Genomic DNA, 576,716 nt, shown 5'->3' on the forward strand with positions numbered 1-576,716 from the left:
TGTTTATATGTTCAGATGTGCTAACAAAAATAACGGGGTTCCATTAAAAAAAAAACGTAGGTTTGTGTTAAAAAACATACTTCCGTGCATTTTTGTATGGCTTGTATTAAACAATTACACTAGCCCCTCTCCTCACGTTCGGTCTGTGGAATCGGTTCGTCAGTATTTGATGTGGTTTACGAAATATATCCAGCGGTAACGTTAGGAGACTCACCCTGTATATATATATATATATATATATATATATATATATATATATATATATATATGATGACTTTTGAACACTATTAAGGTAAATACTTTGTTTATTCTCTATCAAAATCGTTCATTTGCTAACTATGCCTAACAGTAGTTAGTGCCTTCAGTAGTTAGAATCTTTTATTCAGCTGGAAGTAATGGCGCACGCTGTATTGCGGTAGTTTGAGTAACGAAGATTTTTGTGAGGTAAGTGATTCATGAAAGGTATAGGTTATTGTTAGTCAGGGCCATTCTTTTGTAGGGATTTTTGAAAGTCAGATTGCGTTGCGGTAAGAATTTTGTGTGTCAGTTTAAGCACAGTCATTTATAATTTTTCTAAGGGGACGTTTCAATCTGAGTCAACAGCAAGTTCGGAAACATAGCCCTGAATAGCATTCGATGTAGATGAGGAGTCTTCAGGAGATTATAAGTGAGTATAATATACCGGGTTTTCGGGACGCGTTGGCAGGGAGACAGAATATTTGTGTTTAATCTTGGACTATTGCAGATGGTTTATAAATAGGAGAATAATTGCGTGTGTGCTTTACCTGTGACCAAACTGATATTGTCCAGATGGATCCCATTTTTCAGAGAGATATGAGGACTGTAACATTCAGTCAGAATTTTGTTTTTGAACGTCGCGATTTCTTTTTAAATGCTGAATTGTACTTCTGATTTATTCTCCACCGGAACTGCTTTTCACAATGGCACCAGAGAGAGAGCAAAACGTTTTTCCTTCTTATAGTCTTCGCGTTCATTTCTGCTTTACCACAAACCCTCAATCATTTTATTTTCGTCAGCCCATTCTTCACTTAAAATGTCCAGATGCTTTTATTCGTAGGGTGTTTCATTCGTATTTCTTTTCTGAATATGTTGCCTTCGCTGTGATGCATCTTCATCGGTACCTCCACTGTCTTCTTCGCAATCACCTTCCTGGACCCAGGCTGCATTTCCTTTGGACTCTCTAATCTCCATGCCTGGGAGAAGAAGTTAATGTTGTTTGTACTTTCTTCTCTTCATCAACATCTACATGATTACTCTGCAATTCACATTTAAGTGCTTGGCAGAGGGTTCATCGAATCACAATCATACTATCTCTCTACCATTCCACTCCCGAACAGCGCGCGGGAAAAACGAACACCTGAACCTTTCTGTTCGAGCTCTGATTTCTCTCATTTTATTTTGATGATCATTCCTACCTATGTAGGTTGGTCTCAACAAAATATTTTCGCATTCGGAAGAGAAAGTTGGTGACTGAAATTTTGTAAATAGATCTCGCCGAGACGAAAAACGTCTTTGCTTTAATGACTTCCATCCCAACTCGCGTAACATATCTGCCACACTCTCTCCCCTATTACGTGATAATACAAAACGAGCTGCCCTTTTTTTCACCCTTTCGATGTCCTCCGTCAATCCCACCTGGTAAGGATCCCACACCGCGCAGCAATATTCTAACAGAGGACGAACGAGTGTAGTGTAAGCTGTCTCTTTAGTGGACTTGTTGCATCTTCTAAGTGTCTTGCCAATGAAACGCAACCTTTGGCTCGCCCTACCCACAATATTATCTATGTGGTCTTTCCAACCGAAGTTGTTCGTAATTTTAACACCCAGGTACTTAGTTGAATTGACAGCCTTGAGAATTGTACTATTTATCGAGTAATCGAATTCCAACGGATTCTTAATGGTAGATTTTTGTTCACTTAGCTCTCCGGAGAAAAAGCTCTCAAATTTTTCCGCCTTTATTTGTAGCAGTTTACCTAAAAGTAAACGCCTAGAATAAAAGCAGTATTTGCATTAAATATCTGTTAATAATAGGTAAGTAATTAAGTAGCTATACCTGTGTTATGTATGTATAGATGTGTTTTTGAAGATACGTGTGTACCGGTATGTGAGAATGATGATTATTACTCTGCCTAATTCAATCTCAACAAGTAAGTAGGTAGTTAAGTAGTTTGTATGTACATATGCATTTTTTGAGGATATGTGTGTACAGGTATATGATAGTGATGATTATTATTCTGCCTAATTCAATCCCAACAAAGAGTTTCTTGTTTCAGATATCTCGTGACCGACACCAGCTTCTACAGCTTATCACTAGTTTTGTTAGGTGCCACCACAGCCTGAGATAGTGCAGGCCTAATCGTCTTATAAGCAACTGAAAAATACGATTGCTACGACTATGTTACAGGCACCCTGCGTAGAAAGCTGTCTTTGTTCTACAGGCCCACACAGGTATCGCTAACGATATCCATGTTAAAAACTACACAAGATTTATAAATCGAGAAATGGTATTGTTTTTGAATGAAGCAGTCCTCCACACAAATACTGCAACATTGAATATAGACGTGACTGCTGAGGTGTGTATTAACAGATCGAAAGTGTAGGTGCACGTCACCGGCAATGTAAGCTCGTAATAAAATCACCGAATTTACAAAGGAACGTGGTATTGAGCCGATAATTGGAACAGCCTCATTACAGCGCTAGATATTTCTCACACGAACAAACGGTATTTGGAACACATTCTATGTCGATGCCATGTCATAGGTTGTGCGATGTGTCCACTGTGTTATAGGCAAGGTAGGATGATGGTTGATTGATAATGATCACAACCAAAAGATTGTTTGCTATGTGATGAATCGCTTTAAAAAAATGCAATGCTACATTGATTTGGTGAGAAATGTACAAAATCCGATGTGGTGGTGGTATTCCTCGGAATAAAACGTGTATTTACATTGCCAATTGTTTAAATATTCTTCCATCTTCTACAAAGCTCTCTCTCTCTCTCTCTTCCTCTCTACTTATTTGTGCAGTGGTACATTTAGTTCCTGTGACACCTTCAAGATATGTATGTGACAGTATTCCGCACATTGCTTAAACGCCAGATGTAATAACCCCTGAGGCAATTCGTATTGAACGACACTGGGTATCCGTGTGCGAGGGACGAGGATGAAGGCTGCAATAAACACACCTTACACCGTTATTTACAATTTGTACAGAAACCAGATGGCAGTTATAAGAGTCGAGGGACATGAAAGGGAAGTAGTGGTTGGGAAGGGAGTGAGACAGGCTTGTAGCCTCTCCCAGATGTTATTCAATCTGTATATTGAGCAAGCAGTGAAAGAAACAAAAGAAAAATTCGGAGTAGGTATTAAAATCCATGGAGAAGAAATAAAAACTTTGAGGTTCGCCGATGACATTGTAATTCTGTCAGAGACAGCAAAGGACTTGGAAGAGCAGTTGAACGGAATGGATAGTGTCTTGAAAGGAGGATATAAGATGAACATCAACAAAAGCAAAACGAGGATAATAGAATGTAGTGTAATTATGTCGGGTGATGCTGAGGGAATTAGATTAGGAAATGAGACACTTAAAGTAGTAAAGGAATTTAGCTATTTGGGGAGCAAAATAACTGATGATGGTCGAAGTAGAGAGGATATAAAATGTAGACTGGCAATGGCAAGGAAAGTGTTTCTGAAGAAGAGAAATTTGTTAACATCGAGTATAGATTTAAGTGTCAGGAAGTCGTTTCTGAAAGTATTTGTATGGAGTGTAGCCATGTATGGAAGTGAAACGTGGACGATAAATAGTTTGGACAAGAAGAGAATAGAAGCTTTTGAAATGTGGTGCTACAGAAGAATGCTGAAGATTAGATGGGTAGATCACATAACTAATGAGGAAGTACTGAATAGGTTTGGGGAGAAGAGAAGTTTGTGGCACAACTTGACTGGAAGAAGGGATTGGTTGGTAGGACATGTTCTGAGGCATCAAGGCCCAAGGGATCACCAATTTAGTACTGGAGGGCAGCGTGGAGGGTAAAAATCGTAGAGGGAGACCAAGAGATGAATACACTAAGCAGATTCAGAAGGATGTAGGTTGCAATAGGTACTGGGAGATGAAGAAGCTTGCACAGGATAGAGTAGCATGGAGAGCTGCATCAAACCAGCAGGACTGAAGACCACAACAACAACAACACCGTTAGAGAGCCACCATCACTTGCACAGTGCCTTCTAGACAAATTGGGTCCATGGCTTCGTGGGATCTGCGACAACTCGAACCTTACCATCAATTGTTACTAACTGAAATCGTGTATGGTCCAATCGATTTGGTGACGAGGCCAGGAGAAGCGCTGAAGACGATGTCGTGCTGAGAACAAAGTCACTCGCATCGGTCGTCTGCTGCCATAGCCCATTAACGTGAAATTTAGGACATTGTCCTAACGGATACGTTCGTCGTATGTCCCACATTGATTTCGGCAGTTATTTCACTCAATGTTGCTTGCCTGTTAGCACTGGCACTCTACCCAAACGCCACTGCTGTCGATCATTAAGACCACTATATTGTCCTTGGTGAGAGATAATGCTTGAAATTTGGCACTCTTTGCATATTCTTGTCACTGTGCATGTTGCAACATTGAACTCCCAAACGATTTCCAAAATGGGATGTCTCTTGCATCTAGCTCCAACTATCGTTTTACGTTCAAAGTCTATTAATTCCCGTCATGTGGCCTTATTCACGTGGAAACCTGATCACATGAATCACATGAATACAAATGACAGCTTCGCCAATGTACTGCCCATTTATGCCTTGTGTACACGAAACTACCGCCATCTGCATATGTGCATGTGGCTGTCTCATGACTTTTGTCACCTCAGCCTATGTTATTATACTAATTATATTACATCGATTATACCATAAGAATAACTGGTAATATTACAAAGAAATAATTTGTATCCTATGTTTATTTATTTAGTGATCTGTGAATTTTCAAAACCTGTCTTCCTAGTGATCAATTAATGTTCAGTGATATGTGAATCTTTACTTTTAAATTAGATCTCTACGTTATTCAAAGTGCTAAAGAAACTGAAATGTTTGCTGTATTTTTTTGTTCTCTTCCAATGTATTTGACTAGTTTGATGCGGCCCGCCACGAATTCCTCTCCTGTGCCAACCTCTTCATCTCAGAGCAGCACTTGCAACCTACATCCTCAGTTATGCGCTGGATGTACTCCAATCACTGTCTTCCTCTACAGCTTTTGCCTTCTACAGCTCCCTCTAGTATAATGGAAGTCATTCCTTGATGTCTTACAGATGTCCTGACACCCTGTCCCTTCTTCTCGCCATTGTTTTTCACATATACCTATCCTCTCCGATTCGGCGCAGAACATCCTCATTTCTTACCTTACAGTCCACCTAATTTTCAACATTCGTCTGCAGCAAAATGTTTCGATTCTCTTCTGTTCCAATTTTCCAACAGTCCTTGTTTCACTACCATACAATACTTTACGCCAAACGTACATCCTCAGAAATTTCTTCCTAATATTAAGGCCTATGTTTGATGTTAGTGGTCTTCTCTTGGCCATTAATGCCATTTTTGCTATTGCCGGCCGCCGTGATCGAGCGGTTCTCGGCGATTCAGTCCGGAACCGAGCTACTGCTGCGGTCGCAGTTTCGAATCTTGCCTCGGGAATGGATGTCTGTGATGTCCTTAGGTTAGTTAGGTTTAAGTAATTCTAAGTCTAGGGGACTGATGACCTCAGATGGTTAAGTCCCATAGTGCTAAGAGCCATTTGAACCATTTGAGCCAGTGCTATTCTCCTTTTGATGTCCTCCTTGCCCCACCCGTCATTAGTCGTTTTGCTGAATAGGTAGCAGAATTCCTGAACTTCATCTACATCGAGACAATTCTCATATTACGTTTCTCGCTGTTCTCGTTTCTGTTACTTCTCATTATTTTCGTCGTTCTTCAATTTGCTCTCAATCTATACTACTGGCCATTAAAATTGCTACACCACGAAGATGACGTGCTACAGACGCGAAATTTAATCGACAGGAAGAAGATGCTGCGATATGCAAATGATTAGCTTTTCAGAGCATTCACACAAGGTTGGCGCCGGTGGCCACACCTACAACGTGCTGACATGAAGAAAGTTTCCAACCGATTTCTCATACACAAACAGCAGTTGACCGGCGTTGCCTGGTGAAACGTTGTTGTGATGCCTCGTGTAAGGAGGAGAAATGCGTACCATCACGTTTCCGACTTTGATTAAGGTCGGATTGTAGCCTATCGTGATTGCGGTTTATCGTATCTCGACATTGATGCTCGCGTTGGCCGAGATCCAATGACTGTTAGCAGAATATGGAATCGGTGGGTTCAGGAGGATAAGGCCGTGCTGGATCCCAACGGCCTCGTATCACTAGCAGTCGAGATGACAGGCATCTTATTCGCATGGCTGTAACGGATCGTGCAGCCACCTTTCGATCTCTGAGTCAACAGATGGGGACGTTCGCAAGACGACAACCATCTGCACGGACAGTTCGACGACATTTGCAGCAGCATGGACTATCAGCTCGGAGACCATGGTTGCGGTTACCCTTGACGCTGCATCACAGACAGGAGCGCTTGCGACGGTGTACTCGACGGCGAACCTGGTGCACGAATGGCAAAACGTCATTTTTTTGGATGAATCCAGGTTCTGTTTACAGCATCATGACGGTCGCATCCGTGTTTGGTGACATTGCGATGAACGCACATTGGAAGTGTGTATTCGTCATGGCCATACTGGCGTATCACCCGGCGTGATGATATGGGGTGCCGTTGGTTACACGTCTTGGTCACCTCTTGTTCGCATTGACGGCACTTTGAACAGTGGACGTTACATTTAAGATGTGTTACGACCCGTGGCTCTACCCTTCATTCGATCCCTGCGAAACCCTACATTTCAGCAGGATAATGCACGAACGCATGTTGCAGGTCCTGTACGGGCATTCCTGGATACAGAAAATGTTAGACTGCTGCCCTGGCCACACATTCTCCAGATCTCTCACCAATTTAAAACGTCTGGTCAATGGTGGCCGAGCAACTGGCACGTCACAATAAGCCAGTCACTACTCTTGATGAACTGTGGTATCGTGTTGAGGCTGCATGGGCAGCTGTACCTGTACACGCCATCAAGCGCTGTTTGATTCAATTCTCAGGCGTATCAAGGCCGTTATTACGGCCAGAGGTGGTTGTTCTGGGTACTGATTTCACAGGATCTATGCACCAAATTGCGTGAAAATGTAATCACATGTCAATTCTAGTATAATATATTTATCCAATGAATACCCGTTTATCATCTGCATTTCTTCTTGGTGTAGCAATTTTAATGGCCAGTAGTGTATATTCTGTACTCATTAGATTGTGCATTCCATTCAACAGATCATGTAATTCTTCACTTTCACACAGGACAGGAATGTCGTCAGTGAATCGTATCATATATATCCTTTCACCTTGAATTTTAATTCCACTCCTGAATCTTTCTTGTATTCCCATCGTTGCTTCTTCAATGTATAGATGAAACAGTAAGGGCGAAAAATTACATCCCTGTCTTACGCCCTTTTTAATCTGAGCACTTTGTTATTGATCATCCACTCTTATTATTCCTCTTGGCTCTTGTACATATTGTATATTACCAGCTCTCCCTATAGCTGACCCCTATTTATTCAAAAACATCTTTCACCATTTGACATTGTAGAACGCTCTGAATGTTTCTTGATTTTTCTTTATTCTTGCTTCTATTATTAACCGCCCCCCCCATGAACCATGGACCTTGCCGTTGGTGGGGAGGCTTGCGTGCCTCAGCGATACAGATGGCCGTACCGTAGGTGCAGCCACAACGGAGGGGTATCTGTTGAGAGGCCAGACAAACATGTGGTTCCTGAAGAGGGGCAGCAGCCTTTTCAGTAGTTGCAGGGGCAACAGTCTGGATGATTGACTGATCTGGCCTTGTAACATTAACCAAAACGGCCTTGCTGTGCAGGTTCTGCGAACGGCTGAAAGCAAGGGGAAACTACAGCCGTAATTTTTCCCGAGGACATGCAGCTTTACTGTATGATTAAATGATGATGGCGTCCTCTTGGGTAAAATATTCCGGAGGTAAAATAGTCCCCCATTCGGATCTCCGGGCGGGGACTACTCAAGAGGACGTCGTTATCAGGAGAAAGAAAACTGGCGTTCTACTGATCGGAGCGTGGAATGTCAGATCCCTTAATCGGGCAGATAGGTTAGAAAATTTAAAAAGGGAAATGGATAGGTTGAAGTTAGATATAGTGGGAATTAGTGAAGTTCGGTGGCAGGAGGAACAAGACTTTTGGTCAGGTGATTACAGGGTTATAAATACAAAATCAAATAGGGGTAATGCAGGAGTAGGTTTAATAATGAATAAAAAAATAGGAGTGCGGGTTAGCTACTACAAACATCATAGTGAACGCATTATTGTGGCCAAGATAGACACAAAGCCCATGCCTACTACAGTAGTACAAGTTTATATGCCAACTAGCTCTGCAGATGATGAAGAAATAGATGAAATGTATGACGAGATAAAAGAAATTATTCAGGTAGTGAAGGGAGACGAAAATTTAATAGTCATGGGTGACTGGAATTCGTCAGTAGGAAAAGGGAGAGAAGGAAACATAGTGGGTGAATATGGATTGGGGGGAAGAAATGAAAGAGGAAGCCGCCTTGTAGAATTTTGCACAGAGCACAACTTAATCATAGCTAACACTTGGTTCAAGAATCATGAAATAAGGTTGTATACCTGGAAGAATCCTGGAGATACTAAAAGGTATCAGATAGATTATATAATGGTAAGACAGAGATTTAGGAACCAGGTTTTAAATTGTAAGACATTTCCTGGGGCAGATGTGGATTCTGACCACAATCTATTGGTTATGAACTGCAGATTGAAACTGAAGAAACTGCAAAAAGGTGGGAATTTAAGGAGATGGGACCTGGATAAACTGAAAGAACCAGAGGTTGTACAGAGTTTCAGGGAGAGCATAAGGGAACAATTGACAGGAATGGGGGAAAGAAATACAGTAGAAGAAGAATGGGTAGCTCTGAGGGATGAAGTAGTGAAGGCAGCAGACGATCAAGTAGGTAAAAAGACGAGGGCTAATAGAATGAATTGATGAAAGGAGAAAATATAAAAATGCAGTAAATGAAGCAGGCAAAAAGGAATACAAACGTCTCAAAAATGAGATCGACAGGAAGTGCAAAATGGCTAAGCAGGGATGGCTAGAGGACAAATGTAAGGATGTAGAGGCTTGTCTCACTAGGGGTAAGATAGATACTGCCTACAGAAAAATTAAAGAGACCTTTGGAGAGAAGAGAACCACTTGTATGAATATCAAGAGCTCTGATGGCAACCCAGTTCTAAGCAAAGAAGGGAAGGCAGAAAGGTGGAAGGAGTATATAGAGGGTCTATACAAGGGCGATGTACTTGAGGACAATATTATAGAAATGGAAGAGGATGTAGATGAAGACGAAATGGGAGATAAGATACTGCGTGAAGAGTTTGACAGAGCACTGAAAGACATGAGTGGAAACAAGGCCCCGGGAGTAGACAACATTCCATTAGAACTACTGATGGCCTCGGGAGAGCCAGTCATGACAAAACTCTACCATCTGGTGAGCAAGATGTATGAGACAGGCGAAATACCCTCAGACTTCAAGAAGAATATAATAATTCCAATCCCAAAGAAAGCAGGTGTTGACAGATGTGAAAATTACCGAACTATCAGTTTAATAAGTCACAGCTGCAAAATACTAACGCGAATTCTTTACAGACGAATGGAAAAACTGGTAGAAGCCGACCTCGGGGAAGATCAGGTTGGATTCCGTAGAAATGTTGGAACACGTGAGGCAATACTGACCTCACGACTTATCTTAGAAGAAAGATTAAGAAAAGGCAAACCTACGTTTCTAGCATTTGTAGACTTAGAGAAAGCTTTTGACAATGTTAACTGAAATACTCTCTTTCAAATTCTGAAGGTAGCAGGGGTAAAATACAGGGAGCGAAAGGCTATTTACAATTTGTACAGAAACCAGATGGCAGTTATAAGAGTCGAGGGGCATGAAAGGGAAGCAGTGGTTGGGAAAGGAGTGAGACAGGGTTGTAGCCTCTCCCCGATGTTATTCAATCTGTATATTGAGCAAGCAGTAAAGGAAACAAAAGAAAAATTCGGAGTAGGTATTAAAATTCATGGAGAAGAAGTAAAAACTTTGAGGTTCGCCGATGACATTGTAATTCTGTCAGAGACAGCAAAGGACTTGGAAGAGCAGTTGAACGGAATGGACAGTGTCTTGAAAGGAGGATATAAGATGAACATCAACAAAATCAAAACGAGAATAATGGAATGTAGTCAAATGAAGTCGGGTGATGTCGAGGGAATTAGATTAGGAAATGAGACACTTAAAGTAGTAAAGGAGTTTTGCTATTTAGGGAGTAAAATAACTGGTGATGGTCGAAGTAGAGAGGATATAAAATGTAGACTGGCAATGGCAAGGAAAGTGTTTCTGAAGAAGAGAAATTTGTTAACATCGAGTATAGATTTAAGTGTCAGGAAGTCGTTTCTGAAAGTTTTTGTATGGAGTGTAGCCATGTATGGAAGTGAAGCATGGACGATAACTAGTTTGGACAAGAAGAGAATAGAAGCTTTCGAAATGTGGTGCTACAGAAGAATGCTGAAGATAAGGTGGGTAGATCACGTAACTAATGAGGAGGTATTGAATAGGATTGGGGAGAAGAGGAGTTTGTGGCACAACTTGACTAGAAGAAGGGATCGGTTGGTAGGACATGTTTTGAGGCATCAAGGGATCACAAATTTAGCATTGGAGGGCACCGTGGAGGGTAAAAATCGTAGAGGGAGACCAAGAGATGAATACACTAAGCAGATTCAGAAGGATGTAGGTTGCAGTAGGTACTGGGAGATGAAGAAGCTTGCACAGGATAGAGTAGCATGGAGAGCTGCATCAAACCAGTCTCAGGACTGAAGACCACAACAACAACAATTATTAACCGCAACGTCCGAACTGGTTCTCTGGTGCCTTTACCTCTCCTAAAGCCAATCTGATCGTCATCTAATACATCCTCAACGCTTTGAGTCTCAATAGAAAGTACAATCTACTAACACCGTCATACAATAAGTAGGCCTAAATACGGGCTGTGATCTAATATTGGGAGTAAGTACTATAATCCATTTAACTCCCCGACAGTGTTGTTTGTTGTGCTGATGAGCACCCAGTGCCAGACTAGTGTCAGCGGCTGCCTCGCTGCTGACACATGGAGTTGTACGCGCCTCTAGCTAAGTGGTTATCAAACGTTTTTGCTCAAGAGCCAACACCGACACTGTGGCTCAGCACCTTGGGCCACATATGTTCCCATCTCATTGTTTGTTGTTAACTTACAGAAATTAGTCTGTTATGAGCCCACAACAGACTAGCTGTAGTAAAGGAGTGATAATTTGGCCGCCGCCCCCTAAGTACTGATCGTTAACGGGTTGTACTTTTCTGAATACTGTGGCAACTGTTCTGTGCTTCAGATTGCTACCACCCTCAGAGTGCCCAAAGTCGTGACACTGAAATTGCCTGACAAAGTGCTGCTCTGTTGATTGTGTCGGTGGATAAATGGATAATGGTTGTAAAGGTACTTATATTGAAATACATTATGCAATATGAGACAATTGCAAACGAAGACAGCAAATCTAAGATATTCGAAGTGCCATTTGTCCACAAAAGGCGTTTCCAGTGGTGTCGTGTTCTCGGTAGAGCTCGGAAATGAGCTCCGTATACTCGCTTTAAACTCGCCAGCGATTTCTGTGACGTCGTCTCTGAATGCGCGAGGCCCACTAGAAAGACAAGCCGTGGCAATACGACACAGCACGTGACAACGCAGGTCGTAAGAGTGTCCGGTGGGGAGCGATTAATTATTTCATGTGAGTTTAATAATTCTTAACTACGCATTTAAACGCTTGCAAGCTCTCAATACCACATGGCAAAGTTAAAACCTTTATTGGGTATCTTTTTGTTGACATATCGATTTACCAAGGCTCGTGCACGGAGCCGAGCGTTGGCAAAGTGTGGCAGACAAGGCGACTAGTATGACGTCGCAGGACCCGTTTTTCTCGTGTGCCCCGTCTCCGAGTGCTTGTAGACTTCGACTCGTGAGTCTCCACTGCACTCCACACATCACATGAATCTGTTGTCAGGTACAAATGGACTCGATTCTCTCAGAAAGGGAAGCGAGTACATGAGCCTGCAAGTATAATCACGGACTCGGGGCATTAACGCTATATACTTCTTTTGTTTTGTTTTGAAAGAAATTTCCAACATTAAACAGTAAATTACTGTTCATTTATTTCACACAGTCATGACTTCGGCCTTTATAGCCATTGTCAAGTGCAAGCTCCAATGTCTGACGTGGCTAAATGACAGAAGAAAATTATATACCAATACAGTGACTGATCGGTTAGCAGAAAGTAGTGTTTTGTTTGTACATACATTTATATGGGTAAAACATTTTCGAAGACTGTTGTATATGTATTTTAATACTTCGTGTCTATTCAGAGACTGTCTTACGTTGACATGTACACACTTTCGAGGCATTACCCTGTCTGTAACGACAGTACCAGAAAAAATGACATGAGGATGAACTGCAGTCTCTAAATAGTGATTAATTATTAAAATAAATTACAGAAAGAATTATAAGGATTAATTATTAAATTAAATTACAGAAAGAATTATAAGCTACACAACTGGCAGTTAGCCCTAAACGCAAGTTGTCATGACAAAATGAATACAGAAATAGTGCACTTTTTTGTATGAGGGATGTAACAGCAAAGTTGCTCTGAGCCCAATTTCATTTGACTTAGCACATATGTTTTCTCATGGTGGCGATGGAATAAAAAAGAACAAAATTGTTTTGTATGCATTGGACGAAATTTGTATGTTTTTCCTCCGAAGCATGGACTATTCCAGATATCACTCCTTTTCTAACGGAACACACATGCATTTGTATACTTCCCATCAATTAATTTTCGTCCTACACCCTCCACAGTCTCACAAAATACAGCTTCGTTAAAGGCCACCTGATCCCAACAATCGGTCATTTCGCCTTATCTGTGCTACTTCACAGCAGCAAGATCGTGTACTCATTTCCCTTACTAATAATAAGTCGGAACTAGCCTTACACTCCTGCAGGCTCCAGTAAGAGAAATAGTCGACGAGAATGAAGCGACCGCAGCGCCTCAGTTCCCAGGCTCTTCATACTCGCAGAACTACAGCGGGAACAAAAGAAGCCCGATATCAATGACGATGTAACAGTGGCGCCTTGATTCGTGACGTATGCTATCCGAAACATTAGATTCGTACTCGCTCCGTTTCTGATCTCGAGTTCTCGGCACCCCTTTCCATGTCCCACGACTTGTTTTAAACACCACACCACGGAGAAATTGTTTCTAACATTCATTGTTAAATGAAGCATGCTCTTTGTGCTAAGCCGTGCTTCCCTGAGGAGTTTCAACTGCAATGCATCAAAGTCTCCTCCATTTAGCGTGGGGTGATTGGAAGAGAAAACTCTCTCAACTTTTTGGAGAGTTAACACAGCTTCTTGAGCTGCAACAGAGATTTTGTAGTTACAGAGAAACGAAGAACAGTAAGCGAAGACTTTTTTCCACAATAATTACGTAATAAAAAGGGCGCCCATACCTATGGGAAAGGGGAGACCGCCCTCTTTCCCCAACCAATCCTTGCCCTAGCTCTCAGATAGGGAAAAAAATGTAATGCAGTCAGAGGTTTTTCTTTCAAGAAAATTATTTAAAAGTCGGTCTTATCCGATTTTAACAGGTCCAGAACTGTAACTTTTTCATGGCTACACCATTCGTCTTCCAAAATACGAGGGCTATTCCGAAAGTAAGGTCCGATCGGTCACGAAATGGAAACGACTATGAAAATCCGATAAAGCTTTGCACAGATGTGTTGGGTAGTGTCTCTAGTATAACCCCAGTTAGCATCACGTCGCTCTTCTCATTTCTGAGCTCGCAGTGAGTGCGTAAAGATGTCTAGAAAATAGTGTCTGCCGCCAAGTACGGGGGCCTGGTGAGAAATTTCCCCTGAAGCTATGCAGCTAACATTACATAACTGTCGTGCTGTTTCGTCTTCAAGACAATTCTCAGCCGCATTCTGCAGGGGCAATGAAGATGCTCCTGCATCGTTTTCAAATGGAAATGTGAGAGTACCCACAATACAGCCCGTAATTGTCTCCCTCTGAGTTTCAGCTCTGGTCACATGAACCGCTGGTTATGAAGACAACATTTCGGCACAAGACAACGAGCCGTAGGCCAGCGTAGAGAATTGGCGGAGAGCACTGGCGGCTGCCTTCTATAGCGAGGGTATGGGAAAGTTGGTACAACGCTACGATACACGTCTAAGTCGGGTCGGCGACTATGGAGATAAGTAGCTGCAAGGTGTATCTAACTGTTGCAAATAAAACATTTTTGATTTTTACCGTGGTTTCCATTTCGCGACCTATCGGACCTTACTTTCGGAATAGCCCTCGTACTAAAAATACTCCACAACCTCAAATCTCGCGCCCTCACCCAAGAAACTATCGTATGTGCGGCCTGGCGTGACATTGACGATTTAGGTAAAACTCTTTCCATGTACTACCAACCCATACAACTGACTCCTTTAATTTTGAAAGTGCTACTGAAAGGCTGTTGTTAATGCAGACACGAAGCTCTCAAATGCATTATGATCAGAGTGTCTCAGATTCATTCATCTGAAATACTTATTAAAAATATTGAGTCTGAAAACAATGAATGGAAAAATGTCAACGTATTCAGAAGAGTTCATGCCTGATGTATGCTGTACTGCACTTCATTTGAAAGACCAGCCATGTTTATCAGTCGCAAAACAGAAAGGCGATGTTGCCATTTGTTGCTCAACAGCTCAAAGAGCTTTATAACGCGCTTTGAAACATCTGGTTCAGAGAACGGAGTTGCGTAAGAAAGAAGTCAGCACTGAGACTTTTTTCTTTGTTTTGTTATTCTTACAAGAAATATACAAGGTGCACAACTTTGCTTACGCCGTTTGTCGATAGGTGGCGACAACGGTAAGTAGCGGTCGAAAGAAACAGATCGCAGAAGTCAAGGCAGTTAGCTTGGACCTCGGTCAACATAACCTCATTCAACATTAGTCGATCTGTGTCTGCATCATAAAATTGTTCTTGATTGAAAATGCCAGTTTAAGCCTAATTCTCGTCATTTGCCGGAGCTGTTACTGTTTTGTTTCAATATGAAGAAAACTGCGGCTGAAACCCACTTACAGCCACACCGCTGTCATCCTGTCAGAAGTAAGGGCCAATAATCCCAAAGGAAGCAACTCCACACCACACTGTGACACGAGGACTGTGCAAGGGCTTGATGTGCAGTTCATGCTGGTTTACATCACTGCAATAACGCATATTATGTTTATTCACAGAACCACATAACTCAAAATGAGCTTCATCTGACATCAGGATGGTGTGCAACATTTGTGGATTTTGGCAAAGGAGATCACACTTGGTTAAGCAGAATGTTTCGCGTGAAACCCAATCATGAGGCCAAATTTCCTGAACAATGTGCAGCTTATATGGGTGAAAATGGAGATCTTCGTGCAATATTCTCCTGAATGAGCGATCGGACATATGCACAGTTTGCACGTGATGACGAGCAGATCTTTTTGGGCTACGCAATAGAGTAGCATGAACATTTTCCACGGCTTCTGGTGTCCGCACAGTTCTTTCACCTCTTCCCGGTTTGCCATTGCAAACAGAACCTGTTGTTCGAAATGCACGTACCCACCTCACAATGACCCGTCCATCTGGAATTTTCCCATGACGTCCCATGTTGTCGAAATAGACGCTGGGTAGCAATAAGAGAATCGTTTATTCTTGAAATGACTTTCAACAGCAAAGGCACGATGCTGTGCACTCCACCGCTCAATATCACTGTCACACCCGAAATGGCAACTCATTAGTACACGAATGTGGCACGAGCTGGCGCGCATTCCTGCAGTACGTCATTGTACTATGAAAGTCAAATTACGCCATGAACGCTGCCGCACCTTGTCCTATCCCACCCGCCGTATTCTCCAGACATTGCTCCCTCTGACTATCACCTGTTTAGATCAATGGCGCATGGCCAATCTGACCAACACTTCCGATCTCATAAAGAAGTCACAGATTGGATCGATTCGTGGTTTGCTTCAAAAGATGAATAGTTTTTTCGATGCAGGATTCGTACACTGTCAGAAAGATGGGAGAAAGTAGTGGCCAGCGATGGAAAATACTTTGAATGATACGTGTGTAACCGATTTCTTTCATTGAAGCCTCAAATGCTGGGGGGAAAACTGTGGAAGCAAAGTTGTACACCTTGTAAAAGAAATGAGAAATGGTTTTTGCTGAATTCGTTTCCTACTGTAGTTCTGTACTTAGGTCGTAATAAATAGAAGGTTATGCGTGTATATTAGTGGCAGATGAAACAAAATTTTTGTCAGTCTCCTGGTATGACACTTAGAAGATTCTTAATAATTCATTCCTTTTCTAATTTGTCCAATTGTTTTTTGCAGTGTGTTATGTTACCAGTATCTAGGCGAGTTATTCGTCCACCTAGGGCTGGAACTGAGAAGAGCTGAATTTGCTTGCTTGGCTGGGTGTAAGTCAGCAGGAAGAGGACATTGCACAGCCACTCCAGGCGAGCTCAGGTGCAGAGACAATGAGTGCATCGCCAGATAGGGGTAATTCCCAAATTTGGACAGCTATGAGTCACATGGCCTACGTGCAGGAGATGAACCAGAAATGGTGGAGTATTAGACAAGCTGAAATAGGGCTTCTTACAGCTCTTCAAAAAACCTGTAATAATTCATAGTCAAGTATTAAACCCAATGTGAATACGTCTATGAGCTCATAAACATGAGGCGCGTCCAATGACGAGACAATATTTTCGGCATCTTTAATGTGGTGTCACCGCCAGACACCACACTTGCTAGGTGGTAGCCTTTAAATCGGCCGCGGTCCGTTAGTATACGTCGGACCCGCCACTGTCAGTGATTGCAGACCGAGCGCCACCACACGGCAGGTCTAGAGAGACGTCCTGGCACTCGCCCCATTGTACAGCCGACGTTCAAAGCAATGCTACACTGACAAATACGCTCTCATTTGCCGAGACGATAGTTAGCATAGCCTTCAGCTACGTCATTTGCTACGACCTAGCAAGGCGCCGTATTCAATTGATATTTATTATGTGAAGCATGTACCGTCAAGAGCGATGTACACCAATTATGGATTAAAGTTAAGTATTCCAAGATCTTCGTACTTTATTGCAATTCTCAAGACATTGTCCTGTTCCAGACCTCACGCCAGTCTTCGTGTATTTAAACGCGTGCATTTCGGCCTCCTCTAGCAACACGGTGTTGGCTCTTCTGCCAACACAGTATTTAAAACTACAGATGTTGATATTTCACATCGAATAAACATTTTCACCTTGAATGTCTGAATTGATAATTTTGAAATACTTCATGCGATTCTACAAACAAAATCTCAGGTGACAGCACTGCGCTACAGCTATCGTCTCCGAAAGCTATGTATCTGCATTTGTTTCATTTATTGAATTATGACATCTTTTATATCTTTTTTATTATGCAAATTTTTGTCAAAAAATTGTATTCTCCACAATTACACAGCAAATGAATACAGTATGAATACCTCATATTATGTTATACTGGTTTAGTTATTTGATGAACAGTTCACTATGTTGCCAGTAACTTTATTCAAATGTTGATAGGAAATGCTATTAAAAAACTGTGTGTAATTAAAAGTGGTGACTCACATGTGACACCACAACTGGAAAGGGAACCAAACGACGCTTCTGTCAAAAAGAACAACTCTTTAAAAATATATAACGACAATACGTTGTCATTTAACATGAGTGCACTTGCACAAGAATACTAGCTTACTTATTTATGAACAATCCTTTATTTGTAATTCTTGTGAATGATCTAAGTGTGACCGAATATTTATAACATTTCCTTATTTAAATATTTTTTCATACGTTAGTTTAGTCTGGGAAGTGATCATGTTGAGTCAAATCATGTCTGTAGAGCCTAAGAACGATGCATTTTTGGATGGAACAGCCTTCAGCCAATGAAAAAGGAGACAGTAGTGGAACAATACAGGAATTAAGCGTAGACTGGGACTTTTTCGGGTGAAGAGCTCAAGGGAGCGATTCAGGCAATTGGATCTTCGTTCTGGAAGAAGACAGACCTGCCTGAGGTATCGTGCGGTTTTTGATGGAGTGGGTGTAGATTCTGAGCGGTGAACGGCCGCAACCATACTTTAATTTTTGAACAGATCTTTACAGTGAGCTCAAATACTACTTTTGGTTATTATTCTTATGGCTTTTTTCTGGAGTTTGAAAATTGTGTTCATATTTTGTGCATTTGTTCCCCGAAAAGGAATGCCATAGCTAAGAATTGAGTGTATGTATGGATAGTATATAACTAAAAGACACTGCATGTTACACACTGATGACAGGATTCTAAGGGCATAATATGCTGATGATATTCTGTTTGCAAGTACATTTGTGTTCACACCACTTCAAATGAGAATCAATATTCATTCCTAGAAATTTTGCGTTTGTTGCACGATCTATAGAGGTGTCATCTACATTTAATTTAACATTGTCATGTTTCCTCTTCAAACTGAAATTCATGGCTGTTGGCCGCAGTGAAAGAGCGTTTCTAGGCGCTTCAATCCGGAACCGCGCGACTGCTACGGTTGCAGGTTCGAATCCTGCCTTGGGCAGGGATGTGTGTAATGTCCTTAGGTTAGTTAGGTTTAAGTAGTTCTAAGTCCTAGGGGACTGATGACCTCCAATGTTAAATTCCATAGTGCTCAGAGCCATTTGAACCATTTTGAAATTTATGGCATTAGTTTTCTTTATGTTCAGTGTCACTTTATTGTTTATTGACCAATCATAAACTTCCTTGAGAGTTTCATTTGCTTTCTATACAAGGAGTTCTGTTGTTTTCTCAGTGACTATAATATTGCTGTCATCAGCAAAGAGAATGTTTTCACCATGAGTAACACTACTGGGAAAGTCACTGATGTATATCAGGAATAGTATTGGCCGTTATATGCTACCTTGCGGAACCCATATTAATGTATTTTCGTTCTGATAAGTGTTTTACTAAATGTTTAAATCTATTTTAAATGTGTGTTATCTCTACTCTTTGTACCCTATCTGCTAGGTATGATCGAAACCTGTCATTAGCTACCCCTCTTATTCCTAATGCTTCTAATTTATTTAATAGAATATTGTGGTCGACTGTTCAAAGGCCTTAGGAAATTCCAAAAATATGTCTGTGACACACTCATCTTTATCAAAAGCATCAGATACAACTTTTTACCACTTCGGAAACCAAACTGTGATTCGCTTGAAAGATTGTATTTATCCAGGTAATTCATTAATCTGTCTTTCATAATTGCTTCTATTATTTTTGAGAATGGTGAAAACGAGGAGATGGGCCAGTAATTTTCTATGTCTTTTGCAGTACCTTTCATAAGCAAAGGTACAACTCTTGCCTGTTTTAACTGCTCTGGAAATGTCCCTGATGTGAAGGATTAATCTATCATACGTTAAGGTGCCTTGTATAATCCCTATGCATTGTTTCAGTACACACACTGGTACTTCATCTATGCCTACTGACTTTTTTAGTTTTTGAACAGTTTTATTGACTTCATTCTCTGTGGTTAGAAGTAACATCATTGTATTTAGTGCAACATTATTTACAGGTGATAAGAATACTTTCTGTCTGTATTTTAACTGAATATCGTTGGACCACTTTCTGTTTATTTGAGATATCCTTTCCTGAATAAACATTATTCAACATAATTCTGTGTTCTCTAAATCAATTACAGACGTTAGAACAGAGCCCTTGTTATTAAATTAGTTATTTAACTTCTATTTTGTATTTTTGCATATTTTATAAACTCGCAGTTCTAGCCAATGCATAGACTATTGGACTGCATGGTCACAGCAACAGATATTATTTGCAGCGATTTAGCTGCAAGGCATGAAGGAGATGCGTACGGCTCAACCCTATGACTCAGTCGAGCTATTCTTTTTGAACAGAGTCGTGCATAGCCAGGTGCGTAAAGTGCAAGTAACCCCAGGTGAAGACGCAACTGATTTGCTTGTAAGGGATGCTGTTTGAAGAGCAACAACTCAGTAGTAACCGTTACATACCGTCACAAGTGATGACGTGGGTACCATAATTCTGTCGTATCATAATACCTTCTGAGCCTTTCAGATACAAATGAGACATGTACAGAATAGATACACTTTTTTTGGTCTCCTGGCAAATGCGGTATCTGGCATCTAGACTCTTTCACATTGCCACTCTTCAAACGTTAACTAAATATTTTGAAAGTCGATAGAACAGTCTACTGGTGCATTGCTGGTTCACAGTGCCCAACATGCACAGTATTTCGGCGATCGGACATGCCGCCATCGTCAGGCGCGATGGCAAACTGAGCTCCTAAGGCAATACGAGGTGTAGCTAGAAAAAAACCGGACTAGTACTGGTGAAATAATAAAACGAATGCAATAAGGCTGAAAGTCGCGTGGCCTGTCACGTGACTCTCGCTCCGCCTACTGCTCGAGTTTCATCTGCCTCCTGCACTCAGTCTGCCCGTGGCGTCTGTTTTAAGTAGTTGACGTTTTGTCTGTGCGTCGGAAAATGTTGAGTGTACAGAAAGAACAGCGTGTTAACATCAAATTTTGTTTCAAACTAGGAAAATCTGCAAGTGAAACGTTTGTAATGTTACAACAAGTGTACGGCGATGATTGTTTATCGCGAACACAAGTGTTTGAGTGGTTTAAACGATTTAAAGATGGCCGCGAAGACACCAGTGATGACACTCGCACTGGCAGACCATTGTCAGCAAAAACTGATGCAAACATTGAAAAAATCGGTAAACTTGTTCGACAAGATCGCCGTTTAACAATCAGGGCAGTGTCTGAGTTAACAGGAGTTGACAAGGAAAGTGTTAGGCAGACTCTTCATGAAAGTTTCAACATGAACAAAGTGTGTTCAGAAATGGTTCCAAAGTGTCTCACAATTGAACAGAAGGAACGCCGAAGAATGATTTGTTCTGACATCCTGGAAAACATTGAAAGTGATCCCACCTTACAAAATGTTATTACTTGCGATGAATCGTGGTTTTTTACTTACGATCCCGAAACTAAACGCCAATCGATGCATTGGAAAACTCCTGGTTCTCCACGACAAAAAAAAAAAAGCACGAATGTCAAAATCGAAATTCAAGGCAATGATGATTGTTTTTTTTGACATCAAAGGGATTGTGCACATTGATTGGGTACCAGAGGGACAAACAGTGAATCAGCATTACTACATTAGCGTCCTGGCTACCCTACGTGAGCGAGTACGGAGAAAACGGAACGATTTGTGGAGAAAAAAGTCATGGATCCTTCACCAAGACAATGCCCCAGCTCACAGTGCGTTGTCAGTGAAGACGTTTTTGGCAAAACACAACATTCCCATCTTAGATCATCCACCCTACTCACCTGATTTGGCCCCCTGTGACTTTTTTCTTTTCCCTAAAGTCAAGTCAGCTTTGAAAGGAACTAGATTTGAGACTGTTGAAGCAGTAAAAGAAAAAGCGACGGAAGTAATGTATGGACTTACCGAAAATGATCTGCAGCATTGCTATGAACAGTGGAAAATTCGTATGGAGCGGTGTAGAGACCGAGGAGGAGAGTACATTGAAGGAGATAACATGAAATTGTAAATAAATGTTTTTTCCAGCATCAGTCCGGTTTTTTTCTAGCCGCACCTCGTATGTGTGGTTCGAATTTTAAAACGCCACTAGGCTGTCACTGTCTGACATCATAGTACGCTTGGGGCTCAAGAAAAAGGGGACTGGAGACATATGGGTGTGTGTTTAATGTAAATTTTTGTAGTTGATATTTGTGTCTAGTAAAGTGGCGCGTAAGTGTTAATTTTGGGCGTTTATTCGAAGCTCTGGGTGGTTCTTGGCCTAAATATTGTATGAGGAGATGAGGCAATGTCTGCGTTTTTTCATAAATTTTATTGATTTATCTTTAGTGATTATGTCGATAGTGGGCTGGTTTAATAGGTCTCTTACGCTTGTGTTTGAGACATATCTGGCAGCACTTGAGATGATGAAGAAGACTTCGTTCTGGAGACGTTGGAGGCTTAAGAGGGTGGCGTCTGGCGCCATAGACCACACTTCTAAGCCATACACGATGACCGGAAGTACGAGCTGGCGCCAGATCAGGACTGCAGTCCTTCACCCCTTTAGGAGAGGGTACAAACAATACAGGGAGAGCACAATCTTTATTCGTAGTTTTTGTAATGTGCTTGCACCGCGTGAGGTACCTGTCTATTTCGAGACGCAGGTACATGACGGAGTCATGTCAGGGCAGGTCTCGTCCATCGATCATAAGTATCTCGTTTAGAAGCTCAAGTTCCGTAGTGAAGTACGTAGCCTGGCATTTAGCGGAGTTAATTTTCACGTTCCAGACTGGTACAGGCATGCGTATTCAAATACAGAGATATGTAAACAAGCAGAATACGGCGCTGCGTTCTGGCGCAGATGTTAGATATGTTACTGCTGCTACAGTGGCAGGTTATCAAGATTTAAAAATGGTTCAAATGGCTCTGAGCACTATGGGACTCAACTGCTGTGGTCATCAGTCCCCTAGAACTTAGAACTACTTAAACCTAACTAACCTAAGGACATCACATACATCCATGCCCGAGGCAGGATTCGAACCTGCGACCGTAGCAGTCGCACGGTTCCGGACTGCGCGCCTAGAACCGCGAGACCACCGCGGCCGGCTAGATTTAAAAGTATTTGAACGTGATGTTACAGTCGGCGCACGAGCGATGGGACACAGCATCTCCGAGGAAGCAATGAAGTGGGGATTTTCCCTTACAATCATTTCACGAGTGTACCGTGAATATCAGGAATCAGGTAAAACATCAAATCTCCGACATTGCTGTGGGCGGAAAAAGATCCTGCGAGAACGGGACCAACGACGACTGAAGAGAATCGTTCAACGTGACAGAAGTGCCACACTTCCGCAAACTGCTGCATATTTCAATGCTGGGCCTTCGTTCAGCGAAACATCATTGATATGGGCTTTTGGAGCCGAAGGCCCACTCATGTGTCCTTGATGACTGCAGGACACAAAGCTTTACGCCTCTCTTGGGGCCGTCAGCACCGTCATTGGACTGTTAATGATTGGAAACATGTTTTCTGGTTGGACGAGTCTCGTTTCAAATTGTATTGATCGGATGGACGTGTACGGGTATGGAGACGATCTCATGAATCCATGGAGCCTGCATGTCAGCAAGGGACTATTCAAGCTAGTGAAGGCTCTGTAATGGTGTAGGGCATGTGCAGATGGAGTGATATGGGACCCCTGATACGTCTAGATACGACTGATAGGTGACACGTACGTAAGTGTCCTGTCTGATCACCTGCATCCATTCAAGTCGATTGTGCATTCCGACTCACTTGGGCAATTCCAGAAGGACAATGAGACACTCCACACGTCCCAGAATTACTCCGCTAACACTTTTCTGAATTTAAATACTTCTGCTGCCCACCAAACTCCCGAGACATTAACATTATTGAGCATATCTGCAATGCCTTGCAACGTGCTGTTCAGAAGAGATCTCCACCCCCTCGTACTCTATGGACAGCCCTGCAGGATTGATGGTGTCAGGCACTACTCCAGACATTCATCGAGTCCATGCCACGTCGTGTTGCTGCACTTCTGCATGCTCGCGGGTGCCTGCACGATATTAGGCAAGTGTACCAGTTTCTTTGGCTCTTCAGTGTATGTTGCTCAATTGAAGATAACTGTCTCAGTAATGTCCGTTCACAAATTGTTGTTAGTTCTGTGTCAATATTTATTTGAAGATAACTGAGTAATGTCCGTTCACAAATTGTTGTTAGTTCTGTGTCAATATTTATTTGAAGATAACTGAGTAATGTCCGTTCACAAATTGTTGTTAGTTCTGTGTCAATATTTATTTGAAGATAACTGAGTAATGTCCGTTCACAAATTGTTGTTAGTTCTGTGTCAATATTTATTTGCAGATAACTGAGTAATGTCCGTTCACAAATTGTTGTTAGTTCTGTGTCAATATTTATTTGAAGATAACTGAGTAATGTCCGTTCACAAATTGTTGTTAGTTCTGTGTCAATATTTATTTGAAGATAACTGAGTAATGTCCGTTCACAAATTGTTGTTAGTTCTGTGTCAATATTTATTTGAAGATAACTGAGTAATGTCCGTTCACAAATTGTTGTTAGTTCTGTGTCAATATTTATAGCGTAGCAGCTTGTCTGTATGAATCATGCACCCTCGCGAGTTGTGAGCGATGGATGACAACCAACAAAACATTTCCCCCTCTCACATCCTCTAACCCGCAGTGGCCACACTACTTATCTCTCTACATCTGAGGTGAGCGGCCGATTTACTTGCTCACGGCCCAGTTCAACAAAGTCAATTAAAATTAACCCTGTGTTGCAGTTGGGCACTGCATTGGTCAGCTGTTAATATCGCTTCTTCGATGTTTCTAATCAGTTCTGGGGCTGCAAATTCAAGCAGTACACTCCAGCGGATACTCCCTACTACTGCCGGCCGCGGTGGCCGAGCAGTTCTAGGCGCTTCCGTCCGGAACCGCGCGACTGCTACGGTCGCAGGTTCGAATCCTGCCTCGGTCATGGATGTGTGTGATGTCCTTAGGTTGGTTAGGTTTAAGTAGTTCTAAGTTCTAGGGGACTGATGACCTTAGATGTTAAGTCCCATAGTGCTCAGAGCCATTTGAACTCCCTACTACTGCTGTATCCTGCGTGCATTTGCACCTTCAGGACTGATTAAAGACACCAAATAAGTGGCATTAAAAGCTGTCAAAATAGTACTGCCTCTGTAAATATTTTGGTATGTTACTGAGCAGGTAGTTGATGTTTTTGGATTTGGTTGTTAGTTGTTATAGGAATATCGTTATACAATACGACAGAGAACAACGGGCCGCAGAACATTTGATTCGAGTCGCAGTTTGACGACTTCTTCCCGCGCGGGTAATTATTTCCGCGCCTCGCGCCACTTATTTGCAATGCAGCGCGACCTTGGCGCTTTGGCGCGAGTTTCCCAAACCACGTGACTGTTGCGACTGTAATTAGATAACAATTCGACGCATACACCCTACAACTCCCTTGATCGTACCGGAACTCGTTTCTGAGTTTTAGCGGCATGGACGTCGTAAACTTACAGGAGTATGACGCCACAGCGATATATCAAAGCGGATGCAAACATGAGAAAACCAACTGCCTTCCCAGAAATCGTTTGGCAGAACACAGTAGCTTGGATGAAATCTCAGTCATCGCTGCGTTAAGTGACGTTGCTCTGGAACAGAGTGGCTACTGCCGAAACCACGGAAGCTTTGAAGGAGGAAATGAACGAAGGAAAATTCCAATTAATAAATGAAGCACTGTGTAAGAGAAATTAGGATCCAACGTTAATCAACCCAGCCCGTCTACGACCAGCTATCCTGAAGTTTTTCCATAGCACTGTAATATCTGGCGACCAGGGTTTCATGAAGACTCTAGATGGAATCAGATGCAAGTATCACTGGCAAAGTCTCTACCAGTCTGTTAAACGTTGTGTGAGCCACTATAAGGAACGCCAACGATGGAAGAACATGCCACAATTACATCTAAGGCATCTAGTATCAATACCACTTGCAACGGCGCCATTCTGCCAAAATGGAGTCAACATCTTGGATAGATTCCCAAAGCTGACAAATGGGAATCGATAGATAATAGTCTGCACTAACTATCTCACATGCTTTGCTGTCACCAAAGCTGTGCCAACTGCAAAAGCTCCAGAAATCGCAAAGTTCCTTGTACATGACATCGTTTTGAAGCATGGAGCAACCAGTGTGATTATCTCTGATCATGGAAAAAGTTTTCCAGTTGAGACTCCTAATCAGAGGTAATTTCATGTTGCGACATCACTCACAGGATGACTAATGTCTATCATCCACAGGCAAATGGCCTCACTGAATGTTTTAACAAGACATGGATGGATATGCTCTCGATTTATGTTGACATCAAATAGAGAGCTTGGGGTACAGTACCGTTATGACATTCGTATACAACACAGCAAAGTAAGACATTACAGGCATCACAATGTTCTTTCTGTTCCATGGTGATGAAAACGAAACAATAACGCTGTCTCCATTCCAACTGGCCGATACTGAGGATGACTATGTGACACACCTCTTCACCAGGCCCAAAGAAGCAAAGCAGCTGGCTCACATACAGACCCAGACCTCCAGGAGAAAGACCAAGCGCACTACAATGGCAACCACCAGCAAGTGAGCTGCAGCCTGGGAGATTTGGTACAGGTTTTTACACTTGTGCACAAGGTGGAACTATAAGAAAAGTTACTAAAGTGCTACTTTGTGTTGCATTGTATAGTTTGTTACTTGATAGACTTTTTTTTATCCTACTTGTATATTTTTATGTTAATGTTCTAAAAGTTCTATTAAAATTGTAATGTCTAAGTGACAAGTAAATTCAATTACAAATTTTCATGTATATGTATTTTAAATTGTAATGTTTATTGACAAGTCCTATATCATTTCGATGATGTACTACAAGGACGCTAATAAATTGAATTGAATTGAATTGAATTGAAGTATTATGGCTCTTCATCAAGATGACAAAAGTGCGGAGAAGACGTCCATGTCCTCCGTATGAAGCCCTACTACAGTCCAGATGTGCAGATCGATGATGGGAGGTACGAGCAAACTGAAGACCCACTCTTCAATTGTGAAGCTTCTACAGGACAGGCTACCTTCAGTGCCCATCGTAGTGAAGAGGATGTAACACCGCCACCAGGATGCAAGGTTCCACCAGCACCATTATAAAGAGGACTACTGGAAAGTCCTAGATCCAGGTTGATGTAATTGGTTCCAACGAGACTTCTGAAACAGCTGGTCACTGTTTCTCCAGGTTACAGAGCAATGCTGCAAGCACTGTTGCATGCAGTGCGGCATAGTTGTTGGTGTCATTGGGTGGCACATTGAGGGCTGCCAGTTTGAACGCAGCCACTAGCATTTATTTGTTACAGTAATAATTGGTAGCATCCAACGATATTTCTGTCTTACACACAGCTCAAGAACGCGTTTCAAGAGACAGTGCTCTCATCATCAGGTTGAAAAACTTAACTCATGAAGTTAAAACACTAAAAAACCTACCAACAATAATAACTGCAGCGAATATAAAATGGTAAACATCTGTCTGTGGCAATCAAATCTCGCACCACACACTACACCAGGCTGACCCTCCTACTGTGCTGTGGGCTCCAAGAGTGTCACGTTTACACTTTCACAGAGGTTTGAGGGTTGCTGGGAACTGACATGTCCTTAGTATTACTACATAGCTGCAGCTATTGGCTCAACTATTACACTGTTCTGTTGATCGCCTATTTTTCGTCATTTACTAAGCCTGCGACCATCAGCCGCTAGGTATTCCATCAAAGAGGTATTACAAATTTATAATCATGAATCTGCCCTAAAAATATCTTCCACTGGTTGGTTTAGAATATTGCCACATTCCTTCAAGCAAATTGAATTTCCTCCGTTCCTTTGTTTATCTCTTCTTCTGTTCCTCTAAGGGGTGGTCTGTTAAGTATATATCACTCACAGCAGCTGATTTGTCATAATTATTTAATTTGAATGCATCTTTATGATCCTTGTAGCTGCTCAAAAAATGTTCGTTCAATATATATTGCATCACGGGATGCGCATTGAATTTCATAAACTTCATGAGCTAAGTTTTATAATCTGATGATGTGAGCATTGTCTCTCGAAATAAATTGTTGAGCTTTGTGTATGACAGAAACACAGTTGTGTGCTACCGATTATTGCTGTAAATATTTAACAACTGTTACCATCATCCATACTGGATAGTATTAAATTTCTAGTACCAGGTGAGGCATTGAAGTTTGTGTATAAATGTAAGAATCTAAGGCTTAAATAACTGAAAATAGTTGCAAATATAAACTTCAATAAATAATGCATGATGAATGGTCTCATTCCAAACTACCTTAAGTTAAAACTTTGTGACACCAGGTCATGGGCTGCAAAAAAAGCAAAAACAATTTGATTATATACAGAAATTAAATTCCTGTATAAAAAGAAAGGCTTACAATTAGTCAAAAGGCATATAGTTCAGGTATAGACTGAAAGTAAGAATGCATTACCTGAGGATGTATGAGAAGATACAGGATGTCGACTTCATAAGGAATAGAACAGTTTACAAAGAAAAACGACAGCAAGACAAAAAACTGCATAAACTCAGTGTTAATAGCAAGCAAGATAGAAAGGACAAACAACAGAGTAGCTCTTCTTCCAATTTTTCCTTTTGGTGATTACGTAAACTCACATTACGTTTGATAATGTAAAAGTAGAAATGTTGAATGAAGTACTAAAGCTTAATACTGAACCCCTATTTAACAAGATGTTGAAGAAATTATTACTTTCAATAAAATGATAACCAAAGTTGCCAAATTAAATAAGAAAGGAACGTGTCATGTTGGTCATAAGTTGATAAAAAATATTAAAAACTGAACTGGACAATTGAAACAATGATAACCATAAGACTAAAGCTGAGTAAGTAATTGTTAAATCCATAAATAAAAATATTAATGAAGGGAAAGCTATTTCCATGAGAGCAGAGAAGGAGACTGGAGGAGGAGCAGTATACTGTGAACACTATAGTGTTTTTTGCAAAAAATAATATCATTGAAATCCCAAAGGATAACAGCAGAGCTCCAAGCTAAACTAAAAAATATTCTTAAGTGCATGCATTTCATGCTGATGGATGCCAGAAAAAGAAGCGGATAAAGTGTCACTAGAAGCCTTCCTAAGAGACAATCTCCATTCCTTCCGAATTGACTATGCAAATGTAGACGAGATATGGCTCAAATTCAAAGATATAGTAGCAACAGCAATTGAGAGATTCATACCTCATAAATTGGTAAGAGATGGAACTGATCCCCTGTGGTACACAAAACAGGTCCGAACGCTGTTGCAGAGGCAACGGAAAAAGCATGCGAAGTTCAGAAGAACGCAAAATCCCGAAGATTGGCTAAAATTTACAGACACGCGAAATTTGGCACGGACTTCAATGCGAGATGCCTTTAATAGGTTCCACAACGAAACATTGTCTCGAAATTTGGTAGAAAATCCGAAGAAATTCTGGTCGTATGTAAAGTACACAAGCGGCAAGACGCAGTCAATACCTTCGCTGCGCAGTGCCGATGGTACTGTTACCGACGACTGTGCCGCTAAAGCGGAGTTATTGAACGCAGTTTTCCGAAATTCCTTCACCAGGGAAGATGAATGGAATATTCCAGAATTTGTAACACGAACAGCTGCTAGCATGAGTTTCTTAGAAGTAGATACCTTAGGGGTTGCGAAGCAACTCAAATCGCTTGATACGGACAAGTCTTGTATACCGATTGGGTTCCTTTCAGATTACGCTGATACAATAGCTCCCTACTTAGCACTCATATACAACCGATAGATCTGTACCTACAGATTGGAAAATTGCGCAGATCGCACCAGTGTTTAAGAAGGGTAGTAGGAGTAATCCATCTAACTACAGACCTATATCATTGACGTCGGTTTGCAGTAGGGTTTTGGAGCATATACTGTATTCAAACATTATGAATCACCTCGAAGGGAACGATCTATTGATACGTAATCAGCATGGTTTCAGAAAACATCGTTCTTGTGCAACGCAGCTAGCTCTTTATTCGCACGAAGTAATGGCCACTATCGACAGGGGATCTCAAGTTGATTCCGTATTTCTAGATTTCCGGAAAGCTTTTGACACCGTTCCTCACAAGCGACTTCTAATCAAGCTGCGGGCCTATGGGGTATCGTCTCAGTTGTGCGACTGGATTCGTGATTTCCTGTCAGGAAGGTCACAGTTCGTAGTAATAGACGGCAAATCATCGAGTAAAACTGAAGTGATATCAGGTGTTCCCCAGGGAAGCGTCCTGAGACCTGTGCTGTTCCTGATCTATATAAATGACCTGGGTGACAATCTGAGCAGTTCTCTTAGGTTGTTCGCAGATGATGCTGTAATTTACCGTCTAGTAAGGTCATCCGAAGACCAGTATCAGTTGCAAAGAGATTTAGAAAAGATTGCTGTATGGTGTGGCAGGTGGCAGTTGACGCTAAATAACGAAAAGTGTGAGGTGATCCACATGAGTTCCAAAAGAAATCCGTTGGAATTAGATTACTCGATAAATAGTACAATTCTCAAGGCTGTCAATTCAACTAAGTACCTGGGTGTTAAAATTACGAACAACTTCAGTTGGAAAGACCACATAGATAATATTGTGGGGAAGGCGAGCCAAAGGTTGTGTTTCATTGGCAGGACACTTAGAAGATGCAACAAGTCCACTAAAGAGACAGCTTACACTAGACTCGTTCGTCCTCTGTTAGAATATTGCTGCGCGGTGTGGGATCCTTACCAGGTGGGATTGACGGAGGACATCGAAAGGGTGAAAAAAAGGGCAGCTCGTTTTGTATTATCACGTAGTAGGGGAGAGAGTGTGTCAGATATGATACGCGAATTGGGATGGAAGTCATTACAGCAAAGACGTTTTTCGTCGCGGCGAGATCTATTTACGAAATTTCAGTCACCAACTTTCTCTTTCGAATGCGACAATATTTTGTTGAGCCCAACCTACATAGGTAGGAATGATCATCAAAATAAAATGAGAGAAATCAGAGCTCGAACAGAAAGGTTTAGGTGTTCGTTTTTCCCACGCGCTGTTCGGGAGTGGAATGGTAGAGAGATACACTCCTGGAAATGGAAAAAAGAACACATTGACACCGGTGTGTCAGACCCACCATACTTGCTCCGGACACTGCGAGAGGGCTGTACAAGCAATGATCACACGCACGGCACAGCGGACACACCAGGAACCGCGGTGTTTGGCCGTCGAATGGCGCTAGCTGCGCAGCATTTGTGCACCGTCGCCGTCAGTGTCAGCCAGTTTGCCGTGGCATACAGAGCTCCATCGCAGTCTTTAACACTGGTAGCATGCTGCGACAGCGTGGACGTGAACCGTATGTGCAGTTGACGGACTTTGAGCGAGGGCGTATAGTGGGCATGCGGGAGGCCGGGTGGACGTACCGCCGAATTGCTCAACACGTGGGGCGTGAGGTCTCCACAGTACATCGATGTTGTCGCCAGTGGTCGGCGGAAGGTGCACGTGCCCGTCGACCTGGGACCGGACCGCAGCGACGCACGGATGCACGCCAAGACCGTAGGATCCTACGCAGTGCCGTAGGGGACCGCACCGCCACTTCCCAGCAAATTAGGGACACTGTTGCTCCTGGGGTATCCGCGAGGACCATTCGCAACCGTCTCCATGAAGCTGGGCTATGGTCCCGCACACCGTTAGGCCGTCTTCCGCTCACGCCCCAACATCGTGCAGCCCGCCTCCAGTGGTGTCGCGACAGGCGTGAATGGAGGGACGAATGGAGACGTGTCGTCTTCAGCGATGAGAGTCGCTTCTGCCTTGGTGCCAATGATGGTCGTATGCGTGTTTGGCGCCGTGCAGGTGAGCGCCACAATCAGGACTTCATACGACCGAGGCACACAGGGCCATCACCCGGCATCATGGTGTGGGGAGTGATCTCCTACACTGGCCGTACACCACTGGTGATCGTCGAGGTGACACTGAATAGTGCACGGTACATCCAAACCGTCATCGAACCCATCGTTCTACCATTCCTAGACCGGCAAGGGAACTTGCTGTTCCAACAGGACAATGCACGTCCGCATGTATCCCGTGCCACCCAACGTTCTCTAGAAGGTGTAAGTCAACTACCCTGGCCAGCAAGATCTCCGGATCTGTCCCCCATTGAGCATGTTTGGGACTGGATGAAGCGTCGTCTCACGCGGTCTGCACGTCCAGCACGAACGCTGGTCCAACTGAGGCGCCAGGTGGAAATGGCATGGCAAGCCGTTCCACAGGACTACATCCAGCATCTCTACGATCGTCTCCATGGGAGAATAGCAGCCTGCATTGCTGCGAAAGGTGGATATACACTGTACTAGTGCCGACATTGTGCATGCTCTGTTGCCTGTGTCTATGTGCCTGTGGTTCTGTCAGTGTGATCATGTGATGTATCTGACCCCAGGAATGTGTCAATAAAGTTTCCCCTTCCTGGGACAATGAATTCACGGTGTTCTTATTTCAATTTCCAGGAGTGTAGTATGATTGTGGTTCAATGAACCCTCTGCCAAGCACTTAAATGTGAATTGCAGAGTAGTCATGTAGATGTAGATGTATTATGAACCAAACTGTGCCTAAATTAAGATCACAGCTGAATATACATTCATAGGAAGATCACAAGAAGAATGTTAAGGAAATGTAATTCATCTATACAAGAAGTGTCTTATTGGGCACTTACCTGAATAATTCTTGAGTATTGTTCACCAATCTAGGATCCTTACCAGGTAGGATTGATAGAAGAGGTAGAGAAGATTCAACAAAGAGTGGTGCATTGTATTATGGGGTCATTTGATCGGTATGAGAGTATTACAGAGATGCTAGACAAACTCCAGTGGCAGATGCTATAAGAGAGGTATTGTGCATCACAGAGAAGCTTACTACTGAAATTTTGAAGGGTTCTTTTCAAAAAGAGTCTGACAACATATTATTCCTCCTACACACATCTCACAAAATGAGAAAAAAGTATAGAAATTAGAGCTAACACAGCAGCTTACTGAGAATCATTCTACCTTTCAAGAAAGGAAATGGGAAGGGTGGTCAGTTAGTGATACTAGAAGCTCCCTTCGCCATACACTGTTAGGTGGATTGCAGAGTATTTAGGTAGATAGAGACGACCATCCAGTTCATCCAACAACGAAGTGTAGAATCCATCCATCCTATTACATAACTAGACTGCTCAACCAAATTCTTAAAAAGTTTTTCATCTTTGAATTCTTAAGATAATCCTCCAAGGAATAGTAAGGATAAAAATATTGTGATTTATGTTCTGTTTTTATACTTCTTGCTGAGTAGGTATGGTTTGTAAAGAACAAATTTATTTACTTGAACAAGAACAGTATAATTAGTATTAATAATGAACAAGTAAAGAAATAAAGTTGTCAAATATCTTCACTAAATATTAGTGATATAATTATTCATCCTAAATGTCGAATTGATGAGTATGCTAGTTGTCATAGTGATGTTTGATTTAGAACTCCTAAGGATTCTGATAATAATTCTTAAGATAGAGATGATCCAAATACATGTTCTTAATTCAATACAATATGACAGGACAATTACAGGAACAATTTTTTGTCATGTTATTAATGTTAAACAGAACTTGATGTTCCTATGATTCCTTGAAGTCAAAAGTGAAATGGAGCTCTCCAAGTTTTTATAGTTACTTCAACTTGCTATTTTTATGACTTCTGGAAGTCAAAAGTGAAATGAAGCTCTCCAGTTTTTAATAATGGTCTAGACCTGATTGTTATGGATGGAGCAAATTATCTTTCACAGCCTACTGGATGTTTTATTTGAATCAATAAAATTGAAAATAATAATATTGTTGATGCAATTGCTTGAACAAAAAATATTTAACTGATGATTAATTTATTATGTTTTTGTTACTTGTTAATAGGGGAATAAATGAAAGTAAGTTGATCAATAATCAGGAGTTTGATGAGGTGGACAGTTCCTATCGTAGGGTCTTTCTTCAGGGCACCATCTGGATGTGAGTCTGGTGATCGGTAGAAGGACCCACTTGTTAGTTTATGCCCACTATCGCTACTGAGTCTTGCTCGACAATCTCACATGCAGTTTCAGATTCTACATCAGTGGATTTGAGTTTTTAATCTTTTATGACAAATATGCCACTTCCATTTACCATTTCGTGAGTGATGTAGCGCAGTGGTCTGCACATTGCACTTATATTCACGAGGACGATGGCTTAAACCCACATCCGGCCATCCTGATTTAGGTTTTCCAAGATTTCCCTAAATCACTTCAGGCCTGTGCCGGGATGGTTCCCTTGAAAGGGCACTGCCAACTTTCATCCACATCCTTCCCTAATCTGATGGAACTGATGACCCTGCTGTTTGGTCCCCTCCCCAAAATCAACCAGTCATCTGTTTACCATCTGCTAGTTCTTTTGATATAAGCTTAAATTTTTCCCAAATATCTCAATGCTATAGATTTTGGATTTCACTCAATTTTCTGTATGATGTGAGCTCTGTAGCATTTTTGGAGTGCTTCACACTCTGGAGAATAACTATATGCTGTGGCTGTGCATGCTTTTTCATTTGCAGTGAATCTTTTAACCGTAACCACTACCTTGTTGTTATATGGCATTTCACTATTTTGCACTTGTGCAAAATTAATACCTATATTTATTTAATATTTTTGAGTTATGTTTTTGTTTCAGCTTCATTTTACTGTAAAGAATTAAAAGTTTGTTATACTCAAGGTAACAGCAAGTGAGCTGAGACTCATGGAAGCCAACTAACCAAAAAAATAGAAAAGCTTAAATTCTAACATAGGCACAAAATAAATAAAACTTGAGTGTTTACTACCCATATAAGTCTATGCTACAAACTAAAACGGATGTATCAATTATATAACTCTTATTAAAATACCACTCTACTTACTACATTAAGACAAATATGACTATGACTAGTACTCACATAGTTAACAAGATCTGGTTTAAAACCATATTGCGACTGATCTGACATTAAAATTACATTAGAAATAGATTCACATTTTGTGATTATATTGTCTCTATAGCTTATCAGTCTGATCTAAATCCACAAACATGATAAAGTCGCAGCTAGTCCAGGGCATAGTTTCTGCTCCTGCAAGGAGTCATGAGAGATGCATTCATTTTTTCTGATCAGTAATGTCAGATGTTGCAACAAAGTATCCTTTGCATTTGTGTGTCAGGTTGTTGTAAAAGAATCATATTTATCAACACCATTTGCACTTACATTTACATCTGTAGAAGCATGACAGTATGCATTGTTTGCTTCACCACATCACAGAAACAGATATTATGTATATTTTATTCTTGAGATAAAGTTCGTTACCTTGCAAGCAGTGGTTGAGGTCTTGCCAAAGACATTCATAGGAAGATCTGGAAGATTTCTGTAGTGAGTATTTTGATACCATGAAGAACACAATCTGTTGTACTGAGTATGCCATGTTCACAGGTCTCTCCTTGTTGCCTGGACAAAATGGAAATGGCATGTGCTGATGCTTTTGCAAGTACATGCACTTGAAGTCATCATTAACAGTACATATCAGTGTCCTGAATTGGTGAAAGATGCAACTGCAGAAAAAAATAGCAGCACATCAGCTGTGTTTGAAAAACAGTGCAAAAGCACTAGGAAAATCCATTGCCAAGTTCATGTTGACCTGTACCAGTGCAAGTGAAATTTGACATAAGTTACATGTACAATTAAAATGTAGCAGTACATAATAATGAGTATGTTGATCAAAGCATAATTGTGTGTTCAATGTGATAACAAAGTGTACTGCAGCAAATAAATTATGTAGGTGCAGAAACTTTTCATGAATTTGAATGATGAATTGCAGGAGGATGAGGAAAATGGTTTGTCTGAAAGAATTTTAAAATGGTCATATCTTACCCATGCTAGGCAAAGGATACGACAATTTTAAAGACCTGTGAGACATAATTCCTTCCAAAAATCAAAGTGTGAACATTTTGATTGAAAAACTGTGCATGACTGAATTGCTTGATCAAAGTATGGTTGAATCAGCAGTGTTTGTTACACATAATGGTCCTAAGAAGGAAATTCAGAGAAGTAAAAGTGTTAATAATGAAAAATTGAAAAAGAATCATAAATGTGCAAAACGAAAATTTTTTGTCATAAATATGAGCAGGCTGACCATTCGGCAGCAAAGTGCCTGATGAAAAAGACAGCAGTCATATTGTGATGAAGTGAGCTAGGTTATTTTTACTACCCCTCTTTTTTTGCCATCTGCTTCATTAAAATTCGTTTTTTCACTTTCAACTAATTACTACTAACATAATGGTACAGGAGTATAATCTGCACTGTCATGACAGAGAAAGTTTGGTCTTCAGTTTTAAAGAATATAACACCAGATCTAATTTTGTGCTTAGTTTTATGTATGTAGTTGATTTTCTAATTTATTTTGACTATTCCTAGTTAGTATCTTTTGTTATAGGGTTAAATCAGTAATTGTTTCATAACTTATATTCTATTGTTGACTTATTAACAAATATAAATTCTGTACTAATTGTAAACATTTGGAGCAACAACTAATAGTATTCTTAAAGGATCTATTTGGCTCTATTCGAAAACTTGTTAGCAAAGCCAGCTCTTAATTCATTCCAACATAAATTCCAATTTCATCAAAAGTATTGTTTGTGTAACCACATTTGTTAATTTCATGATTTTAACAAATAATACAGCTTAACCCTTGTAGTAGAAGAAACTGTTAAAAAGACACAATTTTTCGATGTATGCAGTTAATTGAAGGAGTTAAGTTTTAATCGTAATTTCTGTAAATTCAAAATCAAACAATGTGTAGTTTCAGTGCCTATTATTATGAGGATACATAAGAGCTTGTTTTTTGGTCCCGAGACAGTCAGTCCACGGCCGTGTTTCAGACACAGAACGCATATTGGTTAGATCAACAACAATGCATCAACTTAAATATGAAATAAGTGTGATACTAAAAGGCTGTGTATTAAAGCACTGACAGTGTCTATTCAACTTATTTGAAAGACTGTGAAATGTGTGGTTAGGTTTTACTGCTCATAGATATTCAAAAGTGAACTATTGCAGCAGTATGTGGATGTTAGCATGCAACCTATTAATGAGGCCTATCGAAAGTAAAACAATAGTTGACTGGCTGTATAACTGTGTATTATTGGGGGGTTGTGTACACTGAAAGTAAAGAATCTTGAAACACAACTGTGCACGTGTCGGCTACATCATTTAAAGTAGTCAGTGTTGAACTTCACCCGCCCGCATCTCGTGGTCGTGCGGTAGCGTTCTCGCTTCCCACGCCCGGGTTCCCGGGTTCGATTCCCGGCGGGGTCTGGGATTTTCTCTGCCTCGTGATGGCTGGGTGTTGTGTGCTGTCCTTAGGTTAGTTAGGTTTAAGTAGTTCTAAGTTCTAGGGGACTGATGACCATAGATGTTAAGTCCCATAGTGCTCAGAGCCATTTGAACTTCACCCACTATTTTTCAGCCAGTAACACAACACAGTATGTTGACACTGAGGACCATCAATGATTAAATAAAGCAGGCGAACATCACAACACCCATCAATCTGAAAAGAATGTTGCATTTTTATCACATGTTTCAGTGTCTCAGACAATAACTGTGTTGAAGCCAACAGTTGGTACTGTGACAGAGGTGCCACAAGTCACATCACTACAAATACACAATATTTCATATCATATATTAAATTCACTGTTCCTGAAGAAGATTTCAACTAAGAAAAGAGGTTGAAGCATGACGGTTCATGGACAGAGAACTATCTGCTCTGTAAAACAGGACAGGTGGTGATCTGTGTCATTTATGATGACAGAGTAGAGAGCTGGTGTGGCATAAGTCTCTCAGATTGCATCATTCAGTGCAAAGTTTTTAACATGGATCTCTACATCAGACAACCCCTATGTCTTTCCATGTTGATCCAATGACATCATCAATTATGACTACATTGGGAACTGTAAAATTCACATTCAGTTGAATAACACCATAGAAAATACTGAACTGAAGCAAATGCTAACTTGTTCGCCATAAAAGCAGTTGTGCATAAAGATTTCTGCATGAGACTTGATGATAAAAGTGTCAAAATTTAAGACAGTGACTGGGGAAACATTGATGAGTGGTCATATGAGCCTTTGTCTCTAACCAACACAACCAGTTCAAGTGTCAAATTAATGCAGAAGTGTGGTAATATAAATGTTGGTTCTATACATCAGAAATGACCAACATTTTAACAATTTTTGTAACCAATGACAATCTTTAACTTAAACTAAGACAATATCTTGATATCACTTACCAAATACACTTTTGTATGTTTTTATTTTTGTAACAATCTAATGTTTTCCAATATGCACATGCCCATACAACCCTTCAATTTAATAAGAATAATTCAGCACAACAGATTGTGATGAAGTGTAATGCCTGGTGGCTACTTCAAAATTAATAAAATAGTAATTTTATAATGGGATGTATTAAATAATCAAATAATGGAAGTTCAGTTATTAAAATATCTTCTTCTTGTTCAAATCTTATATGCTATTTTCAGTAGTTTAGATCTGAAGATGATTCATCAATGACCTGAAATTAGTTATCAATAAAGATACTTTTGTGATCTTGAACTAGGATTTTTATTCCATACATTTTAACACAACAGATCACTTGTCTATGTATTTGACAATGTCAAATAACAACTAAATCAAGTGACTTTGATATTGTTGTCATATATGCCACAAGTTTGTCATGAGAGATTTGGTCAATGGGAAAAGCATCTAGAAGCAAATGAACATACATATGTATGGGTTCAAAGAAGAGTTCTGCGATGCATGTGCACTGGGAAAACCTTGTCGATTGCCATTCAGGAATCAAATGAATTAACTAATGGTTACTGGGTAACAAATTCATGCCAATATCTATAGAGTCTCTCAGAAAATTTCTCCACTAAGTGTATTTTAAAGATGAGTTTAGCAAGTTTCATAAATTTTACTTCCTGAAGCAGAAGAGTGGAGTCAGCATCATCTGGGAACAGGTCTTGAATGAAGCAGAGGCAGTCATGTTACCAAACAGTTTAGGTGTGATGGAGGAAATGAGTTCAATAACAAGAAAGTCTCAGAATTACTAGCAAACAGAAGCATAGAGCATTGAAATCCTCCACCAAACACACCACAACAAAGTGGCATTGCTGAAAGAAACAAGTGCGTTATTGTGGATGTATACATTCTATTTTAGTGCTGTTACCCAGTTTTACTGAAATTAATAAGAACTACTAAATAAGCTGCTGTCGAGTATTGCAATGGCAGCTGCAGGCTGGAGCTGCACTGTGTCAGCATGTGGGTCAGAATAACATGTATGCAGAAGGACTGCAAGACGGGCAAGCCATGCTCAGCAGAAAACTACACCATGTAGCAGTAATAGCTGTAGTAGGCAGGTTGACATCACCACCCCAGGGCAAGACTCTTTTATGGGCTATGTGTCTAGGTGCCAGGTTTTGGTGAAAGAAATGCTTGCCAAAAACAAATGAATAGGTCTGAATTTTTAGGTAGAGGTACTTCTTCTTTGGGGAGCAACACCACTTTAGGGCCATGCCAGATAACAAGGCGACTCAGCATATTGAGTGGCAGCATGAGTTCAAGTCTGGGTTGGGTCAGCCACCACCAGAAATGAGTTCCTTCTGAGAATTGGTGCCTCAGTGCCAGCCATCAACTGAATCCTTCTGAAGAGCGGTGGGTCATATCCCACACACAGCAGACACCATATGAAGCTGTGGTGAGTGCGTGTGAGGCTGAGTTGCAAGAAGAGGCAAATCCTGGTGGAATGCCATTGCAGCACAGAATGTAGCACCACTGATGCCACAGCCATGTCTTACAGAAGATGCCAACCATCTACATCTAAATCTATTAACATACTCAACAAGCCAACACACATGATGAGGCAGAGGGTACTCTCTAGCATTACTAGTCATTTCCTTTTCTGTTCGACTCACAAACAGAATGAGGGGAAAATGACTATCTATATGCCTCCATATTAGGCCTAATTTCTCATCTCTTATCTTCTTGGTCCGTACATGAAATGTATGTTGATGGCAGTAAAATCATTGTGAGGTCAGCTTCAAATGCCGGTTCTCTAAACTTTCTCAGTAGTGTTGCTCAAAAAGAATGTCACCTTCCTTCTAGAGATGCCATCTGGGTTTCCAAACCATCTCCATAATACTTGAGTACTGTTCACTTCTACTGCTAACAAAGCTAGCAGCCCACCCCTGCATTGCTTCAAAGTCTTCCTTTAATCTGATGATCTGATGCAGCCCTCAAACATGTGAGCAATACTCAAAAATAGGTTGCACAAGCATTGTATATATGATCTCCTTTACAAATGGACCACACTTCCCCAAAATTCTCCCACTAAACTGAAGTTGCCCAATTTCCTCCCCTGCCACAATCTTCACATGTCCATTGCATTTCATATCGCTTTGCATTGTTACACCCAGGTATTTACATGATGTGACTGTGTCAAGCAGTACACTGCTAATGCTGTATACAAGCATTACAGATTTCTTTTTCTTACTCATCTACATTAACTGACATTTTTCTGCTTTTAGAGCTAGCGGCCATTCATCCCACCAAGTAGAAATTTTGTCTGAGTCATTTTATATCCTCCTACAGTCACTCAATGACAACACCTTCCCATGCCTACAGCATCATCAGTAAGCAACCACAGATTGTTGCCTACTGCAGATGCTTGCCAGCCACCATATCAGTTACACAAGTTAACACTGATTCTGTGGCATTGGATTGGTTTTGGGGGAGGAGACCAGACAGTGAGGTCATCGGTTTCATCAGACTGGGGAAGGATGGGAAAGGAAATTGGCCATGCCCTTTCAAAGGAACCATCCCAGCATTTGCCTGGAGCGATTTAGGGAAATCGCGGAAAACCTAAATCAGGATGGCCAGACTCGGGATTGAACCGTTGTCCTCCCGAATGCACTGTGGCATGGGATTTATTAATCAATTTCAGCTAATTTTGGTCTGCTGAATATGAACATAATGAGATTATTGTTGAATTGATTCTACTTTTTGAGATGAAGACAATCCATTTGCACTGGAAATTAAATTATAAGAAAGAACAGAATTTTTAACTTTTATTTTAAAGTTATGAGATGATTTCAAACAAACAATTATATAAATGATACAAAGAATAATAAAATTAATCATAACAAGAAAAATAAATCAATAAGAATTAAGATAAATATTTTGTGTGGGATTTTCTTTGGTGTTTTTGGTCCACATACTCACTCTGCAAGTCCCAGCAGTAGTCTGTCATCATATTGTGATCCAAATGGCCTTGATATCTTTAATTCATAGTTTTGATGTCCTCATGGAATCATTTCCCTTGTTCTTCACTGTAATTTCCCAAGTTGTCAGGAAATTTATCTAAATGACTGGGGAAAAAGTGCAATTTGACACTCATATTAGCTCCTAGTTTTTAGAAATTCTGGAGAATTTTGTCTACTATTTTGGAATATTTTTCAACTTTGTGATTCCCCAAAAAATTCTTAACAACTGCTTTTAATTTAACTTGGGTCATGTGGTTTCTGAAATCATCATTGTTTATAAGAGTATGGATTTGTGGCCCAGCAAAAACTCCTGCTTTTAACTTTTCTATACTGAGACCAGGAAATGACTAACAAATATATTTGATGCAATCACCATTCCTATCTAAAGCTTTAAAAACTGTTTTATAACCCCAAGTTTAATATATAATGCCAGAAGAAAGATTTTTTCCTGGCTGACCGTTGGTTCATGAACAATGCTATCTTTTGCTAAGGCTAGGTTCATTCTCAGTGGCTAGTATTTTCTGCTCCAGTGTTCGTTTTTCACATGACTGTCCCACAGGCAAAGAAAACAGGGATATTTAGTGAATCCACTTTGTTGACTCAATAAAAAATTCACCATTTTTAAATCTACACACACTGACCACTGATGTTGATGAAATGAAATTGTCTCTAAAACAAGTTTAATATTTTGATATCCGTCCTTAAGATTGCTTGAATGAGCTATTGGGAGCAAAGCTAATTTATTTCCATTATCCAGTAACACATATTTAAAACATTTTTTGAGCTATCTAGGAAAAGTCATTTGTATTGTGGTCGGTATACTGGAAGACCCATTAAATTTAAAAGCCCAGAAATAGCACTACAATGTATGATATCATTTGTCACATTGGAAGAATGTTGCACTATCTAGTTCGATAAGATGTTATTGATACATCAGGCTGAAGACAATATTTTTCTTCTAGTCTTGATGCAAGAAGCTCAGCTGATTTCTTAGATAAATTTAAGTCTCAAATCAAGTCATTTAGCTAGCCCGGAGAAATGCTTTTACTCTGACTGTCTAACATTTCAGCATCATCACAGTAATTGTCTGATAAGGAAATAAATACCGATATTGGCAAATCTTCACTATGCAAGATTGGTGGCTTAGCAGATTGTATATTTAGGTAAACCCCAAGAGTATATTTTGTATTAATTCATACCTTTTAAATTCACAGCACAAAAGTAGCAATCATTGAGTTGATTTCTTGGCTCTGTCCATGCCATTGGTATTCCAAATGGAAGCCATTTTCATCTTGGATGACTCCAACATCAAAGTGACTCCATGCAAGTTTTATAAATGATGTGTGGGGGCCCAACATATATCTTATTGTCCAAATTGTTTTCCAGAATATCTTTGATAGCTTTGTTTTACAAAATCATTTATATTCTGTCATTGCTTTTCTTGACAATATTTATCACATACATAGCAGAAATGGTCGGTGTGTTTAACACAAGACTTCCATGAAGAACTCATACTTTCTGCAACAAAAACTCCCACACTGGACATTTGTATGAAATAACTGCACAGTATCACATTTGTCGAAAAATTGTAGTAAATGAGTAATGCAAGAAGCTTACCTGCACAAATTAATAATGACTGAGTGATGAACAACAAAAGCTCACCTGTGAAATGGCTGATATTCACAGTGATCTCTGTGAGAAACAGAGACAGTTAATGCAGTTTTCCAAATGAACAAGAGGTGCCATCTGGTGGATTCCTGTCATAGTTACCAAGACAAAGGCACTAGGCCATATTGAGTCACAGGCCGTATTGAGTAGTTACCTTATTTCAAAAAAGACACATTAATGAGGGTAGATTACGAAAAAACATGTATTTTTTATAGAACAGTTTATTATGAGAATCAGGGTCTATTCAAACAAAATAATTTATGGGCTAAGTACTTCATCATTATATGTATCTAAATAGATTCTGTAAATTCACGCAGCAGAAAAAAAATTTTTGTTCCCCTGTGTTATGTATATAGAAGATAATAGCAGTCCTATCACTCTTACCTGGGGCACTCTTGACAAATCACTTGTCTCTATGAACACTCACTATCAAGGAAAACATACTGGATTCTATCACTTAAGAGGTCTTCGAGGCACTCATACCTCTTGGAACCAATTTCACCTGCTCATACCTTCATTAACATAATCAGCAAGGGGTTCTTACTGTGGCGCTGCATCATCTCAGTCAACAGTAGGAGGCATTTGACACAGCACAACACAACCAAACCAAGTTATTGTAAATGCTTATCTCTGTTTCAGCCAGTTTGGGTCTGTCTCAATCTATGTCACCTACCACATCGCCCCTTGCACCTTCTGTTTTACATGTCACTACTCTCATTGTTTATCCCCCACCGTTTCTGGCTTATGATGATTCTGCAGAAGAATGGGATGCCTACAAAAAATGGTTGAGGCAGCATTTTCATGTGTTTGGACTGACTGATATTAGCTTATGCCGAGCTTTCTTTCTGCATTGGTTATTCGCTTGCATGTATCAACTTCTTTTCCAACTGCTCTCCTTGCAGGATCTGTCTTCACTCTCTATTGATAACATATGCAATCTTCTTTCAAAATACTTCTGTAAATGGACGCGTGTCATTGCCGCTCGAGTTGAGTTCTATCGGTGTTGCAAGAAACTGGAACTTTCCTATAAGACTTGGGCAGCTGAGCTTCACAGTTTAAGCCATCATCGTCACTTTGTCACTGATGTACATAAGGAGTCATATGCCAACCAAATGGTTCATGATGCAATCATTCAGTTTGTGATGCAATCATTCGACTGGCCCCCGATCATGAGGTCCATGAGGAGGCCCTTTGGTGTGAAAACCCCTCCCTCTCCAACATTTTGACTATTGCACAATTGTTTGAGGTTTCGAGGGCTGCAGGTACGCAAATTGAATCATGATGTGAGTTTGGAGAAGTTGAACCCACTTCCTTCCACTGTTTGTCAAATAGTTCACAGAGGTACAATATGGTGGCAGCAATCTGCACATGAGCAAAATATCACAGCAGCCAGCCCAACTCACTGTGGCAGCCATGCCACAGCAGCAGCAGCACAGCATGCCTGGTAATCAACAACAACGCAAGCGGTCCATGCTTCCCCCGTGTCCATCGTGTTTTGTCACTCGTGACAGTCTAGATTTTCCTAAGCGGTGGACCATTTCCCACCAGTGCAACAAAATAGGTCACATTGCTCCTGACTGCAAGGCAAAATTCCAACAGCCTATTGCAGATACTGACATGGATGTCAGTTGTGTATCAGCAACCTCCATTGCACCCAGTAATTTTTTCATTGATGTCAAGGTTTATCAGAAGTTTTTGCACATGCAAGTCGACATTAGTGCTGTCATGTCATTACTCAACTTGCAGACGTATGTGGACTTGGGTTCTCCCTCTTTAGCGCCAGTCATGTACATTAGTCACCTACAATAAACAAAGCATTCTGATATTAGGTAGTTACAGTAGTTTCTCACCCCCAGTTACATATGAATCTGTGGTTCATCCACTGATTTTTCTGGCGGTGAACAATGTATGCACCAAAAATTTGTTTGGTTTCAATACCTTTAACCATTTTGTGTTTACTATTTCTGATGAAGTTAATCTTGTCTCTGACTGAGTGCCTTATACACAACTCAACTCTCTATGCTCTGAATTTTCTGCCCTGTATTCTTCAGGCTTGGGTTGTGCCAATAATTTCAAAGCTCACATCGCCATGAAATCTTTTGGGCTTGCCTGGTGCCATTGGTGCTCTGTGACCAAGTCAAGAAGGAGCTCGACTGCCTCACAGTATCTGGGGTCATCAAGCCAATCCCATTCAGCAAATGGGCTGTCCCCTTAGTTATTGTGAAGAAGCCATCAGGACAGCACACCTTAGCCGTGACTTCAAAGTTTTTGTCCATGCTCAGGCTATAATTGACACGCATCCTTTGGCACACCCTGATGAACTATTTGCTAAGCTCACTGGTGGTCAGTATTTTTCCAAGATTTACTTTAATGCATGTTTCCAGCTTCCCGTTGATGCTGACTCTCAACGGCTCTTGGTTTGTATCAATACTTTTGGTTACCATTTGGCATGGCCAGTGCCTCGGTGATTTTTCAGTGGTTTCTCTGTCAACTCACAAGGTCTGTGCCTGCTTGTTCCAACTACTATATGATATTGTAGTCTCCATCTCCTCCACTGCTGAACATCTTAACAACTTATGTATGCTCTTTTTGGTGTTACAGGCTGCCAGGTTAAAATGCAATTTGGAAAAGTGCTGCTTCTTTCAGCCTTCTGTTGTTTATCATGGGTTTGTTGTCTCTAGTGTTGGTATCAAACTGCTTCATCAGAATGTCTCTGCCATTGTCACTCTCCCATGTCCCAAATTGGTCAAGGAATTCCAGGTTTTTTAGGTAAGATTGCGTATTATCATCAGTTTTTGCCAGAGGGTGGTATGAGTCGCACAACCATTACATGCCTTGCTGCATAAGGGGATGTCTTTCCACTGGTCACAGGAATGTGAAATGGGTCATCCAAACTGAAGTCTATGTTACAATCTGCACCTTGCCTCTTAACCTAACAACCAGTTCAACATTTAGTGATAGCAACAGATGCCTCTCAGCAAGGGCTGGGGGCTGTGTTAGCTCATAAATATTCTGATGGCTCCAAACACCCTATTGCATGTGCATCAAAGATGCTTTGTTCAGCTTAGACTTGATATTCACAGATAGAGAAAGAAGCCCTTGACATTGTTTATACCTTAAAGAAGTCACATGTTTTCCTGTATGGTGTAAAATTTCATCTTATCATGGATCACAAGCCATTAGTTTCTCTGTTTAAGCCCACAAAATTGTTGCCAGAGAAAGCAGTGCATCACCTTCAATGTTGGGCACTGTTTCTCTCTTGATCCAACTATGAAATTCACTTTCATCCCATGGCTAAATATGTGAATGCTGTGCACTCTCCAATATTCTGGTCTGGGCCCAGTTTTTGATCAAGGAAGAATTACTCTGTTTCCACATTGATGAATGCTCTCAGCAAACTGTCAATGTTTTTCCACTCACTAGCACTCAGGTAGCATGGGCTAGTACTACCAATCCAATTTTATGGAAAGTGATACATTACATACAACATGGCTTTTATATGGACTATACAACACCTTGCATAGTGGTTCCCTTAGCTCTCCATTTTGAGATCCTGCAATAGCTGCACACTGATCACTGGAGAGTGTCACACACCAATGCGTTAGCCTGCCATCATGTTTTTTTTGGCCTGGTTTGAATGGCAACATCACTCATTTGATTATGGCATTCTCTCAATGCACATCACAGCCAGTTGCCCCATGGGCAACATTCTCTCCATGACCACAACCTTTGCAGGCCTGGGACCATCTCCACATTGATTTGCCAGCCCTTTACTTCATGCATATTAACTAATACTAATTGATGCATTCTCTCAATTCCCGTATGTTGTTCTTTGCCCATAAACTTTGACCTCTGCCACTGTGGCAGCCCTGTCAAGAATTTTTTCCATCGAAGGAGTACTGGCAACATTGGTCTCTGATAGTGGCCCTCAGTTTGTGTAGCAGGAGTTTGCCTCATTCTGCAATGATCACAGAATTCACCATATTTTCGCCCCTCCCTCCCACCCCCAGTCGAATGGTGTGGCCAAAAGGTTAGTTATAACATTCAAAATTCAAATGAAAAAGTACGTGACTTGTTCCCCATTGTATGTTGCCTTGGATCAGTTTCTGTCTTCCTATCGGTCCATGCCTTCAGTGACAACAGCCCTGCTGAACTGCTCCATGGTCATCAAACCCAAATGCTCCTGCATCTCCTGTAGCCCGACCAGGAACACCAACCAGTGCAGCCACTGTTCTATTTCTGGCACAGGGTGGCTGTCTGGGAATGTGAGTTTGGTTGTCACCCAAAATGGATTCCTGCCCTCATCTCCCAATGTCATGGCCACTGTCTCTGCAATGTCTGTACAGATGAGGGCCTCTGTACACTTCATTATGACCTGTTGCGCCTGCATGTGGATGACCAGACAACTCTGGCTGGGACACGGAGGTCGCCACATCAGTCTGGATCACCTGATGTGGCTGGGTCCCTGCCACAACATACAAGGGGTCCCCTGTCACCAGGGGATGAACATGGCACAGCTTATCCAATACCGCTGCCAGAACCAACACAACCGCTGTCCACACTGGAGCCAACTCTTCTGCCTCAGGTGCCAAATGTGAGGGCCCACCACCACCATCAGATCCTGTCCATGGAGTTCACACTGACATCACCCATCCTACTTTATGGGGTGACACAAGAAAGTGGACTGTGATGGTGCCTGCATCCCAAGTACGTCTGACCATATGTCACAGTATCAGCATGTCATCTCAGTCAGAGTCTCGTGGAGGAAGATGCCATGGACATCTCATGAATCTGAGCTGTTCCCCAAGGGAAGATGAAAGAAGTAATGCGTGCACACTTGAAAGCCACATGCATTAGCAGGGTGCTGTTGCTCATGAGAGTGCGCCGCAAAAGAGCAATACTGTGATCCAACAGAGCCTGTCATGGGCAAGTGCCTACTTAAACCCTGCCGCACTATGCTCATGCTCAGTTATCATGTTATTACCGCTTGCATACAATTGGCTTACCTTATTGTGTTCAGTGTATGGAATGGTGATTGGTGTACATGCCACAGCCTAATAAAGTTGTACTAACATTCTTAATCTTATGATTATCTGACAAACTGGTAGGTAACATTCCCTGAAAGGCTTTTAAAAATAACACTTGGTGTAAATCTCCTTATGATGTGGCATTGGCAACTTATGGTTGATACCTTTGCTAAATATTGAAGCAAAATCTTCATTTGAGGAACAATCTAGCTCAATACTAGTTGACTCTTCCTCCTGTCTGCTTCTGGCATTCTGACTTGTGTAGTCAGCTGTAGGTGGACTAATGCCTATAGGTGTTACATGTCTGTTATTGTTAACTGTGTGTTCTGTGCTATTTGACACTGAAATGGAGAATGGGGAGGTAGAGACTGGAGGTAGTATTAAACAATGAATTAGAATTGTCTAACACTGAAGACTTATAATGAAATTGTAATCTACTTTCAGCTGTTCTCATTTCATTCTCTAGCAGTTGTACCCTGGGCTACAATTCATTAATCATCACTGGTATAGCCTCTTCGTTTGTGTTCATCACTTTTTTTAAATGGTTTTAGTTTGCAATAATTCTCTTTCTAATGCACTAATGCACTGAAGTAATTCATCCTGTCCTGCCTTAACTGCAAGTGTACTTTCTAACTTGCCTTCTGGTTTACCCTCTACTATTTTCAGTTAGGTATCCATATCTGCAACATACTTGAATCCCAAGTCCAGTCGATGTTCTAACCTATCTATCCTTCCCCTGATCTGAAACATTGCTTCATTAATCTGGTTGAATATAGTGTTCACTTGGGTAAATCGGCTGGCTATCTGATTTAGTCTGTTATCTGTTTGATGAAATCTTGTATCCATATTAGAAATTAATTGAATAAATTTGCCCATAAATTCTCAATACTCATTTCAATTGATAATTGATTTTCCATATGAGACAGATTTGCTCTAAAACCCATTGCTTACTAATAATTATCAATACATATGCTTAACTAAATATAAAATGTATTATTAAATAATTATTTGTCACTTGTTATGAAATACGGCAAATAATATTGCTGTATGCAATAAAACCTAAAGTTTTGAAACAAAAAATCATCTTATGGATCTAGAATGAAATTTTCACTCTACAGTGGAGTGTGCGCTAATATGAAACTTCCTGGCAGATTAAAACTGTGTGCCGGACCGAGACTCGAACTCGGGACCTTTGCCTTTCGCGGGCAAGTGCTCTACCACCGAGCTACCCAAGCACAACTCACGCCCCTTCCTCACAGCTTTAATTCCACCAGTACCTCGTCTCCTACCTTCCAAACTTCACAGAAGCTCTCCTGCGAACCTTGCAGAACTAGCACTCCTGGAAGAAAGGATATTGCAGAGACATGGCTTAGCCACAGCCTCGAGTCTCGGTCTGGCACACAGTTTTAATCTGCCAGGAAGTTTCAATGATCTTATGGTTTGTTACTGCCTACACTGAATGTGACACACTAACAAGCACTCATAATGCTACAATTCACCATAAAACACTGTATGACCCACCGGATAACTTAATATTTTCAATGTGGTCACTTCCGCCCTGAATGACTGCTCCTTTGTAGGTGGGCTGCTGAAGTGTCCAGCTGCGTCCCACTGTTGTAGAAGTGGGCTGCAACTAATGCAAATGTTTTCTTTCCTGCAGTAACATCTCATTGTCGAGGTACAACCCTCGATAAATGTTGCCAATTGTTGCTGCTATGATACTATAATAGTGATTGGGGAAATTCATAATCACATCTGGTTTGACCATAGTCACCCTGAATACTGCAGTTACAATATGTGTTGTTGTGAAAATAATCTTCTCAAAGATTTCTTGGTTCTATCATGTGAATTAATCTTGAATAAACTCATTTTGATATGTCATATCAATGGTTTATTCATCTGGCACCACTGTTTTTACCATTGCCATGTGAAACATTCTATACTGGGTGTCAAATTATATTCTTCTGATCACTCAGTGTTCATGCAAATAATTCACTTTACTTCATAATATGCCATAATTTGTAACATTACATAGTTGCCAACACTGCAAAACTGTCCCTGGTATCAACGCATCCATTCATGTTTGTTTGCAAGTTCATCTTTTTCTTTCACCTTTTATCACTTATTCTGTTTTTACTAACTTTTATCATCATTATCAATTCAATTACTAACTTAAACTTGATTGCCTACCAACTAGCTGCAATTTCTCAGTTATTACAGGGGCAGGTGTTTTATGAATTCTCACATTATTAATTCATGTCTTTGTACACTCACAGAATGTTGAAGCTGAAGTTTTATACAACTAGAGGGCATGAAAATGTAGCAAAATGAAGGCAATTCAATAGCAGTGAACCAAGAGGACTACACAAAGAAAATTCTGCAAAAAAATTTGGAATGGCAGAGACTAATAGTGTTTTTACTCTACATCTGCATCTATGTCCACACTCTGCAAACCACTATGAAGTGCATAGCAGAGGGTATGTCCCACTGTACCTGTTATTAGAGTTTCTTCTTGTTCCAATCACACATGGAGCACAGGAAGAATAATTGTTTAAATGCCTCTGTACATGCTGTAATTAGTCTGATCTCGTACTCATGACCCTTATGTGAGTGATATATAGAGAGCTGTAGTGTATTCCTAGAGTCATTACTTAAAGCAGATTCTAGAAACTTTGTATGTAGGCTTTCTTGGAATAGTTTAGTTCTATGTTAAAGAGTCTGTTAGTTCAGTTTCATTAGCATTTCTGTGACACTCTTCCACAGATCAAACAAACCTGTGACCATTGATGTGTACCATCAGTCCTATCTGGCATGGGTCCCAAACACTAAGAATGAGTCCATGAGTGACTTGTACACAGTCTCCATTGTAGATTGATTGCATTTATCCAGCATTCTTCCAATAAACTGAATTTTAGTGCCCGCTTTACCCATAAATGAGCCTATGTGAGTATTCCATTTCATATTCCTGCAAACTGTTATGCCCAGTTATTTGTATAAGTTGGCCAATTCCAGCAGTGACTCATTGATTTTATAGTCATAGGATGCCACATTTTTTCATTTTGTGAAGTGCACAATTTTACATTTCTGAACATTTAAAGCAAGTTGCCAATCTTTGCTTCATTCTGCAGCTTATTTCAACAGTACTTAATTACAGATAACTGTGTAATCTGATGTTACTATTAATGTTATCCACAAGGTCATTAATATACAAAATGAACAGCAGTGGTCCGTGATCACTTCTCTGGGACACATGACATTACTTCAGCATCTGATCATGACTCTCCACCTAAGATAAGATGCTGCATCCTCCATATCAAAAAATCCTCAGTCCTGTCATAAATTTTGCTTGATACCAAATATGATCATACTTTCGACAATAATTATAGATGTGGTACCGAGTCAAATGCTTTATGTAAATTAAGAAATACTGCACCTAACTGAATCCCTCAATCCAAAGGTTTCAGTGTGTCATGTGAGAAAAGTGTAACTGATGTTTTCAGAATCCAAGCTGGTTGGCATGTAGGGGGTCATTCTGTTTGATATACCTCGTTATGGTTGAGCTCAGAATATGTTTTAAGACTGTAAAACAAAGCAGTGTCAATGATGTTGGACAGTAGTTTTGTGGAGCATTTGTACATCCTTCTTGTAAACAGTTGAGACCTGCTCTTCCTTCCACTTACTGGGCACAGTTTTTTGTTTGAGGGATCTATGAAAGATTACAGTTAGAAGAAGGGCTAACTCAGTCAAAAATTCAGTATAATATCTGATAGGGATTCCATTGGATCCTGGAAGTTTCAACAGTGTCAACTATTTCTTAACACTACTGACACTTATTTCGCTCATCTTTTCAGTGGTATGAGGATTAAACTGGGTCGATTATCCTGAGTTTTTCTTTGTAATGGAACATTTGAAAATGGAGTTAAGAATTTCAGCTTTTGCTTTGCTACCCTCAATTCCAGTTCCTGTCTGATTCACTAGGGATTGGACACTAACTTTGATGCCACTAACAGCCTTTACATATAATCAGAATTTCTTTGGATTTTGTGAAAGATCATTTGACAGTGCTGTGGTAGTCAATGAAAGCTTCAAGCATTGCTCTCTTGACAGTCAAATGTGTTTCATTAAGCAGATGTCTATTTATAGTCCTGTGCTTTGTTTTACTCCTATTATGCAGAAGCCTCTGTTTCTTTAGAAGTTTCTTTATGGTGACTGTATACAATGGAGGATTCCTCCCATTATGAACTGTTCTATTGGCTATACATCAATGCAGTGCATGATCAACTATTCTTTTAAACTTTAGCCATAGTTCCTCTACATGCTCCTGCCCTGTGTTCAAAGTTGCAAGTTCCTGACTGAGATATGGCACTACTGTTTTTTCATCTAGTTTCTACATCTTTACATCTACATCCATACTCCGCAAGCCACCTGACGGTGTGTGGCGGAGGTTACCTTGAGTACCTCTATCGGTTCTGCCTTCTGTTCCAGTCTCATATTGTTCGTGGAAAGAAGGATTATCAGTATGCCTCTGTGTGGGCTCTAATCACTCTGATTTTATCCTCGTGGTCTCTTTGCGAGATATACATAGGAGGGAGCAATATACTGCTTGACTCCTCAGTGAAGGTATGTTCTCGAAACTTCAGCAAAACCCCGTACTGAGCTACTGAGCGTATCTCTTGTAGAGTCTTCCACTGGAGTTTATCTATCATCTCCATAATGCTTTCGCAATTACTAAATGATCCTGTAACAAAGCATGCTGCTCTCTGTTGCATGTTCTCTATCTCTTCTATCAACCCTGACTGGTACGGATCCCACATCAGTGAGCAGTATTCAAGCAGTGGGCGAACAAGTGTACTGTAACCTACTTACTTTGTTTTTGGACTGCATTTCCTTAGGATTCTTCCAATGAATCTCAGTCTGGCATCTGCTTTACCGACGATTAATTTTATGTGGTCATTCCATTTTAAATCACTCCTAATGCCTAATCCCAGATAATTTATGGAATTAACTGCTTCCAGTTGCAGACCTGCTATATTGTAGCTAAATGATAAAGGATCTTTCTTTTGATGTATTCACAGCACATTACACTTGTCTACATTGAGATTCAATTGCCATTCCCTGCACCATGCATCAATTCGTTGCAGATCCTCCTGCATTTCAGTACAATTTTCCTTTGTTACAACCTCTCGATATACTAGAGCATCTCATAACTAATGAGGAGGTATTGAATAGAATTGGGGAGAAGAGGAGTTTGTGGCACTACTTGACAAGAAGAAGGGATCAGTTGGTAGGACATGTTCTGAGGCATCAAGGGATCACAAATTTAGCATTGGAGGGCAGCAAGGAGGGTAAAAATCGTAGAGGGTGATCAAGAGATGAATACACTAAGCAGATTCAGAAGGATGTAGGTTGCAGTAAGTACTGGGAGATGAAGAAGCTTGCACAGGATAGGGTAGCATGGAGAGCTACATCAAACCAGTCTCAGGACTGAAGATTACTACAACAACAACAACATCCACAAAAAACCTCAGTGAACTTCCGATGTTATCCACAAGGTGATTTATATATATTGTGAATAGCAAGGGGTCCTACGACACTCTTCTGCGGCACTCCTGAAATCACTCTTACTTCGGACGACTTCTCTCCATTGAGAATGACATGCTGCATTCTGTTTACTGGACATATACATCTTTCTACTTGTTTTAACTGCCTTTGTACTTTGGTATTCATTATTGCCACAACTGTGTTATGGTCACTGATGTGGTCATCATCAAACAGATCAGGTCTATTTGTTGCCATTAGATCCAATATATTTCTGTCATGAGTGAGGTTATGCACTAGCTGTCCTAGGTAGCTTTCAGAGAAGACTTTTAGTTACATTTCAGAAGATGTCTTATCCCATCAGCCACTAACAAAATTGTAATTTTCCCAGTTGATTGTTGTATGATTGAAGTTTCCACCAATGATTATACCTCTACAGCTCCCTCTGGTACCATGGAAGTTCTTCCCTGATCTCGTAACAGATATCCTATTATCCTGTCCCTTCTTGTCAGTGTTTCCCTTATACTCCTTTCCTCTCTGATTCTAGAGAGAAGCTCCTCATTCCTTAACTTATCAGTCCACCTAATTTTCAACATTCTTCTGCAGTACCATATCTCAAATGCTTTGATTCTCTTCTGTTCCCATTTCCCCACAGTCTATGTTTCACTACCATACAATGCTGTACTCCAAACCTATGTTCCCAGAAATTTCTTCCTCAAATTAAACAATATTAGAGAAGGAAAGTTGCTACTCACTATATAGCGGAGATGCTGAGTCGCAATAGCACAGCAAAAAGATTCTCACAATTATAGCTTCGGCCAATAATGCCTTTGTCAGCAAAACACACACACACACACACACACACACACACACACACACACACACACACACACACACTGAGTGTGGTTTCAGTTGCACGAGACTGCAGTTGTGTGTGCGAGCACATGCAGTGGTTTCAGTTACCTGAGACGAGACTGCAGTCGTGTGTGCAAGCAGTGTTTGCATGAGTGTGTGTGTGTGTGTGTGTGTGTGTGTGTGTGTGTGTGTGTGTAAATGGCCAAAAGCTATAATTGTGAGAATATTTTTGTTGTGCCTATCGCAACTCAGCATCTCTGCTGTATGGTGAGCAGCAACTTTCCTTCTCTACTATTGTTACATTCCATCCTGGATTTATCATTGTTTGATTCCTCAAATTAAAGCTTATTTTTTATACTAGCAGACTTCTCTTGGTCAGGAATGCCTTTTTGCCAGTGCTAGTCTGCTTTTTATGTCCTCCTTATTCCGCTCATCATTAGTTACTTTGCTGCCTAGGTAGCATATTTCCTTAACTTCATCTGATTCAAGGTGACTAATTCAGATGTTAAGTTTTTCCCAGTTCTCATTTATGCTTCTTCTCATTACTTTTGTCTTTTTTCAGTTTACTCTCAGTCCATATCCCATTAGTCTATCCTTTCAATGTACAGTTAATGTTTCCCCAAAACACTCACTGCTATCAGTTTCAGGTTTCAACCACCTTTCTGTACCTAATATTATGCGAGCATCATTGTTTTTAGGAGAGCTTCAAACTCTGGCATTTCATTGGAAATGCTTTGGCAGTTAACTATTAGGATTTTATTACTCTTGTCTGTGGGAGGCATTCTTTTAGATCTTATACTTCCAGATCTCCTGCAGCTGCCATTATCTGGACTGGATAGAGAGTCACCTAATCAAAAAAAACCTTGTGTGCACCCTACACACAGTCAGGTACTTGGTTGGCAGTCTCTGATGTATAGTGCACATCTGACCATTTATGAGGACCCTACATTTCTCAATCCTATGGTGCAAGCCTAAGAAGCAGCAGCCTAGCTTGTCAAAGAACTTTCAAAGTCTCTAGTTCAGTCCTTCCACTTGACTCAGAACTAGGGGATCAAGATAAGTTCTGGGGACAATGCTGCAAACTGTGAAATTTGTTGAAACCCTGTGTGTGATACTGGTCTTCTCAACCTTCTCTGCCAGTCACTGGAGTGATCTAAGTGTACCTCAGAGCCCAGAGGACAGGCATTGTTTGTTCCAATATGCACAACAATTTGCATTTGGTTACACCCTGTTCCCTCAATTTCTGCTAGAGTAGCGTCTTCAGAATTGTGAATGAGGCCCCAGGCACACACACTGAGTGCACCTGGTGTTATTTCTCATTCCTTGTTGCCATTTCCCTAAGGGGTACTAATATTTACCAAATGTTTGAACTTCCAACAGTTAATAGACTGTACCCTTTTGCATTTGCCTCCTTTTAACACAACACAAAACAGATTTCCTCAAAACAGGTGAAGTGAGTCTCACTGGCTCAGTTTCAGTGAAAGACAGAACCTCAAATTTGTTGATTATAGGGATTTATATAGCACCCTGAATCCTTCCTGGTGCCTATCTACCATGTACTAACACCTAGATCTACCACTGACACAGCACTCTCAGATTAGTGTATGAGTAATGACAGACTTTCTGCAGAGGAGACTGGATCCACATGAGAGGATAGTACTTGAGGTACCTTTGGTACTGGTACCATAGGCACATGACTCTTTGGAGCTCTTACAACATACCAATTTGCAGCAGTTGTCAATTGTTTGCCAGTAGTCAGGGCAGTTTGCAGATGTGTATGAATGTCAACTAATTCATCTCAAGTTGAAGAATAGCATTCACAAGGGAGCTGTGTAGTGGCTGGTGCAATGTATTGTAAGACAGTGAACAAAAGACTTCAAACAAAGCCTACTGGCTATCTTTCAGTCTGTTGAGATAAAAAGTTACTAATTTACTGTAAGAAATGAAGCAAATACACAAAATGAGTTTTCTATTAAGGCAACAGAAAAATCTATGGTAAAAATTACTAGTTTCCTAAGAATTTTTGAGGTTAATTTAGTCCTTAATATACTCCAACTGAGCATGAAGGAAGTTATGTCAAAGAGAAGATCAAAGCTACAGTTCCTGATTATGAGGTGGCAGTTTGTCTGATGTATTTTACTACAGTCTCTCACCCAGACATCATTTTTGCAGTGAACAAAGCACCTAGAGCCATGGAAGATCCTACAGTTCAAGACTGAAATCAAGTGAAACAAATTTTTAGGTTCTTAAAGAATGCAGTGGATTATGGAATTATCTACAAGAACAAAGGAGGATTTAAAGTTTACAGTGATGCTAATTATGCTGGTGACAAGGATATGAGGCTGTAACATGGACCAGGCAAATACAAAGCTTCCACTACAGAAGCAGAAATAATATTGGCAAGTGAAGGAGCAAAGGAGTTGGTCTGGTAGAAAAGATTGCTATACGAACTGTCTGGAACTTTCAAACATGTAGAACCTCCTATATTCTACACTGAAAATGTAAGAACAGTGAAGTTGTTTAAAAATCTAATGCATCACTGAAAATTTAAGCATGTTGAAGCTATCCCTTCTGTGTCATGGAAAGATTCAAAAATGGGGACCTCTGATTAAAACACTAACCAGGTAGCTGATCTATGAACCAAACCTTAGGAAAGGGTCAGGCTCAAGATGCTGCATGAAAGAACTGGAGTGCAGAAGATTATATCAATGTGCAATTCAGTACTCACTTTTATATTATTCTTTGGAGGTAGGGTTAAAATTGAAAAAAAAGAAGCATATTCACATATCTGTGTGCTATGAGTTTTCATAACTCAGTTATGCAAGTGCAGTGTAATCTATGGACTGTTAGAACTGAAAGTGTTTGGTGCTATGTTGTATTTTTAAAAATCAGTTTGGATTCCAAGAGGGGAAAAGCATTGTAAATGCCATCAATGAGTTTACTCATAATATATGCCCCACATTAGATAAGGGTAAAAAGGTCACAGATATATTTTGTAATCTGACAAAACCATTTGATTCAGTGAACTACACCCCACTTCATAATTTACAGATATATGGAATCAGGGACACTGTTTACAATTATTCAACTATTACTCCTCAAACTGGTAAACAATTTCTGAAGGGGTGCTATATCTTTTCCTTCTCTACCTAAATACCCTACCACTTACTGCTGATGTTCATTCAGTTTTATTTGGTGATGATACATCAGCTCTAATTGAAAATGAGGTGCCTGAAAGAATTTCAGAAATTGTCAAAAACACTTTAGGACAACTGGAACTTGAATCATTTTTCCATCAAAATGGACTGACAGTAAATGTAACTAAAACTAAAATGATCCAATTTGTTGCCAAACCATTAGAAAAGAGTGAAAAAAATACTTGCAATTATTAGGATAGCACAGGAGCAAACCATGTAAAGTTCTTAGTCCTAAATCTTGATAAAAATTAAGTTGGAAAGTACATATAGGCTACACAGCAAATAAACTGAACAGTTAAACATATGAAATATTTATTATTTTAGGTGCCACAGACATAGATATCAGAAATATAGTATATCATTGCTACTTTGAGTCAGTTATCCATTATAGCATAATCTTATGGGGAAATTCAGCAAATGTGACAAGGCTCCTAATATTACAAAAGAAAATAATTAGGAACTTGTAGGAATGCAGCCAGGAGGGTGTGCTCCTGTTTAAATACATATGTGTGTGTGTTTGGAGCTTATGGGCACTCAACAGAGAGGTTATCACCAACCTTACACTCAGTAAAACAAACAAATGTGAATAAAAAATCTAAATTTGTTGCACACAATGAGGGGGGAATCTATAAAAGGACACACATTTGCTCACTCCCACCTCACTTGTATTGAGCCACCCCATCACTCTACCCCAGATGCCTGAAGACAACTGAGAAAGGATGGAAGGAGCTATACATGGGAATAAAACAGATGTAAAACCACAGAAGAGCTAAAAGAAAGACACTAGGAAATGTAAGTGGCTGACCACTTACAAAAAACTTTGTGAGTAAAACGTTACTATGCATTAATTTACTCATCATAGCTGGCAATCTGTTGCAGCAGAAGTCCTGGAAAACAGCAACTGTAGGTTTTTACTATAAAGTAAAAACAATATTTAATTCAGTATAGTGTTTCATCTGAATATTTATTACAATCTCAAAGTAAATAAAAGCATCTTGACAAATATGAAATAAGTTATAACATACCTACAATAATGAAATGAATTATGCTCAACAATCTACATGTTTTCTGTCCAAATACACTCAAAGTACTGACTCCCTTTACCAACATGGCTGTAACTATTTATACTTTCTTAACAATCCCGAACAATCCTCAGCATTGTTTAGAATCATTTTTTGATTAATTAACAATTAAAAATTGACATACAAAAACTGAAAATACATATATAAAAGTATGTTTACTCCAGAACAGCTAGTACACTACAATATTAGTACCTGACTGTTATTTTATTTGAGAATAACTTCTTGAATATCTATTTACAATAATACATTTACATTTTTTATTAATTACTAGAGACTCCCTTCATGGGAATTGTTCCCTTCATTTACAGAGCTTCTACACTTTGAAGTGAATGAGATTAAACAGTTATTTTTTCATGACGAATTACATATTTTGTTTGCATGTGCGATCCTGAATTAGACTGGAAAATGTTCATTTTAAGTGGGTCTTAATGGACTGTTATGTTTCAACACCCCCAAAAGGATTTGTGAAACTGATAGTTGATTAAAACCTTTTCTCATAGACCTACATAACAGTACTCATTTTACAATCAATTGGATGAACAAACAATTTACGAAAGATATGAGCAACCAAATATGTAAAATTATCGTAAATTATTTTGTATCATATTCAACTAGATTAAACAAAATATTAATTAGTAGCACAAAGAAAGAACAAGTTAATTCACAGATTTTGTCTGCAGCTTGTATTACTACATGAATATGAAGTAAATCTATTTCAAACAGAAAATTATCTATTGGAAGTTAGTTGAATTGGCCTTGTTTCTGTATATTTATGTCTTTGATTATAGCCTCAAGGTTCTCCTGAGTGCAATGGAGACATTGCTGTATATAACTCTTTCTCAATATTGGTGATGCATTGTGGAACAAGCGTTAGTATCGGATACTACAATACTCAAAATCCATATTAGTTTTTATTTGGCAAGTACACCTAGTATTGGACCATAATGCAACAAAGTGTTCAGTCTCCTCTACGTGCAATGAAGAGCTCAAAAATGGTTCAAATGGCTCTGAGCACTATGCGACTTAACTTCTGAGGTCATCAGTCGCCTAGAACTTAGAACTAATTAAACCTAACTAACCTAAGGACATCACACACATCCATGCCCGAGGCAGGATTCGAACCTGCGACCGTAGCGGTCACGCGGTTCCAGACTGAAGCGCCTTTAACTGCAATGAAGAGCGCTGACCTGAAGTACACTGTAGATCTCTGCTCGTCAGAAGTTCTTCATTGCAAAAACCTGAAATGTGGCTCATACTCCACTCCTTATGATCAGCATATTTGAATAGAATAGTTCAATTCAGCAAAATTCCAGCTGTTCATGCTTCAACATTTCCTGTCTTAAATCTCATATTGCAATTTTAACTTGTTCTTTGATAACATATCACTAAAATCATACTAGTACAAACTTTTCAAGTGCTATGGCACTATTCTCTGCAATTTATATTGAAATTTACATATAGTATTGAATAAATAAATATTTTATTATCATATAGTACAATTAAACTCTTGGAGTATAGTTCCTCAACAGTTAGCATAATTCATCCTACATGTATAGAATGGAATGTCTGACCAGTGTCCAATCTTTCCATTTTTCATTGTCAAGACACTTCTGCTGCTTCATTTCCATCTTTACAAAACACATAATGATTATTTTTATGAATATTTACACAATTACAATCATCGCCTCTTCCTTTGCAGTATGTGTTAACATATAGTGGTATCATGCCCCACAGCAGTCATGGAATACAGTTATGCGATAGAGAGTAGTGTAAGTGAGCCATTCCTCATGATAATTAAAAAAACATTAGTAAGTGAGCCGTTCCTCACGATATTTAACAAACATTATGCATGGTAGTACAGAGTGTAGTAGATGAGTCATTCCTCATGATAATACAGGGTGATTCAAAAAGAATACCACAACTTTAGGAATTTAAAACTCTGCAACGACAAAAGGCAGAACTAAGCACTATCTGTCAGCGAATTAAGGGAGCTATAAAGTTTCATTTAGTTGTATTTTTCTTCACTTGAGGCGCTGTTGACTAGGCGTCAGCGTCAGTTGATGCTAAGATGGCGACCGCTCAACAGAAAGCTTTTTGTGTTATTGAGTACGGCAGAAGTGAATCGACGACAGTTGTTCAGCGTGCATTTCGAACGAAGTATGGTGTTAAACCTCCTGATAGGTGGTGTATTAAACGTTGGTATAAACAGTTTACAGAGAATGGGTGTTTGTGCAAAGGGAAAAGTTCTGGACGGCCGAGAACGAGTGATGAAAATGTAGCACGCATCCAGCAAGCAGTTGTTCGCAGCCCAGGAAAATCGACTCGCAGAGCTAGCAGAGAGCTGCAAATTCCACAATCAACTGTATGGAGAGTCCTACGAAAAAGGTTAGTTATGAAACCTGAACGTCAACTACCCGAGGTGATGGATCGGCCGCCAGGCAGTCCGTGACAGAGCACTTCATCACTGGCCTCCAAGAAGCCCTGATCTTACCCCCTGCGATTTTTTCTTATGGGGGTATGTTAAGGATATGGTGTTTCAGCCACCTCTCCCAGCCACCATTGATGATTTGAAACGAGAAATAGCAACAGCTATCCAAACTGTTACGCCTGATATGCTACAGAGAGTGTGGAACGAGTTGGAGTATCGGGTTGATATTGCTCGTGTGTCTGGAGGGGGCCATATTGAACATCTCTGAACTTGTTTTTGAGTGAAAAAAAAAAACATTTTTAAATACTCTTTGTAATGATGTATAACAGAAGGTTATATTATATTTCTTTCATTAAATACACATTTTTAAAGTTGTGGTATTCTTTTTGAATCACCCTGTATATTAACAGAGCATATTTGTATATAAGTAAGTGTTCACAACTTCGAGTGCTGGTTTATAGCAAAGTAAATACATAAGTAAATGTTTACCATTTGGGTTACAACATACAACAAAATCAGACATAAATAAATAATATAGCCTAGTATGACAGAGCATAGTTACATCTAATAACACAGAAATGCTAGCTTGTTCCATAGATCCTAGTATAAAATAGTTTTTAGTCATTTAAAGGGCTGATACGGTAAGTTAGATGGGTCTCAGCAATAGAGACATATGCATGTGGACAGAGGGAAGGATAGCTTGGTACTCTAATGAGAAGTAAGAAATAAAATAGAAGGTTCAGAGTGTTGGAGCTGAAGAAGAAAAGATGACAGACCCCAAAGACAGGAAACCCCCTATCTCCCTACCCAGGACCCCCACTGTTCCAGTACTTCACTGTGGCACCAGAGGGAGAAGAGTGTTCGGCATTCCCTGCAGAACAGACTTGCCACAGCTTCACCTTCCTAGTCACCGAAAATTAACCACAACACTCCCTATTGACTGATCAACGAAGGGTGAACTATTAGCATTCTGCAGGACAGAGTAAATGACATATATAATGCTGTATTGGTTAACCCAAGTAACAAATGCTAGATCCTACCAGCTGACTTACAAGCAATCCATCTAGTATCTGGGTTTGATCAAACAAATCGATTACATAAACATGAGATACTGAAACCTGTGACATATATGAGACATAAACATGAAAATACTAAAGCAAGGTATAGAATTACTGTGTTCCTCTGATATAAACATGAAGATCTAAAAATAAGGTAGTCAAATGCATCGAATTACAGCATATCTCATATCAATAAATAGAGTCAACTGCCTCATTGGGCAGATCATCTAAGTGTTACGATGTTCACATCATGTGAAGTACTTTCTTATGCATCAATATATTTGCTAAACACCACAGAGTCAAGTGTGATAATGACAAAACAAATTTTTGTTACACTTTCAAAATTAAGCAGGAGGCAGGTCTGATATACAAAATTAAAGTTACTAGAATGTCAGCCATGTGATATATACGAGGTGCATTCAAGTTCTAAGGCCTCCGATTTTTTTTCTAATTAACTACTCACCCGAAATCGATGAAACTGGCGTTACTTCTCGACGTAATCGCCCTGCAGACATACACATTTTTCACAATGCTGACACCATGATTCCATGTCAGCGGCGAAGGCTTCTTTAGGAGTCTGTTTTGACCACTGGAAAATCGCTGAGGCAATAGCAGCACGGCTGGTGAATGTGCGGCCACGGAGAGTGTCTTTCATTGTTGGAAAAAGCCAAAAGTCACTAGGAGCCAGGTCAGGTGAGTAGGGAGCATGAGGAATCACTCCAAAGTTATTATCACGAAGAAACTGTTGTGTAATGTTAGCTCGATGTGCGGGTGCGTTGTCTTGGTGAAACAGCACACGTGCAGCCCTTCCCGGACGTTTTTGTTGCAGTGCAGGAAGGAATTTGTTCTTCAAAACATTTTCGTAGGATGCACCTGTTACCGTAGTGCCCTTTGGAATGCAATGGGTAAGGATTATGCCCTCGCTGTCCCAGAACATGGACACCATCATTTTTTCAGCACTGGCGGTTACCAGAAATTTTTTTGGTGGCGGTGAATCTGTGTGCTTCCATTGAGCTGACTGGCGCTTTGTTTCTGGATTGAAAAATGGCATCCACGTCTCATCCATTGTCACAACCGACGAAAAGAAAGTCCCATTCATGCTGTCGTTGCGCGTCAACATTGCTTGGCAACATGCCACACGGGCAGCCATGTGGTCGTCCGTCAGGATTCGTGGCACCCACCTGGATGACACATTTCGCATTTTCAGGTCATCATGCAGGATTGTGTGCACAGAGCCCACAGAAATGCCAACTCTGGAGGCGATCTGTTCAACAGTCATTCGGCGATCCCCCAAAACAATTCTCTCCACTTTCTCGATCATGTCGTCAGACCAACTTGTGCGAGCCCGATGTTGTTTTGGTTTGTTGTCACACGTTGTTCTGCCTTCATTAAACTGTCGCACCCACGAACGCACTTTCGGCACATACATAACTCCATCACCACATGTCTCCTTCAACTGTCAATGAATTTCAATTGGTTTCACACCACGCAAATTCAGAAAACGAATGATTGCACGCTGTTCAAGTAAGGAAAACGTCGCCATTTTAAGTATTTAAAACAGTTCTCATTCTCGTCGCTGGTGGTAAAATTCCATCTGCCATACGGTGCTGCCATCTCTGGGACATATTGACAATGAACGCGGCCTCATTTTAAAACAATGCGCATGTTTCTATCTCTTTCCAGTCCGGAGAAAAAAAATCGGAGGCCTTAGAACTTGAATGCACCTCATAAGTTCCCTTTCCAATTGACAAGGCATATATAAGTCTTACAATAAGTTCAAGGACATATTTAATGTGTTTATAATGTTACAAAATTGTATGTAAGGCATATATATATATATATATATATATATATATATATATATATATATATATATATATATATATATATATATATAAAAAATAGAGGGAAACATTCCACGTGGGAAAAATATATCTAAAAACAAAGATGATGTGACTTACCGAACGAAAGTGCTGGCAGGTCGATAGACACACAAACAAACACAAACATACACACGAAATTCAAGTTTTCGCAACAAACGGTTGCTTCATCAGGAAAGAGGGAAGGAGAGGGAAAGACGAAAGGATGTGGGTTTTAAGGGAGAGGGTAAGGAGTCATTCCAATCCTGGGAGCGGAAAGACTTACTTTAGGGGGAAAAAAGGACAGGATATATGTGTGTGTGTGTGTGTGTATCTAAAAACAAAGATGATATGACTTACCATACGAAAGTGCTGGCAGGTCGATAGATACACAAACAAACACATACATACACATACATACACACGAAATTCAAGCTTTCGCAAACAATGGTTGCTTCATCAGGAAAGAGGGAAGGAGAGGGAAAGATGAAAGGATGTGGGTTTTAAGGGAGAGGGTAAGGAGTCATTCCAATCCCGGGAGCGGAAAGACTTACCTTAGGGGGAAAAAAGGACAGGTATACACTCGCACACACACACACACACACATATCCATCCGCACATACACAGACACAAGCAGACATTTGTAAAGGCAAAGAGTTTGGGCAGAGATGTCAGTTGAGGCGGAAGCACAGAGGCAAAGATGTTGTTGAAAGACAGGTGAGGTATGAGCGGCGGCAACTTGAAATTAGCGGAGGTTGAGGCCTGGCGGATAACAAGAAGAGAGGATATACTGAAGGGCAAGTTCCCATCTCCGGAGTTCTGACAGGTTGGTGTTAGTGGGAAGTATCCAGATAACCCGGACGGTGTAACACTGTGCCAAGATGTGCTGCCCGTGCACCAAGGCATGTTTAGCCACAGGGTGATCCTCATTACCAACAAACACTGTCTGCCTGTGTCCATTCATGCGAATGGACAGTTTGTTGCTGGTCATTCCCACATAGAAAGCTTCACAGTGTAGGCAGGTCAGTTGGTAAATCACATGGGTGCTTTCACACGTGGCTCTGCCTTTGATCGTGTACACCTTCCGGGTTACAGGACTGGAGTAGGTGGTGGTGGGAGGGTGCATGGGACAGGTTTTACACCGGGGGCAGTTACAAGGGTAGGAGCCAGAGGGTAAGGAAGGTGGTTTGGGGATTTCATAGGGATGAACTAAGAGGTTACGAAGGTTAGGTGGATGGCAGAAAGACACTCTTGGTGGAGTGGGGAGGATTTCATGAAGGATGGATCTCATTTCAGGGCAGGATTTGAGGAAGTCGTATCCCTGCTGGAGAGCCACATTCAGAGTCTGATCCAGTCCCGGAAAGTATCCTGTCACATGTGGGGCACTTTTGTGGTTCTTCTGTGGGAGGTTCTGGGTTTGAGGGGATGAGGAAGTGGCTCTGGTTATTTGCTTCTGTACCAGGTCGGTACCCTCCCGACAGGTCTGATATACAAAATTAAAGTTACTGGAATGTCAGCCATGTGATATATAAGTTCCCTTTCCAATTGACAGGAAAGAGGGAAGGCAGTACATATATATAAACAGTCATTAGCAGGGTGATAGAATCAATTATAGTTATGATATTGCTGTCAGTAATAGCTGGAGGTAGGCTATATGCCACAAGAAAGCAGTTTACCTCTTGGACAATGAATGATAACAGAGAATTAGGTTGCATGTGACAGCACATCATAGTATAATATATGTCAATACATCACTAGTTCTAATTTTGTGCCTGTGAGTTGTAGATCTAATTAAAGTAAATATATTTCTTTTGAAAGGAATAGAGCATTAATAATGAGTGGTTACTAAGAACCACTTTGCACGTGAAAGTATATCATTGTATTAAGTATAGGCAGAAAATATTACAAGCAGCAGCACATACAGATAAATTCTTGTAAGCTTGAGAATACATTGACAACGGGTGATTAAAAGAATTATATTGCATGTAACAGTATATCATTATATTAAGTCTAGATAGATCAGTTTGAACAAAATGAATATAGTGTGCATCGTATCAAGTGAAAGTGGTTGTCAAGCAACTTACAAGAAACAGTAATGGTTAGTCTTTTAGACATCTAGTTTCATGGAAGAATTATGTTAGTTTTCAACTGTTGAAATGTACTTAGACATAATAACTGTACCACTTGTAGGACCAAATGTCCTTATTTCTTTACAAGTCAAACTCAGACTTAAGAGCAACTGAACTGACATGAACATATTAGGTCAAGAAACCACAAGGATGGATAGAGGAACTTGTCCATGATAACTGTCAAAGGCACCTTGTTCTTGTAGCATAGATGAAGTCGTTCCAAATTTTCATCTTTTTTCAGTGGTAACTGCAAGTCAATATGGTCACATGTAACTGTAAAGCTCAATTTACATTGGTAAATTGTGTATGGCAAATTGAGTATCAACAGGTTACCTCCAGAATACATACTGCTGAACAACTAGTTGACAGATTTCTTGTTGATCATCACCACATTTGACATAATGCAAGATCATCAGATCCGACAGATTGGAAAACTGGGCACAGGTAAGGTAAATTCCAACATAGGTTAAGGCAAAGAGTAAAGTACCAGTGGTTACATATGAATGGGTTAATATTAGGAGTAAAGTGGTTAGTTCAGCTATTCTAAAGGTATGATAAATATATACGTCCTCATCAGTTATGTATTCAATGAATCAACTACACTTCAATTGAAAGTAGATGTCTGCAACAACCATAACTATACCATGAATACAAATCCTCAATCTTTAGTTTTTCCTTTGCTACTCATTACATATGAATCATTAGTGGTCATCAGAGCATTTTCAATAAGATATCAGACAAATTTAACCAGTTTTCATTAAGAATCGATTGTAAGCTAACATTTGTATATATTGGAAAGTATTGACTTGCTATAACACACAGCAGTATTGAACAGTACCTAACTCAAACCTTATGTATCACATGAAGTTGATAGTTGAGCAGTTTTTTTTTCAGATTTGTGTAGACATTTTGACAAAGAACACCTCATATCTATGTTAAGGAGATAGCATGACTTATACAGAAACCAGACATGTAGCAAACATTATCCCTATCTTATAGTACTAAGATGGCAAAAGAATAATTAAATAAGACTACCAATGGTTGATCATAATGGTCATTGAAGAGGTAGAAATAACATGAAAATAAAACTGTGTGAATCTCAAATCCTGGGAATCAGAACACTTCTGTCCCAATGACTATCTCCAACATAAAATTCCATTTTCTTAAGTAATACAAACATAATAAATTTCTTTCTGAGAAATGTTCCTTTGCCAATTACTCAGTAGATCTAATACATGTTAAGCAAAAGACCATGCCGTTGAGTATTTTCATACTTGATAGTAAATCAACGTCTATCCAGTGACTTTCACATAATAGGTATAATAACAGGACAAGCCAAATAAGAACACACATATAAGACTACAAACAGTCTAACCTAATTGTAATCACATCTCAGTTGCAAATTGATAGAGTGTCACTATAACAGCACAGATATCTTGAGTAAAATTCACACCAACTCTAAACATTTTCTCAACTTTTCACAAAATCATCAGCACAATGAGAATATAACATTATCAGCACAGTGAGAGTATGATATCCAAAATATAAATTAACAGAAGTACATTATAACTGCACAGACATCATAAGTAAATAGCAGACCAACTCTCCTCAAAATTCATACATATGTTACATTATTAAACCACACATTATTAAACCCGCCCAAAGTTTTTACTCGTATCCAGATAACCAGAAAAAGGCAGCTGGCTTACTATGAGATACGTGCACCAGTTCCTTTTGGCATCCAGTCTCTAACTATTTGTCCAAATCAGAAAGTGGAAGAGGGTCAGTTTGTACAGAAAAGTAAGAGAGGATGTGACTTGAAAAGGAAATACTCATACCAGCTCGGAGCCTTGGGTTCGCCACCCCCAAATGTCAAAAAGACCTTGCAACCTCCTGAGGAAAGACAATACTTGTGATGTTATATGAGTGATGAAAACTGTTCATACAATTTCAGCTGTGTTACATTCCTGAGTCCAAATAACAACAAATTCAAATGGTCCTACATAAAAATCAAACAACCCCCAATCTATGCCAGGTAAAAGCATACACAAATGTTCAAATATACCCTTTTCAACCCCCACTCTATCATTAGACAAAATATAGGTATAAATATGCAAATATTCACACATAAAAGAAATATGAATATAAACTACAAAAAATATTTATGTATTAGCCTCAAATGTGTTAAGTTATCTGATTTCTCACTTGTCAGTGTTTGCATTTACAGAAAGCAGTGAACATTAACTGTACTTTTTATGAGTTGTAATTTTCTTTTAGTTATTGTTGTTAGTATTATTGGGTCAGAATATTCATGGCGTGGCATCACAAGGTGTACAATGTGGATTTGTATGTGTGGCACATAGTATACTTTCTTCAACACAAGTTTACTATTTGCTGGTTGTTTGTTTGGTTTTGTCATACTTTCATTAACTAGGTAATTGTTTTTGCTAAGCTTCCTCAAATCAGTCTGCAAGCTACTGATTTCAAAACACACATTCCCTTCCTCCACTATTTGTACATATTCACTGATTGAATTATTTTTCATAACAGCTTTATTATCTGAGTACACACTTTGACAAATTTCACTTAAGGCCTTACACTTTTTATCACCATATTGACATTTGCTACTATAGTCATTGACTACACTTAGTACTCTATCACTAATTAGATCTTCTTTTCCATTTTTACAAACACATTCAGACACAACATCTCTAACATCAACTGGTAACGTTAATCTATCAGGCATTGCTCTACTGGTTTCTAACTCATTACTCAAACACATGTCAGAATTTCCAGAATCATTCAGCATCAAATCATCAACTTTAAATTCTACATATACCATCCCATCCAATTCTGTTAGCAACATATCATCATCATCAACATCATTATCATCCTCATCTGAGACATTCTCATCAGAAACATTATCATCACACTTAATATTATTTTCAACACCAAACTCATTTCTCTCTTCACACACTTCCTCAACAACATCAACACTGTGACTACTCTGTTCTACCACATCCTCATTTTCCTGTCTATTATCTACTGCAATTTCATCTGGAATTACTCTGTCATTTTCATTTGCATTGTCAAGCACATGGCCGTGCGGGATTAGCCGAGCGGTCTAAGGAGCCGCAGTCATGGACTGTGGGGCTGGTCCCGGCGGAGGTTCGAGTCCTCCCTCGGGCATGGGTGTGTGTGTTTGTCCTTAGGATAATTTGGGTTAAGTAGTGTGTAAGCTTAGGGACTGATGACCTTAGCAGTTAAGTCCCATAAGATTTCACACACATTGTTGTTGTCAAGCACATGAACATCAGCTTCCACACATACAGTACCAGTATCAGCTTTTTTCACTCATTTCACAGTAACTCAACATTCTCACTAAATCATACTCATCAGGTCTCTTCTCATCACTATCAATAACTACTACTCCATTACTATTGTCAAAGAAATTTGTCAAAATGTTTTCTTCTAATTTCAATTCAGATTTTCTTCTACTTTTTTGTTCATCTTTGTTCTCAAATGAAAAGTTTTCCCAAAATTCTCTATCAAACTTCATTCTATTGACTTTAGCTTGTGTTTTGGATGCATAGTTTTGGTATGTCCTGTTTATTCTAGCCCTTCCCCTTTCGAAATTACTGCAATGTGCCTGATTGTAATCCCCATGTCTATTTTGCCAGGCTCCGAAAGAGGCAGGTCTTAGTTTACTGGACCATTTCTTCTATTTTCGAAATTTTTACTATTGTTTCCCTGATTTTCTCCCCACTGTCTATTTCTTGGTTCGAAATTTCTGTTCTCTGCTCTCTACCTATCATTCCTCTCCCCATTTCTTCAGTCGTCATTTCTGAATCTATTATTAAAATGATCATTGAAAACTCTGTTATTGTTATCATCAGGTCTGTCATTACATCTGTCACTTCTCTCCCAAGCTCCCATGCTAAGTCCAAAAAAAAAAAAAAAAAAAAAAAATAATTTTATATATATATATATATATATATATATATATATATATATATATATATATATATATATATATATATATATATATATATATATATATATATATATAAAAAAAAGAAAGATGATGAGACTTACCAAACAAAAGCACTGGCAGGTCGATAGACACACAAACAAACACAAATATACACACTATATTTGTGTTTGTTTGTGTGTCTATCGACCTGCCAGTGCTTTTGTTTGGTAAGTCTCATCATCTTTCTTTTTAGATATATTTTTTCCACGTGGAATGTTTCCCTCTGTTATATATATATATATATATATATATATATATATATATATATATATATATATATATATATCATCAGGTTCGTAGACAAGACTCCACTGTAACCTGTTTGGCAAACTACATTTTAATGCATCTATCTGGATCACCTCGTCCAGTGGTTTATCAAGGTGCACCAAAGTTCATAATTGTTGTTCACAAAAGATTTTCATGTGTCCACTACCCAGTTTGAAATTTGGCCCATTCAGAAATCCTGACTTAATTCTGGCTTGTTTAGTTTCTGACCATAATTTGTTCATGATAGCTCATTCTACCTCATTAAATGACATTTCAGGTTTGATTGATTGGTTTGCCCATGACAAAGCCTCCCCATCTAAAAACTTTAAAAAAAATTAATTTTCAAATTATTGCTCATTTTATCATTGAAATTGTCTTCTGGTTCGGAGTGTTGAACGTGTAGGGGGAAGTCGTTTATGAAAATTAGGAAGAGAAAGGGACCTAAAATTGAGCCTTGTGGTACACCGTGGGTTAATGTGGAAGGTTTCGATTGATAAGCTTGGAGTTCGTTTTTTCCCCTGTGTTTTACCTCTGTTATCTGAGAGCGATTTTCTAGGTAGGATTTCAGCCACTCGTGTGGCAGGCCTCTTACACCATACCACTCTAACTTTCTTAGGAGAATTTCATGGTCTATTAGATCAAATGCTTTTGTTAAATCCAGGAAAATCCCCGAAACATTTTTGTGATTATCCACTGAATTTAAAATACGATTTATGAGGCTAAAAGTGGCTGTTTCAGTACTGCACTGAGGCCTGAAGCCATGCTGACATCCTGAAATCATATTTTTTTTGTTAAAGAAATCAGTTAGTTGTAGCAGAACTAGTTTTTCAATGATTTTTGAAAAACCTGATAGGAGTGACACAGGCCTATAGTTGACCATCTGCTGCCGATCGCCCTTTTTGTAAAGGGGTACAACTTTTGCAGTTTTTAACTGTTGTGGGAAAATACCACTTGATAGTGAAGAATTGCATATATCTAGCAGTGGTGCGAGTATCTGTTCAGCTGATACTTTTATAATATAGTCTGGCACATCGTCGACTCCGGCTGAATATTTATTTTTTAATGACTTTATACTGTTTAACAGTTCTTCCCTACTTATTGGACGGAGGAACATGGATGTATTTGTTACACTATTTCCAGAAATTTCCTGTAATATTTTGTTTGATGTTTTTCCCATTTGTTCCTTCGCTAACTCACGAGCAATATTGGTGTAGTAAGAATTGAAGTGGTTAGCAATTAATTTTGGATCAGTGATCTTGCTGCCCGCCTGTGACAATACAATATTTTTGTGTGTTTCCACCTTTCCAGTAAGTCTCTGTACCGTATTCCACATTGTCTTAGCTTTGTTTGATGATTCCATGATAAGTTTGTCATTTTCCCTTAATTTTGCTTCCCTTATTACACGACTCAGAGTTAACTTGTATTTTTTGAAGTGGTGAGCAAATTCAGGGCTGCTATCTGTTTTTGATAGTGCAAAAAGTTCCCTTTTTCTTCTACATGATACTTTGATTCCTGATGTAATCCAAGTTTCGGGTTTGCTGAAGCAAAATTCCTTGGCATCTACTTACAAGACAATCTTAAATGGAATTCCCACATCACTTCATTAAATTCTAAACTATCCAAAATGACTTATGCGATGAGGATTATATGGAACAACACAAGTCCTGAAACAGTTAGAGCAGTGTATTACGCTTGCATACACTCCCTATTAAGATATGGCATCATATTCTGGGGAAATTCTCCTCATTGCATAACCACATTCCGGAAACAAAAAAAGATTGTGAGGGTAATGAAAAATGCCAACAGCCGAAAATCATGCAAACCATTCTTTAAAGAACTGGGGATTCTACCCCTACCATGTATCTATATACTAGAAGTTGTAATGTTCCTAAAAAAAAGCATGCTAAAAAATGGAAATGTATTTATTCAAAATAAATCTGTACATGAACACCATACAAGGGCAAATAGTGACATACACAGACATCATTGTTATACCACACTGTGCAAGAAAGGTGTATATCACTCAGGTTCACATTTGTTTAATAAGCTGCCAAGTAACCTAAAGGCCATAAACAAAATCCATAGCTTTAAAAAATCTGTAACATCATATCTCTTGGAAAACTGTTTTTACTCAGTAGCACAGTATCTTGAAAAATAAGTTGGTTGTAACAATATACAAATGTAATGTAACAATATAGCAATATAAAAATGTAACAATTTATAAATGTAATGTGTACACCAATGTAACAGTATATTAATGTAATATCATTTTGTCCAACATCTAAGGTATGGTATATGTACCACAAAGATTCAGGACGTAAATAAATAAATAAATAAATAAATAAATCTGGTACATGAAATCAACTAGATGTATATTGCCCTCTCCTGAAAATGTTTTTGTGTTGACATTGTTCCCCAATGGACTGTAACTACAGAAAGACTTCACAGCAACGGAATCTTCGATTTCTTGGAATTTAGATTTGAAGTTCAAATTTTCGCCTAAACAAGTAGGCACTTTTAATTCTGCAAAATTCTCATTTGTGATTTCTGTGAAATTTTGTATATTTTGGTCTGTTTCTGTGAATTTCTTTGCCAAATCTTTGTTGAACTTTATCAATTGTGACACCTCTACAGTAGCAACTTTTTCTAAAATTTCCACAGAATCTAGCCTCTCTTCGAAATTTTGGTGTTCCTGTTTCAAGGTGACAATTTCCCATTCTATAGTCAACACATTTCTGGAATTTTCATCTACTTTTTCCCAGCATTTTTCTAAACTATCTTTTGTCTCACAAATTTGGGTTCCTTGTTTGTCTAATTTTTTATCGATTGAATCAAGCTTTTGATCAAGAGCGAGTCTATGCTCACCAATTGACTATTTTTGTTCTTACATAAGCTGAACTAACCTATCAGAGGCTGATACATTAGGTTCAAATCTACGAAAGGGTGAATCCTCTCTGATTTCATTGTCCCAATTAAATACATTATTATCAGTAATATCTACGGTATTTTGCATGTTTCCATTAACATCCCCATTATCATCAACTTCCCTATTGTTGTTAACCTCCCTATTATCCTCCATAATGACAATGCAGATGAAAAACAATTTCCAAAAGTAAAAATTCAAATAAGTTTGTACTTACAGTTAGTTCTCCAAGTTGTGTTTTCACATAAGTATCATTAAGTCCTTTGTAGTGTTACTCACTTTCTTTGTTGTGCAGTTTTTGAAAAAAATGGAATAATATTTCAACAAGTGAATTAACTCTGAAACAAAATACAAGATTAGTTTACAGAATTACACTGCATCCCAACTCCTCCACCACATAAAACGTTACTATGCATTAATTTACTCATTGTAGCTGGCAATCTGTCGCAGCAGAAGTCCTGGAAAACAGCAACTGTATGTTTTTACTATAAAGTAAAAACAATATTTAATTCAGTATAGTGTTTCATCTAAATATTTATTACAGTGTCAAAGTAAATAAAAGCATCTTGACAAGTCTGAAATAAGTTATATCATACTTACAATAATGAAATGAATTATGCACAACAATCTACATGTTTTCTGTCCAAATACACTGAAAATACTGACTCCCTTTGCCAACATGGCTGTAACTATTTATGCTTCCTTAACAATCCCGAACAATCCTCAATATTGTTTAGAATCATTTTTTGATTAATTAACAATTAAAAATTGACATAGAAAAACTGAAAATACATATGTAAAAGTATTTTTACTCCAGAACAGCTAGTACACTACAATATTAGTACTTGTCTGTTATTTAATTCGAGAATAACTTCTCGAATATGTATTTACAATAATACATTTACATTTTTTATTAATTACTAGAGAGTCCCTTCACGGGAATTGTTCCCTTCATTTACAGAGCTTCTACACTTTGAAGTGAATGAGATTAAACAGTTATTTTTTTAGTTATAATTTTTTCATGACAAGTTACATCTTTTGTATACATGTGTGATCCTGAATTAGACTGGAAAATGTTCGTTTGAAGTGGTTCTTAATGGACTGTTACGTTTCATGAGCCAGTCAACCTGTTAACACATTGAAAATATTTCCCTAAAATTTTGAGAAACAAGTTGGTCACATCACAAAACCTTAAAAGCTGCACCACATTCATTTGAACATCACTTAAAACAGAGGGTAAATCTGCCAGCAAATCTGCCACTGTCTTCTTGTCCAAAAATAAAACACAGTCTATTAAAATGTGGTGCACAGAGATCTGTACACTGCAAGCATCACACATTGGTGTGCCCTCTTAGTGGTGCAAGAAGCTATGCATAAGAGGACTGTGGCCAATGTGAAGATGAGTGAAGAGGACCTCATCCCATCTTCATGCCTGAAAGGAGGTATGCTATGGCTGTGTAGTGGGCTTTACAAGACATCTCCAGCCACTCATCTTCTCATCAGTGCATGGATCTGTACCTCTACAGCAAGATGATAGCATCCAGGGGGATAACTGAGAATTACAACATGCCTCCCTGGCTGTTACATCTGTGCTTTCATTCCACAGCCATTGTAGTTGGAGGAGGGTGACCTGGATATTCTGGACTACTTTATCTGCATTGGAGAGAGTGCGGAGCACTCAAAGAATCAGAACAGACAGGCAATTTAGCACTCAAAGCTCACCTCATCTGCTCCAGTGCACACAGATCACATATAATTTCACCTCCAAGACAGTATGGTATGCAGGTGAATTTGGAGCTGCGAGGAACTTACATGCCCAATGCACGATGAGGAGTTGTCAGCAGATTGTAAGAGGTGGTTCACTAGTCTCAGCACAGAGACTTGGTTTGTGGCTGGTCCTATAAGCACCCATGGCCATCTTAATTCCCTCATGGTGGACTATTTCAATGATCTTCAAATAAGAAGGCCTCACCAATCTATGTGCTGTGCACTCATAGTCTAGCTGCAAATGCCTGAAAGCCCTTTAAAACTGGAGCAGATGTGCCTAGTCCATTCCCCAAGACCTGTGGCTAAGGCACTTTATAATGTTCAGTGCCTTCATGGTTCTGGCTATCAGGTCTCTCATGTGTGGCAACCACAACAATTTGGCATCAAAAATGAGGCACAGAAACCTCACTGAATCTCTAAAATGTAGAATGGTGTCCCTCACAGGCAAGTCAGGCAAATTAAAAATACAACAATAATGATTAAAATGAACAAACATACATCCACACAAACACACATCTACAGAAAACCAAAAACACTTCTATGCAGCCCATTCCTCTAACCTGCTCACTGTAAGGTTGCAACTGATGGCTCACTGTTGCAACACTGAAGGAGGAACAGAAAACAACAAAATTGTCCACAAATTATGAGCACTGTACAGGACTCCTTACCATAGCTGGGATACTGTTTATGGCCCTGGCAACAATAGTAACACTTAAGACACTTATTCTCCTGCTCACACTGAACTGACATCCTATCACCAACTCGGGTCCTAAAAAACTGCTTTAGACAGGAAAGACCATGAGATGAGGAGGTGGCCATGAAAGCCCCATTGATGAAGTTGCATGAGAATATTGTGTCTACAAGTAGCATCATAGGCCTTACTGATATCAAAGAATATGCCAATAAGTGATGTATACATAGGAAAGACCTCTAGCAGTCAGGTTGTTGACAGTGGACCAAAATCCACACTGAGAGTGGATAAGGTGTTGCCTGGTCCCTAACAACCATACCAGATGGCAGTTAACCATTCACTCCAGGGTCTTTCCTACATTAAGGCACCACTCTGATAACTACTGGAATGTGTACAGCCCTTTCCTGGTTTGAAGAGAAGTATCAGAACTGGCTCTCTCCGCAAGATAGGAAAGCTGTCTGTCTGCCATATAAGATTAAAACATTATAGGAGGATTTCCTTTGAATCTGCTGGCAAATCTTGAAGCATGCAGTACTGGATTCAATTGTATGAGGTGCAGTATCATGAGTCTCATATAGTGCTGATTCCAGTTCCCATATGGAGAGAGGGCAGTTGTAAGACTCAGAATTGTAGGATCTGAAGTCCAACTTGCCCCTCTCTGCAGTCGCATGGTAGTGGCAAAATGCCATATCCTGGCTGGCATCGGCAGTAGTCACTGCAAAATGCTCTGCCATTGTCTGAGTAATGTATTCAGGTGTTGTTTGGAGACATCCCTGTTTCAGCACTGCTGCTATTGGTAAATGGCTGTGTTTATTGGAAATCCTCCTGATGACTTCTCATACTTTTGTGTCACAAGTTGAAGGGTTGAAGGAATCCAGGAATGCTTGCCATGACCTTTCCTTGCTCTCCTTAATTACACATACAGCCTTGGGTCTTGTGACCTCAAGGGCTGTGAGGTTGTCTGCTGTGGAGCAGTACTTAACCATCGAAGAGCTGCACACCTGTCCTGGATTGCTGAGTGACACTCACTGGTCCACCAAGGAACAGGCTGCCTTCTAAGATGACCTGAGGGCTTTGCGATTGGTGAGTGAGTAGCATGATGGATCACTTGTGTGATGTGGTCCAACCATTCCTTGATATTGTCATGGTTTTCAAACACACCTAGCTGACTGAACAGTGTCCAGTTAGCCCTGCTGATCCTCCATTTTGGTGGCCTCTGTGCAACTGATGTTCCATCCAGGAGATGAATGCAGAGTGGGAAATGGTCACTGGAATGAAGTTTGTCAATAACTTCCCTCTGATCTGAGCCCGCGAGGGTTGGAGAGAAGAAAGAGAGGCCAATGGATGAAAATGACCCAGAAACAGCACAGAAATGAGTGTGAATACCTGTGTTGAGGATGTACAGCTCATGGGACATCAAGAGGCTCTCCAAATTCTGCACCTAAGGGCAAGCAAATGTTGAGCCCCATGAGACATGATGGGCATTGAAATGCCCCAGCAAGAGTAATGGTCACAGGAGTTATTCTACAAGATCTGTACGATCTTGAGAGTATTGCATCTTGTGGGAGTAGATACAGTGATCCTCTGACACACATGAATTTCAACAGCAACTGCTTGCAGGTCAGGAGTCAGGGGGAGAGTAGATAAATGATGTGTGTTGTTGATAAACACAGCAACCCCTCCCCTTGCTATGTTCTGAGGCAGGTTATCCTTTCTATGAAGAGTATAGCACCATAGCAGAGGGATGTCAGTGGCTTCAAAATCTGTTTCTTGTAAACACAGGCACAGGGCGCATTCCTGTGCTAGTAGTTTCAGTTCCTCCACATATGTCCTGAATCCATTAATGTTCCACTGTCACAAGCTAAGGTGACACTTTCACTCTGCCTTTCTGCCAGGAAGTGGGACCCATTAAGGGTGGAGGCTCAGTCCTGAGATGATATCATTGTCTCAGTCTGACATGGAGGTCCACGAGCTCTACAGAAGAATCAAGAGGGACATTAAATAGGATGACATCAAAATCATCAGACTGTTTACTTTCCTGCTCTGTTGGCGTTGGACACTTAGCCTTTGATCTTTTTTCCCTGGGTAGGCTTCAGAGCCACAATTACATCAGTGGTAGTGGCAGCACTGGGCAGTGGACCAGACTGAACCTTTGGAGGTGCAGGGTGTTCTGCAACTTTAGAGACCATAGCCTTTTCCAATGTGCTGGCAGGAAGTGTAACCCCAGCAGCAGAAGTGCACTGGCAAATACAGGTACTAGTGCTGACACCAGCAACCTCTGTTTGTATAGCAGTATTGGTCTTCTGTACTGGCTGCTTAGGAAGAGATACAAAGGAGGTAGCAAACTTGGCGGGATGCAATGCCTTATAGATCTCTTTGGCCTTGCCAAACAAGATATGCTTAGTTGTTTTGACCTCCTGTATCTTCCTTTCTTCAAGGAAGACATTTCAGCAGATGGGGTGATCCTCAGAGCAGTCTACACACTTTGGAGGAGATGGACAACCAACTACTCCATTTATTTATTATTTATTTAAAACATCTGTTTCCATAGGACCAGATTGAGGACCAAATCTCCAAGGTCATGGAACATGTCAGTGCATGAAATTACAACAAAGAAGTAAGAACAGATAAATAAAATGTTTATGAATGAAAAAAAAAGTCAAGCCATAAATTTAAGTAAACCCAGTCAACAATATAACATAGAAATAAGCTTAATTTTTCAAGGAACTCCTCAATAGAATAGAAAGAGTGATCCATGAGAAAACTCTTCAGTTTTGATTTGAAAGCACATGGATTACTGCTAAAATTTTTGAATTCTTGTGGTAGCTTATTGAAAATGGGCGCAGCAGTATACTGCACAGCTTTCTGCAATAGATTTAAGGAAGTGTGATCCAAATGCAAATTGGATTTCTGCCTAGTATTAACGGAGTGAAAGCTGCTAACTCTTGGGAATAAGCTGATATTATTTACAAGAAATGACAGTAAATATATGTATATCTACCCAGATTAGTGAATAGGGGTCGGCAAGAGGTTCATGAACTTACAGCGCTTATTGCCTGAACTGCCCATTTCTGAGTCAAAAATATCCTTTGAGAATGGGAAGAGTTACTCCAAAATAAAATACCATAGAACATAGGTGAATGAATATAAGGAAAGTAGACTGATTTTTGTGTCAAACGATAACACTTACCGTTCGAATAGTAAAAATGGCAGCATTAAGTCTTTGAACAAGATCCTGAATGTGGACTTTTCACGACAGTTTACTATCTATCTGGACACCTAGAAATTTGTACTGTTCAGTTTCGCTTATCATGTGCCCGTTCTGTGAAATTAAAATGCCGGGTTCTGTTGAATTGTGTTTTAGATACTGTAAAAACTGAGTCTTACTGTGATTTAGTGTTAGTTTATTTCCTAGAAGCCATGAACTTATGTCATGAACTGCACTATTTGAAACAGAGCCATTGTTGCACACAACATCCTTTACTACCAAGCTAATGTCATCTGCAAACAGAAATATTTTAGAATTGCCTGTAATACTAGAGGTATTACAAAAGCTAGGTTCCTCAGAGATACGCACACAAATTTGAAATGTGATTTTTTCATCTTGTTATGTACAATATTCAAATTATTTGATTTGAACTATAAGATACATGTCAAGATTTACAATAAGAACATTTTTTTAAAAGGAATACAAACATTTGTTATTTTATATACATTTCGAAAATACTGCTATACAGTATGTACCGATAGTTTCCAGTACACAAATAATGAAGTATGAATGCGTCAAAAATATGTGTGTGGTTTCAGTCATCTGAGACTGCAGTTGTGGGTGTAGTTGTGCTTGCATGAGAGTGTATGTGTGAGCAAATCTTCATTTGTGATTGTCTTTTTGTTGTGCCTATCTGCGACTCAGTATCTCCGCTACATGGTGAGTAGCAAGTTTTTTTCTCATAATATTATTACATTCCATTCTGGATTTTCCATTGTTTGAAAAATATAATTCCCTTGTTCAAGCTTTGAAACAGTCCTCAAAGAATTTTTCAGTAGAATAATGACACTTTCTTACCAGGAAAGCAAAGACCAGCCTAATAAGTGAACCAAGTTCCAAGTTAAATATATTACTGTCTTTTATTTTATTGTAAATGTTTAACCCCACACACACTGGTGTTCTGGAATAACATTTTAAACTGTCTTGGAAGTTTAAAATTCTCTTTGTGTTGAGTGCTGCAGTTGTGATGGAAACATAACATGTCAAGTGTGTGCTGATTTTTATGTGTGAACACCACCACCTCATATGTGAAGGGAGGAAATAGATAGTATTTTTAAATTTTGTAACAGTGGTCAACAGGATACCCACTGAGATATGAGTTTCTCCTGGCATACACGATGTTCAAATGGCTTATGGGGATGCAGCTGGGTGAAGTCATCAACAGTCGCTGCTATTTAGACACTGTCAGGGGCTCAGCATTCATTTGTTTGGCATGGGCTTGACGACCCTTGCGCTCTTGAGGTGGGGACTGGTAAGTGCCACCAGTCCTCTGTGAATGTAAACTTTGAGTATGTTCAGTGACCACCATGTGGCATCGTGGTGAACCTTAAGCATCACAGACAACAGCAATCTTAGCTTGACCATCTGGATCACAAAAATGATAAAAACCTCTATAAAAAAAACCTTCAGTCTTATGGTGTGCTGTGTGCCAGTGAAATGCATGGCTGTTGAGGTGGAACAGTCATTAGACGGCAAACACTGGGGAACCTGATTCACCTCAGTTGTATAAGGGTTACCTAGGCATGCAAGGCTCTGTCTAGGTGGACTTTTATTTCCCTTGCTGCTTGTGGGTCTGAAATAGAGCCTCTCAAAGTTTTCTTTTCATCCTCCCAGCAGGAAGGGTGAGCTACTGAAAGGTACTAACACCCTGTCCAATAAGAGAGCTTGTGTAGCCAATCCTCCAAACACAGAAGTCTTTCAGAATTCTGGTATTTATAGTAACAGAATACATGCTGCTAGTCAAAATGTATTTTTAATAGTTAGAAGGAAAGAGGGGCTTTGAGAAAATTTCACCATTTTACATATAAAAAGGTTTAGAGACAGTAGCTGAAAGTTTAAAATCTATCAAGTGGTTGGAGTATGGGACATTGCTGATAGAAACATCTAATCCCAACAGGTGAAGAACATCCAGAAGCTCAGTGCCTCAGGGAGTATGAAATAGAAAATGAACTGCACAACCTCTTGAACTATAGTAAAGGTGTTGTGACTGTCAGGGATCTGATTGTCATTCCCCAAGAACAACTGAAAGTTGAGTGTCCTAGGAAGAGATTGTTGACGTACATAACAAAGAAAAAGTTAGATGGCGGTCTCATGAAATCAGACTCATTTATATTGACTTTCAGCAGCACAAAACCTCCACAGCATGTTAAGGCTGGTTTTCTGTGCCTCAGTGTGAGGCCTTATTTTCTTAACCCAGTGCTCTGTTTTACATACCAGCACTTTGGATACACCACCTTAAATTGTAAGGGAGAAGCCATTCATGGCAAACGTGATAAGGCCGCCCGTGATGTTTATAGTGCCAATAACAGATGACAAATAAAATGCTTTCCTTAACACATTTCTCAAGCACTTTGAAAGTTGCTTTCCATTGGAACATTCTAAATGGGGTACTAGCAGTAAAAGACAGCCTGGGTGGCTGACTAGTAGGATAAGGTTATCATGTACAACAAAGTGGGAATTATATCAAAATGTTAGATGAAGTCACAATCAAGCTACAGTACCCATTACAAACAGTATTATAAGATGCTTAAAAATATTATTAGGAAGGCAAAGAGTATGTGGTATGCAAATAGGATAGCTAATTCATAGGATAAAATTAAAACCATATGGTCATTTATGTGGAAGTGTCTGGTCAGCAGCACATGCTTGACAATATAAAGTCAGTTCTTAGTAAAAATATTTCTGTTACTGATAAGTCAGATATATGTACAGTAAGTACTGCTGGTGAATTAATTAAAAATTTAGTTTCTACAGGGAACCATATAACTCTCTTGGGAAATGCCTTTCTGAAATTGATGTCTGAAACATTCCTCAGCCATACTGACAAGGGGTAAATTGAGTCAATAATTAAATCACTGAAGACTAATGACTCTCATGGATATGATGGAGTGCCTAGCAGAATATTAAAGTACTGTGCTGCACGTATTAGCCCTGTACTTAGCCATATTTGTAATTTTTCCCTTAAGAATGGTCAGTTTCCTGAAAGATTGAAGTACTCAGTACTAAAGTCACTTTATAAAAAGGGAGAAAGGGATAATGTAGACAATTTTAGACCTATTTCTATGCCATCAGTATTTGCTAAAGTTATTGAAATGGCTGTATATGTAAGGGTAACTGATCATTTTATATCACATAAATATTGTTTGGGAGAGCTGTCCCCTGATTTCTCTTCACACAGCAATTTTTGAAGACAGTTCAGGAGAGAGTGTGAATTTCTGTATTAGACAGCCTTCTAATATTACATAGCATTGAGTTTGTAATACCTCTTTGTTAGAACTTCTAGTTTAACAAGTATATTTAGGAACGACACTATAACACATATATGTCACAGAGTAAGTTAACATTTGTACACGTTAGCGTTCAGATAAGCACTGAGTCTCAGTCTAGCGGCCGCTGCTCGGCTGGCCGCTTAGGTGGCGCCGCTGCTGCATGGCTGGCAGGCAGACAGCGCCGCACGTAGAGGACGTGCGTAATTGCGCGGCGGCACTTTAAATGATCGGCGAGTCACAACACTTTTCCCCCCTTTGAAATTGTTGCACTGGTCTTGATGGATGTGTCCTGGAGATGGCTGACGTCCATAGGCGTTGTGTGACTCGACGTAAAGTCTCGAGGAGGAGGCTTCCCGTACGGATGGAAGTGTCCCCGATGATAACGGGTCGTGATGACAGGAGATGTAGGGGTCGAATCTGCTGGGGCCCCACGCACCAATCTGCCCGTTGCGGCAAGTCCAGTTGATATGACAGGAGACATGGGCGATGCGTCAGCGTCTGTTGGAGGAGGAGGCGAGCAGATGTACTCTGACACTGGTTGGTCCTCCGGTTCCCGCATGGGCACGTCGTCTGGTGGCATCCGTTCTGGTGCTGGCATCGCGATGACGGGTAGAGGGCGGCGTTGAGAGTATGGAGATGTGCCAAGATCCCGAGCATCAGGGAGAGTCAAGGGTGGTGTGGCGGCATTCGGAACAGGTGTTGTTGGCACCCGAGGCCGAAGCTGGTCCGAATGACGCACTGCAACACCTGTGTCCATCTGGATTTCATACAGGCGTCTGCCACGGTGTCTTAAGATGCGGCCCGGGCTCCATTTTGGCCGCCTGCCATATCCCCGTACCCAGACGAGGTCGTCGGCGGTGAACCGGCCAAGTGACGGCACCCGCGGCCGGGAGGTGGGAGGCCGCAGAAGATGAAGTAGAGTGCGGGGCTGTCGGCCATGTAAGAGCTCAGCCGGGCTGTGATCGCCCATGGGGGTGAAACGGTAAGACGCCAGGAACTGGAGAAGCGCCTCATCAGCAGCAGAAGAAGTCAGAAGTTTCCGCATTTGAGCCTTAAACGTGCGGACCAGTCGTTCAGCCTCACCGTTGGATTGTGGATGGAACGGCGGGGCCATGACATGCGTAACACCGTGACGAGCACAAAAATCCGCAAAGTCAGAAGAGGCAAATTGCGGACCATTATCAGTAACAAGAGTAGAGGGGAGGCCTTCCAAAGAAAAAATGCGGGCGAGAGCACTGGTGGTTGCCGCGGTGGTAGGTGACGTGCAACGGACAATGAAAGGAAAGTTAGAGTAGGCGTCAATGACGAGGAGCCAATAAGTACCTAAAAAGGGTCCCGCAAAATCAGCATGAATGCGCTCCCAGGGCTTCTCAGGTGAAGGCCACGGTGACAAAGATGACTTCGGGGCAGCGGCCTGTGACGCACAAGGGCCGCAGGCAGCGACCATGTGTACGATTTCAGAGTCAATGCCAGGCCAGTACACATGACGGCGCGCCAGAGATTTGGTGCGCGACACACCCCAGTGCCCCTGGTGAAGGAGGCGCAAGACCGAAGCACGCAAAGAAGCGGGGACCACAACACGCGGCGAAACATTGTCAGTGGAGAGGAGGATAACACCATCCCTAGCCGTGAGGCGGTAGCGCAAAGGGTAGTAGTTCCGCAACGGATCAGAAGTCTTAGCGGACGGGCGATCAGGCCAACCCGTCTGAATATAGCGTAAAACCCGGGAGAGGGTAGGGTCAGAACCCGTAGCAGCCGCCAGCCTGTCCCCAGTGATGGGGAACCCGTCCACAACCTGCTGCTCGGCAACATCCAGGTGGAAACACAAAAGTTCGTCCCTATCGAATGCCTGATCAGGGCCCATGGGGAGGCGAGACAAAGCATCAGCATTCGCATGTTGAGCCGTTGGCCAGAAATGAATCTCATAGTTGAAACGGGACAAGTAAAGAGCCCAACGCTGGAGGCGGTGTGCAGCCTTGTCGGGAAGTGACGTTGAGGGGTGAAACAAGGAAACAAGTGGTTTATGATCCGTAACAAGATGAAATTTTGTGCCTTGGAGGAAAACACCAAACTTATGAAGAGCATAAATGATGGCCAAAGCTTCTTTCTCAATCTGAGAATACTTTTGTTGGACATCCGTGAGCGTTTTGGAGGCATAAGCAATGGGTTGTTCCAAACCGTCAGAAAAACGGTGCGCAAGGACTGCCCCAACCCCGTATTGAGAGGCGTCTGTTGCAAGGACAAGATGTTGGCCAGGTCGATAAGTAGCTAGGCACGGGGCCTGTATCAGCATAGTCTTCAATTTCTGGAAAGCCGCGTCACATGACGCGGACCAGTGAAAAGGCACGTTTTTATGCAACAGGCGATGCAACGGCTGAGCCACCGACGCTGCAGACGGTAAAAACTTGTGATAGTATGCTATTTTCCCCAAGAAGGCCTGCAGTTCCTTAACAGACGTAGGGCGAGGAAGGGCATCGATCGCAGCGACAGTTTGTTGAAGCGGACGAATACCATCCCGAGAGAGTTGAAACCCCAAGTACGTGATAGATGCCTGAAAAAATTGTGATTTCTGAAGGTTACACTTAAGACCTGCAGTCTGTAAGACAGTAAAAAGTGTGTGGAGATTTTGAAGATGTTCGTCAGTGGTGGAGCCCGTGACAACAATGTCGTCCATGTAATTGATACACCCAGGGACAGGGAGCAATAATTGTTCCAAGAATCGCTGAAAGAGAGCAGGGGCGCTAGCAACCCCGAATGGCAGGCGTTGGTATTGATAGAGGCCGAAAGGCGTGTTAAGGACCAGAAACTGCCGGGAAGCAGCGTCGAGAGGAAGTTGATGATAAGCTTCTGACAGGTCAATTTTAGAAAAATACTGCCCTCCAGCGAGTTTAGTGAACAGTTCTTCAGGACGGGGCATAGGGTAAGTGTCGATGAGGCATTGAGCATTTACCGTGGCTTTGAAATCGCCACAGAGACGAATAGCACCATTGGGCTTGGCAACTACAACGACAGGAGAGGACCACTCACTGGAAGTGACAGGAAGCAAGACCCCTGAAGTAGTGAGACGATCCAACTCCTGTTTGACCCGATCACGAAGGGCCACAGGAATGGGCCGAGCCCGAAAAAACTTAGGCCGAGCAGTGGGTTTGAGCGTGATATGAGCTTCAAAGTCGTGTGCACGGCCTAACCCAGGAGAAAAAATGGACGAAAAGGTCGTCGACAAAGAATCCAGTTTAGCATAAGGAATAGCGTCAGAGACAATATTGACAGAGTCATCTATGGAGAACCCAAAAACGCGGAAGGCATCGAAACCAAAAAGATTTTCTGCGTTGCCCTGGTCGACCACAAATATGGGAACAGTGCGAACGACGGATTTGTAAGATACCTCAGCATTAAACTGTCCCAAGAGAAATCTTCTGTTTATTGTACGTCCGTAATTGCCGAGTGACAGGGGACAGGAGTGGAGAACCCAGCTGAAGATACGTCTGAGAATTAATTATAGTGGCGGCAGAACCGGTATCCACTTGCATGCGAACATCTCGACCAAGGATTTGGACAGTGAGGAATAACTTCCCGGAAAGGAAAGAAGTGCAATTGACAGACAACACAGAATCAGAATCAGCGTCATGTTCATGGACGTCATTTATGCGGTCGGATTTACAAACGGAAGACACGTGACCTTCCTTTTTGCAATTGTGACACACAGCCCAACGTTGTGGACAATCGTCGCGTGAATGTTTCGTAAAACACCTTGGACATGAAGGAAGTTGCCGGGGATTTTGCTGCAGTTTCTTAGGGGTTTGTTTACGGCTTGGCCGAGGCTGCGCGCGGGAGCGCACTGCGGCCACGTCGGCCGGCGGGGACGCGCCGCGCGCGTCGTCAACAGCGCACAGAGGTTGTATTTCCCCGACGTCACCCCACGCTTCTATTTGCGCCCCAGCGGCGCGAGAAATTTCAAAAGACTGCGCAATGGAGAGAACTTCATCTAAAGTCGGATTCGCCAACTGAAGGGCACGTTGCCGAACTTCTTTGTCGGGCGCCGACCGGATAATAGCATCCCGTACCATGGAATCGGCATAGGATTCTTTGTGAACATCAGTAACAAAGTGACACTTTCGACTGAGGCCGTGAAGTTCAGCAGCCCAAGCGCGATAAGATTGATTGGGTTGTTTGTGACAACGATAAAAGGCAACACGAGAGGCTACCACATGCGTTTGCTTTTGAAAATAGACCGACAGAAGGGAACACATTTCAGCAAAGGACAAAGACGCAGGATCCTTCAAAGGGGCCAATTGCGACAACAACCGATACATTTGAGGCGAAATCCAGGAAAGGAACAGAGACTTACATGCTTGTTCGTCCGAGACATAAAATGCCAAGAAGTGCTGTCGAAAACGTTTTTCATAATCCGACCAGTCTTCTGCCGTCTCGTCGTAAGGAGGAAAAGGAGGTACAGCCAACGACGAGAACCGGCCCGCATTTGACGCCGCGACGAAATCGCGAATCGCCGCCGTTAGAAGCGTTTGCTGTTCAAGGAGATTTTGCAAGAGTTGCTCGACAGTAGCCATGGAACCCTGTGAGTCAACGGTGAAAAGGAAAAATCCTCTACCTCGTCGCCAATTGTTAGAACTTCTAGTTTAACAAGTATATTTAGGAACGACACTATAACACATATATGTCACAGAGTAAGTTAACATGTGTACACGTTAGCGTTCAGATAAGCACTGAGTCTCAGTCTATCGGCCGCTGCTCGGCTGGCCGCTTAGGTGGCGCCGCTGCTGCATGGCTGGCAGGCAGACAGCGCCGCACGTAGAGGACGTGCGTAATTGCGCGGCGGCACTTTAAATGATCGGCGAGTCACAACACTCTTCTTTGCACAATTTGAGTTTCATTTAATTGGAGAACTGTGCCATGAAATCTTCCCATGTTGCTACCATACTGTTAAAAATGCTTTTGGTTTGCATAAACTATTATTGAGACCTTGTTAGTCTGAATAGTGGCTATTTTATGTGGCCAAGGGTCCTACATTGCATTGCAACTTACAGTTTCCTGAAGTTATATGATTGTTCTGATGAATTTTCTTTAGTTTTCTGTATTTTTGGTTTGCTTAGCAATGTTTGCTCCTGTTTGCAGCCATTGTTTGTAGTAATGTTTTTGGAGTCATTATTGAGACAATGCCAAACATTCCAAATTTATGTCATATGCTCTTAACCAGGTGACTGCTATTGGAGTTAAGTTACAGACACACAATAACTTCCACACAGCATTGATTGTAGAATAAATTGAACAACAGACATGTACAACACTTGCTAGATGCACTTTATACAGCATGTAAGATAAGCAATGTTTACAGCTCACATATGAGAAACTCACTGAGTAACAAAGGAATCACACTGATTACACTCTCATTGTTCATGATCGATGTGTTGACTGCCAATATCACTACAATTTCCCTCAAATGCAAACATTCCAGACTACAGCAGGTTTTGAATGTATCTGTAATGCCTCTCATTATTGCAACCACAAATTTTTGTGGTGAGCTCTCCATTATGTAAACCACATGATTGATGGCATTATCTTACCTCATGTAAAACTGCACTGGTTCTGGCTAAGACTATGAGGCTCCCTGCACACATTAAAATGGTCACATAGTAGTCATTCTTATAGCTTTCTCAGAACAATGACTAGTATAGTTGCCTATATGATTTGCAATCCACATAAGATTTTTTATTTCAATTGCCTTAGTCATCTTTTAGGTTTCATCTGCCCTTTCCAGTCTTAGTACACTGTTGAATAAAGAAGGTATATAGGACACAATTTGTGATACTAACTGCTATAGTACTGAGATTTTGCTCCAAGTATCTGCCTTTAGGGTAGTTCTTAGATACGTATGTTGCTTAGTACCTGTGCTTCAATCGTCACGAAGGGGAGGTAGGGGGATAGTTTATGCAAAAGGTATTCTACATTCTCCCTCCATTCCTTTCTCACATAAAACCATCAGCCTTCTGCAGCATGGACAGCATTCTCTCTGGCAATATTTTATTTGCTTTTGGACAGATAAAGCATTGGATTAATACCAATATACATATACTTCTTGTTGTCTATGTTTCACTTTAACTAACCCTTCCTTCAAGGTTTGTTTCCTTAATCATTAATAATAATAAAAATAATAATAATAATTTTATTGTCGTTCAGCTGATTACAGCAATAGACAAAGTCAAGAGCATATATTTCTACATAAACTACTATATCGATGTAAATTGGTTTACATAAAATAGGTACACGTTAGAATACAGTATTTTCATCTTCAAAGAATTCATCAATGGTGTAAAACGGATTGTTCACTAGTAGCTTGTATAATTTAGCTTTAAAGATATTTACAGGCAGTTCTTTAAAGTCAGCACTTAGTCTATTAAACATCCTTAGTCCAAGAACTAGGTAATAGTTATGCGATTTTGACAATCTATGATATGGTACGTCTACAGATGTTCTGTTTCTAGTATTATGGCTATGAATATCACTTCCCAACACAAAATTAGACACATTGTTTCTAATGCACATTAAAACATTGTAGATGAATAAGTTTACTACTGTAAGACACTGCAATTTAATAAACACAGGTTTACAATGCTCTGTTTTAACAGAAACCGTTATTATTCTTATTGCTTTCTTCTGTAAAAGTAAAATATCATTTACATGACAGCTACTACCCCACAGTAAAATTCCATAAGAGATGATGCTTTGGAAGAAGGCAAAATATGCTGATCTCACATAGTCATTGGGAACATGTCTTTTTAAATTTCTAATTAGATAAATAACTCTTGAAAGCCTAGCCAATATATTTTTAATGTGTGGTTCCCACGTCAATTTATTGTCAATAGTTCAAATGGTTCAAATGGCTCTGAGCACTATGGGACTTAACATCTATGGTCATCAGTCCCCTAGAACTTAGAACTACTTAAACCTAACTAACCTAAGGATATCACACAACACCCAGCCATCACGAGGCAGAGAAAATCACTGATCCCGCCGGGAATCGAACCCGGGAACCCGGGCGTGGGAAGCGAGAACGCTACCACACGACCACGAGCTGCGGGCTATTGTCAATAGTAATACCTAAAAATTTAACAGTTTCTAATTCCTGGTAGTTAGGAATCTCTTTGAGGCTAAAGTAAAGTGTCTGGGTTTTGTTTTCATTTAGCAAGAAGCCATTAGCTTTGAACCATAATGAGGACTGAGCAAGGGTATTTTCAGTCAGTGTTTTCAGTGTACCTAGATCAGAGCTTTTATGTCATCAGCATTGAATATTGTATGAGAATTTATGAATAAGGGCAGGTCATTAATCATTAGTATAAACAGTAAAGGTCCAAGCACCAACCCTTGAGGCACTCCGTACCTAACATTAACCAAATTTGATTTCTCCCTACCAATGCACACAACTTGTTGACGGTTCTCTAGAAAAGACTCGAACATATTTATACTGTTGTCATCAAAAACATAGTAAACTAGCTTATTCAGCAGAGTGTCATGCTCTACAAAGTCAAAGGCTAAAATGTAGCCTGGGCACAGTCCCTAGCCTCGAACACGTCTAGGACTAATTTTACGAGGGAGTCCATTGCATCCGTTGTGGATTTACCTTTCCTAAATCCAAACTGTTTATCACTAATTATATTTAGTTTACCCAAGTAGGCACTAACTTGCTCATACATAATCATTTCTAAAATTTTTGAAAAAACTGGGGTTATGATATAGGTCTGTAACTAGCGGGACAGTTCTTTTCCCCTTTTTTGTATATGGGCACAACTCTAGAAATTTTTAGTATATCGGGGAACTTACTTTCAACTAGGCATTTGTTAACACAAAAGGTTAAAGGATAAATCACACAATCAATAACATCTTTCAACAAATTACATGACATATCATAGTAATCAGCACTAACTGAAGGTTTGAAATTTTTCACTATTTTTAGGATATTATTTGGGCTCACTTCTGTGAAAGTGAAGGTGCTTGGGGGAAGCTTTTCAAAGCAGCTGTCCATAATACTAAGTGCATTTTCAGGTGGTTTGATTATTGAACTACTAATTTCTTCAATGGACTGAATGCAATATTTATTAAATTCTTCTGGGGTAATGGCAATTTCCTCTTTGTGTTTAGTGTGTGCAATGGAGTTTATTACACTCCAGGCCTTCTTGCATTTATTGTTAGAGTTTTCAATGTTTACTATGTTATGCAGTTTCTTTGCTTCATTTATTGCCTTCCTATACTTGCATTTAGCTTTAGCATACAGGTCTTTATGCAGTTCTGATTTACTGATTTTGTACAGACTAGAATACAGCATAACAGTATTTTTCAGTTGCCCTAACTGTGGAGTATACCATCCCTTCGTTTTCCTTTTCTTGTAATTACTACTAATATTCACTGTACATTTTTTCAGAGAGATGTTATTTTCAAATACATTTAAAAAGACGGAGAAAAACTTTGTGAATACAATATCAGCTGAATAGTGTTGAAGCCTAAAAAAACATGTGTCCCAACTGAAATAAGTGAGGGCATGTCTAAACCTATCCATCCTCTCTCTGCTCACTGGTCTAGTAATCACAGTTTTAGATTCTGGTTTGGTGCAGTCTGAAGTTACGTTATTAAGACTAAGATATACTGCATCATGGTCTGAGAAAGGGAAACTAATTACATCAGTGGACATACAAGTTCTCTTAATATTTGTAAATATATTGTCTAGACAGGATGAGCCTCTGGTAGGTTTGCAGTTAACATAGTACAGGTTAAATTGTCGAAGCACATTTTTGAGCTCTGTCACAGTTTTTCTGTCCTGCAGGACATCAAAACTTGAATTGATATCCCCTCCAATGACAACATTGTATTTTTTCCATTTTGGTATACATATGTACATTAAGAGTTCCTCAAGTTTCTCCAGAAAGATATGGGGGTCACAACTAGGTGGCCTGTACACTACTACTACTACCATTAGCTTAAGGCTCTCAATTACTAGACCTGACATTTCAAACTGCATTTCATCACAAAGGGTATTGAGATCTATCCTGCCACAGTTTGGTGCACGAGGTGTTTTTGCATATATTGCTGCCCCTCCACGTAAGTACTGTTTTCTGCAATAGCAACTAAGTAGTGTGTAATCATCCAATACTTTGTACCCAAGCTCATCCTCTTTACACCAATGTTCACTTAAACATAGAATATCTATCACGTTTTCATTTGAAAATTCGTTGACAATTAAGTTTTTATCTGCCATGCCCTGAATATTGAGGTAGCATATTTTAAACTCTACTTTAGGCATTTTTTTTTTTTTTGCATATTCTCTTAGTTGACATGACCTACTGTTACTGCATGAAAGTTGACCAGGGGGTGTCCTTATGTTACTAGAACACCCAACCTGGTCTTTGCATACAAGTTTTTTGTCATCTCAGTTGAAACATAATCCAAACACATTACTGGTCTTTTTTCATCCACCTAACTAAGGAGGAAATTAGATTGAAAGTGCGTCAACTTTTTCTTGTTTACATTGTGAAGGTTAAGAAGGTGGCTGTCAGCTTCCATTTAATACCAGCAGGTCCAGTGCATCAATTTTGAACTAGTAAACCTTGTGGGCCAATCCTAAGATTTTCAGATAAATGATAGGATATATAGAATTTCAGCAAATTTGTGCACATCAGAACATCTCATGGAAATAACTGAAATGGAACAGATTAATCTTGATGGATACAAACTAATATCACACTACTACAGAACTAATAAAAAGAAAGGAGGGGAGGGTGTATATGTAAAAGTTGGAGTCACATCCCAGGCCCTTTTGGCTGTGTCAAACAGCTTTTAGAATGCTGTGACACAATAGTGAATCAGAAAACACACAAGCTTGTTGACATCCACAGAAAAATTCCCTACTATCCGCATCCACATGGGTAGTAAAAGCAAACCATTAAATTTTTGTTACATGGTAAATCACACAAATCAGCTTAATTAAATGCCCTATGCTTACAAAGCTCTTAAATTGGAACAATCACACTGATAATGTTGTGGGGAGGGCAAACTAAAGACTGCATTTATTGGCAGAACGTTTACAAGCTTTACAAAAAAGACTGTGTACACTATGCTTATCCATCCTACATCTACATCTATACACTGCAAACCACAGTGAGACGCACGGCAGAGGGTACATCCCATTGTACCAGTTATTAGGGTTTCTTCATGTTTCATTCATATATGGAGTGCAAAAAGAATGATTGTTTAAATGCCTCTGTTCGTTCAGTAATTATTCGAATCTTATGTTCATGATCCCTATGTGAGTGATACATAGGGAGTTGCAGCACATTCATAGAATAGTCATTTAAAACCGGTTCTTGATACTTTGTTAATAGACTTTCTAGGGATACCCCTGTTAGTCCCACACACTTGAGCAATATTCTAGAATGCATCGCACCAGTGATTTGTAAGTAATCTCTTTTGTACATTGATTGCACTTCCCTAGTATTCTACCAATAAACTGAATTCTACCACCTGCATTAGCCACGATTGAACCTATGAGATCATTCCACTTCATACCCTTACAAATTGCTACACCCAGATATTTGTATGAGTTGGCTGATTTCAGCAGTGACTCATTGATATTATTGTCATAGGACGCTATGTTTCTTTGTTTTGTAAAGTGCACAATTTTACATTTCTGAACATTTAAAGCAAGTTGCCAATCTCTGCAGCCTTTGAAATTTTATCAAGATTTGACTGAATATTTATGCAGTTTCTTTCAGATAGTACTTCATTATAGATAACTGCATCACCTGCAGAAAGCCTGATTTTACTATTAATATTGTCCATAAGGTCATTAATATACAACATGAACAGAAAGAGTCCCAACATACTTCCCTGGGGCACACCCAAAGCTACTTCTGCATCTGGTGATAACTCTCCATCCGAGATAACTTGGATGAATAACAAAAAGTCCTCAGTCCAGTCAGAAATTTTACTTGATTCCCCATATGATTATACTTTTCACAATAAGCATAGGTGTGGTACTGAGTCAACTGCTTCTCATAAATCAAGAAATATAGCATCTACCTGATTGCCTTGATCCTCTTCTGGAGTACTGCTGCATGTTATGTGATCCTTACCAAATAGGACTGATGGAGGACATAGAAAAAATTCAAAGAAGGACAGAGCATCTTGCATTGTGGTGAAATAGGTGAGAGAGTATCACAGATGCGATATGCAAATTGGGGTGGCAATCAGTAGAACAAAGACTTTTTCATTAAATTTCAAGTACCAAAATATTTTGTTGATACCCACCTACCTAAGGAGAAATGACCATTGCAATAGAATAAGAAAAATTAGAGCACACACAGAAAGATTGAAGTGTTCATTCTTTCCATGTACTGTTCACAAGTGGAATGTTTGGAGACTGGTCTGAAGGTGGTTTGATGAACCCTCTGCTAGGAACTTAAGTGTGAATTGCAGAGTAGTCATGTAGATGTAGATTATTGAAGGACATAGTACCACAGTTACTGACAAGTTGTTTTTAGACTCAACAGATAGAATGATTTACCTCTAATGATTTGTCTAACCATGATTGTCAGATGTTAACAATAATGTATATTGATCAGTTAGGTACAGATGATAGAAAAAAGTATTGTATTGGAGGACCATAAACAATGACTCAATCGGTGTTTAGAGAGAAATTACAGCAAGAGTATAAGGGAGAAATTTGTAAAGCAGACAATACTCATGGGAAATTTAACTCTTTCTTAAACATTTTTCTACAGATCTTTGAGTCCTATGATCCCTTAAAACAAATAAGACTAAATATGACAGAAGCAAAGCCAAGGATTACCCTTAAGCTATTTTTGTAATCTATCAATGACTCAGAACAAATTTCCTGACAGACTGAAATATTCTGTAGTAAAACTCAACTACAAAGCTGAAGATATGCAAACCACCTCTAATTACATACATTATCACTCGTTCCAGTTTTAGAAAGTGACCTATGGTAGAATACTGACACATTTAAATGGGCAAAACGTGATAACTGCTTCTCAGTTTGGTTTTCATAAATGATTCTCCCCAGAGAAAGGTATACAAGGCCACACAAATGAAATGCTAGTAGAGTTAAACAATAAAAAAATATCCTGTTAATATATTCTATGACCTTGCCAAAGCCTTTGATTGTGTGGATCACAAAATTCTACTTCATAAACAAAATGGTTGTGGCATTAATAACATCCATCTTGCATGGATGGAATGTTACCTTCATAGCAGAAACAGAGGGTCTCACTAACAGACTATGTATCAGGATTGGGGTACATAACAGGTTAAATGCTCACTATTGTCTTTAACTACATAAATTATCTTCTAATTAATTTTAAATGTAGTTCAAAAACTGTAACGCTTGCTGATGACACAAGCACATTAATCAAATGTCCAGACTCAACGAAAAAGCTCAGTTCAGAGTGTTATGCTTGTAGAAGCTTCTCTCTTTATGTTGACATGAAGACAAAAATGTTGGTTTACCTTGCATATTTTCATTTCCTGTTGTCTTAAGGAACTATCTTCTAGGACACCTAAAGTAAATAAAGTGCTTATTCCACAAAAGCAGTAAGAATAGTGTGTAACTTATGTAACAGTACATCTTGTAGAAAGCCACTGAAAATGTTAAATGCTGGTACATTAATAACCAGTGTAACCACCATAATGTTTAATGCAAGGTCATAAATATGCATGCATTGTGTTGTAAAGGTGCTGGATGTCAGTTTGTGGGATGGAATTCCATGCTTGTTGCACTTGGTTGGTCAATACAGGACTGGCTAATGCAATTCGTGGATGATGCTGGAGTTGTTGCCCGATGATGTCCCTTATGTGCTCAATTGGAGACAGATCTGGTGATTAGCAGGCCAAAGCAATATGTCAACACTCTGTAACACATGTCAGGTTACAACAGTGGTGTGTGGGTGAGTGTTATCCTGTTAGAAAACATCCCTTGGAATGCTGTTCATGAATGGCAGCACAACAGGTCAGTTCACCAGATTACATACAAATTTGCAGTCAGGGTGCATGGGAGAACCACAAGAGTGCTCCTGCTGTCATACAAAATCAGACCCCAGCCCATAACTCTAGGTGTAAATCCAGTGTATCTATCATGCAGACAGGTTTGCTGAAGGCCCTCAACTGGTCCCCTTCTAACCAATACATGACCATCACTGGCAAAGAGGCAGAACCAGCTTTCATCAGAAAACACAATAGACCGCCAACATGGCCTCTACTGATCTCTCACATGATACCACTAGAGTTGCAAATGGCGGTGGTTTGGAGTTAGAGGAAGGCGTCCTACAGGGCACGTTGCTCAGAGCTGTCCTTGAAGTTACCAATCTGTAACAGTCTGATGAAGGTTTCTATGGTCTCCAGCCAGGTGGTAGCGTTGATATATCACATTTCAGGAAGTGTCATACTACCTGTGGTGTCACCGCCAGACACCATACTTGCTAGGTGGTAGCCTTTAAATCGGCCGCGGTCCGTTAGTATACGTCGGACCCGCGTGTCGCCATTATCAGTGATTGCAGACAACAGTTGGCGACGAGGCCAATTCGCGTTCGTAACTCTACTTTCTGATTTACTTGTGTCATGGCTTCGCCACAATCTCCAGATGTACTGTCCGAATTTTATCGCTTGCAGAATCAGCAGACGCAGGCCTTATTGGATGCCCTTGGACACCTCGTCCAGGGTCAACGTGCAATGCAAAACGATGCGGCAGCCGCCGCTCCACCGCTACCGCAGCCACAACACGCAGTTGCACCACCTTTTCGTCCTTTTGATGCGGCACTGGAAAGCTGGACGGAGTGGTCACGCCAATTTGGATTCCATCTCGCCGCCTACAGAATTCAAGGTAACGAGCGGCAGCCTTTTTTGTTAGCATCCGTCGGCGTCCAGACGTACCGTGTGATAGTGAAATTATTTCCCTGACGCGACGTAGCAACTCTGTCCTACGACGAAATTTTGTCTGCATTAGATGCGTATTTCAAAGAATCAGTCAATGTAGTTGCAAAAAGGTATACCTTCTTTCGTACAAAACGTACGGCAGGTCAGACTAATAGAGAGTGGGTTGCAACCTTGCAAAGCCTTACTAGGGATTGTGCTTTTGAGTGTCAATGTGGACTCCCTTATTCAGATACTATGGTACGTGATGCAATTGCACAGAACGTTTCTGATGTTCGTATAAGGGAACAGATTTTGAAACTAGTCAATCCCTCCCTTCAACAAGTGATGGACATATTGGATCAGCAGGACACACTTGACTTTGCTCACGAATCATTTGAAGCTTCCCCACACGTGTGTCACGTTAACCGGCCCGCCAGGCGAGCTGCACGGAACAGTAAACAGTCCTCGCACCCGGCCGCGCAAAAGTCGCCTGTCTCTCCGCCACGTGTCCCGCGTAAGCAAGCTAATGCAGTGAAATCATGCCCGCGGTGTGCTACTAGACATTCGCGTGAGAACTGCCCGTCACGCCAAGCTATTTGCTTTTTCTGTAATAAACGAGGACATGTTCAAAGTGTTTGCCAGAAAAAGCTCAGATCGGACACTCACAACCATTCCGGGCCCTTTGCTTCGCGCCGGAATCGAACCAAGAATACTCAGGCTCGTGAACCTTCGCCCATGGAAATTCATGTAGTTCATTCCACTCCGCCCAGTGCTACTCTCTCTAACAGTGACTGTGTTTGTCCCACAAATAGTGCGCGTTGACATCGCCGGAAATCCCGTCAAGTCGCAAGTGATTCTGTACCAGTGTCAGTTCACGTTGCATGAGACAGTCGCTCTTGTCGTCAGCAGGACAATAAACTTTTTGTAGACTTGGACATTAATGGCAATTTGATACCATTCCAGCTCGATACCGGAGCTGCAGTTTCCTTGCTCAATCAGGACACGTACAAACAGCTGGGCACACCTCCATTGTGTGCCGCAAATGTTACGCTCAGTAGTTATTCAGGACAAGCAATCCCTGTGTTAGGACAGTGCAGCCTTCTTGCAACATACAAGGGACAAACAAAACTTGTGTCATTTTACGTTCTTCGTTCTTCTTCTGCAGTGAACTTGTTTGGTTTAGATTTATTTCAGTTGTTTAACTTGTCTATAGTCAATCAGGTCCTATCAGTGAACCAGACTGTGCCTTCAGATAGTGTTTCTCGTCTATGTGAAGAATTTGCAGACATTTTTGCACCAGGCCTAGGTTGCGCTAAGAACTATAAAGCACATTTGGAACTGAAAGTCAATGCGCAACCGAAATTTTTCAGAGCGCGCAATGTTCCCCACGCATTGCGTGATGAGGTCGCAAGAACGTTAAACGATTTGGAATCACAGGGTGTAATTGAACGTGTGCAAGCTTCTCTCTGGGCATCACCCTTAGTAATTTTGCCAAAACCTTCCAGAAAATTGAGACTTTGTGTGGGCTTCAAGGCAACAGTGAATCCCCAACTAGTGATTGCAACTTTTCCTTTACCCCGCCCAGAAGATCTTTTTGACAAACTGTGCCCGGGTAAATATTTTTCGAAGTTGGACCTAGCAGATGCGTACTTGCAAATACCGGTGGATGACGACTCCCAGTGCGTTTTGGTGGTTAACACGCATCTTGGTTTGTACCGATTCAAAAGACTGCCATTCAGGTGTGCATCCGCCCCTGCATTGTTTCAGTAATATCTGCAAACTGTTTGTGCGTCGGTCCCTACTGCAGCAAACTATCTGGACGATATTGTGATCTCCGGAAAGACGGAAGCAGAACATTTAGCCAATCTCCGAACTTTATTTCAGGTCTTGCGACAAAATGGTCTTTGCTTGCGGAAGGACAAATGTGTGTTTTTTGCTCGTGCCTTACCCTATCTGGGACATGTCCTCAATGCCCAAGGCATACATCCCAGTCCAGAGCAACTCCGTGCCATACAAGACTTGCCTTTGCCGCAGAATTTGAAGCAGCTACAGAGTGTGCTGGGAAAAATTAATTATTATCATCGCTATGTGCGCCACGCCTCTTCCATTTCAGCTCTGCTTCATCGCTTATGACGTAAAGGTGTTCCGTTCGTCTGGACGACGGAATGCGAACGCGCCTTTTGCCAGTTGAAATCGGCGTTCCTTTACTACTTGCCTTACGCCATTCGATGCCCAGAAACCCCTTTTGTTGATGGTGGATGCATCGGATTTCGGGATCGGTGCTGTGCTTGCACACAAAGATGGATCGCACGATCGCCCTATTGCCTTTGCGTCCAAATTGCTCTCGTCTGCGCAAAGACATTATTCACAGATCGAGAAAGAAGCATTGGCTCTCGTATTTGGTGTTACTAAGTTTCATGATTTCTTGTATGGTCGTCACTTTGCCGTCATCAAAGACCACAAACCTTTGACATCGCTTTTTTCATCCGAACAAGCCTGTGCCTCCGCGTACAGCGCAGAAATTCATTCGCTGGTCTATTTTCCTCTCGCAATACCACTACGATATCTTGTATCGGTCCACTGCTAAGCACGGAAACGACGATGCGTTGTCCCGTTTGCCTGTTGCTGAGGATAGAGCATTCGATTCTTCCGAACTTGCTTGCATGTTCATTGATTCGGAAACCGATGACGTGGTCGACTCGTTTCCGATTGATTTTTGTCGTGTAGCTACAGCCACAGCTGCCGACCCTGTCCTTGCTACCATTCTGCGTTTCGTTGCTACTCAATGGCCCTTGTTAAAGTCACGGATCGGGGATCCGTTGGTTCGCCGATTTTTTGTTCATAAGGAGAGACTTTTTGTTCGACGTGGTGTTTTGCTATTGTGTTCTGATAATGATCAGTCCAGGGTCGTGGTCCCACGTTCGTTACAGTCTGTCTTATGGCTTCTCCACCAAGGACATTGGGGTATAGTGAGAACGAAACAACTTCCTCGTCAGCACTGTACTTGGTTCGGAATCCATGCTGCGATTACGAATATGTGCCCTTCTTGCATGGCGTGTGCCGAACAACAATCCGCACCACCACGGAGATTCTTTGCATGGCCGTAAGCCACTACCCCTTGGCAACGTTTACACATCGATTTTGCTGGTCCATTCTGGAATGCTCGATGGTTGGTTGTGGTAGATTCATTCAGTAATTTCCTTTTGTTGTCCAGATGTCTTCTACGACGTCATCTGCCACCATCCAAGCGTTATCTGCTATCTTTTGCATTGAAGGTCTTCTACAGACTATTGTTTCCGACAATGGCCCACAATTCATGTCCGCAGAATTTCAGTCATTCTGCAAGGCCAATGGTATTCAACATCTGACATCCGCGCCGTTTTCGCCTCAGTCAAATGGTGCCGCTGAATGATTGGTCCGGACTTTCAAGTCACAGATGTCGAAAGATTCGCATTCTCGGGAGGACGCATTATTGCTCTTTTTGTCCTCGTATCGCTCTCAGCCCCGAGATGGTCGCTCGCCAGCTGAGTTGCTCCATGGTCATCCTCATCGAACCTTGATGTCTTTGCTACATCTGCCGCATCAGGTTCCTGTGCAACGGCAGACACCTGCTTTTGCCCCAGGCGACGTTGTATACTATTGCAACTATCGAGGTTCACGGCGTTGGCTCGCAGGGCGCATTCTTCGCTGCCTCGGCCGCGCTATGTATCTGGTTTTGGGCGCCTCTGGTGAGGTGCGTCGGCATCTCAATCAGCTGCGCCTCTGTCGTCGCACGGGATCTGCCGCTCCCCGTCTGCTTTCAGCGACGGTGCCATCCAGTCAGCGCCCTGGGGACCCATCTACTGGCTCGCCTCAGCCCCAGGTCTTACCGACGCTGCCTTCCATTTTGCCCCAGGGCGACACGCCGCCGCCTGTTCTCCCACCGGCGACGCCCGCAGTGGACGCGTCGCTGCAACCGCCGGGCGCCTCCCTGGGTCAGGCGCCGCCTATCGCTTCCCGTGACCAGTTGTCCTCCGCCATGGAAGTCTTGCCCGCTCCGGACCATATGTCGTCTTCACCCGTCGGGTGCCCCGACCCGATGGAGGTCGACCCTTCGGCCCCTCCTGTCTCTCTGCGGGTGCACCCTGGACTAGGTTTTCAGGCGTTTCCTAGCTCCCCTCGGGCCGAATGGCAGGGTGCGGGTGGCACAGCTTTGCCTGTTGTTAGGCTCCCCACCTCGTCGCGTATGTCAACATGGGGTCCTCTCCACGGCGGGCGGAAGCCTTATGCCACAACCGTCCGCCAATTTGTGGGGGAGGAATGTGGTGTCTCCGCCAGACACCACACTTGCTAGGTGCTAGCCTTTAAATCGGCCGCGGTCCGTTAGTATACGTCGGACCCGCGTGCCGCCACTATCAGTGATTGCAGACCGAGCGCCACCACACAGCAGGTCTAGAGAGACTTCCTAGCACTCGCCCCAGTTGTACAGCCGACTTTGCTAGCGATGGTTCACTGACAAATTACGCTCTCATTAGCCGAGACGATAGTTAGCATAGCCTTCAGCTACGTCATTTGCTACGACCTAGCAAGGCGCCATTATCATTTGCTATTTATCTTGTGATGCATGTACCGTTAGACAGATGTTCACCAATTATGGATTAAAGTTAAGTATTCCAGAAGCTACGTACTATTTTTGCTACTATAAAGACCTTGTCATTTTCCAGACCTCACGCCAGCCTGCGTGAGCTTTAACGCGTGCCTTTCGGTTTCACCTCATAGTGGCTTGGCTGTCTTGCCAAGTCACAACACTACCCATCTTCTGGCGAAGTGTCGAGATGCATGGAGAGTGGGTTATTTATATGTGCGGTCATCCCCCTCCACTATACCTCGGGTGGCTGCAGTGGACCAGCAGCATGCGCGCAGTGGTGGGGATGGCGGTCGCCCCCAGCGGCCGCATTTGGTTCTCGGTGTGAGCATTCTGTCTGCAGCGGAGGACATTGACGGTCGCGCTCCCGTCGGATTGCCACTATCGCAGGGTTCCATGCTGCACTGAGTTGGTATCCCTCATCTCTGTTGACCAGATTGTTGTGAATCCTGGTGTGTTATGGTTCAGCGCATCTTTGGCAGAACCTAGGAGCTCCCTCGTCTTCGGTGGTGGTCAGAGAATGGTTTTGATATTGTATTTGCCCAGAAGTCATGCAATTTTGGCCGAGAGCGGACTCATGTACGGAAGGAACATGAGTCGTTTGTCTTCTTCTTCTTCTTCTTCTTCTTCATCATCTTCTTCTGGGGTTCTCACTGCTCCCTTCATCCTTGTAAGTGCCCTGTTGATCTGCATTTCACTGTAGCCATTTTGGTGGAAGACTTCTCTCAGGTGTTGCAGCTCGGATGGTAGGCTATCTTTGTTGCAGATGGCACGCTCCCTATGTACCAGGGTGGTCAGTACTGTTTGTCTTTGTGCTGGATGGTGGCAGCTTGTTCATTAAGGTATAGATCTGTGTGTGTCTTCTTCCTATGTACTGCGTGGCCTAGTGAACCCTCTGCTTTCCTCTTAATTAAAATATCACGGAAGGGAGGCATCCATTTTCCTCCATTTCCACTGTCAATTTTATGTTCGGATGGATGCCTGTTGAGGAGTTCAAGAAACTCATCTAGCGCCTGTTTGCCATGTCCCCACATGACAAAAGTGTCACTGACATAGCGGAAGAAGTGCTTTGGTTTCTGCCTGGCAGTTTGAAGGGCCACCTCCTCAAAATGTTCCATATAGAGGTTTGCAATTGCAGGAGCCAGTGGGGAGTCCATTGCCACACCGTCAATCTGCTCGAAGAATTCCCCGTTGCACTGAAAGTAGGTGGTTGTTAGTGCGTGATCAAAGAGACTGATTGTTTGTGGTTCAAAGTGCTGGGCTAAAAGAGCCAAGGAGTCTTGAAGGGGCACTTTCGTGAAAAGCGACATCACGTTGAAGCTCACGAGTAGGTCCTCCCTCTGTAGTCACACGTCCCTGAGTATTTTTATGAATTCAGCTGAGTTTCTCACATGGTGGCTGCAGTGTCCCACAAGGGGTTTTAGAAGTGTCACTAGGTATTTAGCAAGTTCGTAACTGTGAGAATTGATGGAGTTCACAATTGGTCTCAGAGCTTCCCCTTCCTTGTGGATCTTGGGGAGTCCATAGAGGTGTGGTATCGCTGGCACTCTGGGGTTCAGCCGCTTCTTCATTGGCTCAGCTAAGTCAGATTTCTTCAGCACAGCTATCGTCTTTCTACTCATTGTCAGGGTTGGATCCTTCTTCAGCCTCTTGTAGGCCACATCTTGCAGCAGAAGGTTTATTTTCTGCCGGTACTTAATAGGACCTACTCGTGAGCTTCAACATGACGTCGCTTTTCACGAAAGTGCCCCTACAAGACAAGTTCAGCTGAAACTGATTTTTATTGTCAGCAACAAAAACCAATAATATATATATATATATATATATATATATATATATATATATATATATATATATATAAAAAGAAAGATGATGAGACTTACCAAACAAAAGCGCTGGCAGGTCGATAGACACACAAACAAACACAAATATACACACAAAATTCAAGCTTTCGCAACAAACTGTTGCCTCATCAGGAAAGAGGGAAGGAGAGGGAAAGACGAAAGGATGTGGGTTTTAAGGGAGAGGGTAAGGAGTCATTCCAATCCCGGGAGCGGAAAGACTTACCTTAGGGGGAAAAAAGGACAGGTATACAATCGCGCACACACACACATATCCCTATATATATATATATATATATATATATATATATATATAATAGGGGGAAACATTCCACATGGGAAAAATATATCTAAAAACAAAGATGATGTGACTTACCGAACGAAAGTGCTGGCAGGTCGATAGACACACAAACAAACACAAACATACACACGAAATTCAAGCTTTCGCAACAAACGGTTGCTTCATCAGGAAAGAGGGAAGGAGAGGGAAAGACGAAAGGATGTGGGTTTTAAGGGAGAGGGTAAGGAGTCATTCCAATCCCGGGAGCGGAAAGACTTACCTCAGGGGGAAAAAAGGACAGGATATATGTGTGTGTGTGTGTGTATCCAAAAACAAAGATGATATGACTTACCATACGAAAGCGCTGGCAGGTGATTGATACACAAACAAACACATACATACACACAAAATTCAAGCTTTCGCAACCAATGGTTGCTTCGTCAGGAAAGAGGGAAGGAGAGGGGAAGATGAAAGGATGTAGGTTTTAAGGTAGAGGGTAAGAAGTCATTCCAATACCGGGAGTAGAAAGACTTACCTTAGGGGGTAAAAAGGACAGGCATACACTCGCACACACACATATCCATCCGCACATACACGGGCACAAACAGACATTTGTAAAGGCCTCACACTTAAAGTTCCCATCTCTGGCTGTAACCCTTCTTTCCATCAGTCCCTATACCAGTTCCAAACCGAACAATCCATAGCCCTCACCTGCCTAAATCTTCACCTACACATCAACTCAGCCAATCAACACACCCGTCAACTCCTATCCCTAATAAAAGTCCTCAATCTTTCCTCTCCGACATCCACACCGGCTGCTCAGAGCATCCTCCTACAGGCCAACCGCAAATTAGAACAGCATGCCACCCTCCACCTCAAAAAACTATCCAATCTCCAGGTTTCCCGCCTCTGGAAAGGCAACTCACTCACCCTCCACAGCTTTTCCAACAAACTTCAACCTCCTCTCATTGCACACAGACCCAGTCTCTCCCATCTACTCAATGTCCCACTTCCAGCTCCACTCCCCCCAAAACCTCAAAATTCTAATCGACACAATCTGGAACCACAACACCCCAATTCAGTAGTTAACCTTTCCTCCAAACCTCTCTCCCAATCCTAAACCTCTGTCCTATCCAAAGGCCTCACCTTCAGCCCTACTCCCAGATTCTACCAAACAGCCCTCGTCATAGATTTACTGTCCTTCACTCATAGTCTCTGCTGGAAATATCACTTTGCCATGCAGAAAAATAATCCTAATCCTACTCCTAATGATCCAACTCCCCAAGACACTATCCAAATTGAACCCTGCCTGGAACAGTTCCGTGCTCCATCACAGCGGGACCCACCTCCTCTTCCTCAAAATTGCCCTCTCCAAACCTTCCAGGAATTTCTCACTTCCAGCCTTGCCTCTCAATCTTTCTTGAAAAACCTTAATCCTACTCCCAACATCATCACAGCTGAAGCCCAGGCTATCCGTGATCTGAAGGCTGACCGACCCATCATCATTCTTGTGGCTGACAAGGGTTCCATGACCGTGGTACTTGATCGTTGGGAATATGTGGCTGAGGGACTGCATCAGCTTTCAGACAACACCACATATAAAGTTTGCCAAGGTAATCCCATTCCTGATGTCCAGGCGGAGCTTCAAGGAATCCTCAGAACCTTAGGCCCCCTACAAAACCTTTCACCTGACTCCATCAACCTCCTGACACCACAGACACCCCGCACCCCTCCCTTCTACCTACTTCCTAAAATTCACAAACCTAAACATCCTGACCGCCCCATTGTAGCTGGTTACCAAGCCCCCACAGAACGTATCTCTGCCTACGTAGATCAACACCTTCAACCCATTACATGCAGTCTCCCATCCTTCATCAAAGACACCAACCACTTTCTCGAATGCCTGGAATCCTTACCCAATCTGTCACCCCCGGAAACCATCCTTGTAACCATTGATGCCACTTCCTTATACACAAATATCCCACACGTCCAGGGGCTCACTGCAATGGAGCACTTCCTTTCATGCCGATCACCTGCTACCCTACCTAAAACCTCTTTCCTCATTACCTTAGCCAGCTTCATCCTAACCCACAACTTCTTCACTTTTGAAGGCCAGACATACCGACAATTAAAGGGAACAGCCATGGGTACCAGGATGGCCCCCTCATACACCAACCTATTTATGGGTCACTTAGAGGAAGCCTTGTTGGTTACCCAAGCCTGCCAACCCAAAGTTTGGTACAGATTTATTGATGACATCTTCATGATCTGGACTCACAGCGAAGAAGAACTCCGGAATTTCCTCTCCAACCTCAACTCCTTTGGTTCCATCAGATTCACCTGGTCCTACTCCAAATCCCATGCCACTTTCCTCGATGTTGACCTCCATCTGTCCAATGGCCAGCTTCACACATCCGTCCACATCAAACCCACTAACAAGCAACAGTACCTCCATTATGACAGCTACCACCCATTCCATATCAAACGGTCCCTTCCCTACAGCCTAGGTCTTCACGGCAAATGAATCTGCTCCAGTCCTGAATCCCTGAAACATTACCCCAATAACCTGAAAACAGCTTTCGCATCCCGCAACTACCCTCCCGACCTGGTACAGAAGCAAATAGCTAGAGCCACTTCCTCATCCCCTCAAACCCAGAACCTCCCACAGACGAACCCCAAAAGTGCCCCACTTATTACAGGATACTTTCCGGGACTGGATCAGACTCTGAATGTGGCTCTCCAGCAGGGATACTTCCTAAAATCCTGCCCTGAAATGAGATCCATTTTTCATGAAGTTCTCCCCACTCCACCAAGAGTGTCTTTCTGCCATCCAACTAACCATCGTAACCTCTTGGTTCATCCCTATGAAATCCGCAAACCACCTTCCCTACCCTCTGGCTCCTACCCTTGTAACTGCCCCTGGTGTAAAAACTGTCCCATGCACCCTCCCACCACCACCTACTCCAGTCCTGTAACCCAGAAGGTGTACACGATCAAAGGCAGAGCCACGTGTGAAAGCACCCACTTGATTTACCAACTGACATGGCTACACTGTGAAGCCTGCTATGTGGGAATGACCAGCAACAAACTGTCCATTTGCATGAATGGACACAGGCAGACAGTGTTTGTTGGTAATGAGGATCACCCTGTGGCTAAACATGCCTTGGTGCACAATCAGCATATCTTGGCACAGTGTTACACCATGCGGGTTATCTGGATACTTCCCACTGACACCAACCTATCAGAACTCCGGAGATGGGAACTTGCCCTTCGATATATTCTCTCTTCCCGTTACCCACCAGGCCTCAACCTCCGCTAATTTCAAGTTGCCGCTGCTCATACCTCACCTGTCATTCAACAACATCTTTGCCCCTGTACTTCCGCATTGACTGACATCTCTGCCCAACCTCTCTGCATTTACATATGTCTGCCTGTGTCTGTATATGTGCGGATGGATATGTGTGTGTGCGTGCGTGAGTGTATACCTGTCCTTTTTTCCCCCTAAGGTAGGTCTTCCCGCCTCCGGGATTGGACTGACTCCTTACCCTCTCCCTTAAAACCCACATCCTTTCGTCTTTCCCTCTCTGTGGGTTGCGAAAGCTTGAATTTTATGTGTGTTTGTTAGTGTCCATATCAACATACCAACGTTTTTGTTTGGTAAGTTACATCATCTTTGTGTGTGTGTGTGTGTGTGTGTGTGTGTGTGTGTGTGTGCGTGTGTGTGTGTGTGTGATGCATTAAATATTACTAACATCCAAACAATTATTTTGTTGTTTTATGAGTGTGTATAGTTTAGCTGCAATGTTTATCCAATTCTTTAACATTTTACAAATAAAAGGGTTCAAATGGCTCTGAGCACTATGGGATCAGTCCCCTAGGACTTAGAACTACTTAAACCTAACTAACCTAAGGATATCACACACATCCATGCCCGAGGCAGAATTCGAACCTGCAACCGTAGCAGTCGCGTGGTTCTGGACTGAAGCGCCTAGAACTGCTTGGCTAACATTTTACAACACTATACAATGAGTAAGCTACTTTCATACATGTTGTCACATTATTTTTTGCTGTTTAATACAACTGATTCAAATAATTGTGTGATAACATTTTTCTTTATGCAGAGTTTCAGAGGACACCACAGCTCTTTTATTTTCTTGTCAATATAACCACCACATTTTGTTTAGTTGGACAAGCTTACATATTTCTACAGTACCTCCAGAAATTAATCACGCCAGCAAAACACTTGATGCTTTCCCTTTGCATTTTGCAACCTTTGAGACAAATATTTCTCATGGAGATAGTTATCAAACTGACTCAAATATTTATTTTCTGGCACACATCATTGTGCAATCTGGCAACACAGATAATTTGTGTTTGTTATTGCAAGGAAGAAAGCCGTTTCACAGTCTGCAAGAAGGTGAATCAAATATTTATCTGGGCAGCTGATCAAGTGCATAAGTGGCAGAATTTGAGAGCAAGTGTATTAAAGAAAGTTATTGTATTAGGGGTATCAATAATAACAGGATTCAAAATAATGCTGGCTCTTACAAGTTGTGGTATTATATCTTTGGGACAGAGCGTTAGTTGATGAAATTCTGTCACCAATGACTGTGCTGTTAAACAATAAAGAAGATTCAAACAACATAATGCAGAACTAATGTATAACAAATTATTTCAAAGAGTGATCATTATCTCAGACAACCAGTTTCTACAATAATGGTCTCTGTAGCAAATGGGAGTTCATTAACAATATGGCACTGGTGAAATTGAAGAGATGTATTTCTTGTGTATTCAATGTAGCAGCTAAGCTATATGATGTCACTAGCATAGCAATGTGTACAAAAGCAATTTTTTCTTTCAAATAACCACTCATTCTTTAACCCTCACAATATACAGGGTGGTCCATTGACCGTGACTGGGCCAAATATCTCACGAAATAAGTGTCAAACGAAAAAACTACAAAGAACGAAACTTGTCTAGCTTGAAGGGGGAAACTAGATGGCACTATGGTTGGCCCGCTAGATGACACTGCCATAAGTCAAATGGATATCAACTGCGTTTTTTTTAAATAGGCACCCCCATTTTTTATTACTTAACCATGTAGTACATAAAGAAATATGAATGTTTTAGTTGGACCACTTTTTTCACTTTGTGATAGATGGCACTGTAATAGTCACAAACTTATGACGCACAATTTTAGACGAACAGTTGGTATCAGGTAGGTTTTTTAAATTAAAATACAGAATGTAGGTACGATTGAACATTTTATTACAGTTGTTCCAATGTGATACATGTACCTTTGTGAACTTATCATTTCTGAGAACACATGCTGTTACAGCGTGATTACCTGTAAATACCACATTAATGCAATAAATGCTCAAAATGATGTCCGTCAACCTCAATGCATTTGGCAATACGTGTAACGACATTCCTCTCAGCAGTGAGTAGTTCGCCTTCCGTAATGTTCGCACATGCATTGCCAATGCACTGACGCACGTTGTCAGTGGATTACAATAGCTAATATCCTTCAACTTTCCCCACAGAAAGAAATCCGGGGTCGTCAGATCTGGTGAACATGCGAGCCATGGTATGGTGCTTCGATGACCAATCCACCTGTCATGAAATATGCTATTCAGTACCGCTTCAACTGCACGTGAGCTATGTGCCGGACATCCATCATGTTGGAAGTACATTGCTATTCTGTCATGCAGTGAAACATCTTGTAGTAACATCGGTAGAACATTACGTAGGAAATCTGCATACATTGCACCATTTAGATTGCAATCGATAAAATGGGGGCCAGTTATCCTTCCTCCCAGAATGCCGCACCATATATTAACCTGCCAAGGTCACTGATGTTGCACTTGTCGCAACCATCGTGGATTTTCTGTTGCCCAATAGTGTATATTATGCTGGTTTACGTTACCACTGTTAGTGAATGACGCTTCGTCGCTAAATAGAATGCGTGCAAAAAATGTGTCATCATCCCGTAATTTCTCTTGTGCCCAGTGGCAGAACTGTACATGACGTTCTAAGTCATCACCATATAATTCCTGGTGCATAGAAATATGGTACGGGTGCAATCAATGCTGATGTAGCATTCTCAGCATCGACATGTTTGATATTCCCGATTCTCGTGCAATTTGTCTGCTACTGATGTGCGGATTAGCCACGGCAGCAGCTAAAATACCTACTTGGACATCATCATTTGTTGCAGGTCGTGGTTGACGTTTCACATGTGGCTGAACACTTCCCATTTCCTTAAATAACGTAACTATCCGGCGAATGGTCTGCACACTTGGATGATGTCATCCAGGATACTGAGCAGCATATGTAGCACACGCCAGTAGTGCATTTTGATCAAGCCATACATCAACACAATATCGACCTTTTCCGCAATTGGTAAACAGTCCATTTTAACACGGGTAATGTATCACGAAGCAAATACCGTCCGCACTGGCGGAATGTTACATGATACCATGTAGTTATACATTTGTGACTATTAGAGCGCCATCTATCACAAAGCGAAAAAAGTGGTCCAATTAAAACATTCATATTTCTTTACGTACTACACAAATTTTTAATAAAAATGGGGGTTCCTATTTAAAAAAAAAAAAAAAAAACAGTTGATATCTGTTTCACCTATGGCAGTGCCATCTAGTGGGCCAACCATAGTGCCATCTGGTTTCCCCCTTCCAGCTAGACGAGTTTTGTTCTTTGTAGTTTTTTTGTTTGAAGCGCCTAGAATAATTTTACAACACTATACAATGAGTAAGCTACTTTCATACATGTTGTCACATTATTTTTTGCTGTTTAATACAACTGATTCAAATAATTGTGTGATAACGTTTTTCTTTATGCAGAGTTTCAGAGGACACCACAGCTCTTTTATTTTCTTGTGAATATAACCACCACATTTTGTTTAGTTGGACAAGCTTACATATTTCTACAGTACCTCCAGAAATTACTCATGCCAGCGAAACACTTGATGATTTCCCTTTGCATTTTGCAACCTGTGAGACAAATATTTCTCATGGACAAAGTTATCAAACTGACTCAAATATTTATTTTCTGGCACACATCATTGTGCAATCTGGCAACACAGATAATTTGTGTTTGTTATTGTTCGTTAGATATTTGGCCCAGTCACTATCAATGGACCACCCTGTATATGTCCACTTTTTGAAGATGTTATGAACTAATCAGTTACTTTTTATTTTAAAATTTTGAGAAAAATATTTGTTGTTTAAATGATTTCTTCTATGAGATTACACATATACTTTAAATTTGTCATTTAAACTTAACCCAAAAATTTAAGTCTCAATGGTAGGTGTCACTGTCCCCACTGGATTTCATTTTCAGTATTTCCAGATTCAGGGTGTTACTCAGTATGTCTTTAATAAGTATGTTGAGAGTAGAAGTCAAGAAAAATGAATTAAATTTAATTTTTTTCATTTTTGTGTGTGTGTGTGTTTGTTGTTAATATAATTTAAGAACAATTAATGAATTTTTCGAACGATTTTAGGGTGGGCATAAAGTACCCTCCTTGCCCCCCCCCCTCCCCCTTGGTAATGCATATTACAGAAATTGCCTTAGCATTGCTAGGGTTAATGCTGCTCATTATTACACATATGATACTTGTATTCTTCATCTAATTAATTCTTACTTAAATCAGATGTGTGGTATGCAAGTTCCTGCACTTTTGATATATCTTCATTAAAATAAAGAGTAAAGCTCTCTTCAAATTGGAGTTTGCTATGAACTCCATAGCATTTTGCTATGCATTGTCATATTGGAGCACATTTGCTCTTGCCTTACCCTGACCTCTGAAGTGACCAACCCAGCTAGTTATATGTAAATCTGCAGCTAAACACAGACTCTGAACTTCAGTGCAACTAGACATTTGGATTCATTGTCTACCACTTAACCACCACACATATAGCACAATAGAAAACAACATCTGCAGAGGGTTTTGGTGTACAAAAATCATAAAAATGTTGGTATAGTTTTAATCTTGATGCATTATTTGTATTTATTGACTCTTCTCCAACCTCTACTCTTGCTATGAACTTCAGCTGTTACAGATAATGATTTTATTATACATCCAACTATAGACATCAGGTTTGAGTAGAGTTTACAAAATGCAAAACAAATATTTGCCCTAAGACATGATATCATACATAAAAATAAGTATGTGTGTATTATTTAAAAGTGTAACTTTTAACATAACATCAATCACCAACATGTTACCTCATTTATAGACAACAAGGGAACAGAAGAAATTGCACCTCTGACACTTAAGGGAAAAATCCCAAACTTCTTATTAAATACAGAAATCACAACTTAGTCACTGCATAATATGCTTCACACTTTTACTTTTGCATGAAACTTTCCAATATACATTGATACTGCAGAACAAACATCATTAACATAGGTAGCTGAAGGTGCAAATCAACAAAAGACTGAGCATTTCATCGGTTTATCTAATGAGCTACCACTCCTCATCTGATACCAAAAGATCTCAATAAAGTGAGTTCAGCCAATGATCCATTCTCCTGGAAACCACCAAAATTTTGTTCCTGCAATGGTGCACTTCATGCCCATCTAACCATGGACACTATTCTCCAATACTCGGTAAACATCTTGGGTGCATAACACACTCATAAGCTGAAATGGACACAAAACACAAATCTTTGGCCTTTATTAAAATACTTTTCTCATGTTTGTCCTCCGAGTCTTTCATAGTAGCATGTCTGAATAAAATCGTCTTGGTTTTCAAACTACGTCAATTAAAATAAATTCTCAAGCTTTCGATAGCTATTTCTGCCATCATCATTGGGAGTAAAACCACTGACTACCATGCCTCTCTGCTTATATAGCCATGATTACGGCCTCTGGTAGCAGTCAAAGGGGCCTGAAACGATAAGCGAGTGGAAGGTGAGTTGGGCAGCTCACAGCAGCTGCGGCCCACCGTGGGACAGAGTGACATCAAGTGGTGCACGGGGCCAGCAGTACATTTGAATCTGCTGATTCTACCTCCCTACAAGCATCAAGCATTCTTTGTTGCTTCCTTTCAATATCCAAAGTCTGGTAAGTGTGCGCCCCTGGTCTATGTTAAAATTGTTGCTGTTCATTCTAATCTCAGTCACTCTTTTGTAATGGAATCTCACTATGTTGATGCATGAGATAAGTCTCTTATGTTTTCAAACTGAATTTTGTGTTTGTTTTCCAGGCAATGCTCAGCTATGTCTAGCTTGCCAAGCTCCCTCAGTTTAATATGTTGCTTATGCTCGGTACAATGCTCTGTAACTGTGCAAATTGTCTGACCTGTACAGGGCCTGCTGCATTTACAAGCCATACACACTGGACACACAAAGAGCTATTATGTTTTTAACAGCACCCAGCATATCTTGTTTCTTGGGGATGGCCAGAAAACTGGTCTCGGTCCAGGTTTCTGCAGCACACATCCTAGCTTGCTGCTTGTTGCACCACAGTATGGCATGAAAGCAGCCAGCCTGGTCTCTTATGGTGATTCACAAGGCATTCTTCTTTAGTTCTACTGTAGAAGGATGCCTTGTGAATCATCACAAGAGGCCAAGCTGGCTGGTTTCCTGCCGTACCATGGGGAAACAAACAGCAAGTTAGGACATGTGCTGCAGAAACATGGACTGAGACCAGTGTTCAGGCCCACCCCCAAGATACAAGATATGTTGCAACCTGTTAAAGAGGAAATAGCTTTCATGTGTTGTGTATGTATGGTGTCAATTGTGAGTGAGGCAGCATCTGTATAGGTCAGACAATTCGCACAGTTGCAGAGCATTGTACTGAGCACAAGTACATATTAAACTGAGGGAGCTTGACAATTCAGCCACAGCTGAGCACTGCCTGGAAAATGGACACAAAATACAGTTTGAAAATGCACGTGTCTTGGCTCATGTATCAACATACTGGGATTCCATTATAAAAGTGCAGTTGAGATTAGAATAAGCAGCAACAGTTTTAACAGAGACCACAGGTACACACTTGGCAGGACATGTGGGTGGGCTTTGGATATCAAAACGAAGCAATGACGAATGCTTGATGCTTGTACAGAAGTGGGAGCAGCAGTTTATAACGTGGTACCCATCTCTCACACCACCTGATATCACACAGTGCCATGGTGAGACAGAGCTGCTGTGAGCTGCCCACCTCAATTTCCACAAATGTATCTTTTTGGCCCTCTCTGATTGGTACAAGAGTCTACAATTATAGCTATACAAGCTCTGCCTCACCCACAGAGAAACAGGGGGAGGGGAGAAGAACTTAATAATTATGTACCATTTCCATAAGGCAACATTTGCAGCATAACAACCAAAGAAAGGATAACTATGTTCTGTCCCTATCTGGATAATCTACTGACTGAAAAGTGACCCATACAGGTACTGAATACTGAAATGTATAGTGTATATTAAAATAGATTTTCACTTAGAATACTCCAACATGACAATACAAAATAAAAAACAGCATTCAATAATAATGACATGAAACCCATTAACACTAACATAATTTTGTTGGCAAAACCCATAGTGCATTTGTTGATTGCTCGAATACTTTCACCTTTAATAAATGAAAAGCACCAGAGGAAACTACTGTGACCAAACAAAGGCCCTATTACTCAGTGAAACATATATTTGTTGAACCACAAACAAATTACACGGAGGATTATAGACAGCACTCTGCAGCATCTTACTACCTTTGCAACAGATGACAAAGAGTTATTATCTTCCAAATGCAACTAATTGTTATTCCAAGTGTAAAAAATTGACATTAGGCATTCCTTCTCAGATCCTCATAATTTTCATTGTCAAAACTAAAACTTTGCCAGATCACCATCCCTAACCAATGGTTGCTACCATTCCCTTTGTGAAATCTTTCTCACCACTCTTGCCTACCACATCCTCACTATTGGTAAAACATACAACATTACAGGCAGGACCATATGCAAAATTACTCATGTCATTTCCCAGCTGATGAGCATTTACTGTATAGCTCTTATTCTTAGGATGGTGAATACCAAACTGCCAGAACACACTAGAATGGTTCAGTTAACTTATAAATTACTTCGTTGCTGATCTTCAGTTCCGAGAAGTCTGCAAACCTCCAACTCATTGATGATTCTTCTTATGTCTATGGAAGAGTTCAACTTCCGCCAAAACCAGGATTCATTAACTCTGATTTATAGGAAGGTTTTTATTATTCATTTCATTACAAAATGAGGTCAGAGGTTACTCCTCAAGGTACAACTCATTTTGAACAAATTTCAAATTGTCCCCAAAAACAATACATCAGCATACACATTATTGTTATAATTTTCTGGTGGTTGGTATTCCTTGACCCCATGGTTTGTCTAGGATTCTTTGCTGCCTCCAGTTACTTTGCACAGCATGACCCCAAGATCAGCTTTAACTCTCTTGGGGTAGCATGAAGCCCTTGTGGAATACCTCAGACAAATAATAGAACATACAAAACAAGACTTGCTCATTAATAAAACTCTTATGTAATAATTAAACTTTTAAGTTCTGGATGATTTTTTGTGGATAAACAGATCTTCTGATAAAAAAGGTTTGTTCATTTATATTCAAAATTTGTAAGAGATTTCATCCTCAATCAATGAAATGATATACTTCCTAAAACTTTGGCTACAAAACATCTGCTAAACCTCATACCCTCACAACCTGAACTTTCTTCTGGGACATCCAGTACTCAGTTGTCAACCATGTTTTACAAACAACTCAAGTAACTAGAATACCTGTTATACCATACAGACCATTTCGATTCTTCCACCCAGCATCTTCCTCCATCTCAGAGCAGCAATTGCTATCTACATCCTTAGTTACTTGCTGGATGTATCCCAATCTCTGTCTTCCTCTGCAGTTTTTAGCCTTTACAGCTCCCTCTAGTACCACGGAAGTCATTCCCTGATGTCTTAACAGATGTTCTATTATTCTATCACTTCTTCTTGTCAGTGTTTTCCATATATTCCTTGCTCACCGATTCTGCAGACAACCTCTTCATTCATTGCTTTATCAGTCCACCTAATTTTTAATGTTCTTCTGTAGAATCACGTATCAAATGAAATTACAATGAAATGAACACCCTTAGCTGCTTACAGGCGTCGACATACGTCAACGGGGACAGATGAAAATGTGTGCCCCGACCGGGACTTGAACCCGGGATCTCCTGCTTACATGGCAGATGCTCCATCCATCTGAGCCACCAAGGACACAGAGGATAGCATGATTGCAGAGATATATCTCTGGCACGCGCCCCGTGAAACCCACATTCTCAACGTATTGTCCCGCACTTCATTCATAGTGCGCCCGCCCATTATACTCATTACTCGCGGAGCTTTGCCGATTCCCGTAAGAGTTCGGGCTCTGTTTGTGCATTCGCACAGAAGAAGAAGATGGTCAAGTGGCCGGTAGGCCTTAACTATATACATACTAAGATGGTATCTGTTCTTTCGGACATGTCCGAAAGAACAGATACCATCTTAGCATACATCTCAAATGCTTTGATTCTGTTCTGTTCAGGTTTTCCCACAGTCCATGTTTCACTGCCATACACTTCTGTGCTCTGAATGCGCATTCTAAGAAATTTGTTCCTCAAATTAAGGCCTATGTTTGACACCAGTAGACTTCTCTGGGCTAGGATGCCCATTTTGCCAGTGCTAATCTGCTTTTTATGTCCTTCTTTGTCCGTTCATCTTGGGTTATTTTGTGGCTTAGGTAGGAGAACTCCTTAACTTTATCTACTAGGTGACTATTTATTCTGATGTTAAGTTTCTTGCTGTTCTTATTTCTGCTATTTCTCATTACTTTTGTTTTCCTTTGATTCACTCTCAAACCATATTCTGTGTTCACTAGACTGTTCATTCCATTTCACAGATCCTGTAAATCTTATTCACTTTAACTGAGGACAGCAATGTCATCAGCAAATCTTATCACTGATATCCTTTCACCTTGAATTTTAATCCAACTCTTCATTCCTTCTTTCAGTTTTATCATTGATTCTTCTAAGTATAGCTTGAACAGTAAGGGTGAAAAACTACATCTTTGTCTTATGCCCTTTTTAATCTGAGCATTTTGTTCTTGGTATTCCAGCCTTATTATTCTCTGTTGATTCTTGTACATGTTGTATACTACCTGACCTTCCTTATAACTTACCTCTATTTTTCTCAGATTTTTTAATATCTGTCACTATTTTAGATTCCTGAATGCTTTTTCCAGGTCAACAAATGCTATGAACATGTCTTGATTTTTCTTTAGTCTTGCTTCCACTCTTACCTGCAACATCAGAACTTCTCTCTAGTGCCATTATGTTTCCTGAAGCCAAATTGCTCATCATCTAAAAGATCCTCAATTTTCTTTTCATCCTTCTGTATATTATACTTGTTAGCAACTTTGATGCATGAACTGTTATGAAGACTATGCTATAATTTTCGTGCTCTTTGACTCTTGCAGTCTTCGGAACTGGTGCATAATGTTTTCCCAAAAGTCTGGTGGTATATTACCAGTCTCATACATTCGACACACCAACATTTTGTTGCCACTCCCCCCCCCCCCCCCCCCCACCACCACCACCACCAACAACAACAACAATTTTAAAACCCTGATGGAACATTACCTATCCCTTCTGCCTTATCTGAAGTCTTCCAAAGCTCTTTAAATTCTGATTATAACACTGGATCTTCAATCTCTTCCCTGTCAACTCCTGTTTCTTCTTCTATCACCCCTCATACAGGCCTTCAGTGTACTCTTTCCACCTATACACTCCCTCCTCTACATTCAACAGTGAAATTCTGACAGTGCTCTTAATGTTATCAACACTGCTTTTAATTTCACCAAAGGTTGTTTTGACTTATCTGCATGCTTAGTCACTTCTTCTGACAGTCATTTATTTCTCATTTTCTTCACAAGTTTCATGCAGCCATTAGCCATTAGCTTCCCTGCACTTACTATTTATTTCATTCTTAAGTGACTTCGATGTCTGTTTTTGGGAATTTCCCTAAACAATTTTGTACTTCCTTCTTTATTTCGTCAACAGAAGTAGTTCTTCTGTTACCCATGGTTTCTTCACATTTATCTTCCTTGTACATTGGTTTATCTTTCCAACTTTTATAACTGCCCATTTTAGAGACATCCATTTCTCTTCAACTGAATTGCCTACTGAGCTTATCATTACCACGGTACCTACAACCTAAGATAAATTCAAGTGTATCTGTTCATTCCTTGATACTTCAGTGTCTCATTCTTTGTGCATTGATTCTTCCTGATTAGTCTCTTAAACTTCAGCCTACTCTTCATCATTACTGTATTGAGATCTGAGTCTACATCTGCTCTTGAGTTTGTCTTACAGTCCAATATCTGTTTTCAGAATCACTGACTGGCAATGATGTAATGTAACTGAAATCTCCCTGTAGCTCCAGGGCTTTTCCAACTATACCTCCTCCTCTAGTGATTCTTGAACAGAATATTTGCTAGTACCAGCTGAAATTTATTGCAGAACTCAATTAGTCTCTCTTCTCTCTCATTCCAACTACCAAGCCCATATTCTCCTGTAAACATTTCTTTTACTCCTTCCGCTACGCTTTGCATTCCCCCATAACTATTAGAGGTTTTTGACTTTTTATGTACGTAATTACTCATTCAATATCCTCATATACTTTCTCAATCTCTTCATCTTCTGCTTTCGACATTGACATACATATCTGACAATTGTTGTCAGTGTTGGTTGCTATCGATTCTGATGAGAACATCCCCATCACTGAACTGCTCAACCTTCCTATTCATAACAAATCCTACTCCCGTTATAGCATTTTCTGCTGCTGTTGATATTACTCTCCCCACATCTGACCAGAACACCTTGTCTCCTTTCCATTTCACTTCACTGAGACCCACTACATCTAGATTGAGCCTTCATATTTCTCTTTTCAGATGTTTCTAGCTTCCCTAACACATTCAAACTTCTGACAATCAACACACCAATTCATAGAACATTATCCTTTGACAGGTTATTCAATATTTTTCTTATGGGCATCCCCCCCCACCCCCACCCCCACCCCTTGGCAATCTGCCCCAGATATCTGAATGGAAGACTAGTTCCAAATCTTTTGCCAGTGGAAAGGTCATCATGATACTTTTCAGTTACAGGCCACACATTCTGCAGATACATATTATGTATCTTTAATGCAGGGGATTCCATTGCCACCTGCATCCTCATGCCATTGATCATTGCTGATTTTTCTACCTTTTGGGGGCAGTTTCCCAGCCCAAGGGCAAGAAAGTGCCCCAAACTTCTGTCTGCTACTTCGACCTCTTTGACAAGTGTGTTGGCAGAATGAGGGTGATTTCTATGCTGGAAGTCTTCAGCTGCCATTGCTGATAATTTTTATTCAAAATTTAAGCAATGGCAGAGTACGAACCCAAGCCAGAGGACATTTTGGTTGCTAGTCAGAACTACGCCTAGGCCATGGTACAACCATAAAGGACTTAATTTATTTTAGGAAAATTCAATCATGAAAACTAAAAAACTATGAAACAGAATTTCTGGCCATACCTATCTTCAGGACATTAAATGTGTATAGTTTTGTCTCAGTAGACACACACACACACACACAAAGTAACACGTTACCTGGTTCTCGTTACTAACAGTTCTTCCCTCAAGGATACGAGAAGCCTGGCTTGAGGAAGGTCAGAAATAAATAGCAATACAATTAGATCCCAGGATCCAATACTGTATTGGGTCTGAGTGGCCTGCCCTTCCTTTTCAATGATCCCCAGCTTCTCCCTCTCTCTTCCTCATGGAAGGCTCTATTTGTATTGAGAGCTATGTATGATGTAACTTTTATTTTTATGTATGTCTGCTTCCAAAATTACACATTTTGTTTCCTGAAAAAAAGTTCTGACCAGAAATTCTGTCTCATAATTTACCAGTTCATTTTAGCTTCTTCATACCCCCTCCCACCATTTCCTTCCTCCATTGGCATTTGTTAGAATATTTATTCTTACCCCCATGAACCATGGACCTAGCTGTTGGTGGGGAGGCTTGCGTGCCTCAACGATACAGATAGCCATACCTTAGGTGCAACCACAACGTAGGGGTATCTGTTGAGCGGCCAGACAAATGTGGGGTTCCTCAAGAGGGGCAGCAGCCTTTTCAGTAGTTGCAGAGGCAACAGTCTGGATAATTGACTGATCTGGCCTTGTAACACTAACCAAAACGACCTTGCTGTTCTGGTACTGCGAACGGCTGAAAGCAAGGGGAAACTACAGCTGTAATTCTTCTCGAGGGCATGCAGCTTTACTGTATGATTAAATGATGGTTGCGTCCTCTTGGGTAAAATATTCCGGAGGTAAAATAGTCCCCCATTCAGACCTCTGGGCGGGAACTACTCAGGAGGACGTCGTTATCAGGAGAAAGAAAACTGGCATTCTACGGATCGGAGCGTGGAATGTAAGATCACTTAATCAGGCAGGTAGGTTAGAAAATTTAAAAAGGGAAATGGATAGGTTAAAGTTAGATATAGTGGGAATTAGTGAAGTTTGGTGGCAGGAGGAACAAGACTTCTGGTCAGGTGAATACAGGGTTATAAATACAAAATCAAATAGGGGTAATGCAAGAGTGGGTTTAATAATGAATAAAAAAATAGGAGTGCAGGTTAGCTACTACAAACAGCATAGTGAATGCATTATTGTGGCCAAGATAGACACAAAGCCCATGCCTACTACAGTAGTAGTTTATATGCCAACTAGCTCTGCAGATGATGAAGAAATTGATGACATGTATGATGAAATAAAAGAAATTATTCAGATAGTGAAGGGAGACAAAAATTTAATAATCATGGGTGACTGGAATCCAATAGTAGAAAAAGGGAGAGAAGGAAACACAGTAGGTGAATATGGATTGGGGCTAAGAAATGAAAGAGGAAGCCGCCTGGTAGAATTTTGCACAGAGCATAACTTAATCATAGCTAACACTTGGTTTAAGAATCATGAAAGAAGGCTGTATACATGGAAGAACCCTGGAGATACTAAAAGGTATCAGATAGATTATACAATGGTAAGACAGAGATTTAGGAACAAGGTTTTAAATTGTAAGACATTTCCAGGGGCAGATGTGGACTCTGACCACAATCTATTGGTTATGAACTGTAGATTAAAACTGAAGAAACTGCAAAAAGGAGGGAATTTAAGGAGATGGGACCGGGATAAACTGAAAGAACCAGAGGTTGTACAGAGTTTCAGGGAGAGCATAAGGGAACAATTGACAGGAATGGGGGAAAGAAATACAGTAGAAGAAGAATGGGTAGCTTTGAAAGATGAAATAGTGAAGGCAGCTGAGGATCAAGTAGGTAAAAATACGAGGGATAGTAGAAATCCTTGGGTAACAGAAGAGATATTGAATTTAACTGATGAAAGGAGAAAATATAAAAATGCAGTAAATGAAGCAGGCAAAAAGGAATACAAACATTTCAAAAATGAGATCCACAGGAAGTGCAAATTGGCTAAGCAGGGATGGCTAGAGGACAAATGTAAGGATGTAGAGGTGTATATCTCTAGGGGTAAGATAGATACTGCCTACAGGAAAATTAAAGAGACCTTTGGAGAAAAGAGAACCACTTTCATGAATATCAAGAGCTCAGATGGAAACCCAGTTCTAAGCAAAGAAGAGAAAGGAGAAAGGTGGAGGGAGTATATAGAGGGTCTATACAAGGGCGATGTTCTTGAGGACAGTATTATGGAAATGGAAGAGGATGTAGATGAAGATGAAATGGGAGATATGATAATGCGTGAAGAGTTTGACAGAGCACTGAAAGATCTAAGTCGAAACCAGGCCCCGGGAGTAGACAACATTCCATTAGAACTACTGACAGCCTTGGGAGAGCCAGCCATGACAAAACTCTACCACCTGGTGAGCAAGATGTATGAGACAGGCGAAATACCCTCAGACTTCAATAAGAATATAATAATTCCAATCCCAAAGAAAGCAAGTGTTGACAGATGTGAAAATTATTGAACTATCAGTTTAATAAGCCATGGCTGCAAAATACTGACATGAATTCTTTACATATGATTGGAAAAACTGGAACATGTGAGGCAATACTGACCCTACGACTTATCTTAGAAACTAGATTAAAGAAAGGCAAACTTATGTAGACTTAGAGAAAGCTTTTTGACAATGTTGACTGGAATCCTCTCTTTCAAATTCTGAAGGTGTCAGGGGTAAAATACAGGGAGCGAAGGGCTGTTTACAATTTGTACAGAAACCAGATGGCAGTTATACGAGTTGAGGCAAACGAAAGAGAAGCAGTGGTTGGTAAGGGAGTGAGACAGGGTTGTAGCCTATCCACAACATTATTCAATCTGTATTTCGAGCAAGCAGAAAAGGAAACAAAAAAATTTTGAGTAGGAATTAAAATCCATGGAGGAGAAATAAAAACTTTGAGGTTTACCAATGACATTGAAATTCTGTCAGAGACAGCAAAGGACTTGGAAGAGCAGTTGATTGGAGTGGACAGTGTCTTGAAAGGAGGGTATAAGATGAACATCAACAAAAGTAAAATGAGGATAATGGAATGTAGTCAAATTAAATCAGGTGATGCTGTGGGAGTTGGATTAGGAAATGAGACACTTAAAGTAGTAGATGAGTATTGCTACTTGGGGAGCAAAATAACTGTTGATTGTCCAAGTAGAGAGGATATAAAATGTAGATTGGCAATGACAAGCAAAGCCTTTCTAAGAAGAGAAATTTGTTAACATCGAGTATAGATTTAAGTGTCAGGAAGTCTTTTGTGAAAGTATTTGTATGGAGTGTAGCCCTGTATGGAAGTGAAACATGGACGATAAATACACTATGTTATCAAAAGTATCCAGACACTCCCAAAAACATACATTTCCCATATTAGTTGCATTGTGCTGCCACTTACTGCGAGGTCCTCCATATCAGCGACCTTAGTAGTCATTACACACCATGAGAGAGCAAAATGGGGCAGTCTGTGGAATTCATGGACTTCAAACATGGTCAGGTGATTGGGTGTCACTTGTTTCATATGTCTGTACACAAGATTTCCACACTCCTAAGCATCCCTAGGTCCACTGTGGAAATGTGAAGGGGCATATAAAGCACTAAAGCATACAGGCTGACCTCACCTGTTGACTGACAGAGACTGCCAACAGTTGAAAAGGTTCATAATTTGTAAAAGGCAGACATCTATCCAGACCATCACACAGGAATTTCAAACTACATCAGGATTCTCTGCAAGTACTATGACAGTTAGGTGGAAGGTGAGAAAACTTGAATCTCATGGTTGAGCAGCTGCTCATAAGCCACACATCACACCGGTAAATGCCAAATGAGGCCTCATTTGGTGTAAGGAGCATAAACATTGGATGAATGAACAGTGGAAAAACATTGAGTGGAGTGATGAATCACTGCCCAGTGAATGTAATCTGCCAGCGTGTGTAGTGCCAACAGTAAAATTCGGAGGCGGTGGTGTTATGGTGTGGTCATGTTTTTCGTGGAGGGGGCTTGCACCCCTTGTTGTTTTGAGTCGCACTATCACAGCACAGGCCTACATTGATGTTTTAAGCACCTTCTTGCTTCCCACTGTTGAAGTGCTCTTCGGGGATGGCAATTGCATCTTTCAAAACAATCAAGCACCTATTCATAATGCATGGCCTGAGGCAGAGTGGTTACATGACAGTAACATCCCTGTAATGGACTGGCCTGCACAGAGTCCTGACCTGAATCCTATAGAACACCTCTGGGATGTTTTGGAATGCTGATCTTGTGCCAGGCCTCATCGACTGACATCAATACCTCTCCTCAGTGCAGCACTCCGTGCCATTCCCCATGAAATCTTCCAGCACCTGATTGAGCGTATGCCTGCGAGAGTGGAAGCTGTCATCAAGGCTAAGGCTAGGCCAACACCATATGAAATTCAATCATTACTGATAGAGAGTGCCATGAACTTGTAAGTCATTTTCAGCCAGGTGTCCAGATACCTTTGATCACATAGTGTAGTTTAGACAAGAAGAGAATAGAAGCTTTCGAAATGTGGTGCTACAGAAGACTGCTGAACATTAGATGAGTAGATCACATAACTAATGAGGAGGTACTGAATAGAATTGGGGAGAAGAGAAATTTGTGGCACAACTTGACTAGAAGAAGGGATCGCTTGGTAGTACATATTCTGAGGCATCAAGGGATCACCAATTTAGTACTGGAGGGCAGCGTGGGGGGTAAAAATCGTAGAGGGAGACCAAGAGATGAATACACTAAACAGATTCAGAAGGATGTAGGTTGCAGTAGGTACTGGGAGATGAAGAAGCTTTCACAGGATGGAGTAGCATGGAGAGCTGCATCAAACCAGTCACTGGACTGAAGACCACAACAACAACATGGGCCAGGTCCTCCAACCATCTCAGGATTATGACACTCTAACACACCAATTGGACTGAATTTAGCATGATATTGTTCAGGAGAGCATCCAACAACTCTGTCAATCAATGCCAAGCCGAATAACTCCTAATGAAAGGGCCAGAGGTGGATCAACATATTACTGACTTGCTCAATTTGTGAAGCTCTTTCTCTTGAATAAATCAACCAATTTTTCTGAAATTGTAATCATTTTTTTGTCTGTACATGCACACCACATCTACAGATTTCTGTCCCATTCAGATAATTCCTTCGGGCGGGCAGAGAAAAACTGGTCTTAAAAACAGAGTCTGTCCAGAAACTGTTTAAACCATATGTGAATCAATGCACAGAAGGTAAATGGCTGTATTGATATTTTCAGCACTCTGGAGCAACAATACACCACTTGACAACCTCCTCATGAGATCATGATGTGTTTGGTGATGAGAGGACAATGAACAGGACAGAGCAGTCTTCTGGTCACCTTGAATGCCTGATTGGTCTTACAATGATTTTCACCTGTGGGGCAAATTTAAGGGTCAGATGTACTCAGAGAATCTCAGACACTGGAAGAGCTACAGCAGAATATTGAAAATGCAACTGCTGCTAATCCCTCAGGCAGAGTTGCTATGTGTGTCTCACAGTTTGATAAATTGAGCTCAGTACTGCACCGACATCAATGGAGGCCCTTTCCAGCATCGTCTGTGATGTTCATTAACAAAAATCAGCCGTGGATCAGTATTATGGTAAATATTTTCCAGGACAGTTTTATTTGCACGTCTTTACTTCTCACTTTGTTCTTATATTCTGTCACATCTGAATGGAAGCTGGCACAGTGCTTACTAACTTTGACATCTATTCCTTCATATTTGCCCCCACTACTCTACGTATGAAGTTTATTTAGCTTTGATTATAAGTGACTTGTTCCCCTCTTAAATCTCTCTCAGCAGCTTCCTCTTTTCTCAGCTAGGAGTGTGTTTGTTAATTATGTCTGTGTGTAAAAGAAAAGAATACAGCAGACAGTTAGAAGTGAAATTAATAGGAAGTGCAAGGAAGCTAAAACAAAAGAGCTGAACAAAAATGTGAAGCAATAAAAAAAACAAATGATCATTGGAAGGAGAAATTCACCAAATAGAAAAGTCAGAGTAACTTTTAGAGAATTAAAAGCAAAAGGGTCAAAATCAGTAGTGTAAAAGGAATTTTACTGTGAAACACAGAGGACAGAGCAGCTGCACAAAGAGGACCTCGACAGAGGGCCCTGTCTGATAATGTGATAAAAGAGGCAGTGGTTATTGGTCTGAAGGTCAAATGGGATCCAGTGTCAGAATTTGACAGAGCTCTGATAGACTTGTGATCAAACATGACAAAACAGAGACAGAATATTATTTCAAATATTTAAAATCATTGGCAAAGTGGCAACTAAATGATTGTTCAAGTTACTGTGTAGAATCTATGAGGCTGGAGACATGCCACACTGAAAGAAGACCATCCATGAACTTTGTGTTTGAAACATGATGCTACAGAAAATCCTGAAGATCAGATCATTACAGGTAATGAACTGAATTGGAGAGAAACAGCTTTATGGCACAACTTGACTGAAAGAAGACAAATGCTGACAGGGCATGTCCTGAGGTATCAAGAAACAAGCCATTAAGGAAACTATGAGGAGTAAAATTTACTGAGGGAGGCGGAGGCTTTGCTCTAAGATGCAGATTCATATGGTTATAGAGTAATGCCTCTGAATTTTTACATGAACATTCTTTAAGTTATTTAAATAAAACAAATGTTACTACTTACATTCTACATTTTCATCTTTAATGACTACCTATTTGCAGCCCACTGCCACCAACTATGTTAGTGTGTGAAAACAGCATGCTGTAATTGAGTTTTGAATTTGAAGAGTTCATCAAGACACGACAATGCCAGGCCACACACAAGCGCTGCCACATCCGCAACACTTTGGGTTCATTGCCACAGATCATCACAGTCCCATTTTGGCCCTATCCAATTTTAATTTGTTTCCAAAACTTAAAGAACACCTTCAAGGACTTCACTTTGACAGCAATGAAGCAGTGTAAGCAGATGTGAGGTTGTGGCTCTGGTAAAAGAGTCAAACAATCTACAGTTACAGTCTCAACAAACTGGTCTCTCATTGGGAGAAAGGTGTTCATTGCCAAGGTGACTAAGCTTTAAGAGTTCTCACATAAAAAATTTGGAGGCATTACTTTTCTGCATGCCCTTTCAGGTTGCAATAGTTATCCAGAGATAAACAGACTTGCACAATGAAATGGGGCCCTTACAAGCTGTTTAATAAAGTAAGTTAAATTCTTGCTGCTCATGCATTTCCTCAGTGTAGCAACTAAGATTTTGTACATGTATGGATATGGTGAAGAATAGTATTTCAATGTACAGAATAAAATACTCATCTTTTTTTAATCCGACTGTGGCAGTTGTTGTCTTCTGGATGAGTCTTGAACTCCTTGAGGTATTTTAATAGCAGATGAGGAAACTAGCAATTGATCATTTTGAGAATTTTTGAGATACACAGATGAAGACATAGTTACAACAGCATTTATTACTTCCACTATTTCACATCACACTTTTACCAAAGTACTTATGGTTTCCAATAATTGCACAACAAAGAGCGTATAACCACAACACAATATACCACATGTTCTTACTCTGATAAATGTGAAGTATGACAGAGATCATTTTGGTGCTGAGCTTGCAGTGTTCCAGAACATACTAAAACAATGCTATCAAATTAATTTGCATATTTAATACACAGTACTCATCGACGAAAGAAGTAGCTTACAAAACGCTTGTTCGTCCGATTCTTGAGTATTGCTCATCAGTATGGGACCCTTACCAGGTTGGATTAATAGAAGAGATAGACATGATCCAGCGAAAAGCAGCGCGATTCGTCATGGGGACATTTAGTCAGCGCGAGAGCGTTACGGAGATGCTGAACAAGCTCCAGTGGCGGACACTTCAAGAAAGGCGTTACGCAATACGGAGAGGTTTATTATCGAAATTACGAGAGAGCACATTCCGGGAAGAGATGGGCAACATATTACTACCGCCCACATATATCTCGCGTAATGATCACAACGAAAAGATCCGAGAAATTAGAGCAAATACGGAGACTTACAAGCAGTCGTTCTTCCCACGCACAATTCGTGAATGGAACAGGGAAGGGGGGATCAGATAGTGGTACAATAAGTACCCTCCGCCACACACCGTAAGGTGGCTCGCGGAGTATAGATGTAGATGTAGATGTACTTACAAACTGTAAAAAGGAATAAACTCAGTGCATTATTGGTTCTGAAAAGGTCTGTAAATCATACTGCTGATAATAAAAAGTTTAAATAATACCAGAATAAAAATCAATGTTCAAAATACATTTGAAAAAGTTCTCTGCATTTTACAAAACTGCATTTTTTCCTTTCTTTTGCATGTGACAAGATTTTAAGTGAGGTTATATACGTTTTTACAATCAGGTGATCAAATGTTAACTAGTAGCTAATAAAATATTGTGGTGGAACAGAATTGGAAATTCATGATTACACATGGTTTCTTCGAAAATAAGTTACATTTTTGGCATGCATGTTTTCTGCAAAATTATGTTTCTAGACCTTTTTAATGTGTAATTAATAGGATGGTTATTATCTTGTGAGTTTATGTTCAGTTCTTGAACTTAGTAAACAAACATGAATTTTCCATAATTTGAAAATTAGCTTCATGTATCATGTGCCTCATTTGGGGTCCTGTAGTGTACAATTCACCTGATCAGTGTCTCCTGTTACAACAGGATAGGCTAGCATGGAGAACTGCATTAAATCAGTCTTTAGACTGAAAATTTTCCACACAATCCTGAAGATAGCATGGCAGATAAATGCAACAACTATTGCACAATCAGCTTGATGGCTCATACATTCCCTTTATGTCAAAACAGCAAATATAACTCACATTAATTTTGAGATTAGGGTGACTGAGTCTTTCACAGTGTCTTAAAAATCAACAATGGTAATTTAAGAACCCAATCTGCATCCTATATAATGTTACCACATTATCATGATATGAGATTCATAACCATAACTCTCTCCCCTTAGGATGGTGTAGTTGTACATTTGTTGTCCTGGAGCTATCGAGACATATGGTACTGAATTTTTGCGTACATATTAAAACTAAATATGGGATATCAGATTTTAATTCATATTGCTTCAAAATAATACGAGACAACGAAGATTCAAGCAACTGTAAACCAATGATCTGTTACTTTAACCTGTATCATATGTCTCTTCAATATCTGCTTCAGGCAGCTCTTTACACAGAGTTTCATTGCTTAACAAACTGCAGCAATATTCATATTCCCATGAAATTATCTGTTTCTCACACATTGTGACCTTATCCTTAGATTTTGCTGCTGCTATACTAAATTTTTTTTGTGGTTTGGAACAGACATATTTCTCAGAGGCCATCCCTCTCTCTTTAACGTTATTTAGTAAGGCCCTTTCAATCTGTCTGATACAACACTGAAAGAAGTTTGTTTCCTTCATAATGGACTCAGTGAAGTTTTTGGGAATGTCTTTTTGAAAGTCTAGAAATTTGTTGTACAGTTTTGTGCTGATGGTGAAAGGACAAGGATTTCTCCTGCAACTTCAGCTGATTTGTACTCATCCTACAGAGTAGTACACTGGCATACATGTTTTCTTCTCTATCTTGAAATGAATAGAGTCATACACCGTTTCCGTGTAACCTTGTAAAGTAGCAGAATGGCTGACTCATAATGAAAACCATGATTCCAAGCAAACTGAACTGTTCGATAATGCTTTGCGATGTATGTGTGAAGTAAGAAAACTGTATCAGCAGATGTTGTAACCATATATGTTGTAACCAAATATTAAAACATAATTATGAACTATAATTAAAATGTGAAGAAATATAGATCCTTTTTGAAAATGTATATAGAAAATACACTCAAGCACCAAAGAAACTGGTTTAGGCATTCGCATTCAAATACAAAGATATGTAAACAGGCAGAATACGGTGCTGCGGTCAGCAATGCCTATGTAAGACAACAAATGTGTGGCAAAGTTGTTGGATCGCTTACTGCTGCTACAATGGTGTGTTATCAAGATTTAAGTGGGTTTGAACACGGTGTTATAGTCAGTACATGAGCGATGGGACACAGCATCTCCGAGGTAGCGATGAAGGTGGGGTTTTCCTGTATGACCATTTCTCAAGTGTACCATGAATATCAGGAATCCGGTAAAACATCAAATCTCTGATAAAACTGCGGCTGGAAATGGATTCTGCAAGAACAGGACCATTGACAACTGAAGAGAATCATTCAACATGACAGAAGTGCAACCCTTCTGCAAACTGCTGCAGATTTCAATGCTTGGGGCCATCAACAAGTGTCAGTGTGCAAAGGCAGAAGGCCCACTTGTGTACCTTTGATGACAGCACAACACAAAGCTTTATGCCTCACCTCGGCCCAACAACACCAAATTGGACTGTTGATGAGTGGAAACATGTTATCAGTTCGGACGAGTCTTGGTTCAAATTATATCGAGTGGGTGGATGTGTACGGGTATGGAATACATGAAACCTGCATGTCAGCAGGGGACTATTCAAGCTCGTGGATCGTGGAGACTCTGTAATAGCGTAAGGCGTATGCTGTTGGAGTCATATGAGATCCCTGATATGTCTAGATACGACTCTGACAGGTGACATGTACATAAGCATCCTGTCTGATCACCTCCATCCACTCATGTCCATTGTGCATTCTGACGGACTTGGGCAATTCCAACAGGACAATGAAACACTCCACACAACCAGAATTGTTCCAGGAACACTCGTCTGAATTTAAACACTTCCACTGGCCACCAAACTCCCCAGCCATGAATAATATTGAGCATATCTGGGATGCCTTGCCAAATGGTGTTCAGAAGAGATCTCCACCCCCTCTTAATCTTACGGATTTATGGACAACCCTACAGGATTCATGGTATCAATACCCTCCAGCATTACTTCAAGATTAATCGAGTCCATGCCACATCATGTTGTAGCACTTCTAGGCACTCGCGGGGGCCCTACACGATATTAGGTATGTGTACCACTTTCTTTGGCTCTTCAGTGTATAAATAATCCTCAAAAGCCATATTTATAAATTTGTACATGAAAACCAATTAGTAATGACTGTACAAATTAATGAAAAGATCTAGGAACTATGTATGTTAGCAACAAAATCCAATTTGTAATTAAAAGTTGTTACATTTTGTAAAACAAGTTTTACTGTGGAACTACATTTGCTGTATTTTGGCTATGTCAATCATATTACAGTCAAATCTCCATACAAAAATATTACCAGTACAATGATAAACCTGGGTACAACAATAAATTTATATTGTCCCAGATTATTTCCTATATGAACTATGTTATTTACTCCTTATTACAATGACAAAGTAATTTTAGCAACACCCTTTTATAACAAAGTTGAAGTTTCTGGGATCTTACAATTTTTTGCCTCTAAGAATCTGACCATAATGGCATGTATTACAGGCTAAATCTCTCAACAACTTCAGAACTCCACTGTACACTTTGCTCAGGGTAAGCAGACAGTGAATAGCGTATAGCCTTTGGAGAGCTGTGCTGAGTGCTAAATAGAGTCATAGTGCTCCTGTGTTTGAAACAGTGTAACTTTTTTAGTCTGTATATTGTTGAGCTTAAAGAGTTGCAGATGGGTTCCTGTGCAGTTTATTTCTGCAATCTGTGAATGTATTTACGTGGATATGAATACACTTCGGACTTGCCTAATAAGATTTCAACACTCGCTGGAACTCACAAACAGACAACACTAGAGATAAAATGGACATTTTCAAAAACATAAACAATATATGCGGCAAAGAAGTATGGACTTGTACAATCAGCAGCAGCTACATTCCTTAAAAAATGAAAAGAAATTGAATATAGTTTTCTAAGTGGTAAGTTTAACCCTTCAAGAAAAAGAATGAAGACAGCTGCTGATGATGTGGACAGTGCTGCAATGTGGGGGTTTAATTAGATGCACGCACAAACACACTAATTAATGGCCTGCTGATATGTCAAAAAGCTGTTGATTTTGCTAAGTTGCTTGGCAATTCTAATTTTAAAGCAAGTAATGGATGGTTGTAGAAATTTAACAAGAGACACGGAATCATTTTTAAAGTGATTTCAGGCAAAGAAAAATAGGCACCCTTAGGTGATTCAGAATGTTGGTGGAAAAACACCGTGTGTAAACTGGTGGAAAAACAGTGTCCTGAAAGCATGTATAATGCAAGTGAGATGGGACTGTTTTAGCAGTTGATGCCAGAGGAGATGATGGTGTTCAGAGGAGAAAAATGTAGAGATGGGATACATTTAAAGTAAGCCTAACGGTCCTTCTCTGCAGCAGCATGTCTGAGATATTTAAGTTGACACCATTGGTGATCAGTATCTACAAATCCCTGATGCTTAAAAAATTTAAGAACTTACCAGGTTAAGAGTACACACATTTTATTTTACCTCCATTTAAGTTATAAGTTGATTCAATATCTTCAGCTGTAATACTATGAGCATTCATGACAAGTACATACAGTACATTAATTTTGTATTTTTTAATTATTGTAAATATCATTTCTTTAACTTCAGTCAGTATCAAGGCAAATTGAAAAGTGTGGATAACATCTGCTCTCCTTAGTGAGTGGCTGCTTTTGCTTGATAAAGAGATGTCAAGGAAAAATAAGAAAGTTGCATTGCTGGTGGATAACTGTAGTGCACATGGAAACATGCCAGTGTTGAAGATTGTAGAACTATGTTAGTTCCCCCCAAACTGTACTTCGATCCTTCAGGCACTGGACATGAGAATAATTAAGAACTTCAACAAGTCTAGTTTAACGAGTGATCGTAAACAGTGAAAGGAAGATGGGCAATCCTTACAGTTTCAGTGTGAAGCAGGCTTGTGAAATGATTGCTAGTTTCTGGAACAGTGTAGAGCCAAATGTGACAATGAATTGCTGTGAAAAGCAATGATTTCTGAAAGTGAAGATGGTGAGAGTGTTGTAGTGTACAAAAAAATGCAAGATGATGTTCAAAGTGATCTTGAGATGTATTCAGCAGTAACTGGTAAAACCCGAGATGTATCAGTAGTTGAATATGTGTCGTACACAAATCAGTCACCAGAGTTAAAGGGTAATTCCCCTGTTTAAGATTCTGATGACAATGATGTGATAAGTGCAAATCCTCCTCTGATGGATCTAATAGGTCAGTTGGAAACTATTCAAGAATAGCATCTTCAATTTCCAGTATTTCAGCGGAACACCTGATTGCATTAGAAGAGATAAAGATAATATTTACAAGAGAACCATTACGAAAAAACAAACAAGGGAAAATAAGTGAATTCTTCTGTACACAATACTCTCCTCCTATACGCAGTACTCTACTAACATATGGAGTGAACAAAATGTGTTTCATGATTTGTCTTTTAATGTTACTTCTCATCAGAAAAGTACTACAGTACTGTATATACTGGTCTTTAAGGTACAGTTATGTTATAAACTGTTTCAAAAAATGAGCAGTCAAGTTGACTGTTAGTTTGTATGGTTCTAGCACAGAGCAGTACATGAACACACAGATGTATAGTCCTTCTGCTGACTCTGAAATCCATCTGATATCATCCTTACTTGTGTAATTTCTGGTACTGGCAGGATATAATCATACACATTTGTGTCAATTTCAGCCAATCCTCTTTGACAGCCTGTCTCATTTGACAAGTAACAAATGTTGTCTTGATTTCCCAGATTGTATACAAGGGTCTCAAACCATTTTGGTCCAATTGAAACAGGTGACAGTGAGTCCACAAACAGTTATACTGAGATAGCAAAATATATATTCACAGTGTACACCACCTAACAACATGGCTTATAGTAAATCGTTCAAAGTGACAACTGCAAGTCTCAGTGCATGTTGCAATGGTGTGTACAGTTCTTGTGAGACTGTACCGCTTGTTGTCTACAAAAAAAATGTTTTAACACAACAGTCCACAAGCCCACTCCGATGTTAATGTCCATGAGCAACTGAACAAAATATACCCTCATTTTTGAATTTGAAGGGGAGGTCCCGTCCCAGCACGATTGCCAGATCTCACACCTCTGGACTTCTTCCTCTGGGCCTACATCAAGAAGTTGGTGTATGAAATCCCCTTAGTAACAGATGAAGACCTGCTTGCTAGGGTCTAAGCTGCCCATCTCCTCATACAACACATACCAGGGATGCAGAGTCGCAGATAGGCACAACAAAATCATTTTCACACTTAAAGCTTTCGACCAATGGCCTTTGTCAAAAATATACGCGCGCGCGCGCACACACACACACACACACACACACACACACACACACACACACACACACACACACACACACACACACACACACACACAAACGCGACTCACATAAACGAGTGGTATATGGTGAGTAGCAACTTTCCTTCTCATAATATTGTTACATTCCATCCTCGATTTTCCACTGTTTGGTCTGAGACACCAGGGATCTTTGAGAGACTGCGGCAGAACTTCTTGCACCATTGCCATGCATGCTTTGAGACTGGTAGTTGTCACTTTGAACAATTACTATGAGCTACATTGTTGCTATGTGGTATATGCTGTGTATGTCCATAACAGTAAATATGCATTTCTGACCATTGGTTTCTTATCTTATTATAATCGGTTGTGGACCCACTATCACCTGTTTCAATTTAACCCAAATGGTTTGAGACTCCCTGTACAGACAAATTAAACACTACCAGTTTTCTCAGGAATAATATTTTGCCATGCAGTCCCTTTAAGCGCACAACACAGCTTTTAGACAAACATATGCAGCCACAGCATTTGGGTCATTATCCTGACTACATCTGTTGAAATACACTTTTGTCTAGCAATAATACTGTGAATAATGAGCTGAACTCTTAAATGAACAGCTGAAGTGTTATCAGTCACACTTTTAATACACGGTTGTAACTGCATGTAAGAAAATTTAAGGTATCAAATCAGTGCAGTACATTCATGGTTGCACAATGCACTGAGGACTCTTTAACAGAGCACCAAACTCACGAATGCGGCACATTCACTGTTGTAGCATTACACAGTACACTCATCTTACATTTTCCTGATAGTGAACCTTGCATTTTTTCCTACACTGCCAAGACAGCTCTTTTGAGGTTTTGCTGTACAAAGGAAACACATAACTTAAAAAAAGCATGTAAGTCAAAATTGCCATTTTTGTGCATTCATGGTTTTGGCAGAAGAGCGACGGTATGGTCCTGCAGGAAGTGATGTACAAATGTGATGCAATTTTCCACTACATGATCAATGACTGAATTAAATGATCCAGCAAATCGCTTGAAATAGTTCATGATGTACAGCCATTCCACAATACATTTAGACATGGCAAAGCTCATATTAATCACAATGATTCACGTTTTCTTAACTTAAAAAAAATTTGTTTCTTTATTTCAGGTAAAAACTGTAGTACTAACTTGTGACAAAAGAAAATTCTCTAAAATGCCATAAGATACAATGTAATAACTTTTAGTTCATTCAAATAGTAAGTGCACATTCCAATTTAAGCTGCTGGTAGATCGAAACTATTATCAACACATTGGCCTAAGCTTTGTGCAGTACTGCTGAAAATATGCAGATATTACTGATTGATTGGAAACTTCTTCCTGTGAACACCTCTCCAACCTTTTCTGATTTTGCAGAGATTCTTCCACTAACATTGCTGATTACAGCAGTACATACCTCTGTACATATAAATTTCCTATACTACTTGCAAAATTTGTCACTTGTATTCCTTTCTTGGTCACGTCCTTGATTTCACTGTCAGTAACAATACTGCATTTGATATGGAGAAACTGAAATCATTCAAACACCAGCAAGTTCTCAAACCCTTTCATGAATGCATGCTGAAATTAACTGAATGTTTATTATTCAGATCTTTTATCAAGCTAAGTCCTAACTTTTTGAAAAGTTTAATTAATGTCATTCATTATTCATCATGCACACAGCCTGTTGTATATACATCTTCACCTACTAGAGTCATCTCTCAGAACCACAAACCACACAAAATCCACCAACACCCACCACCTCCATGGCCACTGCATCGTCAAATCTGGAAGAAATATTGAAACTGCCCATCAGACACCTTGAATAACCATGTACATGTTTCACCATCTGTACCAACTGCATCAAGTATTTAAGCATGTCTAGATATTGCACAGAATTATGAAAATTAGATTGCCTGATGAGATAAGGAATGAGGAAGTTCTCTGCAGAATCGGCAAGGAAAGATAACATTGACAAGGAAAAAGGGACAGTGTGACAGGACATCTCTTAAGACATCAAGGAATAACTTCCGTGGTACTAGAGGGAGTGGTACAGAGTAGAAATGTAGATGAAGACAGAGACTCATGAATGCAATCAGAAAATAATTGAGGATGTAGACTGCAAGTGCTACTCTGAGTGAAAGGGTTGAACACACTGCATGCTGACAAACATAAAATAATATCCTGGCACGATCCCCCCACATAAAACAAAAACATTTGGGCTCATATCATTGTTGCATATAGGCAGTACATCTTCCTGGATACAACATAAAATTGGAATAGGAAGAGAAACTTCTACGTATCTACAACGTATAAATGTAAATGTTTATATAATTTTCCTTCATATGTAACACAATTCTATCTTTCTGAAAGACTTCCCATAAACTTCAAAACTATGTATGATCCTGTTCAAACCTTATGATGACACATTTTCCACATAACACCTATTCCTGTACAATTTTGGTTCAAAGTCTCCAGTACTGTAAAAGAGTGTGACATATATCATCATATGAGCAGTCACTACTGACTAAATTAGATGCATGTGTAAATTCCACTGCGATGTTACCCCGACTTTCATGCAGCCAATCACCATCAAATTTTCAGTTTCCTTGAACTGTGAGCCATAGGAATGTGTGATTTTTCTTATTTCTCAAGATGTCTTCAACATATAGAAAAGGATTTTGCTGTTTTCAAACTTGTCTGTTACTCTGACATCTAATCCCTACACTACAACTTCTTCAATATGTACGAGGAACTGAATCATATTGCATTATCTTAACCAGCCTCTAATAAATACAATACCAGTCCTGTATTCTCTAGCTTTCACACACTAATGATACCCATACTTTATACATCCCAAATGCCTTCCAACAAGCATATGCAAATGTGTTTTCATTCACAACTCTAGCCCAGCAAGCAAAAGCTGATACTTTTTCCTCCAGTAATCCCTTATTTATACAGCTTTGTTAACATCAGTCTTGTACTTCTGGCAACTTGCAGGTCTAAATAGAATCTTGAATAGATACTGTGTTAGTCCCACTCTTTGTACAGCAGCCTGTTTCCCTAGATGCTGAGAGGTGACATCAAACATTCTTTCACATGTATGTATACGAGCTCCTCGTTCAAGCCATGAAGGCCCAAGACTGGGAGAGAAATTTGCAGTGGTTTTTCTGGCAATTATCTGTTGATGAAAATGTTAATACATTCACATTTAGATATTCATATACACCACACAGCCCACTGTGCAATGAATGCTGGAATATGCTTTATGCCACTAACACACATTATCAGTTCCATTTTGTATGGAAAAAGGAAAACAAGGGCTTAGGGCTTGTATATGCTGCTTATATAATCCTTATGCAAAATATACAATTGAGGTAACCCATCTTAAATATGGATTGTCTAAATCCAGCCAGATCTTTTTATGAAAAGAACATAATCTTTATTCCAAAGAAATGAAACCAGAGTTCTCTAATTATATTTACATTGGCTAAATATGGGCAATCACAATTCAGATTTACTGGGTGCCCCAGGGGGAAATATCGATGTTCATGGAAAAGACACAATTGATCATTTGAAGCAAAAAAAGTCTAGTAAACATGGGCTCTAAAATGCATACCTTAAGAGCTATGAGCATTTGTTCAATGAGAGATGTTTTTCGCAGCAGGGAAGATGAACAAATGATCATAGCTCTTAAGGTATGCATTTTAGAGCCCAAGTTTACTAGACTTTTTCACCATGTATAACTGTTCCTGTAATGTCATGGAATACTGGCTATACCTCTTGGGAGACCTTGTACACTCCTGCAGTTTTTCTACTTATATTTGTTCAAGGCTACTTGGAGATTATGCCAAATTTTCAGGGAGTGATCAAAAAGCTTCTGTTTGAGGGCATTGCTGCAGCATACATGCAACATAGCGCAGCTACAACGCAGGTATATAAGCACCAACATGTAGCCAATGGATTAGTGTGGCATTTGTGTCTTTCTGATGTGCGTGTAGAAACATAACTATAACGTTATTATTAGGAAACAATTCCAAACAGCACCAACAAGCTATTATTCTTTTCTTGGCTGTTGCAGGGCAAACACCACTAGACATCCACTGGAGAATGAAAAATGTATATAGGGCAGCTTGTTTGTTGAAAACCACCATTGTGGAATGGTGCGCCGAGTTCCGGGCTGGTCGCAATATGACCCAAGATGCCTCCATATCACAAATGTCACTTTTAACATGTCACAGAAGTTACACCAACTCAAGTGGAATACACTCTAGTACCCACTCTACAGTCCGGATATCTACTCATGACATTGTCATGCCTTCCGTAATTTAAAAGGGCCTTGAAGAATGACAATTCCTGCCAGACAAGGATGTGCAGTTACAGAATACTTTAGGCAGCAGGACACAGTGCTTTATGAAACGGACATCTTCAATGTGGTGCATCTGTGGGCCGATTGCCTCAATACTCAGTGATCTTGCCTGACTGGGGTAGTGATTCGTGGCTGTAAGGCCACTGAAAAAGAAACTTTTTGATCATCCCTTATATTACTAACAGTGCTTACAATAGTACTGTCCTCCATAGAATTCACAACACTAATTTGTCCTCATCACAACTGATTTTAAGTGATTTCACTTTCGTCTTCTGCCAATACAGGAAACAATCTTATGACCTACTCTGGCCTCACCCATCACTTCTTCACAGCCGTGTCATGCTGCTTCTTCCATTGGGATTATATTTTTTGTTTGTCAAGGAACTCTGAGGAGTCATATGCAATTCATGCTCTTTACAATTCCACTTTCATTAAATTATCTTTTTAGTTAATGACTGTACCGCTTGTTCTTTCCTTATTATTATATTTCTTATTTTATCTTCTCTTATGCTGCCTTTCACATATCTAAGGAACTTCCTTGTCTGACATTTCGAGGTGGAGTTGCTGAGGTAATTTGATCTTAATGTCCATCTTTCTCCATGTTGAGTTAGGTACCTGCATACTTAAGACTAAGAACCAAGTAAGGTTACTGGTCATTTTACTAATTTGTATTTAAATGTGACAGCACACAGATGACTTACAGATGCATTCAGTAACAGTTGCAATGCTTCATTATAATGCGTTGGCTGCTGCACATTTAGTGATGAATGTTTCACTGCCAGGCACATGGCTTGAGGCTCCGCTAGGGCTGCCGGCGGCCACACAACAGTCGTGTTAAAACTGTGGTGCAGTTCCTTCGATGACGAAAGCAACATTTCTAAATGCAAACTCTTCTATACAGTAACTACCCAGGGATACTTTCAAGTAAGCTTTCACGTTCGGCTTTTCTATATCCTTAATTTTCCACCTTTTTTCACACAGTAGTAGTCACCCCATTCTGAGCCAATCAAGAGTAATCTCTCTCTCTCTCTCTCTCTCCTACTACAGTTACTGTGTATAAAGTTATTACTTCTCAATATTTACAAGAAATTTCAGGAAACAACATAAATAGCAGGTTACAGCTAAAATTTCTAAAAGCAGATGTCTACAAGATGATGGGCAAGCACTGCCTGTTTATCACACAGTACATTTCTGTGCGTATTTTCGTAAAACTAGATTACTCCACAACAGAATAAGATACTACATTCATGAATGAAAATGATCAGTGTTACCTAACATTACTTGAGAAAATACAGAATGATTTTCCCATCCGCTTTCTATTTTGATTTATCAGCTTTACTCTTGGCCATGTACTACACTATCATTTGTGCAGACTCTTTCATGATCAAAGTGAGTATGCTACATTTTCTTAAATGGTAATTTAAATATAAACAGTCCCTTTTATACATGACGTTCATAATTTACTCTGTCGTCATGTCTACTGGCACTGATGACTTGTTACCTGCAAAATAAACTATTTTGCCTGTTGTGGATTAAATGAGCTAAGCTACACACACAAAAACAACAACTATTACAAGTATACAGTATTGTTAACTGTATTAAAGTTTCCTGTATTTGTTTTAGTTTAACTATGTAGCAAACTTTCTGTATTTTCATTATATACGATGTGAACCATTTGCTATATATTTCTATATTCCTAATAAATTATCTGTTCACCTCTGGCCATCATTTATAAAATGGTAAGTTAGTTGGTTGATTTGGGGAGGGGACCAAACAGCGAGGTCATTGGATTAGGAAGCATGGGGAAGAAAGTCAGCCATGCCCTTTGAAAGGAGCCATCCTGGCATTTGCCTGGAGCGATTTAGGGAAATCATAGAAACTCTAAATCTGGATGGCCACATGCAGCTATCGTCATCCTGAGTGTGAGTTCAGTGTAAAACAGCAGGTGTTAAGATATCAATTAAGCAGTGGCTTTCATTATCAACACTCACTTTATTATTGTAAGACACTTAATAAGATCCATAATAAATGTGAACAAAGAAAACTAAGGGGAAGGAATAAGTTCACAACAGTCTGAAACCCACTGGCAATTCTATCAGGAGCTGATGGTTTATTCAGTTCCAACTATTTAATTTGCTTTTTCATTTGACTGCTTCTCTCTGCACGTGCTTGTGCGCCATGTATTTGACAGCTGTTTTAGTCAAATGAAAGTAGAATGGGCATATTTCTGGTTAAGTGAATTTATAAGTATGAAATTTATGATACTGAAATTTCGTCTTTCTTTGTCTCCGTGCAAGACTGGTCACCACGTTACTGAGCAGTATCTTTCAGGAACATTTTACCAGGCCATAAATTATAGCTATATTTCTCTTCTAACATAAGCAAAACTTGCTACTAATTAGTGCAGGGACTTACATCAAGTATCCAATCTACACATATATATAAACTGAAGTTTCCAGGTTGCAGTTGTCTGTATGTTCGGATTAGTATCAGGAATTACTGTAGGGATTTTTAGTTTTCACTTAACTGACAGGCTGATTCAAAGAGTAGATTTGTGTATGTAATTTTATAAATACTTCCAATTGGCTGAAATATGTTGAATTAAAGTCTCCTGTAAATGTGATAATGTCTCTGAAAATAAGTGGTGAATGGTATAACTCTTCAGAATCGCAGTGCTCCCCAGACAAGAACACAGTAGAGTGTGCTTTTTACCAAAGTTATGTGGAAGAGATATCTTTGTAGCAACATTATATGGTGAAATATGCTTCATCCCAATGTTGTGTAGTAGAGGTTGCTCTCTACCAATATTGCATGATGGAGGGTGTTCGTACTGATGTTTTGTGTCGTAGGGGGTTACATACAGATGTAGCCCCCCCCTCCCCTCAGTTACACAACATCGCATGGCAGAGAATGCTTAATACTGAATGTAGCCCCCCTCCCCCCCCCCCCCCCTCAGTCACACAACATCGCATGGCAGAGAATGCTTAATACTGATAGGGCATGACAAAGGGTGCTTCATACTAATTATATGGCGAAGGTTGTACCTACTAATGTCACATGGCAGAAGGTCCTCAATATCAATGTTGAGTCAGAGGCTGATTCACACAATGTTGCTTGGCAGGGGTGCTGTGTACTGATGTTGCATGGCAGACAATGATTCATAACATGCTGCAAGGCACATGTTCCTTTGTACAGACTGTGTGACAAAGGATGCTACAGACCAATGCAGCCTGTCAGAAGGTGCTTAGTACCAATGTTGCATCGTAAGGTGTCTTCATACCAATGTCTCATGGCAAAGTATCCTACATATGTTGCACAGCACAGGGTGCCTCATAATGATGTTGCATTGTGTAATGTGGGAAAAAGTCACACAGAAAATTTATCTAGTGTCAAACTGGCACTTCAGTCAGGTGGAACAGATGGCGTAGCAGCTCACAGCTCTGATTACAGCCCCATGATGTCACTCCAAATACCCATTAAATATGGCACATACGACATTCACACCACTTCTGAACTTTTTGCTAGTGCTGCTTAAATTATTTAAGTTATATTCAACCTATAATATCCAGTGACCTAACACAGTATTCTGAATTTTTATCATAACTTTATGCAGTGGTCTGTCAACAAAATTACCACCATGCAAGACAAGTCACCCAACCATATATACTTAATGCTACACACGCTAAGATGCGGCTGATCACTATTCTTATTATAATTATATCCTGGGGCTGGTCGCTATTCTTTATACAAATTATATTCATGTGCATAAAAACCCTGGCTCAAGAAGCAATTATTTCATAAAATGTTGTTGTAGCAAGTGCCACTTATACAAAAATGTCAAACAGGCAATGGGTATCTGTAGGCTACACACAGGATATTGAAAAATGTTAAACCTTAAAACCTATTCGAAGAATAACGTCAGCCAGATAAAACTAAGTCACAAATATATATATATATATATATATATATATATATATATATATATATATATATATATATATATATATATATTATATAAAACACAGACTATACAAAGATAAAGAGGGACATATTAAAGGATTAATCCTGACAACTGCCTTAAGTGACTCAGAGCAAATGTACAAAACCTAAATCAGGATGAATGGATGGAGATTTCAACCACTCTTTAATGTGTGTCTAGTGTAAAAACAGGATATGGTTTAATGGAGCTAAGGATGTTTTTTTTATGAAACATTTCTTTTTTTTTATTTTACAGTGTGAATGTATTAACAGCTTTTAATCATTCAGCGTATATACAGCCTCACTAACATGAGCAGCTATGAAGAACATTTTCACAAATTTGTGCCACAAGGCAGGGCTTCTAATCTTTATTACATGTATTTGTGACGTCCCTACCTTAGCATTACACAGATTATGTACATTAAAAAGAATCACTAAGATTTATTGTTTAGTTCTCTTTTAATATTGTTTTCATAAAAATAATTATTATAAGAAATGTACATATAGAGACAAAAACTTAGATAAATATAGCTTACAGCCAAATACTTTTTGTATACCTAATATCACTTTTACCCATATAAATATTACACATAGCACAACAAGCTATTTTATCAGTGATTTCTTGCTCTATAAATCTAGAACTAAGGACAGCATCAAGTCCTTCCCAGATGTTCTAGAAAACATAACCCTAGACAGCAGGGACAGACCAATGACTCGCATTTATCTTCAAAACAGCCCTCTTTCAGTCAATAAATGTCAACAAAAGCTAACAAATAGTCAACACCTCTTAGTCTCTCTTTAAATTATATTATGTTGAGTGCCTTACACAACACATTTTATTAATATAGTTCTTCAACAGGATAGTCAAAGAAATTGTCAGTTCACACATTACAGAATAAAGGAAATGTCTTAAAACAAATCATTCACTTTATACAGATAAAAACATTCACAAAGCAGAAATTTGTACCATGTGAGCTACCAATTTTTCAATTTCTTTTTTGTTTCGTTTTACATTCTCATTTGTCCTTTCACGCAAAACAGCATCCACTCAGAATATCACATTCCATTCATATCAGTTGCACAACACATACCAGAATTTGTACAATGATCACACATCTCTTATTGACATCCTCAAAATACAGTCATCAATATGGAACACAATATACATCATTAAACAACAATTGCTCATAAAAGTATCACTAATCACAGTCTTAATGGATTACTGCTCCCAGATAAGAACAGCAGAACAGTGTTTATTTACAATGATTACAAAATTACATTAAAAACCTAACACTGCAACATTTAATGTACAGATTTATGCAGTAGTTTAGCTGATAGTAAAAACTATCATCTAAAAAAATTTGAAGTCTTCAGGTGACAAACATAAATATTTAACATATTTACCTCAGCAACAAAAACAATATTTATGGCTGCTCAACAGTCTATTTTTTGAACTGCACATGCACACAAATAAATACATTAGCCAGAAGTCATTGTTGGTACAGATATATAGCACACACGTGTTGATTTAAAAGGCATAAAATTCTTTAATATACAACCTGAATAGAAAACGAAGATCCAAGCATAGAAAATATTATACAATCTTGTTAGCATGTTTCCTAACATACCGCGTGCCTACTCTTGCCACAGTATGGATACAGCAATCAATATGTTGATTATTAAAAGAGTAGCTGATCATGATGTCAACCACAAAGTCTTAATTTACTTCTTGTACATATGCTATGCACTACAGCACATGTTTAAGAAAGTAACCCTGATTACAAAAGTCGTAAAACACTGCACCACATATCCATCTTCCCAATTGAATGGCAATTTTATCCACACACAGCCATTAATAGCACTTTTAAACTCTGTATAGAACATCCTGACAACATTGTGAATGCTTCTAAATACAGCCAACCAACTGACTCTACAAATGTGAAAGAAAGTAATGTGTAACAGTGTCATGAGAAAAAAATCAAGAGACTTCTCCTCCTCTAAGTAACCACTAAAGCATAAAGTACAGAGTCCAAGCAGACAGAACACATTGCAGTAATGTGCACTGCCTATGTTATAAGTTACATGAATTTCTAACAAAAGGAACGCAATTCAGGAAATGTTTGTGTGTTAGTAATATATTCATTAACCAGAGGTACATTCTTCAGTTGAGTATATGCTTTACCTATTTTCAACTGAATGTGTCATGAGACTGACGTTCAAAATGAAATCATCAATGCCACAATTTTCTACTATCAACTGTATTCTCAGTCCACAGAAGCTCTGGTAGTGTCAACATTCTGAGAATAAAAACCATACAGAATATATCACTCAGTTGTTAAATCAAATGAATAAAGCCTTCCTTTCAACCCATTTATTGAAATCAATGGGATGCTGTCTCTCTGGTTGTGATTTAAGTAGCAATTCCAATTTTATTTTCAAAATTACATCCCACTGACAACACTTACTGCCAAATAATTGAATAAACAATGGAAAACAAATGAAAAACTTGATCACAGTTAAGGGAAAAATTCAATTCTGGCAATTACATAGAAGATTATTGATGATCACAGGAATAAGTGGAATTGTGTGTGTTGCCAGTTACCATTTTGTTTCATTCCTTTTCCACCTGTAGATACAAAATAGCAACTCAGATACAAAATAGCAACTCAGACAATTCATGAACAAGTTTGCTGAGATTCTATCTATTTATGTCAGAATAACTATCACTTTATTTATATACACAACATTCCATGAATCTGAAGAAACATATACAACAATGTTTACTGTTACAAAGACAGTAAGAATCTTTCTGGTGACTTGGAACTTCAGTTACGTGAAAGCTGTCAACAAAATATAACGTGGTCTGTGTATAACAAACCTTGGCAAAGTGTGGGTCACAAGGGGGGGGGGGGGGGGGGGGAGGTGGCAGATTACACTGACAACAGCACAAAAGAAATCCTCTCGGGGCAATTACTGTGATCATTTAGTCTTAAATGACAACTGTATTAATATAACACAAAAGAAACAATGTGTTAGCTTCTTGATAGAACAGGTTTCCACACTGTTCAAAAACTACACTGCATGACAGGTCCTCAGGATCATTTGCTTAATGCACAATTCTATCGCGATATGCTCGTCACAGCCTTTGTATACATTAGCCATACCCTGAGAATTATTCTTCTATTTTTAAGTTAACTATATAAATATTCAGGACAGAAGGCAAAACAAGATAAAGAAGCGACATTCTTTGGGGAGAGACGAGTAGCAATTCAGTAATTATACTATTTTTTGTGTGCAGTATACACCAACGAAAAGGCAGTAATAATATAACCTAAGAACTAAAAAACGGAAGAAATAGCCTACAATTCCCTTCACAAATAACTGTTTGTGTTTTTTCCAGTTATGATTATAAAGCAAACTATAGCAACATTTTCTAACCTATTTCAGTCATTTTGTGGAATAGACTCCTGCTCTGTTCCAGTCTGTATCACCGAATGGTAATTATCTTCAATTTTTGAGTTTCTTATATTCAAAATATTTTTATGGAAAACTGCAAAAAATGCAGGATTTTTCAAGCTACAAAATTAGAGTATAACAATTTCTACAATTTGGACCAAAAATATCACATCAATAATGGGATACGTATTCACTACAAAACCTTCCACAACAGATCTCTCTATTACTTTTTTTCTTCTAGTAGTTTAAACACAATGGATGGCTGAACAAACAGCAGTAGCCACTTACTGTATTGGCAGAATATTTACTAGATCTCTGCCTGGAATGATCGTCCTTTGTTGGAAACGAAATGACGATACAATAGACTCAATTATGATTCTTGATGATTGAAACTTACACTAAAACTGTAATATGAGCCAGTATAATTATTCTCTGGTGATACTTGCTGCAATCTGTCTCATTCAAGAGTTATGTACTGACAAAATAATAATTTTTAGGCATATGAGAATTTCAAGAATTAGTGATATAACAAGGGGAGAGGAGCGGGTGGGAGAAAACACTTTAGCATTAAGAATATAAGTACATTGTTTAATAACATAAACAGGTCTGATGTAACTGTCAGTAAGTGCACATCAGCTACCATGCATTACACTGCACACTTAAATGTTTTTCACGCACTCACACACACACACACACACACACACACACACACACACACAAGAGAGAAAGAGAGAGAGAGAGATCAAATATTACAGAAGGGCAACTCCATACTGCTGTGGACATAATACAATGTACAATACCAGTGTAACAATATTACATTATTTACAATTTCACTTTACATGACTGTCCTTTTAAATGTTGTGCATGGCAATGAGAATCAAACCAAAATTTAACTTGAAAATGCCATGCCAAACTACTGGTCCTACCGACGCATAGTCCCGTTAAGTGGCTGCATTATGCTGCCATTTATATAGCCATATGTAGTGTACATAGTATTTTGCTGTGCAGCCCTCTGAATAGCTGCAGGATCCTGATACTGCGTCTGAGCCATATTCATCACACCCATTTGCATAGGAATTTGTGCCTGGTTGATAAAACCTGCAGCTGCTGTATTTGTTATATAACCTGCAACAGTTCCAGGTGTCTGCTGAGCTGTCATTCGATAACCATTTAAAGTTCCATAACCAGCTGCTGCTACCAAATTAGGATTTATTGTGACATTGGGACTAACTCTGGCAGGAGCAGCTTGCATCTGTTGCACTGTTGCGACACCAGTGCCAGCAGGAGTACGAGATGTGCGACCTCCAGTTGTTGCAACAGGTGGTGCCACAGCAGCCCCCAAATTGCTCACATTCACATTAGATTGGTGGTACTTGTAATAATTAGCAGCAGCAAGTGTCATTTGTGTTTGTATATTGGGAACTGCAGCAGGTGGTGTTGGCAGATTCCTTACAGCTTGCTGCTGCATCATCTGGTGAGTCGCTGCAGGTGGTGGAGTCATGGCTGCATGTGGATGATGAGCAGATGGGACGGGAGGAGGTGGTGTCAGGTCAACTGGTGGAGGAGGAGTCATGGTACCACAGGCATTCTGTGGTATAGCCTCCAGACCATTAGTCAGTTGCTGCAACTTTGCAAGGCTACACGAAGAAGCAGCATTACCTTGCCCACCACCAGATGGCGGGGCTGCCTGTGGTGTGGGTGTTGGTGCAGGAGTTGGCGCAGGTGTAGGTGTGGGTGCAGGAACAGGTGCAGGGGTGTGAGAATGCGGATGGGCAGCTGGTGTCTGCACATAGAAATTTGTAGTGAAATTAGCAGGAGCTGTAACGGAACAGGCAGGAGCCGTGCGATGAGCAGCAACTCCAGCACCTTGCTGGGCTGCAGCAACACGATGCTGGATCACTGTTGTCATTGGCATGCTTACGAAAGTACCAGCTGCACTTGGCTGGAAGGCCTGAGAACTCACTGCCATTTGTGGCACACTAATGTAGTTCGCTTGGGACGATATGATGTTGTGATGATGTGGGTGGTAAGTTGTTTGATGAATTGCTTGCAGTGATAACTGCTGTGGTGGAGGCTGTTGCTGAGCTGCTTGCGATAATGTGCTTGCCATATGGTGCACTGATGGTGGTGTAGATCTTTGCCTGGATTGTTGTTGCTGGAGAGCTGCATGCTGCTGCTGAAGTGTGGGATTGTGCTGCTGCTGCTGCTGCTGCTGTGGTGGTGGTGGTGGCTGAGTCTGCTGCTGCACAGATGGTGGAGTAGACCTCTGTGTTTGTACTGGATTGCTTGAATGTTTATGCTGTGTGCCAGTACTGGACTTAGTGCGGTGATGTTGCATCTGTCGCTGAGTCTTAGCTTGAGGCTGCTGCACCTGTATAGTATGCTGAGTTTGTTGATGTTGTGATATGGGAATATGGATTGCCAAATGTTGCTGCTGGCCTAAGGAAGTAGGCACTAGCTGCTGCTGCTGCTGCTGTTGCTGGTGATGGAGCTGTTGCATACTGTGCTGGGGTGGAGGTGGCTGCTGCTGTTGCTGGTGCTGCTGCGGCTGTTGTTGTTGTTGTTGTTGCTGCTGCTGCTGCTGCTGATGGTGATGCTGCTGCTGAGCAGAGGGTGGTGGTTGTTGCTGCTGCTGCTGAGTTTGATGTTGCTGTATCTGTTGTTGTTGTTGTTGCTGCTGCTGCTGCTGCTGCTGCTGCTGTTGTTGTTGTTGTTGTTGTTGGGATGGTTGAATTTGCTGTTGTGGCTGGTGCTGTATACATTCAGAATATGTCTGCTGGCATGAAGTTTGTGTTGTGTGACTGGTCGTCTGAGGAAGAACTGAAGGGGGTCTTGGAGTCTCAACAGAGTTCTGTGCTGTCATATCATTTGAAGATATAGAAGTAGGAGATTCTAAACCCAACTGACTGACGTCAAGATCACACTGACCATACCCATGAAGAGAATGCACAGAGTTTGTTGTTGAATCTGGAGTATAGACTCCCATACTAGGTATTTCCGGCTGCGAAGGTGTTGGTGGTGTGTGTTTTACGGATCCCGGATTAAGAGGTGTTGCTGGTTGAATGGTCTCAACACTATTATCTAAACGAGGTGTTGTATTGCCACTAGGTATTTCAACAACTTCACACTGTTGTGATGACTGTTTGTCATCACCGGACGGTGCACCACTGTCAGCTTGGTCTTGTTGGCTCATTTCATTACTGAGCATGGTCGACGACTGACTGACTTCAACAGTACCACAATTGGAGCCATCACTACTGTCATCCATAATATTACCAAGTGAACTGGAATGCGTCTGAGTTGACATTGAATTAAGTTCTTTCTCCTCTAATATTATAACAGCTTGAGGTGAACCAGGTGTTTTGCTCTCAGTGTCTTTTAATGTATCAGCCTGTGAACTTGCTTCATTATGTGATGGTTCATTTCTATCATCCAGCTCATTACCTTCCACAGGTTCATTTCTTGAGGGAGCACCTGAAACACTGCAGCAATCCTGTGATTTATCATTCATATTCTCCTTGTTATCACTACATTCAACTAACGTAACAGCATCAGCATCATTATTTTCTGTGATGCTTGCATTATCACCCTCCTCATAATGATCATCATGTTTTTCATCACTTTTAGTAAGATCCACTTCATCTAGATCTGTCTTCACCTGAATGGGCTGCATGTCAGTTTCTTTATCTTCCTCCTCCTCATTTGTTTCAAGAAGTATTACGTCTTCTTTCTCAGGTTCAGATGCCAATTTTGAACAAGGAACAGGTGGTGGTTCATCAATTTCTGCACTAGACTTAGGCTCATCTTTGCACTCTTGAGCTGAGAACTTTTCAGTATCTTGTTCAACCAGCTCCACACTTGGCGATTTTACATTCTCTCTCTGTTCCTCTACTAGGGGCTCTTTTTCAACTGTTGTCAAGAGCTCTTTCGCACTTTCCTGTGGGCAAAAAGTAGTTTCAAATTACTATTACAAAATGACATGCTGCAACTTCTAAGCATACAATGTGGATGGTATACATGATAAAATGTTTTTGACTTCTCCACTTCTGACAGGCTTTTCTAACAGAGTCTTCACTTCAAGAATTATTCAACTTTTGTATGATCTCTGCAATGTAAATAAGAAAACCACTGAATGAAATGCATATTTCCCTATGTTAGCACCATTAAGTTTTTATATACTCGGTTTTATAGCTTCAGGGGCACTTGTTTATCTTCAGTATCAAAACTGGTACACTTGACTGATTTTCACATTCAAATGTGATTATCATGACTGTTTTTTTAATTTATGTAGTATTTATGGCAGTGAACACAGGGGCTTTTATGAAAGAATTACATACTAATTAGTAAATGGCTCTGAGCATTATGGGACTTAACATCTATGGTCATCAGTCCCCTAGAACTTAGAACTACTTAAACCTAACTAACCTAAGGACAGCACACAACACCCAGCCATCACGAGGCAGAGAAAATCCCTGACCCCGCCGGGAATCGAACCCGGGCGTACTAATTAGTGCAATATATTTTATAAAACACAGAGGAAGTAATGGAAAAAACTGTAGCTGGTCGAAGTTAGCATGGATTTGGGATATTCTGACCAGCCTAAATTTCCATTACAACTGCCAACTACCATCTTATTTGTGGTGAATATTTCAAAAACACAATGAAACTTTGACCATTCAGAAACAAGTATACTGATTTAGAGTTTTCTTAAGTGCTTATTAAGGCTCATGAAAGAAAAAATCTAGTCTGGGACATAAATCAGTGTGATCTGTCATATCAAAATTATGAATATAATTAAAGGTACCAGGATTGAGTACCACACACACAGCTCCACATTAGTTGAGCATAATACTTTCAATTTCATCCACCTTCAATCTACATCCTCGTTCCAAAAGAGCCAGTACATTTTATTTATAAAGGTCCCTCTTTATCACAAAAATTGTGCATTTCACTATTACCAGTTTTTACTGTTGGCCGCCTTCAAAAATAATCTGATGTATGTATCAACAGCATAACCTATATATCTACGTAAATAGTAAGCAGTTACTAGGTGTATAGATTTTGACATTGGTACCTACATCAGAATATTTTAGGGTCTGAAGATGGCATTGGGCGAAACCGGTAATTGTGAAATGTACAATTTTTTTGGTCAAGACAGACCTTTACAAATAAAGTGCCTAACATGATCGTGCAATCACTTACAAACTTTATGTCTTCAACTTCCAATGAAGTTAGAACTAAAATTATCTGCTCTACATTTATTGAGACAATATCTGGCACTTGTAGCCAAAAGAACTTCATTTCTTGTTCCTAGAGTTCCTTGACATTAAATGTTATACCTGTGTCACTACCTGAACCCCAATAGCTCACAATTTTAGCAATATATGACTGACATTTATTTTTATTATTTGTAGCCACATTAAACATTACAAAAGAGCTTTTTGTCTCTATACTGATGGTTAACATTTGTATTCCATAATCCCACACTGACATTGGCATCAACAATGTTGTATAAAATGTGTATCTCACCTCAGAAATTGTAATGTATATATACACATATGAACAACAAACTAATCAGTGATCTACTTTGAGAATTCGTTGATTGACATACATAATATAGTAGAAAACCGGGATGGTTCTCCAGGTAAATGATATTGGTAGATTTTGCAAAACCAGATTTTAACACACTTTTTCATACACTACTGGGGAGAGCGATTGAAACTTTTGGTATATGAGGGGTCAAAGTAATGAGGCGGTTGAAGTATACCCGATTTATGGTACTGTGAAACGAATCATTTTACTACAAGCCCTTTACTTTCCATATTTTGAAAGATGGTAGCACATTTTGTTTTTATTCAATTCCTGGCATGTCTAGGCGAGTTTCCAATTTCAGTTTCACACAGGTTGTACTTTGTCTTGTGAAGGCAGTACATGGTAATCGATTCTTCAGCTGACACACAAATGGATCATAAGTTTTAGGTAAATAATTAATTCCGTTCCAGCAATGAACAACTCAAAAAGTTATTGCTGTCCTTCCTAACACGTGGCATCACAGCCATTGAGTTACAAAGCACGAGACATGTAGGGAAGGTCTTTGTTATTCTAAAATTTACCAGTTTTATTGTTGTGGAGTAATGGTCTGCAAATGCAAAAAAACTTGTAATTCATCAAAAACGATCCATAATGTCAAGACAATCTTAAAAAAAAAACTTACTGAAATGATGATTTGGTTAGTACCTTGGGATGCAAAATGAGGAATATTCACATGTAAACATTCAATGATGTGGAAAATATTACTCTAAAATGGTTTCAAGGAATGAGAATTCGCAGCATTCCTATAAGTGGGAACATACTGCAAGAGAAGGCTTGTGAAATCACCCTAAATATCACTTTCACAAATTTCAATGTGTCAAATGGCTGGTTTGATTGTTTTGAAAATTGTCAAATCGTGTACAATAGGATGCCTGGATGACATCGAAATCTTTACAAGATCTCTCAGACATTTAGATGCCAAGATGAGTACAGCAGGTAGGAAAATAGTACTTATTATTAACCAATGCTCTGTACATCCCAAGGAAACACCAGTTCTGAGGAATGTAAATGTTGTGTCCCTTCCACCAGACTGCACATCATCAACAGCCTATAGATCTTCGCATAACACACACTGTTTAAGCGAAATACAGAATAGCAGCTTTCCAGAACTCAAATACATCACAGGAAAAGAAGGAAGTGATGAGAGTAAACATTCTACAGGCCTGTCTGTTGCTGCCGGGAATTCGGTAACACAATAGACTGGGTTAAAATTGTTTCACTAAGGCTGGTTGTGATACAGCAACTGCTGCTGCTGAAGGCAACATTGTAGCAGAAGTAGAATGGAGTGGAACCAAGGATGTTTCTGAAAATCGGACACTCCAGGACTTTATTTCTTGCGAGGAAGACACTCTGACTTCGTCACCCGAGATGAGTGAGCAATGTGTGAAATGATTGTGAAGGAAGACAGTGGGCTGGGAGGTGGTGGTCACAAATGACAAGGCATGATTATTATTATGAGCATTTTTTTTAAAAAAATAAAGAAAGTACTCTGCTAAAAGAACGTAATATACAAATATGTGAGTATTGTATTTAAATTCCTAGCAGGATATTGGTAAACTTGTAATTAAATAGCATTCACACCAACTAAACATGATTGAATTACAATTCTGGGTCCCTTCTACTGTGTACCTAGGCAAATCTCCCATTAAGGAACGTCCCGTTCAAGGAAACGATATCTGGGTCTCCCGAGATTCATTAGCAGTTGATGGTCAGAGTGCAGACACCAATATGAATCACGTCAACCTCTTCAGCATCAACTACGGCCTGAAGATGGCGCATTGAAGCATCGAAACTGGTAGCTAAAAAAAAAAGAAAATCATAAGGAAGCTGTAAGCATTTCATTTTAAACTGTTATGGTCCCCAAGACCTCCAGTCAAAAGGATGGACATACAAAAACCCATCAAAAAGGGGCTTTACTGTATATCCCGCCATGACCATGACAGGGCTGGAGTAGGATGTGCTGGATGTATGCACACATTTGTTTTGCACCTTTTTGAGCAGAATGAACAGTCTAATTACAAACATAAATTTTTATTGAAAGAAGGACAATGCTCACCATTTAAGAAGAATAACTAACTACCTCGTTAACAGAACAAAAATTTATTGACTATTCATCGTCTTTTTAAACAATGGAAATGAAGTCCCATGCTTCTTGACAGAGCTTAGGGAAACGATGCGGGAGACCCGCACCACAGTACTAGGCAAGGTCCTAATGGAGGTGGTTTGTCGCTGCCTTCCTGCCACCGTAATGGGGATGGATTGTTGATGATGACAACACCCAGTCATCTCGGGGCAGGTGAAAATCCCTGACCCCGCCAGGAATCGAACCGGGACCCCGTGTTTGGGTAGTGAGAACGCTACCACAAGACCACAACCAGCGGACTTTTAAACAATAGCAAAGAAAAATATAATCCAGTCACAAAAACAGAACAAACAAAGGAGCTGTTATTCACTTCCTTAACACTCAACATCCCCCGCCCCTCAAAATTATATCTAACACTAAACGTTAACACCTTTGAATAAATCCTGCTCTTTCTGGTGTGTTATTTAAGTGATCATTTCATTTCAGTACCTATCAGTTTGTTTTTGTCCATTTTGCAAACCAAACTACCTTGGGCCTTCTTGATGAAACATTCCAGCTGGAGCATATATAAATTTTCCTTTAATAGTTTCCAAATATGCATACTTTCCATCATATTGACCAATATGCCACTTTTTGTCTACACTTACTGACATCAACAGAAGATTTGTTCTAAAAAATTGAAACAATAGCACAAACCTGTTGGATTTCACCTTCAATACTTGGGAATGCTCCTGAACTGTACAGCTGAACAAACTCTTTCTGTTCTCTATTTTCAATTGAGCATTTAGTGTTCATCTCCGTTTGGGTATGTGGCGAAATTTCACATTCTATCATATGAAATGTCATGCATTAGGCCTTCTACTTGTCCACAATTCATAGGCTTTATTATTATTATTATTATTGTGGCTATTTATAGCATGATTTCTTAAGCATGTGATAGTGCACATCAGCTCAGCCCACAAACTCTTTGGCAAATTATCTCCTAGCAAGTGCAAGCTCAGCCCACAAACTCTTTGGCAAATTATCTCCTAGCAAGTGCAACCTAACCGTATCACTATGTTCTATCGAGGCAATCAGCTATACCATTTTGCTGCAGTGTATATGTCATAGTTACTTCATGCCAAATTCTTTCAGATTCACATAACTGTGAGCTTTCACATGAACAATATTTTCAGCCGCTGTCAGTGCAGATTCTCTTTAAATATTTAATAGTTTGTTTTTCCATTTGAATCTTCCATTTCTTGACTTCTTCTAATACTTCGCCCTTATTTTTTGAGAAACATACAAATTCATACCTGCCCGCTTCATCCATGATACTTATTAAATATCTATTGCCCCTCTAACTTAGTACGTCAGTAGGTCAGGTCCCATGAGACACTATGAACAAGTACTAAACTGGTTGTTTGTTCCTTCGAATTTTGTTTGGAAAAGGGTCTTTGTGTCGATTCACTCTTCAAAGCGTCACCAACTTTTCAGAATGATCCCAGGACTGCTTCCTTCTTTGCTATTTTGTTGCCTACTCTTACTGATATGCATCATCTGACAACACGACAAGTCTAGCGATTTTGTGTTATCTTCTGTTGCCTGCAATGGCAAATAATTTATATATTATGAGCAGTCTCCCACATTCATTGTAGAGTGTTGACGGTGAACTGCATCACAGATAATATAGCAAGGTTGATCTCTGGCACGAATTGTGTATTTTCAGTTATAAATTCTTTAGCCAATCGTATTTCATTAATTATTTTCGTCCTCACTGTACCCCAACCCACAGCTTCAGTTTTACTGCCATTGGATGAAGTTATGTTTTCGCCTAAAATACCTTCATCAACAGATGAAGACTAATTTGATTTGGAATCGTGATGAGTTGCCCCAGAATCCACTAATCAGTTGTCACTGTTTAATGTAACAGTGTCACAGGAAGCACTCTTACCAACTGAATCTCATTTCCTTTCCTCACATTTCTTCTTTCAGGACAATTTCTGGATATGTAACTGACACTGTGACATTTGTAAAAAAGAAAGTACCTTTTTATATTACTTCTTGTCCTTTGTCCTTTTCTTGACCTTCATTCCTGTCCTTTGTTACATTGCTCTCGGAATACGGTTTTTTGGTATTTTTGATTACCGCTATCAGCTTTCAAGGATACTGCAGAATGTTTGACATCATGCATCTTCAGCAAGCATGCATCTTTTAATTGTAGCACATCTAAACTCATCCTCTGGCAAATGGCACAAAGCAACTATTGCATCCCATTCGTCTGGAGGTACAAATGGAAAGGTCACTGCTAGATCTCCACCTTCAATTTTGTCACCAATATTCACTATCTCTGCTACAGTTTTGTTTATCTGTCTTAGATAATATTCCACAGATTCACAATTCTTCATTCTGAGTGCATATAATTTCCTTCCCAGTTACACAAGGAGAAATTTGTTATTCTTTAGGGGTGTATAATTTTTGAAGTTCTTCCCATTGTTTTTTTGGGTTTGTCAAATTTTTTAATAATTTTTGCTAGTGCCTTATCTTGATGTGAAATTTATATCTTTCTGTCAGTAACTGGTGCACCTTCACCAGATTCCATCATGTCAGGCCCACAAATCAAAATCTGTTGGAATGTTTTTCATTTGGTATGACTAAAAAGTGTAATCACTCCATCTAGTTTCTCAATGCTGTATCTGTTGTCCATCATCTCCGTAATTTCCCAAGTCATCGTCACTGTTGTTAGAACTTCACATTTTTCTTTCCTGCATAATTCACGAACACAGCTCAGCTTCAATCTTTTCCAAACATGTCACACAAAAATATTCAGTTGGTATTGGCAAACGTTTCCTCTTTGCTACACGTACAACATTTATATTCACTAACTAACAATAACAGAGTTTTCTGTTGTTTACTAGTTCTTACACACAGCTGTACTTGCATTCTGGTAATTTTGTTATGACAAGTGATGGTGAGCAAATAAGCTGTTGTACAAATAATGTCAGCTGCCTTCATGAGTGTGCCTGTCCTGGTAAGCATAGCCCTGTCCAGTTTTCCACAATCTAATCCCCTTCCCTGCCCATAGAAGGAAGCAGTAGTTCTAAAACTATGACAGTGTTGTGTACTACACTTCCATAAGAAATTCTGAATTATTTCACCTCCTGAAGTGAAGTACTGGTCAGCAATTCTGTCTCATAATTTGATAGTTTTCTCGACATTAGTTTACCACCTAACTACGACCACTGCCACATGTAATACAGAACAATCATTCCCAAAAATACATGCTGTATCAGACATGATCCTGATAACACACTGTGCTACCGTAAACTGTGTGGTAGTACAATTAACAAAACAAGCAATGCTGAGAGCATAGAACAGTAGTATGTTCCACATCAGTGACAGGCCTCTTAGTATCTTTGAATTTACTATGATTATGCAAAAATTACCCTGTATCCCTTATAAAAACATCAATTTCTTTAAGCATAGCCAGATTGCAAAATGCAACAGACCTGATGTGGCAATGAAGTGCTTATGATAGCTACTGACTAAGGGCGGTTTGTTAGTAACCACAGCTCTCCCCCCCCCCCCCCCCCCCATGCCACTTGCTCACCTACTGCAACAACAACAAATCTTTAGCTGACAAGGGTTTTTAAGACTTTGGAAATACATCTACTAGGGATTACTTTTAATAATTCAAGACAAAGTTGGCATATGAAGATACTATTGTGATTGGCTATGTTGGCGTTGCAAATGTTTTTGTACCTTGCTTCCAAATGAGAGAGAGTTATTTGTAAGTCTATTGTTAAACAATCTGTATAGGATTGAGACTGTGTGTTTGGAATTGGCAAGTCGTTGAAACAAAAAAATGCTTCATTCATTTTTCCCTAGCTTGGCAATTGTTAAACAATGTTTCTGCAAATTTGCTGTGTAAATATTTCTATGTGATCTTATTCAATAATGAATACCTTTTAAAAGATGAACACAATGAAATTGAATAGCTCATTTTTAAGAAAAAAAAAAAAACAAAATGTGTTCAGCCTGACGCTTCCGTTAACACTCAAAAAATAGTCATTGTAATAATATAAAGAGAAATCCATACCAGCACATACACAGAAATAATTTTTCACTAATCAAAATCTTTAGGTACAATTACAGGCTGTTTTAAATAACTAGAAAAGGTCACTGACATTACTTTGACAATATCTAAGCTGTCTGAATATTAGAAAGCTAAAGCCGAACTGATTTTCGCAATATTTATTTTTTGATTTGATTCAACCAGGGAAAAAAGAAACAGTGCTTTTACCTTCCTACCAGCCACAATGAAATGAGTTCCTTGTGCAGTAGCTCTCCCTGTCGTTCTAGAAAAGCCAACCAGTACCCTTAAAGAATAAGAGTTCCTTTACTAGGTCTCTGTTAGCCGAAATTTCTTCAGTCATTAGTCACCTAAATATTTTTTTGTGTCTTTTGGCCTCCAGAGCTTCACAATGGAGGATTAAATGAGGTACAGTTCCATCTCCCATACCACATAGCCTGCACGTTGGGACGTCTCTCTCTATCCTCATGGTGAACAGTTGTTTCTTGAAGTCCCCATGGGTTGTCGTTAAACTTCCCAGGAAATTAACCTGCCTCCTACTCATTCAAGCCTAGCATTATGAACTTCTCTTTAAGCCTAGTCTCGGCACCATTAGCTTCACATATTTTTATTTTTGGTTTTTAGTCCAAGGTTCTACATGCTGGCAGGCCAGAGTAGCTGAGTGGTTCTAGGCGCTACAGTCTGGAACTGCGCGACCGCTACGATCGCAGGTTCGAATCCTGCCTCGGGCATGGATGTGTGTGATGTCCTTAGGTTAGTTAGGTTTAAGTAGTTCTAAGTTCTAGGGGACTGATGACCTCAGAAGTTAAGTCCCGTAGTGCTCAGAGCCATTTGAACCATTTTCTACATGCTGCCTCTTCATTCAGCTATGTAGTTTAAAATTTTACTATCACTTTGCGATAGTTAGGGCAGATTATGGTCCAACAAATAGCGTCGCTGCCTCTGCCCTGGCTAGGCAGTCAGCACACTCATTACCACAAATACAAGAGTGATCAGGGACCCACAAACGTTTATCCTGTTGCTTTCCCCTAGCCTTACAAGGTCTTCTTGGTATTCTGCAGCAGACTTAAATCTTGTTGCAGAGGTTGATAAGAGATTTCAGAGTTGCTTAGCTATCTGAATGAATGTGGATGCTACAATCCTTTTAATCTATGTCGATCCTCCTCTGCACACAATCTGATTGCAAATATTTCTGCCTGGAATACTATAGCCAGCTTTCCCTACAGGAACTGCACTCTAAAGAGTGTAGGCAGTAAAACACACACCCTGGCCCCCCACATCGTCATCAGAATCATCTGTTTTTGACCCATCAGTAAACCACACTATGCTGCTGCTTTCTCCATTTTAACAACATGACACTAAAAACACACAAGCAGTGGTGAATGCTAGTAATTTACAAGATACGTCTATGAAGTAAAATTTGATTAGACAGTCTCTATTTGACTAAAACCAGCAAGCTTTAACCATACTTAGAACTCACAGTTTTTTTTGTTATTTAAAGTGATAATTGAATACACTCGGTTGTTATAATTCAAGTGCACCAATTCACAGAAGACCAGCGTGGGCTGTAATTTTCATATGGCAGCAAAACTTGATCTTTATATTCATGCATTAATATGAGACAGATATATACTGGAAGAAAATTTCATTCCAATTTTGGCTACCAGGTGCAAGTCTCGTGCCGTACAGCATCTCGTCAACGTCACCAGTGCTCATATTGACCAAAGTGTGTGCGCGGCAGTTAATAATGAAATCAACATTATTCCTTTCTCACTTGGGTGACCTTATCTGCCCGCATCCCATACCTAATCAATTACATACCGAACATTACTACATATCCTTCTTGTATTCAAAACGTCAGATTTGCACCTGGTGGCCAAAATAGAAGCTAATTTTTTTCCAGTGTAAATCGGTTCCACATTAACACAGTACAAGTTTCACTGTCACACAATAATTAAAGCTCACACTGCAGCTCTGTAAGTAACTGCACTTTCATTATCACCACCTAGCATTTAAAGCCATTTATGTAAACTGAATTCTCAATTTCATTATTTTTCATCACGAGAAATAATTTAGTTACTTTTGATTTAAGTATACTCCATACTTAATACGAGTATGAGACCTGTTACTTGTGTTTCGTTGCAAATGATTTTTTACCAGTCACTTAAAGTTAAAGGAAACTGATGAAAGGCATTAATACATGCACTCTATGCTTCAAGATGGCATCCTAACATTCACTTTTGAGGAAATGAATGCACAACTGAAAATACCACATAATAATTGGATTCAGGTTGGTAGACTGGCTTACACTAGATGATAACGCAATTTTTCACCCAGGTGTTTTAACACTTAGTCAACAAAACTAGGAAATGTTACATGGTAGGGTGAAAGTGGAGAAACTCACCTCTTCATTCTTTTGAAGGGAGGGATTTAGTGTTTCCTCCTCTGTTTTTTCTTCCAACAGAGGTGCTTCACTCTGTTCCTTCTCTTCAACAATATCCTTCACAGGTTCAACTTCATCAGCCTTTTCCTCCTCACTGACAATGTTGGTAATGTTTCCCTTATCTTCTTCAGAACTTCGTTCCAATTCTTGTTCTTTAGGTTCTGAAACTTCAGGGTCTGTATCTGTAACTTCAGATTTATTTATAGCATCCACATTCTCTTCTTTCTCACAAGTTTTTCCTTCTTCAACTTGAGATTCAGCAATTATCACAGCATTTGTATTTTTCTTCTCAGAATCATTTAACTTTACTGATGTCACTGATGCCTCCCCAGTATAACGCTTCATTAAACGCTGCAAAGACGACACCATTAAATGGCACATTAGTTAAATATTGTATGCTATCTCAGTTAAGTTGCGTAATGCAAAACATTATTTTAAATAAAAAGGAATATCATTTAATATTGTGAACAGTTAAATGTTACTATGACACAGCTTTGGGAGTTCTGGGACATACTGATCTTATGAAAATAGTTGAAGAGCTCTCAATTGCCACAAACAAACAACTTGAAGGAAGTTAATCATATCACAAACATATCACTGTCAAACAAATTACAGCCTATGAAATAAAATTCAAATCCAGGCATAACTGTATATCTAGCAAATAGAGATGCAAAGAGTGAGGTGAATATCACTGGGGAAATGCAGATTAACTGATGGAAGCTTCTTACACACAACATACATTCTTTCATCTCATTTTATGTATGTTATATTAATCATTAACCTTTCATTGCTACAGACACACACACTCAGCATTCCACACTGGAGACAGCTATGTTGTTGTTGTATTGTTCATCAATTGCTGCTACCTGTGCTGAGAGATGGCGTTCCGGCCACTATGAAATACACTTCTGGCCATTAAAATTGCTACACCAAGAAGAAATGCAGATGATAAAGGGATATTCATTGGACAAATATATTATACTAGAACTGACACATTATTACATTTTCATGCAATTTGGGTGCATAGATCCTGACAAATCAGTACCCAGAACAACCACCTCTGGCCGTAACAATGGCCTTGATACGCCTGGGCATTGAGTCAAACTGAGCTTGGATGGCGTGTACAGGTACAGCTGCCCATGCAGCTTCAACACGATGCCACAGCTCATCAAGAGTAGTGACTGGCGTATTGTGACTAGCCAGTTGCTTGGCCACCATTGACCAGAAGTTTTCAATTGGTGAGAGATCTGGAGAATGTGCTGGCCAGGGCAGCAGTCTAACATTTTCTGTATCCAGAAAGGCACGTACAGGTCCTGCAACATGGGGTCGTGCATCACCCTGCTGAAATGTAGGGTTTCGTAGGGATTGAATCATGGGTAGAGTCACGGGTCGTAACACATCTGAAATGTAACTTCCACTGTTCAAAGTGCTGTCAATGCGAACAAGAGGTGACTGAGATGTGTAAGCAATGGCACCCCATACCATGACACCGGGTGATACACCAGTATGGCGATGACGAATACACGCTTCCAATTTGCATTCACCATGATGTCGCCAAACACGGATGCGACCATCATGATACTGTAAACAGAACCTGGATTCATCCAGGGGGAGGGGGGGAACGTTTTGCCATTCGTGCACCCAGGATGAGTACACCATCACAGGCGCACCTGTCTGTGATGCAGCGTCAAGGGTAGCCGCAGCCATGGTCTCTGAGCTGATAGTCCCTACTGCTGCAAACGTCATCGAACTGTTCCTGCAGTTGGTTGTTGTCTTGCAAACGTCCCCATTTGTTGACTCAGGGATCGAGACGTGGCTGCTCAAACCGTTACTCGACTGCTACTGATGCGAGGCCGTTGGGATCGAGCATGGCGTTCTGTATTACCCTCCTGAACCCACTGATTCCATATTCTGCTAACAGTCATTGGATCTTGACCAACGCAAGCACCAATGTCGCGATACGATAAACCGCAATCGCAATAGGCTAAAATCCAACCTTTATCAAAGTCGGAAACGTGATGGTACGCATTTCTCCTCCTTACATGAGGTATCACAACAACGTTTCACCAGCCAACGCCGGTCAATTGCTGTTTGTGTATGAGAAATCGGTTGGAAACTTTTCTCATGTTAGCACATTGTAGGTGTCGCCACCGATGCCAACCTTGTGTGAATGCTCTGAAAAGCTAATCATTTTCATACCACAGCATCTTCTTCCTGTCGGTTAAATTTCACGTCTGTAGCACATCATCTTCATGGTATAGCAATTTTAATGGCCAGTAGTATATCTTTCTATTTTAATAAAACTATTCAGTGAAACCAACTCTTTTTACACATCTTACCTTTAGTTACTGTGCTGCCTCAGATTAAGTAAAACACCGCTGGAAATAGCACGCATGAAGGCACATATGGTGGTAATAATAATAACAAAATTTTAACAGAGAATTAAAAAAATTTCCACATACCAGATACTAACAAATTATGACGTCAAAAAAGTAGATCAATCGAAACTGATTTATGTATCTACAGCCCACTGTGAATCTCATTGTATTAACCAATCACTAGGTTGCTATTCCAACTGTAAACACAGGAAAATGTATCTCGTATACAACCAATATTCTGTAGTATCTCATTCTGTACACTGAAAAGTGTGCTCTGGTTTACACATGCGGGAAATATAGCTTGTGTACCACGACATGATATGATGGCAAATAACAACACAATCCTCCCCTACCCTAGAATTCAAATCAAGTTCCTGTGTGTCAATACTGTAGCACTTTTGTTAATGCATAGTGTTTTTTGTGGTGGGGGCGTCGTGGGGGTGATGGGGAGACGGGCAGAATGAAAGAGATAAAAATAGAAGAGACTGTTTAAGTACCTTCTTCTTTAACTTCGATGGTTTGGGAGACTTTGGTTCTGGTACATGATTACGGCGGGGCCGGCCTTTTTTCCACCCTCGTTTCTTCTTTTCGCCGGAATGCACAGCCCTCTTGGTTCTCTCAGGGAGATCAGTACTTAGCTGCTGGTGCAGAGGGGGTGGTGACAATGGAGGAGGTACTGCTGTTTCCCTTAACACTCCTACACCTTCCAATTGGACTTCAGGTTTCAATTCAGGCATCGGACAGTCTTCAACATCTTCTGAGGTGCTCCTAAAAACAGGTTTGATTATTACGCCATGGAAGGATAGCCAAAAGTAGGATCTACAAAATTAAGCTATACAACAAATTTCCCCTCATGAAATAAAAATTACTGTTTCAGCACTGATAATTGAAAACTACAGAAAAACAGACCCTTATGAATGCTACCATTTCTCTTATTACTATAACTCTAGCTACTGTAACAATAACCCACAAGTATTATCACAATTTAAAAATGAGCTTCACATACAGATTAGTAATCTAACTAGCAACAGTTTTCTCACATTAGATAAGAAGTTCAGCAACACACAAAGAATTACACCACAGTTTAACTGTTACATAATTGGATACAAATGTAACCCAACATCTAATATCTTGACAGTCCTTAATTCACTAGTGAGCAAGAGACAGTTGGAGAGCATATGTGAAGTTTTGTGCAATTCCCTGCGTAGCTCACACATTTCTTTATTAACTCCATATTTTGTTATGATAGTACACTTTGCATCCAGATTAATAATGGCAAAAGTATCCTACTCACAATAAAAACAGCTTGTTGCAACTTCACTTACTTTGAAGCTTCTTCTAGGCGCAGTCTCTTTTCCCTTCGCTGTGACCATCTCTCTCTTTTTGGCTCCACCTTTTCAACAGAATTTTGTAGAGCTTGTGACTTTCTCCGGCCTCTCGGCAATGGCCCTGGAGGTGTTTCACTTGGTTCCTTTCTCAGTCTATCTTCTTTCTGTGTCTGAGGAACTACAACAGAAACAATTACTTTATTAGGTTGTTGCAGATGTTATGCTAACACTACAGCATTGCACAAAGCTATAGTTTTAGCAATGAGATACGTACAATTACAATTAAAAATTTGAGGTCTTTACCGTTTCCCTTCCTACATCTACATCTGCACTTATTAAGCCACTGCTATAAGAGTTGTGTGAAGGAAGGTCTGGGGAAAATCATTTATCCAATTTTACAATCAAGGTCAGTATGGGAAATTTATGTTGGAGGGAGTAATGCGTTTCTTCGCTCATACTGGAATGAATCCTATCTGTATTCTGAAAGTAGGGCTCTCCACAACATGTAGTATTTTTCATGTATTGTTTCCCATAGGAGTTTGTCGAGTATTTCTTTTATGTTCTTACGATAACTAAGTGAACTTTTAATAGACATCACAGCAATTTTTTAAAATGTCTCCAACTCTTCCTTTAATCTTACTTTTTGAGGGATGAACAACATTTAAGAAGACGAGGAATTGTGATAAAAGAAGATAACTTGAAAATATCTACTTTGGAGGACACTTTCTAAAAACCACTGTCTCAACAGCCCAGACGTTAGTGATGTGACATTCCTGTATCCTACCACAAACTCCAAGACAACATTCTTTTTCCTTCAAGTTACTGGAACCCTTAAGAAAGTTTCAGAGTTCTAGGTTATGAAGGTTTAATTCTACACCTAAATTTCACAAGTCACCTTGCCATGGGATACCTCTGGTACCACTACTATTTCCCCCTTCCCTGTTCCAATTTCAAATGGTTTGTGGGAAAGATGAATGTTGATAAGTATCTGTATGAGCTCTAATTTACCTGATTTTTCTGAAAAGATTCATTTCGTTATATCTAAGTGGGCTGAAGTAATATGTTGCTAACTTTTCTTTGAACACAGGCTTTCAAAACGTCACCAATAAACTTTTCAGTGGCACACCATATCTCTTTGTATCATCTGCCACTGGAGTGTGTACAAGCGAATAAGGGAAAAAAATTCGGTTTTTCTCAGATTTCCCGGTTAAAGGTACACTTTTCCTCAGTGAAAATATACTTTTTCTGTGTTAAGTGACAGTACACTTTCTCTCTGAAATGTAAAACTTATCAACCCTGTCAAGGTTAAGGTTTCATATACCGACGCAGAACTTCCAGCACTTCAGAAAACGCTGCACATTTTCATATTATGGAAATATAAATTCAAATTCCATGAAACACAGCACATTAACTTCTGAAACACTGAAATCGAGATTGCAATGCCCTATTGCAAGCCAATCCTGGCTCATGTCGTGTGATCTTGCCAGCCGATGGCAGAAGATACTCTGAGCATAGGACACGTGACGTAGTCAGCTAATAGCAACATCACTGTTAAGTAGTGTGAACACACAAATAGGAAAAGTTAATAGTTCAGATAAACACACATAATGTAGCTAAAGGGAAGCTAAGCTTCCTCCTATATTATTGGTCTTATTTTGGGTCTGTTACACTTTAAGGTGCATCACACAAATGTGCCAATAAAATTTTAAATAATGACATAAATGTCTGGTCTTCCGGCTTGAAATTCTTTTACATGGCTGTTCTCAAATTGTTACGTTTTAAATGAGAGCCAAATGCTGTGTGTTTTAAGAAATTCATCGCATACTCTCACACGTAATGTAATTCATCTTGCATAAAAGGAAATTTGTTTTGAAAGTAATGCTTTTCAAGCCACCATTCCCAATATTTTCCTATGGCCTGTTATAAATATGATTCATTTCAGCAATTCTAGAGAGTGCCCGAAAACAGGAAGTCCGTATGTTCATACACATAAAGCATCAAGAGATTTTATGTTATGTCATAAAACAAACATGACATCACAGGACACTTCAAGAGCATTGGAATTTCGTAAATCATACTGAAATACATAATTCATATATACTGATTCACAATAAGGTAGGCCCCAAGCTGATATTAAGCTTTTCTGTGTGATTTTGGGATGTAAATTTTCTTGGAGTACCATTACCGTATTAGCCCATGTATGGTTCTTTGTTATGGCATAATATCACACACACCAGAAAATGAAAACATGCACTTTAAATTCAGAAAACAGTTGAAACTAGCCAATAGTGTGGAATAGGACACACACACACACACACACACACACACACACACACACACACCTGAATTGTTCTGCAAGGCAATTAATGCTCGACTGCCAAAAATGTGGAAATGAAATAGAAATTGCAAAACTGAAACTAATAACATGTTTTAGCCTTCCATAACTACGTTAATGTATTTTAATTCACTCAATAGCTCCTAGCCACAGAAAATCCATTTCGTTTTTATTTGAGGTGAGAGCTGTAAACGAAAACAGCAAAATCAGTAAATGTTAACACAGGTCACGTGGAGACTAATCCACCAAACCCACACTACAACCCAGACAGCTGTACGCATGTGCAAATCTGGCAGCTTGGGTGTGCACAAGAAAATTTTCTGGGTGTCATCTGGCTGCCTGTTGCTACTGCTGATGCAACAGCCACACTTCAAATAGCCAAAGCAGAAGAGGGTATTGCTCATACACGACTCATCTGCACCTGTGTATGAGCATGAACCCGCTGTCAACTGCTGCCACGAACCATCAGTTGTGACGTCATGCTCATCGGAAACAGTTTGTTGTTATGAAGTATTATACAGTTTTCATTCTAAAGCCTTTGACACATTTTGGTGTTCGCAGATGCTGGTGTTTGCAGTCTGTTTTGTTGTTGTAAATGGCACATTTCCTTTGCAACTTAGGTATTTTTCCCCCCTCTCCTCCTTGTTCAAATATTATTGCTGCAGTAGCAGTAATATTCTATGATAGATTATCAGTTCTTACCCGCCAAAATTACAAAAACTTAACTGAAAATGTAGAAATGTTGGAACACGTGAGGCAATATTAACCTTACGACTTATCTTGGAAGAAAGATTAAGAAAAGGCAAACGTACGTTTCTAGCATTTGTAGACTTAGAGAAAGCTTTTGACAACGTTAACTGGAATACTCTCTTTCAAATTCTGAAGGTGGCAGGGGTAAAATACAAGGAGCGAAAGGCTATTTACAATTTGTACAGAAACCAGATGGCAGTTATAAGAGTCGAGGGACATGAAAGGGAAGCAGTGGTTGGGAAAGGAGTGAGACAGGGATGTAGCCTCTCCCCAATGTTATTCAATCTGTATATTGAGCAAGCAGTAAAGGAAACAAAAGAAAAATTCGGAGTACGTATTAAAATCCATGGAGAAGAAATAAAAACTTTGAGGTTCGCCGATGACATTGTAATTCTGTCAGACACAGCAAAGGACTTGGAAGAGCAGTTGAACGGAATGGACAGTGTCTTGAAAGGAGGATATAAGATGAACATCAACAAAAGCAAAACGAGGATAATGGAATGTAGTCAAATTAAATCGGGTGATGCTGAGGGGATTAGATTAGGAAATGAGACACTTAAAGTAGTAAAGGAGTTTTGCTATTTAGGGAGTAAAATAACTGATGATGGTCGAAGTAGAGAGGATATAAAATGTAGACTGGCAATGGCAAGGAAATCGTTTCTGAAGAAGAGAAATTTGTTAACATCTAGTATAGATTTAAGTGTCAGGAAGTCGTTTCTGAAAGTATTTGTATGGAGTGTAGCCATGTATGGAAGTGAAACATGGACGATAACTAGTTTGGACAAGAAGAGAATAGAAGCTTTCGAAATGTGGTGCTACAGAAGAATACTGAAGATAAGGTGGGTAGATCACGTAACTAATGAGGAGGTATTGAATAGGATTGGGGAGAAGAGAAGTTTGTGGCACAACTTGACTAGAAGAAGGGATCGGTTGGTAGGACATGTTTTGAGGCATCAAGGGATCACAAATTTAGCATTGGAGGGCAGCGTGGAGGGTAAAAATCGTAGAGGGAGACCAAGAGATGAATACACTAAGCAGATTCAGAAGGATGTAGGTTGCAGTAGGTACTGGGAGATGAAGAAGCTTGCACAGGATAGAGTAGCATGGAGAGCTGCATCAAACCAGTCTCAGGACTGAGGACCACAACAACAACAAACTGAAAATAAAAACAATGCAAAATCTCTGGAATTCTAAAAAATTCCCGTTTTTCCCAGATTTCCCTGTTGCTGAGCGTTTCCGTAATGCCCTCATGCTAAATGAATGTTCCCGTGACATACCATCTTGTTCTTCATTGGATTTTGGCAAGCTCTTCTACTGAAATTGTGAGGACTGAGAAGCTAGGCTGTGGTCCAGTCCCTAATACTGTGCTTTTGCATACGATTTTATTATTATTATTATTATTATTATTATTCTTTTTCATGTAGCAGGTTCTACTGCACAAAACTTAAGTCAGTTTAGTGCAGTATATAAAGAAGCAGAAACATACTGGATCAGTGACTCCTTCTTTTATATCAAAATGAGAATGTGTTGTGGAAGCAGAAACAATTTTGTTCAACTTTTGTTTCCCATATTGAGGTACTAAAAAAAAAAAAATTGTTGGAAAATATAGCTTTTTAATTGACGATTACTTAGCTGCATTTGGCTCAGTATGAAAAATGTTGACGCATTTCAGAAAACTAAGGCCTATATCACATTCTTATCGATAGAAGATGGTGTCTCTTCTTACCATTTTCCTAGATCTTGCCTCACTTCGTTCTGTATAACCCCCCCCCCCCCAATCTCCTTTGAGGTCATTTTGATATTTCTGCAGCTGGAATCAATTTAGAAAAACAATGAGTGTTTATATGTGAACTATTTTGAGTCAAAATTGGTTCAACCAGGCCCCCTTTGTTCATAAATCCATTATCAATTCAGTAACAAAGTCACGAAGATGTTTGCTAGTACGCCTTGACTTTTATATAATCATACAAATTTACAGTCATCTTCAGGAGTATGTTTGCCTCCTCTCAAAGGATAGTAGTCCATTAGTTGATTTCTGTGGTCCACACCAGTCTTTATTTTTTACTGTAATCCAAAATATGGACAGGTTCCATCATCATTCCTAATTTTATGCCAATTTAAGGCATTCTGCCATGGGATGGTAGGTTTGCTACTGTTCACTACTGATGGAATTTGGTAATTTCTTTATTTTATCATCTCAGTTGCATGAACATACAATTTTTGCTGAAGTGGTTAGTGGTTTCAGGATAACAAGCCTATTCTCAAACCACACACCTTGTTATTAATTGTAACTGGTCATGCAATATGTCACCAAAAGGCACGAGTAACTTTAGTACAGGAACTCAAACTGTGGGCAAAAAGTACTCTCAGTGATATTAGCCTATGTGTCTACCGTTGCAACGAACTGACAAATATTAGTTTCAGGGCCAATCTAATTTTGTTCTGACATTGACATCCAACTCAGTCATTCCGTGTTTTGCAGTGAAAAGGAACACAACCTAATGCCCTTCCATTTCACAGAAACAAAAGCTGTTTCCTCGTTCACTGTGAAAATGCCTTCCAGTAGTCAAGGAACATGGTATCAACCTCAATATCTTTGTCTATGGCACACTGGACAAACAGACCAAAGTTTTTACACGAAGAGGTTTTCATTCTCCAAAATATCATAATGCACAAGTATAAAACATATTCCATAATTCTGCCATAGATTGATCTCAGCCATATAGGCCTATGATTGTATGCCTATCCAACAACTCTTCTTGAAACTGGAAGTAACTGTACTTTTCCCAATCATTTGGTACCCTACAATGCACTACCGACTTTCCACGAACTACCACTAGTTTCTTCATGTGATCTTTATAGAACCTCACAGGTATCAGATCTGGTTCAAATGCTTTGCCACTGTTTAGTGATTTTAGTCTCGATATTTGCCACTTCAGCTTTCACAAAATTACTGTGGCAGTGTGGTTTCAGTTGCCTAAGACTGCAGGTAGGTGTGTGTGTGTGTGTGTGTGTGTGTGTGTGTGTGTGTGTGTGTGTGTGTGTGTGCGCGCACTCGCTTGCTCTATGTGTGTGTATTGTTGACAAGGGCATTAATAGCCAAAAGCTATAATTGTGAGAGTCTTTTTGTTGTGCCTATCTGTGATTCAGTATCACCGCTATATGGTGAGTAGCAACTTTCCCTCTCATGATACTGTTACATTCCATCCTGGATTTTCCATTATTTGAACAGAGAAACTGTATTACAATCTTCAACAGAAAAAAAAGCCATGAAGACCAAATTCAATATTTCAGCCTCTCTCTGTCATCTTCCACTTTAGTGGTAGTATGTTAACCGGGCAACTGAATAGATGATTCTGCTCTGTTTACCGACTTTACATATGAAAAATATATCTTAGCACTTCTTGCCATATCGAGTGGCAAAATTTTACTTTCATAGTCACTAAACACTTCCCTATTCAGTTTGGTGTCATTCAGCTTCTATTTGTCTATTAGACTTTGACTTCGCTTAAATCTGTGATGAAGCTCTCATACCTTTCATAACAACTTTCTAACATGGCTACTAAACCAAAGTGGGTCTTCCTCAGTCCTAACAACCTGGTTTGGTACATACCGATCTTAGGAGTGCCGAAAAATTCTTTAGGAACTTATACATGTTTGCCCCATCTCTTGATACCTAGAGCTGAATATCTGGTACTGACTACTCATATAATCTACTATTTGCTCCCTGTTACTGTGGCCAAGGAAAACTATTGTCCTATAACACCCATAACCATTGAAGCTATCAAGCCTTATAGTCACAGAATCCCTCTTCAACATTAACAGATTTGAAAAGTTTAACTCTACTGGCTAGTAGATGGTCTAAGACATGACCTTACAAGTTAGTTATCTGTTTACATGCTCGACATAATTTTCAGTTTAATCTTCCATAAATCCCTTTCTCCTGCACCAGTTTTAATCAGATGACTCCCAGATTCTTCACCTGGCAAACTGAATCCTCTCCACCCCCACAAAAAAAAAAAAAACCACAATCGGTACACTTATGATATGAAGCAGGCTTTCTCTGAAGTCATTATGGTCCTGAGGCAAGTGGACTATAAAAATGTTTAATCAACATATTTCACTCACTTTTGACACTTACATTCGCCTACTTCATTTTAAATTCAGATCATGTTGGAACCTAACCAGATATTATAGAGTCCAACAAAAACATGAAAGACATTCAGAATACATTAACACACGTAAATATGCGGAGGACAGATTGCTACTCACCATACAGAGCTGACTGAGTCGCAGACAGGCACAAAGAAAAGACTTCTTTTGATCAAATGGCCTTCTTTAGAAGTAGAAAAGACACATATTCTACTTCATACGAAGGCATTTTGGCCAAAAGTTCAAAAGTCTACATGTCTTTCCTTTGTGCCTGTGTCTGCGAGTCAACAACTCATGTATATGGTGAATAGCAATTGTTGAATACACGTGAATGACTATAATTACTAATTCAGCGGAGCAGCTCACAACAATATTGCACGCCCGTGCAATATTGCTTGTGCACGCGCACACCTGCTCGAGCACGTTTTTCTTTTTGCACACACATCATTATCAACGTTAACAGAACTGCTGGCCAGTATATACCTTCACTAGATGAAATGTGTAATATTTCCTAGCTTTCGGAACTAATACTTCCATCCTTGTGGACCTGAGACAGATAGGTCGGGCAATGTGAATTACTCTTCTGAATATGGTCATTATCATCATTTACACGTATTATTGCCTTTGAATGTCCTCCACATTTCTTATATTTAAATGTTTCCTTCAGTGTTGCAATTTTTACGAAGAGTAATTGAGATTAATCACAATTCCTGACTGTACAGGGTGGCCAGAAACTGTCTGACAAACTTGTAAGGGTGTTACAGGGTAGGTTGTGCTGAGAAATAATTGTTAAGAAAAAAATTCAATGTGGTGCACCCATCGTGTGTGCAAATACAAGTGGCCTGCCACACACAATTAGTGTCAGTTGTTCTCACAGAGGAAATGGTAGCACACAAGACTGCTCAGTCTTGGGCTTGGGTTCAATCCTTACTACTGACCCATGTCTTTGTATCACTCTCTTGTTCAGTTTTAGGAAACCAAACAAAGAACACATTTGGTGACACCATCTCCGGCGGGCCGCTTCAATTTGTGTGTATTATCGGTCTGATTGGCTAACTTCCATGCTTATTAACATGGAAATTGTGCAAATATATCTTTTTTTTTCTTAACAATCATTTCTCACCATAACCTGCCCTGCAACACCCTTACAAGCTTTTCAGACTTTCTGACCACCACACAAAAATAAACTGACATCATTGTAATGAGAGTACTTTAATGCGGCAGTTTTGGTGTGGGAATGAAGGGTTGTTTTGAATTACGGTTGCATAAAATACCAGCAGAAGTCGGGCCTATCCTACCTCGTTTACGATACTACCAACTTCAACAAGCAAGTTCACTGCAGTCAATACTGAATGACTTGTGTTGTGTATTGACCATTGTTTTCTTTTCTTTTTTTAAAATGAGTGAAGAGACTAATCCTGGCCAAACATGGGGTTCCAGTATGAGTTCTATGACACTAAGAAGTATTGGCAACACCTATGGCTGTAAAAAATCTGTCTTCGCACAAACACAATTCCCTGGTGTAGGCTGCCAGCACTGTGAGAGGGTGGCAGGGCTTGCTTCTCCACTGTCCAAGGCAGCTGAAGTTCTCAGCACTTCATGGTAGCAGCCGACTGTCACATTAAAGTGTCTGCACTATATTAAAGTTTGCAGCATAACCAATGGTTAATTCAATGGAACTCAATGATAACAATTAACGAGATTTAGTTTCTTGGGATATTGGTAACGATACTGAATACTGCTTTCCAAGTAATCAAACTTAACAGGTCATTAGTGCAACTGACTAACTTCATAAATAAAAGGAGCAGAGTTCCCTTTTGCATCATTCAAGCTTTGTGGAGCTTCCCTACTTCAACTTTTATTAACCTTATGCCTCAGCCCATTACTCAGTTTTACAATGTAAAGAAACAAATATTAGAGTCTACTTTAATTTTTTTTGCACACATTACCACCAACTTATATGAATGTTTTAAATACCTATACTAGACTAGAATTTCTTTCTATAGTTAAATTACCAATAAGGAGGTTAACATATAAAATGCCACATTTTCACTCTAGCAAATGATGTTAAAAATTTTCAAATGAGTCTACACTATGAGCCTGTTCAGTTACAATTACCTGTATTACTCTGCACATCCTTGGTTTCTTCTGATAATATTCTACGCCTCCCAGGATTTCGAAGAGGTGTATCAAACTCTGACCGTCTGCTTTTCAGCTTCATAGATGCAGCCCCAGCAGCCCTTCCTATCTGTTGTTGTGGTTGCTGCCTCAAGCCCAGTTTGCTTTTGCCATAAGAAACATCTGTCTTGATCCTGCTATTTAATTTTGATTTTGTAGATAATTCTTCTTTATGACTAAGTCTTGCACTGAATTTTCCTTTTAAAGTACTCTCGTCAGTTGTAGAAGGTTTACAAGGAGTTTTTGTTTTTGAATAGTCATACTGTGATTTTGAACTGTGAGTTTCTTTTACTGAAGGTTCAGCAGCCTGATTTAATTTTGAACAGCTTTTTTGCTTTACAAGTAAATCATCTCCTGAATTCTGTCTTGTATTTGCTTTCTGTTTAGGAATAATCTCTTCCACCTGATTTGGCCTACTATTTGACCTAGATTTTGTAGGGCTTTCTTCAACAAGCAGCCTACTACTTTTATTTTTATTAGAACTACTGTCTGAATGGGTCTGGGTGCTTGCCTTGGCAGGTGGGCTTTTTGCAGCCTCCTCAGTTGCAGAAGTCTCTGTCTTTAGAACCAATAGCCTGCTGGCCTTTAAAACATTCTCGACTTTCAGTTTTTTTCTATCTGGTTCTTCATCTAAACCACTTTTATCAGTCACTGCTTCAAAACCTGATCGTTTTCTTTTCCCAGCTCGCACTTCGAGAAATGGCTGCGGCCGAACATCAGGAACTTTTACTTCAGCGTCAACTATTAACTTCTTTTTAGGTGGCCTTCCGACTTTTCGTTTCTGCACAATAGGTGTTTTATTGATATTATCATTTTCGGCACTGTTACTCGTTTCTAATGTAGTAGTTACTGGAGTGGGAGCTGGTGTCGGGCTTGGGCTAAAGCGAACTTGGGTCTTCCGTTTCCTGCCTCGCTGACTTTGACTCTGTTGGAGCTCCTCTTTCACTTCGTTAGTTTTCAGATCATCTTTACTTTGCTGTGGATTACAAGTCTCCTGTTCCTTCATATCTGCAACAACTGTGTTCTTCTCAATAGCCTCTTCATTCTCACTTTTGGCTATGTCCTCCTGACTGTCATTGTTCTCCCCTTTAGATTCCGTATCATCCTGCAGACAATAAGATGAGAATCAGACTTATCAAAATGCCAAATCATAACAAATCAAATGACAGAAAAGATGGAAGGTTCTTTTTGTTATGAAATTTACTTGTGACCTTAAGGGGAGTTAAAAACATGCAGAATGTAGCACAATGACTGGAGGCTCACACAACGTGAAGAAATCAAATACTGGCCCAGTCAAAATAACTGATGATGGTCGAAGTAGAGAGGATATAAAATGTAGACTGGCAATGGCAAGGAGAGTGTTTCTCAAGAAGAGAAATTTGTTAACATCGAGTATAGATTTATGTGTCAGGAAGTCGTTTCTGAAAGTATTTGTATGGAGTGTAGCCATGTATGGAAGTGAAATGTGGATGATAAATAGTTTGGACAAGAAGAGAATAGAATCTTTCGAAATGTGATGCTACAGAAGAATGCTGAAGATTAGATGGGTAGATCACGTAACAAATGAGGAAGTGTTGAATAGGATTGGGGAGAAGTTTGTGGCTCAACTTGACTAGAAGAAGGGATCGGTTGGTAGGGCATGTTTTGAGGCATCAAGGGATCACAAATTTAGCATTGGAGGGCAGCGTGGAGGGTAAAAATCGTAGAGGGAGACCAATAGATGAATACACTAAGCAGATTCAGAAGGATGTAGGTTGCAGTAGGTACTGGGAGATGAAGAAGCCTGCACAGGATAGAGTAACATGGAGAGCTGCATCAAACCAGTCTCAGGACTGAAGACCACAACAACAACAACAACAACAACAACTACTACTACTACTACTAATACTACTACTACTACTACTACTACTACGATGACAGAAATAAATTACGTGTAAAACACGTTTTCCTTTATGTTCTTAAAAAATCACTCCATACCTCTTTGTCATCATCCCTGGTGGGAACTGTTGCAACAAGAGGAGTCCACCGAAGGCATTCTGGATCCAGAGGTATGCGGGTACGGGAGGCACGAACACGTGATGCATGGGCATCAACTTGAGCCCAGTCAATAGCAAGTATGAGACGGCCATCAGGACAGCGTCTGACCATCCCGAGCATTTGTAGAGTTGCTGCCACGTCATGACTATAAACTCCCGTTTCCTGGCAAACAGCATCTACAGAAAATGGCTCATTACGATGTTGATCCAGATACTCCAGTACTATCGACTTCCAGTATGCATGGTAAGAGACACGACCCAAATCTGACAATGGTTTCTCTGGAGTGCCAGGTTGACCTTCTTGCTTTGACAGGAGGTAACCTGAAAATCAAGCAAACAACAATTAAGTACACTATGACCAATTTCTAGGGAAATTTAACACAGAAAACAATGTAAAATCAGCTGCTTCTAACAACACAAGATGAAATCAATTTTTACAAAAGATTGTGAAATCTGGCATTTTCTACATTTCTGAGTAAAGACAGCAGTTTACTGATGTTGATAATGATAGTTATTCAATGTCAAAATTAGATCTTGACTTTTCTTATTAAGAGTATGGAGTATGTATAACCTTATACTATTCATTTTCTGTTTAAAAAACTGATGTCTAGATGTGACTAAGTGGTAACAGTTTTATCTGTCTACATAACATTTCTAGAACATTTTTTTCCCCTTTTACAAAAATGATAGGGAAAAACATCTTTGTTTTGGAGAGATATTTAATGTGAGCCATCAATTAAATTGTGTATTTTAAGCACAGAATTATAAATAAAGAAACCACCAGAAACACTGCAGTTTAGCTTTGCGAACATGGAAATCAAGATGGTGCCTCCTCGTTTTGTTTTTATCAGCTGCTTGGGCTACATTACAGATAAATCTGTCACAACAGACATCATAACACGGTAGAAATAATACCGAGTAGACAATGCCATAAACATTCTGTGTTTTGTTATACTGCCAATAACAAATTTGTGTGATGTCGTGTGTCCTGTGCAATGGCTGGTTGACAGAAGGAAACAAAGATACACAAAGTGGCATTTTTTGTGTTTTATATGCTTGTTTTGCAAAAGTATGTGTTAAAATATGTCGTTTATGGCACGAATTTTTGTGCAAAGGTGTGAGGAAACATGACATTGGTGGTTAAAACTTATTTCTGTCCTGAGTTACCTCACTTAGCATAAAATCCCAAGTTATCTTATTTTTATTAATTTGACACAAACTCAAAATCCCGAGTACACTTGGGCAATTTAACAACAGATCTTCAAAAAAATAAAATAAATATCCATTTCAGCACATTAGTTAGGTGTCCTGTTACTAGAGAGCATCTAGTCCTATGTCTGTATCTTAGCTGTCATACTTTCAAGCCTCTGTCCTGTACTCCCCGTTTAGGTAGTGCTTCCCAAAAAGAATGACAATACTGATTCTGAATGTGACGCTTATTACTGTAATATCTCAGAAAGTGAAAAAGAATGTAATGTTACTTCATCAGAGACTGAAAGTGATGAAAGTTCGTCATGTGACTCACAAGTGGTAAAAGGGCAAAACATCCACTACACTCCACCCAGCTCCTCCAAGATTTCTGTTCACAGAAAACATTGTTAAACACATAGTTCAACTTCAATGCTACACAGAAACTATGAAGTGAATTCAAGGTTCAGGATATTTTAGTCAAAGTCCAAGTGCACAAGTATACATGGGATTTTATTAATGGTGACTATTATGGGAAAAGGAATTTTTAATTGAGAAAGCAACAAATGTTTGAAAATCATGAAGTATCTGATGAGAGAGACTTCTAGCGGAAGTGCAGGAAACACATTGGGTTACATCCTCACAATAGGACTTTTGTGGCCACAGATACACACATCAAAAACCCATTTTGCATCACCCAGGTTCCCAGAACTCCTGAAGGTAGACGTTGCCTGTGGGTACTGTACAAAGACACAGTCCCTTTGACTGTTCAGAGATGTCATTAAACCCACCCAAATATGTAAACAGCCATGCATGAGCAGCGCCTATTAGACGGAGGGGTTCAGATAGCCTATCAGTTCCCACACGGCTCGTGTTGTCTGTAGTTCAACCATGCCTAGGCGGTCAATACCATGGTTCGATCACGTCCCCATTGTTACTTTGTGCCAGGAAGGGCTCTCAACAAGGGAAGGGTCCAGGCGTCTGAGTGAACCAAAGCGATGTTGTTCGGACATGGAGGAGCAGAACAACTGTCGATGATGCCTCCCTCAGGCCCCGCAGTGGCTAATAATGCAGTAGATGTCCACTACCTACTGATTATGGTTAGAGGAACCCTGACAACAATGACACCATGTTGAATAATGCTTTTCGTGCAGCCACAGGACGTCATGTTATGACTCAAACTGTGCGCAACTTCACTCCTGACGTCCATGTAGTGCGGTACAGATGGGTCCAACAACATGCCAAATGGACTGCTCAGGATTGGAATACCTTTTTCTTCACTGATGAGTGTCACAAATGCCTTCAACCAGACAATCATCGGAGACGTGTTTGAAATCAACCTGGTCAGGCTGTATGCTGTCCAGCGAGTGCAGCAAGGTGGAAGTTCCCTGCTATTTTGGTGTGGCATTATGTGGGGCCGAAGTATGCCGCTGGTGGTCATGGAAGGCGCTACAACGTCTGGATGATACGTGAATGCCCTCCTCCGACCAATAGCGCAACCATATTGGCGAGGCATACGTCTTCATGGACGACAATTTGCTCTCCCATTGGGGACATATTGTAAATGACTTCCTTCAGAATAACAACATCACTCGACTAGAGTGGCCAGCATGTTCTCCAGCCATGAATCCTATCGAACATGCCTGGGATAGACTGAAATGGGCTGTTTATGGACAACAGTGCCTTGTTGAACTTGTGGATAGTATGCCACAACGAATACAGGCATGCATCAATGCAAGAGGATGTTTTTTTTTTTTTTAGGGCGCTAAACTTCTATGGTCATTAGCGCCCGGTCCGTGACTTAGGAAACAGTAAAAAACCGAAATTGAAAACCAGCAGCAATGGGAACAAAAGTCATAAAATTGGAGAAACTAAAAGCAGAAGGAAGGCTTAAAAATCCACTACAGAAAGGAGTTGGTTGTCCCCAAAAAAACCTTCAAATGACTGACGTCATGTCACTGGCACTAATAAACTTGAGAATGCGGTCGGCTGAGCGCGTGTCATCTGCTAAAATGGACGATATATCAGGCGACAGCTGTAGACGGGCGCGTAACAGATTAAAATAGGGGCACTCAATTAAAAGGTGTCTTACCGTCCACAGCTGAGAGCAGTGGGGACAGAGTGGGGGAGGATCGCCACTTAAAAGATATCGATGGCTAAAAAGACAGTGACCTATCCGGAGTCTAGTTAAAATTACCTCCTCCCGACGACGCGTTCGGGAGGAAGAGGTCCAAGCACAAGAAAGAGCTTTCACGTCCGGCAATTTATTATGGGGAAGTGTCGACCAATGCGTGTGCCATAAATGAACAACACGTTGACATAGAACGCTCCTTAGATCGGCGAAGGGAATCGATTGAATAGCTGGCCGAGAAAGAGAGACTGCAGCCTTGGCTGCAATATCGGCCGCCTCATTTCCACAGATACCAACGTGTCCCGGGAGCCAGAGGAACGCCATCGAGACGCCCCCCAGGTGGAGCAAGCGCAGACAGTCCTGAATCCGGTGGACCAGAGGGTGCACAGGATAAAGAGCTTGGAGACTGAGGAGAGAGCTGAGAGAATCTGAGCAGATAACGTATTGTATCCGCTGATGGCGGCGGATGTAGTGGACAGCCTTGAGAACAGCGTAAAGCTCCGCAGTATAAACTGAACACTGGTCGGGAAGCCGAAAGTGATTTGGGGTGTCGCCAACAATATAGGCACTCCCTACACCTAACGATGTTTTCGAGCTGTCGGTGTAAATAAATGTGGCGTCCGTCATTTGTGCACATAGAGCAGCAAATGCCCGACGATAAACAAGTGAAGGGGTACCATCCTTGGGAAATCGACAAAGGTCACCAAGCAGGCAGATCCGGGGACGGAGCCAAGGCGGTGCTGTACCCAACTTGTCAAGAAGGTTTTAGGAAAGCGGAAGGAAAGAGAATGGAGCAGTTGACGGAAGCGGACTCCCGGTGGTAGTAGGGAGGAGGGGTGGCCTGCGTACCCTACATCAAAGGAGGCGTCGAAAAAAATGTCATGGGCTGGATTAGCAGGCATGGAAGACAGATGGCTAGCATAACGACTCAGAAGGACTGCTCGCCGATTGGACAGCGGAGGTTCGGCAGTCTCAGCATAAAGTCTTTCCACAGGGCTGGTGTAAAAAGCTCCAGACACTAAACGTAATCCACGGTGGTGGACAGAGTCGAGACGCCGAAGAATAGACGGCCGAGCAGAGGAGTAGACTATGCTTCCATAGTCCAATTTCGAGCGCACTAAGGCGCGATAGAGGCGGAGAAGGACCACTCGGTCCGCTCCCCAGGAGGTACCATTCAGGACACGGAGGGTGATGAGGGATCGCAGACAGCGAGCCGAAAGATAGGAAACGTGGGAGGACCAGCACAGTTTTCTGTCAAACATAAGACCCAAGAATTTAGCGACGTCTGAAAACGGAAGGTTGACAGGTCCTAGATGTAAGGAGGGCGGAAGAAACTCCGTACGACGCCAAAAATTAACACAAACGGTCTTACTGGGAGAAAAACGGAAGCCGGTTTCGATGCTCCAAGAGTGGAGGCGATCGAGACATCCTTGAAGACGTCGTTCAAGAAGGCTGGTCCGTTGAGAGCTGTAGTAGATCGCAAAATCGTCCACAAAGAGGGAGACCGAGACATCAGGAAGGAGACAATCCATAATTGGATTGATGGCAATGGCAAACAGTACAACACTCAGCACGGAGCCCTGGGGTACCCCGTTTTCTTGGGAGAAAGTACGGGAGAGAGTAGTGTTCACCCGCACCCTAAATGTGCGCTCTGCCATAAATTCGCGAAGAAAAAGGGGCAGCCGACCTCGAAAGCCCCAAGAGAACAGTGTGCGGAGGATGCCTGTCCTCCAACAGGTATCGTATGCTCTCTCCAGATCAAAAAAATTTTGCTACTGTTTGGCGTTTCCCGAGAAAATTGTTCATGATATAAGTGGAGAGAGCAACAAGATGGTCAACTGCAGAACGATGCTTTCGGAATCCGCATTGGGCAGGTGTTAAAAGACTGCGGGATTCCAGCCACCACGCTAAACGGTAATTCACCATACGCTCCAAAACCTTACAGACACAACTCGTGAGAGAAATGGGGCGATAGCTAGAGGGGAGATGTTTGTCCTTTCCAGGTTTCGGAACAGGAACGACGATAGCTTCCTGCCATCGTCTGGGAAAAGTACTGTCGGTCCAAATTCGATTATAAAGGCGAAGGAGGTAACGCAGACTATGGGTTGATAAATGCAGCAACATTTGGACGTGGATACCATCTGGTCCTGGGGCGGAGGAGCGAGAAGAAGAGAGTGCATGTTGGAGTTCCCGCAAGGAGAAAACAGTATTGTAGCTTTCGCGATTTTGAGAGGAGAAAGCAAGAGGTCGCACTTCCGCTGCACGTTTCTTCGGGAGAAACGCTGGCGGGTAATTTAAAGAGCTCGAAATCTCAGCAAAGTGCTGACCCAATGAGTTAGAAATTGCGACGGGGTCCACTAATGTGTCACGCGCGACAGTGAGCCCAGAGACCGGGGAGAAACTAGGCGCGCCTGAGAACCGTCGAAGCCGACTCCAAACTTCTGTGGAGGGAGTGAAGGTGTTAAATGAGCTAATAAAGAATTTCCAGCTTGCCTTCTTGCTATCGTGGATGACACGACGGCAACGCGCTCGGAACTGCTTATAGCGGATACAGTTGGCCAAAGTAGGATGGTGGCGGAAAACGCGGAGAGCACGTCGCCGCTCACGTATTGCATCACGGCATGCCTCGTTTCACCAAGGAACTGGGGGGCTCCGGGGAAATTCGGAGGTGCGTGGTATTGAATGTTCCGCAGCTGTAAGAATAACGTTGGTAATATGTGTGACCTCATCGTCGACGCTTGGAAAGTGATGGTCATCGAATGTCGCTAGGGACGAAAAAAGTGTCCAATCGGCTTGGGCAAACTTCCAGCATCGCGGGCGCATGTAGGGCAGTTGAGGCTAAAGGACACATGGAAAGTGGTCACTCGAGTGTGTATCATCAAGGGCGAACCATTCGAAGTGCCGAGCTAGCAGAACAGTAACGACCGCAAGATCCAAATGAGATAAATTTGACGTGGAGGCAGACAAAAATGTAGGGACCCCAGTGTTGAGGCAAACTAGATCTGCTTGGTGGAAGACGTCTAGCAATAGTGAGCCACGTGGACAAGGATGTGGAGATCCCCAAAGCGGGTGGTGGCCATTGAAGTCCCCAACCAGCAAATATGTGGGTGGAAGCTGACCAAGAAGATGAAGGAGATCAGCTCGTGCCATTGGTGTGGACGATGGAATGTATACAGTACAAAGAGAGAACGTGTATCCGAAAAGGGGAAGACGGACGGCGACAGCTTGGAAGGAAGTGTTTAAATGGATTGGGTGATAATGGAGAGTTTCATGGAGAAGAATCATGAGTCCTCCATGTGCTGGAGTGCCTTCAACAGAGGGGAGATCATATCGGACGGACTGAAAATGGGGGAGAACAAAGCGGTCATGGGGACGCAGCTTTGTTTCCTGAAGACAGAAGATGACCGGCGAGTAGGATCGTAAGAGGATCAACAATTCATCCCAATTGGCTCGAATACCGCGGATATTCCAGTGGATAATGGACATAGGGTGAACAGAAAATGGAGGAATGTGACCAAGGTCGCTGTCAACTCAACGACTGCTCTGAGCTTGCGACCGACAGCATGGAATGGCATTCAGCCGAAGGCAGAAGATCCTGATCCATAGGTTGGTCAGGAGCAGCTCCTGCCACCAGCGATCGGCCGGTTGATCGGCCGCCAGCAGTGCGCCTCGGTGACACAGAAGACGGCCGAGGGCGATTTCCGCCAGGTGGTGCTGTAGATGGGACACGCCTTGGCGGAGAAGGAGAGGAACTGGGTTTCTTTGTAGCCTTCTTGGAAGTATGATGTTTAGAGGAAGGAGGAACCGATGGTTGGGAAGTTGCCGTACGTAAAAACTCTTCACGAGTATGCTCTTTTTTCGAAGTCTTGGTGTCTCACTTTTGGGCTCGAGATTTAGCAGAACTCGACGAAGGGTGAGCCAGAGAGTGGGCAGGCGAAAGTGGTGAGGTTGAACGGGCGATCTTTGCGCTGGCCAATCTGACGACCGTGGCACTAAAGGTGAGGTCGCAAGTCTGCGTGGCCGCCTCCTTTGTTGGCCGAGGAGAAGCAAGGACAGTGCTGTATTTTCCTTTCTGAGGCACGGTGGGCTGTCGACTGGCGAATAATTTACGGGCAGCAAAGGTTGAAAGGTCGACACCTTTTCCTTTACTCTAATTTCCTGGATGAGCTTTTCGTCCTTAAAAACGGGACAATCTCGAGAGGAAGCACCGTGGTCACCCATACAGTTGATGCAGCGAGGGGATGGAGGTGGACAAGCACCCTCATGGGCATCCTTGCCACACGTAACACATTTGGCCGGATTGGAACAGGACTGGCTGGTGTGATTGAACCGCTGACACTGATAGCAACGCGTAGGGTTTGGGACGTAAGGGCGAACGGAAATTATCTCATAGCCTGCTTTGATTTTCGATGGGAGTTGAACTTTGTCAAATGTCAAGAAGACAGTGCGGGTTGGAATGATTTTCGTGTCAACCCTTTTCATAACCCTATGAACAGCCGTTTCGCCCTGGTCAGACAGGTAGCGCTGAATTTCTTCGTCAGACAATCCATCGAGGGAGCGTGTATAAACGACTCCACGCGAGGAATTTAAAGTACGGTGCGGTTCCACCCGGACAGGGAAGGTGTGTAGTAGTGAGGTACGCAGCAATTTTTGTGCCTGGAGGGCACTGACTGTTTCTAACAACAGGGTGCCATTCCGTAATCTGGAACAAGACTTCACAGGACCTGCAATTGCGTCGACACCTTTCTGAATAATGAAAGGGTTGACCGTGGAGAAGTCGTGACCTTCATCAGACCGAGAAACAACAAGGAACTGTGGCAACGATGGAAGAACTGACTGTGGCTGGGACTCAGTGAACTTACGTTTGTGAGCAGACATAGTGGAAGGTGAGGAAACCATTGCGGAAGAATCCCCCATGATTACCAGTGTCTCCGATGGCACGCTCCTCCCTTGTGGGGGCCCTCTCTGAGGGCACTCCCGCCTTAGGTGATTGTTCACACCTCAGGTCACACCTCCCGACAAACGGACGGAGGGACCAATCGGCACTTTCGGAAGGTATCAGCTCGGGTAATCAACCCTCCCTGGGCTTGGCCGTTACCAGGGGGTACGTACGTGTCCTACCTGTCTACCCGGAGCGGGGAATTACGCGTTACCCTGTCACCGGCTACGCATGGAAGTGCGTGGGTCGGCCTTCAGACACGCACAGGGAGGAAGAAAGAGAAAGGGAAAGGAAAGAAGAGAGGTCTCGAACGCCGCAGCGGAGAAAAGGGTAAAGAGAAGAGGTAAGGAAAAGAGAAGGACAAAGGAAGGATGAAGACATACAAGCAAGGAAGGCGAAGAATGCGGTACATTTACAAGCGTCCGTCTCCGGACGTAGGCACAAACCATACTCCCACCAGAGGGGGAGAAAGGGAAGGAAAGAGCCAGAGGTGAGGGGGGGGGGGGGCGGCAAGATGGGGGATGGGGAGGATGCGGAAAGCGAAGGTATGCAGCCCGGAAAGGGAGGAAGGCCACATTAGCTCGGGGTCCCGTGCTCGCTACGCACATATCCACAAAAGAGTTGTGGACCCCCTGGGGGGGGGGGGGTATATACCAGTCTGTGTTAACAGCAGAAGTTGTTCTTTCAAATATACTATGATGATGAACTTTAGGAATGATGAAATGGCAAAGAGCCTGTTATGTATAACTGGAATGGCAGGTCTGTGCAGTGTAAATATTCTGAAGAGATACAAATACCTGCCCATAATTTAGCAACATAATTTGCCACACTAGCAAAAAATATGTATATTGTCAAGTGTATTGTTGTACTGAAAGCACTTTGATTTCTGTGTTCAAATACAGACACCCCCACACCATATTGAAGGGTTGGTGACATAGCATCTCAGAATAAAGATTTTTAAGTTATTGCAATGCTTTATGTTTAAAAAAATTTTAACATCGTCAGGACGTAGAGTAGCTTTTGTTCTTTCACTGACTAAATTTAATAAATCTGAAGTTAATGTGCTGCCCCCTGCCCAAATGAAATATGTGATACCAATAAATATAATTTGTAGATTCATGTTCATTTTCCACACAATGACTGAAAACCAATAAAATACAACAAAATGAAGAATATGACCAAAATATAAGCCACCAGAAAGTAAAACACTAAAACTGGCAGAAAGTAACACCAAAACTGGCAGAGTGTAACACCAAAACTGGCAGAATGTAACACCAAAATTGGCAAAAATAGGCTCAAAATTGGCAAAAGATGGGAAAAAAATAGCACAAAGTAGTACCAAAATTGTAAAAAAAGATAACAATTTCCGGTTCCTATTTAACCTTAGGAATATCAACATACCATATACACTCGAATAATCCGTGACCCCAGTTTTGAGGAAGAGGGGGAAAAAAATATTTTTCTCTTTAATTTGTTTCAAAAAAAGAGAGAGAAAGAAAGAAAAGAAAAGAAAGAAAGAAAGAAAGTTCCAACATTATGATGTGTTCAAAAGTATGCATAATAACCACTGGTTTGAAGCAACGCTGCTGTACAGGTTGATACATCATTAAAATGCAACCGATTCATGGCGTGCAGCTGGCCAGCTGGCGGGCAGGCGGCCAGCAGCATGCAGCTGGCCGGCTGGCCCATTATACGGGCGGGCGGTTGGGGAACATTATCACTGCCAGCCGGGACTCTACACGTACCTACAATATCAAAAAAATAAATGTGAATTATCTTGTTTAAGAATTTGTTAATACGGTATGTGCAATAAAATATTTTAGTCAATACTAGTACGTTTCCTCTCTTACCACTCTATTCATCACTTTCATTGTCATCTACATCTACATCTACATTTATACTCCGCAAGCCACCCACCAGTGTGTGGTGGAGGGCACTTTATGTGCCACTGTCATTACCTCCCTTTTCTGTTCCAGTCGCGTATGGTTCGCGGGAAGAACGACTGTCTGAAAGCCTCCATGCGCGCTCGAATCTCTCTAATTTTACATTCGTGATCTCCTCGCGAGGTATAAGTACGGGGAAGCAATATATTCGATACCGCATCCAGAAACACACCCTCTCGAAACCTGGCGAGCAAGCTACACCGCGATGCAGAGCGCCTCTCTTGCAGAGTCTGCCACTTGGGTTTGCTAAACATCTCCGGAACGCTATCACGGTTACCAAATAGCCCTGTGACGAAACGTGCCGCTCTTCTTTGGATCTTCTCTATCTCCTCCGTCAACCCGATCTGGTACGGATCCTACACTGTTGAGCAATACTCAAGTATAGGTCGAACGAGTGTTTTGTAAGCCACCTCCTTTGTTGATGGACTACATTTTCTAAGGACTCTCCCAATGAATCTCAACCTGGTACCCGCCTTACCAACAATTAATTTTATATGATCATTCCACTTTAAATCGTTCCACACGCATACTCCCAGATATTTTACACAAGTAAGTGCTACCAGTGTTTGTTCCGCTATCATATAATCATACAATAAAGGATCCTTCTTTCTATGTATTCGCAATACATTACATTTGTCTATGTTCAGGGTCAGTTGCCACTCCCTGCACCAAGTGCCTATCCGCTGCAGATCTTCCTGCATTTCCCTACAATTTTCTAATGCTGCAACTTCTCTGTATACTACAGCATCATCCGCGAAAAGCCGCATGGAACTTCCGACACTATCTACTAGGTCATTTATATATAATGTGAAAAGCAATGGTCCCGTAACACTCCCATGCCACGCCAGAGGTTACTTTAACGTCTGTAGACGTCTCTCCATTGATAACAACATGCTGTGTTGTGTTTGCTAAAAACTCTTCAATCCAGCCACACAGCTGGTCTGATATTCCGTAGGCTCTTACTTTGTTTATCAGGCGACAGTGCGGAACTGTATCGAACGCCTTCCGGAAGTCAAGGAAAATAGCATCTACCTGGGAGCCTGTATCTAATATTTTCTGGGTCTCATGAACAAATAAAGCGAGTTGGGTCTCACACGATCGCTGTTTCCGGAATCCATGTTGATTCCTACAGAGTATATTCTGGGTTTCCAAAATCGACATGATACGCGAGCAAAAAACATGTTCTAAAATTCTACAACAGATCGACGTCAGAGATGTATGTCTATAGTTTTGCCCATCTGCTCGACGACCCTTCTTGAATGGGACTACCTGTGCTCTTTTTCAATCATTTGGAACCTTCCGTTCCTCTAGAGACTTCCGGTACACGGCTGTCAGAAGGGGGGCAAGTTCTTTCGCGTACTCTGTGTAGAAACGAATTGGTATCCCGTCAGGTCCAGTGGACTTTCCTCTGTTGAGTGATTCCAGTTGCCTTTCTATTCCTTGGACACTTATTTCGATGTCAGCCATTTTCTCGTTTGTGCGAGGATTTAGAGAAGGAACTGCAGTGCGGTCTTCCTTTGTGAAACACCTTTGGAAAAAGGTGTTTAGTATTTCAGCTTTACGCGTGTCATCCTCTGTTTCAATGCCATCATCATCCTGGAGTATCTGGATATGCTGTTTCGAGCCAATTACTGATTTAACGTAAGACCAGAAATTCCTAGGATTTTCTGTTAAGTCGGTACATAGAATTTTACTTTCTCACTAGTGGGAGAATCATTGTCGTCTTCACCATCTTCCCATAGAGCGTCGTCCTCTGTTCCATCCAGTGAATTTTTTTGAAGGATTTTTCCACCAGTGGTTGCGGAGTGGAGTCCCATGCACTTTTCACCCATTCAAAAATCTGAGACAAATCTGGCCGTTTGATTTTTCCACTAGGAGTGAACTTATGAGTTCATCAGCCATCCATTGCGTATATCATTGTTTAAGTGCAGCTTTGAATGGTCGATTTATACAAACATCTAGTGGTTGTAGGATGGATGGGATGTTAGGCCTTCAGGGATAATGACCAAGTCAGTTTTCCCTTTTTGTACTTTGTCTCACACTTCCTTAGTTGTATGTACGCGGAAGCTGTCCAGGACCAACATGTTGTGCAAATTCAGTAACGCACCAGGATGACGTTGCCAAACATGTGTCACCCAGTCAATTAAGGTCATTGTCCATCCACCCTTTCGGTTTCGCTCTCACTAATACCGGTATGCCTTTTACTGATATTTTCGGAATAGTTTTCCTTTTGAATGGCATGTATGGTGGTAGCTTTCGTCCACTGCCAGTTACACACAACATCACTGTACATCTTTGTTTCTCACTGCCGCCAGTTCGTATCATGATGTTGGATTCTCCTTTCCTGTTCACCGTATTGTCGAGCGGCATCTCAAAATAGACTGGCATTTGATCTGCATTACCAATTTGCGATAATATATAGGACTGTTTACAGCACAGATTTATCAGATAACGATGAAAATTCACTATTTTTTTCCTCGTAATTGCCTGGAAGCCGCTGAGCGATAGTAGTTTTCCTCCGAAATCCTAAATCATTTCGGTTGAAAGATCTTGATAGCCAGCCCCGGCTAGCTTTGAAACTGGTAATGCCTAGTTCTTTGGCTAAAGACAATGCTCTAAGTTGGCACATTTCACTCACCACCGCGTATCCGTATTGTCGCTTCTCATCTACATAATCGCAGAGCCTTTGCTCGAGGTCCGGATGCTTCGCTTTTGGTCCGCGAAATGCCAGGCGATTACTATTAGTTTCTTGAAGCTGCGGTTTATTTTTTTGCCAGTTTGATTACAACTCTCACTCACGTCGTACTTTCTTCCTGCTGCACGGTTTCCAATATTCTCGGCTTCTTCAATAATTTTCACTTTTTCTTTAGCAGTGTACAATCGATAATGAGAACTTGTAGCTATAATTAACAAGTTTGAAGACGTTAATACTTCACTCCTAACGTGCTACTGATGCGTCACAGACTGAAGCCACAACAATGCAATAGTAAAATGGGATGTATTGTTGGAAGCGGAGCAGCACCAACAATGTTTCGAATTATCTGCGCACCTCAGTTTTTCGTCCTAAAATTCAGGAAAAACATGCGCGGATTATTCGAGTATATACGGTATTTCTCATGACATTCATTCATTACACTTTATGTGCATATGAGAACAACATACAGACGTCTCACTCACTACCTTACCCCTGACAGGTGCTGCATTCTGTTGTCAATTTCTAGAATTATTCCGAAAGACATATTGGCAAATGTAACAGCCGCTGCCACAAATAGCTGAGCCAGTATGATTGCACCGACATATTTTCATGTGTGTAATCTTTAGATTCTGCATGTTGCTGTAATTCTTCTGCTAATATGTCATGGAGGCTGAGTGAGCAAGAAATTTGGAAGCTCAAGAGGAAGAAATTGCTCAATTAATCACCCCACACTTTTTTTCTGGAAGGACAATTATATTTTTATTATTATTAAGCCGAGCAAGGTGGCGCACGGTTAGCACACTGGTATCACATTCCAGAGGATGATAGTTCAAACCCACGCCTGGCCACCCTGATTTAGGTTTTCCGTCATTTCCCTAAATCACTTCAGGCAAATGCAGGGATGGTTCCTTTGAAAGGGCACAGCTGACTTCCTTCCCCAATGGGACTGATGTTGGTCCCTCCCCCAAATAAACCAACTAACCAACAAACCAATCACTATCATTTTAAAATTTGAACTCCATCGAAGAGCTAAAGTAAATTTAAAAAATAAGTATTGTAGCCTACTCCTTAGTACGAATTATTCGTGAAGATACAGCAATTTTATTCACATGATACACATTTGATATGTGGCAGTTAACACTTTAAATAACTGGCAAAAATGACAGATTTCCTAGGCCCGATATTCTTATAAGTGGCCAGTCTCCAAAGTGTTAAGCTTCTACCAAAAATTATTTGTGATTTTTTGTAATTCAGTTTTTGTTGTAAAATTATACCTGTTGCATCATCACAGTATGAACTGTAATGCAGAAACAAAAAGAAGCGAAAGTATCAGCTACCCAAAGATAGAGGTGCCCCATGAGGAATAGTGATACATTAAAGCTAAACAAGTGATTCAGTGGTTCAAGTTCCAGTTCAACACATGATAAACATGATATGTGGAGACATAAACGTTAGAGGAATCGATCTTTTTAAAACTATCATCTCCCAAAGTAACGATTGTGATATAATTCTGAGCTCTAATAACAGATTTAGAACAATACCATTCCTATTTGGATTATATTAAGAATAATGAAATGTGTCGTCAAAGTACAAAGTCAGCTACTTTTTCTCAAATATGTTTTATCATTCTTGGAATAAAATGTCTGTGTAAATTTTCATGCTTTGTACCCAAACCTCTCCACTGAATAGGTTTAACACTTTCAAACCAATTGGTACAGAATATAATACTACCAATGAACAACCCTTATGCCAAAGAAATGAAACACATTCACTTACTAAAATGGATGAGGAATCTTCCATAGCCTTGCCTTTGGTACTGTGGCATTGTCATTATGCACGATACATTGTACTTCTGCTGACAATGCTTTTCCTTTGAGAAGTAACCTACAAGGTGGCATCCCTGAAATCAATGTAACTTACATCAAAAATTTTAATTCTGTTACAAATTTACATACCTTACACTAATGTGAACATGGGAACTGTGAGAGGAATATGGGGGGGGGGGGGGGGGGTGTTTGGAGATAAGAATGGTATCGTCAATAAATTAATATGGACCACCTGAAAATAAGTCTTGGATTAGTACAAATTTATATAAATAGAAACCACACACTATGAGTACCCCTGTATGGTGCATAAACTGCAAAGAGATATTTTCATAACGCACAGTAGTCAACCTTGAAAAGATGATGATGATCAAATAGCAAATAGGTCAACCAAGCCCCCCTCATCCCGCTTGCCAAAGAAGCCTTGCATCTTATTTTCACATTTCAAAGACAGCCATACCTAAGATAATTCCTGCAGATTGTCAAGCTTTGGTTGAAGGATTCATGGATTATGCAAATGTAATTCAGTTACATTAATAGCACTGAAACATATATTTAACTGATCATATATTTATTTTTGCTTTCTTATTAAAATTGATTCAAATAATCATTTTCAATAAATAAAATGCCTTCAGCATCAATATCACTAATTTTTGAATGACTGTGACAGGAGTCTGCAGTTTATGATCCCCTTGCCACATCCACATTTTTTACTGCCTGCTGCCTGCTACAAACGTTCATTTCTGCCTCACAGAAGGAGTTGCATTTATTTATTTATTTTTTATCCGTCGTCACCATCCTCGTCTTAGGTGGCAGCTCACTTCAATTTGCTGAAACATCATCATCTAAAGTCAAGATAAAAATCCAGTTGTCACTGTTATTCTGCTGTGGTACTGAGAAATGAGGAACTTAATTTTTTTTAATCTACATTACTGCTGCTGGTGCCACGCAACACAGCATTTTTTGTAGGAAATCAAGCTTCAGTCTAATATTTTTCTTATTGTGACTTCAAACATCTCAGAGGCACTCCTGTGCCTCATACACAGAGGTGACAAAAGTCATGGGATATTGCCTAATATTGTGTCAGACCACCTTTTGGCTGGCATAGTGCAGCAACTCAACGTGGCATGGGGTCAACAAGTTGTTAGCTGTCCCCTGCAGAAATATTGAGCCATGCAGCCTCTATAGTCATCCTTAACTGCAAGTGTTGTCAGTGCTGGGTCTTGTGCACAAACTGACCTCTCAATTATATCCCATAAATCGACAGGATTCAAGTCGGGCAATTTGGGTGGCCAAATCATTCACTCTAATACTTAAGGATGTTCTTCAAAGCAATTGCATGAGGCTTGGTGACATGGTAAATTGTCAGCCAGAGAAATTCCATTGTGGTTTGTGAACATGAAGTTGTGCAAAAGAAGAATATAAGAATAGTTCTTTAAACGTTTCGTAGACACTGTCAACATTTTTTTTATGATCTGTTTTTGAGAATTTTTTGCCATTTCAGTTGAGCATGCTCCTTTGTATGTGAAGATGGAACTGATCTTTCTGTAAAGTAATTCACATTTAAAAGACAAATTCTTTTATGTTAAAACTATCCAGGAGTTCTACGTTGTTTTCTGTGTGAAGAGTTTCTGTTTCTTCATAAGGAGGTTGCAAATGTAATACACTGCATCAATCAACGCACATGCACAAAAGGATTTTTTGGATTATGAATTAGATATGTCACCATTTTGTGGCAATAAGGACAAAAATCTGCAATATTGTCAATAATTAAATAATACTGAAAACTGCACAATGTTACAATTTCCCCCCCTTTCCCCTTTCCTGCTCGGACATGTGGCAAGATTTTGGGGAAGTGTGCACTAGTGTGACGGAGCTTTGCATCCATACAGAATTCTTGGCCATTCCTGCAGCATGACGGACAAAACAAATTAGACCAGGTGTGGACATACAATCATTGCAAATGAAACATGTGAGAGTAAGCTATTATCTAGGGGGGGATTACGGAGACTGGGGGTGAAGACCATGGGGGATGTTTGCCTCAGCAGTGACGGTTCACAAATTTTATTATGTACTCAGTAATTGAAAAAATAACTGTGACTAGATGGGGTCTTTTTGAATTCTAAGACATTGTTTAACAAGTGCATGACTACAGCATATTGTCTTCTCAAAAGTTATGGGAAATAATATGAAGAGAGGGAGGAGGGAAGGTGGGACCAGTAGTTATAGACATCTTCAGACAAACAAAAAGCAATTGCTTATTTTAATTAGCCACTTAACTATGACAGGAGGTACATATTAAAAACTACAAGGTGTACAACTTTGCTTCTGCCGTTAGCTGATAGGTGGCGACAATGTTAAGTAGCAGTTGAAAGAGACAGATCGCAGACATCAGGCAATTAGCTTTTACCTCGGTCAACATAACCTCATACAAACATTAGTCGATTTGTGTCTGCATCATAAAGTTGTTCTTGATTGAAAATGTCAGTTTGCGAGCCTAGTTCTAGTCATTTGCAGGAGGTATTACTGTTTCGTTTCAATATGAAGAAAACAGTGGCTGAGTCTCATCGAATGTTCTCAAGTACATATGGTAAGGATGCTATTAGTGAAAGAACGTGTCGTGAGTGGTTTCAATGCTTCAATAACGGTGATTTTAATGTCATAGACCAGCATAGTGGTGGAAGAGAGAATGTTTTCAAAGAATTGGAGACATTGCTGAGTGAAGACTCGTGTCAAACTTAAGAAGAATTGGCATGATTAGTGGGAGTGACACAGTGTTTCAAAACGTCTCAAGACTATGGGCACGATTCAGAATGAAGGAACTTGGGTCCCATGTGAGCTGAAACCAAGAGACATTGAACGGCATTTGTGAACAGCTGCTTCAGAGGCAAAAACAGAAGGTATTTCGGCATCGCATTGTGACCGGGGACAAAAAATGGGTTCATTACAATAACCCTAAACACAAAAAATCATGGGGACATCCCAGCTGTGCTTCCACGTCGATGGCCAAACCGAATATTCACGGCGTCGTGTACTATGAGGTGTTAAAACGAAGTGAAACAATCACAGGTGCTCATTATCAAACACAATTAATGCATTTGAGCAGATCATTAAAAGACAAAATTGCCGCAATACAGCGAGAGGCATGATAAAGTGATTTTGCAGCACGGCAACGCTCGACCCCATGTTGCATGAGGTCAAAACGTACTTGGAAACGTTACAATGGGAAGTCCTATACCATCCGCCGTATTCTCCAGAAATTTCTCCCTCTGACTATCACCTGTTTAGATCAAAGGCGCATGGCCTGGCCGACCAACACTTCCGATCTCATGAAGAAGTCGCAAATTGGATCGATTCGTGGATCAGTTCAAAAGATGAACAATTTTTTTGACACTGGATTCGTACACTGACCAAAAGATGGGAGAAAGTAGTGGCCAGCAATGAAAATACTTTGAATGATACATGTGTAGGCAATTTGTTTCATTAAAACCTCAAATGTTGGGGAAAAAACAGCAGAAGCAAAGTTGTACACCTCGTACATGACAATAACTTTTTACTGTCATAATGGAAAAACTATCAACGTCTAATGAGGTTATTATAGTTCTGGAGCAAAGGGGTTATCTTCCATCATTGTACCTATTTCGAAGAGGATGGGTAAAAAATTTAATAAACCTTAAAATTCAAAGTCTCTGCCAAAATTATTTTTACTTGATCACCAAGATTTCGAATTTCATGATCACCAAGATCATTTTTTCATGATTTATTTAGATATCAAAGTTTTGAATCTCCTTCTGAAGGTTAAGTTGATTTCATTTCACTGAAATGTTAGTTCAACTAATTATTTACCATTTAAACTTTTCCAGTCCACTTTGTTTTTCTTCCAAACTACTTCCATCAATATTCTCACTTTTATAATGCTCTCATTCTATTTAATGGAAATAATATTATCTTCTACGGCTACTCTCCCCCATCTCTTTCAAAAATAAGCAACGCAAATGTACATATATTTGGATTTCTTTGACAATTTTCATCAATATATTGCAGTACTGTGTAAGTTCTTCAAGAGCATTACTCATTCTGGCTGTTCCGTAGTAGCAAGTTTTCGTTATGGAGGACCAATAATGTCTTTAATGATTTAAGAATTTCTTGCTATCAATTTTATTTTTTATTGTTTTCACATCTGGATGCAAACTTAATTTATTATATGTTGAAATTAGTGCTGGCGCTTAGCTTATTGTAGACACCAACCATAGTAATATTTTTTTCAGCACTCATGTCAGTTGCATTGTCATCAATTAGCCAGACTCTTTTCTCCCAGCAATCTGCACTTTTAGACACAACAAATGTATCAGACATGTGTAACTGTGTGCTACAGCCTGATAGTTAAACAAACTCAGACCTCCCAATGGACTAACACTTGTGTGAAAATATTATCTGTTATTGTTGTCATGTGTTACTTAGTTTGATGCAACTCTCCGTGTCAGTCTATCCCACCCATGTCTCATCATTTCTGCACGACTACTGCAACCATCATCTATTTGAACCTTATTCAGTCAAGTCTTCCTCTTCCTTGACAATTCCCCATCCTCCTGCAAACGCTTACCTCAGTTCAAACTAACTATTTCTTGATGTCTCAGGGTGTGTCCTATCAACTGATCCCTTTCTTTGGTCAATTTACGTCATGGACTACTTTCCTCCCCATTTCTATTCAGTACATCCTGATTAGTTATCTGATCTACCCATCAAATCTTCTGGCCTCTCCCCCCCCCCCCCCCCCCACACACACACTTTTTTTCCTGCAGGGGCAGGGGGGGGTGAGGGGTGGGGTGGCACACAACCTGCTATTGCCTTTATGTTTACGTACATACATATTACACTTTCACATAATACAATAAACACTTTCAAAAAGGACTTCCTAACATCTGAATTTATATCTTATAACAATCTTTCTTCCTTTTTTCACCAGAAAAACCTTTCTTCCTTATTGTGAATTTGCATTTGCACCCTCTTTGCCTCATCTTTTGTCAGTCATTTTGTTTCCCAAATAACAAAACTTCTCTAATACTTTTGTGTGCTAACGTTTCCTTCAGCATCACTTGATTCAGTCCCACTACATTCCATTATTACAATGTCATTGGCAAACCTCAAGGTTTTTATTTCCTTTCCTGAATTTTAATTCAATTTCCAAATTTCTTCTTAGTTTCCTTTAATGCTTGTTTGATGTACAGTTTGAATAACACTGGGAAGAGGCTACAACACTTCTCAACTATCCTTCCTTTTCAAGTCCTCTGATTCTTAACTTCAGTACACTTTCTGTAGATTTATAAACCGTCTCTCACTCCTTGTAATGTATACCCACACACTTACGTGCTTGGCAGAGGTTTCATAGAACTGTATTCAGAAAATTTCTACTGCTCCACTCTTAAATAGCATGTGGGAAGAAAAAACACCTAAATCTATCGACGCAAACTCGGATTTCTCTTACTTCACCTTTTGTAGGTCGGAGGCAACAAACTATTTTTGCATTTGTAGAAAGTTGATGATTTCCTAATTTACAAGTGCCATAATAGTGGTTTTCCATTCCTCTACACATCTTCTTATGTAAACTGTTGGTCAAGACTTCCTTCAGAAGTTTAACTTTCTTCAGAATCCAAGCTTATCTGCACCCCAGTCAGCTTCCACAAGCCAGTCCATCTTTAATTCCAGATTGTATCTTGCAACCATGACAAAGTAAACTGATGGTTTTGTAACACATTTGTCAACACCAACCTTCTTTGGTATTAAGGTCATTACATTCTCCTGTATCGTCTGCGGGTATTTTACTTACTCCTTTTACCCAAAATATCACGTGGAACAGTTTTATCGTGGTTAAGCCTCCTAAAGATCTTAATAATTCTGAAGGAATGTCATATACTCTAGGTGCCTTATTTCAAGTACTGTCTTCCAGCACTCAGTCAAATTCTGTTTGCTTTATCACACCCCCACTTCACATTTATTTACTTGTGTCCAGACACTGCTATATCCTGCAGAGTTGACTACTTGAGGTCATGAAACGCAGACCTACCAGTTTAAAACAAGGTAGTGAATATTTTACTGTCAGCAGGGAAACACTAACAACATAGTGTGTTGGTCAGGAGAGCTCAGTGACTTTGAATATGGATTAGTCACCGGACATCAACTGAGCACCGAATACATCACAGACCTTTCAATCCTTCTACAGCAGTCCAGGTTGGCTGTTGGCAATGTGAATGTGAAGTGAAAACATGAAGGATAAACCACAGCTAAACTAAGACCAAATAGACCGCCTCATGTACTGATTTACAACAACCACTGAGCATTACGGAGAGTGGGGGGGAGGGGGGGGGGACCTGTATAAACTCAGTGGAAGGAATCACAAGAGTTCCAAAGTGCTATTTGCAGTCCAGCTACCCACAATGACTGCACATATGAAGTTAAGAAGAATGGTCGAGCAGCTTCTCATAAGCCACACATTCTGTATTCAATGCAAAGTGACACTTTAGGCACTGTAAAGACCAATGCCACTGTACAGTGGATGACAGGAAATGAGTGATTTGGAGTGATGAATCACAGGATACCCTGTGCCAATGCAACGGAATGGTTTGGGTTTGGCGAATGCCTGGAGAACATTACCTGCAGTCATGTTAGTGCCAACAGTGAAGTATAGAGACAGTGGTGGTACAATATGGGGGTGTCTTTTGGGGTTAGGGTGTAGCCCCACATTGCACGTAAGAAAACATTAAATGTGGAAGGATATGAACACATTTTACAGCATTGTGTACTGAGTACAGTAGAGACACAGTTGGATGACGACGGCTGTATCAGAATCAGAATGTACTCTGTCATAAAGCAGCATCTGTGAGGCAATGGTTTGTGAACAATAACACAACATTAACATTCCTTAAACAGTCTGGCCTGGCCGTATCCTCAAACTGAACCAGTGGATCTCCTTTTGGATGAGTCAGAATGCTAACTTCAACCAAGACCACAGCACTGCTTTCTCCGGTTTCAGCTCTCTAGGAAAAATAGGCTGCTTTTCTCCACAGACATTCACTGAAAGTGTCCCCAGCAGAGTGCACGTCATCATAAATGCAAAGAATGGGTGCACGTCATATTAATATCAACTAATAGGAGTCCAAATATTTTTGATCAGATGGTTTATCATGTTCCATTTTTATCAATTTCTATTGGTGCACTTTTATATTTTCTGCTTCCATCAATTAAATTTAATACCTCGTATGTTATCACCACCACCACCACCACTTGTCAGTCATCTTAGTCGTCTTGTGCTAGTTTTAATTTATCCAATTCCCATATCCCTCCTTTCCTAGCTTTCTGAAATTCTTCAGATTTATTTTGCTTTTCAGATGTGGCTGGAGTCCACATTTGGTCCTGGAAATGTTTTGCAGTTTAAAATGTGGTTTCAAAACCCCTTAATGCCCATTTACATTATATCTGAAACCTTCCAGTGTGTCTCTGTCTCTTCCAAGTGAACATCATTCTTTCACCATTCTTAAACCGAGACATGTTGAAGTCTGATGACAGTCTTATACAACGAGAACCAATTAATATTTTAGAACAACTACAATTATGTGCTCTTCATTATCCACCACAGCTGGTTAGGAGTCTGCGAGGTCTTGTATGAAGGATGAAACAAAAACTCCAGGCTGGAGTTGGGAAAGAAGTATGAAGTACATATTGTTTTGTCCACTAAGAGGACTTTGTGCAGAAAGTCTGAAATATAGCAGTATCATGAAGTCATAGAGAAGAGTATGAATTTTGTCAAATTCCACAATGCCAATGCCTCTCTCACTAATGTAACTAGACAATTACATAACTTAGAGATATGTCTACTGGCTATTAATAGCGGTAAGAAAATTAGTGTAACTGTGGAAAAGTCCTCTATTTGAAATGTGACTTTGTACAGCAACTGTAACTCCCCCCTCCAAAAGTATCTAACTGGTTCAGTTATCTCCAGACAAGTATTTCACAGTTCACAAATAAATTTGCAATAATGTCAAGAGTACTAGACGATATATTAGGGGAGCAGCTGGTCGCTGTCTTCTACCACACAATATTTCACCTGGACACCTGCCAAACATCGTCACTTGAGGACTGACATTGGCTATCCACATTGCACAAATAATCAGCTCATAATAGCATTTTGCGGATCCACTATGATGGTATCAATACAATCAACAGCACTGCCAACAGGCAGCAACCACAATGGTGGAAATGCTTAATGACTAAGACAATGTGGGCTGCTGCTTCCCATGACTCTCATTGTACTTTGTTGTCTTCACCCAGGGCAAACTGTGAAAATAATAGGATCCCACATGTTAACCAACTGATAGGCACTGCCTGGTTAATGAGCCTTTTTGCTATACATATTTCCACAGACTTAAGTAATTGTGACAGTATGTTTGGTGAGGAATCTTTTTTAATAAAACAGCAGCTATTGATTCACTACTGAGTTAAATCCCTTTATATCCACAATTTGCTTTCAGCAAAGACAAAATAGTGCACCAAGCATCATGACGAACAGTGACCCATTGTATATAACAGTTTTGTATTTCCACTACAGATAATGCTAACTTATTGGCAGGTGGTTGGTCCTACTGTTATGATCATGATATGTACACAGTTTTCTTCCAACTCTGTGAAGATAGAACGCAGTTTATGACTGGCGGTGTGCAGAGAGGTGGTGTAACAAGTAAGAGGTTCCTGAGGTCACTGACAGCGGAGTTCACGAAGTGAATGGCTTACCCAAAAATGAATACAGCAAAGTTGTTTAAATTGTATACTAACAGTTTTGGTAGTAATTCAGGCAAGGTGAAATTCTACTGATCAATGGAACATACTTAATGCTTCAGTCAACTAGCAAGACTTGAGTGGAAGGTGTCAAGCCATGGTACACATTGGCAGTCTTGTGTCAGTAGATGGCTCCACGTGATATGGTTGTGGTGACACCTCATGCTGGAGCAAGCTGCAGCTAAAGTATGCTGCCTGAGCACAGCTAAAGTATGCTGCCTGAGCACCTCTAACCTGTTCTCCATATCGATACTCGAGCTGGGAGGAGAATCCAAATGACTTTTGGATACTCAACACCTCTCCTTTAATCGGTACGTAGAGCCAGGAATGACCCAGCCTGTGCCAACTTTGTCAAGGAAGGGAAGGTGCCAGAAAACCCACCAAAGGTTCCTACAAAAGATCATTGATGTGATCGGCCAAGTTTGATATCTGTGTGGGCAGAGGGACTGCCGACCAATCAGTGGGGCACAGCTTGGTCCTGCCTGTTGGACAGCAGATGCTAGAAATTTAGGAGATGATAAAAACAATTAGGCCTTAGCATCTGTCAAGTGTGTGATGAGGGTTCCTTGGTATTGGTGGGACCCAAATGTAGTCTAGGCGTTGGAACTGCTTCCACTTGCATCAGCTTCCATCATTGGCCATTGTCGACAATGAACCCAAGGGCAGAGGCTGCAGCAGTAGCAGGCATGTTTTCATAGATCTTGCACAGTTGTTGGCAGAAGGGAAGGGAGAGAGACAGCTCTTTTTGTGACCAGATCTGATTGTAATGTCTTATTAGGTGCTCCTGGCTGGCCACAATCTCCTGCTGCTGATACCTTGGATCCACCTGTCATTCAAGTCAAAAGTATGGTCCTCGAGTTGAGAGCTGCATGGTAATAGGTGGTTATGTGGCTGTATGCATGCACACACCAAGTTGGGCACAGCAGGTCAAGGGAGTGGGGTCTGTGTGTCTATGAAGTTTGAGTTATGGCCAACTACAGGGCGGTGGACTGGTAGGTGGCGAGGACACTCAGAGTCAGCCATCATTATTATTTCCGGAATCTGCTCAGCTTCTGAACTGGATGCAAGGTGGGAAGGGGCTGGGATCAGGTGCTCAATGCCACTGCACTGACAAAAATCCTGAAACACAGATGATGCAAACTAGGAGGCTGTTGTCGGAGACCAGGGTGGAATGGGCTGCCTCTATTGCAAGTATGATGAATAGGGTAGCTGTGGTGGTGGTGGTGGTGGTAGCCATCCTTGCCACATTGGGAAAGTTGAAGAGGGCATCAACAATGAGCAACCACAATGCTACTAGGAACAGCAAAGAAAAATTAACATGCACTCTCTGCCAGAGGTGGTCCGGGCCAAAGGTTGAAATACTATGGTGGAGCTGATCGAGCCCAGAATCACCTGCAGCCAACAATATGACACCATCAGTGACATTATGCTTGTCGTAATGAAAAATAGGTGCCCTTAGGTACATGGTCTAGCCAACCCCACTGTACAGCAGACAACACCTTGCACAGTAGCAAGTCATGTCCTGTTTCTGGCGCCACTTCATGCTCTGTAATCTGAAATTCATTGCAGGTGTGTGTCCGATTGGTCTCTGAGGCAGAACAAAGCCCTTTGTGCCTGTCAAACTCTGCAAACAGGAAAGTGCATCTGTATTAGAGAACTGCTGATAATGGATCTTGTCTGTCTACTTACTCAGGCACAAAACCCGCCATCGTAGTCACTGAACCATCTTGTCAAAAAGATTTGGATAGATACAGAATAGAAAAATGTGATGCTTGTGGCTGGTGATCAGGTGAAACTTAGTGCCACAATGATATTTGTGAGACTTCCTGATGCAATATATTATGGCCAGTGCCTCTTTCTCAGTTTGCTAATAATTCGTTTATGCCCCAATGAATATTTTAAATACACATAAAATAGGTTGTACTGAGCTATCAACATATTTGTGGGACAACACAGCACCACTGCCACAAACTGATATGTCAGCGGAGATGGAACACTGCTAAACAATGGGTCGATTTATAGCACTTTTTAAGTTGCACTAAAGATTCCCAGCACACCTCTGACCACATGAATTTGACACTTTTTCTGACAATTATCAAGCAGACAGAAAATCTGGGTCGCATTGGGAATTACTTTCTCATAATACTGACTTTGCCTTGCCCAGGAAAGACTGAAGTTCTCCAAGTTTCTTAGGAGCTGATAAGTTAGCAATTGCATCCACATGATCCTGTGCAGATGTGTGGCCTCCTTTACATAACACATGTTCCATATACATGTATACTGAAGGTAGAGGAGGGAGAAAGGAAAGGAAAGGAAATGGATTACTGATGTCAGTTGCATTGGACATTACACAGATTCTGCTGCGACAAGTGATGATTCAAATCTAGGATCTCCTGCTTAGTAGGCAGGTGCATGAACCACTGCGCCATCCAGGATACAGTGCTATTGCAACTGTGTAGACACGCCTCACAGCCAACCCACATTCTCAACGAGTGGCACCTATCCGCAGTCCCTGTCCATTTCCTCCATACCCACTGCTCTCAGATTGCCACAGGAAGTCTGACGTGTTTGTGTATCCCCACTGAAGAGGGTGAATCCATTACTTGTCCATGTAATGTCCAATGCAGCTGACATCAGTAATCCCTTATTCCCCCCCCCCCCCCCCCTTGCAATATACACAGCTGTGGATTCCACATGGTGTCTGTTCTTGCAGATATGCCTGTAAGATCAGACACCATGCATTCATATAGTTGATTCACCCAGACAGGCATTGGATACACCTTCTTCAGTGCAGATGCACAACCTAATTCTGAACCGTCTTTGCATTTCAAGGTGTGTGTTAACATGTAGTTGCAAATTTCATTAGCACAATTGGGGTAATAACAATATTGTTTTTTAGTCAAGCAATGGAAAATGGAGGATGGAATGTAACAATATGATGAAAAGGAAAGTAGCTACTCACCATATAGTGAAGATGCTGCGTCGCAGATGGGGGGGGGGGGGGGGGGGCTGGCACAAATTAGCTGTTGGCCAATATGGCCTTCGTCTCACACACACACACACACACACACACACACACACACACGCACACACACAAGACTGCAGTCTCTGGCAACTGAAGCCACTGTTATCGGTGACAAAATGTGTTCGTGTCCATCTATAAAATATAATTTTGCATTCGAGAGAAATCCAGAGTCGACAACACTATGTACGGGGAAAAACAAGTGTCTATATGCACTCATATTTTTCTTATCTTGTATGCTGGTGGCAGCAGAATCATTCTGCAGTCAGCTGCAAATGTCTATTCTCTAAATTTTGTGAATAGTGTTTCCTGGAAAGAACTTAAGTCTTCCCTCTATGATCCCCATTTCAATTCACATAGCACCTCCTTGACAGTCTTATGTTGATCAAAGCTACTAGTAACAAAAATCTAGCAACACTCCTGGTGCCACAGTCACCATCCAGGATGACATACTGGGTTCTATCGCTTACGAGGTCTCTCAGCTGTTCAGATGCCTGTGTACCTATTCTGTATGCTCTGACCTTCATAAACAGCCTACAGTGGCACACAGGCAAGAAAAGGGCAAACAGAGTTTTATCAAAACTAGACATAATTGTCTGAATGGGAATTCCGCGATCGTTCATTAATAAAATATGGCGTTTCAGTCTTCGATCGCTATACTTTATTTTCAATTACCGGTTTCGGGCTAGCTGCCCATCTTCAGATCTGTTAGACAAAGTTAAAAATGTAATTAATAAAAGAGATACAGTTAGTGATAAAAACAGTTTTGCCACAGCTACACTTTCTAAATCTGTGGTGATTTGTGGACAGAATCTTTACTGTCAGAATAGCATTTATTATATTCAACTTTAGTATGTTCGAGAATTCTGCAGAATACTGATGTTAAGGATATGGGTCTATAAATTTGTGAGTCACCTGTGTCTTTTTCCAATCCCTTGAGACTTTGTGCTGGGTGAGAGATTCACAATAAATGCAAGCTGGTATTGGGCTAATGCCTCTCTATACAACTGGGATTTCATCTGGACCTTAGTGACACATTTGATTTCAACTCTTTCAGTTGCTTCTCAATGCTGGGGGTGCCTCTTTTATATATCCTCCTTAAGGGAGCCTGTGTGAAAGTCAAAAGTAGTACGCATGTATAATCCTCCTGTACATACATTTTTTTAAAGATGAAATTTAAGACTGCAGCTTTCAATTTAGAGTCTTCTATTGCCACACCAGGCTAGTTGATAAGTAAATGGATAGAAGCCTTTCACCTACACAGTGGATTTACGTACGACATACTTTTCTCAGGTTCTTGGCAAGATCCTTCATGAAAGTATGACAGTGGAAGCAGTTTTATCTTTCCTGCATCAGTGTTTTTTTTTATAAACACGTGAATTTCTACTAACTTTGGCCTGTTGACATTTCCCCTTTCTCTTGCAACATGGGAGTGCAACAGTCTCTGCTTCTTCACAATTTGTGAATTTTGTTATGAAACCACAGTGAAACTTTCTGTCCTTAATTAAATTACTTGGCACATACTTCTCCACAGCATGATTTGCAATCAGTTTAAACTTTGCTAATAATTCCTCTGCATCCACCATATTACAACTAAATTATGTCCATTCACTATCTAAGAGGGACGCTAACAACTGCTTATAAGCTGCTTCTGGCATACACAGCCTTCCTTCAAAATATGTTATCTGGTAGCCTATATATAACTTATTTTAACTGGTGGCCTATGCATTTCCCATGGCTGCTGCCTCCCAAATTGTCTTTGTGATTGATAAAAGAATCTGCCTCTCTCTCATTCTCATTTACACACTTACTCCCTCTGTGTGTGCATGTGTTTTATTTCTGTGACTTTTTTAATTACTTTTTATAGCTAAAATGGTGTTCCTACCTTTTTGTCATTTTTGGTTAACACATAAAACAGAAATGGCTCCACATCATAGTAAAGAGTTTTGTGATCCAGGAACAGCTTTGCCAAGAGACAGAGGTTTTGACAGTAGATTTTGTTCACATTTCCATCCACCTGTGGAAGAAAAGGAAATTTATTGACACTTCAGATTTCATCACAAAATCTACAACATTAACAATAAACTAAAACATTTTTACCTATACACGAAATAATGACAAAAGTTACTAAGCCCAGAATATAATAGGACACTGAAACAATAAGGAGAACAATAAATTAATTCCAAAGCGGAAAACATGGCTTTATCATAAATGTGTGTGCCATTGTTCTACTCTCATCTCCCAACACTGTGGAAACACTCATGGTTTCAACCATTTGCTAGATTTAGCAAAGCAACTTCTATTAAGCAATACTGTCTATGAAATATAATCTGTTACAAGGCTATGAAATGTAACCTGTAACAAATTCGTCAGTTCCAATATAAAACAGATTTCTACCACGTAATACCATTATATATACTTTATGCACTTAACAATCACGCATTTTTTACGTTCTTGTCACTACTTCCAGCACAGAGTTAAATTTCTGAAATGAAGACAGCGACTTATTAAGGGGTTCAGTTGCATACTGCAGTGACAATAGAGACAGTAGAACTGATTTTTTGATTATGTTCCACTACACTTATAAATAACCCATCAATGAAAGTAAAGATACTTATACATTTATTACGTAACTGTTGGACTCAATGTGGCAGAAAAGAGGGGACTAGTCATTGCCATACTGATTTAAAAAGAGAGAACTGTAGAAATGGTGTTATTCCACTGCTCAATATAGTATGTAAAATATATTCAGAAATTATAGCCAGATATTACCTTTCTAGTGGAGTACATAGGTTTTCTCTAGAGTATCACCGAAATATTTATAGGATGTATGACAGAATTTAACCACGCTACAGAACTGTCTAAAGTAATAAAAGCATGTACAGACATTCAGAAATCGCCACTACTGGAAAACAATATTTTTACAAAGGAAGTAGATGAATAAGAAGGTGAAAAAGAAGATTGTACTATTTCCCCTACACTTTTTAATTTACACAGAAGTGACATCTTATGGCAATGTTTTGAAAGATTAGGAAGCACATGTACCATATTTACCAGAGTAGGAGGCAACCCAGAATATAAGGTGACCCACCGTCTTTTTTATGCGTCTCCTTGAGAAAAATTTATTTCAAACATATTCCAACTACTTAAAAATACAAACTGTTTTACTGACATCAAGTATGCGTCTAAAATGTTTATAACTACTTTAAACTTAGGCCATTTTGATAACACAAGAAGAAATAAAATAAAAGGAAATAAACAGTTTTACCTTCACTACCTTTTCGGTTACTGATCCTGTTGTCTGTGGTTTCACTATTTCTAATCATCACTTTCATCCTAATAGCACAGTTGTGAAATTTATATCTTCGTTGTCACAAATATTTCACCATTTCTTTCCAAATATGTTGCAATAGCTGAGGTTGTGATTATGGTGGAACCTGAGAATGCAGCTATTTTTTGCCAAATTCATACCGGACTTCATTTCTATACTGAGATGAGAATCTACAAGTTTATTGCTTCCAAACATATCGTCTGCCCGCAGCTCTCTCATTGGCTGTGCAGAACCAGTAGCTGACACACCCCCTTCCATTTTCGTGATACCTCACAGGGAGCATCGACAACATTGTTGGAGGATGGATACAAGTACCCCACTGGCTCCTACCTATACTTTCACTGTCTCCTGTTAAAATGTATAAGATTTTGGTGTATTGTCCAATTTTAAAGTTGACTCAAACATATTCAGGTAAACTGCAGTTTAAATGTCATAGATTATCATAAAAAGCCAAAGGACATGGAATAGGTTCCCATGGCTGTCAGCACCCTGTAATTTGCTGCCAGCTCATTATTCCCCTCCTGGCACTCATCCTAGTTCTCAGTGAAGCCTGTATCACTCCCCCCACCCCCTTCCAACACTTCTGTAATGCAGTGGTTGAGCAACTGTGAAACACAGACTGCAATGTCTTCTAGGCTGCAGATCATATGTAACACTAATGTCATAAATAAATCAATAAATGAAATATCACAATCAGGATTCAGTAAAATTCTCAAAACTACACTCAGCCCACAATCTAGCAATGTTTGTTGGCACTATCTCTACAATGTGTCTTGCCACCATAATTTAGTGTTACGTTAATAATTATAGTCAGTTTAACATAGGTTATTTCATTTTTAGACATTTAATTCCAGATTAATTTTGTTACTTGTTTCATCTGAATGTCACCAACTTGTTCTAAAACCGATTAAAAGATGGTAACTTTTTAGCAGGTATTCTAATATGTAAACAGCGACTGAATTTCCTATTTGCAAACTCATTTGCTCAATTATTAAAATACCTCACAATCAAATAAAATATTTGCTTGTGTTCATAATTTCCTGTGTTCCTGAAGGACAACATTTTCGTCTTTCAATGGTAAATTTATGAAAAAACACCATAAATGTTTTTATTCAGTAACCAAACATGTATCAGAACTTTTATTGCAAAACTGTTAAAAATACAACAAGAGTCTGTAAGAAGATAGTAAGAAATTCTATGTGATCCTGCATTTTACAAAATCATCGAATTTTAAGCAGAGCAATAGACTTTTGTGGAGGCTAGTTCATAGTTTCTCGCATATCCCTTGAATTAGCACCGCTCGAGTCTAATGTCTCATGGTTGTCAAGTGAGGTCAATACTGTACTGAGCACTTTGATGTATTGGGAAATCTCAAACCTGTTTGAGCACAAGTATTGTTTGCCATACTTAACCTTCCAAATTCTTTAAAATAAATTTGCACATAATCTCAGTAGCCCAAGCTTCATGTGTAAATACAAGATGATGCTCACAGCAATCTACCGAACAATGAAAAATAAACGAAGCGCTGGCAAGTCAATAGACACACAAACTAACACAAACAAACACACAAAATTCAAGCTTTCGCAACAAACTGTTGCCTCATCAAGAAAGAGGGAAGGAGAGGGAAAGACGAAAGGATGTGGGTTTTAAGGGAGAGGGTAAGGAGTCATTCCAATCCCGGGAGCGGAAAGACTTACCTTAGGGGGAAAAAAAGGACAGGTATACACTCGCGCACACACACACATATCCATCCACACATATACAGACACAAGCAGACGTCTTTAAATATGTCTGCTTGTGTCTGTATATGTGTGGATTGATATGTGTGTGTGTGTGTGTGCGCGCGAGTGTATACCTGTCCTTTTTTCCCCCTAAGGTAAGTCTTTCCGCTTCCGGGATTGGAATGACTCCTTACCCTCTCCCTTAAAACCCACATCCTTTTGTCTTTCCCTCTCCTTCCCTCTTTCCTGATGACGCAACAGTTTGTTGCGAAAGCTTGAATTTTGTGTGTTTGTTTGTGTTAGTTTGTGTGTCTATCGACCTGCCAGCGCTTCGTTTGGTAAGTCACAACATCTTTGGTTTTAGATATATTTTTCCCACGTGGAATGTTTCCCTCTATTATAAAAAATGAAAAACCATTAACATAAGCATCAATAGTTTAATATGCAAATACAGGGTGACCCTGTAGTTTTAAAATCACGAATTTGGGAAAAAACCTGGTCTTATAATCAAGTAAATATGGTACAACATGTGTAATACTTAATATATGGGTCCTTCATTCATTATTGATCAGGAAAATAACTCTACATAAGAGCCATGATGAAATTCACTTGATGGCTATAGCTCACTATTATAGTATAGTACAAGCAGACTAAATGTACAGTATTTACAGAACTTAAAACCTGTTAGCTAAAAACTACAGCAACAGAAAGGATAAACTCAACCCATTTTCTAGAATAAGGTACCTTATCATTTCATGAAGAAGTAGAAACTGGAAATAACAGATGTAATTGCTTTCAAAAATTACTGTAACAGAAAGACTGTGATGAAATGTTATACAGTTCCTACTCCATTGTACAGAAGTGAGTTATGATTTTCATTGACTTTACACGAACTTCTCGTATGTATCAACATGACCCAAGCCTTAAAAAACCTCAGCTAAGCTCTTCAACTATTTCTCATCAGGACTGGGAAGAATAATAGCCCTCCAATTTCTTCTACTTAAATAGCATTCTGTATCCTAACAACCTCCACCCTACACAGCTCCCAATCTAACACCACACAGGCAATTCTGCCACATTCGATCCAAGTATCAGTATTGTGACAACTTCGAGAAATGGCATTTGAAGCTGACTGCCAAATGATTCTACTGCAGCCAACATACACAGCACGTAAGGACCACAAAAATACGATAGATACGAGAAATTAGGGCTCATATGGAGGCATACAGTCAGTCATTTTTCCCCTCATGCTGTTTGTGAGTGGAACCAGAAAGGAAATGATGAGTAGTGGTACAGGGTACCCTCTGCCATGCACCGTATTGTGGCGTGCGGAGCGTATAAGTAGAGGTAGATATGTTCAGTTCCAAATGTCTATCCACCAGCCCCTACCAGTGACAGAAACATTCATTCCGTAACTCATATCAACAGGGCCACAGTATATACCAACAGTTCTGCGATTACCCTACAAATTGCATCTTCAACTGTGAACTTGACAATTCAATTGCTACACATGCTGCACACTACAGCACCAACTGGTCCAGTACCTCTGTCACCTCTACTTCCGTACCTATAACTCCCCCCTCCCACACATAGACCACCTCTGGTGGACCCCACCCCACATCCTGTAGCTTATGTTCTCTCTTCCTCTGCTGTCCACATCTTCCTCCCTTTATCCTAAAATGCCTCTCATACGTTAACACATACTAAATCGAGATATGGTCAGTCTTAAGTTCAGTTGATCTTCTAGACAAATAATTATACACTCTCCAGTCCCATTGACGTGACCATCTGTCAAACGCCAGAGCAACCACTTCTTGCAGTGCTTCACTGTGAGACGTGTAGGAAGAGGGCAATGACATTCTGGAAGTGTCTGATGAATGTGAAGCCATGCCAACTCCAGTGCCACAGCCAGCTTCACTAGGTTTCTCAGTCGAGGATCCATGCATGAAAAGTGGGGAGTTTGTGCCCAGGGGAGTATGGTAAACACGTCCTGGTGCTCTTCAAACCATGCACGTACACTGCGAGATGTGTGACATGTCGTATTGTCACACTGGCAGATCCCATCTTGCAGAGGTAAAAACATGCATGTAGGGGCGTATGTGGTCCCCAAGGATAGACACATACTTATACTTGTGTTGATCCATGGTGCCTTCCAGAATTACAAGATAACTAGGGGATGGCACAAAAGCATCCCACAGGCAATAATGTTGTTGCACAGTGTTTCTTTTCAGACATTTCATGCCATACATGCCAACAGTAGTCTGTCAAATGGAAAATACACACAATTTATTTGAAAGCACCACCTGTTTCCACTCAGTCGATGTCCAGTTGTAGTATTGGTGTGCAAATCCCAGACTTTGTCATCGATGAACCGAAGTCAGTATAGGTTCATGAACTAAGAGCCTACTGTGGAGACCCATATGCAGCAACATTTGATGACTGGTTGTTGGTAGCCTCTTGGTTCAGTTTCTCAAGACATGCACTTCTATTTGCCTGTACACATCACCGCAGTCATCAGTCGCCCTTGTCATTTATAGGCCACAGTGCACTACAGCTGCCTCGGTGCTGGTTTTGGATAGTGAAATTTTGTCAAGCACAGTACACCTTAACCAAGGCTACAAGACTACAAACTTAGCTGTTTTGGAAAAGCTTCCACTCTTGGCATGAAAGCCAATGATCATGCCCTAATGGATGTTGGGTAAATCGTTCCACTTCCAGATTACGATGACGACTGCACTTTTTCCTCATCTCCCTGACAAGTTTTATATGCCCTCCACTGCTTGTGTTGCCACCTGCTGTCTGTGAGTGGTTATTGCACACTGATGTCTAACATATGCAGTGGCCAGATTGATGTGACTGGAGCACATGTGTGTGAATGGAGATGGAAACACATGAGGAATTCATTCAAATAATTTCAAAAAGAAAGAACACTATTACCAAAGGGACAAAATGTCACATACCAAGTAATAAGAAAGGAGGGGTGACAGTATTTTAAATGAAGAGGTCTTATGAAGTACACAGTAACCTTTTCTGACTTCTCTCATTATTATATTTCCTCAATTGCCACAACAAGTTAACTACAGCAATTAACAAAAACAGCAGAGCATGTTCTTTTATATTATTTCTTCTCAATGAAATACCTCAAAAACAGAGAGATCTTTGTGACGGTAGATTTCTGTCGCTGGAGGATGTCTCCAAGTACACTTATCTTGATGCCTTTCCAACACAGCCTTGCTCTTTGTGTATTTAAGGCAAAACTCACACAGGAAGAGTTTTGGTAATCTAAAAACAACAAATAAGACATATGTAATATTGCAATACCATAATTCATCACAGTCAAATTTTGCAATAAAAAATGTTTTGTTATTGACCTTAAACATTAGCACACACACATCTACATTAACGTGAAGTGTGAAGCATACAGTTTCAATTGAAGTTCACATAAAAATTAATATGAAATTAATTAATGAACACCTAAGCACAGTTAATAATTACTGAAGATAATGCCCTAAATCTTAAATTGTGCATGACAAAGATCAAAACTAGTGTAAAAAGGGGGAACATTATTGTTTTTAGAGTCCCACTGGCAATGAGGTCACTAAAGACAGCACCATCTGAATACACCAAGTATGGGGAAGGATAACTGTCCAAGATACGATCCCATAATTTATGTTGATCCATCTAGGGAAATACTAGAGAAACTAAATCTGGATGATCAGAAGGAGGTTTGAGCACACTTCTGAATGCAAACCCAGGGCACCTTTTGACAACAAATACCACAGAACTTTTTTAAAATGCAGATTGAGAGGAAACAGCAGGTGTTGTTAGTCTTTAATATAAGACTCCATTTATGTACCAACAACTCCACTGAATTACAGAAATATACGTTGCAGCGGGATTTGGACACTTCCAATGTGGCGAAAAGTCATTTGGAGGTTTTGCCGTCTTCAAATTTTCAATGGTTATGCATGCCCAGTACTAGTGGCATGAAACATAATGAAAATACTATGACTCTGCTGAAACACAATGTACCAGGACAAACAACGAGACCTGCTCCATTTTTTAAGCATCAGCTTTGCTTGAAATGTTGTGAACTGCCAAACAGCTTAATAATGGATAAGATATGTCCCTTAGTGATCTCTGCCTTTCCTCAATACCTAGAAAAATGAGCGATTTAGCAGAAGTACTACAAGAAGATGCATGACAAGGCACAATTAATTCATGTAAATGTCGCATCTTTCAGTAAATATAACTTGCTGCTGTCACTGTTAAGCAAATTTGATTCTGTAACAGCTGAACATCAACAGCAGCACCTTTTGATGATACTTTGAGTGGGTGTTAGCCAGATGAGGATGGTGTTTAAGAGTTCCACATCAATTAGTAACTATGAAATTAACCAGGAAGTCCATGTAGTTGGAACTGGGTTACCATTTCAGTTCCTATTTGTCACTATTCAAATTAGCAAACCCTGCTGCCAGTTTATTACAAAACATCTGCACAACAGGGGTCTTTTTTTTTTTTTCACAAAACAGATGCTGTCTTAATTATTAGTAAAAATATTATCAAGAAATATGTGCATTCACGACAGCTCCTGTTTGTAAAAATATCACAAAGAAATACAAGAATAATATGATAAACTTCTCATAATGTCAGCTGCCATCGTGCAAAATATTGGTGGTGGTGATAATTACAATAGTTGAAGTTTGCCACTTAATGTTGGCTACTAACAATGTTACAGATGACATTTCATGGCAAATTAAAACTGTGTGCCAAACAGAGAATCTAACTCTGAAGCTTTGCCTTTGGCAGGAAGTGCTCTTCAACTGAACTGAGCTATCCAAGCACGACCCATGACCTGTACTTTCAGCTTCACTTCCACTAATTCGTCATCTCCTACCTTACTAACTTCACAGAAGTTCTCTCGTGAAATTTGTGGGACCAGCGCTCCTGGAAGAAACGATACTGTGGGGACATGGTGGAGCTACAGCTTCTGAGATGTTCCCAGAATAAACTTTCCACTCTGCAGCGAAGTGCGTGTTGATACGAAACTTGCCGACAGATTAAGTGGAAGTGAAGCTGTGTGAATGGGGTGTACGTCCTGCTTGGGTAGCTCAATTAGTAGAGCACATGCACATGAAAGGTTAAGGACTCAAGTTCGAGTCTCGATCAGGCACACAATTTTAAATTGCCAGGAAGTTTTAAGATCAGTGGACACTTCACTGTGGAGTGAAACATTCATTGTGGTGATGTTACATGTGTTGTGCCAGTACAGCAGCACTACTCTTAAGTTAATTTAATTCTATACATACAGCTAAATCCAACTGTTCTGTGAACGTATTTCCTCTATGACACTTTGGATATTTGTATGCATTTACAGAGGGGGCTGCAGATATTTCAGTTATTTTATTACACTCACCATCTGTAAAATGACTGGTGTGATGTGAACTGCTATGAGTACACAACTGAAATAACTTCTCATTTGGTCTTCTGTTGGAAATTTTATAAAATGATGCAATTTGTGTAATACAACAAACATGTCAACAATTTCTATAGAGCTGTTTTCCCAACATAAGTTCTCAAATTGGCGCTGAACCATTTGTAAATCAATCCACAGTAAATTTGGTGCCTAAAATTATGGTACATGTATTCTCATTCTGTAACCACTGGCATATTTACCTTTACTTTTACAATCAATGGAATTTCCTTAATGTTGAACTAAAATTAATTAATAATCATGTATCTTAAAATTAATTGGCGGGAAATGTAACACCACCTTTGAAAAGATAATATAGTATATTCAGCGACGCACCTGGCGTATTCCTGCGGGTACGGTGAGGAATACCAGGTCTGTATCTCATACTGGCCAAATTCAATAGCAGCAGGGCACCTCTGCTGGGCTGCTGCTGTTGAAGGAGAAACTACTCCACTAGATGTGGCTGGTGCATCCACATTAGGTAATACCGCTGGTGTTGCCTAGAAGAAAATTCAATATGTTAACAATATATGTGGAAAGACTTAATACTTAGAAATGAAGTGGAAACTGGAGTATAACAGTTACTGAAGTATGTCATGAAATAACAGATACAAAATATTTCATCTTTCTATCTCTGAAGAACACTGTTGTTATTAAATTCTCCTCCCGAAAAAGCCCTGAAGGCCCAGTACCGGCCAGCCGCCGTCTCATCCTCAGCCCATAGACGTCACTGGATGTGGATATGGAGGCGCATGTAGTCAGCACACTGCTCTCCCATCCGTATGTCAGTTTCCGAGACCGGAGCCAATACTTCTCAATCATGAAGCTCCTCAATTTGCCTCACAACGGCTGAGTGCACCCCGCTTGCCAACAGCACTCGGCAGACCAGATGGTCAGCCATCCCAGCCCGAAAGTGCTTAACTTCAGTGATCTGATGGGAACTAGTGTTACCACTGCAGTAAGGACGTTGGCCCTGTTATTATTAGATAGTATTTAATTCTACACATAAGCAGATCTTCATACTTTCTCTTTCATTGCCTTGTGAAGAATGCCTGTCAAGTTTTAAGAATCAGAGAAATTTAAGTAGCTGCTGCTTGCAGAAGAAGATGGGACAGATGACAGTAATTTCAACATGTTACTGCACAGCAGAATTGTAGCAAATAATCAGGGACTCAACCTGGTATGAGGACATGATAAACACGGCATACTGGAAAAATTTCAATAAAGCCTGGAAAAACGAACAAGTTCAAGATTTAAATAAGGCGGTGAAGCATGCTTCCACGACTCAATTTCTTTACACTTCACTTACATGACACTTGACATACCGCTTTCCTCAACAGTTAAAGGTCCTGTCTCAATTATGTTACACACTATGGTAAGCTGTATTATGCTATGTTGCTACCGATAATGATGTTTATGCAAGTTCCATGTTCTCAGCACACTATGGGTCAGGGGAAGGCTTTGAGCAGCAATAAGAGTCCAAAGAACATCCTGACTCACCATGTGATTCAGGTAGGAAGAAGAAGGCATGAAAATACTTTTTACTGTGAGGACAAGCATAGTCACGTAAGAACCAAGAGAAGGATCACCGAGGTCTACCAAGAGAAACATCACTGAGGCCTCTTTGTCTTGAATTCTCCAAACACACGATCACCGCCACATTTTAATACATTTATTGCAGAGATTATTGATCAACAGATTTAATTTCCTTTTCTTCCCAGTAAACATTTGCTGTAAAGTGGCATCCATCTATGAACAGAGATGTCTCCTGACATGTAATCTGCTGTCCATTTACAGCACACACTGCAAAATTCTCCTTCCAATTACAAATGGTGAACAATATTCCTAGTTTACTGGATATCAGGTCTGCCCATTACGCAAACCCAAACATGTTTCAGCACCTTTATGGAACAATCATTGGGTTCATATGAAAAACAGTTGTTTGCAAAACTGGTGGATGCGATATCCAGTAATTTTGTCTGTGCATGGCTACTGCAAGAGCTGCAAATCCAAAGAAGATTATGTCGGTATTGTACAATCATATTTCTTTGACAAAGAAATATCAAGCATTCGTCAAATTTCTTTGACAAAGATCTTTGACGTGGCACTAAAAAGGGGTATTAGACTGTCGTCATATTTTTTGTCAAATTTCAAGATGACGGACAACAATTTCTTATTATGCGGTGCAGCTGCTAGTACTACAATAGGATTGTGTGCTTATCTGGAAAAAAAGGGGCGGAAAAAAAAGGAAACGTACTTGGATGAAGCCATAGGTACTATGTCAAGATAGTAAAAGCATTCAGCAAAATTTGTTACAAGAGCTGCAAGTGGGGATGTCAAGCCTTATATACAAATTTCTTACAAATGGATGAGAGTGTATTTCAGTATTTGCTCAGTAAAGTGGCTTCTCATATTACAAAACAGAATACTCTCTTGAGAAATGCTATATGTGCACAAGACAGGCTAACTGTGATTTCTTGATGCAGGAAAGAGCTACTTTAGTTTACAAAACAGCAATCTAATATCACATTGCACTTTAACCAAAATAATTCTAGAAATGTGTGAAGCGATTAACTGAAGAGGGAATATGTGAAAGTAAATAAATGTTTAGTACACTATATGGGCATAAGAGCTATTTTACTTTTGAATAATTTAATTATGGAATTAGTGTTCCAGCAACTACAAAATTAATAAAAAGTACTAAACAGATGACCCACTTTTTAACTTGTGGCATCCAGAGTTAAAAAACAGACAACATAGAATGGAAAGCTTTATTATTATTATTATTATTATTATTGTGGAGTGTGACTGCATCCTCTATTCTGGCTTGCTGAAAAGTTTCCAGATGTAGAGGTGGATGGCGGTAGTTGTGATTGTGGACATGAAGTCACCTGCAGCATATTTCACCTGCCCATCAACACACAATTAATAGCATGCACTGCGCCCCTTGCTCACCGCCCACTTTAGTCGAAGCAAGTTTATTAAAAAGAGACTAAGGAACACACAATCTTTGAAGCCATGTTTACAAACACACTACACAAAGACATCAAATACACGTAGTGATGCCCACGTTCCAAGCGGTTGTGTTTAACTTTGCAGTGAACAGAAGACAAACAACTTTTATGATAAAACCAACAGCGAGGCCCTAGATTTGATCATATTTATTTGACAAAAGGTGAGATTTGACAGAGTTCCGTATTACACCATCAAATTTCTTTGACATATCAAAACTGACAAATATGACAGTGTCATACACCAGCCTTAGTAGTATCCCTATAGTTTATCCCTTGTGGATACACCACATTCACAAATCTTAACATCAAATACTGGCCAACAGAGCAGTCTGTAAACTTTATGCATCATTGTTTGACAATGTGAATGTCAAATATGTGTTTTGCACTTAATCTAGAAAATGAATATCCTAGTTGTTTACCCTCACTAACAGCACCATCAGCTGCCCCATTCTAAACCTTATGTTCAAGTATAGATAGTGTAATGCACATTTTATGTTGGAGCAGTTCCACTGTGCAAAAATGTGTGGGTAAACTGCTCTGTCTCCCTCTCCTCTCCCACCCGCCCCCCCCTTTCCGAGTTACTTTAATTATGATGACATAAGAATTCTGATAATATATTGGAATACTATTTAAAAAAAAAACAGCAAAATATAACCACAAGAAACCACTGAGTCCATAACAGTTTCAACTATTTGATCACTTTGTTTATTGTGGCTGGTTGCCGACATCTCTCAGTCACTTGTGATTTATCTGTATCTTACGGAAGTCAGTAACTTTAGTCATACCACATAACAGAAACAAATTGGCTTTTTTTTAATTAAAAAGAAAACTATTAATTAAGCTTGCAGAAGTATACTGACAAAGATTAATAATTCAAAACTGCTGGTAATTAAATACACAATAAAGCACATGAAATTGGTACTAATGCACAAATCAGTATTACTTACTGAATTTGCTCTTTCACGAGTTTCTTTGTATAACGTCACATCCTTCTGTGTAACACCTGGAGGAAGTGTCTTAGGTTCAGGAACAACTTCATCTGAAATAGAAACATACAGTCCTGTTAACCACGGCATACATGTACAATTACATTAACATGAGACAACATAAAAATTTACATCTAAGTATATCATTCTGGAAGTTTTGAGAAACAGTGGTTTCCAGTCCACTGCTATGTGCTCAAGGCTGACTTTCCATTACAGAACCAAATTTAATATATTATAATTTCAACAAGATTGGGCATTAAATGCGGTAGAAAGGTCTGAACTGTCATGATCAACAGAATATCAGATACTGTCATGAACAACAGAATATCAGTGGCTCTTCTCACAGTCATGTATTTGTTTGTGAGTGTTACGTTGTGATTTTCAGGTACCCTTGACTCTTAATGCTTCAACTGTCTTTCTCCAGCAGCTCTAATGCTCTGATTGATAACCTAATTAGAGCTGGGAAGCTAAAACTCTCAACTTCCCGCATTTCTTTGAGCGATTTCATTTCATTACTTTGTTAGTCACACTGGCTCACTAATTTAGAAATGAAAGAACTTTTTCTGAAAAATCAATGTGCACACTTATCAACAGGCATTACAAATGCAAGTATGTTATGTATTCAGAGAATGACTTAGGGAACTGCTCATTGTACCCACATTTGCATCTGAAGGTATTCGAACTGACAACCATCTCTCAGATCTGCTAAGAGTTTTTTATGTCACAATAGTTTGTGGTCAGTGAATACCACACCGCCTACCTCAGCAACAATGGCTTAGTGTTGGAAACAGTGGCAACAAATTCTTGCTGGGTGTAACTCTAGTGCATCAAGTAGTACATCAAACTCAGTTTCATGGTAGCAAGGAATGTGCTCTTTCTTCACTCTTAAGGGGGTGCAGTGGCTGCCCCCAACCATGTTAAAGGATTTTAGGATAGTGATATTGAAGACAGATTTATTGGAAAGTGTTTCTTAAGCTTTCTGACAGGAAGGAGATGGAGAAACTCTCACCACAACATCATGCATGCTCACACTGTAGCAATATGAGCATTTAACGAGTTATCTCAAATCCATCTACATTCAATACATTCCAGAGTCAAAATTTTATTTCCTCCTTTCTCAAAAACAATAGCTGTTTGTTTCTGGAGTGTGCCTGAACAATGCTCTCAATATGACATCATGGGGTTGTCACTTGCTGGTCTGAGGAGGGGCACAAATGCATTTCTAAAATAGAAGGATACTCTGGAAAGATGCAGAAATGTTCTTTGCTTTCCCAAAACTTCCAGCATTCTTAATTTCCTTACTATTCTTTTTTATTTTCCCCAATGACCATAACAAAGGAAAGGTTAAAAAAATTAAAACTACAAAAACACATGGAAATAATGATATTTTAATGAACAGAAACTCTTAGATGTAAATAAGGAACCCAATTATAACTTCTACATTCAGTTTCAAAACAACTTATCTTTATGATCTGAATTTCATTTCTCGAGATAAAATATGATGCTTAAATTCTGCAAACACACAAATAAAAAGTCAAATATATCAACTAAGTGAATTGTTGGCTGTTTTGAATGAATGCACACTGCAAAATTTGTGTGTGTGTCAAACTTAGTAAATGCTGATTCATACCAAGGTTATGTGGCAAATTGATTACAAATTACTCTCACTAAATATCTATTTTTACACTTCAAGAATGTTATCTATTCAATCTCATTGCTTAAAATGACAGTTTTTTTATTATATGGTAAAAACTGAACAGACTTAACTACAGTACAACATAAACTGCAACATTAAATGCTGTTAATACTGAAAAGGATTGCCTCATTAATGGCTACTAAGCAGTTGAAATTAAGACACTGAAGGTACTATCATATTATTACTAAAGCTTTTGATTTTTAAAGTGCAAACAAAATTTTCCATTCTGATGTTTCAAGTTATGAATGGTTAACAGATCAATAAACTCAATCGTAAATAAAATTCTCAGTCCCTGACACTATAAAGTCTAATTTCACCAATAGAATGATAATACTAAATATGTAGGACTACTTGCTCCACAACAGATTATTATTCTTCTCCTGATATTCCCATCACACGAAAAACTGTTTTTGACATAGGATGCTACATAGGATTAATAAAAAGAAATTGAATGTTTTTAAATATATAAATTACAGCAATATTTATATCTATTAATGGCCTGTATGCCACTTAATAATCTACAACAGTTTAACTGATTACTGTATTAAGGACTAATTTAACTAATTTCAGTGCAGGTACTGGTGGTATATTTTGGAGAATAGGTGCCAGCAAGCAGCATTTATTTTAGTACAGTGAAAGTGAATTATTTATGTAAGGCGAGGGTGAAATGTTAAAGAAGAGTTAGACCATTCGCCACATACTGAACATGCAAAATCATCTAATCGCTGAAATGTGTACTCATAACTGGACAAAGAAGCACAAATTCGGGAAGCAAATTTGACCCAATCAAAAATATGAGAAATGAAAGCAATAAACCCAGTGCGTGCACACTCTTGTACATACACATTGCACATTGTGTGTATCAGAGAGAGAGAGAGAGAGAGAGAGAGAGAGAGAGAGAGAGAGAGAGAGAGAGAGAGAGAGGCACACATACATCAATGCAAGCATGCCAAAATGCATGCTCACACACATATGTGCACACAATCACACATCCATACCAAACATACACTTATTATCAGACTTCAAATAGTAACTGGTAAGTGATAACAATGGATTGAAAAACTCCTTGTTGATATATAGAAGCCCCCTGAACCCTGCAAAGCAGAACAGCTTCTACCTATACCTTTCCTCAATAATCAAGTAATATCAAGAAAGAAAGTGCCGATCCACATTTAAAGCAGACAAGTCAAGCCACGCCAAGTACGAGCACAGGGAAGAGATTACTTTTTTTCTTTCTGTTTTTGTTATCAAATCTGCCAGCCAGCACCCAGTCAAGTGACCTTCCTCCCCATCTTTCCCATTTAGTGGATAATTGTGGAAAGGATTACGATTTCTACAATGCCACCGCACACCACAACATGCTAGGGTATTCAAAACATACACACACAGTACCATTCCGCTCCAAGACTCCATTCACTCCTTGCAGGGAGAACTTTGCTTGCACTTCTATGTGATAAATAAAAGGGTTTTTCTCCAAGCAAGTAAGTTTTACAGGGGAGAGTAAGTGAATTACAAGAAGCAGGAGGCTAAATAAACCCGCAGTAGGAATGGTGGGTTTCTTACCCGTCTGCTTGTGTGGCAGCACGATGGATGTGGATGGCACTGGTACTGGATGGTATCTGTGGTGGTGATGGTGGTAGCGATGGTGGGTTTGGGTGGCTTCCTCTGAGAGATGACGTTTTCTCAATTTTGGGTCCTCCTGAGAATGTTGAGAAGGCTGAGACAATGATGGTTGGAGAAAGGGAAAAGGGAGAGTATGTCCCACCATATATCCAAACAATCCTAAGCCAGACATAAGACCACCTTCAAAGAAAGCACCTCCTTTCAGCATTCTTCGTCTCTCTTGTTCTAAGCTCTTGCTACTGACAGCTGTCTTCACTAAACGAGATGGTGTCATTTGACTCCATGTAGAAGAAACGGATGCAGCTGAAGAATGTTCAGAATCACTGCTGGGTGCAAAAATACCAAGTCTGGCAAATTTTCTACTACTGGAAGGTACACTCACTGGAGGTAACACAGGTGAGACAGAAGCTGTAGAGTCACGCTGGAAAGCTGAATTTTGTTTACTTGGACCTGTAACACTTTGTTTAGGGGAGACACCATCTGATCTTGTACTGGCAAGTGATTTTTTGACATCTCTTGTTGTATTGACAAAAGCCGTATCATTTCGGGCAGTCTCAAGGGTAGCCCTTTTTGTTTCATGTGACAGAACTTCTTTATCTTCAGGCTTTGGTTGTACTTTTTCTTTATTGTCCTTCTTCCGCCTACTGAGACTATAGTTCACATTACCCACAGTCCGTTTTCTGTTGTGAGAAGGTGCTGTAAATAAATGACTCAGCCCATCAAACAGACCCTTTAACTGCCCAAACCCAGGTTGTACTCTGTAAGCACTTGTCGATGTCCTCTTTTCATGTGAGGAAGTTTCTTGTCTAAGTGGTGTGACTTGCTTCAAGCAGCTGGCTATAGACGTGTTTGCCGACTGCTTCTTATCATCAACATTTGTTCTCCCATGAAACGATGGCAACTTGGGCTCTACAGGTCCAGCAAGTTTTGTACTGGATGGTTCTTTCTTATCTTCTTTTGAAGCTGCAGCAGCTGTTGCTGCGGCAGTTGCGGCTGCAGCAGCTGCAGCAAAACCCCAAGGAGGGCTGCTGGAAGGTGCACAGCTTCTGATACTTGTTGTGGATGGGACACTGGTAATTGGGGACAGGAAAGTCCTAGAAGGCCTGGGCCTCTGCACACTCTGAGGTGACGGGTGAAACAGAGAGGTACTAACTTTCACTCTGCTTGCCTGTGGTGAGGCACTAAGGGCACCTACTGCGCTGGCTGGACTTTTACCCTTCTCTGTGCTCGAGCCTCCTGAGTCTGACTCATCCTCACTACTACTACTGCTGCTGCTGCTGCTGCTGCTACTGCTGCTGCTGTTGCTACTACTGCTACTGCTACTGGTACAGTGTCCTCCTACAACTGGCCCCACACTGACTTTCTGGGTAACAGACATTGCTCCTGTGCCCTGATGCTGAGATGCTACCCGTTTCGATTTGTGAACAGCATAAAATGCACTAGAACGGAAAAATTTCTGCTTCTCCTTAGAGATCCGATCATTTTTTTCTTCAAGCCTGTTCTGTTCCCTACTGCTTTGTTCCCCAGGCCCTGAGGATAGGTGTGGACCACCACCGCAGCCACCAGATGATTGAGAGAGGAAGGAAGAGGAGTAACAGCTGGTAGCGGCTGTGTCATTACCCTCCTCTGAGCCAGAGCTCGAGTCGTTAGCGGGAGACTGATCAGATACACGTTTTCCTTTCTTGCTGGGGGTAGCAGTACTTCCAGCAGGTTCTTTCGTGGCCCGAACACCTGCCAATAACCTGAAACAACAACACAAATTCAAAGTATTTTGAAAGGTATAACAGCAATTAACAATGAAATCTGGCAGAGTTCACACTTACGTGACAACTGATTTAAGCAAAGAAGAAATTGCAGTTTCTTCCATAGAGAAACAGAATTAGTGTAGCACTGCTTCACTAATTTGGTAGAAGATACTTGCTAATCAGTGGCAAGCTGTAGGGAAAAAAAGGCCTAGTGCCCCATCACAGATGTTTTCCCAATTTGTGTTTCTATGGTGTGTGTGTGTGTGTGTGTGTGTGTGTGTGTGTGTGTGTGTGTGTGTAGGGTGAAGGGGGAGATAACGAAAGTGCTGGCAGGTCGATAGACACACAAACAAACACAAACATACACACGAAATTCTAGCTTTCGCAACAAACGGTTGCTTCATCAGGAAAGAGGGAAGGAGAGGGAAAGACGAAAGGATGTGGGTTTTAAGGGAGAGGGTAAGGAGTCATTCCAATTCCGGGAGCGGAAAGACTTACCTTAGGGGGAAAAAAAGGACAGGTATACACTAGCACACAAACACATATATCCATCCGCACATACACAGACACAAGCAGACATTTGTAAAGGCAAAGAAAAGAGTTTGGGCAGAGATGTCAGTCGAGGCGGAAGTACAGAGGCAAAGATGTTGTTGAAAGACAGGTGAGGTATGAGCGGCAGCAAATTGAAATTAGCAGAGTGAGGCCTGTCGGATAACGAGAAGAGAGGATATACTGAAGGGCAAGTTCCCATCTCCGGAGTTCTGACTGGTTGGTGTTAATGGGAAGTATCCAGATAACCCGGACGGTGTAACACTGTGCCAAGATGTACTGGCCGTGCACCAAGGCATGTTTAGCCACAGGGTGATCCTCATTACCAACAAACACTGTCTGCCTGTGTCCATTCATGCGAATGGACAGTTTGTTGCTGGTCATCCCCACATAGAAAGCTTCACAGTGTAGGCAGGTCAGCTGGTAAATCACGTGGGTGCTTTCACACGGGGCTCTGCCTTTGATCGTGTACACCTTCCGGGTTACAGGACTGGAGTAGGTGGTGGCGGGAGGGTGCATGGGACAGGTTTTACACCGGGGGCGGTTACAAGGGTAGGAGCCAGAGGGTACGGAAGGTGGTTTGGGGATTTCATAGGGATGAACTAAGAGGTTACGAAGGTTAGGTGGACGGCGGAAAGACACTCTTGGTGGAGTGGGGAGGATTTCATGAAGGATGGATCTCATTTCAGGGCAGGATTTGAGGAAGTCGTATCCCTGCTGGAGAGCCACATTCAGAGTCTGATCCAGTCCTGGAACGTATCCTGTCACAAGTGGGGCACTTTTGGGGTTCTTCTGTGGGAGGTTCTGGGTTTGAGGATATGAAGTGGCTCTGGTTATTTGCTTCTGTACCAGGTCAGGAGGGTAGTTGCGGGATGCGAAAGCTGTTTTCAGGTTGTTGGTGTAATGGTTCAGGGATTCCGGAGTGGAGCAGATTCGTTTGCCACGAAGACCTAGGCTGTAGGGAAGGGACCGTTTGATGTGGAATGGGTGGCAGCTGTCACAACGGAGGTACTGTTGCTTGTTGGTGGGTTTGATGTGGACGGACGTGTGAATGAATATATATATATATATATATATATATATATAAACAGAGGGAAACATTCCACGTGGGAAAAATACATCTAAAAACAAAGATGATGTGACTTACCAAACGAAAGCGCTGGCAGGTCGATAGACACACAAACAAACACAAACATACACACAAAATTCAAGCTTTCGCAACAAACTGTTGCCTCATCAGGAAAGAGGGAAGGAGAGGGAAAGACGAAAGGATGTGGGTTTTAAGGGAGAGGGTAAGGAGTCATTCCAATCCCGGGAGCGGAAAGACTTACCTTAGGGGGAAAAAAGGACAGGTATACACTTGCACACACACACATATACCTGTCCTTTTTTCCCCCTAAGGTAAGTCTTTCCGCTCACGGGATTGGAATGACTCCTTACCCTCTCCCTTAAAACCCACATCCTTTCGTCTTTCCCTCTCCTTCCCTCTTTCCTGATGAGGCAACAGTTTGTTGCGAAAGCTTGAATTTTGTGTGTATATTTGTGTTTGTTTGTGTGTCTATCGACCTGCCAGCGCTTTTGTTTGGTAAGTCTCATCATCTTTTTTTAGATATATTTTTTCCACGTGGAATGTTTCCCTCTGTTATATATATATATATATATATAGACACACACACACACACACACACTGGAAACTAGCACAGCTTTCCGTCTTGTTTATGTACCTCCAATGCCTCGACAACTATACTATTCAGTAAGTTTTTACCTTCACTCCTTAAATAATTTGCAGCTGCCCCCCCCCCCCCTCTCTCTCTCTCTCTGGGTGGTATGTGAGGTACTTGGTATAGTTTTAGTAGCATCCACGTAACCTCTTTAATCAATAGGAAAATACATAACAGATGAATAGCCATTAAGCCAAAGAAACAACACTGGAAATTATTAACAAGGAACTGTTACTCTCTTACTCAACTTTAGACTTCTGGCTGCTTTGTTTTAGCCTACAGTAGCCTATAAAATCTATGGTTTTCTATCCTTATTATAAAAAATGCATTGTACTTTGTAATCCATTTAGTGAGCCATAGTATCTCAAAATAATGGATAATACATGGTGTGCAATAAAATTACAGTGATATTTTTCACAAGACATATGCCATACAAAATCGCAGCCCTGATGGAGTAACTGATTTGTAGGCAGTCACATTTACTATGTCTCCCCTCCCAGAGGTTACATACAGTCAATGAACTTTCGTAACCAGTGTGGCTTCTTTAACTCCATAACACGAAAAATTGTTCATCTTGTATACCCATGTATTTTCTTCAAAAGAGCAAACACGAATGTTAGTCAAGATCTCAATTTAACTGCAAATTTCTTAAACGTTTTTTGCATGTATTTCACAGAGTACAGCACTGAAAGCCGAAGAGGAGTGCATTTCCTAATGCACAAATACTGGTAAAGCTTTGTTTAGCTCAACAAGCAACCCAAAATTTAGAAACACTCTGGATAGCAAAATGTAAATGTAAATTAGCACAGTGGCAACATGTACATATTAAGTGTGACACTGAATTTATCTTAACTCTTTGGAAATGAATATGAGATTAAATAAAATATGAAGTGATATGAATTTTTAAGTGCCTTATCAAACGCCTCACATCAAATAAAAAGTTCAACATGAGCATCTACAGTTATGCTACACCAGTAACACACTACCAACCCACCCTATCTCTTATTGATATTAAAGAAACATATGAAACATACAAACTTTTATTTAATAAAATATTCTGCTGCACTTCAAAACAACTTACACAAAGCAAACAATGGACCACAAAAAACCACTGACTGATTAAATTGCACAACACACAATTACTGCAAGCAATGAAAACTGAATAAATATTAAATAAAATTTCTTAAAAACATTTTGTTGCCATGGTATGGCTAATGAAGGAAGCGTGCAAAGTAATTTCTGTAGCACTCAGGATAATTGTCACTTTTAGACATTCTGTGTTTTGCTGTCCCACAGGCCTATTTACCAAATACAGTTTTCATTTTACCCACTTTTTAAATTGCTCTACTAAATTCACATTCTCAATATTTAACATCCTGCAACACTTATATAAAAGATTCTCTTCGTCTCCAGATTAGAAAGCAATAGTGGCAGGGGGAGATCCAAATGCAGATCAAGGGTAAGTGTCTCTCACCTGTAATTTTTTATGTCTCTTGTTTTTTCTCTGACTTTGGAGTACTTCTTTATAACACTGCTGGCAACATCAATCTTGCGTGGCTTCTTAATAGTGTGGTGCTGCACTTGCTGTTCCTGATTTTGTTCCGGTTGCTGCTGCTGTTGCTGAGCAAGGCAGTGCCTACACCGCCAAGGACTTTTTGGGCGTCTCTCCGAAGGAGGGTCCAAACAGTCAGCATGATAGCTCCGCTCACAAGAGCAGCAACTCACAAGGCAGAGCTGGAAGAAAGAAAAATAAATCTCCCTCACTTGTTAAGTAATTAGGCTAAATGCAATCACCTAAGAATCTCCAGTAACTCTTGGTGCAGACCACTGAGAAGACAATAAATGATCATACGACACAGTTAATTTACATACCCAATTAAAAACACAATCAGTGTTATCTGTTATTCAACAGCAGTGTGTGCATCCCCATTAATCAAACAACAAAATTGACGCATTTCACAAGAAACAGTTTTCAAATAAAGGGTGTTTATAAATGAATATTGGGGTTTTAACGCTTTATAATACTGATTATAATAAACTTACAGTTATAAATGATACGTGAAATGAAAGAGCAACTCAAACAGTTGTACCAAGAACCTTACAAATGTTCAATGTGAGCACCATTTGTCACACAGCACACATCAAGTCTACAGCCGAGTTCTAATAAGTGTGACTTCAGTGATTGTAGCGACAGCCGCTTCAATCCGGCTTCTTAATTCAGGGAGGTCTGCTGGTAGTGGAGGCACTTACACATAATCCTTGATGCAGCATTCACTCTAATACGCTGTTACAAGTTTCAACAATGTGTGATTATCTACAGTTGTGGATGAGCATCCACTATCATATTCTGCATGGAATTTAGTGGCTAACTGAAAAGCTGCATCTGGTATTTTAGGGAGTCTTTTCTGTCATTGATTTTACATACAAATGAAATACTATGGAATACTGAAGTTAGCTAGGGTAAAGCAACTGGCATAGAGGACAGGAATGGTTTGACGCTCATTAAATTATTTAGATTGATGCCCACTGCACCCAGAGGTACATTTGGTTTATATTTAGGATGGTACAGGATGCCATCTATATAAGCTTCAGTGTTTAAAGTTCTGCTGAGAAATAATTTATATGTTTATTTATACTCACTGACACAATAATATTCATCACTGTCAGCTAATGGAAAATTATGGCTGTAGTAATTTGACTTGTGAAGCAAAGCAGTAGTCATCTTTCCATATGACAGTCTCCAATCCAAATGGATGCAATAGCATAAGCCCATTAAAGATCAGTAACTGTTCACATGTGCTGAAGTGTCCTAAATGCTTAAACAGTGCTCAGAGGAAGGTACCATGTGGTACCTTGCTCCGCCACAACAAGCTTGAACACTGAGTGATAAAAACGAAAATCAAGACACCCATACATCTAAGTTTTATTTCATTTTGGGTACATGTATCTCTATGCACCAAAAATGCTGAAGAAGTACTGTATGGGCAGTTACAGAGACATGGAACTCTTTTTTAAAATTATGGTTTTAGGACGCATAACTGCTATGGTCATAAGCACTCATTCTGCGGCTTAGTGAAGGGTAAAAAACCTAATTTTAAATCGGCAGCAATGGGATCGAAACTCTCAAAGGAGAGAAAGGGAAACTAAAAATGAAAGGAAATCCGAGAGAACTGCTGTTGAAGGGGGGTTGTTTTCCCCGAAAAAGAGCTTCAAATGATGGACTTCATCTCACTGGTACTGATAAAATCAAGGACGTGATCAGCTGAGCGCGTGTCATCTGCTAAAAGGGAAGATAGATCAGGCGACAGCTGTAAATGGGTACGTAGCGGATGAAAACAGGGGCACTGAAGTAAAAGGTGTCTCGCTGCCCATGGTTCAGAACAGTGGGGACAAAGTGGGGGAGGATCACAACTTTGGCTAAAAAGACAATGTCCTCGTTTCCATGCATACCTACATGCCATGGGATCCAGAGGAATGTCACAGACACCCCCCCCCCCCCCAAGTGGAGCATGGGGAGGCAGTCCTGAATCCGGTGGACCAGAGGATGGATAGAATAAAGAGCTTGGAGGTTGAGAAGAGAGCTGAGTGAATCCAAACAAATAATATACTGTATCCACTTATGCCGGCGGACGTATTGGACAGCCCAGTAAAAACTGAACACTGGTCGGGAAGCCGAAATCTAATAGCGGTGTCGCCAACAATATAGTCACTCACAACACCACAGGTGGTCTCTCAGCCATCAGTGTAAATAAATGTGGCATCCTTCATTTGTGCACATAGAGTAAATTAGAAGGAAAAGGAATATAGTAGTTGACGGAAGCAGACTCCCAGTGACAGTAGAGAGGAAGGGTGGTCTGCATACCCTAAATCCAAGGAGGTGTCAAAAAAAAGGGCATGTGTCGGATGAGCAAGCATGGAAGACAGATGACTAGCCTAACAACTCAGAAGGACAGCTCGCTGATTGGACAGTGGAGATTCAGCAGTCTCAGAGTAAAGGCTCTCCATGGGGCTGGTGTAACAAGCTCCAGACACTAAACCCAATCCACTGTGGTGGACAGAGTCTAGACACATAAGAATAGACAGCAGTGCGGAGGAGTAACCTATGCTTCCACAGTCCAATTTCAAGCTCACTAAGGCACAATATTGGCGGAGGAGGACCACTCGATCCGCTCCCCAGGAGGTACCACTCAGAACACAGAGGGTGTTGAGGGATTGCAGACAGTGAGCCAAAAGATATGAAACATGGAAAGACCAGCACAGTAACATAAATCTCAAGAATTTGGCGACATCCACAAACGGAGGGCCGACAGCGCCTAGATGTAAGGAAGGTGAATAAAACTCCATACTACACCAAAAATTTACACAGACGATCTTATTGGGAGAAAATCTGAAGCCGGTTTCAATGCTCCGTGAGTGGAGGCATTCGAGACATCCTTGAAGACATCGATCAAGAAGGCTGGTCCGTTGAGAGCTGTAGAAGATTGTAATATCGTCGACAAAGGAGTAGTCCGAGACACTGCTAAAGAGACAATCCATAATAGGATTTATGGCGATGTCAAACAATACAACACTCAGCACGGAGCCCTGGGGCACACAGTTTTCTTGTGTGAAATTACGGGAGAGAGTAGTGTTCATCCACATCTTAAATGTAAACTCGTCATAAATTCACGAATGACAAGGGGCAGCAGACCTTGAACGCGCCAAGCGAACAGTGTGCGGAGGATGCCTGTCCTCCAACAGGTAGCATATGCCCTCTCCTGATCAAAAAATATAGCTAATGTTTGGTGTTTCCTGATAAAATTGTTCATGATATAAGTGGAGATAGCAACAAGGTGGTCAACTGTGGAATGATACTTTAGGAAACCGCACTGGGCAGGTGTTAAAAGTTTTTGGGACTCCAGCTACCAGCCTAAATGGTAATTTACCATATGCTACAAAACCTTACATACACTATTCGTTGAAAGAGATATGGCAATAGCTAGATGGGAGATGTTTGTCCTTTGGAGGTACATCTTCTGGGAAAGGTAATGTCAGTCCAAATTCGATTATAAAGACGAAGGAGGTAATGCAGACTATGGTACGATAAATACAGAGAAATTTGGACTTGGATGCCATCCGGTCCTGCGGTGGAAGAGCGAGAGGAAGAGAATGCGTGATGGAGTTCCCGCAAAAAAAAAAAGTAGTGTATTATAGCTTTCAGAATTTTGAGGTTAGAAAGCAGGAGGTCACCCTTCCGCTGCTCGTTTCTTCAGGAGAAAGGCTGGCGGGTAATTTGAAGAGCTTGAAATCTCAACAAAATGTTGACCCAATGAGTTAGAAATTGCGACTGGGTACACTAAGGTATCTTGCGCGACAGTTACCCCAGACATCGGGGAGAAATTAGAATAACTGTCGAATTCAACTACAAACAGATGAGGGAGCTGGTAAAGAAGTCCCAGCTTGCCTTCTTGCTATCGCGGATGGTGTGACAGCATCACGCACGTAACTGCTTAAAGCGGATACAGTTGGCCAATGCAAGATGATTGCGGAAAACGCAAAGGGCACATCTCCGCTCATGTACTGCATCACGGCATGCCTCGTTCCAGCAAGGAACAGGAACTGGGGGACGCCGCGGCAAAGGGGAGCTACGAGGTATTTAACGTTCCACAGCTGTAAGAATAACTTCTGTAACATGAGTGACCGGATCGCTGATGCTAGAAAACTGATGGTCATCAAATGTTGCTAGAGAGGAGAAAAGTGTCCAATCAGCTTGGGCCCACAGATGGCAGTTGTGGCTGTAATCGAAGGACACATGGAAAAAAAGTTACTTGAGTGTGTAACAGCAAGAGCAAACCATTCAAAGTGCCGAGCTAGCTGAACAGTACAGACTGAAAGGTCAAATGAGAGTAGGTTGACATGGAGGCTGACAAAAAAAATAAGTTCCCCGGTGTCGAGGCGAACGAGATCCGCTTGGTGGAATAGGGAGCCTCTCGGACAAGGACGCGGAGATCACTGAAGTGGGTGGTGGGCGCTGAAAGTCCCCAACCAGCAAATAGGAGGGTGGGAACTGACCAAGGAGATGAAGGAAACCGGCTCTTGCCCTTGGTGTGGACAATGAAATGTATATGGTACAGAGAGAGAAGGTGTAGCCAGAAAGAGAAAGACTTACAGAGACAGCTTGGAAGGAACTGTTTGAGGATTGGGTGATAGAGTGTATCAGGGAGAAGAATCTTAAGTCCCCTGTGTGCTGGAGCGCCATCAACAGAGGGGAGATCAAACTGGACTGATTGGAAATGAGGGAAGGCAAAGCGGTCATGGGGATGTAGCTTTGTTTCCTGAAGACAGAAGACGACCGGGGAAAAGGTCGTAAGAGACTCAATAATTCATCCCGACTGGAACAAATTCCACAGATATTCCTATGGAGAATTGACACAGGGTGGACAGAAAACGGAAAAATCTCACCACGGTTGCAGTCAACTCAACGACCGCTGAGAGCCGGCGACCGATGGTGTGGAACAGCATTCAGCCTAAGGCAGAAGATCCTGATCCATAGGTTGTTTGGGGGGCAGCTCTTGCCGCCAGTGATCAGCTGGTTGATCGGCCGCCAGCGGCACGTCTCTGACATGAAAGACGGCCTATGGTGGCGCTGTAGAAGAGACACACCGTGGCGGAGAAGGAGAGGAACACTGTTTCTTATGAGCCTTCTTGGAAGCAGGACGTTGAGATAAGGGAGGAATCAACGGTTGTAAAGTGAAGGTGAGATCGCAAGTCTGCATGGCTACCTCCTTAGTAGGTCGAGGAGATGCGAGGACAATGCTATATTTACTCACTGGGAGCACAGTGGGTTTTCTACTGGCAAATAACTTACGAGCAGTTGAGGTGAACACCTTTTCTTTCACTCGGATTTCCTGAATAATACATTCATCTTTAAAAATAAGGCAACCTCTAGCCAAAGCAGCATGGTTACCCATACAGTTGATGCAATGAGGGTATGGAGTGTGACAATCATCCTGATGGGCATCGCTGCCACAGGTAATGCATTTGCCATATTGGAACATGACTGGCTGGTATGATTAAACTGCTGACACTGATATCAATGGGTAGGGTTGGGGATGTAAGGGTGAACTGAAATTATCTCATGTTCCACTTTAGCGTTCGATGAAAGTTGAACTCTGGCAAATGTCAAGAAGAGAGCGGGGTCAGCACCAATTCCTTTTCATGACTCGATGTACGGCTGTTACACCCTGATCAGACAGGTAATTTTGAATGTCCTCATTGGATAATCCGTTGAGTGATCTTGTATAAATCGTCCCACATGATGAATTTAATGTACGGTGTGCTTCCACCCAGACAGGGAAGGTGTGTAGCAGTGTAGTTCGAAGCTATGTTTGTGCCTGGAGGGCACTGTCGGTTTCTAATAACAAGGTGCCATTTTGTAAACGGGAACAAGACCTGACATGACCTGCAATTGCGTTGGCACCTTTCTCTCTCAGGGCACTCCTGCCTTACGTGATTGTCCACACCTCAGGTCATACCTCCCGAGAAACGGATGGAAGGACCAATCACCATGGTCGGAAGGTACCAGCTTGGGCAATCACCCCTCCCTGGGCGGGAAATTATGCGTTACCCTGTCACCGGCTACGCATGGGAACATGTGGGTCAGCCTTCAGACATGCACAGGGAAGAAGGAAAGACAAAGGAAGGAACAAAGAAAAGGAAAGAAGAGAATAGGTCTCAAATGCCGCAGCAGAAAGAAAGGTAGAGAGAAGAATCAAGGAAAAGAGAGGGATAAAGTGAGGACAGAGACTTTTCAGTGTAGAGAGAAAAGAAGAGAACCCACGTCTTACAGTCATAAGCATCCGTCTCTGGACGTTGGCACAAAACATACTCTCACATAGAGGGAGAAGAAGCAGCGGGGGGAGGGGGGATCAGCGTCGGGGAGGTATGTGGAAAGGGAATGTATGCAGCCCGGAAAGGGAAGAGAGCTGCACTAGCTCGGGGTCCCGTGCTTGCCGCGTACCTATCCACAATCACCAGTAAGTTTTACTTTAGCGCATCTTCCACCACCTTTAGCCCAAACAGAAACACTCTCCTGCTCATTTATTTTCCTATGATTCCTTGTCCTTATCGTGAATGGCATTGTAGAGGTAAAATATGATGAACCCATATCTTTGTTGAAAACTTCTCCAACATGATAGGTACGATAAGCTATAACATCTCTGTTATTAAATGCTTCCAAAGAAGTTACACCTTTCACAGTAGTACTTTGATAACGCACTACAGCAACAGTAATCCATCCATTACCAGACATATTTGCATCTTCTTGAGTAAGTGTAAAATTAATTACACATCCACATAGAAGGACCTTGCAGAAAACTCTGTCCTCCCTTATTACCAACTTTAAATTCCAAATCATCTATGGCCTTATAAACAGCAAGACGCGAACGTCTATCTTCTCCTATAACGAGGCATCTTTGTGGACCCCTTGGGGAGGGGGGAGGGGGGGGGATGGAAAATGTGTGTGTGCGCCTTTGACATACAGTTCAATAACCTTTTTACAGCAGGTACATAATGGCCCTTCACTGGGTGTTTTGGAACAATGCATCTGCAAACAATTCTGACAACTGAACAAAAACTGTTACACAATACAGTTCCAGAAACCTTACCAATTACGTTGTTCAGTTAGACTTTTCATCGTAAATAACAACAACACCACTCAAACAGCAAGAGGAAGACTACATGTACCATGTACTATGTGCTATGTGCTCCACCTGGCCGGTAGCCCAGGTTTCCTGCTACATCCATCACATATAGTCTTCTTCGAAATCCAGGAAATGAGTTCTCATAGCATCGCATACCTGGACTACCATCATAGTGATGCATGTGTGGAAATAGGGGATAAAATCTGTAACAGACCACATGAAGTGGTAACAGCAAAATAATTAAAGCCATTCTGTCAAGATAGCTTTAACAGACCATACAGCTTCATTCACAGTCTAGGACGAGGCAGAAAAAAGCTTCCTGTGGTTCTTGAGAATACAGTGCTGCCCGTAAACACTGATTGCGTTCAAGCATACACTGGGGCAGGTCTTGTCAATTGGAATAAAGGCCTTAGCTGGCGAAGTTGATGAGAAGCAATCACTAGACAGTATACATTGTTTTACAATCACAAGAAAATGCAGTGTTCATAAAAGAAACGAATACATGTAGATTTGCCATCATTTAAAAATGAGTTAAAGTAAGAGTTTATCTTTGAGCAGAAAATTGAAAATGTTCAATGTGTGTCTGTATATCCCTGAAAGTAGAAGTTTGGCATAGAACATCATTATATTTCAAAAAGATGAATACAGCTTACTTTTGGATTCTGAATGGATGGGACAGTTAACTGAGAGTAAAATGAGCAGTTTGATGACATCTGACGAATGTGATGGAAGTTGCTTTTGTCACAAGATGTCTACAACTTTCAATCAGCATGTGTCTCATTTAAATTATGAAGTAGTACTGTCTTCAATATTTCAAGGTGGCAGTAATGACAGTCCAGTGGCACATGCAAGTTATAAGGTTCCATTTACCACAGCATGAGCTAAAAAACTGTTTGCTGATGGTGAGTTCAGAACAAGAGTGCATCAATGAGCTGCAAGTCTTTTGTGCCCACTGAATGTAAATTGGTTACAAGTGCCAGTTTTTCTCAGGTGACTGTATATTGCCACATAAGTGCCAGGACTTGTCACATTTACCAGTATTTAACACATTAAATGCATAAAATTGGACACTGTATCTGTCAAGAGCACAACCACCGGCGTGGACATCCTAAAAGCTGTCTAAGCAGCTGTCAATTCCGCTGATTTCCACAGGGAACATTATGTTGGTTTAATGACTGAAAGGACCTAACTCCAAGGCCACCACCCTCCTACCTGGAACAAGCAAGTCAACAAAACTTCATATCGAAGAATGGGCTAGTGTGCAAAACCCAAATAAAGAAAACCGCAAGGTCTACAAGGCCAACAAAGACTGGAGAAAGGAACAATGTAGAAGGAAGGGGGAAAGTAATAAATATGGCAAGGTGCCCCATGCAGGGAGCAGCTGGAGGCCATCAAAGGCCGACAGTGCGATGGGGACACTTACCAAACACCCCATCCAAAAATACAAACACAAAAAAAGGCTAGCTACATGGACAGGGCGAGAGAAACACAGGAAAACAGAGTAAGAACATCGAGTCAAACACAACACGTGAGAAAGGGGAAAGAGCAAAAGAATGGATAGGGCAAGCCTGGGGCAGACCACCAAGCCCAGTTAGCCACTGTCCGGTTGGGGCTGAGGAGGCAACAGAGCATCATGCCAACACTTCAATGGGCTGACAAGGCTGAGGCACCTCACTTAGTGAGATAAAAAACCCCTTCATGAGTAAACAATAAAAGCAGGTAAGCGGCCGAGGCATCCTCAGCTAATTTCAGTGGTAGCAAGATGTGGATCTCCATATCTGGAAAGAGCAGCAGATGTGTAACACACACACGATCACCTTTTGTTGGTGCAGAAACTGCAATTGTCGAACTGCTGCCTCCATTAGGATGCCGATCGTGCGCCTAGTCCAAAAATGCCAGTTGCCAATCGTATCCCACAATGGTGTAATGTGTCCAGCATTTGTAATGTGGTGATAGCCAGCCGTATGTGAGACTCCTGTAATTTAGGCACAACTGGATCAATGCTTTGTAGGGCCCTAGCAGGATACAGTGGTCCGCACACCAGTTAGTGTCGTTGATGGGCACTGAGGTGCGACCAATATGTCTGCTTTAGTTGAGGAAGATGTCAACTGGGCATCGAAGACAAGTCCCAAAAAATGATGTGAGTCTACCACATTGATGGACTTACCATCAAAGTACAGGTCCAGACGGTGATGCATAACACAGGCCTTGGCAGTCGAAAGTTGGAAGCCATGAGAAAGAGTCAGAGACTGAGCTCAGTGCATTGCTCCCTGCTATCTGCATTCACCAGCATACATTGCAACTGAACAAAGACACATGCAAAAGTCATCAGCAATGAAGGGGAAACTGTTGGCCCTCCAGCTACCACCAGGCCATTGGTAGCTGCTAAAAAGAGAGGGACACTTAAAACCCAGCGAAACATTGTTCTCCTACAGATGGGAGGTGCTACGGGAGGTGTCAATCTGTACCTTGAAAGTGTGGCATGAAAGAAAGTTCCAGACAAGAATCAGGAGCAGCCACAGAAGCCCCACTCATATAAGCTGGCAAGGATGTGGTGATGACGTGTGGTATCATAAACTTTATGCAGATCGAAGAAGACTGCAATGAAGTATTAATGGTGAGCAAAAGCTATTTGGATAGCAGACTCCAGGGGGACTAAATTGTCTGCAGTAGAATGGCCTTGGTGAAAACCACCCTGGGTTGGAGCCAAGAGGTCCCAGAATTCAAGAACCCTATACAGCCTTGGATTCACAATACATTTAAGTGACTTGCTTGGGACGTTGGTTAAACTGATTGGATGAGAACTGTCCATCTGAAAAGGCAGTGGGCAGATACTGAACTGACACTGAGGCCTGATCAAAATGCTCAGCAATAGAGCTTGGGCTAGTGTGCATAACATCCTGGAGAGAAACTCCCTGATACCCGCAGGACGACAACAGCCAAAAATGAACCTGATCTTTACCCATACCTGCAACAAACAAACCCATTTCTGGTGTTTAGGAGGTGGTTGAGAGATGGATGTCATTTGTAGTGTTGGAGGGCATTACAGCAATCTGTAATAGCCACACCAATTTCAGAGCTCTACCAAGGAACAATCTTCCATTGGGGATAAATCCGAGGAAGTGGGAATCACTGAAGCAGCATCATGTCGTTATGTGTTGGAGCGCTTGGAATGGCAGCCGAGGAAAAGGCATCCCAATGCACATTAGTGAAGCCCACCAGAAAGGCCGTACAGGTGAGTGATGCTGAAGAGAAGATAAGACAATCACAAAATGATCGCTGTCACACACAAAATGATCGCTCTCACACAACTCTCCAAGGAATCCCGGGCTACAGATGGAAATATCAATGGCCGAGAAAGTGCCACGTGCTACACTAAAGTGTGTGGGAGCTCCAGTGTTGAGGAGGCAGAGATCACACCCTGCCACCAGATCTTTAACAATCCTGGCCCAGTCAGTGGTCACAGTACCACCCCACAGAGGGTTATGGGCATTAAATCCCAAAAGAAAAGGAAGGGAGGAGGAAGCTGTTGAAGGAGTCTAGAAGAGCAGGTAATGTAGGAGGGGAGTTGAAAGAGTGCATATTGTTGAAATGGAGTCTAAATGGATCTGAATGGCTAAGCTTCCAGTTCAGTACAAACAGGAAGCCCGGAACTAACAATGTCTGTGCGGACCAATGTACAGGCACCACTGGAACTTCACATAAGGCCGACCTGGTTCCAGCAAAAGGCTTGGAAACCACAAGGAGTCAGTGAGTGAGTATCCATGAGACAAGATTCCTGCTAACACAACACAAACAGCAGAGTAGAGAGGAAGAGGGAACTGCAATTCCAGAAGGTGACGATAGTAACCATTACAGTTCCGTTGAAGCAGAGTAGTACAAGAGTACAGATGGACGTCGAACAGGCCAGAATCAATCACTGTGCTGAGTCCACATCTGTCACCGGTAATGGCAGAGTGACATTTGTGAATATAAGATCAGACCCAGACCGAGGGGGCGCGGGCAATACTCCTTCACCACCACCACCACCACCACCACCACCACCACCACCACCACCTCCTCAGGGTGTGAGGAGGTGTGGTTGGCAAGAGAGGTCACAGCAATATCAAGTTCCAAAAGAGAACAAGTGTCCTTGAGGCTCACACAGTTTGGGTCCCACATCCTACTTTAAGTACCAGGCTTCTTGTCCTTGAGACACCGTAGAGGGCTCCTAGAGAGAATCCCATATCCACAGTGGGTGCCAGAGAAGAAGGTTTTCTTCACTGGCCAAGGAGCAGGTACTATCACCGAGGAGGAAAGGAAAGGGGAACAGTACAGAAGTAAGGATGGAGGAGGAGAAGAGGACACAATAGAAGCAAAGACTGACATTAAAGATATTGGATGGAGACGGTCTACAGGGCTTTATGTTGCAAAAGTAAACCATAACTGATTTTTTCTGCAAAAGCCAAGATGAAAGCGGCGGTGTCAACAGATTGTCCTTAGAACCTCTCTGGACTCACTGCATGAAATGAACAGTCCCGAGTTCCCTGTGGAAAATAATACCTTGGGTCGTATTTAAGGACCTGTAAGGATTAATGCTCACCGGAATGTCTCCTAAGCACTCACACGCACGTAGGTACGACGACTGACTGGGAGGTGTCCTACAGTGGGGAAGGAGGAGGGGAATAACATTTTGTTTTCGTTTTAGGGCGCAAAAAACGACTGTTCATATGCCCCATGTCAAAATTGTAAAAAACAAAGGCAAAGAGAGGAATTAAAAAGGACTACATGTCAATACCAATCGATGGAAGAGAAGACAGCTAATAACAGTGACTTCGAGGAAGGCCTATAAAATATACTAGAGAAATGGAGGACAAGAACTAAAAATTACATGGCCTTCGATATATTGCTATGACAGGTAAAACGTAAAACACGGTCGACAGCCCCCATGCTGTTCGCTAGAATGGCCGATAACTCAGACGGTAAACCCAAACGGGAATGTAAACAGTTAAAAGAAGGGAATTACGTCAGGAAATGGTGGATAGTTAAAAGTTGGGTGCAATGTGCACAAAGTGGTGAGGGAGTACGACTTTACAAATGGCAATGTCTAAAAAGACACTGCCCAATATGCAACCTAGTTAAAATGACCACCTCGTGACAAGAGAACTGAGAGGAAGTCAACCAAGCCTCAGGGAGAGCCTTAATAGCCTGGAGCTTTTTCCCATGAAGGGAGGACCAGTGGTGATGCCAAAGTGACACGATCTGCTCACAGACAGAAACACTGAGATCATCGGAGGGAGTCTAAGAACTAGCAGGCTGAAGTACAAGGACTGCAACCTTGGCAGCAGCCTCATTTCCTGTCAGACCCACATGACCAGAAACCCACATGAACATCACAGTGGCTCCGTCAAGAGCGAGCAAGTGACAGCTTCCCTGGACCTGCTGCACTATGGGATCGACACTGCACCACACAGAATCTTTGAAGGGCGTTGAGAGAGTCTGAGCAGATGACGCAATTTAAAGGCCTGTGTCGTCAGATGTACTGTGAGACCTGATGTAGGGCAAAGAGCTCTGATGTAAATACTGAGCAGTATTCCGGAAGCCAATACCAAAAAATGTCGGCAAGAATGACAAAGAGAGACCAGACACTGGAGTCAGTTCAAGAGACATTAGTTTACACAAAGGCACTATCATGAAACTCCATGCAAAAGTTGTGAAACTGAAGGTAAAGGTCAATAAGAACACGGGCCGTCACACGTAGCCAAGTTGGGGAAGGGTTCAAACCCACTGGGAAAGTTGCAGAGAGCGTGAAGTTATGCTGCCACAGAAGGAGCCGAAAGAAAACTCCAGAAGGTAACAGAAAAGGGATGCGCTCCATACTAGTGATCAAAAGAGTCATCAAAGGAGGAGACATAGGATCGTTGGCCACACATGGCAGACAAACGGCATGCACATTTGCTGAGGAGAAGTTGCAGTGGTAGGACTGAAGTAGTTTGGCAGATTCTGCCTACAGGCTCTCAACTGGGCTAGTGTAAAAGGCGCCAGTGGCCAAACGGATGTCATGATGGTGGATAGTATTGAGACGGCGTAAGAGTGACTGACATGCAGATGCATAAACAGAACACCCATAGCCTCATTATGAACGGGTGGTGGAGTGGTACATGTGAAGGAGTGTGGTTTGATCTGCACCCCAGGAAGTACCATTGAGGATAAGACACGTGGGAGGACGAAGAAAATTTTTTATCAAGCATGAGCCCCAGGAATTTCATAGTTTCAACGAACACAAGAGCAACAGGCCCAAGATGTAAAGACGGTGCAAGAAAGTAATTGTGCCCCCAGAAATTCGTAAAAACGGTTTTATCAGTGGAAAAACGAAAGGCACTGTCGATGCTCCATGAGTAACAGTGTTTGAGACACCGCTGCTAAATGAGACAAGTCTGTGGAGAACTGAATAAATGGCAAAATCGTTACCAAAAAGGGAATCTGAGATGCCCAGTGGGAGGTAGGCCATTATAGTTTTAATGGCAATAGCAAAGAGAATGGCGCTCAGGACAGAACCCTGAGGCACACCGTTTTTACGGATAAAGTTTCTCACAATGTAGAACCCGCATGCATCTTGAAAATTCCGTCTTTTAAAGATTCCTGAAGGAAACAGGGCAGCTGGCCACTGAAGCCCCATGTGTAGAGAGTACAAAGGATACCAGTCTTCCAGCAGGTGTCATAGGCTTTCTCCAAATCGAGAAACACGGTCACAGTCTGGGATTTCCACAGGAAACTTTGCATGACATGGGTGGACAAAGAGACAAGATGGTGAACTGCAGAAATCTACACTGAGCAGTGGTTAGTAAATTGTGATACTGGAGCCACCATACCAGCCGGACACGAAACATACGTTCCATCATTTTGCAAACACAGCTGGTGAGGGAAATGGGGCAGAAGCTAGAAGGAAGGTGTTTGTCCTTGCCGGGCTTAGGTATGAGTATGACAATGGCATCATGCCGGCGTTTGGGAAATGTGCCCTCTGCCCAGATGCATAAGTATGAAGCAGAAAGTTCTTGCTCGCAAGAGAAAGGTGCTACAACATCTGAATGTGAACATCGTCTGGCCCTGGGGTGGAGGATCGGGATGAAGTGAGAACATGATCTAGCTACCTCCTAGTAAAGATAGCAATGTAGCACTCACAATTCTGAGAAGAGAAGGGTACCACACAAGTCTCCTCCACTAGTTTCTGATGGAGGAAGGCAGGGTGACAGTGGGAAGAGCATGAAATCTCCGCAAAATGGCAGACCAAGGTGTTGGAGATAGCAATAGGGCCCACGATGACATCATTTGCTACTGTCAGGCCGGAAATTGGCGAATGGATTGTGGTACCAGAGAGCCATTGGAGATTGGTCCACATGAGAGTGGAACTGTTAAAAGAACTAGTGGATGAAATCCAGCTAGCTTTCTCGCTATCTCTAAGAACGTGATGGCACTGTGCTTGCATTTGTTTATAATAAATGCAGTTTGCCATCATAAAACGACAGTTAAAAACACGGAGAGCATGTCTCCATGTGCACATTGCCCCACAGCACACTTCTGTCCACGAAGGTACCATGTCATGAGATGGTAAAGAGGAAGTGGAAGGAATGGAATGTTCTGCTGCGGTAATGACAACATTTGTATGATATTCCACCTGGTTATAACAACTGGGAAATCTTTTTCATCAAAGGTTGCCATGGAGGAATAAAGCCTCCAGTCGGCCTTAGTAAGCTTAGTCTGTTCAGAGATGGGGTAGGAGTCAGCAAACCAATAGCAGACGGGAAATGGTCGCTCGAGTGTGTGTCAGAGAGAACGGACCACTCAAGACGATAGGCAAGCTGGGCAGTACAGAAGGATAGATCCAAATGGGAACAGGTGAGTGAGGAGTCTGAAAGGAACATAGGTGCTCCTGTGTTAATGTGGAAGAGGTTAAGTTGATTAAGGGGTCAACCAAGAGAGCACCTCTTTGGACATGGTCTGGGAAATCCAAAGGGGATGGTACGCATTAAGTTCAACGAGCAGCAGATAGGGATGGGGCAGCTGCCCAATAATCTAGAGGAAGTCTGCCCTGGTGACACAGAATGATGGATGGGTGTAAGTGGTATAAAAGGAAAAGGTCAAGTGAGGAAGGAACACAGCAAACTGCAACAGCTTGAAAATGGGTATTCAGGGAGACGGATTGACTATGAACATCATCCCAGATGAGCAGCATGACACCCCCATGAAATGGAATGCCAACCTCAGGGAGGAAGGTCAAAACAGACCGGGAAGGAATGCAAAAGCTCAAAGTGATCGTGAGGACGCAATTTTGTTTCCTGAAGGCAGAGAACAAGTGGACACTGTGATTCTAACAGCAGCCGTAAATCCTCTTTGTCAAATTGAAGGCTGCATACATTTCATTGGAGAGTCACGATAAGGAAAAAATGAAGGCGTGTCACCTTGGCAGTTGCAGAGTGCCAGCCTGTGAAGGCTGACAGCTTCAGGGCACAGAGGCAGGAGGACCTTGCTCCATGAGATCTAAGGAAACGTCAGCTTTTTTCTGCTGTTGGCCTGCAGAGTCCAGCACAGAAAAACGGTTGGTGGTGCGCTCCAGAGACACGGAAGCCGGGCAGGCACGGTTATCACGTGGCGACACCGTCAAAAAGGATCTTTGAGTTGGCGAATGAGAAGACTGTTTGCCTTCGACTTCTTCGAGCCTTTCCGGTTAGCAGAGGAAGACTCAGGTGTTGGTTGGCTGAACTGACATAGGAAGTCTTCATGAGAGTTCATGGGAGCATTCCTTCTGTCCTTCCTGGCCTGCCAGCTGTATAGCTGGTACCTTCGCCCCATTGGGGCAAGAGTTTGATGGCTTGTTGCACAGCTGGACAAGGAGACAGCAATGATACCATGACACTGGGTGATTTCACAACCTCAGAGATGAATTCAAGGTAGCATGTCTGCACGGTCATGTCCTTCATGGAGCGAGATGTCGCAAGAAAAGTGCCAGACGGTAGAATGCAGGGTTTGCGACTAGCCAATAACTTGCCAACGACCGGGTAGGATACTTTTTACTTACCTGGATTTCCTGGACAGCCCATTCATCGAGATACACAGGACCATCTCGAGACAAGGTGGCATGGTCGCCATTGCAGTTGATACAGCGGGGAGAAGGTAGCGGACAATTGCCTTCGTGTACATCCCTATCACAAGGTTACACATGTGGCCAGGTATTGACAACAACATTCGACTGTGGTTGAAACGATGACAGAGGCAGCCGCGCAACGGGTTCACAAGGTACCATAACCTGCTTTGATCTTGGATGGAAGAACATCTCTATCAAAGGTGAGAAAAAGTGTTTGTATAGGCACTAAGGAGGAATCTACCTTTTTCATCACCCGATGGACAGCAATGACACCCTGGCGAGAGAGGTACGTTTGCATTTTGCCCTCGGTCAGACTGTTGAGCAGCCTAGTGTAAATTACACCACAGGAAAAATTGAAGTTCTATGGGCCTCAACACAAACAGGATAGCCATGGAGAAGCAAAGCGGCAAGCAGTTGTTGTGCTTGAGAATCAGAAGTAGGCTCCAAAGGCAGAGTGTACCACTGCATAAAAAAGAGCAGGATTTCACAGGGCTGGCAATTGCATCAACATATTTCTGAATTAGAAAAGGATTTGCCGTTGCAAAGGACTGACCGTCTTCTGTATGGTAGACATGGGCCGCAAAGATGACGACTGGCTCATTATGAGAAAATCCCCCATGACTACCAGCGTCTCTGATGGCACGCTCCTTCTAACTGGGGGACTCTTCATAGGGGCCCACCCACCTTTGGCAATTTGGGAAGGTAGTAGCTCAGGCAATTATACCCCCCCCCCCCCCGGCCTGGCCAGTACCAGGAGGTACGTGCAAACCTGACCTGTGGACCCTGGGCTAGGATTTATATGTTACCCAGTCACACTGGGCAAGCCTTCTTTGAGTGCACAGGGAGAAGAGGAAAAAGAGCTACCTCCAACACCAAAGGGGAGGAATGATAGGAGAAGGGGAACGAAAAAGGAAAGAAGGAACGAAAGACAGTGGAGAGACTGTTCCGATATCAGCGACTGAATATGCAGAACACATTTCCAACACCCAGTCAGGTGGGGGAAAAGAACAGCAAGAGGATGGACATGCTGCAAAGCTGAGGCCCTGTGGTAGCCAAGCACGAACACGCCAAAGAGTGGTGAGCCCTTGGGGACGGGGTATAAGAACTGACATCAAAGAGAGTTCTCTTCCCCAAGTGGCACACATTATGGGAACAATGTAGAAATGGAGGTCAAATCCCAAGGGGAACCACAAAAAAGCCAGAGGCAGAACAAAACGAGTGGGAGTGGTAGCACAAGACAAGACCTGAAAGGAATAGCAAAACCAAGGGAATAGCCAGGTCGTCATAAAGGGAAGCACCAAGGAGGAACGGGGGATGTGGGTTGGAGGGAGGAGCAGGAACTAGGATGGGAAGGAGTGGATATAGGAAATGGAATGCAGCCAGGGAGAGAAGAAAGGATGCAATCATTCGGGGCCACAACATGGGTGCACACATATAAAACCCCGCCCCTACACCATCCCATCCCAGGTGCATAGGTGGCACATCTGGTGTCAATGACAACAGACAGGGCACCTGCAATGAAAGGGGAGCACATGGGATTTGTTGGATTGCTAAGAAAGAAGCTGCAGTGAACAGAAGAATTATTGTACAGCATTCACTACATTATGCACCAAGAGGTACTCCATGCAAAAGCAGCGAACTACCTTATATTTCTGGTACAGGTTATGGGACATATGAATGCTTGTAACACCAGCTTGCAAGGTGAAAATAAATCAATTTATGAAATGACAGAAAGCTTGCACTGTGGGAAAGACATCTTTCGTCAGAGAACGCAGCACATTTCCCTACTCTGTCTTCTGTCCATGAAAAGAATTACAAGGAGTTCATTTCTCTAATTAGTACAATAAAACTGGAAATTCTCAAGTGATTTGGGGATGTATTAAATCAATCCTAAGCTTTCGAATTGTTTGAGAGACCATCTACTACTACTCCTAACAATTGCAAATGGAATTAATGTAATTTTAATCTTAGAGAGAGGTTCCTTTTGCCCAGACATTCAACAGAATTTTTTCAAAATGTTCCAAAGCACCAGTTTCTTCACCTCCATTACAAAGCCACGAAAATAATGTCAATGTTTGTCTTGTCATACGTTTGAGCTGGATTCTCGCATCTCGAAGATGCGTTCACAAACATCTGATGGGATACCGTTAATAACCCTTTAATTTCATCCTTCAATTGGTGCATAGTTGGTCGTTTGTTCAAGTACACTTTTGATTTCACAAATCTCTGCAAAAATGTCACAAGGTTTAACATCGCATTATCTGGCAGGCAATTCCTGGTTGCCATGTAAAGAGAGAATTTTTGGGGAAACTTGTCATTCAGCAGACCAATCGTTTCACAGGTTGTGTGACTCGTCGAACCATCTTGCTGAAACCAAATATCGTCATTTTCATCAATAAAGAGTGAAAAACCAATCAGGAAGCATTGTTTCGGTAACGGTCGCCGTCCACAGTGACGACAGCCCCACATCATTTTCAAAGCAAGTGCGGGCAGGTCACTTCTCTTGCCCACAACCCACACCATACATTCGTGCGTCTTTGATGCATCTGACCTTAGGCAGTCACTCGCGGATTTTCGTTACCCCAAAACCTTGTACGCAACGATTTTCAGATCTATTGAAAGGATTTCATGCAGTGAACTTAGTGATAAATTCAATTGTTGAGCACGTCGGCGAACCGACTTTCTGGAGCTTACGGTCAAGTTTTCACATATGATAGGACGCGGTCCTCTCATTTCCTTAACGTCTGAGACAGAACCAGTGGTCTCAAACTTCCGGACCAACTTCCGAACTGATCATTCGGTTGGAAACGCATTACATCAGAGATGTCATAGCCGGCCGCGGTGGTCTCGCGGTTCTAGACGCGCAGTCCGGAACCGTATGACTGCTACGGTCGCAGGTTCGAATCCTGCCTCGGGCATGGATGTGTGTGATGTCCTTAGGTTAGTTAGGTTTAACTAGTTCTAAGTTCTAGGGGACTGATAACCACAGCAGTTGAGTCCCATAGTGCTCAGAGCCATTTTGAGATGTCATAAGCAATTCATGAACGGTTGCCGTGGGACTTTCACACTGTTTCTGTAATAACCTTTCATCACTTGGATACGTTGCTAAGTTGTCATCTCATCCATGACGAAATTAAACGTCAACGAACAATTCTCACCAGACAAAAGCTATCAGGCTACTAATAGGAAGGATCGCAGGTAACAAAAATGAAAAAACCACAGCTGCCAACAGTCATTAAAAAAAAGGGTGCAAGATTCAAATTCGTCCTTACTTCCCGGACGCCCGTTATAAAATAGCTTATCACCTGCCTATATCCACATAATATGCCTTTATCTACTTTCAGCCCTTGAAAACGGACAAATTAACAAGATAAATAGAGTTCTTCAGCATCAGTTTTCACCCTTAGCACTGAGTATTAGCAATGCCCAAATTGTGGTATTACAAGGCGATTTTTGAGCAGAGTTTCAAAAAAAAATTAGAATCAATAGGAGAATAATGATGATTTCTTGTAGTATTCAAACACTTCTCACCTGTTACGAAAAGCAGCGAACGGTGGACGGGCTAAGTCTTCTTTTATTTATCTATTTAGTTTAATATTTTGATTGCAAGTATCTTGAAACTGAGGGAGTTAAACTTTATTATAGGAAATAGTAGGAACAAAAAGCGAAAATCAGTTATTTCAGGAACCGGTCATTTTACGCGATTTTAATAGACATGGTTAAACTGGCGCTGTTAAATAACTATATAACAGAAAACCGGTTGTTTCAGCGATAACCGCCATCCCTTGCTTATGGGTCCCAGTCAGAAAGCCTAATCAAAAATCCAGTTTTATTTTTGCAGAATGTGATTCTGTTACCGGCACTTTCCATGTGCAGTATCTTTGAGTACAGTAACACCTGTGTATCAGTTCTGTTCACAATATAAGAAAATACTCTAGGAAAACTTAAGTCCTCTGTGTGTCATGAATTTTAGATCCTCCTCCCCAGGACACTCAGCAAATTGAATCTATCAAAACTACACGCACCCCCTTACCCTCTGAGCGCCGCAAGCACTAGCCTGACCATCGCTACACCTGAAACGCCACGCTAATTAGTTTTGGCGTACCTGGTCCTTGGGCTGGGCGCAGCCGGCGCAGGTGCGGCACTCTTCGCAGTGCCACGTGGAGCCCGTCGACAGCACGGTGGCCAGCTCTTGCGCCAGGCACGACAGGTGCACCGAGCTCCCGCAGCCGGCACACTTGCGCAGTTCCTCCGCACGGCCGTTCTTGTTGCGCGACGCCGTGCCCAAGCATTCCCCACAAATCGGCAGTGGCGCCGAAGGCTGCAACACCACCAACAATATGCTTTATTATATGCTTCTGCCTTGCAGTTCAGCGTAAACAACTTTTTTGGAAAACCCTAATGACAAACGTCAGACAAAAGTATTCATATTTAAGTATCGCGTTTTTATTTAAGTGTTGATTTCTGAATTGGATAATACGAAATAGAATGAATGGAAGTAGTAGTTCGAATGACACAAGTTTACTGTTACCTGTCACTGTTTCCTTGCATCCACAACGCGTTTCGAATGCTTAGAGCTCCATCATCAGATGGGTTTACATATGTTTGTATGACAAAATAATCAGCAAGAACATTATGACCATCGACTTACTTAATATCGGTGTAAACCCGTCCAGGCGATAGCAGCGTCAAATGGCGAGAAATGACTGCTAATCAGACACACGCACAGTACATGTGGTATCCGGTGAACGTGCAGTCCGTGTGGAGAATGGGGAAGGCGCGCAAAATTTCTGAGTTTGACCGAAGGCAGACTGTGATCGCTCGGCACGAGCATTTCGAAATTACAAGAGTTGTCGGGTGTTTGAGGAGTCCTGTGGTGTCTTCAACACATGGTAAAACCAAATTAGTATCAACATGGACAGGTGAAAATGTGTGCCCCGACCGGGACTCGAACCCGGGGATCCCCCTGCTTACATGGCAGACGCTCTACCCATCTGAGCCACCGAGGGCACAGAGGATAGTGCGACTGCAGGGACTATCTTGCGCACGCCTCCCGCGAGACCCACATTCTCACCTTGTATGTCGACACAGTACATTCGTAGTGTCCCACCCCAACACACTCATTACTCGTGGAAGACATTCTTACCAAGTCCCGTAAGAGTTCGTGGAACGTGCGTGCATCCGCACAGAAGGAGGTCATGGCCGGTATTGCCAGAATTATATACTTATATGGATACGGTGTCTGTTCTTTCGGACATGTCCATAAAAGTGAAACCACGTCCAGACGACGTGGGGGTTGGGTGGCCACCCCTAATTACAGATGGCTGGGCAGATTGGTAAAACAGGACAGTCGGCGAACTGTCGCGGAACTAACATCAGACTTTTATGCTGGGCGGAGTATAAGTATGTCTGAACACACAGTACACTAAGCACTCCTAACGATGGTGGTCCGCAGTATGTGCTAATGTTAACACCACGACTGAAATGGGCACGTGACCATCGGCACTGGACACTGGCGCAGTGGTAGAGCATTGCATAGTCTGTCGAATACCGATACCTTCATCATGTCGATGGGAGGGCGCGAATCCGTCGCCTTCCAGGGGAATAGCTCCTTGACACCTGTACTGAGGGACGGATACAAGCTGGCGGCGGCTCAATACGCTCTGGGGAACATTCACGTGGGCATCTTTGAGTCCAGTGCAGCTCGTGGGAGGCACCATGACGGCCAAGCAGTATCGCAGACTGGTTGCAAATCACATACCCCCTTCATTACGATCATGTTTCCCGACGACAGAGGCATTTTTCAACGAGATAATGCGCTGTGTCACGAGGCCATGGGTGTGATGGAGTGGTTCGAGGAACACAGTGGCGAGTTCCAATTGATGTGCTGCCCCTCCCCCAACACATCATACCTGAACCAGATCGAACACATTTGGGATGTGATTGAACGTGGCGTCAAGAGTTCATCGTCTGCCCCCAGAATTCACGTGTACTGGGTGATTACTACTACTACTACTACTACTACTACTACTACTACTACTACTATTATTATTATTTTGTTTGGTTTGTGGGGCTCTCAACTGCGCGGTTATCAGCGCCGGGGGAAGTCCCAATTTTTAACTCAATTCAATCTAGCAACGGTCACGAATGATGATGAAATGAGGACAACACAAAATCCAGTCCCCGGGCAGAGAAAATCCCCAAACCGGCCATGCGTACTGGGTAACTTGTGTGGGCAGATGTGATGCCCACAACCTCTAGCGAACTACCAAGGCCTCACTGCTTTATTTGCCACGACGCGTCGCCGCTGTTATCTGTGCCAAAGATGGACATACCGGCTATTCGGTAGGTGGTCATAATCTTCTGGCTGATGAGAGTGTGTGTGTGTGTGGGGGGGGGGGGGAGGTTACGATTCAGTAGCCACAGGCGCCTTTCTCTGTCGTAACAAATCACATGTAAACCATCGTACTTCTTATTTTAAAACGAAATTGTAGTTGTCTCAGTCTGTGAAATGACAGGACGACCATTAGTCGCCAAGTGAGGACCATTTTGAGGTTATACAAAGAAAATTATACACAGAAATATTGTAATTTAAAATCACAGTCAAAGTAAATATTAAATTAACAAAGGAACTAAAAATTTAAAAGTAAAGAGAAAAATCGTCATTTTTAAGTTTGCTTAACGATGAGGTACTCTACGGATGATTAAGAAAAACGAAGTTGTTTTCAGCTTTGCTATCAAGATCACTAGAAGCAGCAGCGAATACAGAAGAACGGAACGTATACTTCGTGAACTCAGGCCCTGCCTTATGAGATAAATACGAAGTTTTTGAATTCAAACAATACAAACCAAGAACCTACTGGACATCTTTCCCTGAAGCATATATAAATTTCAGTTTTTAGGAAACTTATTCACAGATTTGATAATAGCCGATTGCTTTTGATTTATACGTTGTTACGACGTGCCTTAATTTGTGGCTTTCTGTATTTTGGGTTACAGGTGTTTTTCTTTCATAGTTTGTCATCTGCAACTATAGAGAACTTACTGTAATTTACACCGAACACTGGCGTGTGAGGAGTGCAATTCTATTGTCATGTAATAAAAAGAAAATGAAGTCCCCTGAGGATGCTGTGACTTCAACGAAACATGTCTGGGTGAAAGGAAGAAAAAAAAACTTTGCTCAAAGCGGAACCTATCCAAAAACAAAATTTATTTCCAAGCAAACATGTACACAAGGGTGAGCTTCAACTCAAGACGAAACGAGTAGACGAATACACTCCCCCTCCACCCACACAAGTTTATCTCAGTGAACACTACCTGTTCGATTCGTAATAAAGGAGAAGAAAAGCCAATTATGTGATCAATATTTTTATTTGACAAATGCCGAGAAGAATGTCTGGGGTGCAATGGCAGTTGACAGTAACAGAAGAAGTAAACTGGCCAAAGAAAGTTTTGCACAACCAGCATGTCTGAGTAAGAGTGTACGCTTACATCCAAGAGGAATAGGGAATGAAAGAATAAGCATTACGAAACTGAAAAAGTAGTGAATCAAAATCAAAACGGTAGCCAAAAAAAAAAAAAAAGCACTGTTCGAAAGTGGAACTCTTTGAGCCTATGTGAAAGCAAAATCTGGTCGATACGTTGCTGCTGTAGCCTCCCCAACTATTCGACGGTGCCCCTCCTAACGCCATCCGGTGTGCGAGAGGGGTTCTAGTGACAACCCACTGTAAGTCTTAACTGTCCCAATCGGCTTCGTGTCAGTAGATACTGCAGGTCACGTCATTCCATTCCATTCATTCGTTCGTTCCTCCTGAAGATAGGAATGGTGGGTTCATGAGCTATCGTCTTTACAGCCCATTCTATCACCATAAAGGTGACTGGAGGGCTGGAAAACAACCATTAGTTGGAAGATATGCACAGCCCCCAAATTGGCATCGATATGACGGAGCGGCGTCATGTCACATGCCACACTCCTAGAGGCCAAATTAATTGTGTGGGGGCCGCTCCGCACTTTCTTCGTCAACGCACCCCTCTCACTTTACTTCAGAACGACAAAGCGCAATTCTACTGTGCATCTAACAGGGGATTTAACAGGCCACAAGTTGTGTTGATGTTGACCATGGGTGACTGCTACGAGGCAGGTCTTCAACATTTTCTCCCACCATGGCAGTTGAATGTATGAATGACATCGCTAAGGTGAAAGCAAATTCAACGAGCTAACTTCCCGTGTGATACCCACCCTTTCCGTAAAGTGATAATGTATGTACGAGGCAAGTTCCGTGAAAAGCCACACTGACCCTTGCAGGACTGGAGACCGCGCACTGTAATGAGCTGCACAGAGAATGCGTATTTACTTATATCTCCATTCCACGGCAGAGATTTCCCGTGGAAAAAATTTTCGCCTGTTTACTTGCTGGTTGTTTCGCGTTTTCCGGGAGAGCTAGTTATTCCATTTTCGTTATTCATCGGATGAAAATCCAAATACAGCATCAATTAAACACCCCGAAAAACACTCAGAAAGAAAGTTACTCATTGTGAAAATACAGAAGGGAGATACAAAACTCATTCCTTATTTATACGATAACATCGACGAATATTTAAATTTCTCAAAACATAGAACATTACACTGCAAAGTGCCACTACGGGCCGAAAGTCCAGGGGCCGCATCTCGTAAAGATACGAGGAAAGAAGAGCGGGAGGCGTACGAAACCTTGTTTTCTTTATAATAACAAAAAAATTAAAAAACCTGGGTCTATATGGCTGCGGATGACAGCACCCTGTCATAGGGCCCCTTGCCAAGGTTACGGGCAAGATATCAGTGGGACCTGCGGCGAAGTTAAAGACTTCGTAACGGCGTCGGTGGCGGAAGAAACAAATGCGTAACGTCTCCACAGGAGAGGACGGCTACAAAAGGCGTGTTAGGCGCAGTCTAATCAAAACCTGGCAGAAGAGCTAGGGATAGTCCAAGTGATTAACAGAAGCTCATGAGCAACATCCCCTCCAAAACCAAATATAACAGAAGTTTAGCCTCGAAAAATGCTAGGGCATTCCCCGCAGTCGACGTGCATTATCACACTACTGCCCTCTGTGACAAATATGCGAAGGCCATCGAGTCAAGGACAGGCTAGATTAAAGTAGCAGGTCCTAACAAGAGTAGCAGCTTTGGATGTTGAACCAATGGTTGGAACAGGAAGAGTGATCGTCGACATGATGGAGACTAGGAAATTGACAAATGCACAAGAGACACAATGGAATGGAAATAACGCCAGAGAACTAGGACGTGGAGATAAGTTGTTGCGTTGATGCTAATAGTGAAGGGAGAAACGGTGTGGGTATGATCCTACAGAATAAGTTGAAAACGAATTTAGTAATTGCAAGTACCAATAGTGACCACATTGTAGGTGTCACTGAGGGTTTGGTCTTTCTGGGACGATCTTGAGCAGGAATTAGTCAGCATACCAGACAGGGAAATTTGTTTCTAGATGGTGCCCTGAATGGAAATATCAGTAAAGCAGAACAAGGCTTTTGTGAAGAATGCTTGGTGGTAGTGGCCATAGCGGAAAAAAAAGGTGGAATGTGAGTCGTGAATTTTGCTTTGCCATTTGACTCAGCGATATGCAACACCTTTTTCCAGAAAAATAGGAGGCACACAGTAACATATAAAAGCGGTTGTACAGACAGACAGATGGACTTCCTACTGCGCAGAAGGTATCAGTTAAAGAAAGTATAGATCCGCAAGGTTATAAAAGGAGAATATGTAACGAGACAACATACGAGTGTTAGTGTTAGAATGGATGTACCGCTTTATTAATAGAACAAAACAAATAGTGCAAGGCGTACAGAAGTGGTGCAAAACAAATGGTGACGCCATTTGGGAAGTAGAAGATTTACGTGACAAAGCATCATGGGAAGAACCCCATGTAGACAGTGAAACTGAGCGATAAGGTACAAGAGAAAATCAATGTGGAAATGTGCCTAAAAAGTAATGGGATTAAAATGATGAGAGTTACACGCAGACAAATAAAATGGCTAGGAAGACTGTGGCAAAATCAAAGGCAGGTGTGTGGTCTATGAGAAAGTGGAGAAAACTGAGACGGGTGCGGAGAGTTTTAGAATAGCTATAGCACAAGGTAAAGCAACAGAAAATTTTAGTCACGTCTAGCAAGAGTGAGGAGTATAATAAATTATTTCGCTATATCACGGATCCGATTATACTCTGTATCTCTAATAGCTTTAGTGATCGCTTCAGTGATTTCGTTTTTCAATATTTTTTTAAGTAACTGAGACGCTGAAAATCTCCTCACTTTTGCCTTTTTTCTTCCGTTTGTCTTCATAGAAGCATGTGTTTCTTTGTTACTTGTAACATTAGTAATAATAATAATAATAATAATAATAATAATAATAATACAGTTCACTTATGTTTTTATTTACTAGATAGCTGAGTTCACTAATGCAAAAATTTAGTTAAAATCCTTTTACTAATGATGTATTCAGAATTTGTTTATCTTACAGCTACTGAACTACGTTGGAAAGCGATTGGTTTGGTGACGTTGATTTCGCCTCAACAAATACAAATTTGCGTTTTCTAGAAGTCGAACCTTGTACTTTGTGTGTTTTATGTTGTGGCCAATGATTTATCCCGCTTCCAAACAAGTAGCTTTCAGAGGCTTTCAAGTTCAATCGACATTTTCTATTACGATCATTTTATTACAAATTCATTCTTTAGTTGGAATACGTTACAGTAGGGAATGCCACTCCACGAAGGAAGAAGTTTAAGAAAATATGGGAAAAATATTGTAAACACCTGCTCAAAGCGGAAAATTCGGTATCAGTTATTTTGGAGGTGTGGCGGTGAAGATGAACTCTCTAACTTGATGCAACAGACCTAGCACGAAGAAAGAATTCCAGGTGACTGGAGAGAGACTACAGTGATCCCCATATTCAATGAGGGGGCTAAAATTCAGAACTGTAGAAATTATAAACGAATAAAAATAATGGCAAATACTACGAAAATCTGACAGAAAGATGAATCAGACAAGAAACAGCAATAGGGAATAGCAGTTCGGATTCATGTCGGGAAAAGATTTACGATAGAGTGTCACGATAAGAAATTTGGAGCTGTCTGACAGTGCCAGAGAAATATATACGTCTTATTCACAACAAATAATGTAGTCAGAATGCGGGTGAAAAGTAGTGTAGGGCTAACAGGCTGGATACCAACTAAATGGCGGTTGTATCAAGGGTCTGCGTTGAGCCCATGCATTTTTTAATCTAGTCATCGATGTGTCATCAGTAGGTGTTAGACAGCAAGTTCCTTGGGTATTGATGTTCGCAGATGATATAGTGTTATGCAGCACCGACAGCGATTAGCTAGGAAGGAGACTGGTCAGGTTGGAATGAAAATGGGATGAAAATGAATACGAAGAAAAAGTAATACATGGGACTAGGAGGATAAGAGGAGAAACTAGAAGAAATTGCGTAGGTTTAACTACTTATGATCAACAGTGTGTAGTGATGGTAATTCATATTACGATGGTAGTCAGATTCTATGAACTGGAAAAGGATATCGAGTGTCTTATGCGATTGAAAAATAAATCTGAAAGCTAAAGGAATGGTGTCTAAATCAGTAGTGAGACCTTCGACGCTGTATGGAGCAGACACATGGGCGCCAGATGAGGCACATTGCAAGGCACTGGATGTAGCTGAAATGAGTATGCTGAGGAGAATTGGTGGCGTCACCAGAGCCAATAGGTTCAGAAACGAGAGAATGGGAGGTAGCTTTAAAGTGGCGGAAATATCAAAGAAATTTCAAGGGAGAAGACTGCGATGGTATGGACACGTCATGATAAGGACGACACCTAAGTTGGAAAGGGAATTGTAGAAATGGTTGTGGAAGAGGTAGGCCACGAAGAACATGGATGGATCGTGTAGGCGAGGACTTGAGGGAGAAACATCTAAGAGAAAGCGAAGTGCGGCCGAAAAGTAAATTGAAAAGACTTTCCAAGAACGTCAATTCCACGTCAGTGGGAACAGACGAAGAAGATTATACTGTGAGTAGCACATTTTTTGACGTGACGGCTCATCATCATTTACGGCTTAATACGTGGACCATTGGCACAGTGTGTACAACTGTTGAAGCAAATACACAACTCAAAGTAGTCACGTCTGCATAATGCAATTTATTAAAAACAGTTCAAGATTTCCTAGTGGGGAACTATACAGTTACAATTTAAAGTGACCTGATCAGCTGAAGTGGTCACGTAATGCTTGGCAATAATGCAACCTTGCAGATTAAGTATGGGGCTCAGAATACTACGATGTGGCCGCCTATATCAGCACCGACTCCCGCCATGTTTCACTCTTTTAACACAAACTCGGCCTGAAGTTGGAAACAGCGTGCAACAAGACTCGTCCGATCAAATGACTTTCGTCCATTGTTCCATAGTCCAGGTTTTATGGCTTCGGCACCAAGCTTTTCTGTTACGGACATTTTACTGAAGAGTGGTTCTGAAATCCGAACTCGCCCGGCAATTTCCAGCTTATGGAACTCTCTTCATGTTGTTTTGGTGATTACAGGGTTCGCAAGTGTGACATTCAGTTGTGCAGTGTAGTGTATTTTGCAGCTGTCGTCCACGTACTTTTTGTCAGAATCCTCTTCAACGGCCGTCTGCCAATATCACTCAACGCACACATTCGTCCGTGTTGTGACTTTGCGGATGATGTTTTTCCCGCTTTCCCTGTATCCAGTATAAACCTTCGATGTGGTGCCTCTTCAAACACCAACCACTTCTGTTATGGAAGCGCCCGCCGTATGAGCACCGACAATTTGCCTACGTTGGAATTCACTTGGCTCCGACATAACGGACTCACAACAACATAGAACACTGTTCTGACCACGACTGACGCAGCGTATTGAGGACACCGCACAGGTGCAGTTCGTGGTCTAACGCAACAGCGCAACCGCAACAGCGAAACCTGCAGGCTTGGCAACCATCTGCATTTACGAGGGCAGTTCAATAAGTAATGCAACACATTTTTTTTCGGCCAATTTTGGTTGAAAAACCGGAAATTTCTTGTGGAATATTTTCAAACATTCCCGCTTCGTCTCGTATAGTTTCATTGACTTCCGACAGGTGGCAGCGCTGTACAGAGCTGTTAAAATGGCGCCTGTAACGGATGTGCGTTGCAAACAACGGGCAGTGATCGAGTTTCTTTTGGCGGAAAACCAGGGCATCTCAGATATTCATAGGCGCTTGCAGAATGTCTACTGTGATCTGGCAGTGGACAAAAGCACGGTGAGTCGTTGGGCAAAGCGTGTGTCATCATCGCCGCAAGGTCAAGCAAGACTGTCTGATCTCCCGCGTGCGGGCCGGCCGTGCACAGCTGTGACTCCTGCAATGGCGGAGCGTGCGAACACACTCGTTCGAGATGATCGACGGATGACCATCAAACAACTCAGTGCTCAACTTGACATCTCTGTTGGTAGTGCTGTCACAATTGTTCACCAGTTGGGATATTCAAAGGTTTGTTCCCGCTGTGTCCCTCGTTGTCTAACCGAACACCATAAAGAGCAAAGAAGAACCATCTGTGCGGAATTGCTTGCTCGTCATGTGGCTGAGGGTGACAATTTCTTGTCAAAGATTGTTACAGGCGATGAAACATGGGTTCATCACTTCGAACCTGAAACAAAACGGCAATCAATGGAGTGGCGCCACACTCACTCCCCTACCAAGAAAAAGTTTAAAGCCATACCCTCAGCCGGTCAAGTCATGGTTACAGTCTTCTGGGACGCTGAAGGGGTTATTCTGTTCGATGTCCTTCCCCATGGTCAAACGATCAACTCTGAAGTGTATTGTGCTACTCTTCAGAAATTGAAGAAACGACTTCAGCGTGTTCGTAGGCACAAAAATCTGAACGAACTTCTCCTTCTTCATGACAACGCAAGACCTCACACAAGTCTTCGCACCCGAGAGGAGCTCACAAAACTTCAGTGGACTGTTCTTCCTCATGCACCCTACAGCCCCGATCTCGCACCGTCGGATTTCCATATGTTCGGCCCAATGAAGGACGCAATCCGTGGGAGGCACTACGCGGATGAAGAAGAAGTTATTGATGCAGTACGACGTTGGCTCCGACATCGACCAGTGGAATAGATTACGTTGAAAAATAGTGTTGTGTAGCTAAAAGATTGGGGAATAACCTGGCGTATTTCAAAGCTGAATAAAACAACCCCTGTTTCAGAAAAAAAATGTGTTGCATTACTTATTGAACTGCCCTCATATGTTCAAGCATTTCTCGCGGTGTTTAAATATATATGAGTAAGATGCTAGAGTGAAATCTTTAATATTTAACTTCTCTAACCCTGTGGTTATTTGGTGCTCAGATAAATATTCTGCGCCAATCCGTCCAGAGTTCTCTAAATTTTCCAAAGAACCAAAATCGCCAACCTTTTTGCTGAATTATCCAATTTTCGTGTAAGGGGGCCGTGCTACTCGGTGGCCCGTTAAAAAGTAACTATATTTCGTTTGATTTCTTATCCCTTGTATCGGTATAGCACTGAAAATATCTGCACAAATTTCGAAGATATGCACAGAGTGTCTTGTTTGGAAGCAAACTTTTTCCATTCTCCGGCGGTACTAGTTGTTGGCAACAATAAATCTTACATCACACTTGACTCAAGCTTGCATTCAGTACTACTCGGTCCAGTTTTACCGGCAGCCTTAGGTGTACGTTAATAGTAATAAACAGCAGGGATAGGTCTAGTGACGAAAAAGTGGTCGATATGCACCTCGTTTATGGGTTCACTGAATGCAATGGAAAAAAGGCACAACGACATGCTCAACTGTTCCCGCAGCGACGGCAAACCCATACCAGTAGTTTTGTGTCTTAGCATAGGCGCTCAAAAATAACCTGATCCTTTCGTGTTACTACGTTTTGGTGATTGCCTATTACAGACCTTTCCACTGTTGTGAAATTAATTTCGCAGCAACAAAATTTATTCTTGTAACAAAGTCTATAGTGGAATGTCAATGACGACGATACGAACGTGAGGACAACACACCAGTCTACGAGCGGAAAAACCTCCGACCCGGCCGGGAATCGAACCCGGCCCCTTCGGTCAGCAATCCGCCGCATTGACCGGGCAGCTACCGAGGCGGACGTTTCATCCTGTATAGGTGACATGAGCTGTACGCAGATTCTTTTCCCACTCCCAGCGCAACGTGCGCGCGTCCACTTCATGTGACGCAAAAAATGAGAACTATTTTCTTCACAATAATAATTCTACATCTACATCGATACTGTGAAAACCACTGAAGAATAGTACCTGTAACTGTAGCAGTTATTAAGGTTTCTTAGCGTTTCCTTCACGTATGAAGCTCGGAAAGGGCGATTACTTAAACTTCTCCTCAGTGGGCGCTGTAATTAGTCTTTAAGCTGTCCTCGGTATCCCTATTGGGCCGATACGTAGTATGTGTGAGTAGTGTATTGTATTGAACACACATCAAAAAAAGTTTTGCATCACCTCGGTTCCGAGAGTTCCGGAACCAGTACAGAAAATTGGAAAACAGATCAACATAATCATTTCCGCCCTTTTTACTGCTCATCTACCACCATACAGTGAGACCTTCAGAGGTGGTGGTTCAGATTGCTGTACACACGGTAACTCGCGGTACACAGAAGTACGTCCTCTTGCATTGATGCATGCCTGTATTCGTCGTGGCATTCTATCTAAAAGTTCATCAACGCACTGTTGGTCCACATTGCCCCACTCAACGGCGATTCGGCGTAGATCCCTCAGAGGAGTTGGTGAGTAACGACGTAAACAAACAGCTCTTTTCAGTCTATCCCAGGCATGTTCGAAAGGGTTCATTTCTGGCCATTCTAATCGAGCGATATCGTTCTCCTGAAAGAAGTCATTCACGAGATGTGCACATTGGGGCGCGAATTGTCGTCCATGAATACGAATGCCTAACCAATATGCTGCCGATATGGTTGCGCTATCGCTCGGAGGATGGCATTCACGTATAGTTCAGCCGTTACGGCGCCTTCCATGACCACCAGCGGCGTACGTCGACCCCACATAATGCCACCCCAACAACAGTGGGGAACCTCCACCTTGCTAAACTCGCTGGACAGTGTGTCTAAGGCGTTCAGCGTGACCAGGTTGCCTCCAAACATGTCTCCGACGATTGTCTGGTTGAAGGCATATGCGACAATCATGGGTGAAGAAAACGTGGTGCCAATCCTCCGCGATCGAACCGCGGTATTGGCCGTCTACGCATGGTTGAACTACAGACAACACGAGCCGTGTACCTCCTTCCTGGTGGAATGACTGGAACTCATCGGCTGTCGAACCCCCTCCATCCAACAGGCGCTGCTCATGCATGGTTGTTTACATCTTCGGGCGGGTTTAGTGACATCTCTGAACAAGAGAATGTGTCTGTGATATAACATCCACAGTCAACGTCTATCTTCAGGAGCTCTGGGAACCGGGGCGATGCAAAACTCTTTTTGGTGTGTGTGTGTGTGTGTGTGTGTGTGTGTGTGTGTGTGTGAAGCTGGTTCTTGAATCTTACAAACTAGGCTTTCTCGGAATCGTTTTCTTTCATTTTCAAGTTTCTGCCACTTCAGTTTCATCAGCATCTCCATGGCTCTCCTCCACTGGTCTAACAAACCTGTGAAAATTAGTGTTTTCTTTCTCTTTTTCGTTGAGTATCTTCTTTTAGCCCTAAATGGTTCGGGTCTCTCACACTTGAGTAATATTCTAGGAACGATTGAGTGTTTTGTATGCGGTATCCTCTGTATAGCGATTGCATCTCCTTAGTATCCTACCAATGAACCGAAGTGTGCCGCCCCCCCCCCCCCCCCCTGCTTTACCTACGACTGCGCCTAGGTGATCTTTCCATTTCATGCCCCTGCGAAGAGTTACACGTAAGTACATAAATGACCTATTTCAATTTAAACTCGTTAAAATTGTATTCGTAGATTACCACCACGTTTTCGTTTTTTGCAGTGCATAATTTTACATTTCTAAGCGTTTTATGCAAATTGTTATCAATCTTTTCGTCACTGTGAAATCTTATAAAAATCTAATGGAATATTTGGGCAGTTTTTTCTTTTTTTTCACATAGTACCTCATTACGGATAACTACATCATCCGCGAAAAGTATGAGTTACTAAAATATTGTCCATAAGATCATTACTTCACAACTTCAGCAACAGGAGTCCCAACACACTTCTCTGTGGCACACACTAAGTTACTCCTACATCTGTTGATGACTCTCCATCCAAGATAACTAGCTGCGTCCTCCATACTGAAAAAAATCATCAATGCAGTCACAAATTTCGCTTTATACCCCATGCGATCGGACTTTTGACAGTAAGCGTAGACGTCGTACGTAGTCAAATGCTTTACGGGAATCAAGAAATAATGGATCTACCTGACTGCCTTGACTTGATCCATGGCCTTCAGTGTATCAAGTGTGAAAATTGCGAGTTGGGTTTCACAAAGCCGATGTTTTCGGAATCTATGCTATTTGGCATGGAGGAAATACCGCATTACGTTTGAGCCCACAATATGTTCTAAGATTTTACAATAAATGGATCTCAAGGATACTGGACGTTACTTTTATGGTTCACTTCTGATACGCTTCATGTATATTGGTGTGACCTGTGCTTCTTCCGCCCACTGGGCTCCTTTTTTTGTTCGAGGATCTATGATGGATTATGGTTAATGGAAGGATAATTCGGACGGATATCTGGTATAGATATCTGATAAGAGATGCCGTCGAGTGCTGCAGCTTTCTTAAATTTTAGCAGTTTAGTTGTTTCTCAACAGCACTCACACTAATATCTATATCATTTCGCTTTGCAGTGATGCGAGAATTCTGCAGGAGCAACACTACCGGATAATTCTGACTTATCATTGCCATCATTGGTAAGTGTAAGATACACGAATATTAGAAAACTGTATACTAAGGTACATTTTAAAAGAACAAAGTATTCATTAAAAAAATTTACGTTAATATCATGACTTAACGAACAAGGGAACAAAATTTTCGAAAGGTGACAAAGCGTAATTACTTTTCATATTAGGTCTGAAAATGCATAGTAAGGTTACCGATGAAGAAGCCACTGAAGGGGAGTTACTAAACCGTCCTTCAGCCACATAAGTAGTAGTAAATAACCCAGAATGCGAATCGAGAGCTGCTGCCTACGTAAGTAACTTAGAAGTACACTCCTGGAAATTGAAATAAGAACACCGTGAATTCATTGTCCCAGGAAGGGGAAACTTTATTGACACATTCCTGGGGTCAGATACATCACATGATCACACTGACAGAACCACAGGCACATAGACACAGGCAACAGAGCATACATAATGTCGGCACTAGTACAGTGTATATCCACCTTTCGCAGCAATGCAGGCTGCTATTCTCCCATGGAGACGATCGTAGAGATGCTGGATGTAGTCCTGTGGAACGGCTTGCCATGCCATTTCCACCTGGCGCCTCAGTTGGACCAGCGTTCGTGCTGGACGTGCAGACCGCGTGAGACGACGCTTCATCCAGTCCCAAACATGCTCAATGGGGGACAGATCCGGAGATCTTGCTGGCCAGGGTAGTTGACTTACACCTTCTAGAGCACGTTGGGTGGCACGGGATACATGCGGACGTGCATTGTCCTGTTGGAACAGCAAGTTCCCTTGCCGGTCTAGGAATGGTAGAACGATGGGTTCGATGACGGTTTGGATGTACCGTGCACTATTCAGTGTCCCCTCGACGATCACCAGTGGTGTACGGCCAGTGTAGGAGATCGCTCCCCACACCATGATGCCGGGTGTTGGCCCTGTGTGCCTCGGTTGTATGCAGTCCTGATTGTGGCGCTCACCTGCACGGCGCCAAACACGCATACGACCATCATTGGCACCAAGGCAGAAGCGACTCTCATCGCTGAAGACGACACGTCTCCATTCGTCCCTCCATTCACGCCTGTCGCGACACCACTGGAGGCGGGCTGCACGATGTTGGGGCGTGAGCGGAAGACGGCCTAACGGTGTGCGGGACCGTAGCCCAGCTTCATGGAGACGGTTGCGAATGGTCCTCGCCGATACCCCAGGAGCAACAGTGTCCCTAATTTGCTGGGAAGTGGCGGTGCGGTCCCCTACGGCACTGCGTAGGATCCTACGGTCTTGGCGTGCATCCGTGCGTCGCTGCGGTCCGGTCCCAGGTCGACGGGCACGTGCACCTTCCGCCGACCACTGGCGACAACATCGATGTACTGTGGAGACCTCACGCCCCACGTGTTGAGCAATTCGGCGGTACGTCCACCCGGCCTCCCGCATGCCCACTATACGCCCTCGCTCAAAGTCCGTCAACTGCACATACGGTTCACGTCCACGCTGTCGCGGCATGCTACCAGTGTTAAAGACTGCGATGGAGCTCCGTATGCCACGGCAAACTGGCTGACACTGACGGCGGCGGTACACAAATGCTGCGCAGCTAGCGCCATTCGACGGCCAACACCGCGGTTCCTGGTGTCCGCTGTGCCGTGCGTGTGATCATTGCTTGTACAGCCCTCTCGCAGCGTCCGGAGCAAGTATGGTGGGTCTGACACACCGGTGTCAATGTGTTCTTTTTTCCATTTCCAGGAGTGTAGATATCCTCGGTGTAGCGAAACAAATCAATTAAAACAGGCATGTCTTCCCGTCAAGATTTTATAACAGTTACGTTCCTTTCGGGGTGTACTAATGTAATAGCTCCATATTTAGAGATCATATAGAACAACTCGCTCAACGAAATATCTCTTTAAAAAAATAAAATAAAAAACTGGAAAATTGCAGAGGACACACCAATACTCAAGAAAGGCAGTAAGAGCAATCCGCTGAATTACGGATTCATGTCACGAACGTTGATTTGCAGTAGGATTTTGGAACATAATTATACTGTGTTCGAAAATTATGTGTAACCTCCAAGAAAACGGTCCACTGACAGTCACCACGGATTCAGTAAAACAGTTCTTGTGAAACACCACTAGTTCTTTATTCTCATGAAATATCGAGTCCTATCGGCAGGCGATATCTAACTGATCCCATACTTCTAAATCTGCAGAAAGCTTCTGAGAGTTCCTCGCAAGCTACTTCTAATCAAATTGCGTGGATGGAGTATCGTGTCAGGAATCAAAAATTGAGACTAACTGCTTCAGTATAATTTTCGAATGGGGGAAGAAACGCGATTTTATAAAACTGGTTTCATGTTTATATCTACATTTATTAATGTATATTTACAATACACAATTGAGCGTCAGGTCTTGGTTCTCAGTTGGCCCAGTGTGCGATTTGCAGGGGGGGATTTCCCCCCCTCTGCATCAGACCATCCCCTCCTCTGGCTTTAGTTTATGCATCCCAACCTGGGATGTTTATTTCCCACGCACTGGAGTAAACTTTACATATAATTTAAATTTGTGGAGCCGAACACTGAAAAGTTTTTAATACAGTCTTACTATTAATATGTTTGCTTATTAATTTTGAAAAAGCGTTATGTAGTAGTTAAGCATTTCAAAACATTTAGAACTAAATCATCATCATTCTCATGTTGTCATTGTTGCTTTCGTCTAAGGTGCGTCATCCGTTTACTTGCGAGCTTGCGAGGGAAGTAGTGTGGCAGTCATACCGCAGCAGTCGTACCGCAGAGTTGGGTGAGCTGGGGGCTGAAATTCCCACCCCGGCCCCTGAGACAAGGTGGTGACCGGCTCGGTACCTGTGCGAACATTTACCGTTAGGCCACCTTTTGGCTACGGTATGGCGCGGACTAACGCGCCTGGGACGAAAGCACACATTACTAAATAGCGCACCATCATCTGCTTCTAGTTCCTAGGATACTATTTCGTGGACCTTCTTTAAAGACTCTTCTCTTCCACCATCGTTTCCTTTTCCTTCGGTTTTCATTTCCGTTGTTAGCTGCATGTGCAAGTACCAAGTAGGCCGCCGCTGCGATACTTTATTATCCTTTATACTGCAAGACGGACACACGTGTGGCACAAATTCTGTTGCTTTGGTATAAATTAATCTGCCGCATGCAACATACGTCGCAATATGTTGCCTGTCGTAACATACTACAAGACGACGCACGCTGCATTTCCGTAGCATGTTGCAAGACGTCGCCCCAGCGTAAACGAGGCTTTAGAGCCAGGTCTGTTGTATGGTGGGTGTGATGTGTTGCGTACGAAACTAAAACCTGCAATCAGATTCAAACGTCGTGGAAAACTGTGAAGAGGTGTCATCCTGCAGCAAGATAACGCTCGCCCACATTCTGCCAAACGGACAGCCGACGCAATAAAGGAGTTGAGATTCGAGGTGCTGGAACATCCACCATACAGTACAGACCTGGTTCCAAGTGATTTTCACATGTTTGGACCCTTAACGGAAGCACTACAGGGCAGAAGATATGAAAGTGATGAAGACGTCATTGCTGCGGTGCAAAATTGGTTACAGATGCAACCAAAAAAAGTATTTTCTGATGAAATAAAAAAAAACTCGTAAAACGTCGGGAAAACTGCATTGAAGTCCAGGGAGGTTACGTAGAAAAATAACGCATCTTTCAGTTTTCTATCATCAGAATAAGTGCAGCTTTTCACAAATGTGCCTTTACTTTTTGAATTCCCGTCGTATACCTGTATGTAGATGATTTTATAAATAAGTTTTACCTATAATGTACTTTTAAAGATATAACGAGGGATGGGCTCTTCTGATAGTGCATACGCGTGAATAGTGAGTTTCGGCATTAACCTCTATTTATAAATAACTGTTTAACCCTGGGTAACATATGTAATTATACTAACCCCCTAAGACATCCCCCCACTGGTAAAAGCACAAATAGCTCACTGAGTTGGCCCATCTTTTTCTTCGTTACGAGTCATTTGAAAACTTGGACACGAGAAAACCACTTTTTGCAATAGTTCACACCTGAGTGGTCACCCATATTTACGGCCAATTCTTCAATAAATTTAATCACAAATCTTCATCCGCATCGTGACACACATGCAAACAAGTATGGATATCCTATACATCGGGGAATACATGGCAAACGGTTCAGCTCAGGTAGACTTCAGGTAGTCTGTGACGTAGAGAGCACGTAGTTTCCAGGTAAACTGGGTGCAGATTTCACAGATCTCTGGTTGGTAGCAAATTTCACTAGGATAGGTTTTGATGCATCCGTGTGGCAGAGCTTTACAATGAAACGAAGTCAATAGTAGGAACCCAACGAGATTTCCGCAGATTACACCATCATTTACATATTCCGCGTGGCCTTACCATACAGCGCTGGATAGTTAAGTGGCGCACGGATGGATCAGTGCGCTATGGTTAAGTCTCCTGGACGACCCCGAAATGTCAAGACACTGGAAACACTGAACGTGTACGGGCGTAAATTCAAAAACGTCCTCGACGATCGCATACACTAAAGAAACAAGGTAGTGCAATGCTTAAGGCTCACCGACAAGATCGCACGTGTTCGGTTTTGCTACATGTTTCTGAAAATGTGAGCTCCTAGTCCAGGACTTGGTGACAGCTTGATAACTGATTACACGCAATTCTTATTGTCAAGGGCAACCAGCAAAAAACCTACTATTTTGGGGGCACTTAACCCACATCAAGTCCATGAACAAGCGCTACACAGCCCAAAATTAACGGTGTGGTGTGGACTCACTGAGAACTGTTGATTCGATATATATTTCTTTCGAAACAACAATGGTGTAACACGTACTGTGACCTCCCGACGACATCGTGTCCGTGATTCGGAATTTTGAACTACCTGTGCTACAACAGCAACCCCGTCCAATCACATGGTATTGACAGTACAGCGCAACTGCGCACACCACCCTCTGTCGGTCAAACGAACTGTGTGAGAGGTTCCCTGGACGTATCATCTTCCGGTTTGTGATATGACTTGGCAGATTTCTTCTGCAGTGAATACGGTTCTGTGGGTGCAAGAGACAGACGTTAAATCGATTGTAATTAATGGTTTACAGAAGACAACATATACACTTTTGCCTCTGACACATTCGTACTACACCGAAGCGCCAAAGAACCTGGTATAGACATGCGTATTCAAATACAGATATGTGTAAACAGGCAGAATGCGGCGCTACGGTCGACAACGCTTATATAAAACTAGTGTCCGGCACAGTTGTTAGATGAGTTACCGCTGCTACAATGGGAAGTTATCAAGATTTAAGTGGCTTTGAACGCGTTGTTATAGTCGGCGGTCGAGCGATGGGACACCATCACCGAGGAAGCGATGAAGTGCGGATTTTCCCGTGCGACCATTTCACGAGTGTACGGTGAATGTGAGGAATCCGCTAAAACATCAAATCTCCGACATCGCTGCGGCCGCAAAAAGATTCTGCAAGAACGCGACCAACGACTACTGAAGAGAATCGTTCAACGTGAGTGCAACCCTTCCGCAAATTGTTGCAGATTTCAATGCTGGGCCATCAGCGTGTCGGCGTGCGAATCATTCAAGTGAACATCATCGACACGGGCTTTCGGAGCCGAAGGTCCACTCGTGTACCCTTGATAACTGCACGACACAAACTATGTGTTGACGGGCCCAGGCTAGGCATAAACGCTTCGCCTGCGCCCGTCAACACAGACATTGGGCTCCCGATAACTAGACACATGTTGCCTAGTCGGACGAGTCTCGTTTCAGACTGTATCGAGAGGAAAGTGCATACGGGTACGGAGACAACTTCATGAATCCATGGCCCTGCATGTCAGCAGGGGACTGTTCAAGCTGGTGGAGGCTCTTTAATGACGTGGGACGTGTGCAGTTGGAGGGATATGGGACACTTGATATGTCTAGATACTACTCTGACAGGTTACACGTACATAAGCATCCTGTCTCATCACCTGCTTCCATTCATGTCCATTGTGCATTCCAACGGACTTGGGCAATTCCAGCAGCACAATGCGACACCCCCACACGTGTAGAATTGCTATAGAGTTGCTCCAGGAACGCTCTTGTGAGTTTAAACACTTCCGCAGGCCACCGAACTCCCCACATAAGAACATGTTTGAGCATATCCGGATGCCTTGCAATGTGCTGTTCAGAAGAGATCTCCATCCCCTCGTACTCTTACAGATTTATGGACAGCCCTGCGGGATTCATGTTGTCAATTCCCTCGAGAACTACTTCAGACATTTGTCGAGTCCATGACACGTCGTGTTGCTGCACTTCTGCGTGCTCGCGGGGGCCCTACGCACGTGTATCAGTTTCTTTGGCTCTTCAGTGTATAATTGTTAAAGCATGTATGAATCTATTCGTTAATATACTTTGTTTTATTTAACCCACAAGCTACAGCTTTCCAGACGTTATCTTTCACTAAAACATTCCTGTATTCATGTCCAGCGTCATAAATTAGAGTGTATTTTACCACCTTGATTATTAACTTTTCTCCATCATAGTCTGAAAAACTCATTTTCAGTGATGAATTCAGTATGTTTGTCCGGTAAAAGCAGTATCCTACCGTTATCGTTATAGGTGCGTTCTCTCGCCGAAGCTGGTATTGGCGGCAGGCGACGCTGTTGGTGCGTTCTGCATGCCTCGCTTTGGGAAAAACAGTAACCATTGGTGCCGCCTGCCGCCGGTCAGTGCAGTCTGCGATCGTGTTCGGAGTCGCGCTGTAACTTAAGTACCTGTTGGCGTAAACTCGTCAAAAACCGCGTCCGGAATGGGAGGGGTGCAGGCAATGGCCAAAACGGACAGGCGACAACAGGAATCGATCGACGTCTTTTAGCTCGGGTTTTTATTACCGTTGCCCTTAAAATGGGTACAGTACCTAAGTATCGTATTACCCCAGTATAGAGGTCGGCAAACCGCGGCCCGTGAGCCACATGCGGCTCTCTGGCTCCTTGAGTGTGGCTCTTCCAAAATACCACTTGCTGGCGCGCACGTACAGTGTGAATGAAACTTCGTGACCCACCCACGCACAGAAATCCATTTTCGGCCTGGGCGAATATGTTTCGAAGAAGTGGCGTTGGACGGAGATGTACGTAACTCTTACCACATGCCCTCATAGCTCAGTTCTTTTTGCTACTGACAATGTCTTCGATAGCGCGAGTTGCTTATGCACCGAATCAGACGTGTGAGGTAAGTTTTAACGTGCAGAAGTTTATGCAAAATCGAGCACTGGAAGATATTTGAAGTATGCGGACCTGTTTCTCGTGAAGTGTGCATAAAGCGTGCGATCGGACGAGAGAAGAAGATAATTATGTTAGAAATTAACTATCAAGATATCACTTTCAATGCGATTTAATAACAACTGTGAGTGGAAATAAGCGAGGTGGTAACAAAGAAACATCGCTTACGTAATCGCTAAATACAAAAGGAAATGTCCTGACTGGCTGGCTGACTGCTTGACTGACTTGACACAGCCCAGCCAAAACCGCTAAGGTCAAAAACTTGAAATTTGGAGATGGTGTTTATCTTATTCTGCGGGCATCGTTTAAGGAAGGTATTTTTCAAAATTCTATCCTTAAGGAGGTGAAATAGAAATGTTTTCTGAATCTATGTCGCTATGAAGGCAATTTTGAACCCAGAATTGGTATTTGGATTCTCCATCAGAAATAACGAAACACATTTGAACGTTTTTTGTAATTTAATCCATATGGGGGTGAAATACATTATTAAAAAGCTACTAAAGTACTTTTCAACATTTTTACAACTAAATCTGTGAACATTTGTATTTGACTTCTAAAGGAATGTGTGTTGGGGATGAAACGTCTTACGGAAATATCAGCAAAAGAACTTCAAAAGGCAGCATTAATAAAGACCTCCGACTCCAACTACCAGAATCGCTCCTTGGTCAGATGTACATTCGGAAAAGATCATGAGTCTATGGCCTTAAATAGCGTAAACACATATAGACGTGACTTGCTTTTAAATTTCTATTTACTTGATTAGTGTTTATGGCACATCTCTAAGTGAGTCCTCTGAAGCGAAAATCTTTGTTTTTAACATACAGAATAATGTTACTGACTCACGATCAGCTGAAAAAACTAGCGTTTGCTTTTCTTTCCTTATTCGGGTCTACAACTATATACTTGTGAACAATCAGTTTCAAGCATGCACGATTGTGTATGGTTAGACAATGACCTCCTTGCTGAAAGGCTACTGCAAAAGTCAACTCTGTGCGGATCTACAAATTGTACTAATTTTGACACTCAATGAAGTTTGTAGGTCACTTTTATGTATTTGGTTACTTGCATGTCTCAACAGAGAGAAAAGCATGGGATTGCTCAATACAATGTTGCACCACAATGATACTTTCTACCTATTTTGCATCGTTAGAAAGCTTACACACGAGGTCCGCTTCTAGCTGAAGTATATTCTTTGAATATTACTTAAGATAAATTTTACCATTTGCTTCGAGTGATCTGACAGTTTGACTGTTGACCACGCAGGACTTTCTCCGTGAATGAGGAACTTATACGACTACGACATCTCATACGTTCCGAGGCTTGCCAAATTCGAATTATAGAATACAACCCTATTCAAAGACGTAGAGATACTACACAGTAGCAACGCTGTTGTAATCCAATTACAACTTTTTCGCTGTGCAAGCTAACAATTGCTAGAATTGCCACAAACCGATTCTGACATTTTTCCCACATACGGTGTCAATGGCAAAGCCACTCTCGTGCTAACCGTAGTACTTTTTTTTATTACATTCCCAGACTAATATTAGCGTTATTTCTGGAACCACAGTAGAATTCTGATAATAGCAGCAGGATAGTGTTAACATGAGAATATTTACCCAACTAATATTGATTTTATGGATGTTCCATCCAAGTCCCCCCCCCCCCCCCCAAAGTTATAGAATGAGCAGCACCTTTGCAGAGTCTTGATGTATTAGTTTCCAATTACTATTCTGGGGTGTTTTTGCAATGCTTCTGTCTTGTATGTGACCATAAAATAAATAGGATGGAACAGTTTTGTTACGATCAGCCTCTTTTCTTCTCCACTTTGGCTTGCCAGTACTAATTGCTTAATTTCAATGCCAGATGATAATCTGGCTAAGCTGTTCGGTTCCCTTCATATCACCTACCCACATTCAGGTAAACGTACCCTTGATTTGAGGAGACCTAACACGTGATTTGGTCCAATTTTTCTACATATTTGCTAATTTCAACATGTGAGATTTGAATCCACGTTACTCTACGGACTCTACTGGTGGGGTTTGAATACGTGTTATTCTACAGACTCTGTTGGAATTTATTTGAAGGACGATTCACATCAGTACGCGTGCAATTCAGACGTTTGCCTTTGTGTCTTTTGGGTCTCAGCCTACGTACGACACAGTAATGACGCGTTTAACCCGTGTACAAGGCGAAAGTCGAATCTTCGACGTTGCACCATAACAAACGCAATTTTTTTATAAAAAAAACTAAACACCTAATTTCACCCTGGTTACGCGAGTCGTTAAGTTAGATAAAACTATGTGTTTCTTGAGTCGTACGAGGGTGGTTTTTTTGCCTATTCATGACTCGTAAGTTTGTTTATTCCAAGGATCGCATAAGGCATCGACAATACGAGGTGCGGCTAGAAAAAAACCGGACTGATGCTGGAAAAACATTTATTTACAATTATTTACAATTTCATGTTATCTCCTTCAATGTACTCTCCTCCTCGGTCGCTACACCGCTCCATACGAATTTTCCACTGTTCATAGCAATGCTGCAGATCATTTTCGGTAAGTCCATACATTACTTCCGTCGCTTTTTCTTTTACTGCTTCAACAGTCTCAAATCTAGTTCCTTTCAAAGCTGACTTGACTTTAGGGAAAAGAAAAAAGTCACAGGGGGCCAAATCAGGTGAGTAGGGTGGATGATCTAAGATGGGAATGTTGTGTTTTGCCAAAAACGTCTTCACTGACAACGCACTGTGAGCTGGGGCATTGTCTTGGTGAAGGATCCATGACTTTTTTTCTCCACAAATCGTTCCGTTTTCTCCGTACTCGCTCACGTAGGGTAGCCAGGACGCTAATGTAGTAATGCTGATTCACTGTTTGTCCCTCTGGTACCCAATCAATGTGCACAATCCCTTTGATGTCAAAAAAAAAAACAATCATCATTGCCTTGAATTTCGATTTTGACTTCCGTGCTTTTTTTTGTCGTGGAGAACCAGGAGTTTTCCAATGCATCGATTGGCGTTTAGTTTCGGGATCGTAAGTAAAAAACCACGATTCATCGCAAGTAATAACATTTTGTAAGAAGGTGGGATCACTTTCAATGTTTTCCAGGATGTCAGAACAAATCATTCTTCGGCGTTCCTTCTGTTCAATTGTGAGACACTTTGGAACCATTTTTGAACACACTTTGTTCATGTTGAAACTTTCATGAAGAATCTGCCTAACACTTTCCTTGTCAACTCCTGTTAACTCAGACACTGCTCTGATTGTTAAACGGCGATCTTGTCGAACAAGTTTACCGATTTTTTCAATGTTTGCATCAGTTTTTGCTGACAATGGTCTGCCAGTGCGAGTGTCATCACTGGTGTCTTCGCGGCCATCTTTAAATCGTTTAAACCACTCAAACCCTTGTGTTCGCGATAAACAATCATCGCCGTACACTTGTTGTGACATTACAAACGTTTCACTTGCAGATTTTCCTAGTTTGGAACAAAATTTGATGTTAACACGCTGTTCTTTCTGTACACTCAACATTTTCCGACGCACAGACAAAACGTCCAACTACTTAAAACAGACGCCACGGGCAGACTGAGTGCAGGAGGCAGATGAAACTCGAGCAGTAGGCGGAGCGAGTCACGTGACATGCCACGCGACTTTCAGCCTTATTGCATTCGTTTTATTGTTTCACCAGTACTAGTCCGGTTTTTTTCTAGCCACACCTCGTATATAGCGTTACAGCTCATTGCCGACATCCGTCTATTGCGATTGAAAATGGAAAAATCCTAGATTCGAGCTGTTGTTAAACTTTTCATTTGAAGGACTGTCGCACAAATCAAAATAGAATCGAATGAAGTTCACGCGGAATCTGCAACACTGTTGAAGACCATTTAATTTTGGAGTAAAGAGTTTAAACGTGGTCCTATAAAAACCGAAGACGAAGAGCGCTCATATAGTCCAGTTGTGGTCACCACAAAGAAAACCACTGACAAAATCATGATATGGCTTTTCTTTTAACCCACTCTCTCTCTCTACTTTTGGAGTAATGAGTTTAAACGTGGTCCGATATACACCGAAGACAAAGCGCGCTCAGATTGTCCAATTGTGGTCACCACAAGGAAAACCACTGACAAAATCATGATATGGTTTTTCTTTTAATTCCCCCCCCCCTCTCTCTCTCTCTCTCTCGTTAATCCGACTTTTAAGCCCCCACACCAACCAGCAATACTAATTCTCAATCGCTTGACACGCTTGAAGTTCTCTGAGGCAATGCACAGAGATAATTAATATCTCAGTAAGCAGTTCAGTTGAAGAGGAATAGATTTCTCTAAAAAGGGCACTCACAGAAGTTTTAAAGAAAAACATAGGTACAACGAAGCTAACTGCGAAGAAACCAAGGGTAGCAGACGAAATACTTCAGTTGATCGATAAAAGAAGTAGTATAAAAATATTCAGGGAAATTCAGGACTCACTAAATACAAATCGCTAAGGAATGAAATGAATAGGAAGTGCAGCGAAGCTAAAGACGAAATGGCTGCATGAAAACTGTGACGAAATCGAAATATAAATGGTTGTAGCAAGGACTGACTTCGCATATAGGCTAGTCAAAACAATCTTCTGTGAAATTAAAAGCAAAGGTGATAAGAGTGCAATGGAAATTCTACTGTTAAATGCAGAGCAGAAAGCGTATAGGTGGAAAGAGTACACTGAAGGCCTCTATGAGAGGCAAGATTTGTGTGATGTGATGATGAAACACGAGTCAATTTGTAAGAAATGGGGGATTCAGTATTAGAATCAAACCAAACGAGCTTTGGAAGTCTTAAGATCAGAATTTCTGAAATCGTTAGGAAAGTGTGTAGAATGTGAGAGTTTGCCAACATACAAGGGTCGTTCAATACGTAACGCCCCACATTTTTTCCTCAGAACATATTTATTATTAAGAGTCAGAATTTGGTGACAATATACATCAACATGTCTTGTCCATGTCCTATTTTTCTACGTAGTCTCTCACGTGCTATAGCCGCGTGCCCACGTTGTGGGAAAGCACGTATTCCCTGCTGGTAAAAGCTCTTGTCCTGTAGGCGTAGCCATGATTTCACTGAGTGACTGGCAGTCTCGCCATCTTGAAAATGTGTTCACCATAACGAATCCTTAAGCGGCCCAAAGAGATGGAAGTCCGAGGGTGCCGTATCTGGATTGTAGGGTGTATGAGGCAATGATGTCCTGCCCAATATCCGAGAGTCTCGATCATTCCAGACGCACTTCCGATGCTGGCCAACAACTGTAGAGCCAACTGTCGAGTTGTGATGCGCTGGTGGACACGAATAATGGTATCCGCACGATTCAGCAGGTGGCTGTCACAGGACGTCCCGGGCGTGGCTGATCATGGAACTCTGTTTCTGCATTTCCTGAGGCTGTAACTTTCTTTACCCATCACCCAACTGTACGTCTATCAACTGCATCATCGCCATACCTGGACACAAACGTTTATGGATGTTCATCATGGTTTCTTTTCCTGCACAATCACAATAACAGCACGTTGCTTGTAACGTGAGTCAATGAAGACGCCATTTTGACGCTTTACTACGGCTCGGCCATCCGCCAGAACGGTTCGAAACTTCACCGGCTCACAGAACAAACATCAAATGTGAAGCACCAACAAGGAAGTCTTTCTATGTATATTAACAGCAAATTTTGAAAAAATGTGGGGCATTACTTATTGATCCACCCTCGCATAAGCAAATACATCAGCCACACAATTTCGAAGACTACAACAGCTGACAAGTGCGAGAATTATTGCACAATTACCTTAGGGGCTCATGCATCGAGGTTGCTCACAAGAATAATATGCATAAGAATGGAAAAGAACATTGAGAATTTCGTAGACGACGAACAGTTTGGCTTTCCGGAAGGTAAAGGCACTAGAGAGGCAGTTCTGAGGTTGCAGTTGATGATAAACCAAAACTAAAGATAAATCTACACACATTCACAGGACCTGTCGATCTGGAAAAAGCGTTCGACAAAACTGAAATGGTGCAAGATGTTTGAAATTCTGAGGAAATGAGGGGGTAAGCTATTGGGGGAGACGCGTAATATACAACACAGACTAGAACCATGAGGAAACAATAAGTGTGGAAGATCAAGAACGAAGTGCTCGGATTAAAAAGGATGTGACACGGAGATGTAGTCTTTCTCCCCTACTGTTCAATCTATACACCGAAGAAGCAATGATGGGAATAAAAGAAAGGTTTAGGAGTGAAATTAAAATTAAAGATGAAAAGATATCAATGATACGATTCGCTGATGACATTGCTATTGTCAATGAAAGCGAAGAACAATTCCATAATCTGCTGAATGGAATGAACAGCCTAATGAGTACAGAATATGAATTGAGAGTAAATCGCAGAAAAACGAAGGTAATGAGAAGTAGCAGAAATGAGAGCAGCGAGAAACTTGAGATCTGGATTGATGGTCACGAAATAGTTGAAGTTAAGGTATTCTCCGAACTGGACAGCAGAATAACCGATGACGGACAGAGCGACGAGAACGTCAAATGCAGACTAGCACTAGCAAAAAGGGCATTCCTGGGCAAGAGAAGTCTACTAGTATCAAATCGTGGCCGTAACTTGAAAAAGAAATTGCTGAGAATGTACGTTTGGAGTACAGAATAGTATGGTAGTGAAACATGGACTGTGGGAAAACCGGTACAGAAAAGAATCGAAGCATATGTGATGTGTTGCTACAGACGAATGTTGAAAATTTGATGGACTGCTAAGGTAAGGAATGAGGACGTTCGGCGCATAACCGGAGAGGACAGAAATATGAGGAAAACAAGAACATCTGTTAAGGTATAATCAGGGAATAACTTCCATGGCACTGGAGGGAGCTGTAGAGGGTAAAAATTGTAGAGGAAGACAGAGATTGGAATACATCCAGTACACAATTAAGGACGTAGGTTGTAAGTGCTACTCTGAGATGAAGAGGTTTGCACAGGGGAGGAATTAGTGGCGCGCACATCAAACCACAGATGGAAGGGGTGAGGGGAAGGTGCGGGGGAGTTCAACCGATATGGTCACCAGACCAGCAGAGGCGCTGCACGCGATGTGCTGTTAGCAAAGGCACTCGCGTTGGTCGTCTGCTGCCGTAGTCCATTAACGAAAAGTTTCGCCGCACTGCCCTAAGGGACACGTTCGTCCTACGTCCCACATTGATTTCTGCGGTTATTTCTCGAAGTGCAGCACGGACAACTCTACGAAAAGGCGCTGCTCTCTGTCATTAAGTGAAGGTCACAGGCCACTGCGTTGTCCGTTGCGAAAGGTAATGTCTGAAATTTGGCATTCTCGGCACACACTTCGACAATGTGGACCGCGAAATACTGAATTCCCTAACGATTTCCGAAATGGAACGTCTTATGCGTCTAATTCCTATCACCGTTCTGCGTTCAAAGTACGTTGATTCCCGTCGTGCTCCAATAATCACGTCGGTAACCTTTCCACAAGAGTATAAATGATAGCTCCGTCAGTGAACTGCCCTGTTATACCTTGTGTATGCGACACTACCGCCGTCTGTATATGTGTACAAGGCTTTGTCATGACTTTTAAATGTTGTGTGTAACCAGGTCGAACCTGAGTAGAACTGTGAAGTTATTAAGACGCAAGTCTATGTACACTTAAGTTAGTTATCGGATGTTTTTATCGGTCACCCGATTCCTTCGTGACAGTTTTAGAATCATTCAGTGTCTACGTTCAGTACTGGCGAAATACCAAGAAGCAGGTAATATTAGTTTAAGCGACTTTAATCTTTCGAATATAGACTGAGACACGTCTCTGGACTCGTTTCAGATGGCAAGGGCGGTCTCCCGAATTAGTTTTGAACACGTTTTCCGAAAATTGTCTTTAGGAACTAGTTCGACGGGTCACTCGTAATGAAAATATTTTAGATCTTGCAGCGACAAACAAATATGGCTGAGCACTACGCGGCGTAACTTCTGAGGTCATCAGTCGCCTAGAACTTAGAATTAATTAAACCTAACTAACCTAAGGACATCACACTCATCCATGCCCTCGGCTCCAGACTGTAGCGCCTAGAACCGCACGGCCACTCCGGCCGGCAGCGACAAACAGCCCTGACTTTTACCACAGTGCCAATATACAGATTGGGATTAATGATTATGTCATAGCAACGATGGTTCCTATGGTTAATAATACTATAAGAAGCCTAGGAGAATATTTTTGCTAGGGAGAGCAGATAAGCAGTGGTCAATATCCCACTTAAACAATGAGCGGCATCGTTTGGTTCCAATATGATGGACATAGAGGAACTACGGCCTAAATTTTCAGCTGATTGTAAATCACTCTGTGGAGAAGTATCTGATTAAGTGTAGAAAACTTACATCGTGGTTTAACAGCAAAATTTGTAAAATGTTGAGGAAGTTGAGACTACTGCATTCTCGGTTCAAAAAATACAGGCAAAAGTTAACTGAAATTCGTGCATCCGTAAAAAGATCGACACGCAAATCATACAAATACCACCGACTTAACTTAGCAAAATTTCTTGTCATGAAGCACAGAAGATTCCATTATACAGCTGATGGTTGTCCTTAATCGTAGTTGTGAATACATTTAATGTATTTCATAACGGGTGTAGTCGCCGCAGTGCCTAAAGGAACTTTGCATCGTAATTGGAACACCACAGGCACTGCAATATCGTAACGAAAATTCTGGTCTTACGTAAATCCCTAAGCTGGTCGAAGTTACTCATTGGCTAGTCTGATGTGGCAATATGAGATAGCAAAACGAAAGCTGAAGTCTTAAACTTCGCGTTTAAAAAAAATCAATGACGCAGGAAAATTGTACAGGCATACCACTGTTGGACCGCCGCACAGACTACCGCATGAAAGATATATAAATAGGCATCCCTGGCGTTGAGAAGCAACTGAAAGACTTGAAAACAAAAACGTAGGAAGTCCAGATGGAATCCCAACTCGATTTTACATTTATCGCGAATATCTCGCCCACTGCCAAGTCCCAGATGACTGAAAAAAGTGCATGTGACTCCAGGATATAAAAACCGTAGCAGAACGGACCTGAAAAATTAGAAGGTAATGTCCTCAAAACAGGTTTGTTATAGAATTCTTGAAAATATTCTCAGCTCGAATACAAAAAAATTTCCTTGAGGTGGAAAAACTTGTCAACAAATCAGCACGGATTTAGAAAGTATCGCTCGTGCGAAACTATTTGCCCTTTTCTCACATGATATCCTGAGTCCTTTCCTCACGATATCCTGAGAACTATGGACGAAGAGCAAAAGGCAGAAAAGCGTTTGACACACTGCCCCAATGCCGACTATTTAACAAGGTCTGAGAATAAGGATTAGGTTCCCAGAAATGTGAGGGACACTTAAGAATTCGTATGTAACAAAAACCAATACGTTGTTCTGGACGGAGAGCGTTAATCAGTCAAGGATATCTTCAGGTGGGTTCCAGGAAAGTTTTCTTATTCTCCATATATATAAATAATCTGGCGGGCATGATCAGCAGCAATATGTGGCTGTTCGCTGATGAAGCTGTGGCATACGGTATGGTGTCACTGAATGACTGCAGGAAGATACATGACGACTTGCACAGGATCTCCATTTGGTGCGAGAAGTGGCAGCTTGCTGTAAATATACAAAAAATGTAATTTAATGCAAATGAGTAGGAAAACATCCAGTAATGTACGAAAACAGCATAAGAATTTTATGGAAGTGTTACTGTTTGGGACCTCAACAGGTCAGATTAAAGGAAGACATCGATGCTACTCATAGACTTTCTGCTACATTTGTCCGATCAAAAGGCGATTATTACAGAAATGCTTCATGACCTCAAATGGGAATCCCTGCAGGGAAGACGATGTCGCATTCTCTACACACTTTTTATAAAGTTTAGACAGCCGCGTTTTGAAGCTCGCTGCAGAATGAGTTTACAGCCACAAACGTGCATTTCGTGTAAGGACCACGAGGACAACATTCGAGAAATTAGGACTCGTACGGAGGTATATAGTCAATCGCTCTATTTGCGAGTGGAACAGGAAAGAAAATGACTAGTAGTGGTATAAGGTACCCTCCGCCACGCATCATACACCGGCTTGCGGAGAATGTATGTACATGTAAATAAAATACATACACAACAGATCTAAAAATCCCTATCTGTGCAGAGGCAGTAAGTAGCTGGTGGCCACTCGGGGCACACCCCGCAGCGAGAGATGCTCCTTCCACAATCACCTCAGACACCGAACTTTGAGACGCATAAATTTTACTACAAACTTCGTTTTCCCTCAGCAAATGTACGACACTTAGCTGTTACCCCTTCGAAGGTAGATAGGCTGTGCCTCCTGGCGTGTTCAAAAGCACATCCAATGCTGTCACCGACGATCGATCCATCTGCGTAGATGCTTGCAGAATTTGGGTAGTCGTGGAGAACCGAATAGAATAGGCACTTGAGAAGGGTGGGGTCAGCATTTTCCTTGGGGCCACAAAAGAGGTCCATCCAAATCATGGGACTGAGTGTATACCACGGGGGATGCAGAGAGGGAACTACATGTACGCACAGGGCCTCCTATCTTACTCCATCTAATCTACCCACTTAGGGCGATTAGTGAATAGTCTGGACTGCTGGTTGTGAAATAGCCGAGTAACACGGATGGACAGGTATTTGACAGATTGTGACCCCACAGTTCGCCAAGAGTTGCTGGCATCTGAACATCAATTGTTTGATACCAACTTCCACCAGAAAGCTCCGGTTGCCAACCGCACACGTGTGTAAACAGGATCTAACGAGCGCAGTAGATGGTTATGCCGATCCGTAAACAACACCTACATCTTTCGGTTGGGATAAAATCAAATTTTTATAGAATCGCAGAAGAACCTTGCATCCCACGAGATGCCGCTTTGAAATCCGAGGGTATTAAGTGTCGTGTGCAACTTGCCTTGATCTGGCACACAAACGATAACCATGTTAACTTACTGTCAAATAAAAGGCCTAAAAATCGTGTTTCAACGGCTTCAAGTACCGTAAAGTTCTGGGTGAGGATACACAGTCTTAAGTCTACAAAAGTGTAATATATGAGCTTTCGTGGGCGGAAATTGATGTACAAGATTCAGGGGCCACTTATTTCACTTTCTATGTGGCCCCCTGACGCTAGTGCCGCTCTGCGGTGCCCAATGGTGTCTCAACTGTCATACAGTGGCAGTGAGACCGTGGGTCTCACTGCAGTCACAATACCACTGACTGGGATGGCAAGAGATGGTTCACTCTTCTTCCCGCCATATGCGACTGAAAACCCCGAGCATGTTTTTTGAGCTGTTGTTCCAAAGGTCGATTTATCGGTTCCAGGGAATGCATCGGGACACACTGCTAAAGCGCTGCTGAGCTCTCAATCACTAAATGGAACACTGTATGTTTCAATGCCTAATGCGCGGAGGGATAAGTCACTGCGCTCCGCCGGGCGTTTCCGGGTCAGGAAATTAGGATGGTACTACTACATGCGGACACTTTGGCGAATTACATCGCTGAACATTCAGCAATGACCGCAGGATCAGTACAGATGTCACCATTAAGAGAGATGCAGGGAAGTACTGTGAACGGTGGGTAGACGCAAATGCGGCGGAGTTTCTCTTCTTGATTAAAAAAGAAAAAAAGTGCCTTCGCTCGAAGTCTATCAAATGTTCCGCATAAAGATGGTGCTTGTGTCGTTAAAGTGGCCTTCGACGCTCTCTGATAGCTGCACTTATTTCTTCAGAACACCATGGCACAGGTTTCCGGCGGGAAGGGTTCAAATGGTTCTGAGCACTATGGGACTTAACATCTGTGGTCATCAGTCCCCTAGAACTTAGAACTACTTAAACCTACCTAACCTAAGGACATCACACACATCCATGCCCGAGGCAGGATTCGAACCTGCGACCGTAGCGGTCGCGCGGTTCCGAACTGAGCGCCTAGAACCGTGAGACCACCGCGGCCGGCCGGCGGGAAGGGGCTGAAGAATGGGGCATAGGTGCTTCCACAGCGTGTATAATCGTGTCGATTTATCTTTTATCACTCCTTCGAAATCTTTCTCTTGACTAATTTCGAAAGTCGTTTCGGAGGGGAAAGCTTGCCACTTGGCTTTCGTAACATTTGTGCTCCGTCTTCCACTGGTGATTGTGTAGGAAAAGAGGCTGTGATAGGAAAACTGGTCGCTGTCGCAGAGGTCGCCACGGAAGCACCACCACATCAAGAGTGAGATGCGAGGGCTGAAGAGTAAGATCTAAGATGAATGTGAAGACTCCTCCATATGCCCTCTCGATGCTAGCGCAATTTTTACAGCAGGATTTGTAGCTTTTAATAATAAGGAGTTGGGTTTCCGAGAACCGTGTCTCGTGATGTGCCACACCAACTACAGAGTGAGTAGCCATTAACTGACGGAGTTCGACCAGTTGGTGATATGATTGGGATCCGAGAAAGCAGAGAGGTGGGAACGGGGAAAGAAAAGGAAACTTTGCTGCTGAGTCCTGCAATCTGGATGTATAGTTCATCGGTTTACACAGGCTTGACCTCTGGGAGGGAAGGAGGCCAGATCGACCGAAACAACGGAATTTTGTTTAACTTTCGATCTTCCTTCTTGTCCCTGTGAGGTTTCGCTTTCTGTCAGGATTTTTTAGTCTTGACTTCTCCGGGACAGAAGAGGATCGCGATTTTCTACGATCCATAGTCCGTAGCTCTGTCAGTCATTTACTGTTTCGTCCTGGAAGGGGAGCACCTTGGCAGGTGACCTCTTCCCTGATGATGCCGGAGAGGTCGAGCCATCTCCGGCTGCACCAACAGGGTGGTTACCACCGATGCTGTGAGTCTGGGAGTCGAGAGAGCCGATGTCCCTTCCCTCGATTGAAAACAGGCATTGACTATGGCTGAAGCCAGGAGTTGATATTTGAAATCCTGTCACTGCGCTGGGCGTGGATTCGACACTATGCTAGCAAAGTTTGACGTCCTATTGAACGGGGGGAATCGTTCGAACTGTTTTTTAGTACCTTGGGCAGGCAGTCACGCACTATAGTTCCATGGATTTTCTCCCCCCCCCCCCCTTTGAAAACTGATTCGGCGAACGAGAGGGGTGGTATTCTGGGCAGTTTACACATGTAAGAGGTTGCTCACAAGTGGTGCTCTCAGGCGTTGTCTTTCTGAACGCCGCGCAACTACCCTCTATGGAGTGTGTGCGTGATACTGAGGTACTCCCGTGGCCAGCACGATCCTACATCTGTCCCCGATGTAAGATACGTAGGACCAGCACGGACATCAACAACGTTCGAACGCCAGTCTCCAGGGTATCAAAGACCAGTTAACAGCTGTACGAGAGCTTGTCTAAGGAGAGGATACAATGGCTATATGACACCCCTCCCAAGTGCATCGGCACATACATCCACACCAAACAGGGTGTCATACTGCCAAGTTATTTGTAAATTTCTAAGACGTGCACAGACCCTGTCAAATCGTTAAGTTTTGTTTCCTCCTACCCTTCTGACTGTTTTTTTTTCTTTTTTTTTCGTCAATGTAAGAATAGTACGCGAAGGAGAATGTCTAGTATTGTGCTGTTCGAAAGATATTAGAGAGAAGCGTCAGCGACATTGCAAGTTTGACTCAATCCTGGAGGCAAGCTCGTTAGCGAAATTTATTTAGCCGACTGCTCGCGACAAACAGATCAGGGTTCGAATAGCAGTCTTTTACAGACTTCAATTACAGTGTCCCCGTACCTGACTTCATTGATACTAATTATAAAATTTATTAATTGTAACTGAAGAACAAACTGCTTGTCGAATCCACACCAATGATGTTTAGTACCCATAAGCTTGAAGTACAGTCAATCATTTCTGCCCGAGGAAAGGCAACGTGTCGTCCCACGCACGTTTGGTGGAGTCCGCGGTGCTTGCGCGGACAGGAACGACCTGAGCCGGCGAGAGAAATGTTCCGGTGACGGTCAACGGTATTGGGCGGGGTGGGGTGGAGTGGAGTGAGGAGAGGGCAGGCCAGATCAATGCGCCAGCGCCACTAATTGCCGGCAGCTTCTCCGGACGGCTTCTAGACGCGCCACCGCGCCTAGGCGACACGACGTGATCGATAGCCGCGTGACGTCACAGTGCGCTTGCGCTCCTCGCACGTCCCTGCCGCAGCCCGTATCCTGTCCTCGGGACGCCTCATGCTATGCCACTGCCGGAACGGATCAATAAAGCACGCCCTCGCCTGTGAGGCTGCAGCCGGCCAGGCGCCGATAAAAATTCCAACTGGAGCCGGGAGTGTTTACATCCTTCCTGGCCAGTGGCTCGCGGTGGTGCAAATCGATGCGGCCAATCTCCGGGGCGGCGCTGCTATGGAGCTGCCCCCACCTCGCGCGGTCCCGGGGCTACGGTGTGCTTCGGTAGGTGGGCGGGGCTCCTCAAAACGCACAAGGGGAACACAAGGCTAAAGAGCCGCTTGAACGAAGTAAGTGGAGTAAGATCGCCCAATCAGGGCAATCATGAAGACAATATCACGTCCTCGCTAAGACGAGAACAAAAATCGTCTACGTCATCGTTATTACAATGTTGTCACATAGTAACTAGAATCAAGTCCAAATTCGAAAGGGAGGTTGACAATGAAATAATATACTTTAGCACCGAAATTACGTTTATTACGAACACCAACGCACAGAACAGAAGTGACTCCCGGACAGAGAGTGCAGCTATAAAGACAGACAAATACTTCCAGAGTATACAAATATTACAAATTTCGAGGAATTGGCATAAATGATAAATACTAAGGGACAAATAATTGAAGCTGGTCAGGTTTGAACCGGTAACCCGCAGTACCCCAGCCAGCGGGGCCAACGGCAACGCAGCTCTGCGCGCAGCACAGCGTACAGCAGGAGCCCGTACTGCAGGGGACCGACCGGAATTTGCATCGAAACTAGCATCCTAAAGACGTTTAGAGAAAACTAATACATAGTCTGATTCTGGATGTGTGATTCGTCTGATCCAGTTTTCTATGTATTTTTTGTTACAAATGTGGCTTGGTGGCTTATTCGGTGTCACAAACCACAAGATCCGGGAATCAATTCTCAGTCGGCACCCTTTTTGGGAGGGGTAGGAGTAGCTTGCCTTTCGCTTTCACCTCACGCGATGATCTGTATACACGAAAAATTCAAATTTACAGCGTGATCCTGTTTTTACGTTACAATGTAGGTCTTCCTACAGTCGGCTGGGTACGTCAGCAACATAACTATACTTAATAAAGCACAGTGATGTTCGAATCACTTTTTAAGTTGAGGTCAGCTTTATGTTACTGCAGTAACTAACTATTAAGACTTTCAGGACAGCTGTAACTGGCCTTGTAAGGAGTTTAGGCCGTTCCAACTACGAAATGTACCTATCCCAGTAATTTGGTTCTGACGTCTTTTACAATTGTGGTAAGTTCTGCAAATGCTTTCAGCTTTACTGAATAAGCATCATGAAATAACTGAAACAATGACTTCCGTGTGAAGGAGATAGATTCCTCTAAGCATTATGTATTTATGTAGTAAATAAAAGCGGATATCTCAATTTAGATGCCACTCCGTATGCCGTATCTTTTCTTTTATCCTGAATATACGACCTCATTACCAATGAATGCCAGAAGTAACTACACAAAATCATAAAATAATTTCAAACTCACAAGCCCTTCGCGCAAGCTACTGCGACATCCTTTCTTGCCTGCAATGAACACTCATTCATGAGGAGCGGCCATTCAGGTTTCTCGTCGTTTCCCATAATTTCTTTTCCACTAAGCATGTTAATACTACATTGAATACAGATATGAGTTGCTAATTAAACAAACGGAAAAAAAATCACATGGACAGATTTTAAATAAATTTCTGCACACCTGTCTACACTGTTGCTGAGGAAATTGAGTCGTAATCATCCCGTGCGGCCGTTGTAGCATTCTTTCGGGAGAGGAGACTTCCTCCCACAAAGAACGCTGCTCGCTTTTCAAGATACGGACAGACCATATCTCCCCAACATTTCCTTTCCAGTTCTCTTATGAAAGTCTACAAAATAATTTCTTGGAGCTCGTGTTTACACAGAGTGTTCCGAAACTATTCATATTAATACAGGAGGGAGATAACATCGAATATAATTCCACAAAGTACATACGCCTGTGTTGCTGACTGGGAGTGTCAACTGACATTCAAAACTGCTGAGTCCACTGTCTGAGTCCACTTCTGGACGTTCGACGAAGGACGTACTTCCAGCACGATGGGGTGTCAGTCTGTTTCAGCATTGATGTGAGAGATGATCCGCGAGCCAACATCGGGAATAAATGGATCGGCCGAGGTAGCATTGTGGCCTGGCCACCCAGGCCACCTGGCCTCACGTGTATGGATTTCTTCTTCTGAGGGCATATGAAGCAGTTGGTGAATGAAACCGCTGTGGAACAGAGGAAGACCTCGTCGCTTGAACTGCCATTGCTGCTGGTATCACTGTGACATACCAGGAATCTAAAAAATGGCTCTGAGCACTATGGGACTTCACTTCTGAGGTCATCAGTCCCCTAGAACGTAGAACTACTTAAACCTAACTAACCTAAGGACATCACACACATCCATGCCCGAGGCAGGATTCGAACCTGCGACCGTAGCAGTCGCGCGGTTCCAGACTGTAGCGCCTAGAACCGCTCGGCCACTCCGGCCGGCCCAGGAATCTTCAAACGGACACAACAATCAGTGGTCTGACGATGTACTGCGTGCGTACAGGACAATGGTCGTGCATTGGAACAGTTGCTGTGATTACCACTGTTGTAATTAGCATACTACATTACCTTTTGGGTAAATCGTCCCTAACATCACAAACTGCCGTCGACGACCTTATGTACCTCAACTAATGTTCTTGCTTTGGTGTACTCTATCTTCTGTATTAATTTTAACGAAAAGTTCCGGAACACCCGGTATAGTAGATTACAGAGTGGATTATTGAGTACTTATCTGCAGCTGTTGCGTGAGTTTTTATGAAAATGCGCTCCTAGAAACTGGCTGAGAAGTGTTTCATTTGGAAGTGTGTAGTCAATGACTTACGTAGTGTTGGTTAGAAAGGGACTGGATTGGCAAATGTGGCATCTTGCTGTTTTCTGTCATTGACAGCGTACTGCAAAGCCTTGTATTTGGTGGTGAAACAATGAATGACCAGAAAGATGCTGCATTTCTCCAATTATTTGTGGTACTGGTAGACTGCATAAATTTCTTGCATTCTGGAACTGCTGGCACTTTCTCTTGGAATGTGGGTGTCAATATGTCTGATGGAAGGGCAGTAATCGCCTGTAATGGGCTGCTTGACTTGTGTTGAAATATCTGACGTTCCATAGTACTAAGCTGATCTAAGTCTTTTTCAGAGGGAGCCAATTTAAACCTCTGGGCCTCTTCCGATGTTGAGGTAGCTGAGGCCGGGGTGAGGCATTTGATACTCTTAAGCTGCGAAAGGTATTCCAGCCAGTGATACTGGAGACAATGAACAGCGTGTTACATTCGGGGCTGGCTCTTCAGTATGGTGAACTGCTGACAGCTCCAGCAGTTTAGCATTTTTTACGTAATAGCTCTTCTTAGCTGCAAATAAGTACTCGAGAAACTGAAAACACCACCGAAATATAAACACGAATTCAGTGAAATTATTTTGTCTATTCGGAAGAGAGAACTGGACAGGATATGCTAGGGAGTATAATGTGTCTGTAAACTTAAATGGAGCAGCACTCGTAAGGGGAAGTTGCGTTTTCCGAAGAACGCTGCAGCTGCCGTGCAAAGCGACTTAGAATCTTTTTCCCTTTCTCACTATAAAACGAGTAAAGGAAATTTACGAAGATTATCTCCACCTGCATTTCCTGCGTTAGTATTTCATATCTGTAATCCATGTAGTGTTGACGCACTTCGTGGAAAATAAACACCTTCAAGCATCAAGCATGTTTACACACTGCGTCGCCAGTGATTTACAACGCGAGCTGCGGAAGGGTCGGTGTAACTTAGTGAAACACCCTGTAGTTGCTTTTTGTGACAGAGCGGTAGAAAGAATTGGGGGACTGCCTGCTCGCTCTTCATTCATCAGACCTATGATGGAGGAAAGTACACAATCACAATCCGGCGACTAACCTTCCCTCACGTTTCTAATTCCAACCCCGTCGTTACATCCTGTTATGACCTCCAGAACAAAATTTATCCCGCAATTCGGTTCTACTGCCCTTAAATATGGTACACACATTTAATATCTGTTCTTAACCCGCTTCATTTAACAAAAAACATCAATTTTTATACCATTACAACACTACAATATTCTGCGATTTTCTCATACCTTGCTATGGGGAAAAGTTTAGTTGAAATGGTTCTAATGTCTCTAAGCACTATAAGACTTAACATCTGAGGTCCACAGTCGCCAATACCTAGAACTAATTAAAACGAACTAACCTAAGGAAATCACACACATCCATGCCCGTGGCAGGATTCGAAGCTGCGACCGTAGCAGCAGCACGGTTCCAGACTGAAGCGCCTACAACCGCTCTTCCACAGCGGCCGGCAAAGTTTTAGTCCTAAAGAAAATACCAATAGGACATTTTGTAGGAAATTTAATGTAGTTTAAATTTTGTACTGTGCGAACTATGCTGATGCATTACAACCGTTTGCTCGACGAAAGGTCCGTAACGTCCCCCCATGAACCATGGACCTTGCCGTTGGTGGGGAGGCTTGCGTGCCTCAGCGATACAGATGGCCGTACCGTAGGTGCAGCCACAACGGAGGGGTATCTGTTGAGAGGCCAGACAAACATGTGGTTCCTGAAGAGGGGCAGTAGCCTTTTCAGTAGTTGCAGGGGCAACAGTCTGGATGATTGACTGATCTGGCCTTGTAACATTAACCAAAACGGCCTTGCTGTGCTGGTACTGCGAACGGCTGAAAGCAAGGGCAAACTACAGCCGTAATTTTTCCCGAGGACATGCAGCTCTACTGTATGATTAAATGATGATGGCGTCCTCATGGGTAAAATATTCCGGAGGTAAAATAGTCCCCCATTCGGATCTCCGGGCGGGGACTACTCAAGAGGACGTCGTTATCAGGAGAAAGAAAACTGGCGTTCTACGCATCGGAGCGTGGAATGTCAGATCACTTAATCGGGCAGGTAGGTTAGAAAATTTAAAAAGGGAAATGGATAGGTTCAAGTTAGATATAGTGGGAATTAGTGAAGTTTGGTGGCAGGAGGAACAAGACTTCTGGTCAGGTGAATACAGGGTTATAAATACAAAATCAAATAGGGGTAATGCAGGAGTAGGTTTAATAATGAATAAAAAAATAGGAGTGCGGGTTAGCTACTACAAACAGCATAATGAACGCATTATTGTGACCAAGATAGACACAAAGCCCATGCCTACTACAGTAGTACAAGTTTATATGCCAACTAGCTCTGCAGATGATGAAGAAATAGATGAAATGTATGACGAGATAAAATAAATTATTCAGGTAGTGAAGGGAGACGAAAATTTAATAGTCATGGGTGACTGGAATTCGTCAGTAGGAAAAGGGAGAGAAGGAAACATAGTAGGTGAATATGGATTGGGGGGAAGGAATGAAAGAGGAAGCCGCCTTGTAGAATTTTGCACAGAGCATAACTTAATCATAGCTAACACTTGGTTCAAGAATCATGAAAGGAGGCTGTATACATGGAAGAAGCCAGGAGATACTGACAGGTTTCAGATAGATTATATAATGGTAAGACAGAGATTTAGGAACCAGGTTTTAAATTGTAAGACATTTCCTGGGGCAGATGTGGATTCTGACCACAATCTATTGGTTATGAACTGCAGATTGAAACTGAAGAAACTGCAAAAAGGTGGGAATTTAAGGAGATGGGACCTGGATAAACTGAAAGAACCAGAGGTTGTAGAGAGCTTCAGGGAGAGCATAAGGGAACAATTGACAGGAATGGGGGAAAGAAATACAGTAGAAGAAGAATGGGTAGCTCTGAGGGATGAAGTGGTGAAGGCAGCAGACGATCAAGTAGGTAAAAAGACGAGGGCTAGCAGAAATCCTTGGGTAACAGAAGAAATATTGAATTTAATTGATGAAAGGAGAAAATATAAAAATGCAGTAAATGAAGCAGGCAAAAAGGAATACAAACGTCTCAAAAATGAGATCGACAGGAAGTGCAAAATGGCTAAGCAGGGATGGCTAGAGGACAAATGTAAGGATGTAGAGGCTTATCTCACTAGGGGTAAGATAGATACTGCCTACAGGAAAATTAAAGAGACCTTTGGAGATAAGAGAACCACTTGTATGAATATCAAGAGCTCAGATGGAAACCCAGTTCTAAGCAAAGAAGGGAAGGTAGAAAGGTGGAAGGAGTATATAGAGGGTTTATACAAGGGAGATGTACTTGAGGACAGTATTATGGAAATGGAAGAGGATGTAGATGAAGACGAAATGGGAGATAAGATACTGCGTGAAGAGTTTGACAGAGCACTGAAAGACCTGAGTCGAAACAAGGCCCTGGGAGTAGACAACATTCCACTAGAACTACTGATGGCCTCGGGAGAGCCAGTCATGACAAAACTCTACCATCTGGTGAGCACGATGTATGAGACACGCGAAATACCCTCAGACTTCAAGAAGAATATAATAATTCCAATCCCAAAGAAAGCAGGTGTTGACAGATGTGAAAATTACCGAACTATCAGTTTAATAAGTCACAGCTGCAAAATACTAACGCGAATTCTTTACAGACGAATGGAAAAACTGGTAGAAGCTGACCTCGGGGAAGATCAGTTTGGATTCCGTAGGAATGTTGGAACACGTGAGGCAATACTGACCTTACGACTTATCTTGGAAGAAAGATTAAGAAAAGGCAAACCTACGTTTCTAGCATTTGTAGACTTAGAGAAAGCTTTTGACAATGTTGACTGGAATACTCTCTTTCAAATTCTGAAGGTGGCAGGGGTAAAATACAGGGAGCGAAAGGCTATTTACAATTTGTACAGAAACCAGATGGCAGTTATAAGAGTCGAGGGGCATGAAAGGGAAGCAGTGGTTGGGAAAGGAGTGAGACAGGGTTGTAGCCTCTCCCCGATGTTATTCAATCTGTATATTGAGCAAGCAGTAAAGGAAACAAAAGAAAAATTCGGAGTAGGTATTAAAATTCATGGAGAAGAAGTAAAAACTTTGAGGTTCGCCGATGACATTGTAATTCTGTCAGAGACAGCAAAGGACTTGGAAGAGCAGTTGAACGGAATGGACCGTGTCTTGAAAGGAGGATATAAGATGAACATCAACAAAAGCAAAACGAGGATAATGGAATGTAGTCAAATTAAGTCGGGTGATGCTGAGGGAATTAGATTAGGAAATGAGACACTTAAAGTAGTAAAGGAGTTTTGCTATTTAGGGAGTAAAATAACTGATGATGGTCGAAGTAGAGAGGATATAAAATGTAGACTGGCAATGGCAAGGAAAGCGTTTCTGAAGAAGAGAAATTTGTTAACATCGAGTATAGATTTAGGTGTCAGGAAGGCGTTTCTGAAAGTATTTGTATGGAGTGTAGCCATGTATGGAAGTGAGACATGGACGATAACTAGTTTGGACAAGAAGAGAATAGAAGCTTTCGAAATGTGGTGCTACAGAAGAATGCTGAAGATAAGGTGGGTAGATCACGTAACTAATGAGGAGGTATTGAATAGGATTGGGGAGAAGAGAAGTTTGTGGCACAACTTGACTAGAAGAAGGGATCGGTTGGTAGGACATGTTTTGAGGCATCAAGGGATCACAAATTTAGCATTGGAGGGCAGCGTGGAGGGTAAAAATCGTAGAGGGAGACCAAGAGATCAATACACTAAGCAGATTCAGAAGGATGTAGGTTGCAGTAGGTACTGGGAGATGAAGAAGCTTGCACAGGATAGAGTAGCATGGAGAGCTGCATCAAACCAGTCTCAGGACTGAAGACACAACAACAACAACAACAACAACAACAACATCATTAACGTCGACATGCAGCAGGATTTTGGAACATATATTGTGTTAGAACATTATGAATTACCTCGAAGAAAATGGTCTATTGACATATACTCAACATAGATTTAGAAAACATCGTTCTTGTCAAACAACTAGCTCTTTATTAGCATGAAGTGTTGAGCGCTACTGACAAGGGATATCAGACTGATTCCGTATTTCTGGATTTCAAGCGGCTTGTAGTGAAATTGCGTGCTTATAGAATATCGTCTCACTTATGTGACTGGATTTGTAATTTCCTGACAGAGAGGTCACAGTTCGTAGTAAATGATGGAAAGTCATCAAGTAAAACAGAAGTGATTTCTAGCGTTCCCCAAGGTAGTGTTATAGGCCCCTTCCTGTTCCTTATCTATATAAACGATTTGGGAGACACTAGCGTTCCCCAAGGTAATGTTATAGACCCCTTGCTGTTCCTTATGTCTATAAACGATTTGGGAGACAATCTGAGCAGTCGTCATGGGTTGTTTGCAGATGACGCTGTCGTTTATCGACTAATAAAGTCATCAGAAGATCAAAACAAACTGCAAAAACATTTAGAAAAGATATCTGAATGGTGCAAAAAATTGGCAGTTGACTCTACATAACCAAAAGTGTAAGGTCATCCGCATGAGTGCTAAAAGGAATTCGTTAAACTTCGGTTACACGACAAAACAGTCAAATAGAAAGACCGTAAATTCAACTAAATACCTAGGTATTACAATTACGAACAACTTAAATTGGAAGGAGCACACAGAAAATGTTGTGGGGAAGGCTAACCAAAGATTGCGTTTTATCGGCAGGACACTTAGAAAATGTAGCAGGCCTACTTAGGAGACTGCCTACTCTACGCTTGTTCGTTCTCTTTTAGAATACTGCTGCGCCGTGTGGGATCCTTACCGGATGGGACTGACGGAGTACATCAAATAAGTTCAAAGAATGGCGGCAGGTTTTTTATTATCGCGAAATACGAGAGAGTGTGTCACTGAAATTATACAGGATTCGGGCTGGACATCATTAAAACAAAGACTCTTTCGTTGCGACGGAATCTCCTCATGAAATTCCGATCACCAACTCTCTCCTCCGAATGCGAAAATATTTTGACACTGACCCAATTATGGAGAAACGGTCACCACGATAAAATAGGGAAATCAGAGCTCGTACGGAAACATAGGTGGTCGTTCTTTCCGCGCGCTATACGAGACTGGAATAATAGAGAATTGTGAAGGTTGTTCGATGAACCCTCTGCCAGGCACTTAAGTGTGATTTGCAGAATATCGATGTAGATGTAGACGTAGATCGCTAGGAGCTGCGTTTTTCGAGATATTCAAGAAAACATCAAATATGACCGATAAACGGCCCCATCCAACCTCCCACCAGTAATGGGTTATCCATTACACTCCCACCTATCGCTGTACAAAAATTCGCGACTACATAAATTTTTACTCTGAATTTCCTTCGTTGAGTGGACTGTAATTTCTGTGTGAATGCAGACACCCCGCAGGAAAGCTGCGAGCGTGAGGCAAATTTACGTTTACGATTTGTGAATGTTCTATTACACTTCATGACAATTTCTTGGCTTTTAAACTGTCTTTAGAAAACTAACGCCAAAGACAAAAATTGGGATAATACAGAGAACTTCGAGTGTTTCAGGTGTTATTACAAAATTTTCCCACTACGGGACCGGCACCATAAATGTGAATATGACAGTACATATGTAATTTAACTACTTCCTGCCGAAAAGATAAATAGTGTCCGGACAGTCAGTAACACCGGAATTGTAAAGACATGTACCCGAATATAGTTATTCGGCCTTGGAAAGCGAGTAAAATTTAATAAATTGATACTGGTTAACGTAATCGAAGTGTTTTTTTAATGTACTATAAATTATTTCAGAGTCATGTATATAATATATCACAACTATTGAGACGGTGTAAGAACACGATAGTACGTAGCGATATCGGTGTGTTCTGTATGATGTTCTGGTTCGAAAGAAGAGTCCGAAATTAGCAGAGCAGCAGCATATTTTCTAATTTTGTGCCAAAGATGGAAAATTTTTAAAAATTTGCTACTCCTATGGATTGCAGTGCTCGTCAAATGCTGTTTAGCTGATATTCTATTCTTTTCTAGTGACCATGTTACATTATACAGTGTGTATCAAAAAGAATCATCCGATATAAACAATCGTAACTATTATTTGAGATATGTGCGTGAACAACGTAGTGTTGGAAAGAACAAACAAGTTTTACATGGTTCCCCTAGGTAGCAGCAGTGTGCGCCCACTTCAGTTCTTGTAAAAATGGTGTCGGGGCAACAGAAAGCGTTTTGAGTTCCACGTTTTGCGCAGCGCGAGTCAGTAATAATAACTGTTCAGCGCGACTTTCGTACAGGTATGGTGGGGATTCTCCTTCAGCACAGAGCATTAGATGATGTGGCATGAACTATTCCGAGAAACAGGTTGTTTGTGTAAAGGAAAGTCGCCGGACCGCCCCCGAGTGCCCGACACAGACGTCGAACCATCCGCCATAGTTTCACAAGAGTTCGCAAAAATCCGTTCGCCGTGCAGCTCGACAGCTCAACATGCCCACGATGCTTGTGTTGCGTCGATGTTTACACACGAAAAAATACTTAATTCCGCTACTGCAAGCTCTTCGTGAAGGTGACCAACAACAACAACAACGTGTTGAGTTCTGTAATTTCGTTCTTGGCAAGGTGGAGGACAACAGTTTTCTTCCAAGTTTAGTGTTTAGTGACGAGGTAACATTCCATTTAAATGAAAGGTTTACCGTCGTAATGTGAGAATGTGGGGTACAGAACAACAACATGAAGTTTTACAATATGAGACACACTAAAATTTAATGTGTTTTGTGCAGTTTCACGGTAAAAGTTGTATGCTCCATTTTTCTTTGCACGTATCTCGATATGCTTGAAAACTTTCTTTTCCTACAGCTGCAGACTGATTAGAACGACTTCATTTACTAACAGGTTGGGGCACCGCCACATTGGCATCAGGAAGTGCAAGAATTTTTAAACCTAAGTCTTACTGAGCGATGGATCGGTCGCACCGGACCAAATGATTCATCCTTACATTACCGGTCTCCAAGGTCACCGGACCTGACTGTATGCGATTATTTCATGTGGGGGTCCTCCGTTACCAACAACAATAAATGAACTGAGGTATCGCATAACAGCAGCTATGGAAGCTCAATACGTGTTCACTGCAGTGTGGTAACAATTTGAATACCGCATTGACATATGCTGTTCATCTCAAGGAGGGCATATTCAACACCTATGAAAAGGTATGAAAAACCTCTGAGTTACTTGTTCACCAAAAAACAAAATTCATTGTATATGTTTATTAGCTTCAGAAATATAGACGTACCAAATCGGACGATTCTTCTTGATTCACCCTGTATTATTTCCAACGATGAAACAATGTTGTGACACCTTACAGAAAAAAAAAAAGTACATCAAACTTTTTCACTAGCAGTTTGTATAAAGAGCGATTATGTGCATTATACCACCTGTACAGATCACTGATACGCAAATGTATTAACTTTAAATCGCCTAATTCTTGACTTCCTTTGTTGTGTGTCCTCCACAACACAGTAAATTGTTATTTGAGAGAAATAGGATCAATACCAGTACAAAGTTTTACACTCTCCTTTTGTTTCATTCCATATTCATCTACAACACAATCACTACACCACAGTGTATTGCACTAACACTACTTCTGCTACTAGCTCGGCCATGACAACAATTTGGGTGGGAAAGACTGAGCACGGGGACAGACAAACCTATAACGATGGCGCAGATACTCGGTTCTCCGGTTTCACACTCGTTATTGTGCCCACGAGTTTCAACATACGTCTACTGATGTTTCCTAACATTTCCCTCGTAACAGAGCAAAAAGGTTTGTAGTTGTATTCGAGTGGTCTCTCTGTCAATTGGTTTCTTAACACAGTCCAGATCCTGTAGTTGATTTCAAAATTGATCTCTGGCAAAGCAGGGGTGCTTTGGTTTAGAGTAACTGGTTCAAACAACTTTTACTTTTGGCTCCGTTTTGTGTGCGATTGCTTTGTCGTGTTCTAAATAATACGATTCAGCTTCAAAACTGTTCCCAATGCGCGAATACAATGCCGTCTAACACGTTTCGACGTTCATTAATTTAAAATACCTAAAACTAGTTGACCAAGTTCAAACGATGAAGTACGCCACAGCACACTTTCTCTGCGAAATTGGAAATGGGCACGTATAGCCAGGATAGTGGATGTGTTTCCAGGAGATAAGAAAAGGCCATAACGGCCTAATGGATGGTGAGAAGATGGTAGACACCTGCTGACACATTGAATGCGTGAAGCTGAAGACCGTAAAGCATAGATAAGACTTGATGGCCGACGAATTAACGCTCCTCTGCCAAGCGCCTGATCCACGCACACCGTTCCCTTTTCCTTAATACATATTTCAAGACACAAAAGAATTACAGACCTTGGCTGCGAGCGCGCATTCATTCACTGAAATCTATGGGGAAAAGTTGAAAATTTGTGCCGGACCGGGATTCGAACCCAGGTCTCCTGCCTGCTAGGAAGATGCCCTGACCACCGTACCATCAGGACACAGGATCTAGCACGCCTCCCGTCAGACCCAAATTCTCAACTTATTCACACACTACAAATATGCCCTTTATCCTCATTACTCGGGGCATTTCACGGTTCCCGATAGGTGTTCCAGCCCGGTGTGCTTCTGCACTCGAGAGGTCATTGGCTACCTCGCTATACATATATTATCATCAATAACACCCCTTTTTAACTACTGTTTCTATATTCTAGAACCCATTTCGACTGCTGTCGTTTGTAAATCTTTTTATACCGAACTCTTATGGCGATTATGCGTTTCGCCAATTTTCGTGTCATATCATTTAATCAAACAGTAAAGCTGCATGTCCTCGGGAAAAATTACGGCTGTAGTTTCCCCTTGCTTTCAGCCGTTCGCAGTACCAGCACAGCAAGGCCGTATTGGTTAATGTTACAAGGCCAGATCAGTCAATCATCCAGACTGTTGCCCTTGCAACTGCTGAAAAGGCAGCTGCCCCTCTTCAGGAACCACATGTTTGTCTGGCCTCTCAACAGATACCCCTCCGTTGTGGCTGCACCTACGGTACGGCCATCTGTATCGCTGAGGCACGCAAGCCTCCCCACCAACGGCAAGGTCCATGGTTCATGGGGGGATTAAATGATGATGGCGTCCTCTTGGGTAAAATATTCCGGAGGTAAAATAGTCCCCCATTCGGATCTCCGGGCGGGGACTACTCAAGAGGACGTCGTTATCAGGAGAAAGAAAACTGGCGTTCTACGGATCGGAGCGTGGAATGTCAGATCCCTTAATCGGGCAGGTAGGTTAGAAAATTTAAAAAGGGAAATGGATAGGTTAAAGTTAGACATAGTGGGAATTAGTGAAGTTCGGTGGCAGGAGGAACAAGACTTTTGGTCAGGTGATTACAGGGTTATAAATACAAAATCAAATAGGGGTAATACAGGAGTAGGTTTAATAATGAATAAAAAAAATAGGAGTGCAGGTTAGCTACTACAAACAGCATAGTGAACGTATTATTGTGGCCAAGATAGACACAAAGCCCATGCCTACTACAGTAGTACAAGTTTATATGCCAACTAGCTCTGCAGATGATGAAGAAATTGATGAAATGTATGACGAGATAAAAGAAATTATTCAGGTAGTGAAGGGAGACGAAAATTTGATAGTCATGGGTGACTGGAATTCATCAGTAGGAAAAGGGAGAGAAGGAAACATAGAAGGTGAATATGGATTGGGGGGAAGAGATGAAAGAGGAAGCCGCCTTGTAGAAATTTTCACAGAGCATAACAATCATAGCAAACACTTGGTTCAAGAATCATAAAAGAAGGTTATATACCTGGAAGAATCCTGGAGATACTAAAAGGTATCAGATTATGTAATGGTAAGACAGAGATTTAGGAACCAGGTTTTAAATTGTAAGACATTTCCAGGGCAGATGTGGACTCTGACCACAATCTATTGGTTATGAACTGTAGATTAAAACTGAAGAAACTGCAAAAAGGTGGGAATTTAAGGAGATGGGACCTGGATAAACTGAAAGAACCAGAGGTTGTAGAGAGTTTCAGAGAGAGCATAAGGGAACAATTGACAGGAATGGGGGAAAGAAATACAGTAGAAGAAGAATGGGTAGCTCTGAGGGATGAAGTAGTGAAGGCAGCAGACGATCAAGTAGGTAAAAAGACGAGGGCTAATAGAAATCCTTGGGTAACAGAAGAAATATTGAATTTAATTGATGAAAGGAGAAAATATAAAAATGCAGTAAATGAAGCAGGCAAAAAGGAATACAAACGTCTCAGAAATGAGATCGACAATTAAAGAGACCTTTGGAGAAAGGGGAACCACTTGCATGAATATCAAGAGCTATGATGGAAACCCAGTTCCAAGCAAAGGAGGGAAGGCAGAAAGGTGGAAGGAGTATATAGAGGGTTTATACAAGGGCGATGTACTTGAGGACAATATTATGGAAATGGAAGAAGATGTAGATGAAGATGAAATGGGAGATGTGATACTGCGTGAAGAGTTTGACAGAGCACTGAAAGACCTGAGTCAAAACAAGGCCCCGTGAGTAGACAACATTCCATTAGAACTACTGATGGCCTTGGGAGAGCCAGTCATGACAAAACTCTACCATCTGGTGAGCACGATGTATGAGACAGGCGAAATACCCACAGACTTCAAGAAGAATATAATAATTCCAATCCCAAAGAAAGCAGGTGTTGACAGATGTGAAAATTACCGAACTATCAGTTTAATAAGTCACAGCTGTAAAATACTAACGCGACTTCTTTACAGACGAATGGAAAAACTAGTAGAAGCCGACCTCGGGGAAGATCAGTTTGGATTCCGTAGAAATGTTGGAACACGTGAGGCAATACTAACCTTACGACTTATCTTGAAAAGGCAAACGTACGTTTCTAGCATTTGTAGACTTAGAGAAAGCTTTTGACAATGTTAACTGGAATACTCTCTCTTTCAATTTCTGAAGGTGGCAGGGGTAAAATACAGGGAGCGAAAGGCTATTTACAATTTGTACAGAAACCAGATGGCAGTTATAAAGAGTCGAGGGGCATGAAAGGGAAGCAGTGGTTGGGAAAGGAGTGAGACAGGGTTGTAGCCTCTCCCCGATGTTATTCAATCTGTATATTGAGCAAGCAGTGAAGGAAACAAAAGAAAAATTCGGAGTAGCTATTAAAATCCATGGAGAAGAGATAAAAACTTTGAGGTTCGCCGATGACATTGTAATTCTGTCAGACACAGCAAAGGACTTGGAAGAGCAGTTGAACGGAATGGACCGTGTCTTGAAAGGAGTATATAAGATGAACATCAACAAAAGCAAAACGAGGATAATGGAATGTAGTCAAATTAAATCGGGTGATGCTGAGGGGATTAGATTAGGAAATGACACTTAAAGTAGTAAAGGAGTTTTGCTATTTAGGGAGTAAAATAAGTGATGATGGTCGAAGTAGAGAGGATATAAAATGTAGACTGGCAATGGCAAGGAAATCGTTTCTGAAGAAGAGAAATTTGTTAACATCGAGTATAGATTTAAGTGTCAGGAAGTCATTTCTGAAAGTATTTGTATGGAGTGTAGCGATGTATGGAAGTGAAACATGGACGATAACTAGTTTGGACAAGAAGAGAATAGAAGCTTTCGAAATGTGGTGCTACAGAAGAATGCTGAAGATAAGGTGGGTAGATCACGTAACTAATGAGGAGGTATTGAATAGAATTGGGGAGAAGAGAAGTTTGTGGCACAACTTGACTAGAAGAAGGGATCGGTTGGTAGGACATGTTTTGAGGCATCAAGGGATCACAAATTTAGCATTGGAGGGCAGCGTGGAGGGTAAAAATCGTAGAGGGAGACCAAGAGATCAATACACTAAGCAGATTCAGAAGGATGTAGGTTGCAGTAGGTACTGGGAGATGAAGAAGCTTGCACAGGATAGAGTAGCATGGAGAGCTGCATCAAACCAGCCTCAGGACTGAAGACCACAACAACAACAACATGAAATAATTATTTCTTCTTTGGGAAGAGACGTAAGTCAAAATTCCACACTTATACGAGACGTTCGCAACCTCCTCCCTCGGTATGAAAACTATAATGGAAAATGCCTGCTCATACCACGTGGGCAATGTTTATTTTGAACACAGCTTGGCATAGAACTATCTGCTGTCGTTAAGACTTCAGCATATAAACATAACTTGATGCTCCATCTTCGAATCATCCCCGGCAGACCGGCTGAAAGTGTTTCTTCTCCCTGTTCACCATTATCTGACATTTAAGACCTGGTACAAGAAAATGCAGAAGGAAGATAGTAGCACGTCTGCTGTCACTGGATGAACCTGGCTATGTCGCGTGTCAACCTGCCAATAAAATAAGATCGAATGTCAAGTATCAGAACGTTTCTTATTGTTTATGGCGGTTTCCTGCGTAATTCATAGCGAAGTTTGTTAGACTGTAATCCATGCGTAGGAACTATCAGCAGGAGTAATTTTATTTGTGGACTATTTTACTGAAGTTAGGTTTTGATGGCAAAGTAATTCTACAATTATGGAGAGTTGAAACACTTTTGAACTAAATTATTAAACAGTTAACATTAACAAAACAGCTTATAAGCCAGAGTATTCACTTCCACTTCTTATTACACAAAATAAGTTCCACGAATTTTTTCAGAAGCTTAAGCTGATTACTCTGTTACAAAACCGTAAACAAGTTGTCACCGAACTACCTGCCCAAACATTTCCTTAATTAATACTTCTTTCAAAACTCATCAGAATAAACCTGGTGATAATCAGAAGTACTTCGTGATTTTTCACATTAGATCGCAATGCACGCATACTGTGTGTGGAATTTCTGAATAGGAAAGTAAAGTGAAATAGGCTAATTCAATTTTTTATTGTTCTTCTATTGTGCATTTATCCCACATCGAGCAGTGTCGGCGTGGTTAGTTTAATGTCTGATTAGTTTAAGCGAAAGATTTTTTATGTTGTATTAAGTTCTATCTGAAAGTATGGGGATAGCTATAATATTTACGGTCGGATGGCACTGTTGAAAATCCCTTCATTCCAACGAGTGCCATAGTTATAATATTATAAATTGTCTTACCTTGCGTTGTAGCATAGCGGCTAGCTCATTCCACAGATGCTCCATTTCTCCCCCCCCCCCCCCTCAGATCCAGGAAGTGTTTGCAACTACAGTCCACGGTCAAGTCAAATCATATTTAAACATAGTTGGCATCAAATTAATATACCCACTAATCGTAATATTGCTGGAGGGTCTCGCTTAACCCACTAAGTATAAATGAGGTATTCGTCAGTATCACCCCACATCTGCACATGATTTTCTGGAGAATAATAATTGCTTTGTAGCCACCATTGTTACTTCAAGGCGATGGTTACGTGCGTTAACTCATAACGACCACCTTGGGGTTGCACAGCAGTGTGAGCGGTTCTATCAATTTGCCGTTTTCGTGATCTCTGCAAGAAATTTATGACTAATAACATTTTATATGTAGTAGCTGTACGCAACTGCACAAACCCCGAGCGGATGACTGTTGTTAAATACTCACAGCTAATATTTTAAACAAATGACAAGAATATTTGTGATTTTTCGATCTGTTTCTGGTGGAAAATTATATTTTCCTAAGTAATAACGAAACTTCAGTTGGTCAGTTAATAGTAAGCTGCATGAGAGCAACGCCATTTGTGACTCAAATACAGTAACAGAAGTGGGTGTTTAATATTCGACACCGCCAATCTGAGTATGCTTGCTTCTTACGAGAGTAAAACAAATTATACTACACATTGTGACTCTTCAAGCTTTCCCGGCGGATGTGTTGTAAATAGTCTTCGCGGGTTTGCATTGTTGGAAGTGTGAGGCTACCGGCGCCTGTTGCAAGTCTGAGGAGCGAGAGAAGGCGGCGACCATCGGCGCTTCCATGGCGGGTGGGGAAAGAGGGCGGGAACTAAGATTCACAGGTGGCTGTTCGGCCCGATGGTGGGGCGGGCTGGGTGGCTGCGGAGTTTGTAACACGACCGGCCGTATTACGCGCATGCTTCCCAACGTGTCTCCTTTTACGTCTTGCGTACCAGATCGTCACCGACAGAAAATAACATCACTTCATACGCATTTCCGATCCACTCGTTAAAATTTCACAGCCCACTTTAGGAGCAAGGTGATAACATCTTATTTGAAAGAATGATTGACATCATAGCAATACCTTTATTAACAAATTATATTACGTAATGTGGTTGCTATAAACACCTGTAAAATGATAGCTAAAATGTAGCCTTCGGTAAGAAGCTGCAGCAGCAATCTTAACACGGATCTGTCTCCTCCAACATGCCATCAAGTAGGTAGGTATCGCTGCTTCACAGGGTGATTCAAAATGATAAAAACAGATTTCGAATGTTTATTACAGAGGAACTATGAAAGATAAAATGACATTGCGCAAGTGACTGGGTACAGGAAGCCTCAAAGTATTCTATTCGCAGAGACAATATACCCTATACGCTCAATATGAGCTACATGCGTTGCTCGAGGAACACCGGAAGGGTGGTCCATTTCATTTCACACACGAATCAACCGTCGCCTGTTTATTGAATCGACAGCTTTAACAATTCTATTTCTCACCTCTTTAAGAATATCTGCCACAATCGGGACAAAGACCCTGTCTTTTATGAACCCTACAGCAAAAAATCACAAGGCGTGAGAAATCTTCGTTAAGGTCAGGAAATAACAAATTTGCAGCATCTCCAGATACGTGACATTTCTGCCACAATTTCCTCTGCAAAAAACAACGGTTCATAAGCTTTGTGAACAGAATCGGCACAGAACGCAATTCACTTACGGTAAGTCTTTCATGTTCGACGACGACGACGCCAGGATTTTGTGGCCCCCAAATTTTTACGTTATGGAAACGTCATTCGTGAGAAATGATGAGTGTGCTTCGGACATACTGTCCTTTCCCATTAACCAGGAAAAATGAGATGCAAAATTCATATCTTCTGTTATGGTCGCCGGGAACTAATTGCAACTTGTAGGGCGTCATATGCATGCGTCGTTTCTGAACATGCCTCACCGTTGTTGAGGAAGCGGAAGTTCTTGACCTGTCCATCTTGTGGACTTCCGAGTGCTCCGTGTGAAAAGCTCCACATTTTCGTGTGCGGCCAAACAGTGCCCTTCCCTTTGCATATGTAACCAATTTCCAAGAAATTTGTTTGAATCGGCGGTTGAATGCACGTTAGGCTTTAACAATGGATTGACTTGCCTCAAAAGTTTAAACCTTCCTCTATCCATTGACATGCGCAATGCCTCTCTAGCTTTCATAGTTTCTCTATAATAAACAATGGAAATCAGTCTTTGTTTTTTAAGCACACAGTATTTTCAAAGGAGCACAAACAGACGATCAACAGTGTAGTCTTCCTGACTACAAAGTCCAATAGCTTAGCTGATGCGCCGCAACCATTCGTTTGTGTACCCGCGTAATTTTCGTAGGGAAACTGTTCATAGTATTCTTTCCACTTGAAGGAGGATATTTAAGAAGAAAATCAGTTTTCAAAATTAGAAAAACTTTTCAAGTTCTCGCATATGAAAAAACTAGCAATAATGGTTTGCACTGATTTCTAAATCCAACACATGGGTCAATCCGTATCAAGTGGCCACGAACGGTTTCACGCCCAAGTGACACGAGCCGCCGCTTGCGCTTGGGGCTCCATGCTAAGAGGGGTGCCAGATGCGTAAAAAGTGCATGATTTGTATACAGTGGATATCACTATTAGTACGGAAAACTGACGTGGGTGAAAGTACAAGGTAAAGGGTGGCCGTGTGCGCCAAATAAATTGTTTGCGTGGAAAAATGTTCTAGAACCGTCCCTGCATGTGGCATAAATTTAAACAAGGTCCCTGCACTCCTCTCTCTCCAATTTTGTTGAAATTTTTCCAGGCTGTATGTATGTGTCTCACATGAAGTAATGTCAATTACAGCTCGATGAGTAATGTGGTGTGGTCATCGTCCACGATTTTGTTAAGGTCGGTTTTTGCATGTGGCAACAAATATGAATTAATCACCAAGCCTGCTTCACTGTGCTTATGATGATATAAGGGGATTCCTACGCTGAAACTTTCGTGATTCCGCTAAACTGTTGCGTACAACAACCTATTTGCTAAACATGCGCTCAATGTACACGAGATTTCTAACAATTTGCTGTCATAATAACTCATAAATCTTGTCATAACGAATTTGGATCATGTTTTGGCCGCTTGTATCTTATGACAGAATGACTTTCTAATGCTGATTTTGTCCCAATTTGCAACCAGCGAGTATGTCGTAGGCTGTGCAAGTGGCGTATTGATTGTTCTAACAATTACTGGATCATCGAAGATTAAAGGAGATTCAAAAAAATTTACTATACATTTTATCTGATTTTTCAAATGGATTCATCTAAAATGGGTTTTCTTGGATTTGATTTTTCTTTGCACCACTGAAAAGATCTCATTTTATTTAAGCGGGAAAAGTTTGTCCATTTTTTAGACAGGACAGTTCAGAGACAGTGAAACAAGTTCGACAACATGCTCTGACTGCTATTACTAGCGAAGGCTGCGTGGGCTTCTTGATTACGCAGATTTGAAAATGCCACAACAGGATTTATGAGCTACTTTGACAACAAATTGTGATAATTCTGCTCTACACCTAGCGCATGTTCAGGAACTTGGCTTTTGTACCTTAAAGTTAAGTGGAATCACCACTTTTCAGATGGCGAGTCCCCTTAGATCATGAGGAACAGTAAATCATAACTGGTGATATGCTCGTATATGTCGCGATTTGGGAAAACTGGCCTTAACAAAAGTATAGATAGTAGCCCTGCAATACTACTCACTAAGCTGTAGTGTGACATGGCTTCATTAAATATCTACATGTGCATGCTGTAAAAATTTCATCAAAACAGGAGAGTTTCGACTGGAGACCCTTAAGCCACTTGACATGCAATGAACCGTGAACCAGTGGCGTGCTGGAAAAAAAATCCTTTCTCCGGTATAAGTCGCAATAAACTATGGTCATTACACTATCGGCGAACGTAACAACTTTTTCGGTAGCATAATTCTGTAACAGATTAACTGTAATACAACGAAGATTTGAAATCAAGTGACACGATGAAACTGAAAGGCAGTGAAAGTTAGTACTTTAATACTACACGTAAGTTTATAATTTCCGATAATGTCATTCACAGCCGCTATATCAATGTCTCATTTATGAACAGAAGCAACTATTAACACTTGCTTAGCCAAAGAAAACGAATCTTACGTTAATCCATAATCTGGTACTAAGCAATAATTTTCTAATGCGTCTAATTCGTAGTTGCGTCTCAAATAAAAATCTCTGCTATACTACAGGTTAGTCCATTCTTCTAAATCTACAACACGACACGACATCAGAAGTTTTTTTCAGTCGCTTTGCTCCGGCGAACCCACCTTGGCAGTCTGTGAAGAGCGAAATTCTACGGCTTAAGCAGACTATCGGCTCAAGGGCACGAAGCCATTCTGTCCTTCCCGCTGCCCTTGAAATCCTCGACTCGAGTACTATCAGCACTGCCGAGGCTCTTTACAAAGGGAACCACTTCATCAAGAACCCTCTGTCTTAAGCTAACCCCCCGCTTCGGCCATAAACACGACATGCGGCACGAGGCGCAAGTGTACTCGCATCTTTTATCTTTGAATGCGGCATACACTTCTGACAAATCACAGTGCATCTGTTTACGGATATTCATCGCAGGAAAATCGAGCCCAACCTAGAGCCACAACTAATGACCCGGACATTTATCCGTAAATAAAGGAAAAATTATTAGCTGGCATCATAGCCTCCAGCAAAAATTACGGGTAAAGTGTGCGGTAAATAAGGAACGTGAACTAAGGAGACGTTATTACCAGCTGCGTCCACACAGGGATAAAGTGCTATTTTATTCTTTTTTGCTTATTCATTTCAAGAAACCTAGTGTGTCTACCACGGGGGAACGGTACGGTGCCAATGCTGGTAAAATTGTAGCATGCTCTCTACCCGTGCGATTATCATGCATTCTGTTCCCTAAGAAGGCCTTGAAGGCTCGACGACTCCTGTTGTGAGAGGTCGTGCAGCAGCTTAGGTTAGGTTAGGTTAAAGACGATGTTTTTCCAAACGGGTATCTTCAAAATGGTACGTCGGTGGAATGATTACCTCAATCCTAACGGCAATTTTGCCTGATTGGCATCCGATTCTGGACAGTGAATGAGTCTCTTTTAGTGTCTGCAATTAAGATATAGATTATCTCTATGACGCTTCGTATACTTAATAAACGAACACATGACCGATCCATGTAGAGTTTTATCCGAAACGTATGGAACTCAACTGTGAATACTACTACTACTACTACTACTACTACTACTAAAACTCATTAGATACTGTTTTTGGCAACAGTTGTATTGAATCGCGGTCGGGAAGTTTGAGCGTCTCTAGAGAATTCCTGTTGCAAACAATGGAAGTAAATTTTTATTCCCTACGCGAAGGTTTGTTTGAACACTACAATGCTTTAATGAACAAAACATTACGGACGAAATCGAATTCGATGAACTGAAAGCCTTAATACGAGTCTTAACAAAAATAGGTCGGTATTCAAACAATAAAATTAAGTTATCTGGGAAGCAATATTACTATTAAAAGATTACATGAAATACAAAAGAGGAAGCAGAGTGAATACCCATGATTCAACGAGTTATTGCAAAAGAAAAAATACTAAACAAATGGTGCTGGTTGACAACCTAACAGAACTGATCATGGGAAAAAAATAGCCGTACACAACTGAAAATCATAAAAAAATATAATTTCGAGGAACGTAATGACAATGTAGTGTATGTCTTCGATGATAAACTAAACACAGTTATTTACATTACTATACCGAAAACGTTGTGACAGTATCATAGATTTAAAAGAAATAAATTCTAACCATGGGACTTTGGTCTTAAAACAACTAAGCGCATTTTTTCTCTTCTTACATACATTTTCTTGCTAAACGGTACCAATAAACGAGAAACAGTGTTACTACGAATAAGTTCACCAAGAGCAATAATTTGACATGCCAGATATAGCTGTGTAATTTTAAAAATCAAAGCCAATAAATAATTTATTAAGTTCACAATTACTTTCCCTTCTGTGTACATGGGTGCTGTATTGATCACCGAGACTGAGTAAAAAGTAGGGTTTTATTCAATGTACACAGTATCAGCATCAAAAATAGTGTTTCACAGAAAGTTGGGAAGGTAGGAGATGAGGTACTGGCGGAAGTGAGGCTATGAGTCTTGCTTGGGTAGCTCAGTTGGCAGTGCAAATGCCCGCGAAAAGCAAAGATCCGAAATTAGTGTCTCCGTCCGGCATACAGTTTTAATCTGCCCGGTAGTTTCGATTAGCGCATGCTCTTCATTTTGCTATTTCATAAATTGCTAAAACTTCAGTTTTGGATTCCTTGTAGAGAGAGATAGATGATTGCAATAAATACGCGATTTCAATTAATCTGTTCCCTTGAACGAATCAAAACAAGGCGTAAGAGTTCTCCGTATCTTCATACATTTCTTATTTTACAAAGTTGACATCAGAGTTTTTACACGTCAGTTTTTACCACGGCACAGGAACATGGCTTCTTGTTGACCCGTGGAGCAGTAAACGATTACAATACTGTAATGGGAAAGTAATAAAGCATTTCTAAAAAATACAAATATGTTGGAGCTGCCTTAAGCCGTCTTGTCAAACGTCAACGTTGAGCGTGCCGAGTTCAACGTGCTGCTGAACGATCCGAAACGATGCGACTTGTGCATACGGTACGTGGGCCCCAACGTGGTAAACGCGATCGCAACGCGCTTCAGCAGCAGTTGTCGACTATATCTAGCTCGTAAATCGCACTGTTTACGAAATTGACGGACGTAAAATTCCTACATCAGCTCTACTAAAACGTACTTTCCATCCTTATCCTTGTGCTAGGCAGTTTCTTCTGCCTACAGTATACAAATAAAAACTTTAATGTCCGTGAAAATATTGTAAGGGTAACTACCATGTTCAGTCAATAATGACATCAGCTTATAAAAGTTCCATCACAAATAGCGCAATACAAATTTACAATAATTCTCCACATAAAAGAAAAATTATTTCATCATTCTCACTTTTTAATAAAATCCTAATGTCATTCTTTACTTAGTCACTGTCCCTAATCAGAAGCACAGCCCCTACAACATGTAAATAACAAAACTTTTTTAAAAGGGTAAAATATCTTACTGCAAGCAGTGCAAGGTGTCCTGCAGATTAAGCCAATCGAACAAACTCATTCCTGAAAAAGAGATCACTTATATTTAAAGCTGAAAAAAATTTTGCTTGTAGTGGGACGTGAGCACAACACATCATAAATTTCATCACTAACCAGTGACGCTATTCACTGCGCTAAAGCAGCCACGAATACTGTGCGACCTTATCTAGCTGAAAACTTCAATCGTTGCTATATTAGTAACTGCAATTTAATCATACCAAAATTTTACCAATAACAATGCGTTTTTAATGGAATCTCAGCATGCCGTTGCCTGCAAATGGCGTACGCTCATAATAAGCAAGTTACCATAATTCTTCTACGACAATTAACGGTGGGTTTTCGAGCTTCTCAGTTTACTGGTTCTTAAAAACGGTATATTTACATACGGGCTTCAGCTGAAAACCAACATGGTGCCTCAAAACTGCACAGAAGGGAGATGGCGTGCATGAGATGTAGGTGGCTTTGTGCCATCTCGCTGGTCAACGTTCAAACTCGTTCGTTCGGAAAGGCTCTCCAACGTGCTATTCCACGCTATGACGTCAAAAACTCGGCACGCTCAACGTTCGGCTGCACGGTCCGTGTGCCGACGGCTTTAACAGCAAAACGGGTCACGAGGTCGTCAAAACAAATGTTCCAAATATAACACTGCTGGCAGAAAATCAGAGCGGTAAGGTAAGGGACCTCCTCTGCTGGCATATTCGACTTAAATTGTCTTCTACAGTTGAAGGTCTTATACACTGTTTCGGAGATAATTTCTTTCACAGAATACAACGTAAAATGTAGAATACACGGTTTACTGTAGGAGTATATTAAACGAATCTTTAACTTCCAACTGCCTTGTGCTGTTACCTCCCTACTTCTAACGTCTAATCGCAGTAATTCATGATTTTCGATATTTCGTTAAAATCGCCTAGGAATTACAGGAAACATTGCTCTGGAGGATGTACCAACTGCCGATCACTCTAATCACTTTATTAGGCTAACAGAAGATAACATATGATAAATACCTACCTGAAGACCAACGGAATTAGTGTCGAAATATTTAAGAGACTTCGAAGCCACTATTCTAGCAATTTTCATATAAGCTCATAAATTTTATTCCCTGGGAACGAAAAGCTCCTTATTAACAGAGTAAAGAGTTTATTTACTACACGTTAAGTAACAGTGCCTTCTGATTAGATTATTACACCATTATTTTTAAAATAACGGGAGAAATAGAACATACTACCAAAATGACCATCTGTTCAGAACAAGTTAGTGGTTATTCATACTGATGGTTACTTACTGCATCTAAGAAAATGAAATAAATTAGTAGCGATAAATATAGTAAGTCAATGCCTTAATGAAAGCAGGAGTTTCCTACAAACTGTGAAATACTGTTGTAATATTTTTCCCTCACGCGACTTAATTTATGTAAAATTCAATTGAAGTTAAAATAATTTGGTTTAATAACAGTTTCGTAATCGCTGCTTAGGGAAATTCAAGATAATCTATTATTTTTGATACATGTGCCGTGTACATTAGTAACGTACCTGGAGAACCAAGTAAAAAAACCATTAAACGATTTCTCAACACACAAAGATAATTGTTTCCCAACCCTATTAAATTACAAGAAATTTTCTGATGCTATCAACTTTCACAGCTTTACAACAAAAGCACTTCGTCAGCCTGACAAGATAATGAGTTGACTTCCGTACATGCAAGCAGCTTTCAGCAAGTGGCATTGATTGCTTTGCGTTAAAAAACATAACAGCCATATTTCACTGCCGCAGATCAGCAAATATCTCACATCGGTAACAACGGTGTACACAACCAACGTCATAAGGCAGCGAATAACGCTCAGTGGCTGATTATGTGTCAGACAACAAATATGGATGGCTCCGTCAGCCTTAGAACTTTTTTTCTTTATCACTTCTTTCATGTTTAACAATGCTTTGTCTACGTGAAAAATTAACCCCAATGAAAAATATACAATTCTGGATCAATGTTTACTTCACAGAGTTAATTATTTTTTGATGTGATCACCAGTTGCAAATGCTAAAAGTAAGGCTCTCGGTCGACCTTCCACGTCTTCGTTAGACGCCTATTTGGAACGTTTGTCCAGTCTCCATTTCAAAATATTGCAAAGGACAAATAGATGAAAACCAAATACAATATTTCAAAAGTAGAGTGTGTTAGCTGCTGTTGAGCCTTTTGGGTTGTATGGTGGTGATCCGAGTAACTTTTCCGTTCCTACATTTTCGTCCACAGCTGCGCTGAGTATTTTCGGAGTCGGACGTTGGAGAGCGACACGAATACTGTGAAAGAGGGGCTTGGCGTAAGTTTACTCTGGACAAAAAGTTAGGAGCGAAAAAGCTTCTTGGAAAACGACCATACAACGCGGAGGACTCACTAGCATGTAATACATACAATTGTGTGTATTCCGTTATGCAAAGCCATACCTGCGAAAATAGCCAGTTCAGAAGAAACTAATGTACTATATAGTCTTATCCAAGATTCGTGAAGGGCTGACTGACATGTACATGTATTACGGACAAAAACACACTTCAAAGAAAGCAAAATTCATGCATTGAAGCGATTGTATGTATTTTCAACGCTCTCTATGTACCCAACTTCGACTCCCCTCCAGTAGTTGCCTTACTGACATTTCTAGTACTGTGCTTGTCGGAGAAAGTGCCATCAACGGGATACCCTATTGATTTATTAAAATGATTTTCGTTTCCGAATGAGAAAAATCTTATTTCAGGAGTGCATAAACTTTTTACGTTATTTTAATACCTTAGTGAATGGACAATACAGGAATGAAGTGTAGATGCAAACATAAAGGATTTAAAAATAAGATAACACACTACAGTTGGAATTAGTAAATTAATAAGAGTCCATACATGCCGCAGAGCAAGCTTTCAAATTTACTCTATGGAATTGGCAGGAAATAACTGGAAGCGTGAGACTACATACAGCACAAATAACAATTTCAATAATTCTGCGGAGAGGAAAAACACATTACACTTTTACATAGGCGATTTTGTTTCTTCGCGAAATGCAATTTTCCAGTTAAGTCGAATTCACTGTGACTTAAGTATTTTACTTACTTTTCTACTATCTTGTTATGAAATGGTGCTTCTAATCCGTCTTCAGAATAATCAACACCTGCACCAGCTACTCATCGACATACGTAGCGTATTGCTGTCACTCGGCCACTAAACAAGCAATGGTTTGTCAGCGTCGTCGTACCAGAAGCAAGTGACCCTTGCTTTACGTAACGACTGTCGGCGTATCTCATTATTAATTGCCAAGTACCACAAAAGGCGGTCGCTCCACGACACAGCGCGTGCGCCTCGGAAGGCGAGTCGTGAAGACACCCGTCGATATGCACTGAACCGCACTAAAGGGACTCATTTTCATGCTTAGAAGCACTGAATAGTTATTTATTATTGACATAAGAAGTTAATACTGAATTACCATTGCATACTCCAAACATGGACAAAGAGAAACTGTAACATGTTTCTGCGACAATGCGAGCTCGCCGCAGTCTTCCCGTAGGTAATCCGCCAATTATAATCTTAACAAAATATTTCCATCCTTAAAAGTCAGCCGAAAAGAGGAGATGGAGGCTGGGCACGGTGTCCTGAACAGTTTATGGTTAGGTTAACTACAAATCTATCTGCTGTGTATTACAGCATGTCCCAACATAACATTAGGTCCGTCTCATTTTATATTCATACATAAGAACGCCGCACAATAGTAGAGTCGAAAGGCAATCATCAATTATCGGTGCAGTGAAGACTTGTGTACCGTCAACGTTATGTCGGAAAATCACAAAGGCGAGTCACCGTGGCAGCAGACTGTTTTATACTATTTGCAGTTATTCTAGTTTCTGCTGGCGTGCATCTCCACTGCATACATTAGAACCTTATCGTAAACAGTAAAAGGGGGAGGGGGAGGGGAGGGATAGAGGGGGGAGGGACTCCCCGTGTTCACAAAACAGAAACGGACATGCAGTTCGCCTTTTAGCAGTAAAGGTGCCAATAATTGTCAAACTAAGGTTGTCAATTACACAAAAATGAAAATAGAAATTGCAGCTCGGTTCTGAGAGCAGTGTCTGAAGAGTCATCGTTTCACCCAAATGTGACTTGCAGCGGGAACTTTTTTCCCCTATTTCATACAGATGTTTCATCCTTTCACACAAAATATCGAAACTTTCCGTGTAGCAACAAGGCTGTCAGGCAGACAGAAAATTTAGTTTAAATTGCAACGAAGTAGCTCCAAAAGCATAGCTTCCAAGTCTTCCAAAAGCACAATCGTTTTGTTAGGTTCGCTCAAGCACTAGCAGATTTAGCTGTCTTAAAACATCAGCCTTCACAATCAAGTGGCACATCATTAAGAAACAAACATGCACCTACTTACACCCTTGGTCTCCACTAGTAATAGAGCAAAGTTATAATCGAACTTACCAAGCTCGAAATTATTGGTAAGACTAAAGACGGCTCAGTTTTACTTCTATTTACTTGACGTTCAATCGAATCGTAGTAGATGTATTTTCTGAAACAATAATACGCAACAAATATAGCTCTAACCCAGTGCGCCCCGTCTCCGTTTTCGTGCGTATCTCCCACTAGACCGGAACTCCTCCGTTAATAAGGCCCATTGGTCCTATACACAGTAACACACTGTTAACAATTCAGTTACTATTTACTTGCTCTGTTCAGAATCAAGTGCTACACAATTTGACGCACGAAAAAGTGACAACCGCTTCGCGGCAAATCTGAGTTGCATGCTAGCATAAATACAATTTTCCACTGTTGGACTAACCGGCTAGAATTTCGTGAGAAGATTCCGTCGCAACGAAAAACGCCTTTCTTTTAATGATGTCCAGCCCAAATCCTGTATCATTTCTGTGGCACTCTTATTTCGCGATAATACAAAACGTGCTGCCCTTCTTTGAACTTTTTCGATGTACTCCGTCAGTCCTATCTGGTAAGGAACCCACACTGCGCAGCAGTATTCTAAAAGAGAACGGAAAAGCGTAGTGTGGGCAGTCTCCTTGGTAGACCTGTTACATTTTCTAAGTGTCCTCCCAATAAAACGAAGTCTTTGGTTAACCTTCCCCACAACATTTTCTATCTGTTCCTTCCAATTTAAGTTGTTCGTAATTGTAATACCTAGGTATTTAGTTGAATTTACGGCCTTTCTATTTGACTGTTTTGTCGTGTAACCGAAGTTTAACGAATTCCTTTTAGCACTCATGTAGATGCCTTCACACTTTTCGTTATTTAGAGTCAACTGCCAATTTTCGCACCATTCAGATATCTTTTCTAAATCGTTTTGCAATTTGTTTTGATCTTCTGATGACTTTATTCGTTGATAAACGACAGCGTCATCTGCAAACAACCTAAGACGGCTACTCAGATTGTCTCCCAAATCGTAAAATGCTGTCATTTCCTACTCATTCAGACTTGTAACCTTATACTAACGATTTAACAGAAAAAGCCACGTTTACAGTAAGAAATGGTGTATATGTCTGGAGGCAGTGTAACTCATGGCGCGCAAATTACCCAGAATTTATTCATCCGGTACTGGAGAATGGACATGAACCCGTGATCAACGGGTATGACTTATTAGTAATCAACAGTCATGGATCCTGGATTCGAACCCAAGCACTGCTTAAAATTTTGAATAACGATCAATAGCACTGGCGGTCGAATGATTTTAGGGCATAAGAAACACCCTCATTCAGCCAAAGGCCTTCTCAAAGAGGGCGGAGGAGCGGACAGAATTGAGGGCACTCTCTTGCCCTTGGTCTGTGAAACTAACCCACAAAATCGTAAGAATCAGCAATGATCACCCGCATGAGGATGCAGAAGGCAATCGGAAGCAACGTATTAAATACACAACGTGTATCCACGGGCAGGTGGACTGTAACTGTCATGATCTCTCCACTGGTAAAAGATGCCAGGTTAGTTCTACATTCGGATCTCCGGGAGGGGGCTGCCAAGGGGGATAAGATCATGAGAAAAGAATGCAACAACCAAAGAGTGGGAGCACAGAAGGTCACAGGAATGTAATAGGCAAGCTAGATAAGCTGAAATGGGAAATGCAAAGGCTCCAGCTACATATAGTACGGAGCCAGTGAAGTGGTTTGAAAAGAAGATAATTTCTGGTCAAGCTAATAATAATGAATACCAATAGCTGCAGAAAATTGTCTAAAGGCAGTAGGATTTGTTATGAATAGGAAAGTAGGGCAGACACTGAGCCACTGCGCACAGTTCAGTGATAGTGTTATCATCCGAATCGACGACAAACCAACGCCAACAGCGACAGTGAATATATTTTTTAAGCCGACGTCACAAGCAGAAGACGAAGAGAAAGAAGTAGTATATGAGGATGTTGAACGAGTAATTCATTATATAAAGGGAGATGATAATTAACAATCATAGGGAATTGGAACGCGGTTGTAGGGGGAAGGCGTAAAAGAAAGGCTTACGGGAGAAGATGGACTGGGCGGTAGGAATGAGAGAGGAGGAAAACTGATTTTTACATTAAACTTCAGAGTGTAATAGAGAAAAGCCTGTTCAGGAATCACAAGAGGAGGACATATACTTGGAAAAACCTGGAGAAACGGGAATATTTCAGCTGTATTACATCACGCTCAAGCAGAGATTCCGAACTCAGATACTGGATTGCAAGTCGTATCCAACAGCAGATACGGACTCAAATAAAATTTACTGAAGATGAAGAGCTGACTTAAGTTTAATAGACTGCTCACGAAAATCAATCCGCATACGTGGGATACGGTAATACCGGGTGGTTACAATTAAAGTGCAACTACTCGCAGAGGTCCAGTATGGGCTGTAATTATCATATGGCAGCGAAAGTTGGTAGATATTCTAATGTGTTAACGCGGAATCGATTTATGCTGGGAAGAAAATTAGTTACAATTTTGGCTACCAGATTCAAATCTGGCGCTGTGAATGCAAAAAAGGCGTACAGAGATGTTTCCATATCTAATGGATTAGGAACGAGACATGGGCAGGAAAGGTCAAACAAGTGACAAACACATAATGTTGATTTAATTATTAACCGTGCTTACACAATTTGTTCCATATGAACACCCGAGACGTCGACGAGACGATGCTGTTGTGTGTATTCACTGCACCCTGTAGTGTAAGACGTGCCTCGTCACTCCACAGAATACTGCCCGGCCACATGTCACCAAATTCGATCCTTCTCAGAAACCGAAGAGCAAATTCAGAACGTTGCTGTGCATCATGAGGTTTCAGTCACTACGGTCTGGGTCTTGTACGGGTATTAGTGTAAAACAGACCGAAAATATCCGTACTGTTGACCATGGGCAGGACAATTCTCGTGACACTGCACGAGCAAAACTAGCACTACCCGGGACTGGTGCCGCTTGGTCAGTTACAGTAACAGCGTCAATAATTTCCACCGGGACAGGACGCCTTCCTCTTCCAGTTACCACACCGAACTTCATTAGCACACCTTTAAAACACTGTAATGGCATTTGCCTATGCAGCACTATAACTACTAGCGTTCACATAAAAACACTTTCACTAACAGTACACGGTCTCTCCTGAAGTCATACCGTTCTCTCACGTTATGGTTTGTCAAATGACAGCGTGGATGTCATACCGTCGACAGTGTACAGCGCCAGATTTGTAGCTGGTGGCCACAAATGGAAGGGGAATGGACAATCACAGAAGTTATAGTCAAAACAACGTTCAGTGAAATTAAAAGCAAGGGTGCTAACCTTGAGGTGTAATGCGAATTCCACTGTTAAACGCAAAGGAAAGACCAAATAAGTGTTGAAGAGTTCACTGACGGCCTCTACGAAGAAGAAATGGAGCCCGTTTACGAAGACAGAGGGAATCCAGTACTAGAGTCAGAATTTAAACGAGCTCTATAAGACTTTTGATCAAATAAAGGAAAAGGGATAGGTAACATCCCATCAGAATTCCTGAATCAATGGGGAAATGGCGACCACGGCGACTATTCAATTTGATGTGTAGAGTCTAAGAGACTGGCGACGTACCATGAGACAATTCCTGTGAAGAGACGCTGTCAAGGGAATACGTTCATTGATTTAAGTACGATAACATGTTCGCAGACAGATACTAAACACTAACATGTACCACTGCACTGACTACCAATAGCACAGCGAGAGGCGAGTTTTAAGCTTGTATGGTCATCTGGCTTCACAAACTGGAGAAACATACGCCCGACACGTCACCGTCTACTGTTTAGAGCTCTTGCTTCCGTAACATATCAAACGGGTGCGTCCGTATACTTCTGCTTAATTACAAGCTGGGCCATCCACTGGAAACATAGTGTGCCCCCTGTCGTTACTAATGTATGATGAACTATACTTCTATCGTTTAAAAAATTTTTTGAGCTGTGTCCAAGGAAATGAATCTTCCTGTTTTCTTAAACGGAAAAACAATGTGACACACTTTTATACGAATCTTCCATGATTTATAATGTGCCTCCTGCAACAGTTACACACGCAAACACAGGATAACATTACATAAAAAAAACATACCAATCAACTGTTTACAAACGTTAAACAGCTTTCATTCAAGAAGTGGAATTGTGGCCATCGCAGGCGCCGTAAATGGCAGCGACAAACATTGAGTTATTGCATGTAGTGTTTATGTCACCACAGACACAGAGTGTTAACATTGCAGAACACGTTTCGGGGAAGAGCTATTACACGGGGAGGGATAAATATACTCCAGACGCAAAGCATTACTCGATGTACCAAGCCAGTGGATGTTAATTTCAATAGGGCAAACATTCATTCCGAAATCTTGTGGAACTTGGGGAGTTAACTTCATCGAGCAATTTACTGGAATGGTACTTCAGCAGACACACATCCCGCAAATGATTCTCAAGATTATGGAACGTTGCATGTGTTGCTCGAGGAAAAGATTTCTAAACCTTCGGACCACAGGGTTTAAACACTTGGCCCGTAAGGGGAACGTTGGGCGCGGCGCCCACAGGTGGATGACACTCAGGTTATTTTCATCCCCTATCCCTCCTCAAGTTATTCTTGTACTGCGCTTTTTCATGCAGGCTATCGCTAAATACGTCATGGCAGCACCAATCGCCTACTCTGCAACGTGGCAGTAGACACAATTCGTGTGTTACTTCAACATGAAGCGTCAACACATTTTTGAAATACCATGCAATCATAAAAGTTCCCTACAAGAATAAAATAAATGTCATTTTACCCCGTCATTAACTACATTAATACATCGGTACCATTGATCCTGACGGCCTTCACTGCACTGAGCTAGCGAAGGGTATAAGGATGCCATCGCTACCATCGTTGAACAAACCGCGCAAACCGCTCATAAAGATAGTAGTGCGAGTGACAAAACTACGTCTTCTAAGGTAACTAAATACTACAGCCAAGATTTATCCTGGCATATCTGTGACAAGATATCCTTAAACTAGTAACTGGAAGATACATGACGTACAAGAGAGTGCAATGATGTTTAACGGCACGCAAAGCCGAACGTATCAATTTTAGCGGATGTACTGACATCATCACAACTAAGACAGGATGAAACCAAATGCAAAAGTTTGCAAATTTCATAACAAGAAGCTTCCTTGTGCTTTTCTGAAAATTTACATGTTTACAATTCACTTAATTAAAAATTTTGTCACAGACATGCAAACTTAATACTGAGTGTAACTGAACACGTACAACTTGTTTAAGCTTGTGCGCTCACACACTTTCATAGAACTGAAGGTAAGGCTAAAACATAAACGGTTATTCTGGGTATGCAAACGATTATTCGAATGGCTTACTCAGTCAATTTCGTTTACTAAGTATTTTAACGGTTTTTATAAAAGATTCATCACTGCAGTTTAACACTGAAATGTCATTCTAGAACAGAATCGTATAACCCAGACATATTGTGGTTGGGAGAGAATAACTACTGTGCCGAGGTATAGCGATCAAGACGTAAGTCTAAAACATAACAAACCGCTAAGGATGTAAATTAACCCTTTGGTAGATATTTAGATGTCACTGCTGCATGGGAACGCAAATAATGACAGCAACAAACAAACCTAGCTGATGATTCGTGGCGACGGAATTTTAGCAGACACGAACAGAGAAGTCTCTCAGACAAACAAGAACTGAACGAAGACAAATTTAGAGTAAGGAGAGCCAAATGTGAGGTGTTCAGCGGATTCGAAAGTAAAATTCTATCTACCAATCTGACAGAAAATCTTAGGAAGTCTTGGCCGTTAATGACATCAGTAAACGGATCGAAATCATCTGTCCAGACACAGTGTGAGCACAATGGAATCGAAACGAAGGATGGAAAGAAAATGCAAACAAAAAAAATAAATAAATAAAAACAGACACTTTTCTACTAAACACTGCTTCACTAAGGAAGATTGCATTGTAGTTCCTTCTTTAAATGGTCGCACTAACGTCAAAATGGCAAATGGAAGTAAATGACTATGGGATAGAAAAGCAACTGAAATCGCTCAACAGGGGAAAAGGCAACTGGAACGTGAGGAGATATCAGCACGATTCTACACAAACTAGCTCCTCTTCTAGCAACGTGTATCGTACGTCGCTGGAGGAGCCAAGCGTTCCTAGTAAAAAGGAGAAAAGTGCAGCGTATTCCCATTTTCAAGAAGGGTCGCCGGACAGACACACAAAACTATAGATCCGTACCTCCGGCGTCAAGTCTGTTGCAGAATTTTGGAATATGCTTTAGGTTTGCGTATGAAGAGACCAAAAAACTCTTCTGTAGTAATTAACATGAGTTGCGAAAACAATGATCGAGTGAAACGTATCTCGCTCTGACCGTCCACACGACCCAGAAAGAGCAGATACTTGCGCCCAGGTTGGTGCTGTGTTTCTTGATTTCGATACAGTTCCGCACACCGGCCTAACGAACGAAACACGAGCGTACCAGACCTAGCTGTGTGATTGGACTGAAGGGTTTCTTACAAACAGGAGAAAAAATGTCATTCTTGACGGAGAGAAATCTTCAGAGGCAAAGGTAACTTCGACCATGTAAGTACAGAGGGGCATGGGCAGGAGCGCGCTCTGAACGCCGTGCTCAGAAGCTACACATTATACAACGCGCATATTATGCGAGAACTAGTATGAAAGTACGGGTTATAAAGATTGTATAAGCATTGTACTTGTTATTCTGAATCATATCACATAGTACATATCAAACAACAAAAACATTTTCAGAAATACAGTCTCAAGTTGAAGAGTAATTTTTTTTCTCAAATAGTAGATTTTTTGCGTAATTCACGTAATATTCTTCAGATCAATAAGTATCTTACTACACACTTCCTAAGGTAGCCTATTTTCTTCCTCAGAGTTACTTTGGCATTCATAATATCAGTATGGATACAACTTACAATTACGAAATCTTTATTTAGTTATCCTATTTTGATGAAATAGAACCTATACGATGTGCACCGGCTATGCTCAAAATACCTGTGAAAATCCCATGAAAATTCGTCCAGTAGTTTTCAAACAGACAGACACGGCGGACTTACAAATTTATTATCAGTACAGGTTAAAAGGTAAACAGATCCTATTACCACCAGTACTTTGAGTGCTCCGTAGCTTATCATCGTGTTAGCTAAATTACAGCACTGCTGACTACCACACCTTTTCAAATGTTTTGTACATCGACTGAAAGAGGATAATAATAATAACATGACTCAAATTGTGAAAACGGGGGGACGGGTGGTTTACCAGAGTGGCGACCTTGTAAAATGAAAATAATACCCTGATATTTCCAGGTTTTTAAAAGCTGAAATGACAAATTTTCCTGAACCAATATTTGGTTTATTTGTGAGCAGGTGGACTCTGAGCTGCCACATCACTTACTGATTATTCCACGTTCATCTACGATTCGCTTATTTTCAATTTAAAAAAGTTTTCCAAATTACAATAAAAGCTTTACCTTTAATTCAGGAAACCGGTTTCGACCTATGGGACTATCTGCAGACCAAAGGCTAACAATGACGTGAAGAGCCAGTTCACGGATCAGCTGGGTAATACCGTCCATTAATGCAATGGATAACGTACATTGAGTCCGACAACCCACCAGCAGTAACGAGGACTGCCGAGGACGGTGAGGGCAAGGGTGGTCAACGCTTTCCAGCAACAAACATTACAACAAATCAATGTCCTCCCATCACTTTTGCATCCGCGAATTAACAACCGATTGTGTCCCAACACTGAGAACGATTTGTAATAAGACGATTATAATAGTTTTTTCTGTCCTCTAGTTCAATTGCCCTCGTGATTATATCAGAATTCGACTCGATTCCTTGAGATTTTCATAATGTTGCAGCAAATTGTACTTTCCTGAGATTGCCCAATTTTCAAGACAAATCGCCACCCTGTTTACTCAACACCAATGTTTCTCGTCCCAATAAAATAAACTTTGTCCTACAATGGAAGTACGTTAAACGGGTTCTTTGCACCAAACGAAGAAAGTGCCGTTGCGGAAGCATCTCAGAAACATAATCCCTCACTCCACAAATAAAAAGCCTTTCGGCGTGAGCTGTAGCTTCGGCCCTCTCCACCTGCCTTATCGCCAGCGCGTGGCACCCGCCGCGAGCGCAGAACCCGGACGCCGGCGTGCAGGTGTCAGATGCCTGGCGCCAACAGGTGTCCCGCGGCCCTGACCTGGCACAAGGCCAGCTTACCAAGCCACGCCCCTCGCAGAGAAACCTCGCCCGAGCCGGCTACGGCCACTTACCAGCCGGCCTAGCGCATTCTCTTGCTGTATTCGCAAACCCAGCTACAGGCAGAGGTAATGCTTCTCCCATGCTGCTATAAGCATAGAAGAACCACTCTGTGCTACTATTTCGACACTAGACACAATACTCCCTGCATGCAGGAATGTTTCAGCTTCCTACCAATCAGCTAACGCGAATATTCTCTCTCTCTCTCTCTCTCTCTCTCTCTCTCTATATATATATATATATATATATATATATATATATATATATATATATATATATATATTGTGTGAGTGTGTGTGTGGGAGAGGGGGGGGGGGGGGTCCGAACAGACATACCAAAAATATTTATCTACACCGGATGAGAGATGAATATGATTTATTTACACAACTGTTTCACCTGGTTAGAGTATGAGGTCTTTTGAAGAAATGTACAATTTGGTAATTACGTATCAGGCAATTTGCTTATTACCGTTTTGTTGAATGTAAGTGGTGTGAAGGGACCGGATTTGTAAGTGTTATATAAAATGGATTTTAGTCGTTTATCATCTTGGAATAGCCCTTTTTAGGTTTAACGAACTATTTCAGTCTTTTTGGAATTTTTTAAGACTAATATTAAAATAGAAAATTTTATTATAATTTCGACGCAGTTATTATACATCTTTGCGGAAAGTAAACAACTCACTATTCCTCATATCGGCACTCGATAAAATGCGTAAACAACTGAGATATTTACCTGTGCTACAAATATTTCTATTTTTATAATATTTTAATGAGAACTCTTTTACTGAAAAATTATTTTCATTTGTCAGCCACATAAAAGTACACGCTTAAGACGTGTATGTATGTACGAGCACGTTAATCTTACTTACAAGACATTTCACATCACATTACTTAGAGACGAATGCTGTACCCACTAACGTAGGTATTCCTCCAGATACATCTGCACCTCGGAGGTCACGTCTATATCGTCTTTCAATAGTAGAGATGCGGACTCAAGGCGTTGAATTGCAATAGGCAGGTATTGGAAATGAGCTCTTAAAAATTCCAAGGACGCAACTTTCTTGTTATTCTCATAGGCCGTCTTGGCTTTTTCAATAAAAGCTGGTTCACTGCATTCGATTGTGTCTACCACCTCTTGGACGTTTTGGTAGTGTTCGGTACGACATAAAGCTGCCAAGAGCCAGTTGTTCCAACGTGCAAGTATGGATTCAAGTGGGACGGAAATATTCCCTTTAAAGAGCGAATGCGGGTAGGATCTTTGACGAATACTTTCTTAACAAAGGAATGATACTTAACATAAGCAAAATTATCTTGAGTTCCTCTGCTAGACGATGCAAGCCATGCGCAAGGCAGGTGCGATGAATCATACTGGGATACAGTTCTTTCAGCGTTGGTTCTGCTTTGAACAGTGTCGTCAACAGCGGGAATTTCTCACCCCTTATCTGCTCCTAGCTACAAGATGCGTACGGCATGCCCGAGAGCGCAGGTCACAGTCTTCTCCAGTTCTTTACATAGGAGGACGTCGGGTTTTCCTGGTATCGTGGAATGCTCCACCACGGCATTAGATATAAATCTGACATCCTGTCAGTGCTCTCGTCGACTGAAAGCCAAATATAGCGGTCACCAATGCCTGTTTCAATATCAGCAATAGCCTTATCGTACACCTGTTTCTAATCCTTTCTGCGCTATGTCAACTCAAGTGGTATATTAAGGCCACTGATACTCTCCAAGAAACCCTTTAAGTACGGTTATTTAACATGTCCCATGGCATAGTAGCCGACACGAAGTCCTCGCACAAGTCTATATTCAAGCTGTCTACTATCCACGGCTATGGAGGAATTAACGGTTGAACTTGTGGTTTATATTGTTTCCCAGTGATGCTCGTAATGTGAGCCGCGGAATCTTTGTGCTGAACGAAACGTGACTTTTTACTGTGGCTTACCTAAAATTAATACAAACTAACACTATACGCAGATGAGTAAACTAAACTTCGATTTGAAGATTCTAGGGAAGAAGACTAATAAGAAGACTGACAGATAAAATTAATGATAAAAATAATCTGTTTTTAACTGCCGGTTTTTGATAGGCTTCGAAATAAATTACTGGACCGTCAGTTGGGTATTGTGCCTTTCCCAATCCATGCCCGGAAAACAACAATTTTTGTTTTAGGCATGACTAAATTGTACAGCTCAATAGGAGTCAACACGGCACCCAACTTTACTGCTTACGTACAAGAATAGCCTTCAGCTGTCGCCGATTTGTTCCACTCAATTGTCTGACGGCATGTATGTCATATACTGGCTGTTTTTGTCCTAACGTAGTGGCGTGTGGACATATTCTCCAAGCAACAATTCCTCATACAGTGTTGATTCCAGTGCGGACTAAACTACTTATACCTTCCGAACTACAAATTTACGCAGTGTCACCGATCGAGTTACAAAGACAAGCTACAATGCGTCATGCACATTCTTGACTTCAGTGCTAAGTATAAATTTATATACTGTGTCTTTTCTTTTAAAAAAAGAGGGTCACATTATTCGTTTTCCTCAATATTCAGTCACGATATTTTTTAAAAAACAGTGTTTATCTGCAGGGGTCTTCTTTGACCCTACTTTTATTGATGTCCTGTTTAGCCCTCGTTCTATCTTTAAGTACGATTTAACCCTTCTTAAATTCTGTAAGGTTACAACATTGAAATCCGGGCCCTAGTCATGACATCCAACAAAATCAAAAGGAGGAGCTTACCGGTTAAGAGGAAGAGCATGAACTAATAGAGTAAGATTTGAGAGATGAGACTGAAGGAAATAATAATAATAATAATAATAATACAGAAACGATGAGAAAAAAGTCTTATATGGGTTTCTTAAGAATTCCCAGAATCAGTATCTAACAGGAAAGGGTGGTCTCAAAACAATGATACTATGAATATAAAAAACTCATCCTCAGCATCCACTTTTCCGCTTTCACAATGTCCAAATCCACGTCATAAGACTACAATCTTTTTGTTCCCAAACGTTTTCTCAATCCATTCTCGATGATTTCGTCACGCACAGAATACAGCTTATCTTTTTAAGCTTTCCTCTTTGCCAACAATTCTTAGTTTATTGTCTCTTGAAAACAATTTTTGGCAGAACAAATTAATGTATAATCTCGACAGTAAACGACGCGCAAAACACTGATGCAAAAAATTAATATTATTACAAATTTAAAAACTTGCGAGAGTCTTTGGAGCGTAAAGACGTGATTAATTTATTCACGTTAAGATACTCATACAAGTGATGGAAACGGACTGAAAACAAATTATTAAAATGAAAAATTTTCCACCCTACTTGGAAAATATTTTTAAGGGGAACGTTAGAAATGTGACTTATTCCCATGACAATTCCCCAATAAAAAATTCAATTTACCGCAGGTGATACGTTCCCGTATGAGCAAATGACTGTTTCTTCACTAATTCTCAACTAACATTTTTCTTACAGAAGAATAACACTCTGCTACAATTACAGACATCAAGGCAACACAGTCCTATATGTGGATAAGAAGCAATTTTCGACAACAGGAATAAGTAAGACAGTATGCAATCACTGGAAGAAACGAAGGGCACAACAGACGGATTCGAGTATACAAATGTCGTCGGTCACCTAGCTGGCTGCTGACAGATTCTAACTTTTTTTAACCAAATGTAACGATGATTCACATATTGAAGTCGCACAATGCGTTAAAAATATCCGGAAATTAATAATGAAACATCACCGCAACAACTTTACACTGCATATGATACTGAAAGACGTGCTAGAGCTTTCAACTGAAAATGTACTGCGTTCTCCGCACAACTGAAAGAAATGGTTCAAATGGCTCTGAGCACTATGGGACTTAACATCGGAGGTCATCAGTCCCCTAGAACTTAGAACTACTTAAACCTAACTAACCTAAGGACATCACACACATCCATGCCCGAGGCAAGATTCGAAACTGCGACCGTAACGGTCGCGCGGTTCCTCCAGACTGTAGCGCCTAGAGCCGCTCGGCCACACAACTGAAAGAATTAATATATATTGAACGCAAGTAGCACCGACATTACTAAACTATCTCGGTAATACAGATTTCTCTAAAAATAAATGTGCCCTTCAGGAAACGTCCGAAGTTCGCATACCGTGCCATTAAATAGAGGAACACATTCAAGACAAGGGAATCTTACCTGTAACAGGAGGCCACAAACTTCGTAAGCATAATTACATATAATACTAAAATGTATGAGAAATCTTCTTCTTATGAACAAAAGTAACTCCAAAACACTGTTCTAGATTGTATCTTTACAGTAAAGTGACCACGTTGATGCAGATAGTTATTAGGTTTGAAGAGGAAGACATTTTAGTCATTTCAGTAGTACACGGATAATTTTACTTCATCTGACATTCAAGGTAGAAATTAGTGACTGGAGTAGTCTTCCTCTACTCCCTTCAAGGAGTAACACGGTTTAATTTGTGACTGCTGGACAGTATTTTCGTTCTAATACTTTCGATGAAACAAAATATTGTTTCGAGTCCTGTAGATGTACTGACAACGTGTACTTCAATGCTTCAGCTTACATCAGACTTCGCCAAAATAGTGAGACATTTACAAGTTACAGAGGAGGCAGGCAAGCTGAATCCCTATCACAAAATTAGTCTTCAACAGTTGTCACATCTCTAAAATGGAAGATGATGAAGGAATATTTGTTTAATGAGCTTTTGTATTTAGGGCAGTTGTAGGCACAGACAGGACGGGGAGCTAAAAAAAGGAAGACGAGAATAGGAATGGCCTATAGTGACAATGGTTAAATGAATAGGACGTTAGAAACCAAGATTTCGATTTGTCAAATGAGGAAAGTTTACGGGCAATATGCTCCACTAGTTTCCCGTTATGGACTTTTAATGTAAAAACATTTAATAAGTTGATGGTTGCTTTCCCAGCAATTGCGAAAGGGACACGAGAACTATTTGGACTAACAGGGAAACATAGAATTGAACCAGAACGCAAATATGTGTCTAAGACAATAAATTAAAATGAAATAGAGGTGAGCGAGACACGTAGCACGGTCAATGGATGGTAGACGGAACAATAAAATTCAAACACATTCGGTAACACTGGGACGACGACCTAACATAAGGTGCGGCATGTTTGAATGTAGTTTAGTACTGTGATTCTTGCAAAATTCTACAAGAATACTTCAGTTAACAGAGGATGTTATGGCTGACGATAATTATTTTGATGATAGCTCGAGAAATTCGCATTGTTCGTTATCTTTGAATACAGATGTACGTTTGACGTACGATGGTGACATTATCGGCGAAGATAACAGCAACCACCTCCCTTCTACGCCCAAAGTAGACAGGCATCGGAAACGGTTTTTCTACTGACGATTTGTGGTGCTGTCATCGGGTCACTTGGATACGTACTTAGAAAAAAAATCCAATTTGTTACAGACGGGATGTCAAGTGATGAAAGCAAATGATAGCTGAAGCAACTACCTTCAGCGCGAAATGAGGTCTTAGCTGCTTTTTAGTTCTTTCGGAGTTGCGCATTCTCTGTTCGACCCTTTGCCTCTTACTGCGTAGCTGCTTGCTTTCAATGACCACCTTGCCTCTCTCAACTCAACTCACTATTAAATCTTATGTTCAAAATTCGCGCCAACAACTGCAATACCTTTTGTCATTTCTACAACTGTGTCGATAACGTCCACGCAAACATTTGTGATACAATCTAATATGAAAAATTTAGGTTACATTATAAAATCACAGTTACTTTGGGAACAAATTCAATAAACATACGTATGTTTACTCAGAATATTCTACTACAGGCGAAAATGCCTGGTAACACAATACTCGTATAGCATCAGTATTGATTTAGTTTTTCTTTAGAGAAATTATTACGCTATACGCTATCGCCATCTGCGTCCGTGAGTGTTTGATACTTGCCAGGCACCACTCGGTCGTCGAAAAAAGGCCAGCCTTGCACGCAGTAGCACTAACGCTACCATATCTATGTTTAATAACCCTCAAATTCCGAAGATAAGTGCAATCAGATAAAGCTTAACGACTCTTCAACGTCAGCTTGACAGGACGCTGAGCGGACTTCGCGAACCCAGGGTCAGCACAACTCCTTGTTTACCAACAAACGAGCACGTGGTGGCCGACGGTGTTGCCATGTCTTCCCCCCTCCACCTCCAGAACCGGCGTTACTGCCGTTTTTACGAGCACCGAGGGTGGCTTTAACAAGTACCCAGAGGACATAAATGTCACGAGATGAGCTGATCCTAAATGCAGCTGGGTCTCTCACCTCCAGCGCTACTCGAATCACATTACCTCTAAATAACCTATTGGTTCTAAGTTACAGCGAAAATATGTTCCGCTGCAAATCCGAGCGTCTGCAGATAGCATAATTTATGATTATCAATGAATAATAATGAAAACTTTGGAACCTAGAATTATGACATTCAAAATATCTCTCCAGTACTGTGATACACACGCTTACAAAAAAATGATGAAGTTTCATATCATACAGCCAGCACCTAAAAACAGCTCATAAAAATCACCGAAGAAACATACGTACACGAACTTCATCATGATTTCTGGTGGCAAAATTCGTTCAAAGTTGTTCAGCTGCGAAACCTAGGAATATTTTATCCCGTGCGATCCTGTAGAAATTACCTCCACACTGCACATAAAGAGTATGGAATATTAAGACTAAGGCGAGACACAAACTTTTCTTGAAAGATAACAGGAATAAATACTTTCTCAACAACGTTAATTCATGTAGCTCACGTCCAAAACGACAAATACGCGGAAAGCGTAAGTGGCTACACCTCTCCCCCGCCCGCCTCCGCATTACATGATAATATTGTGTGCATGGTGCAAAACGTATTCATTGATAGTCAAATAAAAATAAATCCTCCCAGCATCCGCTTCTTCATAGGTCTCATCTGCGGGGGTTAATTTATGTGACTATTTCAATGAGAAATGATTTCGTTGAGCCTTCAATGAGAAATGATTTTATTGAGCAAGGTAATCAGAAAGGAGGAACCGCTTAAGCAATGGTATTATTCTTACTTCTTTCCAGGGGAGGGGGGGGTGAGTCTTCCATCAGAGCAAATTTTAGAAATTTTCACAAATGTTTTTATCTATGCGAATTCTTAATGACTGCCTACCTTTGTTGCGCAGTCACATAAGAAAATGGCAGTGACCTGCGCTCCGCCAGTTCCAATGTTAATTCTAATTTCCGATGACAGGGGATTAACGGCTGGTTCTAAAGTAATATGCTGCAATTAGCGTTTACCTTTTTCTTATTGTGTGTTCTGCTTTAGATATATTACACAGTTTTTCCCGTTTCCTACAGGCTTTCCTCTTCCAATAACAGCCAGTCTCTCCTTCCAGTCCATGCTTCTCTAGCTAAAAAATGTGGTATAATCGCTTCTCCTGGAACTTTGGATGACGGCAAAAGACGTAGACAGGTCCTCCCCGAAACTGAATTTAATCTTCCTTTACTCAGCGTTAATTTATCCTGAATACAACTAGCAAGCGACCTACTGTGCTGGTTTAGCAGCTCATATTTCAATTTTTCCTACCATTTAGTTACAACACTTGCTTTCCTTCTACTGGCAACCTCTAGATCAGAGATCGGGCAAACAATTCTAGGTGAGGTCCGGATACTACTGAAAATTTTTATCGAGGTAAAAAACTCATATTCCTTACTAATTTTTATTTTTATTCATAAAATAACATAAAATACAATAGACATAGTTACATTGAAAAGGCAGAGGGGAAAAATTACAGTTCGGTTTTGAGCGAGTTTTTCAAGTTAGGTTCACGCGGGCAGCAGCTCATGCGATGAATGGGCTTTACTCTAGGGCGACACCAATTCTTCAAAATATACGCTTCTGAAAATGAAGATTCACAAACATACGAGTACGTGAATCCAAACATAGTACCCATATAAATGGGTCAACTTGCCGAAATTTACGTATTTTTATGGGGCATGTTTACTCCAAAATTCTTCAGCGGATGTGCTGCTAAGTAAATTACTTCCTCCAAGTCTTATCTCCATTGGGAGCAAAGGCTTTTAAGGCTGAAACAGATTCGTAGCCACACCAGTCCATTCTGTCGCTAGTGAAACATCAAAAGACGGCTTTAAGAATCGCGACAACCTTCTTCGTCCTTTCTCTTTCTCTCTCTCTCTCTCTCTCTCTCTCTCTCTCTCTCTCTCTCTCTCTCCAAAGTCTTGGAATCTTGCTGCAAATTCCTTCCTATGATTTGACATAAAATTCGAAAATAATGCAATGTGTATTTAAGAATTATTTTATACTCAAGAATTGTTGACTTGCAATGTCTTTTTCAAAGGTATCCAGTTTGTGACGGAAAAATGACAGTTTGTATCAGGTAACACAATCTCCCATTTGCCTAAGACTCCATAATGTGCGCTGTTAAATGTTTCATAATGTCTTTCTGGAAAGCCATAGTTAGTTGCCAGCAATCAAAATTCGGATTCTTCCCGTATTGCTCCTTACTGACAATGGAATGCCTTGAACTGCGGCAACAGCGTCCTTTTAACAACTCTCTTTTTCTCTTCCAGAAGTGCCGCGGCTGCTTCGGCACATTTTTCTTACCCGCTCACAGAGCGATTTAGTAAGGCCGTGCTTTCCTTTTTTATTTATTTTTTTTAAGCTAGTTATGTCCGGAGTTTTTCTTGATACCTTCAATATCCAGACGAAAATGTTTATGGAATTGCTGAGCAGTGTCGCTTCATATCGACACATATAAAAATGGCGACAGTTTTGTTGCACATGAGGCAAACTGGAGCATCTTTTTTACGATGACTATCACGCATCGTAAAATAACATCGTTCGGTCCATTCAGCCAAGTACTTTCTATTTTTACTACCAACTTTATGCTTTTTTAATGATCCATATCGATGCATAAAAGTTATAACCCTCGACAATAACAAACTAAAAACGCTCTGTACGAGATGGCAAAGGAAGAGACAGTAAAATCTGTGTTTATTCCGATTCTTTCCTTATAAAAATACCACCATCTGGCAAAAAGCGCATGCCGATGCATAGCAAAATAGTGCTTCCTTGTCACAGTGTATGTTGTCGCACCGCAGAGGATCCGCTTCCACGGCACAGGTCGCCGCAGCTGTGTACAGCGGCCTGAAAGACGAAATTGTCAGCTCAAATCATCATCAAAGTTTCATACAGTGGCGTCTTTTTAGTTCGAGTAATGAGCACAAAAGTAGTCTTAAAATAAATATGTCTGCTCCGATTACAAGGAGCTTCATAGATTGCCCGAGTCAGAGGTCGAGTTATACTATGTGGATCAACATAAAATGTCACGACGCTCGGGCGACTTGCTACATTCCGCACCCGTTCTCCAGCGCATTCACTTGCGCTACACGGCATAGCAGCTATGTATTTATTTACGTAAGAACTCTTACCAGCCACACAATTACTTGTAAAATACTACAGAAACGATAAGTGTGGCGCTCAAACGTATTGGTATCTACTGAAAAATATGTATTACAAATTTGAGTAATTTTCACTTTTAAAAAATTTTTTGGCTCTCCAGTTTTTGACCTTCCGCGTACGCCAGTTACAGACCGTGGTTCTAGATTGTTAAATTGTCCTACCATACCGCTTCTATCAGTGCACCTGCAATGCTTTTACTTCATTCCGTGCTTCCGACGCCCGGGTATTTTTCAGTTCATTGATGTTTCGTTGTCAATATTCCACTTCTTCGAAGATTCCTTCTAGTTCGTTATTTTGAATTTCACTGTACTATCCACAATTACTATCCTGTCATTTAATGCTAAACATCACGGTATGTGTTTTGCAATGCGATATTCGCTTGATGAATCCCTGATATTGTTCAAATTTTCCCGTCACAATAATGAATTAAATGATGCTCCGTCTCCTTGTTTAAACACGATTTTTGTATTGTTTAATTTTCAAAAATGTTATACCACAGTTGTGGCATCTTCCCCCCACCCCCGATGAACCATGGACCTTGCCGTTGGTGGGGAGGCTTGCGTGCCTCAGCGATACAGATAGCCGTACCGTTGGTGCAACCACAACGGAGGCCAGACAAGCGTGTGGTTCCTGAAGAGGGGCAGCAGCCTTTTCAGTAGTTGCAAGGGCAACAGTCTGGATGATTGACTGATCTGTCCTTGTAACAATAACCAAAACGGCCTTGCTGTGCTGGTACTGCGAACGGCTGAGAGCAAGGGGAAACTACAGCCGTAATTTTTCCCGAGGGCATGCAGCTTTACTGTATGATTAAATGATGATTGCGTCCTCTTGGGTAAAATATTCCGGAGGTAAAATAGTCCCCCATTCGGATCTCCGGGCGGGGACTACTCAAGAGGATGTCGTTATCAGGAGAAAGAAAACTGGCGTTCTACGGATCGGAGCGTGGAATATCAGATTCCTTAATCGGGCAGGTAGGTTAGAAAATTTAAAATGGGAAATGGATAGGTTAAAGTTAGATATAGTGGGAATTAGTGAAGTTTGGTGGCAGGAGGAACAAGACTTCTGGTCAGGTGAATACAGGGCTTAAAATACAAAATCAAATAGGGGTAATGCAGGAGTAGGTTTGTTAATGAATAGGAGAATGGGAATGCGGGTAAGCTACTACAAACAGCATAGTGAATGCATTATTGTGGCCAAGATAGACACAAAGCCCATGCCTACTACAGTAGTACAAGTTTATATGCCAACTAGCTCTGCAGATGATGAAGAAATTGAAGAAATGTATGATGAAATAAAAGAAATTATTCAGATAGTAAAGGGAGACGAAAATTTAATAGTCATGGGTGACTGGAATTCGAGTGTAGGAAAAGGGAGAGAAGGAAACGTAGTAGGTGAATATGGATTGGGGCTAAAAAATGAAAGAGGAAGCCGACTGGTGGAATTTTGTGCAGAGCATAACTTAATCATAGCTAACACTTGGTTCAAGAATCATGAAAGAAGGTTGTATACCTGGAAGAATCCTGGAGATACTAAAAGGAATCAGATTATATAATGGTAAGACAGAGATTTAGGAACCAGGTTTAAATTGTAAGACATTTCCAGGGGCAGATGTGGACTCTGACCACAATCTATTGGTTATGACCTGTAGATTAAAACTGCAGAAACTGCAAAAAGGTGGGAATTTAAGGAGATGGGACCTGGATAAACTGAAAGAACCAGAGGTTGTACAGAGTTTCATGGAGAGTATAAGGGAACAATTGGCAGGAATGGGGGAAAGAAATACAGTAGAAGATGAATGGGTAGCTTTGAGGGATGAAGTAGTGAAGGCAGCAGAGGATCAAGTAGGTAAAAAGACGAGGGCTAGTAGAAATCCTTGGGTAACAGAAGAAATATTGAATTTAATTGATGAAAGGAGAAAATATAAAAATGCAATAAATGAAGCAGGCAAAAAGGAATACAAACGTCTCAAAAATGAGAACGACAGGAAGTGCAAAATGGCCAAGCAGGGATGGCTAGAGGATAAATGTAAGGATGTAGAGGATTATCTCACTAGGGGTAACACAGATACTGCCTACAGGAAAATTAAAGAGACCTTTGGAGAGAAGAGAACGACTTTTATGAATATCAAGAGCTATGATGGAAACCCAGTTCTAAGCAAAGAAGGGAAAGCAGAAAAGTGGAAGGAGTATATAGAGGGTCTATACAAGGGCGATGTACTTGAGGACAATGTTATGGAAATGGAAGAGGATGTAGATGAAGATGAAATGGGAGATACGATACTGCGTGAAAAGTTTGACAGAGCACTGAAAGACCTGAGTCGAAACAAAGCCCCCGGAGTAGACAACATTCCATTGGAACTACTGACGGCCCTGGGAGAGCCAGTCGTGACAAAACTCTACCATCTGGTGAGCAAGATGCATGAGACAGGCGAAATACCCTCAGACTTCAAGAAGAATATAATAATTCCAATCCCAAAGAAAGCAGGTGTTGACAGATGTGAAAATTACCGATCTATCAGTTTAATAAGTCACAGCTGCAAAATACTAACACGAATTCTTTACAGACGAATGGAAAAACTAGTAGAAGCCAACCTCGGGGAAGATCAGTTTGGATTCCGTATAAACACTGGAACACGTGAGGCAATACTGACCTTACGACTTATCTTAGACGAAAGATTAAGGAAAGGCAAACCGACGTTTCTAGCATTTGTAGACTTCGAGAAAGCTTTTGACAATGTTGACTGGAATACTCTCTTTCAAATTCGGTAGGTGGCACGGGTAAAATACAGGGAGCGAAGGCTACTTACAATCTGTACAGAAACCAGATGGCAGTTATAAGAGTTGAGGGGCATGAAAGGGAAGAAGTGGTTGGGAAAGGAGTGAGACAGGGTTGTAGCCTCTCCCCGATGTTATTCAATTTGTATATTGAGCAAGCAGTGAAGGAAACAAAAGAAAAATTCGGAATAGGTATTAAAATCCATGGAGAAGAAATAAAAACTTTGAGGTTCGCCGATGACATAGTAATTCTGTCAGAGACAGCAAAGGACTTGGAAGAGCAGTTGAACGGAATGGATAGTGTCTTGAAAGGAGGATATAAGATGAACATCAACAAAAGCAAAACGAGGATAATGGAATGTAGTCAAATCGGGTGATGCTGAGGGAATTAGATGAGGAAATGAGACACTTAAAGTAGTAAAGGAGTTTTGCTATTTGGGGAGCAAAATAACTGATGATGGTCGAAGTAGAGACGATATAAAATGTAGACTGGCAATGGCAAGGAAAGCGTTTCTGATGAAGAGAAATTTGTTAACATCGAGTATAGATTTAAGTGTCAGGAAGTCGTTTCTGAAAGTATTTGTATGGAGTGTAGCCATGTATGGAAGTGAAACATGGACGATAACTACGCTCCTGGAAATGGAAAAAAGAACACATTGACACCGGTGTGTCAGACCCACCATACTTGCTCCTGACACTGCGAGAGGGCTGTACAAGCAATGATCACACGCACGGCACAGCGGACACACCAGGAACCGCGGTGTTGGCCGTCGAATGGCGCTAGCTGCGCAGCATTTGTGCACCGCCGCCGTCAGTGTCAGCCAGTTTGCCGTGGCATACGGAGCTCCATCGCAGTCTTTAACACTGGTAGCATGCCGCGACAGCGTGGACGTGAACCGTATGTGCAGTTGACGGACTTTGAGCGAGGGCGTATAGTGGGCATGCGGGCGGCCGGGTGGACGTACCGCCGAATTGCCAACACCCGGCATCATGGTGTGGGGAGCGATCTCCTACACTGGCCGTACACCACTGGTGATCGTCGAGGGGACACTGAATAGTGCACGGTACATCCAAACCGTCATCGAACCCATCGTTCTACCATTCCTAGACCGGCAAGGGAACTTGCTGTTCCAACAGGACAATGCACGTCCGCATGTATCCCGTGCCACCCAACGTGCTCTAGAAGGTGTAAGTCAACTACCCTGGCCAGCAAGATCTCCGGATCTGTCCCCCATTGAGCATGTTTGGGACTGGATGAAGCGTCGTCTCACGCGGTCTGCACGTCCAGCACGAACGCTGGTCCAACTGAGGCGCCAGGTGGAAATGGCATGGCAAGCCGTTCCACAGGACTACATCCAGCATCTCTACGATCGTCTCCATGGGAGAACAGCAGCCTGCATTGCTGCGAAAGGTGGATATACACTGTACTAGTGCCGACATTGTGCATGCTCTGTTGCCTGTGTCTATGTGCCTGTGGTTCTGTCAGTGTGATCATGTGATGTATCTGACCCGAGGAATGTGTCAATGAAGTTTCCCCTTCCTGGGACAATGAATTCACGGTGTTCTTATTTCAATTTCCAGGAGTGTAGTTTGGACAATAAGAGAATAGAAGCTTTCGAAATTTGGTGCTACAGAAGAATGCTGAAGATAAGGTGGGTAGATCACGTAACTAATGAGGAAGTATTGAATAGGATTGGGGAGAAGAGAAGTTTGTGGCACAACTTGACCAGAGGAAGGGATCGGTTGGTAGGACATGTTCTGAGGCATCAAGGGATCACCAATTTAGTATTGGAGGGCAGCGTGGGGGGTAAAAATCGTAGAGGGAGACCAAGAGATGAATACACTAAGCAGATTCAGAAGGATGTAGGTTGCAGTGGGTACTGGGAGATGATGAAGCTTGCTCAGGATAGAGTAGCGTGGAGAGCTGCATCAAACCAGTCTCAGGACTGAAGACCACAACAACATTAACGTGGCATCTTCAGTGAATTCTTTCTTTTATTGTTTCTGAAATACATAAATTTTACGTAATTAGGAATGTGCCGACATTAGTTTTGTCTGGATTATTCTGGAAAAAAAAATTGGTCAAATATTCCTGACTTACATAAAATTTGTAGTATGTATTGCAGAAACAATAAAAGAAAAGACCCACTGAATCTGAAATATATTGCAGGAGCAGTAACCGAAAAAACCTACAGAAGATGCCAGAACTATGGTGAAACATGTTGCGGGATTACACAACAAGAAATTTTTTTTATGCCAAGGAGGAGGATCTCTTTTCGGAAATCACACGAACAGTGTTCAAAATTCCATCATGATAATCTACCTTTACATCTTGTATCAGTCGATCATTCTCTACCTCGTTCGTCCTATTTCGTTATTAGCTTGGGACGTTACACGTAAACCAGTACAACGTTTGTTCACAGTTTCTTCATTTCACACCTCAGGAGCATGAATCATTGAATACGTCGTTTTTTTGATGAACAAATATGTATTGCCGTACTTTTATAACTACTTTAACTCCAAATATAACTTTTCTTTTTACTAGCCTCATACAACAGCAAAACTGGGTTGATGGATATTGAGAGTGGTTAAGAGTTTCACAGAAAAGGCCGACTCCGTTTTGCAGGCACCTAAGGTAACTGTGTATTTATAAGCGTTTCTTTCAGATAGCTATATTCTGTGGAGTTAAAGTGTGTGTGTTCCTAAAATACACAGATACAATAAAATTTTTCTCTACAATATTTCTAGGAAATCAACATCTCGTTCAAATCCTTAATACAGAAACAAACAACGTTAGGCGTCCGTGAGCAAGTTGTAGCCTTGCAGTGGAAAAATAGGAGATAGGATATATCACGAATCTGCAATCCGCACTAAAATCCAATTTGCACCATTTTGCATCCATGTTATATGTGAATCGGAACATTTTATTTACAGTTCGGATACATAATATCACATTTGTAAATGGGGTAGTGAAACAATAGTGATGAGAAAACATGTTTTATTCGTCTTGTTCGAAGACAGGTGCGTATACTGTTTTAAATGAGTAATCCTGAGTAAATTGATACAATCCCGGGAAAAAGCATCAGGTGCTTTGAGAAGAAAGTGTACACGTGATTCCACACACGAGTTAATCAACATTGTTTCCAGGGTTCGAGTACTAATCAGGGTACGAGTAGCAATCCGAAAAGATTTCAACGAACTCTATATTCTTGGCTTCGCTGGAGTAAAAAGTCCCCAAGAACAACTGGAAAAAAACTGTTTAAAACAAGTCTGCGTTTTCTCAGATAGCTACACTGTCAATCTGACTTTATGTTCCCTTCCTATACGGAAGGAGGTATGTACGCTTACCGGAATAACTAGTCAGATTTTTCAAATTGTACAAGAGCCTCAAATCTGGACAGACTGCCTGCTATACATGCTCTGTGTCCATTCATTACTCAGTATCACTAAGTTCACATTTGTTTAGCCGTACATAAATTTTATCTTACAATTTTACCTTACGTCTCGAAATAGTCTCCAACGATTTTCTGGTTTTCGTGTATCTTGTGGGGAATTTAAACAACCTTTTAATCTATCCGGTAAACTGGATTGATTTATTTACTAAATTGTCTCTTATATGAGGAAGGTCTCGTAATTGCATCTCTTGTGTAACTTAATTGTCAAACACAGTATCGTGTCAAGAGAAAATTGTGTAACGCTGACGTGGCATGGGCCATTGTCAACACGTTCCGGACAGACAGATCTTGCGACAGTAAATCCTAAATTTTTGGCACAATATTCCGAAGGCATTTTCTGGAACAATTCGGGCTCTTATGTCTGTAAACGCATACTTTTTTCGACTGGTTACCTAATTGTGAACCTGGATACGGTCTCAAACAGGTCTTTATGGGAAAGGCTTAGTCTCCAACAATCACGCGAGGTAGTAGAACTCCCGTGTCCGGTAATTCTTTTGTGCCTGGTATATTCAAGGTATCTGTTTCCAGTTCCATTGTTAAATCTGACCCTGAATAGAACCCCCGCATTCCTATTCTTCCCAGGATCAACAATGTTCAGGTATAAAAATATAGTCTCCTTCGTCGCATAAAAAATAATTATTTCACACCCATGTCACTTTCGTCTACTTTGCACGGAGGTTGCCGAAAGACTTACAAAATTTGCCACGTACTGTCGCGCCGCTGAAGTTCAAATGCGGTATGTTAACTAAGAGTGCCTTGCCGCTCTGTTGTGGTGCAGTTCCGCTCAGTGCAGTCTTCCCTTACGGCTAACAGCACTATAGAATTTTCAAAAAAAAAAAAAAAATTTATTGGCTTAAAAGATGCTTTGAACATTCTAAAATCTGAGGCAAAAAGTCTAATTCATGAAAAGAAAAACTGTTCTAAGCATTTTCCGAGCTGCTCCTTGCGTCTCTGATGACCCGAAACTGCCTACCCTCGCCATCTCGATACTCCTGTTGTGTTGGGGTGTAGTAAGAATACGTTAGCTCTGCGTCATTACGTGTACGAAGAAGACCATTCTTTCGCTTCGACCCTTGAGTTTCTGCGTAGTACTGAGTTTTGAGAGTTTATTTGTGGTCTTATAGTTCACAGTTTCGTCTTTCAAGCAAGAATAAGTGGTAAGAAAAGTGTACTGGGAGAGAAAGAGTACGAAAACATAGTATCCACAGCCGCTTCGAAGCAATGTGCCATCAAAGCGTCCAAAAAATAGATACCAGGCTGAGGGCAGTTCGGAAGGATTCAGTGGCTATGCTTCGAAGTTGAGAGACAATGACTAGGGAAATCGCGTTGAGCTATAATCATACATTTAGTTGCCCGTTTTCTCTGTTATTTCTCAACATGTGAAATGTAAACATGTTGTAAGAACGAAATCCTCAAGGCTTTGACATCACAATTACTGCTCGTCCAAACCGTCCAGAAGTTGTTATAACAAGTATTAAGTTTATACGAGGATTGGGTTGATTTGGGGGAAGGAGACCAAACAGCGAGCTCATCGGGCTCATCGGATTAGGGATGGATTGAGAAGGAAGTCGGCCGTGCCCTTTCAAACTAACCATCCCGGTATGTGCCTGAAGCGATTTATGGAAATCACGGAAAACCTAAATCAGGATGGCCGGAAGCGGGATTGAACCGTTGTCTTCCCGAATGCGAGTCCAATGTGCTAACCACTGCGCCACCTCGCTCCATAAGTTTATACGAAACGCATATGAAATCGACCGTCGAATAGTCCTCGCAATAAGCCTGCATGACAAGGGCTAAACGGAATTATAAAGTTTTGTGCGTTCATGGGATTACGACAAATATTTCAATTGTTCTATGATAAACTAGTGGATATGATTTAGATCGCACTACGATAGGCCCGTCCTGGATAGCAGATTAATGGTAGGTTTTCTAAAAGTAGAATTTCTGATTTGTTCATGTCTATAACAGATTTAGAAACTTCAAACGTATTTTTCTCGGAATATGATTTTTCAAAAAGGCACGCAGCATAACTAACAATTTTCAATCTTTTTATTTGAAAATTTAACCACTACTTTGAAATAACATTTCAAAGCGAACCACTTAGGGGATTTTATATTAGTTAAATTAAACAATATTTACTAAAAAATGAAAAGTCGTTCAATTTTCGCAAAAAAGGACAAAACACTCGCCAACTACACAAAAATCATTATTTCTAAAAGCTTCTACCTGGTTCACTAGTTAACACTCACGTAGATTACACGTCCTTTTTTGTTTCCAGATTCTAATTGGCGCCAGTTATAGAGGAGCGTGCCGCAGATCGCCTGAAATTTAACATGCCTCGAGTGAACGACTGCAGTGTCGCCATTTGGTAATATTTTCCAACAAAAACTTTTTGCAATATACACATATGCTCAATTACTACACCAAGCATTATTTCTTTAAATCACCTTTCCTTCCATACACAATGGTCGAGAAAACACTTTTTTTAGGACGTTGCAGAATGTTATCCATTACGCTGAAGCACCGCGAGTTACAGGTGGCGTGCTTTTGTATGTACTAGAGATGGCATAGATCAAATTCCCGCCAGTGCTGCGGCGGGCAGCCACCTCACTTCATTTGCTGCGTCCAGTCACTAACCGACAACACGCCGCATGCTGCAATTACTGCTACTGATCACAGAGTTTAGCTCTGCAGTCATCGCCGAGCAATAGCAGAGAGGGAGTCGGCAGGAGAGGTGGTCAGCACCTGAGTGGTAAATCACTTGGCGAGGATGCCTTAAATAAATATTAAACCTATACCTATGAGGAACACAAGCGTCTTCACGTTCTTTCGGAAGTATCTTTAACGAGATTCAGTAGTTCTGTACAAAGGGGTAGCTAAAGTTATAACTAGCTCGAAAATAAAGTTGCGTATGTAATTGTTGTTTGTTTGTAGGTACACGCCTGCAGGCTTGTTAAACACTGAAATTGAAATCTACGTGCTACAGTACCACTGTACCCCGATGGAGGATTGACAATGCGGCTTACTGTGCGGAATACGTTTCTATATTTTAAGGGACAAAACGCTGCAATAATCCATCTGAGTTGGTTAATGTATGCGGCAACAATGCAACATCATATGGCGCGGACGCTTACAGTATGGCCAAACAAATCTGACGAAAACCCAAATGGCAGACTGTATCTCCATTTAGGAACGCGGAATCTAAAGAAAGATCGAAAACAAAAGATTAAACACGTATCAAGTGTCTATTGGTGCCCACTGGTTTCAGAAGAAAAATTGTTACATTTCTCCTTGATTCAAGATCGAAAACTGCGATGAGAACGACTTAGAAGTTTGTTGGGGAATCCCAGTATTAAGAGAGAGTTGCTATTAACAAAGACAGTGCCTGTCCTGAAAGCACTGGAAGACAAGAACCTGTCTGTTATTAAAATAATACAGGAGCTCTCACGAAAACGAAGAAACAGCAGTCAGAATGTAGAAGCAGTTTGGGTTGACCTCACCTGTGTAGAATCAACGTCATTTTGTAACTTTAGCAATGGGTCGATCGGAGATCGAAGCTATCTCTTGTAACAACTAATAAGTTGCGAGGGAAAAAACTGCAGCAGTGGAATTCATTACGTGTCTTCACTTGTCAATGAATACAACGTGCTAGTTCTGACAGCAATCGTTGAATTCAAATCGAAATGGACTTTCAGTATTTGAAATTGAGTGAATTTATTTGTAAATGTAACAACCTGGGGGGTGGGGAAGGAAGGTGGTGGACATTCCCCAATATTTAAATACAAGTTCCATGTGATCTATGTACTAACATACTGTATGTTAATACCTGTTATTATAGCTGGTTCAATGGTTCAAATGGCTCTGAGCACTATGGGACTTAACATCTGAGGTCATCAGTCCCAAGCTGGTTCAATAATGAGGTATATTCCGAAGAGTAACTTAAAAATTTCACTTATTTTAAACACAAGGATAAATGTAATTTGAAGCTGTCAATAGCGATGTGGATAAAACGAAAACAAAAGAACCAACGGCGTGTCACTATTGTACTATTCAAGTAGTGGACGGGAAAGAGTGTCGTACAATGGACGACCCTTCAAACAGCATGTGACCAATTGCACTGCTAAATAATTGGCATCCTAATATAATTGCCCACAAGATTTTTAAAAAAATAAATGGAAACTATATGAAATCGCTTCTCGAAAAGAAGATGATGTAGTTTCAGTTCTGAATGACGACGTAGCAAACCAATTACTCTGACTCTGGTGTATTCGCTACGCATTCTGACTCCACCGTACACTACATCCTCCTGGTATGTAACGCTCAAAGCATGCGAAGGGGGGCAAGAAAATATTGTTGTGTCTAGCCGGTTTCCCGGCTTCATACTTTGCACTTTGTTTTTGCTGTAAGCGCCCGTCATAATTGTTTGCACAGCTGTAATGAATAACGCCGCATACGCCTGTGGCGACGTTTTTGTTCACAGCCGTTATATTTCGTATTGTTTTCCATGTTCACTTCAGGAAAGGGCACCTCCTATATTCATATAATGTGAATAAGTAGTTTAGGCATAAGAATATGCAAAACACATCACAGGAATTAAATTTGCGGTATTACTGCTAGCGTTAAGATGTACCTTCGTCTCGTTAATAACACCTAAACAGTTTTTTTTAATGCTTCAACTCTGTTTAATAATTTGTGGTCTACTTCGCGATGTGGGTTCATACTTCAACGAAGCACATACTTTATATTTAAGTCCTCTCAGGATTGATATACACTATGTGATCAAAACAATCCGGACACCTGGCTGAAAATGACTTACAAGTTCGTGGCGCCCTCCATCGGTATACTGTAATTCAATATGGTGTTGGCCCACCCTTTGCCTTGATGACAGTTTCCACTCTCGCAGGCATACATTCAATCAGGTGCTGGAAGGTTTCTTGGGGAGGTCCAGCCCATTCTTCATGGAGTGCTGCACTGAGGAGAGGTATTGGTGTCGTTATTGTCGTGTAACCACTCCGCCACAGGCCGTGCATTATGAACAGGTGCTCGATCGTGTTGAGAGATTTAATCGCCATCCCCGAATTGCTCTTCAACAGTGGGAAGCAAGAAGGTGCTTAAAACATCAATGTAGGCGTGTGCTGTGGCAGTGCCACGCGAAACAACAAGGGGTGCAAGCCCCCTCCATGAAAAACACGACCACACCATAACACCAACGCCTCCGAATTTTACTGTTGGCACTACACATGCTGGCAAATGATGTTCACCGGACATCCGTCATACCCACACCCTGCCATCGGATTGTCACATTGTCTACCGTGATTCGTCACTCGATACAACGTTTTTCCACTGTTCAATCGTCCAAGGTTTACGCTCCTTACACCAAGCGAGGAGTCGTTTGGTATTTATCGGCGTGATGTGTGGTTTACGAGCAGCCGCTCGACCATGAAATCCAAGTTTTCTCATCTATGTGGATCCTGATGCAGTTTGGAATTCCTGTGTGATGGTCTGGATAGATGTCTGCCTATTTCACATTACGATCCTCTTCAGAAGTTGGCGGTCTCTGTCAGTCAACAAACGAGGTCGGCCTGTACGCTTTTGTGCTGTACGTGTCCCTTCACGTTTCCACTTTACTGTCACATCAGAAACAGTGGACCTAGGGATGTTTAGGAATGTGGAAATCTCATGTACAGACATATGACAAGTGACACCCCATCACCTGACCACGTTCGAAGTCCGTGAGTTCTGCGGAAGCCCCATTCTTCTCTCTCACAATGTTTAACGACTACTGCCAGTAGGTGGCAGCACAATGCGCCTAATATGAAAAATTTATGGTTTTGGGGGGTGTCCGGGTACTTTTGATTACAAAGTGTACTTATCATGTAAGCATGTAATCGGAAGAGGCCATTCTGAATCTACGAACAAGCACTGAGAATCATCAGATGCGTAGAAGGAAGTGGTGCAACATCATCCACAAATCCGCACACCAGATACAATAATCGCACGAGACTTCATTGAATATGTATTCAATCCTTCCGGAGGAAACTAGAAAGAAGCAGTAGCTTCTATCTTTCCTCCGCGAAACGACAAGGCCACGCCGATTCCAAAAATCATGTGAGATTAATGCTGGGATGTTGCCTAGGCAAGTTCACAGTCAGTTTTCTTCCCTAAACACTTGTGAATCCAAGGACTGATCTACCATAAAAATGGCGTACAACACAATGCCTTCTTTAAGTAAACGTGAAGTTAAAGATGCAGTGTAAGGTGGCGTATAACACAATTACTATTTATACTGTACAGTTACGAGAAATCGCGATATACCTAATACACGTCAGAAGCGCACTTCTATTCACTTGCCCGTATCGTGAATAGATGTTCACTAATGACGTGTAGTGGGTGGTGTTATCGACGACGTGGACCTCGACTTCGGCAGGGTATCAAACTCTCAAATTTTGTAACTTTAGAATGTGCAATATTGTTATCGACTAATGTCCTGAGTGTACATACTTACGCCGATTATTTCAATCCATTAAGTGTATTGTTCTGTGTGGCAGACAAAATATTTACAGAAAATCGTTGATCGCCACTCGACGAGTCTAAAGGGAAAAACCGGGTCACCCGGGTGTTAGTTTCGGCAGTACACCGTCCCGGTTTCGTTATGTCTTTCAGCGTTGGCGCCGGTTGTCACGTTGCTGTGTATTATTAAAAGGAGTGCGCCATCGTCCCCAGGCAACGGCTGTGGAAACAGTTTAATAAAATATCGGCGCATTGATCGTCCGTTGTAATCCACAGGCGGCGCTGCTGACGTCCATAGTGTGATTCCGGTGGCGTAGTGGCCGAGCCGTCAATATATCGACGAGAGAGAGAGAGAGAGAGAGAGAGAGAGAGAGAGAGACGGGATCCGGCCAACAGGGAGGATCAATAAGACAAGACGGCCGACGCCCTGCTTACCTCTGGCGCCGACAGCAATTCACTTCAACGCGAGGTGTATCTCGCCAATTAGTAAAGAAACAGCAGCAAACTGGACATGCATAAACATATATATTGATTCGGAAGAAGGTTTCGCACCCTTGCATATTAGTTTTCATGTCCAAACGATTTCCCATTTGGTTTCCAAAATTAAACATCGAAAGAAAGATTATACTTTACTGGACGTCAATAATAGTGCCACGTTATTTTATTTCGTAGCGACGACGCTGGCTGTCAAGCGATGCGAGTGGTACCGAATTCGCTCTTACAGTGACCAAGAGGATGTAGTTATAAGCACGACAAAAAAATGGCTCTGAGCACTATGGTACTTAACATCGCAGGTCATCAGTCCCCTAGACTTAGAACTACTTAAACCTAACTAACCTAAGGCCATCACACACATCCATGCCCGAGGCACGATTCTAACCTGCGACCGTAGCAGCAGCAGCAGCACGGTTCCGGAATGAAGCGCCTAGAACCGCTAGGTCACAACGGCCGGCTATAAGCACAGCAGCATCACGACAGCCTGTTATCCCGAACAAAGAAGAAAAAGAAATGAACGCTAAACACTTGTTAAGGACATGGAAATACGGCGTTACACTGGTGCCCGCCACCGTTACTTACAAATCTTCGAAAACCAGACTATCTTTCAACGTCATTAACTGTCTTTCTCCAATGGAAAACGTTGTACTTCTACTGCGCAAATCAAGTTGTATATCTTTAGCCAACCTGCATTTTACTGTCCTACGGTAATTGTACTAAATGTACTCTGCAATGAAATCAAAGTGACGCGTCATCCATGGTAGCCATAGTTTCTTCTTTTTTTGTTTATGATGATGGCGAGGCTTGGTTGTTTTGATACTAAAGGGTTGAGGAAATAACTTTTCTCCCTCAAAAATCCCGTTTTACTGTGCAAAATTTTCGTGTTCGTGCAAAAGTCCATTTTCTGCACACCTTCGTAGCGCAATCAACGGCTATTTGTCCAAATGTTGAGGACTCTTCATTCGAATGTAGAAACACTGATTTCATAAGTTGCACGTCTATCCTAATATAAATGATACACGACTGTTACCATACAAGTACCAAATATTTGTAATACTACGTGCGCGTGTGCGTTGTATGATGAGGTGGAGGGCGACGACGAGAGAAGGGAGAAAGTAAAACCCGGCGCCGGCACAGTCTACTTCTAGCGAATTGCACCAAGTGAGACACTGCGGGAAGGTTAGATATTTAAACCAGGGCATTTGCGCAAATCTGACAACCAAATCTTTCTGACTCTGGCTCTATATTGATCAATTAGAGGAGTGCCTGGCAGTGGGTTCATTGAACCTGCTTCAAGCTATTTCTCTACCGTTCCCCTCTCGAACAGCAGTAATAACGAACACTTAAATTTTTCAGTGGGGGCTCTGTCTTATTTTATGACGACGATCATATTTCTCGTTAAGTACGCTGACGCCAAAAACATATTTTCGTGTTAAGGAGAGAAAGCTGGTGATTGAAATTCCGGGGGATACGGATTTCATACCACGTAGCAATAGTCTAGCGGAGGTCGTACACGCGTAGTTTAGGCAGTAGTAGACCTGTTGCGTCTTCTTATCTGCATCTGCTTAGTAAGCAGGAGATTCCGGCTTCGAATTCCGCTCCGGTGCACATTTTAACTCGTCGCCGCTGATTCCGCGTAATGTCCCGATGCAGCTGACAGCAGTGGTCCCCTCTCCCTATCCTTTCCTTTCTCCCTCTCTCTCCACCGCATGCCCGAAAGGACACCATGCACTCATGTAAGTTCCAATTGATGTGCTGGTCCCCCAACTGGCTTTGGAGATGGACATGAAACCGCGATTTGTGGTAATAAGGCCAACACAGAGGCGACAGAAATTTGCAAGGAACCGCTGCCCAAGTAATTCATATACTCCCACTTTGTCCAACTCGATTTCCTTCAAGAGCATGAAGTTGACCCTTGGTGCGAAATGTTTTAATCGCATTTCAAGCTAACGTTTTCAAAACCTTTCTAGGATTAAATTAACCACGCTCGTCTGCCGAAACTTTCGCGAAGGTCATAGCGTGGTGACCCGCTTCTTTAACTACTCGGTTAATCTCTTGAAACTTAGACTGTCACAAACAATTCGCCGTTTATCAGGGAGTGGGAGGAAAAACTCAGATTCTTAACTGGGGAAAACGGCTCGTGGCGTAGGGTCAGTTGCACGCCGAGTGCTGACACATCGGGTTTCCCCGCACAGTGCGACTCACTGTATCCTCCCTGCGCTCACGCTATACGCGTGGTCACGGAAGTCGTTGGCTTGCCTTTGGGTCGTACCTGAACCTACACCTGCGGTTTACGATAAAATCGGTCGACAGCGTAAACCGGCTGCTTTCCTTTTGCGTTCCGAATGTAGAGGTCAAAATGTGAATTCAACCCTAGAAAAAACATACGATAATTCGCGAATCGTTGGAGCGGAAGATAATACAAAGATTGCTAAGGCAGCAATACGTTGTGTACTCTGCCATGTGGTTGCTGGAAAGAGTTAATACCTTGACGAATATCAGAGTTACGTTTTCAGTATCATCCATTGCAAGAAACCAAATACTAAACTAAGAAAGTCAGTACAAAAGTGATAATTACACAAAAATACATACATTCTTTACAGATCTGGAAATTTGGATGAAAGCTTAGAAAAAAAGATAGAACAAAATCTCCCTCAGTTAATCACAGGCAGGATAAAACCTTCCACGGGACGTACGATGTATTTTTTCACTACAGCACCATTTTTTATTACTTAAGTATACAATAGTTAGTTATATCCATGTACCTCTTCCGGTACAAATGTGGGGAAAAAAAAAAGTTGTGTACGGTACTACAAGCACTTAGTCTGTTCAATATTCCTAAGGCGATGAAGAGACTTCTAACAGCCAAAAATCCCCGTCGTCTTCTTAACTACAAAACAATGTACTAAATTTGGGATAATCCATCGCTTACTCCAATTTGTTCACTATGTAGATGGCTGGATGATGCCGCCGCAAAGGGATTGCGGTACTTTTGAAAAAAGCTATACACAACGCTAGTTCAAACTATCGTATGCTTATGCCACCAAATGTATTCTGCACTCTTTCACAGACAAAATAGACTATATCGGAAGCAATGCTATGTTTAATTTTGCAAAAAATCATTCTACTACACTACACGTCTCTGTTATAGCTCCGAAATAAATAAGTGGTTGGTGTTCCCAACTGACGAAATGATACACCCGAAAGAAAGGTCGGGACTAGTTGTCACTGCTCCGTGCCACGAAACAATGAAAATACTGAGCAAGGTTACGTCAAGAGCTTGTTTCTAGAGCACTGCGAGGGAATACAACAGGGCAAAATTTGACCGTCAGGGTCGGTTTCATGTACGGCATACACACTTAACAAGGCTTACTAAGTATATTTCAAGGAATTGCAATGTAAATCACTTCTACGCGTTAAGAGAGAGTTTCTTGACATCCATGAAGATCTGTCATAATTACTCCACCAAGACAACAGTTACGTCTATTTCGGCCTCACGGTTAGGAACGCCAACCGCGACAAATTCCTATGAAATTTACTATATGCTTCACACCACTAATTTTCAATGAGGCGCTTAGCGTAAGGATACAAAAACTGTACTTTTCTCGTAAGATTAACTAAACAGAAAAGTGAAACTTTCTGGCAAATTAAAAATATGTGCCGGACTCAAAACCCGGGATCTTCGTCTTTAGCGGGAAAGTGCTCTAATGATTGAGCACATGTCTGCAATATCCTTTCTTCCATGAGTGCAAGTCCTGCAACGTATGTTTGAGAACTCCCGTGAAGTCTGGAACGTAAAGGAAATAAAACTGTAGGGGCGCATCGTGAGTACTGCTTCGGCAGTTCAGTCTGCAGAATCCTTGCCCGTGAGAGGCAAAAGGGTCCAGTTTGCGAGTACCAGCCGGCACTAAGTTCTTGAAAAATGTATGTAACTGAACAAACTTTTCAATCACTACAGAACTCAACGTTTAGTTTACGTGCGTTATTATGAGACCCTAAGAGCTTTGCATGCCGGTGTATAGACTGACACTGATCACTAGTAGCCTCAAACGCGCCGCATATAATATGCGGCGTCTCGAAAGGAGAATATTACCATTCCCAGTAAGTACTCCACTGAATCTTGATTGGTTAACCGAAAGTTGGCCATTCTGTCTAGAAAGAAATCGTAATAGGATTCATTCTTCGACGTGACAGCCGTCGTGCAAGTTACCAACAAAATCGTGAAATGATACATCGTTTTGGCTACAGCTAATTTTAAATCTAATTCGTTTAACGAACGAATTATTTGTCAGAGAAAATCAATGTCTCTTCAGTGAAGGCACAGACAATGCCGTTATCTTTGAAGTAAGTGCCACCTAGCATTGTACTGAGACGCGACGAGTCATGTGAACGGCGGTGCAAAAGCCCCGACCGCGCTCCCTACGCAAGCCTCTGTATTCGTCCACCGCCTCCACCGGCCCCCGGCCGTCGCTAAACATAGCAGCAGCACTCGCCGCCGGAAGTTCAACAGCGATAACCGGCTTGTGTTCATGCAACTGCAACGCTCCGTCATAAAAAGCACGAAGTCTTCAGGTTAGTTTATACCTTCAGTCTTTGGTCCTTCCTGCATACTGATGAAAAACCGACGCATTTTTGAATCTTTACTCCTCTTTTTCTAAAGCAAAGGTTCAAAGACAGCTCAAAGATCACGCAAAAAGGTAGTCGCCTATTACTGTTACAGAAAATGAAAAAAAATGACAAATTCTTACAGAATGCTACAGAAAAGGTTCTCTCAATATTTTATTCATGTCATTTATGTGCACTGGAGACATTCGGATTGCTACAAATCGAAGATAGAAACAATCAACTCTTCGCAGGAGACCTCTTCTTCCAACAACGTCTTTGTAGGATGTTTAATACATTTTCTTTAGTATTCGCTAATACCGGGCACTTCCTTATTGCCGTCCTTTGGCCACTAGTAACCAGAATCAAATAGTTACAACTTTTTTATTTACACGTTTCTGGCATAGCCCGTCACCTGGGGAGGAGAGGGACCGACCTTAGTACAAAGTATCATGTTGAGCAGATACCGCTCAACGTGATACTCTGTACGAAGTCTGTGCCTCTCCCTCTGCCATAACACTGGACCTCAACATATACACCACTCCACATCACTTGAATTTATCTGATATTCTTATGATGAATCGTGCCCGAAACGCACAAAAGTTGTAACAAGTGGATTCTTGTTGTTAGCATCCAAAAAGACGGCGATAAGAGCGTGCAAAGTTTTCATACAATGGTCGCACGCCTCGTGCACTACTTTATGTCGCAAGGTTTAGTTTTCACCTTCCCTTTCGTATTGGCGAAGAGATACCTAACGATTTTCTGGTATTATATGGCCGCCTTTTGGCTGCCCTTAGCACCATGTAAAGAGCATGTTTGCAACGTTGGTGGTCCACAATTTTCCCAATTTTGACTGTGATAAACTGACATTGCAGAATTCATCTTTACCACGTCGCTATAGTAGGTGTCACAAGTTCAGTTAAATAAAAATTTGTTCAATTTGGGCGTTTACTTACATAGATAGAGACTTCCGAAATTCCCTTCGAGTTAAACCCCGTATGCCAGATAGGTCACATTCGAAACTGTACGTTCTAAGATTTTACTGTCAAGCGTAGTTTTCTCAAAATCTTTCTCTCATTCTGTCGTCAGTAGCAACCCTAGTTAGACAATGTGTATTTTGTAACATTTGCGAGTGCCGTGAAATACACTTACTATTTACGACAGTATCGTCGTTCGAAAACAATCGTTCCCTAATTTCACTCTATATTAACATGAAAATATATCAAGAATTTCTACGTTTGCAAAGGGATATTTTTGAGAATTTCAGTAAATCACAAGTGTTGTTCATAGGCCTAGCTTCTTTCGTAGTAAATAGGCGTTCGTGATTTACAGTTACTAAAAGTAAACAACATATCGTGTCACATTAATTTTCCCCTTTAACTCGAGTGTAGGTTGTCTGCATTTATTGTAAATTAACATTATTGTCGAATTTGTTTGTGACCATTACGTGATAACGTTTCAGGTAAAACAGTAAATTTTACACCCTGTTTTTCTGTTACAATAATTATATCGTTGCAACTGTGAATCGTCTAAATTCTCAAAGACTACTGGTAATAGTTGCAGCATACCCATCAACTGAAACAGAATCACCACCTCAGTTTCAAGTTATTTGTTTACTGTTACGTGAAACATTGCACGAGCTACACAGCAGCCTCCCTGTGTATGCTGTTCTCGGGCACGGGACGAATTAGTTGCTGTTAGTAAGCAGCTGGAATTCGCTATTGGAAGCTGCTGCCAATGCGTGTGCTGGGCTACCGACTCCTGTACCACAGACATCAAAGTAGTTCAAATACTAACGTCTACTGTGTCATCGAGTTCCAACGAGGCTTGCAATATGCAGAACTGATCATGGTCACCTGTTCCGAGTCGACTGGAAGGTTTGAACCGTGAACTGCAAATGTTTTGTGACAAATAGACCTGACCTCTTTGAGGGTGACCAACCAAACTAGTATCAGTGACCATGAAGTAGCTGTAGCAAGAACCATTACCGAAGCTAAAGAGCAACTGAAACAAGATATGTATGTGTAGCAAACTAGATAATGAGGTAGTAGTGTCTTATCTCAACAAGGAATTATTAATAAAACATTTGACGATGTAGAATAGCACGTAGAACTATGGTTCTGATTTAAAATAGCTGACCATGCACTTTTTGCTTTGTTTTAGGGTGCAGAAACAGTTTAGGTCACAAGCGCCCTCAGAACACTAATAAGAAAAAGTTAAAAGCAACTACACCTGAAGCCCAATCGACGGAAGAAAAGCTAGAAACAACGACTTTCTCGAGGAGAAATGTTTACAAAATACGCCCTAGAGACAGCGGAGGTTACGAACCGAAGATTAAATGTCCTTCGCTATACTGCTACGCCGGATAAAAAGTAAAACGCGGCCTACAGCAAACCCGTCGTTCGCCAAAACGGCCAATGACTGAGACGGCAAACACACTATAACATATGCCGTTAAAAAAAAAAGGGCACTTGGTCAAGAAATGGAGAACCGTCAAAGGTTGACTACAATGTGGGTGATCACCATTTATCAAATGGCGATGGCTAAAAAGACAGTGTCCAATACCCAACCTCTCGCGGCGAGAGGGCCGAGAGATTGCTCCCGTCAAGAGATGGACCAGTGGTGTTGCAAAAGTGACGCCACCTGCTGACAGACGGCATCACGGAGATCGTTTGCAGGAACAGAAGAGCAAGCAGGCCGAGGGAGGAGGGCTGCAGCCTTGGTAGCAGTGTCAGCAACTTATTTACCATCAAACCAACATGACCAGGAAACCACATGAACATAAATTGCAACGCCGGGAAATTCTAGCGAAATGCAGAAATACCTGCAGAAGAACGTCGCATGGTGCAGGGATTGGCAGTTGACCCTAGACATAAATGTATTGCACGTAAAAAGGACGAAAGACCCATTATTGTACTATTACACGATTGCAGAACAATCACCGAAAGCAGTCACATCTACAATCGGTAAAAGTAACAATAAACAGGAGTTGCGGCATTGATTTCGTGCAATGCGGAGGTATTAAGATACAGACTATTATTTGACAGGAACAAATGACACCAGTTCTGCAATAAATTCGAATCCATTAGCCTAAGAACAATCAGCGTGGGGAACGCTAAGATAAACAATATTTTGCAGTCTGTCAAACGAATTACATGTGATCAATTTGCTCATAGTTCGTTGTTAAATAACTAAAAGTAAAAATTTATAGATTTTTTTAAATGTGTGATGAAATTTTGCATCCGATCTAGTGCAGACACAAACTGAAGCACTGCGAACTATTTTATAAATAATGCATGGTACTTACACCTATTTAGAGTCTGGATATGGCAAGCCTTTCATTACCTGAAACAAAAGCAATACTTTCATTATTTGCGAGTCGCAATTAAGGCACGAATTAAGTGAAAAACGGAATTATCGGTAGAGGTGGATACTTCTACGCCTTCGTTAGTTGGATATAACGTTTAACGGCATGTTGGTTGTTGGATATAAAACAAGGAGTAAAACAGAACTCTTATTAAGCCCCTAAGCAGTACAAGAGTGGTTCTAGCTTTTATAAAAGACTTGTCACAGATCTTCAACGGTATAGTACAAAACTTAATGGTTCAAATGGCTCTGAGCACTATGGGACTTAACATCTATGGTCATCAGTCCCCTAGAACTTAGAACTACTTAAACCTAACTAACCCTAAGGACATCACACAACACCCAGCCATCACGAGGCAGAGAAAATCCCTGATCCCGCCGGGAATCGAACCCGGGAACCCGGGCGTGGGAAGCGAGAACGCTACCGCACGACCACGAGATGCGGGCTACAAAACTTACAACATGGTAAAAAGTTGAACAACGCATTATGACAATTTTAGTTGTCTAATACGCAGAGCAGCAAATGCGACCCTCTATTCCACATAGCGTAGCGTTTACTAGTAAAATAATCGTTTCCTGTCCATGCTCACATTCTGGTGAAGTAGAAGAGCTCTACAGAGGTTTACAGAACTGGAAAACGACAGCGTCTCCCAATGCAAGTTGATAATGGGAATGGGGGATTATACGCAACAGTAGACCAAGAACTAAAGAATTCCCGAATGGGAAGCTTTCGGTATGATACCAGAAATGACAGACACCGTACATTTGTAGAATTTGCGTAGACCAATTTGGGCTTAACACATTCATCCAGAAGAAATCAAAAGGAAAATGGACTTTTCGTTGTTCTGGTTCCGGTCTTCAGTCTGAATACAAGTTTGATGCGGCTCTCGATACTATTATGTGCTATGCAAGTTTTTTGTCCTCCGAATAACTACTGAACCCACATCCATTTTAACCCCTGAACCTGTTTACTGTACTCGTCTCTTCGCCTCTCTCTGCAATTTTTCCCCCATCCCCACCTCACACTGCCCTCCAATACTGACCTGACGAGTACTTCATGTCCCAGAACGTATCTTTCCAACAGATTCCTTCTTTCAGTCACGCTATGCCACATTTCACCTCTCCCAATTTCTATTCAATACCTCCTCATTAGTTACTCGATCTACCCATCTAAACTAAAGCATTCTTCTGTAGCACAACAATTTAACAATTTCTATTCTCTTCTTGCCTGAATTGGTTTTTGTACACAATTAGTTGGTCTTCAGAAACGCTTTCCTAGCCACTGCCATTCCACATTTTATACCCTCTCTGCTTTGTCCATCATTATTTTACTCCACAAATAGAAAATGTCTATTTTTAGCGTTTCGTTTCGTAATATAATTCCCATAGCACTGACTTACCTAGTTTTGTTTTCGTAAATATTCATCCTATGTCCTCCTTCCAAGACACTGTTCATTCCGTTTAACTGTGCGGTTGAAGTTCATTCCGTTCAACTGTGCGGCTAAAGTTCATTCCGTTCAACTGTGCGGCTAAAGTTCATTCCGTTCAACTGTGCGGCTAAAGTTCATTCCGTTCAACTGTGCGGCTAAAGTTCATTCCGTTCAACTGTGCGGCTAAAGTTCATTCCGTTCAACTGTGCGGCTAAGTCCTTTGCTGCCTCTGACAGATTTACAATGTGTCGGCAAACCGGAAAGTTTTTATTTCTTCTCCCTACATTTAATTCCCTTCCCAAATATTTCCTTCCTTTTATTCAAATTTTCTAACCTATCTATCCGGCTAAAGGATCTGAAGTTACATGCTCCGATACGTAGAATGCCAGTTTTGTTTTTCCTGACGACGACGACTTACTGAGTACTCCCCGCGCAAAGATCGGAATGGGGGGACTACTTCACCTACGGAATGTTTTAGGCAAGAGGATGCCATCATTTAACCGAATGGAAGAGCATGTCTTCAGATCAATCATCCAAACTGTTGCCCCTGCAACTACTGAAGATGCTGTTGCACCTCTGCAGGTACTACACGTTGGTCTGGCCTCTCCAGTCACAGATACCCCCCCTCCTCCTCCTCCGTGGTTGCACCAACGGTACGGCTCTCTGTATCGTTGTGGTATGCGAACTACACCACCTCGGCAATGCCTGTGGTTCATGTGGTAAGTTAGAAATGCATTTAATGAGAATTCATTCGACAAAAGAAAGGACCAATTATTTAGCAGACGTCCCTACGCCAACGGCAAGGTACGAAAAGAGCAAAAGTAACGAAAACAAAAGGAACAGGAACGCTGTTAAATACCAAATCTAACTGCCAAGTAAACAACAACAACAACAACAACACGCTGAATTATATAGAAGTATGTTTTGGAGATCGAGAAATGATATAATAAACATTTCACGAGAAAAAAATAAGACGTAAATAAATGCGCGTGACGGCTACATAATACGCACTTTGAACACCAGTAGTAACAGCTGGTATTTCATTATGGAGTGGGATACTAAATAATCTGTGCGCGGAGAACAGTGCATACTGATGTTTACGTTACTGTCCGCTTTGTGAACCCCAGAAAAAATCCTGAAGACCCTAACAGTGACGATTAAAATTATTTGATAGTTGACGTCTGTCAATTGCCACCCCACATGGGCTGTTGGCTACAACTCCGTTCTGGGTGACACAAAAAGACAGCCAACAGTTCACGAATTCTGTTAATGTGTAACGCGGAGCCATGCTGGAGTGGCCGCGGCGAGGATGTTGGAAATGCGAGATGTTCTGTCCACAGCCGATTTTACGTAACCAATAACTGAACGACGGCTGACAGCGCGTTTTGTAGCCCTGATTTAAACTCGTATCCTAAGCTAACAGCAACCTCGTGATATGAAATGTATCCGAGAAAACGGCGGTCAACAATCTAAGGCAGAACTAAAATCACGTTCGCTTTGTTCATAGCGATTAAAATTATCCTCCACGAGCAAACTCAATTAGAGAAAAATTTAGTTTCGGCGCTAAACGCAAATTGTAGTTTCTAGCTATCACTGCTTACCTGAAATTATACTCACAATGGTTACACGAGCTGCCGCTTAAAGAGAACGAAAAATGAAAGACAAGAAGAAAACAGCAAAAAAGTTCAATCCATAATGAAAATAACGTGACGAAGAATTATATTTAAAAAATAGCGTTCAAACCAATTAAATGAATAAGAATAATAATCACACTCTTTCGATTAGATTTAGAAATGAAAAAATTCGCTACTTTTGATGAGATTCGAACCTACGACCTTCTACACTAGGTTAAGTAGTTAACTTTGTGACTGTGATGACGCTGTCGCAAACGTGAATAAAAATTCGGCTTCGGCGACGCTTATCTAATGTGAGCCGACCTCTGCGATTATGATAGCTGTAATGTGACGCTGAATCGCATCCTGTGCGGATGTAACCAGTAATGTTTGGTTAGTGCTGTGTATAAAATGTGTATATTTCATTTGCATAGTTGTCCCTACGTGTTGTTTTTGTGTAGTTATCAATTGAGATGAAATACGAAATAAAAGTGCCTGATGCATGATATGGGATCCAAACACATCCGGGTCAAGGAATTTAAAGTTAACTGACCAAATTTTGTGGCACTTCGACAACGGCGAAAGCTTCGGGCGCGACATTGAGCGCTCTGATTGGAGGCAAGAAACCAAATAATTTAGTCGGGCTATTATCAATATTAGTACAGAAATTATTGCACGAGCTAACTTCATTGTACAGGCACTGTGCGAGAAGTTGAAGCCTAATGAAAAATGTGGTGGAGGGGAATCCGAGGAGCACTTGTTGCGCTCTGTGCCGCGCCTACTACCTCTCGCGGTTTTCCTGGCATGGACAACAGCTCATGGTACACGAGCTGTCGGGTCAAGCGGCGTGATTGAGCTGCCATTGTGGATACTGTGGGAGAGCGGGGAGGGGGACCGCGACACAGATCGGTGCGGGCCGCGTGACTTGCACATCCTGCTGGCGTGTGCTATCGCGCGCCGCCCATCGCCGCGAACCAACCGCGGTCGCGTCCACGTCACGAAGCATAGGTCAGTACCCGGCGCGGCGCGGCGCGGCGCCGCTGCCGCCGCATCTCGCCTGGCGCACTACTGCTGCTGCTGCTGCTGCTTCAGCGGTGGCGTCATCCTGTTCTGTACTTAACGCGGAAGCGGCACTTGCAAAGACTCTGTAACTACTGGAAGCAATGCAACGACCGCACTGTGTGTTCCTTGCTTTACGTAATTAAATGGTGCGCTTTGAAAATGACGTCCGTCTTGTAGATGCATGTTGTTTTGATGCTTTAATATTATTCTATAAACAGTGGCTGTATCAGTACATCTACTACGAATTGTTACTAAAATAAATGTCTCGCTACGTTCCAGATTAAAGTAAACCAAAAATCGGGAGATTCAGTTTTCAAAATCGGGAGATAAGAATGATCAAAAAACCCCGGCTCATTTTCAATAAAATAAAGACAACAGATGTCTTTCCCAATGACGTCTCAAAGCTATATATGAGCTATAAAAACGCAAATATTTTCACTAGAACGACCCAAAATGTCGATTCGTAAAATAAGGGAAAAACAGTTGCTTACCTATGGCGGACTGAAGCGTGGTGCACAAAAACATGATATAGGAAACAGTTAACCTACCACCTATTTCCGCTAGCATTTGAACTTCAGCTTGTTATAGTGGCCCACCACGCTAATATGTCATTTCCTCTTCTAACACCGAATTCCAATTTTTCTTCTTTTTGCTTTTATTTATTAAATTAACATTTTCTCGCAGCTTTTTTTGTTTCCACGTGTTTTGAAACCTTTTTATTTTCTTTCGACCACGCGATACACAATGTCACATCGGCGAAATGTACAAAATGCTAACGATGGACATTCCACAGACTTAATAATACACGGCAACTCTTCCCAATACTGCTTAAAGAGAACAACATTACTTTTTTTGTTACCATAATGAGAAATCACCGAATCAAAGTAGAATAAATGAATATGACAAATACGACGTTCGTGAAGTAACTGCCGGCTGTTGTGGTCGAGCGGTTCTGCGCTTCAGCCTGGAATCGCGCGACCGCTACGGTCGCAGGTTCGTATCCTGCCTTGGGCATGGATGTGTGTTAGTTAGGTGTAAGTAGTTCTAAGTTCTAGGAGACTGATGACCTCAGATGTTAAGTCCCATAGTGCTCAGAGCCATTTGAACCATTTGAAGTAACTGCTTACACAAAAATAAACCTCTGAGGGACCCGGGGAACAAAGTAACACGTTCACCATGCATTCTAAAAATTTATACCTATTATAAAAACACTTAATAACAAGCGACTTCACTTAAGCACAATGACAGCACATAAACACAAGTCTAAACAGAGCACAACACTGAGCAATACGAGTATACATTAGCTACAAAATGCACAGGAATTAGGAAAAATAACAACCCATATAGACCTCGCGCGCCCTTCTTGATTTCTGTAAACTTCGATATTTATATCGATTAAACGACTTCCGACCACTGCCTAAAACCATGAAATGGTGATTTTTCGAAACAAAAGTATTAGGTTTGACAATATTTATCCACAAATCGGCAGAAATAATGTAATAATCGGGAGATGGGAGGTTAAGTGGAAAAGCGAGAGTTCCTGGCTAAATCGGAAGTTAGCAAGTATGGCGGTGGGTTCGAAAGCATTAGAATTACTTAATGTCTCTATCTGCGCCACATATCTTTCGTCGTACGTGAGGTTACGACAGAGAGAGGCGGTCTCTAAAATTAGTCAACCGTGTTTCGTGAAAACAACGTCGCCTTTTTGCAATGTTTTCCGTTAAAAGTTCAAAAATGTTTCAAATGGCTCTGAGCACTATGGGACTTAACTTCTGAGGTTATCAGTCCCCTAGAACTTAGAACTACTTAAACCTAACTAACCTAAGGACATCACACACGTCCATGCCCGAGGCAGGATTCTAACCAGCGACCGTAGCGGTCGCGCGGTTCCAGACTGTAACGCCTAGAACCGCTCGGCCACAGAGTCCGTTAAAGTCTCCCAAGTATATCTACTACACTTTCGTGGTAGCTATACCATACCGTTACAATCATAGCACGGCAGATATGAACTTCCTCAATGTCTACTGCCAGTGCTATGCTACGCAATACGCAGTGCAAACGAGGTGCTCGCTTACCCATCCACACAGCAAATGTTAAGTTATTAACGTAATTTCGTTTCCTTACTATTACATGTTCATATTGCTTGGTTATTTAGTACTTTGACCACTAATGCTTGAACATTGTTTACACTCAAGAATGAAAGCAAATTTTGTTCGTAACTTTGATCGAAGAACTGCTGTATCGTTCGTAAGCGGTGACTTCAAATGAGGCTACACGGCATAAAGGCAGTTTCCGATCACAAACAGAAATGTCAGGCGCATCTCCGAATACGTACCGCGAGGAGGCAGTAATCGGACACTTGTTACATACACACAGTTTTCTGAAATGACTACGCCAGAGCTGTGACTCATACGAATATGAAGCGAAGCTGAATCAACAAGCGCGTCACAACCACGCGAATGCGCCGCTCGATTAAGTCACAGGCGGAACTACTAACAAGTGTGAACTCTGCAACAGCCGCAGTATTCCGCATCAGTCACGTATCTGTGAGGATTTTAGGGTTGGGCGACTAACACACCGCCGTAACCACCACCTGAAATGCAGGAGGATCTGAAACGAATTGACGCATGGTGCAGGGAATGGCAATTGAATCTCAATGTAGACAAGTGTAATGTGCTGCGAGTACATAGAAAGAAAGATCCTGTATCATTTAGCTACAATTTAGCGCCTCAGCAACTGGAAGCAGTTATTTCCATAAAATATCTGGGAGTAGGCATTAGGAGTTATTTAAAATGGAATGACCATATAAAGTTGATCGTCGGTAAAGCAGATGCCAGACAGATTCATTGGAAGAATCCAAAGGATATGTAATCCGAAAACAAAGGAAGTAGCTTACAGTACACTTGTTCGCCCGCTGCTTGAATAATGCTCACCAGTGTGGGATCCGTACCAGATAGGGTTGACAGAAGAGAGAGAGAAGATCCAACGGAGAGCAGCGCGCTTCGTTACAGGATCCTTTAGTAATCGCGAAAGCGTTACGGAGATGATAGATAAACTCCAGTGGAAGACACTGTAGGAGAGACGCTCATGGATGTAGATGCGGCACGTTCCCCTCCTCGCCATGTCATCGCTGCTAGCTACCTAGATGCACACCGCCACAATTACCGTGTTCAAATTAGACAGCGATGAATGGTTACGCCTGTAAACGAAGCGACAGAGCGGCACGCCTGGTCTCTTACAGTAATTAGAGCGCCTTTACGTTCCCAGCTCCTAGAACGATAAAAGATCGCGGCAGTGCGACAGCGTAAATATGGTGAAAGACGCGTTAATCAAACACTTTCAAATGTATTCATTACTTTGATAGAAACGGACTACGCTACTGTTAATAGCGCTTTCAGCTGAAAAGCGTTAATAAACGTTGATTACGGCCGAAAGTTTGTCGTACAATTATAAAAATAATTAGGGCAGCTGTCAGTAACTTTGGCATACACTGGAGAGAATGTTGGTGTCTTGACTGTGATATATAATTGCCTATCAAAACTAAAGTATAGGATGACAGCCGCCCTGGCAAGCTACACGTGTCACAGTGGTGCACACTACTCAAATATCAGAGCTGATGGAGTCAAAGGGTGTCACTGGTAGGATAGATACCGACACCTGCTCGAGGCACCATATCCCAATGAAGCGTCTCCAAAGCGTATGTCACGACTACGGACTTACGGGTCAACAATAGAAAGTTCTACATCTACAGGCAGCTATGACAAATCACAGCCCATCAGAATGAACAGCTCAACAGAAATCAAGCAGCGAAGAAATTTGTAGATATTCTTTTTCTTTTCCTTTAAGTATTTTGTTCATTCTGCACAAAAGAGTATCCGCAGTTGTTACGAATACTTTAAATAAATCACAGCAGGCAGGTCTCATGTTTTTCAGAAAGGGTTCCACACACACACAACTTACGTAAGCACCAGTGCTCTTGTTGTTGGTGTTCAGTTCGGAGACTAGTTTTATGCAGCTTTTGATACTAATCTAATCGAGCACGCTCATCATCTCCGAATAACTACTGCAATTTAAATCCTTCTGAATTTGCTTCCTGTATTTATCTTTCGGTCTCACTCTACAATCCCTTTGCAACCAGACCGCCAATTCCTTGATGCCTCATTAGCTGTCCATCAACCGACCCCTACTTTAAGTGAAGTTGTGCCGTACATTTCTCTTCACCCCAACTTGATTCAGTACCCTCTCATTGGTTACATTATCTTCAGCATTCTTCTGTAGTGCATCATTTCAAACGGTCCTTCTCTCTTCTTGTTTGAACTGCTTACTGCCCACGTCTCACTTCCACACAAGGCTACTACACTCCAGACAAATGCCTTCGGATAACACTTCCTTCTCGTGCTTTCCCTGGCTTTGCCTCCACGTGGTCGGCATGTTAATCTCGATTTGGCAACGTTAGTAGCCAGATGCCCTTCCAGTCCCCCCTCCCCTTTCTTCTCCTCTTCCTCCACGGGCCCGAAGACGGCGGAATTTGGGAAGTCAACCTGGCTGCGTCTAATGTTGTCTAATTTGAAGGCGTGAACACGTGCTGCGAAATGTTTGCTGAGACTGGATGTGGGTATCAGTTCGGTATTCAACTATCGGCATGTGGGGAACTACACGAATGGGCCGCATTCGGGATGGCCGGCACACCAGCCTTCGTCGTTAATCCGCCTGACGATTTCGATCCGCGGCCGGCGCGCCTCCCGGCTCGGAAGCCGCAAGCTAACGGGGCGGGTATCCGGGAGGTTTTCAGAAAATGCTTCCTACCATTTACACTCAATGTTAAATTTCTCTTCATCAGAAATACTTCCCTTGCTGTTGCCAACTAGCATTTTATTTCCGGATTCTCCGGCCATCAGCAGTTACTCTACTGCCAATAGCAAAACTTACCTACTACTTCTAGTGTCAATTTCTAATCTGATCTCTGCAGTATCACCTGATGTAATTCGATTACATTCCATTATCGACATTTTACTTTTCTTGACAGTCATCTTATAATCTCAAGACACTATCCATTCCGTTCAGCTGCTCTTCCAGGACGAATAAAGAAAAATTAGAGTTTAACCCCCTGTCGCCAGCGTGGCGGAGCAGAAGTCCTCCTTTCAAAGGAACCACCCAAGCTTTGCCTTATGCACGGAGAACCTGAATCTCGACGGCGGGACGGGATTTGAACCGTCGTCCTACCGACTGCGAGTAAAGAGTGTTCTAATAACTGCGCCACCTCGCTCGATAGTTGCCCTTCCAAGTCCTTTGCCGTTTTTTATAGAATTGCAACGTTATCAGTAAACTGCGAAGTTTTTATTTCTTGTCTGAACTTTTAATTCCTGTTTCAAATTTCAGAAATTCTGACTCTGAAGAAAAAACAACTCTCTCTCCTATACAATACGTCACAGAATACTTGTTTCTGCCACAGTAGCAAAGAAACAGAAACTGTCATTACTTAAATAATTAATGTCCTCATAATATTAACTACTGAGCTTTAAAGTTCTAACCTACTTTTCAAAAGACCGCTCTAGATTTCTTTTTTAAAAAGCACTCATTTAAATATGCCCTCGTTGAAAAATATACAATTCTCGATTCATGAGTAGAATCGAATTCACCTCTTCATAGAGACTGTAATTCGTTTACACACACGGCGTCTATACACTAAATCCCATGGATGTTGCTATTCACAGTTCAGCATCGACGTAAGCAGCTAGCAATATACGGCAAATCACCAAAAAGAATAGAGAAACACCATTTGAGTGCATTAGGTATATTGTCAGACGAAGTATGTATCACCTCTTACTGATCTATTTGCGGAGATACAGTGAATATAACGAACAGTAGGGGTTACACCACACACACAACTGTAATCTGACCATTCATTCATAGTATCATACACCCATCAAAGCATATAAAGTTCGTACTGTTTTCATTAAACAGTTGCAGCTACAGTAGCGGCCCACTCTTTGTTCACGACAGACCAGCTAAACGCTGTGTGCCCTTCTGACGTCAGGCACTTTAAATGCAAAGCAGGCAGGTGAGACAGCGAACAAAGGGTCTTGGCCGCAATTAGCCGCATGTTTCAGCAGACTGTTCTACCTTCCTGTTACTCAGTCCAAGACTGCTGCAAACTTTAGGTTACGTAGTTCTCCCTGTAGAATAAAACTGTCGACAAAGCTGTAAGATTCACGGAGAGTTTGCGCGTTGCTTGGATTACTCCCAAGCTGCACAGCAAATTTGGAAAAAAAATCGAAACACTTCCGCGTGAATTGTCAAGTTGTTGTTGTTGTTGTTGTCTTCAGTCCTGAGACTGGTTTGATGCAGCTCTCCATGCTACTCTATCCTGTGCAAGCTTCTTCATCTCCCAGTACCTACTGCAACCTACATCCTTCTGAATCTGCTTAGTGTATTCATCTCTTGGTCTCCCTCTACGATTTTTACCCTCCACGCTGCCCTCCAATGCTAAATTTGTGATCCCTTGATGCCTCAAAACATGTCCTACCAACCGATACCTTCTTCTAGTCAAGTTGTGCCACAAACTTCTCTTCTTCCCAATCCTATTCAATACCTCCTCATTAGTTACGTGATTTACCCACCGTATCTTCAGCATTCTTCTGTAGCACCACATTTCGAAAGCTTCTATTCTCTTCTTGTCCAAACTGGTTATCGTCCATGTTTCACTTCCATACATGGCTACACTCCATACAAATTCTTTCAGAAACGACTTCCTGACACTTAAATCCTCTTCTTCCCAATCCTATTCAATACCTCCTCATTAGTTACGTGATTTACCCACCGTATCTTCAGCATTCTTCTGTAGCACCACATTTCGAAAGCTTCTATTCTCTTCTTGTCCAAACTGGTTATCGTCCATGTTTCACTTCCATACATGGCTACACTCAATACAAATTCTTTCAGAAACGACTTCCTGACAAATCTATACTCGATGTTAACAAATTTCTCTTCTACAGAAACGCTTTCCTTGCCATTGCCAGTCTACATTTTATATCCTCTCTACTTCGACCATCATCAGTAATTTTACTCCCTAAATAGCAAAACTCCTTTACTACTTTAAGTGTCTCATTTCCTAATCTAATCCCCTCAGCATCACCCGATTTAATTTGACTACATTCCATTATCCTCGTTTTGTTTATGTTGATGTTCATCTTATATCCTCCTTTCAAGACACTGTCCATTCCGTTCAACTGCTCTTCCAAGTCCTTTGCTGTGTCTGACAGAATTACAATGTCATCGGCGAACCTCAAAGTTTTTATTTCTTCTCCATGAATTTTAATACCTATTCCGAATTTTTCTTTTGTTTCCTTTACTGCTTGCTCTATATACAGATTGAATAACATCGGGGAGAGGCTACAACCCTGTCTCACTCCTTTCCCAACCACTGCTTCCCTTTCATGCCCCTCGACTCTTATAACTGCCATCTGGTTTCTGTACAAATTGTAAATAGCCTTTCGCTCCCTGTATTTTACCCCTGCCACCTTCAGAATTTGAAAGAGAGTATTCCAGTTAACGTTGTCAAAAGCTTTCTCTAAGTCTACAAATGCTAGAAACGTACGTTTGCCTTTTCTTAATCTTTCTTCTAAGATAAGTCGTAAGGTTAGTATTGCCTCACGTGTTCCAACATTTCTACGGAATCCAAACTGATCTTCCCCGAGGTCCGCTTTTACCAGTTTTTCCATTCGTCTGTAAAGAATTCGCGTTAGTATTTTGCAGCTGTGACTTATTAAACTGATAGTTCGGTAATTTTCACATCTGTCAACACCTGCTTTCTTTGGGATTGGAATTATTATATTCTTCTTGAAGTCTGTGGGTATTTCGCCTGTCTCATACATCTTGCTCACCAGATGGTAGAGTTTTGTCATGACTGGCTCTCCCAAGGCCGTCAGTAGTTCCAATGGAATGTTGTCTACTCCGGGGGCCTTGTTTCGACTCAGGTCTGTCAGTGCTCTATCAAACTCTTCACGCAGTATCTTATCTCCCATTTCATCTTCATCTACATCCTCTTCCATTTCCATAATACTGTCCTCAAGTACATCGCCCTTGTATAAACCCTCTATATACTCCTTCCACCTTTCTGCCTTCCCTTCTTTGCTTAGAACTGGGTTTCCATCATAGCTCTTGATATTCATACAAGTGGCTCTCTTTTCTACAAAGGTCTCTTTAATTTTCCTGTAGGCAGTATCTATCTTACCCCTGGTGAGACAAGCCTCTACATCCTTACATTTGTCCTCTAGCCATCCCTGCTTAGCCATTTTGCACTTCCTGTCGATCTCATTTTTGAGACGTTTGTATTCCCTTTTGCCTGCTTCATTTACTGCATTTTTATATTTTCTCCTTTCATCAATTAAATTCAATATTTCTTCTGTTACCCAAGGATTTCTATTAGCCCTCGTCTTTTTACCTACTTGATCCTCTGCTGCCTTCACTACTTCATCCCTCAGAGCTACTCATTCTTCTTCTACTGTATTTCTTTCCCCCATTCCTGTCAATTGTTCCCTTATGCTCTCCCTGAAACTCTCTACAACCTCTGGTTCTTTCAGTTTATCCAGGTCCCATCTCCTTAAATTCCCACCTTTTTGCAGTTTCTTCAGTTTCAATCTGCAGTTCATAACCAATAGATTGTGGTCAGAATCCACATCTGCCCCTGGAAATGTCTTACAATTTAAAACCTGGTTCCTAAATCTCTGTCTTACCATTATATAATCTATCTGATACCTATTAGTATCTCCAGGATTCATACTTCCGTTTAATAATATATTCAGCTTAACAAATTGAGGACAACATGCAAATCGACATTACTGTAATACTAGTCGAACGCAGGTAAAGCACACCAGGAATGGCACCGTGGATTTATGTTGTGGTGATGACAAAAATGACCAAGGTTGGATCTTATACCAAGAAGTTTATGAGAAGAGATTAACTTCGTGCAGATAGAGACTTAATTTACTGGAAATTGGTGTATCTCGTAAAAGATTAAACAAATAAACCAGGTTTAAACATTCGCTTTTCGATTAACCACTTCAGTATTCACATCAAACATTTTAGTGTATCCACGAAACCATAGATTTGGAAGGTCAGATGGACGATTTGAATCTCACATATACCTAACACATCTCCAACGATTTAAATTATGCTATATGATTAGCTAATCCTTAAGGGTACTGGGATTCAGTAAATCTGCGGCACAAATGTTTCTTTCAGACAACTTTGAAATAGAATGTACTCACTTCACTAATAAAACTGCCTGTATTTCGTTGGGTGCATGAAGTCATCTTCAAACTGAAGACCGAAAAACCCATTTTATCAGAGTCATACCCGTGGACCGTTGACAATAGCAGAAGGGTAACCTCTGTGTGTCGAAGGGTAACCTCTGTGTGTCGACCAAAAGAATTTTTATTGGCAAGTGTCGAGAATGGCGTTTGTGGGTAAATCATTGTGTCGAGAATGGCGTTTTTGGGTAACTCATTTTACAAAGAAAACCATAAATAACACACCCTCGTAAGGTGAACACTTCTAGTTTGCTGAGAATTGTGCATCCTAACTTCCTTCAGTAAACTATCATGAATAACCAAAAATACAAAAAGTATTGGACGGTGGCTAAGCAGTATATGTCGGGACCATCCTGGTAGGTACCATCCTCCTAATAGGATACCGATACGACAGGCGAAGGGCGTATAGATCTGCCAAATTCGCTGAGCAAAATGTGTTCCTAATGTTAAAGCAACTAAATTGGTAAAATATTGTTAAGGACGTCAGGAGAATGTGTGAACTAAGAGTATGAAACTTATCAGTAGATCAACGTACTCTCATATTTGTCACGTTGCATGAGGGACTTCAGATCTCAGGACCTGCCACAAGTGAAACTTTGCAATGCCTTTCTAAATTTAGTAACAAAACACTCGTCGCATTTCAGTCTAATGTAAGTACGATAAATCGGTCAACTAAAGGACATGCTCGACAAGCCGAACCTCGTTAACAGTTTGCGAGAATTCTAGATGACATTGTAAACTCTATCGAGTTCGCTGAGCAGGCTAAACGCCGAGAAAGGAGCCACAAAAAAACTGGCAACTCAATACGTGCACGTGCGCTCTCGAAGGCCTCTGGCGGGCGTCCAGCAATCCCGCGCCTCCATTCCCACGCCCGGAATCCTCGTGTATAAAAAAGAAGTAACGCCTGCACAATGACAGGCGCAAAAACCTTGACTAATTACCATGCGGCTGCGCTCGTGCCACGCAAACTGCTAACCGAACAAGGGATGAAATAATATTTTACGCTCTTTTTTTAATCCGTCGAGTAATTTAGGTAGGGTGTTTGGTTCATCAATGAAAACCTCAACACTTACCAGATAACCGCAAAAATACCACCCGGAAAAAGGACATAACAAGCGTTTTTGGAGAGTGGCGATACAGAATTTTAGGAAACTTTACAATGTTAGCAGTGAATGAATCTAAACTCAAAACGCAAGAGCATGAACGTCGAACGTTGATTGTCACACTTCGTTTATGAGTCAAGAAACAGAGGGAAACCATTTTTCATGTGTGGGTCCGCAGCCGCTACAAATTTGTTGAAGGAAGTCGTTTTCCTGTGTTAGCTGTTCTCTTAATTGAAAGACCCTATTTCGTTATTTAGAAGTTAACTAATTGCGCCCCCTTGGGCATAATCAAACTACTACACAATAAAAACTGTTAGCCTACAGCCATTTATGTGTCCACTTCATTAGTTGTGCTAACGTATTTTAATATCTACGAGTGACTAAACCTGCTCAGCGGCCGCAATGCTTCCATTTTACATACTGACTTCACATCTGTGATAACTGGTTCGTAACTACTATGATTGTGTGAAACTCTTGCTAGAGATGCCATCACATATCACATCTCCTCCCCCCCTCCCCCCCCCCCCACACACAGAAGCGTATCAATTTTGTCTTGTAGTTTCATAATGCCTAAGGGGGCGATATTGACAAAGGCGCCCTCTGGATGGCTTATATATACGGCGCTCGCTCGTGCTCTCCGTGCAGTTCGCCGATTATCTTCGGAGGATGCCTTCGCAGTCGAAGGCGAAACGTCAGGGAAGAGTCTTATGTATGGACCACGGAATCTCACCCCGGAAGTGTTAAGTGATAACACCAGCAGTGAAAACCTTCATTCCATGATAGCTAATTTCTAAATGATGACACAAAGTGTTCGTGCAGGAAAAAAATTTCCTTTATACAACATACAGCAAGAATACTCTTAGCCTCTATAGCTAAGGTGCAGGCCTAGAGTTACAACTACACGAAAATCAAAGTCGCAGGTTTGACTCACTGCATATAAAATAATGTAAGGGGGAATGGAATCCGTGACTGTGTGTGCGTCACTGAAGTAGGGTGAGTACAAACTGATTGCCAAAGTATCTATTCCCTTGAAATAAAATTTTCATATACGCTGCCATCATAAACAGAAGATGCTGAAAACAATAATACGGCATTGTTTCATAGAATCAATTTACTCTTCGTTGAGCTTGAGCTTCGCAGAACGAGTGTGTTTGGCAATTATCGAATGTGCTTCACAATATGGGCCACTGAATTTCGTAGTCCGCTATCGGATAATCCCTTCGTACGAACCTCCCTCGCCGATCAGCTAATTTTACACGCTCATCACGTTTGTAGCAGGGCGTCATTTACGAGCCGAAATGTCAAAAAGAGTGGACGCTGCTGGCCCTAAGAGTAAGCCTTATCCTTGCAATCTTCTTCACTAAAGCTCAAGTCTCCTATTCTTACTGCGTCTTGGGTGCAATTGTTAAGACGACTATCAAGCAACTATTGAATTACAATTCTGTGGCGGATTTTTATGCTAACTTAGCAACGGACTAACTACCGACTGTAGGAAGACAACGTCATATGGAGCTAGCTGGCTGGCTTGGGAAAAGCTGGAGGAACTCTGGGCTCGTAACCGTGTAACTGTGCTTTCTCCTTGAACGGCCGGAGTATGACGTAGAAAGCGAGCCGTAGAGAGCAGTGGACATCTGCCGAGTGGTGAACGGCAGTAACCAGCACAGGCAAGCGGCACGCGGCACGGAGGGGACGTTGCGGCACGGGATGTTGGAGAACGGCGACTGCATTGTTGTTTTCCAGGCCACAAAATGTTGTAACATAATGGTTCACACACTGTATTCGGAATTGGGAGACGGATGATTCAAATAACCGACCGGCAACCAAGTGTATTACGTTTCCTGCGCTCTCACATAACAATAGCATCCGAATGCGAGCGTGGTTGCCGGCGATATTTGTTCTTGGGGCCTGACGCTGCTTAATATACCTAACTACTTTGACGCTTTTGAAAAGAAGTTATATTCTTCATATAATCATTAGGTTTTTAAAATTACATACATCCCGTAGAGTTTGAGCATCCCAGTCAATGAACAATTACGCTATCCTTAAAAATGGACCAAATCTTTACAATTTCAGATATTTTCTTTGCACTTTTCCTACTGTTTACCGTGGACAAAAAAGCGAAAATAGTTGTCGGCAGCAGAGTATACAAAAGTTATTTTGAAAACGCTCATGATTCTTCTGGGTATTTCACTCTCTCCACTGTCAGAGTGTCTTTGAAAGAGTAACATCAATCTTTCAATTTACGTTCTTTCGACTTGCTGCTATGGAAAGAATCCTGTCTTCCCAACCCCTTTACACTCATCCTGATTTATTTCTTAAAATACGGTAACATGGATGGATAGATCAGTTGCCCTCCACTACAAGTAGGCATCCTCTGACCTGATAACGAGCGTCAATAAGCACATGCAGAAAGATAATTGACATCAGTTTTACAGTAGACTGTCAATACGTCCGTATCACGAAGGGTATCGCGGAAGTGTCAAAATTTATCACATTACAACGGTATCTCGCGTAAGCCTAATGTTAGTCTCATGTTACGTTCCACTATTTCGGATGAGAAGTTGTCCAGCTGGCACTAAGCATTGCAGAAGCTGAAACCTTACTCAATGCTGACACAGGTTGCCCCTACATGGATCAGACGCGGCTTTCAGTAATTATTTGGCTCAGAAACAAATAATGCTGAACATGCAACCACTTTCTTCCCATCATCGAAGACTTTGGCAGTGTGTCTTTCTGTCCAAGACAACTTTTCAATTCTGTCCCCAAGTTCCCGTGGCACAAGCGTTTGTCCCATACTCTGTTGAAATCGTGTCATTATTTTTAATCAAGCTGGCGTCTGGCCATTCGCACCTCGCCAAGATATGCCCGCAATTCTACACGTCGCTATCTGAAATCGACTGCTTCTAAAAACGCGTACCTCAGTGCTTCAGGAGGTTTTCAAAAACTAACAGTTAGTATCTCACGTTTTAAAAATGTAACTGACGTGAGACTCTGGCGCGCAAAGAAGTCTTTAGCACAATAGAAGTGAGGCTAAATGTGATTAAAATGTGTTCAAAAATGGCTCTGAGCCCTATGGGACTTAACATCTGAGGTCATCAGTCCCCTAGAACTTAGAACTACTTAAACCTAACCAACCTAAGGACATCACATACATCCATGCCCGAGGCAGGATTCGAACCTGCGACCGTAGCGGTCGCGCCGTTCCAAACTGAAGCGCCTAGAACCGCTCGGCACACTGGCCGGCGATTAAAATGTGTATGATTAATAAAAACTGTTTTCACAATACACGATGTACGTAGCACTGCAGTTTGCTGGAGGTCCGCACATACCGCTGCATATCTCTCAGGCTGCGAACCAAATCGAGCGGCTGTTCACGCGCTTCTCTTAAATAACACTGGGTGAGTAAAGTTTGCCTCCAACATCTAAATGGAGGTGTGTGTGTGTGTGTGTGTGTGTGTGTGTGTGTGTGAGAGAGAGAGAGAGAGAGAGAGAGAGAGAGAGAGAACAGAAATCGTTGTGTGTGCCCCAGCCACGATCTAGGCGAATACGAACATTGGTTTTTCAACCTGTTCGGAGTGACTACTGCATTTTGCACTGTGTGTCTAGTCTGTGAAACGGTTACAACTTTTACACCATCAATCCAATACTAATTTTGGCCACTGTATACAGCTTGAATAGAAAGCTGTGGTCACATTTAGGTATATATGCAGAATCACTTTAGTAATTATATGCCTGCAGTCTAGGAGAAATATCGTGACTGCAATGTAACACCATGTTTCATGAATATCTATACGAATTAGTTAGATCACCTAGTAAATACTCGATGCTCTAAAAATTCGCCTTGTTAATATTCTGGGGGCGCCCAATTAAATGTCAAACTCAGGAAATTGCTCACCGACGCAATTCGAAGAATAATCACTTTTGAGCTGTTTTCTCTTGCAGTCAACGAGCTAACAACAACTACAATAGATTCCTTGCAATGACTTCTTCGGCATGTTTTGGTTTTTTAGAAGTTCGCAGGCTTACGGGTTCTGCTTTCACTTTGTTTCGCTGGTGACTCGCGCATTCCACACTTTTACTACGATTCGTTTTATTCCTCTTACATAAGATGCTAATTGTCTGATCAAGAGGTCAGATCATCTGGTACTGGCACTATGATGGATCTAGCACTAAAGTGCCTCAACGTGGCGGTTCTACGACTGTCCTCATTTCTCCAGCTCTAGAGAGGGAGAGAGATGTGTTAAGGAAGAAATGTTAGGGTTTAATGTGCCGTCAACGACAAGTTCATTAGAGACGGAACACAAGCTCCGATAGAAGGATACTGAAGGAAGCCAGCCATGCCCTCTCAAAGGAACCATCCTTGTATTCAGTGTCTATAATTCATAATTTGGGACTGGAAGTAAAGAGGTAATGTGCATGTAATATGTTCTATCTGTCTCAACGCAAGAAAGTTGATTTGTGGAGCAAATGTAAGTACTTCCGTATAGTTAATCTTAGTTCGATAATTAAGAAACGGGTGGACGTTAGGTCACGGGGAGTGAGAATTGTTTGAAATTTGATGTCATTCGCACGATTACAGTGGAAAATTCCGATGATGAACGCAAAAAGTTTTTTTTTTTTTTACTATGTGGTTCGTGAATTACGAATTTGCTGCCCCAACTCGCTCGGTGAGGGAGGGGAATGCGGAGTGAGTAACCAATGTATGGGGGTAACAATGAGCGACTGTCTGCAGTGGCCAAGTCTTTAGTCGCCCTGTTGTGCTTGTCAAGTTAGCACGCGGCACTGGACTGCTATACCGACATCCCGGGAGTGTCGGTTATACACCATAAATTGTGCAGCAACCGAAGCGCGCGCCACTACGTGCGACTGACTAGCGTGAGCGGCTGGAAGTCCCACCAAACGATATTATCAATTATGAAACCGTCTTATTATTTCACATCATCAGATCAAGAAGCTGATGTAACTTAATGACAACTGATCATCATTAACGAAAGGGGCACAAGATTACGAATCAGCATAACGTAATGTCCAACGTCTAAGATTAACAATGACAGCTGCCTACTCAGAAAGGAAGTACCAACCAATGCTTCATCCAAACCACCCAAAAGGGCAACAGAACAGGAAAATATGTGCCATGTCTAACTACTGAGACGAGATTTTAAAGGTCCATGACAAAACCTACGAACCATCGAATTAAAAAATTTTAAACGAGTCCGAGTGCACAGCAACAGGGCCGGTTTAAAGTCCACGCGAAAAGCAGCCGCTTAGGGGGCCTCGCTAAGACCAGCGGCAGCATTAATAGCAGCCATTTGGGGAGTTACGCTGAAGTTTGCACTCCTGCAAGACAAAGTGTACAACGGAAAGAGAGGGCTATGCTTACAAGAAGTGGAGCTGAAAACACGTTCAGTTCATATCTTCACCGATATGTTTCTGTCTGAATATTATCATATATAAATTTACTCTTGGCATGAACAGTTGTATACCATTACAACAGCTGTACGTTTCTATTAATACGAAAAATATTTTACATCTCGGCAAATAAGAATATTTTGTTTATTAATCATACAGCAAAATACTCTTCCCTATGCGAATATAGTTTAACGAAAACCCAAATCCGATAGCTGCAACCGCAACTACAATTTTACGTTATCAACGTCAGATGGACCACTTACGCAACGTCTTGAACAATATCCAGTATACATCAGAGCTCTATCACATTTTGAGTGCGCTGCCAAATAACCACCAAGACAAAATTCTCCCACTCTTCCTATTTTTACATTATCTCATCATATACCATTCTTCGATTTGTTTCCAACTTTGAATTTAAGTGAATGAACATACTTCCACTTATGTCGCATTTAAAATTTTTCTGTATTCTTAATCTAATAGTGAGGACTTCACAGATACACGTTATTAAACGTAGGAAACAACGTCAGGTAATATGTTAATGTTCCGGCCTTACGGTTGGGTGTTGTTCGCATCGATCAACTTCACTTCGTGGCGAGATGTTCCCTTGAAACAATATTTTATAAGGCCGAAGGTGGCGCCATGCGATATACTCATAGTCGGAGATTTAACACGACAAGTTTGTCTCTGCTTGACAAGATAGATAGATAGATAGATAGAGAGAGAGAGAGAGAGAGAGAGAGAGAGAGTCAGTCCCCCAAGACATTGTTAAAATGCGCGTCGATAAACTGCGGGGTACTTCTAAACATCCTTAATAAAGATATTGCAAGTGGCGCCCAAGTGGTGGTTGGATTTATCCTGTCTTATTTTCTCTACGTTGAAGGGTAGCTATCTCATAGAAGCTTCCTTTACAAGTTAAAAGTAACTCACAAAATGGGCTTGCCACATACTTATTTACTGATGATTATGAGTTTCAAAAAATGACCTAACATCGTATGACGACGATCATTCGACACGGTCGTCAAATATAATACTCAGAATATAAATACTTCGTATGGGAGTGATTGGTTTCTGCAAGATTATAGACGCTTCGGGACTAAGTGAGGGTATATTGTTAACACGTTATACTGAAACTGGACTCACTGCGGCGAAAGCGTCTTATCGGGCCTGCAAGACGATACGTCAGGAGAAAGCGGCGCAGTGCATTTGAGCACTTCGCCCTGAGTACCTAGGATCACAAAAGACGTATACTGTTCAAGACTATTTAGCTTTCGGGAATGTACCCAGGTTATCGTAGTATTTACCCCAGTATTTCAGTTGAAACGTCGGAAGGAGGAGAAACACTAATGTGTCAGTGCCTTACGGAACATCCAACTCGTTGATAAACCTTCAATAGCGGTGTAAGATGGTAGTTGTTACCCCCAAGCAACGTACTTCCACCACCAAGACGAATTTGTAAAGGCTAAAGTTTATCAAAGTTCGAGAAATCAAAGCAGAAATTCATGTAGTTGTAAACATTCTTATAAATAGAAGTTTCAGGATACGTTCCAAAAGAGAGAATAACGCTGGGATGCGATGGATGTGATCGCTTCTTTAAAGATGAGCGTTCTAGATAAGGGAAGTGGATTAGACGTTAACAGTCTTTATTAATGTGATTCGCAAACTTCCTTGAGTAATATCTCTTATTCAAATGGTTCAAATGGCTCTGAGCACTATGGGACTTAACATCGGAGGTCTTCAGTCCCCTAGACTTAGAACCACTTAAACCTAACTAGCCTAAGGACTTCACACACATCCATGCCCGAGGCAGGATTCGAACCTGCGACCGTAGCGGTCGCGCAGTTCCAGACTCAAGCGCCTAGAACCGCTCAGCCACACTGGCCGGCTATCTCTTATTCCCTGGGATAGAGGACAAGATAGATTTTAAAGGTGCGAGAGGCATTCTATTACTTATGCAACACATTTTTTTCTCGGCCGATTTCGGGTGAGAAAATGTGGAATTTATTTTGAGACATCGTGGAATATCATATTCCCGGTTCAGCTACTCTAGTTCCATGAAACTCCGATAGCCGACGGCGCCATACGTAGACACTCTCATTAGAGACGATCGACGGATGCAAACGAACTTCTCCTTCAACATAACAACGCAAAGCCTTACAAAGGTGCACTCCGCGCGAAGCAGTACTTCGATGACGGATACATTATTGATGCAGCAAGAAGTTGGCTCCAACGTCGACCAGTGGAGTTGTACGATATGGGCATATAGGGCCCTCCCATTGAGGTGGCACTAAGCCGTAGCACTGAATGGAGATTATGCTGAAAAATAGGTTGTGCAACCAAAAGAGTGCGGTATAATACGGTGTGTTACAATCCTGGATAAACCAACCTGCTTAAATAGAAAAATGTTGCAATACTTATTGAACGCCCATCGCACAATTTTTATGATGGTTCAAATGGCTCTGAGCACTATGGGACTCAACTGCTGTGGTCATTAGTCCCCTAGAACTTAGAACTACTTAAACCTAACTAACCTAAGGACAGCACACAACACCCAGCCATCACGAGGCAGAGAAAATCCCTGACCCCGCCGGGAATCGAACCCGGGAACCCGGGCGTGGGAAGCGAGAACGCTACCGCACGACCACGAGATGCGGGCCAATTTTTATGAACAATGAGGATTTTTTTTAAGCACCGATAAAACATTCAATTCACTGATCGCGTCAGGGATTGAGTATGTAAACTGCCATATAACGCCGGGCTTACGTCTTCACCCCCGGCTTCAGCCAAAGTGAGCTGACGTGACTAAAATATGATTGGTATTAATAACACAATTTCTGTGTTGTATAAGTGACACGTTTCGCTCTAGCCGTATGAAAATTAGTGTTTCAAAAACGAGCGTCAAGGACCTCTATGAACGCCGTTCGGAGTGCTTGGGAAAACAGAACGCAAAAAGCACATTTATCAGAAACTGTGAAATGTGCCACGACCTTTTCCTTGAAAGTGGAATGTGGCGACTACGAACTGAACGTCCGTTGACACGGATTTTCATGAAAGCAGGCGCTGTAACAGTTCCCCCTAGTCGTTGATGCGGCAGGCAATAACAACCACTTATTTCTTGTATTTAACACGCGATTTCGTTTTGTCATCTGCCCTTTCCATACGATATCAATAAAAGAGCAGATTAATATGCTGTGGCTACAAACTGAACACTGTGTAAAACACTTATCGTACATCGAGGCTTCAGGTGATCGCTATGTGACACGTTTGGTGTAAAACGACAAATAATAATGTTCCATTCCCTCGTTGAGTCACAGTGACGATGCAAACACAGGGGTGAGAATGCAATTTTATTTGCATACAAGACGTTCTACATCAGCTTTCACTCGACACCGAAAGCTTCCAAATGTTTTCTCCAAACTATTTTGCTACCAGTCACGTCATACAAAATTTGCGTCAACTTTCTCACAATTGTAGCATTCCCGTTACAACTGACCGCGATGTGAAACTTCATCCACTTCTATTAAATATCAAATAGATAAGCGACTCTCCCTCGTAGCCGCGGTGGTATTTGAAGTACCGTCACGATGACGGTATTCCTGTGACCTCGCTCCACATCACTGTGTTTGCTACTGCTGCATAGACGACAGCTCAAAAGTTTCCGCAGGTAAGGGGGTCTCGCGAGATAAGTTGGCCGCACTGCCGAAGAACAGCTAATGTCGATACCATGCAAATATATTAATCGCTTTAACATACAAGAAAAAGTTTATACAATCATTGACATAAAAAACTCTTAACGGCGTTTATTTTGTACAGTTGCTTCACTATGAGCTTCCTGTGAGAGACTCACTTGTGTTTCTTAGCAACAGCATACACAATTTTTAGGTCTTGATAAGAGCGTGTTGTTCCTCAATACCAACTAACAGAATGAAAGTCCCACCCCTCGCCCCTTTGCAGCATCCCTCGAAAGAAGGAAAGAAACTTGAAAGGTTCATTTTAAAATCTGCTCTTTGTCGAGCCAGATCGTCTACGCGCGTGTAATGTGTCGCTGGAAGGAAACAGCTCATCGCCAAACACTTAAAACTGCTGTGCAACTCAAAAAATGATGATCTCTCCACCGGCATGTACTTCCCAAACAATCAGCAAAGTAACAGTCCCTTGAAACTGATCAAACTATGCTCAGTTTTTTCATGAAAGTTAAGAATCTTTGTCGTTCTGCGACGCGTTTTCTCAGTGGTAGTCGAATATGATGCAACAGCTATTTCATTTCTCGGAAAGACTTTTCACCATCTGTGGAACTTAGTAGTGTTCCACATCAATCTTTCCGATAGTCATATTTTTATGACACCCGCCTATTACATCGGCTATAAACGCTAAGAAATTTAATCATCGTTAGCAATGAAATATTCAGCACCAGAGTTGAGTTTACGCTCTATTCGGGATGATCACAGCCGGTGAAGGCGATCTTGCATACTACTTACCCTGGCGTGATCTAAAATTTATAAACAACCTTTTGCTTCTTGAGCGTTAAATAATGAATACGCACTCAAGATCACAGGAATTTGTTTGCAAGTGTAATAAAGTAGACAAATCACTAGTTTTATATGTTGTATGAATTTTAAATGTTCATTTACAAACTGCGAGACAGTTATACCTACACAGACGCTTTTGTATAGTCGCTTTATTACTGTTACGAGCAATCTATAGTAGAATCAAATAAAAATGGACATTCTGGAGACAACTGTCGTTCCGACTAGAAGTAATGTATACAGTACCTAAATTTACCGAAATGGCACTAAACTGCCTAATTCGCACTATGATGGTGAATTCTGCCTCGACTGTGGCTCGAATTTAATGTTCCACTGTTTTCTGCCTTTAGTGTGGATCGAAAAATCATCCGGGACCATTACTGCATTCGGCAGTGGCTTTTCTTTATAAGACCGAAGACCTGATTGGTCGTGCTGGCACGGTCTCGGTGCACCTGCGTGTACTTTTGCTCGGCGAAAGCCGCTCCCAGCGCAGACATGTCCGTATCCCTTAAGGACGGAGGTCGAGCGTGTCAGGCATTGTCCCCGTAGAGCTATTACGCAGGCACGCGTCAGTTAAAGGCCTCCAGCCACGTGGTAGGCATGACGAAACTGACGGCGTTCCCAGAAGAGGCAACTGAAATGCTTCTTCAAGACGTGCCTAATAGTTTGTTTCTAGGCTTTCCCAGAACTCTGTTCTGACACCGTTTGTACTCTAAATTTCATTAGGTATACAGCAAGCGGCCTAACTGAATGAAGTTCGCCGACGAAAGATATTATACGTTTATCACAACAAACAGCAATGCCTGTGGATGAAGGTAAGTGCACTATTAACTGACAGTATGTCATTCATTCATAGAAATAAATTTTCGGAAGAGACGTGTGAAAGAGTTGTCACTGACACGATAGATTTAAATTTCATGTTATGTACACTCTTACTCTCGAAACCTCGTACACCGTTACATCATGATCCGTAGTTACTCAAAGCAAACAGATCACTTTCCTAAGTGCGGGGAATAATACGACTGCCACAATGTAATAGGAGCAATTTTTTTATGACATCCTTTCTAACACAGTCTAAATACAGTTTCGAGGTCGCAGTGTGGAAAACAATGCCACATAACACACAGTTAATTAAGTAATTCAACAGTGCTATTAACAATGAACTACGAGACGTATTCTAAAACTAAGGTCCGCTTGGTCATAAGAAAAATTCTCATGAGACAAGGTTTTTATTGATAGTAATATTTTACTAAATATCTACCTTACTTTTCCACATACCATTCACATCCATATACTTTCTACAACATTGCATCAGCTTCTTTAATGCCTCTGCGTAAAAGTTTGCTGTCGGGAAATTGAAACAGTTGGTCAAGCCAGTTTCGAGTTCCTCGTCGTTTCAAAATCGTTGTCCACCCAGCCACTTCCTCAAATGCAAGAAGAGGACATATTCGCTTGGTGTAAGGTCGGGACTGTACGGAGGGTGATCACTAAGTTCCCAACGAATATCTTAAATCTTCTCCTTGGTTTTGGCAGCGTTGTGAAAGCGTGGTATGAGAGCGTCCGTTGTCGTGAAGGATTATGCCAAACAACTGTTTATCGCGGTGTCTATTTTGTATCGCACGTCTCAGTTTGGTTAGCGTCTCACAGTTACACGTTTGCTGTAGCTGTTGACCCGCGGTCCATGAAATCAAAAGGGCGTCCTTTTCGTCCCAAAAACGGTAGCCATCGTTTTTCGATTCGACAGCGGAGGCTGCTTTTTTTGGTTGGATAAACTTGAATGGTGCTTGTTGAATGGCTGCTGTCTCGATTCTGCATTGCTGTACGATATCCACGTCTAGTCGCTGTAACAACATGGAGAAACAAATCGTTTCCATCTTGTCTTTAGTGGTCCAAAACCCGTCGTGCAGTACACATTCTTTGCTCCTTGTGCTTATCTGTGAGAGTTTTTGGAACCCATCTCGCACGAGTTTATGATAACGAAGCTATACAGTGCAAGTCTTGTAAATTGCGGCTCGAGCAAAATTTTGGATTTCATTATCCAGACCACTACTCGTCAACCGCCGATCACTTCAAAGTTTTTGGTTCACTTGATCAACGACGTCGTCTGTCTGAATACTCAGCCTATCACTACGCTGTTCATCGTGAACATTTGCGCGACCATTTTGAAATTCTCGACACTATTTTCGAACTTGTTTGGAAGTAATTATTTAGGGTCCATACACTAGACAATTCGTGATGGATTTCAGCAGCCGAAGATCCTTCTGCCAGCAAGAATCTAATCACATCGCGCACTTCGCAACTGGCGGGATCTACGACTGCCTCGGCCATTGCGATCTGCTTTCACCGACTGGAAAACTGACTACTGCATCAAACCAACACTGCAGCCGTTTCCTAAAGAGTTGGTGGACAGCACTGTATGCCTGAAACTTTATTCACGCTTACCATCAGTTTAATATTAGTCACCGGACCTCAGTTAAGCAATAAGCCTCGTCCATTCTACTTTACATTACTCTATTCTAGAGCTTGGGTTAAGTGCTCTACGCTTTACAATGCCTACATAAATAATATAGCACATACGCTGTTGACTGTCACGTGCATACTCGCTGACAGCATCTGGACAACTTAAGTGCTCGTTTCAGTTCTTGTCTATTTAGCAACGGAGCCACGGCTTGCAGCGAACATCCGAATGAAACGACGTCGGTTTAACTTGAGCAATTATTTATCTTTTATCAACAATCATTCAAAGAAATCAAAGTTATCATGGATTTCATGCTTCATACAAATGTCACAAAATATTAGTCTGTATTCCTCCAAAGAGTATGTCGCATGATGGCTGCATTTTAATCACAAGTTAAGCACCGCCGTCTTACATGCATGGGAGGCGTGTTTTATCTCAGTCCTGTAGTTTCCAGACCACGTCGAGGTTTCTCAGAAGTGAAGTAGCAAACTTCTAAGAAGCATTAAGGCTACTCGCCATCTGCCTCTCAAAAAACAAGAACAAATAACAGTGTTAACGCACCAAGCTAGCGCTGTGGTCATAGGAGAGCCCGTAATTCATTATACCGGCTGCCAAAATAGTTGCACTGAGGCGACTCGTGCTCGTGGTTGCGTCGACGCAAGGTCAAGGACGCGCAGACTGGTCTTGACAAACATACCGCCCGGCTGAACCCAGCACGCATAACGATAGCTAGCACTAACTTCACAACGCTCCAGAGTTTATTCGCCACGACAGGAAGCTTCCAGCACCAGTAGTGCAGCTTCTTTGTCTCATTGCTGATCTAATTTCAGGTTCCACAATCAGATCTGATAGAAGACTGCAAGTACGGAATTTGAGGTTTAAAGAAATACACTATGCCAGAACGACTCTACCGTTCTAGAAATTTACCGGCGAGATTTGATGTTTTACATCAACAACATATTTCAAAAATGGGCAATTTTCAAATAACGAAATAAAGAATCACAATTTTCAAATAAATTATACAGCTCTCATCATGAACAGCAGGTTCGTCATTTAGTTCTTCACTTGACACTCCTAATGACACTGATTAATCGTACTATTTCATGACCGTATCTTAAAAAAATTATAAAATGACAGCTGAAGTGCTACTATGGCAGACTTCCGACATAAAGTGCCGAGTTTTAGTTGTCCTCTCTGAGGAAATAGTAAACTAGATACCGTTTTCTTTTTACCCTCGGATCAGCATCGACAACTTCTCGCATGATTTTATTCTTGTAACTAAGTAATTGAAAATTAAGGTTTTCTTATGTGAGTGCTGTACTAAAGAATGGTCATCTTGGATTTTCTTCAGACACCAGTTTCTAAAGTAGTAAGATGCAATTCTCAAAAACACTCGAAATTATCTACTTTTGAGGTTCCTACCCAGCTGAAGTATAAATCATATCAGCTTATCAAATCGCTCGTAGCTCAGCGTGTAGCGTACTTGTCTCTTAACAAGGTCATTCATTCGACTATCGCTACAACAGGTTTTTTTAAATTTTTGTCAGAACTCAGTAAAATGATTTGTAAATTAACCAACATTGACGTGAATCGTAATTTTTAATCAAATAACATTTTCACTTTGAATTACTATTCATTTACAAAATGATTCCCAATTAATTTAATTTTGGTACAAAAATTGATAGAAATTGAAATACATATTTATTTCTACAGATCACGAAAAAACAATCATAAATTCAAGCGCAAAAATATCAGCAGAAATATTTAAATGAGTACTAGTTTTTCCTAAATTAGTAATTAAAAATTAAAATTTTATTTTTATTGAAAATAATTCAAGTCAGTACTTGTTAATAAAACATTTCAGTTTAATAATAAATGTGAATTTAAATAAAAAGTTAAGAAACCTGACTTGAGCAGGAATCGAATAAAAAAATGGTTCAAATGGCTCTGAGCACTATGGGACTTAACATCTATGGTCATCAGTCCCCTAGAACTTAGAACTACTTAAACCTAACTAACCTAAGGACAGCACACAACACCCAGCCATCACGAGGCAGAGAAAATCCCTGACCCCGCCGGGAATCGAACCCGGGAACCCGGGCGTGGGAAGCGAGAACGCTACCGCACGACCACGAGATGCGGGAAGGAATCGAATAAGCCACCTTGTGATTACAATATTAAAATGCTAAGCGCTCAGCTGCGGGCAATGCTGTTGAACTGATCGAAATATTTTATACTTAAAAACGGAGTACACAAATTTTCAAATACTATTTTTTTTTTCAGCATCGTTCTGCTTTCGAAAATTGATATCCGCGTACTGATATCCAAGTATTTAGTACAAGGCGCCCTCACAAATACTAAGAAGTTACAGGGCGAAATTATTTAGGTCAAACTTGACGACTGCTCAACAGATTTCACTCTCTAAGCAAGGCAATTGTTCGAATCAGCATCATTGTCACTACCACAGTAACCAGGAAAACAACAATAGCAGCTACCAAGCCGCACAGATTATGTTGTCTCTTGCGAAAATTTACATGTAGGAAAGTAAGTAACGACCCCCCCCCCCCCCCACTACTGAACGGTACCGTAATCACTATGCAGTCACGTATAACTACACAACATAGGATAATCGAGACATTAAAAGTAATGGGTTTAAACTTCGCCATTATCGAAAAAGAGCGTTCCACCACTTTCGCACGCTCATCTAAAGCATCTCGACTAACTAGCACCACGAATGATTTCCAATAATCGTGTTTCACACTGCAGTGGCTCTTGCGACCGTTTAGTTTAACACTGGCAGACACGCTGATGTTAGGCACCAAAACTTTGTTAACGCTCATTACATGCAAATAAATGTATCGGAAACGCATAACTTTTTGACATTTCTTAATGCACACTGCATCAACCGCTCTGGTAAACATTGTAACTTAATATAATGGTTTGCACGGGCAAAAACAAAACACAGTGTGCAGGTAATTCTGCCACTTACGTTAATAAAGGGTTAGCTCTGTCATGTTAAGAATTCATTATTTATAGTCCCCCAACAGAAGCATGCAATTTCTTAAGTCTACTGGGTCAGTCGATATCTGTTTTTCAGTGGTCTCCTCTGACGACACTCAAAAGTACCTGTAATTCATTTTCAGCATCGGCAACAGCACCATAAATCTAGATGTACTATTTATTTTGCATTAGGAAGGTCATAAGTGCCAACTCCTAAACGTTCCATTACTATTCAAGGTAAGTAACCTCGAAATTCGAGAGGGATATTTAATTAGTAAAAATACACCATTCCTTTTGAAGTATATCATTTCTGCGTTGATACTCTGGAACTGTTTAAAAAAAGCACAGTTCTAAATAATAGAAAGCTATAATGAACCATAGACTTTGCCGTTGGTGGGGAGGCTTGCGTGCCTCAGCGATACAGATAGCCGTACCGTAGGTGCAACCACAACGGAGGAGTATCTGTTGAGAGGCCAGACAAACGTGTGGTTCCTGAAGAGGGGCAGCAGCTTTTTCAGTAGTTGCAGGGGCAACAGTCTGGATGATTGACTGATCTGGCCTTGTAACACTAACCAAAATGGCCTTGCTGTTCTGGTACTGCGAACGCCTGAAAGCAAGGGGAAACTACAGCCGAAATTTTACCCGAGGGCATGCAGCTTTACAGTATGATTAAATCATGATGGCGTCCTCTTGGGTAAAATATTCCGGAGGTAAAATAGTCCCCCATTCGGATCTCCGGGCGAGGACTACTCAAGAGGATGTCGTTATCAGGAGAAAGAAAACTGGCGTTCTACGGATCGGAGCGTGGAATGTCAGGTCCCTTAATCGGGCAGGTAGGTTAGAAAATTTGAAAAGGGAAATGGATAGGTTAAAGTTAGATATAGTGGGAATTAGTAAAGTTTGGTGGCAGGAGGAACAAGACTTCTGGTCAGGTGAATACAGGGCTATAAATACAAAATCAAATAGGGGTAATTCAGGAGTAGGTTTGATAATGAATAGGAGAATGGGAATGCGGGTAAGCTACTACAAACAGCATAGTGAATGCATTATTGTGGCCAAGATAGACACAAAGCCCATGCCTACTACAGTAGTACAAGTTTATATGCCAACTAGCTCTGCAGATGATGAAGAAATTGACGAAATGTATGATGAAATAAAAGAAATTATTCAGATAGTGAAGGGAGACGAAAATTTAATAATCATGGGTGACTGGAATCCAATTGTAGGAAAAGCGAGAGAAGGAAACACAGTAGGTGAATATGGATTGGGGGAGAGAAATGAAAGAGGAAGCCGCCTGGTGGAATTTTGTGCAGAGCATAACTTAATCATAGCTAACACTTGGTTCAAGAATCATGAAAGAAGGTTGTGTACATGGAAGAACCCTGGAGATACTAAAAGGTATCAGAGATTTAGGAACCAGGTTTTAAATTTTAAGACATTTCCAGGCGCAGATGTGGACTCTGACCACAATCTATTGGTTATGACCTGTAGATTAAAACTGAAGAAACTGCAAAAAGGTGGGAATTTAAGGAGATGGGACCTGGATAAACTGAAAGAACCAGAGGTTGTACAGTGTTTCAGGGAGAGCATAAAGGAACAATTGACAGGAATGGGGGAAAGAAACACAGTAGAAGAAGAATGGGTAGCTTTGAGGGATGAAGTAGTGAAGGCAGCAGAGGATCAAGTAGGTAAAAAGACGAGGGCTCGTAGAAATCCTTGGGTAACAGAAGAAATATTGAATTTAATTGATGAAAGGAGAAAATATAAAAATGCAGTAAATGAAGCAGGCAAAAAGGAATACAAACGTCTCAAAAATGAGATCGATAGGAACTGCAAAATGGCTAAGCAGGGATGGCTAGAGGACAAATGTAAGGATGTAGAGGCTTATCTCACTAGGGGGTAAGATAGATACTGCCTACAGGAAAATTACAGAGACCTTTGGAGATAAGAGAACGACTTTTATGAATATCAAGAGCTCAGATGGAAACCCAGTTCTAAGCAAAGAAGGGAAAGCAGAAAGGTGGAAGGAGTATATAGAGGGTCTATACAAGGGCGATGTACTTGAGGACAATATTATGGAAATGGAAGAGGATGTCGATGAAGATGAAATGGGAGGTGTGATACTGCGTGAAGAGTTTGACAGAGCACTGATGGACCTGAGTCGAAACAAGGCCTCGGGAGTAGACAACATCCCATTAGAACTACTGACAGCCTTGGGAGAGCCAGTCCTGACAAAACTCTACCATCTGGTGACCAAGATGTATGAGACAGGCGAAAAACCCTCAGACTTCAAGAAGAATATAATAATTCCAATCCCAAAGAAAGCAAGTGTTGACAGATGTGAAAATTACCGAACTATCAGTTTAATAAGTCACAGCTGCAAAATACTAACGCGAATTCTTTACAGACGAAGAAGAAAGATTAAGGAAAGGCAAACCCACGTTTCTAGCATTTGTAGACTTCGAGAAAGCTTTTGACAATGTTGATTGGAATACTCTCTTTCAAATTCGGTAGGTGGCAGGGGTAAAATACAGGGAGCGAAAGGCTATTTACAATTTGTACAGAAACCAGATGGCAGTTATAAGAGTCGAGGGGTATGAAAGAGAAGCAGTCATTGGGAAGGGTGTGAGACAGGGTTGTAGCCTCTCCCCGATGTTATTCAATCTGTATATTGAGCAAGCAGTAAAGGAAACAAAAGAAAAGTTCGGAGTAGGTATTAAAATCCATGGAGAAGAAATAAAAACTTTGAGGCTCGCCGATGACATTGTAATTCTGTCAGAGACAGCAAAGGACTTGGAAGAGCAGTTGAACGGAATGGACAGTGTCTTGAAAGGAGGATATAAGATGAACATCAACAAAAGCAAAACGAGGATAATGGAATGTAATCGAATTAAGTCGGGTGATGCTGAGGGAATTACATGAGGAAATGAGACACTTAAAGTAGTAAAGGAGTTTTGCTATTTGGGGAGCAAAATAAGTGATGATGGTCGAAGTAGAGAGGATATAAAATGTAGACTGGCAATGGCAAGGAAAGCGTTTCTGAAGAAGAAAAATTTGTTAACATCGAGTATACATTTAAATGTCAGGAAGTCGTTTCTGAAAGTATTTGTATGGAGTGTAGCCATGTATGGAAGTCAAACATGGACAATAAATTGTTCGGACAAGAAGAGAATAGAAGCTTTCGAAATGTGGTGCTACAGAAGAATGCTGAAGTTTAGATGGGTAGATCACATAACTAATGAGGAGGTATTGAATAGAATTGGGGAGGAGTTTGTGGCACAACTTGACTAGAAGAAGGTATCGGTTGGTAGGACATGTTTTGAGGCATCAAGGGATCACAAATTTAGCATTGGAGGGCAGCGTGGAGGGTAAAAATCGTTGAGGGAGACCAAGAGATGAATACACTAAGCAGATTCAGAAGGATGTAGGTTGCAGTAGGTACTGGGAGATGAAGAAGCTTGCACAGGATAGAGTAGCATGGAGAGCTGCATCAAACCAGTCTCAGGACTGAAGACCACAACAACAACAACATAATAAGTTTTGTTCTACTTGAGAACTCGCATTCTTTTTACCCTGGAATCGAAACTGTCAGCTAAACACAAATGGCAATTCAGGCGGTCGAAGCCCATAACGACGTGTCTCTGCATGTACATCTGATGTACGACTATATATATTTCTAAGCAAATCGGATGAAACTGTGACTGACTGAGAAACTGTGAAAGAGTGGATGCGTGCGGCAGTAACTGTTTTAAAGTTATTCGTAGCTCCTTCGTAGCTCTAACTAAAGACAGGGCATTACAAAAAATCAGACCTGTCAAGCTAAACTAAATCTAGATTAAAAATTTTTATTCTTCTGGTCATCTCCTAGTATTATTGCCGCAAAGATGTACTTACGTGTAGTCATAAAAAGTGTGTCCAAATATATCGGGAATTTTTTTTTCCAACAGAAACAAACACACACACACACACACACACACACACACACACACACACACACACAGAGAGACAGAGAAATATTTACTGCATATTAATGTTGCAAAGTTTGCCGTAATGGTTGAATAATTTTTAACTTGTGCTAATAATTCTGTCAGTCTCGGTTCACACGCCCGATTCCGTAGTTCGGGATGGAACAGCCGTGTGTGCATGCGACAGGGTGGCGAACGGAAGTGGGTGAGTCGTAAATGTTCCTACCGATACAGTAATGGTTTACAAAACTTTAGGTGCTGTATACAGAAATGACTAATTTCCTTGCGACATTCAAGAACGACTCACGAGCGTCTCAATCATACTAACTGCCAGTTGCTGCTCTGTTGCGGTCGAGGCATTTAGTCAGTCCATGAAGAGTATTGCAATGGCTCAAATGAAAGGATCACCGCTTCAAACGCAGTGGCAAGCAACTTCTAGTTTTTGAACCGACCAGGGCAGCATTGTTCTCTTACTCCGCACTCTGTATTATAGACATCGCATTTCTCGCAGTTTTTAACACCATGTACTTTGTATCACTGAAACACTCGTCGAAATCCGTAAGCCTTCGATAAGAAGAACATACAATATTCGGAGCGTTCAAACTAGGACAGTACCTGCGTCACACATAGATAACGCCATCTACAACGTGTTCCAAGTGATATGCGTAGATTACCAACTTCTTATATGCTTGTAAGCAGAATATTTGTTCATATACCGCACCACTCAATCAACACTCAATCAACACTAAATGACTAAACTTTCAACTTAAAATCGAGTTAATGTTTCAAAGCACATTACTGCTACCAAAGTTACACAGTTTGAAGATAGACACGAGATGTTTTCTTGGTAATCACAATTTCTAAAGGCTATCAATGACAGTTTCAACTGGCTGACAAGTATGTGATGGGAATTAAGCATGACAGTCTACGCATGCACGTTTTGTGTACCGACACACTTGATGACACGCAGTTATACTTAACAATGTATTTTTCCTTGGTGGAGCATGCTGCTGGAAAACAATCCCAATATGGTACTAAGCGTTAGCACGGGGAGTGAGAGTGTAATTTCGTTAGTCGGAACTCTCACAAACTTAGAAAAAATATAGAAATAGCCGAAAAATCCCTCGAGGCAACACACGCCGAGGATCAAGATTGTTTTCTCCATGCTACTGCTTTTGGAGGGAATCTTTCGCTCTGTGTAAGCTACAACAACACCAGTATAAAATCAGAGAAACGCTTAAGTCCGCCTTTATAGCTAATTAACGCCATTCTGCAAAAGCAAATGAAAGTCAAAGTTTCGTACTTTGTGAGTACCACTCTCGTTAATTTAAGCGACGATATGTCAAATCTCCCAATGGAAAGAATTGTGCCCTTATGTAATTTCTGTAAATAGCATTGACTTCTATTTGGAAATGGAATATTTTGATACTGACCGACTAAGTCACATCCTGTTGAGAAGATAATGTTAACTGCTTTCTGAACCACAAGGAAGTGTTGAAAAATACGATAATACACTCTCCTTAGAATACGGTCTGCAGAACAACGCCTGCCTGTGTTAAACTGGCGCTTAAAACCGAATGTCCAAGATCGCCGGAGACTAGTTCATTTCAGCAGGGCTGTTGAAACTTGTCCCAAAAATATGACCCAAGAATTTGGCTAATGTAGCCTTTCAGTGCCAACACTATTCATAGGCCCGATTACGTCAGACTGTTCAAAAGTGGAGAATGACGAAGATAAGCGGGTGATGGACGGCGATGTCTATCGCTGTCTTGTGGGCAGCTGCAGCCAACACTCGCTAACACCGGCGACTCGTGACCGTGCGTCGATACTGCGACCTGTGTCAAGAGTCGCTGCACTGGTGGTAACGAGGTAAGCTGATGTGAGGAACTCGCACCGCATCTATAGTACAGCAGGTTAGCCCATTCGGAAACGTATCACCTCACCAAAAATCTTCATATAGCCGAATTTCTTCGATTAGTAGCAACTTCAAGTTGTTGTCGTCGTCGGTGGTGGTGGTGGTGGTGGTGGTGGTGGTGGTTGTTGAGATTACATTTACAAACATTATCAACATTCTGTAACTTCCTTAGAGTCAAGAGAATACAACAATTTATTTCTCCCTTATTTCAAGGTAAGTCATTAAAATACTCAACAACAGGCCTGATTATCCTACTGCATTCTGCAGAAGATTTATACTGACTTGGCAAATATCATGGGATAGGCACCATATCGCGTGAGGTCGTCTCTGATCCTGTGCAGGCAGTGAGACGCCGTGGAAGTGTTTCTACAAGTCGCTGGTACTCCTCTCGAAGCAGCTGACACAAAATCGTTTGCAGAGCGCCAGCCAATTCTGCTCCATTTGTGATCCAAGTCACGGAGCCTGCATACCATGACATCCCACATTAAGTTCGACGGCTCTGGGGTGTCGTGTCACCTTTGAACACACAGAACCGTCAGTGTGCTGGAGGGCGAAAAATGGATGGAGATGGTCCGCGAGAAACTCAACATACCGCGGACCATTCTAAGTCCCTTCCAGAACATATAGGGGCCCATTTTATACCAGGAAAATGCATTTCAGATTTTAACAGACACGCCACCGCCTTGGACCACACCTTCGCAGGCGGCGTCTATTGGTTCATTTGGTCTGTGCCTCACACGGTGACTCCTATCGGCACGGTGCAGTTGAAATATCACGTTACACCATTGTTCCAGTGTCCATCCCTCGTTTTTGGCGACGAATGTAAGCCGTTGTGCCCAAGACGTTGGTTTAGCTTGGTAAACAGTGGTACCCATGTGCTAGAGGGGACGGCTCCCATACCCCATGGGACCCACGATCCTACGCACTGTCCACTGAGACACGTGTCTAGCACTTCCTGTGTTGAATTGAGAAATAATGTGTTACACTGCTGTGCTTCTGTCACTACTGACGATTCGTCTGAGATGTCGCCGGTCACGGTCATCGAAGGTGGTGGACGGCCGGTAGTTCGTCTGTTGCGAACTGTGACACCCTCATTCAATCACTCACGATATATTCTGGACACGGTTGAACGTGTGAAGCCGAATTCTCGCACCACTGCCGAAGTCTTAATTTCCGTCCGTCGGGCACCGACCACCATGCACCGTTCGGACGACTTCAGTCCACGACAACGTTGCAAGTTAACAAAATCACTTGCACAACTACTTCTCAGAAGGCCTCAGTAGGCACTGGGGGAGTGTGGTGTGCATTCAACACACCTGCGACATTTGTGCCCCACTATCCCATGACATCTGCTAAGGTAGTGTAAAAATACTGCAGCCAATATCCATAGTTGCAGAGATATATCGTCAAGACTATTACTCCGACTTCACAGTTACACCATCCACTTGGATTTTTTTTTGGTTCTGTCTAGTGTGACAGAATGACAGGAAGGGCTCTTACTGAAACGTCTTATTCTTTGATCTTCCGAGACACCGAAGTCTTCGGCATTTTAGACCAATCCAACAGCTTGTCCGTATTGGTAAAAATCGTTAAGCTGGATTAGTAAAGAGTGCTACTGATAGGCTCTATATTAAAAACCCTTGATTGTTCAGAAGGACCGTAAGTTCGGTGACATGCATCCATCTTGCTATACATGGAAAATCCATATTAATATAAGAAATGCGAGAAAAAACTGTTACGTTTTCACGACTAAACAGGCTACAACAGCAGATATCATCCTCGAAGGCGGTGATCTTTGGCATTTACTGTCACCGCGTTGATGAAATTTCTGAAATTATCGTCACATCTGTCAAAGCGCTAGTAGTAATTCCTCATATTAGAGATTTGTGAAAAGCATGGATGATAACTGAATGTCGTATCTGTAGTTCTGATATTGCAACGAACCCCTCGAGACAATCTCGCCGGACAAGGTATCAAGTCATCCCTTGAAACAGTGCACTCGTGGCTCTGGAGCGCTGCAGATTGTGTGGTGGCACTACGCTGTCGTGGGATCCACTAAAGTAAGCAATGACTGAAGTGGTATGAAGTGAGTATGTGTCGGTTGTATGGAATCAACGCAGGAAGAAGAGTCGCCGTGTAGAAGAGAAAGAATAGCAGAAAGAAGCAATCGTGTTTGGACATGACCACGTCCACACCGTGAAAGAAGCTGCCCGATTTATTGGTGTATCCCCGTGGATTGCCTACGTGTCTACAACAATGGTTCACCACTCGCAGCTATGTAACGCGTGGTAAGAGAGATGGTTGTAAGAAAGCTCCTAAGCGACAGAGCTCAGACCTAGTGTCACGCCTTGCCAATGACAATCGGTTTGGAAACCGGGAAACTGCTGCTGTCATGTAAGTCCACTGGGCATTGCGAATTGGAGGGCGTGCAATGGACATTGGGTACTTCGCTGAAGGAAACTGTTCACAGCGGCGCGAAGCTCCACGTCTTCAATGGGCTAAACAACACAGAAACTAGACAGTGTCTAAGTGGAGGCGTGTAGTGGTGTGGCCCGCCTAATCGCGTCTTTTCGAATGATGCAAGGCGTCGAGCGCACCGACGTCTCAATGAGCCGTTACAGACGAAAGGTAGTTCTGTGATGTTTTGATGGTGTTTCCCGTACCATGAATTTGACCCTCTCATTCAGTGGTCTGAGTCGCAGTTTGGTCCTCTGAAGCGCCGTACACCCGTAACTGACATGGAGTGGCGTGCAATCACTAAAACATGGTCAATCTGATTGACTACTCCACTGACTGCAGAGTTCCCAGTACCCAGATGGATCCTTTTGTGTGGGAAGCAGGTACTTTTAATAATCATATTATTCCTTGCTGCGAATTGGCATAGTAAGTCTCCATTCTCGTCGTTTTCTTCATGTAGTGAATATTTTCCAGGAACTCCGTACGGATGTTCATTCCTCCCTATTTTTGCATTAGAATCTCATATTATTAGCATCAGGTCATAAAGTCTTCGTAGAACTGTTCTTTAATTATATCCTCTTTTTACACATAAATAGTTTACTTATCTGTGTTATTCTTTAGTGTGCACTATCACAGATATTGTACAAGTGTCGGTGTGTGAACTTTTCAAAACACGGTATCTCGGAAACGTCTAGCACTAATTTTTGCAACAAACACCATTGACATTCTAATTTACCCTACCTTTATTTTGTTAATGTCAATAAGCATTGTTCCACTTAAAAATGTATGTCTGCACAAAAATACGCTTTCTAAGAGTTATTACAATCTGCTGATTGGCGGGCAATAAGAGCCCCTGACTACCAGTCCATGATGTGAAAATCGCACATCAACAGCAATTTCTAGTTCTGCAATATTTGTAGTGCCATGTTTTGAGTGATTCACCATGTATATAACCGTAATTGCATGCATTTAGGATGAACCGCCATAGGCGTTTTGCCGTGATTAACACTTGGCACAGTTACGGTAGCTCCCCGACTCACATCACGACAGGGAATTTTCGTCTTCCACAATGCGCTTTTGCTTCTTGGCTCGATTGATGGCGACGAACTTGTAAATAAAAGTGCTAAGTGCTCTCGGTGAAGATCAAACGCATCACCTTCTCCTAGGGTCATCTGTTAAAGAGCAGGTAACTTCCGGGTTGGGTTTTGGTGGCGTATGAGGAGGATCAGTCGTCTGAATAACGACTGAGTCTGTTTCCCGAGCATGTAGTTCTCACTTGCAAGCAATAAGTGGTAAACCTCCCTGGGACGGGAGCGGACTGCGCGCGCGGCGGCCGCCCGTCAGATGCCAGCCGCGGTAATTGTATTCCGCAGCTGCCGCGGCCCTTGTACGGCGCAGGCGGCAGCTGCCCGCTGTCTATCTGAGGCCAGCATCGTCCGCGGCAGGCATCGCTGCCTCGTGCAGGCTGTTTTCTCAATTGCGGTGTTGCCAAGCTGGAATTGCTCGTTGCCGACCTGTTACCGGCGGCCACAATCGCCATTTCGGGCAGCCGGTACAGCTTTGTCTACGTACACTGACATCCCACTAATAATCTAGCTACTTGTGACAGGCTCGGCGTCCAAAGACACTGCAAATTTCTTTATGGTTCCCGCCTAGAGCAATAAAAGTGGTGAAGCAAGCCTGGATTTATTATTATTATTATTATTATAATTTTTGTTGTTGTTGTTGTTGTAAGCAGTTACAGTGGCAGTTACTCCAGACTATACCACAAGGTTACACGTTGGCAGGTTGCTAACTGGGACCTAGACACCACAGCGAACGTTCGAAGAAACGGCGAGACTGCCATGGCGAAGCTCAAACTTCCGCGGCGGACGCTTTCAAGTGAGCAGCAGTGCTTCACAGAGATAATTACTTTTAAAACTTCGAAGGTGTAATTTTCTATTATATGAATGTTTGGTAAAAACCAAATGAATAATTCAGCACGAGTGGCATGGCTGACTTAGCATTACGTTAACATTCACGTAACATATCGGAAGTCATGCACGAAAGTCAAGCTACAAGCCAACAACACGCTAACATTGGATAACTTGAGTGGGATACCAACATTACGACTACTGGACTTCCCTCTTGATCGTAACTGTTACACCTACATGGGCTGTAAAAGTGCTCCCCACAACTGTATCGTCTCCCACAAAGAGCTGTAACTACAGGGCTATTACAAACGATTGAAGCGATTTCATAAATTCACTGTAGCTCCATTCATTGACATATGGTCACGACACACTACAGATACGTAGAAAAACTCCAAGGTTTGTTCGTCTGAAGCCGCACTTCAGGTCTCTGCTGCCAGAGCGCTCGAGAGCGCAGTGAGAGAAAATGGCGACAGGAGCCGAGAAAGCGTATGTCGTGCTTGAAATGCACTCATCAGTCAGTCATAACAGTGCAACAACACTTCAGGACGAAGTTCAACAAAGATCCATCAACTGCTAACTCCATTCGGCGATGGTATGCGCAGTTTAAAGCTTCTGGATGCCTCTGTAAGGGGAAATAAACGGGTCGGCCTGCAGTGAGCGAAGAAACGGTTGAACGCGTGCGGGCAAGTTTCACGCGTAGCCCGCGGAAGTCGACGAATAAAGCAAGCAGGGAGCTAAACGTACCACAGCCGACGGTTTGGAAAATCTTACGGAAAAGGCTAAAGCAGAAGCCTTGCCGTTTACAATTGCTACAAGCCCTGACACCCGATGACAAAGTCAAACGCTTTGAATTTTCGGCGCGGTTGCAACAGCTCATTGAAGAGGATGCGTTCAGTGCGAAACTTGTTTTCAGTGATGAAGCAACATTTTTTCTTAATGGTGAAGTGAACAGACACAATGTGCGAATCTGGGCGGTAGAGAATCCTCACGCATTCGTGCAGCAAATTCGCAATTCACCAGAAGTTAACGTATTTTGTGCAATCTCACGGTTTAAAGTTTACGGCCCCTTTTTCTTCTGCGAAAAAAACGTTACAGGACACGTGTATCTGGACATGCTGGAAAATTGGCTCATGCCACAACTGGAGACCGACAGCGCCGACTTCATCTTTCAACAGGATGGTGCTCCACCGCACTTCCATCATGATGTTCGGCATTTCTTAAACAGGAGATTGGAAAACCGATGGATCGGTCGTGGTGGAGATCATGATCAGCAATTCATGTCATGGTCTCCACGCTCTCCCGACTTAACCTCCACGCGATTTCTTTCTGTGGGGTTATGTGAAAGATTTAGTGTTTAAACCTCCTCTACCAAGAAACGTGCCAGAACTGCGAGCTCGCATCAACGATACTTTCGAACTCATTGATGGGGACATGCTGCGCCGAGTGTGGGAGGAACTTGATTATCGGCTTGATGTCTGCCGAATCACTAAAGGGGCACATATCGAACATTTGTGAATGCCTTAAAAAACTTTTTGAGTTTTTGTATGTGTGTGCAAAGCATTGTGAAAATATTCAAATAATAAAGTTATTGTAGAGCTGTGAAATCGCTTCAATCATTTGTAATAATCCTGTATTTAACGCCACACCTGCTGTATAATGCCGTCCCAAGAAGGTATAGAGGTGCTTTCATCTGTGCAGCAGATGAGATTCCAGCCCCGTTAAACGATCGGTTGTTCGTACCCATTGTTAACGATACACTTTCATACATATTGTCTATATCACAGTTTAAAGGAGTGAAACACGCTTGTATAACGTAAACAGCACCTCCTTTAAGCGTAGTAGAAATGATCAGTAAAACTGCATTAAGATTCCTGTGTTAATTTGATGTTAGAAATGCATATATACTCACACGATATAATATGTATGATGGCTTTCAATAGGAACGGTGAGCACTGAGCTGTTCTCATTACAGCGATAATTCATGTCAATATGCCGTTACATTAAAGTAGCAATGAGGTTATATGGAACACTTGCGATTAATTCCAATATTTTGTCATGTAAAACGATACGAATACAGACAATTTTGGTGATATTGAACGACGCTGTCAAATATAATCCGCAATGTATATACTCGTAACGTAACGCTGAGTAAACGATTTAGATTGGTACTGTTTGGTAGTAAACACATTCGACAGTCCATCCTATGACCTCAATGTTTTAAGGATTGCCCAGTATACTCTTTGATAAGATCTCTAACCAAACTGCTGGCCGCTAAGGCCGAGCGGTTCTAGGCCCTTCAGTCCGGAACCGCGCTGCTGCTACGGTCGCAGGTTCGAATCATGCCTCGGGCATGGCCGGCCTCGGTGGCCTTGCGGTTCTAGGCGCTTCAGTCCGGAACCGCGGGACTGCTACGGTCGCAGGTTCGAATCCTGCCTCGGGCATGGATGTGTGTGATTGTGTGATTATGTCCTTAGGTTAGTTAGGTTTAAGTAGTTCTAAGTTCTAGGGGACTGATGACCTCCGATGTTAAGTACCGTACTGCTTAGAGCCATTTGAACCATATTCTAACCAAACTGCACGTTATAAACCATGAGCGATCTCGTTTTCCTGGTTACATAAACATTGCTTTTACTGACGGGGAAACCAAAATCATACAATAGCTTTTATGGCCGGTATTTGCGACCTTGATGAATTTAGTTTCATGGGTATTAGACGGTGGTTCCAGGCACACTTACGTGTCCAAACGTTTCGTCTCCTAGTGCTGGAGACATCATGAGAGACAGCAGCTTCAAACTTAAACAATCTCAGCGAGTTCGGCTTCTTGAGCCAGTTCATATTTAAAACTGGTACCTTGAGTCTCCATAGCCTGTCACGATGTCTCTAGCATTAGGGAGACGAAACGTTTGTGCACAGAAATATGCCTTAAACCACGGTCTAATACCTGAAACCAAAATTCGTCTGGCGTTAAAGTTCCGTGCGTAATGGGGTATTACACATAGAGCAAAGCAGAAACAGATGGGGTAGAAAATCGATAGCAGCCTCGTTCAAGGGACCATTCTGACATTCACCTGGTGTGACTTACGGAAACAGCGGAAATCTTATATTAAGATGGTCAGGGTGGATATTTGAACCTACACTCCTACTAAGACGGAACCGCAAGAATAAAACACTCCAATCAAATGATACGTTCTACTATGATACGTTTATTTCTCACAAAACTATACAAATCTGCATAACGTAACCGAATCAGGTCACATGGCTCAAGCTGACAACAAATAACGAATGGCTTACTGGGCTCATGCGTACACATTGCAGACGACAATGAAAGGTTGCGACAGTCGTGAGGGCAAGCAACTTTCTCTGATAAATACTAAACACTTCCTTTGTGTCGATTGGACGGATTGGGAAACAGCACACACGGCGCTTTAAGTAACCCAAGTCACTTTAGTGCCTGATACGGTAAAACCAACATCTATTCCTGCTCTCAATATTCGATTTCCGTTGATTAAGAGATAGAGTGAGACTGATGTAGCAAATATTCGTACAGCTTTTATCCGTTAGCACAACACTGAGTTACTCGGGTCCTGTTTGCTATTTCCAATACGCTTTTATATTAAACCTTACTGATTGTTGGTTAATTTCGAAAACTACATTCTACGAAGAAGATGGAGTGTCGAGCGGAAATAACGAAGGCTATCAACGTATTGTTCTTTTCGAGTTTGACAGAGGAACTAAGATAGTCAAACCGACTCTAGGCATCTGAGCCACGTGAAGGAATAGCGCCACTAGAGACGGCATGGCAAGGAAGTGGTATGTCAATTCATGGTGACACAGTGTAACGTTAACATTTCAACAACGAGCAGGGTCACAACCGCACCTTGAATAAAATCTTTCACTCTCATTATAATCTCTGCCAAACAATCAGAAAATGATTTTCATCAAACAAATATCGTACTAAGTTCTCAATCCCCGAGCTCTGTTTAAAATTTCAGTCAGCTACCCAGAAGGCAAATCCTTCAGTAATGAAGAACTTCACGATTTCTTCGGCTCCACACCTGCGGACTTCACACCCGAATTCGACACACTATTCCAGAGACGGAAGAGTTACATCATAAAGCAGGCGTCCCATCTATACGACCTTTCGTATAAATTCATTATTTCCGGTTCTCGCTTTATCATGAATACATCTCTCTCTTTATGTAACTCTCTCCCAGATTAAAACGGCAATACAACACTCTCCCAGATTACAACGAAACGCTGGCGTGAAAATAATGTGTATTTGTCCATCTAGTAGAAAAGCTCATCACTCACGTGAAGCCAGAAGTAGTACGCTTTAGCCAACAAATTACTATAGCAATAGCAGCCACTAACGTTGATGTTCCAGATTCGATTCACACTGTCTCACTTCAGCGACCTGTTCAACTCGCGGATTCGGCTGACAAGTTACACTCCTGGAAATGGAAAAAAGAACACATTGACACCGGTGTGTCAGACCCACCATACTTGCTCCTGACACTGCGAGAGGGCTGTACAAGCAATGATCACACGCACGGCACAGCGGACACACCAGGAACCGCGGTGTTGGCCGTCGAATGGCGCTAGCTGCGCAGCATTTGTGCACCGCCGCCGTCAGTGTCAGCCAGTTTGCCGTGGCATACGGAGCTCCATCGCAGTCTTTAACACTGGTAGCATGCCGCGACAGCGTGGACGTGAACCGTATGTGCAGTTGACGGACTTTGAGCGAGGGCGTATAGTGGGCATGCGGGAGGCCGGGTGGACGTACCGCCGAATTTCTCAACACGCGGGGCGTGAGGTCTCCACAGTACATCGATGTTGTCGCCAGTGGTCGGCGGAAGGTGCACGTGCCCGTCGACCTGGGACCGGACCGCAGCGACGCACGGATGCACGCCACGACCGTAGGATCCTACGCAGTGCCGTAGGGGACCGCACCGCCACTTCCCAGCAAATTAGGGACACTGTTGCTCCTGGGGTATCGGCGAGGACCATTCGCAACCGTCTCCATGAAGCTGGGCTACGGTCCCGCACACCGTTAGGCCGTCTTCCGCTCACGCCCCAACATCGTGCAGCCCGCCTCCAGTGGTGTCGCGACAGGCGTGAATGGAGGGACGAATGGAGACGTGTCGTCTTCAGCGATGAGAGTCGCTTCTGCCTTGGTGCCAATGATGGTCGTATGCGTGTTTGGCGCCGTGCAGGTGAGCGCCACAATCAGGACTGCATACGACCGAGGCACACAGGGCCAACACCCGGCATCATGGTGTGGGGAGCGATCTCCTACACTGGGCGTACACCGAGGGGACACTGAATAGTGCACGGTACATCCAAACCGTCATCGAACCCATCGTTCTACCATTCCTAGACCGGCAAGGGAACTGGCTGTTCCAACAGGACAATGCACGTCCGCATGTATCCCGTGCCACCCAACGTGCTCTAGAAGGTGTAAGTCAACTACCCTGGCCAGCAAGATCTCCGGATCTGTCCCCCATTGAGCATGTTTGGGACTGGATGAAGCGTCGTCTCACGCGGTCTGCACGTCCAGCACGAACGCTGGTCCAACTGAGGCGCCAGGTGGAAATGGCATGGCAAGCCGTTCCACAGGACTACATCCAGCATCTCTACGATCGTCTCCATGGGAGAATAGCAGCCTGCATTGCTGCGAAAGGTGGATATACACTGTACTAGTGCCGACATTGTGCATGCTCTGTTGCCTGTGTCTATGTGCCTGTGGTTCTGTCAGTGTGATCATGTGATGTATCTGACCCCAGGAATGTGTCAATAAAGTTTCCCCTTCCTGGGACAATGAATTCACGGTGTTCTTATTTCAATTTCCAGGAGTGTATTTAAAGAGAGTAGCACCAGTAAGACGCTAGAATTTGAAGTCGCTTGCTTTAGGCTCTCAGCCCAACTTAGTCTGGATATTTACTATTTTGTACAACACAGTGACTGACTGGCATATATGCTGATCTACGTTTAGCTTTCTACGATACTGGAGAAAGTGTTTTCACCTTCTTCCACAATAAAATGATTGCCTATACTTAAAATCCTGTGCACCCGCATGTTTGTCGTCTTTTTACACCATTTGCACTTCCCATGTAGTGTCAGCTGGGGGCATATTAATGGTCTAGGAAGTCCACGAATGTAATTATTGATCATGGAAACGGAAATGCGCACGCGGAGTGTTCTAATGATCACTAATATCTGCCTGGACAACTAGCACTGCGTCACTTGCTTATGAATCTGGTCTGGTTTTGATGGCCGTCCCAGTTGAAAATTTGTTACATGTCCCTAAAGGGCCAGATGAAAACAAAAAATGTTTGGATTCGCCAATAGAGCGAGGTCGCATGTTCAGTGCTCTGCGTACAAACAAAACATCACCACCTCACGAGCACTGTTAGATTTCGGTCAGGCAACAACTTAATTTTCCTTCTGATTCTTCTAGAATACTAGGAACCCGCAAGGTTACAAAGTTATACAGCGCGGCCTAGTATTCATCGAATGCCAGTGGAGTGTGACAGGTACGAACGCTGAATAGTTATCTACATATACACTCTACAAACCACTGTAGAGTGCACGGCAGAGCCTACTTCCTAATGTACCCATTATTAGGATTAGGACTCGTCCCATTCATGAATAGAGCGCGAGAAGAATGACTGGTTTAAACGCCTCTGTGCCTGTTGTAAGTAGGCTAATCTTATCTTCGGATTTCTACGGGAGTAATAAGTAGTAGAAGGGCTATATTACTCATTCAAAGTTGATTCTTGCAACTTTGTAAGTAGGTTCTCACGGGATTGCATCTACCTTCATGCGCTTGCCAGTTCAGTTTTTGTAGCATCTTCGTGACGTTCTCCCATGGGGTCAAACAAAAATTTTGACCGTTCCTGCTGCTCTTCTTTGTATACGTTCACTATCTCTGTCAGTCCTATTTGGTACGGAATCCATAATCCTGAGCAGTAATGTAAGATGGGTCGCACGATCTTTTTGTTATTCGAAAATTGCTCGCACGACTTTTTTGTAAGTAATTTCATTTGTAGACTTACTACATTTTCACGGTATCCTGCCAATGAAGATTTGCCACCTGCTCACCCTGTGTGATCGTTCACATCCCTAAAAATACGTTTGAGCTCAGACTATGTTGTAAGATTCAACAACAGAGGTATGACAAGGATATTGGACCGCAGTTACATGGATGACTCCTGCTGCCCTTCTTGTAGATGGATGTGACCAGTGGTTTCTTTCAACTACTTGGCACAGTTATTTTGTTCGAAGGATCTGCGGTATATAATGGTTGACAGAGGAGCTAATTTAGCTGCAGATTCGGTATGGAATCTGGTAGAGATTCCATCGGGCTCCGGAACTTTGTTACGATTTCAGCTGTTTCTCATCATCACCGACAGTAATAACTGAAAACGACGATAAGCGCTTCTGTTCTGTCTCGCCTACGAGCGAGTGGGCACTTTGGCGGCACTAACAGACTTCACACACGATCAGACCTTTTGGGGGTTTGTGAATGATCTTTGGACAATCTACAGTGGCTTCACAAATTGTGCTATTGACAGCGAAATGCCTGTCATTCTGCATCCCTCTATACATACCTAAAGGCTTTGTTTCACACCTAGTATGCAGTAGTCGCTGCAAACTAAGCGATTAAGGACGTCGCGATTTCACCCAAATCGTGAATGCTGTCGTAAGAACGCGAGAATGGAGGAATGACATTTAACACAACGCTCAAGGTCAAAGGCTGTCCAGAGACGTCCTAAGCTCAAATCGTGAATGCTGTCGTAAGAACGCGAGAATGGAGGAATGACATTTAACACAACGCTCAAGGTCAAAGGCTGTCCAGAGGCGTCCTAAGCTATGGCTGGGTATAGCTTTCGTCGGCCAAGTTAGGCGTTACTTGAGGCGCTGGCATCAAGTTGGCCTGATTATTACAAAATTACTAATTATTATAAAATCATTATTAGAGAAACATCAAATGTGCATGTTACGCCTTGTTCCTTACGCATCGGACGCAACAGTCTTTAAACAATTACCCTAGTTTTAGCGAACCTTTCACCCGCATCCAATAAGCACAAATTTGAAGAATATAAGTAGCTCTCGTTTTTGTCATCGAAGTGATTCTCAATACAAGCACATAGTTAAAATTAGCTGTGATAGTACCGGAAAACAGGTGCAGAGTCCTTCACAATCGTTACCTTTGAATGTATGGGAAAGTAGATGTGTTCTTTTGACCCATCCTTTCAGAATGTTGAGTAACGCATCCCGTGGTACACCGTGCTTTTCTGGTAGAGACTACCAGTGAAGTTTGTCTTCCACTCTCTTTAAATAGGACCATGACGAAAAAACACTCGAGAGAGAGAGAGTTTTGGAGCTTTCAACAATCATCACAAAATACAAACATAACACTAAAAGCCTATCTGCTAAAATGAGCGCAGCGTACTATAGTATGTGGACACTAATGTGGCACTTTTGGGTGGTGTTTTGAACTATGATGGCATCAGGTATCGTTAGACGTCGTGCCTGAACCACCAGGTTTACGGCACTGCCAACTGCAAGCAACTACGCGATAGCTGTCACCAAGTGCTTTGTATACTTCACTTTGCTTTAAGTGGGCAGCGTGGTTCGAAGTAAAATAGGTTTGCTTGATCGTCTCGCTCAAAGAACTGGACCCCAAAGAACATCTTATGGACGAACCAAGCGCTAATTACGGGCAACAAACAGACAACACTCCAAAGACATTGTTGTTGCTGCTGCTGCTGTAGTCTTCAGACCGAAGACTGGTTTGATGCATCTCTCCGTGCTACTCTATCCTATGCAAGACTCTTCGATCTCCGAAAAACTACTAAAACCTACATCCATCGATCCCTTGATGCCGCAGAATGTTTCCTATCAACCAACCCCTCCTCCTCCTCCTCCTCCTCCTCCTCCTTCTTCTTCTTGACAGGTAGTGTCACAAATTTATTTTCTCCCCAATTCTACTCAGTGCATCGTCGTTAGTTACGTGATCTACCCACCCACCTAATCATCCTAATCCTCAGCATTCTTCCATAGCACCACACTTCAAAAGCTTCTATACTCTTCCCGCCTATACTACACTGTTTGTCGTCCATGTTTCACACCCATACATGGCTACACTCCATACAAACACTTTCAGAAAAGACTTCTCAACACTTAAATCTATATTCGACGTTTCTCTTTTTCAAAAATGCTTTTATTGCCACTGCTAGTCTACATTCTATATCCTCTGCAGTTCGACCGTCATCAGTTATTTTGCTGCCCAAACCGCAAAACTCCTCCACTATCTTAAGTGTTTACTCTCCTAATCTAATTCCCTCGAGATCAATTGATTTAATTCGACCACATTCCCTTTCACCTAGTTTTGCTTTTGTTGATGTTCATCTTATATCCTCCTTTCAAGATACAGTCCATTCGGTTCAACTGCTCTTCAGAGTCTCTAGTTGTCTTTAAGAATTACAATACGCAAACCTCAAAGTTCCTCAAAGTTTTTATTTATTCTCCATGATCTTTAAAGCCTATCCAAATTTTCCATTTTCCTTTGGTTTCCTTTACTGTTTGCTCAATATACAGATTCAATAACATCGGGGAAAGGCTACAACCCTGTCTCACTCCCTTCTCAACTACTGCTTCCCTGTCATGTCCCTCGACTCTCATAACTGGCGACTGATTTCTGTACAAGTTGTAAATAGCCTTTAACTCCCTGTGTTTCACCCCTGTTACCTTAAGGATTTCAGAGTATGGAAGTAGAGAAACAAATTCCGGCACACAGACCTTAATTGAAAACTGCCCCTGAAGATTAAAAGGAATGATACTATCAAAACGAGCACTACATGCAATTATTTGGTGAACCTGCGTCGCAGTTGTGTGTTCACGGGATCGTTTGGTCACATGAAGTATGTCAGACAAACAGCGACAACAGGAAATATGAGCGGTGCTAGTCCGCTCGCTTCGAAAGGCGCCTGTGCCCTGGAAAGCAAGGAATGCGCCGGCCTCCAGCGCGCCACTCGCCAGCTGCTAATTGGCTTCCAAGAAGGGCACCGCCGAGCTACGCTGCACCAGTTGCCCCGCTCAGTTCACATATCACGCCATCTTGTACGGTGGCAAACGGTAGGAGGAGGAGTTAACACGCTTCCGAGACCCGGGAACGCGTAGTTAACATACCGATCAAAATACGAGCCGGTGTGTTGAGGCGGCGTCGCGTTCACAAGGGCGCGGCGGGAGGTCGTCACACGTGGGAGTTATCGCGCTCTCGGCCTCTGACCACAGCCCATAACGTCAGCGAAGCACACCTACGCCAAAAAGCACCCGCTGTGCGCTGGCGTCGGGGAAAACCGCAGAGCGCCAATTAATAACTCTGTTAGCAGACTCCTCGCAGCAGCCCCCACCCCCCTACCTGACAGTGGAGAAAAGTTCTAAAATTTTACCGCCAACAGCTGTTCCTTACGAGGAACTCAAACCGTAAGGGTTGCAACTATCCCCTCTGCAGCACATCGGCCTCTAGTATCCAAAACTTAGCAGGCTTATCTTATCAGGAGCGGCCGTGTACTGTGACGCAAACAGTTTGGCTTATCGAAACGACGCTGATACGGGAAACTTTTACAGAAATTTCTACTGAGTATGCATATTTACCGAGCACTGCTGAAATCTGCTTTGCTTGCGAATTGGTGGGTCGTATGTCGTGAGGGACGCACAGAACTTGGGTCTCTGCTCGATATTCTTCCCACTTGAGAAAACTGATATTGCGTGTGCCCTCCCGTGAACTGGTCACTCAATGTAATCTCTCATAAGATTTCCAGTACTGCTTACGCCTCCATTGAAACTACACTGTTTCTCAATCACGACATCTCAGAATTCAGGAGCAATTTGTGCTAGAAAACGTGTTATGTAAATCCGCAAGTAACGATTCCACACATGTATACCATATAAAAAATGTGTCCAAATTGCCAACGCGTTTGCCGTGCAATATTGTAAGGCTGTTAATTTCTTCCTGTTGTTCTTGGCGTCACAGAAAGAAATACAATTCCCCGCGAATTAATCAGTATTTACTTCGAGTAACAAGTGGTTAATGAACAGCTGATGACTGCAAAGAAGTAGTTAATGACAGCTAATTTTTCTTACTCCAAAGAGAACACTTTCCGCACATGGTGCCTCTTCATGTATATGAGCAATGGCTGAAATGCAGGAAGATGGTGGAAAAATTTGCCTTCTGATGCCTATGACAGAAAGTACAACCGATTTCTGGGGTCGTAATCACATTGCAGTTTGGAAGTAACCGAGTAAGTTGCTCTTTTTCATTACAGAAATAACACGCCTCGCCATCTTACACTTCCTGTGATCAATGACTAAGAACAAAGCGTCATATTTCGCCTTTCATTCGCAAGATTTAAATCGCTTGGCATTTTTCGGGGTTCGTCATACGGCACATATGATCGCTCTATTCATCCCCTTCTCTATGCTGCTGACAGTTAGCAACATGTGATGCACGCAACATAATGTTGACTGCACCCAAAATCGACATATCAGCCACCCTGCTATCCAACTCATAGTTTTAACTTCTCTTATAAGTAACATCGTGTGTGTGTGTGTGTGTGTGTGTGTGTGTGTGTGTGTGTGTGTGTGTGTGAGAGAGAGAGAGAGAGAGAGAGAGAGAGAGAGAGAGAGAGAGAGTGTACAGGTAATTCTACAATCACAGACGATGTGGCACAGCACAAAAATACTTGCAGAAGCAAGACCAATTTCCGTCCCGTGATTTTTACGACGTTCCTCTAAGCAATGGCGCATTACTGTAGTCACCCGCTCTAAAGTGCTGTAATATTCGTTTCCATTAATACTTTTTCGCACTACATTTTTTCTTAACACATTTTTTTCTTGCGCTAGTCCTCAATAGGCAATAAATCAATTATAGCACAGAGTTCACTGGCATTACAAGCCCAAGTTCAGTTTTCATCAAGTCTGTCTTCTATTCATAGAACTAAGTGGACCCTGCTTTACTTTCTTCAAAGAACAAATCGTTTTAGTTGCATCGTTCACTGCTGCAATAACAATTCCAAACTATCTATATATTCTTTGCATTACTCGTGGTAGCTCACAAGCCTCAGCGCTACGAAGAAGAGGAAAATTTACATAACGATCCGTAACATTTAGGTACTTTCATAAAATCACACTTAAGATAACGTGAGTGACCAGACAATTATTAGGCATTATTTAAGACGCTTGCTTTTTAATTCTGTTAATGTAACTTTCGGTTGCTTACGTTGTTCAGTGTAAGGATTTGAAATGCAATCAGTACTGCACGGATTTTAATGACATCGAAGTTGGAAGGCACAGTTGTACTTGCGTGTATATCAAACAACGTATCTGCTTCAAACGATAGTCGAGAAATATGAACGTAGTAACTTAATTGTGTGACGTGATCGTTGTGAAGGTGGGACTGACTTGGCTGGATATCCGGTAACTGTATCAGCTACATGGCTATTACGCTGGCAAAACATGCCACAGTAAACGGGGTCGTTAACACGTGCTAGCGTGGCGACTCTTGACCCGACGATGGTCCGTATAAACGCTACAGTTGTATGAAATTTATATACCAGAGTTTGTCCAGCAGTAGGAAGTTAAATTGTGGGTTGCACCTGAAAAGCACAAGGAACAGAGGATAATTTGCCCCTGACCTACATTAAATTTCAGACCGTTTAGAATGGTCTTATTCAGTGGGTGGGATAAGAAGCTGTTTCCGGTAACCCACCCCTAGTTTCTGTTAATATTTTTCCGAAGTGCAATTGTCACTGTTGAGTGGAACTTTGAGTTCCATGGACTACATAATCTACAGCACCCGGAAAGAATGAACTGTTTTGTATAACGTAGGGTAGAAAAAGTACAATCTATTTTTAGGATTCATTCGCTCGCCATCCCTCAATTCTTCGAAGACGCAGCATTATTATCCCCATACTGGGAGTTAAGTAAGGCTTTCCCTACTGTAGTTTTATTTTTAGTTCGCCAGATGTAAAAAAAAAAAAAAAAAAAAAAAAAGGTACGAAATATTCATTACCATTCAAGCAAACTGGAAGGAGACATTTATGCGAATACACCGCTGTTTCGATCAATGAAATTCCTTCTACAGAGGCCCAGGACCGTGTTTTAAAAAGCGAATAGTCGGGGCAGTTGTAATCGTACTGGTCTGACGCGGCGTCTCACAAAGACATGCCTGTGTGCATTCGGTTCGTCGGTTCGTGATACATGATGTGTGTGTCGGGCGGTGTGTCACGTACCACAGTTGAAAGATGCGAGACGCACGGCCACGACTACGACATGCAGCCACCAACAACGCGACGCCTCGACCGCAAGTGATTTTAAAACTTGACAAACAATCCTGTTTATGGACCAATGTTTCGGACGCTGCTTTAGGTGGCTTTCATCTGGAAACACACACACACACGTTTACAACAGTGGCCGACACACTGGTCTTTAAATCAATTTGATGACGCGGTCACACATCTGGAATGTTATACTCTGCAGTTCTGAAAGGTATTTCCACTTTGCGTTCTGAATGACACCAGAACCTAATCTCTCTCTCTCTCTCTCTCTCTCTCTCTCTCTCTCTCTCTCTCTCTCTGTGTGTGTGTGTGTGTGTGTGTGTGTGTGTGTGTGTGTGTGTGTGAAACAGATACGTGGAGTGAATAGTTATAACACAGGAACAGAGAGAGAAATTCTGTGACTGGCTGTTCGTCCAAATGTGAAAAACCTTCTAGTTACTTATTATTAACCTGGACGCCTTACCACTGCATGACTTGGATAAATGAAAGCCAATGCACATAAACATGACCAAAGGACGATGAAAACAATTGTAGCAAACTTCTGGAGCTGCTATGTAACCTGAGTGTTCGGGGCTAATAAGGTAACAGTATGAAACGAGGAAGATACGTAACTACGTGGATTTGTCGCGTGGATCCTATGCAAGTGCAATGCACTTACACTAAGTGCGCCGGACAGCCGTCGAAAACGCGGAACTGCGGTTCTAACAACTTAGTAGAGCTCGCTGTAAAGTGTACCACAGATGTTCAGGTAACTTAACGCGAATAGTTGAAAAAAGGTGGCGTTCTCGCTGATCCCTATCGGATCAGTTTACGTCGTGGGGTTACAGAGAACAAGACGGAGGCAGCGGCGCGTACGTAGGTAGGCATGCACTTTTCCCGCGCTCCATTCGCGGATATAAGAAGGCCGAAAGTGACTTGTACTGATAGTACAATGGCTTGTAAATTACGTATGTAGATGCAGCGCGTGATGTGACTCAATCCGCTGCTCAGCACTAAGTACTTCCTCGGTGTGTATTATTTCCATTTGGCAACGTCTCAAACTACATCCGGTCCGCGCGCTCTCATCCGGTAAGCTGCGGTAGTCGGTAGCTGTCGCTGCAAGTCGAGCAATCGATACGGCGCCGGACACGGCAGCCGGCAGCGTCGGCAATGTGGCAACGAGGCGGACCCGGCGCGGCGGCCGCGCTCTGACTCACGGCCGCCCCGACAGCGGCGCTGCGCTGCTAGGCCAGCAACGTGCGCCGACGAGTAGCGTCCTGCGGCGTCAATTCATCGCTGCCAGGAGCGCGTGCTCGCCGCGCCACGCCGCGGGCGGCGCCGCTTGCTTTTCAATCCTTTCTGTACCTCAGTCGGGGAGTTTCACGTATCAGCCAGCACTGTCTGAATTTAATTGTTCTGGATTCCCCATGTTTATATTAAGCAAAGAGAAAAGTTCATAGTCGTGGTGTCCGGCAATACACGCCCGTACGAAAACATGAAGCAGCGCCACAATCGAGAAGGTACATGATCTTCTTCTAAACTCGAATTTTCAACAACCAAAGCACCATATGCACGCATCCTTCGTAAAGAATGATCAAGTATGCGTGTGGTCATTATTTCGTGTATCCATACCGGAGTATGAGATAGATAGAGAGAGAGGGAGGGAAGTGAGTGTGTGTGTGTGTGGGGGGGGGGGGGGGGGCGCGGGTTTGATGCTACTTTATGGCGGAAAACAACTGAGGTCGTAAGCGCCCGTGTCATAACTTGGTCAATTACCGGATGAAGTTGAAGTCGATAATACTCACAGCCTAGTCGACTGGAGTAGAGGGATGACTTAAAACTGTCACTTCCCCTTTGAGGAGGATGCGCAAACGGCTGAAACATTTCCTTCGCCGTATTACTACGAGTACAGAGAAGATCTGTATTCATGCAAGACGCCACAGGGGCACAAATTTCTTACGTGAAGCAACACAGGGATCATCTAAAGGGACAGAATGGCTAGAAGGATGCAGTTATCACTGTCCCCGTGTTGAGCTGAGGGGATAATGCTATTTCTTATAGACGGGTGGGAACTCATCTATTATTGCGCAATCGACCACAGCCACGTAACGATGTGATAATACGATGATGGCGGTGGGGAGCGGGGGCAAGCCACAGCTTAGATCGAGGGTGGTCGAGCACATTGATCTCACTCGGGGGGGGGGGGGGGGGGGAAACGCCCCAGCCAAGTGTCACAAGCTAATGGGATGACGCCAGAAGGTACGAAATCAGTTACGGAATGAGTTAGTTCTAGTTGAGCGCGCAATTACGGTCAAACAGTTACAACTGCATTGGCGATCTCAGCTAAGATTCACTTATTTGAACGGTAATCAATGAGTTGGCAGGCTGTGTTCCTCTTTGGAAACAATTTCGTCCCGATTAACGAACCAATTGCACTGCACGCGTCCTTTCAAGAAAGGGAGTATTACTGGAAGTTATATTGCTGTGAAGTGCTTCAGCTTTCGTCAATATTTTTACCGCACTCGATAACTATGCCACTATCCTGTTGTTCGTTGCTGCTTACTTGCACTCGCCTCTTTGTTTAAGGGTGACGTTTACGTGATGATGGTCCATTTATGTGCACCATTCCAACAAAACTGTCTCCAGAGGAGGGCTATGTTAAAAGGTTCCCTAACTGATGTTATTACTTCGCTCAAAGGATATTGAGTAGCTGCCCTTATGTGTGTACGTTCGCCTCCTCGAATAATACTGTATTTTTGGATAAAACGATTGAGTGTCATTCTGCCGTGCCAAAGCATCAAAATATTTAAAAACGTTAACTTCAGCACGTACAGATGACGGAGAAAGCTTAACCCAGATAGTCCTGAATTATTTGTTTTTCAAAATTGATTTATATCTTCTCTACATTCATTCACAAGGTTATAAGGAAGAAAATAAAACCAATTTTGAGTATTTATTTTTATTTAGTAGTTCCAAAAATGGGCGTCCTTCCAGAAGGACGTCAGGGCAATAAGGGAACATGTTTTTAAAGTATATGACATTGCACAATTAACTTGTTTTGGTTTTTATACTTTCAAATAAACATAAATAAATTTGAATTATGGGCTCATACAGGCAATAAATATAAGAAACAAAGAAAATAACCTATACACTTATTTTATGTACTAGTATGAGAAGACAAAGCAGCAAACTTGAAATGGTTCGTCACATTTTATGCACATAGTAGTAGTTTTTTGTGGCAACTTCGACATTGCAGCTGCTGCTTCTTTTTTGTTATCTCGTCCATCGGTAATTCAGCAACATAATGTTCTCTTCCATCAAATCTAGAATCTAGTTTTCCCTCTTACTAGGACATCCTCTGCAGGTAGTGACTCTTTTGTTACTTTTAAGAATTGCAGTGACAATTCGACGGCGAAATGTCAGATGATCTATGGGTTCTTCGTTGTGCTTGTAAAGATCCCAGGCATTTTGATCTGCAATGTCTATAAAATGTGCAATGATCGGGAAATACCACTTTTTCCCTCTTATAGAGCATCTATATAGGGATACATTTTGGTCAGCTCGATCTATGCCTCCCACATGAGTATTGTAGGAGTGTAATAAGTTAGGTTAAGGCACGCTAATCCTTTTCTTTTGCTCCCTAAAAATCTTGCTACAGAGGGTAGTGGTTGCACTTTGTCAAAGTTGGTGGCTACAGTAACAACATTGTTGTCATTCCAAAGTACAATGGAAATCCCGGATGCTGCGTCAGAGTAAACTTCGTATGATCCTCTATTTTCTTTTAACATTTTATCTACAGACGATAGAGTACAACTCTTAACTCTGTTGCCTCTTATTGTTCCTGTTGCTTCCACGCCCCTTTTTTTAGGTCATGTAGTAGTTCAACGCTGGTAAAGAGGTTATCAAAGTATATTCGACATGGAAAATATGGAAGTAACTGGTCAACATAAGTCATTACCACACCGTACCTCATACCTTTTGTTTCATAATTCGTACTGCACGTGCCAACTCCTTGGTAGGGTTCGAGCCAAATAATATATGGACCACTTGTGCCTCCATACCAAAATTTGAATCCGCATTGGATTGGTTTCCGTTTTATGAATTGTTTGCACCCGTGACTTCCGAAGTATGGGACCACCGATTCATCGACAGACTGATGCCGCAAGTGAGGCGCAAATTGTTTGAATCTATCGTTCAGCATACACTGTAATGGGCTGATTTTCCCAAAACAGTCTGATTTATCTAAATTGTCATTGTTGCATGCATGCAAATTGGAAAAGATAAAGTCAAATTAATCTCTGGACATGGCATTTGTTACGAGGTCGTTGTGACTGTCTTTATCTGATTGCCAGTACATCTTTCTCCGTGACACTGTTACATATCCACTTAGCAGAAGTATTGCAATAAACACCAACATCTCATCTTCTGAACAATCACCTGGTCTATTTCTCGCGGCTGCGTACTGATTTGCGTAAGTGACCATCATTTGAAGCACTTCGTCATCAAAAAACTATTGGAAATATTCAAGCGGTGTTCGCCCTTTCTTCATTGCAACTGTGAACATTAGAGGCCATACAGGTGTTGGATTAACTATTTCACCACTTTTCCAGTTATTTTTCTTGAGGTTTAAAACTTTATTCTTCGATAGACTTGCTGGTTTGTTTGTGGTGGTTGTTATTGTTACTGTTTTGTAGTGCTGGAGGGTCCTGGAACAACATCAGAGGTAAAGGATTGTTTCCTTGTTGCATTCACAGCATTACCATTGGTAGAAATGGCCAAATCACAAAGCGCAGTAGCACTGAGCTGACTTGCTGGTAATTTATCTACACTCGGATTTCCTTCAGCACCCAAATCTTCATCTGTTACGTTATCAGTTGAATTTAGAAGAGGGTGTAATGTTACATTCACTCCAGTATTAGGTATTTCCTCATCTTTTGATTCTAACATGTCCAAAAGTTCCATCAGTGTACGTCGTTTTCTGTGAATACAAAATGACAACATATTACCCTGACGTCCTTCTGGAAGGACGGTTGAAAACATTATTGAATTACAACTGACGAAAACTTTCAATCATAATATGAACCAATAAATAATATAGGTTAATTCCTTAAGATATTATATGAGAAGTTTCATAATTGTTGACGCAGTATGAAAGAAAATATACATACCCATTGAAGACAAGTTCAGTCAGTTCGTCCATGGTAAAATCGGCCCTATTTTCAAGACACAGTTTCTCACTCACATCGCGCAGCTGACTCTGCCTACTCCATATAACAATGCGTCACAGTGCTTTTTCGTAAAAATAAATAATTTCAATAGTGAGTGACGTCGTCCTTCCAGAAGGACGTCAGGATTATCTGGGTTAAAGTTCAGTATACTTATTTGATCACAGCAGTTTATTAACTTGCCGACAATGTTACCAGTTCTAGCAGTTTTGAGTGGCAGCCTCAGAAACACTAGCTCTGGGGAATTTCATACAACATACTGTAACACTCAGAAATGCCTCCTTACAAATTAACAGTGAACCGTGTCTTTCCGCTACACAGAATTAGTGCCAAAGAGAACTAATCAAACGTAAGTGGCACTTTTAAATGCTGTCATCTCGCGAACAACTCTCAATAAGAAACACTCTACTGTTCGTTGGAGAGAGAGAGAGAGAGAGAGAGAGAGAGAGAGAGAGAGAGAGAGAGAGGGGAGGGAGGGAGGGAGGGAGGGAGGGAGGGGGGCAGCAACCCATGCCCACAGCAAGTGACCTGTGTGTATTATCGTCACTGCCGACAAACTACGGTCCCGTCGGATCAATGCTCGGTACGTTCGAACTGACAAATCATTCATACCGAGTATTAGCTTCAAACTGCACTGCTGTTGGTCGTAACTTCCATTTATGATTTATTTGTAATAATAAATTCGATCAAATGGTTCAAATGGCTTTAAGCACTATGGGACTTAGCATCTGAGGTCATTAGTCCCCTAGACTTAGAACTACTTAAACGTAAACTAACCTAAGGACATCACACACATCCATGCCCGAGACAGGATTCGAACCTGCGACCGTAGCAGCAGCGCGGTTCCCGACTGACGCGCCTAGAACCACTCGGCCATTCCGGCCGGCCCGGCCAGTATTCCTTCGAAGAACGTTATACTTACGTTCATTGGGGACGGGCGATGTTCACATAAAATTTTATAGAAATCTGTCAATGTCCAGAAGTTAGGCGAGTTGACACAGAAAGACCCATAACGAAGTTCACTGCACAGTTATACTTCGCACAAGGAAACAATTCAAGCGTACACTGATCGAGTAAGGACATGCAAATGATTAGAACCGGTATGTGATGCAACTGCAGACTAATTCATGGTCTTATTAGCAAAATAATGAACCAAAGCACAGGAAATCCTTTGTTCCGACAATGACCGTTGTAGCACAACGCTAATATCGCGTAAGAGGATATCTCATACCCCTACTCACCACATGCAAATCTTACGTCCGTTGTACGGTCTTACTTGAATATTCTTCTTCCACACAAGCTTGCGGGCGGCAGCAGCAGTTCGCTATTTGCATGCTCCCCCCTCTGACGGCGTTTCCCCAACAGATGCAAATGATAAAAAATATTTGCATGAAACTGCTCTTCTATACGAACAATAGCAACGCCGCCTTCATGACAGAGTATCCTGATATCCGAGAATCATTACCTTCGTTTATGGAATATCATTTAATTTTTCCGTGCTCCTGAACACGAGATGAAATTAAATTCACATAAGGCAGATAACTCACGTAAGGCAGACAACCCCCCCCCCCCCCACACACACACAAATTGACACACCTGGTACAGGTAGGTAGTGCCTTTCTTTCATGCCTGACGAGGCTGTATGTAGCACTTCGTGCACTGTGTACGTTTCTTCGTTTGCAGCATAACAAACAGCCCTTCTCATTAGCTGTTATGTATAAACCAGGATTTCATTCTGGGGGTGACTTCATATACATTATGTTGTCAAATACGGCAAGGCACGCATCTGAACGCGAGTCGGCTCTGCTTCCATGTACCTTGTCTGTAACAGTGTCTAGTACTAACTTGTAACATTCACTCAGATTACCTAACGAAATGTTCCTGAAGTACACCATAATGCTTGCGGATACCTGAAAATTGGACAGCTAACGGTCTGGGCGATATGCTACTGAAATGAAATGATCGTATGACATTTACTGGCCTGGATATCTCCTTCGGGGTTCCGCAGCCGAATTGCAAGTCTTTTTAGTTGAAGCCACTTCGGCCACTTGCGTGTCAATGACGATGGATATGATAGTCACACAACACTCAGTCCCCTGCCAGGAATCGAACCCGGCCCCCCTTGCGTGGAAGGCGGTAACGCTGCCGCTACGCTACGGAGGCGGACTGATATGGTACTAAGACGTTATATCACATCAATGTAATTGCAATCGTATGCAGATCAAAACACTTACGGGCGTCAGGCCAATGCAGGGATGTAGCCCTGGTACCAATCAACCAAATAACGAGCAATAAGAAAAGGTACTGTAATTTGATATAACCATACTTATTTTGTGACGAAGTAGATTTGCACTTACTGAAGGCTAGGCCTTACACCGTGTTTATGTATCCTGATCATGAAACTATCACATTTTAAATTGAAAAGCTCTGCATGCTGAAAACCTAATACAACGACGTCGCGTGCGTTTTGTACGGCTTGCAATAATGACAAACCTATTCCTCGGAACTCGAACGCCGGTGAGTTAGCGTCGGGTAAACGTGACTACTACTTCGCCCCCTCCCCTCCCACCGGAGAGTTAATGGACGATGACGCTTGGGTTCCCTGCGACCATGAAGCGTGACCAAGGACGCGGAGGAGTGAGTTCTCTTTTTTCCTCCTTGCGGTACGCCCGGTAGCCACAAACCGAAAAGGCTCTGTCTGTAGAAACGCTGTACAACATATAAGGTATACTTGGATGAAGTGAATTTGTCCCAGTTTCGTGTCCTTGCGACTTTATCGTTCTCCTACAACGAATAAGCTTTTACAGCATCAGCTTAATATGTTACTTGCATTTTTTCCTCTTTTTTCCCCTCTTTTTTACGATACGGGTTTCATAACCAGTGCAATGGGTGGGTCCAACTAAATAAATGAATGTTTCATATTTTATGCTTGAGAACAATGCGAAATGAAGAATTTAGTACGGTGTTGTTGGCTGAGAGACACCGCGGGGTTGTTTAGCCATCTAATCGAAAAGGGTTTTCTTCCACTGCAATGTCGAGCTGGATCCTATGAGCGTCTACTGGATTTAGGTCATTAATCGATTTGAGTACACTGTGGAATCATGTTTACGGTTTATAATTAGAAACGGGGCAGAGTGAACCCCTTGAGCTCTCCCACATTACTTCAGTGACAGCCGGGATTAACGGCCCTATTCGATAAATGAACCCTACCAACGGTGTCACATACCCTCGCATAGTTGAGGCACTGCAGAGAGGTCTGGATTTTTATCGAGGATATCGGCGAAGTCTGATGATCAGGCACTTTAGGCCACTCCATCTCCCCTACACTAACGGGATACACACTGACGATGAAAATTTCTTTTATCGTCATGATTCTGAAGGACGACAGCAGAGTCGAGCGCAGCCTCCGTAAACCGTGCACCAGTGGCCACGCCTACGGAAGCGGATATCACGATCTAACAGTCTTAACAAGTACTTACGAACTCGAGTTCTAACTCCCTCCATAGGTCGAAAAGACTATGTAGCGACAGTATTTGGTTACACGCATTCTCTCACGCTTAAGGAGGATTACAACATCGGGGCCAACAAAACGAGTGAAAATGCAATGAACTACTTCTTGATCAGGTTTTTCGAAGTAATATACAATTTGTTCCTTATAACAGTAGCATTTTTTTAGCTTTTTCTTCGTTCATAGCATAGTACTATGGGCCACAAAGAGTCATGGGGTCAGAGACAGATACAATCTATACAACCCGTATATACTAATTATTTCAATAAATAATTCTTATGGCTTATTGATGGCTGCATCTGTAAACCACGTTGTCACAATTCAATAGTATCCCTGTCTTTTGTTAATCTGGAAGGACGTATCACTGCTGTCAACTTGATGCTGCGACTTCAAAGACCATTTTTAGTTCGCATCAGTACCGCACCGACAAGGAGTTCTTTCCGTAAAAACGAGAAACTTTGACTCCTGGGGACTGGAGCTACCCAACATACAGTTTTCCAAAAACATTAAATATGCAACTAATAAATAACGCCCACTTAACTACATTCTGTAACCGTGGAAGCACGACCAGCTTTAGAGCAGCCACCAGCGCAAAATAGAAACGAGCGAACAGGTATTGTGTTGTAAAGCGAACGTCGCAGGCGTTCAAATGGTTCAAATGGCTCTGAGCACTATGGGACTTAACTTCTGAGGTTATCAGTCCCCTAGAACTTAGAACTAATTAAACCTAACTAACCTAAAGACATCATACACATCCATGCCCGAGTCAGGATTCGAACCTGCGACCGTAGCGGTCGCGCGGTGCCAAACTGTAGCGCCTAGAACCACGCGGCCACACCGGCCGGCACAGGCGTTCACACCATCTTAAATGCGATACTTTGGATTCGACGGTAAGCACAATCACTAACACAAGTTCATGCAGCCCAGTCTTCGAAGGCCGAAAACGGTCGAATAATGGAGAAAATTCGTGCAGTCGAAAATTTTTGCATTGTGGTAAGACGGAGTGCTACAAACAACATAAAAATCCTGACCGCTGTGGTGCGACCGCGGGGGTCGAGGGATGTGGGGCGTCTAAAAAGAGTCTTGAAAAAGTGTACAACCACGGCTTCTTGGGAAAACCTCACCCAATCCAAATTTAAACTACATCAAATTTCCTACAAAAAAAGTCATTCATTTTTTCTCTAGGATTAAAGGTATCCGCGTTGCAAGGCACGAAAGAATCCTGATGATTAAAATAGTCAATAGAACGAAAAACCATTCCAAGTTGCGAATTTTTACTTTTTTATTCATTAGATAACTATAATGTTACTTAAAATCCATCTTGATTGCAAATTTTTTTAATTCACATGACCGGTTTCGGTTAATTCAGAACCATCTTCAGATCTGATATTTCAGTTACAGGAGTAACCCGTCCAAATCCATCAACTTTCACATGCTACGTCACAAAAAAATTTATATTTATATTTCTTATATTTATATTTTTTATAAAAAAAATTTTATGTGACGTAGCATGTGAAAGTTGCTGGATTTGGACGGGTTACTCCTGTAACAAATATCAGATCTGAAGATGGTTCTGAATGAACCGAAACCGGTCATATGAATAAAAAAATTTGGATTTTAAGTAACATTATAAAATCACTGATTGTTGTTATCCCATAAGACATTATGTCTGTTTTTGCAAACATTAGATAACTAGTTTCGGGGCGAAACCCACTTTGGGTCTCGGCCCGAAAAGTAATCGAATGAATAAAAAAGTAAAAATTTGCAACTTGGACTGGTTTTTCGTTCTACGGGTTAGCTGAAGTTGCTGACCCAAGGTACTCCAGCTCGAAGGTAGTTCGGATTAATAACGAAGACTAAATATGTCTACCACGTCCAAGAACAGTGCCGTATTAAGGGATAAATTCTGCCCTGGGGCCGTAACGGCGTAGAGAGGAAGGGTGTGAGGGAAGGCAGATCGTTGGCTTGTGGTCATACATTTCCTCCTGCGTAGTCTGCAAGTTGGAGAGAGAGCAGGTGAGTACCTGCTCTCTACCCACTACGTCGCGGAGCATTTCAAAAAGTGATACCGATCTTCCGCAGCTCTCCTTATGAGTCACTGGCTACTCAGTGCGCGCTGGTGGTCATTTTCCACAAAGTGCGTGAACACTACATGGAATACAGATATTAGTTAATAACAACACTAATGGAGAGGGCTACTGCCTTTCGAATCTCTGGAACAGTTCTGAAGCGAATGCCACGAAGTGGTTCCTTCATCTTAGGAATCAAATAAGTCACAAGGACTTAAGTCCGGGGAGTATAGTGGATGGTACAGTACTTCCCAGTGCCATCGACCGAACGGAGAAGCCACAGCTTGCGCCGTTTGCGCCCGCGTCTTGTCGTGGAATTTCATGGGTTGTTCTACACTTCTAGACGAGAAATTACTACTCAGCTATCATGTACGCCAGCTGTAGCGTTCGTCCGGTAAGGATAACTTCCTCCACCACAAGCGCTGTTCTGTGTTCAGTTTACAGACAGACAGCACTTCTCAGCATTTCCTGTCCATTTCTGTTATGTGAGTTGACAAAGTAACTTGACTGCGTGGAATTTGAAGCGAGTATTTATTTGCAGTTGTTAAGTGAGATTTTATATAAAACACTCCCCAAAAAAGTGTAATTATGTCAGCGATCTATGTAGTGTTGGCGGGAAAGGGATTCGAATGGTAAATTTCGACCCTCGCTACCTTCAATCGTTGACAGCATATTGTAAGGCCATATATAACCGTGTTGTAGTCACTTGGTGGTGAATTAATGAATGACCAGAAAGTTACTGTACTCTCGCCGTTAATGATGTTACCGAAAGGCTCCGTAAATCTCTTCCATTTATGAATTGCCGGTATTTGTAGATGGGCTGCACTGTGAGGAGCGACATACTACACATCCACAGAATACCTTACAGGGTGAAATGGAACTAATCATGTTCTAGTCTAGAACAGTACTCTGCTGTAATGCATTGCTCTACTTGTCCTGAAGTTTCGAAACAAGTGACTTACTTCTGATACACAGCGAGCAAATTTCAGCTTCTGGGCCTCTTCAGATGTTGGAGAATGTGAGGCTAATGTGATGCTTCTGATAGAACACATGCTATAAAAAGTATTACACTTGCTGATGGCGGAGACAACAAAATCGACATTGTCTATACATACTGACAATACGTTACACTTGGGGCAGGCTCTTCAGTGTGTTACCAGAGCTGAGTTATAAACTAAATTAGCGTTCACTGTGGGGTAAGTCACCTTTCCTGGAAGAACGCTGTACCTGTCGTACAAGATGAATAAGAATCAGTTTCCCCTCTATCAGCGCCGAATACTGTGCTGCGATTTATTTAGAATCCATCCAATCGCGTCCCTTGCGCTAGTGTTATTAATAAGCCATATATATGAGGGTTGGGACTTAAATAGTGGCAACTATTTATTCACAACCGATACAAAAGAGTTACATGTTTGCACCTGTTACTGTCCTTCAAAGTAGTCACTAGCGTTGTGTAGAATCCGTTGCCGGCGATGTGGAAGGCTTAGTATACCGTTAGCAGAGCCTGTTCCGTTGAAAGTGCTAATGGAGCGGTCTACTGCCTGTCGAATCTCTGGACCAGTTCTGAAGCGAATGCCATGAAGTAGTTCCTTCATCTTCGGAATCAAATCAAAGTCACAAGGACTTAAGTCGTGTTACTGTTCGTTTTTGTATCATCATCTGCAACCAGCTTTGTGAAAGACGCGGCGACAATTTCTGCGCAACCAACCCATGAAATTCCACGACAAGACGCGGGCGCAAACAGCGAAAGCTGTGGCTTCTCCGTTCGGTCGATGGCACTGGGAAGTACTGTACCATCCACTATACTCCCCGGACTTAAGTCCTTGTGACTTATTTGATTCCTAAGATGAAGGAACCACTTCGTGGCATTCGCTTCAGAACTGCTCCAGAGATTCGAAAGGCAGTAGCCCGCTCCACTAGCACCATCAACAGAACAGTCTCTGCTAACGGTATACTACGCCTTCCACATCGCTGGTAACGGGTTCTACACAGCGCTGGTGACTACTTTGAAGGACTGTAACAGGTGCAAATATGTAACACTTTTTTATCGGTTGTGAATAAATAGTTGTCACTATTTAAGTTCCAACCATCGTATTCCATGCTTTGTTAACATACTTTGTGAAAAATAAAAAAAAAACCTCCCCCGGGCGCGTGTGCGCACAGCATCGCCAGACGTTCAAGAGGCGAGCTGCGGAAAGGTTGTGGGGTGGGGAGTGAGTGCCCGCCCACAATCCGCAGATCTACCTTCCCCCATATGTGTACCCTCCACCCACAGCCCCTCCAGTCCATTACATAATATATCCCTTAATACCATTCTATTGCACTTAGATGTGGTACGCATATTATCTGTTCTTAATCCACTTCATTAACAATAAGCATATACCATTAAAAACTGTTTTTATAATCTGAAATTTTTCAGTCCTCTGTAACGCAGAAACTGTTAGTTCTATGTGGGAAAAAGGAAACGTAATGTAGTTTAAGTTTGTACTGGGATACATTTCCGCTAGAAGGAACGGTTTTCAAGTTGTTCAAGATAAACACAAAACAAGCCTCAAATACCACGCCCCCCCCCCCCCCATTCCACGTCCTCCACAGGTCAGGATTTTTAGTATGTTATTCATGGCACTCCTTCCCATCACTGTGCAAAAATTTGCGACTAAGTGAATTTTTCCCCTAATTTTCCTAAGTTGACAGGATTATAAAAGGGACAGGGAAGAAGTAGTGATCTGAGGCCGGCAGCACGCGAGTTATCAGGTTCTTTCTATGTAATTCTCAAGTAAGCGGCTTGTTGGTAAGTAAAGTGTCACTGCCAAGAAGCGCACTGTATAACAACAGATGTAGTTGGGTCGAGGGTCCGAAGAAGCTGAGGGATATCGCGATTCCGCCCGACAGCTAAACGTCACTGAGGAAACCAGTGCTTGTTCATAACAGCGGGTAGTGTAACTGTATCCCGGCATAACGCAGGCATCTAACCAACAGTTTCTCTCTCACCCCTGCTGAACCATATCAACTGACGTGACGTAACGTAACGTAACAGCCAGCGTTATGCAGTCTATTGCAATGAATACTCTGTCATTATTCCATTCTTGTATTTCCTGCAGAAGCATAGTCAATAAACAGACTGCTGAGTGTAGCAGTATGCTCCAAAATATGATTTATTTTATCGATAGTGTCTTGCAGTGTTTGCATTTCAAGAAGCATCGTCGAACAGCTTTGGTGTCGCGTCAAAAATTATCCCCGAAAACCTGTCACAGTCTCTGTGAAAACAATACCCTCTGAGCTTTCTAGCGTCGTATGGAACCATACTTTATTACTAGTAGCATACGTAGAACTTGTATTGTACCGAACGGTGGAGCAGTTCGCTTCGTTTCGAAACTTCAGCGACCTCTTCTATTAACACACACCGACGCAGCCGTCACACATCAGCCACAACTAATCCCAAGGCTCATAGAGGCATCTGTACGGGTCTACTGCAGATGAACTCTGTCGATTGACTGATGCATCCCAGTCAAATGGGAATGCCCGGTATAGTCCGTACACGCGGATGCCTATTACTATTGCTGCCGGTGTTTCGTCCCTCATTACCTATTATGGACCCTGAAAAGCTGAAAACAAGAGGGCACTTTAGTATTGGGTTCTTTACAAACGGCTTCAATGAACAAACCGACGACTTCAGTTGAATATTCGTCTTAACATGCCACTTACGGTTCCCAATCGACAGAGCCGTCTCAGACATCGTCTTCTTTGAAGAGAGACGTCGTTAACTTCGCCTAATTCGTCGATCGTAAATATAAGGAGGAAAAAAAACAAAAACACAAGACATGACTAAATACTCGTTATGACCCATTTCTTGCGACGGAGAAGCCTAAATTGTTCACCAGAATCTCTAGTGCGAAGGTTAGTGTTCATCAGCTTTCACGAGCTCGTCACTTTTTTTTAAAAATATGCCTGTCCACAAAGACCTCTTAGTTAAAGTTGTTCACAAACTTCGAGCTATAGCTACAACCATATCGGACACAGTATACATTTATGATTATCATGCAGTGGATATTCTAACCACATGCCGCCTGGGATCAGTCCCTTTCCTGATAAACATTTTTCCCAAGATACAGCGAAGTCTTCTTGTAGGAGCCGTAAGGAAATAGAGACTCCCTGCAAATTACGACGCAGCCGAGGCCAAGTAGTATCCACGGGATCTTTAAAATGACTTGTTAGTCGACACAGGTTTGGTTAATAAATTCATCTGAACAACTGACTATAATTAACCTTATTGCTAACATGGTCGATGATGCAGCGCTTACACTTAGTTCACAAATCAGTGACATGCAAAACTTACGCTGTTGCTTGTAGGCGGTCGATGTCGGTGACTGTGGACGGACACAGATTTCATTTAGTATAAGAGATGTCGTTCACTGTGATTCATACACTTCACCTAAAAGCCCCATTTCTGCACATCACAACTCCCGGTCACAGTCTGTTTGGCGACTTCCAGACCGTACAATGTTGAGATAAGCCTCCATGTAGGCGATGCTGGGCCTCAGATGGCTGTTTCACCACCGAAAGCACTTCACTTCATTTAAGGTTACTGATACATCATTTTTTGCAGTCAACAGTCTGTTTAATTTTACATAAAATCCTAACTACAAAATCTTAAGTTAAGAGTTTCAAATATTATTGTTGTGGTTTTCAGTCCAAACACTGGTGTAATGCAGCTCTCCATGCTACTCTATCCTGTGGAGTAAGCTGCTTCATCTACCAGTACCTACGGCAACCTAAATCCTTCTGAATCTGTTTAGTGTATTCATCTCTTGGTCTCCCTTTACGATTTCTACCCTCCAATACTAAATTGATGATCCCTTGATACCTCAGAACATATTTCAAACACTCGATGAAATTTCAAAATCCAACGTAATTCCTGCTAATGTTCCTAGCCCTACCCCTAAAAATGCTAAGTACTCAGAACCAGAAAAATTATGCGATAACGTTGGATACACGGAACTTTTCCACGAGATTCAGGTGTCTTTCTGAACAACTTTCAATACAGAATCTGGCAACTGAAAGGTGAGATGTCCTCATAAATGAATGTGAGCCTCACGCTAGTTTCCATCCAAATCACGTTCACGTATAAGTTCGTAATTTTTTTTCTCAGAACAAAAGTTTGAATAAGACTATTGGGAGTATTGTTGTATCAAACTTCGGGGATGGGCGCGTAATATTCTTTACACACAATCATAGAGCAGTCACGGATATGGTGGCCCATTAACGATTTATATTTTCTTCCGCGCGCAGTTCTGTTTTCAGTAGGCTGCAATACGATTACTTAAGTACTGCTTCCTTCTTAATCTCCTAATTTCTTCTCGCCCACGTCTACTTTCGACAGTGAATCGCTTGATATATAAAATCCCCTCAAATCACAGTAAACCGCGAAGAATGAAGTACCGGTTTTCGAGAACATTGCCTGAAAAAGGAACTGTAATCACCGTATAATTTTGTAACTGCTCCTGATGATTTGTGTTCCTGGTTCAAATCACTGTTGTTCCGCAGACGAGTCACAGCACCTTTACCATTATTATTTTCATCATAATCGGTCGTCAATATATTCTCTGGTGATAATACAAGAAATCCCCACTTCATGAACGATACTTAGGAAACACCATCGCTCAGAGAGAGAATCCCGTGCCACTCCAAGTCCCCGTGAAGCTAACAGTACTTGAATGAGGTAATTAGAGTTTGTTCGATAATGACAGCGTTACTAGAGAACTAGTCTACATGTTTGAGATACAATTAGAATCCATTATCGCTTACTTTTCGAGCTACAAGTAAACCACGAAGTTGTTTCAAAGGGTACGCAGCGAAACGAATGCTAAGTGATCTACTTAACATACTTGACTGGCTTCTCGGGCAAGACTAACGAGCCGACTCCGACCAATATAATGCCTGTGTGTTACGTGACACAATGACGATTGCCATTCATTACGACTTTTTGAAGAGATAACAAGACAACTTGTGTCTGAAAGACTACCATATGACTTTGGGCAACCACGCACATTTCCCGTAGAACCTCGATTTTTTTAGATTTTCACGTCAGATGTGATCAGTTTAAAAAAGACACAAATATGCATCTTGTGCAAAGAACTTCATGGCCTTCCACAAAATGATGCAACATTACGTTAATCTCCTATGTCCTCTTACTGTAAGTATATGACACCAGTAAACATGCATTACAGGTTCACTGCACTGGTAGAAGGAAGGATGGGAGGGGTTTTAACGTTCCTTGCACGTTGAAGTCGCTGGAATGCCAGAACCTCAAAAATGGATGGGCCCGTTGAAGTCGCTGGAACGCCAGAACCTCAAAAATGGATGGGCCAAGAATTGGCTGCCATCTGTTTGGAAGAACTGTATTGAAATTCGCTTAAAATGATTCAAGCTAAATCGACGGCTGTTCGAACCTCATCTTCTGGAAGGTGACTTCAACGTGCAAATGAGTTACAAGCCTTTACATCAAACTCCATAGATCCTCAAACCCCATAGTTCCTCGTGAGTGATTAATAAGTATCCACAACAGGCTTCTTCAGATCACAATAGGGTGTTGGAGCTATTTTTATATTATGTATATTAATTAGAAGATTATTATTAACACTAATAACGTTCACACATCAGAGCCTTGTGAGAAAATGACAAGGATTCAAAGGAAAAATAACAGTGTGATGACAACGAGCGGAACTGACCACTTTCCGTTGGTAAGGTACGATGTGTCATCAAATTACAACCTATACTGCAAATCTGCACAATCTATCCTGCAGAACGGTTTATCGTAAACTTGTGAAAACCGTACATTTTTGTAGAAGAGAAAATAGTCGTTTACTCCCGTCGCGACCACTGAAAATCGCGGGCAATCTCTAAATGGGTACAAAATCAGCCACTGACCTTCTAATAAGACACGTACCACGTTAGACTCAACTGATTTAAGGAAACAACGAAAGAGAGAGAGCTAAATTAATGGATGCTGCCTTTTGCAACTTCCTTTCTGGGCCACAGAAAATACTCTTCACTTCAAAGATGTAACCGTGTAAGTGCATTAAACCTACGGAACTATCGACAGAATTAATAATACGCACTGCCCGAAAGCACAAGAAATGAAAAACAGGATAAACTGCCCGTTCTAGTAAGAGCACGATGTAAAATTTCCCCTCTCGACATGTGAACACCGTAAAAAGCCACTCCCTCCAGTTAGCCCAGCAAACATTGTGAGCAGATAATTGCAAGACGTCCGCTCCAATCGAGATCCCGTTGAGTTGCACCCGCGCTTCGTTAAGGCAATTCGCACTGTGGGGCCCTGCTGCAGCCACTGGCAAAAACGCTCGGCGTGCTTCCTTTCATCGACCTTGAGCTTTACACCGCGCCCGCACAAAAGCGCGCTTGCGTTCAGACTGCTTTTTCTCTACCTTAAGAGTTCCCACAGGGCTACAACGAAGTGAAAGCAAACTAAACAATTTCGATGCGGTAACAGACTTTAAAAAAATATGACCGTAACAGCTACGCACACAGTTGTACAAATGTTAACGATTAGCTTATTAGCTTTCTTGTAACGGTATGCCACACCTTCAAACAGCAAGGTCACTGGCAAGAGGGGGAAATATACAACGCAGTATGAGGCGACTCATCTATTTCTTCCAGATTAGTTTCTGATGAGATAATTCACGGTTCTGTACGGCCATAACTTTGTGCAGAGGGCGTAATATTTCGGCAAACGTCCTCACGTGCCTTTATAACTGCTTGATTACCGCACTTGATGACGGGAATATGGTTGGCTGCTGAAATTCGTACCTATTGGACATTCAAATCCGGCAATATAAAACAGCGAATTATTTTATCAACGTATAAACTCAGCTGAAGCTCTAACATAATACCTGTTCTACCAACACTAACACCGATATCTGAATATTTACAACAATGAGGACTAATTGTGATTGCAGTTGGACCCACCCGTAGTACCGCCCCCCCCCTTTCTCTCTCTCTCTCTCTCTCTCTCTCTCTCTCTCTCTCTCTCTCTAATGGGGACGGTGGGGAGAGGGGGAGAGTCTAGAGGGCTACAGGTGAGAGGGAAACTGAGCAAGGTGACGGTGGAGTCGTCGTTAGTATTTATTAGTAACCTTCCCTTCTGGTTCTTTTAAGAATCGAACTTTCGTTCTCGAAAACCGCCCATTCGTGAGCATAAAATATGGGTCATAAACTGACGTCAACTATGTAGGCCTACAATTGCAACTGCCCTACGACCCTTCCTGAATACGGCAATGATCTACTTTTTTTTACAATCTCTAGGTACGCTTTGTTGCTACAGTCATATACGATAAACAGCTACAAGGGAAACAAGTTCTTACGCATATTCTTTGTAGAATGTTACAGTTATTTCATCTGGTCTGATACCTTTCCACTACTAGGCGATTGCTTTTCGACTCTGTAATCGGTTATCTCCATGTCTGCCATTCAGACGTTCTTACGATGACAATGGAGGGACTGTACTGCGATCTCCAGAGGTGCGACAGTTTCGAAAGACAGAAATACGGTTTTCGGCCTTCTCTCTGTTATCTTTCGCAGCCACCAACTGGTTCCGAGGTATGGCTTTGCAATATAATTATTTTGGAACGATGGATCACAACGCACGAAGCAGATGATGTACGAAAGCACATGAATTTGCATTGGTCAGAGAAGCATTTTACTGCCCTAGGCCAGGAAGGTACAATGACAAGTCCACAGAAAAGACGCCGTGGCAGATACGCAGGTGTCCAGGTGCCACCCGCCGAGCCGTGGTGTAGCACTTCTCAGCGCTCGCTGCGAGGCGTTGACAACGTCGCACAAACGGTTCGCGGCCTCTGACTGACAGCTGGCTGCGGGATCACTTACAGCCCGTCTCTTCAAGTTGCCTTCTCTCGCGCTCAAGCGCCTCACTTCATTTAACACACTCCGACCCCTTCCCCTGTGCCTTACGTGGCATCGACAACTACACACATGATTTTACTTGGGACAACTGTATTACTGTGAACACACTGTCTAGATCGACGAACGTTTCATCACTACTCGTTCCTTGTACTTTGTGTTGTACTCGTGTTGAATGGATGGATACATTTAGCCGTTCCATTAATCAGTTACGCATCGTCGCTACTGTCAATGTCTTTCATGGGTGTAAAGCCGAATTATTTTTTAAATTTTTTCTATTTAGATGATTTCCCCAGGTGCTATTGTGCGATGAGATGACCAACATCTAAAACTAACTATAGTAGCACCAAAGAACTTTCAATAATAATAATAATAATGAGCAATGTGAATGGTGTATGAATCCAACATAGCACCTTCGTACCTTGCGTCACTGGGGTGCAAATGTGCTCGGAATCTGGTTTCTCCGATTTCGCATTAACCAGTATGAACCGATGGAGGATTTGTATAAAAACAATGTACAGTGTATTACAAAACGATACTGACAAACTTCTAGGGGTTGCAGAGGGGTATTTTAAACAGACTGAGGATGGGAAGCCGTTTCCTGAAACGTCATCAATGATGCTATAGTGTCATAGTTATAAGCACCTGCGCCTGTCACCTCTTCGGCAGCAAGTATGACTTTTTATGTTGATGTTTCGTGGGCGAAACGCCTCGCAACGTTGTTTGTTATTCAATGAGCGTTACTGATTGGCACGAACGTCAATAGAGAAGATAAAGAGAGAGCTACTTTCTGCGCAGACAGGCCTTGTCCCCTACGAATACGATGGTCTGTTGCCGGTCACGGTTTTACAACTGCAGTTAATTTTTCTCCTGGAACCTTCTAAAAACTCTACGATACACAGGAGCAAAAAAAGCTGAAGACTGAAGCCCGTGACCGAAACAGTCGTCCACCAAGACATCAGCGTAACAAGAGACGTTCGTTGCTGAAAGGGTGACATCGGCAGGCGCCGAAGTCTGTAACGTGAACGTTCTGTAGCGTCGTTGGATGACGTTTCCGAACATCAATTCCTATCCGCAATTTCTTCAAGACAACTTGTACGACTCTCGAAGTTTGTCAGCTCTCTAACTACTGATTTCAAGGTCACTCAACAATTTCTTACGACATGGTTAGCAGACAACGCGCGTTTTTTTTTTTTATAAGACTGTAGTTTTGCAAACCAGTCTATCCTCCACATAGTGTTAAGTTCACTTCAAGAACAAAATAAGATGGCTGCAATTCAAACTAAAATTGAGCGCAGTGGCAAATACTGAACTTTGTTCTAATCCCAGCAGCTACTGCTCCGTTCCTCGAAAAATTACTGACACTGTGTGGGTGTGGGGGGACAAGGAGGGGGGGGAGGGGGTGCGTCAAGTATGGCCTCTGTTATTGCGTAACTGTTTCCTCCGAGATATCATATAAAAACAGGCTCGACAGACCACACCAACGTCAGCTTCTGTGCTGCATGTATGTACAAGCAACAGCGCGTGTACAGCCCTGGGAACAGCTACCTGCTGTACCCTCTTCCCTCATTTGCAACCTTTTTCATTCTCTTTTTGTACCCCACTGTGGTCTGAATCACTCGCATGGGACTCATCGCGCATGACACAATAAAAAGTGGGCCTCCGTCGGCGACCTTCCGTTGGGATCAATTTTTTTTCCCCTTCTAAGTAGCAGGGCTCCCCAGCACAAACCAGTCGCTCCGTTGCAACACATGGCAAGTCTATCACGCATATTAATTGCGTGTCACACTCACTCGTTGAAAGATGTCCTTACGATACGTAAAAGAGAACTAAGATTTTCCTGATTTTGAACGAGCTGAAATTGTGGCTTCACTGCATCGGCCACGGTGTTAAGGCGACATCATAGCCGCCTGTGTAAGATTCTTAGCAAATCAGCAAAAAAATGTTTTTGCGTGGTATGGGACATGCAGAAAGTAAGGTACCTACCGTAACCACGATCGAACATCGTTACTTTAAAGTAGTTAACTTCCATGCAGTATTTTTTAGGAGAGTCCCTTTATGCCCACCCAGATGGTGTAGCTGCAACATAAATAAATTACTTCACAAAAAATCTGTTACAGTTAAACGATATCCGATAATGAATATGACGGACATGTGGTACCCGAGATTTCACTCGCCTGCTCCTTGATGGCATGTAACAACCATGAGGCTACACCGCCCTCTTTATTTCAGTAGTAAAAACAGTTGTGCTCTAATGACAAGAGTTGCGGTGCTTTACCAATATCTCTGGTACTCTCTTCCAGTCATTCACTTACATGAAAATTAATGCGTTTAAATTGACGATTTTGGCGGCAGCAGTGTCACGATACTATTTTCTTTACAATTTCCGGACTTGGTTACTAAATTAGTAATGATCGCGATCTTCATGGACCTATGTTATAGGATATAAAACTGCAATAACACTAGAATGGTAAAATTGCACTGAAAACTGAGTATAGTAAAACACAATTTGAGAATACATGCAGCCTGTGCCCATCAACATGCGGTTTAATACGATGCTTCATTGGCAACAATACTACCAAATCTAATCCGAGAAAATGAGACCCTTGATTGAAATGTCTTAGCCGGAGCTATTTTAAACATCTGGGACAAGAAAATTCTATGCCGGATCTGGATTCGGGCGTGAACACTTTATCTTTCATAGGTATTTCGGAGTGAAACGGATTAGAGGCAAGCTAAGGTTTTGAGCCAGTAGGTGAAGATACAGGGAGGGTTCAGAGGCAAGAAAAACGCGCACGCAGAGTCCCACATTGGGTTGGAATTGCAGCTTGACTTTGTTTTACACGGTCCCAAATGTTAAAACCTTGATAACTCTTCTAGAATGCTACAGGAAAGAGACGAGATGAGACCTAGAATAACGAGGCTCCGAGAGCTTCGAAAACTGCAATTCAACAATAAATAGCCATTGTTCTGTACGACGCTGTTGGTCATGCTCTTTGGCTATCTGACGCTGATCAGTCAATGCTGACCAATAGTTCGCCGATCACACCACCACCGCTTCATTATAGTTACGGTATAAGAGTTCTACATCATGTTGACAAGGGGATTGGAAATAGACAATTTGAATTGGGCAAGAGAAATCAGCGCCAGTCCTGTTTTAAGAATCCATCCGCCATCTGCCAGAATCCGTATACGCAAAACCATTTAAAACCTAAATTCAGGTGGTCGCTATGAAGCTCTTAAACCTGATCCTTTCGACCACAAATAGCATTACTTCCTTGACAGTGTCATTTCGCTCGCTCGGTAAAAAGCACACAGATCCATTTCAAGGGCAATAGAAAGAGAGAAAAACAATGGCTACTATTGATCGTTCCGCAATGAATACGAAGTGACAGCTTAGCTGTCGGTTGGAACAAAAACCCTCACAAAATACAAAATGACGAGATTAGAAAGTTGGCATATACTCCAAATAAACCGATATGTACTGACTGGTGACTTGGAAGATATAACGCAGTTCCGCAGACTGCGAGCACAGAAGCGTAGAGCTTTCAGCGCGGCAGGAAGCTGAACCGGCCGTTCATCGCTGCCCTTGGCAGAGCGACTACGAGCAGTGATCGGTGAGCGACGCGACGCCTCGGCGTCCGGGTAACGAGAATTTGACAACAGCGCCGTGACTCACCGCGAAAAACGCGACCGCCGCCGACCTGCCGAGCTTGCGCCTCGCAGCGCGCGTTACACTGTCTGCTAAACAAGGGCCACATACTTACTCCATAAATAAGGAAGGTACTGTTGTATGAAGTATTAATCACCGATAGCCGTTAGAGCATTCAACTACAATATCCCGTTAAAAGGGGAGGCACGTGAGAAATTTTAATAGTAGTATGCGAATTTTTATTACATACAGAAGATGTGACAACGTATCTTCCCTGCACCTCTTCCTATTACGGGCATTCGTACCATCCGTGTTGTATTTATGTCGACGAACGATGTGGAAGACGCTTGGACTCGCATTCGGGAGTAGAGCTGTTCAAATCCTTGTCTGCCAATCTGGATTTATGTTACCGGCGATTTCTCTAAACCGCATACAATTAACGCCAGGTTGGATCCTTTTAAAGAACATAGCTGACATCCTTCCTCACTATGGACGTGTGCTTCGTATATAACGTCGACTGGAGTTCAACCAAAACTCCCTTTATGTGCATGTGAATTTGGTATCGAAACACATGTTGCGTATCAGTACATTTATCATTTATGTTGAGCATGAAGAATCAAAGGTTACAAGATTACGAAAGGATCCGGGGTTTCCATCATCAGACGTTAGTGTCGAAATTGCACGATACTTCCGCCAGACCGAGTTTACGTCATCTTGTTTTCTGATGAATTAGTGTTTTTTTTCCCGTAAAGCGTTTAATAATGATTTTGTCGACAGTTGCAGTATTTATATTAGCCGACTAGTTTCAACCTTTACAGGTCCATTTTCCAGCCTGGCCTACTAAGGCTGTTCTGACAGTGCCTGATCTCAATAATGTGATGGCTTCTCGATCTATCTCATCACCTGACGTGGTGGCGACATGATTCAAACATCGTACCTCCCCCCCCCCCCCCAAACTGAACACCCGTAAATCATTTCAACTTTGTCGGAAGTGACTGCCATTTCACAATGTTATTACACTGATGTTCCGGTTATTTCATTACGTAGCGCATGGGAAATTATTCCTCGACAAGTTATAAAGACAGGCGTTGGTAGTCCCCCGTCCCTACAAATGTGTGTTCACTATCGAGGGTGTGTTGCCATTGACGCAATGTTCTGGGTAATCGCCCGAGATATACTGCATGCGGTGGATCATCAAGACATTTATCACAAATGCTATGAGATAGGCTGATCTTTAATTCCTTCAAAACGACTTTTTGTAGCACGTATGGACAACATAAAAATGGTAAGAAATAAAACACTATTACCAAGTAAACCTATCCATTTAGCACCTCGTCAACTCAAACAGTGCTGGCTGCAAATTGCCTGCAAAGCTTTGGTGTGCTCTGAATTCAAACCCTGGCGAGGTGGCGCTGTTCTGGTTACCACTGGCTCGTACCCGGGAGCAGGGATGTTGAAAACCCAGTAGGATCAACTTCACTTACGTTGTCCTTCATTCGTTAAAAATTTTCCATTGAGATGTAGTACACCAAGGTACGGCAATTCTTCATGTACCTGTTCCTGTAAGATCAGTCGCTTCACGCAAGGTTTCCTAAACTGTGTTCCGCGGGAAGTAAGCGCTCCGGGAAAACCGACTAACAACATGGTGTTTTTTTCAAAATTTTGACACTTATTTACTGCTTTAAAATTTAATTACTTCTCTGCCAGTTATTATTGAAAACTGAAGTAATCTGTGAATGAAACAAGTATCTATCATTTTTTTAATTTTTTTAACCTTGGAAATAAACAAGGCGTTCCATAAAAGTACCAAGATTCTCCAAGTGTTCTGTCCGAGGAAAAGCTCGAGAACCCCTGCATGGAGGGCAGTAATACGTAGAGGAGTTCTGCGACTAGCCTTGGGCACCGTGATTATCCAGATGATGAAATATGCACCCCTACCCTCGGCCTCCCTTCCGTTCAACACAATAGTTTCTGAGCGGCTTGCAGTAGCTGTCGGTACCGGTATTATTGGGCGAGGTCCCCTATTGTAACATCACAATGTACGACAGCGAACTTCACCTTCCTAGATCCGTCTTGTAGCAAACATAATTGTGATTTCTCATAATAATACTAAAATAACAATTAACATGAATCCCAAGAAATCTCTGGAGGAAACGGATATACAGCCAGAAGACACAATTGGAAACATGTTCAAAACAGCTGTAATGAACAACGAGATTTTCACTCTGCAGCGGAGCGTGCGCTGATATGAAACTTCCTGGCAGATTAAAACTGTGTGCAGAACCGAGACTCGAACTCGGGACCTTTGCCTTTCGCGGGCAAGCTGTGAGGACGGGGCGTGAGTCGTGCTTGGGTAGCTCAGTTGGTAGAGCACTTGCTCGCGAAAGGCAAAGGTCCCGAGTTCGAGTCTCGGTCTGGCACACAGTTTTAATCTGCCAGGAAGTTTCAGCTGTAATGAAGTTTGGTACTGGTACTTTTCGAGACGAGAAACACACTGATGCCGGATGGTCAGATGAATTCCGTGCTAGAAAAAGTTCCTTAATGAGAAATGTCTGGCTTAAACAACACAAAAACGCAGTTTAGAAATGTTGTTTACTTATCGTGGTCTTTAGACGGTCGACAAGCGATGTAAATAAAATAAATAATAATGGCGTGTTTTCGTACCTCACAAGAGGTATTTGTGACATTACACCTCTGACTCACAAAGCAGAAACGTTTGTTACACTATGTAACCCCACGATGACTGTTGGCGCACAGGAGATTACGTTGGTTGATATATACCTATTTTCAAAATGATAGGAAACATGTTGCAGCGCTAACTGGGCCAGTCAGACGCCGTGGTTGGTGTGTGACGCTGCAGCAGCCGCAACGCCCTTGGCGAGCTGGTGCAGGCACAGCCTCCTCTTATACCTGCAGCGGCGCCGGGTCAGGGGAGCGGGCAGAACCAGTCCGGCGGCAGCGGCGGCGACCGTTGGCGGCCACAGCTGTCGCGTCGGTCCACGCCGCCTTTGTTGTCGTCACAGGCCTCCAGGCCCGCGGGCCAATTAGGAGGCGTAACGCGAGGCTCGCCTATTGTCCGCGCGCTCAAAAATTATACGCCGCCTTCCGGGCGACACAGTTCGCTGGCCACGGCTTCCGGGGTGCTAATTTAGAGGCGCCACGGCCCAACTTCCGCTTAACACGAGCCATCCTAGATCCTCAGACGACAGAAACTACTCGGCGGAATGGACACAACCCGATCAACTAATATTCACTACGCTCTGATAAATACTGGGTTATTCGCAGGTACCTCTCGGGTTTCAGAAGACAATAATGCCAAAAACAAAAAAGACATGCAGAAAATACAGCATTTCTCCCACTTACGTAATACGCGCCGAGGCGTAGTTGAAAAGCACTTGGGGCCATGCATGACAGAACATGAACTATAAAAGCGAGGTGCGTGCACTTTGTGTCCTCTATTCGAGCCCCTGACGAATGATTCCCGCAGGCGTTCAAACCTTCTTGCTGACGGTCCCGACCGGCTTGTTTTCTTCGCACCACATAAGCAGTCAGTCTCACTGTTTTTACCACCGATTGACTGTTTCGTATGTTACAGAGCACTTGATATTACGTATGAAGTGGCTCAATCGTTACAACTGACACATCTAACGAAATAAGGGACATAAAAACGCATCGCATCGCACCATTACACGCCACGTCGCGTATTAGGAATCAACTTCGGGAGATGCTAGAGTAGTAACACCACAATAGGCTACCGTAGACTATCATAAGTAAGCGTAGACTACTGTAGTTTTACTAGTAGCTTTTGCCAGTCAAGGTTGTACCCTGGTTGCGACAACGTTTGGTGAGTTGCATACCTCTAGGGCGTTACAAACAACGCTCTTTACGCATGCGTTTAGTGTCGCACTAGATTTATAGACACTGAGAAATGAAATATAAAAGGCCAGCTCACCTAAGGTTCATTTTTGTTCTGCACAATTATGCTATTAATTAAAAATTAACAATATTTATAGCAAAATTGAAACTGTCATTTTTTAATTCAAGTTTTATTAAAAAAACTGTTTTGTAACTTAAAACAGTGGGATGCTATAGTAAAAATAAAATAAAACAGTACAGACTTACCATAAAGCATTAGACAACTATTTCCTCAACAATACGGTATAATAAGAAACGGCAAACCAAAAAAACTGCAATTAGGGTCTTCGTTGTGACATTTCCGCAGGTACATATTGTGATGATAAAATTTTAGAAGACTTGTACGTGACAGCACTTCGTGCAACGGCCGACTGCTGTCGATAGATATAAATAAAATAATGTTAATGCCTGTAAATAGACGAGAAAGGTCGATATGGGTTGACTGCGCTGGAATCATATTCAACCGTCGAGGATTGAGGGTATGCGCATGGAGCGACTTTTGAAGGAACTATCACAAAAATCTAGGGGTGGATAAGGCAGTATCAAACGGAGATTTATGAGAAGAAACTTAGAATGTTATTTAGATTCAAATGACATCGCTTAAAACCGATATTTGATCAGCTCGCCGATTACTGGTCATCGTTTTTATGTTACACCACCAGAAGCGCATAGTAAAGAGCCGCGTGATTCCTTGTGATGGCACTGTTTAGTCTGAGTTGCGCTTTGCCAAAACTGTGGTTCGGTAGTTTTGGTACACTACATAAACCATGAATAGTAATTGCTTTGGTTACAAAAACGCAAAAAAGTTTGGCGATCAACAAATTTTTATTAATTATAAAATGCTATTTACATTCTGTAAGGATGTAAAATACAAAACTGACTAACACTGAACGCTGTGCGGTTCTAATTATATGCTGAACAAATAAACAAGCGTAGGTAACTAGTCGGTTTCCATTTTCTCCCTTACCCATTCATTCGTGTTTCTTTCCCTACCAATACTGTTGGTAATTTTACCATTAATTACGTCATTCATCCAGTGTACCAGAACTATCGAACCACAGTGTTGTCAGAGCGCCACTCTGACAAAACAAACCCGTGACAATGAATCGCGCGGCTCTTTACTGGCCGCTTTCTGGTAATGTAACTTGGTAAAAACAGTGAACAGTAATCGGCGATCTGATCAAACAATGGTTTTAAACTACGTGATTTGAATCTAAATAACATTCTAAGTTTCTTTTCATAAATCTTCGTTTGACGCTGCCTTATCCACTCCTAGCTTTATGTGATAATTCCTTAAAAATGGCTCCAGGAACATATCCTCAATCCTCGACGGTTGAATGTGATTCCAGTGTAGCAGCCTATCTCGACATTATCGTTTATTTACATTTATTAACATTATTTTACTTACATCTATCGACAGCTGTCGGCCGTTGCATACAGTGCTGATCACGTACAAGTACCCCAAAACTTTATTTTAACTGTGCGTAGCTACAGAAATATGGATTTCGCAGCAGATGATACGGATCTACCTTCGATCATGTGTGGCAATGGCTATTCTTTCTTTTAATCCAGCTGTCTTCTGTCGCTTCATTAAGCCAAACATAGTAAGGTTGTGAACTGCGCATTTAAAAATTCCCGATCACCAACTCAGAATACCAAGCAAGAGATTTTAAGGAAATGCAGCACAGTACAAAACAAGGAAAACCTATTTCTCAATGCCAGTACAGGGTGGAATATATTTGACCTTACGCAGTTGACAATCAGGGATATCCTGTGAAATATACGCATCTACAAGGGGGAGCCAATGTACTCTTTTTCGTGCCAAAATTGAATTCTTGCTTTAAATATATAAAACTCCAGTTTAGAATACTTGTGTCATACCTAAACAATTAGTATAACTAAAACTGGTGTAACTGCAAATAACGTTTACTGGCAGAAAAAGTGTTTATTAACTATACGAGCAAAACGACATGTCAAGTTAGTTGTGGCTTTTTATAGTACTTTGTGTATGCACTGAAAAAGAATAATCCAACAATTTTAATAGTGTTTCCCTTTTTCATTCCTGATATAATGACGGTTTCAGATGTGATCTTGCATTGATTTAGTGGCAACCAAGCAGCAGGAGATAAACTTCTTTGAAATTTGTGCAGAAGACGGGTTAGATTATTCTTATGAGCGAGGGATTTCGCAGTGGATGGTTTTATAGTCACCTAGCCTATGTTGCAGTTTTTATTGTTTTTCGTGCTTACTACGAAAAACTGGTGAGGAATTCCTCCTTTTGCAAGGTACCGTCTTGTAGTTTTGTTTTAACCCACATATGTTGCAGCACTTTATGAGCTGTCTTCAGCAGATTGTTTATTTCCTTTCTGAAAAATTGTTACATGTTAACCTGTTGCGTTGGTTATACTCAAAAGTACATTTGCATTGTTAACTGAACTTGCAAAAATTTATCAACTGAATTTATGATACATATCCGTTTCCAATACCTATTCCGTTCACAATTTTAAACTGCTCTATCAGAGGTAATAACGAATCCTAGGGATTTACGTTGTTTCCATGTTTATTGGCTGATCACCAAAGTACTAACTGGTTTAAGGATACACTTTGTATAAGACTGATTTGTGATTTGCGCAATGCCCATACGAAATTTGGTTCGTTATCTGACATGGTCATTGATATAAGAATTTTCAAACTGGAATAGACTTCTCCGTAGTTCATTTTTATCAAAGCAGACTTTCAATAGAAATGATCGAGCTTTTCTCGGTACTTTAAAAATTCTAAAAGAATGAGCTAATTACGTTTCAAGTAACCGCACTTTCATACAGAAATATTAACTGCTTAACGTAATACCACACACACTGCATGTAGCTTCATGAGTGTATGGTTTATACAGTGTGTTGATGCACAGTCGACATTTATAACGGTATTCAAAATCTTTACCAATTAACTGTTACACACCCTTGTCTGAATATCGACTCAGTATCAAGAAGACTAATATCACGCACGGTCTGTTTCGTCTAGCGATGAAAGGAGATTCATTTGCGAACACCGCATAAAATTTAATGAATTTTCGAATTCAAATATAAATCTGTTTCGGAATGAACGTTGTCTGTGAGGCAACGCTTTCTGTACTTTACAAGAATAAGCACATCACGTGTAACTTAAAACTGTCACGCGCATCTCTCTCACGATTTCTGAATCCTAAAAAAATGGGAATGGTGTCGTTCAGTTTGACTTTTCATTTATGTACGTAACAAATGGAACCTTAACCATTCCATACTCTGCACACGCTCTAGAGCTAGACACAGAAAACATTCTAAAGCAATTGTTTGGCACTGCCTTTTTGAAGTTACTCTTGTCTTTTCTAACTGCAATTAAATTATTTACGGTAGGAAGACAAGACTTCGCGTATTTTACGAGGGCATCCTATGTTGATTTAAATGTCCCGCTGTCAACTTGCTTACATTTCATAACTGCTGCAAAAATCTGCAGCTCATGCTGCGTTTGTTGTAAGCTCTGCCTTACATTAATGCTATTGCAGGAAGTGTATTCTCGATCACGAATGATTTATGAAAAGAATAGGTTTTGTGTCGAAACTGGTAAGGAAATAGTTATAACTACTATGCATTTTCAGGTTACTTCATGTGTTGATTTTTATAAACTTCCGTTAGAAAATATCAAACTCGTGAATGATATACATCATTCTGCAACATAAAACAAAAAACACTTTTCAGAAACTACCTACGGCGAAACTTCCTGGCCAACTATGATCGAAAAAAGTAACCTTTGTAAATAATAACCATTTTCTATCCTAGTCGGGACATCGTTTTTATTAATGCGATATATTGCATGTGACAACAATAAAACAAAATATTTACTCGACTGGTAATGGAAGGTATCTTGCCAGCTCTTTTTCTGTGCAAATTTTAAGAAAATGGGTCGATGATCTATGCATTTGTAGCATTAACCAAGTGGTTTAACATGAATCTACTATGTCGATATAGTATTAACAAAAATTTCCACAAAACGTAGATTTATTTCAAATTCTAATTTGAATACCATATTTTGATCTTGAAAATCTGTTCGCCGTAATTTCAGCTCTGCCTGAGCACAGATTGTTGTGGCCGGTATTTTTATTTTTATCCTTCCTCCTGCAGCCAATTTTTATATTCTGGCAAACTGAAGGTGATTCTAAAGAGAAGCATGGTGCAGCATTATGACTCAAAATGTATTAACAGCATTCTGTGGTGCAATGGTACCCAATTGTGTTGACGTATACTGCAAAACTATTTTCACCATATCATCAAAAGAAAGTTGAAGGATAAGTAAGGTGAACCATTAGATTCTCCAACTAGTAATGTTCTTAAATTATATTGTCGTTACTGATTCTCTCCCGGAAGTTGGGAACTAGGATATCATTATTCAGTAAGAATCGTCCCACATTGTTGCACAAATGTAGCCGCACTGCAATAAACCCAGAGTCAAATGCCAGGAGAGGAGAGAAATTGCTAGAACCTTTCCTTTGACAAAACGTAAAACTAAGGATCACCAACGGCTAACGACTGCGTGTTGAAGTGTTGGAATCGAGAGAATGACGTCTAACATCCTGACATAAGATAATCGAGCGAGTGCGATGCGAGCAAGAGAATCAGTTGGCCATGGTTTTCCGCGGTTACATAATAAAGACGCAGAACCCCAGCGCGCAGCCTCACCTCCAGCCGCCCTACATACGCAGTTGCCATATCGCGGCGGTCAGTACGGTTACAGCAGTAACAAGAAAAAAAAATTTTTTTTTCACCGGTACAATCTACACGGCTGGAATTCAGCATGGAATTTTTTTTTATTTATAAATTTAATGCGTAATTTTACACAAATTTCTGCAGTATTCCTTGCGTCCGTTTTATGTCACATAAATCGGAACGTTCTCCCGAGAGATTGTGACTGTCACTGCCTGCTGAATTCTACAGACACATTTAACAATCTGTGGTACGTGGTGAAAGTTCCCCAGCACTTGTAAATACGAAAAAATCTAACGGTACTTCTAAAATCCGCACAATCAGTTATGCGCGCAGACTTCCGTTCTGATTGTGCTTTCAACTCAAATCCAGAAGTCGCGTTCACTGTCGTATAGGTAACTAGATTTTTCAGTTTGTAAATTCTCTTCTATTACTAAATGTCACTCTGCCAGAATCACAACTGTTTCGCATTACAGAACGCGTTGTAATTTATTTCGACTGCTGCGGAAATTATTTTAATAGTCACCAAATACGAAAACGGTATTATAAGTTAAATGGCTGGATACTTTAAACTCTTAGAGTAATGAATGCTTTACTAAGAAACCCATCTTCGGTCCTGTTTTGCTTACATGTGAAGGATGCTTCAAGAAAATATCGCCGATGGATAGAATGTTGAATATAATGTATCGCTACAAATTACTTTCCATAGTTTAAATAATAAATCGCTGTCAATTGCAATGCACCGTTGCAGATAATTGAGTCAGGAATCTCTCTCCAAATATTTGTGGATTTGGGTTTGAAACACATGGCATCACTAAAAATGTACATGTGACAATGGAACATAAGAGGAATACAAAGAGACATCTAATCCAGAAACCCTTTGCATCAGCGTGTTTTGTTTCTAAGCAGATACGACCGAACAAGACAACGGGGCCGCGGCAACGGCGGGTAACGACCGCAGCGGAGGCAGCCATAGCGGTCGCCGGCCGTGGGAGTCGGACCGAGCCGTGCCGAGCCGGCCGCAACGGCCCTGCTCAGGCGACGCGAATTATTGATACCCGACCGCCGCGTTTACGGAGCTCTTGTCCCTGTGACGATTTCACAACGCGGGCGGATAATTCTCAAAACACGCGTAAGGTGTGGATGTTGTAAAATAAATGTTGCTTCAAATATTGTCAAGATACATAAGGCGAATAAAAGCTACGCTTTTACCCGTCGTTCGTGTGGTATTAGCGCCGCAGAAAATTTTTGTCCGTGAAATGATGGAAGAAAAAGTCTGCGCGGTGGTACTCGGGGAGAGAAAACACTTAACTACTACTAATGAAAAGTATTTTGCACCGTGTAAGGAATTCCTACTTCCTTACAGGTATTACACACGGTGTGTTCTATTTGCAGGAGATAACGCATTCTTACAACACCGGTTATTTCAATGTTATATGATATATAAAGCAAATTAAAATTTTCCGTTGTGCCAGAGGGTGTAATAAGCTTTTATTGTAGATGGCCAAACTGAGTAATTTCATGTTTATCTGTATTGTACATGAGTTTCTATTTGTTCTAAATTACAAACACAAATGCTACGGGAGCTGACCACTTTGTGATGGTAGTTTAATGGTTCACGTGTGCGGAAGAATTGTGGCATTCACCTATGAAATCAAGTTTTTAGAATACCAAAATTAGGTACTATGAGCTGTGTACGTCGCACCCATTGTTAAATACCCCGGCGATATCATTTAGACACTTTACTATCCTCCGCCAGTAAAGAAATAAGAATTTAGAGGCATCACAGCCTGCCATGTAAACGGTTTCACTTCAGGCATTGGTACATAGTACTAAAATGTGCTGGATAGTACGGAACGCCTCTGCACGACCATCAAAATCATCGCTATGAGGTGGGGGTCTGTTGCAGTTTGGCGCGCTTTCGTCTGTTCCCTCCCACTCCCCACTCCTTGGACCCGCGGGGCACGCCCTAGCACGTGGTCCGCAAAGATAACGTCTGCACCAACTCTGATAACACATTGGCCTAAACTGTTTTTAAATACCACTACCAAATTCTGGTTTCATGACTCAATTATTTGAAATGCAGAGGTACGGATGAAACAAAAGCACCACGAAATTATTGGCCTCACCCAACAAGCGCACAAATCTGCCACACAACAAATTTATCGAACGGAATATACAAATTATCTCTCACTATGTAGAACATTATCCTTAATTTAAGCATCAAACATATCTTAAAATAAACAGAACAAATAGAATAAAACTACATACACATTGTTTAAAAGTAATTCTGAAGCCTTACCTTTGGTTCTGGACTTGGTGCCCTGCGCTGCTTGGGAGGCGATCCATCAGCATAACGTTTTGGAATTCCACCAGGACCGTACGTAGCAGGCCGAAATAATCTGCCATCCTGCGAAAGAAGTCCCCGAGCCACGGCACGCTTCAATGAAATGCGCAATAACGCACGGAAGTCTACATCATCAGACGTAATGTTAACGGCATGAGACTGGCGAATGTACTTTTCAATGCTTTTAAGCGTAGAGCCCTCTCTTTCATTTAATTCTCTCGTTGCTTTTACCACTACTTTCGTTAAATCTGTTCCTTTGGTAACAAGCAGCTGCCTGTTCTGCACTCCGCCAGGATCTTTGTACGAACTCTGGCCCTTGTTAAAAACTTTTAACACTGTACCCTCCTTAACTGCGAGCTCTAAATTTTCGGCAATAACTTCCTCCGGATAACTATGATGCTGCCTAATTGCATGGGAAATTCTCTCTACCGACGGCCTTTGTTTCTGGCTACGGATCTTTCGGATTGCCTCCAAGATCCAATTGGCCCACGTCGCCTGCGATACCGCCTCGTTATCCTTCATCATGAGGGTTTATAAAACGAAAGTAATACACTCTCACTCTGAAATAAACTCAGGTCTAGCCTGTAACACACGAAACGTATGAGCACTTCACACAGTCACATTCTTCTGAAACTTTGGCGACGGCACCCGGCGGGATATAGAAAACAGCGTCCCGCCTTTGGCCTCACCTTCTTCGGATATACACATTTAACGAAAGAATTCTGCATGCATCTGAAACAAAAACGAAATACGTAAATACGGATTAGTTGTTACGGGGGCATTAAAAAGCAAATACTACGAAAACAATATGAAAGACAATCTGTTCTTGTTAAAAAATTCATACAAAACTCAAAATGAATAAATATGTTACTCAGAAACTTGCATTATTAAATAACAAATTAATAAGCTGCACTATTCGATGACATGAGGTCTATATGTACAACGACAGTGGTACTAAACAACGAAATTAAGCACAAATATATCCCGAATATTAAACAGTCACGAGCGCCACGATGCACGTAATGCGCGGACGACTGTTTCTACTTGAATGACGAGAGCGCGTCAGAACAAATCGAAATGCCTGCGCCTGAAATGCACTCAATCCACGGAGTGAAACGTTGCCAAGAAAACACTTTTCTCAACACATTTTTACGTAAATACACGACGATTTCAAACAATAAAAAATGCACAACATGATGCGCTAGTATTCTGAGAACATTTTCATAAGGTCAGGTAAAATATTTCTAGTACATAATGCCGCCACTTCGGAATTAAAAGCGAACGTGTTCCGTTCCCAGTGATCCGATCCCGTCGGGCAGCCATCTTGGGCGGTTTTACCGATTTTATATTCCAGCAATTTCACTCTGTTTAAAGCACACTAGCCTCCACCACTGGAACGACAAGCTATTAAAAACTTCAGACTAAATTATTCACACCCTACCTAGAGATGACGATACTTCCCCGCTGCAAAAATGCTCATCAAAGTTCCATATAAACATTGTCTACCTATTAGTTCACAAGTAGTGCACAGGCTTGCGCGGAAAAAAAATTCCTACTCAATTCCTCGTGAGAAACAGGTCAAGTGAAACTTACCTTAAGTTTACGGCAGTTACATTCGTGAAAAGAAATCCTAAACAATCCACAGTCACTATACACACGGCAGAAATTACGTCCTGTGGTGAAAACACAACTTCACGCAATCAACAAAGGTTTACACTACAGGCAAGATGGCTGCCGTGCATTCATGCTATAACGTAGGCTGTGAGATTATACGAGAATCTGTAGTTCAATCCTCAAGTTTGGTATGTCAACAAGGATGTATGGCACATCTTTAACGCTATTGTCTGACACCTTACAAGCACTCAGCAGTCATTTTTATCAGATTGAAAGACATTATAGCAAATAAGAGAACCTCCTTATGATCAAAAGGATGCTATACTGCTGTGAAAGGTTCGTTTGGCGGCTGCATGTAATGCGAAAATAAATACATTACAGTTAATTTGGTTGGCTTTTACTGTTTCATCACTTTAATCACTGGAAATGTCGGTTATTAGTTCATGGTGGCTAATTATCAAGTGTGTACATTAAATAAAGGTGTTATTCAAGATTATTATTATCGTTAATCCTATCACTGAGTAAAAACGGTGGGTGTTAACATAATTAAAATAACTTGCAAAACTGTTGAATTCTGTCACAATTTGCACAGGATTGCTGTATATGTCTTAAAGAATATGTTATTATAAGTGGGTGCTACGGCGAAATAATTTATAGTAGCGGTACCTGAAACTACGAAAAAATATTCTAATTCCACAAGAGCAGAAAAAAAGAATGAGCGCTCACTGAAGATAGTCGCGGCCAATTTTGGCGGCATTATAACCTATAAAACGCACGACACACAGACACCCGAGTGTGAACTGACCCATTCATGTAATACTCACTAGTCACAGACCTCGTGCTGCCATCTCTTATCGTACCTCTGAAGCGGCGCCGATAGCTAAACCTCGAGAGAAGTATAGCTGCCGGAAAGCACATTGAAAACGTTTTCTTGCAACTTAGTGCGCTTTTCGACGTGGTTGCTTAGTATCGTCGTGAAACTACTTACTAACGTACGAAGAGGCTATATTACTCAGGTACACGGTGAATTTTAATGTCAACTGGTATGCGTTCGGTGCTAAATCAATCTCAAAATGGATTACTCGGAGCTAACGTTCATAAATGTAGCGAAAAATCACGTATAATATGTTATGAACTTGCTGTAAAATTTTTAGTGCTGTCAGAAGGGGGTCAGGTTAAATGAAAACCATTGTGGTGTGATCTTCGGCATTGCTTCATATGGAAAGAAAATCAAAAGTTTAATACCGAAAAAAGTTTGTCAGAAGTGGGATTCGAACCCACGCCCACAGAAGTGGACTGCGACCTGAACGCAGCGCCTTAGACCACTCGGCCATCCTGACGTACCGTGGAGTTATCTAGTTAATTGTATAAAGATGAACTATCATGAATCTTTCACATTGTTGTAAATATTTAAAACACAGTAATTCAACAACGGACTCAGGATCAAGCGTTTTATCTAAAAAGCAACATTTGTTTTTTAATTCCTGGACACATCGCTTCCACATTATATTTCTACCCGAGAACAAACCCTTTTTTACAATGGGGCTTCACAATTCTTTTTTAAAAAATTCTAGTTAGTATCAAAATAACATTATTACTATTTGGAACCTAAAATCAATTTAATAAACATACGACACTCTGTCAACATCGACCATTGTTACTCATTCTATTTTTCTTCGTTATTATACAGCTACTACCATTTATGGTTTACAGTCAGCATGTTACGAACGCTTGTTAGGAGTTGTTGAACACATATCACAGGTTATGAAAGAAAACTTCGATGGTGTGGATAAAAGCATCATTGACCATTAATTCAGATTTTCATTGTCAGAAAACATCTCTTTGTTGACGAAAACAGAGGAAAGAGTTTAACGTCTCATCGATTACGAGGTTATTAATTACGGAGCAGAAGATCGAATTTGGAGACGAAGGAGAAGGAATAGGCCGCGTCTATTTCAAACGAACATGGAAATGGTATTACACAATTAAGAGAACCCAGAGGAAACCTACGGTTGGCCGAGACGGGGATTAGAACCCCAGTCCTCCGGAAATGAGTCCGCTGCTTAATCTCTGAACCATCTGGCAATGGGGTGCACAGACTTGCACTTTACGCACCATATAAAGTGGAAATTATGTGAATGTTCGGAATGCTGATAAACAACATGTTGTTGTTGTGGTCTTCAGCCCTGAGACTGGTTTAATGCAGCTCTCCATGCTACTCTATCCTGTGCAAGCCTCTTCATCTCCCAGTACCTACTGCAGCCTACATCCTTATGAATCTGCTTAGTGTATTCATCTCTTGGTCTCCCTCTACGATTTTTACCCTCCACGCTGTCCTCCAGTACTAAATTGGTGATCCCTTGATGCCTCAGAACATGTCCTACCAACCGATCCCTTCTTCTAGTCAAGTTGTGCCACAAACTAATTTTGCAGAAATCATACAGGATGATTGGAAATTCCCCCTACGTCATGCTGAGAACAGTGAGTGGGAATGATGGATATTGAATTTTACGGTGGTAGAGTCACTGACAGTTATATACCGGTTAATTGGGGTTTCTGAAATATATGGAACAATGCAGCAATAAGTTCACACTTACACTCACATTCGCCGTCGATCATCCTTCTGTCACAGATTATCTGAAAAAAAAAGATACTGCACATATCGCTTAGTATGTTGTTATTCGCCGCGCGGAGTGGCCGCGCGATTAGAGGCGTCATGTCACTACGCGGCCCCTCCCGCCGGAGGTTCGAGTCCTTCCACGGGCATGGGTGTGTGTGTTCTTAGCATAGGTTAGTTTAAGTAGTGTGTAAGTCTAAGGACCGATGACCTAAGCAGTTTGGTCCCTTAGAAATTCCCACACATTTGAACATGTTGTTATTGTTGTGATCTTCAGTCCAAAAACAGGTTTGATGCAGCTTTCCATGCAACTGTATCCTTGCCAGCCTTTTCATCTCCGAGTAACTACTACAACCTACATCCTTCCGAATCTGCTTCTTGTATTTTTCTCTCGGTCTCCCTCTACGATTTGTATCTCCCACGCTTCCCTCCAGTGCTAAATTGTTGAACCTTTGATGCTTCAGAATGTAGCTTACCAACTGATCCCTTCTTCTAGTCAGGCTCCTACCACAAATTTCTCTTCTCCCCAATTCTATTTGTTACCTCCTCGTTAATTACATGATCTACCGATCTAATCTTCACCTTTCTTCTGTAGCAACACATTTCGAAAGCTTCTGTTCTCTTCTTGTCTAAACTATTTATCGTCCATGTTTCACTTCCATACATGGTTACACTCCATACAAATACTTCCACAGAGGAATTCCTAACACTTAAATCTATTCTCGATCTTAACAAATTTCTCTTGCCCTTTCCAGTCTACATTTTATATCCTCCCTCCTTCGACCATCATCAGTTATTTTACTTCTCAAATAGCAAAACTGATCTGCTATAAGTGTCTCATTTCCTAATCTAGTTCCCTCACATTACCTGATTCAATGTCCACCCCGATAGTTGAGTGGTCAGCTTGACGGATTGCCGTCCTACAGGCCCGGGTTCGATTCCCGGCTGGGTCGGAGATTTTCTCCACTCAGGACTGGGTGTTGTGCTGTCTTCATCGTCATTTTATCCACCTCCGGCGCGCAGGTCGCCCAATGTGGCGTCGAATGTAATAAGACCTGCACCAAGACGGCCGGATCTGCCCCGCAAGGGGCCTCCCGGTCAATTACGCCAAACTCTCATTTCCATTTACCTGATTTAATTCGACTACATTCCATTATCCACGTTCTGCTCTTGGTGATGTTCTTCTTATATTGTCCTTTCAAGACACTGTCCATTCCGTTCAACTGCTCTTCCAAGTCCTTTGCTGTCTCGCCCACCATTACTGTGTAATCAGCAAACGTCAAAGTTTTTATTTCTTCTCCCTGGACGATAATCCCTACTCCAATTTTTTATTTTGTTTCCTTTACTGTTTACTCAAAATACAGATTGAATAACGTTGGGGATATGTTACAACCCTGTTTCACTCCCTTCTTAACCACTGCTTCCCTTTTGTGCCCCTCGACTCTTAGAACTACCGTCTGGTTTCCGTACAAATTGTAAATTGCCTTTCGCTCCCTGTATTTTACCCCTGTCACCTTTAGAATTTGAAAGCCAGTATTCCAGTCAACATTGTTAAAACCTTTCTCTAAGTTTACAAATGGTGTAAACATAGGTTTTCCTTTCCTTAAGTCCGCAGCTCGTGGTCTAGTGGCTAGCGTTGCTGCCACTGGATCACGGAGTCCCGGGTTCGATTGCCGGCTGGGTTGGGGATTTTCTCTCCCAGGGACTGGGTGCTTGTGTTGTCCTCATCATTTCATCATCATCATTCGTGATAGTGTCTAGATTGGACTGAGCAAAACATTGGAGTGTGAAAAAATTGGGACTCTGTACAGGCGCTGAGACCAAGCTGTTGAGTACCTCACAAACCAAACATCATCATTCTTGTTTCCAGGGCTCTCGGGTGTTCAGCCGGATGTAATCTTTGAAGTCCCACGATATTTCAGCAAATAACCTTTCTGCCACCATCAGGTGGTTCTGATGGAATGGTCTGTCTGCTTCTCTCTCTCACCTTTTATTTTCCCATCCTTGGGGAAGTGTATGAAGGAGTTTATAGTCTGTTGGCTTTTACTCCACAATGTGTGTTGTGTGTGTGTGATTATCTTTGATTGTTTTGGCTGTCAGTGTATTGTGGTGGTGTTCTGGTGGAGTCTTGTACTTGCCTGAGGTTGGCGACATGTTGGGTATTTTAAGGATTCAGGATTGGTATTAGGACTCATAGATTTTACGATTTTTCTCTTCGACTTAATCATGGAAGATGATCATTGGGCGTTTGTGCTTATCACGGGACATGTCATACCGACTCTCGTAGAAAACCCTTACCATATCTTGGAATCTTTCTTTGAGGAGGGGGATTTTGGCAGCGGCGTGCAGATCGTCGATGGGGTATCCCATGGGTTGATGCAGTGCCCTCCTGTGGGCACGGTTCAGGAGTCTCTGGAGTTTGTCCAGATGCTGCTCGCTGTGTATCCCCAGACAAAGCAGGCATATTCCATTACTGGGTGTTTGAGTGCGGGTGCTTGTTGTGTTGAGGACTGGGTATAGGATGGACATTCTGGCGCAGACCTTCCTATGGACCTCGTCTTTGTGCGGTTTCCACGTTAGTCTCGAGTATATGGTTATGCTGGGATACTTGGCGGATCTGCGCCAGTGGAGTTCATATCCAGGTAGGTGCAGGTGAAGGGGGCAGGGGGGGGGGGGGGCGTTGAGGGGGTCCGCGTCTTCCGAGCCTCCAGGTGACCAGCATAGCCTGTGTGTTTTCAGGGATGATGGTGGTGCACCAGCGATGGGCCCAGGTTTCTGTGTTATCTAAAACCATTTGTAGCCTTTGGATGACCAGGTCCTTATTCGCATTTCGAGTGTAAAAGGCTGTGTCGTCAGCATACTGTGCAGTGTGCACCAGGGGGGCCGTGGGGGCCGTGGAGTGTCTGCAGTGTACAGACTGTACAAAACAGGCTCCAGGACAGATCCCTGTGGCACCCCAGCACAAATACTCCTTTAGGTGGGGGTGGGTCTTTCTACATTGGCAGAGAAAGTTCTGTTGGTGAGATAGCTTTGGATTAGTCTGACTATGCTCTCGGGGAACCCCTGTGTTATAGCTTTTATAATAGCACTTTAAGCCATACTGAGCCGAAGGCTTTGGCTAAATCAAGTAGCACTATCCCGCAGTAGCCTCTGTGGTTGAAGCCCTCTGTGGCTCCTTCCACCAATCTGATGATCTGCTGTGGGGCAGAGTGCTTCTGTCAGAATTCGAATTGGAAATCCGGCAGAAGTCGGTCATTGGTGATGTGACCTCGTATGGGTATTAGCAGGAGGTGCTCATAGATCTTGCTGAGAGTTGGCAAGAGGCTAATCGGCCTGTAGTGCTGCGGGAATAAAGGGTCTCTCCCTGGTTTGTGGTTCAAATGGCTCTGAGCACTATGGGACTTAACATCTATGGTCATCAGTCCCCTAGAACTTAGAACTACTTAAACCTAACTAACCTAAGGACAGCACACAACACCCAGCCATCACGAGACAGAGAAAATCCCTGACCCCGCCGGGAATCGAACCCGGGAACCCGGGCGTGGGAAGCGAGAACGCTACCGCACGACCACGAGATGCAGGCCCTGGTTTGTGTTTCGCGACCACTTCTGCCTTTTTCCAGTAAGCTGGGAACTCGCAGGTACGAGTAATATCGTTGAAGATGTTCGCGACGTGTTCGATAGCCGAGGGTGGTAGGTTTTTAACTAGGTGGTTGGTGACATTGTCGTGACTTGGCGTCTTTTTTGTTGGGGAGACCTAATTACTTTTGCCACATCTTCAGGGGCGTAAAGTGGGGGTTCGTCTTCTGGGTCCTCCTCAGCATTGAGGAAGACAGCCAGTTGACGACGGACTATCTCTTTATGTTCTTCATCTTGAGGTTCTGCCGCTTGAAATTGCTTCTCAAAGGTGTCGGCGAGGTCGTTGGCCCTTTCAGCATGGCTGTAGGCCAGACCCCACTCACCGTGCAGTGGCGGCAACCTAGTGCGTCCATAGGTAAATTGCTTGGTTGCTTGCCATAGTGTGTGATCGGATACTCTGAGGGCTGTGAAGCTGTTTTGCCATTGCTGGTTTTTGTGCTCATTGAGCACTACCTTCATCTTTCTCTGTAGACGATTGAGCAGCCTCCCAGTGGCCTGATTTCTGGTGATCTTCCACTCTTTTGCCACTCTGTTCTTGTGTTGGATTTGGGATAGCGAATGTTCCAGGAGTTGTACTTGTGGGGGCATGCCATACCTTTGTGGGGGAATGGCATCTTCCGCTGCCTGCAATATGGTTCCTGTTAGGTCTTGTAGCGCGTGTTCTAGTGAGGGCTATGCCTAGCATTTTGGGCTTATATCCATTTTTTGGAAAATGTGTGGGCTCGATCGGACCCCATGTTTCGAAGTGGCGATCGCGTGCTAGTCATTGCATTTTTGCGCCTGCTCTACAGTTCCAATTGGGGTGTTTGGCTTTGAAGTCGCCTCCTATTATGAGTTTTTGTATCTTTCCCGATGTTGTTTTTGTGATTGTTTTTGGTGTTGCGGTGATAGGGCTATGTTGTCATGGCTTGTCAAAGGAGAAACCACTTCCACGTATGTTGCCCTTGGTGTGTCTGGTCTTGATTTTACCCAAGGTTTGGTTATGTGTGTTGATCTGTTTTGTCTCTCTGTGTGGTTTGATGGGGTCGTGGTGTCTTGTTTTCGTGTGTGGGGGCGGCCTTCGCACCCTTTGCCTTCTGTGAGTGTTTTTTGTGGACTTTGCAGCCTTGGTATCCTGCTGTGTGGTTATTCCCGCATAGCGCGCACCTGATCTGCGGGTCCATGTGTTTCATTGTGTAAGTCCTAGTGTCGTGGGGTTCGGCGCATTTTCTGCAGCGCACGGGCATCTGGCAGTGGGCGGCTATGTGGTCCAATCCCTGACACCTGAAGCATTGCACCACCTCGTTCTTGTGGTGGAGTGGCTCCATCGTGACAGGGATTCACAGAACAGCTTTGATCTCGCGCCTGTTCTGGGTTATGTCCAGCGATGTGACTTGAAATAATGGCCACTTACTCTGTGCCCGATTGTTGCCCATATGATTGACAGTTTTAACAACAAGCTTGTCTATCTGCTCATTGTCAGTGTTATTTTTGTCCGTCAGTCGGGCTTCGATTCCCTTCGTCGACGGTCCGATTGCGGCCGCCGACATTTCGATTGTGGGCGCCAACATCTGTCCGCTCCGTCGCGCTGGGTGGTGGAAGATGCAAAATCCCGTGGAGAGTCCCCGGCGGCTGTCGTGGAAGGGTCTTGTGTTCGCTTGAGGCGTGACTCCTTGATGGTGGGAAGTAAGGGTTTCCATGCCTTGCTCAGTTGAAAACCTGTGTCTCAGTTTATGAGATTGTTCGCTACGCGAATTTCAATGGCCTCCTTGAGTTTGCTGTCCCAGTAGGAGCTGGTAGGGCCCAGAATCTTGGTCTCTTCGTATTTCGCGTTGTGTCCAGTTTCCAAGCAGTGTTGTGCCAGTGCCGATTTGTTGCGCTGGCCTAGGCGCGTGTGGCGTTGGTGTTCTTTGCGGCGACTTCGGATTGTTTGACCGATGTAGGGTTTGCCGCAACCACATGCAATACTATATACGCCCGCTTCCTTGAGGCCAAATCCGTCATTTACTGTCCCCAGTAAGGCGCGTATCTTGGGCGGTGGTCAGTAGACCATGTCAATTTTGTGTTGTTTTAGCAGTCTCCCAAGTTTTGACGTCACGTTGCCTGGATACTGTAGAAAGGCAAGGCCGGGTTTCTGATCTTTTGACTGTTCATCATCTTGGTTGCGTGTTCATCGTCTGAAGCCTGTCTGGATCTGTCTATTCCTGTACCCGTTCTTGCGGAACTCATTTTCTAGGTGTATGAGTTCTTTGTGCAGATTTTGTTCATCCGATACCGAGTATGCCCTGTGAACCAGTGTGTTGAGCATCCCATTGAGTCGTGGATGATGGTGGCAACTGGAGGCATGTAAATATAAGTCCGTATGTGTAGGCTTGCGGTACACGCTATGACCCAGTGTGCCGCTTGATCTTCGCTCTACATCAAGAAAGGGTAATTTCCCTTTCTTCTCGATTTCCATGGGGAACCATATGTTGTCGTGGACGGAATTTAGATGTTCTAAAAGCGTCTGCAGATGATCAGGCCCATGGGGCCAGATGACAAACGTGTCGACCGCGTATCGGAAAAAAACCAGGTTTCCGTTCAGCCGATTGTAGTGCCTCCTTTTCGAAACTCTCCATAAATAAGTTGGCTACCACTGGTGAGAGAGGGCTCTCCATAGTCACAACGTCGGTCTGTTCGTAGTATTGGCCATTGAAGATGAAGTATGTGGATGTAAGTATGAGCCAGAAAAATTGTGTCAACTCGGGGCCGAATTTCTCGCTGATAAGGTGAATCGAATTTTCAGTGTGACCCGCAAACGGATTGTCGGGGGCCGCAATCGGACCGTCGGCGCAAGGAATCGAAGACCGACTGACGGACATAAATAACACTGACAATGAGCTCGGTGACAACTTCACAGCGAAACCAACAGGGGGGGGGGGGACAAAATAAAGATCACTCTACACGACATCGAAGACTACAACACCATTAAAAAGGCCCTCACAGACAAAAATATACCCCATTAAACGTTCCCCATCACCAAGACAAGGAACAAAAACATTGTCATTAGGGACCTGACCAGACGGCTCTCGGCCCAGGCAGTCAAGACAGACTTGCCGGGATTTGTTGTCAAAACTGTCGATCAGATGGGCAAAAATGCGGCAGAGAGTAAGTTGCCATTACTCCAAGTCACTCTGCTGGACATACCGCAGAACACGCGCGAGATCAAAGCTGTTTTGGCAGTCCCTGTCACTACGGAGCCACTCCGCTGCAAGAACAAGGTGGTGCAGTGCTTCAGATGTCAGGGACTGGATCACATTGCCACCCACTGCCTGATGCCTGTGCGCCGTAGAAAATGCGCCGAACCCCACGACACCAGGACTTGCAAAACAGAAAGACCCGCAGATGAGGTGTGTGCTGTGTGGGAAAAACAACATGGCAGGATACCAAGGCTGTGAGGTCCACATAAAACACACAGAGAAGGCAAAGGGTGCGAAGGCTGCACCCCCCCCCCCCCCCCACACACACACGCACGTAAACAAGACACTGCCACCCCATCAAACCACACAGAGAGACAAAACAGGACAGCACACACAGACAAAACGTGGGTAAAACCAAGGCCTGACATTCCAAGGGCAACATATGCAGAAGTGGTCTCTCTACCAAAGAACCACGGAAAAGTCGAGAAATCAACGCAAGCCCTGTCACCACAACACCAGACACACACGCAAGAACAACAACGGGAAAAACACAACAACAACCAGGTCCACCAAGACAGAGGAAGCTCTAGGCAATCACACACTCACACCACCCACTCTGATCAATTGTTAGGCATTACGGTCCACACCATGAACCTCGTCATGGAAATGAAGGAATTCAGGCAGGCTCAGAAGCAGCAGTCCAGCAGTTGCTCCCCTCTGCGACTTCCTCAGTAGCTACAAAACCCTATCATGAACAGACGACCAAATATCAAAGGCCTGACAATGTGTCTTTAACGCAGACGACATTGTTAATCAAGAGGTCGAGTTCAGAGAAATCTTGAAGGAGTTCTCCATCGACATATGCATGATGGGGGAAACCCACCTAAAACCGGGAATAAAAGCGACAGTGCTCAACTATGTTAGCTACCGTAAAGATTGGCCAACTCAAGGTGGAGGAGTGGCCACTTACATAATAACAGGGATCCCCCATCACCAGGTATTCATACCAGCTACCAATAAAATCGAAGGAGTGGCGGTGGAAGTAACCACTGCCACTGGAGCCCTAACAATTGTTGCAAGTTACCGACCCCCACAAGATGACACAAACGAGGGAGATATAGCTGCACTATGGCAAATTCATAATAGGAGGCGACTTCATTGCCAAACACCCCAACTGGAACTCTAGAGTAACCTCCAGAGTAGGCGCCAAACTGCAATGACTAGCGCGCGACCACCACTTCCAAACATGGGGTCCAGTTGAGCCCACACATTTTCCAAAAAATGTAGGTTCGATGTGTTGGACATAGCCCTCACTAGGAGGATCGCAGGGTTTGTGACCGCAAGGACAATCAACAGAATGTCCTCCAATCACAACCCAGTGATTCTAGAGGTCGATGTGGGAGAATGGGTAGCACTCCCATGGTACTAGACGTCCTACAAACGTACAGACTGCGAGCGAGACTGAGAAACTGTCGCCTCCTATATCGCCAACGCTCCACCTCCTACTGCCGTAACAGTAGAACAAACGGGACAAGACCTAACAGGTACCATCTTGAAGGCAGTGGAAGCTGCCACTCCCCCAAAAAGGGATGGCACGCCCCCACAAGTACAACCCCTGGAACATTTGCTTGCCCAAATCCGACATAAGAGCAGAGTGGCAAAAGAGTGGAAGATCACCAGAAATCAGGCCACCAGGAGGCTGCACAATCGTCTACAGAGAGAGCTGCAGGTAGCGCTCAATGAGAACAGAAACCAGCAATGGCGAAACCGTCTCACAACCCTCATAGTAGACGATCACACACTATGGCAAGCAACCAAGCAATTTACGTAAAGAAGCGCTACGTTGCCTCCACTGCACAGCGAAAGGGGTCTGGCCTACAGACATGCTGAAAAGGCCAACGGCCTCGCCGACATCTTTGAGAAGCAGTTTCAATCGGCAAAACCCCAGGACGATGAACATGAAGAGGAAGTCCGTCGTCAACTGGCTGTCTTCCTCAACGCTGAGGAGGATTCAGAGGACGAACCCCCACTTTTCGCCCCCAAAGACGTGGCAAAAGCTATTAGGTCCCTCCCTACGAAAAAGGCGCCAAGTCACGACAGTGTCACCAACCACCTAGTTAAAAACCTTCCACCCTCGGCTATCGAACACCTCGCGGACGTCTTCAATGAGATTACTCGTACCCGCGAGTTCCCAGCTCACTGGAAACACGTGGAAGTGGTCGCGATACATAAACCAGGGAAAGACCACTTTATTCTTGCAGCACTACAGGCCGATTAAACTTTTGCCAACTCTCAGCAAGATCTATGAGCACCTCCTGCTAATACCCATACGAGATCACATCACCAACGAGCGACCTGTTAGATTTCCAACTCAAATTCTGACAGGAGCACTCTGCCCCACAACAGATCATGAGAAGCAGCCACCGAGCGCTTCAACAACAGAGGCTACTGCAGGATAGTGCTACTTGATGTAGCCAAAGTCTTCATCTCAGTATGGCATAAAGTGCTATTATACAAGTCACAGTCAGACTAATCCAAAACTATCCCATGAACAGAACTTTCTCTGTATAGGTAGAAACAACCACCTCGACCAAAATGAGTTTTCGTGCTGGGGTGCCACAGGGATAGGTCCTGGGGCCCGTTTTGTACAGTCTGTATACAGCTTCCCTTGTGCACACTGCACAGTATGCTGACGACACAGCCTTTTACACTCGAAATGCGAATAAGGACCTGGTCATTCGCAGGCTACAAAGGGTTTTAGATAACACAGATACCTGTGCCCATCGCTGGCGCATCACCATCAAGCCTGAAAATAGACAGGCTGTGCTGATCACCCAGAGGCTTGGGAGACGCGGACCCTCTCAATGCCCTCACCTTCACCTGCACCTACGTGGATCCCGACTCCCCTGCCACAGACCCTCCAGGTATCTCAGCGCAGCCTTGGACTGGAGAGTAACGTGAAAACCCCATATAGATGAGATCCACAGGAAGGTCTGTGACAGAATGTCCATTCTATACCCAGTCCTCAACACAACCAGCTCCCTTCCTTGCTCTGTAGGAGTAAATGTTTACCAGGCACTCATACACCCAGTAATGGAATATGCATGCCCTGTCTGGGAATACGTGGTGGAGCAGCATCTGGACAAGCTCCAGATACTGCAGAACCGCCCCCTCAGGAAGTTACTGCATCTACCCATGGGATTCCCCATCGACGATCAGCACGCCTCCGAAATTCCCCTCCTCAAAGAAAGATTCAAAGATCTGGCAAGGGCTTTCTGTGAGAGCTCATCCCACCACCACGCCCCCCCCCCCCCCAATCATCACAGAGTTTCCCCATAACTTTGAGGAACTCTACGACTTAATAAAAACAGCTATGAAAGGTGATAATTTTGAAGTCAAGCCAGCTGGAGGAGACAAGATTAAAACAACACTAAACACTCTTGAGCACAAAAACATAGTTATCAGGGACCTCCCGAGACGGCTGTCCCCCCAGGTGTTCAAAACAGAATTGACTGTTCAGAGGGATGTAGTCAAAGCCGTTTAACAGATGGGCAACTTCGGGGCGGAAAGCAAGTGGCCATTGTATCAGGTGACTCTCCCTGATATACCCCAGAACAAAAGGGAAATCAAGGAGGTTATGGCCGTCCCTGTCACCACAGAGCCCCTGCGCTGCAGAAATAAGACAGTGCAGTGCTTCAGGTGTCAGGGAATAAACAATATAGCTCCATACTGCAATATGGCAATGCGATGGAGAAAGTGGGCCAAACCCCACGACACCAGAGTATGCACTATCAAACTCACAGATCCGCAAATTACATGCATGCTGTGTGGCAAAAACCATACAGCGAGTTACCAAAGTTGCGAGGTCCACAAAAGACACAGCAGGAAAAGGGTGCAAAGGCCACCCTCCACACATGCAAACAAGACACCACCACCCCATCTAGCCACACAAAGAAACAAACATGTCAAAACACGGACAAGACTTGAGTAAAACCAAGACCAGACACACAAAGGGCAACATAAGCGGAAGTAGTCTCTTCTTCGAGAAGCCCTATCACCACAACACCAAACACAGTCACAAGAACAAGAACAGGAAAGACACAAAAACAACAACAAGGTCGCCCGCATCTCGTGGTCGTGCGGTAGCGTTCTCGCTTCCCACGCCCGGGTTCCCGGGTTCGATTCCCGGCGGGGTCAGGGATTTTCTCTGCCTCGTGATGGCTGGGTGTTGTGTGCTGTCCTTAGGTTAGTTAGGTTTAAGTAGTTTTCAGTTCTAGGGGACTGATGATCATAGATGTTAAGTCCCATAGTGCTCAGAGCCATTTGAACCATTTTTTGAACAACAAGGTCCACCAAGACAGGAAGCTCTAGGGAACCACACACTCAGTCCACCCCCTCGGATCAGTTGTTAGGTACTATAGTCCAGACCATGAACGTCATCATGGAAATGAGGCCCAGAAGCAGAACACACAGATCCTCGTTGCCCTGAATGCAGCGTAGTTTCAAAACCCTATCATGGATAGATGACCAAATATCCAAAGCCTGACAATGTGTGACTTTAATGCACATGGCATTGTTAATCAAGAGGCCGAGTTCAGAGAACTCATTAAGGAGTTCTCCATCGACATATGCATGATGGGGGAAACCCACCTAAAACCGGGAATAACAGCGACAGTTCCCAACTACGTTAGCTACCGTAAAGACAGCCAACCCAAGTAGGAGGAATGGCCATATACATAAAAAGAAGGATCCCCCACCACCAGGTATTCTTACCAGCAACCAACAGAATCGAAGCAGTGGCGGTGGAAGTAACCGCTGCCACCAGCCCCTAACAATTGTTGCAATCTACCGACCCTCACAAGACGAGATAGACAAGGGAGACATAGCTGCTCTAGGGCAAATTGAAGGCAAACTCGTAACAGGAGATGACTTCAATGCCAAACACCCCAACTGGAACTCAAGAGTAACCTCCAGAACAGGCGACAAACTGTAACAACTAGCGCACAACCACCACTTCGAAACATGGGGTCTGGTCGAGACCACACATTCCAAAAAATGGAGGTCTGCCCCAAGTGTTAGACATAGCCCTCACTAAGAGGATCATGGACAAGGGAGACAACTGCTCTACGGCAAATTGAAGGCAAACTCGTAACAGGAGATGACTTCAGTGCCAAACACCCCAACTGGAACTCAAGAGTAACCTCCAGAACATGCGACAAACTGTAACAATTAGAACACAACCACCACTTCGAAACATGGGGTCTAGTCGAGACCACACATTTTCCAAAACATGGAGCTCTGCCCTATGTGTTAGACATAGCCCTCACAAAGAGGATCACGGGGTGTTTGGCATCAAGGACAATCAACAGAGTGTCCTCCAACCACAACACAGTGATTCTAGAGGTCGATGTGGGAGAATGGGTACCAAACATCTTACAAACTTACAGACTGGGAGCGATACCGACAAACTGTCGCCTCTGCTATCGCTCGCGCCCCGCCACCTACTGCCGCAACAGTAGAACAAGTGCTACAAGACGTAACAGGTACCATCTTGCAGGCAGCGGGAGAGGCCACTCCCCCACAAAGGGATGGCTCGCCCCCGCAAGTACAACTCGTGGAACATTTGCTAGCCCAAATCCGGCACATCAACAGAGTGCCAAAAGAGCGGAAGATCACCAGAAATCAGGCCACCAGGAGGCTGCTCATTCGTCTACAGAGAGAGCTGAAGGTAGCGCTCAGTGAGCACAGAAACGAGCAATGGCAAAACCGCCTCACAACTCTCAAAGTAGACGGTCACACACTATGGCAAGCAACCAAGCAATTCACAAAAAGACGCACTAGGATGCCGCCACTGCATGGTCAGCGGGGTATGGCCTACAGTCATGCTGAAAAGGTCAACGCCCTCGCCGACTCCTTCGAGAAGCAACTTCAATCGGCAGAACCCCAGGATGAAGAACATGAAGATGTAGACTGTTGTCAACTGGCTGCCTTCCTCAATGCTGAGGAGGACCCAGCCGACGAACCCCCACTTTTCGCCCCTGAAGACATGGCAAAAGTAGTTAGGTCCCTCCCAAAAAGAAAGGCGCCAGGACATGACAGTGTCACCAATCAGTTAGCTAAAGCTTCCCACCCTTGGCGATCACACACCTCGCGAATGTCTTCAATGAGATTACTCTTTCCCGCAAGTTCCCAGCTTGCAGCACTTCAGGCTGATTAGCCTCTTGCCAACTCTCAGCAAGATCTATGAACGCCTCTTCCTAACACCCATACAGTAACATATTACCAGAGAGCAACTTCTGCAGGGTTTCCAATTCGGATTCCAGCAGAACCACTCTGCCCCGCATGAGAGTGGTTGTAGCAGCCACAGAGGGCTTCAAACACAGAGGCAACTGCGGGATAGTGCTGCTAGATGTAGCCAAAGCCTTCGACTCAGTATGGCATGGAGGGCTACTCTACAAGTTGTACACACAAGGGTTCCCCGGGAGCATAGTTAAGCAGATCAAAAGCAGTGTCACAGATAGGTCTTTCTCTTTCAAAGTAGAAACCACCACCTCCACCAAAAGGCGTATTCATGCTGGGGTGCCACAGAGATCGGTCTTGGGACCCATTCTGAGCAGTCTGTACACTGTGGACACACCAATGGCGCCCCTGGTGCACACTGCACAGTACGCAGACGACACAGCCTTCTACACAGGAAATGCAAACAAGGACCTGATCATTCGAAGGCTACAAAGGGTTTTAGATAACACAGAAACCTGGGCCCGTTACTGGCACAACACCATCAACCCTGAAAAGAGACAGGCTATGCTGATCACCCAGAGGCTCGGGAGACGCGGACCCCCTCAATGCCCTCCCCTTCACCTGCACCTACGTGGATCCCGACTCCCCTGGTGCTGATCCCCCAAGTATCTCGGCGTAACCTTGGACTCGAGAGTAACGTGGAAACCCCATATAGATGAGGCCCACAGGAAGGTCTGTGCCAGAATGTCCATCCCATAGCCAGTACTCAACACAACCAGCTGCCTTCCTTGCTCTGTAGGAGTAAATGTCTACCAGGCATTCATACGCCCAGTAATGGAATATGCGTGCATTGTCTGTGGATACACGGTGAAGCAGAATCTGGAATAACTGCAGAGACTGCAGAACTGCGCCCTCGGGAGGGCACTGCATCTACCCATGGGATTCCCCATCGACGATCAGCACACCGCTTCCGAAATCCAACTCCTCAAGAAAGATTCCAAGATCTGGAAATAATCTCATCCACTCCATAGGTCGTTATGATATGTCCCGTGATAAGCGCAAACGCCCTAAGACGATCTTTCACGACTAAGTCGAAGAGAAAAATCCCTAAATCTCCAAGTCCTAACACAAATTCTTAAACCTTAAAATACCCAACATCTCGCCAACCTCAGGTAAGTACAAGACACCATCAGAACACCACCACAATACACAGACAGTCAAAACTATCCAAGTAACTCACACACAACATACATTGTGGAGTAAAAGCCAACAGGCTATAAATTCCTCCATACAGTTCCCCAAGGAGGGGAGAGTAAAAGGTGAGAGAGAGGCAGACCACATGAGCCCACCTACAACCTTCTGGTGAAGGAATGAGAGTTAAAAAAAAAATTCCCTGAGTATCTGCCACGGTGAGCGGACGCATGTGCTGGGCTGCGCTAGTTCACTCCATCGCACAGTTGCATAGTTATAGGAATCCGCTTGCGGAATTTTTCGGTGTGGACATACGCTGGTTCATAACCGTGTGTTCCGAAGACTAAGGCTTCTGAGCTCCTAATTTTTTGAAATCGGGAATGAGGTAGCAGTAAGACTGGGACACCAGAGGCTGTATTTACTACAGCCGTTGGGAAAATAGTCATTGTCGGTTGTGGGTGGCGCGTTTTGGCTCGCGTCTTCTCGCTGCCGCGCGCCGCTTTTCCGACCGGTTCTAGTACCTTGCTGCAGCCCCCCGCCCCAGAGGCGTAGGGAATTATTTCATGTCAGGGTCTGGTCGCTGGCCAGTGTTAGGCTCTAGGGCCGGTTGGTGTCGCTGGATACGTGTGGCGGTGCCAACGAAGGCGACGCACCGGCATTCCCTTGCAGTTTTGTCTTCCTTCTTTGTCTTCCGCGCTCCGGACATGGACCCACTGCAAATACTAGGTGCGAGAGTCGTCCAGCAGGCTGGAGGCTCCATCATAGCCATAATAGATCCGAAGACGAGTGACAGTACGGCGACAACAGCTTACCTCAATGCAGGGCCTTCTCTCCCTACCAGAGTACTCCCCCCACCTGCGCAACTGCCTCAGCAAAGCACAGGCGAGAGTAGGAAAGAGAAGCTAATCCTCCCGAGGACGCCACGGCAGCAGTCTCTCGACAGAGGCTCACTGAAACGTGATAGTGCCACCACTTCACCCACTCCACGGAAGCACTCATACTTCTGAAGGAGGTCTTCCGCCGACTTCCCATGAAGATGGCACCAGCCCACATTAAGGAAGAACTGGCTGCCATTGACTTTGAAGTTAGGTCGGCGAGTCTCATGAAGTCGCCCCGGACATGCCAGTGTTCATAGTCGTCCTGGTCGACAACATACAGAACCGGAAAATTTTCCAAGTGAAAGGGGTAGCCAACGTGCCAGTTGAAATAGAACTGTTGAGGGCAAAGGGCAGGAGAGCACAATGCTTTACCTGCCAAAGGTTCGATCACGTTGCGCGCTACTGTAACATACCGGCTAGATGTCTTAAGTGTGCGGGCAACCACCACAGCAGAGACCGCCCAAAACCGAAAACGGACAAACTGCAGTGCTGCAATTGCAACGAATACCACTTAGCAAACGAGGAAACGGGCCACGAGGAGAGGCGACACAGAGCAGGTGGGTACAGCATGGTGCCACCTACTCCAGTGTCGCGAAAGGCAACTCCCCAGACCCACCTCGCCATCACAAAGTGCAAGAGACGCCTATGATCGCGGCTACTGACGCAGGCACGTCAACTGCCAACGGAGGTAATGCGCGTGGGTGCAGACCGCATAGGGAATGCCCCACCCCCACCCCCCGGCCGCGTCTCACGAGGCAGATATCACAGGTCGAAAATTCTCTTGCCCCTGCCCAAGGAGTCGCGCAAGGAACAACACCAGCTCCCAAAGAGAACGTAGCAGACCTGCGACGTTACTAACTTCGCTTAACACACTCCTAGAAGCTCCCTGTCCTGCTCACAGCAGTTACGGTGGCCATCCAGGCCAGTATCGCCTTTCCCGCCAGCCACGAATAACGCCCACATTCACGGCCTCACTTTCTGCATTTTTAATGCAAATAGTTTATTCCCCCAGGACTAATTCAGGCAGTTTTTCAGGGACGAGGTGATTGACATCTGCATCGTCTGTGAGACTCACCTGTAGCAGGGGGTACAGGTCAAATCAGGCAACTATAGCTGTCACCGGACTGATAGGCCTATGGCAGGAGGGGGCACCGCCATTTACCGGGTGATCAAAGAGTCAGTATAAATTGGAAAACTGAATAAATCACGGAATAATGTAGATAGAGAGGTACAAATTGACACACACGCTTGGAATGACATGGGGTTTTATCAGAACAAAAAAAAAAAAAAAACAACGACAAAGTATTGCTAGACGCGTGAAAGATCTCGTGTGCTCAGCCGCCACTTTCGTCATGCTTGGCCTCCCAGGTCCCCAGACCTCTGTCCGTGCGATTATTGGTTTTGGAGTTACCTGAAGTCGCAAGTGTATCGTGATCGACCGGCATCTCTAGGGATGCTGAAAGACAACATCCGACGCCAGTGCCTCACCATAACTCTGGACATGCTTTATAGTGCTGTTCACAACATTATTCCTCGACTACAGCTATTGTTGAGGAATGATGGTGGACATATTGAGCACTTCCTGTAAAGAACATCATCTTTGCTTTATCTTACTTTGTTATGCTAATTATTGCTATTATGATCAGATGAAGGGCCATCTGTCGGACATTTGTTGAACGTTTGTATTTTTTTGGTTCTAATGAAACCCCATGTCATTCCAAGCATGTGTGTCAATTTCTACCTCTCTATCTACATTATTCCGTGATTTATTCAGTTTTCAAATTTATACTGACTTTTTGATCACCCAGTATAGTAAAACGTCGCTTCGGCACCATAGGGTCCAGCTGCCACATCTCGACACCCTAGAGGCTACAGGAGTGTCGGTGAACACTTCCACTGGGCAGATAGTGTTTATCGCCGCCTATCGGCCACCTAGAGGCACCCTAAAGGAGGCGGACTTCAACTCGCTGCTGACCATGGGCGGGAAGCTATTCATTGGGGGTGACTTTAATCAATGCAAAGTACGCTCACTGGAACTCTCGCCTCACGAACGCGAGCGGTCGTCGCCTGCTTCAAGTTGTGCACAAGAACAGCGCATTTGTAATAGGGCCTTACGAAAACACGATCTACCCCCAACAGAGGACAACCAGACGTCCTCGATATAGCAATATTGAAAGGCGTCGGAGAATTCACAGCCGCAACAACGCGCTGCGCCCTGTAGTCCGACCACCCACCAGTGGTGTTCGACATGGACGTAATAGGCGCGGCGCTGCCCGCCCCCCGCCGAAACTACAGAAACATAAACAAAGATATGTTCTGTACAGAATTGGTAGAGTACCTGGAACAGGTACCCGGGGGCAGACAACGCTCTCGCTTTTTTCAATACGCAAACGCTGCGAGCTGCAGACGCAGCAACGCCTAGAAGACCACAACCGACGCGCGACTTCCACAAGCAACTCCCGCGCCCCATCCTGGAAGCCATCACTGAAAAGAAAAGGGTTTTTCGTGAGTGGTAGCTGACCCGACAACCGGAGACGAAGTGTCGCCTAAATAAGATGCGATGCGAAATAAATGCATTCCGTAAGTGGGGCTGGGCAGGCCAGGAGTCCTATTCTGTACCGTTCATACCGATCGGTGTAGTAGGTTAGTCTCGGTAGTGACGTCATTTTCGGTTCTTTATCAAAATATCCTATTCAGTAAGCTTCTGACACTAGTTACCGAAGAGTCCTCCTACCGATTCTACGACAATTGTACCGAGACGTTTTGGATTTCGGTCTGGCCCTATCGATCGGTGAGCTCTGGTTTACATACACCTATAATTTGTTATTTTAAACATATTTAGGTGTTTTAGCTTTGGATTTAAGTGATTGTGTTACTAAAGAATCACCACAGGACGCATCCGGTTGGGAAGTGAGTTCATAACAGACTATTTTCGTTTGTAAGAAATATGCTTAGACGTTTTCAGTCAATATTCTCTCAAAATATGCGTTATTTTTATGCAAATAAGAGTTTAAAGAACATTAAATAGGGTAAACCTTGGTAATTTCGCGAGGATTTCTGTATTAAATTAATTTAAAGCACATAAAAATATTTTAAAAGCTTGCTGAATTACATATGTAAGCCTGTCCTTAAATGCATTACTCAATATGCACGATGTTATGCTTAGTTGATTCTACATTCTCTCCCGTATGATTTCATCAACTAAGAATTTTGTAGATTATTTCTTGATACCCCTTGGTAAGTTCGTGACGTTACTTGGGAAATTTCGTGATAATGCATTAATTAAATAATGAAAGCAATTTCTATAAAAGATTTTATTTCGACATTTTACGACATTGAGGCTTATTTATGATAATAATGATAATGTACTGACTAAGTAATGAGCAAAAACACTGAATTGAATTTACTAGTTAAATGAAAGCCTCATTTTAGTCTTCATCAGAAAGGTTTTGACACTTGCTGCACATAAAAACGTCCTCACTCTCTTCAAAAGTATGTTGACACTTCGAATGGTACCACATTAAACAAAAACTACACTGAATCCATAGTGCCCCTGATTTTTTCCTCACGTCTTCTAAATGACTGTGGCCACAGGAACCACATTTATTGTAATCCGTCGTCCTCTTCTTTGTCACTCCAGAGGTGCTCGGTTGTGGATTTGATGTATCTTCCTTTCGTGGCCTACCTACAAATCACTGAATTTCATTAAAATAAATAAACAACAACTCAAAGGAACAACTTTCAACTCTGTTAATGAAGCACGTGAGATAATATTTTAGAAAATGCATAGGTCTACCTCTGGTTCTTTTGGGAGCTGCTTCTTGGATTGGAGTCACACATTTTGCCTTGATATCTGTCTTGCTCCTCCACTTGCATTTGTTACCATCATCTGTCAAGACAGGCAGAGCAAGAAGTTCATTCATCTCTGAATGACTTTCTGAATCATCTAATGCTAGTTCCAGATTGTCTTCTGCAGGTTTGTCTGTCAGCTTTGATGTTGCTATTGGCTCATCAGTCACAGCGGCAGGATTAAATGGATATATCCTAGTCTTCCTAAAAGCTGATATGATGGTCTCAGGACTGAAAGCACTGTAGTAAGCAGGTTTCAGCAATTTGTGGAAATCAGTTCTGTTGGGTCTGAGACCTGGATTCTTGACCATCTGTGACTAATGCTTCTAATTTTTGATAAAAGTCAGTAATTATTGACCTATTTCCCATTGAAGACCTATAAGCAGCTATATGTTCAGGCACTCTTAAGGTAAGCCCATGACGTGTTTTAAAATCTTTCCACCATCAGTCCCCTGCAGCTTGTTCTTCTTCATTGAAGGGGTGTTTCCTACCAGTTGCTGTAGCTAGCTTATATGCCAGCTTTCGAATCTGAATTACAGTCAATCCGAATCCTAATTCCTGCATGGAAAGTATGTAATTGCATATTCTTTGTTCCATTTGTACAGGTAAAGCAAACGGTTTCCCTAATTTAGGTAGGCCTACACATTCACTTTCAGTCCAGCTAAGAAAGTCTTTCAGGGTAGACCATGGCACTTCACATTGCTTTGATGCCTTGTAAATTGAGTACTTCTCCTCTTTTACCAACCTTGCTGCTGTAATAATATTTTGGTTGGCATATTTGCGATATTTTGAAGGCATCTAATATGCAGAAGAAAAAAACTGGTTAAGCTCGTGATAGCTTGGTTAATTCGTGATATGTAAATTTAATAAATTATCTGGTTTAAAATGAAGTGCTCCATCTATACCACGGGCATGCTACTACAAATAAATAAATATCCGCTTTTAAATACGTTTATTAGCCAGCATTTGCGAAGACTGTCTAGGGCGGCGCAAGATGGCAGTTAAAATGTTAAGAATTTTACTAGCGCAGCTAAGGCTAATACGTCTAAACTAACGAACGCAAAAACACAAACCTTAGTCAGAAAAATTTATCTTTGTCACATAAACAACTGTGCAAAATCAAAAAATGTTACCTTGTTAATATGAGGAGCAATCAGCACTTTGAAAACACATGGGATTCTGCAGCGCTAAAGCGATAGACAACTACCCTCAAGGGAAGAAAAAAACTTCCTGTGCTGCCAAGTGCGCTGGTAGCGCGGTGTGAAATGCCGCTGCAGGTAGGGGACATGTGCTGCTATTTGTGGGTCAGCGACTGCACTTCTAGCGTGGTTGATAAATCCGTGAAGAGGAATCAAAAAAGTATCACGAAATAAGCAATGCCACGAACTTACCAAGGTCTACCCTACCAAGACATCGTCTCTGTTTACATGAGTGTGAACTTCCAGACTATCACGCATTTATGAACTGTGCAGCACCGTTTCGCCTCTACACAATACTACAAGAATTGACACTGCGTGTCTATTTTTTGAGGTGGCCAAATGGTTGGCGCAACGGAAATTCGATACCAAAGGACACGGGTTCGTGCATGGGTGGGTGCATTTTTTTTTCCTCTTCATATATGCAACACGTTCTGAGACATTGTTATTTGTGTAAGTTAGGATTTTTCTGCAATATTCGTTATTACTTACATGTAAGAGCGCACTTCCTCAGTAATGATTTCGTGATTTCCGTGTATTTAAAATACGAAATATGAAATTGTTCGAGATGAAATTGCTGTGAGTGAAACAACCGACAGTGAGCTTTATATTTTTTATTGTCAGAAATAGTTCACCATTTTTTTCCGAATATGTAGCGATTTCCGAGTATGCGGTTAGACAGGCATCTAAGAGCACAACTTAAATTACTGGGAATGTAAGTATCAGCAGTCATCTTCATAATCTTGCCTGTCACAAGTATTTATCTGCGATAGAATCCTCAACCACAGTAGACAGAGATGAAAAATCTCTGCCATAATATTTTTATATTGTAGCACTATATACGAAACAAAAAAATCATTCATGAGATGCATGTTATAAACTTCGATGAACTGCAGGAGCTCTCGATATGCATTTTTTTTTTCAATTTTGTTTTTAAGACCCAAATCATTGACGTATCATATAGGAAAGTGGGCTACTTAATCATTTGGATCTCTAGGAGCGAGTTATAACCACATTCCGTTTATCTTCTTATTCTTTGAAACTCTCAGAATCAATTTTTCGGGTGTTCCTAACTCATTTTCCGAAACGTAAACTCTAAAACACGATGTCAGTGTGAATGAGAATAAGATGACAAAATGCGGCATTTACGACAATCTGCAGAATACAGTCAAATACGCTATCGTTATTATACATGCATGGAAACATGCAGTCAGAGAAACTATAAAATTTTTTATGTATTTCAGCTGAGAATCATGGAAATGGATATACTGAGTGTGATACCGTTAAGGAAGGCACGTCAGATCGATGGAATGCGGCGTCATGCGTTATGGCAACATAAACGCAATTTTCGGTACCTCGAAGAACAGCGCGCCTGTGTCGTCTGCTAGCCGCTTTGTGTTTGTGGCGCTGTGGGCGCTGCAGTGCGCATGCGCGGATCTGCGGTCGCTTGCTTTTGATTGGCTTACGCGACACGGAGCGACAACAGCGCTTCGGTTCTCTAGACTCGAACGGCATCGCTACCGGAATGCATACTGAATAATGCAGGGACTCAAATTCTAGTACTAGATCGTTGGCTGCTCTTGAGTACCGAAACGATCGGCACTATGGCGGAAAGCTACAGAATAGGCACCCTGGCTGAGACTCTCTCCCCCGACGATGGCAGTGCCTGGCGCATACTGAAAGCCTTCCTGTGCCAGCGACAGAACATTCCTCACTTGCGGGTAGACCAGGAGTTCATCTCCGAGCCTGACGCCAAGGCCAATGTACCGGCCTACTCCTTCGCTGAAAACTTCAGGCTGATGGAGGATGTCGTCGACTCTGACCACGTCCGACACGTGGAGGAGGAACTATCCATTTTTCTGGCAGCCAGGGCCGACGACGACGTCATCGACCCCTTTTCAGAGGTAGCAGCGCAACTTAAAATGCTCGCTCCAAAGAAGGCGGGAGGCGGCGATGGTGTCGATAATACTCTCCTGCTTCTACTGCCGCCAGCAGTCCACAGGCCACTAGCCAATATATTTAATACAACACTGAGCTCAGGGATCCAACCTGCTGCGTGGAAACATGCGGAAGTGGTAGCGATACCAAAAGAAAACAAAGACCCCGACTCGCAGAAAACGATCAAACCATCAGCTAGACTCCCGTCACTATCCAAAGTCTTTGAGAGACTGTACACCAGGCGCCTTCTACGGCATGTAGCAGAGGAAAGCCTCCTTCCAGAGGAGCAGTTCGGGTTTAGGCAAGGGAACTCCACTGCACACCAGCTCCTAAGGCTCGTTGAAGAGGCCATGAGAGCCCTGGAGACTCAGGAGTACTTTGGGGAGGTGCTTCTCGAAGGCCTTCGACTGCGTGTGGCACGACGACCTCATCTACAAACTCTTTTTACTCGGGGTCCCAACGTCACACACAGTCCTACTCAAGTCATACCTGGCTGGGAGAACCTTCCATGTTAGGATCAATGACGGTGTATCAACCAATCGGCAAATACGTGCGGGAGTGCCGTAGGGATCGGTCCTTGGCCCCCTAGCAGATGCCTCGCAAGTGGAGCGCATATCTTTAGCACTATATGCCGACGATATTGCGCTCTACACTCGCAGTATGAACGCGAGGACGATGCACCGTCGTCTACAGTCAGGATGCGAAGCCTTAGGAGCGTGGTCAACGAAGTGGCAATTAAAATTTAACGCCACTAAATGCCAGGCAGTGGTTTTCACCAAGAAGCTACTGCCCCCAGTCCTCCCACCCGTCTCCATAATGGGACGCCCTATCCCATGGAGCAACACGGGGAAATATCTCCTGGTGACACTCGATACAAGGCTCACGTGGCTCCCCCACATCAAAGATATCAGGAACAGAGCAGTGGGGCGCCTTCGTGCACTATACCCGCTCCTTAATCCGACCTCGACGCAGCCCCCATGCTACGGCATCACGCTTTACTTGGCAATGATCAGACCACTGCTAGAGTACGCGGCTATGGTGTGGGGCAACGCTGCCCCCTCCCATATCAAACTGCTCCAGCAGGTGCAGAACCGAGCGCTCAAGCTCGCTCTGTGCCTACCCTGCGATTATCCCACAAACCAACTGCACCACAACACTGGAATCCCTCTGCCGCATGACGGAATTCGCCAGTCTGCAAGGAACTTTTACGAGAGTACCGCGACGTCTGTCAGCAGGCTAATTATGGACCTCGGGCATCAAGTCCACCACTGGCCAAAAGCAAGGTGGCCTGACCTGCTCAGGGAGTGAAAACACTCTTACCAGCAATGAGGACAATAGTATCCACACAACCATAGGTCAACCCAAAGCAATTAGGCTGCCCCATCTACTAACACCCTGAGGCAATTGCAGGAATAGCTTAAAAATAGCTTAGCCTGCACCCCACCGCCGGCCGGAGTGGCCGAGCGGTTCTAGGCACTACAGTCTGGAACCGCGCGACTGCTACGGCCGCAGGTTCGAATCCTGCCTCGGGCATGGACGTGTGTGATGTCCTTAGGTTAGTTAGGTTTACGTAGTTCTGAGTTCTAGGGGAGTGATGACCTCAGAAGTTAATTCCCATAGTGCTCAGAGCCATTTGAACCATTTGAGCCTCCACCCCACCAAGCCATGGAAGGGCTTATCATTTTAGCGAGCGAGCGAGCAGACAGACCATTCCATCAGAACCAACTGACAATGGCGGAAAGGTTATTCGCCGAAATATTGTGAGATTTCAAAGATCGCATCCGGCTGGACAGCCGAGAGCCCTGGAAACAACACATATGCCGGGAAAGCCTACGATCACATATCATCATCCTTTCCTTAGCCCGTCTTCTATGAGAAGTCATAGGTCAGTATTGCCTCGCGTGTTCCTACATTTCTCCGGAATCCAAACTGATCTTCCCTGAGGTCGGCTTCTACCAGTTTTTCCATTCTTCTGTAAAGGATTCGTGTTAGTAATTTGCAGTCCTGACTTATTAAACCGACAGTTCGTTAATTTTCATACCTCTCAGCACCTGCAAACTTTGGCATTGGAATTAATGTATTCTTCTTATAGTCTGAGGGTATTTCGTCTGTCTCATACATCTTGCTCACCAGATGGAAGAGTTTTGTCATGGTTGGCTCTGCCAAAGTTACCAATAGCTCTAATGGAATGTCGTCTGCCCCCAGAGCTTTGTTTTGACTTAGGTCTTTCAGTGCTTTGTCAAATTCTTCACACATATCATATCTCCCTTCTCATCTTCATCTACATCCCCTAGCATTTCCGTTATATTGCCCTCAAGTTCATCTCCCTTGTATAAAAAACTAAAAAATTATTTAACTGAAGGCCCAACGGTACCGACCGGCCGCCGTGTCATCCTTATCCCACAGGCTTCACTGGATGCAGATGTGGATGGGCATGTGGTCAGCACACCGCCCTCCTGGCAGTATGTCAGTTTACGAGGCCAGAGCCGCTACTTCTCAGGCAAGTAGTTCCTCAGTTTTTCTCACAAGGGCTGAGTGCATCCCGCTTTGCCAACAGCGCTCGGAATACTGGACGGTCACCCTTCCAAGTGCCAGCCCAGCCCGACAGCGCAAAACCTCGGCGATCTGACGGGAACCGGTACATCTTCCTTGTATAGACTCTCCATATACTCCTTCCACCTCTCTGCTTTTCCTTCTTTGCTTACGACTGGTTTTCCATCTGAGCTCTTGATATTCATACAGGTGGTTCTCTTTTCTCCAAAGGTGTCTTTAATTTTCCTGTCGACAGCGCCTATCTTACCTCTAGTGATACATGCTTCTAACATTATCATATTAGACCATTACGATAAACATTAAGCAGCTTAATTTGCATTTAACCGCATAAGGTTGCTTATTAACACCAGTTTCTCTTAACACTTGCCTGACACCAACTTATATATCCAGTTTGCAGAAATCCACAGAAGATGCTTTGTAAATAAAGGCAAAACGCTGCTGGTGTAATTCTTTTTAATTAAATTGCAGTCAGCTCAAGACGGATAACCAATAGTAATAGATTTTAAGAGCTGCTGAGGAAGCTTGACACGGAAACAAACGTATGTTGCTATGGGTCCCATGTGTTACACAGTTGACAGCCACACTACATTTTCACAGCATCGAGTACCACATACAAATGCTGCATCGTAACAGTTGCCACCGTACCACTGTAATATGAACCCAACAGAACTGATCTGAAACCAAGGTAAGGGATTTGTCGCGAGAGAAAATGAGACATATAATGTGTCAGACATAATAGAACTAATGCACAAAGCTTTGTTACACGATGCTGCCGAACTTTGGCGGGATACAGGACGGCACTTCATACAAGAAAAGGAGAAAATGTGGCGCTTGGTTAGCCTCGTGGATTCTGTTGTCGAACGACTCTTTATCAACGTAGCAGATGACAGTTCCAGTACTGAAACATATTTCTCGGATTCGGTTATAGAAGGAGTTCAGAGATCACTAGACCCACTGTAAGTAAAAACTTCAGTGGCTTCGGTATTTAACTATACGATGAATTCCGTGCAGTACACTAAGTCGCACATAGCTCGGGCAGAAGAATTACCCTGTGTTTAAGTTAGGAATTTTCATCGTTCATGTTTTAATTACAGTACTGTGTTAGCTAAGAAAGAGAGCATGTTATGCTTTCCGTCTGTTCCCCTAAGAAGCATGGTATTGCTGGAGTTTCGGTGAACATTATTTCATTCTGTTTAAATTTTAAATGACATTCGAAGGTATTTGTTTCTCTTCTCTCTTTTTACCGTCTTAACTGTAACTGTTTACACCACTGCAGATCAGCTGGACCAGCTGGCTGGCCGGAGCCGTCCAAGTTAAACGCGCCGTTAAAGCTGTTGTATTATCGCTCAGTCGACGAGCGCATAACGCACAGCACAAAAATGTATCCATAATATCGACTTTAATCGAGAAAGCTTGGCTTTGGCTCCACGCGAAACGAAATCCAATGAGATTCCAGCTGACGCGAAACAACACGTGGTGTAGTGTTTACATCAGTTTTATTTTTATGTTGAACTCAGTATAGCTGTCATGCGTCTTTACACAACAGAAGCGCTTAATTAAAAGCAATATTATTACAGATTCACTGTCCGTTTATGCATGCGATCGGAATTCATGCATCTTTCTCCTGTCTTCAAAAATGAGCTAATTGAAACCAGCTTGTCGTGGAAACCATAGTGCTATGGAAAAATAACCCAGTCCTCATACCTTCAATAGCGCTTTTATTACGTTGTATTGCGGAGTCGTACGTCTCCCGACAGATTTATCGAGCTATTTTAATGACATTTACAGTACAACCTGCAACTTCAATAGCCCAAACAAGTGAACAAAACTGCGTGGTCCAATGCGCCTTACCGCGGTTCACGCGGCTACCCCCGTCGTAGACTCGAGTCCTCCCTCTGGCATGGGTATATGTGTTTTCCTTTGTGTAAATTAGTTTACGTTAGAATAAGTAGTGTGTAGGCCGAGGGACCGATGACCTCAGCAGTTTGGTCCTATAAGAACTTGCCACAAATTTCATTTCCCGGTGAACAAATAAATAAATCGGCTTTTGGAGGAAGGGGAATTTTTGTCTTACTTCAGCAGAAAATTGAACCCCTTTAATATACCGCACGAGCGCATTTAACAGGTAACTTTGTTCTCAAACCTGAGAACTAATTGAGACCGTTGCTTATTGCCAGTATATCGCAAATAGGAGATACTATAGGTCATTGGTTCCCAGCCTTTCTGAGACCTTGTAACCTCCCCACAAAATTCATTCACATTTAGTGTAACCTCAAAACAGAAAAATTCCTAAACTTCTCAACAGTGAAAATTATAATTATGTCGTTCACATTCAGTGTAACGTCCCAACAAAAAATAAATTCAGTAACCTGGTAATAATACAATGTAACTAACCTCTCAATTAAATTGTCGCTCACTTATAATTTTTCAATAATTGACTGTGAATTTAACCTGGTAAATTTTGGACGTCAGCAGTGCTGCGTCAAGGCCCTGAAAGATCATTCTGAATAAAAAAAGAAAAATTCTTACCTCAATGAAGTCACCGGATAACGCATATATATCTGCTCTTACAGTAAATTTTTCTGGCACAGCCCTGTGCAATGCTGGCCGATAGATTTGTCATTTATGAAAGGAAACAACTGATTTTTCTTTTGCAATAATCGGGATGATCATGGATTGGAGAAATTAGTAAATTCTTTAAATTGAAATGAATGGTTGTTAAAAGTTATTTTTTATGAGACAGATTATTATTAGGAGATTTTTTTAAAACATTTATATGGGACTTGAGATTACAATACTACATATGCGCGAGGCTGCTTTTTACCTTATGCTAATATAATGCTAAGGCTCCGGCATCGCTGCACCACGACCGGCCCAGCCAACACGATACACCAGACCAGACTGCTCGCAAGCAACAACTTACTGCTACAGCTACACAGTTCCTACTGCAGTCAACACTGCTCTCTGGTCTGAGATTCTCTTATAGCTTACATATCGTAGACAGCGCGTGAGCAATACATCGAAATTACATCTGCTCAGACCTCTTACATAACCCTCCACTGGGGGGGGCAAAAATTTGGCAGCGATGGTGAGTCAATTGGACTTGCCATGAAAACAAATTTTTCTAAAATCTATTTAGTTACTAAGTGTACAGTCACAGAGTATATACATTATTGATAAGTGCAGAACATATGAACTAATGAAATAGAGTGCACATGCGCTGAGTACAGAATATATCAAGAAATGACAAAAAGTATACGCAATGAGTACAAAAGATATTAACAAATGACAAAGTGCACACGCACTGTATAAGTCTTTAGCATTTTTACATAACGTAACATGAAGTGAAATAAAGTGCACACGCACTGAATACAAAATATATTAACAAATGACATAAAGTGCACACGCACTGTATAAGTCTTTAGTATTTTTAGGACAACTGATCTTATTAACAAATGACATAAAGTGCACACGCACTGTAAAAATCTTTAGCATTTTACAAGAACTGATTGCCCTAAAAATGAAATAAAGTGCACACGCACTGTAGAAGTCTTTAGCATATTTACAACATATCATGGAGTGAAATAAAGTGCACACGCACTGTAGAAGTCTTTAGCATATTTTGGACGACTGATCGTATCAACAAATGAAATAAAGTGCACACGCACTGTAAATGTCTTTACCATTTTACAAGAAGTAGGAAAGGAATGGGAAGGATTGCATCATGGTTGTAGCGCAGTAGGTTGCACGTAGCTGCACTGAAAGTCCATATCTTTCTACAGAAGCACAACACCAAGTGAGACAATCTGAAGTTCTCTTCCCTGAAGTATTTATCAGTGTAGCCAAGACACTGAAATGTTGTATTAATATTCAATGTTATCATTTTGGTAGTACATTAGGTACACCAAACAGTAGGACCATAATGACATCTCCATCGTTCAAGGCGGTGGACAGCTTGATATGTCAACACCACATTCTTGTAGAATCCATACTCTTTCACCAACGTAGACTTAGTGCAAAAACCAAATATAGTGTTCCATGATCATGAGGATGGACAGGACAAACGGATATTGCAGTAATTTCTGGTAATTACGTCAGAAGGTGAAGGACATTAAGTCTTATGCTAGTCATCATTGAGAATTACACTAGTCTATCAACCGATCTGAGTAATTGTTGGCACTCATTGCCTAGTTACTAAACATTTATGTACTATGTATGGAGTATTACAGAACATTATTCATAAGTCATCTGATTACAGTAAATATTGGCACTCATTGGCCAGTTACTAAACATGTAGCAAGTATTGAATATTACAAAACACTATTCATAACTCATCTGATTGCGGTAATTATTGGCACTCATTGGCCAGTTACAAAGTATTCATATAGTTTTACAAAACATTATTCAGTATTACTCAGAAGTCATCCTTTAAAACAAGAGTTAATTATTGGAATAGCATTAATGCGTAAGTCATCATTCAGTATTACTCAGAACTCATCATTCAAGTGACATAGGACATATTTAAAATGTAACACACTGTAACTATTACTCAAGGTCTGTGGGCCAATAATATATAGATATAATGGATTCAATACAACAGAGAAATTTGTATTATATTTAGAACTAGAAATATATCTGAAACTGGTAGCATTATTTGGTTGTATACTGGTAATAGTTGGGACTGGTAATAAGTTTTTTTTATGCTAGCAATGCATTGTGTTTGGATCGATAATTAATTGCTGGGGCATGAAAATATTTGCTTTTGACTTATTGCTGGAAATAAGGATTAATAACGTCATTCGTCATGAGTCAGCTGTAGCAAGGTTATGAAACAAGTAGAGTATATGTGATCACATTCATGAATGATACACACAAATGGGTAAAAAAATCCAAGTATTAGAACACGTTTCATAACTAAGTGTTTATAACATATTAATATCGTGAAAAGCTTCTCCTGGAAAAAATACAAAATGGATTATTGACCTGAAAGAAAAAATGTATATTATGCTGAAAAGTAGTAAACTTCGAATTAACAGGTAACGAAACGTGTACTCAAAAATTCAGTCATTATACTATGTGACATAAGACATGCTGTCAAAAGGAACTGCAACAAATACTTAAATAACTACATAGCATCTCTTAACTAATAGTAAATATATAAACTTCATCATTACTCTCATCTGCAAGGAAAAACTTCGTTATTCATATTATAATAACTTCATCATTATCATCATCTGCAAAGAAAAACTTCATTATTCATATTACCATATTCTTCATATAACTGTTCATCATCATTTATTATCTTCTGCAAATAATAGACACTTCATTATGCATATTCATATTACAATTTACTTCATACAACTATTCATTATCATTCATTACTTCATATAGTATAGAGTTTCTTACTTCTAGCATATTTCATCACTAAAACTAACATGTGTAGTTCTGTCTGACAGCTTGCTCAATCACCTCGTATTCTGAAATAAAAATAATTAGTCAAGACTGCTATCATACGATGTGTTAATTCTGATCCATTTACTCTTCATGACAAGTTATTGCATTTTCTTTCGTTCATTCCGATGGTAAAATTTCCATTTCAGAGTAAACCACTGTGGTTTGTTTAATTTATTTCTTGTACACGTTATTGCTTTCTGAAAATGATGAATAAGGATTAATATCTTGCATTTAAATCATATACTCATTAAATAAAAACTTATTTCTAGTTATATAATCAAGCATACAGCATAGCATGACAGAAAACGTATTAGGTCAAAAACATAGACAGTTTTCAAGTGCAAAAAATGTACACAGAGTATCACAATGTAGTAGCAAAAAAATGTAAAATAGTCATAAAATATGTAAGTTTATCCGGAAAAATGTGCACGGTCTGATGTGTAACGACAAGAAAAGCGACCTGCTAACCTTACCTTGCCGGGCACTTGCCAAGGAAAAATACGATCATTATCAGTAAGTTGTCAAATAAATATAATTGCATAAGTGGCCATATAAATATCAGCAAATGGCATTACAGCGTCATAAATCATAAAGTATGTTCATTCAATAAAAGGTTTAATATTGGAGACATGGTGATTGCCCTTGCTTTTTCTGGTTCTCAAAGTTTCGACGTGTACTACATTGGGGTGAGGAATGCTGCGAATTCTGTATGGACCTGCGTATAGAAGCTCAAATTTACTGCATCTACTCTTTCCTCTGTTGGATAAAAAGTGTGTACGTACTAATATCTTCTGTCCAATGTCACGGCGTGTACAAACCTGTTTTTGCTGTCTTCTCCGCCGCTCTGCGGCACATTTGATGTTTTTGAGTGCAATGTCAATTATTTCATGGTGGTGTAGTCGACGAGATGTAGGAAAAGATACTAGTTCTTTAATTTTGTTGGGTGGTTCAACATTTTTCAGTATAACAGTCGGAGATAGCATAGTAGATTCATTTGGTATGGAGTTAATTACATCCTGGAATGAGAGTATGTGGGTGTCCCAATCAATATTTTTTTATGGCAGTATATTCTACATAGTTTACCAATTTCTTTCATTAGACGTTCACGAGGGTTCGAAGAAGCGTGATACTTGGATATATAGATCGGAGAAATGTTTCTTGTTCGTAACATACGTGTCCATATAGCAGATCGAAAGTGTGGTCCATTGTCGGAAATTACTTTCAATACATGCCCTACATGAAATAAAAAATGTTTTACAAATGCATTCGAAACAGATTTAGCAGTAGCTTTGCGTAACGGAATGAAGATAACAAATTTCGAAGTGAGTTCAACAGCGACAAAGATGTAGCAAAAACCTCTATTAGTTCTGGGAATCGGACTAAAAATGTCTACAGCGGCCATGTGTCTCAATTTAACGGGTACAATGGGATGTAACGGAGGAATATGTGAAGTCGTGTCTGATTTAGCTTCCTGGCAGATTTTGCATGACGCTAAAACTCGTCGAATACGTTTCTCCATGTTCGCAAAATAACAGTTCTGTCTCAGTATAAGAAAACATTTTCTGGCTCCGTAATGTGCGTAACTTAAATGAGTATACCAAATTAATTTAACAAGCTCGTCAGGAATACATAATAACCAATTGTTGCTGTCAGGGTGAGAGCGGCGAAACAGAATGTTATTGCGTACAGTGTAATGGTTCCTGATGGTAACATTATTCCTATCTTGCCAAAGGTGTTTAATTTCTTTCCATACGTTGTCTTTGTTCTGTTCTTGTGCTATGTCTCGTAATAATGACGAAATAAAATTTTCGAATGCAACTTTTTGAATATACATGACGCTAAAATTTGCTTGGCAGAAGTTGGTTGCGATGTCTTGCTGATTGTTGTTGAGAGAACGGGATAGTGCGTCTGCTACAATATTTTGTGTACCGGGAATGTGAACAATTGTAAAATTAAATTCCTGTAAATAAAGTTTCCATCTGCTTAATCTGTTGTGTGTAAATTTTGCTGAAAGTAAAAACTGGATAGCTGTATGGTCTGTGTAAACGGTAGTATGTCTTCCATAAAGAAAATGCCTGAATCTCGTAAATGCCCATACAACACATAATATTTCAAGTTCTGTAACAGAATAATTGCGTTCAGCAGGTGACAGAATGCGACTCGCAAAGGCGATGGTTTTAATTACTGTAGTACCATTTTCTTCAATTTCCTGAAAAATGTGTACGCCTAAAACTGTGTTAGAACTGTCGGTGGCAATGGAAAAATTTCTAGTAATCTGGGTGTGATAAAAGAGGTGCGTTCAACAAAGCTTGTTTCAGATTGAAAAATTCAGACTGTGCTTGGCTATCCCATAACCAAATAGCGTTTTTACCCGTCAATTGGCATAATCTAGGGGTGTCTAAAGCAGAGTAATGAATAAATTTACGGAAAAAGTTAATTAATCCCAAAAAGCTGCGTGGTTGTTTCTTCGTCGTTGGAACAGTAATGTCACGTAAAGCTTGAAGTTTTTCCGGGTCAGGCGCAATGCCGTCTGCTGAAATGACATGTCCAAGAAATTTTATCTAAGTTTTGCCAAAGTGCGATTTGCTAAGATTAGCTGTGAGTCCTTGTGCACGAAAAGTTTGCAACAGTTGTTCAAGAATCAAATTGTGTTCAGACCAGTTAGCTTCTGCAATAAGAATGTCGTCTACATATGTAGTGATTCTGTCTTTAAGTTCTGTCGGAAGTATAGTATTCAAACCGCGAATAAATGCTGCTGAAGAAATTGTTAAACCGAACGGTAATTTACAAAATTGATAACAGTCACCAAAACAGAGAAATGCTGTGTACTTTCTGCAGTTCGGATGGAGCTGGATTTGACAAAATACCGATTTCAAATCTAATGTGGAATAAACAGCAGTACCATGAAATTTCTGTAGAAGTTCTTCTAGTGTTTGAGGGCGATCTGTTTCATTAATAATAATGTCGTTGACATGACGCAAATCAAGTACGAGTCGAAGTGAACCATCCTTTTTCTTAACAATATGGAGCGGGTTTATGTACGGACTAACTGCCGGTTCAATAATTTCTTGGTCAAGCATAGCTTGCAATTCTGTCTTAACTTGTTCTCTGTAGATATACGGAATAGGATAATGTTTGGCTTTAAATGTGTCATGCTGTTTAACTTGAAATTCATACATGAAACCGGACATAGTACCAGGGACGTTGTCAAAAACTGGAGCTTGCTGTAAAAGAATATTGCGTAGTTGAGTACGTTCGACGTCTGTATTTGCACTGCTTTGCTTTGCTTTATCAGAAATCATTTGCATAACGTCATAGTCGGCTTCGTCTGGAGTATTATAGTTGTGTACGTACGTATCTGTGAACAATGTGGAATGACAGTTTATGTTACGCGATGTAGAAATGACCTCTGTTCGATTAATTGCCTGTTCGTCTGCAGATAAAGCGTGCTGAAATTCTAATGCCAGTTGTACATTTTCATCCTTTAACATTAAATAGGAATTTTGAAAGTTAATAACTGCGTCGTGTTGTACCAAAAAACTCGTACCTAAAATAACGTCAATAAGGGAACAATCCAAAAATTTGAGTGAAACGTATGACCTGCAATACAAAATGATAAGTGTGTCTACTCCTTTACCAGATACTGCTCCTTTTACTTTAGTTTTGCCTAATGGTAACGTAGGATAGGTACTCTCTTAGTTACATTCATTGAAAGTTTCCTCATTTATAACTGACATAGGTGATCCAAAATCGATTACTGCTGAAAATTTGGATGATCCAATCTTTACTTCAATGACAGGGTGGGAAATGGTTTTTTGAATAACTGCTTTTTCATACAAAAGTGTGTCTCGGATGTCGTCAAAGGTAATAACATTTTCGTGAACAAGATTCTGTCTATCTAAAGTATTGCTTACGTTGCTGGAAGATGCAACCTGTACTGTATCTAGTCAAATTCTTTCTGACGTGCTGTTATTTGCGGGAGGATGCTGTGGCATTTCAACTATTTGTACTGTTCTGTTACTTCGTCTTGACGTATTAGGTTTGGGATGATACCTACTGTCTGGTTCATTCATGATAATCTGTTGTTGCGGATGACTTTGCTGCTGGTAAGACCGACTGTTATTAAACGTACGCTGGAAATTGTGCTCATTACTTTTACGTCTGTCATGATAGTCATTTCTATACGGCGCGTTGCGATATGAGTTGAAATGGTGTGTTTTCTGTACGTACTGATTTCCTTGTTGCTGTGCGTTACTATTTGGTGGAACCGACGCTATACGTGTAGGCGGTGAAACATTAAAGCTTGGCTGAGCTTGCAGATTACATTGTTGGTTAGGTATGCTAACCGGCTGGTTTTGTTGCTGTTGTCGGGAAAAACCTCTATTGTTACCAAAATGTGGTTCCTGTTGCTGATAATTTTGACGATACTGATAATTAAAATTTTGTCACGTATTAAAATTACGCTGGTAGTTCTTGTCATTTCAAGAGTGTCTAATGAAAATTGTCACTTTCGGTAAAACTTATCACACCAGGTTTTCTTCACTCATTCTTAATCCTAGATAGATCGATAGTTGAAGAGTTGTTTTAATAGATATAAAGGATAGTAGAAGAGAAGGCAGCAGTGCAGAAAACTAAAGATGAAATAGCACTACTACGGCTCGGGGCCCTGTGCACACTACGGCACATATTCATCGAAGTGTAATGAATCCCCTGAGGTCTCTTACGTGCTGTAAATAAATTTTAGTTTCTGCGTTACAGGCAATGCCGGCAAAAATTCCAAAGCAAATTGTTGTATCCAGTCCAAAGAGTCTATATGTGTTCTGTCATTTTTAAATACTTAAAATTTCCTCACGGATAGAAAGTGCTTGTAATCAAAATTATCGTCTCTGTACGTCTGAACAGGTTCAGGATTGTATGATAATCTATTTGTCTGTGACTGTTCGGAATCTAAGTCACGTACTCTCTGTAAATGACCTAAATTATATTGGCTGTGTGAGTGTGACAAATGTTCACAATGTGGCGTATGCTGTGACGTGTTAGAGGCTGAAACATTTTTCAATTCTGTCACTTTAAAACGTTCGTCAATTTGTCTGTTCTGTTGGTCAAATTTCGTGTCTACTTTCGCATCCAGTGTGCGTGAAAGTTCTGCTGACATTAATTTAAACTCGTCGCGTAACTGTGTTGCGTTTTCAGAACATTGTTTAGCGACTGCACTAATCTCATCTCTAAGTAATTTAGTTGTGGCTGCATGTGTATTACTTAATTCTTGTGCAACAGATCTAATTTCTTCACTACTTTTACTAGCACAAGCCTTAATTTCCTCACATAATTGTTCTTTAGTATCATGACATTGCACGGCAATGGCTGTAATCTGTTCACTAAGTTGTTTGTTCTGTTCATTAAGATTGTCGTGTTTTTCATTCGACTGTTTGAAACTTTCATTCAACTGTTTGGAATTGTCTAGTTTTTCATTAAGTTGTTTGAAATTGTTTTTTAGTTTATCATTCCACTGTTTGACATCTTCATTAATTTGTAGCAATAATGCCATAACTTGATCCAAGCCAAAATTAGCGACTCTTTTCTCTGTGCTGTGTGGTGGTGTGTCTGCATTTCTCACATTTTGTGCAACCATTTGGTCATTTTATGATTCACAAAAAGGTTTGCCAATCGGATGTGCACTGTTGGTCGCTACTTCGGAATCAAATAAATCTGACATATTTTGAGTACATTGTTCATCTTCGTGAGAAAAATTTATCTGTTCACAATTCAAATTATGCAAACCGGGTGTGTCAAACTGGGCAGCGTTCATTGTATAGGAACGTGCTGTGTCATCAATTATTAAATTTACTGTGGACATAATTGAATTTGTTTGCCCCTCATTAGGATTTAACTCAGTACTAGTGATCGGCAGGCACTGATTATCTGTAATTAGACGATTATCACTATTACACTGAGTGTCACAAGTATTATCGGTCAAATTATTCGAGTCGGCTATTACACTCATTGCACATTGCGATGTACTGTTAACAGTTTTTTGCGGCATTTTCCACAAATCAAAATTAAGCACAAAATGAAACAAAGACGAAGCAAAACTAGAACAAACACAATTACAACAAAGAGCAATAAATTGCCGATGATCTGTGAAAGAAAGAGTGACAAATTAGTAAATGCGTTGCACCAGATGCAAACTACATTTAAATAAATAAGAGCAGATATATAACTGACTACTCCTCAGAAATTCACAAAGAAATATGAGCCTGGCAGGGTCGCCAAGTGGAACCTCCCCACAAAATTCATTCACATTTAGTGTAACTTCAAAACAGAAAACTTCCTAAACTTCTCAACAGTAAAAATTATAATTATGTTGTTCACATTCAGTGTAACGTCCCAACAAAAAATAAATTCAGTAACCTGGTAATAATACAATGTAACTAACCTCTCAATTAAATTGTTGCTCACTTATAATTTTTCAATAATTGACTGTGAATTTAACCTGGTAAATTTTGGACGTCAGCAGTGCTGCGTCATGGCCCTGAAAGATCATTCTGAATAAAAAAAGAAAAATTCTTACCTCAATGAAGACACCGGATAACGCATATATATCTGCTCTTACAGTAAATTTTTCTGGCACAGCCCTGTGCAATGCTGGCCGATAGATTTGTCATTTATGAAAGGAAACAACCGATTTTTCTTTTGCAATAATCGGGATGATCATGGATTGGAGAAATTAGTAAATTCTTTAAATTGAAATGAATGGTTGTAAAAGTTATTTTTTATGAGACAGATTATTATTAGGAGATTTTTTAAAACATTTATGTGGGACTTGAGATTACAATACTACATTTGCGCGAGGCTGCTTTTTACCTTATGCTAATATAATGCTAAGGCTCCGGCATCGCTGCACCACGACCGGCCCAGCCAACACGATACACCAGACCAGACTGCTCGCTAACAACAACTTACTGCTACAGCTACACAGTTCCTACTGCAGTCAACACTGCTCTCTGGTCTGAGATTCTCTTATAGGTTACATATCGCAGGCAGTGCGTGAGCAATACATCGAAATTACATCTGCTCGAACCTCTTACAACCTTTACCCCTGAATGTAATTAGATATTAGTTAGCCCCCTCATCCCCACACTATTACCAACGTTAGCGCATAACTAAACTTCAGAACGAAAAATTTTTTTTGAATACATATTTTTAAAATCACGGAAGGTAAATGATTTTTGCTGGTGTTTTATTTAACCACAAACTCATGAGTCAGTGAGAGAATTCGTACTGCCTATTTCTACCAACCTGTTTCTACGGAATGACTATCGAACCCGGTAAGGCTTCGCAATGTGTGGGAATTTCATATATGTCCTAAATTCCTTGGCCCTGCTCTTTCTGTCCATCATCTCATCCCTCCCCCCTCCCCCTCTCCGTACATCGCCTCTTGCCCCCGTTTCCCTGTGCATAACCTCTTCCCCCTCTCCTTGTCGACCTCCTCCTCCCCTCGCACTACCTCAATTTCCGTCAGAATGTTCAGTAGAGTTGGTTCAAATGGCTCTGAGCACTATGGGATTTAACATCTGAGGTCATCAGTCCCCTAGAACTTAGAACTACTTAAACCTAACTAACCTAAGGACATCACACACATCCATGCCCGAGGCAGGATTCGAACCTGCGACCGTAGCGGTCGCGCGGTTCCAGACTGACGCGCCTAGAATCGCTCGTCCACTAAGGCCGGCTTCAGTAGAGTATCGTGTAAAAACGTGAAGTTAATCCGTGAAGATCTTTTCGAGATTTTTTGGTAACAACGTTTTCCCTTTATATATCACTTACATATTTATATAAGTCATATGTTACAAAAATATATAGTCTACGTCCTTCCGAGTGTTCATTAGAGTATCGTATAACAATTGGAAGTAAATCGGTCAAGAATGTTTCGAGATTTGGGGTACAACGCTTCTCCCTCTACATATTACATATATATGTATATATTACATATATTACAAAAATATATTGTCCATCTGCCTATGTCTGTCCAAAAATTAGAGTATCGTGTACAAATTTGAAATACATCGCTCAAGTACTTTTCGAGTTTCATGGTAACTACGCTTCCCTTTATATATACAGGGCGAGTCACTAACTATTGCCACCAAGAATAACTCCGAAAGTATGATAGTAGCTGAAAAGTCAGTGGGACAAATGTAATGTTGCGTGGGTCAACGGGGGGCATAATATGACGTTGGCGTTTTTGTTGCTAGGTGGGGTCCCTTCAGAGGTATGAAAGTCGACTTTGTTTTTTTCAGTGGGATGCTATAGTTTGGTACTTATTTTCTGATAGCGGCTATCGAGACGAATCCAAAGATGTGTAACAGTAAGGTCTTTGAAGGTCAACGAAGGTCACAAAGGTGGCATGCACGTCCATTTACAGAAGGTGTTCGAAGTGATGACCATTGGTATCAATGCAGTGATGCAATCTTCTTATCATGGATTGAGCGGTATTCCTTATCACTTCGGCACTTATCGAAGCCATGCACTGACAATTCTCTCTCGTATATCTTCAGGTGTAGTTGGAATGTCTTTATAAAAAATGTCTTTTACGAATTCCCACAAGAAAAACTCCAGAGGCCTCAAGACTGGCGGACGAGCCGGCCACGACACATCTCCTCCGCGTCCAATCCAAAGATTTGGCAATTGTCTCTGCAACTCAGTTCTAGCCATCAGGGAAAAATGTTGCGGACACCCATCGTGTTGATACTACAAAGTGTTCCTTGTTCCTAAAGGTATTTCTTCCTATAACAGACCTAATGTTTCTTGCAGGAATGTGGTGTACTTACTACAATTAAAGTCCCCAGCCCGTGGTCTCACTGTCGCGTTCTCGTTTTCCGAGCACGGGGACCCGTGTTCGATTCCCAGCGGGTCAGGGATTTTCACTTGCCTCGAGATGGCTGGGTGTTTGTGTTGTTCTCATCATTTCATCATCATTCATGACAGTGGTGAGATTGGACTGAGCAAAGGTTGGGAATTTGTACTGGCGCTGATAACCGCGCAGTTGGGCGCCCCACAAACCAAACATCTTCATCACATCCTACCATTAAGATTTCCTGCGATGAAATAGGGGCGTATAATTCTGTCCTTCAGAATCCCAAACCATACATTCACCGTCAATGGGTTTTGGTATGCAACTTCACGCAACCAACATGGATTTTCAGTTGCCCAATTATGCATGTTATGCAAATTAACATTTCCATGGTTCGTGAATGTAGCCTCATCATTAAATAAGATCAAATCAATAAATGTGTCATCCCTCTGAATCTGAAGTTGAGCCCATCGGCAGAATTCAATGCGACACATACAATCCGTACCAGTTAATTCTTGGTGGAGACTGATGTGGTAAGGATGACATTTATGGCGATGCAGAAGACGAACAACACTACTCTGGCTCATGCCAGATTCCCTTGCGATTTGACACAGATGTCGATACACAGTGGAAAGAGTATCAATTTCCGTTTCCTCGTTACTATCTTTGCCGGATATGTTTCCGATGCGTTAAAGATCCAGTTGCTCTCAATTTATCGTACACATATTTAAATGTACGACGTGTAGGGTCAGTACATTGAGGAAATCTTTCAGCGTATAAGTCTCTAGCTCTCATTGAATTTCATTTGCATTCTCCATAAATGAGAAGCATGTCGACTTGTTCTTCGAAGGAATACATGATTCACATTCACTTTATTCGACGATACCAGTCTTACAGTTCCTATTACTGTTGTAATGCGAAACCGTCGAATGGTGTTAACATGCCAACGGCACGTTAGATGGATACGCCGTACCCGGCGAATATTTACTATTTGCGCGATATACGAGAGAGAATTGTCAGAGCATGTGCTTCGATAATTGCCGAAGTGATAAGGAATACCACTCAATCCATGATAAGAAGATTGCAGCACTGCATTGATACCACTGGTCGACACTTCGAACACCTTCTGGAAGTGGACGTTCATGCCACCTTTTTGACCTTCAAACACCTTACTGTTACACATCATTGGATTCGTCTCGATAGCCGCTATAAGAAAATAAGTACCAAACTATAGCATCGCAATTAAAAAAACAAAGTTGACCATCCCACCTAGCAACAAAAAACCAACGTCATATTATGGCCCTCGTTGTCCCATGCAACATTTGTCCCACAAACTTTTCAGCTACTGTCATACTTTCGGATTTATTTTACGTGGCAATAGTTAGTGACTCACCCTGTATATATTACAAAAATATACAGCGTATGTCTGTCCGAACATGCCTTAGACCGTCGTGTAAAAATTTGTAGTAAGTCGGTCAAAAACTTTTCGAGATTTTCAATAACAACAATTCCCCTTTATACGGCATATTACATACATATTTATGCATCATATACATAACTGTCAAACTGATTTTTTGTTGTTATTACGAACACATATGACAGCAGAACTATCAAACTGAACGAAAACTTTTTTCAAAACAAAAATACTATTATCATCCACAATTATAACACAACAAAAGAAAATCAACCAAATCTGTCGAGGCGTTCTCCAATGATGATTCTCCAAAACGATCTTTCACTATTGGTTTTAATTTCTAACCTTTCCGGTGGATTTTCCAAAAATTTTCTTCCGAACAAAAAAAATAAAAATCAACCAAATCTATCAAGCCGTTTCGGGCATACATGTGGCAACTGATTTTTATTTATGTAAGTGAAGCAATTCTACGTCAGAGCCAGTGCTACGCATAACTCGTTCTCACACTCAGGAAAGAAAGCTAAATTTCCACAGTGAGGTATACATGTTACAAAACATGTTTCCTCTGCATCACTCCTCTCTCTAGGGACACTTTCATCACCCACACCTTGCACCCACGTTCAAAATCAACCTAGTTAAAATGTGTGCGTTATATTTACTTTTAGTATATTACTTAATTACTGGACTCCTTAACACCTAAAATGACATAAGTTGCAAGACTGTAGGTCACCAATGCTTTGTGTATGACCAGTACCACTAATGATAATTATAGTATAATAATAATAGTAACAATAATAATACAGTGTAGGATCTACAGCCATATAGCAACCACTGCAAATTTACTATTGTGTTGTGCTCCTGATTAGAAAGTTTCTCTGTTGCGAAGTAACAACGAAAAAATTTCTGTTCCATTGTGGAAACTACCTACAGTGGGGAGAAGGTATTTTGATGAGATATTTAAATGTATCTGACGTATATGTCTCAATTTCACTGCCACATATGTGTGTAATGCAATGGTCGTCAAACTTTTTTGCGAAAAAGCCAGTACGGACATTGTGGGGCGGCGTCTCTGGCGACGTATGAACTGTCCTATTATTAACTGGAAAGAAGGTTGTATACATGGAAGAACCCTGGAGATACTAAAAGATATCAGATAGATTATATAATGGTAAGACAGAGATTTAGGAACCAGGTTTTAAATTGTAAGACATTTCCATGGGCAGATGTGGACTCTGACCACAATCTATTGGTTATGAACTGTAGATTAAAACTGAAGAAACTGCAAAAAGGTGGGAATTTAAGGAGATGGGACCTGCATAAACTGAAACAACCAGAGGTTGTACAGAGTTTCAGGGAGAGCATAAGGGAACGATTGACAGGAATAGGGGAAAGATATACAGTAGAAGAAGAATGGGTAACTTTGAGGGATAAAATAGTGAAGGCAGCAGAGGATCAAATAGGTAAAAAAACGAGGGCTAGTAGAAACCCTTGGGTAACAGAAGAAATATTTAATTTAATTGATGAAAGGAGAAAATATAAAAATGCAGTAAATGAAGCAGGCAAAAAGGAATACAAACGTCTCAAAAATGAGATCGACAGGAAGTGCAAAATGGCTAAGCAGGGATGGCTAGAGGACAAATGTAAGGATGTAGAGGCTTATCTCACTAGGGGTAAGGTAGATACTGCCTACAGGAAAATTAAAGAGACCATTGGAGAAAAGAGAACGACTTGTATGAATATCAAGAGCTCAGATGGAAAACCAGTTCTAAGCAAAGAAGGGAAAGCAGAAAGGTGGAAGTATATAGAGGGTCTATACAAGGGCGATGTACTTGAGGACAATATTATGGAAATGGAAGAGGATGTAGATGAAGATGAAATGGGAGATATGTTACTGCGTGAAGAGTTTGACAGAGCACTGAAAGACCTGAGTCGAAACAAGGCCCCCGGAGTAGACAACATTCCATTAGAACTACTGACAGCCTTGGAAGAGCCAGTCCTGACAAAACTCTACCATCTGGTGAGCAAGATGTATGAGACAGTCGAAATACCTTCAGACTTCAAGAAGAATATAATAATTCCAATCCCAAAGAAAGCAGGTGTTGACAGATGTGAAAATTACCGAACTATCAGTTTAATAATTCACAGCTGCAAAATACTAACACGAATTATTTACAGACGAATGGAAAAACTAGTAGAAGCCGACCTCGGGGAAGATCAATTTGGATTCTGTAGAAATGTTGGAACACGTGAGGCAATACTGACCCTACGACTTATCTTAAAAGAAAGATTAAGGAAAGGCAAACCTACGTTTGTAGCATTTGTAGGCTTAGAGAAAGCTTTTGACAATGTTGATTGGAATACTCTCTTTCAAATTCTGAAGGTGGCAGGGGTAAAATACAGGGAGTGAATGACTATTTACAATTTGTACAGAAAGCAGATGGCAGTTATAAAAGTCGAGGGGTATGAAAGGGAAGCAGTGGTTGGGAAGGGAGTGAGACAGGGTTGTAGTCTATCCCCGATGTTATTCAATCTGTATATTGAGCAAGCAATAAAGGAAACAAAAGAAAAGTTCGGAGGTGGAATTCAAATCCATGGAGAAGAAATAAAAACTTTGAGGTTCCCCGATGACATTGTAATTCTGTCAGAAACAGCAAAGGACTTGGAAGAGCAGTTGAACGGAATGGACAGTGTTTTGATAGGAGGGTATGAGATGAACATCAACAAAAGCAAAACTAGGATAATGGAATGTAGTCGAATTAAGTCGGGTGATGCTGAGGGAATTAGATTAGGAAATCAGACACTTAAAGTAGTAAAGGAGTTTTGCTATCTGGGGAGCAAAATAACTGATGATGGTCGAAGTAGAGAGGATATAAAATGTAGACTGGCAATGGCAAAGAAAGCGTTTCTGAAGAAGAAAACTTTGTTAACATCGAGTATAGATTTAAGTGTCAGGAAGTCGTTTGTGAATGTATTTGTATGGAATGTAGCCATGTATGGAAGTGAAACGTGGACGATAAATAGTTTAGACAAGAAGAGAATAGAAGCTTTCGAAATGTGGTGCTACAGAAGAATGCTGAAGATTAGATGGGTAGATCACATAACTAATGAGGAGGTATTGAATAGAATTGGGGAGAAGAGGAGCTTGTGGCACAACTTGACTAGAAGAAGGGATCGGTTGGTAGGACATGTTCTGAGACATCGAGGGATCACCAATTTAGTATTGGAGGGCAGCGTGGAGGGTAAAAATCGTAGAGGAAGACCAAGAGATGAATACACTAAGCAGATTCAGAAGGATGTAGGCTGCAGTAGGTACTGGGAGATGAAGAAGCTTGCACAGGATAGAGTAGCATGGAGAGCTGCATCAACCAGTCTCAGGACTGAAGACCACAATAACAATAATAACCTACTTCTACTGGTATGTTATGAAACCCCAATATACTAGTAACGGCGCAGTAAGCGCCCCCCCCCCCCCCCCCCGTCACTCAGAACTGTTTGTTAAAAACCACCACCATTCAGAACACTTCGTGTGGACTGTTCTCTGTTTTAGATTGGTGCCACACACAGCGACCCCGAAGTTGAGACACACTAATTGCGTCACGAAGCGGTGTTTTGTTGTCTGTGCGAGCGGATGAATAATTAATAACATTAACCTTTGACCCGCGGAAAGTAAACACTTTTATGTATGAAATTGGTTAATATTAACTATTTTTCGTAAAGCCATAAACAGTGTTAACAATCCCCAAACATACAATTCAAAGTTCGAGTTTGTACCATAGCAATAAATTTTGGTTACTTCATTGGGGTTAGGTATAAGCTCCCACAAATTTAATGTAGTATCGACTAATGTTATCCATTTTTTATTTCAGATAAATCCTGAGGGGCTACAGTGCACACACTCCCCGAATTTCAAACTCACAGGCCCTTGATCAAACAATAATTACGTGCGCCGTTCTAAAATAAAGTTCAAAGTATGGCCAGTCATAATCCCCAAACAGATCCTTTGTATGTCTTTTCACTGTCTCAAAAAAATTTCCGAACTTTGTCTGTTTTTTGCTTATTTGAATGAGAATCCGGCCTAAGTGCTGACAACGCCAGCTTGCGCGCGCCTCGTACGGATCAGCAGCTTTGATACAAATAAAACCATGACGAGTTAAATAGAATCTTATCGAAAGTAAATGACTCAAACTTACGTCCATGTACTGCAATATCGAGATTTTATGTTCGCGCACGGGCGTCTGGAGTGAAACGTACTCTTGCACAATTGGCTTGCCTGCGCACAACTTCCTGGGACGCTCATAGGCGGTGCGTTGCATGCGATCGTCGATTGTCACAGCTTTGGAAGTTGTCAATAAAGGGCCCCCACACGAATAACGGATCACAGCGATCCGTCTTATGCGAATTCACTGCAATAGCTCGCTTGCGTCGACCCCACCAAGCAATTTCAACCAGTTATGCGAACGCCAGTGTGACGATACGTTCTGCTATGGATAATTAACTGTGTTTAGCAGTAATTACTGCTGATCTGCGTATCCTACGAATACTTGCAAAAAATTTGAAAAACAGCTTAAATTGTAATTTACTAAACTTGTTTATAAACGCTTTTGTTGGGACCTGTAAGTTACATGACAGAATATATTATTAGGTTGGCGCATATGTCCGTACGTTGTGCCATAAGTTTAACAAGCACAACAGACACATGACAGAGATTTTAGTCAGAAACAGTACATTCTGCTTCCTTTTACAGTAGTCTGCCAGCCCTGAAGTAACTTTCTGATTCTGCAACTGTAGAAATTACGTGATTTTTAGACGAGGAACTCGTCGAACCATGTTTGGAGTGCTGTTTTCATCAGGAAAGGGAGTTCATTGAAGGTATTTCGATAGAGAATTGGAAAGGTGAAAATCTGAGGGCCCAAGTTCAGCTAAATAAGGTGGATAACGAATGACTTCCTGAACCAACTCTCGTATAGTGAGTGTGACAAAATGGCAATATTATGTAAACTCAAATAGCAACAGTGAACTAAAAACGAAAAATGACAATTGGTAAATAAACCCATAGCAATCGGGATACCAACAAGCAAAACAAAAACGCTACGAATTTATGCACCAACCTAATACATTTTTCACTCATACCATGGTGTTATGTGAGCTTTCCAGTGTCCCACGACAACGCATTTTGTTAGTCCTCAATTCCTTTTTCATTCATTAGTTTTATAGCTTAACTTGAAGTATTTACACAATTTGTTTTGCAATATCAATGTGTCTGCAGAAATGTCACTAGCAGCTCTAGTTGCCATAACATCTGTTGTAAATGGTGTAAGGAAGAGTTAGCCAACATGAAATGGCATCAATTTTAGCATAGCTGTCTAAAAGATGTGCCTGAACACTTAAATTAAAATTTCCACTTAAAATTATGGTATGTAATTCTGTTTACAAGTTCAACAATTATGAAAAGAGTGTATTGCTACTCAACGTAATGATGGCATGTTGAGTTGCAGACAGGCACAACGAAAAGCCGATATACATACTAAAGATATGGGCCTGTAGTTGTTAGGGTCTTCGTGCTTTCCCTTTTTGGATACAGCTACCACTTTAACTAATTTGTGTTTATCTGGAAATACTCCTTCTTGGAAAGAGCAGTTGACAATATCCAGTAGTGGTGTAATTATTTCTACTGCCACCTCCTTGATTAGGTAGTTTGACACTTCATCATGTCCAGCAGACTTTTTTGCTTTTAGCTTTTTCATAACATTTGTCAGTTCCTTTTCAGACACCGGTTTCAGGAACATTGAGTGGCTTGGCTTATCTGTCATAATTGTTTGCTGAGTTCCTTGGCTGTTATATCCATGCTTTAGGTTTTCTATTGCATCTGTGTAGTTATTATTCAGAATGCTGGCAATTTTTGTTTTATCTGTAATGGTTTTGTTATTTACTGTCATAGTTTCTATTTCATTTGTTTTTTGTGAGTATTTTTTCTTGCCCCTCTCAAAGTTAATTATATTCCAAGCTGCTCTCATTTTATTTGTTGATTTTGAAATAGTCTCAATAATTGATTTTGCTTTTTCTTGTCGTATCAACTGCCTGTATTTCTTCTGGTGCGGCCTGTAGGTTTCAACATTTTCTCTCTGTTTCATTTCTCTTAAGGTAGCTCTCTGTCTGTTAACAAGATCAAAACTTTAACAATGCTTGTAACTGTTTCATAAATAACTCTGTCATCAGATAGAGTCCCGTGTATCGCAGTTGCCATGGGCTTCTCACATTCTACAGCACAGGCTTTAAAATGATAATCATTGCAAAATCTGAGAGAGTATTTTGTATTACTTCTTAACAAAAATGGCAACTTCGGCTTCACTTCTCAGAGTACTTAGTGGTCCTTGAATGGCTATAAATTCTAACGTAAAGTTTTTACTCAATGAGACGAAACAAAACTGCACGACCAAGGTTAATAACAAGAGAAAACAATTGCAGCAATATTGCCACGCTTCGCTACTAACCAGCCAGGCAGCCACACTGCGAAGTACGAATCGCATGCGATCTATCAGATTCCCTGGGATTTCCCTGCGATCAGCGACCTGTACGCAATCTACGAAGCGATCGATAGTGCACGCGGGCGTGCTTGCGCTGGTTTATAAATAAGAAACGAACGAAACTACCGAGTCGGCAGTCCACACTTAGTGAATTATCTATTTATTTCCAATCAATCGAATTACTCGACACGCAAATAAAAGGTTCGGGTTTTATGCCTGTGATAATGTTCACTAACTTTGCTTACTGCCAATCATATTCTGTATTATTGATTTCTAAAATACTCTCCGTAGATGTAATTGCTCTGAATTAGCTACTGTTTGGTTCTAGGTCGTTCAGCTAAGTGCCCAGAATAACATTCACGCTTGGTCCTAGAAATTTCTCAACAGTTAGGGTGACTTTTACCTTCAGCACTGCTTTGTGAATAAATAAAATTGCGTTCACAAAAGAAAGATTCAATTTGACTTGTTGAAACGGGCTTTGAAATTTTTGACTCAGTAACAATACACCGAAAGATACACGTGCCAGTATTTTAGCTACTAAGAGGGACTGCAATTATTTTTTAAAATAATGTTGTAGTTATTGATTTTTACCACACGTAGAACAGTTTTAATAGCAGTTTGCAGAGCCTATCCTACGAAGCATGCAGAGAGCTGACAACACATAGGTAACGCCTTCAAATGGCCTGTCGTGTCATACCGAAATGTGGGAAGATTTTTATTACAGGTACACTGATGTGTTAAAGTTATGGACGAAAGTAACTTTCGCCTGACATGTCAGTGCCAAGTAACACAGCTCAATGAAACTTGGGTCAAACATATAAAGAACGGCGACAGAATAGTACGGAAGATAACTGAAAGAAATACACAAAGAGGCGAAACAGAAATGAAACTTTTATTCAAAGGGAATAATTATCTTGAAGTTACGATATTTATAGTGGATCCCCAGACAAAAGGCGGGACATTGAACTTAATAGGGTGATTTCTTTTTGTTTATTTACGCATCAAGTTCTGTAGGACCAAAATTGAGGAGCATATCTCCAAGGTCGTGGAACGTGTCAGTACACGAAACTTCAACATAAAAGTAGTAACAGATAAAATTAAAATGTTTATAAACCCAAAAAAGGCAATCCGTAAGTTTAATAAACGCAATAACAATATAACATAAGAATCAGCTTAAAGCTTCAAGGAACTCATCAATAAAACAGAAGGAGTGACCCATGAGGAAACTCTTCAGTTTCGATTTGAAAGCGCGTGGATTATTGCTAAGGTTTTCGAATTCTTGTGGTAGCTTATTGAAAATGGATGCAGCAGTTTACTGCACACCTTTCTACACAAGTGTTAAGGAAGTCCGATCCAGTTGCTGGTTGGATTCCTGCCGAATATCAACTGAGTGAAAGCTGCTTATTCTTGCAAATAAGTTGACATTTTTAACAAGAAACGACAGTAAAGAATGTATATATTTTTGGGCCAATGTCAAAATACCCGGACTAGTGAACAGGGGTCGACAAGACGTTTGCGAACTTACACCACTTATTGCCCGAACTGCCCTTTTAGAATGTGAAGAGTTACCCCAAAATATAATACCATATGACATAAACAAATGAAAATAAGCAAAGTAGACTAATTTTCATGTCAAACGATCACTTACTTCAGATACCATTAGAATGGTAAAAATGGCAGCATGAAGTCTTTGAGCAAGACACTGAATGGGTGCTTTCCACGACAGTTTACTATCTATCTGAACACCTACAAATTTGAACTGTTCAGTTCACCAATCATATGCCAATTCCTTCAAACTAAAACGCCGGGTCTTGTTGAATTGTGAGCTAGAATCTGTAAAAACTGAGTCTTACTGTGATTTAGCTTTAGTTTATTTCCTACAAGCCATGAACTTATGTCATGAACTGCAATATTTGAAACCAAGCCGACGTTGCACACAACTTCCTTTACTACCACGCTAGTGTCATCATCAAACAGAAATATTTTAGAGTTACCTTTAATACTAGAGGGCATATCATTTATATAAATAAGGAACAGGAGTGACACCAACACTGATCCCAGGGGCACCCCCCCCCCCCATTTGACCATACCCCACTCACTCCCCACATCACTGTGAATAATGGACCTGTCTGTCGTTAAAGTAAGATGTGAAATAATTGTGAGCTACTCTCCGTATTCCGTAATGGTCCAACTTCTGGAGCAATATTTTGCGATCAACACAATGAAATGCCTCAGTTAAATTAAAAAATATGCCTAGCGTTCGAAACTTTTTGTGTAACCCATCCAGTACCTCACCGAGAAAAGATAATATAGCATTTTCAGTTGTTAAATGACTTCTAAAGCCGAACTGTACATTTGGTAGCAAATTATGTGATATAAAATGATCAGTTATCCTTACATACAAAGCCTTTTCAATGACTTTAGCAAACACTGATGGCATAGAAATAGGTCTAAAATTGTCTCCATTATTCCTTCCTCCCTTTTCATAATGCGGCTGTACTACCGGGTACTGTAATCGTTCAGGAAACTGACTACTTTTAAAGAAAAAATTACAAATCTTGCTAATTACAGGGATAAATGTGCAGCACAGCACTTTAATATTCCGCTAGGCACTCCATCATATCCATGAGAGTCCTTAGTCTTCAGCGATTTAATTTTTGTCTCAATCTCCCCCTTATCTGTATCACTAAGGAGTATTTCAGACATCAACTCGGGAAAGGCATTTGCCAAGAGAGTTACATGGTTCCCTGTAGAAACTAAATTTTTATTTAATTCACCAGCAACGCCCAGAAAATGGTTGTTAAATACTGTTAATACATCTGATTTATCAGTAAAAGAAATATTTTTATTACGAACTGACTTCATATCATCGACTTTGTGCTGCTGACCAGACACTTCCTTCATAACTAACCATATGGTTTTAATTTTATCCTGTGGATTAGCTATTCTATTTGTGTACCACATACTCTTTGCCTTCCTAATAACATTTTAAGCACATTACAATGCTGTTTGCGATGGGCTACTGTAGCTTGGATGTGAGTACTTCTAACATTTTGATATAATTCCCACTTTTTTCTACATGATATTCTTATCCCACTAGTCAGCGACCCAGGCTGCCTTTTACTGCTAGTACCCCATTTAGAACGTTCTAACAGAAATCAGCTCTCAAAGAGCATGAGAAATGTGTTTAGGAAAGCATTATATTCGTCATCTATGTTATCAGCGCTATAAACATCCTGCCACTCTTGTTTCTTGACAAGGTTTAAAAAACTGTCTATTGGCATTGGATTAACTGTCCTACTTACTTTGTAATTATATGTGACATTTGTTTGAGCGCAAAAGCCTTGCAGTGTTAAAATTTGTGCATCATTTGCTGAAAGGCCATTCACCCTTTTACTAACAGAATGGCCATCTAGTAATGAAGAATGAATAGAAATATTGTCTATGGCTGTGCACCCTAGTTGGGAAAAACGCAGGGTGCATCAGATCATATTAATTCAGGAGACCTACCAACATCCTTTTTCTTGCACAATCAGTCACCTCATATAACTAATTTCTGGTACTTCCTATAAAGTGAATCAAGAACCCTCTCTAGCTTGAGCAGAAATGCTCTGAAGTCAGAGTTAGGGGGCCTATAAACAACAAAAATTAAAAGTTTAGATTCGTTCAAATATCTAAATATCTGTTCAGTGCAGTTCCATGGTAAGTCTATGCACTCAAATGGAATACTGTTTTTACATACGTGGATACTCCCTCCACTCCGCAAGGAGCTGCTTAAAAAACAACCAGCTAATCTGTATCCTGGTAAAGGAAGCCTCTGAATTGTCAAATTATTTAAGTGGTGCTCTCATACACCAATAATTTCAGAGTCAACATCTATAAGTAGTCTACTAACTTCATCTCTAATACCTTTCATATTTTGATATATGCTAATTCCTTCTCTACTTGGAAACATAACGTCTCCTGAAGGTGATTCCTTAGTTAGAGGGACTTCCTTTAAGCAGGTATACCTATCAGCTAACTTCAGTCTAAAGGAGGAGCAGCTCTAATACCAACTACTACAGGAATTTTTCCATAAGTGATCCCACCACCACCAACTGCACTACCATCTATAAGCTTTGCCAGCCTCTCCTTCCCATACCTATTGAGGTGCAATTCATGCCCAGTGTAACCTGATCTACTGGTAGAATCAACTGGCACCACTGCAATGTGACCCATGCCCTCTGCCATCAGTGCCTTCTCCAACCCCATGTTAACACGCCTAGCAGCCGCATTAAGATGATGCTGATCATGATGCTGAAACAGTTGCACGAAATGCAGATCAGTGCCACCAGTTTGAGTAGCTATCTTTATCTGGTCACTATCTACATTACATTCCCCATCCCTATCAAGACTATTCCATGTTCCACCCATTATCACTACTTGATCCTCCTTCGTAAAATTCCTACATGACTCCCCTATGCTGTCAGTCATCTGAGCCAACCCTGCACTAGACTTCACAATGCTGGTGCTCGCTTCTCAATACTTCCTGCAACTACTGGTCCACACCTCAACATTGTGAACTATCTAGCAGCAGAACCTTCTTCTTCCTGTTAGACTTTGCAACTGACTTAGGCCTCCTAACTGCTGAGTACTGCTGCCTGTTTCCTACACCTACAGCTACAAGAGCCACCTCTCCACTCAACTCTGACAGTTGGTAAAATCTATTGCAGATACGCAAAGTATTCCATGCGGGATTAGCCGAGCAGTCTAGGGCACTGCAGTCATGGACTGTGCGACTAGTCATGGCGGAGGTTCGAGTCCTCCCTAGGGCATGGGTGTGTGTGTTTGTCCTTAGGATAATTTAGGTTAAGCAGTGTGTAAGCTTAGGGACTGATGACCTTAAAAGTTAAGTCCCATAAGATTTCACACACACACAACTACGCAAAGTACAACTGTCTGAATACTTCATCCTCCCAGCTGCCTTATTGCCAACTGCCAGTTCCCATTCCCCAGCACCCTTCACCCTCCTCAACTTATCTAGTTCCTCCTTTGCGTATTGTAACTGCACCTGAGGGGTACAGATCTTACGATCCTGCTCCTCCATCAACTTATTTCTACTACAGATTCTGTATTTTCAGGAGAGGATCTCGCTAGAATGCCCACTGGCTTCCCCACTACATTCCCCAATGAAAATACTTTGAACAAATCCTACACTGTAACCCACTACTCACAAACCTACGACAGAGCCCACACTTCTCACTCATGGTAAAATTTTGCAGTTGGATGTTTGATCACCACGAACGGCAATGCATGCTCTGTAGTGTGCTCGCATGCTGGCCACAAGGTTGGTGAGGAGTTCTTGTGATAAGGCATTATGTTCCTCCACCAGTGTAGATGCCAACGTACTACTGGATGGTCGTTGGTATACATGGACATGCTGCAATACTTCTCCCCAAAGATAGCACAAGTACTCAATGGAATTTAAGTCAGTGGAATGGGCAGGCCAGACCATTCCCTCATTCAAAGAGCTCCTCGATCCACGCAGTTTTATGTGCTCGCACATTGTCATCCATAATGGAGAACTCAAAGCTGAATGCACCCATGAAATGACACTGGTAATGAAGGAGAACAGTGTCAGAACAGCATTGACTGATGAGTATACCATGCTCAAACATCTGGATATGAGTCTGCCCATACAACATTATGACCCCCCACATCCTAACACCTGAGTAGTGGAGCAGTAGACATATGGCCACTCTGATTTGTGGCCCTTGTGTATACACCCCTCCCCCTCCTCCAGTATCCCACTTGCACACTTATCCTTATGTAAAAAGCCACTCACATGCTCTCTCAAGCTATGGTTACATAAGTCTAGTGTATGACCAGGTTCTTTTAGTCTTATCCTAATGGTCATAATTTATTGACAATGATCACACAGTTGCATACTTGCAGAAAGAAGTTGATTGATTTGGCGGTTATTATTACATTCACATCAGTTTACTTGATATTTTGGACACAACAGATACAGAAGGTAAGTAGACATTGTGGACATTCTGCATAACTTAGGTTGCATTAGAGATGCACTGTCACAAATCCTATGATAGAATTAGAAAAAAAATCCGTATACTGTAATTGTACATGTGCAAAAGATATAGCTCTTTTTTGTGAGATATACCACATATCAACAATCTGTATCAAGACAGATAATACCCAGTAGGACAGTTCCTAATATGATTATATTGTGGTCTTAACCCATCCATTGGAAAAACTGATCAGCATTAAAGAATCAAGATTTTGGTATCAAAACGTGGAACTGACAACCAGTGCCACTGTTTGTCGATATAGATGGTCTTCCATAGGTTAAAAAAAAGCAATTTTTATTCCTCACAGAGTGCCTTTGTTAAGACATTAAGGCCTGTACACATGGTTGAGCATCATCTGTTAACAAGTGGGAACGGTACTCCAGAAGCAACTTTTATTTTCCACTAAGCTAGAAGCAACTCGATGCTGTATCAGGATGTATTGCACTGAGAATATCTGACTCCTTTACATAACAGTTCTAATTCGTTGCCTGCGCCCATGTGAAGGAATCCATTATAATCTCCACTTTAGTATATTACACCGATTTTATAGATGCACTTAGAAAAGAGCATTTTACAGTAGAAGTAATAGGAATTTGTGGAAAAAGCTGTGGGGCTTTAACACTCCTTAGGTACTAAAGGCTTTCTCTAAATCGATGTTCAATAGCTTTCATGTTTGGGCCTGAGGCTGCCATGAGGAGAATGGTGTCTCTCATAAGGTACAAACTGCATCTATGACACTTTTGTTGGGTATGGACCCGCCCATGGAGGTCAGGGAGGATTTGTTTTTTCAATCTTGCTGCTGTTATTTTCGAGTGAGCACATTACAAAGTTTTAGGTCTGAATTCATTAGTCTTTTTTCTTGTGTAAACTAGTATGATTATTCAGGTTCGTTTTTTCAGGGTATATATGTCCAGCGGTACTTCTCCCTGGCTATTTCTGTTAACTCTTTCCTGATGATTGGTCAGAAAGCTTTTATAAAATTTAAAGCTGATACTGTCTACTGTGGGTTTCCCATATTTTGGCATGGGTATTTTTATTCGGTCTTTGGGTATTGGTTATGACAAGAAGTAACACTTTCATGTTATTGATATACCACCAGTTATGCTATTTGTTTCAGTATCATCAGGTGTTTGTCCTCAATACAATCTCTGGTTTACGTATTAATATCTGTCTGCAGAGGTTAAAAAGCTCTACTTCTCATCTGGTAATTGCACATAATCCTTACATGTGATGATTTTCTCTACTAACCCGCTTTCCTACAGCTCCAACACCTTTTTTTAAAAAAATGTCTTGTCTGACCTGATTTGTTAAAGTATACTTTCACATGTTGTTCACGACTTAGAAGCGAGTAATATTCAATATTCTTTTTCCTATCGTCAATTAGCCTGAAGGTTACATTTTTTACTTAGTTTCTGGATATCAGGTTTAAACAATCAGGTGGATCATGAAAGCAAGTTTCCAGTTTACCCACAACTGGTAATGACAACTGAACTCTAATGCTATCCCTGTTAATTGAAGCATGTTACAAACATAATTTTCAGCACCCTCTACTAATTATTTGTGGACATGGTAGACTTTTACTTTTAAATGATTACGGCTTGATGATTGATGAAGCTGATATGGATCACAGTTAACCTTACAAGCAATTCCCATTGTTGTATAGATTCTGTCAAATCTTGACGGTGCTGCCAAAACGTAAGCGTGATAGCAAGTTCCTTGATTGTGTCTATCATGTTCAAAATTCCACTCGAGATTTGCTGCGGACCACAGTGAATCTCTCGCCCAGAAAATGTATTTATGTATTATCTGTCTCAATACTGAATTTCGATGTCTGTTTTATCACTTTAACATGATTTTGGATTGAGGAAACAAATGTTTCCCCTTCTAAAATATAGCACTTACGTTTAATATCCATGCTGTTTGTGTTAAAAATCCTGTCGTAGTTTACACACATATAATTAAAGCCGTAGACAGACAGAGAATTTTCACAGTGAACATTGTAGATGCTTAACATAGATCTGCAGCAAGAGATCGTTAGGAATACATCTGTACATCCTCTTGTTTTCTAAGAAGAGTATTTGTGCATGGTACTACCTTTGGAGATAAGAGAACCACTTGTATGAATATCAAGAGCTCAGATGGAAACCCAGTTCTAAGCAAAGAAGGGAAAGCAGAAAGGTGGAAGGAGTATATAGAGGGTCTATACAAGGGCGATGTACTTGAGGACAATATTATGGAAATGGAAGAGGATGTAGATGAAGATGAAATGGAAGATACGATACTGCGTGAAGAGTTTGACAGAGCACTGAAAGACCTGAGTCGAAACAGCACCCCCAGAGTAGACAACACTCCATTGGAACTACTGACGGCCTTGGGAGAGCCAGTCCTGACAAAACTCTACCACCTGGTGAGCAAGATGTATGAAACAGGCGAAATACCCTCAGACTTCAAGAAGAATATAATAATTCCAATCCCAAAGAAAGCAGGTGTTGACAGATGTGAAAATTACCGAACAATCAGTTTAATAAGTCACAGCTGCAAAATACTAACACGAATTGTTTACAGACGAATGGAAAAACAAGTAGAAGCCGACCTCGGGGAAGATCAGTTTGGATTCCGTAGAAATACTGGAACACGTGAGGCAATACTGACCTTACAACTTATCTTAGAAGAAAGATTAAGGAAAGGCAAACCTACGTTTCTAGCATTTGTAGACTTAGAGAAAGTTTTTGACAATGTCGACTGGAATACTCTCTTTCAAATTCTAAAGGCGGCAGGGGTAAAATACAGGGAGTCAAAGGCTATTTACAAATTGTACAGAAACCAGATGGCAGTTATAAGAGTCGAGGGGCATGAAAGGGAAGCAGTGGTTGGGAAGGGAGACAGGGTTGTAGCCTCTCCCCGATGTTATTCAATCTGTATATTGAGCAAGCAGTAAAGGAAACAAAAGAAAAATTCGGAGTAGGTATTAAAATCCATGAAGAAGAAATAAAAACTTTGAGGTTCGCCGATGACATTGTAATTCTGTCAGAGACAGCAAAGGACTTGGAAGAGCAGTTGAATGGAATGGACAGTGTCTTGAAAGGAGGATATAAGATGAACATCAACAAAAGCAAAACGAGGATAGTGGAATGTAGTCTAATTAAGTCGGGTGATGCTGAGGGAATTAGATTAGGAAATGAAACACTTAAAGTAGTAAAGGAGTTTTGCTATCTGGGGAGCAAAATAACTGATGATGGTCGAAGTAGAGAGGATATAAAATGTAGACTGGCAATGGCAAAGAAAGCGTTTCTGAAGAAGAAAAATTTGTTAACATTGAGTGTAGATTTAAGTGTTAGGAAGTCGTTTCTGAAAGTATTTGTATGGAGTGTAGCCACGTATGGAAGTGAAACGTGGACGATAAATAGTTTAGACAAGAAGAGAATAGAAGCTTTCGAAATGTGGTGCTACAGAAGAATACTGAAGATTAGATGGGTAGATCACATAACTAATGAGGAGGTATTGAATAGGATTGGGGAGAAGAGAAGTTTGTGGCACAACTTGACCAGAAGAAGGGATCGGTTGGTAGGACATGTTCTGAGACATCAAGCGATCACCAATTTAGTATTGGAGGGCAGCGTGGAGGGTAAAAATCGTAGAGGGAGACCAAGAGATGAATACACTAAGCAGATTCAGAAGGATGTAGGTTGCAGTAGGTACTGGGAGATGAAGAAGCTTGCACAGGATAGAGTAGCATGGAGAGCTGCATCAAACCAGTCTCAGGACTGAAGACCACAACAACAACAACAACAACAACAACAACTGCCTTTCATCATTACTGAATGTTCTATAAAAAACTACAGTCTTCTACAGCATTCACGCCTCCTCCAGGTTTTGAAATGCAATTTGTTTGTGAACAATAACATGAACTCCAGCAGAACAATGGAACTCGAAGCATAATATAGAATTCCACCAAGATATAGTCTAGAAAACAACTGTCAGTATCATTGTTTGGTAATGCCTACGGCTACTATCAAATTGTCCATTAAAACTAGTCTTCTGTAACATATACACCTCCCTCAGGATTTGAAATGCAATTTTCTTATGAATATTAACATGTACTATGGCATAGCAGTGGAAATAGATGCATAACATAGATTATCACGTAGTCTATATTCAAATCTTTGACAATATTGATACACACAGTCAGTTCATTAGGGGTCTGTTATTGGAGCCACCTTTCCATTAGATGACAGCTAATTATTGGTGTGAGGCAGTAATCCTTGCTCTGTGGTGATCATTACCAATGTATCCTCATTTATTAGGTTTGTGCTTACAGTGTCTTTGGAGTTTTCCTCCAGCCAGTCACTGTGGGGGAAAGGTGTGGCGAACCCACATGGTGGGAGAGTGTCTTCGCAGCAAGGTAGCCCGTATGTGAGTGGTGAGCAGTACGGGCTTCATCCATAAATGAAGATAATAAGTTGTTTGTCAGGTTTAGTCATTAGTGTATATATGAGAGTTCTTGAACGAAGAGGGCATTGTTCTCATTAAGTAAACAAACCAGCCAGTTGTACTAGCATAATTTAATGACCCCTACTTAAACAAATCACCCACTCACACACATGTTTATTTACGACATAATGAATGGTCAATTACTGTCTTGGTAATAGTAATTAATGGCCAGTAAATCTCAAGATAATACTGTAATTTATAGGCACGATGGCAGCTTAGTTCAAATGCTTATAGCTTATAGTGATAACTGTCATTTTAATGATGGTAATTTATGACCAAAGAATGGCGTCTCCCTCACTGTGTCACCCCCCCCCCCAACCGCCGTCCACACTGTGCTGATAGTAGCCATGTCCCAATCATCATCCCCACCAGTCCTTAGCTGTCTCTGCATCTCGAGACTGTCATTCTTAATCTGAACCTCATTGGAGAAGCAGCAGCATCAGTAAATTCAAGTGATATTTCAAATTTCCAGCATAGTATAGCATCCAGCGGTAGTGGTCTAGTTTTTGTGAAGGTTCAGCACCCACATTATTATCAACAATACACAACGCTATTTACAGATTTGTGGCTAATTTTTTACTGATATTTTAAGAAGATGTACATTTTATTTCTGTTTTCTGATTCCCCCCTCCCCCCCCCCCCGATATAAAAAGATTCATGTAAATGTGGGTTGCGTTGCTGTTTTCCCCCACTTTTTAAGAAAATACATGTAAATATTGGTTTCATCACTAACTTTTTACAAATTTTTTAAGACAATGCACTTGAGTATGAGAGTTGCCACTATTTTACAGATTTTTGGAAAACACACGTAAAAATACATGGCTTTAAAAGTATAGTAATTTTTCGCTAGTATTCAACAAATAGCTAACTTTTTTTATGAAGACACATGAAAAAATATAAGTCAATCAGTCACCACATCATGGTAATCTGATCTAACAGATGACACTGGTAATCAGGGTTAAACAATGTTTATTTAACAACAAAATACACACCAGGTCTACGTTTCAACTAAATGAACTTATCCCCCATATTTTTGTATATGGGATAACTATCAGATCCCCTAACACTATGTGATATAACGGATTGTAAAAAAATGGCCTGAATGCTTCTGCAGAGAAAGGTATATATGCACCCACAAAGCCTGCACTAGGCCGGGGGAGCACATCTATGTGTGTGTCTGCACATCCCTAATGTATAGACGTCACCTCCAGCTCGCAACTGCTGCTGCCACCGTTGCTCCCTATTATAGGGATGCAAGGTGCTATGAAAGTATGCGAATAATTGCAGTGTCTATACTTAAACAAACCCCACACAGTGTAGTGGCTTCCTAGCACAACACAAAGTACTGTCGTGATGTGCTCCTTATAGCTGCTGTCGTACGTCTGAATTGTCAAATTTGGGCATCGGGCAACGCTCATGGCTGTAATAAGAGAGTGCTAAAAAGACCTACCCCTCCACCACTGAACGTAAAGCGCCTGTGACATGGTCCTCTGTATGTTAGCGGCCTGCCAACACCCCCTATCCACAAATGTGCCACTGCAGGCTGGCTGGAGGCTGCAAGGGCAATGTTTCTTTAAACAAACTGTGAGAGGAATTACGAAATTAAATAAGGTAGAGGACGAATTTGCGATATGCAATCTATGTTGTACAGACTCTACCTGATAGGAGGTATTATGACAGTTACTAGCAGACAGTAATATGAGATCCGTCTGCTGGTAAAGTCGAACGCCATATTTAAAAAGAAAAAAAATCGTGAGAGACAAGTCTGACACTTGAGTCCAGGATTTATGATGCGCTGTAAATGCTTCGTTTTTTTCCGAGGTATTTTAGCGTAATAACATTAGAAATCAACTGTAACAATTCGACAATGCTTAATATGTTTCATCTTCTAAATACACAGAGAAATGGAGACGAAATAATGTGATTACAGCATGTGGAACAGTGGTGTGAACACTTGGAAGATACAAGAAACCCACACAAAAAAGGTTGCCATCTCCATAAGTGTTCACCCCTGCTCTCAACTATCTCTGCGCGGTGCTGAATCATTACCAGGTGGGACTGACGGGTGGCATCTAAAAATATCTTTCAAGGCAGGGTAAATTAGTTTTGTGTTTTCGCAAAATATGAGAGAGTCCGAGGAATAACGACGTTTTCTCATGTATGCCTGCACACCATTCAGTGAATGATTTGCTTGATTGGTCTGATTTGCTGTAGCGCATAAAAAAGCAGGAGCTTAGGATCATATTTGCGAATAAATGTAGCAATCTCCCAGTAGCTGGACCTCCATTTGCCTATCAAACTGAAGCATGCACATATAATACTATTCTATCAAAAATACTCAAACAACTTCTAGTGGATATTAATATGGGTTACAACATATACATTACTAACTTATGTCATCTTAATTTTGAAATGTATGTATTGTAACCTCCCCACAAAAAATTGTATATATAATAATAAGATTATGATTCTAATTTCAGTATAGCCTCACAACAAAATTGCTTCTCATTTAATGTACCCACAAAATTCTTTTCTCATTTAATGTAAGCTCGAAACAGAAAAATTCCTAAACCTCGTAATAAAAAATAAATTCAGTAACCTGGTAAATTTTGGACGACAGCAGTGCTGCGTCATGGCCCCGTAAGATCATTATGAATCAAAAAGCAAAAATTCTTACCTCAATAAAAACGGCGAATATATCTGCTCTTACCTAAAACTTTTCCGGCACAGCTCCGTGCAATGTTGGCCTATTCATTTGTGATTTGTGAAAGGAAGCAACTGATGTTTCTTTTGCAACAATCGGAGTGATCATGGGTTGGAGAAATTAGTGAATTCTTTAAATTGAAATGAATGCTTGTAAAAAAATTATTTTATATTACAAAGATTATTATTAGGACATTTTTAAAAGATTTACATGGGAGTTCACATACATAACTAGATATGCGCGAGGTTGCTTTTTACCTTATACAATAATACTCAGGTTTCACTATCGCTGCACCGCGACTGGCCCAATCAACACGATACACGAGACGGGACTGACAAGTGCAGACAAGCCACAACTTACTGATACAGCTACACAGTTCGTACTGCAGTCAACACTGCTCTCTGGTCAGAGATTCTCTTATGCCTTGCCTATTGCAGGCAGCGCATACCTCTTACATAACCCTCCACTGGGGGGGCAAAAATTTGGCAGCAATGGTGAGTCAATTGGACTTGCCATGAGCAACAAATTTTTCTTAATTAACTAAGTTTACAGTCACAGAGTATATACATATATATATAAGTGCCGAACATGAAATGAAATAGAGTGCACATGCACTGAGTACAGAATATATCAAGAAATCACAAAATGTATACTAATGAGTACAAAACATATTAACAAATAACATAAAGTGCATACACACTGTAGTACAGAACATATCAAGCAATGACAAAATGTATACACAATGAGTACAAATCATATTAACAAATGACATAAAGTGCACACGCACTATTGTATCGTGTTGGCTGGGCCGTTCGCGGTGCAGCGATGCCGGAGCCTGAGTATTATTGTATAAGGTTATAAGCAGCCCCGTGCATATCTAGTAATGTATGTGAAGTCCCATGTAAATCTTTTAAAAATGACCTAATAATAATCTTTGTAATATGTATAAAAAAAAGTTTAACCTCCCCACAAAAAAATGTATATATAATAATAAGATTATGATTCTAATTTTAGTATAGCCTCACAACAAAATTGGTTCCCATTTATTGTACCCACAAAATTCTTTTCTCATTTAATGTAACCTCGAAACAGAAAAATTTCTAAACCTCGTAATAAAAAAAATAAATTCAGTAACCTGGTAAATTTTGGATGACAGCAGTGCTGTGTCATGGTCCCGTAAGATCATTCTGAATCAAAAAGCAAAAATTCTTACCTCAATAAAAACGGCGAATATACCTGCTCTTACCTAAAATTTTTCCGGCACAGCTCCGTGCAATGTTGGCCTATTCATTTGTGATTTGTGAAAGGAAGCAACTGATGTTTCTTTTGCAACAATCGGAGTGATCATGGATTGGAGAAATTAGTGAATTCTTTAAATTGAAACGAATGCTTGTAAAAAATAAGTTTATATTACAAACATTATTATTAGGACATTTTTAAAAGATTTACATGGGAGTTCACATACATTACTAAATATTTGCGAGGCTGCTTTTTACCTTATACAATAATACTCAGGTTCCGGCATCACTGCACCGCGACCGGCCCAGCCAACACGATACACCAGACAGGACTGACAAGTGCAGGCAAGCCACAACTTACTGATACAGCTACACAGTTCGTACTGCAGTCAACACTGCTCTCTGGTCAGAGATTCTCTTATACCTTGCCTATTGCAGGCAGCGCATACCTCTTACATAACCCTCCACTAGGGGTGCAAAAATTTGGCAGTGATGGTGAGTCAATTGGACTTGCCATGAGCAACAAATTTTTCTTAATTAACTAAGTTTACAGTCACAGAGTATATACGTATGTATATAAGTGCAGAACATGAAATGAAATGGAGTGCACATGCACTGAGTACAGAACATAACAAGAAATCACAAAATGTAAGCGCAATGAGTACAAAACATATTAACAAATGACATAAAGTGCATACACACTGTAGTACAGAACATATCAAGCAATGACAAAATGTATACACAATGAGTACAAATCATATTAACAAATGACATAAAGCGCACACGCACTGTTGTATCGTGTTGGCTGGGCCAGTCGTGGTGCAGCGATGCCGGAGCCTGAGTATTATTGTATAAAGAAAAAAGCAGCCCCGTGCATATCTAGTAATGTATGTGAAGTCCCATGTAAATCTTTTAAAAATGACCTAATAATAATCTTTGTAATATGTATAAAAAAAAGTTTAACCTCCCCACAAAAAAATGTATATATAATAATAAGATTATGATTCTAATTTTAGTATAGCCTCACAACAAAATTGGTTCCCATTTATTGTACCCACAAAATTCTTTTCTCATTTAATGTAACCTCGAAACAGAAAAATTTCTAAACCTCGTAATAAAAAAAATAAATTCAGTAACCTGGTAAATTTTGGATGACAGCAGTGCTGTGTCATGGTCCCGTAAGATCATTCTGAATCAAAAAGCAAAAATTCTTACCTCAATAAAAACGGCGAATATACCTGCTCTTACCTAAAATTTTTCCGGCACAGCTCCGTGCAATGCTGGCCTATACATTTGTGATTTGTGAAAGGAAGCAACTGATGTTTCTTTTGCAACAATCGGAGTGATCATGGATTGGAGAAATTAGTGAATTCTTTAAATTGAAACGAATGCTTGTAAAAAATAAGTTTATATTACAAACATTATTATTAGGACATTTTTAAAAGATTTACATGGGAGTTCACATACATTACTAAATATTTGCGAGGCTGCTTTTTACCTTATACAATAATACTCAGGTTCCGGCATCACTGCACCGCGACCGGCCCAGCCAACACGATACACCAGACAGGACTGACAAGTGCAGGCAAGCCACAACTTACTGATACAGCTACACAGTTCGTACTGCAGTCAACACTGCTCTCTGGTCAGAGATTCTCTTATACCTTGCCTATTGCAGGCAGCGCATACCTCTTACATAACCCTCCACTAGGGGTGCAAAAATTTGGCAGTGATGGTGAGTCAATTGGACTTGCCATGAGCAACAAATTTTTCTTAATTAACTAAGTTTACAGTCACAGAGTATATACGTATGTATATAAGTGCAGAACATGAAATGAAATGGAGTGCACATGCACTGAGTACAGAACATAACAAGAAATCACAAAATGTAAGCGCAATGAGTACAAAACATATTAACAAATGACATAAAGTGCATACACACTGTAGTACAGAACATATCAAGCAATGACAAAATGTATACACAATGAGTACAAATCATATTAACAAATGACATAAAGCGCACACGCACTGTTGTATCGTGTTGGCTGGGCCAGTCGTGGTGCAGCGATGCCGGAGCCTGAGTATTATTGTATAAAGAAAAAAGCAGCCCCGTGCATATCTAGTAATGTACGTGAAGTCCCATGTAAATCTTTTAAAAATGTCCTAATAATAATCTTTGAAATACATAAAAAAAGTGTAACCTCCCCACAAAAAATTGTATATCTAATAATAAAATTATGATTCTAGTTTTAGTATAGCCTCTCAACAAAATTGGTTCCCATTTAATGTACCCAGAAAATTCTTTTCTCATTTAATGTAAGCTCGAAACAGAAAAATTCCTAAACCTCGTAATTAAAAAAATAAATTCAGTAACCTGGTAAATTGTAGACGACAGCAGTCCTGCGTCATGGCCCCGTAAGATCATTCTGAATCAAAAAGCAAAAATTCTTACCTCAATAAAAACGGCGAATATATCTGCTCTTACCTAAAATTTTTCCAGCACAGCTCAGTGCAATGCTGGCCTATTCATTTGTGATTTGTGAAAGGAAGCAACTGATGTTTCTTTTGCAACAATCGGAGTGATCATGGATTGGAGAAATTAGTGAATTCTTTAAATTGAAATGAATGCTTGTAAAATATTATTTTATATTACAAAGATTATTATTAGGACATTTTTAAAAGATTTACATGGGAGTTCACATACATTACTAGATATGCGCGAGGCTGCTTTTTACTTTATACAATAATACTCAGGTTCCGGCATCACTGCACCGCGACCGGCCCAGCCAACACGATACACCAGACAGGACTGACAAGTGCAGACAAGCCACAACTTACTGCTACAGCTACACAGTTCGTACTGCAGTCAACACTGCTCTCTGGTCAGAGATTCTCTTATACCTTGCCTATTGCAGGCAGCACGTACCTCTTACATAACCCTCCACTAGGGGGGCAAAAATTTGGCAGTGATGGTGAGTCAATTGGACTTGCCATGAGCAACAAATTTTTCTTAATTAACTAAGTTTACAGTCACAGAGTATATACATAAGTACAGGGTGTTTCAAAAATTACCGGTACATTTGAAACGGCAATAAAAACTAAACGAGCAGCGATAGAAATACACCGTTTTTTGCAATATGCTTGGGACAACAGTACATTTTCAGGCGGACAAACTTTCGAAATTACAGTAGTTACAATTTTCAACAACAGATGGCGCTGCAAGTGATGTGAAAGATATAGAAGACAACGCAGTCTGTGGGTTCGCCATTCTGTACGTCGTCTTTCTGCTGTAAGCTTGTGCTGTTCACAACGTGCAAGTGTGCTGTAAACAACATGGTTTATTCCTTAGAACAGAGGATTTTTCTGGTGTTGGAATTCCACCGCCTAGAACACAGTGTTGTTGCAACAAGACGAAGTTTTCAACGGAGGTTTAATGTAACCAAAAGGCCGAAAAGCGATACAATAAAGGATCTGTTTGCAAATTTTCAACGGACTGGGAACGTGACGGATGAACGTGCTGGAAATGTAGGGCGACCGCGTACGGCAATCACAGAGGGCAACGCGCAGCTAGTGCAGCAGCTGATCCAACAGCGGCCTCGAGTTTCCGTTCGCCGTGTGCAGCTGCGGTCCAAATGACGCCAACGTCCACGTATCGTCTCATGCGCCAGAGTTTACACCTCTATCGATACAAAATTCAAACGCGGCAACCCCTGAGCGCTGCTACCATTGCTGCACGAGAGACATTCACTAACGATATAGTGCACAGGATTGATGACGGCGATATGCATGTGGGCAGCATTTGGTTTACTGACGAAGATTATTTTTACCTGGACGGCTTCGTCAATAAACAGAACTGGTGCATATGGGGAACCGAAAAGCCCCATGTTGCAGTCCCATCGTCCCTGTATCCTCAAAAAGTACTGGTCTGGGCCGCCATTTCTTCCAAAGGAATCATTGGCCCATTTTTCAGATCCGAAACGATTACTGCATCACGCTATCTGGACATTCTTCGTGAATTTGTGGCGGTACAAACTGCCTTAGACAACACTGCGAACACCTCGTGGTTTATGCAAGATGGTGCCCGGCCACATCGCATGGCCGACGTCTTTAATTTCCTGAATGAATATTTCGATGATCGTGTGATTGCTTTGGGCTATCCGAAACATACAGGAGGCGGCGTGGATTGGCCTCCCTATTCGCCAGACATGAACCCCTGTGACTTCTTTCTGTGGGGACACTTGAAAGACCAGGTGTACCGCCAGGATCCAGAAACAATTGAACAGCTGAAGCAGTACATCTCATCTGCATGTGAAGCCATTCCGCCAGACACGTTGTCAAAGGTTTCGGGTAATTTCATTCAGAGACTACGCCATATTATTGCTACGCATGGTGGATATGTGGAAAATATCGTACTATAGAGTTTCCCAGACCGCAGCACCATCTGTTGTTGAAAATTGTAACTATTGTAATTTAGAAAGTTTGTCTGCCTGTAAATGTACTGTTGTCCCAAGCATATTGCAACAAACGGTGTATTTCTATCGCTGCTCATTTAGTTTTTATTGCCGTTTCAAATATACCGGTCATTTTTTAAACACCCTGTATATAAGTGCAGAACATGAAATGAAATGGAGTGCACATGCACTGAGTACAGAACATATCAAGAAATCACAAAATGTATACGCAATGAGTACAAAACATATTAACAAATGACATAAAGTGCATACACACTGTAGTACAGAACATATCAAGCAATGACAAATTGTATACGCAATGAGTACAAATCATATTAACAAATGACATAAAGTGCACACGCACTGTTGTATCGTGTTGGCTGGGCCAGTCGCGGTGCAGCGATGCCGGAGCCTGAGTATTATTGTATAAGGTAAAAAGCAGCCTCGTGCATATCTAGTAATGTACACGAAGTCCCATGTAAATCTTTTAAAAATGTCCTAATAATAATCTTTGTAATATATAAAAAAAGTGTAACCTCCCCACAAAAAATTGTATATCTAATAATAAAATTATGATTCTAGTTTTAGTATAGCCTCTCAACAAAATTGGTTCCCATTTAATGTACCCAGAAAATTCTTTTCTCATTTAATGTAAGCTCGAAACAGAAAAATTCCTAAACCTCATAATAAAAAAAATAAATTCATTAACCTGGTAAATTTTGGTCGACAGCAGTGCTGCGTCATGGCCCCATAAGATCATTCTGAATAAAAAAGCAAAAATTCTTACCTCAATAAAAACGGCGAATATATCTGCTCTTACCTAAAATTTTTCCGTCACAGCTCCGTGCAATGCTGGCCTATACATTTGTGATTTGTGAAAGGAAGCAACTGATGTTTCTTTTGCAACAATCGGAGTGATCATGGGTTGGAGAAATTAGTGAATTCTTTAAATTAAAATGAATGCTTGTAAAAAAAATTATTTTATATTACAAAGATTATTATTAGGACATTTTTAAAAGATTTACATGGGAGTTCACATACATTACTAGATATGCGCGAGGCTGCTTTTTACCTTATACAATAATACTCAGGTTCCGGCATCACTGCACCGCGACCGGCCCAGCCAACACGATACACCAGACAGGACTGACAAGTGCAGACAAGCCACAACTTACTGATACAGCTACACAGTTCGTACTGCAGTCAACACTGCTCTCTGGTCAGAGATTCTCTTATACCTTGCCTATTGCAGGCAGCGCATACCTCTTACATAACCCTCCACTGGGGGGGGGGGCAAAAATTTGGCAGCGATGGTGAGTCAATTGGACTTGCCTTGAGCAACAAATTTTTCTTAATTAACTAAGTTTACAGCCACAGAGTATAGACATATATATATAAATGTAGAACATGAAATGAAATGGAGTGCACATGCACTGAGTACAGAACATATCAAGAAATCACAAAATGTATACGCAACGAGTACAAAACATATTAACAAATGACATAAAGTGCATACACACTGTAGTACAGAACATATCAAGCAATGACAAAATGTATACACAATGAGTACAAATCATATTAACAAATGACATAAAGTGCACACGCACTGTTGTATCGTGTTGGCTGGGCCGGTCGCGGTGCAGCGATGCCAGAGCCTGAGTGTTATTGTATAAGGTAAAAAGCAGCCCCGTGCATATCTAGTAATGTATGTGAAGTCCCATGTAAATCTTTTAAAAATGTCCTAATAATAATCTTTGTAATATATAAAAAAAAGTGTAACCTCCACACAAAAAAATGTATATATAATAATAAGATTATGATCTAATTTTTTGAGGCAGTTGACGTTTCTGGCGATGGACTCTGGTTTTATAGGTACTCAAAACTCACTGTAGAACGTTGTCTCTTCTTGCATGATTTGCTACTAATTTAAAGTATCTAAAGACGTGCTACTGGCTTAGTGCAGTCAATAATGTGATCGCAAATAGGAAAAAGGGAGTAGTCCTCTCATCACCAGCTGTGTGCACTAAATCAGTTGCACACCTTATATGAAAGTAAAGAGATGAATTAAAAAACCATTTTTTTCTTCAATATCTTCACAGTGAAGTTTCATAGCAGGTAGGCCACCAACCACTAATATATGAGGGCTGTTCCTTGATGGATGACACGGCTCCAAGTCCCACCAGTTGTCGACCTCCGCAAAACGCTATATACACTGGTCCTGCGGCCCTCCAAAAGATAAAAGCCCACATCTAAATACATATTCCACCAACCTATTAATATGCAACCCTCCACCACACACCGTCAGGTGGCTTGTGGAGTATGGCTGTAGATGGAGATGTAGAAACCACTGCACAGTGTGGACCAAGTTGTAGCAGTATTATCGATTTTTTATTCCTGTTCCCCATACATATATAATGATCAAGTGGAGTGTATTCCTCTGTACATGCCCTAATCTCCACTACGATCGCTATGTCATATATAGGTCTTTATATGGATAGAATACAAGGTGATGGTTCTCCAGTGTAAAGGCCAGGGAACTCTTACTACCGCACCTTTAGTGTATGAGGACTGTCCGAAGAAATTCAGAGCCGCAACACCTGCAATTCATCGATATAAAATTATTGTTTCTAAATATGTCCTAATCTCGTTTGTCGTATTCCTAGTCCTCACACTTTGCGAGTAATACATAGTCTTTTCTCAAATGGGATATACCAACTTAATGCTATTCTAACAGCGTCACAGAGCTCCCAACGCCCACTATCCATTGAATCATTTTGCTTTGGTGCAGTTGCTTCACACAACCATACACAGTTCGGAGCTACTATAAGAGTAAGGAGAGATTTGGGGTTTAAACACAGCATTGTTCATTTTCCCACCACATGATATTCAAGTTTGAATTCATCATGATATATTCCACATAGAACAATGGGCTGCGCACATACGTGCAGCTCTAATTATATATATATATATATATATATATATATATATATATATATATATATATATATATATATTTAGAAACAAACCCACCAGTATTTCCACATCGGCCCGAGTTGCAATGTTAGAGTCCATATATGACACACAGACAGGAATTTCAGCTGCTCACACTGTCACACATAAGACGACCTGTCAGTTCTTAGTGTTTGGATTACTTCCCTTAAGATTAATGCAAATGAATTTGTGCCCGACATATTCATTTTACTTTAGATCGATCAGGTTACTTACTCTTAAGCATTTTTACTGCAGTTCATGCTACCAGTGATAGTCCATAGGATTTCTAGTCCTATTAATATGCAACAGATTTATTTATGTTCATACCAACTACCAATCTCCCTACAGATCTTCCTGCCTGTTTGCACACAACTGCATCACCTGTGTACATCCTAAATCTAAAACAAAAACGTCGCGAGCCACTGTACAATGCGTGGTGGAGGATCCACTGCACCATTACCATCGGTTACCTTCCATTCCACTCCCGCGCAATGATTGAGTGAAAAATGATTGCCTATGTATCCCCATAATGCTCTAATCCATCCTTAGGTTACTGGGAGAAATATGTCATCATACACAGAGATTTTTTCCTGTTACATATTCCAATGGAGTATGCCAACCATCATGGTCCTAGCAGCGTCCACATCAGCCATGTAACACGATCAGATGCACACTCACATGGCTGGTAGGCAGCGACTATGTAGTACTGAACTGTCGAATAGATTTTACTGTTCACCAGTAGTGTCATTTAACCAGTAATTATTCAATGCATATTAATGACGAGATAGCAGCTGGCAGTGACCTCAAAATTATAGTGGAAACTGAGAATGTATGGTGAGGTACGAAGGTGGGGGTCGTTCAAACAGAGTGGGAGAACCTGTGCAACCAACTGACATATATCGAGGGGCAATTGACGGCTAAGTACAGCACATTCTGCCTCGGCAATCCTATCTTCAACAGCACCAGTGTCAGTGCATCAGTACTCATTGTGTCTGGTGTTGCTACATTAAACTTAATAGCTCGAGAGTTATTGCAGAACGTATTTCTAAAGCATTAAGGCGTCGCGAACACACATGGTTGCATTTATTCAATGCAAGTCAAGGGGTGTTGAGACCACAGTGTAATCGTAGCTATCATATTAAGAGTGGACCTAAGCGTGACTGTTGTAGGGAAAAACAAGAAAAAAGCGTATTTCAATGATAGTGCTTTATTTTTCACAAAGTGTGTTAACAGTGTATAAAAAATCTATAATACAATAGTAGCGTCTCTTACAACATTGTTGTTTTCGTCAAAAATGCTTTTAGTGTAGCTAAATCATGTTTTTGACACAAAGCACACGAGAAAAGGATAGGTTCACATTTGATGCAAGCAGTAATGTGTCTGCAGAAAAAGAGTAGTACTCCTATTTCTTCTTGGAAGCAGATTTTACACAAGCGAGAGCGTCAGCAATTGTCACAGTCTATGTTGCTCTGATGGAGGTTTAATACCAGCTGCATCCTTTGGAGTAATTTTTTCGTCTGTATTCTGACAGACATTATCTACAAGATCCTTACGCTTTGCAGCAAAATACAAGCACTTGGAAGACAGCACAGCAAGTTCAGCCCATGGGTTGTTCGTTAAACTGCAATATTTTAATTCTCTATCACAATGGAAACACAGGTTTTCATCTCTGTCACACGTATAAAAGAATCCAGCTTCACCTAGTTTGTCAGGACATTGCTTAGTAGCTAAAGACGAACCTCAAGAGATGCCAGGCTTGCATCATATTTCTATATTGAGGATGAGGTAACCTAATCTCTCGCACATCACACGCTGAACTGCATAAAGACGCTGATTCAGAAGATGTCTGTGGGAGTATCCCCATTCTGCACGAGTTACAAGTATCGTACAAAAGAAACAGTTCGACCTATCACAGATACCTTTTCATAGATATACCTGCTCAACACATTCAAATATCCACTTTGTTACAGATCAATTTGCTTTCAAAGCTCCCTAAATACATGGTCTACTTTAAAGACCCAAGATGCCGACATTTCCACTCACGTGATCATGATGTCACTTCTCGTCATGTATTCTATGATTACCCCACGATCTTAACACTTCTGGATCCATGTTCAAGAGCAGTGATATTTTAGTGTCGAAACATAGAATTGAAAGACGATACCATCGTTCTGTCAACGTATGTAGTCTTACATGTGGTGAAGAGGAACATCGTTTTATCGTCTCAGCTGAGTACTATTATTAATACCTGTGCTACAACAGTTTAATACGATCCGGTAAAAAGTGCTTTGCGACATGTTCATCTCACTAAACTAGTAGCGTCTAGTTTCTGTATTGGACTTTATTGCAGGGAGAAAAATAAAATCTGAGTGCTGCCTACAGCCATGTGTCATATTACTTTAGTAAAAAGCATTGCACAACTGATGTAGTAGGAATTTGCGACAGGAGGTGCTTGGTTTCTTAATGTATACACTATACAAGGACGGAAGGATGGTGTCACATATCAGTACTTTAGCAGGGCGAAGCTTATGCATTCTAGAGACATTGTACCATTTCCTCTTGTTAGGAGCAGGAAGTATATTGGGTGAAATTGGTATGGAGTCAGTGGAACTGTAAGAAATCCACCTGAAGCAAAAATAGTTGATGTTAAAATGGACCATCAGCCTGTACAATAGCAACGGTTTTTATAGATGACTGTTAACTCATGAATTCGGATGGGTTATTTGAGACTGATCCATTCAAACTGTCTTAAATGCTAGTGATATGCAAGTACATTCCAAATATCAGTATGGAATTTATATCATGCTAGAGACTGTAATTTCAATGGAACATTAGTTAATGGTGTCAGGGAGTATCCTACATAGCATCACTGTACCTACATGGCCCTCACGAAATTTTGGAAACTATGTTACACACATCTAATTCCATTGCTCCACTGGATGACTGGATATTTTCTTCATAAACAAATTACATTTATCGCAATCAGAAGGAAGTCTATATGGGCTTATATGACATGGAAGACTTTAGTTTTAATGGAACATTTGTTAATGGTGGGGTGGGGGGTGGGGGTGAAGTGGACACACAGCATCATTGTACATAAATAACATTGACAGACGTTTGGAAACTATGTTACATGCACATCTGCACAGGACTATGGAAGTCATTGCATAACTAAATATTCGTCACAAGCAAATTACATTTCAAAAATCAGTATGAAATGTATATGCATGTACATGTTGTGGAAGACTCTGCTTTTAATGGAACATTGGTTAGTCGTGAACACACACACACACACACACACACACACACACACACACACACACACACACACACACACACACACACAGCAATACTATACTTATACGTCATACCTCACCATACGTTTTCAATTCCCACTATAATTTTGAGGTCACTGTCAGCTCTATGTAGACATTAATACACAAAGACCTGTTGGTGGTTAAATGGCCTGTATTGGTGAACAGTAACATCTATTCAACAGTTCAATATTACACAGGCAGTGTCTGCCAATCATACGAGTGTGTCTGGTTGCGTTATGTGACTGATATGGATGCTGCTAGGATTGTGTTGGTTGGCATATCCCATTTGAGTATGTTATGGGAAAAAATCTTTGTGTATGGTGACGTATTTCTCAAATATGGTGTGTATAGGGATATATAGACAGTCAGTTTTCACTCAATAAGTCCATGAAGGTGGGATGTAATTGATGATAATGGTGTGATGGTCCCTCCATCACATATTGTACACTGGGTTGTGGGGTCTTTGTTTTAGATGTAGGATGTATGCAGGTGATGGAGTTGTGTACAAATAAGCAAGACGACCTGTACCAGGGCTGGTAGTTGACATGGACATAAATAAATCTGTTGCACATTAATAGGACTAGAAATCCTCTACACTGTCTCCAGTAGCACAAACACCAGTAATAATATCTAAGAGTAAGCATCTGGAGCGATCTAAACTAGAATGAGTGTGTGGGGCACGAATTTATTTGCATGAATCTGAAGGGAAGTAATCCAGACACTATGGATTGACAGGTCGACTTATATGTGACAGGGTGAGCAGCTGCAATTCCTGTCTGTGTGCCACATATGGACTCTAACATTACAAATCGACTGATGTGTAAGTACTGGTGGGTGTGTTTCTAAGAAAGTGAAATAAGTACAACTACACATATGTGCACAGTCCATTACTCTAGCTGGAATATGATGTCATGGTAAATCCACACTTGAATATGGCGTTGGGGGAAACAAGAACAATGCTGTGTTTCAACCCTAAATCTCTTCCTGCTCTTTTAGTAGCTCTGAAGGGTGTGTGGTTGTGTGAAGTAGTTGCACCAATGTAAATGATTCGATGGAAAGTGTGTGATGAGTGCTCTGGGATACTTTTATGTTGGCATATCCCATTTGAGAAAAGACTATGTATTTCTCAAAAAACGCTGTGCATTCAGCAGGGGCTATGATTATGACAAAGATTAGGACATATACAGAGACATACTTCTAGACAATCATTCGATATCAATGAACTGCAGGTTTTTCGGCACTGAATTTCTTTGTGCACTTCTCATATACTAAATATGCAGCAGAAGAGCTTCCTTGACCATTACAATGGAGAGCTATCTACCTATATATGTTACAACATGATGGGACTTCGAGAGAATTAGCAGGGGTCTGTGACTTAGACGGGGACATCTAGAACCAGCCTCACTCTTCAAAATCAGGTAGATGCACACTTCGTATATCGAAGACTATTAGTTTTGTGAGTGGTGAGAATATGGGGGTAAACGATACACTGACAAAAGGAGGAGAGAGGGGGGCTGAGGGGCGATCTCTATATCGCTTCTTCTAAGTGTTGTGAGAAAATATATTACTCCCTCTCACAAACGTCTCAAAAAATGATATGTATACATTGTTCTTCTTAACAATACAGGCATAGCGATATCGTATTCTGAAATTAACAATATTATGAAAAGGAAAGTTGCTACTCACCATATAGCAGAGATGCTGAGTCGCAGATCACAACAAAAAGACTGTCACAAATAAACCACACTGTGGTTTCAGTTGCCTGAGACTGCAGTCATGTGTGTGAATTGCGTTTGCGTGAGTGTGTGTGTGTCTGTAGTCTATTTTTGACGAATGCCTTACTGCTAGAAAGCTTTATTTGTGGCAGTCCTTTTGTAGTGGATATCTGCGACTCAGCATCTCCGCTACATGGTGAGTAGCAACTTTCCTTTTCATAATATTGTTATATTCCATCCTGGATTTTTCAATCTATTCTAAAAATTATATCCTTTTACGATTATATTTGCCAATTATCCGTTATAACTACCTTTGCACATTCTGTGGTCCATTGGTGGAGGAATGGATGATGTTCATGAACAGAGAATTCAGATATTAATTTATTCTGCATCTAATATCACCCAGTGAAAATAATACAAAACTTTGTTGATCTAGTTGCAGCGTCAGTTGCTAACAGTAAAAATGTATACAGATACAAAAGGCTATAAATCTACCACTCTTCAATAGAATATCTATTCAGGAGAGGTCGAACGCTGGTCACTATGGAAGTCTGTAAATGTTCTTCAACTGCAGACACACAAAATGGGCTCAGTGCATGAATCTTTGAATGTATAAGGGGCGTTCAAAAAGAAACGAGCCAGAGTCTGCAATGCACAAGCTGGTGACAGGGGAGTAATATCGTGGTGTGTGTGATGAAGTGTGGTTCCGACCAGAACGTGGAAGTTCACAGCCCATCGCTAGAGGGCATGCATGCATGTCACATGACTATACAGAGCTAGAAGCAGCATGCATCAGTCGTCCAGTGCTGCCAGTCGCATTGCAAACAGTGGCATGGAGGCGTCAAATGAAAAGAGGTGTTGTTCATTTTCTGACAGCCTAAGGAGTAGGACTAATGGACATTCATCAACGAATGTCAGAAGTGTACAGCGAACACTGCATGTCCCTTGGAAGGGTCAAGGTGTGGCACAAGTGCTTGAGGGAAGAACGGGTGTTGTAAGCCAATGATGCATGGTCTGGAGCACCACACTGCATTACCGATGACATCGTCCAACTGGTGGATGCTCTCATTACACAGGACGATCGAGTAACAGTGAAAGCCGCCGCTGACAGATTGAGCATCGGAAGTGTTCACACCATCATAAAGGAACGACTGCACATGTGCAAAGCGTGTGCCCAGTGGGTGCTCCACAGTCTTCAATCACAACAGCACGTCGAATGGCCCACTGTCTTGCTCATCTGCAGTGCTATGCTCAGGAAGGGTATGTGTTCCTGGCAAGAGTGGTGGCTGGAGATGAGTCATTGAGTCATCACTGTGAACCAGAATCAAAACGACAAAGTCTCCAGTGGAAGCATCCATGGTCACCTCCACCAAAAAAGCCAAGGCCATCCACATGAGTGCAGGAAAGGTTCTGCTTACGTTCTTCTTTGACCAATATGGCCCCCTTCTGATTCACTTCCTGCAGCATAGAACAACAGTCAATGCCCAGCATTACTCACAAATCGTTACCATCCTTTGCCAGCCGATCAAATCAAAACGACCAGGCAACCTCACATGTGGGGCCATTCTGCTCCATGACAATGCAAAGCTTGTACAGCCAACACAGTCGCGGCACTCCTGCAGAAATTCAAATGGGAGGTTCTCGGCCACCCTCCATACAGTCCAAGCCTCTCTCTCTGTGATAACGTTAATTTTGATCCCCTTAGAAAGGCTCTGAGGGCCAAACGATTCATCTCAGACGACGACGTCCAGCTGTACGTGCGGAACTGGTTAATATCACAACCCTAAGAATTTTATGAGATAGCCATTCACCACCTTGTGTCACAGTGTCTCAACAGCCAGGGTCAAGTCAATACTTGTAACATACAGGTAATCGTTTCTGTAATTATGCCTCCGGTTCGTTTCTTTTTGAATGCTCCTTATAACTACATCTGCCGCTGCAGCTGTGGAGAGGGTATGCTTGCATCCCATTGGCAGTGGTGCTATCGCCCATGGCAGCACCCTCAAGTCACAGTGGCTGCTATAGGAAACGAGGCAGCGTAACTGGCACTGCGCATATTTAAAGTGCGGCCGATACCACAGGGACAAGAATGGTAATAGAGTTTATTAATGACTAACACAGAATTTGAAGGGTAAATTTTTCTCAAAGGTCAATCAGTACATCCTTTACACTTCTGTCAACTGAAAGAATATAAAAAGTGTCATCCAGACAAGTGCAGCTGACTGAATAGCTGCCAATACTGCATCCCTACCCACCCAACTTGGAAGGTACAGGGAGAGGCCTGTGCCATGGATAGTTATGAGGCTGGTTGCTTGGTTGGCCGCAGAACAGACCAATCCATCTTGTGTGTTGCGAGTGCCATGGAAACTGCCCAGGAAACAAGGCTCAGGATGCATCCCTTGGTACAGGTAGGAGCAAGGAGGATACTGCAGATCATGCCAGCGAATAGCCAAATTGACGGTGCCATTGTCCACGGGAGAGGCGACCTGCGCTGTTAGCAGCAATGGCGTCACAGTTGAGGATTCAGAGACTTCCACTGGCAGGATGGCCGTGGGTGGAGGCACCTGATCGGTAAGATGTGTAGGAGGCTATGTTGTGGCAGAACGTTTACACGGGAGACTCCACAGGACCTTGGTTCATTTGCTTCGCCCTTACCGCCCTGCTTCAGCTTCAGACTGCACCACAAAGTTCCATCTGAACGTCAGAGTTCAATATCGAGTGCACAACGAGCCACATTTACGGAAATCCGGCGTTGTTCCCAGATCAGCTCACAGTGTACAGTATATTACTCGCGGCAGCTGGACGTCGTGCAGAGAAGAAATCTGAAACTGTTTGAGCTACGGCAGGATCATTGGATTAACGGAGCTGTATCTGATTTTGGTGGCGCTAATTCGTGCCTACGCTGCCGCGAATAATATACTGTGCACTGTGAGTTGATCTGGGAACAACCCCGGATTACCGTAAACGTGGGTCGTTGTGCACTCGATATTGAACTCTGACATCCAGATGGAACTTTGTGGTGCAGTCTGAGGCTGAAGCAGGGTGGTAAGGGCGAAGCAAATGAAACAAGGTCCTGTGGCGTCTCCCATGTAAACGTTCTGCCGGCAAAATGTCAGCAGTAGTACGATATGAACTCAGAAACATCAATAAAGCATCTTCACTTGAATGTGAAGCTCGAAGTTTTGACGTTTACGTCTTGGACGTTTGAACGAAACGTTCGGCCTCGCCATTAGACTGTGGCGAGAATGGTGCTGTCCTGACATGCTCTATTCCATTGCGTTTACAAAATTCTGCAAATTCCTTGGAAGAAAAAGGAGGTCCTATGTCAGATATACTTTTTTCGCAAGCCCACCAGACCATACTCAAAACCTACTGCTGCTGAATACACCTCTAGACACAGCTCTAGACATATAGTGAGCGAATTCACCTTTGAACCGTATCCTAGCCGTGACGTGTGGTGGATCCACCTCCAAATCCTATTCTAGCCATAGTGCATGGTGGATCCACATTCGAACCCTATCCTGACCATTATGCATGGTGGATCCACCCTCGAACCCTATTCCTGACAGCGAATGGTGGATCCACCTATGAGCTCTGTCCTGACCGTATCCTGAACCAACCCTGTGCTACAGGAGCCCCCCTCCTGAACCTGATGTAGGCACACACACATACAGAAAAACAGCGCAGCTGCGCTAGGTGTAGGCAACTGTACTACATTTATAAGCAATTTTAGAATATGTGCGATAAGTGATGCCATGATCGCACGAGCAGAAGTGAGACAAAATCGATATAATTACGAAAATTGACAGTAAATAGGTATAATCTGAGGGAAATACTCCAAAATGCAGGGGAAATTGAGAGGGAATGAAAGAGTACTTGCATGTCTTCTTCTTGATGCAGGAAAGTTCTTGTACATGGGAACGAGTATGTGACAGCAAGAGAAATACGACAAAAAGTTGGCATGGAAGCACCAGGAACCAGATAAACAATCGTTTTTCGTGAACAGCTATAATACAGCTGGAACAGATTGTTTAAAGTGAGTCTCCACCAAATGTAGAGTAATAAATTTATATAGGTTGGATCACAAACCCAGATGTGACCCCAAAGTTATCGGCAACCACCTTACAGATTTTTACGAAGTATCCTTAGCTAAAGAGCAATATATTACCAGCTTGGTGGTTACAATATACAAATACCGAATGGATCACATGACCCTGTGCTAGACCGTTTACGTGTTTTAAACTCTAACAAACAGTATTTACAATGTGCTTTTCTGTACTCTCTGGCAATCACAGCCATTTGGTGTCAGGTAACAAAAGCCTTACAGAGCAGTTGTTGCATGGATTTTAACAATATTTGGCTGTATGTAAGTGCAAGTGGTACATAAAAGTTGACTGCTGTCTTTGATGTTTTCCTGGGAGAGAGAATCATCTGCCCTTAAATTGATATGGATCTGCATTAAAGGGTGATAGGAAGTAAATAGAGTAATCGGTTGAGAGGGGTTGTAACGAAGTATGATTAAATGGTAGACTGATGATGCATTCTAGGGAGAGGGAGATGTTGCGGCAGGTCATTTATCACTCATTTAACCAATTTTTTCGTTGTTCTCTCAGGGCGTATCAGTTGTGTCATAGAACCTGCTTTCGACTCATATACAATTGCGTGTTCAGTTTGTGACTTAGGGCACTATCTACTTGCTATCGTAAACAGCAAACCTCTCCATACCACAGAAGCAGAGGACTTCCGACGCATGTGCGATGAATCATGTCCAACAAACCGATCGAAAACCTATTTTGGCACCCTCCTCCAGAGGAACGAAGATGTATGCAAAGTAATCTATTTCCCTACCACATCTTGGGCAGAAATCGAGTCTTAAGTTCCATAACTGCAGTGATTCTAAGTTAGAGACAGGGGTTTGTGAGGTACTCCATGTATGCATCTGCTGTTCACGAAATTAGTGTAGCATGGCCTGTAATTTCACATGTGTTTGTCTATTTCTTCATAAGATGTGGTTGTTTCATACATTTTCCGTTGCTCTCGGTCATGTTATAGGACTGATGTGAGCATAGCACAACTGTTGAACTACAATCGCATGTGAGCAGTGGGCACTATACGCCTCTGGAGAGATAATAGTGCATTTGTCACAAAGAATCTATGTTTTTTTTCCTTTGGTGCAGATGGTAGTAGCTTTGTAGTCTTAAAGTTTCACACTATAGTGAGTGGGACAGAAAACTTGTTGGATTTTGTTTTCTGCATTGGAGTTTTAACAGCATTTCAGTTCACGCTACTAATACATCACATTGCTGTAACATTACAGCATGCTGAAGGGCAGAACGATGTAGCCTTAGGAGTGTGTGTCTATGTTCTACAATCATTTCCCTCTTCCTGGTACTTTCTTGGTATGGAATCCATACACTAGAACAGTACTAAAGAACTGAAAGCACAACAGATTTATGTAAAATATTTCAAACTCCTTCCATCTGGAGCCCTATCATGCGTAAACCACATGTTTCTTCTTCCTCGTATTCGTCTTTTATATAATCACAAAGCTCTCAGATGTACCAGGCTCATATCTACTGTACTCCAACAAGGAGTGCAAACCTCCTCACCATGCGTGTATCTAGACAGATCTTGTATGACACATCAGTAATGGTAAAATATGATGACCAAAGGGGGTGTTTCGAAATGGAGGGCAGAGTGCTGCTTAGGATATGATTCGTTTATTGTAGTAGTAATCACCAAAGCTTTCAATTCCAACTTTCTGCTATGAATGCGGTTATACCTTGTGATTTCCATCTGTGGAGCTGGAGAAAGCAAATCGTTATAAAATCCTACAGAATTTAAAGTGTTTCAGCTTAGGAATGTAGGTTCTGCACGTCCTCTCTGATGATGGCTGTTTCCTGCAATATGGAACAGTACATGTGCTGTGTGACATAGGCAGTATAAAAGGGTTCACCATTTTTCCACATGTATATGACCCTCACAAAGTAATTCAGGGGATGGTTTGGCAATGATACAGAAATTGAGAAACAATTTGCAGTGCCACTGGCTGATAGCATCATGAGATTGACAGGATGAGACATTTTGTTGACATGACAACTCGTTGACAGCGGTGGTTTGGACCTTGTGTAATTTTGTAAAATGCGTTGAAATTACAGAAAACCTGATAAAATTGCGAAATTGATGGAGAATACGTAACCCTGATGAAAATATGACAAAAATGTGGAGGGATGCTCACCTAGGTGTATGAATATCATCCCATTCCTCCTTCAGGGGGATTGACAACTGATGTAGCATACTTTCCATGCTCATTGGGTGTAAGTCCCCTCCACCACCTTGTTCCACATGTGATGTATTGTAAGTCATAAAAATGAAAGACACAGTGCCCAAAGATTCGTAGGTCAGGATTGCTACCACCTAGGACACTGAAACAGCGATCATATACCTGGTTGCAAAATGCACCACCAATATGAGGAATCAATGCTCTTGGTCTCTTTGAAAACAGAACACTGTGACATCTGTTACACTGTCACCGTGGAAGATGAGAGTAGATGTAGAGGTCATCTCCTTTGGAAAGCTGTTTGTAAATGATAAACAACACTGCAGACTCTTCCATTGCCCATATGTTGTGATGTCTTCCACATTTTTGTCAATAAGAAACACCACCTCTGTCTTGTATTTCAACCATCCTGTGCATTGTGGGAGTAGCATAGTTTACACCATGCGATGTCCAGCTTTCTGTGAGAACAATGGTTTTAACGATTCCATTCACGACATCCAAAGATTTTTTGGCTCTATATGTCATTTTCGTTTATTTGGAGAGATGCATATGGGGCCTAAAGATAGCATATTGAAATGCTGAAACTGGTAGCTTTCAAAATAAGGTAAAATAACATCTTAAGTTACTTGGCTGTTGGTGAATTTAATTGACATTGACAATTACTTAAGCGGCCGATGTCACCTGTCCATAATGGAGCTGCAGAAACTTTACATGTGTCTGTGCAAGCGATTTCGCTCACTGACCACCTGCTCCAGTGGACCATTACTTGTATGGAATCAAAACCACATGGTCAATGTCAACACACAGACAGTATTTGTTTCTAATATACTGGAAGAGAGAGACTTGGTAAAATCTTATTGAGCTTTCTACCAGGCGATGTTAGTGAAGTTTTTATAGTTCATAGTTTTACTCCACTGTATGTTACAAAATTAATGAGGAGAGAGACAGACAGAGAGAGAGAGAGAGAGAGAGAGAGATAGAGAGAGAGAAGAGAGAGGCACAAGTGAGTCTGGTATCAAGGGACCTCAGTACCTGATGCTTTCATTGGGCAGTTTTGCACAATCCAGTGGCTGCTGCAGTGGTTGGGCCCATGATGGTGTCACAGGCCCAGTGCATGGCTCTGGTGGTGAGACTCCATTAGTGGTTTTGGCGCTTGTTGTGGACCCCAATTGCAGTTTCAATGTGCATGATGTGGTGCAGTCCTGCTGGCAGTGTGGCTGCTGCGAAGGAAGCAGGGTATTTCTGGTCTTACGCCACAGCTGCAGTGCAAGTGTTTTTTTCCAAAAGAAAGTGACCGCTGTGTGGTGAGTGTTATTGCTTATTTAATTATGGTATTCCTTGTGCGAATGGAATAATATCGATCTATTTGCTTATTTAATTATGAGTTTTTATAGATTTTACAATTTCTGCGTCTTCCAAAATTAAATAAACAGCAGATAACGATGAGCTTTTCCCGCCAAATAAAAGAGAGATCCAACCCTTGCGAATTGGTATGGAAATTGAATTTTAAGAATAAACAGCTTATTATTATTATTATTATTATTATTATTATTTCCTCTTCAATGTAACTGGATTTTCTGTCATGGGATCCTTCCACTCCAACAACTCAGCGATTTTTCTCGTCAGTCTTCTGGGAGTAATGGGGTGGAAGGGGGCGAGAGGTCAGGGGGTGGGACAGGGACATCATCTGCTGGTGGCATTGTGCACCAGGTCAGTTGATGGTTGCATGTCAAGGTGAGTGAACACAGAGCTTTTTCCAACCAGTTACGAGAAAATATTCCAATAGGATAACACCCATAACTTGCAAAAATTAAGAATATGTCCTTCTACACCAACAGCTCAGCACAGACTGACCGGTTTTTCCGCCATTTTTATCAGGTATGGGAGGGTAGGGAGGAACAATGGAAGATTTCACAGGGGGGGAGGGGTTGATTAATTGATCAGTTTAATTGTCAACTAAGTTGATATCACTGCGTTTGTATCTACAAGGGGGAAGGTGGTGCAGTTGGGAATTTTCCTGAGGGGTGTTTGAGGAGGAGGAGGATGGGAGGGGGTTTCTCAGAAGGGCAGATTATCCCCAGGGGCTCATAAATCAACCCTCAGTAGGTCATAAACAACTTAGCAGACCAATAGATTAAGATCAGGTCATAAATCAATTAATCCTCAGTTGGTGATAAATCAGCCAAGTTGCCTCTGACTATATGTAATCTGAACTAACAAACGCCCTAGAAGGCTCTTTGCTCCACTGCATGATGAAATTTGGTGACACCTTATATTACAGCCAGGGCTTCCTTCTACAGCTGACTAAAAATAATCTGAGCACTGTTCAAAGTTTTGGAAGCAAATGCGATGGGACCATTTTTTTCCAAGTTTGTGGGATAGAATTGCCCCATTGACATGGAATGAGCTATTGACTGCAAGCACAAGGGGTTTGAGCAGATTATAGTGCATAAGGCATGATTGCCAAATCAATGCATTTTTCAGTGTTTGGGAAGCTTGGTCACAGTCCTTTGTCCAATGGAGGGGAACATTTTTCCACATGAGACAGTTCAGAGGAGTGGCGATTTGTTCACATTAGGAATGAACCTTTTGTTGTAAATCAATTTTCCAAGAACGGCTTGCAGTTTACGTAAATTCTTACGAATGACAACTGCAGAATTTCTGCAAATGTTCCAACCAAGAACGAGCGCCATTGGCGTAGATGATATGCCATAAGTATTCAATTGTTATGTTGAGAAAAGAATATTTCTGCAAGCTACATTTGAGGTGCGCCTCAGTTAAACTTGCAAAATTTTCTTTTTCTCTTTGTACAATGATAATTAAATGTAGATCGATTTTGAGGAGAACTGGCCTCCCGCTATGCGATCCAAAATTTCGTCTACATGTGGGAGAGGGTAAGGATCGATGACTGACTGTGAATTTACCATATGCACAAAGATGAATCTTCCCATTTGGCTTATGAGTGACCACTGACTTGCTGAAAGATATTTTAAGACACCAGTGGATTCCAGTCTCTGAATATTTGTAGCCATATCAACATCTAATGTATGCGATATGGGGTGTGTGCACAAAATTTGAGTTGTGCATTAGCTTCCAATCCAATGTGAGTGTGAGACTCTTTTGCACATGCTAGAGTACTGTCAAGCAAATATTGATACTTGTCACAGAGATGTTGAGTTGTGAAAAACTTTTGTGTTAATTGCATGTGCATAGTCCTGTATATCTAATCCGAAGGATTAGACACATCCATGACAACAGTATTTGGTGTTGTGCATGATCGAACTACAGTGAAGGGACTTCCTTAGTAGTAGAAGGCTGAGCTCACTTTTAAAAGAATTATCATGGACTTACTTCCTTCTACTATCCCAAATTTTAATTCCTACATAACTTTTTCCATGTAAAAAATATAATAATTACATTTTATTTTAAAATTCGTATAAAAGAAAGAGAAATTTAAAGGCAAATAGAGGTAAATAATTACAGTTAATAAATTTATCCACAATTACCTAACATTTTTCCTATAATGAGATTTCAAAAAACTGCAGAAGTACCCCCACAACTTGTGTGTGTTTCTGACTCCTCTGACGCTATTTACATGGCGCAACATGGAAATGAACTTGATTAACAAAAATTTTCTATTTATTTTCGCCACTATTTAGTACACAGGCGAGAGTGTTGATTATTTTGGCCAAATGGCAGATCTCCCTACCCATTCTGTTATAGTGACCTCTGGAAATACGCATTCCCTTTGGTCAAAGTATGTAGTAGAGTTTGGCTAAAGTAAAGAGTCTCAAACATTGTATGTATAGTTCCTATTCGAGTGACAAGCATGATTCAAATTAAGTAATTTTCAGTAGTTTATTTTGGGAGGTGGGCAAATAAATTTTCTTCACATTATTGTCTTTCATTTGAAGAGATCAATTGTAAACAACATGTAATGTCAATTACGATATTAAAATTACTGCTCAAAATAGTGATTTGTGTTTAAAATGAGATATGTTCCCCTCTTAATTTAAATGGCATTTATCTCAACGCCATCTGTTGATAGATTTTCACACCACTATAACTCACACTCTTTCAGAGAAGCCAAGTTTAAAGTGCACTAAATTTGTTTTTGTTATAACTTCTTTATTTTTATAGGTAAATGAATTCTGATTGCATTTTTAGATAGGACCCTCGTCTCTCAGTATGTTTTCTCGTTGTTCAGGCTCATAGTTTGGTTCATATTTAACAACAATTACATGATTTTCTACAGATTCTACTACAATTTTACCTTCTTTTGGAAGCGTATCTTTTATTTCAGCTTCATCATTGTGGTAGTCAGCCCATCTAAGAAGAGCATCTCCAGCACTTGAACTCCAAGTAAAAATTACAGTAAGATCCCCTTCCCATAAAATTTCCTTAAAGTCCATAAAGAAATCACCAAGCATATTGAGTGGATAGAGCACTTCATTTTTCTTCGTTTACGATTATTAATGATATGTCCTTAGATGAAACTTCCTAGCAGATTAAAACTGTGTGCCATCCGAGACTCGAACTCTGGACCTTTGCCTTTTGCGGGCAAGTGCTATACCGACTGAGCTACCCAAGCACGACTCATGTTCAGTCCTCACAGCTTTAATTCCGCCAGTTCCTCGTCTCCTACCTTCCAAACTTGACAGAAGCTCTCCTGCGAACCTTGCAGAACTAGCACTCCTGGAAGAAAGGATTGCGGAGACATGGCTTAGACACAGCCCGGGGGTGTTTCTAGAATGAAATTTTCACTCTACAGCGGAGTGTGCGCTGATATGAAACTTCCTGGCAGATTAAAACTGTGTGTCGGACCGAGATTCGAACTCGGGACCTTTGCCTTTCGCAGGCAAGTGCTCTACCAACTGAGCTACCCAAGCACGACTCACACTCCGTCCTCACAGCTTTAATTCCGCCAGTACCTCGTCTCCTACCTTCCAAACGTCACAGAAGCTCTCCTGCGGTACAACACATGCCCGCGAAAGGCAAAGGTCCCGAGGTCGAGTCTCGGTCTGGCACACACTTTTAATTTCATTCTAGAAACAACCCCCAGGCTGTGGCTAAGCCATGTCTGCGCAATCCTTTCTTCCAGGAGTGCTAGTTGTGCAAGGTTCGCAGGAGAGCTTCTGTGAAGTTTGGAAGGTAGGAGACGAGGTACTGGCAGAATTAAAGCTGTGAGGACGGAGCGTGAGTCGTGCTTGGTTAGCTCAGTCGGTAGAGCAGTTGCCCGTGAAAGCCAAAGGTCCCGAGTTCAATTCTCGGTCCCACACACAGTTTTAATCTGCCAGGAAGTTTCATATCAGTGCACACTCCGCTGTAGAGTGAAAATTGCATTCTAGATATGTCCTTAGATACTTATTTTATCATTAAGGCATGATGTCAAGTACAACAAAACTGATGATGAAATAAAAGAATGCTCTCTCCTTGACATAACATTACTTCCACATAATTATCAATTAATTTTATTTTCCATCATAAGTTGGATAATCTCTTCCATCAGCTTCAATAATAATGAAGCATAAGAACTAAGAACTAATTAATTAATTTTCTGTATCCTTGTTAGGAAAATTTAGATTACTTTTTTGATTTCTCATTCTCAGGTAATGAGTAGAAGTGTCATCTCTGATAAGGATAAAATTTTATTAACACACTTCTAAAAATCCCTGTCCCACAAACTCCATTGAAGGCAATTAAATGATCATCATCATTAGTTATAGTTATTTCTAATTCATGCATGGTATCAATAATTGCAATATATACAGGATAATTTGTTTCATGAATTATTGGTTCACCAAATTCAGCATGTGGATGTTAGGCTTTTCTCAATGAATTAATTTTCCAAGCATTTCAAACTAAATTGGCAAACAGGAATGTCTATCGTTTCTCCATCACAATATAATTTATTATTTCTGTGTAATATTTGGAGTAAGAAATGTTTTGTAAAACCCAATCAGTGCAATATTGCTGTAACTTTCTCTTATAGGTACAATTAATCTTTTTTGAGAACAGATCACTTACCACTCAACTGAAAAAGGCGACTTATTTAATATTAATAAAAATTTATTTAATTAATTCAAAACCGATAGGGAATCAAGAATAAAAAATCCAGAGAAGAAATCAAAACATAAACAAAATAAACTTTTACCTAACAAGCATTTCAAACTAAATTGCCAAACAGGAATGTCTATCGTTTCTCCATCACAATATAATTTATTATTTATGTGTAATATTTGGAGTAAGAAATGTTTTGTAAAACCCAATCAGTGCAATATTGCTGTAACTTTCTCTTATAGGTACAATAAATCCTTTTTGAGAACGGATGACTTACCACTCAACTGAAAAAGGCGACTTATTTAATATTAATAAAAATTTATTTAATTAATTCAAAACCGATAGGGAAACAAGAATAAAAAATCCAGAGAAGAAATCAAAACATAAAGAAAATAAACTTTTACCTAACTCTATTCAATGTGCTATAACAGATCCAGATGGCTGTGGAAAAATGATGTTAATGACTGACAGTCTTATTCTAGCTCCAGGTTGGCTAAACTGGAGTAAGATAAATCGCTCGTATGTTTATTCAAAAAGTTTAGATCAACCGAAATATCAAGAATTTATAAAAATATCTGAAAAGTTGAAGAAAAAAATTATGAGAAAATTACATTAAAACAATGATTAAATTATAATACTAGATCAATTCCAAGATAATTTACTTGCAATATTCGATGATTTACTTTCGAAAATCAAGATGTAGTGACAGAATACTTTCCTAGACAAAGACATAAAGGATTAAATTGTTTTTATTTAGCTCAGACATATTCAAAAATATCAAAGCAGTTAGAGATAAACTCATTTTTTAAAAAATATTTTTAGACAAGATGATACAAATTTAAAGCACCTTTATCGTGAGCTCGTTGGTGGTGATTTAAACTGTATGGTTTTAAAGAAATGTGTAGTGAATGTTGGAATGATAAGTTTGGATTATTTATGCTATATATGACTAGGAAACCTAATGAAGGGAAATACAGATGTCGTATAAAAGATTTTCAACATAATGTTTTGTATCCTTATTAAACAAGCACTATAAAACATGATATTGTGTATCTCTTAGACCATGATGATGGTATTTCACTCGAACATGTAAACGAAATTAAGGAAGCTCTTGACTATATAATAGAGTATGAGAAATTAGAAAAACTGGTCAACATTATACTAATTGTTCGTGGCCCAGTAAAGAAGCTACATGTTGGCCAGATGTATTTGGTTGCTACTTTTTTGAGAAGCATAAAAGCAGAACGCATTATCTTATTAATTTTTATAAATCCACACATTCAAAATACATTTCATTAATGCTTTTAATCCTTAGTAAAAGTTTTCGATATATGGGCCAGAGGTCGTTAAAAAAGCTAATCGAAATAGAAAAACACTGAAGATTTGAAAGAAGGATTCAAATTTTGGAAAACACAAACATGAACAGAATATGAAAAATACAAAAAGGAAACCAACCTGTCATTGATGCATCAAAAACGTTAAAGAAGTGATAATGTACTGGAATCTATTGAAGAAAAGAGTGAAGTTGAAAAACAAATGCTTCCATATCATCATAGCTATTTAGAAGAATCTGGAGATGTACTACGATACGTTAGTCCAGAGTGTGAATGGTTTCATGATCATCCTAATAAGTATCATTTTAAGTAAATCAGAAATACAAAATGCATTGAAAAAGTGTGAAGAAGATATTAAAGACAAACAAAGATAGCTCAAGCTGAAGGTGAAAGTAGAAGAATAACCATAAGTCAAAGAGTGTTAAAGTATATTAATCACAGTCAAGATAAAGTTTTTCAATTGAAATATGTTAATATGTTTCAATAGGTTTTAGTGTACGTAGGCTGTTTAGGTTTTTATGTTGGTAACACCACGTAGCGCTCTGTACGAATATCACTGACTATACTGTGCGCAGTCTGTGGCTGGTTGTCACCGTTGGAATATTCGCTATTGTAGTGTTGGGTAGTTGGATGTGAACAGCACGTAGCATTGTGAATTTGGAGGTGAGCCGCCAGCAGTGGTGGATGTGGGGAGAGAGATGGCAGAGTTATGAGAGCGGACGATATTGACGTGTGTCCGTCTGGATGTCATGAGCTGCTATATATATATATATATATATATATATATATATATATATATATATATATATAATGAGTTTTGTACACTATTAAGATAAATACATTGTTTGTTCTCCATCAAAATCACTCATTTGCTAACTATGCCTATAAGTAGTTAGTGCCTACAGTAGTTAGAATCTTTTATTTTGTTGACGGTATTGGCGCACGCTGTATTGCAGTAGTTTGAGTAACGAAGATTTTTGTGAGGTAAGCGATTCATGAAAGGTATAGGTTACTGTTAGTCAGGGTCATTCTATTGTAGGGATTACTGAAAGTCAGATAGTGTTACGCTAAAAAAATATTGTGTGTCTGCTTATTGTTGATCAGAATAGGTAAAGAGAGAAATGTCTGAGTACATTCAGTTTTGCTCAGCTGTTTGAAAATAAAATAACGTAAGAGGTTTACCAGCACAGTCATTCATAATTTTTCTAAGGGGACATTTCAGTAGTCCACCCCATTAGCTGAAAGGTCGCCGTGTTGGAATGCCACACATGGCGGCCCAGTTTCGATTCCTGGCTGGGGTGGGAGATTTTCTCCCCTCAGGGACTGGGTGTTGTGCTGTCGTCATCATTGTATCCCAATTGTCGTCACGCAAGTCGCCCAATGTGCCATCACACTCAATAAGACTTGCACTTGGCGGCCAAACTTCCCGCCTGGGAACTCCTGGCCACTGGCACCATATGATCATTTCCATTTTTAAAAGGTTTGTGCTTTGCCACTAGAATTTGAGAGAAATATATTACCTATTGGTGGAAAAGTATGAAAGTACAGACGGGTTACTGAATTTGTTAACTAAAAAACTGATTACTATTGATGTTATGGCTGAAAAAACTGATGCTGTTAATTTATCAAATTATGCCGATATATTACTCAGTTCAGGATCATTATATTCTGTTACTAATCCAAAGGAAATAAGACAAATAAAGGTAAGAAATATAAAAGTTTGATAAAAGAAATTGCTGAAGATTATTTTCCAAAATTAAGACAACCACTTTAAGTTCAGATTATTCAGATGCAAAAAAGTCGAAAGCTTAATAAAACAACTTACAGAAAAACCAAATATATACATCTTTATGAATGATGGTAGAGAATTATTCGATAGATTAGCAGTTATTCATGGAGGAGAATAAGCTGGAAATAAAAATTATTATAATGAAGAAATGGAAATAACGCAAATATTAGCAAATAAATTTAGTGCTTTTACTATCAACAATTCCAAAGGAATTTAATATTTGATTTGATTTTTGAATAACTTGCCACACACATTTTGACAAGGTGAAAATTATGGAAAAGGATTAGTTAACAAATTAATTAATAAACTACTATTTGCAGTACATCTATTTGGGTATAGATTTTGTGGTCCAATGACCAAATTACATGAAAAACTAGCTAGAGGAGGTCAACAAATAAATGGAATAGATGGAGCTTCCAAAAAACCACAATATTGCATATAGAGATAATAAAGATTCAGAGAAAAGTCATGAAGGAGATAGACAACTTCAGTTAGCTGCAAAAGAGAGAATGAGTGCTTCTGAGGTAGCAAATGGAGAAAAATTACCTGCTAGAGCAGTCAGAGGAATAATGTATGGAAAGAGAAAATTAGGAATGGGTATTGAGCTTGATGCTGATGTTTGGGGACTGTAAAAACATTAATCTTCATAAAATTTTTATCTATATTAATGGATAAATACAGGATTGATTATACTTTGCTACCTAGTGCAAAACTAAACCAAAATCTATTAAATTTGAACTCAATATTGAACAATTAAGTAGTATCGATAGTTTTTTAACTCATGCTCAAAAACGAACAAGAGATAAAAAACTCGTGGTAATTTGGTCATAACATCACATATACGTTTTGTGAAAAAATTATTGAACACATAACAAAAAAAATCCACGAATAACAATACATGAGCAAGGTTTTCTTCCTTTATTATTGACTGCATTACCCCACCTAGCAAATATTGGTTCAGTAGCTGGAGGAGTGTGGTATTGCAAAACCTGTAATCAACTAGCAAAAAGATTATAAAAATTAGAAGAACAAAAGAGGCATAATTTAGCAATGAAAAGAAAGGTGCCACAAGAATTTAAATGTAATGCATTATGCGATTTTGATTGAGAAAAATTTGCTGAACAATTAAAAATCAAATACTTTCTGGGTGTTTTATGACTGATGGATTACCTAATCATTCTAGAGACCATGACTCTGGAATAGTGTATTTAGATACATCTGATCAAGCTTTCTGACACTGGATCTGTTGTTATAAGGATTAAGATAAAAAATTGTGTTTGATTCATTTAGAGAAAATGTTCCTAAACAAGTGATTAAATATCTTGGCTCAACTAAGTTGTGCCGTAATAGACAATGAATACAAAATTTTGATGAAGTAATTAGTGGCCATTTGATTATATTTGTTTTAAAATTGATCTCAGGTAATTATAAGCTTAATGAAATTCTGAATATAGTACATAGACATTTTTGCAAATTATCAGCAGAAAAACAACTGCAACACCCCTTAATGAAAAAATTAATCAAATTCATGGTGATAAAACAAATTACTTTACAAAAAAGAAGTTGAAAAATCTTTTACAGATTATTTCTCAAAGTCAGATTTAACAATATACTTAAACCTGCTAGAAAAACATCAAGCTAGAATGTGTGGCAAACATAAACTGAAATTTAAGTTCGTTACTGGTGATGAAGAATTAAAATACACATTTGGGTTCAATGTGAAAATCAAGACAATTATTGTATTTGGAGCAAATGTAAATGGTGACCTGGCACCTATGTCAATGAACTGCAAATTTTGTATTCAAAAGAATTCAGTAATCCATCACTTGAAGTGAAACTGAAAGATAAAATATTTATATCTCTAACTCATTATGTTTAAACTGCACTTGTTTCAAGTTAATTACTCTTGTTTGCTGAACCCATTTTAGAATCAATTTACGGTAATAGAATAGAGGAATAAACTTAAATTTTATTAATTTTTAGTCTCTATAAAAGGACAATCATATATATTGTTTGAAGTGCAGAAAATTTTCTAAAACACGTGATCATCCAAGAGTAACATCTAAAAGTGGATAACAAAGGTTTGAAGGAATTTGTACAGTATGTAAAACTAGAAAAGGAAATTTGTTAAAAACTTTTGTCAGTATAGCGGTGGATGTTTCACCCAGACCTTAAAATATTCGTGAAGAAATTTTTAATTACTTACATAAACGAATGAGAAAAAACTTTATAACAAGACATTTTGTTTTTTAGTATAAATGACTCATGGCAAGCAGATTTAGTCTAAATGGAGTCAGGTAATTGAAAAGGAATTTCAAAAAGAGATAAAGGATATAAATATTTACTAACTATAATTGATGTTTCTTAAAATGTGCTTTGGGTGTTCCAGTTAAAGGTAAAGCTAGTAAAAATACAGTTGGGGCTTTCGAAGAATGATTTGAAACTGGAGGCGATCCAAAGACCACATGAAGTGTGAAGACTGCTTTAGCTGTCGCTATATATCCAATAAATTTAAAAATAGATAGTGCTAAAGAATTCTGTAATAAAGATTTTTAAGAACTTATCAAAAAATCAATCATTTATCAATGTTAAACTTTTACTGAATTAAAAGCATCTGATGTTGAGAAATTTAATAGAACACTTTCAAAAATGTGGAAAAATTTTGCCTCACAAGTAAATTGTAAATGGATTGAACCAGTTTAAAAACTGGGTGATGAATATGATAATGCAAAAAATTCAACAATAAAAATCAAGTCAATGGAAGTTAATGACAGAATTTATGTCCATTTGCCATTGTATCAAATGATAAACCTAAATAAAAAGTAGGTATTAAAGTTAGAAGTAGTAAACTTAAAAATATTTTTGAATAACAGTACTCAGCCAATTGGTAAATTGAAGATGTTATTCATTCATTCATTCATTCATTCTAATCCAATCACATATTAATTAATAGCATTGGATGGCAAAAATAAAAGGAAATTTTTATGAGTACAAACTACAGAAGGCAAAATAGTCTCATACATATCTTTTTGATGAAGTTCTGAGGAAGAAAGGCGATCAATTATAAGTTAAATGGTTGGGATTTGATAATTCAGGCAATAGTTGTGTTAGTAAGGAAAACATTATTTTATAACAGCTTTCTTACATTTAGTAAGAGTAATTACTGAATAATCCATTAGTTAACAAAAAGTTATTTCTGTAAATATTAATATTCTTATTCAGTTTCTCTTTCATTTTATTGTACAAGCTAATCTATTTAAGATTATATTCTGTTATTATTATTTCTTCACTTTTCGGATGTCTATCTTCAAGTACTTTTAATCGTGTCTGTAGCTTGTAACGTTCCCTGGCATTTTCACAATTTATTTGTAACATATACGCCGATCTGGGCAAGTTATATATATATATATATATATATATATATATATATATATATATATATATATATATATATATATCTTAATATTACTGAATGTGGTATGAAATATGTTTGTTATTTTTATTATATTTTTTTTGTAACATTTCTCTGTATTAGGATAGGAAATTTCTATATTTATTATGTGAATGTAAAAGTGTCAGTATTTGCGGTATCAGCGATATTTGCTAGAAATCGATTTACAAAGAAATGTTAATAATCGTAATAGTCGTGCCGTTGTTTATCTTTGGCATGTGGAGACTCTCTGTCGTTGTGTAGACAGAGCAGCTAGAGTGAGGAAGGGTCAGTTGTGGACAGAGCAGCTAGGTGTGTGGACAGAGCCGCTAGAGTGAGGAAGGGTCAGTTGTGGACAGAGCAGCTGAAGTGAGGAAGAAGTGAGGAAGTGTTAGTCCTTGATCGCCCTAGCAGACGCGATGTGCAGCTACGCTCGCGCCCATTAGACGCGCCTGATTCATTAACCCGCATTGTGGGCACTAAAGGTTGTGTATGCATCGTGATTATCCAGCAGAGTTAAGATGTACTTCTTTTGTATCTGTCGGGACTTTGCCGCCTTTAATCAAAGCGTACGAATTAATGTGAGTTGACTTGTTGTTTGGGCTAAATATATTAGTATTCATTAAAAGTGTGAATTATTTATGTAAATGAGCATACCCACGTCATCTATAAATCACAGGTGTAATGTAGTAGGTTTGATCAGTGATAAATGTCGGCTTGGCAATAATTAAGACATTTTCTGTTAATTAAAATATTCTTGTGTTCTATGGCTAGTGCCGGGATAAAAGTCAGTAAAAATATTTCACAAAAAGAAAAACCCACTGCATTCTGGAAAGTGTATGCCAAGGCCGAATGATTTAAGAGACTCAGTTCTTATCCAGATAGTACTATCCAATTAATATGAGTGCACGTAATAATTTCCTTTAAATGTACGTAATCCTTAAGAAAGTAAAATTTGTTTTTTATTACCACACGTAATGAAGAGAGTGGTTCTACAACAAAGTTCGCACTAAGGCAAATTAACTTTTAAGCAAGAAATAAAATTATTATTTCCTTTTTTTATTTCTACGAAATTTCAAATCATTCATTCAAGGAATTTCCTTAAAATGGCACCCAGCGTGAAGCTCGATTCAATTATAAGAGAAAATCATTAAAATGGCGCCCAGCGTGGGGCCCGATTCAATTTTAAGAGAATATCATTAAAATGGCGCCCAGCGTGGCGCTCGATTCAATTTTAAGAGAATATCATTAAAATGGCGCCCAGCGTGGGGCTCGAATATGCAGTGGCCACGAAATACCCTTGAGATACCTAGGGAATTAATATAGTCGAACTTTGTTGCAGGACATTTAATAATTTTGTCATGTACTGTATGTATTGCTTAACCAATATTGTGTGGTAATACCTGTGTATGATTTTTTGCATGAGAACACTATGTATCCGGAGCTGAAGCAGAGAGCTCATTATTTTGAAAAATTAATAACCTTCCACAATATCAGGGGGCAGCAGCACCCAAGATAGATCACCAAAAGGTAAAACTACAGTGTAGTTGTCCTGTAGGTAGTAAAGTAGCCTCCGTGCAGTGTCCTCGGATCATTAGTGGTGTGCTTGTTGTTAGTACTTTGTTTTAAAATAACAGGACATTTAAGTAGTTAGTCATTGTAGTATATAGTACGTATGTATTGGGTAATGCCCATTTCTTGTGTGCTTATGTGAGTGAAACCTGAAGTGTTAGGATACTTAGTTCAGATTTTATTTCTTTTGTTTAATATGGTTAGATTGCGTAGTCAGAAAGATATCAACATGGATAATGAGCAACAGTTAGTTAATAGTGATACCGAGTTAGAAAATGGGACACAAAGTAATGTTAGTAACGTAGCTCAGGAAGTACAATGTGAGAATCTGGGGGCAGAAGGGCAAGAAATGTTGCCACTGCCACCCAGTGATTCAGTTGATAGCGTAAATAGTGAGCCATCCGCAAGCACTGGGCACGGACCAGAGAGTGGTGTGATGTCAGAAGTGCAATCATTAAAAGATATGTTTGAGCGCATGATCACTTTCCAAGCTGAATTTGTACAAATGCAAGTAGAGCGTGATAAAGAACGTGATGCCGAACAAGCAAAGCGTGACCAGAGATTGGTAGCTGAATTTGCATGTAAACAAGCAGAGCGTGATAAAGAACGTGATGCCGAACAAGCAAAGCGTGACCAGAGATTGGTAGCTGAATTTGCATGTAAACAAGCAGAGCGTGATAAAGAACGTGATGCCAAACAAGCAGAGCGTGACCGACGCATGCATGAGAGGGACTTGCAGTTGATGCAAGCTTTAGAAGTTATGCAAAGTGACATTGTTAACTTGAAACAAAAATATGAAACCATGCCCAAAACGGTGCAAGCATTAAGCGAAGGACTAAATAGTATTCAAATGGCTAATGCCAATATCGTAGAGGAAGTCAGTGTCCTGACTAATAGGGTCGAACAACTAGAACTTAACACAACCCACGTAATTGAGAACAAAGTGATCGAACATGTGCACAAAGTAGAACGTAACTTCATAAAGGAATTAGATGAGAAAGTGCACGCCGCAATTGAGGCCAGAGAGATGGATTCTACTGCGGATGTGCAAGATCTTAAAAGGATAGTGCAAAAGGACATTCCGCTGTGGCAGCGGAGTGTGGACCGCCGTCTTGCCGAAATGGAGCTAAGTTTGCGGCAAGACGATGCGCTGGCGTATGTCACGCCAGCCAAGTCCAACAATGATAGGCATATAAATACAGCAGTACACAATTGTGACTGCAAGACAGGACAGGCAACCGATGTAAGCGGAACAAATAAATGTCATTCCAAAGTAGTGATTGAAGAAAGTCTGATTAGGAACCGACAGTTTCAGATCTTTACAACGGAGAAGAAATCTGTTCACCCTGTAGTGTTTATCAAGGGATTTAGAAACATTTTGCCTAGCGTTTGGAGTCATACCCAGAAAATACAGTTTGTTATGTCTTACATACAGGGAGATGCTGCGTTATGGGCAACCGAGGCAGCTGACAGTTGCGATACATATGAGCAATTCGAAAAGGCATTCTTGGCCAAATATTGGTCAACATGTATTCAGGAGAGATTACGGAAGGAAGTATATAATCCAGAGCCGTATTCTCCACGATTAGGCAATTTGCGAAAATATTTTGAGAAGTACATTAATAAGACCCGTTACTGGGACGAACAGATTTCATCTCGGGATTTGATCAGACTTTTGAAATCACACTTGCCGATAGATGTAAAGGAAAAGCTTATACACGTGCCCGAAAATGATATGGAACATTTCTTGTCTATTCTGGACGCAATTGACCTGATTCAGGAGGACATTAAGGCGGCCTCTGAACAGATTAGAAGTAACGGAAATAGTTATAGAAATGGTAGAAATAACACGCCTCTAACCAGTAATAGAAACGGCGGAGGTAATAATAGGAGACAAGGGTATACACAAAACGGAAATAGAGATAGAGACCGGAACGGAAATAGACCACCGGGGAATAATGATAGGAAAAGGAGGTTCGATGACCGGTATGAAACAGGCCCACCAAGCAGTCATAGATGGAAAAATGCCAGGGGGCCGTACAACACTAATACTTATAATGATGCAAACCGAACTTGGCCACAGAACCAGAGGCCCAGTCCGGACCGGCAAAACAGTGATAGATATGACAATAACCGACCGCCACCACAAAATGCGCCAATTGCGCAGCCGTGGCGGCCGACGCAACACAACGTGCACATAGTGGAGGTCAATGACACAGAGCAGCCACGCCCATCCACTAGCAATAATTCAACAAACTAGATGCGGCCGAGATACGCTCTCCATCGTCGGCTACGGTTTGGAGTGAGAGCAGCCCGACACAAAACAAAACACCGAAAACAATCTGTATCCTTAGGTATAATGACGGGGTACAGATGGGAGATGAATTAATAACCGAACCATCCACGTGCATAAAGGAACACAAGGACAATGTACAAGTGATAATAGAAGTTAAAATTAACAATATTGATGTGCAAGTGGTCATAGATACAGGTGCTACTGTTAGTGTTATGAGTATGGACTTATTCAAGGTACTGGGGAAGGAAAGGCGTATGCTGACTTTTCCCGTGAATAATTGTAGAGTCACTGGAGCCATAAGTGCACAGCGACAAATAATTAAGCTCCAAGTGCGGGTAGAGATGTATATAGGGGAAGAAGCCATAACGAGCTCATTCCTGGTAGTAAAGGGTTTAAAGGTAGCCTGCATTTTGGGGGTAGATTTTTTGAGAGAGAGGGACGCAATAATAGACCTTTCTCGGGGAAAATTAAGTTTGATGAATGCTGGTAGGAGAATAGAATTTTCCATGCTTAGATCTGAAGAGGTACCTGTACCTAATTGTAACGCCATAAATATAAAATGTAGGAATCAATCGATACTACAATTAGACAATTATTGTCCAGGGCAGAATCTCTATTATCCTGACGTACAAGGTGATCAATCAAAGGCGAATATGGATATATTAGTGAACAAAGTATCACAGTCCGAAAATTTAAATTCAATTCAACAGAAGGAAATAGTACAGTTATTATCTAATTATGCAGATGTATTTTCTGAACGACCAGGAGTTGTTAAGGGATATCAATACAAGATCGAGGTAAAGCCTCACAAAACTTACTGTCGAGCCTCATACTCCATTCCTTGGTCCAAGAAATCCGCGTAAGGATGTAAAAGCATTCCTACAGTAAAAGACTAATAGTCCTATGCGGACACCGTTCCTTTGTAAACAATGAACATTAATAAGGTGTACTAGTGTAGGAGTGTATAGTTATAAGAATATGATTGACTTTTTTCATGTGTGTGGATATTTGTGTTATGTACTCTTTTAATTTGTGTTTAATTTGAGATATTTCTTGGCACAATCCTTTATATTATGTGTATCTATGTGTAGCTGTCAGATTGACAGATCTGAACCCGGAACAATATTAGTAATATAAGGCCCTGAGAACTTTATTATCTCACTAGTGTTATCACAAAATAATGCACCCAGTAGTGACCCGAGAGCACCACGGGAGGCAACCTTGTTGTAAATTTATGTAGCGTAAAGAAACTCACAAAGAAGCTTCAATTGAAGCATGTGCAGATTCAATCAATAAGGAAGAGCTAGCCAGATACGGTCCAAGTAAATTTTCGCCTACAGAGACTTCACTGTGGTTACGTAGGACGTTGATTGTATGTACGTAAATCTTACACTCTGGTAAAAGGTTACGAATGTGCTGTTGCAAACAAATTCAGCAGCGGGCATTGTAAATAGAAATAAATAAACTTTAACAAAAGTGTAGTATTGTGCGGCAGAAACAGACAGTGACAGTCACTGATAAAGAACTAGCACAACACGAACAGTGAACCGATAACGGACGGTGGATAAACCTAGTGTCAAATTTTAACTTTTTGTATGTAAAGGGACGCTAGGAAAGAGCGTGTGACTAATGGCAAGTCATGACGGTGGAAAATATTGTGTGCCCATAAAAGTGTACTGTGACAATGAAACCTTGTGCGAACCAGACTAGTGAAGGCCTACTGAGTAATAACTACCACTAATTGTGTGCGTTCTTTCCCACAGCAGGAAATACGGATAGTATACTGTTTGTGAACTTGTTGCATGTTTCCTGGAGCACCGCAAGAAGACGTCGCACGGGCGAGCTGGTATCCAACGCGTTCGGCTATAGCAGCTATGCAGCGGCCACAGCAGCCCGTAGCAGACCAGACAGCCACGCCCGTACGCGCCGTAGCTGTCAACGATGGGGCGGTGACCTACACGAAGTCAGCGCGCCGCGCCGAGCGCCGCACCCCACCGCTCATCAAATACATTATTGGCTTTTGAAATGTTTACATAAACTGAATAACATATTAATGACTTCATTTTGATAAACATTGAACATGTACTATGTACGTCCGTAATTGATATATCCTAGGACAAGTGACCTTGTAGTGTATCACAAGAAAAATAGTGATATTGTGTAATTGTGTAAACCCGTTTGTGACAAACTGAAAAAATACTTCAAATGAAAAACTGTTAATATGGACTATAAACCAACTGGGATGGCTGGGCTCCGGCACAGTTTTGCCCAGGTTTCCTGATTGCCTACGCCCAAATGGGGGAGCCATGTACTTACATAATCCTGGGGCTAATTACAAGAGCCATTCCATAAAACATACAGAGGTGTAAAGAACGTTACTGGCACCATTGTGTCAAAGTGTAAAACCTCTTTGCCAAATGCTGCCAGGGGGCAATGTAACGTTCCCTGGCATTTTCACAATTTATTTGTAACATATACGCCGATCTGGGCAAGTTATATATGTATATATATATATATATATATATATATATATATATATATATATATATCTTAATATTACTGAATGTGGTATGAAATATGTTTGTTATTTTTATTATATTTTTTTGTAACATTTCTCTGTATTAGGATAGGAAATTTCTATATTTATTATGTGAATGTAAAAGTGTCAGTATTTGCGGTATCAGCGATATTTGCTAGAAATCGATTTACAAAGAAATGTTAATAATCGTAATAGTCGTGCCGTTGTTTATCTTTGGCATGTGGAGACTCTCTGTCGTTGTGTAGACAGAGCAGCTAGAGTGAGGAAGGGTCAGTTGTGGACAGAGCAGCTAGGTGTGTGGACAGAGCCGCTAGAGTGAGGAAGGGTCAGTTGTGGACAGAGCAGCTGAAGTGAGGAAGAAGTGAGGAAGTGTTAGTCCTTGATCGCCCTAGCAGACGCGATGTGCAGCTACGCTCGCGCCCATTAGACGCGCCTGATTCATTAACCCGCATTGTGGGCACTAAAGGTTGTGTATGCATCGTGATTATCCAGCAGAGTTAAGATGTACTTCTTTTGTATCTGTCGGGACTTTGCCGCCTTTAATCAAAGCGTACGAATTAATGTGAGTTGACTTGTTGTTTGGGCTAAATATATTAGTATTCATTAAAAGTGTGAATTATTTATGTAAATGAGCATACCCACGTCATCTATAAATCACAGGTGTAATGTAGTAGGTTTGATCAGTGATAAATGTCGGCTTGGCAATAATTAAGACATTTTCTGTTAATTAAAATATTCTTGTGTTCTATGGCTAGTGCCGGGATAAAAGTCAGTAAAAATATTTCACAAAAAGAAAAACCCACTGCATTCTGGAAAGTGTATGCCAAGGCCGAATGATTTAAGAGACTCAGTTCTTATCCAGATAGTACTATCCAATTAATATGAGTGCACGTAATAATTTCCTTTAAATGTACGTAATCCTTAAGAAAGTAAAATTTGTTTTTTATTACCACACGTAATGAAGAGAGTGGTTCTACAACAAAGTTCGCACTAAGGCAAATTAACTTTTAAGCAAGAAATAAAATTATTATTTCCTTTTTTTATTTCTACGAAATTTCAAATCATTCATTCAAGGAATTTCCTTAAAATGGCACCCAGCGTGAAGCTCGATTCAATTATAAGAGAAAATCATTAAAAGCTTTATTTTTTGACACCCATCAGATAGTAATCATGTTCAAAGTCATTATCAAATAATTTAAAGTAGTAAACACATATTCCAAATTAATATCTTCAGTTTTTACATTGATATGTTGTTGCATTTCTACACTCCTGGAAATTGAAATAAGAACACCGTGAATTCATTGTCCCAGGAAGGGGAAACTTTATTGACACATTCCTGGGGTCAGATACATCACATGATCACACTGACAGAACCACAGGCACATAGACACAGGCAACAGAGCATGCACAATGTCGGCACTAGTACAGTGTATATCCACCTTTCGCAGCAATGCAGGCTGCTATTCTCCCATGGAGACGATCGTAGAGATGCTGGATGTAGTCCTGTGGAACGGCTTGCCATGCCATTTCCACCTGGCGCCTCAGTTGGACCAGCGTTCGTGCGGGACGTGCAGACCGCGTGAGACGACGCTTCATCCAGTCCCAAACATGCTCAATGGGGGACAGATCCGGAGATCTTGCTGGCCAGGATAGTTGACTTACACCTTCTAGAGCACGTTGGGTGGCACGGGATACATGCGGACGTGCATAGTCCTGTTGGAACAGCAAGTTCCCTTGCCGGTCTAGGAATGGTAGAACGATGGGTTCGATGACGGTTTGGATGTACCGTGCACTATTCAGTGTCCCCTCGACGATCACCAGTGGTGTACGGCCAGTGTAGGAGATCGCTCCCCACACCATGATGCCGGGTGTTGGCCCTGTGTGCCTCGGTCGTATGCAGTCCTGATTGTGGCGCTCACCTGCACGGCGCCAAACACGCATACGACCATCATTGGCACCAAGGCAGAAGCGACTCTCATCGCTGAAGACGACACGTCTCCATTCGTCCCTCCATTCACGCCTGTCGCGACACCACTGGAGGCAGGCTGCACGATGTTGGGGCGTGAGCAGAAGACGGCCTAACGGTGTGCGGGACCGTAGCCCAGCTTCATGGAGACGGTTGCGAATGGTCCTCGCCGATACCCCAGGAGCAACAGTGTCCCTAATTTGCTGGGAAGTGGCGGTGCGGTCCCCTACGGCACTGCGTAGGATCCTACGGTCTTGGCGTGCATCCGTGCGTCGCTGCGGTCCGGTCCCAGGTCGACGGGCACGTGCACCTTCCGCCGACCACTGGTGACAACATCGATGTACTGTGGAGACCTCACGCCCCACGTGTTGAGCAATTCGGCGGTACGTCCACCCGGCCTCCCGCATGCCCACTATACGCCCCCGCTCAAAGTCCGTCAACTGCACATACGGTTCACGTCCACACTGTCGTGGCATGCTACCAGTGTTAAAGACTGCGATGGAGCTCCGTATGCCACGGCAAACTGGCTGACACTGACGGTGGCGGTGCACAAATACTGCGCAGCTAGCGCCATTCGACGGCCAACACCGCGGGTCCTGGTGTGTCCGCTGTGCCGTGCGTGTGATCATTGCTTGTACAGCCCTCTCGCAGTGTCCGGAGCAAGTATGGTGGGTCTGACACACCGGTGTCAATGTGTTTTTTTTTCCATTTCCAGGAGTGTATTATTTGTTCAACAGGCGCTTCTTCTTGCTATTTTCACTTTCGAATTTCTTCTCTTGTTCTCGTTATCGAACGCATAGCCATTTCTTTAACAAGTTCTAAATCTTCAATTTGTTCTTGTAAGTTTTCGGTTGTCCAGTTGTTGCTTGTAGTTAATACTGACCAAGTTTTGTGATGGATAGTTAAACTAATCTTTAAAAGCCATAGCTATTATCATTGCAGACACAAAAAAGTGAGAATAATCCAGCTTCATTAATAAATAGTGTTTTTGGATAGCTATTTTGTATGTGGGTGAATCACCACCTTCATATTTGCATATTCAGTTTTATGATTTTCAGATAAATGGTTTCATATAGCTTTCTTAGTATCTACATATTCCAACTTATCACAAACGTCCTTAGCTTCGAACCATGGGTTATTCTCTTTATCAATATCAAACGCTTTTCATTAATATTATAAACAGTTTTGTTAGTATACTGAATTATATTCATTAATGGTTCTTCTGACATAGTGAGGGCGAACCGCTCGGTCTTGATATATTTTCATATTGTGCTTCATCATCACTATCTACTGTTTTCGAATTGCATCATCAGTACCTTCATACTCCAATGTTGTTAAGCATTCAGTTGTCTGTAAGCTTAGGGAAATTTTTATACATTTTTTTATATTATTTAAAATCATTAATAACTGTATACCAATAATATTGTAATAATAAGAAGTCTTTTCTGATAGATTTACAAGCATCTGACCCACCTTACATTTCAAGGTGGTGGGCTACTCTGTATTGTTCATGAAATACAAAATGAATAAAAAAACACCAATATCTTTGAATCATCCTTAGCTTTGAACCAAGGCATAGCCTTACAGTTGTTTTTTTTTGCCAGAAGTCTCTATATCTGTTATCACTAACACTTCCTCATTATTATAAAGAACGCCGTTAAATATGTTTGATGAACTTGGAGTTGGCTGAATTATATTCATTAATGGTTCTTCTGACATAATGACAGCTGAAGCATATGTACTTAGAGATGGTTCTATTTGAAGAAAATAATTTGTATTTTTATTAAAAAATATATATATTCTTTTTTATTATAAGTTTGACCTGGCGAATCGCTGGGTCTTGGTATATTTTCATATTGTGCTTCATCATAACTATCTACATGTTTTCGAATTGCATTATCAGTACCTTTATACTCCAGTGTTATTAAGCAGTCAGTTCTCTGAATGCTTAGGGAAATTTTTATATATTACGTTTTTTTTATATTATTTAAAAACCATTAACAACTGTAACAAATAATGTTGTAATAATAACATGTCTTTTCTGATAGATTTAGAAGCATCTGACCCACCTTACATTTCAAGGTGGTGGGTTACTCTGTATTGTTCATGAAATACAAAATGAATAAAAAACACAAAATGTTTACAACGTCCTTAGCTTTGAACCAAGGCATAGCCTTATGGTAGGTTTTTGTTGCCAGAAGGATTATGCTCTGTATCTGTTATCACTAACACTTCTTCATTATTATAAAGAACCCTGTTAAATATATATTTGTTATAGATGTGCTTGTAGTTTGCTCCATTTTTATTAGATTTTTTTCTTTTGTTGTTAAAACTTCTTATATATAAATATATCATACAATAAAAATGACAAAGTTAACACTTTCACATTTTCTATCTGTATGTTATCTGATAATGTGTACATATTCATGGGTCAATTAAATGATGAGGTGTGAATTATTTATACAATTTAGATGTTTGGATTACATGAATGTGGAGAAAAAGCGATTGCTATAAATTAACTCAATTTTAATTAGCTGATAGTTATTCTTTGAAATAAATTCATAAATGCTTCAGCATAAGGGGTAAAGATTAACGAACCTGGAAATTTCGTTTTATTCATTTAATATTTTCAGGGTTGATGCTCAGCTACCCTGCAATACTATAATGAATATTGTATATGATACATAAAATTAGAAGTTTCACATAATCCTTTTTAGTTTGTGTAAAAATTGCAGGAGGGCATAATTCTCATCTGAAATAACATACTTGAGAAAACATAAAATATTACTTTTCTCTACAAATATCTCTTTTCTAGAACTAGACAGCTTTATATTTTGCTTATAAAAATAAATCTTATGAATGGAGAACATAAAAGTAAGCGAATTAAAAGTTGGAGCAAAACAATGAGGAATAAGAGATTATTCTAAACTTAGAAAACAACAACTTACTTAACTTCAACAGTAACAATAAGAACAAATAATAATAATAATGAGATGAATGAACTAGAAGCTAATAAGCAATGACTTATTCACATGATTCAGTTTCAGCTTAAAAATTTAAATTTTGATCTATCATTGTATTTAACAAATAAAACATGCAGGTGTAGTTGTTGATTATATTAAAGAGGAATATCCATTTACTGGAATATTATTGGAGATATCTATGAAAGAAAGAAAAATTCTTATTTCAATTTCCAGGAGTGTGTGTGTGTGTATATATATATATATATATATATATATATATATATATATATATATAATTTGTAAGGTTTTTCAGTTCATTAAAAGTTTTTATCTTCATTATCTACATGAACTTTAATTTCATCTCAAGAACAATCATATCCTAAATGCTCAGACACGTGATTTGCATAAAACGATGATTTATTCCTCCCAGAAATGATCGTAAACAATTGTTTATTATTATATGTAAGCTTGTTGGTGACTCCATTTAAAAAATTTCTATTTATATTTTTTAATTTTGAAATATTTTAGGCTTGTATAAATGACAGTTCTTTTACTGTTGGTATTTGTGGAAATAGCAGTTGGAGAAAATAGAAGTAATGGAATAAAATATTTAAATGCTTTTTGTCATCTGAATATTCCAAGAACAGGGAAAAAACTTAAGTGAGTATTGTTGTATTTAGAGAAGCTTAATGATATTTCAGGGTGCACTTTTTCTTGAGACAAGTTGTGAGTAAAGTGAAAATACTGTAAATTTTATGAAAAAATTTAGATGTCATGTAAAAGATATAAATAATGACTATAGAACTAGTATGTATAAATGGAATAAAAAAATACAAGATGTTATTGGGTCTGAGCACTATGGGACTTAACTGCTGTGGTCATCAGTCCCCTAGAACTTAGAACTACTTAAACCTAACTAACCTTAGGACATCACACACATCCATGCCTGAGGCAGTATTCGAACCTGTGTCCATAGCAGTCTCGCAGTTCCAGACTGTAGCGCCTAGAACTGCTTGGCCACTCCAGCCGGCACAAAATGTTATTATAAAGGTGCAATTAAAAAGGTGTTATAAGTAACAAAGGCAACATGTCATTTATAGCAAGAGTCTATTGACATTTTGTTTCATCAGGATAACGATAATCCTGATATTTTAATTAAAATAAAAGATGAGTATATAGTTATGAAATAGATGGACACCATTGTGCAAAAGATCTAGATAGATATGATGATGTAGTAGATCATGCATTTTTTTCAAGCAGGAATAATGGTCCAGTGGAAATACATATGGATGATAGGCATACGACAAAAGATAAAACAAATCTATTTGAAGTTTTGGTGCTTTAAATTGGACATGTATTAGGTTTGGAACAAACAGATGTTGATGGAGCAATAATGTATCCATACTACAATGGTTCACATTTATATTTACCCCAAGATGACATCGATTCCATTCAAAGCTAGTAAGGTAAAAAAAATTTCGAACATAACACAGCCATCTATAGCAGAAAGAATTCCAGTTGTTTCATCTGAACCAACTGAATCATTATGTCAAAGTAAGAAGTTCGATCACTTATTATTTGTGAACTGAATTTCTTTGTCACAAGTGGGTGTGGATAGGTAATGATATGAAATCACAGCTAATAACTAATTTTTTAACTTTTTACCACAAGTTTACAAAAAATATATGGAATAAATCAAAGACAAAGTGGTGTAGTTGTTTTATTTGTAGACAGTGTGATATATATGATAAATCTGAATATATTACCATTAGTCTCAGGATATCCTAAGGCAATATCTAGCATAGGATTGCATAATAAATTTTTACTAGGCAGTATAGTTAACACATGTACATGAAGAATATTTCTATTCTTTAATTAACTTTTCTATGTGGAGACAGACGAGTGCAATTTTAAATATATAATATGAGAGAATTTCTAGGAGCATCTATTTCCAGCAGTGCCTACTGGAATGAATTCTACATTTAGGTACATTAATGGTTTGTTGCATTCTTCAACAATGATTCTTTCTATGAATATAATGAATTAACAAAAAAAGTAGTTACAGCTGGTATGTCTGATTTATCTTTATGTGGTACTGATTGCAATAAACGATCATAATTGGTTCTGAAGTAATAAATATATTAAAAGACACATTGCAAAATGTAGACAATTTTATTTTTCTTAATAAAAACTTTGTCTGTATAAATGGAAGGTATAAGCAACATATAAAGCATTCTGTGGACTGTGGCCATTCTAAACTCTGTAAATATTGTAAAATTAAGAAGAACATTCGAAGAATAAGCACTTGCCTGCGAAAGGCAAGGTACCGAGTTTGAGTCTCGGTCCGGCACACAGTTTTAATCTGCCAGTAAGTTTCATAACAGCGCACACTCCGCTGCAGAGTGAAAATCACATTCTGGAATGCTGTTCTCGTACCTAAGAAGCCGGTGGATAGTACAAGGAAATATAGGTTTTGTTGTGATTATAGGTTTATGAATGCGAAAATCATTTCAGACGCATATCCGATTCTGAATATCACGGTCACATTGGATAATCTGTGATCAGTACAACCACCTTCGTCCCTTGGTTGGACAGAGCAGGCCAAATGGGGTGGAGGGAGGCGAGGACCAGGGACTGTAGCAGTCTCCGAAATAGCGGACAGATCCGCTCGGCCACTCCGGCCGGCTGTAATTAGACAAAAGCGTGCTGAACAATAATACCTCCGAATTTTTTTCGAGAAAACTCTTAGAGCCTTTTAAAATAAAACAAATTTTAGTAACGATCTACACATTTATTCTCCATGTCTACATACTGCAGCCGTCTCCCGCTAGAAGGCTCCAAACTGTATCCTGTAACACTAGGGTGTGAAAAATAACCATGTCTGTACGTGATAAACAGCGTGCTGTAATCGTGATTTGAATTCAAACAGTTCGTCCACACGTGGAGCACTCTCGACTTCAACATGATAATGAAAGTGCTGCGACATCTGCAACAATCCAACACATTGGGTTTACTATCGTCCGATCATCCTCCATACACTTGTCCCCATCCGATTTTCAACTGTTTCCAAAACTTGAAGAACACTTTCGAGGACTTCAAATTGATAGAGATGCAGCGGTGCCAGCAGATGTGTGTTGGCTCCGTCAACAAATCAAACAATCTACAGGGACGATATCAACAAACTGGAGTCTCGTTTGGAGAAATGCGTTCATCGTCAGGGTGATTGTATTGGGAAATACTTATGTGGACATGAAGAATAAAGGTCTATATTACAAATAACGTTTGTTTTGTTCAAAAAGCTTAAAGAGTTTTCATAAAAAATTTGGAGGCATTACTTCTAGCATGCCCTCATTTTAACATCTGTTTTTGAACATTACGGCAACATGTGATGCAATAGGCTCATACGGAAATAGAATCGAACTGTAGTTTCTTGTTGTGTTCCAGTGACAAGTAACGAAATACGAGCATATTTTCCCTGCATGTCCAGCCACATAACGCAGTCATACGGTTCTGAGCACATTAAGTGATAATCAGATGATCTACACATGTAGCCTGAAACAATTCTTAGTTTCAAGCTACAAGTTTCCAGGTGTAACGTAGCGTGATTCTGATTTATATTTTGAGCCATCAAGCCTGAACTTTACTACTGGCCAACAGAGAAGCAATCAGAAAATAATTCACACGGAAGTAAAAAAATAATTTTAACTGCTGTAACTGTATTTTAAGATCAAGCCTGTTTAATTGTACTAAGTGGACAGCTTACAAAGTGCACAGAACCTGATTGAACTACAGGAGCTAGCCGACTTATTGACGTAGCGGTCTTGTAATAGGAAATACTGCTGGTGTCTCCAGTATCGTCAACAGACGAATGCTGACTCGGTTAGTCGTCTTACATGTGCTGCAGTACCAATTTGAGCATCTTCCATGTGCAGATTACCCTCTTGTTATTGCTTAATAATGAATGCCCACAACACAGTAATACATCCACTCACATTCAATGCTAGTGCAGCTCTTCTGTCTGCCTTAGTGTGCCAGTACTTGTCTAACATCCAACAACTAGTAACTGGAAAGTATGATAATACCTCTGAAAAATATGTACTGTTTGGAAAGACTTTTACATAAAGTTTACAATTTGTTTTCATATTACCAAGACAAGTAAAATGCATTTGTGTGTACATGAAGTAAAATTTAATTTCGATAATTTGGAATGCAATAATTTGGCATATTTTATACGGTTTTACGACTGGCCAACAGGTGGCTCTTCAGACTTGGTAGGTAGAGTATATCATATATGCAGTTTGTAGTTGCAACAAAAATATTATATATTCGTGAAGCCACAATGTTACAAGATTTCATAGGAAGATCTTAAGATAATGTAATTCATACCTGATAGACTTGGCTTATGATGTAGCCCACGCCAGTTCAACATGAGATAAATTGATGTGCAGGTAGGCTGTGACTAACAAGTTTATTGGAATGTACAGAAATTTAAAATCTCCTTCTGCAGAGCATAATTACATAACACAAAAAGTAGAGACTTAATTATGAATGTCTCTGAAGTGAATAGTCAGGTGGATGGGTAGCCATGAAAGACTGAGACACAGTTATTGGAGCACAATTAAGGTCTCACTTGCGTGCACTAATTGTCTTTCATGATCACATTTCTTGACACCTTTCGATTTTTTCTCTATTTTGTCACCAACTTTATAAGCACACATTTTTGCTCTCAAAACACAAAACTTTTCGATTATTTTTCTGTAACATTTATCTTGCATTTTTCCCAAAACTTTCCCCTTTAGTTGGGGAATATTGTATATATTGCCTATTGGATGGTTACTAGTACTATGGTTTCATGTCATCAAAGAAATCTTCAGTCTGTTTGTTGTATATGTTACTACCTGTATCTTGGTAACAGGGGAGTAGGAGAAGCCAGGTAGAAGCCACTGGGCCCGTATATTCTACATCTACATACAGTCTCCGCAGTCCACCGTATGGCACATGTCGGAGGGTACCCTGTACCACTACTAGTCATTTTCTTTCTTGTTCCACTCACCAATAGAGCCAGGAAAAGATAACTATCTATATGCCTCCCTATGAGCCCTAATTTTGCGTATCTTATCTTCATGGTCCTTATGCGCAATGTATGTTAGGGCAGTAGAATCGTTCTACAGTCAGCCTTAAATAAGGGTTCTCTAGATTCTCTCAGTAACCTTCCTCGAAAAGTGTGTCGCCTTCCCTCCAGGGATTCCCATTTGAGTTCCCGAAGCATGTCCATAACACTTGCGTGCTATTAATCTACCAGTAACAGTTCTAGCAGCCAGCCTCTGAACTGCTTCAACGTCTACTTATAATCCGAACTGGTACGGATCCCAAATACTCGAGCAGTACTCAGGAACAGGTCGCACCAGCGTCCTATATGCGGCCTCATTTACAGATGAACCACATTTCCCTGGAATTCTCCCATTAAATCGAACCTTCCGTACCACAATCCTCATATGCTCGTTGCATTTCATAACGTTTTGCAACGTTACACCCAGATATTTAAATGAAGTGACTGTGCCAAACAGGACACTACTAACGCTGTATCCGAACGTTACTTATTTATTTTTACTTATTTATTTTTCCGACTCATCCGCATTAACATACATATTTCTACATTTAGATCTAGCTGCCATTCATCACTTCAACTACAAATTTTGTCTAAGTCATCTTGTATCCTCATACAGTCATTCAACTTCAAAACCTTACGTACACCACAGTACCATCAGCAAAACAGCTGCAGATTGCTGGCCACCTTGTCTGACAAATTATTTATGTACATAGATAATAACTGCGGTCCTGTTACACTTCCTTTGGGCACTCCTGAAGATACCCTTGTCTGTGGTGAACACCCACTGTCGAGGACAATGTACTGGACTCTGTAACTTAAGAAGTCTTGAGTCACTCACATATCTGAGAACCTATTCCATATCTGCTTGCAATGAGGCACCGTGTCAAATGCTTTCTATAAATCTGGAAATATGGAATCTGCATGTTGCCCTTCATCCACAGTTCGCAGTATATCGTGTGAGGAAAGGGTAAGTTGAGTTTTGCACGAGAGATGCTTTCTGAAACCATGCTGATTCGTGGACGTAAGCTTCTCGGTTTCAAGAAAATTTATTGTGTTCGAACTGAGATTGTGTTCAAGAATGCTACAGCGAACCGATGTTAGGTACATTGGTGTGTAATTTTGCTGGTCCTTTCTTTTGTCCCTCTTATACACAGGAGTCACCTAAGCTTTTTTCCAGTAGCTTAGGACTTGGTGATGGGAGAGAGATTCACGGTAAATGCAAGGTAGGTAAGAGGCCAGTACTGTAGGCTACGCTTTGAAAAACTAAACTGGGATTCCATCTGGACCTAGTAACTTATTTGTTTTCAACTCTTTTGGTTATCTCCTTACGCTAGGGACGATTATAACTATGTCGTCCAAGAGTGTGTCCGTTCGATGGTCACACGATTCTATGTTTGTACTATTCTCCTGGGTGAACGATTTCTTGAACATGAAGATTAAAACTGCGGCTTTCGTTTTGCTATCTTCAGCTGCCTCGCCAGAATCATCAGCAAAGTGACTGGATGGAAGCTTTAGACCCAAGTAGCGATTTGACATAGAACAGCACTTTCTCGAGTTCTGTGCCAGATCTTTTGGTAAGGTATGACGGTGGTAGTTGTATGATTCTTTTCACAGACGCACGAGTGTCTACTAGCCTCTGCTTGTCGTCATTTGTACGTTCTCTTTTGAACATAGACTGCAACAGCCTCTGCTTCCTCAGCATTTTCCGAATCTCGCTATCGAACCATGGTGTGTCTTCGCCGTCCTTAATCCACTTACTAGGCACACAATTCTCCAGATCACGATTTACTATATGCTTAAACTTTGCCAATAATTCCTCTACGCCCATCTTACTGGAACTAGTTTATGTCGATTCACTGTATAAATGAAATGCGAAGAACTGCCCATCTGCCATTTCTAGCAGGAATTCTCCCTAACCCTCTTAACTGATTTATTAACTTCAATAACTACAGTTGATACACTGAAGTGCCAAAGAAACTGGTATAGGCATACGTATTCAAATGCAGAAATACGGAAACAGGCAGAATACGGCGCTGCAGTCGGCAATGCCTATGTAAGGCAACAAGTGTCTGACGCAGTTGTTAGATCGGTTACTGCTGCTACAATGGCAGTTTATCAAGATTCAAGTTACTTTTAACGTGGTGTTATAGTTGGCGCTCGAGCGATGGGACACAGCACCTCCGAGGTAGCGATGAAATGGGGACTTTCCCGTACGACTATTTCACGAGTGTACTGTGAATATCAGGAATCCGGTAAAACATCAAATCTCCGACACTGCTGCGGCCGAAAAAAGATCCTGCAGGAACGGGACCAACGAGTACTGACGAGAATCGTTCAACATGACAGAAGTGCAACCCTTCCACAGATTGCAATGCTGGGCCATCGACAAGTGTCAGCGTGCGAACCATTCAGTGAAACATCATCGGTATGGGCTTTCGGATCTGAAGGCCCACTCGTGTACCCTTGATGACTGCACGACACGAAGGTTTACGCCTCGCCTGGGCCTGTCAACACTGACATTGGACTATTGATGACTGGAAACCTGTTGCCTGGTCGGACGAGTCTCGTTTCAAATTGTATCGAGCGGATGGACGTTTACGGATATGGAGACAACTTCATGCACCGATGGACCCTGCATGTCATCAGGGGACTGTTCAAACTGGTGGAGGCTCTGTAATGGTATGGTGCATGTGCAGTTGGAGTGTTATGGGACCCCTGACACGTCTAGATGCAACTCTGACCAGTGACACGTACATAAACATCCTGTCCGATCACCTGCATCCATTCATGTCCATTGTGCACTCCGACGGACTTGGGCAATTCCAGCAGGACAAAACAGCACCCCACACGTCCAGAATTGCTACGGAGTGGCTCCAGGAACATTCTTCTGAGTTTAAACACTTCCGCTGGCCACCAGGCTCCCCAGACATGAACATTGTTGAGCATATCTGGGATGACTTGCAACGTGCTGTTCAGAAGAGATCTTCACCTCCTCGTACTCTTACAGATTTAGGGACAGCCCTGCAGGTTTAATGGTGTCAACTCCCTCCAGCACTACTTCAGACATTAGTCGAGTACATGCCATGTCGTGTTGCGGCACTTCTGCATGCTGGCGGGGGCCCTACATGATATTAGGCAGGTGTACCAGTTTCTTTGGCTCTTCAGTGTATTATCTGGGTATTTAACCGCTACTGACCGTAGACTTTCTTTGAATTACTCTAGAACTGTCACAGTAGAATCCGGTGGCCGGTAAAAAGATCCAACAATTTACGTGGTTTCTCTTAGACATATTATACGCGACCAGATATCGTCACAGTCACACTCAACTTCGACCTCAGTAGAGACAATATTTTTGTCAATTACAATGAACACTCCCCTCGCCTATGGACTCTAATCTGTCCTTCCGATATACATTCCATGACTCGCAAAATATCTCAGTGCTTTCCACATCGAATTTCAGCCACCTTCTGCCCCGAGGACAATTTGAGCGTTAAAACTTTCCACAATGGCAATAAATTCGAGAACGTTGTTACGAATACTTCGACAGTTAACTGATAAAATTTTGACAGTCGAAGTGCCTTTACTTTGAATGCGGTCTGACTTCCCTTCTGCGTATTGACTGGCGTGTGTTCGTCACAGTGTGTCAAACTACCGCCTAGCCTAAAAAATCCTCACGTGCACTCCACAAGTACTCTATTTCCCGAGTAACTGTTTTCTTTGTGTAGTGCGCGTGGGCTGACGCCCGCCAGACGGGCACTTCTGTGATTGTGTCCTAAGTGAAGGAATGCCATTGAGTAAGGAGTGACTGTTTTTGAAGTGGCATGCCCATCAGAGCAAGGCAGGCACATCGCGAGCTAACCACAACGGGGTGTACAGTATTGCAACGCAGTGAGCCCTGCAGGAATCCCGTATTCTGGCAACTGTTGGGTACAGGATAGTTCAGAGATAATGTCGGTAAAGCGGACTGAGGAGAGAAAATCTGACTCTTTTGTGCTTGGTAGTGCATCATGAATAATCAACAGCAGTTAGGATGGTGCCAAGTTAACTGAATCCTTATCGACTCTGCTAAGAAACAGTAACAGCAACTATCACTGGCTAACGCAAATAAATTCTGTTGTGGGAGGACAAAAATGGTTCAAATGGCTCTGAGCACTATGGGACTTAACAGCTGTGGTCATCAGTCCCCTAGAACTTAGAACTACTTAAACATAACTAACCTAAGGACATCACACACATCCATGCCCGAGGCAGGATTCGAACCTGCGACCGTAGCAGTCGCACGGTTCCGGTCTGCGCGCCTAGAACCGCGAGACCACCGCGGCCGGCTGTGGGAGGACAGACATTGCTTGTACGTGGAGAAGGCATCAGTAGATGCAACGCAAAATAGGACAGTTAGTGGGAATCTGAGGTTGCGTGGACCTGATCTCCAGCACTAAAAACCCACATGAGTGGCTAATTATATTAAAATGAGTGTGGAAGGGAGACAGCTGCCTTATTTGAACGGATCTCATTGATCGAGACCAGGAAGAATCACTGTCCTCTTCAAGTCAGTCTCACCTCAGTCGCTTTTTCTCGTGTTGGGGTGGATCCGGGTGGATCACCTTCAGTACCAGCACGCGAGAGAGGGACTTCGATTCCAGGGTCTGATGCAGAGTACACCATACAGACCAAATAACCTGTGTATCATGTATGTGAGGGATACCCCTGTATACATAATGAAGACCGCTATGTTTTTCGTTGAACAACATCTATAACTAGATTTACATCATCCTTTGGGGAGAAATTAGTTTATTGGTAATCTCACCCAATACAAATCACCCAACACAATATTCCACAGGGATATGTCGATTGCTAAGCTATAACCTCATGTGGAGAATTAGCAACACTTGGCCAGGATTACTTTCACTTGGGATTCCCTGATTTAGCAGTCAGAATTTTACGAGGTTTCGCTCAAAATTTTGTCTTTTTCTTCAACAGTCAGAACAGCGACGAAAGAGTCATTAATGCAACCTTAATAATCAATGAACCAACGAATCCAAATTATTATTAAGTAACTGGCACATAACTAACTCATTTGCTGTCTTTCAGCAAGAACTTCGTCGAACTTTTGGAGAGGTTTTATTTGTGTGAGTGTGTATGTGTTCTGTATATCTGGAGGATTTTACTTGTGTTTTTCTTGTGTTGGATTAGAGAACTGGACCCCATCGACATTTGTGGTTTTGTGTTAGGAGTATTCAGGGCTACGTTTCATTAGGGTGTGCCGAAATTGACGTATGCATGAACGAGAAGTTTGTCAAGGACGAACGGAATTGAGACAGAATTGTCCAGTAATCGGGAAACAGGAACATGGAGATTCAGTGTGCAGGTACACATCAGGTTGATGTCAGCAAACCGTGGAATGAAACCTCACAGTATGGAGTTAATGTAAAAAAAGTTTAGATTAATATGCAGATTAGCGCGAATACTTTAGAAACAGAATCCATGGGCTAGGATAATGCAATGATTTCACAGGAAACAGAGGCATCTGAGGCCACCTATGACGACACAGTGGCACGGAATGCTGTAAATCATGGATCGACCTGTTACACTCCAGCAATATTTGATTTGCAATCATCTTTAGTACAGCAGTTTGGAAACGAGACGAGAAGATCGGGAACCTAGACAAAAGGAGTGAGAAACAGTTTAAAAATTATTCAAGTGGATCGAAGACCAAGTTAAGTAAATGCAGGATCTGTTAATGTAGAAAGTTGACGAAGATGTGCCTGGTTTGATACTAAATTAGAGACGCTTATGCAGAACGCTAAAGAAAACTCTGACAAATTAAAAAAAGATGTTAATCCTAATATAAAGAGTATTGAAACAATTAGTGTTTGGACAGGAGTAATCACAGAGAAGATGAAGATTGTGAAAGAAAGTGTCAAGTTGCACAAAGAAGTACATGAACCAGTAGAAGTTCTGACCACAGTCATAGAATTCACAGTTATAAAACTCTATATGTAGCACAACCACGCGGAAATCAGTGACTTATTGCTATTAAAAGAAACACATGCCCATATTAATTGGCGGACCGGGAAAGCACTGGTTGCATTGCAGAAGAGAAAGGAAAAGAACACCACCTCAGAAAATAATGGAAAAAATAGTGTTGCAAGTAGGATCGAAGCAGAGAAGTGGCGAGAAGGGTAAGAGTTCTGAGACCAAACAGTCAAAATTTGTCATATTAGAAACATTCCCACTCGTTTATCCCCATCTTTAAATTCACCTGCAACAACAGGAACAGTATATCAAAATCATTGATGGGGGACGAAATATGAAAACACTTCGTTTCAGTACAAAAGTACTCATTGTTTCTGTATCCTCCAAATAGTTCACACTCCAAACTCTGGATATAACTGTTTGAGGATGCAGTGTCTCTGTTTGGCCACACACATTAAGTATAAATTATGTTTGTGCGCATTTTCGTGAAGAAGCAGCTGCGTGAATTCAAGTAATCGTGAGAGAACGTAAAACATACGAAGTTTTTAAGTACACATTCTTGAACGAGCACTGGTGAAAGACTAAACAATATCAAATGAAGTTAGGCTTTCCTATTATGTAGACATATGTAGATTACAGATGGAAAGGTCCATTTCAGTATCTTAAAGAAATGCATAGCCACAGCCAATTCCTAGATGCACTATATGACTTGACAGAGCTGATTAGTATTTGTTTGGCGAAGTTGCCTTACCATCTGCAAAGAGAGATTACGACAGCAGCAGAAATGTGCAAGACATAAGAGATTCCCTCACTTACTTCAGCGGCTGGGATATTATCATTATCTAGAAGTGAAGAAGCCAGCGTGCATTATACCAAATGACTTCCAACTGAAAGAAATGAACAACAGAATCAAAACTGAAGAGCGAGGTATCCACTTCAAAGGAATGGAAATCGCTGGATTCGCCAGAACCAACACAGGCAATTGGGGCCACAATGTAGGCCAGATAAACAGTCAAATAATGGGAGAAGCGCCGATCAGTAAAGACAGAGAGCTGAAATAGTACAGATCCACAATTCACACACCGGTTGTAATCAATAGAAAGGACAGCAAATAAATGAACAACGCAACTGACTAGTGACGTCAGCTCCAGGGAACACTGTCCAAAATACAAGAATAAATGGAACTTTATATGTCGGCTTACAGATGCTTTGGAAAACATTATGAAGGAAAAAAGTGAAGAAGGTAGTTGTGGCTAACCCATCCTTAATGCAAACATAAATGGTAGAGTAGTACAATGTCTGCTAGGCATTGGCAGTCAGGTGTTGGTCTGGTATAACTGTGTAGATGGTGTGTGTGATAGGAACAGTGATGCCCAGAGTTTAAGATGAATAGTGAGAGAATACAGGGTACTGTAAGCAGCAGAAGTTCCGACATCAAGGAACAATGTAAATTTCATCGTTATACATGGACTTACAGTTAAGTTACCTTGTCTCACAAGAATACATGTATCCACACAAAAATGCTAACCATAAGTGAGCATATTCTCAGACAAATTACACCAAATAATTTCAGTACCCAACAGTGATAAAACTTAAGTATAAGGAGCATCTAACTAACTTATTTATGTAGTAAACACAAATTACGGATATTAAACAAGAAAACTTAGAATAACTGTACTGTACAAAAACCTTTAATATTGAAAACTAGTGCAAGCCAATGACTCTTTACGTCCCTAATGACTCCAACATTGCTGCATTTGCAAAGAACATACATTTTACTCTGAGTGGCCTAATATGCAGTGAGAATAGTCTATGTGACACATTCGTTGCCTTTCAGGAGAAGTGTTGGTCTCTCACCAGCACCTTCTGCCCTGGGTAGAAGAAATGCTGTTTCGTACTTCTGGAATTTCTCCTCTTCCATCTGTGCTGCTTTCATTATACTGTGAATTGCTACTTCCACCACCAGCCTATGCCTGGCAGGCTGCTGTGACAGAAACACAAACAGTTCTCAGATTCTATCCTCTCGTTCTTGAATCAATGAGACTCTGGATGGAGTCTTATTACTTGAGCTATGAGGCAGCTGGTTCATCACTAACTCAAAGACCATCTGTACTCATTCTAAATGTGACGTTTCTTGTGGCACTAGATCCAGCAGACCTTGCCCGTTGTCACATGATCCTGAGTTCTCTTGTGGGTGGTATTTGGCAGAGAAGATTAGCTTCACCTTTCTCCTGCATAGCATGTCCATACATGTCTCTGAGACATGGCCACCTACACCCAGGATGCCTCTGGTCAAAGCCTTCATGACGGAAGTCCCGGTGCTCTTTTTCAGAGGCTTCAGCGTGACATACTTTGACACCAACTCAGTGGCTGCAAGGAAGTATCAGTGTCAATCGAGAAACTGCTTCTATTTTTCTATTTTAAAATCGCCTCAGAATGGTGTAGATAACACTGGAAGTATGTTGCCACTAGTATTCGTAAATTCTAGGTCTATTTTTTATTGGCCAGATGTTAGGCAGACTGTTCTTAAATCTCCCCATCCAAGCCTTAATATTCCGGTCTCTGATTATGGTATATGTGAGAAATTTACCATCAAAACCCTGTTCATTGATGGATGTAAACCTCGATCACAGTTACATTCCCCTCAAAATGACTCTATTTTGTGTGCTGATGAAGTGGCGTTAGATAATGAATTATCACGAACATGTTGATCATTATTAGGTCATATAATACTCTCTGCTAGAGGCAGTAATCGTTCCAGAACTTGCAGACACTCCATCTCTTACCTCATATTCACAACCATTTTTAAGTGAGGCAAATTCCTCAGTTCTGAGACTCGGACTTGGTCTGTGAACTCAGAAACTGTTCGCTTCTCCAGAGCCTGTACTCCTAGAGAAAGAGAGTTGTTCGGCTCCGCTATTTTCTTTAGATTTGTCTCGTCCTAGACCAGTCTGGTCATGTTGATTTAGACTGTTTTAGGGACCTCAACAACTTTTCCGTCTACAGATTTAACAATATGATTCTCGAATTCCCTTCATACCACTGCCATCTTTTTCCCAAAAACTTTCTGTTTTCTTTAACCCATGGCTTGTTTATTGTCTTCCTTGGCTAGTTTCCCATCCCCCTTCGCTTTTCCATCTCTTTCTGCAGATTGCGCTATCATCTACTTAACCTACAGTGGAATATCCCCCATGTTGCCACAGTTGGAACTGGTCTGTGCTACTGCCGATTCAGTTTCGTAATTCTCGGTTGTCTCGCTCTGCTGAGTTACGACTACAGTTTCTTGAGTTTCATGCAACACATCTGTTCCTGCCGCTTCTCCTTTAAAAAGTTTCGACATGTGTATCTTTGTATCAGTTGAATCTTCTCGCCTTACTCTTAAGACCTCGGGGGACTATCGCTGTCCATGTGTTAAGGAGTTAAAATGGAAAACTACTCCTCAAAATTTAACACCATCAACTCAGCCTACACACACTGCAGCTGCTAATTCAAGCGTACTTCGGAGAAAATGAGACCACTGTGCTATCCTGACTGCAGGAAACTCATAGACACCATAACTTAGATCTTCGACCAAGGTCTACATGAACCACTGTAGGCCTCAAGAGCGTGTGCATTGCTGCAACTAGAGCCATGTGCAGTGCTCATAGCCTTCACACAACACTCAAGAGTATGGAGTATTTATGCAGGATCAGCGAATGTAATGCTCTTTTTGCTTAAAAAAAAAAGTAAATTATACTTGTAGTGGACCGCTGTGCACAAGAACAACGCCGGCACAGTGAAGAGGTTACATTTATCTTTAAACAGGACAGCTTTTAGGACAAGTTGAAGGATCTTGAAATCTAAGCCAAGACCGAGATTAACAGTTATTATTTGCTCTAATTCAATTGTGAAAAGACACTCACACAATGGGAGGTACCAAAAACTGTTGATAACTATAGTGCACAAGATCTCTTTATCCGGCCAGCTCGTGTAATCAAGGAAAACGTTGCAGGAAGAAGCCGCAAATATAATCAAAATGAGCAATACAACTTACATTGCAAAGCAAGGAATTAACGAGCTGTGTAGGATATGGATCGCGACCACTGTCGCGAGGTACTCTCGCTGTAGGACAGGAGGAATCTGGATACAGAACAGATGTTTGGCCACGTTTAGTCTTGTGAGGTCAACGGTGAATTGCAATATTGCGATATTTACATTTACCGAAACAACTATTATGCGCCAGTCAGCACCGAATGGCGGCCAGAGGTACTGCAATCCCGTTGATGGCCCGGAGCAGAGTGCCCAGAATCCAAGTTTACGGCCCTCAATTCTCTGTTCTCAAAAACTGTTGTTAATGTGACAGGTAAGAACTGTTATTAATTTAATGCAAAAGCAGGGAAAACACTCATAACTTCTCTCACTTCAACCATACACACCAAGATCTTTATCCAGAGCAACTCAGGACTACTGATTGAACCAAATTTTTAGAGCGTTTGCACCTAATTCTCCCTCGCACCTGTCTTTTGAAGCAGTGCAGAAAAGAAATCAAATCACTCCCACATATCCTCCAGGATCTATAGAGTGGTCATGGCATACACTAACTCTATCGGTGCAGGCGCCAGCCCAGCTTTCAATTGTCGCAGACAGATTATTGCCCCTGTCCTGCATACTGCCTATTCTTTCAAAGTGGGGCCCCAGTCGAACTAATGAGACACAGCGATGGCCTCTCTACCGATAGGAGGGGCTATAGGGACTCTTCTGGCTGAAAACCACGCACTGAAGCAGGCACAGGGCTGATTTCTCAGACACATCGCTCCAAGCCACTGGATAACTGCGGAATAGCTGCACTAAATGCAATGATAGCGCATAGTGATATGTGACACTAACGTCACATGGTAATCTATTACACCCTAAATAAACACTGTCCAAGTGGGGTAGGGAGGGTATATGAGGGGAGGGGGGGGGGGGGGAGGAAAGTGTCTAGACATCCAAGGTCAGCAGCCCAACCAACTACATAGCAGACTGCCATTCATACGTTTCCCTACTGGCTGAAAGGGAGAGGCAGAGGGTGCAGGTGTTGTGGAGGACATTTTAAATCATCCTTAACCCTCACGATGTAGACATAGATGAGGTGAAAGTAGACCTCGTACCCCAATTTCCCAATTACTGACACAACTTACAATTTGCAGATGCTCGTTTGATACAACTACAAATTGTTATACAAAGATATTATTATGACTTTGTAGGATTTGAGTAATGAACACGGTTTTCATGATTTGTAATGACTGTCAACGTTACCGATTCACATACACAGTATTTATTTATACTGATTGTCTGAACAGATAAAACTTATAAACACTTGGCTTCTCAGAACACACTGCCCAAGGTCCAGAGATACTGTTTTTTGGGTGAGTAGGTGGTACTGGAGGTTCCATCGTTATGCTGTCCCTGGATAGCGTAGATAACGGTGCAGCTGTATCGACTGACTGTGGTATTAGTGTGGAGTGGTACAATGATTGCAACACCGTGCTGTTGCCGACCTGTTGGTTTTCATATTTGGCAGATACCACGATCGTGTGTCATGTAGAGACACTGTGACACCTTCTGAAAGGTAGCACTTAACATCGACTGTGCGGAAAAGGGGGTTGTGTCATGGCATGAGGTGAAAGGGGTGGGATTGTTCGCCGGAGTCTCCACCAGAGTCCATGCTGGCTACAGTCTATTGGCGAACACAGTAGTGGGCTAGCCGGCTAGCATGTTTTTGAATGTGTCGGGTCCCCTTCTTAGTACTTTATATGGTCCACTGTATGCTGGGTGCAGCGCTCGCTTGATGGCATCTGTGCATACCATGTTGTGAGTGCAAGTCTGTAGGTTTTTGTGCACAGATACAGTGGGTGTTGTGTGGTGCGATGGCGGTGGGACTCTGATGCTGCATATCCGTTCTCTGACCCATCGTATGAGGTTTGCAAGGTCCTTGTTGCCTACGTCCATTGTTTGTGCGACAAATTCCACAGGGAGGCTAATCGCTTCACTGTAGAGGATCTCCACTAGCGAGGCACTAAGGTCCTCTCTGTGGGCCATTCTGATACCCAGCAACACCCAGGGTAGGGCATCTGACCATTCATTATCACAGCACACCATTGCTATTTTCAGTGTGTGGTGCCACCGTTCCACTATGCCGTTTGACTGTGGATAGTAGGCTGTGGTATGAAATAGGTGGCAGCCGCAGAGGTGGTACAGTTCTGTAAACAGGGTCGATTCAAATTGTCTGCTCTGATAGGTTGTTAGCAACTCAGGGCAGCCAAATCTCGCTATCCATACGTCGACGAACGATCTCGCCTCTGTCTCCACTGAGATGTCTCTGATCAGAGCGGCCTCCACCCACCGAGTCGTTCGGTCGATGACCGATAGGATATAACGAAATCTACATCTACACCTGACGGTGTGTGGCTGAGGGTACCCTGAGTACCTCTATCGGTTCTCCCTTCTATTCCAGTCTCGTATTGTTCGTGGAAAGAAGGATTGTCGGTATGCTTCTGTGTGGGCTCTAGTCTCTCTGATGTTATCCTCATGGTCTCTTCGCGAGATATACGTAGGAGGGAGCAATATACTTCTTGACTCTTCGGTGAAGGTATGTTCTCGAAACTTTAACAAAAGCCCGTACCGAGCTACTGAGCGTCTCTCCTGCAGAGTCTTCCACTGGAGTTTATCTATCATCTCCGTAACGCTTTCGCGATTACTAAATGATCCTGTAACGAAGCGCGCTGCTCTCCGTTGGATCTTCTCTATCTCCTCTATCAACCCTATCTGGTACGGATCCCACGCTGCTGAGCAGTATTCAAGCAGTGGGCGAACAAGCGTACTGTAACCTACTTCCTTTGTTTTCGGATTGCATTTCCTTACGATTCTTCCAATGAATCTCAGTCTGGCATCTGCTTTACCGACGATCAACTTTATATGATCATTCCATTTTAAATCACTCCTAATGCGTACTCCCAGATAATTTATGGAATTAACTGCTTCCAGTTGCTGACCTGCTATTTTGTAGCTAAATGATAAGGGATCTATCTTTCTATGTATTCGCAGCACATTACACTTGTCTACATTGAGATTCAATTGCCATTCCCTGCACCATGCGTCAATTCGCTGCAGATCCGCCTGCATTTCAGTACAATTTTCCATTGTTACAACCTCTCGATACACCACAGCATCATCTGCAAAAAGCCTCAGTGAACTTCCGATGTCATCCACCAGGTCATTTATATATATTGTGAATAGCAACGGTCCTATGACACTCCCCTGCAGCACACCTGAAATCACTTTTACTTCGGAAGACTTTTCTCCATTGAGAATGACATGCTGCGTTCTGTTATCTAGGAACTCCTCAATCCAATCACACAATTGGTCTGATAGTCCATATGCTCTTACTTTGTTCATTAAACGACTGTGGGGAACTGTATCGAACGCCTTGCGGAAGTCAAGAAACACGGCATCGGCCTGTGAACTCGTGTCTATGGCCCTCCGAGTCTCGTGGACGAATAGCGCGAGCTGGGTTTCACACGACCGTCTTTTTCGAAACCCATGTTGATTCCTACAGAGTAGATTTCTAGTCTCCAGAAAAGTCATTATACTCGAACATAATACGTGTTCTAAAATTCTACAACTGATCGACGTTAGAGATATAGGTCTATAGTTCTGCACATCTTTTCGACGTCCCTTCTTGAAAACGGGGATGACTTGTGCCCTTTTCCAATCCTTTGGAACACTACGCTCTTCTAGAGACCTACGGTACACCGCTCCAAGAAGGGGGGCAAGTTCCTTCGCGTACTCTGTGTAAAATCGAACTGGTATCCCATCAGGTCCAGCGGCCGATTTCGATATCTACCATTTTGTCATCTGTTCGACAATCTAGGGAAGGAACTACAATGCAGTCTTCCTCTGTGAAACAGCTTTGGAAAAAGACATTTAGTATTTCGGCCTTTAGTCTGTCATCCTCTGTTTCAGTACCATTTTGGTCACAGAGTGTCTGTACATTTTGTTTTGATCCACCTACCGCTTTGACATAAGACCAAAATTTCTTAGGATTTTCTGCCAAGTCAGTACATAGAACTTTACTTTCGAATTCATTGAACGCCTCTCGCATAGCCCTCCTCACACAACATTTCGCTTCGCGTAATTTTTGTTTGTCTGCAAGGCTTTGGCTATATTTATGTTTGCTGTGAAGTTCCCTTTGCTTCCGCAACAGTTTTCTAACTCGGTTGTTGTACCACGGTGGCTCTTTTCCATCTCATACGATCTTGCTTGGCACATACTCATCTAACGCATATTGTACGATGGTTTTCAACTTTGTCCACTGATCTTCAACACTATCTGTACTTGAGACAAAACTTTTGTGTTGAGCCGTCAGGTACTCTGTAATCTGCTTTTTAGTCACTTTTGCTAAACAGAAAAATCTTCCTACCTTTTTTAATATTTCTATTTACGGCTGAAATCATCGATGCCGTAACCGCTTTATGATCGCTGATTCCCTGTTCTGCGTTAACTGTTTCAAATAGTTCGGGTCTGTTTGTCACCAGAAGGTCTAATATGTTATCGCCACGAGTCGGTTCTCTGTTTAACTGCTCAAGGCAGTTTTCAGATAAAGCACTTAAAAAGTTTCACTGGATTCTTTGTCTCTGCCACCCGTTATGTACGTTTGAGACTCCCAGTCTATATCCGGCAAATTAAAATCTCCACCCAGAACTATAACATGGTGGGGAAATCTACTCGAAATATTTTCCAAATTATCCTTCAGGTGCTCAGCCACAACAGCTGCTGAGCCCGGGGGCCTATAGAGACATCCAATTACCATGTCTGAGCCTGCTTTAACCGTGACGTTCACCCAAATCATTTCACATTTCGTATCTCCGTCAATTTCCTTCGATACTATTGCACTTCTTATCGCTATAAACACGCCTCCCCCTTCACTGTCCAGCCTGTCTCTGCGGTATACATTCCAATCTGAGTTTAGGATTTCATTACTGTTTACGTCTGGTTTCAGCCAACTTTCTGTCCCTAGTACTATATGGGCGTTGTGACCGTTTATTAATGAGAGCAGTTCTGGGACCTTTCTATAGACGCTCCTGCAGTTCACTATTAGCACATTAATATTGTTATTCCCTGTTGCATTTTGCCTACTCCTACCTTGCCGCGTCTCAGGAGGCGTCTTGTCGGGCCTAGGGAGGGAATTCTCTAACCTAAAAAACCCCCATGTGCACTCCACACGTACTCCGCTACCCTTGTAGCCGCTTCCGGCCTGTAGTGCACGCCTGACCTATTCAGGGGGACCCTACATTTCTCCACCCGACAGCGGAGGTCGAGAAATTTGCACCCCAGATCTCCGCAGAATCGTCTGAGCCTCTGGTTTAAGCCTTCCACTCGGCTCCAAACCAGAGGACCGCGATCGGTTCTCTGATTCCACCCCGCGAGCGAGGCTTTCCGCCTTCACCAATTCCGCCAACCGCCTGTACGAACTGAGGATGACCTCTGAACCCAGACGGCAGGAGTCATTGGTGCCGACATGAGCAACAATTTGCAGTCGGGTGCACCCAGTGCTCTCTATCGCCGCCGGTAGGGCCTCCTCCACATCTCGGATGAGACCCCCCGGCAAGCAGACAGAGTGAACACTGGCCTTCTTCCCCGACCATTCCGCTATTTCCCTAAGGGGCTCCATCACCCGCCTAACGTTGGAGCTCCCAATAACTAATAAACCCCTCCCCCCGTGTGCCTGCTCGGACCTTGCTGAAGGAGCAGCCACATGTCCACTCACATGGAGAGCGGACGATGCCACACGGCCAGCCTCCACATTTACCCTCCGCCTCGTGCGCCGCGAACGCCGCTGAACCCGCCACTCCCCTTGGGGAGGGGGTGGCCCAACCGCGCCCGGTACCCGCGAAGATGTATCGACAGCAGGGACAGTGGGTGAAGCATGTAACACCTGGGGTGTACCTTGCGACGCACCAGACTCCCCACTGCCGCTACACTCCGAGGCAGCAGCCTGAAGACGGCTGACCGTGGCCATCAACACGTTCAGCTGTTCGCGAACAGTGGCCAGCTCCTCCTGCATCCGTACACAGCAGAAATGTGTATCCGGTAGATACAGGCAGTGTCCCCACTAAATCTATATGTGTTTGGCAAAAATGGCTCTTTGGGACAGGGAAGCTCCCTAACAGCGGCTGGTTGTGTCGTCCTGGCAAGGAATGCACACTCATGTCCAAGTGGCACAATCCCTCTCCATATTCGCCCACACATAACTCTCCAAAACTAGTTTCGTCATGGGGCACACTCTGGGGTGAGCTAAGTTGTTTGGTGGTAGTTGGCAGGGACGAAAGGTCGTTGCCTCCCCATTGACACATCGCACTAAACTAATTTGTTGGTTCCAGGCACTGAGCATTATCGTAGTTGTAACCCTGTGTCGCCACCTGACAACAATCGTTCCAGGTCTGTATCTGTTGCATGTGCTTCCACGAGGTTATCGAAATCCATTTGAGTTGTCACGGCTGCTAATCAGAACAGGTAGTCCGCAACCGTATTGTCTGCTCCTCACACATGGCATACGTCTGTTGTGAACTGTGAGATGTGATTCAAGTGCCTAAACCTATATGGTGTGGCGTTGGCAGATGGATTCCTCACTGCGTCAGCTAATGGTCGATGGTCTGTATGATAGTAAGTGGTCTCACTTCAATATCGTCATGGAAGTAGCACAACGCTTCGTACATGGCTAGTAGTTCACAGTCAAAGGTCGACCACTTTCTTTCAGAGTCTGTCGGTTTCCTTCAGAAAAGACAGAGAGGTTGTGTCACCCCTGACACTTCCTGCTGTAATACAGTGCCTATCGCTCAGTCGCTGGCATCTGATGTAGGGATGAGTATCTGCTGAAGGTAGTGCGAGTGTGACGGTGTGGGCTAGTTGAGCTTTGTGTTGTTGAATGCAGTTTTCATCTCGGCTGTCCATGTTAGATTCCTCTTGCCTGATGTATTTTTTCCTGAAGAGCTTCTGTGCTGAGAAGTAGAGTTTAAGCTGCATGAGATAGGTGTCATCGATAGAAATTGACAACGCCAAGAAATTTACGCAGTTCTTGTTAATTTGTGGGAGGGGACCAGTTAGTTAGTGATCTGCTCAATTTTGTCCTGTGTGGGCTGTATGCCTGTTGTGTCGACTAGTTGGCTAACGAACGTGACGCAGGGCTGTCGCAGTTGGCATTTGTCAGCATTAATTTCCACCCAATGTTGTGACAGCTTGTCGTATACTCCATGCAGGCGTCGTTCGTGTTCCTCTGTGGATTTTGAGAATATAATTGAATAGTCTAAATAGCAATAACAGTGTGGCACATTGAAAAACAACCCATCAATGAATCTTTGCCACGTCTGTGTGGCGTTTTTCAACCCAAATGGCATGAATAAGAATACATATAAATCGAATGGAGTGATAATGGCCGTTTTGTGAACGTTCTCTGGAGCCAAAGGTATTTAGGAATACGCTCTTTTACAGTCCAGTATGCTAAAGATGGTTGCCCCTGCCAACTCGTGTGCGAAATCTTGGATATTCGGGACTGGGTAGCTACCTACAATCGTTCTGGCATTGAGGCACGGGTAGTCACTGCAGAGGCGCCATGTATTATCTATCCTGGAGAAATTCTTCAATGGCTGCCTTGGCCGCCACTGGTTTGTGGGGGTCTAGTTGGTGGGGGCGGTGGCGTATGGGTGGTCCTGGAGTCGTATTAATTTTGTGGAAAGTGCCATCTGTAACTATGCTACATGTTTTTTTTGGTAGGGGTGGTCCAGGGCGCGGAATCCTATTTTATTGTATGTCCGCAGGGATGGTAGCCTTGTCGGTGGGTAACCCGCTCATGAGAGCAGAAACACTGCCACTTTTCATCCTGCTCGCGAGAGTGTAAACATTGTCACTTTTTAACCTGAATATTATGGGACTTAACTGCTGAGGTCATCAGTTCCTAAGCTTACACACTACTTAACCTAAATTATCCTAAGGACAAACACACACACACATGCCCAAGGGAGGACTCGAACCTCCACCGAGACCAGCCGCACAGTCCATGACTGCATGCAGTGGTCATGGCCTGCAAGGCGGCTGGGGTCCAGTTGCGGGGGTAGGGGGAGGTTGCCCAGGGTCTGCGTGCATTGTTTTGCACTGTGTCTGCCGCTGCTGCCATCCTTGTCTGTTGTGCACGATATCTGTCACTGGCATGGCAGTCATAGAAAGGTGTCCTGGCACTGGTCAGAGTCTGATGGCGTGAGGGCGCCAGCATCCTGTTGGCCAGTTGTAGGCATGTTTCCAATGGTATGTCCACATATACTAGAAATGCTGTCTGTATTTGCTCTGGGAGCTTGAGTAACCATAATGACCATAGTGCCCGGTCTGGTAGTAGGTTGTTATCAATTTTCAGGTGCAGTTTGCGCCATAATGACGATGGCGTGTCGTCGCCCAGTGTCGTCTCGTTTATAGCGAGGGTCAGTTGTTTCTCCAGCAAGCATGATAATCATTGAAATATTAGTAACTTCACCATCTCATACTTGTGCACAGTCAGAGTATTTAATAGTAGATCACTGATGAGATCCACTTGTTCTCCAAGATGGTTGAGATGTATTAAAAGCTTGCTCTGGTCGTTGTCGATCCCTACTGTCCTCATCATACATTAGCATAAAGCAAACCACACTTCTGGTGAGTCTGTGTGAATGGGTGGCAGGTGGAGTGCGATAGATTGTGGGTGGTTCCCGTAGTGGTCGTTTTGTGTTGGTTCCACTGAGTTGTCGTCGTGCAGTAGTTGCATGGCGATGCCTGGACCGACTGTGGTGGCCTGATTAGGTATGGCCACTTTTTGTTGTACCTGTCAGCACGCCGTGGTGTGATATTCCTGTTGGAGCTGTGGTCTGGCTGGGCAGTGGCGTCACGCCTGTGGAGTGGCGAGTGTCGTGACTCGGCTGAAATCTCTGTGCTGTCACCAGTGAGATGTATAGAGGCATTGGCAGACTGTGGAGAAATGTAGCTCTGTTGAATATCACCGTTTGCTGGCGGTGTTCGTCAGTGTGTCCACTGTGCACACTGTTGCATTAGCCACGTCACAGCCATTGCAATTGCTGTAGTGGCATCAGCATAATGAAACGTAGCACGTGGCATGGTTGGTGTTGCAAGTAAGTCCGTGTTAATGGTGTTGCACCCCTCAGTCATAACACGTGTTGTGGTAGGTGGGGTGAAGTCACAGTTGGTTGGAGGCCACTGTGGCGCGGGAGGTCCATAGGATGGGCAGCGTGTCGTGTAATCATCGTCGCATGGATAAATTCGTGGTGGATCATCAGCCCACGTGGTAGGGGGTTCACTGTGGGTATGGTGGTGATGTCTAGCTCGAACTTGACGCCTTTGTTGTCAGCAGCCATGTTGGAATTTTGATATCCATATTGTGGTCGTAGTGCTGTTGATGCGTCTGTTGTGGTATGATGGTAGCTGTTGATTAGTGGTCATGATAAAATGGACGTGTCGTGCATCCGCAACAGAATGCGGCAGGCATGAGCGTATCCTATGCAAACTGAGGTGTGGGGAGAGGCATGGCTGGCAGGACCATGACATCATGACGAAGGTGAACAGTAGTACTTGGTGTGGCTCCCGTGACATCACCCACGTGACTTGTGAGAACGAAAGCGGCTTGTGGAAATGTGCCATTCAGTTCAAAGTCACTGTTAAGTGTTACTATCTATCCCTGAGATCACCAAATACACTGACCTGCATGTTTGCTTGTTGTCACTGATTGTTCGGCGTTTGTCACATCACTGTGGTTGGTGTCCATAATAAGCCCGTTAATACCTGACATCTCAATAATGGTAGAGTCCCTTGACTGATATGGAGATTTGCGAGTATCATTAGTACTAGCTGAATGTATATCAATTGCAATATTGCACTCGAAAATGACGGGGGTGGCAGGGTAGCGCCATTATTCATTACCGCCGATCGCCGTTGTCCCTTCATTATGTAGTCTGACGAGGTTAGTGTCCACATATGCACTCGTAGCACTGTTTTCAGTGTTCGTTAAAGGCACTGTGGTCAACGGAAGTTCAATATCGTAGTTCTTATGTGAGTGCTGATGTGACAATGGTTGCATTATTGTGCAGGTATTAAACACATAAGTATTACAATTTCCGATTTGTAGCGGTGAAAAGCCGTTAGATAAACACTCACAACACCTGCTGTTGTTGACTGTAGCTGGTTGAGCGTCGGTGTGTGTAGGATCCACGTCGGCAAGGTGTTGGATTCTCACATCGAGTGGAGGTGGAGCAACATGTCACACGAAAATGTCACGGCCCAGCTGTCAGAAAACTCGGGGTCACAATGTAGGATCTGGGTAACGAACACAATGTTCATGATGTGTAATAACGGTCAATGTTATTAATACATAACAATATTTATTTATACTCATTACATGGACAGATACAACTTAAACACCTGGCGTCTCTGAACACACTGCCCAAGGTCCAGAGATACTGTTTTTGCAGCGATATTCTTGGGGACAGAAGTCCATAGAGCTTGTGTCTCCACAACATGCTCATAGTGTCATGCAAAATCAGTTATAATCATTTCACACCGTAAACCTACTTTCACACGTTTGTACAGACAACATTGTCTGCAAATTACACTTTAGCCTCCTAGAAAAAATATTTCGTGATTCGTCATAAAACACAACACGATCTCAAAATGAGTTTCTGTTGCAGTATACTTCATTCAGTTCTGTACATTTCCTGTGAACAACATTGTTGGCATACTTCACTTCCCAATAACAGGAGACACTGTTACAACTGAAATTTTGTTTTTGGAAAATAATATCATGATGAATTATTCTGTTTTTATGTGCTTACGCTTTCAGTTTTCAGCACAATGTTTCAACGACTGCAGTAGGATTCTATGTTAGCTGTTGAGCACTATGGTGATAAACACACTTAACTGCCGCGTGGGGTAGCCGCGTGATCAGGGGCGGTTTACCACGGCTCGCATGGCATTCCCCGTCGGAGGTTCGAGTCCTCCCGCGGGCATGGGTGTGTGTATTGTCCTTAGCGTTAAGTTAGATTAAGTAGTGTGTAAGCCTAGGGACCGATGACCTCAGCAGTTTGGTCCCATAGGGACTTACCACAAATTTCCATAAATTTTCCACACTTACTGCCTGCGCTTGATGTAAAATTTGACTGCGACTGTGTCACAATAACATATGTTAAGTCATGTCAAATGAAAATTTAATTTGATACAGTTTATGTACCAAATACTGTATATTAATTTTTGCTGACGCGAAAAGCTACAGAATCACAAGATAAGTAATTCGTCTGTTAAATTGCATTTTCTAATTTCCATTCCAAGTTGACTGCGCTACCGAAATACATAACGTTTTATATCATTTGAGATTACAGATGTTGGTAGGTAGCACTGAAATGTGAGTAATAGAAAGGGATTAATATGAAATAGGCCCAACTAAACGGTTTGTGGAGTACAAGATATATGACGTAGATAAAATTTAATTTGTATATACGTTTCCGTTGATTGAGATCCTAGCAGATATTGAAAGTATAGGCCTATACCATATTGCATTCCGCCATCTGCGTTTGTATATTAGCCGTAACTCGCCGCAGGGGTTCCATTGCTGTTCCAGATTTCAGACAAATTCTATGCTTTTGTATGTGGGCATCGCATCCCACGACAACACCAAAAAGTAAAATTTTTCACGTAAATGTTCAGTGTAAGATGGGAGTCGCAGAACGTCAATAGAGACTCGGTTGCATGAACAATGCCGAAATAATTATGTTGTAAATGGTCCATTGGATATAACAACTACGTTAAAACACTGAAGTATGAGTATTGTTCATTTCTATGTCTTATAAGAATGAGCCAATACCATGAAAACTAAAAACGTGTCTTTTTCAGACACTTTCCCATAATGCAACCGTTATTGCGCAATTGTAAAAAGCATGTTGATTTTCATTTGACATAGACCACAAATTTTGTTAATTACTACACCAAAGTAGATAAGCCAGCTTCATTAGTAATCCACACAGCATCTAGAATTTCTCGTTAACCATACAGGATTTCCGGAACTCATAGAGATCAATGTCGTCACTTGTCTCTACCAGTACCGCTAGTGGCGCTGAAGGGAGGAATTTTGGCGTTAGTTGTTGGGCCGTTGGTTGTATAGGAATATTGGGTTTCCTTTCATAAATTTCGTAGTGCTTCGTCGGAGGCCGTAACAAACGGCGTTGCACATTTTCGATTGCCTCTCGGACGTTTTGGCACATTGACGTACCCATGGCAACATAATAAGTAACACTGTTTCGTATTTTCTATTTTGTGAACCGAGTTATATGCAACTGATGTCATAGGTTATTATCTATACAGGATGATTTTCCCACGGTGTACGAACTTTTAGGGATTGATCGACGAGAGGACACGGAAAAAAGGGTCTAATGAACTTGCGTCCAGAAATGCTTGGTTTCCATGCTAGAGACCATTTATTCAATCATACTTTGTTACAGAGACTGCGGTCTAACACGCGCTTTGCCATACGTCAGGCCCTAGCGCCCTCTCCTGCCATAGTACATGATAATGTTGTGTTCGATTCACTTCTCTTGCTGACTCACCGTTTAGTGAATGTGAAACACAGTTGTACACAATGGTTCCGTATTCGAATCGAGAGCTTGCTGACATGGTGTTTACTTATGGAAAGGCAAACAGCAACGGTCAGTGGGCAGCAGGGTTGTGTCAGGATACCTATTCCCTCCGGCAACAACCACAGCTCTTTGAAACAGATTTCGCCATTAATCTGAGACAGTGTTGTTTCAGAAAGTAGGAAATCATGAAGGACATACCTGAAATGTTCGGCCACCAGACTTAGAGGAAAATGTGATTAACACTGTGGAAAGCGACCACAGTGTCAGCACCAGGCAGGTGGGCCGCCAGTACAGGGTACGCCAGATGATAGTGTTGAACATTCTCCATGACAATTGTTACTACCCATATCACTTACAGCGCGCGTGGGGCTTGCTAGTAACAGACTTTCCACATTCGAAGTGGTTTTGTTGTTGGTTTCTTCACTACGCAACGACAATTCCAGGATTTGTGTCATTCACTCTATTCACAGATGAAGCCACCTTTACACTGAGTGGTATTTTCAACTATCATAACAGTCATTTGTGGGATAGTATACAGAACCCCCCCCCCCCCCCCCCCCCCATGGTATGGTTACAGCTAATCATCAACCTCAGTACAGCTGGAATGTGTGGGCCGGGATAACTCGTGACCATAGTTTGGGACCAGTCTTCCTTCCACATCGTCTAACAGGCTGGAACTATCAGTGTTTCTTGTGGATGACTTTGGCTCCCCTACTGGAAGAAGTGCCACTGATGATTTGAAGGGTTATGTGGCTGCTAGATGATGGTGCTCCAGCCCACTTAGCTGTTAGCGTCTGGACACATCTCAATTGTGTCTTCCCTAGTTGATGGATCAGATGAGGGGGTCCAGTTGCATGGTCTACTTGTTCACCAGATCTTAACTCATGCAGTTTCTGGCTATGGGCCCATCTCAAAAGAATCGTGTTGGCAGAGCCCACTCCAGATGCCGAGACACTGGAATAGCATACTCATGTTGCCTTAAACACTGTATGGATGCAGCCTGGCTGATGTGAATGTGTGAGGCAGAACATGCTAATGACATGTACACGCATGCACTGAGGCACATGGAAGCCATTTTGAACACATACTGTGCCTGCATGGTACAGCATGTATTAGATTGCAGTCTCTGTAACAAAGTATGGTCGAATAAATGGTCTCTAGCATGGAAACCATGCATTTCTGGACGTAAGTTCATTAGACCTTTTTTGTTCCATATCCTTTCATCGATCAATCCCTAGAGTTTGTACACAATGGGAAAGATCACCCTGCATAGGAACAATTTTATGAAACTTAAAAGTTACTGACATTCCATAATTAGTGTGGTTTTTAGGCAAACTGGCTAGATCGTTGTACTCCCAGGAACCAAAAGAATGTAATAAAGTTAAGACGAATTTGTGTTGGATCGATATTTGAGATTTTTAGGTGTGGGCATTTCTTGTCGCAGATAGGCACAACAGAAAGACAGTCACAAATAAATAAAGCTTTTGGCCATTAAGGCCTTCGTCAACAACAGACGCAGATACACACAACACACACACACACACACAACTCACACACAGAACTGAAGTCTCAGGCAACTGAAGCCACACTGCCAGCAGCAGCACCCGTGCAAAATGGGAGTTGTGACTGGTTGGGGAGGGGGAGGCATAGTAGAGTAGAGGTGGTGGACATTAAAGTGCTGAAGGTTAGACAGAGGACAGGCAAGACGTGGGGAGGGGGGGGGGAAGTAGCGGGAAAGAAAAGAAGTAAAGAGGCTGAGTGTGATGGTGGAATCACGGCTGTATAGTGCTGGAATGGGAAAAGGGAAAAAGCTGGATGGGTGAGTCAGTGACTAACAAAGGTTAAGGCCAGAAGGGTTACAGGAATGTGGGATATATTGCAGGGAGTGTTCCCAAATGCACAATTCAGAAAAGCCGGTGTTGGTGGGAAGGATCCATATGGCACAGGGTGTGAAGCAGTTATTGAAATGAAGGGTGTCACGTTTGGCAGCATGTTCAGCACTTGCTTCTTGACCACAGTTTGTCAGTGGACATTCATGCAACAGACAGCTTGTTGGTTGTCATGCCCACATTGAATGCAGCACAGTGTTTGCAGCTAAGCTTGTACATCACATGACTGGTTTCACAGGTAGCCCTGCTTTTGGTGCTATATGTGATATTCGCCACCAGACTGGAGTAGGTGGTGGTGGGAGGATGTATGGGACAGATCTTGCTTATAGGTCTATTACAGGCATATGAGCCCTGAGGTAAGGGATTGGGAGCAGGGATTGTGTAAGGATGTACAAGTATTGCGTAGGTTCAGTGGACAGCAGAATACCTCTGTGGGTGGGATGGGAAGGATACTGGGCAGGACATTTCTCATTTCAGGGCACGATGAGAAGTAGTCGAAACCCTGGTGGACAATATAACACATTTTCTCCAGTCCTGGGTGGTACTGAGCTATGAGGGGAATGTTGTTTGTTTGTGGCCAGATGGAGGAACTTTGGAAGGTGAGGGGAAACTGGAAAGATAAGGCACAGGAGATTTGTTTTTGTACAAGGTTGGGAAGATAATTATGATCTGTAAAGCCTTCAGTGAGACCTTTGGTATATTTCAAGAGGGACCACTTGTCACTGCAGATGCGATGACTGTGGGTGGTTAGGCTCTACGGAAGGGACTTCTTGGTATGGAATGGGTGGCAGCTGTCGAAGTGCAGGTATTGCTGGTGGTTAGTAGGTTTGATGTGGACGGAAGTACTAATGTAGCCAGCTTTGGGGTGGAGGTCAACATCTAGGGAGGTAGCTTGTGGGGTTGAGTAGGATCAGGTGAAACAAATGGGGGAGAAGTTGTTGAGGTTCTGGAGGAATGTGGTTAGGGTGTCCACACCATCGATCCAGATTGCAAAGATGTCATCAGTGAATCTGAACTAGATGAGGTGTTTAGGATTCTGGGTTTTTAGGAAGGATTCCGCTAGATTGTGCATCAATAGGTTGGCGTAGGATGGTGCCATGTGGATACGCATAGCTGTACCTTGCATCTGTTTGTAGGTAATGCCTTCAGTGGAGAAGTAATTGTGGGTTAAGATGTAGTTGGTCATTGTGGCTTGGAAGGAGGTTTCTGGTTTGGAATCTGTTCGGCGTTGGGAAAGGTAGTGCTCAGCAGCAGTAAGGCCATAGGCATTAGGAATATTAGTGTAAAGGGAGGTGGCATCAATAGTGATGAGCAGGGCACCATTTCGTAAAGGAACTGGAACTGTGGAGGAAATGTTTGGTATCTTTTATATAGAGGGTAGATTCTGGGTAATAGGTTGAAGGTTTTGGTATATGAGAGCTAAGATTTTCTCAGTGGGAGCACAGTAACCGGCCACAATGGGGCATCCTGGATGGTTAGCTTTATGGACTTTAGGAAGCATGTAGAAGGTAGGAGTGCGGGTAGTGGTACGGGTGAGCAAAGAGATGGACTCCGGGGAGAGGTTCTGGGATGGGCCTAAGGATTTGAGTAGTGACTGGAGATCCTGCTGGATTTCTGGAATGGGTTCACTGTGGCAAGGTTTGTAAGTGGAAGTATCTGATAGCTGGCGGAGTCCTTCTGCCAGGTAAATCTTGCAGTTCAAAATAACAGTGCTGGAGTCTTTGTCCACAGGTAGGATTATAAGGTCGAGGTCAGTTTGTCAATGGTGGGCTGTGGTTCTATCTGCGGATGTAAGGGTAGTTTGCATGTTGCATTATTTGGGGAATGATGGTGAGGCAAGGTTCAAGGTTAAGAAATAATGTAAAGTGATGGGGTGATATGCGGGCAGTGTGGGTGGATCACAGCTGGCAGGAGTAGTGAACTGAGTTGTTCAGTATTGGTCTTTGGTGGAGTCTGATTGGTAGGCTTGGTGGCAAAAAAGTGTTTCCTCTGCAGAGACCAGGAGAAGGAGAGAAGATCTTTAACATGTCCTGCATGGTTGAATTTGGGAGTGGGGCAAAAGGTGAGGCCTTTGGAAAGGTATGATATTTCTGTGGGGCTAAGGCTCCTGGAGGAGTTTGTGTTGGAGCAGAAGGATCTTATGACATGAAATTCAAATCAATGTCAATAATGTATTGTTCAATTCAGTTTGCATATTCTCTATTTAATCAGTTTGCAGGAGACAGAGATACACCACTTGGGTAGAGCGTACGTCTGCACCCCTCGTCCTCACTTCTGATGGTGTAATAACTGTAGGCAATGACGAATGGAATGAAGTGTGGTATGTTAGCTGCTAATTTGTGTTGCCTGCGTGTGTGTCTGTTGTCCGGGCACCACCAGGCACACATGTCTGCGTGCTCTTGGAGGTCAGGTGACAACTGCCAGGTGGGTTTTGCTGGCACTGGGGAGCTCCATTCGCCTCATGTGTGTGTGTGTGTGTGTGTGTGTGTGTGTGTATGGGTGGATGTGGAGTAAATGTATATTTATTTATGCACACCATGTGTGTGAGGAATGTGTACTGTGCAGATTTGTAAATATTTACCTCATAAAAAAAAAATATCTGCACAACAAGCTTGTTGACAAAAATATCTATGCACCATGTTTGTAGACAAAAAAAAAATTGTACGTAAGAAATACATATACTCACCTTGATTGTCATGTAAATAGAATAGCTTTTTAAGTTACACCTGCCACTGGCTCTCCAAGTATGATTAGTTTTTAAGTGTAGACATATATATACATAATTCCTAGTCCACCAGGATTGTTGGTGTATAGCAACAATGTAACTGTGTAACTGCTACTATTGGGAATGTGGAATTTGGTTGCAGTGTAGGAAAAAAATATCTACATTAGTTTTTATATTTGTTACTGGGTAAAAAAAAAAGTCTCTGCATTGAATATTACAACCAAATTGCACTCCAAGAACTAAATTGTACCCCAAGAAACAGACTGTATCTCAAGAATCAAACTCTATCTGTGAGAATTGAATAGACAAAAAATTCATTGCCATATGTTTGTTGTTATTTACATAAAGCCCATCCCAGTTGTGTATATAAAGGGTGTGCAAGACACAAATGCCATTAGTTTTGAACATGAAGGTGAAGTTTAACATGGAAGATAACAAAATATATTGAATGGTTGCATGGTATTATACCTATTTTGCAGTACAAATTGGTTTATGGGAGTAGGAAGCATGTCACTGTGTCCATTTCCAAAGACATGTCTAAAATTATATCACCAGTACTTGAAGAAAACCAAGATGTAGTATCTGTGCAAATCTGTACACTATTAAAGTGGGAGCAAGGTGGAAAGAACTCATGAACAGATTCTGAGGTAAAAATTCATTTATTTTTCATCAAATTGAAAAGTTATTTTACAATCTTACAAGCAGACACAACACTAATTTCAAACAAGCAGACACAACATGTAGAATTCCAGGTCTTGAATTGCAGCAAACT

At 41.5% G+C, this 576,716-nt stretch overlaps 1 protein-coding gene and 1 non-coding gene across 2 annotated transcripts; both read right to left on the reverse strand.

Moving 5' to 3' along the window:
- Positions 1 to 141,508: 141,508 nt before the first annotated feature.
- LOC126237392 (histone acetyltransferase KAT6A-like) lies at positions 141,509 to 436,971 on the reverse strand. Its single transcript, XM_049947479.1, has 16 exons — positions 436,849 to 436,971; positions 435,211 to 435,987; positions 244,407 to 244,622; positions 223,974 to 224,233; positions 220,105 to 220,226; positions 215,127 to 215,218; positions 211,502 to 211,665; positions 208,833 to 208,974; positions 202,526 to 202,657; positions 188,743 to 188,866; positions 174,012 to 174,391; positions 171,975 to 173,139; positions 162,617 to 162,797; positions 161,789 to 162,059; positions 158,875 to 159,264; positions 141,509 to 148,660 (listed from the first exon to the last, which is right to left on the reverse strand). Exons 2-16 carry the CDS (start codon positions 435,778 to 435,780, stop codon positions 145,646 to 145,648), a joined length of 7,224 nt encoding a protein of 2,407 aa, XP_049803436.1. The 5' UTR covers positions 435,781 to 435,987; positions 436,849 to 436,971; the 3' UTR covers positions 141,509 to 145,645.
- Positions 436,972 to 438,125: 1,154 nt separating this feature from the next.
- On the reverse strand, positions 438,126 to 438,209 carry Trnal-cag (transfer RNA leucine (anticodon CAG)). The gene has a single exon. It is a non-coding gene; the product is annotated as a tRNA-Leu (tRNA).
- Between the last annotated feature and the right edge of the window lie 138,507 nt (positions 438,210 to 576,716).

Source organism: Schistocerca nitens, chromosome 2, assembly GCF_023898315.1.
Source record: "Schistocerca nitens isolate TAMUIC-IGC-003100 chromosome 2, iqSchNite1.1, whole genome shotgun sequence".
Lineage (NCBI taxonomy): Eukaryota > Metazoa > Arthropoda > Insecta > Orthoptera > Acrididae > Schistocerca > Schistocerca nitens.

Bases quoted from the DNA above. Each gene is read 5' to 3' on its own strand.
- LOC126237392 (XM_049947479.1), bottom strand. From the start codon at position 435,780: ATGATGAAGGATAACGAGGCGGTATCGCAGGCGACGTGGGCCAATTGG. The intron at 202,658-208,832 runs GTATTTCATTGA...TTTCTTCCACAG, and splicing joins AAGATCTCTCTGTTTTTGAG to GTGGATGGAAATGTGAACAA. The intron at 173,140-174,011 runs GTATGGAGTGAT...TATTGTCTGCAG, and splicing joins CCAGGGATGATGACAAAGAG to GATGATACGGAATCTAAAGG.